Below are 567747 nucleotides of genomic sequence, written 5' to 3'. Positions count from 1 at the left end.
CCTTAAATTCTATTCATACGTGAAATCCAAAATCCCCTTGTCTAAATATTTCAAATTTCAAAAATTTCTTCCAAATCAATCGACTGAGATATCAAAAGAAAGGTCTCTTTAAACTCTATTCACATATGAAATCCAAGAATTTCTTTGAAGTCTGGTTGCCGAGATATTTACAATCGAAATATATTTTTTTTTACATTCGAAAGCATATATTTTCGGATCAAAGTCTCGAAATAAGTTTTCGTTTAGAGATATGAGTTCACAGGGAGCAGGTTTATCCGTTTAGGTACAAAAAATACAAATTTATTTTTTTCAGATTTTCGAAAAAAATCCATGGTTAACCCCTTGCCTAAAAATTTCAAATTTCAAATTTCAAAAATTTCTTCCAAATCAATCGACTGAGATATCAAAAGAAAGGTGTCTTTAAACTCTATTCACATATGAAATCCAAGAATTTCTTTGAAGTCTGGTTGCCGAGATATTTACAATCGAAATATATTTTTTTTTTACATTCGAAAGCATATATTTTCGGATCAACGTCTCGAAATAAGTTTTCGTTTAGAGATATGAGTTCACAGGGAGCAGGTTTATCCGTTGAGGTACAAAAAATACAAATTTATTTTTTTCAGATTTTCGAAAAAAATCCATGGTTAACCCCTTGCCTAAAAATTTCAAATTTCAAATTTCAAAAATTTCTTCCAAATCAATCGACTGAGATATCAAAAGAAAGGTGTCTTTAAACTCTATTCACATATGAAATCCAAGAATTTCTTTGAAGTCTGGTTGCCGAGATATTTACAATCGAAATATATTTTTTTTACATTCGAAAGCATATATTTTCGGATCAAAGTCTCGAAATAAGTTTTCGTTTAGAGATATGAGTTCACAGGGAGCAGGTTTATCCGTTTAGGTACAAAAAATACAAATTTATTTTTTTCAGATTTTCGAAAAAAATCCATGGTTAACCCCTTGCCTAAAAATTTCAAATTTCAAATTTCAAAAATTTCTTCCAAATCAATCGACTGAGATATCAAAAGAAAGGTGTCTTTAAACTCTATTCACATATGAAATCCAAGAATTTCTTTGAAGTCTGGTTGCCGAGATATTTACAATCGAAATATATTTTTTTTTTACATTCGAAAGCATATATTTTCGGATCAAAGTCTCGAAATAAGTTTTCGTTTAAAGATATGAGTTCACAGGGAGCAGGTTTATCCGTTTAGGTACAAAAAATACAAATTTATTTTTTTCAGATTTTCGAAAAAAATCCATGGTTAACCCCTTGCCTAAAAATTTCAAATTTCAAAAATTTCTTCCAAATCAATCGACTGAGATATCAAAAGAAAGGTCTCTTTAAATTCTATTCATACGTGAAATCCAAAAATTTCTTTGAAGTCTGGTTGCCGAGATATCTACAATCGAAATATATTTTTTCTCACATTCGGAAGCATATATTTTCGGATCAACGAACGTCTCGAAATAAGTTTTCGTTCAGAGATATGAGTTCACAGGGAACAGGTTTATCCGTTTAGGTACAAAAAATACAAATTTATTTTTTTCAGATTTTCGAAAAAAATCCAAGGTTAACCCCTTGCCTAAAAATTTCAAATTTCAAAAATTTCTTCCAAATCAATCGACTGAGATATCAAAAGAAGGGTCTCTTTAAATTCTATTCATACGTGAAATCCAAAAATTTCTTTGAAGTCTGGTTGCCGAGATATCTACATTCTACAATCGAAATATATTTTTTCTCACATTCGGAAGCATATATTTTCGGATCAACGTCTCGAAATAAGTTTTCGTTCATAGATATGAGTTCACAGGGAACAGGTTTATCCGTTTAGGTACAAAAATACAAATTTATTTTTTTCAGATTTTCGAAAAAAATCCATGGTTAACCCCTTGCCTAAAAATTTCAAATTTCAAAAATTTCTTCCAAATCAATCGACTGAGATATCAAAAGAAAGGTCTCTTTAAATTCTATTCATACGTGAAATCCAAAAATTCCTTTGAAGTCTGGTTGCCGAGATATTTACAATCGAAATATATTTTTTCTCACATTCGGAAGCATATATTTTCGGATCAACGTCTCGAAATAAGTTTTCGTTCAGAGATATGAGTTCACAGGGAGCAGGTTTATCCGTTTAGGTACAAAAAATAGAAATTTATTTTTTTCAGATTTTCGAAAAAAATCCAAGGTTAACCCCTTGACTAAAAATTTCAAATTTCAAAAATTTCTTCCAAATCAATCGACTGAGATATCAAAAGAAAGGTCTCTTTAATTTCTATTCATTTCTATTCTTTGAAGTCTGGTTGCCGAGATATTTACAATCGAAATATATTTTTTCTCACATTCGGAAGCATATATTTTCGGATCAACGCACAGTGTGGCCAATCACGAATCTAGCTGGACAAAATTAATAACTCGCGTTAAATCGACTTTTTTTCTAAACAGTTTTAAACAAATGAATGTGAATAGATAAAATTCTATAAAAAAGAAAGATTTTTTAAAAAGAAATCTTTAATTTCTGCAAAAAGTGGGTTAAAATAGTGATGAAGAAAATGCATTTTTGAATTTATGATTCCGTAAACATATTCTTATGGATATACTTAATTATTTTAAAAAACGCTTGAAAAATCTCAATAAATAAAAACTCTATTTCTATTCACGAAAAAAGAGAGGCAGAATAATTAGGTTTTATTAAGAAATAGAACTTTTACACACGTTTTTGCCAGGTGACATACATGATTTATTTTCACAATATCATGCTTTAAATTAAAATTTTAGCAATGATTTTAATTAAATATGCTTCACAATCATAAAAAATGGCATCACCTTTAAAAATATCTGCAGATAATTTAAAAAAGTAACTCCTTTTTGTGCGATGCAAACTTGAAACATAAGGTCCTATTAAAAACAGCTGTGTTTATATTACCTTCGATGTTTTTCAAGCTAATAATTCTCTAAATTTCTTCGTGACCCTATTTCTGGCCTTTTACACTTGCTTGCTTTTTGCATTGAACTTGTTTAAGATGTTCCGACAGAAAAGCATCATTCATCAATGATAATGCCTCATTAGATTGAAAATTCCAGTGGTCTAGTGGTTCCAGAGGATCAGAACTTAATCTTTTATACATTTTGATCCTTCACTCAAAGAACATTTCGATAAATCCTTTCCGGTATTATTGGAATATGCTTTTTAAATTTTGCGGAGAGCGATTCTACTGATTTTAACTATTTTCTAATGGATAGGTGCACTTAGGAGACTTTTAACCTTCCGTTTGTTATATTTTTCCCGTTTTTTTAGTTTTTAAAAATTCTTTTCTACTTTTGTTTCACTATCTACTGTTTTTGTTTATGTAGTTATCACATAATATTGGTCAAGCAAAATGAAATTCATGTTTAAAGAGTGGTCCAAAGTGTCTTCCACCTTTTTTGTCTTTTTTCGCTTAACTTGAAGCACAAAACTTTTATATATGTTTTTAATTTTTATTTATTGTCAAAAATGTTCCAAAGATGATACCTGCTCATTAAAAGATCAAAAAAACTGTCTTTTCGATCTTATTTGGCAGTTTTGACACATTTTTCGAAAATTTGTTTTTTTGAAAATCTTGACTTCATTTTGAAAAGTGAAAAAAGTTGTATGGCGGTCGAGAAAACGCGAGACATGTAACTAGCTAATCTTAATGACAACACTCCACCAAACACTAATTAATTAATTTCAGACCGGAAAAATGCGGAAAAATTAACTTTACCTCTATTTGAAAAACAAAGATATTTTTTTTTTGCACTTCCTAGCCTTCATACAGAATTTATTTTTTTTTAAATAGTTTCAATGGTAATTAATAAATAAAAATTATAATACCTTACCCCCAAATGTAGATTAACAACTAAAAAAAACAATTACAACAAAAAAACTACCACAGCGTTTTTAGTCGTCAACCAAACTCAAGCGAAAAATAGAATACTTTGTATTATCTCCATCCAACTGTTGACAAGAACCAACTTTCAAGCTTAGCTTACGATAATCCGAGATGAAAACAAAAAAACCAAACATGAATTACAGTTACCCATTGTATTGAGAAGCTCTGCTCATGATTTAAAATCATGTGGCTAAACTTTTTTTTTCTATTTTGTCCAGTCAGATTGGCGAATTACCACACTGTGCAACGTCTCGAAATAAGTTTTCGTTCAGAGATATGAGTTCACAGGGAGAAGGTTTATCCGTTTAGGTACAAAAAATACAAATTTATTTTTTTTCAGATTTTCGAAAAAAATCCAAGGTTAACCCCTTGCCTAAAAATTTCAAATTTCAAAAATTTCTTCCAAATCAATCGACTGAGATATCAAAAGAAAGGTCTCTTTAAACTCTATTCACATATGAAATCCAAGAATTTCTTTGAAGTCTGGTTGCCGAGATATTTACAATCGAAATATATTTTTTCTCACATTCGGAAGCATATATGTATTTTTGGATCAACGTCTCGAAATAAGTTTTTGTTCAGAGATATGAGTTCACAGGGAACAGGTTTATCCGTTTAGGTACAAAAAATACAAATTTATTTTTTTCAGATTTTCGAAAAAAATCCAAGGTTAACCCCTTGCCTAAAAATTTCAAATTTCAAAAATTTCTTCCAAATCAATCGACTGAGATATCAAAAGAAAGGTCTCTTTAAATTCTATTCATACGTGAAATCCAAAAATTTCTTTGAAGTCTGGTTGCCGAGATATTTACAATCGAAATATATTTTTTCTCACATTCGGTATTCGGAAGCATATATTTTCGGATCAACGTCTCGAAATAAGTTTTCGTTCAGAGATATGAGTTCACAGGGAGCAGGTTTATCCGTTTAGGTACAAAAAATACAAATTTATTTTTTTCAGATTTTCGAAAAAAATCCAAGGTTAACCCCTTGCCTAAAAATTTCAAATTTCAAAAATTTCTTCCAAATCAATCGAGTGAGGTATCAAAAGAAAGATCTCTTTAAACTCTATTCACATATGAAATCCAAGAATTTCATTGAAGTCTAGTTGCCGAGATATTTACAATCGAAATATATTTTTTTTTACATTCGGAAGCATATATTTTCGGATCAACGAACGTCTCGAAATAAGTTTTCGTTCAGAGATATGAGTTCACAGGGAACAGGTTTATCCGTTTAGGTACAAAAAATACATATTTATTTTTTTCAGATTTTCGAAAAAAATCCATGGTTAACCCCTTGCCTAAAAAAAATACATTTTCAAAAATTTTCTCCAATTCAATCGAGTTCGATATCAAAAGAAAGGTCTCTTTAAACTCTATTCATACATGAAATCCAAGAATTTCTTTGAAGTCTGGTTGCCGAGATATTTACAATCGAAATATATTTTTTCTTACATTCCAAAGCATATTTTCGGATCAAAGTCTCGAAATGAGTTTTCGTTTAGAGATATGAGTTCACAGGGAACAGGTCTATCCATTTAGGTACAAAAAATACAAATTTATTTTTTTCAGATTTTCGAAAAAAATCCAAGGTTAACCCCTTGCCTACGAAAAATGCATTTTCAAAAATTTCTTCCAAATCAATCGAGTGAGATATCAAAAGAAAGGTCTCTTTAAACTCTATTCAGACATGAAATCCAAGAATTTCTTTGAAGTCTAGTTGCCGAGATATTTATAATCGAAATATATTTTTTCTCACATTCGGAAGCATATATTTTCGGATCAAAGTCTCGAAATATGTCTTTATTAAGAATGATTTAACAGGCAACAGGCCTATCTATTTAGAGACAAAAATCTATTTTTTCGGATTTCTGAAAAAAAAAATCCAAGGTTCACTAACCCCTTGCATAAAAAATACGTTTTTCAAAAATAACCTTCAAATCCAACGAGTGTCTCTTTAAGCGCTATTTAAAATTCAAAACCAAAATTTCCTTTAAGGGCTGGTCAATTCTACTAACTTTGTAGCCCACTCTTCTCGTTTAGTTTCCGTGCTGTAGCAGCCTATACACTTATTGCAATGCAATTTTTTAGTTAAAACAAATAATTTTAATTTATTTTTAAATAATTTATTGTCAGATTAAAAATATATAATATATCTTTTTTTTATTTTATTTTATATTTAAATTTAATAAAAAAGGGGGGGAAATACACAATAATGTTCATAAAATCCCTAAATTCTTTAAAAAGATTTGCTTGCCATTATAATTTATGTAATAATTGGCTTTTGTGATGATAAAATTTGAAAGGAAAAGAAACACAGAATAAGAAGAAAGTACAGTAGAGTAGAGTAAAAAAAAAAAATTACATCGAATGCAAGAAAGGCACTGTAATCGCTGTCATCGAAATAAAATAATGGTTTCACTATTATAAGTATTCAAACCTATCACTGTCTTCGTTCATCCATTGAGTGTTTATTTTAACTTATTAATAATAATATAGTAGTTGGAGAGAAAATGGAAAAACAGGAGTCCAATATCGATCAATATTCTCCTAGGGAATGATTAAAACTCAATAACTCTAGTCAAAGAGCGCTGTGGTGGATTTTTTTCGGATGCTCAGCAATGTAGAACACATAGATGAGTGGAATTGCAAAGCACAGGGCTAAGATCACAATGAATAAACACACCCACGACATGTCACAGTCCGATCCTGACCAATCCCATGGACGAACCGCCGGACCGGGTATTATTCTTGGCTGAGGTATTGAATCGTCCAGATAGCCGCTCATCAGTGGTTCATAGTGATCTGAATGGTTATTCGACATTGAAAAAGTATTATCTGTAACGAAAAGGCAATACAAAATGATTTAAAAATAATAAATTGCAAATTATTTGAATAAGTTATTTTTTAATTTGAATTGGTATAGAAAAATGCTTATGATAGGCAGTCAAATTGCTGATTAAATTTGTTTTGCGGCCTAATTTGTAAAATATAATTTTATGACAAAAAATATGTCTATCAGAAGAAGAATCAGTTTTATAAGGTTATAAAAATAAGAATTGTACTGCGAATGCCGAATAAATTCATCAATTAATTAAATTTTACAAAAATTGAACAAAATATTTTGATTAAATGGTAAAAATTTGGTGGGCTATAGGTTTTTTGACCTAATGTTATTCAGAAATAGAAACAATTAAAACACATTTCTATAAAAGATTGTTTAAAGATGATAATAATTAAATCAATTCATGAATCCAAATATTGATCTTTGAATTCTTTCAAATATGTATGTAAGTAAAAAGACTTGCTCACCAAACCAAAACAGAGAAAATATGTACACGTCTAAACAGTTTTTTTATTTTGAAATAAATGCAAACATTTGCTCAGAAAAATTAAAGAAATAATAAATATGTAATCTTTTTCAAAAGCGCAGCAAAGAATCAAAGTAATTATTCATATCAAGTGCATGCGCTCGTAAAAAAAATCATCAATCGAAATTTATATCAACAAAAATGAAACAGTGAACTTGAGCAGTTATTTATAATCTCTTACTTTCACTTCTTTATACAAAGTCAGTTAATCGAGAAAAAAGGATGATTGAAAAGAAATATGCTTATCTCAAAGAGCTTATCACTAGTGCATTCAATTTACGAGTGCACTAGTAGAGTCAGAAATATTTATGAGGGAACAAGATATTGAAATGTGTTTGATATCAAAAACGCGTACCATGCTACTCAACCGCACACTCAACCGACTAAAAAAACGGCTGGGTAATAAATGCTGTTGTTTGGAAATCGTTTATAAAAGAAAACTTTTATATCCATCGCTACCTTATCGTTGTTCCATACATTTTCATACAAATTAAAAACGTTTAATATCCCCAAGAAATAAAAGCGTTGGTAAAAGAAAAGCAAAACTCCTGTAGTTTTGATATTCACATCTCAATATTGATTCTCCCGTGGGCAAAATTTGTTTGTTTGTTGTGCAAATAAAATAGATTCTTATGTGAGCAAATATTTTTCCGCTTCACCCTGGTTATCAATTCAAAAGGAATACATATCACCAAAATTTTCAATTAAACTTTCAATTACCATAATCTTATTTTGTTACGATGCAATTTTGACTAACCAATAAATTTGAAAACTTCGTCTTTATTTTTCAACAGCTTGTAACTGTACTTTGCATTGGAGTACTACAAAATAAATAAATCAGGAGAATAATACCGGTTCTAATATTTTGTCAGGTGTGGTCATATTAATTTGCCTCTATAGGTACATAAAGTACCCAACAAAAAAAAATGCAAACGAAAGAGATGAAAAGAGTTTTAAACTAGAACTAAGTTATTTTACATCGTAATACTACCAAATTTGGCATGCAATATTGAAACTTTTTCATTTTCATTAAACAGGGTCGATGTGTAGAATATCTTACTCCAAGAAAATTATTTAGTGGCCACTTCGGAACGTCGACATTGTCCATTTCCAAACAGATTTTTACTAACCTTCTGATGTTTTTGGGGTCTTGTTGAAGCTTCATCACATAGAAGGGACGATTTCGAATTATTTCTAAATGTCTTAATCGATCTAGAACTGTTTCGGCGCTTAAAATTTTTTGCAGACACCAAAAACAATGCAAAAATTATATCTAAGTTACTATAGAAAGTCCCTATTTCAATGCTTCTTATTTTAGAATTTCACGTGAATCGAATAGCAGAGTAGGAGTGATAGATACATGAGGTCTAAGAATTCACCTTTTGAACGGAAAGATCGGTTATCGTGTAGATAAAATGCGATGAAGTTTATTTTTTAAATTTGTATGAAGAAACGTTAATGTCGTTTTCCTTCACTCTATTTAGGATTACTCTAAATTTTTTCTCCTTTTTCTTGAGTTATGGAACATGAGAGTAATTCATTTTTGGTTTAATTGTGTGTGTGACGAGGCTCATTTCCTTGAAGAAAATAGTGATAACAGGCGTAAGGAAAAATTTTTATGAACTGAAAAAAAATATTTTTTTTACTTCTAAGGGGGCTATTATTACATGCAAATGCTTCATGTCATATTTTTTATTTCGAATATTAGGGTCCTCCTATACTCTCCCATACAAAACCATCTTAAAAGTTTAGCCGAGCTAAAATATATTTCAGCAAAGTAGTGCGCAGATTCAGTTAGAAAATCACACATTCGTTTTCAAATATACATTTTTTATCTGTAACAATTTAGAGTAGGTACGAAAAATAAGTCAAGAAGAACAGAGAAAAAATGAAGAAAAGAAAGAAATAATTTTTATTTTTTAAAAACTTTTTTAACTTATGTCGTTTTCTTTCACTCTATTAAGGAGTACTCTAAATTTTTACTCCTTTTTCTGGAGTAAAAGAACATAATGAGAGTAATTTTTTTTTGTAATTGTGTGTGTGACAAGGCAAAAATGGATAATTTCCTTGAAAAAAATAGTGATAACAGGTATAGGGAAAAATTTTATGAATTGAAAAAAAAAATTAATATTTATAACATAATGAAGCATAATAAGCGTTCGTTGATAAGTCTGCTTATACACGAAGACGCAAGGCGCAGAAATTATCTTCGAATTTGCTTTTGATTTTCGTTTCGGTGCGTCGCGCACTTCTACACATAGTATTTTTTTTTTTGGGTTTATTCTGTTCTCGATGCACATAAGAACAAGGGAGAGAGAAAGATCGATTTCTCCTTTGCTCTTATGTGCATCTTGTGCGTCTACGTCTTCGTGTAAAAGCAGACTATGTATTTTAGTTCCAAAAAAAAAAAAACCAAAATATACAAAAAAAAAACAACTCCAGTGGGTTCTATGTGCAACGAAAACTTTTGAATAAATTAAAAACGTTACTATACACAACTGACGAAGCAGACTCCGCGACCGATGAAATAAAATAAAGCAGAACAGCAAAAAAAAAGAACAAGATCAAAAAGAAACGTCAAAAAGAGTCACAAAATTTTTTACCGAGACTCACACTCACGGTAGAAAATCTTCCTTCCCTTTTTTTCGAACTTTATTTCTCCCTTGCTCTTATGTGAGTCTCGCGCTTTGCGTCTTCGTGTAGAAGCGGACTTAGTTTTAATTTGGTATATTTTTAATTATACTTCTGATCGGTTTTTTTCAGCCTAATTGACACACACCCTTGTTTGATAATTGTCAAATAAAAATATCCCATCAACGCAGAAAAAAAATGGGATATTTTTGTTATATGGCACAGCATTTTTTTTTTTTATTGATGAAGAACACTGGCTGAAATTTTTTTTTATTCGGTTTTCAATTTCATTTTGGAAAGAGTGAAGAATTAACGAAAAAATGGAAGAAATATATATGGCGGAATATAATAAAATAGAAAATATATTCATAATGGTTGTTTTTGTTAATAACAAAAGAGTTTGAAAGAAAAACTTTTCGCATTTTTCATTTTTCAAACAAAATTTTAAAATGTCAAACTTCAAATTCATAAGTGTGTGTGCAAATCGGTGTAAATCTGACTAAAAATGTGGAGTAAATCCGGAGTACTCCGTAGTACTAAAATTACTCCGGAGTAATTTGTTTTCACACCATTTGTGGCGTGAAGGAACATAAAACCTTCAAAAGTGCAAAAATAAGTACGAAAAGGGTACTTTCATTGGAGTGAAGGAAAACGACGTAAGTAGATTATTCGTGCGAACACGTCAACAATAGTCGTGTATTATTATTTTTTTATTAGGTACTCACGAAAAGGTTAAGTAGATTGTAGTTTATAGCTTGTTTTTACTAGAGCCCAAATAAGATAATTTCGCAAATTATCTAATTTTGTATGACATGTCAAACCTAATTGCGAAATTATCTCATGTGGGCTAAAAAGATCTCAGGAATATCGCAACCAATGCAGCTGAAAAACAATATGTAATAGCAACATTTGAAAAAGGAAAACAAATGATACAAAAAGTATTTGTATCACTTCCAAGAGTAACAAGTTTTTTATATTGCTCCTATTCCAACTCAAATGTTCCTAGTATTCAAAATAACATTTACCTTCAACTGAATCATCTTTGTAAGCATTATTTCGCACTGAAGATTTGAGAATAATATCGTTGATTGTATCTCCCGCTGAGTTCACCGATGCCACCAGCAACTTCTCACTCAAAATGTCATTTTCCAATGAATTTCGTACATTGTTTTTCTCACTTCCTTGTGGATGTTTCGGACTATTATTCCCGCTCTTGTGAACTGTTGGTAATGTCTCCAGCAGCACAGAGTGTACAGTGACAGGAATTTTCACAACCTTTCTCGCATGGATTTCGTTATCTTTATCAATTTTATTTAAACGCTTAATGTCAGCGACCTTGTTGGGGGAAAAACAAAAATACAGACAAACAAAACAAGTTCGTATTAATTTTTACTAATTAATTACAACACTCTTACCGAACAATGGAAACGTAAGGCAAGTGCTTGAAGGGTATCACCATCTTGGACTTGGGCTTCGATTGTGTTTTCAAATTTCGATTGGGTTTGGGGAACCCTTTGCATTGGCAAGAAATCCGTCGCATCATCGAAATGTTGGGTATATTTTCTAAACATAAACATAATTTAAGAAATAAAAGTATTAAAATATTTTTTGTTGTAAAATAATTGACACGACACAAGACAGTACTTACTTTTGTCTTTTCATTGCCATATTTTTTTGTATTAATGTTGGGGAATTCCAAGCTGAAAACGTATCTTCTTTTAGATTTTTTTTGGTTTATTTTAATAATTTTAATTCAGTTCGTTCAATTGATACATTATTTATTAAATTTTATTTTTAATGCAAAAGTTTGTTGGATATTTTTGTTTAAAACAAAAACAAAAAGAAAATTTTATGGAAGATAGAAAAAACAATGAACGAATTACAAAATCTAGCAAAGATGTGCAAAATATACAGATTCGCTGACAGCGAGGGAGATAGATGACAACAAGACAACTCAAAAAATGACAGTTTAGAAGTTGGGGCGCGTTCGGGAAGGAAACTTTTTACAGATGCGATGGAACGCGATGAAAATTTAAGGCAAATATTCACTAGAAAATTTATAAAAGTTGTGTTCCTTTGTCAGATATTACATGAAGCCTCAAGAGGCGCGCCTCTTTTCAAAACTAATGAGTGCAAAAGAGAAAGAAGATAAAACAAAAAATTATCCGACCGGAGAGTCGTGGGCCAAAATTCTGAGACTCTTTTTTGACGTTTCTTTTTCCACTCTTTCTTTTTTCAACATTCCCTTTCATTTTTTTTTGCTTCTTAGTGGAATACAACAACAACAATACTTAAATTAAAAGAGAAATGTCAAATTTGAGTCTTTGACTCAAGAGGCGTCGTGTAATAGTACGCGCCTCACAGAATGATTATCAAAAGAAAATTCGAAAAAAGAGTCAAGCCTCTTGAGGCTTAATGTAATAGTTGACTTTGGCCTAAAGTTTCTACTGCTTAGTACTTCTGGTTGTATTCAACTCCATTTCTTCTATAGAAAAAATGTTTTTGAATGGATTCAGAAGTATTAAAAAGTACTTTGCTGAGCCCAAAAAGGAACACAGACAAAAGTATTTAAACCGTATTCAACAAGTTGTATCTTCTAAAATTGATGGAATAGCTGATATTTAGTTCTGGTTCAATGTTAAAAGCGCTAAATAGATACAATGTTGAACAAAAGCTAGCGTGCCCTGAAATCAGTGAACTAAAATTTAACCAAGGCTGAACCCAAAAGTGTTGAAGCCCTTAGGGCAAGTTGTAAAGACGTGGTTCAGCCTTGTTTCAGGAATTGAACTTGCCGATTAGCTATGGTTCAACTTTTGTTCAGGCATGGTTGGGTATTTGATTTCAGAAGAAAAAAGTTGCTGAACAACAATAGCTGTATCCATGCATCAACGATGTAAACTCTGGGAAAACCTGGTTAAATGATAAACATCCATAAAAAAATTTGACTATACCATCCGGCACTTTGGGGTATTTCGCTTCGCATCAGCTACATCTCCTGCTAAGTAATTCTAATTGCATTCAACTCCTTTTATTCTATAGAAAAAAATTAATGACTTTGAATGCATTCAGAGGTATTAAAAGTAGTTTGCAGTAGATACTGGAGAACAAAAGAACCCAGTTTTATCGTTTGCATCAACTTCCAAAAGAACGAGAATGTAAAGAATTTTGTTTCCTCCTTCAACATTTGATCTGTTGAAGCGACTACTCTCATTTGTAAACCAATAAGCCATCTGTCAAAATATACCAAAATGTCAGTCACGACAATTTTGTTTACAAACAAATAACATTGGAATTTTTGTTTTGATATTTTCAAAGTTATTATTAATTTTTTAAATATAAAATAAAAATTATGTACCAATAAATCGAAAATTTGAAAAAAAAAATGACTTCAAATAATGACTTAAGTCATCACAAGCAACAAGAATATTGCACAACTCGTCCCAGATACAGACAAGGAAAGAAATTAACTGCTGTTAAGGTACCTTGTTTATTTATTTAAATTCCTATTTGTAAATTTGTCAACAATTATTTATTGCACATTCATAAATACACATTTAAAAGGTCTATACAATCGCCAGTGAATCTATTCACTTGCTTGTGTTTGGTGTTCCAAAAGTCAACTTACAAAGCGACGTTAGACGAACTTTTTTAAGACACGGACCAATACAATTTATACGATGTGTTACAAAGGAAATTGGAGAGAAAAGTACTTAGTTAAAATTATAGTATTGATACAAGCTTATAATTTCATTTTTAGTGGAATTGGAAATATTTACGGATGTTTTTCATATAAAATTTGAAAAACTTGAACATGCAAGACGAGCAAAACGTTTCCTAGATGCTCAACAATTCTACGGTGGCATTTTGCATATATCCTATGCCCCAGAGTATGAAAGTGGTGATGAAATTCGTGCCAAATTAGCAAAGCGTAGAATGGAAGTTAATTATCATGTAAGAAAAAACCAAAGGGATTTAGAAGAACATCAGGCGGGGGTTAAAAATCAAAATAGCTAATATTTGTTTTTATTTTGTAGTAAATTTGTTAAAATTTTAACAACTAAATAAATTAAATGTTAAAATGTTTTCTAATTCTATTTATTTTTTTGCTTTGTTGAGCATTAATGATTTGTTTTTCGCCAATCATGGTAAAGACTGAGAAACCTTACTCGCTTTTGCCAAACCTCATGACCAAAGTAAGCCCAGAATCTGAAATAGAAAAAAAAAAATGATTGTAAATAACTACATATTTGTTATTGATTTGATTTAAAGAAAGATTTATTTTAAAATAAGTTGTTATCGATTCTGACTCCTGCCTGAGACACGGCTACGTTTAGTCCTTTAATATCTCAAAATGTAACTTAACTGTTCTACATTTTCGGGACGCAATTCAGGTCACGAAATCACATAATTTTTTTATATTGGAATTGGTTAAGGACAAAAGAATTATAAATCACAAAAAAAAATCTGAGAGATTTTTAAAATGATTCTTGCAATGATTCAATTTTATTTATTATTTTTCTCCTTGTGATTCTTAAAATGGTTGAACTTTTTTTGTATCCTTATTAAAAAGCTATGTTGTTATGGTAGGCATCGAGGTTTACTGCATTAAAAATGTATACAATTTTATACTGCACATCAGTGTTTAGTAAAAATGTCCTACGTCATTCTCTATTTCCTTTTTTAAGATTTGATAGTATAGTGTTGATAGATTTCTTAAGGCGCAGGAGCAACAATTTGATGCTGAGTTTGTGGACAGTTTTGTAGACTTTATTTCACATGCCTTTGCATTTCACTTCAGGAGAATCTTTAAACCAGATCTGATGTTAGTAGGGTGTTCTATTCAGATTCGTCTTCTTATTTTCAATAGACCTTATGTGTTGCTCACTCGTCATTTTTTTTTTTAACTAGGTAACAGCATCAGAGCCTTCTTCCAAGACTTTAACTCACAAAAACTTTGAACGTTTTGAGTCCATACATATCTATACGTATTTGTTTTAATTCCTGGCATGTCTAAGACCGTGATTGATTTTTTATAGAGAGTCCATTAAAAATGGGCAATTTGTAAAATTTGGTGCAAAATGAAATTTTCTATTTTAAATGGTGAATTTGAATTTATTGTTGTGTGCAAACTAGTTCGAGTGGTGAAGGCTGAAGATATTTATGTGGATTAGATCACTTGTATCTTCTAAAAGTATTTTTCAGAGACAACTCATGTTTTAGACGTTTTAGATCCGGGTTAGGCCAAATCAGCTTGGTTGTATTTCATGTTATAAAATAATATTTTTCATCTTGTTTGTTGCCTCTCAGAAATTTTTCGTTGTCCCATGTAAATATACTGGGAAAAGTGACTTTATAGCTGTGCCAAAAAAAAAAACAATTGTGGTTTGGTGCAGTCAGAGTGGTTTTGGATTTATCCAAATAAATGCAGAATTTTTGTGTGACCAATAGATTTGTTGGTCCATTGGAAAATATATCTAGTGCGGTAGGAGGTATCAAACGTAGGACTCCGGTGATACACATACAGGCCGAAAGTTGGACTTTACTTAGCTTGATATGTTACTTTGTCCAAAGCAGTCCAACAAACTGCCACCCCGTATGTAGGAATAGGTCTTATGACCGCTGAGTCCCCAGTCCTCATTAATAACTAATAGCTTTTGTTGCAGGAGAATAGTACCGCTGTGGATATTCTTATTCTTGTATATTGGTTTTCGAATTCCATTTTAGATCCAAATAAGAGACAAATATTTGTCTTTGACGGAAAAAATAAGTGGAGTAACATTAATAGAGTGAGGGTCTAGTTATTTTTATATTTTATATTTTCTTGTAAATAGGACAAGTTCTGTTTTTTGTTTTTTTTTTTTTTTGAGGATTCACATCTAATCCGCAACTTGTTGCTTATTTATGTAGGTTGTTGAGTAAATAGTTTCTATTATAGTTTGGAGATAATTTTTTAATTCGGCTATAGCAACGTCGTCAGTCACTCTGAATCCTACAATTTATAAACTAACTAAAACACCTAAAGCTGAGTTTATAATTCTACTTTTCAGCATGAGGTCTATAAGCTCACTCTGTGGAGCGTGTATTTTAGTTTCTAAAAAATATCTATAACCTCTGACCCACCTATGTTAATTGCAAAATAATTATATACTTACACTCCATAAACAGCTCCTCCCAAATGTGCAGCATGATCAAAGAATTTCCATCCAAGCAAAACACCAGCTAAATCAAGTCCCATTATAACTTTTATCGCCTGAAAAGTAATTTAGTTCAATTAAATATAAATAAACACTCGAAATCAAGTAATTTTTTAAATCATACCGAACCCGCTGAAAAAGTAACCATGGGAAGGAATAGAATGCTTAATTGTGTTTCTGGATATTGTGTACAAACATAAGCTAGAATCGTCATAATTGCACCTGACTTGAAAAAATTTTAATTTTAAAATCAAATTTTTTTTTAAATGTATTTTGTTGATAACATACCGCTCCAATAGACAAACCAGCGGTGGATGTTACTGTTTTAACAATAACACTAGACAAACTAGCAATAACACCAGCACTTAAATAGACTGCCAGGAATTGTTCCCTGCCAAGTGATAAAACAGCTGCATTGGAAAAACTATGTAAGACATACATATTTGCGAATATATGAAACAAAGAATAATGGCTAAATGTGGAGAGGAACATGGGCCAACAGACAACACCTAGAAAATCAGAAAAATCTCATTGTGATGTAAAGAACCGAACTCTACATGAATTCTTACGTGCGGCGGGATTTGAACAGAAATACGTCATCATAACATTTTTCATTTGAGGAACTCTCCAGAGTCCAAACACTAGAAGATTTAAGGCACACAACGGCACGAATACCTTCTCGCCAGCACTTAGTTTATCCCACAGTGCATTGAATTCCCTCTTTAGTTGACTAAACTGGCTCCTGCCATCGTCAGATCTTCGAATCCATGGGAATTTAGCTTTCTTGGCATGTTCTAGCATATGATTGCGGGCTCTTTCGTATTCACAGATTGTGGCACCTAAAAAGCATCCCGCACTGAACTACAGTATAAAGTTTGTTTTGATCAAAACCTACAAAATGACAGTTTAGAGAATACTTACCGCTCCAGTGAATATGAAAGCTTTTACGATGTTTCCGGATGGGACAGGTCCATTATTCACTGGGTAATTATCAAATGGTGTTGTTTGTAAGCGAGCACGAGGCGCATTGTTATTGCGAACACTGCTACGTATAGCTCGAGATGTGAATTGGGGAATCTTTGAATGATGCAACATAGGCAATTGTGCGATGTTGGGAGCATGTCTATGAAATTGTTTATTATTATTTTGAGGTTCTAAGGCTAACTTGAATATATAATTACCTTAATTGAGGGGTAAACCCTCGATAAAGACAATTCATTGCTAACATTTTGGAAATCTATTTTTTATGATTTTTTTAAAGCCCGTTTATCGAAAAAGAAATCGTATTTTATTCGGTTTGGAATTTGGAAGTTCAACTTGGCATGTTTTTGTGTGTTCGGAGAAATGTCAAAGTGACGTTTTGAAATTTAATCCTGAAACACAATTGTGGCTAAAACACAATAGACGCGTCGATTAAGGGCGGTTGTAAAAATAATAAAACCGTGGTTCAGACTAGTTAACAGAAGGTGTGTTTTTTATTACCACTGGTCTTAACTGGACAAAAAAAACGCAGTCGGGTCTAAGCAATTTACATGTTAAATGCAACAACACTTTAGCCCCTTGGGCTTAGTTGTTTAGCCCGGAGAATTCTCTGGGCTTAACTTTTTCAACAGATTTAAATCTGTGCTACCAAACTAACTTGTTCGTAAATGGTTTAGAATTTGTTTAAAAACATCAAAACTGATGTTTGCAATGACAATTATTATTTTAAATATTTATTTAATAGTTAGTTAAACTTTTTTGTTTTCAAAAACACACAAGAAACCCCAAAAGCGAAAAATATGACAACTTTATATTTTTTTGTGTCAGCTGATTTCGGAACATTTAGTATGCAGTGCTGCCAATTTTTCTCCCTAAGCCCCGAGGCGTTTTTTTTAACCAGTTAAGCCCGGTGGTAGTAAAAAACACACCTAGAGAAAAAAATGGCAAGAGTACGATAACTAAGGTGGTGAAAAATAATAACGGAATTTTGTAGAACAGGGAGGGGGGGTCTACCTCCCCCCGTTTAGGCGGGAGGGGCAATTTTCTAAAATACGACGAAAAATAAAAAAAAAATTATTCAAAAACAACGGCAACACTTACAGTTATAAATGATACCTTTTTCAAAAGCCACACTTAATTCTAACTTTTTCAAAGTTAAAATTTATGAAAAAAAAGTTTGAAAAAATACATTGAATACAATTTTGATCATGACTGTGACATTAAGGGCCAGTTGTACAAATTTTAAGTCCGCGGATCAGCAACTTTTATCTTCTGAAATCGGTGGTAAGGTTTCGGTTTAGCACCCGTGCAAGGTACACATAAGTAAATTTAGCCACATCCATGCTTGAACCGAAGTTGACCCGCAGCTAATCCGCCGAAATCGGTGGGTTAGATTCCTGATCCGAGGCTGAACCACGTTTGTACAACTGGCTCTAAATATGAATTTAATAGATGAAATAAGCTGCCTTAATTAATTTCTAATCAAATACTGAAAACCATATGCTTCTATTCCTTCTAGTTTTTGAGAAAATTAAAAATAAGAAAGTTACCTTTTCATCAGATTTTCATTTTCTTGACTATTTTCGCCAATATTAACAGCTTTTTAGCTTTATACTATGTTTCCACCTACGCTAAATCCGAGATTTAGCTAAGTAGATTTAGCTTAAATCTCGAGATTTATTCTAAATCTCGGTTTGAGGGTAGCTGAAAATCTTGGTTTTAGGCTAAGTGAACCTAAATCCACCATTTAGCGAAGTAGATTTAGAATAAATCTCGAGATTTATTCTAAATCTACTTAGCTAAATCTCGGATTTAGCGTAGGTGGAAACGTAGTATTAGGGCCAGTTGTTCAAACGTGGTTAAGCCTCAGGTCAACTTCAGTTCAAGCATGGATTTGGCTATTTTTACATATGTGGACCTTGCACGGATGCTAAACGGGAACCTTCCCAAGTAACAATTTAGCTTTCATAAGGGTCAATGCAAGCTATTTTTTGACTTGTTTAAGAAGAAGGACATGTCTTATGCAAATCATTTTGGCGCACATTATCGAATTTCCCCAAGACCTTCCTCCACAGGCAATCCACAAGCTAATAGCTTGTGACGAACAGCGTAAAACGACCTTATGCAGGCCTTTTTACAAAACAATGAAACATTTTAGGGAAACTATAGCTTCGCTAAGGAAACTATCATTTGCATTGGATGTTATAATAAGGCCTTATGGAGGTTGTTATAAGAAGTTGAATTTATGAATAAAAAAAAAAAAGATTTTATTGATTTTTTTTTTCTTTTAATTTTTTTCTATTTTGTTTTTTCTTCTTTTTTGGCCATGTCAATGCTTTTCCTGTCGTTCTGAAATGGGAAGAATTTTATTTTAATTGAAAAAGAACACATTTTTTTTTTATTTTACAAATGGCCCCGCCAGGAATCGATCCCACGTACCTCTGCATACCAAGCCAGCACCTTACCAGTAGACCATACTCGAATATTAAAGATGAGTGGCAAAAAGGGAGCTAATTGAAACCTCACATAAAAATGCAATGTTTTTTTCTAAAGTGTTACAAACATTGCATATCTGCAGGATAAAAGCTTTGCATACTTATTGGTGAAAAACAGTGCATACTTGAGAGATGAAAACATTGCATACTTACAAGAACCTCTTGGAACAGGTCTTATGAAAGCCTTCTGTCACTTGAAAATAGAAGGCTTCTTTAAAACGGTTCAAACAGGTCTTATGAAGGTCTTCTTTAACTTATATTTACAAGGCTTCTTCTAAACACTTCCAGATGGCCTTAAGGAGACCTCCTTTGTTTCCAAAATGGATGATTTGCGTAAGTAAGCCTTAAACTAAACTTATACAAACTATAGCTTGCCGAATCAAAGAAAATGGACCTTTTGCAAGTAAAATTGTTACTTGGGTTACCACCGATTTCAGAAGATAAAACATTTTTTAAATTTATTTTTCCATATAATATTTATAAAATAGAGCACTTAACTACTAAAATGCAATAAATAAAAAAAAAACATGTTCGTAGTTTATTTTGTTTATGTTATGCAAAAATAAAAAAAAAATAAAGAAAAACAGAGACAGCACTACCTTTGACAGATTTAAGATTTTTGTCCGAAGAAATATTTTGGGCAGAAATTCGCAAGAGGGGAAATTGTTTTCTCTATTTTCCATACAAAATTCCGTTAACGAAATCCTGAACGGAAAATTTCGTTTTGCTTCTCGTTTTTCAAGCCTAGTGCGCTGCTGATGCGAAACAAAATTTTCCATACAAAATTTCGTTAACGAAATCTTGAACGAAAACTTTCGTTTTGCTTTTCGTTTTTCAGTACGCAGCTCTAGCGAAAAATTGGAGAGTTTTCACTCAATTGTCACTTTTTTTTACTGTCCTGTGCATTTGTCTTGACTCCTAGAGCAGTGTTGACGGTTTATTCACTTTTATTTCATTTATTTCTTGCTTTAAAATTATTTTTTGTTGATTTTTCTTGATTTTAAATTAATTTTTAATTTTTTTTATGTTGACTTTGACAGATTACTCGATGATATTTTTTTGTTAGCATTTTCGTTGTCGACTTTGGAGACTTGAACATTTTTCGTTTCGCATCAGCAGCGTACTAGGCTTAAGTACTTAAAACTGCTTTCAACTACTTTTGTTGTATTGAAAAAGTAGTTCATAGCAGCTTTAAGTACTAAGCAGTAGAAAAATATTCCCAAAGGAACGCAGCTTAGATATAAATGCAAGAACAAAAAATTCAATTTTCCTCAAAATTTGTATATAAACTCTCCTAACCTAGAATTTAATATAACTTTCCAGTGTGCCAGAACCTTTATGTATATCTTTTAAAATGTGTGCTTTCCCTTACATGATCTACGTTGCCGACAGTCTACAAAAAAAAGTCTGAACTCTGCCATTAACCTGTCAAAAAAAATTATTCTCAAGTCAGGCGAAATAAAAAATTGTGCAACGAACAAAACAAATTTTTTTCTTTTTCAATTCTATTTAAAATCCTACAAAAACTCTTTTTAAATAAAATTTTAATACTTGTTTAAAACAAACTATTACCTTTATAAAATAACAGTAATGTCAAACATATGCATCAACTAAAAATTCGTAAAATTGTGAAATAACTTTTTTTTTTGTTGAGGGGAAATTCAATCATGTAACTTCATCACAACAACCATCTCTTTCTTTTCCATAGAATTTTAAGTTGTTGCACGAATGGAGAGATTACAGTGGCGTATGTAAAATCTAATCCCGCCAAAAATTAAATTGCATTTACAAAAAAATTTTCTCTACTTTCCTTCTAGGTTGGCGGCATAAACTGAAATCATTTTAAATTTGACTGTCGATCGAATCGTTTGATCGTGTTTTTTTATAACACAAAATTTGAGATAGTATTTTACATATATAATACTTCCATTTAAAAAAAAAAAGACTTCTTGGCAATTATTCAAGTGCATTTTTATTTATAAAGAAAAAAATCTAACAAATTACAAAACCATCTCAAAAAATAATGTCTTTCGTTGCTGGCAAAGAAAATATCTCTGAAAATATGGAACGCTTTTCATTAAAGGTAATTGCGTCACATTTATACATTTCTTTGGAAAATATCCTAATCTTCCTTATTTTCTTTTAATAGAGTCCTAGGAAAATCTTGACAGACAACGTTTCAAACGTTCGCAATGGACAAATTCCTATGTTTAACGCCGACTCTCACATGAAAGTGGTGCAACCGCAACAGCAAGTGCTATCGTCACCAGCTTCATCAGCGGCCACTAGCTTGGTCAACAAAGAAACTACTCCTTTTGATCCTCAATTGGAACCTTTGTTGAAGGAAAACCCTCGTCGTTTTGTCATCTTTCCAATTCAATATCAGGACATTTGGGAAATGTACAAGAAGGTGAGTGTTTTTTTTTTTTTTTCATTGAATAAGTTTTCCCGCCAAATTTTGTGATTCATCATAACCCATTAAAAGAGCGCAATTACCACTGCGCGCCTAAAATACGCGGCTAAAATGATGATGTTGATAAAAAATTATTTGAGGGGGGCTCTTTTATTTGTTTTTACATTTTTTATTTGCTGAATAATTCTTTCCCAACTTTTTTATCACGGGTTTTTTATATCATTTTGTTATGATTCTACAGAATTTGCTTTGTACCTATAACTTGCACGAACTTGTTATAGTTTTTATTTTTCTTGGCGGGATTAGATTACTCGTTGGTTATTCGACCATGGTAGTTTATAAAGAATGAGATCATGCATTTTCCTTGCTTCGTTGGCAAATGGTTTTTATTGATAGAATTTTCTAATCGACAAAGTACCTAGATAAAAAAAGAACAAAACAACCGGTTCTCGTTGCGACAAGTGCATCTTCTGAAGATGTCGGGATTAAAAAAGTAATAAATAAAAAGGGATGAAAGGATTTTTTTTTTCAAAGAGTGGTGAAATTCATAGCTTGGGTCCTTCCGGCTTGGGGACGCTTTCAGATGTTTCTATTATAAAGTAATTTCACAACTGTTGTTTGTTTACAGGAAAACTAGTTTTTTTTTTCAATCTTCCTTTTTATATTTTTTTTTGTTGAGTTCCTAGGCATGAACTATTTTAACGGGACGAAACGGCCATAAAAAAGCTATATTAAATCAATAATTTAACCAATTAAATATATATGTAGTGCTTATTCTTCTACTTTACTGATTTCAGTAGTAAATAGAAATTTGTACATTTTATAAAACCAATCTTCTTCTTCTTTATTCACTAGCCAGGCCACGGGCAAAACTTTTTTCCTTAAACTTAATCTTGCTGGATATAGTTCACATTAGGTTTTTGTTTAAAAATCTATGTAAGTTGAGCATAATAATAATTGCGTATTGACAAGGTGTCTCACGATAAGTTAACTGATGAGTCCAAGTAAGCTCCACCGGGACGAAATGCCAATTTTTTGTTTGGACTAAAGGCCATAAAAAGCTATATTAACTAGTTTTGTTTTTTGAAAACTAAAAAATCATGAGGTCATGGAATCGGCTATTGTGATTTGTCGTGGGTGATAATTTTGCTCTGCGAAATCTGACCACACCTTATTAATTTGTTCTTAAGACTATCACCGATGAAACATCCCACGATTCGCCCCATGAACTCGATAATATAAGCCCTGTTCCATTAGAGGTGGTAGTTTACTCGTGAGTAGAAATCTAGTACAACAACTACACATTCCTATCTCCTCGACTAGAAGATCATGTGTTAATTCTAGTACTAGATCTACTCATGAGTAAACTACCACCTCCAATGGATCGGGGCTATAGTTAATGTACCTATAGTTACAGATTTCGTTGTTTTCCACGTTGACGTGCGTTGTTTGAAATAGATTTTAAGAGATTTATTTTTTAAAGCATTTTTAAGAACCAGAAACATGCAAAACATATGCAGCTGTTTTTGTATGGTCCTTCATTCTTTAGTATCGCAGTGATTTGAAACAAGATGAAACGAAAAAAGCGACAGTAAAAATTAGTTGATTATATCTTTTTAGTTTTTATAGATAGATAAATGAAATTCATACTGTAGATAAGAAATAAACAGGACTACACTTGAACAAAATTTTAATAAATTTCATATTCACAATCCAGAGATAACGGTGAAAACATAATCTTTTTCTAAACACGTTATATCTTTTGGTCTAGAGCACTTAAAAATTTGATTTAACTTTAATACGCATGCTGATAATATTACATTTCATTTGATATATCACAAATAACATAACGGTACAGGCTTTACAAGTTACAAAATCTTAAATGATGACCAGTGTAGGAAGTACCGTAATCTCAGTTTGAAATTTCGACTGGTTGGCTATAAATTATTTTAACTTTTTTTCTAGATGTCCTACAAATATGATTGAAACAGCATACCTATTAAAGCTTAAATATAATAAGTTTTCAGATAAAATAAAATTTATTATAGGTTGTCATATAAAAAAATGAATTTAAAGGTGATGGAAGAAAAAAATGTTAAATTTTTTAGATTTTTTTTTTTCAAGCAAATGATTTTTTAAATTTTTCAATTCAAACTAAATATCTCGAAAACGGCTCTAACAATTAAACTTTGCAGACGTAATATTGCAATAAAACTGCATTGTTATTTTTTGCAAGAAAGTCAAATAAAACATTTTTTTTTTATAAAAAAATTTTTTTATTTAAAAAAATTTTGACCTAGTGTCGGCTCTTCCCCAATATCTTTTTACTTGCGATATAGGTACTATAGGGCAAGTTTAGGATTCGTAAAAAAAATCGAACTCGAGATAACAATTTTACATGACATTACGATGATGGAGAATGCCAAAAAAGTGGGTCCGGCAATTCTGTCTGTCTGTCTGTCTGTCTGTCTGTCTGTCTGTCCGTCTGTCTCTATCTGGAGCTGCAGCCTAAACGAGTGAAGTGATTTTCTTCAAACTTAGTAGTTAGCAGTTTTTGGTGATTCCCTAGAGGGGAAATTGAAATTTTTTTTTTATGACCAAAACTAACGGTACCTGCCATATAACGGAAATAGAAAAGTTAATTTTTTTCAAAAACGGCTCTAACGATTTTGATTAAAATTTTTGTGTGTAATACTACACATAAGGGCCAACTTTTTAAATAAAAAAAATATTTTTTGTACCGTTATTAACGGTACCTGTCATATAACGGTTTTTTTCGTTTCTGAATATCTCGTACAAAATTAACCCTATTTAAATGAAAATTTTTATACAAAAGTGTGTAAGTAAAGATAATATTAAAATTTTAGAAAATTTTCAAAAAACGCATTTTTGGTTTTTTAAAAAATATTTCAAAATTTTTTTTAAAAAAATCAATTTTTTGAAAACGGATCAATGAAAAATTTTGAAATTTAGTTTTTATGTGTAAATTAATTATTTCTTCAAAATGGCATACCAACTTTTTTTTTGAAAAATGTTAAAAAAATTTTATATATAAAAAATTATTTTTTTAAAAAACGGCTCCTACAATTTTCAAAATTTTTTTTCTAAAAATACCTTTTTATACGAGAAATAAAATGGCATATTTGTTTTTTTTTTTAAGATATTTTAAAACGGAGTTTTATTAATTATAAAAACAGATTTAATTTTTTTATACTACTTATGAAATTTCTTCAAAATATCGAATTTTAAATTTCTTGAATAAAAAGCTTTAACATTATAGTTACTTTAAGCATAAGAGCAAGTACGTGCGACCCCAGTCGTGCAATTTATTTTAATTTACATACATAGCTAATTGTTAAAAACAGAAAATCAAAAACTGTGGTTTTTTGGCATCCCTTATGGTAAACACCCACAATTGAACGACTTGGTATCAATTTTGTTCAGTCGTAAGAAATATTGACGCTTAAAACAACACGCCGCAGACTTTTTTTTTTTAAAGTGTATCAAATTTGCTCATAAAGTATAAAAATTCAAAATAATTATAATAATGCAAAGCGGTTTTTAAACTGCAACTTTATTAAGTTTGAAATCTAATCAATGTTAAACAGGATAAACTTCAGTTTTTCAAAGCAACAGCTTAAAAATAATGGAGCAAAATTTTAAAAAATTTAGTGTATTTCTAAAGCCATTTTAGTTGTTTACTAAGCCAACAAGCATATGGATTTTTAACTTAGTAACTTACTAAATGGCCTTAGTAATTTACTAAATCGCTTAAAATTTTGCGCTAGAGTCTATATACAGGGTGTCCCAAAAGTAATGGTTCAAACAAAGTATGATGACTTAAGGACTCTTAGAATTTGGTCTTGTTTATCCCAAACCTTATGGTTTTCGATTTAATGCAGTTCGTGTTAAATTTAAAAAAAAATTTACTTTGCAACAGTATTTTGGTTTCTCCACCAATAATTGATTTTTGTTTTTTACAATTCTTTCACTTAAACATTGCAAAATAATTAGGAATTGATTAATCAAAATATTTTTTCTTTTCATACGCCATTTCGCTGCGAATTAATTAACAGTTCCAAGTTTTATTGAAACTGAATTTTTTACTTTATTGTTTATGTGAACATGTTATGTGAAAATTAAGTCCCCGACTTTTTTTTACTTATTCTTTTATTTTTTTTTTTATATATATTTTTTATTTTTTTTTTTTTTTTTATATATGTAGGTATATATTTTTATATTTTTCTTTGTTTTATATGTTTTACTATTTTTAATATATTTAATTTTTAAAAATATTTGTTTAAATATTTTTAATTTCTTTTACCATTTGTTTTTTTGGAATGATACACTCAATAAAAACCTATCCACGAATCTTTTCCAAAGAACGATAGAATATTTGACCAAAGTGCCCGTACATTGATTTTTAACCGGACTTTTTATGTACTTAAATTTTTACATAGAACTACATCATTTTTTTGTTTTCATTTTAAGGCCGAGGCATCTTTCTGGACTGTTGAAGAGGTAGATCTATCGAAAGACATGTCTGATTGGGAAAATCTGACATCAGGTGAACGTCATTTTATTTCGCACGTGCTTGCCTTCTTTGCTGCATCCGATGGCATTGTGAATGAAAATCTGGTTGAACGTTTCAGTCAGGAAGTTCAAGTTACTGAGGCTAGATGCTTCTATGGTTTCCAAATTGCCATGGAAAATGTGCACTCGGAAATGTACAGTATTTTGATTGACTCATACATTAGAGATCCAAAAGAGCGGTAAGTAAAATTAAATAAATGTTCCAAATCTCAAACAAAAATAACAACAACGATTTGTTTTTTTTTAGGGACTATCTCTTCAATGCCATTGAAACCTTGCCATGTGTTAAGAAGAAGGCCGATTGGGCTATGGCATGGATTTCAAGCAAGTCAGCCAACTTTGGTGAACGTATCATTGCCTTTGCTGCAGTTGAGGGAATCTTCTTCAGTGGTAGTTTTGCATCGATCTTTTGGTTGAAAAAGCGTGGTCTTATGCCAGGTTTGACATTCTCCAATGAATTGATTTCCCGTGACGAAGGTCTTCATTGTGACTTTGCCTGCTTGATGTTCCGGCATTTGTTGCAGAAGCCAAGCAAAGAACGTATAATCGAAATTATCTCCGAAGCTGTTAAGATTGAACAGGAGTTCCTTACTGATGCCCTGCCCTGCAATCTTATCGGCATGAATTGTGATCTTATGTCGCAGTATATTGAATTTGTTGCCGATCGCCTACTTCGTGAATTGGGAGTTGATAACGTAAGCAAAACAAAATTTATCCATAACTTAATTTTAATCAATTAATTTTTTCTTTCAGCTTTATAACACACCAAATCCCTTCAGTTTTATGGAACTAATATCCCTGGAAGGCAAGACAAACTTCTTTGAAAAGAAGGTCGGCGAATACCAAAAGTGGGGAGTGACAGCGAATCCACTGAACAATGTTTTTACATTGGATGCAGATTTTTAAATCAAATTCTTTCTACCTGATTTTAGACATTTAATTTATTTTTAAGTCCTCTTCTCTCACATTGTCATTTTGGGGTTTTGATCGGTATTCAAAGGTTCTTTTCTTCAACAAACACTTTTTTATATTTTAATATTTTCTATTGTTTGTTTGGTTCATAAGAAAAAAATATTCTTGAATTAATGATTTTATTTTTCACTGTAAAATTTTCTTTCATCACAAGTCACCTGACAGCACATCCATCTATTCTAATTTAGTTAATAAAATGTGAACTAACGCTCGTTGTAAATATATTAATAAAATTAAATATACTTTATCTACATATTACTTAAAAACAAATAAGTTTTTTTATTTATTGTTTTGAGACAGTTTTACTTATGAGTATAGGCTATGATTAAAAAGGGTCTAGGAGCTTATTAGTTTTATACTGTTGAAGGTTTCCACGGTAAACAAGGATTCAAGATTAAAGCGTAAATTTTCGACTCTTTAACAACAAACGATTACAAATAATAAATACCAATAAGACAAGGCAAGAGTTTTCACAGTTTCATGGGAAATCTGACTGCACTTAGGAAAGCTTTACAAAGAAAAACTCACTGTTAACATACTTTAAACTGCAAACAAATTAAGATCACCAACACATTTTCTTAGCAATTCAGAAAAAAGTAATAAAAAACAACAAAAATTTATTTGGTTTTGATTTTTTTTTCCCAAAAAAAAAAAACAAAAATCAAGTGCAAGATATTAGCTTAGAAGTAAAATATCCCAAAAAATGCATTTTTTGAATAACTCCGCTAAAAAGAATGATCAGGTGGTGATAAATTGGGTTTAAGCCTTTTAAATATACCCCTATCGGTCCATGAAATAAAAACTGACAGTGCCTTTGTGCGCAAGGTTACGACTTTTTTTCCGACGCTTTGACAGAGTATAGAGAATCTGCTGTTTATTTTTAAAACATGATAAGTCCTGGGCTTTTGTCGTCTTTTGATAAAATCGGATACAGATGGAGTAGATACTCCATATTTTTAAAGCAGGCGTACTTAACCCTAGAGAACAAATTTAAAAAAAATAAACGAATTTTGAAAAAAAGAAGTTATGTTTTGAAAATGAATGATTTTGAAAATAAATGTATAAATTTCATGTGAACAAGATTCCACCGGAAAAATTGAAAATTACTTTTCCCTTATTGTGAGTTCTGGGCGAAAAGTTGTTCACGTCCGGAAAACTCCGCGTATTTAAAACCTTTTCTCAGGTAATATGCGAGGTAATCGAAAACTCTTTTCTCACTTAAGTTTTGGTTAAGAATAAAAACAAATAAAATGCACGACTGAGTCACACGAACCTGCATTTGAGTTCAAGTTGCTAATATTTTTAAGACTTTGTATAGAAATTTGGTAAATGTTCATAAAAAAAACATAAAATTTGTTCTTCAAAGGAATAAAACAACATCTGAAAACGAATTGGAAAAAAGTTTTAAAATAAAATTGGTATGCCATTTTGTAGAAATCACTAATCAACATCTAAAAACAAAATTACAAAAAAAAATTCAATGTCCTGTTTTCCAAAATTTTATTTTTCAAAAAAATCAAAAAATTATTTGTTTTTAATTTTTTTTCTGATGTATATTAAAACTATATTAATGCTTTTTTGTATAAAAAAAATCGCTGAAATGATTCCGTTAAAAATAATTTTCGAAAATTTAATGCAAAAAGATAGGGCCTTGTCTAAAAACTGAAATTTGAATTTTTTTAACAACATCCTTGGAGCCGTTTTTGAGAAAATTATACTTTACCGAGTTTTGTATATGACAGGTATACCGTTATTTGTGGTCCAAAAAATTAGTTCCAAAAACTCCTCTGGAGAGTCATCAATAAATGCTACATACCAAGTTCGATGTGAATCACTCCTTCCTACAGTCAGATAGACAGACGGACTTCCGGGACCAACTTTTTTTGCATTTCTCCATCATAATAATGTTATGTGTGATTGTTATCTCAATTTTGTTTGCATAACTTCTAGATCTTAACATAATCGCAAGTAAACAGTTTAGCGGAAAATGTTAATTTCCTTCATTAACGTTCTGGGCCAACAAAAATATCGCGGGTTCAAAGAATTCCACGTATAGCTAAGTAGTTGTATAAAAAACAATTTTGATAAAAAACGATTTTAATAGAACAAATTCAAGTGTTATTTTTGTTAGATCTATTTTTATGAATTTTGTTTTTGTTTCGAAAATCTTTTTCAACGATACCTCTGCCCTCATAGAGCCGTTTTTTAAGTTTCTGACTTTCTGAAAGCCTATATTTCAGTTTCAAAGAATTTTTTCTAAACCAAAGGTTTTTTTTTTTTTCAAAAAATACATTTATGGTTAAAAAAAATCCAAATGTTTTTAATGATTAAATTGTATTTGACAGTCAAAAACGATTATCGAAAACACTGCAGCCGGCTATCGCCTTAACCCATTCCACCCCTGTATTGTTCGTGCACCTCAATTAAGAATTACTTCATATATAATTTCTAATGGAATCGTGTTGCAACTTTTGGTACTTAGGCCTAAAATAATTCGTGTTTTGCTGAGACTTAAGTTCAAAAATTCTTTGGGATAATTTAAAGTAGTAAAATAAAAAGCTTCCAACTAGATTAGCTTCAAATAGGTTTTATGAAAAGCGTTTGGTTTTTATGCTTTCCATAAAAGTCTCGAAACTGGTCTACAAACATTTTGGTAAAAGCTAAAAAACTTTAAGTTACTATATCTAAGTGCTTTTCTAAAGCTTTAAAGCCTACCACTACTACTTTTATTATACAGCAAACAACACACCTTACGCCCCGGTTTAAAGTTGCAGTACTGAAATACTTGCTATCAAAGTAGGTCTCCCGGTCGGAATAGCTCTCCTACAAATCAATATAAACAAGAACAACCCTTATTGAAAGCCAGAAAAAAAGAATTACTTAATTTAAGTAGAATAAAATAACAGTACCTAGCCACATTATACCCTTATAGTGCCTGTGATTAAAAATTATTAATAATAATTAATTAAGTGAACGTGTGAAAAATAATTTCTTGTTGAATTTAACAAAAATTGATTTTCCATTGCTTGTCGTTGTGATAAACCATTCTCTTCGGTTAACTCCAAAGTAAAATTGAAACACAACTTAACTTAATTAAAGTTAAAGTTAACGGCCTCAAAATATTAACAATTGGGAAAATAGCGAGGTATGTGATTGAATAAGTTTTTGAGCTAATCCATTACTTACCTACTTTTTAAAGGTTAAACAAAAAATTACCATCATGCAATTATATAGTTTTGCTGATTTTACTTTTAGAAGCTAACAGAACATGGTATTGATTTTTTTGCTTTTCTAAAATATCGAAGGCAATTTAAATCAGTAATTTATTAGTGTTTGCTGCAGATAGCAGAATTGTCTAATAGCTTAATAGCTTTCAATTTTTGAAACATACTGCAATGTGCAACCTTAATGTTCGAAATAGCATAATCCACTTCATTAAAAGTGGAATCGAAAAGAGCATACATAAATGAAGTACCGCATTGAGTATCCAATTGTCCTTGGCTTTGAATTTATATAACAATGTGTGGTTTCCTTGACATTGCTTTTGGGAGTTGAAATGTTTGCTCTCAATGATTCTCTATGGTATTGGAAATAATAATTTAATTTTCACAAGAGTGGCTGGTTGCCAAATTTGGATAGTTATGATGAGGATAAAACGTATCCTTGTTCGTGGTAAAAGATAACTATAAGTCCTATCGATTTGTTATGGTAATTGGAATTGGCTTTTTGACTTTTGGAATTCTTAAATAGCTCTTTATACATTTTGGGTTTTTTAGTTGAATTAGTATTAATATTTGAGCCTTATGTATGAACATACATCAAGTAGAAGCATCCACCTGAATTTTTATATTTACACAAAGGTTCAGAGTAATTTTATGAATTAAAAAAAAAAATTCTTTAAAAAAATCAATCTTTCGAAAGCGGACTAATGAATTAATTTAAAATTTTGTTTTTATGTATGCTTTAGTGTTTCCATTTAAATGACAAACTCTGGAAATTTTTACATATAGAAAAATAAAAAATTATTGCATACAGTTCAAATTATTTTATAATATACAGGGTGTCCCAAAAGTTAACGTCGAAACGAAAACGGTAGATAGGGTAGGTGGTGACAGTTATCAGAAAAATAATAAAAAAAAATCGCAGTCATATATTTTGTGAGTTATGGGCATTTGAAAAAAAGTCGAAGAAATGGTCACCCTGTGACGGTTTTTCATGTGCCGTGACTACAAATCTTAATTTTTCTCATTTTGTTGTTTTGTTACCCTGGTATCAAATGCATTAAAAAATTTTAACTCAGCTGCATCAGTTTTAAAGAAAATATTACATGAATCTAATTCAATGAGCCGTAGTGTAAAAAAAAATGCACAACGATGTTTCGGCAAGTTGCCTTTAAAGTTGGTGTATTCAATTCTCTTTTCAAAATGGTATAACATTGTTGGGAATATTTCATAAATAACCGAGATAAAATTTTTTTTCTTAAGAAATCCGACTTTTTTGTAGGTAATTTTTCCATATTATTTAAGTTTCTGTATTCTGAAAGGTTCTGAAAGGCTACAAAACTTAAATAATATGGAAAAATTACCTACAAAACAGTCAGATTTCTTAAGAAAAAAAATTGTATCTCGGTTATTTATGAAATATTCTCAACAATGTTATACTATTTTGAAAAGAGAATTGAACACACCAACTTTTAAGGTAACTTGCCGAAAATCGTAGTGCATTTTTTTTACACTACGGTTCATTGAATAAGAGTCATGTAAAATGTTTTAGTACTTAGTTAAGCAAAAAAGTAATATTTTCTTTAAAACTGATGCAGCTGAGTAAAATTTTTTGAATGCATTTGGTAGCAGGGTTATTCACGGATCCGTAACAAAAGAAAAAAATGAGAAAAATTAAGATTTGTAGTCACGGCACATGAAAAACCGTCACAGGGTGACCATTTTTTCGACTTTTTTTCAAATGCCCATAACTCACAAAATATATGGCTGCGATTTTTTTTATTATTTTTCTGATAACTGTCACCACCTACCCTATCTACCGTTTTCGTTTCGACGTTAACTTTTGGGACACCCTGTATATATATATTATTTTCTCTTGGAAACAAAGCCACACTTTAAAACTGACCTGCTAAAGTTCAACAAGTCCCATATTTCTTTCATAACAACACAAAACCGGCATTTTATTATCCTTACATCCTTGCATTCTTCTTTATAAGGCTTTACTTGTAGAATGCATCTATAGTTGTTTTGTTGGATATTTTCACTTTTGATTGCATTATAATGCCAAGGGTATTCAAGCGGGTCAATTGATTTTTGTATTGAGTTGAGTTTATTTTCTTTTGTTACATTTTTGTATAGAATGGGCTATGGGCATAACAAAGCATACCATGCCAGAGAAATTCTTGAGAAAAATGAATAATGTGTGTCCAACGAACGAAAGTACTTATTGAAAAATCCTTATTGTGAACACGCATTCAGTTTGATTCCTTTCGCCTTACACATGGTGTTTCGGTTCAAAGAACAAATTTAATTCATTAGGTGTAGGTACCTACTTATATTTGTTGGATGAAATGACCTAACAATAACGATAAAATGTAAAAGGTTTTAGTTTTTGAAAGCGTGAGAAAGGTATAGGGTGCTTGTGGTTTCATAATTGCATGGTTGCTTTGTTTACATGCGGTCATTTGCGATCAGACTAATGTCAGAAAAACTATTTGCGCATGTATTTTACTTTGAATTTATGAACACTTTTTCTGATTTGCGCCATTTGTCAAAATTTTTAATTTGCAATTCAGCCTCTTCTCTAAAATTAACAATAAATTATGTTAATTCCATCCTTTAAGAAAAAAAAAACTTTTTTTTAAACATTTCTGTCAATATTTACAAATTAATTATATCCAAGAAATTCGGTGCTATTTTTGTTATTTTGACTTGAATTTTGAATTTCCATTCAAAATTTTGATAGAATTGAGAAATAAAAGAAAGCTGTATCATTTTTTACGTCATGTTCCTTTATCATTTTTTACGTCATGTTCCTTCATTCTTCAAGTTTAAATTCATTGCGCATGGGAATTTTTTCATTTGCACATTTGCGCTGCAAATATTTGCGTTTTACATTTATGAACACCTGACATTTGTCATTTGCATTAATGAAAGCTTTGCATTCGTCAGACTTGCGCAACCATGCATTTATGAAAGCACCCTTATTCAATATTTCACCAGGACATTTACCTACAAAACGAACCCACGTTACGTAGAAATTTGTCGTTTTGTTTTCAGAGGATAAATGATAAATCTAGTGGTTCTGATTTCTGGCAGAATTGGTTTATGATTATGGTTTATGATTATTATACGAATAAAATTTTTCAATATTTTTAAATTTAGCTTTTAAGGCCAGTTGTTGACAAAAATGATGTATCACGGTCTTTAAGCTAGCTAAATTTTCTATAGTTTGCGCCTAAAAATACTGAAATCAAATTCTTAAAACTCTTGATATGCAAATTTAATAAATGTACATATCACTAATTTACTTGAATACTGTCAAAAATCACGAATTTTGAGTTACTAATGCAAAAATTATTGGAAATTTAATCCTGTAAAAAGTCATTTATTAGCTTTAAAAACTGAACGAGCACTAGTTTTGTGTTAGAAACTAGCTTTTTACATAATTTTTAGTTTTCATATCTTTTTTAGTTATGATTATGACAGTGTTAAAGTAAATAAAACTATGTAGGTATGTATATGAAAAAAAAATAATAAACATAAAATTAGTTCTTGAAAGGCAATAACAAGCATCTCAAATGAATGAGCTAAAAAAAAAAAATGATAAAATTTGATTTCTTATTTTTATATGCATAAAAAAAGGTTATAATCATTTGAACATATTTTTTTTTTTTAATCAAAGAATAAATATTTTTTTTTTTAATTTCAAAAACAAATTGGTGTGCCATTTGTTTAGTATATAATCAACACCTCAAACCAAAGTGTATAGTTTGTTAGCCATTTTTGCAAGTTTTAAATGCAAGGAAGTTGAAACTTCCAGTGTTTTTAAGATTTTGATTTTTTGTTTGATCCTCACTTTCTAGTCAAAAATTCATAACAAAAAAAAAAACTATTTTTCTAAAATGCTTTTACTATGGATTTAAATTCTGAAAAGTTAGGAGCTAGGGTCAAACAAATTAATTCATGAATTTTTTTTGTGATTGGCATCGAGGCAATCAATTTCTATATAGGTTCAAAGTTCCCCAAAATCCCTCTATTGATTTTTTTAAAACTACCTTTGTAGGAAAGTAGTATAAGGGAGCAGGTGATGATGAATTTGTCAAGAATATAAAGAATCGAGAAATTTTATTTTCCACCGTGAGAAGGTATTTTTTTTTAAGAAATAAGAGGATTAAGAATCAGTACCTACCGAAACGCCATGTGAGTAAAATTCAATACCTTTGAAATTCGATTAAATTGTTGCAGCTGGTGTGATATCCATCAAACAATCAAACGAGTTTCTTAGAATATCCAAATGCACAACATTACATAATTCGATTATACTCAGAAATAAAATTTAAGTTATAAAATCTAAAATCTTTTGTTTTTTGGTAACCCTACCACTGAACACAATTAAATTTCTGAAAATGAAATTTCAGAAAATATTGTCAAGTTAAATATTCCCAGTTCAGGGATGAAATACATTAACAGGAAATTGGTTAAATGGATTAATAGACGTTGTCCAGAATAGAACTTTTGTCTATTTGTATGTTTGTTTTTCTGACCATCTTTATTTCTTTATATCTCTTGTGAAGTCATTGTATTATTTTAAAAAATATTATTTTTCTCGCTCGCTATTTTGCTCGCAAAAAAAACCAATAAACAAAATACGCCTGTGTATCTACTTGAAAATTTAATATGGCACATTCTGATGCAAAGTTCAATTTTCACACAAACTTAACCGAGTCGAGTACACCAATTTGACAGGTGGTAAGCGTAAGCGCCAGTCAGAAGATAATAAGAGGTCTATACAATGACTCTTTATTTTCCTACAATGTTTGTCTATATCATACCTATTTTAATTCAAAAGCTCCAACAAAAAGATAGCCACAAATGACCTTGCTCATAATTTTAATCAAAAGATACTTTTGTATCTATTCTATCATTACTCTTCCTCATCTCATAGTCGTCGTCATACAATAAATAAACATTATATAATTGGAGGGGACGATACAAATAGAAAGTCCCCCAAAAACAATGAATAACAAAAACAATAAACAATATTATTTTTTTTTTTTTTTATCTCAAAACAGTTTTACTTGAGTGGGTTTTCATTCGAGTAAGAACGTAGGAATTATCACAAAAGTACAGATTATTTGACGTTCTGTTTGTTGTTTTTTTATTTTATTTTGTTAGTATCGTACAAAACTTTGTGAGCACATGGTGTGTGCTTTTTTTTAAATAAATATAAATTTTCATTTTCATTTGAATTAATTTTATCGACAACCGAACCGAAACCGAGTGTAAAATTTTCATCATAGAGAAAAGATTTTGTCAATTCCACTCGATTTTTCAGTTTACGATCAACCGTGAGTGCGAATGTTAGTGTTACCAAAATCTTTCCTAAGAAGACCGGTCTTCTTAGCCAGTTCATTTAATGCTGCTACGACCAAAAGTATCCGCGAAACTACAGAATGGTGCCGCGGTCGCCGCCGCCGACAAACCATGACAGGGCAAAATGTACGTGTTGTACAACCCGAATCACAGATGCGGGGCTTGGGCTTACGTCAGCAAGGTAGCATTTTGGCGCTAGTCTATAACCAGTAGGTCTAAAATGTTTGTTTTTATTTTGATTAAATTATGTATATACATAAATTTGAAAAAAGACAAAAACCCTAAATAAAATCACGTGGTAATGGTCTCTATATTTTAAAAAATGTTCTTTCAACCCACTCGACTTACTCATTATCTATGTTTGAGTATAATAACGCTTTACGCGAAACGCGCCGCTAAACCGCTACGACGGAACGGACGGCTATGATACGACATACGACGATTGTGATTGCGAGAGAGAAGTTTTATTGGACTTTGTCCTTCAAACAAAAAATTGAGTTTATTTTTAAACGAGTTGTATTATTCGAACGAAGAACGCTCTCTGTTGATGTTGTTGTTTGTGTATAAGCAGAAATCATAAATAAAATAATAATTATAGAGTTATGCCAACAAATTTTGGATTTTGTAAATCCCTTGGTAGTTCTAAATCGTCACTGTTACATTAAATATATTTTCATTTTTTATTTGAAATAAAAGCTTAAAGTTGTTAAAAGTTAAAGTACTCGTAATTAACTTTTGCTTATTCGTATTCGGTGATTCGAAACGCTTCTATTGTTGACAGTTGACACCGACCGACCGTCTGTCATCTAATTTCGGTGTAAATAAAAATGCTAATACCTACTGGAATTTTTAATTAGTTACTTTGTTTTAGTTAGATAATTAATTAAATTATTTAATTGAACCATTGCATACACTTATTAAACAAAAAAACCCTTATTTTTTATACATGCAATGAGATCGTGTGCTAATATAAGCTCTTAACATTCTTATCAACTTATCAGCTGGTTGTTTTGTTTCGACTACAATTTAGGTACCTAATAGTCTGCGCTTTTGCAGTTCAACTCAAACTTTCAAAGTGAACTGTTGTGTGAATAATCATAAACTATTTTGATATTAATACAATTCGATTAAAACATAAACAATCAATTTCATTCGTTTACTGGTTTTCATTTAATAAAATAATTTGCGTAAAAGAAGCATTTAACTTCAATCAAAATAAATCTTAATGTGAGTCATTTTGGTCATTTTTTCTGTGAATTAATTTATTCAGTACAGGTTTCTGTGGTCAAACTTAGATATCTTTGCAATCAATGCAATTTGAATAGAATTCTTTTTTTTTCAACTTTGGTGCCAATTATATTGAGAAAACAAAACAAATCACTTGTTTACTTTTTAATGGAAGAAATTTTGTGAAATTTCTAATTTCACAGTTTGTATCCGAAGGATTCACAGGGTATTCAATTTTGTGCAAGAAATAAATGCATTAAAATAGAATACTTGTTTGTCTGGTCATCGAAAACGTGAGAGGAAGCTGAACAAAAATTTGCATCTGGTTATGGTTATCTACTAATACATAATTGAACCCACCTCTTCTGTAAAATACCAAACAGTTTTACTAAGAAAGAATAATTAAAAATCATACATATTTACTTGCTATTAATAAAGTGCTTTTTTAATTAAATAATATTTTTATTTATAAAGAACTCGAATAACTACAAGTATCATTAACTTGTCGATTTTTTCTGATTCATAAAAGTTTTCGCGTAAAAGTTTATTACAAGTGAATATTTAACTATTAAATTGTAGATATAAAATAAAGTTTTTATGCTAAACTGATGACTTGCTCAGTAATATCTTAAGCGGTCTTATTTAACTAAGCTGGTATAAAAAAAAAATACCTCAAGACAATTAAAAAATTCAAAATTTTTCATTTATTCATTGGGAGTTGTTCCGTGTAATACAAATCACAACACAAACATTACTGTTAAAAAAGGAGCCAAGTTCTCCTATGTTGAAATTATGCTGGCACAAAAAGTACTGAGATGTAAAAGTGTACCAAGTTCTAAAGTTTTGGTTCAAATTCGTATCAATAAAATTTTGATTGTTCTCTTGACAATTTTTCTTTTAATTACCGATTTTTAAAGTTATTTCAAAAATTGCCAAGTAAACAATCAAAATTTTATTGATACGAATTTGAACCAAAACTTTAGAACTTGGTACACTTTTACATCTCAGTACTTTTTGTGCCAGCATAATTTCAACATAGGAGAACTTGGCTCCTTTTTTAACAGTAATGTTTTTGTTGTGATTCCACTACTTTTTGCAAGGTATGGCTGTAGAATTGAAAATCTCTATATTTGATGAAAATTCAGTGAAAATGGGCGGTTGCCACGCCCCTTGGCTGAACTTCTCAAACTTTAAATTTTTTCCTTTGTATAAACTACCATCTCTACCATTCTACCAAATTTCAAGATTCTACGATAATCAGAAGTGCTCTATTAGGTATATTTAATGAAAATTCGGCGGAAATGGGCGGTTGCCACGCCCCCTGGCTGAAATTCTCAAATTTTAAATTTTTTTCCTTTGTATAAACTACCATCTCTACCATTCTACCAAATTTCAAGATTCTACGATAATCAGAAGTGATCTATAATATTTGATGATAATTCAGCGGAAATGGGCGGATGCCACGCCCCCTGAATTGAAAATCTCAAAATTTTCGATTTTTCCCTTTGCATACACCACAAGCCCTATCACCGTGTAAAATTTCAAGTTTCTACGTTAACGGGAAGTTCTCCATAATTTTGATGATCTGTCAGTGAGTGGAGTGAGTGAGTCAGTCAGTTACGGTTTTTGCGATTTTTGAAGCCCTATATCTCAGAAACTACTCATCGTAAAACGCTGAAATTTCTAGCATCTTTGGTGTGGAAGTTAGAGGGAGGTCGAAATTGGCCTGAGTTGTTTCCTGTAAATAAGGGTGTAGTGCCAAAGTTGCTAGAGAACTTGGCTGGGCACTACCGTGCCCCTTGATCTATTGAAAGGACAAATGTTAAGGACCTTGAATATAAAATTTTTATTTTTTATCTTCCTTGTGGGTCATGAAGCTCAGAGTAAGGGAAAATAAAAATTTTTCTGACCAAATATAACAAAAAAAAAACTATATTTTCTCTAAAACTGCTTTAAAGATTTGAAACATAATTCTTGTTGATATGTGATCACAGACCGTGGGTCAAATACATATGATTTTTGACATAACTTTGTCAAATATGCAAACAATCTCAAAAAATACTTAAATTTTTTAGTCTGTAATGATTTCTAATAACTAATTTTTGGCAATAATGATGCATTGGCTTATAAAACTTCCAATTATATTGAAGACAAAAATCATTTCTAATGTTTTCTATATTTAGATGCTTGTGGAAAAAATCTTGTTGATAAGTGAACTTAAACTTAATATTAAGTCGAGTAAGTCTTTGCTTTCTTACGATATCTCGGACAATAAAAGAGATATTGCAATAATTAACACAGTTTTTGGATGAAGAAAACAGATCTTGTTGACATTTTTTACAAATTATGTGGAACAAAATTACCACACATTAAAGCATAACTTGAAAAACAGCCAAAATAACGTTTTTTTTTCGAATTTCATTAAATTTTTCATTTTGTGGCATGACCACATGAACATGAACTCTCGTCTAACCAGTAAGTGTAATAGGTTGGCAAGAATTGAGGGATCGGAATCAAAACAATTAAAAAAATTAAAACGATTATATTCATAATGATAATACTCTTCGTCAAATTTTTGCAAAAGGAGGCTGAATTTAGAACCCTAGGCATTGCAGTCCATAGATTTACCTATTATGCCATTTCGGTTCTTTCAACTTTAATACTGTATATGCTTTTTAAGTTAAAGAAATCAAATTCTAATGAAAAAATAGACACAGTGACATAGTCCCTCATACATAATTTAAATACGGTCTTATATCCCACCCTAATGGGACAGGAACTTCACAAACAAGAAAGTGGATATCTGTGTACTACCTGAACCATTTGTATGTTATATACATTATATAAAAAATTTTATAGCCGGCTCCAGTTAACCTGGAGCCTGATATTTTAAGCGGTCACTACTACGTTCTTATTCCTAATTATTTTTTTTATTATTTAAAACTAATTTTGTTTGGAACAAAGAAATTTTTAGAGTTAAAATGTGTTTTGCAATAGTTTTTCATTATGAAGCAAAAAGTTCTCTATCTCACAGAATTTTTATTTTGCCTTGTGTAAATAGAAACGATGTAGTTGTTTGGTTTACAAATTGGAAATCACCTTGCATAAACACAAAAATTTTATTATTTTATTTTTTTTGAAATCTTCTGTTTTATGGTTCTAACTTACTGAGATAAACTTTTGCGGACTTGTTAAAGAATTCAAAGAAAAAATAAGACAGTGTTTAATTTGAGTTCGTATAAGAAACGCAAGTAATATCTACTAGTTTTGAAAAAAGAAACTCGAACCTTTCCCGTTTCTTTTCCTTTATTTTAGTCTATTTTAAAGAGTTATATTGTCTTAATTCATTATTTCTTATCATATATTTTTGTACACCAATTCCCTTTAACTAAACTCAGTTAATTTAAATATAAATGCTAACGGGTCACTATGGCGTATGAGTGTTTTTTTTTCATTTTATAAAAACAAAAAAAAATTGTCAGGCTAAACAAATAATTTGCTTCTTTTATAATAAAATGACATAAAATGAGATAAACTTGATGAAAGTCCTAAGTTAATGGTGTGGGTAAGTATGACACTAACAAAAAGAATCTTTCCGATTTATTCGTTTTCGCTTTTCTTCATTTTAATTTGTACAAATTTTTAAATTCATTCTTAATAATATGCGATTCATTCTCAAAATTCAAAAAAATTTACTGAGCAATGACCAATTTGAAAATTCTATAATTAACTTCCGCATAAAGTGCTTGAGAAAATGCTGCCATAATAGAAAAAAAAAAACAAATCTGAATCAACATCAATGTTCATTCATATCAAAATACTTTGAATTTGAAAAAAAAAATAAAAATATTAAATACTGTCTCGGACTGATAACATTTGATCTCCTTAGATAACCCAATGATAACTTAAAAGAGTGGGAAACAATCGAGCCCTTTTATTTGCAAATCTAAGCAATTTATTGTATAAGGAAAAATAAAGATAATTTTCTCAGCCACAAATACATACGTAGATAGAACAATTTAGATTGGAAAATTTATTTAAATGGTGATGCATGCGGTTATACTTTGTTCTGAATAAGCTTTTTTATGGGAACTAAAAATAATATAGAATTTAAAAAAAAACTGTATCATTGTTGCACAGTTGTAATATCCGACTGCAAACACAAAACTTTGCGTTCATTTGTTCTTAGATAGGAAACTTCTAATTTTAACAAAATTGCACTTGAAATTGATTGCCAGACGAGACAGCGTGTCACGATTAATTTTTTTTTTATTTAGCTTTTTCTTCATGTCATTTGGCACGATAGGATATGTGTATATATGTATAAATACATATATACTCTAAAATAAACAAATTGAATGTAATTATTTTTGCCGCCTTTTCGAGGAGATTATATGTGACGTCTTACTTATGTTTACATGATGTTCTAATGGGTAAAATAAATATTAAAAATACTTTTTTCTTTTTTTTTTCAGGAACTCTGTAATGTTTGACTACCTATATTTTTACCTATCAAATCTTCCGAGATGGCATGTGGTAACATTCGCTGGTTTTGCGTATGTGGTATATTATTTCATTCAGGTTGTAAAGGTGAGTTATTAACATTTAGTTGGAACTTTTGTAGAATGTTGTGTGGGTAGATTAAAATGCATTGCGAACAAAGTTCAATTTTAGAATGAGATCATTTTTCATGATAGCCAACGTAATAGTTTTAAAATACCAGGAAGTTTTTATTTTTAATTTACACAGGAAAACATGCAATTAATTATTCCTTTTAAAGTCTATTTAAGTCACTTTAAAATTAATTTCGCTCACTATTGGCCTTGTCTATAAATTAATATAACTTTTTAATTATAATAAATTATACATTTTAATTTAAGTTTTGCTATAATTATAATACCCTAAAAAATCGTATATTCTACATTGTCATGAAGTTCTTTTAATAGCATAATAACGTTCACTTAAATAATATAACCTTTAGTGACTTATTGTTTTTAGTCAATTAGACAGAGGGCACAACTAATTTGTATATTGGGATAAGAGGTCTTAATCAAAAATAATCCCTATTTATTAAACACAGCTAAATACAAACTTCATTTACATCTATGCGTGTAGGTGACTATGCTGCTGTACGTCAATCTGTACATCGAAATGGGTTCAAAATGGATAGATGGACTTGCTTGAAAATTGGTGAAGATGACTTTTAAGACCCGTGTTTTAACACAGAGAAAAATAGACCACATAAAATAGAACAAAAACAATAAAATTTCTCTATGGTTTTCATCCAAGAAGGAAACCTTATTAAAACAATCGGTTTTTCTCATTGTTTTAAAATCTGCAAAAAAATAAAAAAAACGAAAGAATCGAACTGGAGACTTCAAATCATTAGTCGCCCACCTTACCACCTGAACCAACCTGTCATGAAAATATTGATCGCGATTTTTGTTCTAGTGCTAAGTTGCAAAAAAAATCAACTTTTCAGTCAAATTTTAATAAGATTTTCTCTATAAAAATAATAAGAAATCTCCTTAGAAAAACCTTATTAATCGTTGATTTTAATAAGATTTCCTTATGAAATGTATGGAAGGTAAAACAATATGGCAATCTGTTAGTTTTTAGCGGGTCATATTTTTCTCTGTGAATTTATCTTAAAAGTTTTTTAGATCGTATACAATATTTTCCATATTATTGAAATTTTTTTCAAAAAAATAGCCCTAAAGATTTAATTGAATTAAATCGTAATTCTCCGAAAAATTGAAGAAATTTTTTGCTAAAATTGATACATTGGTTATCATCTGTATATCTCGTAATTGAGTAAACAAATTTTTCTCAATTTTTATATCAAATTTAACGATTTTATGCATTCATTTTTTTCACAAAAAGTTTTGGAAAAATAAAATGAAAAAACAAAATTGTAACCTCTAATTTTTTTGAAGTGAAAACTTCTTTAGTATCGTAGTGATTTGAAAGGCTCCCGGAAATTACTTCATAGGAAATTATGCCAGATTTTTTTTTGGAAAAAAAGCCAAAAAAATTTTCATACAAAATCTGGCTTTTTTACTTGCGATATAGGTACTATAGGGCAAGTTTAGGATTCGTAAAAAAAATCGAACTCGAGATAACAATTTTACATGACATTACGATGATGGAGAATGCCAAAAAAGTGGGTCCGGCAATTCTGTCTGTCTGTCTGTCTGTCTGTCTGTCTGTCTGTCCGTCTGTCTCTATCTGGAGCTGCAGCCTAAACGAGTGAAGTGATTTTCTTCAAACTTAGTAGTTAGCAGTTTTTGGTGATTCCCTAGAGGGGAAATTGAAATTTTTTTTTTATGACCAAAACTAACGGTACCTGCCATATAACGGAAATAGAAAAGTTAATTTTTTTCAAAAACGGCTCTAACGATTTTGATTAAAATTTTTGTGTGTAATACTACACATAAGGGCCAACTTTTTAAATAAAAAAAATATTTTTTGTACCGTTATTAACGGTACCTGTCATATAACGGTTTTTTTCGTTTCTGAATATCTCGTACAAAATTAACCCTATTTAAATGAAAATTTTTATACAAAAGTGTGTAAGTAAAGATAATATTAAAATTTTAGAAAATTTTCAAAAAACGCATTTTTGGTTTTTTAAAAAATATTTCAAAATTTTTTTTAAAAAAATCAATTTTTTGAAAACGGATCAATGAAAAATTTTGAAATTTAGTTTTTATGTGTAAATTAATTATTTCTTCAAAATGGCATACCAACTTTTTTTTTGAAAAATGTTAAAAAAATTTTATATATAAAAAATTATTTTTTTAAAAAACGGCTCCTACAATTTTCAAAATTTTTTTTCTAAAAATACCTTTTTATACGAGAAATAAAATGGCATATTTGTTTTTTTTTTTAAGATATTTTAAAACGGAGTTTTATTAATTATAAAAACAGATTTAATTTTTTTATACTACTTATGAAATTTCTTCAAAATATCGAATTTTAAATTTCTTGAATAAAAAGCTTTAACATTATAGTTACTTTAAGCATAAGAGCAAGTACGTGCGACCCCAGTCGTGCAATTTATTTCCTAGGCAAAAAGTGCAAAACTTTTCTGGGAATATTTCCAGAATTTCTGACATTTTTTCCAAAAAAAATTCTGGTGCTTTTTCCATTTCATAAAATGGAAAAAAAGACAAACAAAATTGGAAAAAAAGCCAGAAACCAACTGGTGTTTTTTTTGTTTTGGAAAAAGAGCCAGAAAAAAATACTAAAATAATTAAATTTAGTTTTCGTAACATCGCTAATTAATTTTCGTATGCTTAATTACACCGGCACACAAAAAAAAAGTGTCATGTACCAGGAACCAGACCTATCTTTCTATATGTTTTTGGACCCGCTGAATTCGAATTTCAAGTCCGTTTTGCCCGGTCACACTCAAGTTTTGAGAAAAATGCAAAAAACCCCAAAAAAAATCATAAAAATTCAAGCAAAATGTACTCACAGCTCAAAATTGGAGGGTGACCGGCCAAAATGAAAAAAGAAAATAAACCAGAATTTATTAATTTTCAGGCTCTTTTTCCAAAACGGATTGTGGAAATTAAGCCAGAATGTATTATTTTCTGGCCTTATTTCCATTTCACTGTTCAGCTCTTTTTCCATAGCTGTCTGGCACAATTTCCAATATTTCTGCCTTATTTTCCAAACTTTTTTCTGGTGTTTTTTTTCCAATTTTGACCAAAAAAAATTTTCTGGCGTTTTTTCCAAAAAAAATTTGGCGTAATTTCCTATAGCGTTATTTCCGGGAGCCATTTGAAACAAGATGAAACGAAAAAGCGACAGGAAAAATCAATTGATTATAACTATTTTGTTTTAATAAATAGATGAATGAAATTTATGCTATAATTGTGCGAAATTTCAATTAATTTCATAGTCAAAATTTTGAGATAATGGTAAAAAGATGTTCTTAAACACGTTATATCTTTTGATCTATAGCACATACAAATTTTGCTGATAGTATAACCTTTCATTTGATATACATATTACACATAACGGTAGGTACTTGCACTACAGGTTACACAATCTGAAATTGAAAAACTTGAAAAATACCTCAAAATACCTGTGGAGATCTGTTGCCACCAGTGTAGGAAGTACCGTAATATCAGTTTGAAATTTCGTTAGAAGAGAAAAAAGATTGATTTTTTTTTTTGCTTTTTTGATGAAAAGTGATTGGGTTCAAAAAATTCTAGCTCTTTTTGTAGATATTGTATAGACATGGTCGATATAAATACTTTGAGCTGATGTAAGATATACTATAGGCTGTCATATAAAAAAATGGATTTAAAGGTGATGGAATAAAAATAAGGTAGATTTATTCGATTTTTTTTAACAAGAAAAATTATTTTTAAAGGTTTCACTTCTACCATGTGTGAATTGCACACATGATTTTTTTTTTCTTATAAACTAACCAAATGCTTGAACTTTTAGAGCATTTTAGAGCAAGTAGGTGTGATCAAATCGTGTATTTTATTTACTAAGGCAGATGCTTCTAAGAAATCTTGGAGGAAAAATAGCCCATAATTTAAAATTACAATAAATTCTTTAACTTTTGAAATTATAAAAAAGACTTGGTTGAACGCCACCTATTGTTAAACCATTTCACTTATTCAAGAAACTCCTGGGGCACCAACCAATTTTATCTAAATGTATCAAATGAAGAATTTTTCCTATTTCCATAGGGTTCAACAATACGAAAAATAATATCTTATTTATTATCTTAAAATATGTTTTTCTCTGCAATGTGTATTTTAAGTGTTCTTGGATAATATTTTGCCATAAAGATAACCCTTATTAACGCAGGTTCATAATATCTTCAATAATGTATACAGAGATAATTTTAGACTTTCTTAAGAATATATGAATGTCTGGCGGCCTTCAGATAATAAAATTTAAATTATTGCTTTTTAAAGCTTATCACGGGGTCTAGTCATTAAAATATTTCATCAAAAATTATTGATGGAAGTGTATGAAAATTGTAATTACTCATTAGAACGAGCACACTTGTTAAGGTAGGAATATGTACCTACATTATTTTGCAGTTCTCACAAAAAAAAGTTAAAAATCGTATCCCCTGAGTCGAAACGGTTACTTATTTAAACATTTAAATATTTATACCAAATACATAGTTAATTTTTAAGAACTTTTGCTTATAAAAATATATTTGATAAAATTTTACTTTATTAAACATCCTTCATCATGTTTTTTTTCAGAGGCCAATTTTAGCAGTATCAAATGGACCCTTTAAAGATTTTCTTCTTAAAAACGTTCCCACATTGGAAATGAAATTTTGGCCGACGTTTTGGTGTGTAGAAAGTCGGGCCCAAACAGTCTTCGCCAGTATAATACGTGCTACAAATTTAGCAAATATCGAATATAGAAGGTAAGTTCAAGAGAAAACTATACAAGCAACTTTTTTAATATTAAAATCTTTTCAGAGAGATATTAGGCTTAAAAGATGGAGGTGAAGTAGCTTTAGACTGGTTAGAAAAAGGTTGTGATGAAAATTCTCCTGTGATAATTATTTTGCCTGGTTTAACAGGTAAATACTTGGAAGCTCATCTTTTCAGTTTATTAGAAAATTTAAGACTCATAAATTTTTTTTGTTTACTCTTTTAGGTGAATCTCAAGCTGATTATATTAAATGCCTTGTGACAGCTGCTAATAATGAAGGCATCAGAGTTGTGGTTTTTAATAATCGAGGCTTGGGTGGTGTTGAGTTGAAAACACCACGTTTGTATTGTGCAGCAAATTGTGAAGATTTGTCTGAAGTTGTTGACCATGTCAAAAAATCACATCCCGATGTTAAATTGGGAGCCACTGGAATTTCAATGGGTGGATTGATATTGGGTAATTTTGTACAATTTCTCATGATTTCAATACCTATGATTTAATTAAATGTTATCAATAGGAAACTACTTAGCTAAACATAGTGAACAATCAAATAAAATACTGACGGCAGCAAAGATTATTTCAGTCCCTTGGGATGTAGTAAAAGGTGAGTTTAAATATGCAATTGCTTCATTTTTAAGTTCATTCATAGAATCCCCTTTATAAAATTAGGTTGTGCAAGTATTGAAAAGCCAATACTAAATAGCCTTTTAGGGCGGCATCTTGCATCAAGTCTTTGTAAGACTTTAAGTAATTGTCAAATTTTCCGTGATACTGATGTTGATATTGATAAGATTATGTCGGTAAGTCACGAATTTTATAATCAATTTATTGTCAGATTAATTAATTTTGTTTAAATATTCTTTTCAAGGCCCGTACAATTAAAGAGTTTGATAGTATGTTTACTTCAAAACAATTTGGATACGCTCATGTTGATGACTATTATAGTGATGCAACTTTGCACAATAAACTACATAAGATTTCTGTGCCTTTGCTTTGTTTGAGTGCGGCGGATGATCCATTCCAACCATTAGATGGTAAGATTTTGATTTAAAAATGTACCCGAATAGATACTTTAGTTCAAAAAGTGTAACGATAAAAATTGTAAGATGTAGTAAAAAATTTAGAATACTTGGATCACCTTTGTCATTTCTACTATGTTCAATGTTCATGTTAAAAGCTATACATTTATTTTTTTTGCTTTCAATGGAAAAAAGTGGGTCCCTCAGTGTTTTGGTTGAAATTAAAAGTGTTGTCTTATTCTAATACATATAACAAAATATTTCTTTTGTGGCCAAAATTAAGTTGCCATGGGCAAACCATTTTTTTAACTCTCTAACGATTTTAAAACAATTGGTAGTATTTTGCAAGCATAGCAATTTAATGAAAACTGGTCAGTGATATTTTTATAATTTTGTTTCTATCCGTGGATTAGAATTTTCTTCACAATGAACAAAAATGATTAAAATTTTATCACAAAATATTTTTTTTTTTGTTACGTCTTTATTTCTAAAAAATGATTTGTTATTACAATAAATTGAATTTTCAAAAAAAAAAAAAAAAAAAAAAAAATGGCTGTACCCTAAAATTAATGGGAAAATACATACATAAATTATTGTTATTCTCTCTTTTTTATGATGTATAAATTGTTTTTCCAATGCAAACATAAAAAGAAAACGTACTTTTTTCAGTGGTTTCAGGTAGAAATTTTACTTGAAAATAATATGACATTTACCAAATTTGTAAATTTGCATTTTATTTGACATAAATCGACTCTAAATTGAAGTCTTCGATTTCAATTGAATGAAATCCTTTCGTCTTAAGAAATTTGCTTAGGTGTCAAATCGAACGACTGTAAAAAATATGAATACAATGGCTCATATTTAAAGTCTATAAATTTTTAAAACCATCTATATCTTTTAATGTAAACTTGGGCCACTGTGGTGTATGTGTAACTTTTTTTATATAGATAAACATAAACAATTCATTTTTTAACCTAATTCATAATTTTTTGACCTTTACGTTCCAATAATGAGGATTTTGTAAAAAAAGTTGTTTGCATTACACATTACTTAACATTTTTAAAGATCCGGTTTTGGGACAGAAAAAAAGTTTTTCGAAAAATAACCAATAGCTATTTTACAAAAAAAAAAAAAGTAATTAACTTTTTTTTATTTGCCTTTCCAGCTATTCCAATTAAAGCAGCTGAACAGTCAACCCATGTTGCTATAGTTGTAACTGCTCGTGGTGGTCATATTGGATTTTTGGAAGGTTGGTGGCCATCAACAAAGGATCAATATATGGGCCGATTATTTAGTGAGTTCTTTTCCAAAGCATTATTTGATGTGGACGGTGAATTCAATCGAATTTCACAAAATCTTATTCAAAATTATAACACACGACAAATGCTGCCGGAAGCAACTGCATCTAAATATAAGCTAATTGAACCTGAAATCAAGTCCTTAGAAAAGTAAAAAGAAAAAGAAAAGAAAAAAAACCACAAAAGAATAATAATTGCCTCCTTAAGTTAACAACGATGTTTAAATAAGCAATAATAGTTTTCTAGAGAAATATTTATATTTCTTTTTTTCTCAAGTTTTTGAAAATACGCCTAGATTAGTATAGTATCCAATTATAATGCTAATTTAAGAAGAAAAAAAAAAATATTTCAAGAAGACGTGCTCGAAAACCGTGTTTTTTTTGCATAGAAAAAAAATACGGGGAACGTAAAGTGGACTTATTGAATAAAAATAAATTCAAACTTAAGAAGCCATAATAAATTAATTAAAGTAATGTTTTGAAAAAGAAAAACATTGGTTTTCAAAAACAAAATTAACTTATATCAAAGTTTTTAGAGATACCAAATTAATAATACAAACATTTGCCTAAGAATATTTTTGACAAAAAAATATATCTACTTTGTACCTTACGAAACGAAACATTTTTCTAAAAATAAATAAAGTTTGTGCTATAGCATTATTATTTAACTAAAAATTATTATGTGCATGTAATATTTTTTCAAATATCGTTCTTGAAGACTTGGCTATGACTTAAAATATAAGTAACTAAAAAAAAACATGAAAAGTGTTTTGAGCTTGTCTTTCTTTGTGACTCGTTAAATATCTTTGACTACACAAAAGAGTGTTAGTTAAATTAAATTTAAATAAAACATAAACTTATGAAATCAATGCAAAATGGGTCCAAAGACTGAAAGGTTTTTTAAAAGTGAAAAATTCAATAAAATGTTATCCCAATTGCATGAAAATAAATCATGAAATATGGGATTTTTTTTTAAATTGTTATTTAAAATAAATTAAATACTAATGTTAAAGTTAGAGTCATTTTATTTGTTCATTTTTAAATTATTCAAATTTCAACCATTTTAAAGAATTTTAAATATTATAAACTATCTGCTAAATTATAGTTATATCTAATCATAATGTACAATAAGAGAAATGGCAAAATAAATTAAGTCCTAATGTGGCATCTTTGTGCAAAAGAAAAGTTTTTTTAAAGATAATTGTATCTTTGTAATGTGCTGTTTACATTTTGATTCCAATTGTAGTTTTGTTTTATTATAATTTAAGTTGACAAACAATTAAATTTTCTTGTTCATAAAAATAATCAATTTTGTACATCCAATTTGTTGGATAATATCAATAAATAATAGTAAGCGTCTTCCGTTTCAATTAAAATATTTTTTTGTTAATGCAAATTAATTATTTAACTACTCTCTATTGAATTTAAAGAACTTAAAAAAATATAAGAGATGTATCAATCTCTCAATGATTGGAACTTGATCATTATGATAAATACCTAAAAAAATAAAAGGCTATAGAAGAGAAATTGTTTTGAGACTCAATTAAATCATATTTTTAAACATCAATAAACAAAAAAAACTTTTCTTTGTTGGATAAAGTAACCTAATAAAAAGAAAACCATGATAGTGCTGATCTTACAAAAAAATCAAATCGTCCTAAAACATATCATTGCATAAACATTTTACAAGAGTATAAAAGTGATATGATGATGTATGTACATTATATGAACTAAGCAATTGATTAAGAAAGAAAACATTTGTGTGTTGCATATTTAATAAAGACGTCATAATTAAGCAAAATTATATTTAAATAATAAAAAAATACAATTTCAAAAACAATAAATTTGGTTCATTTTTATTATTGAAAAACTAAAATATACAGCTGGGTTGCATTTTGTAAACTTACTTAGTTAAATTATTAATTTTATTATTCATTTTATTATTCTTGGAAGTCTGAGGTAGGTATAAAAATATAGATTTATTCCCTCTCCCCACGCTTCTCTCCCATTTCTCTCCTTAATTTATCAAATCGATATACTTCCATTCCTTTGATGATATAGGGGAAAGTCAAGTGTGAGACCAAAAGATTTTCAAACAAAAATTCATGTCAAAGGTAGCACGCTCTGCGACATAGTTTCCACGATGCGTTTTTTCGTAGACTATCAAAGTTTTATGCTATCGTCAAAAAACCGTTTTTCAATGTTTTCAGATTTCAACGATTTTTTACTCAGCCATTTTTCGGTCAATTTCAGTTTTTACAGTTCTAAACAGAGAAATACTTGTTCTTTTTGAAAATATTTTTTTATTATGCTCAAGCACCTAATTGGGTGTAGAGATTTTATGGGCTGAATCTAAAAGTACAACATTTTTTAACATTTTTTTAGAGTTCGGAGACCGTTTTAAGCTACATTTTGTGTTTTGGAAATTATTTTTTATAAATAGTTTTATTGTTCTATTTATGTTACAATGAAATCCATTCATGCGTTCTATTTAAAAATTAGTTCATGCTTTTTAGTTTATTAAAACATTTTTTTCCAAGCCTAATTTTTCATACAAAAATAGCACAACGAAATCTTGAACGAAACTTAATTTTTTTTTCTTTTAAAACTTATTTTCTAATGTTTTTACTTGCGATATAGGTTATATAGGGCAAGTTTAAGATTAAAAAAAAAAAAAAAATCGAACTCGAGATAACAATCACACATCGTCGGCTTAGAGTGTAAACCTGCTAACTCCACTTTTAAACTCGTGACAAATTTGTTAAAAAATAAAATATTTCTAAATGTTTGAATAAATTCAAGACAGCATAAAGTTATTCCTTAGATTTCATACTATTAAATGCAAAAGATTTGAAAGCTTTTTGTATTTTTAATCAATTTTTGAAATCATTTTTATGTGGAGTTAGCAGGTTGGAGTTAGCAGGTTTACACTCTAAGCCGACGACATGACATTACGATGATGGAGAATCCTGTTAAGCGATTTTCTTCAAACTTGGTAGTTACCTGTTTTGGATGATTCCCTAGAGGGGAAATTGATTTTTTTAGTACCAAAACTAACGGTACCTGCCATATAACGGAAATAGAAAAGTAATTTTTTTTTCAAAAACGGCTCTAACGATTTTGATTGAAATTTTTGTGTGTAGTCTTACAAATAAGACGCAACATTTGAATTAATTATACCCCCCATAGCTTCTGCGACCTGTCATCGCCTACAGCTTTCCGGTATGGTATACCATCTCCAAGACAGCCATGAAGGAACTACAAATGTTCGAGAGAAAAATACTGAGGATGTGCACCGGACTTTACTTCGATCGACAGCGACAAAAATACTACAGCAACAAGCGACTCTACGAGGAAGCAAAAATCATACCACTGGACAAGTATCTACTGCGATCGGCGAAGATACTTGTAGGAAATATCGCCAACCACCCCAATCAGCTGATGAGAAGAATGATAGCCCAACAACGACATCCGGAACCTAGGTACCTTTGCGCTTTGGATATACTGGATGAGCACATAATTTCAATGGACAACGAAGAAGCAGTTAACTTTTACGCCGACACCCAGTCGGCATACTATCGTGGCTAAACGCCAATCAAACCAACCCAACTCAACCAACCCCACAACTGGACATCCGGGTCTGAACACCCCGAGGACAACCTAGTCAGCAGACTTTTTAAATTAAGTTTAACCATGTATAATATTTATTTATATTTTATAACTTAGTCATTGTATAAGGTTAGGCCCCTTCTGTGCCAACAAAATTTTATATCAACCAATGTATCTTAGAAATAAGTTAATTTTAAGTCAATTGTAAATAACAAGTTTAATAAACTAAATTGAATTGAAATTGAAAGACTCAATTCTTTTTGGAAGAATAAACATTATACCCCCCATAGAACCCTACAAACTTTTTTTTAAAGCCTAGTACGCTGCTGCTACGAAACGAATTTTGAAGTCTCCAAAGTCAACAGCGGACATGTTAATCATCAGGTATTATAGAAAAGTAAAAATAATAAAAGTACAAATAAAAAATTTCAAGAAAAACATCAAAAAATAAGTTTAAAGGCAAAAACAAAACAAATTAAATTTCGTTCAAGATTTCTTTAACGAAATTTTGTATGGAAAATTTCTTTTCGCATCAGCAGCGTACTAGGGTTAAATGTTAGAAAATTTTTATATACATATAAAAAATTATGTTTTTAAAAAACGACTCTAACGACAAGAAATTAGATGGCATACTACGTTTTATGATCAAAATCAACGGTGTTTCATTAATTATAAAAATACATAGATTTTATATATTTTTTACATTATCATGCTTTAATATGGAACAGGGCTAATAAGAGCAAGTACGTGCGACCCCATTCGTGCATTTTCTTTGATTTGAATTTTTATTATTTTCACTTTGACATAATTGTCTATGGTAAAGGTATAACTACAACGGCCACTTTTTGCAAAAAGTCAAAAAGTGAAAACTTTCAAACTCATTTTGTGACACTTTTTCTGACCACAAAATTTAAAATAATGATGCAGAAAGCTTATTTTTTGGTTAAATACTTATTTTTTTTCCAAAAACAAATAGCGCTAGAAGGAAATAAAAAAAAATTACTTTTGTAAATTTCCCACTTTTTCACTTTTTAGGTCATTGTAGTTTGCGTTAAAATCTTCGCTATTGGCGATTGGAGCACATACTACTAGCGCCGTAGTTTTAACTTTTGAACTAATTTAAACAGGACGGATGTTTACATTTGGTATTTCTAAAAATGGCGTCCATGTCAAAAGTCCTAACAAAAAAAAGTAAAATGTCGGATGCTAGCTCCTTCCGTCCTGTTAATTTTATGTCGTTTTCTTTCACTCCAATGAGAGTACCCTTTTAGTACTTATTTTTGCACTTTTGAAGGTTTTGTGTTCTTTGACGCCACGAAAGTGTAAAAAAAAATCACTCCGGAGTAATTTTAGTACTACGGAGTACCCCGGATTTACTCCACATTTTTAGTCAGATTTACACCGATTTGCACACACACTTATGAATTTGAAGTTTGACATTTTAAAATTTTGTTTGAAAAATGAAAAATGCGAAAAGTTTTTCTTTCAAACTCTTTTGTTATTAACAAAAACCACAGTACACATAAAAAGGTAATATATTCCGATTTCCGAACTGACATTGGTCGCCAGATTGTCAAAACATGACACTTTGGCGACCAATGTCAGCTACCGAATTCTTAATTGTTTAAAATACCGACGAAAAACGCACAAAAACCGATAAACCACGCACACCACTAACTTTTAAACAATTATTTACCATTTTCCGCGATGAAACACGAAGAAAATTTGTTATTTTTCAATTTATAATATTTTTAAATGACATTTTATAAATTAAAACAAAAACAAATTTCCTGTTTACTGCGATTGAAATATAAAAATTAAAAGCCGACCTGACAGATTGGTGCCCATTTTTGACAAACAAATTTTGACAACGTTCGGAATATATTACCTTATTATGTGTACTGTGAACAAAAACAACCATTATGAATATATTTTCTATTTTATTATATTCCGCCATATATATTTCTTCCATTTTTTCGTTAATTCTTCACTTTTTTCAAAATGAAATTGAAAACCGAATAAAAAAAAAATTTCAGCCAGTGTTCTTCATCAATAAAAAAAAAATTCCTGTGCCATATAACAAAAAAATCCCATTTTTTTCTGTGTTGATGGGATATTTTTATTTTACAATTATAAAATCAAACCAAAGGTGTGTGTAAATTAGGCTGAAAAAACCGATCAGAAGCATAATGAAAAATATACCAAAAGTAAAACTAAGTTCGCTTCTACACGAAGACGCAAAGCGCAAGACGCATATAAGAGCAAGGGAAAAAGAAAATTCCAAAAATGGGAAGAAAGAATTTCTATAGTGAGTCCCCGGTAAAAAATTTTGTGACTCTTTTTGACATTTCTCTTTGAACTTTTTTAATTTATTCAAATGTTTTCGTTGCGCATAGACCCCACACTGGAGTTGTTTCTTTGTATATTTTGGTGCTTTTTTTTTTTTTTTAAAGACATACGAAAACAAGAACAAAATAAAACTAAAGAAAATAGCTGTCAAATTGGCGTCTTCTAAAAAATACTTTACTTTTCAGATAGTTTTGTATGGGCGAGTATGGGAGGAGTTTCATGAAAAACCCTAATATTCGAAATCAAAATATACCATGAAGCATTTGCATTAAGTAATAGCCTTCTTGGAAGTAGAGAAAATATAAACTACTGCGAATTTGTTTATAGTTCTTACAAATTTTTCCCTAGGCTGGTTATCACTATTTTTTTCAAGGAAATTATCCATTTTTGCCTTGTCACACACACAATTACAAAAAAAAAATACTCTCATTTATGTTCTATCACTGCAGAAAAATGAGTACAAATTTAGAGTACTCCTTAATAGAGTGAAAGAAAACGACATTAGTTTTTGTTTTGACCACCGGTAGCGCATTTCAACTTTACCAATCGCCAATTATTGACTTTGGAGACTTAAAAATTTTTCGTTTCGTTTCAGCTGCTTTACAAATTTTTTGGCTTTACAAAACCCAAAATAGTCATCATCTCCACAGAAATGCTAGTGTTACTTCAGCTTAACATCGCACCAAATTACTTACCCCATTCTCCCCTATCCCAATCATATGATTTTGACATTTCGTTTGTCAACTTTGTTTTTCATGTAATCAGGAGAAAAAAAAAATAGACCAAAAGAACACAAAGAGAGGTGGTGATAAAAATATATTAAAATTTGTCTTTTCCTGCAACTCTACTTTTTTTTATTTGTTTAACTTAATTTTCATAATTCTTCTTCTTCTGTAAATAATTCAATTTTATTTTAAACAAAAATTAATTCACCTATATTAGCAACTACTTCTATTCTATATGCTCAAGTGAAGTCATCGTTTTTTTACCCCCAAATCACCTTTGTTACGCAGTGCACTATTATTTTTTTTTCTTCTTTGATTTCGTACTCAAAAGAAAATCCTATATTATATTGCCAAAAAAATTAATAACATTAAAAAAAAAAACAATATGGGAAATGCAGGCAGTGCTAATATTGCCAGAGAACGTCATAAGTCTGGCGATAACACTATGCCAAGTTCGCCGTTTCGCGACAACTCCGGCGGTGTCCTTGGGGGTGGCGCTGTCGGTGGTGTTGCTACTAACAACGCAGTAGCAGGCGGCGGTGTGGGCGGGCAGGCATTTGTTTTTGACAAGAAACCAGACACGCGCCTAGTTCTCCATGGAACGTCACAGGACGACGAAGAACAACCATATTATACAAAACCAGTATCGTCGTCGATTCACGACGATTCTGAATTTGCAACGCCAGCACCGAGACAACGTTCGAGCACTGTATCGGAGGGAACAACTCCAACGACGTCGAATATGGCTGCTGCTGGTGGTGGTGGTCGTAGTTTAGCTGAAGCTGAGGATGACATTAATAAGCCAGCACTTCCGACTGTTTTGCGTTGGGATGGCGGCGGTAAGCAGGTTCTTATTAGTGGCACTTTCACAAATTGGAAAACATTGCCAATGGTTAGGAGCCATGGAAATTTTGTAACTATTATTGATCTACCCGAGGGTGATCATCAATACAAGTTTTGTGTGGATGGCGAATGGAAGCATGATCCTAAATTGGTGAGTTTGTGTTTCTGTTCTGTATAAATCAGCAGGAAAAATAATAGGGAAATGAGTCATTTTGTCGCATTATTTTTGATGGGAGGGAAAAATCAATACTTAAAATAAGGAGATGTTGGTAGAGTTTTATTCCTTCGAATTGCTTCATGGTGCTGTCTTTTAGCTTCAAAAAAACTAAATTAGAAAGAAATTAAAGATAATTAGAAACAATTTTGAAGTTATAGGTACACGTTTTGCATTGAACAAACTTCTTTATTCTTTTCGACTTTGGAATACGAACTCCGATAGACTGGTTAGTTTCTATAGAATGGAACCCTTTATTTACTTCTTACGGCATTTTACCTATATACTTAATCTAATATTCAGTGAAGAAATAGAAAATAAATTCTTTTAATGACATGCCGAGTTTAAAAAGATCTGATAATCTTTTCATGGTATTCCCTTGCTTTTTAGTTTCATTCGCATCTGTTGTGTTTTTACAATCAAATAAATGACTTCTGGGTAGGTACCTTAAAAGTGTATAGAATAAGAATCTACATATAACGATAGGTGCGAAGCAGATCAACAACCACTTTACATTTTTATCTGCAGTCAAAGTCTAGTTTAGATTAATGCCTTTTAAGGAAACGTATGAATTTGATTTTAATTAATGTAACAAAAATACTTTCAACTATTTCAAGTATCCATTTAAGGTAAAGTCTTTTTTTGCTTACTCCTAGGCTTTGTATACTTAAAAGTGTGGTTCATAAATCATAATATTCGATCAAAGCTCCGACTTCATTGGGCACGTTCAAATAGTTAACTTAAAGCTATCGGATAGCTTTTTGTTGTTGTAAACAATGTTAAAAATTAGCATGGAAATTTCCGTTAACGAACCATTTTCTGTCAAAAAATAATCTGAAGGTATCCGAGAATGTCTGGTATACCTCAGGTATCCGAGTGATCAGTTGATAAACATTTAGCTTTTTTTATTTTGATTACTTTTCGGGCGATTATTCAGCTTAAAAATAAATACAAATTTGCAAGAAATAAAGTCAAAGCGATTGTGCAAGTACTATTCAACAATAAAAAAAAATGTAATTTGTTCAAAACAAACAGTTTCCTCTTCTCAATATTTACATATTTTTTTAAGTAGCTGCTTGGGCAATCTATGTGGATAGCTCTTCGTTCAAAAAGATATTCCAGATACGGGTATCCCAGATAGCCTATCCGATAGGTGTTTGAACGTGCCCATTTGCTTAATAACCGACGCGACTTCAAACAACTTAACTTTAATTTTCACATTCTTTTTTAATCTTTTGAGAAATCAAGAGCAAATGACTTACCCAAAAATACTGCCTTCTTAAAAATATTGGTCATCAATTTTGGTATTGATTAATATGCTAAATATAATTGTTGAGTTCTAAAAATTTAATTTGGATACCAGAATTAAAAGCAAAGCTAATCGAGGCATTCGAACTACTTAATTTTCTAAACCAGCAATCTGCGTGAATTGATCTTTTAGCCCAAGTTAAACGTTCAAAAATAACATACATACATGCGTTCAAAAGATAATAGGTATACACTATTAGAAGATTTAGACGGTCAAACGAAAAACTCCAAATTTTTAGTGGGGTTTGAATAATAAAATGCTAGTACGAGAGAATGGGAGCAGGTAGCAAATTTCTCGCTCGCTAGAAGTATTTCAAGGAGTACAGTAGTGTCCATACAAGTTCTCTAGCAACTTCAGTACTACACACTTCTTTACAAGAACCAACTCAATGCGTCTTAAGATATTAAAAATAGAGTGTTTAGGCTTCAAATAGCTTTAAAGCTTCCATTCCAATGCCGCCAGTTTGAACGCCATTTGCAATATCACTTTACATATTTTTGTTTAATCTTCCGAGGTGCAAAACATTTTAAGCCTTTTAAGAAACCTTTTTTAATGTAATTTTTCCCCTAGACTACGTAAGTGCTCATTATCTAACATTCTCTAGCAAGAAGAGGATATTTTGTTAATAGGCTGACATAAACCTAAACCATTATATTTTTGTATATTTTGTATTGTTTTTATTTTGGTGGTAGCCCCTTCTCCTTAAATAAATACTAGTATCGCCAAGCGGTCGAAATTTGACCTTTGAACCACAAATAGCATTTGCCTAAAAGGCAATATATAATTATGAAAATTTAATTGTAGCAGGAAGATTCCATGTACCTTTCAAATAAAACAAACATTTTTGAGTTTTAGGGTTTAATACCAACTGTTTTCAAAAAGCAACCTTTATTTCAATTGCGTTTTTTTGTAAGGAGAGATGTGTTGTATGGCCTTTATTTTTTGTTAGTTGTCAAAATCCTTGCCTACAAATTGTGGTTGTAACCTTATTCAGTCTAACGGTTGTTTTCCTATAAAGGTGCGACTTTGTTCGTTGGTCCAATTTGTTTTTTATTGTAATTAACAGACAAATACCGATTACCAACGCTTCTTGTTGTTCCAAATTGTTTGAATTACTGCAAAATACTTGACATATTATTATTTTATAAGTTATAACATTCCGTGTGTATAGAATTTGGAGACTGGCTATGGCTGCCGTTATATTTATAAATTATGTTGATATTAGAGTTCCAATGGAACTGATTTCGAAATATTGCTACAGAGAAATTTGTTCTTCTTTTTCTTCTCCATTATCGACGATAGTCATAATCTCGGATGAGAAATTTGTTATAAGTCTTAATTGAACCAAACTAATGAAAAACTCTTGATATAATAAATTAATTGAATTTCATGCCAAATTTACCCGTAAAAGTGCTTTTTACAATTAAAAAGCCAAGACGTAAAAAGAATATCCCTAGTGCGTACTGCGTACCCGCTCATAATTTGCAATGTTCTTTTATGAGCAGAATCATGCAAAAAATAAATACGAAATACTAAGTTGAAATGGTTGCTTATGTTTTGCACAATACTGTAAGTAATTCAGACAGAATCAATACATATTAGGTATGTATGTTAAATAATTTGCTCTCTTCTAGTTAATTATCTTTACCACACCAAAACTGATGTTTATAACCTTTGATATTTTAAGATGACGCTACGCAAAAACTGTTTTTTTTTTCATATGCAATTATTATTATAAAAGTTCACTGTAATCATGTTGGGGGAAGCAAAGTTTATTAAATAAATATGGAAACAGGCAAGAACTGTTAACTTTCCTTTTTTTTTTAACTCGTCTTTGTGTTGGCTAGGGTTCTATAACTTCTGTGTGAATAATTCAAAAATATTAATTTGCAGATATTGTCTCCTCAATTATTATTTAGAAATTAAAAATCACCTTCGTTAAGTTTTTATTCAAAATCTTTTAGTTATGCATGTCGTACTGGAACCTTGCATGTATCTTATTTTAATTCTTATGTCTTTCCATAATGTTTTTGATCTATTAAGTGTTTGTTTATTTTTCAAACATGAAGTTCTTATATTTTTTACAAAACACATAGAAAAGCATTGATGATCCTAGCGGAGTTAAAAACAATCTAGTCTCTGTTCGCCAATCAGATTTTGAAGTTTTCCAAGCCCTCGCCAAGGACAGTGAGAATGTTATCAACTATGCCGAAAGAGAATATTCTCAAGAGGTTCCACAAGCGAAACCATGGGAAAAAGTATCAGGGCCGCCAGTATTGCCACCACATTTACTCCAAGTTATCCTCAACAAAGATACTCCAGTATCTGTAAGTTATAAATTTCAATAAAATCTGGTGTACAAATTTTAATTTATTTATTTTTTTTTATAGTGTGAACCAACTTTGCTTCCTGAACCAAATCATGTGATGTTGAATCACTTGTATGCTCTCTCAATAAAAGACGGTGTAATGGTACTTAGTGCTACACATCGCTATCGGAAGAAATACGTAACGACTCTTCTCTACAAACCAATCTAAAAAGAGAAGTTCTTATTTGTTTTTTTCTTCATACAACTTCAATGAGGTTTGCAAAATGAATTTTTTGTTTGCAATTTACATCAGGGAAGTATCGTGCTAGCTTAAAAAAAAATTACTAATCATAGATAAAGACGAGTATTTTCTGATAAAAAAATGCTTTTGCCAGCAACAAAAAAATAAAACTTAGAATGCTTGAAATGTACCATAGATTAAATAGAAATTATAATGCGCTCCGATAAAATGGTTTTGAAATTTCTTGTGTGTCGACGTTGATAATTTCAAATATACGAGTACATTTTGTATAAAAAACCATTGGAAGTGTAACAAAGGTTTTGAAATTTATTATTTTTAATTTTTTTTTTTGTTTAATATTATTTTATTATGCCCTCTCCAATAAAAATAAATAAATAAATAATGTATTTTAAAATAAATAATTTTGTTTATTATTCTACCCCAAGAACATAAATGAGCAACAGTTGTATTTAAAAAAAAAAAAATACTTTTTCACCTCGAAACCATAAAAACTTGCCATTGAACGAACTGTAGCTTTTAGAACCGAGCAACCTGCTAGCTGGAAAGGATCATAAAGTTAAAAATGGAAGAGAGAAGGAAAGAGGCAGGATAATTGCTTAATATTCACTTTAAAAGAAATTTAACAAGCTCACCAAATTTAATATATTTTCATGTCATTAAGGATATTATCTTCTATGCCCTTTCCTCCTCGAATTCTCCTTTAAGTTTGAAATATTGTAAATCTATTTTAGATTGAAAGATATTAAATTGAACCTTAACACCTAAAAAGTAATCAATCAAAATCCGTTTAATAATGTTCGACGAATTTCAACATTTGAAACATTTATTTTGTGTTAACATTGCTAGTCTTCAGTTAACGATGTCAGCAGCTGCTCTACCAAAATCATTTCAATTTAAATTGCTTTCATTTGGTCTATCGGTTGTGCCAATTGAAGTATCAAAAAGCAAGCTTATTTTAATTACTTTCTTTAATTTAATATTTCCTCTAACAGAAATTATTATGGTATTAATTCTACACAAAGAAATATTTGCTTTTTCTGGGCAACCTGCTTTAATGGCTTTGGATTGTGTTGCAATAGTTGGTCCAATTTTGGTTCATATTTTAATGATTTCAGAATCATTTATAAAATGGAAATCCGATGTGAAAATTTGGAATCAAATTAATGAGATCGATAAAAAGTTTGTTTCAAATTCAGATTCTCTGCAAACGATATTCAAGAAGGATTTTCTCTTAATGACATTTATTCCGCCGATTGTTTATATTGCAGTGGTTCTAGCTACTTATCGAACTCAAAAAAATTGGGCTTTGGGTATTATCTGTGTTCAGTTTTCAAGAGTTTTCTATCACTTGGGAATCCTCATGTTTATATACTATACACGTTACATTGGTGATAGACTTTCTCAAATGGCTCAAGAAATAGAACATCTCAATGATTTGATATTAACTTATAAATTTTCATGCAAAGTAGCAGTTGAAAGAATTTATGAAATGAAGAAAATGTTCAATAAGTTGTGGCTATTTCATGGTTACGTTAATAAGCGTTATGAGTTCTTTTTAGTATCTTATGTTTTTCTTAGTTTATGTGGACTTACGACTTCGATGTACTTTCTGGGTGTTCGGCTTATTACAAGGAAATTTCCTTATGCATTTGGTAAGAATTTTTAAAAGAGCTTGCAAAACTAATGACTTTGAATTTAAACGATTTTTTCGTTAAGAATCAACCCTTTGTTTGGTTCCATATTTTTATATAAATGCCCATATAAGCACAGTTGCATCGGGTTTTATTAGCAAGGTGATTATTTTTGATATTTTAAGATATTCAACTAATTTTTTTTTTTTTTAAGGTTGAAAGACTGTTTAATGCATTGCAACTTCTTTTTGAACAGAATTGGACCTTTCCGGAAATGGTGTCCGCAGTTAAATCATTTAAATATCAACTTATCTCAGCAAATTTGTCAACTGATGTTGGGGGTCATTTGAAGGTTGAATATTCAAATATTATATTGGGTGTGCTTTTAATAGCTACAACTAATTTATTTATATTTTTGTTTTTAAATTAAACTAACAAAACTTATGTGTAAATAACGGCAGAAATATAATCATTACCTACTTAATGAATAAAATGTTAAATAGTTTTAATATTGATCGTTTGTATTAATGGAATGTACAATTGCGGGTAATATAAACTTGCTCCTATAGTTAAAATTGCTTCGCTTTTGGTTTAAAAAAAAATTCAATGTAGGGAAGACGGGACACAGAGGACTTTTATTTTAAATCAATAAATGTGTAACTTAAAAAAAAAGTTTAATGCAGTGATGTTCATTTGTAGCATAATGCGTCAAACTTAATTATTTTAAAATTATATGTAATTAAGTACTTATTTAGTTTTCAACACTGAATGCTTCGGTTGGATGCGAGAAAAAAAAGAAAAAAAAACTTTTTTTTCGAATAAACCCCTTAATTTTTTTTATTTTTCGTGGCTGGAGCTGGAGTTGTTGTAAATTGTAAAAGAAACATTAAACTTTCTTTTATGTATTACTTTTTAAACATTATTAAGAGGTGTATGAGAATACACTAAAGTGAAACAGTATGTGATAAAAGCCTTAACTACATTGGCTCAAAAAGTGAAAAAGTACAAAAGTGAACATTTTCAAACAATTGCGCTAGCAAGAAAAAAAATATTTTGACTTTTGTAATTTTTCAAAAAGTGGTGTAGTATGCAGTTAAGCCTTAACCCTGAATTAAAACTATTTTTCATTAATTAAGCCTATGGAAAATTTCGTTTCGCATCAGCTGCGTACTAGACTTAACGCTTGAAAACTGGGATCGAATCACGACACAATGGGGTGCCCGCAACCGATTGATTCTGGCTGATAGGGCTTTCCAGGCAATATAATCGTAATTTAATTATCAACAATCATACCCTTTAGTTTATACTTCATTTCCTCTAGTTCATTATATATAAAAATTTTCTCACTTCGAATTAGAAATTTTATGTTCAGTGGGCCATATATTCATTAGGGTGGTCCTTATTTTTAAAAAAAATTGTATGCTCCCAAGGGCTTATATAGTTGGAAATAAATAAAAAAAAAAATATTCCCCAAGTTTCAAGTCTCTAACTTAATTTTAAACCGTGCCGACAAGCGGCTGAAGTTTCTTATGGAAATAACATATGGGGTTTCGGACCTTTTCCAATCAATTTTAAATTCCAGCCAAACTATTTGTTTCAAAATTTTGAAACTTTGCAGACTTAAACCTTATGGTTGTTAGCTATCATTTAGATTTTTAACAGTTATAATTTCGGAGATTCAGCTTGGGAAAGAAAACCATTTTTTTCGTACTATTTCAAAAAGTCGTTTTTTACACTCTTAGGGCCAGTTATACAAATATTTAATCCGTGGATCAGCGACTTTTGATCAGCACACGTTGAAGGTTCATATATGTTTAAATAGCCACATCCATACTTGAACCAAAGTTGACCCGCAGCTAATCCGCCGAAATCGGCGAGTTAAATTCCTGAACCACGGCTGATCCACGTTTTTACAACTGGCACTTAGGGCCAGTTGTACAAACGTGTTTCAGCCTCGGATCAGGAATTTAACTCGCCGATTTCGGTGGATTAGCAGTGGATCAACTTTGGTTCAAGGATGGATTTAGCTATTTCAACCTATATGGACCTAGAACCAGTGCTAAAAATCAATTTTACCACTGAATTCAGAAGATAAAGTTGCTGAACCATGGATTAAATATTTGTACAACTCTCCCTTAGGGCCAGTTGTACAAATTGAGGGTTAACCCACGGATCAGCTGAACTCGAGTTAACTCTTGAACCAGGTTCAACTTTGAGTGGGTTGTACAGTTCTGGATCAAGTGAGAGTAAGCTGAACCGCAGATCAGGCTTATATACAAGCAAATTTTAGTATATATATACCTAATGTCACTGTCAGTTGTCCTTATTTTATAAAGCACAAGTTCGAGAAAATGTATCGTATTGTGATTTGGAATAAAATACACAAATGTATAGTAATATTTTAGTGAAACTAGTTTTTGGCCACTTCTAATGGCGGCCACTATTCATTTAATGGGCTGATGAGGAAGAGGAGCATTCTTGGAAGGTTGTTTTATTTATTTTTTGTTGTTTTTTTTTTGTGAAGAATATTGTATCCATTTATAAAATAAATAAATAAATAAAGAAGTATTAAAAATCAATAAAAGTGGCTGTGTTATTATTAGCTGCGTTCCTTTGGAAATATTTATCTACTGCTTAGTACTTAAAACTACTTTGATCTACTTTTGCTATACTGAAAAAGTAGTTCAAAGCAGCTTTAAGTACTAAGCAGTAGATAAATATTTCCAAAGGAACGCAGCTATTATTTTATTTATTACCCTTCAAGCAAGAAAACGGAGTCCAGAAAAGACAGTCCGACCTCCGACCGAGAAAAGCGGGGTTGCACTCACACACTTGCAACTTTTTGTGTATGAACACAAAGTCGAACGAGAATCGTGGTGGAAAGTGAGAAATGGAAAAAAAAGTGAAACAGACATAGCCAACAAGAGCAAAAGCGTCATTTTGTTATGTTTCGTTGAAGTGTATAGTCGCGTCGCGTCGTGTCTCGTTGTTATTATAATATTAGTATAATTATAAACAATATCAAATTATAAACAATATGGAAACAAAAAAAGGTATGTTGTATATATCGCTCAAAGTGTTTGGGTTAAAATGTTGTTTCTTCTTGTTATGTAGATGTAATCTCTAATGATGAAGAAAAAGGCAGAAGGTGAAACATGCGATTGGGCATCTAAAAAAACACCAACAACAGCAGCAACAACAAATAAAATAAAATGAAAAAAATGTATTGTATTTTATATTGTGAAAATTTCGTTTGCCAAAATTAAATAAAAAATAAAACAGTTTCAGTGAAAAAAAAAATAAATCTTGTTCTTTTTTTTGGTCGCGAATGCGATACTTCATCCCTTTTTTATTCCTCTTTCTGGTAGGTTTTCGCTGCTCCGACTCAGGTCCGCCTTCGGCTCCATTTTCTCGGAATGGAGATATTCACCACATCAATACATATGCAATCGACTTCGCGGTGATTATAATTTCCATACTAATTTGAGCCGCCTTCGGACCAGTTTCTGATCCGAAGTCGGACTCAGCTCCGCCTCAGGCGGAGCGGATTCGGACCGAGGTCGGACCTGTTTGCTTGAAGGGTATTTAGATCAAAAACACATCCAAAACAAATAAAAAAAAGCACCCCAATCATTTGGGAAAACCACATAATTTCCACGAGCTTTTACCTGAACTGTCAAAGAATTCAGATTAAAGTGAGAAAGCAACATTTTTTCCACTTTAAATCACCTGATCCATAAACAAAAAATACCAAGACTGGAAAATTTCGTACGTCTTTCCCCCCAAAACCCTTTTGTGTACAGTGCTGTCTGTGAATATATGTGAAAGCCACCACGTTGGTAAATGACGTTAACTGACGTTAACACGCACACATTTATAGATTCACGACATTCACCACACATCCAACACGAACACAACGATAGGTTCACGACATTCACCACACCTCGCAGCTTGCAGGCAAACGTCAGTTGACCGCCGAGTTTCCAGTCTTGGTATTTTTTGTTTATGACCTGATCCATGGCTGAACCACTGCTAACCCACCAATATAGGTGGGTAACTTCTGATCGTGGTTCAGCTGTGGGTTAAGACCTGAACCTCGATTGTACAACACTGCAAATGAGTTGAACCGAGTTCAAACGTTAATCCGAGGATGAACCACGTTTGTACAACTGGCCCTTAATGTCAACAAATTTAAAATAAACATTTTTATTCACGCTATTATAAAAAAGCTTGGGAGTACTGTTTTCGCATTTCTTGGCGAAATCGCCACTTTTTAATCGCCTATCCATTCAGGTTGTAGGCAAGAAGGGTGAGGATTCTCCTCTTTTTGACGTTAGTTCCTAGAAAATGTAAATTGGAACGTTATTTGGGCACAATACTGTGTAGCCACCGCCTTAAAAACCCACAGCCATAAAATTATTTCTATTGCTGAATGCTACCCAATTTTATTTTGTACCAATTTGGCTGAATACAGCCATTCTCTTGTCATTCGTCATATAAACAAATTTCACAACAGCAAAAAAATATCGCATGTGGTTAATATTTTTATAAACAATTTAATACAAATTATCCACAATGCCTATTAGTTGTAAATCGAATTGTGGAAAAAATGCATCTCTAAAGGTAAATACACGAAATAGAAATTAAATCAAATTGCAATTCAATCAAAATTATCTTAGCGTCCAAAAACTGGAGATGCTCTTTGCAAAGAGTGTTTCTTTGCTGCATTTGAAGCTGAAATCCACAATACAATCCAAGACAGTGCACTCTTTAGAAAGGGGGAGAAAGTAGCTGTCGCTGCCAGTGGTGGCAAAGATTCCACCGTTCTCGCTCATGTCCTGAAACTTCTTAACGACAGACACAACTATGGTCTCGATTTAGTACTTCTCTCAATTGACGAAGGTATAACTGGCTATCGAGATGATAGTTTAGAAACGGTCAAACAAAATCGAGATGATTACAAAATGCCTTTGAAAATTCTATCCTATGAAGAACTATACGGTTGGACAATGGATCGAATTGTTGGACAAATCGGTCGATCAAATAATTGTACCTTCTGTGGTGTATTTCGTCGACAAGCTTTAGACAGAGGAGCCAAACTACTTGAAGTTGATTGCATTGCAACTGGACACAATGCAGATGATATAGCCGAAACTGTTTTGATGAATATCTTACGTGGGGATACAGCCAGACTACGACGTTGTACTGACATCAAAACTGGCGGCAGCGAAGATTCTATTCCTCGAGTTAAACCATTGAAATATGCTTATGAGAAAGAAATCGTAATGTATGCTCATTATAAAAAGCTTGTTTACTTTTCCACAGAATGTGTTTTTGCTCCGAATGCTTATCGAGGACATGCAAGGGCATTCCTTAAGGATTTGGAGAAAATTCGACCATCTGTGATTATGGATATTATTTATTCTGGAGAACAATTGGAATTTAAGGATACTATAAAGAAACCCGTTCGGGGGATATGTGAACGGTGTGGCTTTGTATCATCTCAACAACCCTGCAAAGCTTGTGTTTTGTTAGAAGGACTCAATCGAGGACTTCCGAAATTGGGAATTGGAAAGAAGTCAAAGGGAGATCGGATGATTGCGAATCAGGAAAGAGAAATTGCATTGCGAGAGAAGGCGAATTTGGTAAAAAATGATTTTTAAAAGTGCAATAAATTTTTTTGTTATAAAAATGGACAACTTTTTAGAGATTTTTTTTAAATTTTAACGAACATAAGAAAACTATGGAGTATGAAAGTCTTGTGGTTTTTATCTTTCAATAAATCGAATGGATATAGAGCTATCGATGGGGGGAATAATCCCTAAATATTCACCAATAACCATTCAATTTCTCATACATAGTACTTGTCTGCATTTGCCAGGTGGCACCCGACATTTTTTAGATAGAAGAGTCTTAGCTAAACATGATGTGTTTTATAGCCTTTAACTCTATCAAATATTATACACATTGGCTTAAAAACAAGTGATTTTAGTGTTTTTTTAGCATTTTAGTAGGGTTGCCGAGTACTTGTCTGCATTTGCGAAGTGCCACCTGACATTTTTTTAGATAGAAGAGATTCTTAGCTAGACATGATGTATTTTATAGCCTTTAACTATGTCAAATATTATACACATTGGCTTAAAAACAAGTGATTTAAGTGTTTTTTTAGCATTTGAGTAGGGTTGCCGAGTACTTGTCTGCATTTGCGAAGTGGCACCCGGCATTTTTCAGATAGAAGAGAGTATTATCTAAAATATAGTGTATAGTTCAGCTTTCTAGTGCATAAAAAGTTATATTGTTTTGTTCAAAGAAAAATTTTGTCAGTGTTGTTTTCATTTGAATGGGGTTACCACATTTGTAAGGTTACTTTCTTTACATTAAGGGTATTCACGTAACGAGATAATTTTCTACTTTGCAGAAAAATAGAAAATTCCGCAAAAGGTTTAAATGAACACCCCAGCAGAAAATAATTGCGTAAACAAGGGAAACAAACAGCTGTTTGTTAAACGTCAAATTGAACTTATAAAATTTGTTCAATTAAAAAAATAAAGTCAAGCTAATTTTGCAAATACTATGCAACAATAGAAAAAAAATGTAATTTGCTCAGATAAAATAATATTCTTTTTTTCAGTATTAACATATTTTATTTGTGGTTATCTGAATAATAAGACATAAATCGCGTTCAAAAAGATTATTCCAGATACGGGTAACACAGATAGCCTATCCGATAGGTGATTGAACACACCCAAAGTTTATCAGATTTTTTTCTACGGTTTCTGCTTCAAATTTGTGAGATAAAATTCTATGGTTTGCAGAATATTTTCCCCATACAAATTTTGACAGCTCATTTCTACCGATAGAAAATTCTACGGTTTCTACAGTTTCTATGGGTTTTCCGCGTTTACGTGAATACCCCTATTATTTTTTTTTTTACTATTTTGACTTTCGTTTGGCATTTCAAAAATTTGTTTATCTGACCAAACAACAAAGATATGAATGTATTAGTTATGTGACAATTTTTCCTTTAAAATAGGGTTGCCACATGGAAGTTCCTATTTTAGAAGTGGCAACCCTATTTTTCTATTTTCAGTATTAACTTATCTTTCATTTGACACCAATTTTAACCTCTAACCTTATGAGCTAAGTAACTCGACGGTCGCCGCTTGGACTATAAGTTAAAGCTTTCTTACTCAAGAAAACTGAAACCCACATTCCGGTTTTTGTCTTTTCACGGGTAATTGTACAGAAGGAATATTTATCTTTGACGACAGGAAACAGCTTTGGGTTTTAGATTCATTGAATTCCACACGATTTTTCATACCCCATGTAAAAATGCTATTTCTCGCAATTTAGTGAGTTTATCATAATCAGTATTTCAAAGACATTAGAAACAATGGATTGGTCGGTAATTAGATGATCGTTTTTGAAAAAAAAGTAGCTTTAGGTTTAACTCTAAGGAATGGTATCGAAGGAGATATTTAACAGCTAGCCAATGGCGCAGCAAATAGCGACAACAGGAAGTCAACAGCTCAAGAAGGAGCAATCATGGTATTCCAAAATATGTACATCAAATGGTTGGACTCCCACACTACAAAGCCGAGTTAATTTAAAAGGCAAAGGAAAAGCGGTTTACTGGAAAATGTTAAAATTCATTTCGAAGATATAAAGATAGGTTGAAGATCACTTTTGATTAAATAGCTCTTTGTAGAGCTTATTCTTAGAAGGGCTCAATTGAAAAAAAAATTGTTGTCCTTTGATTTTTTTTTACGGAAATCGAATACATTTTAAGGTAAATAGCGCTTGAGACTTCTATTTAAAACCAATAATCAGCCCTTATGGACTTCGTCTGTACTAAAACAACAGGAAAACAACTAGCCTTAGAAGCCACTGGCGATTGTTTTATCGAATTCGTAGCAAATCTCCGATACGAAGGGAATTACCACTAATACGAATTCCATTCGTATCGGAAACTGTCTACGATTCCCGAAAAAAATCACAAAATCCGATTGTAGTGACGATTTGTGTGAAATTTTTCATTACGAACGGATTCCGTGATTGTTTTTTAGGGAATCGTAACAAATTTCCGATACGAATGGAATTCGTGATAAGGCCGACTGTTCCTAGAGCGAGTCATTTTCTTTAAACAAAGTTATATTGGCGACTATTTGACACAAATATAAAAAAACTTAACTGTCGCAACTTCAAAAAATAGATATAAAAAAATAAATATAATTTAGTTCAGTATAATTTTTTTTATTTAAACAAAATATTCAAGCAAATCAGCTAAAGCATCAACTTCTTCAATGATTGGCTTTCCAATAAAGGCGTCTTACCTAAAAAGAAAGTAAAAAATTCTGTGTTAAAAAAGATACCAAATGTTTGAACTCAAATCAAATTAATATAATTTTATTTGAAAGACTCTTCAGATTTAATATTAACAGTGGAATCACATTGATTCATATGAGGTGTCAGAAAATATATGTTTCATCATTGAAGTCTTTAATATTTAAATTATTTTAAATTGGGAAAATTATTACCATTTATCGCACTTGACGTTTTAACTCCCGCTAGAATAGCGTATTATTCATCCAAGCCAGATGCTCCTCAAACTGAAAAAGAAGACACAATAAATTAGTCTTTGGGATAATTCAAAAAGAAATTGTATTTATTTTGAGGATGAAGATGTAATTTCCGCTAAAAAAATATGCACCGCAAAACATGTGGAGATGAATTTTGGGTTATGCTTGGGCGAAAATCTTTAATCTTCGAGCAGGTAAAAGCACTGGGAAAAGTGGTTAAATATAATCTTTTAACCAGCGACTCATGCTCGAACATCATTACAAATGAAATTAATGAAAGAAAGTATATTTTTTAATTGAAAACTTACCTTTTTAAAAGGACATAAAAAACGACGATCATTTTGAGTCTTGAGATTCTGTCGAGACTTTAGTTCATCATCTGGAATTGAAAAAGAAGAAATTATAGATTAAAATAAGTTTGATGATTTGAAATGTAGCTAAATTCTATACTACTTTTATGATTCAAAGAATGAATGCACAAAGTAGTGATAGTTCATGCGGATTTTATTGCAGAACGTTTGTTCTACGGCTAACAAATATGGTTAAATCCGTAGTTATATATCTCTGCGTAGAAAATACATTTTAGTTCAGTATTTTGTGTCATATTTTAAACAATTGCAAACCAATTTTATCAGAAAAATGATTGTGCAAAGGAAAATTGACGAAAGTTCGGAACACGTGAAGAAAATAACCACAAAAACTAGTATCAAGTTGAATTAAATTTACTTTGTTGATAATTTACTTACATTTTAATTCATTTTTATGGATTTTGTAGACAATTTCAGCCACATTTTAATTTGTATGTTTTAATTAATTTAAGAGACATTTTAGTTTGTCTAATCTTACAAATTTCGTATACAACTTTACACGACGAATAGCTGACAGCAAATGGAAAGAAAAAGAAAATCGGAGTCTTGTAGCGGAAGGAAAAGATTTTTTTTTTGGTGTTCAGAATAAAAAAATGGCTGCTGAAATTCTAAACATTTATAGTTCATCTAGTTGTTCACAGGTGGCAGGGTAGTTTTTTTTTAAAGCAGAGATTACACTGAAACACAAATTGAATTTTGTTTCACCTTTTTTTAATGAGTAGAAACTAAGGTGATGCATGAAGCCTTAAGGCTTAACTACATACACGACTTTTTGAAAAAGTACAAAAGTGAAAAGATTTTTTTAAAGAGCATGCAAATTATTTTTTAGACCAAAAAATAAGCTTTGTGCATAATTTGTTTTAATTGTTCATCCCAAAAAACTATACAAAAATGCGTTTGAAAATTTTCACTTTTGTACTTTTTCACTTTTTGAGCCAATGTAGTTAAGCCTTTAGGGCCAGTTGTGCAAACGTGGTTCAGCCTCGGATCAGGAATTTAACCCACCGATTTCGGCGGATTAGCTGCGGGTCAACTTCGGTTCAAGCATGGATGTGGCTATTTTTACATATTTGGACCTTGCACCAGTGCTAAACCGGAACCTTACCACCGATTTCAGAAGATAAAAGTTGCTGAACCACGGATTAAATATTTGTACAACTGGCCCTTAACTACATACACCACTTTTTGAAAAAGTACAAAAGTGAAAATATTTTTTTTCTGGCTAGCGCAATTGTTTTGTGAAAGAGAGTATACAAATTGTTTATTAGACCAAAAAATAAGCTTTCTGCATTATTTGTTTTAATTTTTCAGGCCGAAAAACTATACAAAAATGCGTTTGAAAATTTTCACTTTTGTACTTTTTCACTTTTTGAGCCAATGTAGTTAAGCCTTTAGGGCCAGTTGTGCAAACGTGGTTCAGCCTCGGATCAGGAATTTAACCCACCGATTTCGGCGGATTAGCTGCGGGTCAACTTCGGTTCAAGCATGGATGTGGCTATTTTTACATATTTGGACCTTGCACCAGTGCTAAACCGGAACCTTACCACCGATTTCAGAAGATAAAAGTTGCTGAACCACGGATTAAATATTTGTACAACTGGCCCTTAACTACATACACCACTTTTTGAAAAAGTACAAAAGTGAAAATATTTTTTTTCTGGCTAGCGCAATTGTTTTGTGAAAGAGAGTATACAAATTGTTTATTAGACCAAAAAATAAGCTTTCTGCATTATTTGTTTTAATTTTTCAGGCCGAAAAACTATACAAAAATGCGTTTGAAAATTTTCACTTTTGTACTTTTTCACTTTTTGAGCCAATGTAGTTAAGCCTTAAAGGCTTGGGAAGACGCCGTCTAGGCCTGGAGATTTATAAGGAGAGAAGGAGTTGATGGATCTGGGCCATCAACTCCTTCTCTCCTTATAAATCTCCAGGCCTAGACGGCGTCTTCCCTTTGATGCTGCAAAAAAGTAGTGAATTCATTATTCCTTACCTGATCACAATATTCCAAAATAGCCTACAATTGGGGTATGTCCCTAAAATATGGCGTGAAGTCAAAGTTGTCTTTATACCAAAAGCTGGTAAATCCAGTTACACAGAACCCAAAGATTTCAGACCTATCAGTCTAACTTCTTTTACACTCAAAACACTTGAAAGGTTAATCGATATACATATCCGCAGTTATTTAATACCGGAGACTATATCACCCTTTCAGCATGCATACACAAAAGGTAGAAGTGTAGAGACAGCTTTACACTGTGCAGTCAGAACAATAGAAAAGTCGCTTGCGGTTAAAGAATACACCCTCGCTTCATTTCTAGATATCGAAGGAGCATTCAATAATGTCCATAATAGTGCCATTGAAAAAGCACTCACTGACCTTAAAATAGAAGACACGATCATAAAATGGATCGTATGCATGTTGAAAAACAGGCTAATCAATAGTGAATTAGGTGGGTCACATATAAAAATGTACGCATCTAGAGGAACCCCACAAGGTGGTATTCTATCACCTCTTCTTTGGATTTTGGTGATGAATGAGATTCTCATCAAACTAAATTATAGCGGTGTTAAGGTTATAGCCTACGCAGACGATCTAGCTCTTCTAGCGACAGGTAAATACCTAACCACTGTAAGCGAACAATTAGAAAACGCATTATCCAAGGTCAGTAACTGGACCAGGAGATGCGGTCTTAAAGTAAACCCCCTAAAAACAGAACTGGTACTTTTCACAAACAGAAGGAAAATTCCTCCTTTTGCAGTGCCAAAAATTGATGGCACCCCACTTAAGATTTCGGATAAAGCGAAATATCTTGGAGTGATCTTGGATAAGAAACTTAACTGGGGTCCAAACATTCAAGAAAGATACAAGAAAGCCACGTTTGCACTTTACTCATGTAATAGAATTCTTGGCAGAAACTGGGGACCAAATCCCAAAATAATCATGTGGATGTATACCGCCATTGTCAGACCCATTCTGACCTATGGCAGCTTAGTCTGGTGGCAAGCTCTGGAGAAATCCACGAACTTGAAGACCCTAACCAAAGTACAAAGAACAGCATGCATTAGTACTACGGGGGTGATGAGGTCCACTCCAACCGCAGGCTTGGAAGCAATCCTTAATCTCACTCCCTTAGATCTATTTGTAAAAGAATTAGCGGCAAACAGCGCCCTACGACTCAGTCAAACCAACATTTGGAATACTAGTCAAAATGGCCATACTACGATCCTTTCGAACTACGTTGGCAACAACGTAAGTACAGATTACATGACCCCTTACTTAGACTTCAACAAGTCTTTTAATGTCAGTTTCCCTAACAGACAAGATTGGGAAAACAGTATACCTTTCTCAAATGAGTCGACTATCGCCATCTTTACTGATGGTTCGAAAATGAACACTGGGGTTGGTGCAGGTTTTTACTCAGAAAACCTCAACCTTGCCAGTTCTTTCAGGCTCCCCGATCACAGCAGTGTCTTCCAAGCCGAGATATTGGCAGTGAAAAATGCTGCTAAACAAATATCCATGATGGCGATATCACCTGCTGACATCACCTTTTTCATTGATAGCCAAGCGGCAATAAAAGCAATTTCTGCCACCTTAATCAAGTCAAAGCTTGTTTCTTGCTGTCGCGAAGAGCTTAGGGTTCTTGGTACGCAGCATAATGTAAGACTCTGCTGGGTTCCCGGCCACAGTGATGTGTTCGGCAACGAAAAAGCGGATGAGCTTGCAAGGGAGGGCTCAGTTCTTGATCCCTCTCTCATAGACCATAGCATCAGAATCCCACAATGTGAAATAAAGCGAAATATCGTCAACAATATTTCACAAAAAACTAATGAAAGATGGAACCTCCTAGAAACCTGCGGTCACACCAGGAAACTATGGCCGAACTTCGACGAGAAAAAATCAAATAAGATCTTACTACTTAGTAAACCTTCCTTAAGATCCCTAATAGGCGTCTTAACGGGACATAATCTACTAGGATACCACAAAAAGAAAATGGGGCTTAGTACGGATGATCTATGCAGAGGCTGCGGTAATGAGGACGAACAGGAAAACACTGTTCACTTCCTCTGTCACTGCCCAGCACTCTGTCGCACTAGGAAAAAATTCTTAGGAAACTACTTCTTCAATGAATTAGAAGAACTATCGGAACTCTCAGGCAATAGCCTACTGAACTTTGTCAAGTCCTCCAAATGGCTTGAACAACCATAGCATTCATAGGTTAACACTTTTTCATGAAGTTACAATACTTCAGGGTATCACAAGGGATCTACATTGATCTAAGTGTGACGGTAACAAAATCAACTGTCAGCCCATATTACCTAACCTAACCTAAAGGCTTGGCCACACCGGAGGGTATGCGGTAGAGGTACGGGTAGCGGTAACGATATTTGTATGAAAAAAATTCCATATCTGAACGTTGATATGTCAGTTTGGAATTTTTTTCATACAAGTACCGTTACCTCTACCCGTACCGCTACAGCATACCCTCCGGTGTGGCCAAGCCTTAAATAGGTGTGTTTTACCACCGGTCTTAACTGGACAAAAAAAACGCAGTCGGGGCTAAGCAATTTACATGTTAAATGCAACAACACTTTAGCCCCTTGGGCTTAGTTATTTAGCCCCTAGAATTCTCTGGGCTTAACTTTTTCAACAGATTTAAATCTGTGCTACCAAATAAACTTCAATTAACATCAAAACTGATGTTTGGAATGACAATTATTATTTTAAATATTTATTTAATAGTTAGTTAACTTTTTTTTTTTCAAGAACACAGAAAACCCAAAAGCGAAAAATATAACAACTTTATATTTTTTTTTTGGTGTCAGCTAATTTCGGAACATTTAATATGCAGTGCTGCCAATTTTTCTCGCTAAGCCCAGAGGCGTTCTTTTTTTGTCCAGTTAAGGCTTGGCCACACCGGAGGGTATGCGGTATAGCGGTAACGATATTTGTACTAAAAAAATTCCACACCTGAACGTTGATGTGTTAGTTTGGAATTTTTTTCATACAAGTACCCTCACCGCTACCCGTACCGCTACCGCATACCCTCCAATGTGGCCAAGCCTTTAAGCAAGATGGTAATGAAAAACACACCTAATATTCTAAAAAAGATATATTTTTGATGACGTGAGAGCCAACCCATTTTGAATCCTATAATCCTAACCTTACCTTTTAGGGCCAGTTGTACAAATATTTAATCCGTGGTTCAGCAACTTTTATCTTCTAAAATCGGTGTTGAAGGTGCAGTTTAGTACTGCCCTACTAACAATTTTGCTTCTATAATGCTTTACAGAAGCAACAATTGCATCTGTAAAGCTTTATAGAACCAAAATTGTTTGTCAGACTGGTTCATCAAGGTTTATTTATGTTAAAATAGCTAAAGTCGTACTTGAACCAAACTTGATCCACAACTAATCCACCGAAATCGGTATATTAAATTCCTGAACCGAGGCTGAACCACGTTTATTCAACGTGCCCTCACTCCCGTCGCAGTGCATCTTTGCGTTGATCGATTTCGTTGACGGTGTAATCCAAGCCTTACATTTTATATGTGTACTGTTCGCACGGTTCGCTGAACAACTTCATTTATTTTTTCAATTTGGCTTCACTTTCGGCAATCAAACACTCTTGTCAAATTTGACATTTCTCCAAAAAGTTGAAATTTCATTTGCCAACCCCACGTGTGTTGCTGCTGTTGAAGTTTTCGTTTTTTAATTCAAAAAGTGTGGCACGTTTTTGAATAAAATTTATTAATTTTTGAAATAAAACATCTTTAATTAACATAACACATAATGGGACGCAAAGCCCAATATTCTGAAAAACCCAAAAAAGGGCCAGGTCGCAAAGCTAGAAAACAAAAACCGCCAACATTCACCAAAGCTAGTTTCGGTAATTATTTTGTGTTGTTTTCTTTTTAAAAGTTCGATTTTTCACAAATATTAAATCTTTCTCCAACAGCTCCAATGGATGACCCTGATAAAAAATTATCTCACCATCAGAAACAACGATTGGCTAAGCGTGTCGCCAAAAAAGATGAGTTGAAAAAGAAACAACAGCAAAAGAAGCTACAACCCAAGAAACAGCAACATTATGAAAGCGAAAGTGAAGAGGAAGTTAACTCTGATGCCGAGGAGCAGGAGGAATCCATGGAAGAGAGTTCAGGTGAGGAAGATGCAGCTCCAGTTAAAGGTTTTACAGATGAGAACAAATCCTGGTTGACTCCAAAGCAAAAGTCACAGAAAAAACCAGTTGCTCCTCAAGGAAGTGATGGAGAGAGTGACGAAGATGAAGAAGACGATGACGATGAGGAAGACGATGAGGATGACGAGGATTTAGCTGAATGTGATGATGGGGAATCTTTTGACGAGGAAATGGAAGACGATGAAGAGGGTGACGAAGAAGAGGAGGAAGAATCTGAAGATGAGTCGATGGATAAACTTAAAGTTGGCAAACTAGCAGATTTGTCTGACGATGAAAAGAATTCCGACGATGATTTTGATCTCTCAGAACAAGAAGAAAATGATGACGATGAAGATGAAGAAGATGATGATGACAGTGACGATGATGATGACAAACTTCCTATAGAAAAAGCCAATAAGAAGTTGAAAAAGAAGAAGGAAAAAGAAGCCAAAGAGTCGCAAGCTGAAATGCAAATGTCTGTTGATAATCAAGAAATCTTTCGATTCCCCGAAGAAGATGAAGAAGAAAAAGAAATCACTTTGCAAGATGTCCAACAGAGAATTAAAGATATTACTTTGGTTCTATCTGACTTTAAGAAATATCGTCAAGAAGGTCGAAGTCGTCCGGAATATATAGAAATTTTGAAGAAAGATTTGTGCTTGTACTACAGTTATAATGAATTCTTAATGACCAAATTGATGGATATGTTTCCACTCAATGAACTTATGGAATATTTGGAAACATCTGAGGTAAGTTTTGCAAATATAGTTTTCCCATTTATAAAATATTCAATGAAAAACTGTGTTCACTGACATTTTCCTTTACAAACAAATTTTTTTTTAGATAGATTGTTTGTTTTAATATTCATTTTTGTTCATCTAGTCTAGTCAGCAAGTTCGTTGTGTTGTTAAGCATCATTTTTTAAACACAATAACTCAAAATTTTAAACGATTCAATAAAATGTTAAAGGCATTTAAGTAAGTTACAAAGTTAAAAAACAGACTGTTTTTTAACTAAGTATGTATGTAAACTTCTATTACTTTAAGATTTTACTAAATCTATCGGTGGCAGTCAACGTGTTAAAGTAAGCACTACTTAACTGTAAAAAAGCAGTACGGCAACAAAATTTTCAAATATTAAAAAAAAGGTTGTCGAATTAGGTATAATTACACTGGTCAACAAAATTTAACTTTTTTTTGCCACAAGAACCAAAATATACTTTTCTAGTAGTTTTTTTGATTGGCCTCCGTTTTTGAAATATTACCGTTATAAAATGCTAAAAAACGTCATTTTGGCTGTTTTCAAGGTTCTGTTTTTATGTGGGGCAATTCATTACAAACAAATTTGTAACGGTTATTATAAGAACATATATTCTTCTTTCAAAAACTGTTCAAATTTTCCCGATATCTCTTTTATTGCTCGAGATATTTTAAGTTTCATTTAATAAGCCAAAGAGAAACTAAACTTAATCTAAAGTTCAAGTCACTGGTCACAGAATTTTTGCCACAAGAACCAAAATATACTTTTCTGGAGGTTTTTGAGTTGCTGAACTCAACTCTGCAATCGAAAAAATTTTATTAGCCTCCGTTCTTGAAATATAACCGTTATAAAAAAACCCTTTTTTTGCATTTTATAACGGTTATATTTCAAGAACGAAGGCTAATAGAATTTTTCTGATTGTGGATTCGAGTTCAGCATCCCAAAAACCTTCAGAAAAGTATATTTTGATTCTTGTGGCAAAAAAAGTTTAATTTGGTTGGTTGGTGTTGTATCTGATTCAAAGACCACTACTTAAATTTTAAATATCTCGGACAATAAAAGAGATATCGGAAAGATTTAAACATTTTTTGAAAGAATAAAACTTGCTCTTAAAGGCACCGTTACAAATTTATTTATAATGAATTACTCCACATAAAAACATAACCTCGAAAACAGCCAAAATTACGTTTTTGACATTTTCTAACGGTAATATTTCAAAAACGAAGGCCAATCAAATTTTTTTGACTTCAGATTCGGATTCAGCACCCCAAAAAATACTAGAAAAGTATATTTTGGTTCTTGTGGCAAAAACCTTGTTGACCAGTGTTATTGCTTGTATTTCAGAGTAACAATTAATTTGAGCTTTTACGAAGGAGGTTCACCCAACTAACATTTCACTTTAAGGGCCAGTTGTACAAATATTTAATCCGTGGATCAGCAACTGTAATCTTCTGAAATCGGTAGCAAGGCTGAAGTTTAGCACTGGTTCAAGGTTCATATATCTCGAAATAGCCACATTCATGCTTGAACCGAAGTTGACCCGCAGCTAATCCGCCGATATCGGTGGGTTAAATTCCTGAACCAAGGCTGACCCACGTTTGTACAACTGGCCCTAAGGAAACCTCACAATAATTCATGAAAATTAAACTTTAGCCAGGTGTCGAATCACAGCCCACGATTACAATCATATGTACGTTAACGTTTTAACTATTAGTAGAACAAAATAGGGACACATGGCAACGTTAACGAACGTTTGCCGTAATTCGACCCCTGATTTAAAATGTTTGAATGGAGTACTAGCGGATTAGGGACTTATGTTAGACATTTTATTATTATATTGTTTTTAATTTAACGACCTATAAAAACTTGTTTTTTTTTTTACTTTCTGGTCGACTAAACTATCGAATTCCATTTGTTTCTCTGCTGGTTTTGGTTCTACAGTTCCTGACTACACAAATTAAAATGAAGTATTTTTTCTTCGCGCCCAACATTTAAGTAACCTATGAATGTAAAATTTCAGAAACAGAAAAATCCAACATAATGATTTATACGAAAAAATTGTTTAATTTTGTATTATTAATTTGAAAAAGACAAATTGATTTAATAATGTTTTTGAAAATTAGCTTTTTTCATCAATAATCCGGAAATTTTAGGATCATTTTCAGTTTTTCACCCTTTATCAACTCAGTTTTCAAGTTTTTTTTTGTTTTGAAAAGCAGTGCAGAAAGAAAACATAAAAAAAACTCTGCACTGACAATTTTTTTTTTCTAAATTAATTGGAGTTAAAAGTCGGATTCAAAAAAGTTATATAGTTCTATTACTGTTATAAAAAGATTTGAAGATTTTACATCTTCGGTTATGTAAATCACACAGCAAGAACAACAAAAAACAAACATTTTTTCTAGCTTCTCATGGTATATTGATATTGGTGTTCTTTTCGAAAAATATTGTCAGTGATTGCACATTAAAAATGAATAAAGGCTTAACTACATACACCAGTTTTTGAAAAAGTACAAAAGTAAAAATATTTTTTTTGTGGCTGGCGCAACTGTTTTGTTAAAAAGAGTACACAAATTGTTTTTTACACTAAAAAATAAGCTTTCTGCATCATTTGTTTTAATTTTACAGTCTGAAAAACTATCCAAAAAAGCGTTTGAAAATTTTCACTTTTGTACTTTTTAACTTTTTGAGCCAATGTAGTTAAGGCTTAACAATGGAATCAAATTAAATTTAAACAAGGTAAAAAAGAAAGTATACTTCAAACATATGTATCTACTTTCCACTAAAATTTGTTTGATAGTTTTTTTTTTCGAAAAGTTACGCAGCTCGTTCCTGGATGATATTAGGATCAAATTTGGTCTAAGATGAATTTATAAAAATATTTACCATTGCAGCTTAATCTAGGTAAAATTTTAAAATTCTACATCGTGAGCACTTTTTTTTGTAATCTGTAGCAAAATTGAATGAAAAATATCAAAATTAGAAAAAATAATGGCTAACGAGCAAGAGAATAAGGACAATTTTTCATATGCCAAGGGATAAGAGTTTCAAACTAATGCAAAATTTTTAATCGTTTCATTTATTTGTTTCGGTGCTCAAAAATATTGCCCTTTTACACCTTTGCAACGACACTAAGTCAGTGACATCTGATCGTCTTAAAGGATTATTCTGGTACCAGTCGCAATTACTGCGAATTAATATTGAATATTGATATTATTGAATATTGATATATTGAAAAATTAGTCGTCATAGTTTCAAAAATTCCAAATACTTATAAACTTGCGTTCTCACGTTTTTACTATAGCAAAAATAGATTTCGGCTCTTCAACTATGTGTCTATTTGTTCTAATACTCGTATGTATTTATATATTCTAATATGTAATCATGTTTTCCTTTCAGGTTGCTCGTCCACTAACCATCAGAACGAACAGTCTTAAAACTAGACGTCGTGATCTGGCTGCCGCTCTTATCAATCGTGGTGTCAATTTAGATCCCCTTGGCAAATGGACCAAAGTTGGTTTGGTTGTCTACAGCTCTCAAGTGCCACTTGGAGCTACACCAGAATACTTAGCTGGTCATTATATGATTCAAGGTGCTTCTAGTATGCTTCCAGTTATGGCTCTAGCTCCGCAAGAAAATGAACGTATTTTGGACATGTGTTCGGCTCCAGGAGGCAAGGGATCCCATATTGCTGCTATAATGAAGAATACTGGTGTACTCTTTGCAAACGATGCCAATCGTGACCGTATTAAAGCTGTTGTTGCAAATTTCCATCGATTGGGAGTAATAAATGCCGTTGTCAGTTGTGAAGATGGTTGCAAGTTCCCTAAAATTATGACTGGATTCGATAGAATTCTATTGGATGCACCTTGTACTGGAACAGGAGTTGTCTCCAAGGATCCTAGTGTGAAGACATCAAAGTCAGAAATTGATGTGCAGAGGTGTTATAATTTGCAGAGGAAACTTCTCTTGACTGCAATTGATTGTGTTGATGCCAAGTCCACAACTGGAGGATACATTGTCTATTCAACATGTTCGATTCTTCCCGAAGAAAATGAATGGGTCATTGATTACGCTCTGAAAAAACGTAATGTTAAACTGGTCCCAACTGGATTAGACTTCGGAACCGAAGGCTTTGTCAATTACAGACAATTTAGATTCCATCCGAGCATGAACCTAACCAGGCGTTATTACCCTCACACCCATAACATGGATGGATTTTATGTCGCTAAATTGAAGAAATTCTCAAACCAAATTCCTATTAGTAAGGAAGAGCAAGAGGAGGATGAGAAGGAGTTGTCGAAGGAAATTGTTGAAGAAAAGTCCGAAGAAAATGGTGAAGACGACGAACCAAAACCATTGAAGAAACTTGGTAAACGTGCTGGTCACCCCTATTTGAGTGAAGTCGAATTGGAGCAGAAGAAGAAAAAGTTGAAGGAAAGCGCTAAGAAGTATGTTGCAAACGTTTTCGAAAAACCAGTCAAGGTGGAAAAGGTGAAGAAACCTGACGAAGAAAAGCCCAATGAAGGTGAAAATAAAAATGAAGCCAAAAACTGGGAAAAGAAACAAAACAAACCAACAGATGGAGTGTCTAATGGAGTATCCAAACAGGGAAACAAGGAGAGTAACAAAAAGAAATTTGAAGGTGGTGGCAAACCGAATAAGGGAGCATTTCCACAAGGACATCAACAAAATGTGAATTCGAATGCCCCTGGCCAAGGAAAGAAAAATAAGAACCAGCACCAGAAACAGAATCAACATCAACAACAGTCCAACCAAGGACAACAAAACCAGAAACAATTTTCACAAAACGGTAGCCCGGCTCAAAAGAATAACAAAAATCAACAAAAACAGAAAAAGTTTGACAAAAATGACGCTAAATCAAAACAACCACAAAGCCAACAACAAACTGAACCTAAACAGCACGGTAAACCCTCTCCCAAACCAAGTGGCCAAGCGCAATCCCATCCTCAGAATTCCCAGGGGCCAAAACACAACAAGGGTAAGAAAGGAAAGCAAAATGAAGCTGTACAAGCGCAATCCCAATCCCAACCCCAGAATGGCCAGGCTTCTAAGCCCAACCAAGGGAAAAAAGGCAACAAAAATGAAGCAGGACAAGCGCAAAACCTTCCCCAGAATGGCCAAGCGTCAAAGCCCAATAAGGGCAAAAAAGATCACAAAAATCAACCTGGAAAGCCTGTAAATGCATCCCCTGCAAAACAACAAAATAATCAAAAGCTTAAGGAAGTTGTGCAACAAAAGAAAAAGATTGATATAGATGATGTACCCGTATTGGAGGGTAAACCTATCAAACAAAATAAGAACAAGAAATTTGAATCGAAATCGAAAGAAATGGGACAATTGAAAAAGAATAAAAAAGATTTTAATAAGAATAAGTCATTCAAAGGAAAACCCGGAAAACATAGCCAGAAACAGAAATAGATTAGCATAATAGATTTCTTGATTTAACTTTTAACTGTATAAATAATATAAATAACAATTTTTTTGTTTCCTTAATTCTTTTAAGAGTCTATTTTATTGTATTTTTTTTATTACATTAGATTTCATCGAAATAAATGAAAATTAAAATACAACATTATACAAAAATGTTAATGATAAAATTGTTTGTTTTTGTTTTATTATAATTAAAATGGATTTCCGAGGAAACAATCGGAATCGGAACTTCTTGATTCAGATCGATGTTTAATGAGTTTAACCTTTCAAAAGTGGCTAGTACCTAATACTTTTGCGAGATTTCACACAAAGGATGGAAATTTTAAGGCCAAAGTATCGCAAATACTATTAATGGCAAGTTTTTGAAAAACTACTGTTAAAAAGAGGCTAAGAAAAAGGAGAAGGTTCACGGGTCGTTTGAACGCGACACTACTCGAAGTGTTTTGCACTCCAGATTTTTTGATGCAGAAACGTTCCTTGGGTCTAAATAGTAAGAAAAAAGCTTTTTCAAAATCTTCTATCTAGCTTTTCGCTTTTGCGGGCTTAATTATGTAGTTATGAAAAAAGCGTACTTTTACGTACTTTCACTCATGTTTTGGTTAATAACTCTTAATAATAACGGTAAAATTTAAAATTATGGCTCTATTTTTAGAAGAAATATAGCTCTTTTTAACTGCGTTTCAATTAAATTGATATCATTTTTAAATCTTCAGATGTTCAAATCTTAGTCCGTTCATATTTTCTGCCCTATTCGATTTCACTAATAAAAAAGTTTTTTTTTTAGACCTACTATTTTAGACCCCAAGGAACATTTCTGCATCAAAAAATCTGGAGTGCAAGAAACTTCTAGTAGTGTCGCATTCAAACGACCCGTGGGTTATCAATTCGTTTGTTTTTTTTTTTTATGTTTGTTACCTCATAACTTTGCACTGGCTGAACGAATTTTAATAATTCTTTTTGTATTCGAAAGCTGGTGCCTGCAGTGTGGTGCTATCTTGATAAATTTCGTTCATTTTGGACAACAAAATCCGTGAGAAAGCCATAAATCCCAGTTTCCGTCAATAGAAGGTGGTTTTGTTTTTTTTTTTTTTGATAAAAAGGATTATTTATTTTTCAGTTTATTACAATTAAAAATCTTGAAATATGAAGGAGAAATATTCAGCCTTATCCCCTATCCTGAGTTTCACGTGGAATTTTTTCCTCTAGAAATATTTTTGTTCGCCCGGAATTTGAAAAGCTATCGTGAGTTTCATCCGAAGGGAATTTACATTTTCTCTAAACTAGTTTCTCCACATACGGGTAATTTTCCGAACGTGAACAACTTTTCGCACGGGACTCACAATAGGGGAAAAACGAAATTCAATTTTTTCGGGTGGAATTTTGTTCACGTGAAGCTCTCGATAGGGCTGATTATGTATTTATTTTGTTTAAACAAAATATACAGCGTATCCCACAGTCACTGCAAATAAACGATGGGCTCCTGACTAAATTCTAAGTCCAAAAACTTATAAGGTTTCGTTTTCGCTTCGTTCTCGAGTTAATTTTATTACTGCTTAACTTAACCGTTTAAAAAATAACACTGTGAACACGATGGCGTCCTTAGTTTTTCAAAGTTGGCTCTGTTAAGAAAGATTTTGGCCTTTGAAATTTTCTGCCCAAAATCATCGAAAATCCGCATATATATTTGGTATTTATTGGTTTTTTATCTACGTTTATAGACCAAATGTATGGATATATTTAGATATTTAATCAGTAAAATGACTATTTTGAAGCTTAAACATACATATTTGACAAAAAAACTATTTTCACTTTCTAAAAAAACTTCATATTTTACTATCAGTTTTTCTTCAAGTGCTAAAAAAAGGCTTTCATTTTTTTGTTATTGAACGAAAATCTTAAAAAGACAATTTTCAGCGGAACTTTTATTTTGTGCTAAAATTGTATTTTTTTTTTCTTGATGCAATTCATTTTTCGTGCCAGCTAATTGACATTTCAAACAAAGTTAAACAAATCGTTCTCAGAAGAGTTTCATTTTTTTTTATTCCTGTTTTCCTGCAAACGAAAAACAGTTTTGTCTGTATTTCAATCAGGGGTAGGTAGATGTTGTATTCTGCCAACTGGCATAGTTTTTTTTGATACTGTATCATATGTTTCTTTTTTCCTGATTGCGTTAAATAAACATTTATAAGAGCTAAATTTTCAAAATTTTCATTTAGGTATAGCTTATACTGTAAAAACTTCTTGTTTTTAAAATTCAGTGCTTAGAAATTCTGTGAACGGAAAAGAAAACAAATTTTCCGTCTCAATTACAGAATTTTAAAAAACATAATTTGAATTTACAGAATTTTAAAAGAATTATTGAACAGTATTTTGGAAATGTGAACTGAACTGAAAACTGATTCAATTCTAGTTTTTTAATTTGGTCAATAGCTGCGTTCCTTTGGAAATATTTATCTACTTTTTAGTACTTAAAGCTGCTTTGAACTACTTTTTCAGTATAGCAAAGTAGATCAAAGTAGTTTTAAGTACTAAAAAGTAGATAAATATTTCCAAAGGAACGCAGCTAATGATGGATATTTTGTACAAAACTACAAAATGTTACTCATACACCACAGTGACCGTATTTATGTTTACATTAATCATTATGTTGAAAATTTCAATAATATATCACTATAAACTAATTGAAGGCTTATGCTTTAGCGGTTTTAATTTTAGAGTAGGTTTGAAAAAAAATTGAACAGTTAGTTTCTTACAAAAAAAAGTTTTAAATTTACTTCTTGACTTAGCGATGGTTAATCAAAATTTATTTAAAATACGGAACTACAATGTAATCGCCAATTGGTTTGAACAATAAAATACATAAATACAACCAACTGCTATGAATTCAAATAAAATCATCAATTCACCACACCAAAACTGATTCTCACCAAAAAAACTCCTATGCGCATTAACCAAATCATTCAAATATTATGAGTAAATTCTCTCTTATCACCAAATGGAAATACAAATTTGTCCATTCCGATGCCTTTCCATTTCCAATCAAACAACAAAATAGCCCCACTCTAATTTAACAATATCCGCTTGCTTATGCGATGTAAACAACTTTCCATTGCTGATAAAGTGAACTCCCGGCGCGACGTTCGTTGGCTCTCATGAATACAGGTGAATCTCTAACCCTCGTCATATCTCTAAAATTCCACCACAACCACAGCAATATATTCAAATTCTCTGAGTGAGAGAAATACATTTCTGAGAATATGCTCTCAACAAACAGAAATAAAACCGCTTTATTTGTGGAGCACAAACTCCGGAAATGCTAAATAGAAGAGATGCCGATGACTTTGACACGATGGACGCTGCAGCGCATAGCCAAATCAAAGCACACATCTTTCTGTACATCATCACTATCTCTAGCTACTATCAGCCGCCATATCCACAAGCCCCCAAAACAATTGTGTGTATCTTTCGTAGAATGCCGATGCCGCCCGTATTCGACTCGACACTGAGCACAGATTCGAGAATCTATTCCAGTTCCAGTTGTAAATGTTACCTCGAAGTGGTCGTTTGTGCTAACGGTAGTTGTGTTTCAATATTTCGCCCCGGATATCCTTTTTCAGTATTTGAAAAAAAAGAAAGAAAATCTAAAGTTATATTACCCTCATACAGGATATCGTATTTGGCTTGGGATTATTAGCAATTCGACATATAAAGTGGTCTACTATTTCATTCAGAAAACACCTCTTTGCATCTTAATTGAGTTCAGTGGTCAGTGGTGCTGTGCTGCTGCTTTGTTGGCAAGGCAAGGATTCTCTGCCCAGTATATAAAAAAGGATAAAGCATAGGATTTAAACTCTCGGGTTCGTGTTGTATTATAGAGCGTTTTATGCTTTCGACATCTCTCTGTGTTTGTATGTGTTGGTGTAAGTGGTGTATAATATTGTAAAAGCTACCGCCCTAATTTTAAAGGATTTCTTTTTCTTATTGTGGTCATAGGGAATTAAAACCATCAACCATCATTACCACCCTTCTCGTTGTCGTTTTTTCGTCCTCGTTTTGTGTGCGTCTTGTCTATATTTCTATCAAAAGTATAAGGTTTTTGAGTGAAGTGTGTTATCTTGGTGCTCGTTTATCAAATAACGGTTTTATATTCTGTTGACTTGTGGGTGGAATAATTAAAAAAAAAAAAGAAGACACTTTTAAGCGCGGAAAAGCAAATCTAATTGGACTAACAGGTTTTTATTCAAAAAGTAAGTATCCACTTTGGGTGTTCCTTTTTTTTTACTTAAGAAAAACAAAAATCCTTAAAGTTTAAATACCTTACAAAGCGTGTGTATAAGGGGTGTTCAAGTAGTAAATGGTTGTAACACTTTCTTGCATTTTTCATGACATTTTTTTTTTCTTAACTCTCTTTTTATATTACACAAAAAAAAACATAATGTAAAATGCACGCAGAGGTCGTACGCATTAGCTCTGAAATTAAAAAAAAAAAAATATAAAAGTGAACATGATGTTTATCGAGATTTTTTATTGAAATAACGACGTAAACACGAAAAGTGCTGATCTTAAAGTTTTGTCTTTCAATAGCGTAAACAATTTCGATTCTTGAAACTTTATATTTGAGTAACGTCATTCTGTTAGACATTAATAAACATTTTTTTTTTAGTAAGAAAAAAATTAATGGGTTCTACGACTTCAATTAATAAAAAATAAGTAAACAAAAAAAAAAGATTTTGTATTTGTTTGTCATAATTTCTAGAAGAATTGCTTCTTTCTATTGTAATGGGTCTTAAATTTTGAAACCGATCAACAACATTGAAGACGTATGAAAGATTTGTTGTGTGTGGGACAGTAAATTAAATTAACTTTGATAATACATGGATAGTGTTGTCATGGAGATAACATAGAAAATTATATGAAATAGTTCTTGATCAAGTTTAGTTGGGTAAAAAACTAAATAAAAAACTCCTTGTTTAGTACAGGAAAGTTAGTAAAAAAACAGGCATTTTGTAGAACGAAATACAGGACGGCTGAATTTTTCAAATCTGAAAGAGGGGTATTAGAAAAGCTTAAGTCCTGATTTTCGGGACGCCAACCACCTGGCGAAATCCGCCATTTTGAAAAATGCGAATTGGCGTATATCTACTAAACTATTGTCTTGACCGAATCGGTAACTGAACCAAAGTTGTAGGTAATATAAATATCTTTTCTTGTGCATTCACTGTTTTTCAGCGCGGACAACACTTTTGAGGTTGTTGTTTTATTTTTTTGGTTTTTTAATTTTTCTCAGTCTCTACGATAGAAAAATAATTTTTTAGCATCATAAAAGTTGGATGTTTAACTTAAAACAAAATATTTGTACCTCAATATTGTAAGTTTAACCATTAGGTATATACCTTAATAACTCCCTCTCATATCATATTTTTCTTGTTTTTATATTACGTACACGATTAAGCCTTTTTTTCATACCTTATGCAAAAACATATTTTCATATTTTTTTGGAAATATAGAGAGGGATTGCTCTTAAAGTTCCGTATCTTTGGTTTGAAAAGTCATATACATATGTAACTCATACATCGCATGACTTTAAAAAATATACCAAATTATTGGAAATTTGATGGTCCATAACTTTTAATTTTTAAAAAACTATGTAACTAACACGGGGAATGATATAATCTTAAAAAAACCGAAAAAAAAAAATAAATTAAAACAACATAACCTCAAAACTATTGCCCGCTGAGAAAAATAATGTATTACAAAGAAAAAGATAATTAAATTTTCAAGAACTTTGGTCTGACAACCATTTCTATAGGACCCATAGTTTAGGAGATATAGAGCGATTCGCGTTTTTCAAAATGGCGGATTTCGCCAGGGGGGTAGCGTCCCGAAAACCAGAACTTAAGCTTTTCTAATATCCCTTTTTCAGATTTGAAAAATTCAGCCGTCCTGTATTTCGTTTCACGAAAAAGTCTATCTTTCCTGTACTAGTTTTCGAATACCAAATACAATAAAAGATACAAAAAAGGTTTTCAAAGTACAAATTTTATTTTTTTGAGGTATTTTTTTAACGTTTTATTAAATTTAATCAAAATCAATATTATTTGACCATCATGTAAAAAGTTACTGTCGTTTTAATGAACAAGAATTCTTCAGATTACCTACTTTTTGAAAATAAGTGGTAAGAAGATGAAATTTGGCATGAACATTTCATACTACATATACCATTCAAACTATGAATAAAATGAGTGCTTCAAAATGGCTTAAGGACGTTTTGAATCTTTATGTTTAAAATTTGTAAAATCGTTGTTACTATTTACTTAACAGAAATACTATTCAATTATATTATTTTATAAAAATATTCAATTTCTCTAATAATTTTAAGCTCCAAACACACTATTCCATTGAATTTATTCTAAAAATGTTTGTAGAAATATAAATTATTTTATTATTTTTAAACATAAATGTAAAGTGTATACTATATGTATAATACATAGGATAGGGTGTCCCATATTTTGAAAATTCCTGATTTTTAATACGCGGCTAGGAAAAGTTTTGAAAGCAAATAGACAAAAATATTCTCTAAGTTTGAAGTCCCTATCTTTGTGCTAACCCGACGCGAATTAATTTTTAATGTTTCCTCACAAAATATAGATAACTTTGGTTTTGAAGTTATTTACTTAAATATTCGGTAAAACTTTAAAAGTTGATGATAGCAATAAAAGGAGCGTACGAAAAATTTTCTTCAAAATGTTTACCCAGTTAAAAATAACCGTCAACGTCACTGTTTTCATGATATGGATTTTTATTTTTTTTTTTAGGTTGCCCAAAATGGTCCCCCTAAGGAAAATGTCCGTATTTCGAAAAAAGTAACATTAAATGCTTTATGCTTTTCAAAGTTTAATCAATTACTCTCACATTTTTTTGCTATGTGAGTTAAGAAAATTCCAAAAAGTATTTAAAATTTTTAATTTTCAAAACCAGTTCAAATTTCACTGATAAAGTTTATCCGGGTAAAATGGCACACTCTCCAAGCATACGTGATTTTAAAAGCAAAATATAGTCAAATGGCTCCTTTTCCCATTTCTTGGAGAATGGGTGCTAAATCTCTCTAGATCTTTCTTTGAGTCATTCAAAGCCCTGTTCATGTTGTTTGCTCGCTCTTTGGCGTAGGTTTTGGAACTTCGAATGTTTTGGATGCTTTTTTTTTCAAATTTTTGACGGAATCAGGCCAGAACTGCCTCTCTGTAGATCGTTTATATTTAGCAACCATTTTCATTATTAGAGAATTAGAATTAGAGAAATTAGAGAAAATGAAAATGTAAAAGTAAGTATAAAATGGCATGTAAGTAGTATGCCAATATACCCGAGTGCTAACAAGGCTATTTTTCCCGTTTTGTGTTTTTTTTAATTTAAGTTTTATACCGAAAATTCTAAAATCCTTCTTAGTGAAATTATTTCAGTAAATTGATAAGAAATACTTCATTCATACATACAATGTTTTTATACAGTTTTTTTTTTCAAAACAAATGTTCACAAAATTTTAACGGGTGTACTTTTTAAGGTAGATAGAGACAGTTTGACCTGTCAAATTTAAAATAATGGCTTGAAGTTGCTTAAGTGTCGTGTATGTTGGTTTTGCCAGATAAACTAAAGAATCGCATTCATAAAACCTTCTAATTCTGTTCGATTCTACGATTTGTAACAAGGGCGACATTTTACCTTGGGTGCCATTTTAGGCCACTTTCCCCTAATATTTTCAGGTTTTAAAAATTATGTGTGCGCGACAAAAAAAAAATAAATAAACAGCACTGATAAAAATGAAACCTATACCTACGGCTTGAAAAACAAATATGGAATATTTTTTCAACAAAAACATTCCCGGAACTTACTCCGACGATTCTTAATTTCAAACTATAATGTGTTTTTCAATCAAAAGTTTTTTTTTCTGGGAAATCATATTATATTGGTTTAAGTTCAATGAAATTCAGCAACTAAAATAAGCTAAGATTTTTTAAATGACGCTGCTAGCTTGTTTTTCGTCAAAATGATCGACTTGCTGGAACTAGGTGATAACATAAAATGATTGGTATTCACATAAAATATTTTTAAAGACTGCTTAGATTCTTGGTGGCTGTGGTAAATAAAAATTTTTGTACCAATTTTGCCATAGTTTTTGTTTGTACTAATTCTGAGTTTCCTTGAAAAAAAAAAAACAGTATTTCATTAATGATAATTTTGTAAAGTAATCAAATTCTTAATTCTCATAACAAAGCTTTTCCACCGAGTTAAAAAAATAAACAAAATGAACATAATGTCAGCTGTTATGAAACTTTTTTCACTCGCATGCATTTTTTTGCGACTCCTTAACATGCCCTATTCCTATAAATCCCTTATTGCTAGTAAAAACTGTTATCTTGAGTTCTTATACACACATTTTCAAATTTGTTTTCCAAAGTATAAAGAAGGATGAAGAAAAATCTTATCCTTTGGTGATGCTCTTTTGCTATTTTACATCTTTTAATGGAGCGGAAGTGGCATCTTTAAATTGACTTTTGGGTTACTTTCCAAAGTCATGCTTGTGGTTTGAGGGAGGTTGTCGTCGTGTTATCTTTTATGTGTACCATTGTATGTAGCTATGTATGTATGTAAGTTAGCCGGTAGGTAGAATATGAAAGGGTAATTTTGTGTTTGCATTTTTGGTTTCTATTTTCAGATTGATACTACTTGGTCTTTAGTTTAGAAAAGTCACTAAGCCGCAAATATTAATTGAAAATTGGAGTTTCATAGTTTTTAATCAAAGTTCGCAACATTTTTAAAAAATTTGAACATTAGAAAATTACACATAGCTGTCAATGAATATTGGAAACACTTTCAACCACATTTTGATGAGTAATATTTTTTATTTCTTTTCTGTTTTTGTTGTTTTTTCGTCTATTTTACATAATTCTACTATTGACATTTAGAAGAAGATATTTCAATCAAAGTCAGTGTGAATAATTTTATTCAAATGAAGTTCATTTTTATGATCTAATTTTGTTTCTTTTTTTTAATAGCCGCTATCTAACGAACAAGAAGCATATTTAATTTTAAAAGTGCTAATTTAATTAACTACTATTAATTATTGAATTTGTGTTCATAAATTTATATAAAATGCAAGGTTAAACTTCATTTGTGAGGCAGTGATATATTTTATTAGCCATGCAAAATATCATTAGCAGTTTTTTTTATCAAGGTTAAATTATTTTAAGAGATTAATAGACCTAAAGCTGATTGCGCGTTTTTGGTTTGGAGGTGTAAACATGAGAACGCATGTTTATATGCAGATACCTAGTAATATTGAAATAAAATATTGGTAGCTTTTCTTTGTAAAGAAGCACTGGGCCATTGAAAACGCTTTAGACTTCGAGAAATAATAAAATGCAAGAAATCTCATAAATTACACTATCTTTCTGTGTTAGAAAGGAGATTCTAGACAACTCGGGTATGATGAACTCTGTGATAAAAGGTTATACGGTGGAACTTCTATAAGTCGAGCTCTCAAAATTAAAGAAGAAAAATTCGAGTTCGAAAGTTCGACTTAAAGAAATGAAAACAAAATTTTGAAATCTACTATTTTATACGCAAAGTTCTCAAAAGCTGCGTTCCTTTGGAAATATTTATCTACTTTTTAGTACTTAAAGCTGCTTTGAACTACTTTTTCAGTATAGCAAAGTAGATCAAAGTAGTTTTAAGTACTAAAAAGTAGATAAATATTTCCAAAGGAACGCAGCTAAACAAAAATTTCGACTTGTCGAGTACGAAACGAAATTTTCCATACAACGAAATCTTGAACTAAGTCAAACTTGTTTTGTTTTTGCTTTAAAACTTATTTTCTGATGGTTTTTCTTGAATGTTTTGGTTTGTTTATTATTTTGATTTTGACATAATACCCGATGGTATTACTGTTGACTTCAGTTCGCTTCAGCTGCGATCAAAATTGGATATCTCAAAAAATTTGCACGTTAGAACCAATAGAATGGCTAGATTAAAATTAAGGAGGTCAAAGGCCATTAAAAAAGTATAGTTTGCTTTTTATAGAAAAATATTTCTCGCCAATACTACTGTCATTTACGGAAAAATCGATCTTTAAAAATCGTTTTTTGCTTTTTTCAATTTTTTTTCAATATTTTCTAAAACAAAAGTATAGTTTTTCTACATAATCTAAAATAAAATGTTTTAATCTAAATAACTACATTGCAAACTTTTCAAAAATCAAAAATTTTGTTGGTAACTTTTTTGATTGAAAAATAGGCTATTTTTTGTAATTAATTTTTGTAATTATGATAAAAATAAAAAACAAAAAAATCGTATTTTTGCATTTTTCTCAATATTTTTGAGGTTATGTACAAAATGGTTTGAGTAAAAGTTATAGACATTTTTACAATCTACAACTTTATTTAACTTTTTTCGATAGAAGACCTAAGCCGTGCGACAAATCGTGCGGCTAAAATCGACTCGTGAAAAGTCGGCATTACGGGTTCAAAATTTAAATATAAAAGTCGGAATGATATTTGGTTAACTTTTCTAAAATAAATACTACTTTACCCAGCAATAACTTCACTGTGTTAATTAAATTTCTCTTATTTTTGTTGACTAAATGGTACGGTTACAAAAATGTGAAACTTAGTACTCAGTGGAAGCGATGAGGAAAAGGAAAATTTTTCAAAACGTTTTTTTTTTTTTTTTTTTTTATTACATTTTCATTCGATTTCCAACATATCGGTTCTAAGTGATTAATATGAAATAACTCAACGTATTTTTGTATTAAAACAAATTCATAAATTAACAATAATTTTTTTTAACTATGCATTTTTTTTTCAAATGCAAATTTATTTTTCGTTGACAATTCAAAGAAAATGGAACAAATAGTTGTACTGATTTGAGTTCCAATTTGTACTGTTCTACTGGATAGGTATCGAAAGCATGTGTAAACAAAATGTACACTGTACATTAACAGTAGCTGTAGCTACTGTTAAAAAAAATTCTGCCGGGGTCAAAATTCTTTTGTCAAAATTGTGCTTTTCAAAATTCTGTTTTTCAAAATTCTGCTTTTCATAATTCTGTTTTTCAAAATTCTGCAACAAATTAAAAAAGGGTTTGGAAAATGTTAAAAAGTGCGGGCTTTTTAACATTTTTCAAATCATCTTTTTGAAATATTATCTACTTATTTGATTACTTACCTACATAATTTGTCATTCTTTGAATGCATATTAATTTTTGTTTTATAAATGAATAAATTTGAAAATATTAAGAAAAGGTTTTTAATACTAAACATTTCCGAAAATAATTAAAAATTTTTAATTTATCAAATAAAGATGAATATTCGAAAATTTGAATAAGAAAAGAAATATTTTGTATCAAACAACATCGGTTCCAATAAGTTACAGATTTTATTTGAAAGAAAGTCAATCTATGCATTTTAAAAAATATTTGCGACACTTAAACAAAAAAATTTAGGAAAGTACCAATGCTGAATTACACTAATGAGGTATATTTTTCTTTAGTCAGCGCATATGCTAAAAAAAAAAAACAGAATTGGTAGAATTTTGAAGTTCAAGTATAATGCTAGCAGAATTTTGAAAAGCAGAATTTTTAAAAGCTGGGGTCGAATTACGGCACACGATTACGATCATACGTTAACGTTTTGACTATTTCTGTCTCTATTTAATTATTAGAAAACGAAAGGGGCACATAGCAACCATTCGTTAACGAACGTATGCCGTAATTCGACCCCTAAACTTTGAAAAGCAGAATAGAAAAAAAGTAAAATTTTGAAAAACAGAATTTTCGTTAAAAAAGCAGAATTTTGAAAAGCAGAATTTTGAAGCCAGAATTTCGACCCGATCCCGTTATTATTAAACCAAAACCTTAACCTTGATTATAAGTAAAATGGCCAAAAGTCTTTGCAAACGACTCCCTTAGAGATCAAATTATTTATTTATTTTTCGTTCATTAATTGCAAGAACCTCTTCCTCAAAATCCCTAATTAGAAAGAAAAAAAAAAAATAATAAACCCATAAACAATCAAAAATCTTGCAGACAAATCTAAAAATCAAATAATAAAAATTCTGTAATGCTAAACCTTCAAAAGGTCGCCCATACCTACCTATAATATTTTTATATTTGACTCTCATTTGTGTTTAACCTTAAACTTTGTTTATAAATTCAATCCTAAGTGGGCTTTAGGTCTGGTTTATAATTTTTTCTATCTTGTCTCCGACGTTTCGACCGTGTTTACAGTCTTCTTCAGGGCTAATATAAAAAAATATAAAAAAATTATAATAAATGCTAAAAATCTATTATCAATACTTACAGATTCTATCTTCTAATTTTAAGAATTTAATCTTAAAAATGTTAAGGTTTTGTTTGTTTTTGTTGGTTTTTATTTTTAAATATTTTAAAACTTCAAAAAATTCGAAGTCTTGAAAAAGACGTTTCAAATCATCGAAATTTCAAAATATAAAAAAAAATTTTAATTATTTGATAAGAAATTCAAACTTTCTTATCAAATCTAGCCTACAGAATCAAGTTGAACATAAATTCAACCTAAAATATTTCTTTGAACAAACTGACTATAAATGTTGCTGAGCCCTTCACAATCTGTTCTTCTATTAACCCTTTCGGACCCAGCGTTACTCTCATGTAACATATTTTTAAAAATTCGTAAAAAATATTCCATTAAGTATTTTTTTAGGTTTGGATGGCTCAATTGAAAGATATTGATGCCTAGTTACTGGATTATTACAAAAATTTAGTCAAATATCATACCTTTAATTATTTTTTATCGAAAAAGAAACTGAATTTCACATTTTTTCTTTTTTTTGCAAAAAAAATTTTTTTTTATATATTGTCATAATTTTGAAAAAAAGATATAAAAGAAGATAATCCAGAAAGTGTTTTGCTTTTTGGCTTAGAAGAAGTAGCATATATTATTGTTCCATAAAAAATTATTTTCTCAGTTGTCCGACTTTTTTTGGTGGTCATAGGCAGTGCATGTTACTTACATGCAACATGAGAGTAACACATTAGTTTTGCTATTTATTATTTTGGAAAATAACTTTTTGCTATTCATATTTCTTAGTTGTGACGTTTTTGATACGATAATACTGAAAAAACATTTTTTAATATTGATTTTCATAGCTTGGGTTCGAAAGGGTTAACAGTATTGTCTGTATCTAATATATGCAACATTTCTATTAACATTCTTTTACTGTAATGTTTTTCTATCTGTAAAATATCTACGTCAGTAAAATCTGGTCTATGCCCCTCATCAATACAGTGCAAAGCTAAAGCTGTTTTTTGTGAATGTCCGCTATTTATATCGGACCTATGACCAGCTATACGATTTTTTAGTTTTTGCATCGAAGTTCCTACGTAAACTGAAGGACAATGGTTTGTCCCATCTCCTAAACATTTTATTTTATAGACTATGTTTGATTTCTCAATTTTAGAAAGTTTACCCTTCAAATTCGAAAACAATGAAGTTCTTAATATATTTGCCGACTGAAAAGCAATACGAATATTTTCTTTATTCCTAATAGGAGCATTTAAAATTCTATTTGAAAGATGGGGAATAGGTATATATAATGCTTCTATAAGAAACTTGTGTAACATTTGCTACTAAATTTGTCTGAATCAATGGGTTGAAATATTGATTCAATAATGTTATTATTATATTTAAAGGAAAGGAATTTGAAAGTAACGTATCCGTAATAATTTTAATGTTTTTTTGACGAAAGACAATGTCACTGATATCCAATACTCTATTAATAAAATTTTTTGCTGTATTAGTTATAACATGTTTAGGCTGTTTGGAATTGTAATTAATGAGACGACCAGAAGATGTAGGTTTTTTATACCAATCAAAAATTAATCGATTATTTTTTCTTATTACCAGCACATCTAAGTATGGAAGTTGACCATTATTTTCAAACTCTACTGTAAATTGAATTTTCGGATGAAAAGAATTTAAAGCATTTAGAGTTGAATCAACATGACTGGATTTGAGAATCATAAAAATATCATCAACATACTTTGTAATTATTTTTGGTTTATTTGGACTTTTATCGAAAACATTATCTAATAAAGCTTCCATTACAATGTCTGCTAATAATGGAGAAGCAGGGCTTCCCATAGGAACTCCTTGTTTTTGTTGATAAAATATATTATTATATTCCAAATAATTATTATCTATTACACAAAAACGTAATATTTCTAGGAATTTCAACTTAGGAATTCTTGTATGATTTTGAATGATATTCCAACTTTTTTCTACCAATTGTAATACTAATGGAATAGGAATATTTGTAAATAAAGATACAACGTCAAACGAAACAAGAATACTATCTTGTTCTAACATAACTGGTGAAACAGTTGAAATAAACGATGAAGCGTTTTTTACGTTGTATTTTGAGTCAACAGTTATATTATTTAAAATTTTAACCATGTATTTTGATAATTGATAACATGGCACATTCATTGATGAACAAATTGGTCTCAGTGGAATATTTGGTTTATGTATTTTGGGTAGTCCATAAATTTTTGGACTATTAGCAGTATAAGTTGTCATGCATTTCTTTTCAGATTCATTAATTAAATTGTTACTGAACAAGTATTTAACAAGATTGTTATTTTTAATTTGTACTTTATTTGTCGGGTCACTTCTCAAAATGGTATACGTATTCCTATCAGCCATCATAACTTCCATTTTTTCAATATAATTTGTTTTTTCTATTGCTACTGTAACATTGCCTTTATCAAAAATAAGGTCACGAAAATAGGAATTATTCTTAAACTTTGTTAACAAAAAATAAATAAAACCGTCATTGTAGCACTTTGCATATTAAACCAATTCCCTCGTAACCTAACCCATCAGTCAATACAAAAAAAAAAAAAATAAAATCTGTCTAAGTAAACAGTTTACGATACTTACCAACACACAATTGAAGCCTTTCAAATACGAGTATGAAAACGAATTCCAAATATTTAGAGAATTTTTAAGTAAATTGCTCTGTAGCTTCCAGGTATCTTTTGCTTGTTCCTTTTTCATTGTTTGCAGAATCAAAGAGAACAAGAAAAAAAATCCATATTTTTCCTTTTGTATCCTTATCATCCCACACACACAATATTTTTTTTTTCTATCTGAATGTGTTACAAGGATCCACTCTTTATTTATGTGGATTCTTTACCTGTGGGAATTTCTTCCATCACCTGATGGGCAACAAACCCCACCAGAGAGAATGCCTCACATATCCCGAGGATTCATCCCGTAGCACACCCTCATTTGTGCGCCAGCCGTATGTGAATCACAGCATTTCCTTATCGTTCTCTCTATGATCCACCACAACAGCGCTCCATCCAGTTTTCAGTCCTTCGGGGGTCTCTGTTGTGTGCTTAAGGACTCGCCCTCTCGACTCATCATTATGTACATGTTTGTAGAGGTATCCTATTGTTTTATTCTTATTCCAGATGGTGTTGTGTGTGCTATATGCAAAAAATTATTTGTTCATCTCCTCTCTTGGTGGATTATAATGGAATCCCTATAGTCTGAGCGCTGGACATAAATATTTAATAAATTCACATCTTTTCAAAGTTTGTTGTTTCCTTTTTTGTCGCTGTAGGCCTGTCTATATAGGACTATGCTTTTGGCAGCATTACAGGCTTGTTACAGAATTCCAGTAAAATGAAAAAAATCAAAATGATTATGTATTCTGGGATACTGGGTCGAAGCGTCAATGTCCTTTGGAGTGCGTCGTGTGTTCTCTTGTCGTTATTACACATTGCGGAACTGGGTCAGTTTAAGTTTGTTAGGGTAAATTTGAGAGAAAAAATAAAATGGACGGCAAAAGTACCAAATTGTGTGTGTGTTCTAGTTAAAAATAAATAGTAAAATGGGCAAATTATATATGCATGAGTAATAGTGAGTAGTTAAAGCTATTTGAGGCTGCTGAATTTAGGATAAAAAATAGTTTTTTTTTTTCAGCTGGAGTAAGAGGCTTTTGAAACTACTTGTTTTTTTGAGGAAGCAGAGTCACTGCCTCCATCAAGGAAATCGAATTTATTGGTTAAATATATAATATGTTGGGTAGGAATTTGTAAAACAAGGATTTGAAAAAATAAAAACGTGTTTGAATAATAAATGAAATTTTGAATTTAATTAAGCTAGAAATTTAAAAGTTTTGTTTCAATATATTTGTTTCGTATTTCGTATGAAGGCCAAAATACCATTTAGTGCCTAAAAAAAATGTCCCCTTTTTTTAATTTCATTTTTCTTGAAGAAAAAGTACAAATTAGTAGAAAAACTATATTAAGTTATAAAATTAACATTAGGTATTTAACTTTTACAAGTTTGAAACCCAAATTGGGATCAAATTGTTTACAAATCACGGTAATATTGTGGTTTAACTTTGTAACGCAGTGGTATTTAAAGTTTTAAAGGTGATTTTTGGTAATAAACTATTAAGAATATTTTATTGCAATTAATTTTTCTGTGATTTAACTTCATAAGAGACTTACGTTGTTCCTATTGTTTCAAATTGGAATATCAGAGAGCTTAATTATATGATTTTACAAATAAAACTGAAAATTGCAGTAAAGTAACACAGTTGTTTGGTTTTGATCACTTTAGGTTTAAACTGTCATAAATATAGAAATATCATTCAAAACATCGCACAGTGGTGCCATTCTTCGTTTTTGGCGACAAAATTCATTTGCACGGCCATTTCTGGACGAAAAGTCATGAAATTTGGTACACTGCATGATTAGTATGGATAGTATGGAGAATACGAAAAGGCTGCCAACTTTTTTTTTATTCAAAATGGTGGCTCCAAAATGGCGGAAAGAATGAGCGTTAAAATAGAATTTTCATTTTCAAAACAGTATATAAGCTAGAAATTGGGCTAAATTCATGTCAAAAAGGTATTAGATTTAAGATTTAGGACTCATGGATTAATATTCATTACAAAAAAATCAAAAAATTTGAAAACAAAGTCCAAAAAATGCCAATTTAGTAAAACACACTTTAACACCTCTAATTACGCTATTTCATGCATTTTTTTTAAATTTATTACGATTTTGAGATCTCTTCTATTTATGTTTCATAAGAAAATTGAAAATATTGAGGTTATATGGCTGCCAACTATGTTTTTAAGTAAATATAAGAAAACATGATATAATGAAAACATGATATAAAAAAACGCTATTTCATGCATTTTTTTTAAATTTATTACGATTTTGTGATCTCTTCTATTTATGTTTCATAAGAAAATTGAAAATATTGAGGTTATATGGTTGCCAACTATGTTTTTAAGTAAATATAAGAAAACATGATATAATGAAAAGTTTCAATGTTCAATAAAACTAAGAATTTATTTTTTCCGTAAACCAAAATATACTTTTCTAATAGATTTTAGCGTTTTAAATTCAAATCCAGAGTCAAAAAAAATCTATGACGTCACGTTTCAAAGATATAAATTGATTTTGATCTGCCTATATCTCAAAAACGTGAAGTCATAGATTTTTTTTGACTCTGGATTTGAATTTAAAACGCTAAAATCTATTAGAAAAGTATATTTTGGTTTACGGAAAAAATAAATTCTTAGTTTTATTGAACATTGAAACTTTTCATTATATCATGTTTTCTTATATTTACTTAAAAACATAGTTGGCAACCATATAACCTCAATATTTTCAATTTTCTTATGAAACATAAATAGAAGAGATCTCAAAATCGTAATAAATTTTAAAAAAATGCATGAAATAGCGTTTTTTTATATCATGTTTTCATTATATCATGTTTTCTTATATTTACTTAAAAACATAGTTGGCAGCCATATAACCTCAATATTTTCAATTTTCTTATGAAACATAAATAGAAGAGATCTCAAAATCGTAATAAATTTAAAAAAAATGCATGAAATAGCGTAATTAGAGGTGTTAAAGTGTGTTTTACTAAATTGGCATTTTTTGGACTTTGTTTTCAAATTTTTTGATTTTTTTGTAATGAATATTAATCCATGAGTCCTAAATCTTAAATCTAACACCTTTTTGACATGAATTTAGCCCAATTTCTAGCTTATATACTGTTTTGAAAATGAAAATTCTATTTTAACGCTCATTCTTTCCGCCATTTTGGAGCCACCATTTTGAATAAAAAAAAGTTGGCAGCCTTTTCGTATTCTCCATACTATAATCATTCAGTGTACCAAATTTCATGACTTTTCGTCCAGAAATGGCCGTGCAAATGAATTTTGTCGGCAAAAACGAAGAATGGCACCACTGTGCATCGGTGCAAATGTTATTTTACAATAGATTAAATTATAACCATTCTATGTCAACTAAAATATGTGAAAATATTTTGTTAAAAATTTCCATATTTTTCAAAATGTCCAAAGGGACAACTTTTTAGGCACTAAGTAGTATTTTGGCCCATGAGCAAACAGGTCCTACATGATGCTCACGTTGCATTTTCAGCTTTGCTGATATTCATTTATTTTCAAATAAAAAATATACTCAAACTCAAAAAATAAATATAAAATAAAAAACAAGGTACATAATTAACGCTATTTTACATTACAGAACCGTTTTTCTTTTTTTTTGATTTGAACTTTTTCATAATTAAATAGAACAAATTTTAAAGAAATTTATAACAACATTTATGTTGTCAAGAAATTATTTAAAAAAAAACTGTGTTTACTTTGGGTTAACTTCACTTTTTATGAGGAAAATGTACAAAGTAGTGGAAAAGCTGTTTTGAGTTGTATTACCTACGTATACAAAAATATAGGAAATAACCCTAATTTTGTTTGAATTTTAAGGTCTGTAACGTAGTTATTTTTCATACAAAATATTGGTGTCTCATTATATTTGTAAACAGGAATTTCTAATGCTATCTCATAATTGTTGCCAAAGTAATAAGTTTTTTAATTTTATTTCAATCCCAGTAAAAACTTGTTTCACATAATGGAAAATATTTTAACATTGTGTCTCGCCAACAAGGAATTAAATCTAAGCTACATTGCGTTACCATGTACAAGCTTAAAGTAACTGTAGTTTAATTTAATGTATCCCATTCGACTTGTTGTAACTTATGATAGCCATTGGGCAAAAAGCTATATAAATTAAGAATTTCTAAGTCAATGAAAGAGGTGGGAATTTTTATTGCGTGACCACTGGAGTTACTGCTTTTTTTAGAAAATTTTCAATATTATTATTCTTATGCATAGTTTTTAATCTAACAAGTTTGACAGTGATAACAGTCAAAAAAGTTAGAGTTTGTGTTTCAATAAAGTTCATATTTGTGATATATGTAATTAGATATTTACAACTGCGTTACTGCTCCAGATTTTTCAAAATTTCAATTTTGGGGCATTCCATGAAAAATGGTAAAAAGTGTAATAGATGGGATTTATTGCAATGAAAAACTTCTTTAGAGGCAGAAAACTCTTCATCAAGAGTTAACAAGTGTTTGCGAACTTAAGTCCTAAATCGATATTCACCTAGCCAAACTTTTCATCAAGTTTTAAGTAAAAATAAACGCTTAAACGTGCTGGACTTAATGTAGCATACGTTACGCAACATACATATGTATCTAATTTATGGTAACTATATTTGTTAAATTGCGACTTGTGGACGCTTCATTACATAGAAGGGATAATATAAAATTATTTCTAAGTGTTCAAATCGATCTAAAAACTGTTGCAGCACTTAAAATCTATTTCAAACACCAAAAAACATGCAAAAATTTCATATATGTACGTTACAATGGAAAGCTAATTTTTTGTTTGAAAAATCAATTTATCGAAAATAAGCTAGAAATGTGAAATATGTTTTTTTTTTTTTTAATTTGTTTCAAAAAATTTTTTTCGAAAACTTGAAAACTTGTCAGCTATTTAAAACTTATTTACATATATACGATTTTTTTTGGAATTGAATTTTGAGGTTATTTTATTAACCTTTCTAACAACATGTACTCTAACTCAATAGAATTAGCCAAAGAAAAATAACTTTCCATTTTAAGGAAGAGATTTGTACTATTACTTCAACAGGTAAAACAGAACCGAAACAAAAAGATGAAGCTAATAGCCCAGTCATTTTAGTCATTTTTAAGCCCAATCTGCGGAAAAATTCCTACTGGGCTGAATTTTGGTATACAGCTTAATGACGGCTTTGTTATAAAGATGTGAAAAATCGACATGGATATCGTGTCCGCGTTAAGAGTTATAGGGGCCAAAAGGTCACGAAAAGTTTTTCGCAAATATCTCGCGACCTATTGATCGGAGGTCATCAGAGGTTATATACAAATTGATGGTCGTGAAATTATATGTATTTTTTCGTATTTGAGTGCAATTTAGTCACCTTCTCTGCGCTTTACTCGCGAAACGGTTCATTTCACAGAAAAATGTGTTGGGCATATGTTGTAGATAAGAGTTATAGGGGCCAAAAGGTCACGAAAAGTTTTTCGCAAATATCTCGCGACCTATTGATCGGAGGTCATCAGAGGTTATATACAAATTGATGGTCGTGAAATTATATGTATTTTTTCGTATGTGAGTGCAATCTAGTCACCTTCTCTGCGCTTTACTCGCGACACGGTTCATTTCACAGAAAAATGTGTTGGGCATATGTTGTAGATAATTTCACGACCATCAATTTTTATATAACCTCTGATGACCTCCCATCAATAGGTTGCGAGATATTTGCGAAAAACTTTTCGTGACCTTTTGACCCCTATAACTCTTAACGCGGACACGATATCAATGTCGATTTTTCACATCTTCATAACAAAGCCGTCATTAAGCTGTATACCAAAATTCAGCCCAGTAGGAATTTTTCCGCAGATAAAACCTAAAATTACTAGACTATAATAATAATATTCGATATGAGGTATTCATTTGAATCAGGGAAAAATAATCCAAAGGGTGTTTTTTTATTTTAAGGGTTCATTTGCTTGTGTGAAAAGCTATCAAAGTACAAAAAATTTAACTTTTATTTTGTTCGTATATTGTTTTATGAGCTTTTTGATTCTTCATTCACTAAAACATTTTTCACAAGTTTGTTTATTTTTAAATTTTAAATTTATATTGAATTTTTATCTGAAAAAGAATATTACCATTTTCTTTTTCAAGGTTTTAATTTATGAAGCGTATATTCATATTTATTATTCGATCTTAACCAAACTTGTCAAAGTATTATGTCCATAAAACAAACAACATAATAGATCCATTGAGAATATTGAAATTAATGTCAATAAAATTCATTTATTAAAAGAATAATAGATGTCAAGTACAGATGTTTTACTTCTCAGACTGAAATTCCGATCACATGTCTATACAAACCCTATAAGCTGTCCAATCCGCAGATTATTTCATCTTCTCCATACAATATGTCCGTCGTCATGAAATTTAATCCATCATTGGTTCCCTTTTGAATTTCTCAGTTTTCATTCATGCAATCGTACAATTTACGCCAGAAGCATTTTTCCTACCTCATCAAACACTGTCCTCGTTTTACTTCCATCCGACCTACCGACCGCTCGCCCAACCACGCCACCCATTCACCATCCTTCGAAAAATGCATCTGTTTGAAATACTGATAAGAATTACTTACTGTCGAATTCGATTTACTATGCCATCGGGATGTCTCTGTCGTTGAAGCTACTCTATGTGTCGTCTGTCTCTGTGTTTGAATAGTTCCCAGAGTGAGCAACCAAGTTATACTTTCGCAATTCAATTCAATAAAGAAGAAATATTCTTTGGCTGTGAAATTTCACATCAGCTTTCTGCCATTACGTTTGATTGATTTCTGATCACCCAAAGTGGAGACATGCAGTCGGGCGTAACCGATTCAAAGTAAACTCGGCTAGAGACCGAGAGAGAGAGACATGTATGTCATGTTGTTTACATTGCAAATGATCCACCCTCTGAGACCCTTTTTCAGATGGTGCATTTAGGGTACTCTGCGGTTCACTTGGTTAGATGCACTTATCTTTGTGTGATTGCTGATTTTTTCTTTGGTTTTAACAGAGTTTTGTAAAGTACTTTGTGAGTTTTTAATTTGGTCTTGTATTTATTTGGTTTCACAGACAAATTTTGGAGAAAATTTATTGTGTTAGTGCCTTGCGATACAGGTTTAAGCAACCTAGACCTAAAATACCTAATTTTGAAAGTTAATGAATGCTCAACAAAGCTTTATTATAGATTTGATTATAAAATCAGCCATTTTTTTTTGCTTTAGTATTTTAAGCGGTTTAACTTTGAAGGGTCTTTATGGTGTATGCGTAACTTTTGTTCTAAACAAATCTCAACGTTTGATGCAAATTGTTATATTCTTCAGCAATTAATCAGATAAGTAAATTTATTTATTTAGTGTTTTACATACATGATATGACTCACTTAAACCACTTTGGAGTCATTTAACAGGTTATTATAAAAAAATCAACTTTGTTTATCTATTACACTGGTTAACAAGGTTTTTGTTACAGACACCAAGATATACTTTTCTATAGGTTTTTTGGGTGCTGAGCTCGAATCCAAAGTCAGAACAATTCTATCACATCACGTTTTTGAGATAATCCAGTTAGAAAGTCGAAAATGCCGCTTTTTACCAGTTTTCGAGATTATTATTTATTAGCTTTTGCTTATTTGTTTTAAATGAATTTGTAACGGTTTCTAAAAGAACAAAATCTTATCTTTCTAAATCCGTTCAAATCTCTTAAATATCTCTTTTCTTCTTCGAGAAATCTTAAGTTGAAATCAACGTGATTGGTATATCTCATGTTTATTTGCTTTTAATTGCAAATCTCGAAAAGTTCTTTGCCAATCGCTTTCAAATTTTGACACAATGTTCCATTTAGAATCTCGCAAGTTTTTTATATTTGCGAAGGTGGTGAATCGCGGTGAGATACATCAAAGCGTGACCGTGTCAGATAGTTATACTTAATAATTACTAGTGAGAAAAATATAACTTTTTTCTTGTTTAAAACAACATAAGAACTTACAGGAATGTAAATGAAACGTTGTGTCAAAATTTGAAAACGATTGGCAAAGAACTGTTCGAGATTTCCTATTAAAAGGAAATAAACATGAGATATACCATACACGTTGATTTCAACTTAAGATTTCTCAAAGAAGAAAAGAGATATTTAAGATATTTAAACGGATTTAGAAAGACAAGATTTTGTTTTTTTTTTAGAAACCGTTACAAATTTATTTATAGCAAATAACCAAAAGCTAAGAAATAACCTCGAAAACTGGTAAAAAGCGGTATTTTCGATTTTCTAACGGGATTATCTCAAAAACGTGATGTGATAGAATTTTTTTGACTTTGGATTCGAGCTCAGCACACCAAAATCCTATAGAAAAGTATACCTTGGTTTCTGTAACAAAAAAAATGTTTAATTTTGTTGACCAGTGTTATTTATCGGTTTATAAACGCGCGAGCACACAAAACGTTTTGCATGATCAAAAATTAAGGTTATAAATATTAAAAAATCCCACAAGTAAATAAAATACAGACTGGGTCGAACGACTTTAATCTTTGAGCTGAAATTGCTTACAATTTTAAAGCTTTTCATATAAAAATTTGGTTAATGATAAAAGAAAACAAAATTCGTTTTTCAAAGAAAAAAAAATTATGAAAATCGATTTTTAAAATAAAGACAAAAATTAAAAATCGTTAGAATCGTTGTTTAAAAAATAATTTTTAATTTATAAATAATTTAAGAAATGTTAAAATAATTGTAATCATTTAAAATAAAATTTCTAACAACAATGAATGTGTTCTTCAAAAAATAAAAAAATTATTTCTAATTCTTTTTCAAAATCTAAAAAAGTTAGTTTTTCAAAATTTGATTTTTGATTTATATTGAAATATATGAGTAAATGCTTTTGCATTGGTTTTTTTTTTTTTTTTGAAAGCAAAACTTTTTTTTATCAAAAGATAGATCTTGTTGTGAATCTTATACGGGGTGGCCTAAAAATAACACTAACATACATTCATACGAGTCGACTTTCGCCTAAAAGCTTCGCCGCACGGAAAAAATCGACTCGTAAAAAGTCGGCGTTACATTTATATGAGAGCATTACCCCAAACAAAATTTTATTGCAGTTTTAAAAAAAGTTTAAAAGTTGAAGCTAGAGCGAAAGATATTAAAATTTGAATTAATCAAAACAAGGTTTTTCAGAACAAAAAAAAAAAAAACAAACAAAAATAAACAATTTTTCTCAAACTGTTGTTTGTTTAAAAATGTATCCTATTTCCGTAACTTTTTCTTTAATCACAATTATGATCCTAAGTGGGCTGTAGGTCTGTCTTGTAATTTAATATTTTGTCGACGTTTCGGGCGTGGTTACACCCTTCTTCAGGTCTAATATTTAAAAATAATAAATTTCAAGATGTTTCTTAAAATTTTGTGGTGAATTCTGTGGTATCTCTTTTTTATTTTGCAAATATTTCAAAATTATTTGAAATCTTTTTGTTCAAAATTTAGCTTTTTTTTTTGAAAAACTTTAATTTTTCCTTGGTTTATCTAAAATTTAAACAATATTTATTAATAAAATATTCAAATAAACTGATTTTTCTACTGTTCTTAGGCTGTTGTCTAATTATTCTAAAAAGTAATTTACAGCTGGAAAAATGTGGTGTTTTACTTCATCTCAAAAGTTCAATCCCTCAGAACAGAAAAACTGTTCGATATTTTAAGCTTCTATAATTATTAAGCTTTATTTTAATCTTATCGTCTATTGTTAATAGAAAACGGTAAATTTTCTAGAGAAAAACTGTAAAAAGGTCTATTTTGATAGCTTTTCTAAATTGATTTCAAATGTAAGAAAACATTTTTTTTATACAAAGTAAGCTTGATTTCTTTGTAGAAAACTAAATGAAGTTTTTAAATATATCCTTGAATTTTCTGTAAAGTGATCCGTTTTTGAGGTATTGATAGTCAAAGTCAAGAATATGGTTTTTGGTTTTATAACTGATGATTGCAGATTAAAAAAATCTTAGAAGTTTGAAACAGAAAGAAACTTGAAGCACTTGAAGTTTAATAAATAGTATTTCTAAAAATAGTAATCATTTTAAAATTTTTAGATAGTTTCAATGATTTTGCTATAACATCATTTCAAATAAAATATTTAATACTTAAATCTTAAAACTATAGAATGTAGCTTTTACATGCTTTGTGTTTTGTCATGATACGATCCTATGAAAAATCACTAAAAAAATCACGAATTTTTTTGTTCCTTCATTTTTTGGGCTAGTGTACATATGTATGTATGTATATCAGATGGAGAAATATCTTGAAGAACGAAAGCTTCTCAATGGCCGGTTTCGCAGCAAAAGGACAACCCTGGTGATCCGATGGTATAACTCAACAAACTGTGAAACAAATCTCCCGACAAACAATTTCGGTTCTATAAAGCTTTACAGATGCAATTGTTGCTTCTGTTAAGCATTATAGAAGCAAAATTGTTAGTAGGGCTACATCGCGTGTGAAAAAATATTATTGCTCTAGATATTTCAAAAGTCTTTGATAGATGCAATGAATGCATTCGATATCGATGATTCTCTTCATTGTTGGATAAGATAACCTTAACCGTCAAATACGACTCATATTTGATGAGTTCAAGCCCCTCACACAAAATAAATGCTAGTGTACCGCAGGGTTCCATTCTGTCTCCGACTCTCTTCCTTATTATTATCAGTTTATCTGCTTATCGAAATTTTAATCTTCTAAATTGTTTCACTGATGATAGTACCTGCAGCTTTTCATATTCTTTTGCGAATTCACATCCAAATACTTCGGATTTGGACCTAGTCCAAAGAAGTCCAATGCGAAATATGAGTCCGAGCTAAATTTAATTCTTCAAAAACTCATTCCTTCAGAACCTAGCCCTTTTATCAATGTAATCTTGTGCTCTCTTGTTTTTGCCAGTTCTTAAAAAGAAAAACTTAAATATTTGATTATAAAAATAAGATTTTGTGATTTTATTTTAAATGTTGAAAGCAGAGTATACATAGTTAAATAAACAAATTGATATTAATGATTTCTTGTGTAAGGAGGTCTAACCAAGTAAAATGTACTGTATATACATCAATTGATGCTGATTTCCCAATGAATATGTTGCAACTCTAACAAGTTATTGACCCGCAGCATCGCAAGCAGTTATATTTGTCATGCAGTGCATGATGTAGAGCAAATAAAAAAAAAAAAGACTCTTCAATATCAACAACTCTTCGCTCTTCGAAAATCCCTAGAGTGAAAGAAGCTCACCGCTACCAACCAACATAGTCATATAAATACCAAAATGGTACTTTCAATGAGAATAAATTCCTATAGTTGACAAATAGGCACACGGTTGGGCATACATATATACAAAAAAAGGAGCAAAATGATGATGGCTGAAAAAAACATGAGATCTGAAGTTTAATTTGCCAACTCTACGCTTGCGGCTGCTACTTGGCAAGGATTCAATTTCAATTTCTAGTTTTTTATTTTTCCTTCGTTTCTATGTGTATACAAACATACCTACACACATTCCTATAACACATTTATGTATATTTTTTTGTTCTTTTAATAATTATTTTCCGTTTTGCTTTGGATTTGCGGCTGGCTGTGCATTATGAATATATATGCATTTACAGTCGCGCCAAATTAATTAAGAGAAATTGCACTCAGATGTCATGGATGTTGGAGTGAAATGCTGTAAGCGTTTTATAAGTGTATGACACACAGACTTTTCTATTACGCAGTTTTTTATAAAAGAATAAATGTCAACATGCCTTTATAGATTTTTGTACTGGTACTGTTGGTTAAGGAAGTAGTTTTCTGATTGTTTTAGGAGTTCTGTTTGATTTGGTGCTTTGTTTAAACATTCAAAAGTTCTGTTCAAATATTTACCACACACAGAGTGAACTTGGGACCTTCAGGTTTTGAATTAAATCGCATTTGATGAAGTCACTACAATGTTAAGTTTTAAAAATATTATGTGTTTTTTTTTTTTTTTTTGTAAAAACTACTAAAGAACGAAATGGAGGAAATTATATTTCTGTTCTTAGCACATTGCATTTATGCCGTATAAAACATTTTGATATATCGTCGGAGTAAAGCAAAATTGTTCTAAGTCCTTAAGAAATCCTTACGCCGACGATATGTAATTTCTTTACCTATTCCGAATTAGCCAGCTATCTTCTAACTAGGATTGCTGAAATGGATGAAATTTTGATATTTGTCTTCTATTTTTTGTTTCACAAGTTTTAAATATAAAAATTTTGAAGATATATTTTGAAAAATATCAAGCAATATTATGTTATATTTTTTCCGCAATTTTAAATTCAAGGTTTTGGCCCAAATCCCATAATTATTCAACTTTTGCAGTGGTTTATTTTAAGAAGTTTTGGACCTACAGAGCTGTGGTTACGCTCAAATTGTATTTTCCATAATATGCACTATTTACATTTTGAAAGCTGAAAACTGAAAAAAGTTCGATAACACCGCGGTTTTTCGCGCACCGAGGAATCAGCACCGGCCCTTCAAAGCTGCAAACTTGGTTTTAAACTACTGTTGTCTATCCTTCTAACATATCCAAAAATCAGTACAGTGCAATTAATTTTATTACTCACACTTTGCCACACAGTTTTGTTGAAAACTCATTTTTGTTTTTCTCGTTTTTCAAAAGAAACTTTTCGTTGGTCGTTGATTTGACTAGAACTGTTATTTTAAGCCATTGGAAATAGTTAATAAATTTGTATTAAATGTTTTTCTTTGCAATAGAACAAGTCTAATGGCTGTCGGTCCACCCAATCGATCCGTATTTATAAAAATGCACATACACAAAATTGCACATAAGGCCATAATGATGCAAATACAAATTTTTGTTTGTCATACTTAGTTTATATATAATAAATCCCTCGAGGTCTGTTTAGTTTTAAAGTCTAAAACGAATTATCGAATTTTAAAAACATGCTTTCAACTAAAAAAGTCAAAAATATTGAAAAAATGCTAATTTTTGAAATGGTACATTTCAGTCGTTTCTTCACAAAAAAAAAAATTTCATATTATCAACGGATTTTACCTCTACTTTATTTTATTAGTACAAAGTTTGGGAGTATCGGCTTCAACCACGAAATGACCCTTGATTTAGTAAAAAAAATAAAATCATCAATTTTTTAACTTTTTTTTCATTGTTTTTAGGTTATAATTTTAAAGTTTTTAACCATCTTTACTTGATAGAAAATTTAATTTGCTATGAAAAGTGTCTTTGAACCATCTCAAAGTTAGGCTTGGTTTTCGATTTACCTAAATCAAAAAAACTGATAATCGACCAGTGTTGCCGTTTTCTCAGAAATGCACCAATGGATTTAGTAGCACTTTTGGCTGGAGTATTCTTTTATGCCAAGGAATCATAGTCAGCAATAAAAACTCCTGAATGAATTTGTTCTATTTTTGCTCTGGAGATCCGATCTATTAAATAGTCTATAAGTTGTGTAAAAAAAAACATTTGTAAAGCCACTTTTTTTTTTTTTGTACTTACTGAGTTTGAATATATCTATTGGTTGTTCACTGCTCTCATTTTATACCTCAGTCTTCATTTCGTACCTCACACTTCAAGAAGGAGGATTTGTCACTGTGGTGTATGGTATGAGGAACATTTTTGTCTATAGACAAAGTTAGGTGCCATTCATATGGAAATGCTACGTCTGCGAAGTTATGAATTTGACATTTCATTCATATGAGTGGTTGCAGAGATCTGCGAAGTGTCATAAAAAAACCAGACTAACAGAAATGAAATTTTATTTTTGAAAACCAGAAGAACAGAATTGGAATGAATTTATTGTTTGCGTCAGATTTGCAGATTTTTTTTTGACGCTAGATGGCGCCGTACGATTCTTAATTTTTTTTTCATTTGAAATACATCTTTTTTATTTTTTAATTCATTATTTTACTCAGTAGCATCGAAACTATTTGAAAATGGTAGTAAGTGATTATCAACTAGGGTCTTTTTTCAAGAAGAGAAAAACAGATTTTTTTTTGTACGGATTTGTACATGTTTTCATCATTATTTGTGATGTAAAAAAAAATTAATTTAAGAAAGAAAATCATTACATTCCAGTTTTTCGTATTCCGCGACCTTCCGATATTTCGCTGATCTGTCGACAAAAACGAGGTGATTTAAAAATGGAGCTTTCTTTATTTTTATTAGAAGAAGAGTGTACAATTTTTTGCGTATTTTAATATGATTTTTCGCTGGCACATATTAATTTTATTGTTTGCATTAAAACAAACAAAATAAATTACGTATACACCATGTAGTCCCAAATAAAACAATTTTTTTTAATATTTGTATTTTTTAGTTCGAAGATAAAAAAATAATTAGAAAAATTAGGTAGTACCTAGATACTATTAATGCTAAAGAGTCAATGTATCTCAATTCCACACAGCATCAGCTTGTATTAAATAAGAGAAAGAATCAACGATTGGGTCTCTTTCCTTGAACTTTTATTAATTGTTTTGAAAACATTTCTATTAACTAATAAAATTCAGAATAATTTAAAAAAAACTTGTTTTCAGATTTTCGCATTATTCTGTAAATTGGAAATATTTATAACTGAATTTTGAAGATTTAAATTAAAAACAAATATAAGAAAAACAAAACAATATTTCGACTGAAAAAAAAAGTAAAAACAATAATAAATTCAGAAGTTGTGCGGTGTTGGTCCAATTAACATGATCCATATTATGATATCGTGTGGGCTTTAGTTTTCCCTCAAAATAAGCATAGCGTGATCGATCAAAGAGCTTCTTATTTAGCAATTCCTTTGCATGTTTATAAGGCACTTTCGATGAAAACATATGTATGCATGCTTCTATTACAATATTTAATGTACATATTACACTTCAGTAGATGATGACTGCTTCATCACGCTCGAATATTTTTTATAAACAAACTAAATGCATTTGATTTCATTATGATCATGGGGTAAATCTAACGTAGATATATGCATAATACATTTATGTTTGTATAAAAATATTTATTCTGAGAAAAAAATAATTTCCGAGTTTTTTATTTGGTTTTAGGTTTTGAAAATTTTTGTGTTTATTGTAAAATATTATAACAATCCACAAAGTACATACTTAAATGAAAAATTGGCCTTTTGTTGATGTTATGCATCCATGATTTTTCAAACAAAAATCAAAAATTGAAATTAATAAGAAAAAAGAAATGAGCAACAATTTAATTATCTCAGTTAAAATTTCTATTCGACTTAACCTTGCAAAAATTATGTGGGTACTAATGGAAAGGTGGTACGGAATTAAACTAGAAATAAACGAATTTTTTGGCAGTATAAATTTTGTGTGGAGGTGTTGTTGTTGATGTTTAATATCAACGAAACTTAGAAAAAATAAAAAAAAAAAAATATTTTTGGACTTTTTTTGAAAAAAAAAATACAATTTTTTGGACATGGACGAATCTAATTTTTTGGAACTTTTTTTTATGTTTTAATTAATATTTTTTTTTTAACTTTTATAAAAAAATTAAATAAAAACTTTAAAAAAAAGTAAAATAATATAAAAATAAAAAATGATACATTCAATTTTTTACTAGCTCTATAGGTACGGTGACAATCCGTCCCGGTTTACCCGGGATAGTCCCGTACTCCTATAGCTTGTCCCAGGTTTTATTTAAGACTTCCGGGACGTAAAAGTGTCCCATATTTTGTTATTTGTCTTGTAATACCAGCTAGTGTTTATCAGGTTGATACCTAAGTCATACGAGTTAAGAATGCAGCATGATTTCAAAACTTTTAAGAACATGTTAAAAGTTACAAAATTTGCTATGTTGTCCAAAACAAAATGAAAAATACAAAATTCATTGGATCGTTTTGAAAACATTGATTTTTGAGAATGAGACATCAAAAGAAAGGACCCTTTAGACTCTATTCATAACTCAAAACCAAAAGTTTGTAGGAGTTCGGGTTGTTGAATTATTTGCAATCGAAATATTTTTATTTTTTTCATTCGGAAGCAGATATTTTCGGATCAAAGTCTCGATAGCAGATATGAGACCACAGTGAACAGGCCCATGCATTCAGCTTAAAAAAATTACGAATTTTTTTTTCTAAGATTTTCGAAAATTATCCAAGGAAATTATCCCTTGTCTAAAAATTCGGAATTTTCAAAAATTTTCTCCAAATCCATCGAATGAGACATCAAAAGAAAGGACTCTTTAGACTCTATTCATAACTCAAAACCAAAAGTTTGTAGGAGTTCGGATTGTTGAATTATTTGCAATCAAAATATTTTTATTTTTTTTTCATTCGGAAGCAGATATTTTCGGTTCAAAGTCTCGAAACAAGTTTTGGTTAACAGATATGAGACCACAGTGAACAGGCCTATGCATTCAGCTTAAAAAATTACAAATTTTTTTTTCTGAGATTTTCGAAAATTATCCAAGGGGTACCCCTTGTCTAAAAATTCGGAATTTTCAAAAATTTTCTCCAAATCCATCGAATGAGACATCATAAGAAAGGACTCTTTAGACTCTATTCATAACTCAAAACCAAAAGTTTGTAGGAGTTCGGGTTGTTGAATTATTTGCAATCAAAATATTTTTATTTTTTTTCATTCGGAAGATCTTCGAAAATTTTCGAAAATTATCCAAGGGGTACCCCTTGTCTAAAAATTCGGAATTTTCAAAAATTTCAAAGTCTCGAAACAAGTTTTGGTTAGAAGATATGAGACCACAGTGAACAGGCCCATGCATTCAGCTTAAAAAAATTACGAATTTTTTTTTCTAAGATTTTCGAAAATTATCCAAGGAAATTATCCCTTGTCTAAAAATTCGGAATTTTCAAAAATTTTCTCCAAATCCATCGAATGAGACATCAAAAGAAAGGACTCTTTAGACTCTATTCATAACTCAAAACCAAAAGTTTGTAGGAGTTCGGATTGTTGAATTATTTGCAATCAAAATATTTTTATTTTTTTTTCATTCGGAAGCAGATATTTTCGGTTCAAAGTCTCGAAACAAGTTTTGGTTAACAGATATGAGACCACAGTGAACAGGCCTATGCATTCAGCTTAAAAAATTACAAATTTTTTTTTCTGAGATTTTCGAAAATTATCCAAGGGGTACCCCTTGTCTAAAAATTCGGAATTTTCAAAAATTTTCTCCAAATCCATCGAATGAGACATCATAAGAAAGGACTCTTTAGACTCTATTCATAACTCAAAACCAAAAGTTTGTAGGAGTTCGGGTTGTTGAATTATTTGCAATCAAAATATTTTTATTTTTTTTCATTCGGAAGATCTTCGAAAATTTTCGAAAATTATCCAAGGGGTACCCCTTGTCTAAAAATTCGGAATTTTCAAAAATTTCAAAGTCTCGAAACAAGTTTTGGTTAGAAGATATGAGACCACAGTGAACAGGCCTATGCATTCATCTTAAAAAATTACAAATTTTTTTTTTCTGAGATTTTCGAAAATTATCCAAGGGTTAACAGATATGAAATCACAGTGAACAGGTCTATGCATTCAGCTAAAAAAATTACAAAATTTTTTTTCTAAGATTTTCGAAAATGAATGATTTGCAATCAAAATATTTTTATATTTTTCATTCGGAAGCAGATATTTTCGGATCAAAGTCTCGAAACAAGTTTTGGTTAACAGATATGAAATCACAGTGAACAGGCCTATGCATTCAGCTTAAAAAATTACAAAATTATTTTCTGAGATTTTCGAAAATTATCCAAGAGGTACCCCTTGTCTAAAAATTCGGAATTTTCAAAAATTTTCTCCAAATCCATCGAATGAGACATCAAAAGAAAGGACTCTTTAGGCTCTATTCATAACTCAAAACCAAAAGTTTGTAGGAGTTCGGGTTGTTGAATTATTTGCAATCGAAATATTTTTATTTTTTTGTCTAAAAATTCGGAATTTTCAAAAATTTTCTCCAAATCCATCGAATGAGACATCGAAAGAAAGGACTCTTTAGACTCTATTCATAACTCAAAACCAAAAGTTTGTAGGAGTTCGGGTTGTTGAATTATTTGCAATCAAAATATTTTTGTTTTTTTTCATTCTGAAGCAGATATTTTCGGATCAAATCCCGAAACTTTGTTTAAAAATTTCTTGAAATAAAAAAACTTTTCCCATAAAAAAAGACTCCAACGACTTTAATTTGAATTTGTTTTGTGAGAAGTAATTAAATGGTGAAAAAACAAAATATGTTTTTGTCCCGGGTTTCGCTCCCAGAAATATGGTCATTGTATCTAGGGCAAGTATTGGTTTCGTGTTAAAAATCAATTTCGAAGTTTTAATCAAAACTAACTACGATTATGGTGAAGTCCAAAAAAGTGGGTTTGTTTTGTTTATATTGTTTATGCGTATACAAGAAATTTAATGGCATACTTCCTTTGAAAGTTAAAATCAATTAAAATGATGATTTTTTTGTATTATTATTAATTTCATTTAATTTCTTGTAATATTAAATAAAAATTGCTTTATTATGAATTTTACATAAGGATCGTCAATATTCTAAACAATATTTGTTATAATAGCAATTTTTACGAGTATTTAACTAAACGTTATTACGAGTTAAAAAAAAGGTTACGTATACACCATACACTTATCAAGAAAATGTGTTTTGTCTTATTTTAACGAGTGACAGTAATATTGTTACACTAACTTTCTTGTTATCAAAAAGATGATGTATCGTTTGACTTAAAATTGACAAGAAAATTGAATTAGAAAAATAAAACATTCCAGTACTTAATAAAGTTAAATTTTAAATACTGTTCTTACACTGTATTACCTATAAATGTACTTGTTCTGTACCTACTTATGATATCTCAATTTCACACTAGATTCTAAATCAATTAATGTAATTTAATCCATGAACCTTGTGAAGACAAGACTAATATAATAATCCAGGTAAAATTTATCTCCTACACAAGGTCACATTTAAATCGTTTATGCTTAAGCTCTTTATTACCTATTACAGACGCAAAAGACACTATGTCGCTATTAATTTTCCTAATGCTTCAAATTAAATCCCAAGCACATTATACCTATAAACTAAAAATCATCCATGGGAATGCATACATCACCTCCACTGAGTCCCAAAATGTGTGTCATAAAACACACGTCGTCATCTTTCATCGTCGTCGTCACATTTCCATTAAAACTCAAAATTCACCACAGCTCTTGTCGTCGAACCACCCGCACCTAAGCAAAGTCTGTTTTATTGCATACAAGTAAACCGGCATTAAAGGTTTTTTACAATGAAATTTAATTGCCCATTGAGGAGGGTTTGGCTGGGCTCTCTCAAGTTGCCGAGTTGTATAGGTATTCTGCGTTTTATTTGAACTTAACCGTTGTGACACTTTTGGGGATTATTTTATGAAAATATGGGGTAGTCTTTTGTTCCTGCTGTCAAAAAGGTGTTCACTCTCCCATCATCATCATCATCAACACTCACATTTCACTTCTTCTCTTTATATGTTGTTGTTGTTGGTATGCTCTATTAATTCATTGCCACCCTTCTTCAAAATAGCTATTTCCGCTTTCAAACATACATGTGCTCATAATTTTACTTGGAGCTTGAAGGGTTCTCCTTGGTGGACATGGTTATAGGTACTTTTTTTAATTTTTTTTTCGAAATAATGGAAATAAAGAAGGAACAAAAAAACATAATTATATAAAAACTGTTGTGGGATTCGATTAAAAATTGAGAGGTGTTTGAATGTGGTGTTTTCTGACGGGCCGGCACTATATCACACTTCTTAGTTCGTTCCCCATATCGGCCCCTTCGACAAGGCATTCCCATTTTATTATGAGTTGGCAATATTCCCTTTAAGCAAGTGTGGCATGCTTTGAAGTACATTGGCCCCGCTCTGGAGTCTTTCATTAATGAAAAAAAATCTCTCTCGCTCCCTGATAGAAACGTTCGCCGGGGTCGGAAGGGGTCTGAGGTTGTCAAATGTACTTTTTCCGATCCGAGTTTTATTATTTGTTTTTTTCTTGTGTTTGCATCGCGTGAACATGAGCAACGACTACGACGATGACATATAGACGATGTTAGCTTCAGCGGGCACACAGCTAGTTATATATTTTTTTTATAGCGAATTGGTAATTTGAAGTCTGGGGTAATACTACCCGTATTCATGGTATAAAATTGTGCGCGGAGTCGGATTTGCTGAGTCGGATTCGGGGTAAGATTCTGAAGTGTGACTTTCAAATAATACTGCAGCGATAGCGGCGGGGGTTGGGATTTGGGGTTCAAGATTGAATAATACCGGCAACAACACAAACGACGACGGATGAGATACAAGTTCTGAACTAATTTATATGTATATATTTTTTTTTAGATGGACTGTGAGAAGTGTTTTTGGGATTATGAAATTTGTTTTTTTTTTGATTAATCTTTTGTGGGAAGATGTTAGATTTCGAGATCGAAAAGTCTACATAAGTTGCATGATATGCATGAGACGAAATATACAATGCATGACTGGTCCATAATTTCTTTAATATATTCAAATTGTGTGCAGAGACTGAGTGTAGTAGTCTATTTGTTTGGTTCAATTAAATGAAATCAAAATTTCATCGTCAATAATTGGGTTTGTTTGTGGAACGAACAAAAAAATATCTTCACTCAAAAGAGTATAAATCACTCTCATTCATTAAAAATTACAAAAGAATTTTTGAAGAAATGTTAATTTTGTGTGTGGTAAAATTATTTCTAGTCTGTAACAGTTTCTGGTTTATTATGTTTCGACTAGTTTAAGATTTTAGAATCATAACACTGGTCTGCAAGGAAATCCTCCTTTTAATAAAACTATACTACTTTTCTAAAGGATTTTTGTATGCAGATTCCGAAACCGATGTCAGAATTGGCTTAGCTCGTCACATTGTCTAGATATTCCCTTTGCTGTTTTCCAAGCAATATTTTTCCCAACGGATTTTAGTGTGCAGATTTTGAATCCGAATTAAAAAACTTTCGGTCAGCTCTCGTTTTTGAGATATAGGTAGTAGTTTTTTGGAATTAAAAAAAAAAAAGCTTGATTTTGTGATTCCTTAATGCGTATATCTCAAAATTAGAATGCGTGTAAACTTTTCTTAATAAATACAAGTTTGGTGTCATATGGTCATATGACAGATCACATTATGAGAAATAAGTCCTTCAAAATTGAAACCAGATTCAAATTCAGAAAGTCAAATCTTTCATAATTTCAAAAAAATTATGTGAATCAGAGAATGAAGAAATATATTATTTGAACTTAAAAAAATTATTAAAGTTGAGTGTTTTTTCATCAAAAAAATATAATTCAATTTTTTTGTTTCGCTAAACTAACTTGCGATATTTTTTGTACATTTAGGTATTTGAAGCCTATTTACAAAAAAAAAAAAACAAAATTGTTTCAAAACTAAAAATTTAAATGCAAATGGATCATTTTAAAACTGCCCATAATTTTATCAGTTCTTACTATATTTCAACTTTACGCAAAAATCTCCAGGCCATCAAATTAAAAAAAAAAACCGGTTTAATTTTTTGATTCTACCTATAATTTACTGTTAGAAACACGTGAAACCTACAAAAATTCCTAATTCAGAAATATGGTGTTTTTCCGCTTTTTCTCTACTTTGCGTCGTAAGTACGCTGCCAGATCAAGGAAACTCCGGAGTTGATGCTTATTCATAGGTATCCTAAGCCTACCTGCAACATTAAGCTGATAATCTAAGTTCTAAGATCCCACCGCTCGATTCTGCAGGTATCTGTTTTTTTTTTTTTTTCTTTGATGAAATGTACGTCGTTTTAAAGAAAATGATGCAAAGATTACAAAAAAAAACAGAGTTGCCAGTTCTCAGTCTGCCGCAATCCTAGGGTTGACACGTACATTTTTGGTGAAAATTGCAGTAATTTTTTAAAATTTTATTTCTAATACTAAATTAAAGTTTTATTATTCCTTTTTAAAATAAACCAAATGAATAAAAAAAAATTATTTAAAAACAACGGCAACACTTACAGTTTTGACTTATATCTTTTTTGAAGCCAGAACTTTACCCTTAAGCTAAGTATACAGTTCTTTTAGCAAAAAAAAACCCATGCATTTCTTATGGGAGAGATTTTTTTATATTTTTTTTGCGAAAAAAAAATATTTTTTAACTCACCACAGCTGTAAACCAAAATCGAAAAAAATTATACTCACCACGAAGTTTTTTCTCGGAAAACAATGTGGATCCCATTGTTTTTGAGAAAAAAACTTACAATTGTCATCTGTTCACCACAGATATTTTTTTCAAGAAATTTTTTTTTTCAAAACTTATTTTTTTTATGTATACTAGGCTTTGATTATAAAATTTAAATAAAGTTATTTAAAAAAAAAAAACGAATTAAAAGCTATATTTTTGAACTTTACTAATGCAAATAACTGTTCCTATTAACTTATTATGAAATGCTGAAAACCGTATGATTCTATGTCTTCTAGTTTTTGAGAAAATTGAAAATTAGAAATTTTGTACCTTTATTAACGGTACCTGTCATAGAACGGTTTTTTTCGTTTCTGAATATCTCGTACAACATTAACCCGATTTTAATAAAAATTTGTATACAAAAGTGTTTAAGTAAAGGTAATATTAAAATTTTAAAAAATTTTCAAAAAACGCATTTTTGTATTTTTAAAAAAATATTTCAAAATTTTTTTTTGAAAATCAATTTTTTGAAAACAGATTAATGAAAAATTTTGAAATTTAGTTTTTATGTGTAAATTAATTATTTCTTCAAAATGGCAACTATTTGTTGAAAAATGTTAGAAATTTTTTATATATAAAAAATTATTTTTAAAAAAAACGGCTCCTACGATTTTCGAAATTTTTTTTCTAAAAATACCTTATTATACAAGTAATAAAATGGCATACTTGTTTTTTTTTTTAAACATCATTTAAAACGGTGTTTAATTAATTATAAAAACAGATTTTATTTTTTTACACTACCTATGAAATTTCTTGAAAGTATCAAATTTTTCCTAATTTTCTTGAATAAAAAGCTTTAACATTACAGTTACTTTAAGCATAAGAGCAAGTACGTGCGACCCCAGTCGTGCATTTTATTTTTTTTTATTTTATAATTTTCCCTTAAACTGTTAAATAAAAATTGTTTGTTTCATAAAATACCTTCAAGCTAAAATATCGCTCTTTTTCAAATATAAACACAATTGAGACAATTTGTATTCTTTTGAAGATAAAACAAAATCCCTTAAGCATCAATTTCTTGAAAGGTAGTAAATAATATTTTCTTTAAAGAAATTATCTTGAAAAAAATAAACTTATTTTTATTTCCCATTAATATTAATGAAAGGAATAACAAATTCATGTGGAAATAATCGAAGTAAATAAATGTTTATGCAAATTATCAAACCTATCAAAAACCATCCTCGCAGAGTTTTCCTAATTTCCTTTTTTGTTAAATCAGATAAAATATCCTTGAAAAAAAAAAAAATCAACAAGCCATTAAAAATCTAAAAAAAAAGTAGGTACCAATTAAATGTCAAGGACTAACGATTTGTAATTTCATATCGTCTTGGAATATTGACATTTATTTCAAGATGTAACTTTTTTTTTGTATTTTTTTTTTTAATATCAACGAAAACAAGAATTTTTAAAGTGACAAGACTTCAAAATAAAGCTATGGGATATCAAGTTAATAGTAGATAGCATCTATACATTTTTCTTCTTGCGTCTTAGGATTTTTTTTTTTTGACAAACACAAAAACATACATAAATCTGGGCAAAAGTTATCGTGAAATAAGAAAACAAGTACAGTGGATCAAGTTTCGTGGGGAAATGGGAACAAAATTAAAAAAAAAAATATTAAGAAAATATTTATAAGATACTACAATAGAAGGGATAATACGGAAATTATAATGTAGAAGTTTTTAAAAATGTCCTTAACTTTGGTTTGGAAAGCATTATTGAATTTTGTATGCTATTTTTTCTAATTTTTAATTAAATCTACTCCACTGTATGGCACAAGAAAAGTTTTCTGCAGAAAATGAAAACTTTTTCTTTGCAGGAAATAAGGAATGGATAAGATTTTGATTCTGAACAAGCACAGGAACAGAAATATTCCAAGGATAAAAACTTCCATGGGGACAAAGATAGCTGTTTTTTTTTGTCAGCTAAGAAAAATTCTGCTTCGTTTATCATTTGGCTTTTTATGTCTACCTACAATACACACATCTATAAATATTTTTTTTCGTAGTATTTTCTTAATCCTTTGGACTTTGTTGGTTGTCGTTTAGGTTCAGTTTTTTCTTGTGTATATTGATGGCAGGATGATGGAACGGAGTTATCCTGATTTGCAAGAAGAAATTTCGAATAGCATAGTTTTGAAAGATTTTTTGGATTTTTTTGTTTTCTTGTTGTTTTGAACTTGTGTAGAACTTCAAGATGCACATTGTACTGCACTAGTACTGTTATAGAAAACTTAGATCCTTTAGAAAAGACCCAGGTCAACGACATTTTTGCGTTTTGTATGGCATTTTTGTTCTGTAAGTGATGCATTTTGTGAGGTTTTCTTTATAGAAAAGTATATGATTTGCTCTTGAATTCACTTTGATGGGCAGATAATTGCGGAAGTTGTTGAAACTTATAGTTTTTTTTTTGTTTTTTGAAGATTTGTTCTCTTTGTTGTCCATATAATGTTTTGAAGAGTACTTAAGTTTAGGAGTTAATTCTAAGGCATGTGATATTTCATATGAAGAATTTTACAATAAAATTTGGTTCTTGGGGAATAGTTTGTTCTTTTGAACACAAATAGAGACTGAAATAAATTTGGTGAGCTAAGACAAATTTGACATTTGATTTTTTGTTTGAAATAGAGAAATCATTGGTCATTCCCAGCAGTGGTTATTTTTGAAGTTTAATAAAAGATAAAGAATTTATCGACTTGTTTGAATCAAGAGAAAGATCTATATTTTAGTTTTGGAAGCAGTAAAGTATTGGCAGATTTGGGGTTTCTTTGGAAGAATAAGTTTAAATTCATTTGACAACCAAAACATATAACCAAATTACAATTCGGATAGATTGTTCAGTGGCTGAGGAAACGATTTCATAGTTTTCCTCCAAAAAAAGACGTTGCAAAATTTTAAAAACTGAACCATTTTATTTCAATTGATGTACATAATGTAAGTTAACGTTAAAATTCTGTGATATCAGGCAAAATAATGTTTAAAATCCAAAAATTGGTCAAGTAAACTTTAATTAAAATCTGGGACGGGAGGACGATATTTGTTCGAATTCATTTTGGAAAGGAAATAAGCTTTGGCTTAGGTGTTCAGTAACTATCTTATAAGTTGTGGCAGGGAAATTAAATAAAGTGCACGGCTAGGGTCGCACGTACTTGCTCTTATGGTAAAAGTTACTCTAATATTAAAGCTTTTTACTGAATAAAATAAGGGAAAATTAAAAATTTTGATATTTTTAAGGAATTTCATAAATAGTGTAAAAAAATTATGTTTAGGGGAGAGTGGGGCAGTTTTGAACACTTTTTGCTTTCGCAACTGCTAGAAAGATATTTATTCGATTTATTGATCTGTTAAGTTTACTTATATGAAGCAGTGATATTGAACTTCGATTTTAAATTATATCTGGTTATTTTAGCATATTATTTATATTTAATTTTAATTTTTAACCAATATTAGATCTTATGTTCAAAACTGCCCCATGTATGGGGCAGTTTTGAACATGAAAGGGGCAGTTTTGAACATCAGTATTAATTTCGTTGTAATGAATAAATATTACTTAACTTTTTAATAGTTTTTTAATAAGAACATACAAAACCTCCAAATTGATTATTATATCATATTCAATTAACCAACAAATAATAAAAACTCAGAAAAAATAACATTAAAATTTAAACTATAGTTATCAGTTTATCACATTTATAAGTTCAAAAGAAAAACAAAAACCAAGAAAAATTCATTTAAAATAGGTATACGTATCTTGGAAAAATGGTATTCATACTATTTATGCTTCTCAGAGTAAAATAGATTTATTTTCAATGTATATAGATATATTTCTAGACATTAAATCCAAATGTTAACAAAGCGGATGTTCTTCATGTACCAGGAGCATTAATTGGTGTAGGTAGCTTGACTTTAATTTCTATAACGCTTAAGCGGTATATTATCGAGATCTCATTGAGAACAGTCTAGCAGAACTTGAAGAATTCAGGCATTTTTTTAAATCTTCAATTATGTTGTATCCCATTTTTTCTTTAATTTTGCCCACAAATGCAAGTTTCATTATTTTTTTTATAAGAACATTACGATTTATTAAATAAAACACATTCAAGTGTCCTTAAAATGTCTGATACAAACAGCTCGGGGCGGTTTTGAACATGTTCAAAAGTGCCCCACCATACTTGTTCAAAACTGCCCCCACTGTGTCAACGACATAAAATGATGAATAAATATTTAACATTAATATATTCATTCAAAAATTCAACGTTAATTAGTTTAAAATTCATTAACCATTAACAAAAACTGTATTGCGTTTTGAAATCACGTACCAATTTTTTTTTTAACTCTTACAACTAAAAAACTGAAATAATGCAAAACCACTATAAGAATCACCTTCCACCTATAAATCTGAAAGTCAGCCGAGATAACGATGGAAAGTCGTTGACATTTATGGATATCGTGTTGACGGGTTCAAATATCGAAATACTTCTAAAAAAGATTGATATACTAAAATTTTATATGCAGTGTTCAAATGTGCCCCGTGTTCAAAACCGCCCCACTCTCCCCTATAATTAATTAAACGCCTTTTTAAATGATCTTTTACACAAAACCAAGTATGACATTTGATTTCTTGTGCAAAAAAGAGTTTTTAGAAAAAAAAAAATGGAAAATCGCAAGAGAAATATTTTTTTATACAAAGTGTCCCACAGTCACCGCCCCAAACGAAAACCATGGATTCCTGAGGTCATTAAGTTAATTTTACATTAAAAAAATATTTTTTTTTAAATTCACTCAGTTTGTTTATTTTTTTAATTACTTTCAGTAGTCTTTTTTATGAAAACAAAAGTTGTTTTTTTTTAAGGAAATAAACTGGGCTTTAATAATAAGTGAACAAAATTAATACTCATTTACGTGTTTTTTTAATAAAATGATATGAAAGTGAAAAAACAACTTAAAAAAGGAAGAAAATTGGATTTGTTGCAAAAAAGTTTTGATACAAACTTATACTGTAACAAATTCTTGATTGGTTGTAAAAAAAATCTTTCAAAACAGACGTATTTTGGCAAAGATAAAGCCATTTAAGGGAATGGAAAGCAAAAATCATAAAAACCGTCATAACTCGAAAACGGGACGAAAACGAGAAAATTACCTCTTAAGTTTTTCGACTTAAAATGACCTCAGGAATCCATGGTTTTCGTTTGGGGCGGTGATTGTGGGACACCCTGTATATACAAATTTTCTAACAGTTTTCAAAAAAAAAATTGTTGTTATGCCATTTTTAAATAAATATTATTCAACAAATAAAAAATCGAAATTTTGATCAAATTCATCAACTCGTTTTCAAAAACTTGATTTTTCAAAAAAGAAGTTGAAATATTTTTTAATAATCTATAAATGCGTTTTTTGAAAATTTCTTAAAATTTGTATGTAAGGTTCTTTTTTAAGGTTTCTGCAAAAAATTTTGGTTGAAATCATCTATGTCGTTTACAAGAAATTCAAAAAAAAAAAACCATTCTAATGGTACAAAAAATCGTTAGAGTCGTTTTTTAAAAAAATTATTTTTTATATGTGTATAAAAATTTTCTAACATTTTCAAAAAAAGTTGGTATGCTATTTTTAAGAAAATATTATTCAACACATAACATCGAAATTTTGATCAAATTCATGAACTTGTTTTCAAAAAAAATAGATTTTTCAAAAAAAAAAAACTTGAAATATTTTTTAAAAATCCAAAAAAGTATTTTTTGAAAATTTCTTAAAATTTTTATATACAAAAATTTTGGTTGAAATCCACTATTTCGTTTACACGAATTTAAAATTCTATGGCAGGTAGGTACCGTTAATAACGGTACAAAAAATATTTTTTGATTTCAAAAGGCTCTTATGTGTATCTCATATTGGCGTTAGGAGATGATGCTATCTGAAGTAATCTAAACCTTTAACTCCTAAAAAATTAACACCCTACCATTATTCCCCAAAATCCCTTTTACGAACAGAAATTTCTCAAATTATAAATATTATTTTATTATTCTTTATTATTTATTCTTCAAAGAAAAAAATCGATAATCTCGCTCAAGGATATCGTCATATTGTTTATCGTTATCAAAAATTTTTTATTCAATTTTCCTTTGGGCAATATTGATTTTCTTGTAGATATTCATTTCAAAGATTATTTAACAACGAGTAGCTATATCTTAAAGAAAAATCAACAAAATAACAAAAAAAAAAGTATAAAACTCTATAAAACTGTTTGATTTTCCTGCTTTAACCAATATCAATTTCTGGATTTACAAACAAAAACATGAAGAACAATAGTTAATTTGACAACATTAAACTAAACAACCCTTGAACCCAGGATCAGGAAGGACATTCTGTCACAAAGAGAGAGTATAAAAGAAAATCTATTAAGATGTTATCCTCTAACAGAAGCCATTCCAATGAGCACTTCTTGATTGTCCAGGCATGATATGAATTTGTTTTTGACAAAATTTGGTATAGTTTTTTAGAAAAAAAAAAAAAAAAACAACAACAACAACAACAACAAACTATAAAAACAAACAAACAAAAATTCAGATAATAAAAGTTAAATATAGTCCTAAGGGATAACTTACAATAAGATGGAATAGATTGGATATATCCTCACATGCTTTTTACGAGTATATGAGTAAATAAAAGCTTAAAGGTCATTATCGTCCCTTTTTTGACAATAAACAAACTTAATGTTTATCAACTTCAAGAAACCCAAAAAGCAAAAGTTTTATATTTATTTTTTTTACTTGGGTTAGAATTGTTTTGTTGAATTCAAGTGACAAGTAAACTTTTTTTAGAAAAATATATATTTCATGGAAAAAGTATAAGTGGTATAAATTGATTCTAAGAAATTTAGTTAGCACTTAAGAAACTCAATATTATAGAGTTGTTTGGATTTTCTGACATTTTTTTTTCAGAGTAGGTGTGCAAAAGAAAAGTTTGAAATTAAAATTAATAAAAAAAACTTTTTTTTTAAAACATTCTAACCTCGAATTATTTAAAAATCATTAAGAATTTGTATTCAACAGAAGCTACTGAGCATGAGCATCAGCATGATGATGTGGGGCACTTTCGGGACACGTTCGGGACACTTTCAATTGTTAAATAAAATTGTTAAATATGATGGTACTATAACACGGGAGTGTTTTTTTGTTCAATTAAATTCAAAGCCAATATTCAATTATGGAACAAATCAAGTTTTGCAGACTTTTCTTGTCAGTTTCATCCAGATGTAAAAATATTAACATAACACATTTTCTGTTTTCTCAACGAATTTTCAATAACTCCTCTTCATTTCATATACAGGATATAGATGACATGCCTTTTTGAATATTTAATATGTTAGAAGTTTCTCTGGATATTGTATGGGTTCTAACAAAATATAGTCATCCGAGGGTTAGTGTTGCATTGTGTTCTCTTTAATCTTCCTTATGCAATGAAAAACCTTTTAAAAATGAACTTATTGAATGAAACCTTGAAAAACTCCCGAATGATACGTAGTTCAGAGAATAGGCATAGTGTGGATTTAACTAATTTTCATCTGGTTATTCTAAATATTATCTTGTATTCGGTAATCCTTATTTTTACTTGCGATATAGGTTAGGGTGCTTCTTATATGGTCGAAAAAATCTTTTTTTCGATTTTTTAATGGGACACACCTGCATTATGTTCTACCATATAAGCATAGTGTATGGTATTTTTTTCCGATTTTAATATTAAAATTTAGGGGTCGCTACCATTCACTAAAGATTTAAGTAAAAAAAAAAGATCAATTTCAACAAAAATTTTTTTGTTACAATACAAAGTACGTTTAAGACCCGATTTTTCAATCTTCTAATAAACAGTCAGTTAACTGTCTGTCGAATAAAGATATTAGGCTCATAAACAATCAGATAAAATCATTGAATTTTTCAACTAAGCTATTCTACAGAATAACACAAAAAAATGTCAAATTCAAAAATATTCAAAATTAAACTTCATTTTTATTCCGCTGTATTTTTATCAAAACTTCTTTCAAAACAGTTAAAGATTTAATATAAAGTACTAAATTCTGATTACAAATTTTTAAATTTTCTGAGAAAAAAAAAAAAAACAAAATTTGGTGTATTTTTCAAAACTTTGAGTTGTGGTAGCGACCCCTAGAACGTGTTTAAACTGGACCAAATTTTACCCAATTTATATTTAAGGCAGGAAGAACAAAATGAAAGGGTGTCCCATTAAAATTTCGAAAATTGATTTTTAAGAAGCACCCTAATATAGGTACTATATATACGGTGACCATCCGTCCCGGTTTACCCGGGACTGTCCCGTATTTCTACAGCTTGTCCCGCGTTTTTATTTAAGAAACCCGGGACGTATAAGTGTCCCGTATTTTGTAATTTGTCCCGTGATTGTCCCGTATTTGCACGTTCTCTGATTTTTGTATTCAACATTTTAAATAATTTGTACGGAAAACAAGAAAACATTGGTTGGAAATTAGAATTTTTCTAATTTTTCGGATAAAGCATTAAGCCTAGTACGCTGCTGAAGCAAAACGAAAATTTTTCTAAGTGTCCAAAGTCAAAAAACTTTTGCTGCAATAAAAATTGCCTGGACAAATAAATAGAGGTGACAAACGATTGAAAACTCTCCATATATTCTAGAACAGATAACAATTTCGTTACCTAAGTTGCGTAAAAAGCAGCTCAACCGATTTTGATTAAAAAAATATTTTTTTGGTGGTTATTAACAGACCCATTTTCTTGATTTCTGATTTCGTAAACGACTTAAATGATTTCAACTAAAACTCCCAAAAAATCGTTCTTGATATCAAAATAAGTACAAATTATGAAAATTCTTTAAAAAAAATTGAAATTCTTTGAAAAATCAATATTTTCAAAACGATCCAATGAATTTGTTTCTGTCCCGGGTTTGGCTTCCAGAAATATGGTCACCGTAACTATATATCAAGTTATGCATTCGTAAAAAAAAAAAAAGTTGAGATAACATTTTTCCATGATATGACGATGGTAGAGAATGCCAAAAAAGTGGGTCCCGGAAGTCCGTCTGTCTGTATAAGGAGCTACAGCCTAAACGGATGGACCGATTGACTTTAAACTTGGTATATGTAGAATTTTTGGAGACTCTTCAGAGGGATTTTTGGAATTAATTTTTTTGGACCAAAAATAACGGTACTTGTCATATACCGATTTAAGTAAAGTTGAAATTGCTCAAAAACGGCTCTAACGATTTTGTTGAAAAAAAATCAAATGTTAGTTTTAAGGCAAGGTCTATCTTCTAATTTTTTTAAATCATTATTAACGGTACCTGCCATATAACCGTTATTTTCAAATCCGATTATCTCCAAAACCGATTATTCGATTTCAAGGAAACATTTATATAATTTAAATATTAAATATAAACCAAAAATAAAATTTTCAAAAAAATAATTTCTGGATTTTTTTTTTTCAAAAATCAAATTTTCGAAAACGGGACATTGAATTTTTTTTTAAATTTTGGTTTTAGATGTCGATTAGTGATTTCTACAAAATGGCATTCCAATTTTATTTTTTAACTTTTTTTCCAAAAAATTATTTATAAAAAATTAGTTTTTTAAAAAACGATTTTAAAATTTTTTTTTCTTAAAATGCATCTTAATATATCAATCAAAACTGCATACTTGTTTTTTATTGCAATTTGATTTCAGATTTTATTTTATTTTTTTTTTTAAAACGAATTTTTTTTATTATTTTTTTACCTATGTATATAGTAGGTACCTACCTACATTTTCCAAATTGCTATATAAAAAGTGTTAAAAATTTAAGCAACTTTAACTCTAAGAGCAAGTTCGTGCTACCCAGTCGTGCATTTTATTTCATTAGTCACGGTAATGACACTAAAATTTGACATTTAGTCAATTCCGTAATAGTGCATTTTTGATTTTTTTTCCAACGATACCTCTTTGACTATGTGTACGGTATGTTATCATTATGCTAAGAGGCCACACACACACAAACTCTCACAGCCTTCACAATGAGTGTTAGATTAAAAATTCAATTTTACGTCAGTACTCAGTACCATCACCTCCGTCGCTCCAGGATGATGTCTTGAAAAGGATTTTAACTTATCGTTCTTCTTTGTAGCCTTTTGACACTTTATGACAAGATCGTGCTAATAAATTCCCCAAAGCCATCATGACATAGCGCTGTCTTCAGCTGCAATGACGGGAATGGGTATAGAATTAAATTGATAAGAAATGCCTTATAGTGGAACGTGTTCTCATCAAATATCCCATTAGATCCATTTTTCTTCCTCTCGTCTTCGTCCTTTTTCTTTTTAGAGAAAAGTTGATTTTAATTGAATAAGAAATTAATGAGATTATAATTTTTGTTTTTTTTTTTTGTCTTTTTCTTTTTAGAAACCTAAACCGACAAAAGCAAAGCCAAGAAGCAGCTTTAGTGATTTTTTTCTATCTTACCCGTTTATAAAAAATCCATCAAAATTTTCACACTAAGAATGGACACGAACTCAGTGAGTCCACTGCCACCGCCCGAAGCGCCATTAGCTATGATGGAGAATGAAAAAACACCACCTGGGAGTCCTTCGGCCAACGATATGCCACCACCTCCTGATGAAAAGTAAGTACAGATCCTTGTCTCTTGTATGTATATATGATTGAGTGAACTTCGAATTCATAGAGAACATTTTTATAATAATATAGTTGAAGCTTGTATAATGTGTGGAATCTCGGATGTGTTATGATATAGCGTGCGCTTTGCCTGATGTGTATAATGTAGTCATGTGAAGAAACTTCCTGACTTGGTTTATTTAAAGTTTCCCTTTAGGGTTGGTAGGGATAGGAAAGAGGATATAAATCTACATTTAAATGAATTACAAATCAACTAGAACATGTATCACAGATGTTGTTCTATTGTTTCCAGTTGAAGTGATGGAATGGCATAGCATGACGTGAATTGGAAGGAAACATGATGCATTGAGAAGGAAGTAAATCGGAGACAGAACACTCATCCTGTCGATCACGTTTTGGTGCTGTCTTATGTCTAGTCTATGCTATCGTATAGGTTCATGTAGAATGAGTCTTCATCTGTTGTATTTTTTTTTATTTCAATGTTTCGTATATGTTTGGTTTAAATAGACTCAACGTGTATAGGGATACTGCAGAATTTTACACAGGATAAAGTTTTAGAGTGAAATGCAAGCATAGATTCTTCATTTATTTGTTTAAGCTTTTGTAATTGATGTGCTATGGTAGGCGTTTTTGAAATTGCAAAGTAAAGTCTACATGAGTTGGATGTGTTTTTTTAAAAACTCCAAATCAACTTTGCCATTGGGGGATTGGATTACTATTTTGTTTAAATTCAAAATTAAATTTAACTTTTAGTTTTAGTTTCATATTTTTGTTTAGCATTTGTTTTAATTTTTTATTTATAATTTTATTTAGCACATTTATGAATTGGCTTTGTTATTCTTTTTTATTTTTAGCTTGGATGATACGATTTCAACAAAAAGGATTGTTAAGAGAAAAGGGTACGTAAATTATTTGTAATGAATATTTAAATGCGAGTGAATATTTTTATACGAAATACATATAGGTAATTTTAAACAGGGCTACAAGACTATTAGTTCATGAGTTATTCAGTTATTATACAATTTAGTTATGATTTTAAAATTATTATCAACAACGACCCAAAAACATTAATATTTTAAAGTGAATGTTATAAATATTGGGCCACTTAATATTTCACCTATGAGGATGTTTATAAAGATTCACAGAAAGCAATTTAAATGAAACTTTGTGAAATTTGTGATTATTAGATGGCTTATGTACATCCTCATTGGTAAAATATTAAATGGTCAAATATCTTATAATGAGGGTTACATATTGTACTAACAATCCTACTTATTTGATCCTTTTATCACAAACTGCACAATTATTTTTCATACTTTTATAATAAAAAATAAAAGCAAACAATTTAAGTTTTTCATGAAAATTCAATATTCCATGGTAAATATAATTCATTTTTTGATAATTTTTGATTCTCATAAAAATTTTGCATGTGGTGCGATGTTACCATTTCAAAAGTGTTCTTTCTCGCTAAAAAAAAACACCCTTTGACCTGAAATTTTTTGATGGACATATTTTATTATTTTTGTATATGGTATAGTAAACGTGCATACAAAATTTCATCAGCCTACCACTTATTTTCAAGGAGTATTTGGTAATATTTTGGCTCTTGTTCTTAAAGTAAATGACTATTTATAAAGAGTGCAATGACTTTTTACATGACAGTCCAGGCATATTGGTATTGGTTTTATTCGATCGGGCGTTAAAAATTACCTCGAAATCATGTATTATATTAATAAAAAGGTTTTATTAGCTATACTATGATATGCAACTATGAGGGTGCAGCACAGAAAAGCTCTTGTATCTTCCCTCCTGTATGGAATACAAGGTGGCCCAATATCTTAAAATAACTCTAATATTGAGTATTGCCAATGATATAAATTTCATGCTTTTATCACAAAGTGCACGATTTTGTTGCTAAGCCGCCTCACTATAATCACATTTTTGTGATGGAATTTTTTTTTTTATTAAAAAATACAAAAGGTTCTTTTGATCTCTTGTGTCCAATAGTGGGTTGGAGACTTGTTTCTCACTAAAGTGAGATAACACATAAGTTAATATTTTTGTTGAAGGATATAAATCCACAGTTCTATCTCCATTGTAAGATAAAATATGAAATATAAAAAAAAAACTGAAAATATAATTTTTATTGTTTCTAAAATTGAAAAAAACATCTTTTCAAATGTTTGGATTGGAGTTCAAAACCAATTTATGCATGTAATTTAATTTTATATGTTTTTTTTTGAAAATGTTTCTTAATTTTAACATTTAGTCTAAAATAAATATAGTCAGAAATAAAAAAAAAAAAACGGTTCTATTGTAAGAACTGTTAATAAAAGAGCTCAAACATATTTTTTTAATTTAAAAGTAGCCGTTTTCGAGATAAACATTTTTTTAACTTATGCTATTTTGGTTTTATGGCAAATACGGAAACTATAAGGTCCTAATATTTTTCATATCTGACTTTTTCGTAAAATATTTTAACGAACATTTATGTACGAAAACATTTTTTAGATTTAAAAAAAAAAATAATTTTTTTGTTTGAAAAATTAATATTTTCAATTTACCTACCCTCTTTGGAATCGTTCAAACTCCAAAACCTTCAAGTACCAAGTTTGAAAAAATCTCTCAGTGGCTTGGACTGTTGCTTGAATTATAGACAGACAGAAAGACAGAATTGTGGGGCCACTTGTTTCACATTCTCCATCATCAATGTCATTTGTTATTGTGTTATCTCGATTTAGATTATTTACGAATCCTATGGTACCTTACCTACACGCAGGTAAAAATTTCAATTGAGACATAACTCCACCCATAACCTCCACCGCGTGGGACAAAAGTCCATTGTAGACCTAAGATAGAAGGGTGCTTTGATTACCTATACATAATTTGAAATTAACTTTTTAGTAAGGCCATTTTTTTATGCTTTTAAAAGGCAAGTGGAGCTCATCTGAAGATGGAGATATAAAAGGGCATTATTTCACTAACCCGTTTTGTACCAATTTTCAGCTTAATGTGAATAATTTTTGGGTTTGCACTTTTTTGTGTAAAATTTATCTTGACTATCTGTAAATAGTTTTTGTGTTGTACCCCCGAATTTTTATTTGATTTGACTGACAATTATCAATCTGGCCTTCTGAAACCTCTTATCTTTTTAACTTATGATAATACCTAATATCAGTTTTCATATCAGCCATTTTCCGTAAAGTGGGTTTTAACGGCAACAAAATAAGTTCTGATCTCAATATACGGGGGATGGAATGTTTTCAAAATTATAGAAAACAAACAAAATAAAAATCTATTTCACAAAAATGTTTTGAAGAGGGGTGCTGTGCTGAGTCTGGCCCGTAGCAGTTTACCAATAATTTATTTTTTTGTTTTTACTAGTTTTTTAGTTTATTGACGAAAATAAACCTTTTCGAATAAGTCATAATTTTAATAAGTACAATTTTCTTAGATTCGACAATTTTGTTTGTAATCGGGTTATAAATTTGCTAATTTTTGTCCAACCAATATTATATTTAACCATTTTTTGGCATTTTATTTCACTAAGTGCTGAGCTGAATATTGTCAAAAGATTTAAGTGAAAAAAAAAAATTATTATTAGTTTATTGCTCCTACTCCCTTGCATAAGAGCATTTTTTTCCCAATTCCTTTCATCTCTCATATATTTATCGTCAACATCCTTGCATCAAAAGTCCTTTAAGAAACTTTCAGAATATATTAAACGACTTGTCACCCCACGAACTTCCATAACTAAATCATCGCCCTGTAACTTTTTTCTTTTTGCACAATATTCTCTTTCTCTCCTTATAAAACTACATATCTTCTTTTTTTTGTACAAAAAGGAAAACTTACTTATAAAGGAAAAACTCGATTAAAAATAGTTTGCCTCCATAACACGTAACGTAGTGCAACAGAACTGCTCTCTTCTATACCAAAAGTTTCAAGTACATAGATACCTTAACTTTTTCCTTCGTTCAACATTATTTGATAATATTTATGCACATGTTTTGTATTTAAAGGTAACTTGCACAAGGACTCTAGACTCATTTTCTTTTCATAACACACTTTGACTATGATGTCCTTAAACTTTCTTCAATTTATTCTCTTAGCTACAGTACAAAAAAAAAAAAAAAAAAAATGTGGAGTAGGTACCAAAATTGGCAACCAAAACTTTTTCGTTTCATTCACTCGACAACTTTACGATTACGATTGACGATTTAACCTTTTTTTTTCTAATGTGACACCATTACACTACACACATACACACACATAAGGCTTTCCTAAGCCGGTCGTTAAAAGTGGCACGTATAATGTCATCGTCCTTTGTAGCCTCTATTCAAAAAGTGATATCATAGAGTACCTATATTCTATATGTATGAATGTAGTGAATGAGAGTTAGTTGAGTGTTTTTTTTTTTTTTGGGGGGGGGGGGGGGGGGGGTTTTAAGGTTTGTTAAGGATTTATACAGCAATTTTAGGTTACGAGGCCAAATAATGGATAAAAAGGCTAAATTATCCCCTCGAGATTTAAAATCAGGCAATATTCAATGAATTTTAATGTTTACAATATTGAAGCTAGGTCAGTTATAAAGAAGAGTCGAATTTTGCAGACATTCTATTTCCGGAAATACAATAATTTCATAATAAACTGAATTTACTGGATTTTCAGATACAGTGGATCCAATTGGGAAATAAATTCAATAATGTTATTTTTTATTTATTTTCAAACAAATTCTGTTATTCATTTATGTATGTGCATGTAGTTGCATTACATTATATTATTCAACAACGAGTTCATTTCATTTAATTGAAATACTAAATTATTAATATCCTTTTTGCAATTTAATCATACAAAATGTTTGTGCCACGAAACAGTCACCGACAGAGTCGGTACGTAGTTTAATAAATGCAAAATGCATTTATTTTGCGTGACCAAAGTAACCGCCGAATTAAGCGAGAGAGTTTTCATAGTGAATACACGCACCCTTGATGTATTCGAGCAAGATGGATCTACGTACAGTGCTGTGCGAATTTTTTTGGGCATGGTAATTTTTTTATGTAGAATGTAACTTTTTAAATGCTTGATAGTGAAAGATAAAATTATTAAATGGAAATAAACAAATAAATTTGTATGTCATGTGAATATAAAAATTTCTACATCCAGACATTATGAAAAGTGTGCTAAGATGCACTTTCGTTGGTACCTCTATGAAAAAAACATTAAACTAATCCAAAAAATTAAAGAAAAAAAAACAAAAATCGTAATTTTTTTTAGTGATTTCTGACACGCTGTACCTCAGTGAAAAATGATTGTATGTACAAAATTAAATTTTTCTTTTGATTTACTTTGCTCATGCAATATTGAGTATAAAAGAACGTCATTTACTGTTGTAAAGAAGTGTTTTTTTTTTTTCAATTTAGTTTCTCAACACAGAAAAATAATTTGAAAAATAAATCTATAATCCAGTCTATCGAAAATGACTAAAAAAATCACGAGTGTTTTTGTTCCGTTAATATTTTGTATGTATTAGCCCTAGTTCACATAACACATTAGTATTTAAATTGTAGGTACATTAGTTTCATTCATTAAAAACAAACCTTAAAAAAAGCACGTATACACCACAGTGTACCCCCTTAAATTTATTTAGTTAACAGATTATTTTTTTAAGATGAAGATAGACTAGGTAATGTTGATGCATATTAAAATAGTTAAAGATAATTATTGGGGCTTGCACACTAACAAGGATAACATTGAACGTGTATACGTATTTTTGATAAACTTTTAGGGCTATTGAAAATCTTCAAAATAAAACCGCAAATGAAAACATTTATTTCAAAACTTCGAAGTAAGTGGGTTGGCCAATAAGCGCTATATAACACATTTTAACAAAACACTACTTAAAATCTTGAAAAAAGTAGGTACTTAACAAATCCGATGTAACAAATCCGATATCGTTCAGATATTTTTATTTGCAAAATTTATTTTTACTTTGGGCAAATGAACATACTTAATTTTTGTCTATGAGTGCCGAACTCAAAATTGTCAAAAAGTATCGGACCTGTTTAGTTTTTGGTAATAATTTTAACTTCTAAAGACTACTTCTAAATTATGTATCATCGAAAGTAAGTACTAAAATTAGCCTGATAGCGTCTCTGTGGAAATCGAATGATTTTTTCTATATTATTTTCATTACAAGTCAGTCAGTATTGATTTATACACTCACTTCAAAAGCGAGTTAATTCCATTTATTGTTACAAGTTTTTTTGAATATTGGCTCTCAAAGATACATTTAAGTGCAAAAGTTTAAAAAAATCTCCAACTATCTTACAATTTAGTAGCATTTAATCAGTGATACCTACATAGTTGTTGGCAAAAACTAGTTTTAGAGGAAATTCGCTGATTTATGAAAAAAGAGGCAAAAGGAGTAAAAAGCAGCCCTATAGTTAGAAGGGGATTCTATTTTTGACTTGACAAAACACCCAAATGATAAATCATTAAGCGCAGATCAAAACCTCGGATGAAAACCTAAATTTTAAGTTAAATAAAATTTAGTTTCTTAGAACTTCGCACATAGAGGTATTTCCATGATCTACGCGGCCAAAAATTAAATTATCAAAGTTACCACAAATCCATTATTATAATTGCAGTTCACAAGTAGGGGACACTCCAACAAACAACAGGCTGAAACCCCACTCTTCTCGAATTGCGAGAAACCAAAAAAAAAAAAATTAGTCGCAACTTAATCATTGAAAATTTTTGAGACAGTACTAATTTGCGCGGTCTTGGGACAATGTAAGCTATTTATTAAAATTCCAGTGTGAAAATAGCAATGGATATGAAAACTACAGGTATTAGACATTTCAAATACAATTAATTTTATGAAATATTAAAGTAAAAATATTATTTTAGTGATGGGCAAAAAGGGGCCAAAATAATTATAATTTTTTTAAGAATTTTATATATGAAAAGAAATTTCTTTGTGTATCCTGCTAGATCGCGTAATTATTGTTATTTATATGAAAACTTGAACGCCTTACCTAACAAGTTCTTAACAGTTCAGCAGCAGAATACCACAGTTGTGCGAATTTTCAGCACATAGAAAATTTTAATATATTTGCATAATATTAATATTAAAAAAATTATACTCCGAATTTTTTCTCTCGTAATCAAATAGTTTTGTATATTGGGCATTTAAAAATATTTTTTTTATTTAAAAAAAAAAAAAAAAAATCACGAAAAAAAATTTTTTTTCAAATTTTTTTTTTTTTTTTTTTAACAAAAACAACTGATTTTAGTAATTTGCGTGTTGTAAAATAAAAAAATAATTTTGGCCGCTTAGATTGTTGAAATACCTCTAGGTGCTTCGTTTATAAGCAAAGCGGCTTATAAATGTTAAAAACTGAATATGTGTGTCTCTCTCTTTTTGCAACTAGGGATTAGGTCTTATTATTGAGATCTTATTTTTAAGATCCTCACTATCACTAGACATCTCTCAGTAAGTGTGCCTGCAAGTTTTAAAACTGTTGATTTTTTTTTTCAAGTGAAAACTATTTTTTTATTTGTTAACTTTATAAAAAAAAAGTTCAAAGAACTTTTTTGTATGCAATCTGCATAGCACTGTACATCTCTAATAAATTCCGCGCCGGACTATTCTATCAGCGGGATGCAAAACACAAACAAAAAATATCTGCATCCCGTTTATGTAAATACATTTTTTTTTGCAAATGACGACGACGACGATGAGTGTCTCGCTGGGAAAGCAAATGAATAAATCAGCTTGACAAAATCTCATATTTTCCAAGGGGTTGCCAGATAGCACAGATAAAAATATTTTGTGGTCCTATCTGGGTGGGTGAGGAAGAACTTTATGAATTTCATAGACCATCAAATTTACTTAATGGATCTTTGTGTTGCGGTAGAACAAAATTTATTTTTTTGTATCTTTAAAATGCATGATGTAGTAAATATTAGATGAACACTCTGACTCTGACTTTTCGAAAAAAAAAAAAAAATAAATTGATTTGTGGACTATAAGTCCAAAGCTTTATACTATTCTATCCTCGGTAGCTATTTGTATTTACTCATCGAGCACGCAATCTTCTCTCAAGAAACAAGAAAGACAAACGAGATGAGCTCTTTGAGGGTGTGTGTGTAATAGAATGGTTTTGGGGGTAATCTTTGTTGATTGAATGATAAAGTACCCTAAGCTTCTCTATACCATAACACAACCACCTCGCACCGCTATGGCCACTATACACCGGGGCTTCACTTTGAAGAAGATGTTTTTTTTTTTCTTTGGCTCAGAGTGGCTTAAGGGGAATTTATGAAATTGAAAAACATAAGCATTTGTTTTGTAGCTAAAGATATAGACAATATGGCTCGTCATTTATGTTCTACACCGTTTAGAGGCAGTATAGAAAGGTAGGTATGTTTGTAGAACCAGGTCAAGGAATTATGTGTTCTGGAGTAAGTGTAATATTATATGGAGCGTTAGTTGAATGAGTGAATAAGTGAGGCTATTAGTTTTTTTTTTTTTTTCTTTGCCTTTGAGAGAAATACCTTTGAGTAAAAACAACTTGGGAACAAAATTGTTCTTTCTTTTTTATAAGCTGCACAATAAAAATTAAGGCATAATTTATCATCATTAGCGTCACCATTTTGAAAGTAATGGCATGGAAAATAAAGATCTAAGTTGCAAATTCTTTTCAATTTTGTTTCCCCTGGAGAATGCGACAGTTAATTGATTTCTTTGTGGTTAGAACATGAAAAAGAAATTAAGAAAAAAAAAACCTTCGAAATGCGGAAGTATTCTTGATTTTTGAATCTTATGCCCCTATGTATTGTACAGTTTGTTTTTTTAATGTTTAACAATTTGCGTTTATTTTATTCTTTGAATTCTTTTCATTTACTGTACTTAATTGAAGAAAAATGGAACTAAGTAACCACAATTACCTATGTGGCCGTATACCAGCGAAAATCTTAGGATTTTTTTTTTACAGAAAAACATAAGAAAAGAAAAGAAAACTGAACATCAAAAAGTGAAATAACAAATTGCCTAACCAGAACCAATACACATTAATAAATAAATTAAAGATATTCGTGGCTTTACCATAACACTATAGAGCTATAAGGAAATTCGAATTAGGAGAACATATAAGTAACTAGTTTTCCAATCCAGTTTCAAAAGAAGAGAACATACAAGAAACATATATTTATTATAAAAAAGAACCCAGAGGTTTTGGAACAAAAACCCACAAGAAAATTTGATTTTACTCAACAATTCAATTTTGGATAGCAACACAAGTGCGATTTTTTCAAAAAGATCATACATTCAGATTCAAACAGATGTAAATTATAAAGAATTAAAGAAAAAAATTTAAATTTAAAATTAAATTAAAATTTATTGTTGTAATAATTCGGAAAATTTAATAATAAAGTTTAATTTTAAATTTAAAATTTTTACAACACATTACAACATGGAGACAAAAACAATAACATATTATACAAACAGATGAGTAAAAAATATTTTTATTTATTGCATTTGCTTTCCATTACAAATAAAAAAAATATTAATTGCAACTGAGAAATACTTATTTGCATTTAGAACATTTTTTATTGCAAATAAAAAATGTAATGCATTGAAAATAAAATACACGATTGGGTTGCACGAACTTGCTCTTAGGGTTGAAGTTGCTAAATTTTTTAAAGTATTTATTTATATACAAATTTATTTGAAAAAAAAATCAAAATTCGTTTTTTCAAATTAAAAAAACAACATCTTAAATTAAGTTGCTCTATGTTTTGGTATGCAATTTCATTTCTTTTATTAAGAAGCTTTTAAAAAAATCAAAATCGTTAGAGCCCTTTTTTAAAAAAAACTAATTTTTTATAGGTAAATCATTTTTTGAAAAAAAAAAAATTTGAAATAAAACTTGGATGCCATTTTGAAGGAATTACCAATTCACATCTAAAACCAAAATTACAAAAATTTGATTTTTCAAAAAAAAATTTTTAATTTTTTTTTTTAATCCAAAAACTAATTTTTTCAAAATTTTATTTTTGGTTTATATTAAAATTATATAAATGCTTTTTCAAACAAATTTCGTTAAAATCGAATTAGTAGTTTCGGAGAAAATCGGATTTAAAAAAAAAAAAACGGTTCTATGACAAATAGGTACCAGAGATCCAAATGAGTATGTTCGAACCTGTAAACAAAAATACTCACAAACAAAACCATACAAATTGTTTGAACTCATGAGTATACTCGATCCTCAATACCCACGGTCAAAATTACTCGTAAACAGATCTACTGTTTATAAACACTAGGCCTTATTCGAAATGATCGAAAGTGATAGAAGTGATGGAACCTGATCGAAAAATCATGAACAGTTTGAACAATGAAAACAACCACTTCCAATTTCTACATGTTGCATATATTTTTTTTTTTATTTAGGTTTTGATGGTTCGTTGTTTGCGATACATACAAATGCAATTAAAGCAGGTTATTTTAATTTTACAATTGTGGTTTCAGAAAGGGTTTATCATTGACTGAGTAAATAAAAAAGTAAAAAGTCGTTAGGTAACAATACAAATGTGGTAGTGGGGAATGCCCACTAAATTTGTGCAGGTAGGTGAGTAATAGAATCATATCCTTAAAAAATATGCAATAATGCGATTAATGATTGTTTTTAAAGCAAATTACTATTTTTTCGGGTAGGTATATTGGGAAAATTACAAATCTGCATGAAAGGGTTACTGTAGAAGGCTCTGGAATGCAGGCATTTGTTAAAGAGTGTATAAAAATTGGTGGTTAATACGGAGAACATGTTAACGCGAAAGACATGCTTCCCACTGGAACAACCATAAGCAACAATATAAAAAATATTAAAGACTAATTAGTGGAAATAGTTAAATCAGAATGATATGAATGAAAAGTGTCGTAATTTTCAACTTAATTTAATTTATTCAATTTTTTGTATCTAACATTAAGTTTTATTAAATTTTTTCTTTTTTTTCTGTATTTTATTTATTATTATTCTAATATTTTTTCTTCATTTCATTATCTTTTCAAATTAATTAATTTTAATAAAACAAATGTGACTTGCTTTTGTGTACCAAACTGATTCTCTTTTTAATTATGCTACAAGAAAAACCACCCTCGAACACTATGAACATTTCCTTTCCAGTTCGACTAAATTCGATCACATTGATCATTTTGTTCACGATCATTTTACTCGATTTTACTCGAACAGAAAAATGATCGTTTGAACTCGTTTGAAATGTAGGGTTACTTACGAGTCATCATACTCGTAAAAAGGAAAGCTTGAACATATTTGATTCTGTTTGTTCGAGATCGTTTTTTTTTCGAGTAAGTACTCGATGTTCGTAAACAATACTCGTCTCGTTTGGTTCTCTGGTAGGTACCGAATATGATTTGAATTTTTTTAAACAAAATTTCAAAATTTCAAATTTACTTAAATCGGTACAATTATGACAAGTACCGTTATTTTTGCTCCAAAAAAATGAATTCCAAAAACCCCTTTAGAGGTGTATACATTAATTGTTTGACATTAATCGGTCCATCCGTTTAGGCTGTAGCTTCGTATACAGACAGACAGACTGACGGACAAAGTGTCCAAGTTGTTGCTGATTTAAAAAAAAATCCAATAATAGCTAATTGGATTTTTTTTTCAAATCAGCAACAACTTTGACAACTTTTCATAAAAAAAACTACTATACCTATTGCCGTTATATTGTAAGTAATTACATATTTTTTCTTTGAACCAGAATTACTTTTCGAATATATTTTGATGTTCGGAATTAGAAATTCGAAGTAAAAAAACCTATGTCTTCACGTTTCGAAAATGATAACGAATTTTGAGTTTGAACAACTTTAAAATTCTCTTGTTTTTACAAAAAAAGAAAACGAATATAAAAAGTATCTATGAAAAAAACATACCTACAGAAAATTTCCAAAGTAGTTGACCTTAACTTAAATATTTTCTATTTTCGATCCCACAGACAACCTTGTCCCTTTTGAATAACTAACTAATAAAACTTAATGAAGTCTGTAGTGTAATTCTTGTGATAGGGCCAGTGTTATGGCTATGGTTTTATATGTTTTTTTTTTGTTAAACTATAGGTATGATGTCCTAGGGCCTAGGCACAGTCGAGTTTTTGATGAGCAATTAACGGAAGCACTTCGACACGCTATCAACTGTTGAATTGACTTTCTATCAGGTGGTCCCTTGAATTCCCTGGGCCTTCTTCTCATTGTAATATCAATTTCTTTTCCAAAAATAAAAGAGAAAAAACTAATAAGGACACCATTAAGTTGAAAACAATGAATAAGGAAAAAAAGTTTCAAAAAGGACAAACAGGTGAGCTATAGTGCTGTTGACGGTAACTTTCCACCAAGCAAGGATTTTATTTAGAGGAGTTTTTACTGCTCATAGTTTTGTTTGTTTTGCCAACAAAACCCATTCCTGTCAGAGAGGGAAGTGAATTTTGAATTTCTGTTTGATTAATTTGATAGAAAGGTTGGTTGGTTGGTAAGTGCGGCACCTTTTTTTTTTTGTTTGTTGGTTTTGGCACCACGATTGTGGTATCCTTTTTAAGCAAGATATTCCCCAGAACACGCAAATGAAAGTTGAAGTTTAATGGTTCAAGGTTTTAATGTTGCACCTTGCCTACCATCCACGCACGCCACAAACTCACCAACAGCCTGTTGTGGGTGGGTTTTATTGCTGAGTCGAGAAGTATATTGAAATTAGGATATTGTGTTTCTGGAACACATAAACGCACAAAGTCAACAAGTATAGAGCAGCTTATAAGAGGGGAAAGAAAAGATTTCAAAAGGAAATTAAGGTTTTTGTTTTCTTGTATATTAGAGCTAGCAGCGAATTACGTGTATTTATAATTTATAAGGTGCAGAAGGAAGAAAGTAATGAAAAACTGTATAGCTAGCTACCCTTGTTTAACTGGTTTCGGAAGGCTTCAAATGACATTGTTTATTGATCAAATCATGTAGTTACATGTCATTCAGGAAGTAAATGTTTATAAAGAGAAACTTGCGTGTACAATGTAATTAGAGCATAAAGTGTGAAAGAGTTTTTTGATTTTTTTTTGTTGTTTTGTTCAGGTTTTTAAAAGGGGTGATTAACAGAGCCTTTTGATTTACTTAGTTTAAAGTAATTTGAGTGATTGGATAAAAAAGGACGTTTTCAGTTTATCGGTTTTAACACGGTCGTATAAAAGAATAGAATAAAAATGAAAAACGGGTAATTTTGTACTCTTAAAGTTTGTATTAAGAAATATTTCTGTTTAAAATTCAGACACTTTGACAGTTAACCAGCCTTTAATTCATTAAAATATATCCTTAATTGCTAGCAATTACTTAAACATGACATATTTATGATGAATTTAGCACTTTAAATGCGTCATCCATAAACAACGATGACAGCAACCAACTAACGTTCGTGTTTTGAAATTAAAGCTGAATTAGTTTGTATCTAGACTCATTTTCATTTGTATTTTGTTAATTAAATTTTTGTTTGTTTACAATTTTTAGTTGCCGCTCCTATATGACATTTTAGGTGTTTTTCAAGATGATAAAAAAAAATAAAAATTGTATTAAAACTCGGAATAGTGTCATTATGGTAATAAGTGCTCGTATTTGAAGTAGAAAATAAGGTTAGATATCTTAAAAGTATGCCTCAACAGAAAAACAAAAAAATTTAAAAGCAAATGCCTTTCAGATCAGACCTTTTTCAAATAAGTGGCATCAAAAATAGTCTAGACTGTCAGCTCGACATCGTTTTCTTTTCTGATGTTTTAGACCTTATAAGACCTCTTCTCGATCGTAGTGCACGGCGGTAAAACCTTTATTTTATGGTTGTGCAATATAGAACATGGCAGCTCCGTGAAGCCAGAACTGCGACCTCAAAATTTTTGAACCAAACTTGTCTAATTTGTTTGTACACCGTTTGTCCATGTTTGTCCACCCAAAATTTTCGTTTATCCACCCTTCAAAAAAGCACTGCTACGTAGTGCTAGGACATACTATTAGTGTATGGATACTGGATATCTTGTGCCGACGGCCATTTTACCACTAACAGGTGCTAAAGGTACGAAAAATACGTAGTTACTTTTCTTATTTTCTCAAGGCTGATTTTTATATATGATACTCAGGGAACTAATACATTAATTTTTGTAAGCTGTCAGACCCGTCGGATGGGCCTAACACCTTGCCAGACACGCATTTTAGTATACGGGAAAGTTAGATTTTGTTATATGGAGGTCTGGGAAAAAATTTATAACACATTTTGACTTCAGGACTCGAAAGAGTATCAAGACACGAGACGAAAACCACATTTTGAACAATCGCATCTAGAGTCATTTGGCCGCCATTTTGTTTTTTTAATAAAAATTTCAATTTTTCACATAACTCATGTATTTTTGAATCTACAGAAAAACAATGTATTGCAAACTTGAAGGTAATTTAATTTACTACAATATATGTTAAATTACTTTTTTCGATTATACCTTCGGTTTAAGAGTTAGGGTGGTTTTTTTTTGAAACCATATTTTCGTCATATCTCTTTTATTTGAGCTTTTTTGAAAATTAACTTGAAGTAAAAGTTGTAGATATATGATACTCGTTTTATATACTGTATTTTATATATGATACTCAGGGAACTAATTCAATAAATATTTGTAAGCTGCCAGACCCGTCGGATGGGCCTGACACCTTGCCAGACACGCTTTGTTATAAAACTCCTTTACAAACATGCTCACGCTGCGCTGGCGCTGATACACATAGCTAGCATTTGTGCGTGTCTGGCAAGGTGTCAGGCCCATCCGACGGGTCTGGCAGCTTACAAATATTTATTGAATTAGTTCCCTGAGTATCATATATAAAAATGAAGCTTGAGAAAATAAGTAAAGTTTAAATTATTTTTTTCAAAGCTTTAAGGTGTCTGGCAAAAAAAATGGCTGTCGGAATGGGTCTGGCAGTGTTAGTTATACGATTTTGTTCTTGTCTGAGTGCAACCTACACTCCTAGGTTGTTGTTACATCTAATGCAAATTACCCTGTACTAGAATATTTTTCCTATATTAAAAAATTGCAACCTTTTTGAAGTTTTTTTTTATACAGATCAAAAACGGACTGTCAAATCGAAAAACCGTTAATGTAATAATTGAAGGTAACAAAAAGATCTACAACTTTTACCTCAAGTTAATTTTCAAAAAAGCTCAAATAAAAGAGATATGACGAAAATATGGTTTCAAAAAAAAACCACCCTAACTCTTAAACCGAAGGTATAATCGAAAAAAGTAATTTAACATATACTGTAGTAAATTAAATTATCTTCAAGTTTGCAATACATTTTTTTTCTGTAGATTCAAAAATACATGAGTTATGTGAAAAATTGAAATTTTTATTAAAAAAACAAAATGGCGGCCAAATGACTCTAGATGCGATTGTTCAAAATGTGGTTTTCGACTCGTGTCTTGATACTCTTTCGAGTCCTGAAGTCAAAATGTGTTATAAATTTTTTCCCAGACCTCCATATAACAAAATCTAACTTTCCCGTATACTAAAATGCGTGTCTATCAAGGTGTTAGGCCCATCGGACGGGTCTGGCAGCTTACAAAAATTAATGTATTAGTTCCCTGAGTATCATATATAAAAATCAGCCTTGAGAAAATAAGAAAAGTAACTACGTATTTTTCGTACCTTTAGCACTTGTTAGTGGTAAAATGGCCGTCGGCACAAGATAGCCAGTATCCATACACTAATAGTATGTCCTAGCACTACGTAATTCCATACATTTTTTTCTTGAGAAAATAAGTAATGTCTGGCGGCCCTGGGATCTTGGACTATTAGTTAAACTTTTTAAAAAGCAAGAGTGTTTTTTCACTCGTACAAATTGACAGCTATGTGAAAGTGGGAGAAAAGGTATTTTTTTTATACAAACCATCTACATATTAATACCTTTCAAACAAACAAAAAATTACCAAAATCGGACCAGCCAAACGCGAGTTTATCGGCCACACACACTTAACGAACTCATTTTTATATATAAGAAGATTAAAAAAACTAATTTTGTACTGAAAAATTCAAAGTCCCCAAATTTACTTTTAGCCAAAAATTCAAATTTCTGTCGTTTGTCCTCCTCGAGTTTTATTCGTATATCACAAATTTTACCATTTAATCTTATTAAAAAAACTTAGCACTCTCATAACTAGATTAACTTAAACTATTTGTATGAACTAAATACAGCAGCCCAAAAATTATAGGAACAAACAAAATTCGTGACTTTTTTTAGTGATTTTTGAAAAACGATCATATTTATTAAAACGATTGCAGTTGGTTTTATACATCTATCTCAAAATTTGAGCGTTTTAGGCAAAAAAAAAAGAATGTGCTCTACAATAATTTTTTTGAAGGGTGGACTAATGAATTTGGTTCAAAAATTTTGAGGTCGCAGTTCTGGCTTCACGGAGCTGAACATATGGCGTCGGAATCTAAGCAGTTATGGTTTCTTTAATGAATGAGGAATGATTTAAGCATTAAGACTTGTTAGTGAAGATGAGTGGTCTAAGGTACCTAAACAATAGGTACATAAAAAATTTGGTGAACTAAATGCCTTATAGTTAGTAAATTTAGACCACTGACTGGTATCCAAAGAAATGTATACCTAACCAATAATTTTTAACACAAACAAAAAAAATTTTAACACAAACAAAAGGAGAATGGACATTTTGGATATTCGGCGGCCATTAATGAATTTATAATCAAATAAGAGAACTTTTTCTAAAAATGATTTTAACTATTAACGTTCCTTTATAATGCATTACAAAAAATTAACAATGCATTCAATAAAATCTTGTTCATCAATAAGTCGCTAGAAATAATCAAGCGATAAATAACATTTTGTCACTCCCGTAGCGAAAATTACACTACACAAGATGGCAAAATCGCTAAAACGACATCCCTGACAAGAGTGAAAAAAAAAAAATGTTTATAAATAAGTGTACTTCACTTGTATTAAATAAAATAATAAGATAATTTGTTGTAAATTAGAAACCCAATAGTTTTTCGCTTAAAATGGCTGTTTCCTCCCGCATCTAAAAAATTAGTCTCAGTTTATGCATTTAACAGAGTGTGTAATAAACGAAAAACTTAAAGTGCGAGCAGATACATCACCCACTAATTGGTAGAATAAAATATACAATGTTACATAATTATTAAAATTTCAAAGAACACTTCTCTTTATGAAAATATGGATGTTTAATATTTCTAAATAACTTTTATTTTTGCGTTAAATAATTGTATCATCAGCTTTCCAAGCAACAACTTCCATAATACTTCCATTGTTTATTTGAATTTTAAGACCGTTGACAAACTTCAATATATTCCAGTCTTTAGGACTGGAATAGCAACGCCATCAACCACAACCACAATATGAATTTAAAATCAGTTACGTTCATTCGAAATTACGTTCTTCCCGTATATCGTAAATAACAACAAATTACACTCTCAAGTCTCAAATTTGATCATCGATCTACAAAACACAAAAAAAACTATCGAACTCATTCATGTTTGATACGAACAACTTGAAAAATTGTTTGTGCATTTGTGTGATTTGTTTTATCCAGAAGCCAGAACTTCTAAAACCTAGCAACCGCAAAGGCGCCGCAAACCACACAACCACCACAAACTGTAAAAACAATCCATGAGGTTGTTTTATCAATTGTTTGAACACTTGTTGTCAGTACACCAGTGGACTCGTGATCGTAAACATTTATTTGAAATTTCATGGTGCTTGTTCGAATGCATTTCTCAGATACACGACAGTTGTAGGTAGTTGCGTGTTACCAATAGTTTTGTATCTGATAACACAAAAAAAAAAAAATTACAATAAATTCTTTTCCCTTTTAAAATTATGAATAAAACATTTTAAATAAAAGTGCACCCGTATCTTTTTTTTTCATCTCTCTGAAATATCTTGAAAAAAAAAAAACAGATAGTTTCAATTTGAAAATAATAAATTAAATTAATTTCAATATTCCCGGATATTTTATCATTCTGATGTGAATTCTCTTATGTGATTGCTAATTGGATTATTTCGTTTGATCGAATTGAATACTGTTGTCACAGATACCAAAATCCAATCACATCACGGTCCGGTCCATCTTATCGATCTAATTTTGGGATTTATAACAAAACAACGACGAAACAAATAGAGAATAGTGCACGAGAGTGGATACCTAATCTATACACATTCGATAAAGAACAAAATTTATCTTATTTGATGCGAGAACGTAGAAACAGAATGCCGCGTGGTGGAACAACAACTGCGTAAGTACATTACTAGTTATTCTATTCCCAAAAACAACAACAACAAAAATAAGATACAAATTGTATTTGTATCTATACATTTTTTTTCGAGTTTTATATCTATGGAAATGGACACTACTAAAAGGTGATTTGTTTAGGGTCAGATACAATAAAATTCACACACATAGGGGTTGGTTTGAATAAACTACAAAAAAAAAAACAAAAAACTCAATTAGAAAAACATTAGAGAAACACTCCTTGTGATTATAAATGAGAAGAAAATTGCTCGAAAATAGTCAATTGTTTATTGCAAATTATTCTATGTAAATTTTGTAGATACAAATACAGTGGTATGGGTGTATCGAACACACACAGACACCCAAGTTATTTGGGAATAATTGAGCCGACAGACAAAAACAAAACACAATGAGGGTCTCCCGGTTCCTTTATTTTCTTCCCTGCCTCGTTTACTTCTTTCTTACTTGTTTTTTTTAAATTTTTTTTATTGCACTTAGTTATTATTAAATGGAAGCCAAGCCAAGGCAAATAAAATGCCTTTGACAGCATCAAGCAATATTATTATAGTCTGGGAGCATGGGTTGCATTTTGATTTATGACTTTTTTTTATGTTTATACCTTTGAAAAAGTTATAAAAAATCCATTCGAATAATTTTATTTTTCTATTTATTCAACATTTAGAAGAATAAAAAAAGTATATTATCTAGAAAACTGTATTTTCAATCTTAAGTAAATTAATAATTAAGGATCTCAATCTAGCTATATTATATAGCTATAATCCAGCAAATTTTGGGAGTCACAACTCTGCAGAGAACTTGTCGCAAGGCTTCTTTCATGGTGTCAAATTCATTCCTCTTCCTCGTATATGTATACTTTTACTGAAGAATGATTTATGATCTTACAAACATTTTCTAAGATGGCGTTTATGTCGTTGGATTTGTTTTCATTGCGATGGAGAGTGTAAGTTGAATCTTAGGTTCTTAGGCCGTGTGCGAATTGCGTTAAAATGTTGGTTAAAATTTCTACCACGATTAAAATTTGACGTTTGGTTAAAAAAGGGATCAAATTTATTTTTTTGCTGTGCGAATTGGGTTAAAATGTATTAAATGGGACTTTTTTCTTGTTACTACTTTGAATAAAATTCCCTCAAGATAAAACAAAATTACCCTCAAAAATGGTTTTTCTTATATTCAATTAACTATTTTTTTTAACAAAACCCAGTTGAAAATATATCAAGTTAAATATTCTAGCATGAAAATGTAAGAAATTCTCAATTTCACATACTTTTTTTTATTTTATCGATAAATTCCCATTTGATTATGATCAAAAAGAAATGTATTAATTCAGTCTTCTAACACTAATTCGTAGTTCACCAGCTGCCAACAAAATAAAATATAAAAAATAAAAAACAAACAAACAATTAGTAGATTTTCAATTTTTTAAGATGAATATTAATTTGAGGAAGTACTTTGTATTAATACTTTTAACATTTCTTAAAATATCAACGCATTATAACAAAAATAATTTCAAATCTATCTTGATCTTTCTATCTTGAGAAACGTCAAATTTTAACCACTAGTGTCAAATTTTACCCTGCTCCGCAGCTGGGTAAATTTTAACCCATTTTATTCACCATGCTAGTGTCAAATTTTAACCAAACGTCATATTTTAACCAACATTTTAACGCAATTCGCACAGCAAAAAAATAAATTTGATCCCTTTTTTAACCAAACGTCAAATTTTAATCTTGTTAAAGTTGATTTCCAGATACAGTTCCACCTGGGAGCTGGGAGTGTAAATGTGTACTTCGATAGTTCTTCTAATGCACAATTTTAATGAGTTGATTCTAATACACCATTTGTTATACAGTTTTATGACGTGATCTTCGACTTTTTTGGCTTCTTGAGCTTTCGAATTATCAGTTCTTACTTCGGTTGTTAAGTAGAAAGGTTAATCTTTAGTAAAAGATCATAATGACTATTTAAAATAGTTATCCCGGTTTTAACTATTAAAATAGTAATTTTCTGTGTAGGTGTTGAGGATGGCTTGGTTGAAATATCATTTTACTGTCTTTCTGCAACCCTCTTAAGAATAAAGTTAGAAGCTTCGTCAGATCTCAGATCCAAAGGATTTCTTCGACTTGGACTTTTTTTATTTTCTGAAATCTCTTCTAGATTCATCACTGATCAGAAAATAGTGTGAAATTAATATTGTATGAGCTAAAAAAAAAACGAAACAATTTTAAAAAAAGTTAGAAGCTGAATGGAAATATAGCCTTAGGATTTTTTCAATCCAACAGTTATTTTAACGTTAATGTTTAGCTTTTGAAAGTTTGTTCGCATCATGCAAAGAAAATATATATTAAATTCATATCTTTTAAAAATGTACTTATTTTCAATAAATGACACCCTTTCCAGTTTCCACAAAGAATTAATATTTTCTATCAAAACTCAGCTCTTTGATGTTTGAACATAAATACATTTTTCACTGAACCTTATTTGGAAAGAAACACATCGGCAATTAAATTTTTGTGGTTAATAAATTTATCGATTTCAGAAGTCAAGGAGAAGTGGAGGAAAGATGTTTAGTTCATGAGTAAACTTTATTTGCCAAAATATATTTACAAATTTTTTCCTAGAAAATCATTCAAGCTAATTCTATAACTTTTTTTTGCCTATGACCCAAAACGGTATGAGAAGTGGTCTCTTGAATTTAGCGAATAGATAGAAATCGCATGAGCATGAGCTAAGTCAAGTAGGTAAATAAAGTAGTTTCGGAACGATATATGTATGACAACAGGCGAGTTTTTTTTCCCAAATATCAACACTGAAAAAAATGGATATGCTATGCAGGCACCAAGCGAAAAGAAAACTTAAACTAATACACTTGGCTAAAATTGTATCAGCAGCTTGGTTTAGCTTTTCTATTCTTATCGGCAGCAGCGTGTTGTTTTTGTAATGCATGTGAACGCCAACTGCGGATACCGATAGCAATGCCAATAAAACACAGCTATTGAAGTTGTTTCCCGAAAAAATGTGCATTTTTGGAATCAAATGAAATTTCACTTTTTGCAGACATAAATTTAATTTGATATTCAAGATCAGTAAAGTCTTTGTCAATATAGATTTTCCAACAGAAATTTTTTAATTTTTTTTTATGTTGCTTCTTTGTATTTTCTTTTCTTTCCGGGTACACTATCACTAACCAATAATATATTTAGTTACTCTGTATAACTTGCTTTAATCCATCCCCTTTTGTTCCTCGTTAAAAAAAAAAAATAATAAAATTGTATCAAAACGAAAAATAATGAACTTCCCTTTCATTTGGGCAAAGTGGTGTCAAACATTTTCTTCAGATGAAACAAAATTTTAAAGGTCCATAAGAAACCAGTTAAGTGGAAATGTAAATTTCATTTGGGTGTGACGAGCCACCACCTGCTTAAATCCAGGGCAAAATATAATATTCTACTCAACAAGACGTATTCTTGTTTCATTACAAATCTTTCTGATTTTGCACTTTTCTATATGATATAAAAAAAGTCTTATCCTAATGCACTTGTCTTCCTGATTTTTAAATATCAATGATAGTAGAGCTGGGCAAATCGTTCATTTCAAAAGATCGAATCGTTCAAAGATTGATTTCATCAAAGATTCGGTCTTTTCTATCAATCGTTCTTTCGTTCATTTAATCGAAACCATTTCTTTTTCACTCATTTCGTTCTGACAAATGAGAGAAGAAACAAGAAATCGCGTCGTATAACCTGAAATAATAACATTTCAATGCAACCATATAAAACAATTTTTCGTTTATATTTTCTATGAGAGTTTTTTAAAAATCTAATTATCTCCGCTTTTTTTTTAGAAAATATATTTTTGGAAAATTTTAAAGGTAAATTTGATTATTATCCGTCAAGTTCAAAACGTGGAAATAGATACATCAAAAATAAAAAGAAGTCAAGGTCAGATATTCGATAGAAATTCCCAATCGAATCCGATTCAATTCAAACTCTGAACCTGCTTATATAAACTTGTATCAGTTGTATGCATGGAATCGAAATGATGATTGAGAATGAATGGAATGAACGAAATCCGAGTTCTGAGAGATTTTTTAGATGATTTTTGATTGTGAACGTTTTGGATGAACAAAACGTTCTTTTCCACTTCGTGGTTTTTGATTGTAAACGATTTGGATGAACAAAACGTTCTTTTCCACTTCGTGGTTTTTGATTGTGAACGATTTGGATGAACGAAACGTTCTTTTCCAATTCGTCGTTTTTGATTGTGAACGATTTGGATGAACGAAACGTTCTTTTCCACTTCGTGGTTTCTGATTGTAAACGATTTGGATGAACGAAACGTTCTTTTCTACTTCGTACTTTCTTATTTTATGAACGAGATTGATATAAGGATTGATTGATTTGGTTTATAGTTTTTTGCAATCACTCAGAATTTTCGGTGAACGGGTCAAAAAGACCGAATCAATCACGATTGACACAGCTCTAAATGATAGGCGTTTTATTCGCAGCCAAACACTCGACACACGAGCTCAAATTTGCTTATTTTAAGACTTGGGCTCAAAATAAATCGGATGTTTACACTCTCGTCTCCCTTTTTTTTAAGAATTCTTTTGGCAGACGTTAAACAAGTGTCCAAACACCCGACAAGACTAATTTTATTGACTTCTATATACATTTTTTTTTTCGATAAATTGAGAAGGTCTACTAACTTAATTTTTGATTCAAATAGATATTGTATTCACCAACTTTACCTCCCAGACTATTATAATCAACACATTGAACAAAAAACAAATTTCGAACAATAAAATCAAGGCGCAACCCCATGCTGGCTCTTCGTGCCGCATTTGTACTACAATCTTCATCACACAACTATAAACACACAATCTATGAATTTAAAATCTAGAATCAAAAGATATATGCATCAATAAAAATGAAAAAAAAAAAATAATGACCGCACTGAGAAAATGGTTGGGTCAACGAGATGCTCGATGCTGTTGTTCTTTAAATTTGTCGTTTCTCCAAGTGAGTGTGTGTCCATGCAGCACTTCAAGCTAATTGAATTTTTCCTCCAATTTGTGTTTCATCATGAATGTGTACATGTCCCAATCCCAATTCCAAGTTCCAACCCAACCCAATCCAAAACTGTTGGACGTAGGACGTAAAAAAAATAAAATAAAATTCAGTTTTGATTGAAATTATGAGATGCAGCACACAGCATCTCCACACATCATAAAGAAAATGACTTCTCCTCTATCATCGTTGTTGTTTATTATGTATAACTAAATGTAAAAGTGTATGTGTGTAGGTAGAAAAATGAAGGAAATGTCTAATTTAATCAAAATCTACTCTGTTGTTCCTTAACAAGATTCTATTTTTTTTTCTTTTTCTTCTCGAGACAAAGAGTTCTTCATGGATTTACTACACTATACTCCAATGGCAAGATGATTAGAGGGTCTAAATACATACATTTATTGGGTTTATTTAAGTTCATTTGGAAATAGAATAATTATATTTAATTATATTCACTTTTTCTGTTACTCGGTTTTCTTTTTTTTGCAAACACACATTCATCGTCATAATTCAAATACAAAAGATGACATAACGTGTGCGCCTGATGTTGCTTTAAATGAAAATTGAAGTCAATTTAAATGAATTTACAAAATGTTTACGTTTTTTTTTTTGTATTTTTGAGTCTTCTGTTGACAAGAGAGATTGACAAGGCATTCAAATATAAAAATTTTGTTTTGTAAGAGAAATTTGTTTATTTGGGTTAGGATACGATTTATGACCTGAAGATTCGTTGTGTTGATTTGATTTGATTAGATATTTTTTTTAATTTAAATGGAAGTTATGATTTAAGACTTTTTTTTAGGTGCTGAAAAGTAATATTTTGAATTATTTCATCAAATTGTAAGGAAAAAAATATGTTTCGTTGCAAATAACTCAGCAACCAGACCTTAAAGAAATTTTTGATTTTCACTTATTAGTCAAGCTTAAAGAGACCTTTTAATTGGGATATTTAAATGGTTGGATTTGTAGGAAATTTTTTAAAATGCATTTTTTTGTTTTTTTTTTTTTTTTTGGATTTCAAAACTGAAAAATTTAGATATTATGTAATTTTTGTACCTAAATGGATAGGCCAATTCATTATAAACTCTTACATATTATTTGAAACAAAACTTGTTACGATACTTTTGGCCTAAAATATCTGCTTCCAAAGTCCAAATATAGGACAAAATAAGCTTTGATTGCAAATTAATCAGCACCCAGACCTCAAAGTAACTTTTGGTTTTAATGTATTTATCGAGATAATTGAGACCTTTCATTTGATGTCTCACTCGATTGATTTTGAGGAAATTTCTTAAAATGCTTTTTTTTTAGAAATATCTGAAAATTATAGATTTTTAATTTTTGTACCTAAATGGATAGGCCAACTCACTGTGAACTCATATCTTTAAACCGAAACTTGTTTCGAGACTTTGGTCCGAAGATATTTGCTTCCAAGGTCCAAATGTAAGAAAAAAAACTTTAAGTGCAAATAACTCAGCAACCAGATCTCAAAGAAATTTTTGGTTTTCATTTATTAGTCAAGCTTAAAGACGCCTTTCATTTGATGTCTCACTTGATGGATTTGGAGGAAATTTTTTAAAATACAATTTTTTCGGCAAGGGGTTAACCTTGAATTTTTTTCGAAAAACTGAAAAATTTAGATTTGTAATTTTTGTACCTAAATGTATGGGGCAGCGCACTTTGAACTAATATCTCTTAACAAAAACTTGTTTCGAAACTTTGGTCAGAAGATATGTATCTGTGTCCAAAGTCCAAATGTAGAAAAATACAAACTTTGATTGCAAAAAACTCAGCAACCAGGCCTCAAAGGAACTTTTGGTTTTCATGTATTAATCGAGTTTAAAGAAACCTTTTATTTGATATCTCACTCGATGGATTTGGCCTTTAATTTTTTGAAGCACATTTTGTCGGCAAGGGGTTAACCTTGAAAAATAAAATAAAAAAAAAAAAAAAATAAATAAAAATAAATTTGTAAATTTTGTACTTAAAAACATTCTCCAGCTTACTATCAACTATATCTTTGAACCAAAACTTGATACGATATTTTGGTCCAAAAATATCTGCTTCCAAAGTCCAAATGTAAGAAAAAAACAAACTTTTATTGCAAATTACTCAGCATTACAAATTACTTTTGATGTCTAACTCGATTGATTTGGGGAACATTTTTTTTAAAATGCATTTTTTCTTGATTTTTTTTTTTCGAAAATCAGAAAAATATAGATTTGTAATTTTTGTACCTAAATGTATAGGCTAGTTGGACTTTGAACTCATATCTTTTAACAAAAATTTGCTTCGAGACTTGGGTCCGAAGATATCTGCTTCCAAAGTCCAAATGTATTAAAAAAAACCAAACTTTTATTGCAAATAACTCAGCAATCAGACCTCGAAGGAACTTTTGGTTTTCATACATGAATTGAGCTTAAAAAAAACTTTTCTTTTCTCAGTCGAACGATTTGAAGAAAATTGATTAAAATGCATTTTTTTTTCGGCAAGGAAAATTATTAAAATTACAGATTTGTAATTTTTGAAAATAACTTCTTGCAAGGTTCATTATTATAACTTCTCAGTTTAAAGAAACTTATCAGTTAGTTGAAGTTTTTGTTGTTTTGATTTAATTTTATAAGGTGTTGACCTTTCAAATGTTCATTAGTGATTTACATGTTAATGTAATTCATTTGTAGTGAGTTATTTATGACAGAATATCTGTCTATGCTGTTTTGAATCCCATAAATGATATAAAGTTAATCTATGTGCATCGGATGTAGGTATTTCATGTTTGAATTTATTCCAATAAATTAGTGCTTTCAAGATAATTTCTAATGTCAGCTTGATATTGAAAAATGTATTGTTGTTAGTTGTTGTGTTGTATCAACAAGTGTTTGCTGGGAATTCACTCCGAAATCGAAATTTCTTAAAGTTATACTTTTCACTTTAAAGTCTTTTAATCCAGTATAGTCGTGTTATAAGGTCAAAGGTTAAAAATTGGTGTCAAGCTGAAAATATGTAAATATTGTATTGAAACTGAAAAGATAAGATTGCTAGTTGAAGAATGTTAGTTCTTTCAGAACAGTCATATGAAAAAAATTATTTCTTGTCAATTAAATCATTATTTTGTTATATTCATCTTAAAAAAAAAATAATAATTACATCCACAATAATTATAAATAATTTCTTCTTTTATAATTTTACTAATAAACAAAAAAAATAAGAGTCATAGAAAATTTCCCTTTTTTTATTCATTAACAACACCATGGGTTTCCGTCAAAAGAAAACTAATCACACACTTTTCTTTTTTTTTTTTTGCATCACTTCCACATGGCATCTCAGATGCACGCTCTGTGGGGCATGTTAAATGCATTTACAACAACTGCAGAAAGATGCATTTAACATCTTATGGAAAGAAGGAGAAAATTACTGAATTTGTCTTTTCCTACACAAAATTACAAAAACGAAAATAATACCAAAACAATAGTTCCATCTTGAGGTGGCAAACCAGCAGCAGCAGCATCAGAGTAGCAGCTAGCGGTTGATTAAGCATTTGAAACTAGGAGCTAACTTTATCATACTCAGTACTAACACACCTGGATTGTATATAAAGATTCAAATTGGATGCTAATGCGATGTTGTGGTGAGAGGATTCACTGGGTGGTTTTAAAGAGTATAAGAGTTTATACCCCATGAGTGCAGGTGCAAACAACACAACTTTTCCCACACTTTATGCTTGTTGGAAAATGCAATGTATCTTCTTTTTTTGTTCAGTATAATTAATTTGGTTTGTGCATTGTAGAAAGTTTTGAGACTTTTAACTTTCGTTTGCAAGAAGATTTATGAGATAAGATTAAGACATGTCAGGTGGTGTACAAATTGAAACTCTATTGATATAATTTGTTTAAGGGTCTTTGGGGCGTATGGGTAACTTTTTTTTTTAATTTGAAATATGTTTTGTTTTATAACTCCCATTTATTTTTCTTAACGTTCCATTGATAAAATAATGATGTTCACCTTTTACTGCATGAACTCCTTTGTCGGCACACGGGAGCAAATTTGATAGGACAAACATTTTAGAATTAACGATTTTTCAAAAAAAGTGTTCGCAAAACAGTCTCTTTATAATTAGTGGAGTAACTAAAGCAAATTATTAGGGAACCCGGCCGAACAGCTCTGATTTTGACGAACACAAAAAAAAAATATTTTGAAAACAACGGCAACACCTACAATATTTTAAAATACATTTTTAAAAAGCCAGAAGCTCATTCTTATCTCTAAAATTTAAATCCACTAAATTTAATTAAGAGTTTTTGAAAAAATACTCCTCAAACTCAGAATTAAAAAAAAAAATGTTATTAAAAAAATTAAAAATGACTTTTTCCCAAACTTTTTCTTATAAAATATGAATTTATTTAAAAAAATTTTTTGGCCATGAATATTATCAGTTGAATTCCGAAGCAGAAAAGGTAATATATATCACACTTTTGCAAAAAAAATAAAAATTACTTCAATTTCAATGGTTTTGTTTTTGATAAAAACTGAATTTTTGCATTGAAATAATTAATTAAAGACTTTGGTTTTTGCTATTTAACTTTCAACAGTAAGGGTTATTAAATGAATGAAAAATAATTTTATTTTTAAATGTTGAACCTTAAAAAAAAAGAAAGTAAATTTTTTTTCAAAACTTAAAAAAAAGTTCTTCGATAATGAAATACTTTTTAATTTTTTTCATAAACCGTAATACATATTGACATTTCCTTTTATAATTTCAAATCATAATAAATGCGGCGAAAAATATTTGAAAATAAATGCATTTTATATTTTTTTTTTTATTTTTTTTTTCAAAATCTGAGTTCAGTTACCATTCTTTCAAAAGCCCTTAATTCAATTAACTTAATTTTAATTTTAAAAATATGACTAGGTTTCTACCTTTTTAAAAATGTATATTTAAATATTGTAGGTGTTGCCGTTGTGTTCAAATATTTTTTTTGTTTTGTTTGATGTCAATTAATAAGAAAATTGCATCTATCGCTTGAAAGATGGAAGATTGTCCCTCACTCCTATATACATTTTTTTTCCTTGTATTTCCTAGACAATCTTTTGGCATCAATTAATTTATGAAATTTCAGAAAAATTTTTGAAAACAATTTATTTATTTTTTTGTTCACAAAAATCTTTAATTAACTTTAAAAAATCAAAACGGCAACACTGGCAATTTTTAATCTATAGACTTTAAAGCATTTTTAATTACCGACGTTTAAAAATATAGATCATCAAGATCTAAGCTGTTCGGCCGGGTTCCCTTTATTGCCAATTTTTGAGCTTTAGTTACTCTACTAAATGGTGAAAATATATATTCGAGTTCTTCGGAAAACTCTGCGTTAATTTCACATACATATTTCCCGTAAAATATTAAGATCGAAAAAAGTTATAACGACATGAAAAAGTAAAAACCAAATTCGCACCCGTGATGTGCCTTTTACGTCACAAAAAAGGGCTTTGCCTGCAGAGGGCTAATGGAAGAGTCACATTTCGGCGTGACTAAAAGTTTCCCTGCTGGCCTAAACCAAGTTTTAGTCCTAACGAAAGGAAATGGAACGTTCTCCTATTTAATTTGTTTCCTTGTGTCAACCCTACCTACGTGCTTTAGCTTTTTGGTCGTATGTTATGCATCATTTAAAATTCTGCAAAAATAACCTTTATGCTGAAAATACAGAAAAGTTTGAAATTGCCGATGTCAGACTTTTTCTTTCATTAAGATTCCAATGTTTTTTGGATGTTTGTGGAAGGGTCCGCAAAATTAGGCCCCAGAAAATAAGACCCCAGTAAAAAAATGAAATAAGGCCCCAAAAAAATACACACAAAACAACAACAACAACAACGAAATTTCTCTAATTTTAGGGTGTTGTTTCATTTTTTGGGGCCTTGTTTCATTTTGTTTTCTGTTCATAATTATATTATGAAATAAGGCCCCTATGAAATAAGACCCCAACATTAATTTTGGGGCTGACTTAAATTTTATTTTAAAAACAATTTGGGGCCTTATTTCATTTTTCATAATTAACATGAAAATGAAAAACTAAATTGTCTTTCAAAAAAGCTTTTGTGAATTGTCTTTCAAAAAGAGCTTTTGTGAAAATCTGCTTATCAAGGACCCAGAATTCGGAAAGTACCGCATATTGTGGACTCCCTGTTGGTTTGCAGCAATATCTTTACATTGAAAAATATTAGTAAGTAACAGAATAGGTGGAACAAATCCCAACAACTGTTTGAAACATTCTTGATGAACAATTTAAAAAGTTCCGTCCATAAAGATGGTTCTGTTGTAAATAAATTAATTATGAAAAAGAGAAAAATTGGGGTCTTATTTCATTTTTCTAAAAACGTTCAAAACAAGTTGGGGCTTTATTTCATTTATTTTTTTCATTTCGATGAGGTCTTGTTTCATTGGGGCATAGTTTCATTATGAAAAAATACCCCAATTTGGGGCGTTATTTCATTTTTTCTTTTGAGGCCTAATTTCGCGGAGCCGCCAAGATAATCTAAACTAAAGCAAAAATTAGTTTATTCAAATGTTTTCTTATACATACCATACAAAATATAAATAAAATTAATGTCTTTACGCTCATAACTCAAAAAACAACATAAATCGAATGAAAAAAAAAAGAACAATCCCCAAAAATGTTTTCTTAGGTATTACCAACAAATAAAAATAATCAAATACTTCCATAAAAACAAACAAGAAAAAAGCATATGATACCAATAAACACTTCCAGGCTGTTCACACTTCATCCCTAACGCATTGAAAAAAATAAAACAACAAAACAAAAAATCATAAACAAACTGCTTAAGTGGCAAAATTTCAAAGAAATCCCCAAAGAAGGCAAACATCACCACATTCAACCAAAATAAAAAAGCTTCCCACAGAAAAATTCAAATTGATATTAAATGGTCCACGCCGCCACTCAATAAGACCCGACCCAAACTCATAGAACAACATTCCTCCAATCTCTGACCCAAATCCCAGCAGCTGCATTTCCAAAAAACAGAAAAAAATATAAATTAAACGTTGCAGTCTACTTGATTTCGACACTAAATTCCCAGTGTGCTGCCTCATCAACTTTAGCCCTTTGGGTTATTCTTATTGAATCTTCCATATTGTCGGCCTCTTATCGATAAATATGATGGGACTGACCCACTAAAAAGTCACACCCGGAATGAAATTTCTTGCCCAAAAATGGATTCCCGTCTGCATTCAATCAGAAACGATGCACATGTTCGTTTGCCGCCTTTTGAAAGCCTGTTGAAAGTTAAAAAACCTTGTATACTTGTATCTCATAATAACCAATACGACTCCTATCATCAAAATCATCATCATTTTCGCCGCGCCGTTCGATAAATACTTGACTTGTGTCATTTCTGATGCATTCGCCATGTTAAAAGAGATACCCGATTTGAGTATAAGCTGCACATGCCCCAGCAATACTGTACCAGCAATAGCAACTTTTGTTCGAAGAAACCAAAAGAAAAGTGAAAGATACAGAAATACCCATAGATCTCATCAGCTCTATAGCATCATAATGGTACAGCAGCAGCTAACAGCACAGGCCAAGCCCGCTCCGACTCCCGAACGGGCTATAAATACGGTGAGAGATTTATCGGATTTGTGCTTGCCGCCACCGTCGACATACCGCTACAACTACCAGCCGCGCGGCCACTACACCACCGGATACATTATGACCATATGTGCGCAAGCTGACGACGACGGGGTCGATGACTTTGTAGACCATTAGGTCGCCGGATTTATTGTTGCAAACTATTATAGCTGGCGATTAATTCCTCAAAGTAAATTACACGCGGGAGACCGAACCGAAGTCTGATGCATGCAGGAAACTGGTAGTACTAGTCGATGGTTTAGTCGAAAGTTCATTTGGCACGGTGCGATGTGACGCGACGATGCAGTTGCAATGTGGTGCTAAAGTGTGAAGAAGAGATGGCGGCGCGATGCAGTGATCAATGAAACAACTTTTTGATGCTGAGGTTGTAAATTATGTGGCTGATACCTCTCGGTCAGCTATAGTTGTTAGATTAGTGCGGTAAAAATTTAAATTTATGTTTGTTTTTGCAAAATTATTTTGTTTCATTTTGTTGTGATGCAGTTCGTACATTTTTTATATTATGTTTAGCAGAGAAGAAAGTTTTGTTGGCATTGAAGATGAATTTCGAGTTATATTGATTGGTGGAAAAAAAAAAATAAAAACACGTTGATGAATCAATAACTAGGGGAGAGTGGGGCACTTTTGAACACGGGGCACATTTGAACACTGCATATAAAATTTTAGTTTATCAATTTTTTTTAGAAGTAATTCGATATTTGAACCCGTCAACAACATATCCATAAACGTCAATGGACGTTGTGCGCAGAAAGTTTTCTAAGTGCGTTTTTATTAAATTCATGCCAAATTAATTAAATTGAATTTGGTTGAATTCCAAGCGTAAATGTTAAATACCTATACCATTTTTCTGAGCCCCCTAATTCGAAAATACGTATCCAATTTTACATTATATTTAATAAACCATGTTTTACAAACTTTCTCTGCAGTGACAAATAATTTTTTTTGTAATTAATAAAAAAAAAATTTTTGAACCACCCTACCTAATGGAATTTTTTTTTTCTTCGATAATTTGGTCAAAACAGTATCCACGTTGATTTTTTTGGAATTCTTCAAGCAACTGTAGAAGATAACATTTTTTAGAGCCACCCTAATACGAAAAAAATTAATATAAACTCACTATCTCAAAAAACACGATTTCGAAATTTTCTGTGTCATTAAAATTTAAATTTTTCGAAAATTGAAAAAAGAAACATTTTTTGCACCACCCTAATCAATATGTTTGCTTTTCATTTTTTTTTAACAATATTTACATTTATTAACAAAAAAAAATCGAATCAAGAGTCAAATAAATTTCTTCTTGAGTTCTGCAGCAATAAAATTTTGGCTGCGCAATCTGCCCGATGTTGACGACATACTGACGTTTATGAACAGCAGAACTGCAGTTGGACTAAGTTAGTCCGATCGCAGATCTGACTTTATGAACACGACTAACGCAGGCCTAAGTTAGGCAGACGTTTATGAAAACACCCTAAATTTTAAACTAAATCACGGTAAATTTTTTAATGAATATATTATTAATGTTAAATATTTATTCAACATTTTATGTCGTTGACACAGTTGTGGTAGTTTTGAACAAGTGCGTTAGGGCACTTTTGAACATGTTCAAAACACCCCTAAACAGTTTTTATTAGACACTTTAAGGAAACTTTCATTAAATAAATCGTAATGTTCTCATAAAAAGAATAAGGGCTTGTGTAGCAAAACAAACTATTTTTTCGATAGAAAGTTTGTAGCGTGCGGAGGCTCTTAAGGTTATTTTGTCTGAGTTTTATTATTTTTTGGTTCCTTGAATATGATAAAATAATCAATTTCGAGTTTGTGTATGTTCTTATTAAAAAACTACTAAAATGTAAACTGTTATTTATTCATTACAACTAAATTAATACCGCTGTTCAAAAGTGCCCCTTCTATGTTCAAAGCTGCCCGGTACATGGAACACTTTTGAACATAAGAGCCTATATTGGTTAAGCGTCAAAATATAATATAAATATTTCATCTAACTAACCAAATATTATTTGAAATTCGAAGTTAAATGTTACTGTTCAATGTAAGTAAACTTTAAAAATCAAGAAAGTACATTTCGTTCTAGCAGTTGCGAAAGCAAAAAGTGTTCAAATGTACCCCACTCTCCCCTAAGTTATTGTATGCAGCCAGTAGACGAAGTAGGTATATAATTATTATTTTTAATGACTAAATTAAAAGCCATGTTACTAATATGGTGTTGAAAATCAATTATTAATTTAACGTGTTATTAGCTGTTCAAGTTGTTATTTGAGATTTGGAGATGATAAAATGCATAATTTTTGGAGAGAAATTCCAATTTTCAAAAAAGGAGCAATTAAAAAGTACCTTTATTTATAAGAAATTCTCAAGGAAATTTAGTGGATCAACTAAAAGCCAAATGACGTGAGCGAGATATACATAGGTCAAAATATAGGAAAATGGATTTCAGAAAGCTGAGGCATCAAATATTGAAAAAGGATATTCACAAAAGTAGAAACATTAGACCTCTTTCACTTCTTCATTCTGACACATTCTGTATAAAATTGTATTAAAATTGGAACGACAAGTGTTTAAGGTCCGGACAAAATTGTGACAGAAAAACCATGGAATCGTAATGAAAGAAAAAGGCTTACATCAGTGATTTTAAACTTTTCTGTTTTTTCTGCATAAAGGTTTTTTTTGCAGAATTTTATATGATGCATAAGATGCGTCAATTAGTGATGTGCAATATGCATTTAATTATTATAATTATTAAAACAGAAATCGCTATCAACAAAAGAGAAGAAAGTCTATTTAGTCGGCTAGGTGACACCTCCAAAAATTCACAGTGAAGAGATGTGATTATGGTACCGGAAGACTTGAATATGCTAAGGTTGACATGAAAACGAAGGGCTTACTTACATATGTATGTCATGTTAGATCAGTCTTCTGAATATTCGAAACAGATACGTGCCAACATTGGGCCAGTGTGCCAATGACATCGATTGCCACTGACATCGAGCAAATTACTGAAATCGTTCATAGAGACACCCAGGATAACGAATACTTCTCTGAAAAGTGGAAAAGTGCTTTTCTTCTAATAGCAGCAAATTTTTGTTCTTGAACGAATAAAAGCACACATGAAACCCACACTTGAACTGAACAAGCAAGGTTCTAGAGTAGTCTCTTAAAAAATTGATAAGAGTTTCTCGTCCATTTCTTAAAACTCTTTGTTGAACAATAATATCGTGGGCACAAGCCAAAACCACGAATCTACAAAATTGTAGTTTTGAGAAAAACGGCTTCAGAGTTTAGTAAACTCATGCAATCTTATGGAAATTCATGCAACGAAAATTGATATTTTATGATCATAGGCAACAGATGGAGGATTGATATCAAGGCAGTCAATAGAGGGACCGATAACAAGTAAAATGACGCATTAAAATGAAAATGTCCAAAAATGCAGATTCGTGGTTTTGGCGTTGGTTGTGCCGACAATATAATATCTACAATAAACAATAATAATACCTACGTTGATAATTAAAAAAAAAAACAACATTTATTTGATATTTTTTGAAGTGAAAACTTCTTTAGTATCGTACTGATTTGAAACAAGATGAAACGAAAAAGTGACACGAAAAATCAATTGATCATAACTTTGTTGTTTTAATAGATAGATGAATGAAATTTATATTTATACAGTAGATAGGTAATTAAATAATAATTATAATTGTGCGAAATTTCAATTAATTTCATATTCAAAATTCTGAGATAACGGTGAAAAGATGTTCTTTTTCTAAACACGTTATATCTTTTGATCTAGAGCACATAACAAATTTATTTAAATTTAATACGCATGCTGATAATATTACCTTTCATTTAATATATCACACATAACGGTAGATACGTGCTCTACAAGTTATATAATCTTTAATTGAAAAACTTGAAAAATACCTCAAAACACCTGTGAAGATTTGTTGCCAATGACCAGCCAGCAGTAGAGGAAGTACCGTAATCTCAGTTTGAAATTTCGACATGGTTGGCTTTAAAAAATTCTTACTTTTTTTGTAGGCATGGTAGAAATATGATTGATATAAAAGGTGAAAAAATAATGATATAAAATTTATTATAGGTTTTCTTTTAAAAAATGGATTTAATGGCGTAAGTAGAGAAAAGAGATTGATTGTTTTGCTTTTTTTATGAAAACTAATTGGGTTAAAAAAATTCTAGCTCTTTTTGTAGATGTTGTATAGACATGGTCGATATAAATATTTTGAGCTGAAATAATAAGCTTTCAGATGGTATAAAATTTATTGTAGGTTGTTATATAAAAAAAGTGATGGAATAAAAAAAAGTTATATTTTTTCGATTTTTTTAAAATGATTTTTAATGTTTCACTTCAACCACATGTGAATTGCACACATGATTTTTTTTTTTGATAAACACGGTAAATTCTTGGGTGTTCTACAGTAACTCTCTATCTGCCATTTTTATACCACTTAGCGATGATTTAAGACAACGCTAACTTTGGTATACTTTTACTCACGTTAATAATAATAATATCATCGTTTTTTTTAGGAAAAATGCTATTCTTCGTATAATTGCGTTTAAAAACTGTTAATATCTTTTTTTGGTTCTCAGATATTAATTTTTTAAGGGTGCTCCATTTTTCTTGCCCATGATAATTCTTGACTTTGAGGCCAATTTTCTTAGAGAAATGTATTATTTATTTTTATGAAAAAAATTTATTTTTATAAAGAAAATTAAATAAAATCGCAAACAAAGGAACAAAAATAATTAATTATTCGGCCAAATCAATGTTCGCGGCATCTCTAATTTTAAGTTTTTAATTAAAATCGCAAACATTCTGTAAAAACATTTCCTACCCTAAATCCATCATTTCCTTTTTTTCGTCCCATCATTGACGGAAGAAAAGCCTTATCTATTTACAAAAAACAAACATAATTTGCCATCTGTGGTATTTATTATAATAGTGTCCACCCGAGGCAATGGAATGCTTTATTTTCTATTTAATAGCATACCATTTTTTTTAGAGTTAAAGAACATTATTTAACAGATTTTAAGGATTTGGATCTTATATGTACTATGAAATTCGGTTGTAGTATTGCATTCATTCAAATATCGCAAACGATATATCAAGGGAATAATAAATTCCTTAGTCTTAGTTTTTGAGCTTATCTTTTATTAATATTTATTAACAAACAACTTAATTGATAGAAAACTTAGGATTATGATACCAACCTAACGCTCTAAAAATATATGACTTAAATTCCATAGCTCTCAGTGTATAATAAAATATTTGACTTGCATTCCAAAATTCCAAACACAAAAAGGAAAATTGAAAATTTTAGAATTCTCTTCTATAGTAATTCAATATTCATCTCTGAAATAAATTCCAAATGCAATACCCCATGTGATTCTGATTCCCTTATCGGAACTTTGATTATATTCATAGAATGATTGCATCAACCACACACCACCTGGCGAGTCTCTAGGTAGTATGGCTTCACCTTATAGTCTGTAGATTTATTCTTAAAATCTATATTCAAAATGTTGATCGTAATTTTTATTTATTTTTTTTTCTTTTTATGTAAATTTTGTTTTAATATTCAAAACGTATCCCATGAGTTGTAGGAAATAAATTAAGGTAACACTTTTAAAGATAGTTTACCAAAAGGGATATACCAAAAGAGAAGAAGTTAAAATATCGACTGAAAAAGTTAACTTAATTTATAACCTTTCTAAATCGAACTTTTGAAATAGAGATTCGGAATGCAAGTAGAAAATTTAGGGTATTTTAAATTGAATTTTTATTTTTTGAACAATCAAAAATTGGGGAAATCAATTACTTAATAGTCATTAGCATTTGAATATTAGAATCGTAACCTAAAAGCCTTTTACATTGTACTTGTACTTGGTGAATATTGTTTTCGAGTGGTTAAAGTCTTTCACTTTGTTCATATAAAGATTGATTTAATCGAACAATCATTTCAATTAGCTAATGTTTCGTAGGTTTTTACTGCCTCAAAGGTGGTTAACACTCTTTTTTTTTCTATACAATTTGTTATTCATATTCATATTGAATTGAATTTACGTGATGAAAATACTTGAACCCGAATGCACTCTTGACTATTTTACACGTCCATTTCTCTTTGATATCAAACAGAAAAAAAAGTGAACATAACACATTTCTGCATGTATGTGATGACCACTATGAAGCCCAGGCCAGACACTATTTACACACCCTGTTTATAGTGTTCCACAGCACATTCAGAATACAAAAGAAGGAAACATGCATGGATGTATAAATAGGGTGCTTCAATCGAATACCCTGGATGTGGATATTGACCATTTGAAAAGACCATTCAGACAACACCAGAATTTATATAGATATTCTGGGTGTTTTAAGTAATATATAAGTGGCCTATTGAAATTATCACTTTGTGCATGATTTTCAAGCAATTAGGTGATGAATATAATCAAAAGCATCGATGCAATTAAAACGTGGATGCTATAATATTGAACATTCTATCATCAGACAAAATGTACTTGAAATTCTCTGTGTGGCAGTGTAGAGTAGATAAAGGGTTGTCATAATATACATACTTATAAAATGATGATGTTAACTAATGGCATATAATGATAATGGGAATTTTTGGTGCATTGTTTTGTGTATTTCGAAAATAAACGATAGGGGAAGGTGGCGGACAGTGAGACACCTTTTTTTCAAATTTGTATATCTTAGAATGTTTTCAAGATAGCTTAACAAAACTTTGAAGACAGTTTAAGACACATTTTATCTTAATGTTGCAAAAAATCTTGTAGTTAAAGAATGAATGAGAGCATCACATTGGACTAAAATGTAGAAAAAGTCAAAACGTCTCACTGTTTGCAAGGGTTGCGATCAGTGAGACATTCTTAGATGAAAAATAAATTTACGAAAATGTCAAATAATTAGGTAATTGACAAGTACATAATTAATTAATTTATGTTACTTTAACCCATTTTTTCAAATAAAAATAACAAAAAGCCCAAAAATAATGAAAGAAAAAACACTTCGAAATTATATTGAAGTCATGCTAAAATAATAAATTTTTTTTTAAATTTATATGTCTCACTGTTTGCTTTTTAAAAAATCTATGTCTCACTGTTTGCTTTTACAAAATGTCTCACTGTTTACTTTTTGTCATTTTTCGGAAAAATATAAAATTAGAAAAAACGAGAAGGAATTCTAATTACATGATATTTTTTTATGAAAGAACATATAAATATAATACATATGTAAAAAAAGTTCTGTCCACTAACCAGATTTTTTTGTGTTATACACTCCTTTTATAACACTCCAAAAACTACTTTCACCTGATTTTGGTTGATATTTTACGGTGTAGGAAAATGGACAGCTTTAATTTAGTCGGGACGAAATTAAAAGACGCAGACGGGGAAATAAACGTTTTGACCCAAACTAGCGTTACTGTGCTTATTTTCAGAAAAGAGAAAAATGGATTGTCTCACTGTTTGCACTGTCTCACTGTTCGCACCTTTCCCCTATATGTTTTTGATGTTTGTTTTAGACAAACACAGAATTGTAAGTACATAGTAGGTAATTTGAAGTAAAAGTTATGCAATTAATTAACTGCAGTACATTTTTGTTTGAAATTCTGTAATTAGGTTTAATGTTGAAAAATAAAAATTAAAAATCGACTGGAACTACGAAATTTTGTATTGATTTTTTGAACATGTAATACTTTTTTGTGAAAACAATATAATTAGGTAAACATAATATAGCGAGTTGAGAACAGAATACACATCGAATCAATATTAGAAAAACATTGAAACATATCTCATATTTACTTGCAAATATCATAGTTTAGGTGATTCCCTAGGCCTGGATGGAAAGGGAATTTAAACTTTTTGGGAGCAAAACTGAAAACCAGGGGTCGAACTACGGCATACGTTCGTTAACGTTTTGACTATTGCTCTCTCTATTTAATCAGAAGAAAATGATAGAGACATAAAGCGTCAATGCGTTAACGTACGTATGCCGTATTTCGACCCCTGTTATTATTTTTTTTTGTCAAAAACGGCCTTATAACGATTTTGATTAAAATTTTTGTGTGCAACATCGTCCTTTTGAAATAAGAAAAAATTATTTTTTTAAACAGTTATTGATAGCTTACATACCTGCCATTGAACCGTATATTTTTAATTTCAAACTTTCTCGGTAGCCACTTAGCCGAGTTTAACGAAAATATTGAAATTGTAGAAGAAAAAAAAAGTTTTATTTTTTGAAGAAATTTGTAGCGTTTTTTGGAGACTCTTGAGAGATGTTTTTGGAATACATATTTAAAGCCTAATAAGTTGCTGCGAAACGAAATTTTTCATCGGTCTCCACGAGGCAAATGAAATGCTTACAAAATCTAAACGAAAAATCACCCACAAATTTATAAAACAAAAATAACTTTTTTCAATATTCTTTTTTTTTCAAAAATTCATTATTAACAAAAAAAAAATTTTTTAATTTTTTTTTTATAATATTTTCATAGTAATTTTTTTTTCTGAAACATTTTGAAACTTTTTTGCATAGGTATTATTTTTTATTTTTGAACGTTTTTTTTTTAAGCAAAATCAGTTTTTTTAAATGCTTCGATGATTTTTTTTTTAAGGTACCTAGTTCATTTTAAGTGTTGATGAATATTCTAACTGTTAAATTAATACCTGGTTTTTGTTAAATAATTGAAAATTCTAATAAAACAAATTATTGAAGTGAAATGAAAACTTCTGTAGTATCGTAGTGATTTGAAACAAGATGAAACGAAAAAGCGACAGGAAAAATCAATTGATTATAACTTTTTTTTTAATAGATAGACAAATGAAATTTATACTGTAGATAGGTAATAAAATAAACTATAACTATAAATTTTAATTAATTTCTTTTTAAAAATCTGGAGATAACAGTTAAAAGATGTTCTTTTTCTAAACACGTTATATCTTTTGATCTAGAAGACATAACGTTAACGATTTAACACGTTAACGCATGCTGATAATATAACCTTTCATTTGATATATCACACATTACGGTACGTGCTCTACAAGTTACACAATCTTAAATTGAAAAACAACTGTGGAGATCTATTGCCGATGTCGAGTCTTTAGTGTCGGAAATACCGTAATCTCAGTTTGAAATTTCTACATTATTGGCTTTAAAAAATTCTTACTTTTTTTTGTAGGCATCGTAGAAATAATATGATTGAAAAGTCATATAAAAGGTAAAATAATAGGCTTTTAGATGATATACAATTATTACAAGTTGCACGACTGGGTCGCACGTACTTGCTCTTGTAGTTCAAAGTATCTTTATCTTAAATATCTATTGGAAATTAAAGATTTTGTTTAGTGTCGAGGAACAAAATTAAAAAAAAAATCGAAAGTTAAAAAAAAATCCAAAATTAAAAAAAAAAATTTTCAAAAACTTTTTTTTAAAATTTTTTTTACATTTTACACTTCAAATGATGTCTTAAAATTTTGAATAAAATTAACTTATGCTTTGATCAAATATATGAACTTAAAAAATGTCAATTTTTGAATTTAAAAAAAAACTAAAAACGCAGTTTTGTTAGAATCAATAAGAGTATAACGTACACCAGATGTCCAGATTTAATCAAAATCGTTAGAGCCGTTTTTGAGAAAATTTCAATACCTCGAAAACGATATATGGGAGGTATGCGTTAAAAAAGAGATATTGAAAAACTAAAAAAAAAAATGGACCTAGGGTATTACGCAAAAAATCATCTATACCAAGTTTCAAGTAAATCCATCCATCCGTTTAGACCCTAGCTCGATGTACAGATGGACGCACAGACCGACGGACGGCGCATGACGAAAACCACTTTTTTTATCTTCTCCATCATCGTAATGTTGGTTTTGATTAAAACCTCGATTTTTTTTTCTACACTAAACCAATACTTGCCCTATAGAGCAAGTAAAAATTAATGGATGATGTAAGAACAAAAAGATAGATTTTTTCGATTTTTTTTCAAGAAAAATGAGTTTTAAAGGTTTCACTACCACGTGTGAATTGCACACATGACTTTTTTTTTAAACAGATGTAACGATTTTCAAATGTTTATTTTTTTATTTTTTTTAAAATTGAATATAAAAACCAATTATTGGTTTATAGCATTCACATTTTTAAAGATTTTTAAGTTCAAAATAAATGATTTCACTTATAAACAATATTTTTTTTATTTTATTTTTTAGAAAATCGTTCAAAAAAAAAAAACAATTTTTTACTTACCTACATACTTATGTATTAATATTTTGCTAAATATTTTAAGCACAATTTATCATGGCATTTTTAAAAACTATGAACTTGAAAATTGATTTTTCAAAAAAAAATTTTTTTAATTCAAAAATTATTTTTTTGTTCAAAGTTTTATCTTGTAATTTTTTTTTGCACATGATATAAAAAGAACTTTTACTATCTTACTTACTGAAACTTAAATTCCTAGAATTGTTCAGTTCCTGTATGCATACGTTCCCTTGTCTTAATTCTTAAAGCATACATTTTTGTTTTAGTTTGAGTCCAAAATTGTGGTTAAGTCAAATTTAACAACCAAAAAACCTTTTAAACGTCCTATTTTAGTTTTGTTCATTTTTTGTTGAGTTCGTATTCCAACTAAAAAGCTTTCTCAGTGACAAGTCTAATGAAGGGTTGAAATTCAAAATAGTCCATGCACTGAAAGCATCATTGCAGCATCTATCTGGACTGGTTGAGAGAGATTTTTATAACGAATATTTAAAACCCCTTTGCTATGTGTCACTAGTGTCTGTATCGTCTCCTGCAATGGATATCGGCCGGCGTGCAATTAAATTGCAAGTAACACATATCATCATGCGGTTGATTGCACTTTAAACCAATTCAAGGCAGGCAGGCGTATCGTATGACGGTGTTCACTGTGTTCAGTATATAAATTGCAATTTCAATTCATTGCATTTATTTGCAGAACGACAGATATAAATCCTTTTATTCTACTTCAACCCCTTTCCATGAAATTATTATTATTATTAAAACAGTTTCACGCGACAATTATATCTTGCATTTTGTGTTGTGTGTGCGAAGCGCGGCATAAAGAAGATAGATGTTCGCATCTGTGTGATAAATTGAAACAAATTAAAAGAGAACACATTTTTGTTTTAATTTTTTTTTTTTCATAAAATAAGCACCAAAAACATGTGTGGTGGCAGTTGCCGAAACTGAAGTTTATGAAAACTTTAAATAACAAATGACACTGTTTTTTTTTTTGTGATCAAATTTCATTGGTGACCTATTAAAGCTAAAACTTGGGATAATTCTTCATATTCATGTTTATAAAATAAACCAAAATAAGTCGTTAGTCATTTCTAATTCTGATGAAATTTATGAGAAATCTGGTGATTATCTCAACGTATTTCCATCACTTTTATTTATATAATAATATCGATAGAGGGCATCAGCATGAACCCAATACTTAACTCAACTCATTGCTCAGGAGACAAAATGTTAATTCCTTGAAAAATAAATGTTTAAGTGGATACATAGGTATGTAAATCATATAATTTTTTACACCATTTTTTTTTTTCGTTAAAGTTACCAATTCAAAAATATTGACTGAAACCAACATCACAGCTAGATTTTTCACATATCAAAAAACACTTCCATAATGCATTGATCTTAACATCTATACTCAAAGAGAATAAAATGTATAAGCGGGGTAAGGGAATTGTAAAATCAAATTAACTCGAAAAATATGGGTCAAAGTGAAAATTTATTAAAAAGTAAAAGATCTAAAGAGTAAAATTTTCTACAAGTTTCATTTTTGACAAAAAAAAATGGCAGTTATTTATTTAAACTTGTTTTGTTTTGTAAAGATGGCAGCTCCGTGGAGCCAAAACTGCGACCCCAAAATTTTGAAATTTTTGAAACAAACGAAAAAAAAAATTACGATGATGGAGAATTCCGAAAATGTGGGTCTCGCAATTCCGTCCGTGCGTCTGTGTGTCCATCTGTAGACATTTCCACACGTGTACGGATTTTCTTCAAATTTGTTACAGATGATTTTTATAGAATTCTGAAAGTTGATTTTTTTTTTGTTTTTTTTTATATCTCACTTAGAAAGTGTACCTCCCAAAACAAACAAATTTTTCAAGTTTTTCTAAGTATCTCAAAAACGGCTCTAACGATTTTGATCAAACTTTCAAAGCAATTGCAATAAAACTGCATTTTTAGTTTTTCTCAAAAAAAGTCAAATAACAAAAAAAAATTTATTTAACAAAATTTTGCCCTAAATGTCAGCTCTTCTCCAACACCAACAAAATTTCTGATAAACTTTTATAGATGCAACTCTTAAAATCAACAAGTAAACTAACATAAAAGGATTTTGAACTGCAAGAGCAAGTAGAGTAGAAGGGGGTGCATTCGCCAATGGGGTACCTTTGCCAGTCCAGGTTTTTTTCCAAACCAACAGAATATAAAATACCAAAAATTCATTTTCTGTTGCACATTCCTGATTGAAAACTTTCCACAAAGTTTGACAGCTTTTGGCTGGACTTGAAATAAATTAGACGCTTGTGTTAGTTTTTAATGTTGAGGAACAAAAATATAAAGGTTTATAACTGTTGTAAATTTTTGGTATTTGTCTTATTAAATTACTTTTTCATACAAATATCTTTTGAAAATTATGTTTACTATGCTGTGTAGAAGTGATTTTTTTACTGTTTTGCTTATAAAAAAGTTACAAGTTAATTTTCGAAAAATCAGCTTGTGGGATACATTTGCCATTTATTTTTGGGGAGGTTTTGCTCTGGTAAATGCACCCCACCTAGAGAGGCTTTGCCACATCACTTTTCGTTTTTTTTTTGAATAAATTATAAAAAAAAAAACAACTAATATATCAAGATGAAAAAATATTTAAGTGAAGTCAATAATAATATCAGATATTAAAAAAATTAAAAAAACAAACGTAAAAACCTTGCGTTAAGTCAATTTTCCTAAATCCAGGCAAATCCTCCCCCTTCTACTCTAATAAGTCTGAAAAATAAAAAAAAAAAGTATTTAATTCTCAAAATTCGAGATAGACGTTATAAAACCAATTGCAACTCTCATACAAAATGTACAATCGTTTACCCACCTTGAAAATCGATACAAATCAAAAATCAAAGTTTGTCCACTCTACGTTGGGGAGATATAATCAAAAAATCAAATTTTGTACTGACAAATTAAAGTCCCCTAAAATCCCCAAAAAATGTTATTTTTTAAAAAATTTTAATTGTAATATCGTTTGTTCATACCGTAGGTTCTTAATACATGCATTATCAAAAGCATCGCTGAACAAAATTTAGTAGAAGTTAATTTCCATTTTTTTTTAATTTTTAATCTTACATTTTGTAATCCTTAAAACTTGTGGCCCAAAAAATCTCGAAAGTGGTTTTTGCTTGCGAAATTAGAAAAATTTGAGTTGTTCCACGCCAACTAAATTAAATCTAACATTTTTCAGTAAAATTATGGAAACAAAGAAAATTGACTTTCTTCGGCATTATTGGAATACCTAACAAAAAAAAAAAAAATCAAAAACAATTTCTCTAAAGTTCGTTTCACTTGACGTCATAACTTCATCATCTTAAATTGGTAACAATTTATTTAGATACACTCTGTAGCTAATATTATCTATTGCAAATCATGAAGTTAATCTATTAAAGTTAATGCAAAGGTATTAGGCCACTTAAACTTGAATGCATGGTTGATTTTTGTTTAAATCTATTTGCTTTCACTTGTAACACCCCGTTTAGATAGTTTCTTTAGAAAAGGGAGAACATTTCATTAAATATCAAAGTGGTTTACCTTGATCACTTTTCTGCTCATATGCAAATTAATATTTTATTTAAATGAAGCCAGTTTTTCTAGTTCTATTGCAAGAAGTAAGAATATAATATTATTTAGTTCTGCCTTTCCCTTTGACTTGGTGATTTTGGAAAATGTCTGCACATTGACTTAATATCTCAGCAAGTTCTTATTTAAAATAGACAAAGGAGTCTTCACTGCATGATTAACTAATTCATTATTATTATTGGATTCAATTAACACGTTGAGATATTGCATTTTGAATAATATCAAATATTTAAGTAAAATTCCAATTCAAATCCAAATGAAAATGTCCAGCACACTCATCTTCAATATACAAAATTCATCTAAATATAAACAAATTGAATTCAGTATAACCCCTTGACATCCATACACACAACCATACATTTATAAATAAGACTACAGGCATAATATGCAGTGCAAATTTATTGGAGTAATTTATCGTTTATCTTCACTTCACAAATAAAATAGTCAAATCATTGTGGCAATTAAAACATGACAAATGATTTCTCCCCCAACCAATATCTTAAAGAATATAAAAATGTAGATGTAGTTTTTGTATCTTTCATCTTTAAGATCTTTTGTCTTTTAGTTGAATTAAAAATGAATAAAGGATAAACGATTCTTAATGCAAATAAACTTAAATTTTATTTTGCATCATACAGTGCAGTTTAAATGATTTAGAACGGTATAATTTAATTTCATTTTTCATAGAGAAAAATAAATGTTTTTCACTTTGGATTTTGAGATCATTAATAAAATAAAATTAAGTTATGAGTAAATTTTAAAATTAAAGTTTTTGTTATTAGTACAGGTAAAATAGGCATTTAGAAGAAAAAAAAAAAATTGTTACACTCATGAAACTTGGCAAAAAGTTTGCTTTTTGGGATAAGAACCAAGTACAAAAAAAGTCTATAAAAAAAAGTTGAGTGGAAGGGTGTTTTTTCGCGGACAAGAGGTAGGAGGTGAAGGTCAAAAATATACTGAACAAATTTGTTTGTCGAATATCATCATATGACACATGTTTTCAAGGTATTTTTTGATGCTGAATCTACATGACATAAAATTAAAGTCAATACGATTGCTCTAAGAAAAGTTATTGCCGATTAAAAACAAGGGTGCTTGTTTTTTGACTTCAACAAGTAAAATATAACCGAAACCCATGTGAAAAACATGCTACACTGATAAAATTCGGGATGAAGGTTTTAGATACAGCAGGGACAAAGGATTCATAAAGTTCTTAAAATTATTTTTAGTGAAAGGGTGTTTTTGTTGATGGGTTAAGTTGTGTGTGAGGAAGGTATCATAACAGCTGACTTAAATTTTATTAATTTTTAAAACTTGGTATAAATGGTTTGGTTGGTATAAGAATTAAGAATCATTAAAGTGTACAAAATTATCTTGAGTGAAAGGGTGTTTTTTTTTTTAAGAAATGATGAAATTCGGAATTAGTACCACAAAAACTAGGAAAAAATCGTTACACCAATGAAATTTGGTAAAAATGTTTCATTTATAACAGAAACCAAGAACCCGAACAGTCTATACAAATATTTTAGGTTAAAGGGTATATTTTTTTTTTTGGAAATATGAAAAAATCCGCGATAAGTCCGATAAAATCAATGGTATAAATGGTACCCTTACGAAATTCATTAAATATGTTCTCTTTCCAATGGAAATTACGAATAATGTAAGTCTATAAATTTTTTTTATGTGAAAGGGTGTTTTTTTTTAGAAGTAAAGAAAATATGGGTTTATTTAAAAAAGTGTGTAATACTAGAGTAAAATTAGTGGTACCCTATTGAAATTTAGCAATTATGTTACTTTTAAGATAAGAAACAAGAATCTAAAGTGTCTATAAAAATAACATGCTTAAAAGGGTGTTTTTTTTTTGAGTGAAAACAAAAATGATGGGTCACCCTAATGAAATTTGGTAAAAGCATTGATTTTGGAATAGAAAGCAAGAATAAAGAGTTTTTATAAAAAAAAATTTGGTGAAAGGGTGTTTTTTTTCGAAGAGACAGTAAAATCTGCATTTGGTCCCAAAAAGCCAATGATTCATTTTATTTATGGTTTTGATGACAAATTAAACATTTATAGATAAGTTCTTACACGTTTTACGCGAATCATGTCACCTTGTCGCCTTGTTGCCATGTTGCCATGTCGCCGTGTCGCCTTGTCGCCATGTGGCCTTGTCGCCATGTGGCCTTGTCGCCATGTGGCCTTGTCGCTGTGTCGCCATTTCACCTCTTCGCTTTTAGTCAAAAAGGTTTACAGCAATATTTTCTCTTTTTCACAAGGCTGGCAACCCTTAACACTAAATAGCAATGAAAAAAATGTAACAAATTTGGCGCCAATTTTATGCAGACTCAATTGGTTGATAAATTGCTTATTGATATGCAAAATAGTAATCTACCTTGTCTTTATTTTGAGTAAATTTTTTTTATCAGAATACGCTTAAAAACTTGTTGTAAACGTTTATATACCAAAAGTAAACATCGAGATCACTGTGTGTGATTTTTTACCTCCTGCAGATTATGAAAACAAATTTTGTCTTTATGTTGAGTTTTGCACTGGTTTTTGTATATCTACAAGTCAAATTGTTTTTTTCATGAATATTTTTTTTTCATCTTAAATTTGTTAATTTTACACAACTCCACCCACAAGGATTCACTTTTTATTTTTAATGCAGTTGTGAATGCAAACAAAAAGCTGAATTAAGTAAAAAAATCCTTTTATTAACATTTGGCTACTGCATTAAATTATAAAAAAAAAAGCCAGAATCTACATAATAGAGGGTGAGCATCAGAATAATGGTCATTGACTGCATGGAATTATGAAGATTTATATATTTTTTTTTTTTTCTTAAGATAAACTACAACTTTGTTTTTGTATATATTTTTAGAGTGTAAGAAGGTTCTTTCATTCATACAGCTGCAAGCTATTTCACAGCGGTCAATGCTTTTGTTTTCAGTGTTTTTTTTTTTTTTTTAAAGAAGAATTTTTCCCTGAAGATTAAAAGTGTTTTCTTTGAAATATAATGACCATGCTAGGGAAGCAATTAAGTTTATCTGCCACACTGTGATTCTGTTCTTTTTCTTGGGAGGATTCTTTGTTTCAAAAATAATAATAATTGGTGAAAGGCTTTAAGGAAAGTCTTAAGAATAGGGATTTTCAGAAAATAGAAATTTTGACTGAAAAAAATGATCGAGAAGAAATAGATGATAGGTGCATAAATTTAAAGGCGGTAAGGTTCAAAAATGGTCCGTTTTCAAAATTGCGTTCAAAATCATAACACCTCCATTTTCAAAGTGCTTTTTTACACTAAAAAAAAACACCCTTTTAAGCAAAATATTTTCATGTATATTAAACGTTCACTTATTTTTAAAAAATTATTTTATTTTTGTTCATAAATAATCAGTTATTTATTAAATGATTTTCAAGTGGTCCATGGTTTTGATTTTATTAGATTGGTCATTAAAAATTACCCTAAAAACATGTGTCAACTGAGTTAGTTCACATGCAACAAAATGTGTGAAAATTCAAATAATTCAAAAATATCAATTTACAAAATATTTTCTTCTCAAAAATTCACAAACTTTCCTTAAAGCAACTGCAAATTGAACTTCTCAACATAAATTTACAACTTAATTTATTAACAATATTCGTGTGATAATAAAACTTATACAGATAAACTTTAATTTCCAATTAATCGAAACATTCAAGTGTTTAATTGAAAATAATGATGAATTTGAAGAAAAAACTTTATCCAAACATACTCTATACTCACACACACAAATAAATTTGAAACTATAATTCCATGTCTCTCTGAAAATAAGCAATAAATTTTCCAATTTTCCTCAAAGTTTTCTCTGTTATGCTTGTGTATCATTGATTGCTTTATAAGTTTTTTGTTCGGTTCTTTAAGAACCATGATGCTATGGTACACTAATAATACTCGTATAACAAGTTGTATTTAAGTTTTCATTTTGTCACTCATACCCCAGCAAATCACTGGTGGCAATAGTAAATTCATAATCTTCTCAACGATGGATGGTAGAGTTGAGAACTAATAGTCTGCAAATTCATTTTAAGTAGAATTCAACAGGGGTGGATTTAACGTTGTAGAAAATCTAAGACAAGATCCATGAAGGGTGCCTGTTTGAGCCCCGGCCGCCACCCATTTTTCAATTTCACTGACAAAATTTAATCAAACTAAACAATTGACGTGGGGTCAAATTAACTCGGAAAACATGAAACATAGAAAAAAATATTGTTTTAAATAAAAATTGTCAAAATGTGTACAAAAAAGTAAAATATAAAATATGCAACTAAACAAATTCTATAAAAAATAGTTACGTATACGCCACAGTGTCTCACTTGTAATACCAAATTTGTGTACACTGCTGTGTATTAATTTATTTTATTTGATTCATATCATCACACACTCTTATGTGTGATATTTTAAGAACCAATTCTAAAAATTTTCAATTATAACTTATAAGGCAAGATATATGTATGTAAGTATTGTGAGATAATGTGCAATGTGTATTTAAACGTTTTAAATATTTCGTTCTTAGAACACCAGCATATTTACTTACTTATTTCACCAAAACCAAATTAAAAGGTTTTGGTGATTCCATTACAGCAAAAAAGGAAAATATAAAATATGCAAATAACCAAATTAGGAAAATACACATTTCTTAAAAACAGTTCGCAAATAAGGCCACACTTTTGAATTAAACAAAACAAAATAATTTTCCTATCCGTAATCGACTTAACCGATTTTAACGATTTTTGTCTGCATAGGAGCATTTGAGTGCTAAAACTCGGAAAAAAAAAACAAATCAAAACAAATTTTTTGGATTTTGTAAAAAATTTCGATTGATTTTTTCTTCAAATTTACTTTTTAAGCCATGATAAAAAAAAATTTTTGTTTTTGAAAAATGTTGATTTTGCAGTGTTATAAAAAACTATATTAATTTTAACAGCTTTAATGACTTTTAAATTTTTATTTCCTCAATTTTTTTTTTCCATACATAAATTAAATTGCAAATTTACAAAGCACAAAACCACTGAAAGAGATGCAGTCCAGTAAAATTGACAAAGTATATCGAAAAAATAGCGAAGTAGAATTTTATTGTTTTATTTTGAAGAGTTTCTCTTGAGGATTCTAAAACCACAAAGTTCAAACAAAATAACCCTTTGCGTCGTCCGCCATTTTTAAAACAGCATTTACTTGATTTTCTCGGTCTTTTTTGGTCGTAGAGTAATTATTGTTTTTTAATAATTTTTTTTTTAGTTTAAGTCAATTTTCTGAAAATCGCCCCTCCCGCCTGATCGGGAGGAGATAGACTACCCCTCCTATAATAAAGAAAAACTCTATAAAATGTGATTTTCTGTAAAAGTTAACAAAAATAAATACTCTACGAAAATGCTGTTTTCAAAATGGCGGACCACGCAGAGTGTTATTTTGTTCGAACTTTGTGGTTTTAGAATCCTCAAGAGGTACTCTTTAAAATAAAACAATAAAATTCTCCTAAGCTATTTTTGTAGATATTTTCGATTTTCATGTCTAATTTTACTGCACTAATTGTTTTTTAATTTTTACAAGTTTGAATTTTGTTTTCATTTTAAAATTAAATTTCTATTATTCTTTAATTTATAACATAAAAAGCTTTACAATACATATAAAAACAGATCAAAATCCTTAGAGTCGTTTTTTGAGAAAAATAAGCTAATCCATATTTTTGTTGTATGATGTTCTGTCCTATTTTAAAAATTTTAATTTCCCTTCAGTGACGTCAAAAAAAACCTTAATTTCTATGTTTGAAATATTTGTCAAAAAAAAACCTTAATTTTTATGTTTGAAATATTTGTCCACTGATTTGGGCTGTAGCTCAAGACAAAGACAAAAATATATCCAAAGGCAGAATTATTGTGAAACCCACTTTTGTTTACATTTTCTATGTAATAGTTGCAACTGATCCTAAAATAACACATCAGTAAAATTTGAAGTCATGAAGTTTTGACAGACATAGCGCAATCCTAACCTCTTGGCTTTTATAGATTTCAATTTCAGTTATCGTGTTTTAAATTTTAAAACGTTAAGGACGACGAAAACATAGAATAAACAGAAACGTGTCTGAAAAATATGTGTTTCCAAAAGATTAACAATCTTTGTGTTCTTAAAAAAACACATTAAATAATTGATAACAAAAAGTACGTATACGCCACAGTCGCTCGTGTGTAATAGATATTTTTAAAAGAGTTCATATATACGAGAATTTGTATTCAAAATAATTGTTGGCGAAATGTTGATTTTGGTCAAATGTATTTAAAGGTGAACTAGAATAAATTTCTACAAAATGTCTCATAGAAAAATTACTTACAGTTTTGAGCACTTTAATAGTTTTGAGCCCATTTTCATTACGAAGTATACCTAATAAATACTCCAGCACTGAGTTGATGCTCGAAAAGTTTTGAGCTTTGCTATTATGGTGTTGTTTGGCGTCTCATTGAACTTTGCTTGTTGCAAAACTAAAATGAAAGAAAATAAATAAAAGCAAACAAAAGTTTTGTGTTCGTTTCATCTGAAACATAACTTAATTCGTAACTTTTCCAATGGAAGACAAAACTATGTTTTTGCTTTTTGCCTTTTTTTTTTTGTTACATGAGAAGATAAAAATATGTTCGGGAAATTACAATTTGTTAGGAGTGCTCACAATGAAATCAATAGTTGGCTGTGGTGGATAGTTTGTAAAACTATAGAGTTCCTCAAAGTACTCATTTTCTCTATGATTTTATATGTAGTAAAGAAGACCAATAGAGTAATTAACGTTCCCTAAATTAATACCTTTACATCTTACATTCTCTATTAATTATGAAACCACACAGAGTATAACGAGGAATCCTTTTTGTACAACATAATAAAAAAAATTAGGAAAATGTAACAAAATCTTAACAACAATTAAAGAGGGAAAATAAAAAAAAAGAAAGTACCTATCCCAACATTGAAGGATCTCCTTTAGAAAACTAATTGCATTTCATTTACTTACTTGGAATATAAACATTTGATGCTATATCCTATAGAGTGGATCCTTTATGTAGTGTGTTTCTCTAACTTGCGCGTTCGGTTTCTGTGTGATGTGGTTGTTTTGATATTCCTGCAGAATGTTCCTGCTATTAAAATGAATCAAATGCTTAATTATTGCTGAGATTTCTTTGCTTGGCTGATTGAAAATTAAAGTGTGGACTGTTGATTTTCGTGAAGTGCAGTTTAAAGCAAAACCTTTTTTACTTTTGAATATTTATTTTTTGACTTGCATGGCTTTAATTAACTTTTGCAGAATCAACTTTGTTCTTTTTTGTGTTCTAATGAAAAATAATAATTAAGAATATGAACTCTTGTACCTCAATGAATTATATAAGATTATTTACATTTTTGAAAAGAAAATGAAAAATAAAAACTGGTTTACAAATTTTTACTTTTGATAAAGGCCAAGTTCAGGATTTGTAAAAAAAATTAAGGTTGATAGAAAATTCCAACAAAGAGACAACTAAAAAGTACTAGCGATTTCGTTAAAACTTAATTAAGTTTTTAATTTTTTGTATTTATAATTTTTTTAAGCAAACCCAAAGTTACCTACCATATACGAATATGCTCGTAAATAAGGTCCTACTTTTAAAATACTTCAGTCTTTGTTGCTTTTCTGACTTTTATTGCTTTTTTGACTTTCTTTTCAATAACATAGGTACTAAAGAGATTTCAACGAAACATTTTATACAGAAGATTTTGAGTATTCGTAAAAAATATATGTAATATACTCAAAAAAAAAAAAAACATTTCATGCAAAAAAAAAAGGGAAATATTTTTTTTTTGAAAAATTAGTTTTAGAAAACGATTGGATAAATCTTTTTGCAATTTTGTGTCAGACTTACTGTTTTCAAATATCGGTAATTAAAAATACTTTAACTTCTATAGGTTAATAATTGCCACTGTTGCCGTATTGGTTTTTTTTTTTAATTTAATTGTACAACAAAATTTTGTTTTCGAAAATGTTGCTTTTATTTTATAAATTAAATAATATTTAAAGTTAGACTAGGCAATTTAAGGAAAAAAATATACAGGAGTGAGAGACAATCTTCCATCGTTTAAGCGATAGATGCAATTTTCTCACAAATTGACTTCAAACACAAAAGAAAATATTTGAACACAGTGGCAACACATACAATATAATACATTTAAATATACATTCTTTATTACAAATGAAGTTTTTGAAAAACATTTGAAAAACTGGTCTTCAAACTCAGAGTTTTCAAAAAAAATAAAATTATTGAAAAAAATTTTAACAGAGAATGTTTGAATGTCTTGTTTGTCAAAATGTTAGACAAAATGAATTTTTTTAATACAAAAAGTCTGTTTTTATAAACAAAATCCTATGAAATTTAATAGTACAGGAAAGATAGACTTTTTCGTGGAACGATATATAGGACGGCTGAATCTTTCAAATCTGAAAGAGGGGTATTAGAAAAGCTTAAGTCCTGGTTTTCGGGACACCACCCCCCTGGCGAAATCCGCCATTTTGAAAAACGCGAATCGCTCTATACCTCCAAAATTATGTGTCCTAGAGAAATAGTTATCAGGACAAAGTTCTTGGAAATTTAATTATCCTTTTCTTTGTAGTACATTATTTTTCAGATCGGGCAATAGTTTTTAGGTTATGTTGTTTTAAATTTTATTTTTTCGTTTTTTTTTTAAGTTTTTTATCATTAACGATTTTTTAACGATTTAACGATATTTTTATTGAACAGTTATTATATATACAATTTGCTTAAAGCTAGTAATCTAAAAATGTACATTGATTATATTAGTAATATGTTGGCACAAAAGGGGCCTAACGTTTTTACATTGTTTTTTTTTTAAGCTAAATTTACAGTTAATTGTCATTGTGTTTGTTTTAGATATTAATTCTGTTGGCAGCTTCTTAACTCGGGTTGTTCAGGTCCGGTTGTCATTGTAAAGGTTGGATTAGGGAGAGGTGAGGCTTTCAGCCACGATAGTGAGCTGATCCAGGATCAGCGTAGAAGGGTATGTTCTCTTCGTCGTTGGTTGATATAAGATCTTCATCCAAAAGTTCCTTAGCTTCTAGGTACCGCTGGTTAGGATGTCTTGGCTGGTTTATTACTCTTCCTATTATTGGGTTTGGATGATTGCTCAGGTTCTGTAGGCATCTTCTGCTTGATTGGATAAGATATTTGTCGAGTTTTATAATTTTGGCTTCTTCATACAGTCTCTTGTTTATCTTGTTTATCATTAACGGTTATAGTAACATAGTTTTTTAAACAGTAAAAGTTATAGACCATCAAATTTCCAATAGTTTGGTATATTTTTGAAAGTCATGCGATGTATGAGTCGAAAGTTATTGATCTGAAAACTATAGTCTAAGTAGATACAGGAAAGTTAGTAAAAAAAACAGGCATTTTGTGGAACGAAATATAGGGAGGCTGATTTTTTCAAATCTGAAAGAAGGGTATTAGAAAAGCTTAAGTCCTGGTTCTTGGGAAGCCAACCCCATGGCGAAATCCACCATTTTAAAAAACGCGAATTGGTCTATATCTACCCACTTAACTATTGGCTTGACAGAATAAGTTACTTAACCAAAGTAATATAAATATCTTTTCTTTTGCATTCACTTTTGTTCTGCGTGGACAACACTTTTGAGGTTATGTTGTTTTATTTTTTAGTTTTTTTTTTTTAATTTTTCTCAGTCTCTATGATAAAACGTAATTTTTAGCATCATTTAAGTTGTAGAACATCAAATTTCCATTAATTTGGTATCCTTTTGAAGATTATATGACTTTTCAAACCAAAGATACGGAATAATATTTCAATATTTTCAAAAAATATATAATATAAGATGAAACTTAATATTAGCTGCGTTCCTTTGGAAATATTTATCTACTTTTTAGTACTTAAAGCTGCTTTGAACTACTTTTTCAATATAGCAAAAGTAGTTCAAAGTAGTTTTATGATACTAAAAAATTTTGTTTCTATCATAGAGACTGAGAAAAATAAAAAAAAACAAAAGAATTTAAAATAAAACAACATAACCTCAAAAGTGTTGTCCTCGCTGAAAAACAGTGAATGCACAAGAAAAGATATTTATATTACCTACAACTTTAATTGGGTAGCTTATTCGGGCAAGTCAATAGTGTAGCAGATATAGACCAATTCACGTTTTTCAAAATGGCGGATTTATTAATGCGGTTGGCATCCCGAGAACCAGGACTTAAGCTTTTCTAATACCCTTCTTTCAGATTTGAAAAAATCAGCTTCCCTATATTTCGTTCCACAAAATGCCTTTTTTTTTTACTAACTTTCCTGTACTTAGACTATAGTTTTCAGATCAATAACTTTCGACTCATACATCGCATGACTTGCAAAAATATACCAAACTATTGGAAATTTGATGGTCTATAACTTTTACTGTTTAAAAAATTATATTACTATTACCGGGAATGATAAAAAATTAAAAAAACCGAAAAAATAAAATTTAAAACAACATAACCTAAAAACTATTGCCCGATCAGAAAAATAATGTACTACAAAGAAAAGGATAATTAAATTTCCAAGAACTTTGGCCTGATAACCATTATTCTAGGACACACGGTTTTAGAGATATAGAGCGATTCGCGTTTTTCAAAATGGCGGATTTCGCCAGGGGGGTGGCGTCCCGAAAACCAGGACTTAAGCTTTTCTAATACCCTTCTTTCAGATTTGAAAATTCAGCCGTCCTTTATTTCGTTTCCTGTACTATAAATATAATTTTTAATTTTTTTTAAAGCTGTAATATATGCATGTGCATATATTATCTTTTCCTCATCTGAATTCAACTAACAATATTTATGACTCAACAATTTTTAAAGATCAATTCAAAAAAGTCGAAATTCTGAGTTTTCTACGTATTGTCGTTGTGTTCAAAATATTTTTTTTGTGTTTGAAGATTTTTTTTTTGATAAATTACCTGGACAGTCTTATGATATCATTTAATTTCTATAATTTAACAAAAAAAAAATTGTTTTTGTTCACAAAAAACTTAATTTTAATTTAAAAATACAATACGGCAACACCAGCAATTTTTAATCTTTAGAGGTTACCTCTTTAAAAAAAAATCATCAAAATCGAAGATGTTCGGCCGGTTCCCTAATAAATTACTATCGTTACTACAATTTTTTGTTAAAGCTTTTAATTAAGAAGGAAGTTCGAAGATTTCTTTGCCAAGTACAATCAGAAGCTACCTACTTAAAACGAAATAGCCGTAACGAATTAATAATTTTAAAACTGTTTTGTCTTCACGTGACGGCTATGTCTGTGCGTTACTGTGGTATGCACTCTACAAAACTCCGGTTTAAATATTGATCTAGAACATTAACTTCTTTATAAAATCTTAAAAAATCCAACAAAATTAAAATTGTCTTTATTTTTTATTATTCTTTTAGGCGCTATGAAGACGATGCTGAAAACGCATGGAATTGTGGATCATGGTTCGAATATCTAATGATAGTTATCCTGTCGACAATTTTACTTGTCGGAGTTTTAGTTCTAACATTATTCTGGATTATGTTCTATCGAGGAGGATTTGCATGGTCAGATAATCCACAATTGCAGTTCAATTTGCATCCAGTTCTTATGATTGCAGGATTTGTCACATTCTCAGGATTCTGTAAGACCAATAAATTAAATTGAACAAAAAAACTTCTCTAACTAGCCACTTATTTCAATTAAAAAATTTCAGCAATACTCCTCTACAGACTGTGCAGATGTCTAAAACATATTTATGTTAAACTCGCCCACATGTTTTTCCATGCTTGTGCCATTCCATGTGTAGCTTTAGGGTTTTTGTCCGTTTTCGATTCACACAATCTATCCGAACCACCAAGGGAGAACTTTTATTCCTTACATTCTTGGTTGGGATTTGTGACAATGGGACTGTTTGTCATGCAATTTGTTGTTGGATTTTTCAGGTAAGTTTTTTTTTTCTTTTTAAGATGTAAAAACAATATGAATTTATTGTTTTTCTTCTTTTTAGCTTTTTGGTGCTATTATGCTGTGAAAATGCAACTTATGGATGCAGAGCGACTATGGTGCCAATACATGCAAGTTTTGGTTTGGTTAACTTTATGCTAGCCATTGCGACTTGTGTGACAGGTTTGGTGGAGAAAGAACGTGAACTGACCGAAGAAAAGAATTTGAGGTAAAGTATTTTTGGGTAATCGATTTGTTCAGGGTAATGTCCTTTTGGGCTGTCTTTCCAATCGTTGAAAAAATATATAGAGTCAAATTTTCTCAAGTGGGCCACCTAAAACCGACTTCTCGAATTTGATACTTTTTTTTTTATATATTGGAAGATTTTTATGTTAAAAATAATATTCACAAGTATTTTTGAAAAATTTCAATTTTGTTAAAAGTTATAAACAAATGAAATTTTGCAGGTCTTTTTGTTAAAATGGCTATATCTCAGTAATGAAATGATAAAAATAAATAAAACTTGGTACACATATTATCAATTGTACACACAACAATTTACTTAAAAAAAATTTTTCAAAAAAAAAAATTATTAATAAATAATTGATTTTGTTATAAACCATTGCATTTTTTACTAACTTCTGGAGTATGTAGGAAAACCATTTTTCTTATATTCGATTTGAAATTTTATAAGCTTTCATTATATAAAGAAAATTTTAGTGCAATTCATAAGAAAAAAAGTTATGCATGTTTAAACTTTGCCGAATATTTATTTTTAATAGCACTTTTCAACAAAATTGAACTTTTTTTTTTTGCCACAAGAACCAAAATATACTTTTCTAGAGGTTTTTGGGGTGCTGAACTCGAATCCGAAGTCAGAAAAATTTGATTGGCCTCCGTTTTTGAAATATTACCATTATAAAAAGCAAAAAAGCTTAATTTTGGCTGTTTTTGAGGTTATGTTTTAATGTGAGATAATTCATTATAAACAAATTTGTAACGGTGTCTATGAGAACATATTTTATTCTTTCAAAAGCTGTTTAAATCTTTTCGATATCTCTTTTATTGGCCAAGATATCTTAAGTTTCAGTCAATAAGCCAAAGACACACTTAAAGTATCAAATTCGAGAAGTCGGTTGTAGGTGGCCCACTTGAGAAAATTTGACTCATATACATATAGCTTTTTCTTCGCTTTTAAATAAAAGAATTAAAAGTGTTTGCTTTAATTTAAGATAGATTTTTAATTTGAGATATATTTGCTATTTCAACTAGAGGACTGAAAACCCTTCCCTGTGGTACGTCTTCAGTGACTCCAGGGCCCTATTTGGTAAACATTGACAGGTGACAATTCTACAAATTTTCTGACAAATACCCTTTTCATAAAATATTGACAGGTGACATAACTGCCATTTTATTACAATGACAATATTGTCACTGTCAAATTATGAGAAATTTGTCGTTGGTTACAATTTTGTCATTATCATTATTTTCACAATTTTTTTTTTGTAGCGCCTTCGTGTGAAGGGCAAGTCGACTGATTTAAATCATAATATTTAATTTACATTCCATTGTATTCTGTCAAACACGAAATTTGTCATTAAAACTTTTTTTTTTTCTAAAACTCAGTAGTAACTCATTTTTCATTTCAGATTCTTCCTCACTCTCACTTGAAAATAAATTATTTGACATTTTTAATCGAACTTGTCACTTCTTGACCGAAACTCATTTGTCGCAATTGTCAACTATACTCTGACAAAATTGTTATTTTTGTATTTTTCTCCGTTCCAATTAAAAAAAATTGTCACTACAAATTTGTCAGGTAATTTGTGACAATTTTGAAAAAATCCCTGACAATTCATTGTCATGACAATTTTTATATGATCCCAAATTTTGACAACTGTCGCAAGTTTCCCGACACATCTTTTATTTTGTATGGAACAGAATTTAGACAATTGTCAAGTTGTTATTTACAAAATTGTCACGTGTCGCATTGTCAATTTTTATGAAATAGGCCTCAGTTGGCTACCTTAAATTACTCTACGATGACAAAAATAAAATAATAAGTTTTTTCTTATTTAAATAATTTTATAGTTTATACTTATATTTTTAAATATTGTATTTATGTATATTTTTTTTTTATATTTCAGCGCCAGTAATTCAAAAATCGAACACTACATCATGAATTCATTGGGTATCGTCTTAGTTGCAATTGGAATTATTGTATCATTTGCTGTACGAAGATCCAATGCTCCAGCTACTGCCAAAGTATATGTTACTGAACGTATATAAATTAAATAATAAAAAAAAAAATAATAAAAATATAAAAATTAAATTTAAAAAAAAATCAAAGTCTCGAAAGCAATTTGTGTAATAAGAAAATTTAAAAAAACAAAATCGAAACAAAAAAAAAAGTCGTAAATTTTGTTTATTATAAAAAAAAATAAATATATAAATAAAATATAATTGTATGTATGCATTAATTAGTTTATATTTCAATTAAAAATTAAAAATGATGAGCCAAAAAGAAAAGAAACCCTAAAATATTACACAAAAATTATTATTATTTAGGACTTTTCTACGTCTTATGCACAAACAAAAAAATAACAATCTCAAAATTTCCAACATGTTGTTTTATTTTTCTAAAACACATTAACTAAATTTATATAAGAAAATTTTATATAAATTAATTTTAATGGTTAAATTAAACCAAATTATAAAAATTTGTTTAAAAAAAAAAACAATGTAAAGTAATATTCTATTATATGTATTTGTTTGTTTTCACTTGTACAACACGTGTACCTATTGTTAAGAACATATACATAAAAAAACAAATTCATTTTGAATTGTCAAATTTTTATGAAGAAATAAATCTTTGTTTTTTATTTTATATTATTTTTGTTTTTTTTTTCTATTTTAATTTAGCTAACACTTTTTTCACATAAAAGCAAGACCAAAAATTGAGTTTCAAAAATTTTAATAGATTAAATATACCTACTAAATATAAAAAATATTTATACTGTTATTAAACCCCAATTATATGAAATAACCTTCAAAATAAATTACACAATGACGAACCACCGAATTTTTCCAATTTATGACATACCTACATCAAAATAACCGAACAAATATTTAAAACTTAAAAATACCAGATTCGTAGATAAAAAATCTAATAATACAAAATTTATACGTGCTAAATCCATTGCCAAATTATAATCAAAACATAATATAAAACAAAATGTATAAGTAAAAAAAAAAAAATAAAACAAAATAGTTAAGAAATACATTCAATTACCTACAAACAAATTTAGGGTTTTAATTTAGATTCCAAAACTTTATTCATAAAATTAAAAATTAATTACCTGCTATTTTTACATATTTCAATATGATTTTTGTAAAATTATGTGTCATAAGCATAACTCATAATGTTGCACTAGAAACAATCTTGAGTCATTGTCAATCTGAGATGCTTCTCAAAACATTTTCGGTGAAATTAAATTTCACTTTTCTCTTTTTATAAATTCCGTGCGAAAAACTTTTCAAACTTAGGTATGTTGAGCACTACCTTAGGGTTCGATTAGAGTCCATTTCGCCTATTCCTAGGCAGCTACTGCCACCTATCATGCCTACTCCGCCACAAAATTTTCCAGATCAGAGCATTTCGTTCATGCGCTCCAACTTTTAAATGATTTATCTATCGTTTAAGGCCGAAGTAAAACAGTCCGCTTATAATAGCGGATTGCTCAGTTTCGTTCAGTTTTGTTTTCTTTCGTAAATTGCACCCTTTATCGAACTAAACGAAAAAATATATGACAGTTTCACTCACTTCATCCAATTCACAGAAGAAAAAAGAAAAGCTTCGTTCATTTTTGATGTTAGCACCCTTTTGTTACGCTCTGGTTCTATTATAATTGTAGCTTTAAGGCCCTCATATAATAGACTTATATGAGATTGAGATGTCAAACGAAATGTTGCCAGAAGTTATCGATAAAACAAAAAGTAACCATAATGAATAATTATAACTTTAACAAAAATGTTAATCGCAAATTTTATTTTAAGGATGTTCCAGTTAATGACTATTAACAACAAGAAACACCGCTGACAGAGACGCTCCTGTGTGGAATATTTTTCATACAGACGTTTTTTGTTGTGATCGTTGATTTGAGAGAACCTTTATTTCTAATTTTGTTGTAATTACTAAGGTCACGAGCAAAATTGACAACGAATAGAAGTTATTAATAAGAGACAACAACATGTTGAGTTGAATTACGTTTCCAATTTGACTATTTCGAAAGTTCGAGCCGTTTCTAAGATTCTTCGTTAATTTCCTATAAATTAACGAAACTGAATAAAACGTCTATTATGGTTAGTGACATAAAAGATTGTGTGTTGGCTCGTTCGCTTAAGCTAGCTTAAGCATGGTTAAGTCTATTATACTTGGGCCTTTAACTTGTTTCGCCAGGTTAGGTAAGTGTTCTTGTACAACACGCAAAGTTCATTGTCCAATTCTAACGGGACCAAAATTAAATAAGAAATATAAGAAAAGTTTTATTCTTAAAGAATTTTCATCCATCTTCGTCAAAGTACATGCTTCCAAAAACCAGGAACAGGACTTCTATGATAATTTTTTTTTTGTATAGGGGGACTTAAGAGGTGGCAGATGAACCTATCAGATGTTGTTTTTCTTAAAGCAGTGGTTTTCGATATGTCCAACACAATTCTCAATTACGGTCTTCATGGTATTGATGTGATCAAAACAGGGTCCTCCAGCATGGAATCCTTCATGTTCAGCATAATGTGTGACTTCCAGTGTTGTTCTTTACTGCGTTGCAGAAATATTTTGGCAACTGCAGTCAAAACCTTCTCCCTTCTGAATGCTTTTGGGGAAAACGTTCTATGACTCGTGCTATTAGTTGTTCGTATTAGGGATGTTGCGGATATTCGCACCCGCAAATGTGGAAAATCCGCATGAATTGGGACATCCACATCTGCCTCCGCATTCGCAATAATTTCATGCGGATGCGGATGCAATGAAGTTGCGACAAGAAGAAAGTTGAGCCAACCGGCGATTGGCGCATACCCAATAGGGAGTCGCACCGAGTAATGGTCTGTGACTGATTTTTTCAGGCAAAACACAGAAAAAATGCAAAAGTCTTAATTTTATAGCCCGTTTTCACTAGAGCCCAAACTAGAAAATTTCCCAAATTATCTAATTTCGAATCTCAAATTCAAATTGTATAGGAAATTTTTAGAATTTGGAACTTTGGTATCTTTCTTTCTTTGCCAGCGAAGTCTTAAACGATAATTTTTACCCACTCCGCAGTTTTTCTAGGGAACAGTAACTATTTAGTAGCGCGGGCTTAATTAACCAACCTCTGTGTAACTGACTTGATGCAGAGAAGGTGGCGGTATTACTTTTTATTAAGTCTAATGCACCTCTTTTTAATTTCTCTTACTAAGCACAAATAATAAAAATGTTGTTTATAACTGTATCATTATTTTAATTCATACGCATCCGCATCTGCAGATGTTAAGTTTCAAAAATCCGCATCCGCATCTGCATCCGCGGATGTGTAAAAATCCACAACCGCAACAACCCTAATTTGTATTTATCATTGACGCTGCTTGTAACAGCTTTGCATTCAAGTTCCACCGCCTTGTTGGTCTTCAGTGCTTATAACGTGTTACAGATCTAATCTCTACTTGGGAGTTGCGTTATGCGATCGGGAATTTGTAGCTTATTGCTTTCAGCAGGTATAGATTGACCATTTTCGGTACGTAGATATCAGCTCAAAAATACGTTAACATTTAGAAACTGTCGCTTATTTCGGTAAGCCACTATTTCGGTTAGCAAAAACAATTAAAATATGTTAAAAGATTCAAAGATATTAAGTTACCGGGTATAGATTCATTTAATTAAATAAATAAAAATAAACAAAAATCTCAGCAAAGCTTTGAAACACTTGATCAAAACTATTTGCCAAATCACTGCCAAAATTATGAATATTTTTTAGTTGAACATGAATTTTAAAATACATTTTACCACTTTTTTTTCATTTCATTTGTTTTAACTATTCAATAAATAAATATCTATTTTCTAATAGAATTACATTTTCACTGCCAAAAAGTTTTTAATACTGTTTATAAATATACATATAGTTAAAAATAGCATAGCAATAATTTTCTATAAATTCATAAATATAATGTAGTTGTGAATACAATCACATACTATTTTTTACCTATTTTGAACATTTTTTTAAAGATTCATATAATAAATAATTGGTCGTTATTTTTCTTCGTTAAATTTTTATAAATACAATATTAATAGAAAAATTTTTTATTTAATGCTAATTAAAATAAACTTATCAAAAAAAAAAAACAATTATTTAGGATAAAATTAAATGTTAGGAATGTATGTTGTAGAGAATAAAATAATTTAATAAATATAAGATACAAAATTTACAAATAAAAAGATGTGTTTTTTGTTAAGCTACCTAAGTTCGTAATGGATGAGATACTTGAAATTTTGCATTAAATATATCAAAGTTAACAAAGTGAAATTGCAATCTGTTTCACGCTGCCAACGGCTCAGGTGTAACGTCAGCATTAGTCAGACTTTATCGTAAGTGGTGCCGGGGCTCATCGATTCTTAAGAAGTTATCAAGTAAAATTTATTTGGATTGCGAAAAACTCAGCAACAAGACAACTAAGGAACTTTTAGTTTTTTGAAGTGAAAACTTCTTAAGTATCGTAGTGATTTGAAACAAGATGAAACGAAAACGCGACACGACTTCAACTTGTTATAACTTTTTTTTTTTAATAGATAGATGAATGAAATTTGTACTGTAGATAGGTAATTAAATAAACTATAATTGTACAAAATTTCAATTAATTTCATATTTAAAATTCGGAGATAACGGTAAAAAGATGTTCTTTTCCAACACACGTTATATCTTTTGATTTAGTGCACATACAAATTTGATTTAACTTTAATACGCATGCTGATAACATAACCTTTTATTTGATATATCACACATAACGTTACGTTACGAACACCTGTGGTGATCTGTTGGCGATGACCAGCTACCAGTGTAGCTAGTACCGTAATCTCAGTCTGGAAATTCGACGTGGTTGACTTTAAAAAATTCTAACTTCTCTTATAGACATTTTTGAAATAAGATTTATACATCATTATACAAGGTGAAACAATAAGCTTTCAAATGGTATACAATTTTGTATAGGCTGTCAAACAAAAAAATTGATTTAATAGCATGAGAACATAAAAATAAATGTTTTTTTTTTGCTTTTTGGATGAAATTTCATCGAGTTTAAAAAATTCTAGCTCTTTTTGTAGATGTCTCATAGACTTGATCGATATATATATTTTGAGCTAAGACAATAAGCTTTCAGATGATGTAAAATTTATATAGATTGTCATATAAAAAACATAGATTTGAAGGTGATAGAATAAAAATAGGTAGATTTTTTCTATTTTATTTTTTTTTTGCAAGAAAAATTATTTTTAAGGTTTCACTTCTACCACGTGTTAATTGCACACATGATTTTTTTTTATCGATTCTTCTTCCTTTTATTCTACGCTGTTGTAATCTCGATATCGAGGGGATATAATGGGGGTCCTGTATCCAATATTATTTTGAGCCCCCATTTTTTGTTTAGACTGAGTGAGCCTTCTAATCTTTTTTAAAACGTTAAAACACTTGTGTCAAAAATTATTATAACAATTTTATTAGAAAGTATACCTAACCAATCCGTGAGCATTTCGCAGACAGAATAAATTGTTTGTTTGAGTTTCCAAAAGAGAAAATTAAAAAAAAGATAATAGACAAAATTGAAGCGTCCAGTTATTGTTCTTGTCTCTTTAAAATTTTAAAATTACCAAGTCCATATGTGACACCTTCATTTTGAAAAGACCAAAAAAACAAAAATAAATTTGGTCCAACTTGCAAATGATAGTAAGGTAGCATGATGGCTAAAACACACGGTTGTTATGCCATTGGTACTTATATGGATATGGAACTAGACACAATTACGATTTTAATTTGATTTAGTGTTTTTTTTTTCTTTTTCATTTTATAGGGTTTTTGGCCCATTCGAGACACAATGCGACACAACGCGACACAATGCGACACAACGCGACACAACGCGACACAACGCGACACAACGCGACACAACGCGACACAACGCGACATAATGCGACACAACGCAACACAATGCGACACAACGCGACACAACGCGACACAATGCGACACAATGCGACACAACGCGACACAACGCGACACAACGCGACATAACGCGACACAATGCGACACAATGCGACACAACGCGACACAACGCGACACAACGCGACACAATGCGACACAACGCGACACAATGCGACACAACGCGACACAACGCGACACAACGCGACACAATGCGACACAACGCTACACAATGCGACACAATGCGACACAACGCGACACAACGCGACACAACGCCACACAACGCCACACAATGCGACACAACGCGACACAATGCGACACAACGCGACACAATGCGACACAATGCGACACAACGCGACACAATGCGACACAACGCGACACAACGCGACACAATGCGACACAATGCGACACAACGCGACACAACGCGACACAACGCGACACAACGCGACACAACTCGACACAAGCGACACAACGCGACACAACGCGACACAATGCGACACAATGCGACACAATGCGACACAACGCGACACAATGCGACACAATGCGATACAACGCGACACAACGCGACACAACGCGACACAACGCGACACAACGCTACACAATGCGACACAATGCGACACAACGCGACACAACGCGACACAACGCGACACAACGCCACACAATGCGACACACCGCGACACAATGCGACACAACGCGACACAATGCGACACAATGCGACACAACGCGACACAACGCGACACAACGCGACACAACGCGACACAATGCGACACAACGCGACACAACGCGGCACAACGCGGCACAACGCGACACAATGCGACACAATACGACACAACGCGACACAACGCGACACAACGCGACACAACGCGACACAACGCGACACAACGCGACACAACGCGACACAACGCGACACAACGCGACACAACGCGACACAACGCGACACAACGCGACACAACGCGACACAACGCGACACAACGCGACACAACGCGACACAATGCGACACAACGCGACACAACGCGACACAACGCGACACAACGCGACACAACGCGACACAATGCGACACAACGCGACACAATGCGACACAACGCGACACAATGCGACACAACGCGACACAACGCGACACAATGCGACACAACACGACACAACGCGACACAACGCAACACAACGCAACACAACGCGACACAACGCGACACAACGCGACACAACGCGACACAATGCGACACAACGCGACACAATGCGACACAACGCGACACAACGCGACACAATGCGACACAACACGACACAACGCGACACAACGCAACACAACGCGACACAACGCGACACAACGCGACACAACGCGACACAATGCGACACAATGCGACACAACGCGACACAACGCGACACAACGCGACACAACGCGACACAACGCGACACAACGCGACACAACGCGACACAACGCGACACAACGCGACACAATGCGACACAACGCGACACAATGCGACACAACGCGACACAATGCGACACAATGCGACACAACGCGACACAACGCGACACAACGCGACACAACGCGACACAACGCGACACAACGCAACACAACGCGACACAACGTGACACAACGCGACACAACGCGACACAACGCGACACAACGCGACACAACGCAACACAACGCGACACAACGCGACACAATGCGACACAATGCGACACAACGCAACACAACGCGACACAACGCGACACAACGCGACACAATGCGACACAACGCGACACAACGCGACACAATGCGACACAATGCGACACAACGCGACACAACGCGACACAACGCGACACAACGCGACACAACGCGACACAATGCGACACAATGCGACACAACGCGACACAACGCGACACAACGCGACACAACGCGACACAACGCGACACAATGCGACACAACGCGACACAACGCGACACAACGCGACACAACGCGACACAACGCGACACAACGCGACACAACGCGACACAACGCGACACAACGCGACACAACGCGACACAACGCGACACAACGCGACACAACGCGACACAATGCGACACAACGCGACACAATGCGACACAATGCAAACTTTCTCTATAACAATTCAATTTTCTAAACCATTTATATTAGGCCATTATAAACGTGCGTTCCACTTCTGATAAATTGAAGGTGGCAACCATTTTTAATTCCATTGAACAAAGCTACAAAAAGCTTTTAGATAAAAAAAAGCTACATCCAATGAAACAGTAGGTAATAATTATACAAAAGATAAGAAATCCATTAAGCTATACTGCCATCATAATCGGCGGCGCACGGTTGTCCAAAATGACTTATCTCGTTGCAAAAATCATAACTTTTGAACGGATTGAGTTAGCGGTACAATTTTTTTTTTTATTTGAAGGACATTTCTAGGGCTGTTATATGAATGAATTTCAATAAAATTATTTCACAGGGTGTTTCGGAATCATCGGCCAAAAACAGATTTTCTTTAAAAAAAAAGTTTAAATTAAAATTGGTATGCCATTTTGTAGAAATCACTAATCCACATTTAAAAACAAAATTTCAAAAAAATACAATGTCCCGTTTTCGAAAATTTTATTTTTCAAAAAAAAATTTCAAAATTTTTTTAAAAATCCAAAAATTATTTTTTTTGAAATTTTATTTTTGGCTTATATTTGAGTTATATAAGTGCTTCTTCACAAAAAGTTTCGTTGAAATCGAATAAGCCGTTTTGGAGAATATCGGATTTGAAAAAAAACTGTTTTATGGCAGGTACCGTAAAAAATCCATTCGGTTCCATGCATTAAGCCGAATAGGGTATGTGTACCAATCAATTGTTGATTCAAAATAAAAATATTTAGCTGCGCATGCTTGCGCACTGCCGAGATTTTGTACTTTGAAAAAAAATGAAGGCAGAAGGAACAGATTTTCTTTAAAAAAAATGTTTAAATTAAAATTGGTATGCCATTTTGTAGAAATCACTAATCCACATCTAAAAACAAAATTTCAAAAAAATACAATGTCCCGTTTTCGAAAATTTTATTTTTCAAAAAAAAATTTCAAAATTTTTTTAAAAATCCAAAAATTATTTTTTTTGAAATTTTATTTTTGGCTTATATTTGAGTTATATAAGTGCTTCTTCAAAAAAAGTTTCGTTGAAATCGAATAAGCCGTTTCGGAGAATTTAAAAAAAACCGTTCTATGGCAGGTACCGTTAATAATGATTTTCCAAAAAAATTTTTTTCATTAGAAGATAGACCTTGTTTTCAAACTTATATTTGAATTTTTTAAACAAAATCGTTGGAGCCGTTTTTGAGCAATTACAGCTTTACTGAAATTGGTGTATGACAAGTACCGTTATTTTTGGCCCAAAAAAATTAATTCCAAAAACACCTCTGGAGGGTCTCCAAAAAATGCTACATACCAAATTTGAAGTCAATCGGTCCATCCGTTTAGGATGTAGATCCTTATACAGACAGACAGACAGACGGACTTCCGGGACCAACTTTTTTGGCATTCTCTATAATCGTAATATCATGGAAAAGTGTAATCTGAACTTTTTTTAGATGTGAATTAGTGATTTCTACAAAATGGCATACCAATTTTAATTTAAATATTTTTTTTTTTAAGAAAATCGGTTTTCGGCCGATGATTCCTAAACACCCTGTAAAACAATTTTCTTGAAATTCATTGGTGTAACAGCCCTGGAAATTTCCTTCAAATTAAAAAAAAACTGTACCGCTACCTCAATCCGTTCAAAAGTTATGATTTTTGCAACGAGATAAGTCATTTTGGACAACAGTGCGGCGGTCCATAGGCTATACAGCCCATAAGAAGAAAAATACACCAACCATTTTACTATCACTCTTCGTCTTCTATCTATATGCAACGCAATCAACAACAAAAATGTCTCTTAAATTGCCACTCTCTACTCTACCACATTAAATTCACATCCATACAATAACAGAAGTTTAGTTTACTTCAAGTCGTCGCAGCGTTAAGTCTGTATCTATGAACCTCTAGCTAACGGTCTTAACAAAACGAAAGAGTATTTCATAGATGATAGATAACAAACTGATAAATCTTCAACTTCAGCCAACTTTTAATAACTCACTTGAACTTTAAAGTTTGGCCTCGATTCAGGTTCATTGTAAAAACGGTTTTGTGTGTTATTTTAAAAAAAGAGACAACCACTTAAGCCTCTTTCAATAAAAATAACCATTTTGAAAGTATTTTGACCCCTAGGGTCTTCCTGAATTCATCATCATCATTGTTACGGTTTCGGTTTAGTTCCTAACTTGCTTCCACTTCCCGAAGTGCATATTTTCTTTACCACTTCCATTTTCTATACCGCCACGACCGACCGACGTGCATTGTTTAATCAATTTATTCATTCAAGTACAAGTTGGTGAACGAGGGGCAGTTTTAGTTTATATATTTTTTTTTTTAAGTGGCGGCAATCTGCGAGCAAGTATCTGTCAGGCGTGTAATTTGCACGGAACGAAGTTACTAGAGTCCGTCATCTTCGGTCAGTCGAGTCAGCTAGTAAGCCAGCCTCTGTGTTAATAGACGTTATATAACGAGTGTTTTTAAGCAAAAATTGCAAGTCAAGTTGCCGTTCGTGCGTCGTCGAGTATTTTGTATATGTTTGTGTTGCAACAAACAGTGGTTATTCCCCATTATTTTTGTTTTCTTGTTGCAACAATTGCAACTCGATCGATATTATTTACGTATTGAAACTTGATACCTACTATTTTATAATAAATTGTCTTAAAGACGCTGATGGAATTATAATTTTAAAGAGCCATCGACACCTCTAATTTTTGTTGTGCATTGTGTTTACGGATTAAAAGTAGTTAAAAAATAACATCCATCATTGTCTACAACGGTACCTTATTTATGAAGTTTGACAGAACTCGCACCATTAAAGTGTAACTTGGGCTTTATTTATTTTGAAAGTTTTTTTCTTTTTAAATCATTTGGCACACACGTCCATTTTGATTGTGAAACAACAAAATAAAATTGAATTTGAAAAAAAAGAAAGAAATAAAATGAAAAAGTCAATTGTTGTTTTGTTGACATTTTGGATTGCCTCTGTTGCTGGTTATGGATTCGGAAGGTGTCCCAAATACCCTTCGATGCCTAAATTCAATATGACACGGGTGAGTTCGAGTTTGTTGTAATGAAATTTTTGTTTGAAAACAAACAAAGCTGAAAAGTGAAGTTTGATTACCGTTAGTTGTATATGTAAAACGTCAACTACCATGTTAGTTGATGTCTGGTTGATATTTACTCAAAGTTTATTTATGTTTATTTTGAGTGAAAATAAAAAAAAACACTCTTACTTTCCCCTATATAAGACTGTTAAGTATTTTTTCTTTCTTATCAACAAATAAAATGTTACATTAGGTTTAATATTTTTGAGCTATACCTACCATATTAAGCGGGTGACGCATTATTTAGTTTTGTTGAATTTAATGGCCAATTTCACTTAATTCAATCAAGCATTTTTGTATGAGGTATTTTGTGTCTTCCTGTTGTGTGTGAGTTACTAAAATAAATTAACTGAATTGAATACCGAGAAATTGTCACGATGGCAATGATTTTTGTTTTTTTATTGTCAAGTATTTTGTATTACATACTAAGGAAATTGTAATGATACATTACTTACACACATTACCCACCTATCCCCGTTCAATACACATATAAACTGCGTTCCTTTGGGAATATTAACTACAGCTTTAAGTACTAAGCAGTAGATAAATATTCTCAAAGGAACGCAGCTATAATTTCAGTTAGCCTGTCTATGAACACTGTTTTAATTGCCATCTACCGGCAACAATTTCCATAAAAATAAATAAACCAAATGTGTATTTAATTCTTCTATGAAAATATATGTAATTCACATTTCGTTATTTAAAAAATATGTGTTAATATACATACACCGAAAAAAAATTAACATTTTTGAGTGACAAAATTCTTCCAACAATTAAAATATCAATTTTGACATGATTATCATATTATCATTATGACATTTTTCAATTCTAGGTTTAACATGAAAATTTCACTTTGACATTTGTCAAGTTAAATATCAATATTGACAAAATTTTACTTTTCAGTTTGTTATAATGAAGTTTATTTCATTTTCTTTTTTATTAATTTAAATATTTTCTTTTTTTTTTTTCTTTAAAAAGAAATAAAAAAGCATTACTGAAAGAGAATATTCTTTAATAGAGATATTATTTTCTCTATTATACGTGATATAAAAGCTGAAACACAATCACGCTTCAGGGCGTCGCTTCGTTGCGTTACGTTGAGAAATCCTCAAAGCGCGCTTCTGTCACTTTGACTTTGAACAGCTGATTGCAACATAAAATCTGCTGTCAAATAAAAAAAACACACTCACTCACAAAATTATTGGGCCAAGTCTTTATCTTGATTTAATTGTGGAAAAATGAAAAAGGATATTAATGTGTTTAAAAAATGCATAGAAATTTGTTTATTCTTTAATCCTATATTTATAAAAACAAAACCAATCAAAATATATTGTTTTTAACAATAAAACTCAGTCTAAAACATCATTAAATTTTTTTTGTTTTTAATACGTAAATTGTTTTGATTTAAAATATCTCGATGTCGTTTTTTTGTGCAAAATCTATATAGAGAAATTAAAAAACACACATAGTTTTGCAATAATTTTTTTTTTTATTCACATTTCTCGCAATAATAATGTGGGTGACTGTAACTATGTCTGTTAAATGTCAGAAAGCGAGCAAAAGTTCAGTCTGGTTGAACTTTTGCTCGCTTTCTTACGTTTCCTTACGTTTGTCAAAAAAAGCGTACGTAAGAAAAGCGTAATTGTGTGAGGATACACAGATTTCCTATAGTTGAACTTTTCGCAGTTGTCAAAATCGACGGCAAAGCGTGATTGTGTTTCAGCTTTAATTGTTTTACTATTCCTCTCCAAACTATGTGAGGTAAAATTTTGTTGCTGATCAAATTTTCTCAGTAATTCATACATTTTAATCGAAAAAAATACAAAGCGCTTTTTAAAATTAGTACAAATTAAGAGTTTTTTATTTAGGAATATTTTTTAATTATTTGGAATGAGAAACGGATGAAAAATTGATATGATAAATTTTTATTATAATGTAAAAAAAAAAATTCAAAAATTGGATTATATAAAAATATTGTTTTGATATTTTAATTATCATTAAACATAATTTTCCATCATTTTTTGCTTAATTGATAAGATATTTAATTTAATAATTAAAAAATGTTAAAATGATATTCTTTTTCAGTGTAGGAAATATCGAGTTGTACTTGTACCATTTCATATCTTAAAAGGCTAAAGTGACGTCTCCTATCTGAGACTTTCGTCAATATAAATGCCTGCTATTTTTATTGAATCAACTTATTGTATTATAAATTTGACAGAATATGTTTAAAACTAGGTTTTTTTTCTTAAAAACTTAAGAATAAAACTTTGACTTTTTGTTTACCCTTTTTAAGTGTACCTATACATTTTAAAGGGAACATAATTGTTGATCACATTCTAGTCTGAAACCATATCCCAAGATTCAAGCTTAAAAATCTACCAACTTTAAGGGCTTGAAATGTTTTGCAATATAGAAACCTTGTTCAAAATCATGCCTTATGATTGATATTGCACATACATAAGCCTAGGCCGCCATCTTTAAAAAAAAAAAACTTGGCTTGTGGCTCAAGTATCCTGCTTTCTCTTAACCTTTATTTTTTTCTTTAATAAAATCTAAGCTTTATGCAATTTAACTATAAGTTTTTCTGTAACCAACTTCCAAAATCAGGTAAAAAATTTAACTTTTTTAAGGGGGGAAATCCCTCTGGACGACACCTTTTTCAATATTTTTTTATGAAAAACTGAAAGCACTTATTGAAATTTGGAAAAAGACAAGATATTATTGACATTATTAAGTATTGAAAAAATTTTTTTTGAAATGAAAAAATAACAAAATGGCGGCTCTGGAGCCTTTCAAAGTTGACGCCTCTAGTTTACGCCGCGAAAGCACAGGTCCAGGAAATCATCTTAAATCAAAAAGGAAATTTTTTTCCGTTAGATGATATTAATACGCATTGCATGAACCTAAATTTATTTTTTTTAAATGAAAAATAAAAATTAGAAATCAAAAAAACGAAAAAAACCATGTTTTTTTTACAAAGAAGTAGTTAAAAAAAATATTTACTGTACAAATTTTATTCAACTTTTAGGTTCATGTTGTGGCCAATAAGTTAAGGAGTAATTTGCTTCAATTTCAAGTCGATAGCTTCATTAGTTTTTGAGTTACATTGCACGGCGCGGAAAAAAACTAGTTTCGAAAAAAATGCGTTTAAAGTTTTCGTTTTCGTACTATGGTAGGTTCGGAGCGCATTGGTTTCGGGACTATCTGGGCACTTTTGAGGCTTCATTTAAGGCTAAGACCACTGAAAATAGTTTCTTCGGTTGATAAATAAATTTATTACGCAAAAAAAAAATAATGCAAAAATAAAAAATTCCAGAGGGATTTCCCCCCTTAAAAATTCCGTGTTGGCATGGCAAGTCACGATGATTAATTAAATTATTTTGTCAAAAATGCTAGTTTACCTATATTTTTTTAACAACTCACTAGACTTCAATTTACTTTAAAAGTCCAATACTTACCAGTTACCTATTACTTATTTATCACATTTTAAAATGTTGTCTTCAACCTATTAGTCAAAAAGTTTTTTAGGGAACATATCGTTCAATTTTTAACAAAAAAAGTAATAAAATTTAATAATTTTTGGATGTAAAAAATAAATAAGATTTTTTCATTAAATTTTAAAAAACAGATCAATGAATTTTTTTTTAACTTTTGTTTTACTTATCGATTTCTTTTTTATTGGCAAAACAATTTTTTTTAAATCAAAACAACTTTTTTTATAAAAGGGCTCAAAACTAAATTTCTAAAAAATCCTTCCTGTACAAGAAAATCTAAGTGGAAAAAAGCGCACTAGCCTAGCCGGTATAGGATGATAAATTGGGTCAGTTGAAAACATTGCGAAATGCTGTTTACAATGCGCCTTAAAAAAATATCTCTATGCGTCTTTTAAAAAAAATTATTATCCAACTTTATTTTCGGACCTCGTTCATAAATCATCACTCTTATATCAAAAGTAGGAGCATATTGTCCGTTTTTTTGTGAGAAAGACAACCTTTCCCATGTTAGTCATATGGCAAGTACCGTTAACATTAATCCTAAGAAAAAAATGTCCTCTACACAGAGAAAAAAAATGCCCGCTAAAAACTAACAGATTGCCATATTGTTCTACCGTCCATACATTTCATAAGGAAATCTTATTAAAATCAACGATTAATAAGGTTTTTTTAATGAGATTTCTTATTATTTTTATAGAGAAAATCTTATTAAAATTTGACTGAAAAGTTGATTTTTTTTGCAACTTAGCACTAGAACAAAAATCACGATCAATAATTTCATGGCAGGTTGGTTCAGGTGGTAAGGTGGGCGACTAATGATTTGAAGTCTCCAGTTCGATTCCCAGCCTGGTCATCGTTTTTTTTATTTTTTTTGCAGATTTTAAAACTATAAGGTTTCCTTCTTGGATGAAAACCATAGAGAAATCTTATTGTTTTTGTTCTATTTTATGTGGTCTATTTTTCTCTGTGTAGGTTCTAGAAAATTACCAAAAACTCTTGACTTGACAAAGTTTGAACTAAATCGTTTTAGTGGTTAAGACTGCAGCTCGAGATAGAGACATGCAGGTGCAGACACCTAGACATTCAGACCAGGTTGACAAAATTGGGAGATCCACTTTTTTAACATTCTCTTTTATACTACTTATTGTCATGTTTGATTTGATTGTTTTATCGAGGACGATTTTTGCTAACGAATCCTTAACACACCCCATATTTCCTTTGTTGCAGGCATTTTTACGGTTTTTTTTTTACGGCAAAGATTTTTCATTTTTTTTTCTTCTAAAAATTCACTTTAAAAAGAGAAAAAAAGTTACATACTTCCATACTTTTTTTGGAGTTCAAACTTATTTAAGTACAAAGTTGTTTTTACTTTTAAGATAAAAGATTGTGTTTTATTAATTTAATTTTAATAAACATTTACCAAATTTTTATAAAGACAGTTTTAAGCAACTTGAGCTCTAAGAGCAATCACGTGCATAATTTTTTTTTCTTCAAAATGGTCAGCTTCACTTAAGTCACAGCACTAATTTAAAAACGAGATCAACATAGTTGACTTTAATTGAATAAAATCTGAGTTCTTGAATAATTGACCTATTGCAGTTACTACGTCTTAAATTCAAGAGAATTTAAAATGTACTTCAATCTAGTCTAAGTAGAGATAACATCATTAACAAAAGAAAATGAAATTGTTTGCTAAAGTAGGTAGCAATAGCCTTTAATAATCTTTTGAGTAAATATAAGCTGCATTGACTTAAAGATTTCTCTGAGAGATATTTTATCTGTGTTGTTGATGGGTCTTGAATGCAAATAAAGATTTGTTTTTTTTTTTCTGTCAATATGGTCGAGATACAAAATTAAAAAAAAAATAAAAGCAATTAATATTATTTACTAAGAAGAAAACATCACATGCATGTTCATGTGCATTTTTTCTATGAAAAATTATAAGTTCGGTTTGGTCGTACACAATTGCTTATAATTTTTCTCAAGAAGATTCTTAATAAATTCTAGTCACATAAAAAGGCTTGAGAAAAGCTTCATTATTATGCCACAAGTTAAGAGAATATCGATTTATTTATATATTTATTAGTTTTAAAAAAAATGTCTCGAACCAAATGTTGAATTTATATAAAAGAACCGGTACTTGACCTCTAGAATAACACAATTATACATACCTTTATGAGAAATGTCAATAAAATTGAGGACAAACGGTTTAGCCATGGACCACAAATGTCCGAGATGCAAGTAAAGATGTTTATTTTTGCATCACAAGGTTAATGCAGATTGTACAAAATTGCATATACGATTTATTTTATACACATTTAACCACATTTATGTCTGATATGTGCTTTTGCACTTAACGTTGCATGAGTATAAGTACTTGATTTTAGCAAGTGAATGTGCATTTTCATGGTTCAATTCAGATACATTCATCTGAAGTGATGGTTGACCATTATTATGTTCCAACTGTTAGTTGCATGAAAACATAGTTATCATGAAACCTAGTTATTGTATCACACAATATAGACGTTAAAACAAAGGTGTCTATAAAGGCTGTTGGAGCGAAATTAATATTTTAATTTAAGGACCAAAATTAACGGTACTTGCCATATGGCCAATATGGAAAAAGGTTGTTTTTCTCAAAAAACGGGTCAGACGATTTTGATTTAAAAAAAAATATGGCATATAAGGTCCTACTTTTGAAAAAATATTTTTTGGACCCGCCATAGATTTCTGATTTTTGACTTTTTCGTAAACCACTTAACTGATTTCAAAGAAATTTTTTGTACAAACACATTTAAGAAAAAATTTATAGAAGTCAATTTAGGATTTTTAAAAAATATTTCATATTTTTTTTTGTTTTTTTTTTCAAAACGGATTAATTAATTTACTTGATTTTTGTTTTTTTTTTTTTAATATGTGCGAAAATATTAAAAAACCCTTTGTTATACACAGAGTGTCCGGTAAAGAATCGATAAGCCTGAATTGACTGATACCTCCACTTATGACTGTTTTAAAACCAAAAAGAATAAATGTTTATCGCAACCCAGTTTAGAAAATATAAGCTTTTTTCGTTCAGTGTATTTTAAATTTCATCATCTTACGTTTTCGTTCACCACAACCACGAATGGATGAATTTTATAAATTTGTTTTAAATAATTTTCTACAGTATTGACTGACTAAATAAAAGGTTAAAAGTCTTCATATCTGTTGCAACTTTTCTTTAAAATAAAAAAAAAAAATTAAATTTGTTTTTCGATGCAAAATGTAAAAATAAAAAAATATTTTATGAAAAATTTTAAACACCTATGGTAAAAAAAATGTATACGACCTTTTTTTTTAAATATAATCGTCTAAAGGGAATTTCAGAATAGCTAATAGTTTGTATCGTGTCTAGAATTAATAGAAAGTCTTATACATAACCATTAAAAAAATGTTTTAACAGTTTAACAGTGGTTATAAAAAAATAATTTTACTTTTTTTTAAATGCAAAGTAGAAAAAAATATTGGTTATGATACATTGATACCTAACAAATTACTATCTCTATAATAGCTCAGCCATACATGATACGAAAAATTTAATTTATGAAGCCTAGCGCGCAGATCGGGAAAAATTTTATTTCTCATTCAAATTTTTTCTCGGGACAAATTTTGTCTTGAATATTTTTCCAAGCAGTACGCAGTTCACGCGCAAAATTTAAATATTTGGAGCCGCTCTAAATAAAAAGTCTCCACTTAATTTTGCGCGGACAAATAATGTTCGAAGCATTATTCTGCTGGCAAAAATTGCGACATCTAAATAAAATAAAGCATAATTGAAAAAAATTCAAACAAAATTAAGGTGAACTCTTTAATAAAATACTTGGAAAGTGAAGACGAAGCAAATACAACTCAGAATCAAAAAAAAAACTAATTTAATTTGAAAGAAGAAAAAAACTATTGATAGAAATTACTTAGGGTAAACCGCCCTATTGTTGCCACTCCCTATGTGATTGGCACCTTGAGTTTAAAAACCTTTTATAGTCCAGTGCATTTATAATTTGACCCAGCAGTTTGTACCACCCCCAAATTTTTTTTGCTCATTCGATAGAGCATTGGCGGAATATCATTACCCTGATTTTTCGCACTCGTGAAATTCACCTTTCGGCCGCCATCTTGGATTTTAGTTTTTGTTGAATATCTCGATTTCTTTTTATCTCACATAAAAGTTTTGTATACAAGAAACGTAGGCAATTGAATTTCGCGTCTTTTATGTTAAGAACAGTTTTTCGATATTCTGAATATTAAAAAAGTTACAATCCAAAAAAGTAAAAAAAAACCGAAAAAAATGACAATTTTAAAGTTTTGAGGACTTTTTATCAAAATTATGAAAAAACATTCCGAGAAAAGATTATTCACCTTAAAATTCTCTACAATTCAGCAATACAACTTTTTTTTCTATCTCTTAAAATACAAAATTTATTAATACTTTTTTGTTAAAAAATACCCCTTTTTTACGAAATTATGAGACTTAAACATAAAAAAATTGCAGGTCCTGAATTTTCTCTTCTAACATAAAGCTATAAAATACTCACTAATCATTTAAAATTCAAGATTTGGTAAAAAAAAATTAAGAAAAAAGTAAAGATAAAAAACACAAATAAAAAAGAGCATTTTTAACAAAAAAAAGTATTAATAACTTTTGTATTTGTAGTTTGTAGTTGTATAGCAGAATTGTAGAAAATTTTAAGGTAAATAATCTTTTCTCGGAATGTTTTTTCATAATTTTGATAAAAAGTCCTCAAAACTTTAAAACTGTAATTTTTTTCGGTTTTTTTTACTTTTTTGGCTTGTAACTTTTTTAATATTCAGAATATCGAAAAACTGTTCTTAACATAAAAGACGCGAAATTTAATTGCCTACGTTTCTTGTATACAAAACTTTTATGTGAGATAAAAAGAAATCGAGATATTCAACAAAAACTAAAATCCAAGATGGCGGCCGAAAGGTGAATTTCACGAGTGCGAAAAATCAGGGTAATGATATTCCGCCAATGCTCTATCGAATGAGCAAAAAAAATTTGGGGGTGGTACAAACTGCTGGGTCGTCCATATATGAACATCATAAATGCACTGGACTATTACAGCTTCTCTTTTTATTTTTTGTTTAAAAATTCACTCTTCCTGCCTTTTTTGGCATATTCTTAGCAAACGAGATATTGATAATTCCAAAAAAAGTATTAATAATAGTTGTATGCTATACGGAAAAAACTGCGAACTAAAGTTGGTGCGACATTCGCTTAAAGCCAATGATTGGGCAGTTTACCCTAGGTAATTTCTCCAACTTCAAAATTTTGCGCAGGATTAAAAAATGTTTTGTAGAGATTAAAATTGTAGAGATAAAATTTTTCTTTTCCCTATCTGCGTACCTACTAGGCTTGAAAGTTCAAACGATTCCATCTGGCCACCATATGCATTTAAATTCTCGTGAACTTTCAAATTTCAATTTCATTTTTTTGCACAAAATATTCACTCCATCCAAGTTTTTTGATGGTTTCAGAGAATGATAAACTGTTGAATGCCATATTCATTAAAAAAAAAACTGCAGTGCTACTGCACTTATTCTCAGTTTGTTATCGCTATAAATGAACCTCCTTGCTATAAGTCGTTTACATCTCGCGCAAGAAATCTGCTGTCGGCTCTTAGACTATTTCAAGTTTGCTTCAAGTTTAACCTTTCATTTAAACAGAACATTAATTTAAACATACATTTTATTTAATAAGGTTATTTTTAGCATTTAGCTAGCAGTTTTCTTAGTTTGAAGCACATTTATATTAAAGCAGCTCATAAAACAAAACATTTAGTTAAAACAAAACAAATTACATCTAATTGTTTTGAACCAGTTTACTAGCAGGTAAACAAAAACAAAAGTAAACCAATTAATCTCAAGCTTAATTAAATTTATTTTCACCTTCGAACCAAACTTGAAAAAAAAACAAAGAAACTGTTAAAAAATATAACCAATTTGTTACAAATAACAATTCCATAAAAAAAAAAAAACTAAAATATTGCAAAAGTGTCGATTTCCATGAATAATTCAACATTTTTTTTTTTTATTCATTTTCAAACGGGGGCTACTTTTTTCGCGCACTAGGTTAACCATAAAATATCAATTCGTAGCTGCCTTTTATTGATTAAAGTTATAAAGTTGGCTTCGAATACAAAAATACATTAAGATTAAAAATATTCATGGATTTCTTTAAAAAAAAGGCTATTTTTTTATATAACTTGTATTCTTTGTTTTAAGGTGAAATATGGCAAAATTAAAATCAATATTCGAAAACTTTTATAAATAGATATCGTCATTAAAAATGATTCATCATTTTTTGTAACATTAATATGTAAGAAATAAAGTTCAAACTGGCTGTCTTGATTGTTACAAGGTGTTAGTTTCTATTGTTCGAGTGTATATTAATGAATTTGAAATTCGTTGACCCATTGACTGTATAAAGACGTTTCATTGTTTTCTTATTATTCATTCATGCCTTTTTGTGTGGTAAGTTCACTATCAGACGTCATTCCAGTAAGAAAATGAAAGCTATAATTTCTTTGCTGCTATATATTATTGACCTTGATTTTATTTATTATTATTTCTGGTTTTGTTTTTTTTTTTTTGTCGTCTGCCTATTATAAAAATGTAGATTAAGGTTAATGGTGTTGAATTATAGGAACCGGCAAATTTTATTAGAGATGGGCTTAACCCAGGGAATTCAAAAAATTGAAATTAATATTTCAAAGTCACTAGGAAGAAAAAACATAATTTTTGACCTTTAAAATTTTAATACATTGGATAAAATCAATCAATATACCTACTGCTTAACTATAACTATATAAATTATGTACGAAGTGATGCTTTCGATAAAATTTCCAATGGTTCGATTCATTTGAAACCTGGTAAGCTGGGTCTTCGTCTTACTAAAGATAGTCCAGTCTAGTTATACTTTTGCTGAGAAATAATTCGCAACTGCAATTTAAATACTCAAAATATGAAAGTACACTAGCTCAGAAGCTAGATCCCCCATTTTTCACAAAAAGTATCGGGACGACTTTGGCTGCCATTTTGTTTTGAACAGTTTTACAACTATCGCTTGAAGTTCGGCTAGTTTTGGTCTTAGAGAAAAATTTTATAAAATAAAATTGTAGTAAATTTTATTTCCCACAAAATATATTAAGTAACTTTTTACTCTAAAACCTACCATTTAGGAATTATAATGAATTTCGTAAAATACTATGCTCACTTTTTTTTATATTCACCATAACTTTTTTTAAAAAAACTTTTATCAAAAACTTGTTGTAATAAAATTTGAAGAACTCTTAATTATCTAGGTTTGTCTCATATAGATACGTTTTTTTTTGTCCGAGTTACCATTCCCTCACTAAACCGAAAAATCAATAAAAAAAATTAGCAATAACAGGGTAATGGGAGAGTACGATAACTGAGGCGCCGAGATTCAATAACGTGTTGTGAAGAGGGGTTCAATGCAAATATTTTCTACTATAGGAGGAGGGGTTTATCTCTCCCCGTTTAGGCGGGAGGGGCAATTTTCTAAAAACCAACCTAAAATAAAACAAAAATATTAAAAAACAACTGCAACACTTAAAGTTATGAATGATACCTTTTTAAAAAGTTGGTGACGGCTATCTATCGGCAAACAGGCTCTTTAAACTTTTCATTCGTTCCCTAAAATTTTGATTTATAGATTTATCGGAATTTGGTTCTTTTAATTTTGAACTTGGCGATATAAGGCTCCTTTAAAATCAAAGCAAAACAAAACAAAATGTGAATAGAGGCAACCAAGATCCTTTAATAACTTCGAGAACGGGAAGCCGGTCAAGCTGCTCCTTATTGGTCTTAGCTCTGAAGTTTGAATATGTCAAAGTAGCCCATAAAAAGTGTCTTTTAAGTAGCTCATACTAACTGGACTTATAGACGCCACAATTGATTTTATCTAGGAAATTTTTCAACGCACCCCCTGGATCCAAGGAAAAATGCATTAGTTTAATCCCTTTTCCCCATTCTCTGGCTTGCAGCCGAAAGCAACTTCCCATTGGGGTTTTAACCAATGTTAGGTTGGGCACTAGACATCCGATGTTCACCACAGGTAGGTGAGGAAGAAATTGTTTTTTAATTAATAAAAACAAAATTTTGGCGCTTTTATCCATTTATATGCACAATATCTACCATTTAAATAAGCATAAGCTATTGAAGAAGTCTCTTTCAAGCACAGAAGTTATAAAATTTGTGAGATTTCCTAGATTATCCTCTAAGAGTGTACGAAATAACGTCTTGCATTTAAAATAAGAAAATTATTTTTTGAACCTTTATTAAATGTACCTGTCAATTTTATTTTTTATATCTACCATTCTCGTAAGTAACCAAATCGATTTTTAGTAGAGTAACTAAAGCAAATTATTAGGGAGCCCGGCCGAACAGCTCTGATTTTGACGATTTTTTTTTTTCAAACGAATGTAATTTAAAATACTTTAAAGTCTATAGATTAAAAAATGCCGATGTTGCCGTATTGTTTTTTTAAATTAAAATTAAATTTTTTTTGTTTAAATTTCATAAAACAAATGATAGCAAAAGATTCTCTTGGTAATTTAAGGAAAAAAAAAAATATAAGGCAGCAAGGGACAATCTTCCATCAGTCGATAAATGCAATTTTCTCACAAACTGACTTTAAACACAAACAAAATATTTTGAACACAACGGCAACACCTACAATAGTTACAGACACGTTTTTAAAAAGCTATAATCTCATTTCTATCTGTAAAATTTAAATCCACTAAATTTAATCAAGAAGGAAATAGTCCTCAACTCAAAATTTTGGAAAAAAAAAAACGTTATTAAAAAATTATAAATGGCCTTTTTTTAACTTTTTCGTAGTAAAATATGAATTGATTTAAAAAAATTGTTTGGCCGTAAATATTATCAGTTGAATTCCGAAGAGGAAAATTTCATCGGATTTTCTTGATAAAAATTGAATTTTTGTATTGAAATAATTGAATTTCTCAAAGACTTTGGAAGAACTTTAAACTTTTGCTATTAACTTTCAACAATAAGGGATAAGGGTATTGAATGAATAAAAAATAACTTTATATTTAAATGTTGAACTTCAAAAAAAAAAAATAAGTTAAATTTTTTTCAAAACTTCTATTAAAAAAAATTTCTTCGAAAATGAAATACTTTTTAATTTTTTTCATAAACCGTAATACATTTCGACATTTCCTTTTATAATTTCAAATCATAATAAATGTGGCCAAAAAAATTTGAAAGCAAATGTATTTTATAATACGAAAAAAGTTTTAAAAACGACATGTTAAAATTTTGTCAATACAATTCTTTCAAAAGCCCTTCATTCAATTAACTTAATTTTAATTTTACAAATATGACTAAGCTTCTAGCTTTTTAAAAATAAATATTTAAATATTGTAAGTGTTGCCGTTGTGTTCAAATATTTTTTTTTTGTGTTTAAAGTCAATTAATAAGAAAATTGCATCTATCGCTTGAACGATGGAAGATTGGCCTTCACTCCCATACATTTTTTTTTCCTTGAATTTCCCAGACATTCTTTTGTCATCAATTAATTTATGAAATTTAAGCAAAATTTTTGAAAATAATTTTTTTTGTTCACAAAAATCTTCAATAAAATTTAAAAAATCAAAACGGCAACACCGACAATTTTTAATCTATAAACTTTAAAGTATTTAGCTTAGCTTAGATTAAAGCTGTTCGGCCGGGTTCCCTAATATAGCCATTTTTTAAGCTTTAGTTACTCCACTATTTAAAAAGAAGTTTTAAAAAAAAAATAATTTCTTGTGAAAAATTTGTAAGTGTATTAGAATTTTTTTAACGGCTTTAGCAATTGTTTTTTTCTAAAATTTTTTTCTTGTAGAACTGTTCAAAATTATAAAAAAATGATGTTTTAGAAATTTTTAAAATAAATTCAATATTTTTTACACATCTTATATCCTTTCAAAACGAAAAATTTTTTTTATCATTTTTTCACATAATTTTTTTTTTTTACATTTTGAGTAACTTCATGAAAATAATACGTGTTTGAAATTCATCAATGAACTTAATTCATTACGACCATTAATATAAATATAAATTAATAGAAAGTAATAGAATAGAAAACACCATCACTTACTATTCATAGTATGTCTCATCTCCTTAATTCTTTTCCTATCTTAATTAAGCGGTTTATATTTTTACCACCTAAGATACAACTACGAGAAGGTACATACATTATTGAGTAATAATTTCTGTTAACCAACGACATTAATAAATTTTTATAAATGGCACAGACAAGTAATTAAGTTTTGAGAGCTGCCAGACATAAAGACTTTACTAACTTCTTTGAATACAATAAGTTAATACTTTCAAATGAAGTCGTTGTTTAGCGAAGCTAAAAATAATAATTAAGGAAGTAAATGTACCTGCCACACAATTCCAAGCCAACAAAATAAAAAAATTTGCATGCAAATTGTATACATAACTTAAACTCAATACCTGGTTAAGCAATTTATAGTACTGATTTGAGATATTTTTAGCACTATAGGCCTGACGCCTGAGCCATCATTAATAAATGTACAAAACAAAAACAAAAAACAAAAAAACTACGGATGTTTGACACAGTGCCCCTGGGAGACATAAATAAAAAAAAAATTAAATATGCCTTTGTGAATGATTAAACTCGAATATTATTTTTTTTTATTAAAGGTTTTGGATAAATTTACGGAAATAATAAATTAATAAGGAAATAATATAAATGGATATACATAAGGTTAATACTAAAGCTTCAAATAGGAATACAATTCTGTTGGAGGGTTTATTATGCAAATTTTATTTAAACTATAGAAAATCAATTCAAGTAGCATTAATTGAACTTGTTTAAGAATTGATTTTTGATTTGTGCATAAGTTGTCTTGCATAAAAAAAATCAAAAAATGCAAAATTAAATTTAAAGAAAAAAACATTAAAAAGTACGTACATATACACCACAGTGTTCCTCTTCATGTTTATGGATTTTTCTACTGAGAAAACTCATGTCTATTTTTTATTTATACTTGTGTGTTCTGGGTTTCGCCCTAATTATTTGTTAGGCCCATTTTAGCCGCTTGCACTTCGATGCTCACAAAAGCGCTACTGTCCTCGCACTTTGAATTCTGAATATAACAGTTATTTTAATATTTTTAGCATATTTATTTATTTAACTATCAGGTACCGATTTTTTTCGATATACGTAGGTACTATACAAAACTGACTTACTCCTAAATGACTTTTAATCGATTTAGACGACAATTTTTATAAAAAAGCTTCTCAGCAGTGGCGTATTGAGGGGGGGCTCAGGGGGCCCCCCTCAATATGGATTTTAGTCCAATTCGGAATTCTTCAGATCATTATTTTTAATGTTTGATGTAAAATTTCTTATGAAATCTCAAAATGCCGTATTTTATCGTCTTATGCATATTTACTTTTTTTCCAAAAATGATATTGGAAATAGAAAATTTTTGATATCTCAAAATGATGATATGATATCTACATTACTAATAGTTTCTTTAAGCACATTCCAGTTTGTGCTACTGATTTGGATTAAAAAAGCAATATTTTACGAAAACATATTGTATAGGTAGGTACATATTTCGGATTAAACATCAAGAAGAATTTCATTGAAAATTAGTTTTTGAGACTGCACACGTTCTGCATTTCACTTTTTGCCCATTCACTTGCCTAATGTGAAATTAGGTGTTCTGTCTGCATTTTTTCACTCATTTAGATTTTCTGATCGAATTCAATTCATTTTTTTTTCTGTTCGTGAATTTGGTGCCTTTTTCATTGATTCCGAACTTTTTGAACAAAATACTATCAAAACTCATATTTTTACTATTTTGTAATGTTTATTTGTTTGTTAATTTAATACAAAATACACAAAACACACGAGGCATGAAATATTATAATTCATCACTGCCTGCGTTTAAAGTGTACTATTCTATAGGAGAGAATTGCACCCTGTGTTTGCAACCTCATTCGCTTTATACATTACCTTATTCATTTTTCTTTTAAAATTTGCAATAATATCGCCCATATTCTGCATTTCAGTTACATATTTGTTATTTGATTTGTCCCGAAAAATGTGTCTTCTTATTTTTTTTCTTTTAAACTCTGCTTTTTTCATTAAGATTGCCAATGAAAAGCAGCAATAATTTCACTTTAGAAACAAAATATAAATGGATGATCCTCCAGTTAGGAGCAATTTCAAAGTATTCGAAATCGATCGAAATGAAGAATATGATATTTTTTCACTTCACTGACTTCACGTGAATTTAGAAAGTGATTTCAATTCACTTTCGGTGGAATAGCGGAACATCGGCATTTACCGAAAATAGTGCTGAGTATAATTTCAAAAACTAGACGTGATAGGAATAAATCTGTAAACTGTTTTGAATTTAGCACGAAATAAAGTATTTTTTTTTTTTTTAAGAAGTATGAATCAACTGCTTGCTGCTTGTGTAAAATGTTTGGGATACAAGAACTTTGATGAAACACGACTTTGGATGTGAAAGGAGGAGACAGTAAGTATTACGAAGCTGTCGAGAGCAGTAAAATGCTACTATACCACTTTCAGTACCGCAGCACTTCACTCTGCATCAAAGATGAATACAAAAGAGAGAAATTTTTTTCGTACATTTACCCTCAAAAAAATGTATGAACAATTTTCCAGCCCCCTCCAAATTTTTTTCTGGATACGCCACCGCATCTCAGTAGCCGTATCATGTATAAAAAAAATTCAAAACTCTAAGTTTCAATAAATTATATCAGATTAAAATTTATTTAAAGTTATGACATTTGTTTTGAATTTAAAAAAATTAATGTTATCATATTAATTTTTTTTTTTTCAATTTTTGAAAAATTTTATTTAGGATAATACAGTTTTCAACAATAAAAAATTATTTGTTATTTAGTGAAGTAACTAAAGCTCAAAAATTGGCAATATAAGGGAACCCGGCCGAACAGCTTAGATTTTGATGATCTTTTTTTTCAAACGTCGGTAATTCAAAATACTTTAAAGTCTATAGATTAAAAATTGCCGGTGTTGCCGTTCTGATTTTTTAAATTTAATTGAAGATTTTTGTGAACAAAAAAAAATTTTTTTCAAAAATTTTTCTGAAATTTCATAAATTAATTAATGCCAAAAGATTGTCTAGGAAATTAATTGAATTAAGGGCTTTTGAAGGAATGGTAACTGAACTCAGATTTTTGAAAAAAAAAAAAAAAAAATATTGAAAAAATTTAAACATTTCGTTTTTTAAACTTTTTCGTAATATGAAATGCATTTATTTTCAAATTTTTTTGGCCACATTTATTATGATTTGAAATTATAAAAGAAAATGTCAACATGTATTATGGTTTATGAAAAAAAATAAAAAGTATTTCATTTTCGAAGAACTTTTTTTAAGAAAAGTTTTGAAAAAAAATTTAACTTATTTTTTTTTTAAAGTTCAACATCTAAACATGAAATTATTTTTTATTCATTTAATAACCCTTACTGTTGAAAGTTAAATAGCAAAAATTTAAAGTTCTTATTTACCAAAGAAAATTAATTATTTCACTGCAAAAATTCAGTTTTTATAAAAAAAACCCATTGAAATTGAAGTAATTTTTAATTTTTTTTTTAAGTGTGATATATTCTACCTTTTCTGCTTTTTTTTAATAACATATTTTTTTTAAATTCTGAGTTTGAGGACCATTTTTTCAAAAACTCTGAATTAAATTTAGTGGATTTAAATTTAAGAGATAAGAATGAGCTTCTGGCTTTTTAAAAATGTATTTTAAAATATTGTAGGTGTTTCCGTTGTTTTCAAAATATTTGTTTTTGTGTTTGAGGTCAGAATGTTAGAAAATTGCATTTATCGCTTAAACGATGAAAGATTGTCCCTTACTCCTTTATATTTTTTTCCTTAAATTACCTAGAGAATCTTTTGCTATCATTTGTTTTATGAAATTTAAGCAAAAAAGATGGTTTTGTTAAAAAAAAATTAATTTTAATTTTAAAAAACAATACGGCAACATCGGCAATTTTTAATCTATAGACTTTAAAGTATTTTTAATTACTTACGTTTGAAAATAAAAATCGTCAAAATCAGAGCTGTTCGGCTGGGTTCCCTAATAATTTGCGTTAGTTACTCTACTAATTGTTTGAATATGAGATAATTTAAAATATCGACGGTTAAACTGCAAAACCTCGTAAGTCGTTTTTGCAAGTTTTTCAGAAATCAAAAAACAAAATGTTGTGTTTCTTGTTTTTGTATGGGATCTATCAATACTAGTGTTTGAATTTTGTCATTCCTGAAAAATGTTCAGAACAACATTGTTAAGCTGAATATACCAAAAGATAGCTCTGAATTTTCTGAATTGTTTGCATTAATAATATTTTTTCGAATTTTTAGACTTACGAGGTTTTGCAGTTTAACCGTCGATATGCTTTCTTCATTTTAAAAATAATTTTTAATCCTTTTTTTTTATTTTTTATAAAATGATAAAATTTTTGGTTTAACAAATGATATAAATACTTAAAACATTCTGAGCTACTTTTACCATAAAAGCAAGTATGATTGAGCAAATCGTGCATTGTTTTTTTTTTATTTAATCATCAAAAATATTTTTGTTGTTAATTAAACATTTTTTATATCAATCTGTGATAATAATAAAATACAATACATAAGAAAAAAAAAACTAAAAATAACATGTTTGTGGTTAGTATTCTCATTATTCATTACTAAGTCGAATATATGAAAAAAAAATCAGACAAATTGTGGAAAAAAATTAATATTACTTGTTTAAAACTTGAAATTGTATTTATTTTATACACAATTCGATATTAAATCATATTTTTGGTTTGATGTTTTGTTTTTTAAATACACACAAAGAAAACAAGTTTTAAGAATATTTAAAAAAATTATTTAAGATTAACATTTAGGAAAATTTATGACATTTTTTTTTAAATTTCAACTTAATTCTTCATTGATTCTTCTATAGATATCTCACTCAATAGGTTTGGAGTTAATTTTTTAAAATGCATTTTTTTTCGGCAAGTGGTAATCCGAGGACTTTTTTTTTAAATCTAAAAATTATAGATTTGTAATTTTTGTACTAATTGGATAGGCTAATTAACTATTAACTCATACTTTCCACCAAAACTTGCTTCGAAACTTTGGTCCGAATATATCTGCTTTCAAAATCCATATGTATGTAAGAAAAAAAAAACTATTTTTGATTACAAATATGTAACTCAGCAACCAGACCTCACAAAATCTTTTGGTTTTCAATTATGAATAGAACTTTAAGAGACCTTTCTTTTGATGTATCACTTGATGAATTTTTTTTAAATGTATTGTTTTTTTGACAAGGGGTTAGCAACTAGCTAACTTCGAAAATCTGAAAAACATACATTCGTAATTTTTGTGTTTAAATGCATAGGCTGGTCTCATATCCTTAAACCTAAACAAAACAAAAAAAATGTCCATGGAAGTGATTTGTGACATCGAATTTCATTAAATGCACCAGTTAGTTGATTTCTTAAATTTTCTTTGCTAAACAAAAATACACCACAAATTAACATCGTTATAATAATTGCTTTTTTTCTATTTTACAGGCCCTAGGACAATGGTTCGAAGTAGAAAGGTCATTCTATTTGCCAGAAATTGCATCAGGATGTACAACTCTAACATTTCAACCAGCAATTTCCAATCGAGAAGATGATCCAAGCCTCAACAGTGTCTATAAATTAGAAGTTGCCATCAAAACTGTCAATAGATTGTAAATTTAGATTCGAATTTCTCCTGCTCCAGCAGACATTTTGATTTTAATAAAAAATGTTCTTTATTATTTCAGAACTGGAAATCCTTCTGTAAATTTGGGTTATGCTACTCCAGAATCTCGCAAATCATCTATAATGGATTTTAAGGTTAGAAAAAATGAACAAGAAAATCATAGAAAAGTTTTTTTTGAAAAATTTCCTTTTCTTCTTTAGTTCAATACTCGCTTCCCAGATGTCATAGCAAGACTTTTACCTGGATCAGGAAAATATCAAGTTCTTTACACAGATTATGAAAACTTTGCAATTCTATGGTCCTGTTCGAGTTTAGGCTCGATTGGCTATTCAGATCAAATTTGGATTTTCGGAAGGGAACGTGATTTTCCAGCTGAAATTCGAGTCAAGATATATGATGCATTGAAAAAATTAAGCTTAGAACCTGATAGATTAGTTTTAAGTAAAAATAAAAATTGTCCTGCTACACTTTGAAAAATTATTTATAGAATAGATATGTATGAATAATCCCCAGGTACTGCTTTTAGATATAAAAAAAAAAATGTATCAATCTCAGTTTTAATTATAATAATTATATTTCCAGAATCTATATTATTTAAGATTTTATAAGGACCTGTGATAGTCAATTGTTATTAGATTAAAATATAATTGCATATGTATTTTTTTTTTTTTTTTTTTTGTGAATATTTAAGAATAAATGTAAAAAATAATAACATCAGATATGAACTTTAATTTTGTCTAGAAGTGCACTTTGTGTTGACGGACGGGGCCCCCCCGGGGCAAGACTAGATTTTGGGGACTCCTTTGATATTTGGTATGTAGAAAATGAGAACAAATAAAAGAGTACGTATACGCCCATTTTTTTTTTTGTAAGTATCATTTTTTGGTCGCTAGGATAATTCATTTTTGGGGCCCTAAGATAATATATAATTTTTATTAAAAAAAAAAAAAACATTTAATTTTTTTGGGGGCCCCTGAGGAAAAATTTATTTTTTAAATGAAATATTGTGTCCAGTAATGTACTTTTGCAAAAAAAAACTTTTTGATGTTATGTCTTAATTTTACGAAATTTATTTAAATACAAATTATAACGGCTTATATAAGAACTATTTTCCTTCTTTCAACACCTGCTTAAATCTTTGTAATATCTTTTTTTTATTGCCCGAGATATCTTAAAATGAAGTAAGTGTGTTTGGCTTAATTTATTAAAAAGTTTGATACATTACCATAAGCCAATAAACTGACGATATCTCGAAAAGATTTAAAAAGATCTTGAAAGAAGGAAAATAGTTCTTAAAGAAAATGTTATAATTTTTATTTAAAAATATATATATTTCATATAACCTCAAAAGTAGTTTTTTTGCATCTTCTAACGGTAATATTTCAAAAAACCAGAGCTGATAGGATATTTCTGACATCAAATTTGAGTTCAGCACATCTAAAAGCTATAGAAAAGTATATCTTAGTCTCGGCACCAAAAACTTTGTAGACTTGTTAGCATAGTAATTTTAGGAATTTTTTACCCCAATCTGCTGAAAAATTCCTACAGGTCTCGATTTTGGTATAGACCTTCGTTACGGCGTTGTTATGGAGATGTGAAAAATCGACATTGATATCGCGTCCGCGTTAGAAGTTATACATAGAGGTCAAAAGGTCACGAAAATCAGTTTTTCGCATATATCTCGTGACCTGTGCTCGGAGGTCAATAGGGGTCTATGAAAAAGTGTTCGTCATAAAATTATCTACAAATATTGCCTTATGCATTTTTCTGTTAATACCAAAATCGAGCCCAGTAGGAATTTTTCCGCAGATAAAACCTAAAATGAATATGTGACAGCAAAGTATGAGTGCGGTTTTTCACAAGGTGTTTGTTATTTGTATTCTTATATTATCGTATTAAAAAACGCTGCTTAGAATTATAACCAGACACTTCTTGTGAAATCTTATTTGTCAAATTTTTTAAAGTAATTGCATTAAAATTTTCTGCTACAGATTAAATTTAGACGTTTGGTTGAAATGGGTTAAATTTTTGATTTTTGGTGTCCGAACTACATTAAAATAGAATGTGTTGAATATGATTCAAGTTGAATTCCGGCAAGATTGAGGAAATTTCCCCAACCACTGTATTTTATTATTCAAGAAAAAAAATATAAGAACTGTGTTCTTTTCTTCTCCGATTTTATGAATTGTGAACTTTCATTGTTTATTTGTAAAGAAATTGCAATAAAAGTAACATTTAATGATATATCTAATAATATATATCAATTACATAAATATCTAAATTCTGTTGTATAGTTCAATTTTACAATGCCAAGGTCATACCTACAAATGATAGTCTGTTATTAAAATTTGTTTTTAACTGAAGAGCAAGTATACCTACATGAAATCTTTTCGCGCATTTTATTTTAATAAACAAAAGAACGACGATAATAGTTAACAATTTTTTGCATCAGAACTTTATTAGTGCACATTCAGCGATAAAATATTAAACACACCTTGAAATTTGAAGTGAGCAATCCGTTTTTTTTTTTTTATTTTTTTAGGAACTTTGTTATTTATTAGAATGAATTCTTTAGTATTTGACTTAAAACTACCAGGTCATTAATTAATGATTAAAAAGGTCCATGATATTGCAAAATTTTATACAGAATGACTTAATTAACAAAAAAAAAATTTTTCTAAACTTCATCTTTAAAACTTAATTTCTAAAAAACTCATGAAACAACTTGAGTCAAAAAACAAAACAAAGTACAAACAACGAGCTTTCGGAAAAGTTATAGCACAGGTCACAGGACTGTATGTGCATTTTTTGATTTTTAATAATTTTTGTTCACGGCTAATCGGGAGGTAAGCACTTAAGTGGGTTTTACTATACCAAGAAAATGAAAAATGTTCTTTCTAAATAACTTTTTAGTCATTTGGTACCTATTTGATGTGAAAAATGTGCCCAAATATTTTTGGCCAGGTTTTAGACCACTGGTACTATCACTCACCATGATAGTACCATAGATTAGTAGCATATTATTAGTAGTTAAGTAATTCATTGTTACAACATAAAACTTTAAAAAAGTCAAAAATAAAATATTTAATTAAAAATTCTTTAATTTTTTACAACTTTTCTTAGATGATGAGTTTCGGTTTGGCAAACAAATGCTCCCCAATGGACATCCACCATTATTTATTTGGCATGGATTAAATCCTTGAAGACAATTGTAATCGACATCTTTAATAAAAAAAACTGAGCTTTCCATATGTTCTATAAAAGGTGTAGCTGGATGACGGGTGCCATGAAAATCGAGACGTTCAAGCGTCATCCTAAAAAAAAAATTAGGTTACAAAATTAGAACAAACATTTTAATATAAAACAATATAACATTATATCAACATACGAATAGTGATCAGTCCAATAGAAACTTTCATCTGTGGCAGTTAGTGCATCTATGTTTGACAAATTCATCGCAACAGTTCGTATCTCCTTCGAATTCGTTTTTATGCATTGTATTTGTGAACCATCATAATAATCATGAGTGACAAAGCACAGCTCTTCACTGTTTGGAAGTAAGACCAACGAACTGGTTATAGATTTCTTTGGAAAATCGAAAAGAATCTCACGATCGGTGCCGTCCAATTCAGACATTTCTATTCTTGATTGTTCTAATTTAAAACTGAGTAATTGTTGGCTACCAGTTATCCAATAAAGTTTTCTAAAAACAAAAATTGAAAGACAATTGAATCCCGGACTTATTATCTTGAAAATAAACAGCAACTTTTTTATGAGTAATTGACTTTGCATAAAGAAGCTGACTACTGGCTGAAAATCTTAAGTTTAAAGCGTCTTTCAAGTGAAATAAGTTCTCTAAACATTATATTCTAATCTCAAATACAATTATTATTTGATAGACAGATGATTTAAATAAAAATATTATATAAAATATTATTTCACAAAGAATTTTTTTCACTATATTTTATAGTTTCACCCCCTCCCTCTTGTCCGCGAAAAAACACCTTTCCACCCGATTTTTTTCATAGACTTTTGTATCCTTGGTTCTTATGCCAACTTTTTGCCAAGTTTCATGAGTGTAACAATTTTTTATTTTTTAAATGTCAATTTTACCTGTACTAAATAAAATTTTTTTTATAGTGGAGTAACTAAATCCAATTATTAGGGAACAGCTCCGATTTTGATGATCTTTTTTTTCATACGTCGGTAATTAAAAATACTTTGGCCTCTTTAGGCTAACAATTACCGTTGTTGCCGTATGCCAGCTTTAGTTACTCCACTATATTAGCTTCAATCAAAAGACCTAAATATGTGAGTTGAAGAATTAAAAAATGTGCACTTACCCTCTAATTGGATCGACGGCAATGTATGTAGGTGGATTAAAATTTGTATTTACATGTAGCAATACAGTTCTCATCTTCGGATTGTCCAAGCTAGCTACCTCTATTGTCTTTCTATAATCGTCACTCCAATATATACGTCTAGATACAGAATCAATTGCAATTCCGAATGGCGAACGGATTTCTTCATAAAAAAAAAAATATTGATATAATTTTGTATTCAAAATTATTTTTAAATCGACCTTAATTCCATTCGTGTCGAAAGTTTGCTACGAATCCCGAAAAAAAAAAATGAAAAATTTCATACATTCATTAATACGAATGGATTTCGTGCGATTGCTTCGATACAATTGAAATTCGTGATAAAGCCAAGTACGATTCTGATGCGAAATATCAGAGGATAAATATTCATGTAGTTAAACAAGTTGCAAAACATCTCAGAAAGACCAAACCAAAATTAAAAATTAAAAAAAAAAAAAAAATTAAATGTAGTTTTTCTGGCCATTATTTTTTGCGAAAATGAATTGGAGACTTCTCCAAAAAAAAATTAGAATAATTTTCAATTTTCTCTGGACCCAATAGCGTACCTATGTACCTACTTCAGAAAAAAAAGCACGACATTTTTCGTTTGCAAACTCTCAGTTTAAGTTTTGTATGGAATTCGTCGTTTCGTATCAGCAGCGTAACAGACTAAATGTCAAATCGAATATTATTTCTATATTAACGTTTCTTTGGAGTAATATGCTCATAAGTAGATGACTAGTAAGTTTGCTACAATTAAAACATGATCTTCTGCTCGAGGAGATTAGGATTAGGAAGTGTAGTTGGCAGTACTAGATTTCAATACTGTATTATCATAAGTAATGACTAATGAGTAGCCAACAACCTCCAAAGAAACGCAGAAAAAACTTACCCTTAGTTATAAAATCACGAATATCTGTGCCGTCAAAATTTGTGCTCTTGATTTTGCGCTCTACTGAGTAGTAGACGCGTCTTTCAACGCAATCTATGTCAAATCCAAATTTATTGGCATATTCATATTCACCAACCGTAGAAATAACTTGTTCATCCAAATTTACGCGTACGATTTTGAAGCCATCACGCCGAATGCAAGCTAAAAACTCAGTAGCCCCATAGTCTCGGCGCAATCGGCATAAAGTTCCATTTCCACGATATTCTGATGATGAAAAGCAGAGTTAATTATATTCAATCTATATTTGTATGAGACAGTAGATGTAATTTCAAAATGGTTTGTAACTGCATTCTGCATACAAGTGTAAAGTGTGAGATATGGGAAGGCGAAATCGAATTCTGAAAATGATTGTACCTACTCATCGAAAATTTAAAAACATTTTTTATGTAAAAGTAAGCAATATTGTTTGAATCAAAATTCGGACCATTCGAATTTCAGAATTTAGTACATTACAAACTACTCTAATAAATCCAGATGATTTTCTTCACCTATGGTTATGTAGTTTTTTTTTAAGCTTAGATTTTAACACAACAATTCGTAGACTTAAGTAAGGATTGATTACACGTATACACGTTACCAAAAACTTTATCTTCACTCTGCCAAAACGCTCTCAATATCAAAACCCAAAACTGTGTGTTAGCGCGAGTATCATTGTACAGATCAAGTCAACACTTTGACATCAATTTTTTTGTGAACCATCACACTTTATGACACTTTTGGAAAAAAAATCTTACATCATTTTTCCTTCATAGTCAATGCACTGACACAATTTCGTTGACCGTGTAATCCTAGCTCCACAAACAATTAACAAGCCCCTCCAGTTGCATATTCTTGTCACTGCGTTGATAGTTTCGATGACAATAGCGCTGACATACAGTTTTGGGCAGCTATTTGACAGAGAGAAAAGATAATGTTTTTATGACACCGTGTATCCTATATAGTAGGGTCCATAAAATGTTCGTTCATGGAAAATACATATGTATTTCTATAATTAGGTCCTGCATTTTGCCTATAGAATAGCTGTCAGAAGAAGCTCAAGAAGCAAGGAATAATGACACTAGAAGAGAGATCTTCACAAAGAAAACATAGAGTCAAATAAAGATCTTTTCAATTGACTCTAATCTCAATTTCTAAAAATTCTTATATTGCACAGTTTACGTCACACTCCTCTACGGATACGAGGAATGGGTCGATCGGTAATCTAAATGAATAATGGATATGTACTCGTATGAAAGCGATTAACATAAATCATTTGTCCCAGTATGTCAAGATCTTTCAAATCTCTTGCCACTGTAGAAGTGTGGAAGAATGTTCGTCTCATTGAACATAATAATAAGTATTTGCTTACCAGGATTACAAACACAGGTAAAACTACCATTAAACGGCCGACAATTAGCATTTGTATCACACATAGATGGTTTTATTTGACAATGCTCCTTTTTACAAAGCTTTCCATCGCCATAGAAACCAGAATTGCATAAGCATTCAAATAAACCTGGATCACTTAAATAAAAAGAAAAAAAAAATATGGTCTAGAAATGATATGATATATGGAAGCTTATAAACTCACCTTCTAGATCGTATGCAAGAAGCATGATCGCCACATAATTTTGGATTCTGTAATCAATATTTATAGTGATAGTTTCAAATATTGTTAATTTCTTGATGAAATTATGAATAGATAATATATTTTTTAATTTTGCTATTGTTTAAAAGTACACTTACATAATAACAATCTTCCTCCCATATTTTGCCTGTAGAAGTTCGAACTGCGCATTCACATTCATTCCCATCTTTTCTACATTCATCGTATTCATAAGTATTTTCTTTTGTAGAAGATTTTATATCGTCCTCATAAATTTCATAAATATTGTCTCCGTAGCAGCCAGCTCCGTAATTTTCGTAACCTTCGTTGCATAAACATGTATAGCCACCGCGAATATTTTCACAATAACTATGTTTATCATGAGCACACGCATTTGGGTAGGTTTTACACTCGTCAATATCAACGCACTCTCCACCCTCTTTGGTCATATTCACCATCCATCCAATATAACAAACGCATTCATATGATTCCTCATTTGGGACACATTTACTAAGCTCCCAGCACTTTGCTAAACCACTGGTACAAGGATTGAGAGAAGCATCATCACCAATTTTGGTAACAAGGGAATGTTTATGCGTTCCACTTTCCAAGCCATAGGAGATATTAGAAACTTTTAAGAAAGAAATTTTTTCGGTTAGATCAGTGGAGTTGTTGTTGCATGAGTGCAATGACTCATCATATACTATATTTTGGTTTAACTGAAATTTGATAGTTTTGTTCTTTGATGGAATCTCAATGTGATGGTCTTTAGTTGAAGAAATTGAATAAGGGGATGTGAATTTCAGTTCTTCGATGAAACCAGGAATTTTAATATGCTCGTCAAACTTAACCTGGGGTACGTGTCCGTTTATTTCAATTTTAATTGTCTGCTGATGATTTCTGAATTCATAGTTTTGATTGATATACAGTATTTCATCAGACTCGAAAATCAATTCAGAGCTAATGTCGAGATTACCACCGGTCAATTGATAGCCATTCATAATTTTGGGGGATAATAGTTTTGCAAACAGCCAGCCAATAGAACTAAAAACTGGCAGAGCCAACTTTAACTGGGATCCCAATTCGTCACTGATCGAATTGATAGAAGTTGTACTAAGACCATTTTTCAAATCTATGATAGATTCAATGTTCGCAGATTTTTCAATAGGCCGATTATTAATTTCGCCACTTAGTAATCCAGAAACACGAAAAGGAACTGAAGTTTTGATGCAAGAAAGCCCGTTTCCGTAGTACCACCTAAAACATTTGCAACAAAATCCATCTGATATGTCGTCGCAAGCAGCCCTAGAATGACATTTTTCACTACCACCTTCCGCACAAGACATTGGGGGAGCAATATCATTGATAGTTTTTTTAATATCTTCATCCGAAATATTTGAATCATAACTAAGCAGACCAACACGATATAAGAAAACACCATCGATTCCAATATTAGACATCTCACTGAAATGCAAAACCTTTTTAGAAGAAAAGAAATTTACTTCAGGTCAACAATGACAAATTGAAATATCTAACATTTTCAGTTCCGGATCCATTGATCATGAAGTATTTTCCATCATCCGAGACAAAACCCGCTTGAGCTGGAAGATCAAGTAGCCCAAATCCCGAAGAATCAACTTGCATCCAATTGATGCCTCCTTTCGGGTAAATAAACTGAACATATGTTTCATACGAGTTGCAAATTATTACAGCCTAGATTGAAAACAATTTCAAAGTTTATTAATATCTCATCAATTATAAAGTTGGTTTACCTGGAAAGTATTCAACTTATCTGTTTGATTATCATAATATCCAACATTCTCCCAAGTAGCCACATATAATGTTGTGGCTTCAAATGCATTATCGGAAACTATTATGCGAACAAGTTCATTTGCCTTTTGTAATTTCTCACGATGATGTGATTCGAAGAGACTGATGATGGTTGAGTCATTTTGAGCTGATGTATCTACGTTTGCAAAAAATGGTGCAATGGATGGAATATTCGCTGGAAATTCTTGATTGAGATATTCGGGAAATTCTTTGGTAAATGTTAAAATTCCATTTGTATTTATCTGAAAATAATTAAGAATTAAGCTTTCAGAATTTATAAATTAATAATCTGTTGAAATTTCTTCAGTTTGAATTAAGCGGAACAATTTGATGAGGTGACTTAGGCAAGAAGTGAGAAGATAAGCTGATATAATTAATCTTTCTAAAATCTTCGAAGAATTGGCAAAAAGTTTTAACTCAGCAGTTTCTAACCTCTAACGTGAGTTGAGTCCATTTCGTCAACGATTTAGTTTATTCAGCGCCTTTCACATGTGACTTGGTGCAGGATCTAGCTTCTACGTGTTCCATAAATAACACGATGTTACAAAAATGAGGTTTCAAAGTATACGCGGGCGGAGACCTATCATGTTTTATAGAGCTAGTCGCACTGATTACGAAACGGTATTTAAAAAGTCCCTAACACCCCCAAAATCTGGAGTTATGGGCAAAAAACGGTTTTTTTTTTACCTTCACACATTGAAAAAAATCTAGCTTCGTCAAATTTGTACCCATTATATTAAAAGGTGTGATGTTGTCGAAATCTTGACTGGTAGTTAGATACTCCAAAAAGCTTTTTAATTGTTTATGGACAATTTGCCAAAATTTAGCTTTCTTTAATGCTTTCTTAAAATTATAATAACTAGGCTCGTGTGGGTCGTAGAGACCTAATTTTTTTTAAATTGTAGATAATTTAAAGGACTACAATATTATTTTATTTTGTTAGCCAATACTTGCACCGATTTGTTTGATAAACAAAAAAACGACTTAATTTCGACTTAATATTATTTACTTTTTATTTGTTTAAACAAAAAGAATGTGCACCAAATCGATAGAAAATGTTGTAACTAACAATTAATTGCTTTATTTTTTGCCGTAGGACATTCTGAAGTCGAGTTATTCCCAAAAAACGATATTTTTGGGTGGTTTTGCACCGGTTTTTCATGCGTTCATTTATCAATTGTTCGGCCATCTTTAGTGATAAAGAGTTGATTTTTTCTTTAAAATGCAGGAAATTAAATAAATAAATGTTATAAAATGTTAACCATAATATAAGCTTTTTTCGAACCAAAAATGAAAATGACTTTAAAAAAAATGAATTTGACTTTAACTGGCTGCCATTTTGTAGTAACTCACTTTAATACAATGAAATTACATACAACGATAGGAAATATTATAAGGAAGAGAATGTATGTTTATTTTTTGGTCTACGACAAACTGGAGCAAAGATATAAGCTTAGAAGTAAAATATCCCAAAAAAAATGCATTTTTGTGAATAACTCTGCTAAAAAGAATGATCAGGTGGTGAGAAATTGGGTTTAAGCCTTTTAAATATACCCCTATCGATCCATAAATTAAAACTGACAGTGCCTCTGTACGCAAGGTTAGGCCCTTTTTTTCCGACGCTTTGACTGGAGTACAACCTTAACACCTGAACCAACCTGCTATGAAAATATTGATCGCGATTTTTGTTCCAATGCCAATGCCAAGTTGCAAAAAAAATGAACTTTTCACTCAAATTTTAATAAGATTTTCTCTATAAAAATAATAAGAAATCCTTATAAAAAACCTTATTAATCGTTGCTTTTAATAAGATTTCCTTATAAAACATATGGGCAGTAAAACAATATGGCAATCCGTTAGTTTTTAGGTGGTCATATTTTTCTCTGTGTATAATGGAACTTTTTGTATAATTATTTAATGATAATGGTAGTCTTAAGTCAAATACTAAAGAATTCATTCTAATAAATAACAAAGTTCCTAAAAAAATTAAAAAAAAGAAAATGAAACATACTTTTTTCCTGGGAAACTCGGGCAAACTCTTGAAATGCAATATTGTTCTACATATGTAGCAGATTAATAATATATAGGTAAGGCCATGTTGCGGCGGGTTGTGATATTTTAAAAACAATAATGTTTATAAAAAAAAACACAATGAAAAAGGTGCAAATTTCTTAAGTGTGTACTTCAACCCCTTCGTATGAAAAAATAGAGTTGCATATACAATTATATTTTTTTTTATAATACAATAAATACCTTGATTGTTAATATCCACATCAAAATATTTCACTAAAATCAATTTTAAACAAAACACTTCTTTTAATAAAAATTGCAGAAAAAATAGTGTTTACCCAAAGAGTACAAGTTGCAGCTGATGGTGTCGCGAACTGGGTTGACCAATTTATAGATAGATTTTATTTTAAAGTAGCCTGGTTATCTACCTGTTATATGGGACATAAGCTTAATCCTGGGGGGCAAAATTGAGAAATTTGATTTATGACAACGTGTTAGGTCAAAATACCGCACTGTGCCGTGGTTTGTTTGCCCAAGATTAGCCCAAGATAGCTCAACTTTTCTTTTTGCTATCTTACGCTAAGTTCAAAAATTATAGAAGTATTATTTTTTATTTACCTCCCAAAAACAAAATAGTAAGTACTCATACACCACAGTGACGTTTTTAAAATTTATAATTTAACTTTTTAAAATTTTCAAGAAACATTTAGGTATATCTAATTTTATGGATTTGGGTCCAGTGAGCTCAAAAATCATATTGGTTTTTTTCTATCAGCTCTAGTTTTTGAAATATTTATTTTTTCATATTTGGGTAATATTCGTACTAATTTTTCAGATTTCCTTATTTTGAGCGTTTTTTAGAATTTTCCAGAAAAATTTATATTAAACTTAATGTATTTAGGGTCAGTTAACCTAAAAATCACATTCCTATATTTCTAGGAGCTCTATTTTTTTGAAATATTTAAGTTTTCCACATTTTGGGGGTAATTTCGTACTAATTTTAAAGTTGTGCTTATTTTAACTGTTTGTTAACATTTTCCAGAAAATTTGTTGTCGAACATAATGCATTTGCATTATGTTGCTTTCTAGGAGCTCTAGTTTTTTAGATATTTTCATTTTTCATATTGTGGGGGGGATTTCATACTATTTTTTTTTTTTTAGATTTTATTATTACAAGCGTTTTTAAAGTTCAATTGGGAAAATTTGTTTCGAATGTAATGTATTTCGCTTCAGTAAGTAAAATAAAAATACAAAAAAAAATTGTATGAATTTCTATGATTTTTTATGTATGAATAATTTAAAAACTAGAGCTGCTAGTTTTGGAATCAGCACCCTAAATTTAGTAAGAAATGATAATCACCGGTCTGGAAAATTTTTGTGTGTTGGGCAGTGAAATAGGTTGTTTAAAAAAAATATTTTTTTTCATTAAAATTGTGAAAGCTAGTTTTGAAATATAGCTGGGATCTCTCCTCTTTCATATGTTGTTTAATATTAAAAAAAAAACTTTCTGGTTTAGCTTTTCAATCTGACAAATACAAGCTGGAACGAATCAATTTTTTTAAACTATTCGAAAAATTAAAAACAAAATTAATTTTCCAACCAATGTTTTTTTGTTTTCCATACAGAGTATTTGAAATTTTGAATACCTACAAAAATCAGAGAATGTGGAAAGACGGGACAATCACGGGACAAATTACAAAATACGGGCCACTTATACGTCCCGGGTTTCTTAAATAAAAAACCGGGCAATACAAACACGGGACAGTCCCGGGTAAACTGGGACGGATGGTCACCGTATCCATATAACATTTCTGTTAAGAAGCTTCAGTTGATTTTTTCATTTCACCATAAAAACCACTAAGTACCTACAAATATTTTTTCAAGCGTAAAAATCATTGATTTTTTTTTTTGGTTTGCCATACGAGCATCTAGAAAAGCTACATGCTTAGTTAAATCTATCCAAAAAAATTTCAAAAGTTGACAGAAAAACTTTTTTTCAAATACCAACCTCTTAAAAATCAAAATTTGTTTTTTTTTTTCAGTGTAAAAATTGTTTTTTTTTTACACTTTTTCTCAATTACTAACCATGGCTATTCCATCAAATTCCATCCCTTTTTTGGTGTGGTTTGTTTTCTTCGTTCAAAAAATATATCGCAAAAACAAATTTTGATTTTGATAATTTTACTTCAATTGAGGTTGATTTTAGTCGAAATATTTTTTTGTTTGATAAACTTTTAACTTTATTTTTACTTGCGATATAGGTACTTTATATCAAGTTATGCATTCTGAGATAACATTTTTCCATGACATTACGATGGTAGACAATGCCAAAAAAGTGGGTCCCGGGAGTCGGTCTGTCTGTCAGTCTGTCTGTATAAGGAGCTACAGCCTAAACGGATGGACCGATTAATGCCAAACTTGGTATGTAGCGTTATTTGGCGATCCTCCAGAGGGGTTTTTGGAACTAATTTTTTTTTGACCAAAAATAACGGTACTCGTCATATACCGATTTTAGTAAAATTGAAATATCTCAAAAACGGCTCCAACTTCTTTATCTTTTAATGAAAAAAATTTTGTTTGAAAATCATTATTAACGGTACCTGCCATAAAACCGTTTTTTTCAAATCCGATTATCTCCGAAACCGCTTATTCGATTTCAAGGAAAATTTTTGTGAAGAAGCACTTATACAGTAGTCCCTCGATAATGTGAACTAATTAAAACAAGGCGTTTTCGGATTTTAGAGGGATTCACATTACTGGAACTTTTTCCAACTGAGATTTAACTGATTAAAACATTTTTTATAACCAATAAATATCACAGAAAATATTTATTTTAAGCTCAGTTTAAGCATTTATTGAATTCATAAAAAAATCAATAAAATACAAGTAATAAGGAGTACATTCCATTTCAAAAACTGAAAAAAAAAATCATAAGAATCTTTAAAATCAATTATTCATAAGAAAATGTAAAAAAAAGTTCATAAAAAGATGTAAAATGCTAGCACAAAAATCTCCAGCCTGCAGCTGCATTCAATATATCTTAAGATATGTCTAGACAAATAACAGTTATGCATTTTTCAGACCTATACAAAAATTGCGTGCACGAACGAGAAAAACATGCAAGCTTTTGCAAAGGAAATTCACATTATAGAGTCTAAAAATTTTCGAAATTCACATTATAGAGATGACAATGAAAATTTTTGGCGATTCACATTTTAGAGAAATTCGCATTATCGGTAATTCACATTATCGAGGGACTACTGTATAATCTTAATATAAATAAAATAATAAAATATCCAAAAAAATAATTTTTGGATTAAAAAAAAAAATTGAAAAATCAAATTTTCGAAAACGTTACATTGAACTTTTTTGAAATTTTGTTTTTAGATGTTGCTTAGTGATTTCTACAAAATGGCATACCAATTTTATTTTAAAACTTTTTTTCCAAAAAATTATTTATAAAAAATTAGCTCTAACGATTTTGAAATTTTTTTTTCTAAAAATACATCTTAATATATCAATCAAAATTGCATATTTTTTTGGAAGGCAATTGGATTTCAGATTTTATTTTATTTTTTAAAAAAACGAATTTAATTTTTTTTTTTTTCAAATTTCTATAAAAAGTCTTAAAAATTTAAGCAACTTTAACTCGTTCGTGCGACCCAGTCGTGCATTTTATTTTTATTTATTTCACACAATGCAAATCGTACCACTATCACTGGAAGCAAAAATAAACTAAAAAAATCAAAACCGAAAGAAATGAGATTAACTGAACAAGAAATATAGAAAATTTACTAACCACCTGGTATCAATTTTGATTTATCGATCTAAAAATGCTTCACGAATAAACACTAAAATGGTTTTTTTTTTTTTTAATTAAACTGATGCACTGAACCAAATTTGTTAGCAAGTAATTTTGAAGAACACCTTCTTCTCGTTGTTCATTAGGGGAATATATTGTTTTGTTCAAGAAGTTTCATCGTTTTGAAGAAATTATCAAATTAAATTAATTCGAATATATGAAAAATATTGCAGCTTCCAGAAACTTACATAAAGTCGACTGTATGTTTTACTATAAAACCTGATAGGAGTATCCATTTCTAAATCCATAAAACTGTATTCACTATCTCCATGCTCAAGGATCTGTATAGGTTCATCTGTATGCTTATAAAGCTGATTTAAAATCGAATTTGAATATTGAGCATGGACATTGGTCGAAATTTCTAGCACAATCACCATGCATAATAACTTTATAAATTTACTATTCATTTTGTTATCTTATCTGTCAAATGAATCTTATTTCCACTCAAACTTTATAGATTTTAAAATGTAAAATCAGAATATAATTTGTTCATGTTACTTTTTTCCGTTTGGTATTGAGATAAGACACTAAAGAAACAAGAGAACCAAATGATTAATATTTGTATTTCACTGCTGTAATCAAAAGGCCCGAAAAGACATACTATGCGAACGCTAATGCGACTTCTCGTCAACTGATTTGATTAAAATAAAATGCATTACTTCTTATTCTAAATGATTACAGCAATAGAAGAAGTAGCATCAGATTTGAGCAAGAAAATTTTCTGATTGTAAGATCTTCAATTTGAGTAGAAGGTTATCGAAGATTTTAGTTCTTGAAATTTTTGAATTACAATAATTTTAATTCAAGGGAATTTTCCATAAAGTAATATATCAGTAGAATCCACAATCAGTAGGGTTTATGAAGGGGCGTCAAACCCACCCTTACAGTTAATTATTTGATTTGATTCACGGGTCACGGCAGAATAATATGCTGTCTTGTCCACAATGAAAGGCAAGGTTATCGATAAAAAGAAGGATCGGGTCATCTTTAGAACAACGAGCGTGTTTCTGTACCTATACACGCAGAAAAATAATGGACCTACCGAGTAGTGGGTTAAATGAAATGTGTTAAAAATAACGTAGTCTTGGCTAAAAACTACGTAGTTCTCGTTGCTAAAATCAACGTAGTCGCCTCGGTTAAGTTAAATTGTTTAAAATTACCATTTTAGAAGGTTATTTTAACCGATTAACTTGTTTATATTGATCAAGAATCTCGGTTAAAATTTGAGATTAAATTAAAATTTAACCGAGAAAGTGGGTAAAATTAAACAATTTTTAATAACCGAGTCGACTCGTGTAATTTTAACCGGGGTTAGTTTGCAGGTGCTATATTAACAATCTTCTCTGTTAATTTTACACGAGTTTTACGTTGTTTTTAACCGATCATTTTTCTCCGTGTATGTCAAAAAAAGAATTCTGTTACATTTTTAGCTCGGAGATCTCTGAGCCAGCGTTACCGCTAAGCGACTTTAGTCGCTATTAGCGACCTTTTTAAAGCCTTAGCGACCAAGCGACGACTTTTTATTCAAAGCGACCTTTTCACCAATTTCATGATAGCGACTTTTTTTTTCTTAAGATTTTATTTCTTTTTTGCAAGTGAAATTTAAAAAAAAAAAAATTTTTAAATTTCATTACAAATGAAATTGAAAAAAAAATTTCAACAAATTAAATAATGATGCAAGACGGCAAGAGTGCAGTAGTCCGTCTAGTTTTTTATTTTAAATTAAGTTTTAAATTTTGTTTCTTGCTTTTGTAACAGAAAATTACAAGTAAATAGACAAATTATTCTGAGCGCTCAGAACAAGCTTTCTTAAGATCAGAGGCTATTCAAAGCGTGCTCGAAATGGTCTGGCTCTGTTCAGAGCTTTTTTCTGAGTTAAAAAAACGCCTATCCATTAACTCATCCATTTCCATACCCACAACTTCAATTCAAACTCAAAGTCCATTACATTGCATGGGTGTAGGTAGCCCGACAAACAATTTTGTGGTTATAAAGCTTTACAGATGCAATTGTTGCTTCTGTAAAGCATTATAGAAGCAAAATTGTTAGTAGGGAGGTGTGTTTTTTTGCACTGTTTCCAATGTAGGTACGAAAAAAGTACAACCCTTTATTCAGAACTTCTTTGCATTGTTTTGTTTTAGTGTCTGACCAATTAGTCGAAGACTTCTTGACTCCTCCATTGTCGGCGTTGGGTCCAGCCGTCTTCTTCAGTTATTCCATGAGTTGCGCTTTATGCTCACAATATTTAAAAGCAAGGAGCATAATAAAATTATATTTCCATTTAAAAATAAATTATTTGTTGAGTTTAAAAAACCTTCTGTTTGTTTTAATTTTTTTTATAAATTGGTGTCAAATGTCTTACAAATCTAAACTCATTTCTGAATTGACACTTGGCAGTCGAAATGAGATATTTCATAGTGAAAACACTTTTTTGGTAATTTGCGAAATTATCTCAGGCTGTAGTGAAAACTACGGTATAAAATGAAGACTGTTTTTTTTTTAGTTTCTAATTTTGTTATTTTGTTGTTGTTAATAAAAACTTTGTTTCAAGGCAACTTGTATCTATTTTTCTATATAAAAACATATGAAAACGGTTTAGCGGCTTTTTCGACAAAAAAGCGACTTTTTTTCAATTTTTGAGATTAGCGACCTTTTTTTTCTGAAAGCGACTTTTTTAGCGACCTTTCAAAAATTTTCAACGGTAACGCTGCTCTGAGCACCAAAATTTCATTTCTTTTTAGCTCTGAGCTCGATCAGGACTCACTCGATGAGCTCGTTAAAAATTAACTGAGCGTGGCTATAACTTCAGTAATTTTGTGTAGAATGAGAAAATAATGGCGATGTCGGGTGAAAATCGGGGTGGAATCGGCTAGAGTGATTGTCGATAGTAGTTAATAGTCAAAAAACGACAATTTTGCTCCATAAATCGTCGATTTTGATAATCAATTATCGACTATTGCGTTAGTCGATTCCAACCCAGATTCACCCGCCATCGCCTTCGCCATACTTCCATTACGATATTTTGGATTTGCGTTCCAACCTTTATTAAAAGTATAGGTAGTGCTTTCAGATATTTATCTTCACAGTAGTGTAGTTCAGTAATTCATCGTTATCGTTACAATATAAAACTTCTCAAATGTTCGATATATATGTAAAATTTAATTAAAAATTCTGTATTTGTTTACAACTTTTCTTAGATGATGAGCTTCGGTTTGGCAAACAAATACTCCCCAATAGAACTCCACCGTTATTTATTTGGCATGGATTAAATCCTTGAGGGCAATTGTAATCGATATCTTTAAAAAAAGAAACTGGGCTTTCAATATGTTGTAAAAAAGGTGTACCTGGATGACGGGTACCATCAAGATCGAGACGTTAAGTGTATTCCTATTAAGAAATTAATAAACAATATTATAATTATAATTTGAATGAAACATAATATTAACATACGAATCCCCATCAGTCCAATAAAAACTAAGGGAATAAGACTTATATCAATTAAATCATCTTTCGTGTCATGGCTGTGTAGAATCGATTTACGTTTATTTATTATTATAAATTTTAAGTTACAATTATTGTGAGTGGTGGTTTTATTTGTTGTAACAACTTGTCAATAGCGGGGTTCACATTGACTAACTTGCCGGACAGACCAGGGCCCAATTCCGCAAGAGTGAATTCCTCTGTGTACACGAAAAAACGTGTAAATTGCCTTAAGAACAAGGCAGACAAAACCTCACATAAAAAAAACTCACTCTTGCGGAATTGGGCCCAGCTGCCATTGGGTCTGATCTGATGCTGTTTTGATAATGTGAACACCCATCCGACGCACAATGGGCCAAAAGGACCATTTGCGTCTCAAAAATGGTTTTTATGAAATTTTAATTTTTGGTAATTTCTTTACGGAAATGAATCAAGGGAAAGTCAATCTATATGTTTTAATTAAAAATTGATTTTTGAAATGAGTTCCTCTATTACAAAATTGTATCTGAAGTCTCCACTTGAAAATACTTTGTTTGAGTAACAAAATAAACCAAATCTTCAAAACTATATTTGAATAAATTATATAAGTGTAGTATGTCGTTTGAAAGCTTATTTTAACTGCTATTTATATTGCTGAAAATAAAAATTTTTAAAAATATACTCTTAGTTAATATTATTTTTTTCACACAATAAGCTTTTATTTGCAGTTTTTTAATTTCGAATTGAGTTTTAAATGTTTCAGCTGTCTTTCGCTGTCTTCGGCTGTCTACTTTTTTTCACAAATTTGTTCTTTGGTTTATGTACTAAAAGATACAAAAAGAATTGGCTGCTTTTATCTGCTTTTCTTTGATAGAGAACGATATATCTGTCGAATGACAAAGTACAAAAAAACGTATTTTGGTGCATCCTGACCTGTTTCAATACATATCTTGAGTTCTATTGATCGCACTGTCAAGATTGATGTCTTCAGGCCCTGGGGATGACAGAGCATCAGTCCTTATATTCAGAATGTGATTTTTTGTTATTTTAGCCTACTCACATTAATTGGAAAACTCACGATAATTAACCTCTCGGAAACCATATAAAGCCGCGATTTAAAGCTGCCAGACTTTTGAATTCGTTATTAGAACGCATAAGGCTATAAAACTGCATTCTCACATCTTGGTTATACGCTATACCTCAACTCCCAAAATTTGCTGTGGGCTCTAAGACTTAGTATATGCACCCGAAATTGAAGATATTTGTATTTTGAACAATTCAGTCATTGTACTATTAGAAAAAGTCTAAGGTAACAGAAAAATGTTAGAATTTAATATTGTAATTGTTGAAAAAATTTCATCTATGGAAAAAGTTAGATATAGATTTTATTTACTGATTTTGATTTTACTCGAAGATTTTCAAAAGAGCCGTTTAAAGTATTTAATTAAGAAGGATTTTCTTGAAAATTGACAACCATTTTTTTTTGTGATTTCTTTTTTTTGCTCTTTTCTCAAAAGCGTAGTTTTTCTACTATTTCACTTTGCCTCACAAACGACTTTATTTAAAATGATTATAATCAATATTTTTCTTATAATTTTTTAATAAAATAGCTTTAATTTCAAATAACGTGACACAAACAAATTTGAAATGTATTTTTTCTTTATTTTATACTCATAAAAATAATTAAGTAATTTTAAGATACGAAGGGAAGGCCTTTATAAAATTAAGAAACCAGTTTTATCTTATTTTTCAAAATTTGAGAAAATAATCTTTTAAGATACAAAAGTTACAGATTTTTGAGACGTTCTAGCCTAGTCAAAATCGTAGTTTTTTAGCTTTGAATAAACGTTTAATACTTAAATAAAAATATTAGCTAAAAAACAGTGTGTCAAATAATTTATTAAACATTTCAGGTAATATATTCCTAATTTGAGTTAATTATTTTCAGACGCTCAAAAATAATTTGCATTAAAAAAAAACTACGCTCAATGATTTCTGAGATTTCTGATACATTAAAGATTATATGTTCCAAATTTGGTTTAATTATTTCAGGAGACAAAAAAGTTACAGATATTTTTAAATACCCAAATCAAGTGAAAATCATACTTTTTGAACTTTGACTAATTTTTAAAAGCTTAAAAATAATTTTAATTTCAAAAAAAAGTAAGTTGAATGATTCGTTATATATCAAAGGCATTATGTTCCAAATTTGAAGCAATCATCACAAAAGACAACAAAGTTACAGATTTTTGAGACGCCTAAGGCCATATGGGCCCACTGTGCGACGCACGTCTGTCTGGTTTGCTGGATGGTTTTCAAAAAAAAATTTAATTTTTTGGTGGTCGGACGGACTTCGTCGCCCTAGTATTGGAGTGCCGTATATGCTAAATCGCAGTCTTATGTTTTCGAGGTTGCTCTTTTTAAATCTGTTATCCGTTTTGTTTTGATCTTTTTTTGTTGCTGAGATATTCACGTATGTAAACACCAAATTTTAGCATTTACGTCAAATTTTTCATGCAATTTACGAAAATTTTGAAAATTGTTGTGACGTATACATACGTCTTAATGCTGTTATGTTTTTTTTTTTTTTGACGTACGTGTATGAATAAAAGAAACTTCAGATTTTATGGTGTACACGGCAAACTCATTTTGAACAAAAATTTAAATATTTTGAAAACTAAACGAATTTTAGATGTCCAATAACATGTACGAGTATATAAAAGATAAATTTCAACTATATATCAAACTAAAATATGTATTAAAAAATGCCAGCGGTTAGTTCTTTCGCAATAATCTTCCGAACATTTGAATGCGATTTCACAAAAATGTAAAAATACTAGGGCTACGGCATGTTTATCAATTGAACGGCATGTCTGTCTGGCGGACAGTAATAATCCATTCTCTTTAATTTGAGAGCAGAATAGACAAAAATACATTAAAAATAAGCTGAAAAATGGGTTTTTATGAAAATTGTCTGATGAGTGCGAACGAAAAATATAATTCAGCCATCAGGCCAAATGACAATCGGTATGTCCGGTAAGTTAGTCAAAAAGCCAATGTGAACCTCAATCAGGTATAGTAAGATACGGATCGGCGAGTTTTAACCATACTTTGATTAAAATTCCCTCAAGATATAACAAAATTACCCTCAAAAATGATTTTTCTTATAATCAATTAACTATTATATTTTTAACAAAACCCAGATGAAAATATATAAAGTTAAATATTCTAGTATGAAAATGTAAGAAAGTTTCAATTTCACATATTTTTTTTTTATTTTTATCGATAAATTCCCATACTTAATTACGGTAAAAAAGAAATTTTTAATTCGGTCTTCGAACACTAATTCATAGTTCACCAGCTGCAAACAAAATAGAAATACATATAAAAAACAAAACAAACAAACAATTCGTACATTTTCAATTTTTCAAGATGAATAATATGAGGGAGTAGGTACTTTGTATTAATACTTTTACATTTCTTAAAATATCAACGCATTATCTCTATTGTAATAAGTTAAAAGAGCTTATGTTGACATAAGTGAAAATCGATTTTATTTGCTTAACATCACCTTTTGTTCAGCTTTGTTTTAGTCTGGGTCTCATTTCTCTACGCAAAAAATAAACCGTTAAATTAAAAAAAAAAATCATAGTACCTTAAGTCTTTTTGGACAAAAACTGCATTTGCATAATAGCTTATGTATTTGTTAAAATAAAATCGTCCAAATCTTAAAAAGAATACATTTTTTTAAATCAGCTTAAGTCATGACATAAGCTATTATATTTTTTTTTATAATGGACGCGCACTCAAGGGGTTTTAGCTACCCTCATAATGTTATAACATAGTGCGAGCGAGCAGGAGGACAATTTGAATTCAAAAATATTCATCGCTTAGGTCAACATAAGCTATTTTAAACTTGTTGCCGAGTGAACCATTTGTGTTCTTATGTCGACTTAAGTCGTTTTAAAAAATTGCATTTTGAACCAAACCCAATTTTGCAAAACAGATTAAGTAACATAAGCTGTTTTGTTCCTTGAAATATCTGCCAAATTGTATACTTAAGTCAAAGTAAAATATTTTTTCAAATGTAACGGTCGTCACGAACGTTTTCAAGAAAAAATATACATATTATGCAAATCAAGGGTATAAAAAGCCTGTATGTATCCCTAAAAAAAATTGTTAGTGTAGCGGCAACAGTTTAAAAGTAATCACAAAAAAGTACAAAAAAATCTAGTCCACAAATTTCATTTGCTTATGCTGAAAAATGATAAAAATTGACTTAACCCTAGTTTACAACCCCAACGCATGTTTAAATGGTTATAACATTTTTCTAAATCGTTTTTTCGACTTGGGATGAAAACTCAGTGAACGAAATTCATTTTTGTTTACGTTTTTTGTCTTTTTTCCATAAAAGCGGTTTTATATTATTTTTTGGAATTTTTTTCTGAAAAAAAGTCACAAACCAAACTTGGGGTTCGTGCGAACCCCAACGCATGCTTAACTTTTTTCTAAATCATTTTTTCGACCTGGGATGAAAACTCAGTGAACGAAATTCATTTTTGTTTACGTTTTTTGTCTTTTTTCCATAAAAGCGGTTTTATATAATTTTCTGGAATTTTTTTCTGAAAAAAAGTCACAAACCAAACTTGGGGTTCATGCGAACCCCAAGACTTTAAATGGACTATTTTCAACAATTTTTATTAGGTATATTTTGGCAAAAATATACCTGTTATATATACGTGTTATCATAAAAAGACACCGCAACTGTCACCTTAATCAATAACAGAAAGAGACAATGCATCAAATTGTTGATAATGAACAATTAGAGGTGCATAAAAGCATTGGGGTTCGCGCGAACCCCCAAGTTTGGTTATTGCATTATTTTGCGTGCGGTAAACTAGGGTTAAGCTCTTTTAACTTATTGACACAGATCTATAACAAAAATAATTTCAAATCTATCTTGATCTTTCTATCTTGAGAAACGTCAAATTTTAACCACAAGTGTCAAGATTTACCCTGCTCCGCAGCTGGGTAAATGTTAACCCATTTTATTCACCACTCTAGTGTCAAAATTTACCCAAATATCAAAATTTAACAAACTTTTATAACGCAATTCGCATACGGCCCTAATTTTTTGTAATTCGGCATTGGTCAAACTGATTTTAGGTTAGATGTGCAATGAAGCGGACAGGTACCGTCGTGGCTGTTAGATTCAATAAACCTGCAGACCAGTAGCTTTCTTAGATTGTTGAAGTTATACTTCTTTTGCGGCGGTGAGCCATGAAAATTTACTTTTTGACAAGAATGTAAAAGCGATTATGACGCGGTGCCATCTCTGAGACTGACAACTGGGCAGCAGGGCTGTCGTTTTACCTTAAGAGTTGGCAGTACTTTAATCAATTATGGGGAGAGGAAGCAAAATACTGATGTAAAGTAGGGAAATTTCACAAGAACTGCATATTTAATCGAAAACCGTAAGGATTTGGGCTGATCCATAAGTTTCTAGACACCCTGTATATGCAACAAAATAATACAAATACTAAGCAAACAAATTAATTTAATGTTTTAATAAATAAAGAATTTCAATATTAACTAGTATGGCTACAGTTTGGATACAGTTGTTTTTGTAGATTAAAAATACCATCAGAGTGAATTACTTTTACCATAAATATTGAAAATAGAAGGTATCAAATAATGCCTCAAGCTCCCATTTGACACAAATTCGAACAAAACGAAAATTTCGATTTAATTTTTCTTTTGTCTTCTTAATTTTCTTTTTTTTTATTTTTCTGAATATGAATATGAAAACATTATTAAAATGAAGAAAACAAAACAAAAATCAGCCAAATCGGTTAAGACGTTCTCGAGTTTTTGCCAAAATTACATCCGACAATTTTTCTTGAATACTGGAAATTGCTATGCTGACTTCAAAAGCAAATTAAATAAAAAAAGAAAATTGTTTTCCAGATGAGTATCAATAGGTATAGCTAACATAATTTCATTGTCACAACCCAAGCACAAATTTCGTGTTGACCTGTGTTATTAAACCTTAGACCCTAATTAAACTTTTGACCTTATTACATTCCAAAATTAGAGTACTTTTTTTCGGCCATACAAAAGTGACACACCCTAATGTACATACATATATGTAAAAAGTTTCATTTCGATACGATAATTGGAAGTAGGCTAAAATTGAGTTGGGGTGCTTAGACCCCCCAATGCCCCTCCCCAGGGTCCGGACCACCAAAATATTGTGTTGTCATCCGAACTACATATATGTACAAAGTTTCAGTTCGATACGATAAGTGGAAGTGGGTCAACATTTAGTTCAAAGATTTTATTACATTGTTAATTAGTTACAAGCGAAGCTAATAAAAGCGTATTAAAAATAACTACACTCAGTCACAAAAGTAAGTATACACCCCTAACTTTGTTTAACCAAGACCTCAAAAAAAAAAGAATCTAACACATTTTCGAAAAAAATTTAAATGTGGTTTTATTTCATTAATCATTGCCTACATATTTACAAAAAAAAATTTGTCAAATAACACTGGTTAACAAGGGTTCTGTTGCCGGAACAAAAATATACTTTTCTGAAGGTTTTTAGTGTGCTGAACTCGAATCCGAAGTCAACAAAATTCTAGCAGCTCCCGTTTTTGAGATATTACCGTTAGAAAATGCAAAAAACGTTTTTTTTGAGTTTTTCGGACCTTATTCTATTGTATAAGGAAAATTGTTTGAGCATATTTAGTAACGGTTTCTATAAGAACTATTTCCCATCTTTCGATACCTGTTTAAATCTTTTCAATATCTTATGTATTGCCCGAGATATCTTAAACTGAAGTCAGTGGGTTTGGCTTCATATATCATAAAGAAGATAATGACATTATAAAATTTTTAAAAATATCAAACAACTGAGGATATCTCGGGAAGTAAAAAAGATATCGGAGAGATTTAAACAGATTTAAAAAGGTGGTAAATAGTTCTTATAAAAACCGTTACTAAATATGCTCAAACAATTTTCCTTATATAAAAGAATAAGGTCCGAAGTGCTGCACTTTCTAACGGTAATATCTCAAAAACGGGAGCTGCTAGAATTTTTTTGACTTCGGATTCAAGTTCAGCACACCGAAAAACTTCAGAAAAGTATATTTTTGTTCCGGCAACAAAAAAAAAGTTTAATTTTGTAAACCAGTGTAATCAATACTAAATGAAAAAGTGACAAAAAATTAAACACAGTACAAAATTTCGCATTACAAAAGTAAGTATACAGAGAAGAAAAAACTATGAAAATCGATGTTAAAAGTATAAATATCTTAATTTTTTTGGGAAATAATATATTTTGGGCTACCCCCTAGACTTGACGAGGTCAAACTCACTTGAAGGCATTGATTTTACTAGATTTTTTGCAACTTTTGGGCCGAATCTTTTCCACTCTTCCTAAAAGACTCGTTTCAGCTAATCCTTTGAATGCTTCCTTACTTTTCTCACCAAATGGTCCAACAGATGCTAAATAGTATCCAAATCGAGTGACTGGGGGACGTTTGGATCTGGTTTTGAAAGTTTTTGATCAAAAATTCACTCAAAAATACCGAGTTTTGCTTAGGGCCGTTACCTTTATTGAAGATAATCAATCCATCTTAGCCTAATTATTCGACACTCTGGTGCAGGTTTGTCTATAAAATATCTAAAAAACAATACCCATCCCTTGTTTCCTCAAAGAGACCAAATAACCCACACCAAAAGCTATAAGCAAAAACCCCCATACCATAAACGAATCACTGCCGTTTTTACCAGTTGTATGTAGTTTAGCAATTCATCGTTACAACATAAAACTTTAAAAAAAGTCCAAAATAAAATATTTAATTAAAAATTCTTTAATTCTTTACAACTTTTCTTAGATGATGAGTTTCGGTTTGGCAAACAAATACTCCCCAATGGACATCCACCATTATTTATTTGGCATGGATTAAATCCTTGAAGACAATTGTAATCGACATCTTTAATAAAAAGAACTGAGCTTTTCATATGTTCTATAAAAGGTGTACCTGGATGACGGGTGCCATGAAAATCGAGACGTTCAAGCGTCATCCTAATAAAAAAAATTAAGTTACAAAATTAGAACAAACATTTTAATATAAAACAATAAAACATTATATCAACATACGAATACTGATCAGTCCAATAGAAACTTTCATCTGTGGCAGTTAGTGCATCTATGTTTGACAAATTCATCGCAACAGTTCGTATCTCCTTCGAATTCGTTTTTATGCATTGTATTTGTGAACCATCATAATCATCATAATTGAGAAAGCATAGCTCTCCACTTTTTGGAAGTAAGACCAACGAACTGGTTGAAGATTCCTCAGGAAAATCGAAAAGAATCTCACGATCGGTGCCGTCCAAATCAGACATTTCTATTCTTGATGGTTCTACTTTAAAACTGAGTAACTGTTGGCGACCAGTTATCCAATAAAGTTTTCTAAAAACAAAAATTGAAAGACAATTGAATCCCGGACTTATCATGTTTTGAAAATAAATGATTCAATTATGTAGATAAAACAAAAATCATAGTCGGTGACATGGCAGTTTGAAATCTATTCAAGTTTATTTATAATATAGTACAGGTAAAATAGTACATAAAATCAATAAATAAAAGAAAAAATTGTCACACTAATGAAACTTGGCAAAAAGTTTCCTTTTAGAACCAAGGATAAAAAAGTCGGTGTGATTGGTGTAAAACATCTAAGAACTTGAGTAGTATGAACATTAAATTTGTCTTCAAAATCAAAAAATAAAATGAATCATTGGCTTTTTGGGACCAATTACAGATTTTATTGTCTCTTCGAAAAAAAAAACACCCTTTCCCCAATTTTTTTTTATGAAAACTCTTTATTCTTGCTTTTTATCCCAAATTTAATGTTTTACCAAATTTCATAAGGGTGACCCATCATTTTTGTTTTCACTAAAAAAAACACCCTTTTAACCATTACATTTTTATAGACACTTTAGATTCTTGTTTTTTATCTTAAAAGAAACATAATACATAATTGCTGAATTTCAATAGGGTACCACTAATATTACTCTAATATTACACACTTTTTCAAATATAGGTACCCATAATTTCTCTACATCTAAAAAAAATACCCTTTCACATGAAAAAAATTATAGATTTACTTTATTCGTAATTCCCATGACAAAGAAAACATATATAATGAATTTCGTAAGGGTAACTTTCATACTATTGATTTTATCGGACTTATCGGGGATTTCCAAAAAAAAAAAAACACCCTTTCACCTAAAATATTTGTATAGACTTTTTGGGTTCTTAGCTTCTGTTATAAATGAAACATTTTTACCAATTTTCATTGGTGTAACAATTTTTTCCCAGTTTTTGTTGTACTAATTCCGAATTTCATCACTTCTTAAAAAAAAAAACAACCTTTCACTCAAGTTAATTTTGTACACTTTATAGATTCTTAAAACTTTTAGCAACCAAAACTTTTTCACCAAGTTTTAAAAATTAATAAAATTTAAGTCAGCTGTTATGATACCTTTCTCACACATTACTCAACCCATCAAAAAAAAAAACAAACTTTCACCAAAAATGAAAAACAATTTTTATCACTATATTTTTTATCTTCACCCCCTCCCTCTTGTCCGTGAAAAAACACCCTTCCACCCGACTTTTTTTTGTAGACTTTTTTATACTTGGTTCTTTGCCAAAAGCAAACTTTTTGCCAAGTTTCATGAGTGTAACAATTTTTTATTTTTTAAATGCCTATTTTACCTGTACTGAATAAAAAAATTTCTTTATACATAGTAGATTAACTAAATCAAATTATTATGGAACACGGCCGAACAGCTTCGATTTTGATGATTTTTTTTTTCATACGTCGCACGGTTGTCCAAAATGACTTATCTCGTTGCAAAAATCATAACTTTTGAACGGATTGAGTTAGCGGTACAATTTTTTTTTTTATTTGAAGGACATTTCTAGGGCTGTTATACCAATGAATTTCAATAAAATTATTTCACAGGGTGTTTCGGAATCATCGGCCAAAAACAGATTTTCTTTAAAAAAAAAGTTTAAATTAAAATTGGTATGCCATTTTGTAGAAATCACTAATCCACATTTAAAAACAAAATTTCAAAAAAATACAATGTCCCGTTTTCGAAAATTTAATTTTTCAAAAAAAAATTTCAAAATTTTTTTAAAAATCCAAAAATTATTTTTTTTGAAATTTTATTTTTGGCTTATATTTGAGTTATATAAGTGCTTCTTCACAAAAAGTTTCGTTGAAATCGAATAAGCCGTTTTGGAGAATATCGGATTTGAAAAAAAACGGTTTTATGGCAGGTACCGTAAAAAATCCATTCGGTTCCATTCATTAAGCCGAATAGGGTATGTGTACCAATCAATTGTTGATTCAAAATAAAAATATTTAGCTGCGCATGCTTGCGCACTGCCGAGATTTTGTACTTTGAAAAAAAATGAAGGCAGAAGGAACAGATTTTCTTTAAAAAAAATGTTTAAATTAAAATTGGTATGCCATTTTGTAGAAATCACTAATCCACATCTAAAAACAAAATTTCAAAAAAATACAATGTCCCGTTTTCGAAAATTTTATTTTTCAAAAAAAAATTTCAAAATTTTTTTAAAAATCCAAAAATTATTTTTTTTGAAATTTTATTTTTGGCTTATATTTGAGTTATATAAGTGCTTCTTCAAAAAAAGTTTCGTTGAAATCGAATAAGCCGTTTCGGAGAATATCGGATTTAAAAAAAACCGTTCTATGGCAGGTACCGTTAATAATGATTTTCCAAAAAAATTTTTTTCATTAGAAGATAGACCTTGTTTTCAAACTTACATTTGAATTTTTTAAACAAAATCGTTGGAGCCGTTTTTGAGCAATTACAGCTTTACTGAAATTGGTGTATGACAAGTACCGTTATTTTTGGCCCAAAAAAATTAATTCCAAAAACACCTCTGGAGGGTCTCCAAAAAATGCTACATACCAAATTTGAAGTCAATCGGTCCATCCGTTTAGGATGTAGATCCTTATACAGACAGACAGACAGACGGACTTCCGGGACCAACTTTTTTGGCATTCTCTATAATCGTAATATCATGGAAAAGTGTAATCTGAACTTTTTTTAGATGTGAATTAGTGATTTCTACAAAATGGCATACCAATTTTAATTTAAATATTTTTTTTTTTAAGAAAATCGGTTTTCGGCCGATGATTCCTAAACACCCTGTAAAACAATTTTCTTGAAATTCATTGGTGTAACAGCCCTGGAAATTTCCTTCAAATTAAAAAAAAAACTGTACCGCTACCTCAATCCGTTCAAAAGTTATGATTTTTGCAACGAGATAAGTCATTTTGGACAACAGTGCGTCGGTAATTAAAAATACTTTAGCCTCTATAGGTTAAAAATTAACGTTGTTGCCGTATTGTTTTTTTTTTTTTTTCAATTAAAATTAAATTTAAATTTGAGTTGAAGAATTAAAAAATGTGCACTTACCCTCTAATTGGGTCGACGGCAATATATGTAGGTGGAATATCCACATTTAGCAATACAGTTCTCATCTCCGGATTGTCTAAGCTAGCGACCTCTATTCTCTTTTTATAATCGTCACTCCAATATATACGTCTAGATACAGAATCAATTGCAATTTCGAATGGCGTATGGATTTCTTTGAATTTCGAAAAAAAAAAAATATTGATATAATTTTTTATTCAAAATCATTTTTAAATCGACCTTAATTCCATTCGTGACGAAAATTTGCTACGAATCCCGAAAAAAAAAAACATGAAAAATTTCATACGAATGGATTTCGTGCGATTGTTTCGATACAATTAGTAGGTACGCTTCTGATGCGAAACGAAATTTTTCGTCGGCCTCCACGAGGACAACAAAATGTTTGCGAAATCTCAGCGGAAAAATATTCATGAAATGTAAACAAGTTGCAAAATAAAACACAAATCGCAGAAAGACATGCAAAAACCAAAATTAAAAAAAAAAACAAAAAAAAATCAAATGTAGTTTTTTTGGCCATTATTTTTTGCGAAAAAGAATTGGAGACTTCTCCAAATAAATTAGTATAATTTTCAATTTGGCTGGGCCAAATAGCGTACCTACCTACTTCAGAAAAAAAAGCACGACATTTTTCGTTTGCAAACTCTCAGTTTAATTTTTGTATGGAATTCGTCGTTTCGCATCAGCAGCGTAACAGACTTTAGGTCGGATAATATTTCTATATTAACGTTTCTTTGGAGTAGTCTACTCATAAGTAGATGACTAGTAGATTTAGTATACTACAATTAAAACATGATCTTCTGCTCGAGAAGATAGGATTATGATTTGTAGTTGGCAGTACTAGATTTCTATACTGCATTGTCATAAGTAATGACTATAATGAGTAGCCAACAACCTCCAGTGAAACGCAGGAAAAACTTACCCTCAGTTATAAAATCACGACTATCTGTGCCGTCAAAATTTGTGCTCTTGATTTTGCGATGTACTGAGTAGTAGACGCGTCTTTCAACGCAATCTATGCCAAATCCAAATTCAGTGGCATATTTAGCAACCGTAGAAATAACTTGTTTTCCATCCAAATTTACGCGTACGATTTTGAAGCCATCACGCCGAATGCAAGCTAAAAACTCAGTAGCCCCATAGTCTCGGCGCAATCGGCATAAAGTTCCATTTCCACGATATTCTGATGATGAAAAGCAGAGTTAATTATATTCAATCTATCTTTGTATGAGACAGTAGATGTAATTTCAAAATGGTTTGTAACTGCATTCTGCATACAAGTGTAAAGTGTGAGATATGGGAAGGCGAAATCGAATTCTGAAAATGATTGTACCTACTCATCGAAAATTTAAAAACATTTTTTATGTAAAAGTAAGCAATATTGTTTGAATCAAAATTCGGACCATTCGAATTTCACAATTTAGTACATTACAAACTACTCTAATAAATGCAGATGATTGTCTTCACCCATAGCTATGTAGTTTTTTTTAGCTTAGATTTTAACACAACAATTCGTAGACTTAAGTAAGGATTGATTACACGTTACCAAAAACTTTATCTTCACTCTGCCACCACGCTCTCAATATCAAAACCCAAAACTGTGTGTTAGCGCGAGTATCATTGTACCCATCAAGTCAACACTTTGACATCAATTTTTTGTGAACCATCACACTTTATGACACTTTTGGAACATCATTTTTCCGTCATAGTCAATGCACTGACCAATTTCGTTGACCGTGTAATCCTAGCTCCACAAACAATTAACAAGCCCCTCCAATTATGATTTTAATATTAGAATCTTTCATATTTTTCCCATTACGGAAAATTCGTTGCATATTCTTGTCACTGCGTTGACAGTTTCGATGACAATAGCGCTGACATACAGTTTTGGGTTTTGACACTGACAGCTATTTGACAGAGAGAAAAGATAATGTTTTTACTAAACCGTGTATCCTATATAGTAGGGTCCATAAAATGTTCGTTCATGGAAAATACATATGTATTTCTATAATTAGGTCCTGCATTTTGCCTATAGAATAGCTGTCAGAAGAAGCTCAAGAAGCAAGGAATAATGACACTAGAAGAGTGATCTTTACAAAGAAAACATAGAGTCAAATAAAGATCTTTTCAATTGACTCTAATCTAAATTTCTAAAAATTCTTATATTGCACAGTTTACGTCACACTCCTCTACGGATACGAGGAATGGGTCGATCGGTAATCTAAATGAATATTGGATATGTACTCGTATGAAAGCGATTAACATAAATCATTTGTCCCAGTATGTCAAGATCTTTCAAATCTCTTGCCACTGTAGAAGTGTGGAAGAATTTTTGTCTCATTGAACATAATAATAAGTATTTGCTTACCAGGATTACAAACACAGGTAAAACTACCATTAAACGGCCGACAATTAGCATTTGTATCACACATAGATGGTTTTATTTGACAATGCTCCTTTTTACAAAGCTTTCCATCGCCATAGAAACCAGAATTGCATAAGCATTCAAATAAACCTGGATCACTTAAAAAGAAAAAAAAAATATGGTCTAGAAATGATATGATATATGGAAGCTTATAAACTCACCTTCTAGATCGTATGCAAGAAGCATGATCGCCACATAATTTTGGATTCTGTAATCAATATTTATAGTGATAGTTTCAAATATTGTTAATTTCTTGATGAAATTATGAATCACAACAAAAACATTACTGTTAAAAAAGGTGCCAAGTTCTCCTATGTTGAAATTATGCTGGCACAAAAAGTTCTGAGATGTAAAAGTGTACCAAGTTCTAAAGTTTGAGTTCAAATTCGTATCAATAAAATTTTGATTGTTCTCTTGACAATTTTTCTTTTAATTACCGATTCTTAAAGTTATTTCAAAAATTGCCAAGTAAACAATCAAAATTTTATTGATACGAATTTGAACTCAAACTTTAGAACTTGGTACACTTTTACATCTCAGTACTTTTTGTGCCAGCATAATTTCAACATAGGAGAACTTGGCTCCTTTTTTAACAGTAATGTTTTTGTTGTGATTTCACTACTTTTTGCAAGGTATGGCTGTAGAATTGAAAATCTCTATATTTGATGAAATATCAGTGAAAATGGGCGGTTGCCACGCCCCCTGGCTGAACTTCTCAAACTTAAAATTTTTTCCTTTGTATAAACTACCATCTCTACCATTCTACCAAATTTCAAGATTCTACGATAATCAGAAGTGCTCTATAATATTTGATGAAAATTCAGCGGAAATGGGCGGATGCCGCGCCCCCTGAATTGAAAATCTCAAATTTTCGATTTTTCCCTTTGTATACACCACAAGCCCTATCACCGTGTCAAATTTCAAGTTTCTACGTTAACGGGAAGTTCTCCATAATTTTGATGATCTGTCAGTGAGTGAGTGAGTGAGTCAGTCAGTCAGTTACGGTTTTTGCGATTTTTGAAGCCCTATATCTCAGAAACTACTCATCGTAAAAGGCTGAAATTTTGTGAGGAGTTTGGTTTTGACCAGCTCAACAAATGTAGCGAGTTTGAAATTTCTAGCTTCTTTGGTGAGGAAGTTAGAGGGGGGTCGAAAATGGCCTGAGTTGTTTCCTGTAAATAAGGGTGTAGTGCCAAAGTTGCTAGAGAACTTGGCTGGGCACTACCGTGCAACAATGCAATGTGATAATACTATTGGTCATATGGTTACTTAAAATGATACTAAAAATGTTTACTTAACATACTCCCCCCCTTTGAGGGATCTAATCCCTCAAAAAAATTTAAAATTGTGTGTCTATTTCAAAACGAGGAGCGCTTCTTCTAGGAAGTGGTTTGGGTTTTCTTTTTTTAATAAAATAAAAAAATAATGAAGCCAATCATTGTAAGGAATAATATGAAGCTCATGCTATAATGATGGTAATCGTGCGTATTTATAGAATTTACCCAGGTATCATTATCTAGGTCTTTATCAACTTCACTAATTTTGCCTTTTAAATCTTCTATCTCTTTAAAATTAGTCTCATTGCTCGGGGATGTTATGATGTTCATATTTTTCATCGGAATTTTACCTTTAATTGACTCAGAAATTTTAATAGAGGGAACAAATGAGTTTTTTAAGGTGGTATTGCTAAAGACTCGACCATTTATCACTATGTGTGGAAGTTTTAAAATACATGGTATCAAAAATTCTATAAAACCACTGTCACTTAGGGTAAGACTTTTTGTTATTCCTTCACACACCAATAAACCAGTTACAGCCTCCTTAAGAGCAAATATCCAAGTATTGGAACTTCTTAGGCTTACCCATCGATCTTGAGAGATGGATCTCGTTAAACAACAGTGACTTAAAGCACTACTCAAATGATTCAGAAGCGAGACTTCACAACTTATACCGCTGTCTCGATGAATCATTGTTGGTAGTTGTTGGTTACAGACAAAATTTTTCGTTGAGAGGAAGTGGCATGATGATAGCTGATTTTCTGTTAATTCAAAATACCTATCTCTTGTTGCAGTGACTGCTAAATAAGGGGATGATAATTCTATTATAAAACTTGAATCATTTTGAAATAGAGGAAACTGAACTAAATTAAAAAGCTGAAATTCTTGGTTATCAACCAAAGGGATCATCATTTCAAATACTATTGAGTCATTAAGACTTCGTCCTTTAATAGATGACAGCTTAAAAATATCTAATACAGATGCTGTCGGAATGTTAAGATGGGATGGAATGTTGTTCCGAATAATTTGGAGCTGTTTAGTAAATTGTGACGGCGAAATAAAATGAGGATTCATTTTGACATTATTAAGACTAAGAAGAACGTCAAGTAATGTGTCTTGCACTCTTTCGAGGTTTGAAATTGACAAAATCAAATATGAAGTTAATGCAGAAAAGCGCTGACTGACATCGATTATTTCTTGATGCTTTTCAATGCTGTTTAAGGATTTTTCGAACATGGTTTTAAAACCTTGATATTGCTGACTGAGTTGCAGATTATTTCGTTTAAGCAGATTTACGGTTGAATCTGCGATTGAGCTCTGCTTTTTAAAGAGATGCACGAGATGCTGTTCATCTTGGTTGACCAAAGAGATTTGGTGCTGTATGTCCTTAGCATCATCTTGATCCAATACCCCAAATAAGCTATGTGCCACGTTTCCTATAAAATCGAAAGGAGATCTAGCAATTCTTATCCTTTTATTGTAAGAAGTATGATAATTATGAATGAGGTCATTGTTTGATTCGATTGCTATAACTCTTTGTTTGAGAGCTGTTACTGTAGGCAAACAGTACGGATTAATTTTCAATTCATCTAAACAAATATTATCCATTCTCTGTAAATAAGTTTTCACTTCTCCTAGCTCTAGCCAATATGATGATAAATTATAAAATATATAAATGTTCCAAAAACTATTAACGGTGCTCGCATTACCTATATCTTCAAAATAAATCCCTGTGGGATGGTCAAATTGGGTTATTCTTATTGGTTCGGTATCTGAAGAGGCAGCTAATGGAAACAATAGCAACATGAAGCATAATAATGATGTTAAAGAGTTAAGGAGGTATCTCCCACTTCTTAATCTCATCAGGGGTTGTTTTTTTATTGGGATTTGTGCAGCATCCTTTTGCTGCTCTTTATGGTCAATCGGTAGGGGACAAAGATTTTGAACAGCTCGTTGATATGTGCCGGTTTCAGTCTTAACATATGCCACTCGTACTAATCCGTCTGTTCCCTTGACAACTTCGATTACACGTCCGAGCTTCCATTTCATTGGAGGCTGGTGTGCATCTTTTAAAACAACCATTGTTCCAGGTTCTAGATTTTTGGATTCCACCTTCCACTTTAATTTCTGTTGAAGAAGATGGAGGTATTCATTTGACCATCTTTGCCAAAAATGCTGTTGAATATGCTGAATCTGACGAAATTTGTCTAATCTTGAGATGTTATGATCAGTTATGTCAGGTTCTGGAAGCGATGTCAACGGAGCACCAATTAAAAAATGACCGGGAGTCAATGCCTGCATGTCATTAGGATCTGAGGAGTTAGGTGTAAGTGGGCGTGAATTCAAGATAGATTCAATTTGAATCACAACTGTGGAAAGCTCTTCATAAGTTAAAGACGCTTCTCCTAAATATTTTAACAACAATGTTTTTGCGGATTTAACAGCGGCCTCCCAAAGGCCTCCGAAATGGGGAGAACGTGGTGGAATGTGTTTCCAGTTAATTCCCATTTTTAAACAATTTGAATTAATCGATGATTGAGTTTCAGACGAATCAAGAAAATCTTGAAAATCTTTTAATTGGTTTCTTGCCCCTACAAAGTTTGTGGCATTGTCACAGAATATAGTATGGCATACACCTCGTCTTCCTATAAATCGTTTCAAGCAGTTAATAAATGATTCAGTAGTAAGGTTGCATACAACTTCAATATGAATAGCTTTTGTTGAAAAGCATACAAATACTGCAAGATACGATTTTGTTGGAGTTTTCCCTCGAATATTATAATGTGTTCGTATTGGCCCACAAAAGTCCACCCCTGAATAATAGAATGGGCGAGAAGGTACGATTCTTTCCTTAGGTAGATTACCCATTAATTGATCTATGGATTTGGGTTTCGCACGGAAACATTGGATGCATTTAGAAAGTACCTTTTGTGTTTCTCTTCCTACACTCAAAATCCAAAATTGTTGCCGAGAGATAGATACAAGTGTTCTATGGGAAACGTGTAGATGTTTTTTATGTAAGTGATCTAAGAGTAATGTGGTAACTATATTATTTTTTGGGAGTAATATTTGATTTTTTGCTTGGGAAGGAATTTCAGCATTTTTAAGTCTTCCACCCACATGTATTAACATTGTTGTTTTATCAAAATATGGGCTTAACGAAATTATGCTAGAGGTATTGCGGAGAGGTTTCCCTGCCTGAAGTGCCTTATACTCTTCGGGAAAAACACTTAATTGAACAATCCTCCATAACAAATGCGTTCCTTTCTGGATTTCTTCCGCGGTTAAAGAACCAGTTCTTCTGTTTCCTTTGCAGCGAATATTAAAATTCATCATGAATCTATAGCAATGTGCAAAAATTTTCTGCAGTGTAAAAAACGAGTTTTTATGGTTGATTGAATTTATTATATCATTTTGGATTGACATATTTAGCACTGTCTTTGGCCTTCGATGCCCAGAGATTTCTTCTGGAATCGAATACTCCATTTGTATACTTGAAGTTTGTCTTAAAAACTCAGGGCCATTGAACCAAATGGTTGATCTTACAAGATTGGGCATTCCTAACCCACGCGATATAAGATCTGCTGGATTTAATACTCCCTTTACATAATTCCAATGATTCAAATCTGATTTAGATTGGATTTTTGCTACACGATTTGCTATATATGTCTCCCAAGTATAGGAAGGTGCCTTTACCCATGTTAAAACCGTTGTAGAGTCGGTGTAATAACTGACTGATGTGATCGTCCTACTGATTATTGGAAGGATTTTTTGCACTAATTCCACCATTAGGACAGCCGCCTGAAGCTCTAACCGAGCTATAGTTGTCGCCTTTAAGGGAACGACACGAGATTTTGAACATAACAATTGAACAAAAACTTTCCCTTCATTATCAATAGATTTTAAGTAAATGCATGCGCCATATGCGCTTTCACTACTATCGGAAAATGCATGCACTTCTAATTTCGTAGCTGAGTCTATTAAGATAAGGCGTGGGATATTAATTTCACACAAAGAAGAAAATTCTGATAAATAGTTTACCCACTTATAAGCCTGTTCTTGAGGCAGATTCTCATCCCACAATATCTTGGATTTCCAAAGTTCTTGTAAAAATATTTTTCCTAGTAATATGGCTGGGCCTATCAATCCCAAGGGATCGAAGAATTTTCCCAAGTCGGCAAGAACGCGGCGTTTGGTAATCTTTAAATCATTGGGTGCATTGTACTTGTAGCAAAATTTGAATGTGTCTTCAATTGGGTCCCAAACCAAACCAAGGGTTTTAATGACCTCCGACTGATAGATTGTTAACATTCTTTCTCGATCTTGCATTGGAATATTTTCTAGAATGCGTGGATCATTTGAACAAAATTTGGTTAAATTAAAATTTCCTTGACTTAATAATTTTATTGTTTCATTGAGAAGCAACTTGGCTTCCTCAAGAGAATCTGCTCCTGTTAGGCAGTCATCCACATAGATATTTTTTGTAATAATTTTTGATGCATTAGGATATATATGTTGAAAATCATCTGCTAATTTGACCAAACATCTTGTAGATAAATAAGAGGCAGACGCCATTCCATACGTAACTGTGTTGAGCTGGTATGTTCTTAATGTGCTCTTAGGATCTGGCCTCCATAAAATGTGCTGATATGCTCTATCCTTTGGATGAATGAGTATTTGACGATACATTTTGCTAATATCGCCAGTGAATACATATTTATGTAATCTGAAATTGGCTATAACTGAAAATAAATCTGATTGGACTGTTGGACCAACCATGAGGGTGTCATTAAGTGAATACCCAGATGTCGTCTTTGCAGAAGCATCGAAAACCACCCTGAGCTTTGTTGATGAGCTCTCGGGTTTAATTACACAATGGTGTGGAAGAAAATAATTTGACTTTGGTATGTCAAGCTCTTGAATTGCAGTCATATGACCTAGACGCTCATATTCCTCCATGAAGTTTGTGTAACTTTCTTTGAGGTCTGCATTTTTTTCTAGTTTTCTTTCTAATGAATAAAAACGCTTCTTTGCAATTTCTTTTGAACCTCCTAATGTTTGGTTTGGGTCTTTCTTAAAAGGAAGTCGTACTATGTACTGACCCTGGCGTGTTGTTTCCACGTTATCATTAAAATGTTTTTCACATTTAAATTCTTCTTCGCTGTAGACCTTCGATTCAACTTCAAAATTTTCACTTTCCCACAGTGATCGGACCATTTTATCTAGTGTTCTCAGACTAGGTTTTGACACTGAATGACAATGAGAATTTTGGGAAGAATCTACAGCGCTTCCTGCTAAAACCCATCCTAATCTAGTATTCCGCAATAGAGGAAGATTGTTTGAGATTTTAAATTCTCCCGGCAAAAGAAGCTCAAAGAATAACTCTGCTCCAATTAACAAGTCTATGCGGTTGGAACTAATTGTGTTAGGGTCAGCAAGAAGAATATTGGAGGGCAATTGCAAAGTTTGCCTATCCAGAGATGCAGTTGCCATATAATCACTTATTTTTGGCATTATACTGGTCTCAATAGTTCTTTTATATGATGAAGTTCTGGATTCTAAATGAACATTTATTACGAAATTGGCCTGACTTTCCCTGCCTCCAATTCCGCTAATCGGAATGTCCTTTCTTCGCTTTATGCTCCCTAACTGCTGGGCTAGGGATGTTGTAATAAAATGTAATTGAGATCCCGAGTCTAACATAGCACGACAAGGAATACGCGTTCCTTTTGAACTCACGACGTTCACAATCGCCGTGGCGAGATATACCTCGCGACCCTTTAATACGACCCCTAGAGAATTGTTATTATGGGACCCTGAAGGAAACTCACCCACCCGACCAATAATATTATCACACTTACCGGATGCTGGGTTTTTTACGTTGACATCTTTTTTATTTGGATAGTGTAGTAGAGTGTTGTGTTTCCCGTTGCAAACCTTGCATCTACGTTGCTGTTGACACGATGGGAAACGATGTCCTTGCAAACAGTTGGTGCAAAGTTGAAGCTTCCGCACCTGCTGATTGCGATCCTCAACTGAAAGATTAATAAATTTTTTACAATTAAAGATCTTATGATTATTAGTTTTACAATATGGACAATTTGAAACTTCCCTATTTTCAGATGCGGTGGTTACCGCTTTCTTCCTTTCATCTGATTTCACCGTCTCCAGGGCTTGGAACCTGCATTCGACAAATTCCAGTAATTGGGTTAGAGTTGGTGTTATTCTTGGTGCTTGTAGGGATTCCTCGAAAAGCATTCGGGTGTCTTTGTCCATTTTTTCCAGCAATAGATGTACAACTAATGGGTCCCATCCACTGGTGTCATAGCCGAGATTGTTGATGGCTTGAATGACTTCCTTTGTTGTATCATGCAGCCTCTTGAGACTTCTGACAGTGTCTACGATGGTATTTGATTGGAACAATCGGCTTAACTGAGCGGATAACAGCAACCGCTTGTTGTTGAACCTGTCAACTAGAGTGTTCCAAGCCAATTCATAATTGTCATCAGTGGCATGGAAATGTTGAATGAGGTTTTGGGCATCTCCGGTAAGATTTGTCTTTAAAAAGTATAATTTTTGAGCCGGTGCAATTGGTTGGTTGTGCACCATTTGTTTGTATAGATCGAAGAACTGCGGCCAATTAAGATAGCTTCCATCGAATTTGGGTATCTCAATTTTTGGAAGCTTGATTGTTGTTGCTCGTCCTTGATTCATTTGAACTGTTTCAGCTGGCAATGTATTAGTTGGTAGCCAGGTGATCCTCAAATCTAATTCATCCTGGAGCTCAAAGTAAAGCTGTATATCTTCTACAGCTGCATCGCCTCCAAGTCGTCTATATGTTGTTGTTATTTCATCCCAATTGGTCATTAGGGTTTTTGTTTTTTGGTTAAATTCTTGCGGTAAAGTTTCCCGCAATTTCAATGGGCACTTATTAAGACCTCCTTGAAATATTTTGCAGAGTAATCGGAATTTGCTATCCGTAGTCATCCTGTTGACCTTTACACTGGTGTCATCTATTAAAGTGGGCTTTATTGTCAGCCCTGGTGGTATGTTAAATTTGGAAATTGCTGCGGTAACTCCCTCTGAATGCCCTGCTGGGGGCTTAACGGCTGCTGGTCCTAAGAGGGCTTCTTTTAGCTGCTCCGGCTGAGGATGGACTGCTGCGGTCTCCTCTATAGCCCCATCAGATTTTTCTTCTTCCGCTACTGCAAACCGCTTGATGATGTCATCTTTCATTTGATCATGAATTTTTTTTACCCCATCGTAAAAACCTTTAGTGAAGTATTCGTGTTCAGTTACCTGCGGATAATTGTCTCTTATCTCGCTATCAACATTGTCGAATACTTCCCATAATTCATTTAATCTTGTCCACCGCGCATTTAAATAATCCAGGGTTTTCCTTCCTGGACCATCCTTTCCGTAATTGCGAGCAAGTGTACAGATTTCTTTTCCTACAGCTTCTTGCTGATTGGTAAGTTCTTCAATTGTAGCCACCATTTTAATTATTTTTTATATTGAATTGTTAGTAATTGAAAGGAACTTCTTTTCTTTTTTTTTTTCTTTTTTAGTCTTCTTAATAACGACTCACTTCACAACACTGTTTTCTTTTATTTTGTTTTGTTTTATTAATTTACAGGCCACTAAACTCTTTTAGTAGGTCCTGTCACGGTCGCCAAATGTTCTTTAAACTTTAGAACCTTGAAAATACAAACACCTTTTTTTATTATTATTGATTACAATTTTTATTTGATGTTCACTTGAAAGTGGTTGGACAGCGAGTGCCCATTATGCCGATCATTTAAAGGTACTTTGCCAAAAATGACAAGTCAGCATAATGAACACTCAGCGCGTGAGACTAAACATTGAACTTTTATTAAATGATCTTATTTCGTCTGGTCTCACGCAGAAGTAGGAGTTGGGTGGAAATATGATATGGTAGGAAAGGTAAAAATGGGTGATAGAATACAAAAAAATACATAATTATACTTAAAAAGAACACTCAGTGGGAACTGGTAAGAAATCATTTCCCATCGTGTCAGCAACAATGCAATGTGATAATACTATTGGTCATATGGTTACTTAAAATGATACTAAAAATGTTTACTTAACAAATATATTTTTTAATTTTGCTATTGTTTAAAAGTACACTTACATAATAACAATCTTCCTCCCATATTTTGCCTGTAGAAGTTCGAACTGCGCATTCACATTCATTGCCATCTTTTCTACATTCATCGTATTCATAAGTATTTTCTTTTGTAGAAGATTTTATATCGTCCTCATAAATTTCATAAATATTGTCTCCGTAGCAGCCAGCTCCGTAATTTTCGTAGCCTTCGTTGCATAAACATGTATAGCCACCACGAATATTTTCACAATAACTATGTTTATCATGAGCACACGCATTTGGGTAGGTTTTACACTCGTCAATATCAACGCACTCTCCACCATCTTTGGTCATATTCACCATCCATCCAATATAACAAGTGCATTCATATGATTCCTCATTTGGGACACATTTACTAAGCTCCCAGCACTTTGCTAAACCACTGGTACAAGGATTGAGAGAAGCATCATCACCAATTTTGGTATTAAGGGAATGTTTATGCTTTCCACTTTCCAAGCCATAGGAGATATTAGAAACTTTTAAGAAAGAAATTTTTTCGGTTAGATCAGTGGAGTTGTTGTTGCATGAGTGCAATGACTCATCATATACTATATTTTGGTTTAACTGAAATTTGATAGTTTTGTTCTTTGATGGAATCTCAATGTGATGGTCTTTAGTTGAATAAATTGAATAAGGGGATGTGAATTTCAGTTCTTCGATGAAACCAGGAATTTTAATATGCTCGTCAAACTTAACCTGGGGTACGTGTCCGTTTATTTCAATTTTAATTGTCTGCTGATGATTTCTGAATTCATAGTTTTGATTGATATACAGTATTTCACCAGACTCGAAAATCAATTCAGAGCTAATGTCGAGATTACCACCGGTCAATTGATAGCCATTCATAATTTTGGGGGATAATGGTTTTGCAAACAGCCAGCCAATAGAACTAAAAACTGGCAGAGCCAACTTTAACTGGGATCCCAATTCGTCACTGATCGAATTGATAGAAGTTGTACTAAGACCATTTTTCAAATCTATGATAGATTTAATGTTCGTTGGTTTGTCAATAGGCTGATTGTTAATTTCGCCACTTAGCAATCCAGAAACACGAATAGGAAGTGATGTTTTGATGCATGAAAGCCCGTTTCCGTAGTATCCTTTGTAACATTTGCAACAAAAATCATTTGATATGTCATCGCAAGCAGCCCTAGAATGACATTTTTCACTACCACCTTCGGCACAAGACATTTGGGGAGCAATATCATTGATAGTTTTTTGAATATCTTCATCGGAAATATTTGAATCATTATCAAGCAGACCAACACGGTATAAAAAAACACCATCGATTCCAATATTAGACATATAACTGATATGCAAAACCTTTTTAGAAGAAACGAAATTTACTTCAGGTCAACAATGACAAATTCAAATATCTAACATTTTTTTTTCCAGATCCATCGATCATGAAGTGTGTTCCATCATCCGAGACAAAACCCACTTGTGCTGGAAAATCAAGTTCGCCAAATCCCAGAGAATCAGCTTGCATCCAATTGATGCCTCCTTTCGGGTAAATAAACTGAACATATGTTTCATTCGAGTTGCAAATTATTACAGCCTAGATTGAAAAAGGATTTCAAAGTTTATTAATACATTCTCATTAATAATTATAAAATTGGTTTACCTGGAAAGTATTCAACTTATCTGTTTGATTAGCATAATATCCAACATTCTCCCAAGTGGCCACATATAAGGTTGTGGCTTCAAACGCATTATCGGCAACTATTATGCTAACAAGTTCATTTGCCGTTTGTAATTTCTTACGATTATCTGATTTGAAGAGACTGATGATGGTTGAGCCATTTTGAGCTGATGTATCGACGTTTGCAAAAAATGGTGCAACGGATGGAATTTTCCCTGGAAATTTTTGATTGAGATATTCGGGGAATTCTTTGGTAAATGTTAAAATTCCATTTGTATTTATCTGAAAATAATTAAGAATTAAGTTAAGCATTGATTGTATTGGCGTTAACTTATTTCACATTAAAATACACATTAGAAACCGAAAAATATATTGATTTTTTTTCCTGTGAAAAAACCGTTAGTTTAAACCGTGGTTTGTTTGCCCAAGGTTAACCGAAGATAACCCAACTTTTCTTTTGGCTATCCTACGCTAAGTTCAAAAATTATAGATACATTATTTTTTATTCACCTCAAAAAAAAAAAAATAATAGTACTCATACACCACAGTGACCTTTTTAATTTATAATTTAGAAAAAGTGAATCTAATGGTTTGGGCACTGCGCCTCGAATGTTGTTTATTTGATTTAGAATTCTTACTTGATTGAATAGAGTCCATATAACATTTCTGTTAAGAAGCTTAAGTTGATTTTTTCATTTCACCTTAAAAACTACAAAATACAAATATTTTTTTCAAGCGTAAAAATCTTTGATTTTGTTGGTTTGCCAAATGAGCACCTAGAAAAGATACATGCTTAGTAAAATCTATCCAAAAATTTTTCAAAAGTAACCACAAATATAAAATGGTGTGTGAGGTGATTTCTATTTCAGTACACGAAGAATATTTTATAGACCTTTCTCAACTAACCTTGGTAATTCCAACAAATAACATCACTTTTTTCCGTTGACAAAAAAACTTTTTTCGAATTACCAACCTCTTAAAAATTAAAATTTTTTTTTTAGTGTAAAAATTGTTTTTTTTTACACTTTTTCTTAGATATCCATGGTTATTCCATCAAATTCCATCACTGTTTTGGTGTGTGGTTTGTTTTCTTCGTTCAAAAAATATATCGCAAAAACTTATTTTTTACAATGAACAACTTCAATTGAGGTTGATTATAGGCGAAATATTTTTAAGTTGGATAAACTTTTTATTTTATTTTTTATTTGTTTCATGCAATGCGAACCGTACAACTATCACTGGAAGCAAAAATAAACAAAATAAAGGTCAAATCCGAAAGAAATGAGATTAACTAAACAAGAAATATAGAAAATTTACTAACCACTTGGTATCAATTCTGATTTATCGATTTAAATATGCTTTACGAATAATCACTAAAACCTATTATGGTTATTTTAAATTCAACTGATACACTGAACCAAATTTGTTAGCAAGTAATTTTGAAGAACACCTTCTTTTCGTTGTTCAGGGGAATATATTGTTTCGTTCAAAAAGTTTCATAGTTTTGAAAAAATTATCAAATTAAATTAAATCGAATATATAAAAAAAATGTTGCAGCTTCCAGAAACTTACATAAAGTCGACTGTATGTTTTACTATAAAACCTGATAGGAGTATCCATTTCTAAATCCATAAAACTGTATTCACTATCTCCATGCTCAAGGATCTGTATAGGTTCATCTGTATGCTTATAAAGCTGATTTAAAATCGAATTTGAATATTGAGCATGGACATTGGTCGAAATTTCTAGCACAATCACCATGCATAATAACTTTATAAATTTGCTATTCATTTTGTTATCTTATCTGTCAATGGCCATTCAAATGAGTCTTATTTCCACTCAAACTTAATGGATTTTAAAATGTAAAATCAGAATATAATTTGTTCATGCTACTTTTTTCCGTTTGGTATTGAGATAAGACACTAAAGAAAAAAGAGAACCAAATGATTAATATATGTATTGTATTGTATAAGAGGCCCGAAAAGACATACTATATGCGAACGCTAATGCGACTTCTCGTCAACTGATTTTATTAAAATCAAATGTATTACTTCTTATTCTTAATGATCACTGCTATAGAAGAAGCAGCATCAGATTTCAGCAAACAAAAAATTTTTGATTGTAAGATCTTCAATTTGAGTAGAAGGTTATCGAAGATTTTAGTTTTTGAAATTTTTTATTTACATTAATTTTAATCCAAGGCAAGGTTATCGATAAAAAGAAGGATCAGGTCATCTTTAGAACAACTCTGTACCTATATATCGCTGGTTGAGAATTATAAGGTTGTATTTCATGCAAAATACCAAAAATGAGTTTTATACACGAAAATTTTTTTTAATTTCAACGGCTTTCAGGATAAATAAAATAAAAATATTTTTTAAAAATTAATGGCGAAGATACAACTCATACAAATTTAATGGTTATACACAAATTTATTAATATAGTAAGGTTCCATGCTATTCAAATTTGTTTTTTGATGTTTGATGTTTTGATGTTTTTACTGGTATTTGATTGATTTACTGGTATTGATTGTCGATAGTTGTTAGTCAAAAAACGACGATTTTGCTCCATAATTTGTCGTTTTTTACTATTAACTATCGACTATCGAGTTAGCCGATTTTACCCCAGGATTTTTGCTTAACAGGAAGGAACTTTTTTTTATCTCGTTCTGTACTCTTTAAATCAAAATATGTACTATCCGTATCCAACCTAAATTTTTGCAATAATTCATTCGGGTTACCTAACCTATACATATATTCTTACATCTTAAATTAGGAATTTGGAAGTGATTTTTTAAACTTTATTTTCATAATCGAGGTTGGGAATTTCCTAAAGTTCGTATTAATAAACCAAAATTTAAATAACTTAAAATAAAAAATTCAAAACTCAAAAGCACCTTCGGACAAACCAAAATTTGTTGGTAAGATATACTTTATTAAAGCAATTGCAAACGAGATTCAGCTTTCAACTTAGTACCCAAAAACCAAAAATTTTTTTTAAAAAATTAACTAATTTTTAGTGGTACCTATTTAGTTGGCCAATTTAGTATGTTTTTTTTTTTCAAAGGTCAAGATTTTACTCTACTAACCGAAGTGAACTCTTCGTTATTCATATTTACAATTTACTGTGCAAGTCAAAATCTTTGACGTGTGCGCTGTTGACTGTTTCCCCCTATTTCAGACCTTAGAAAACGATTGGCATCATTAGTTTTTCGATTTGTCGGTACGACTTCGAAATAGGGGGGAACGGTCAACACTTGCGCACTTGTCTGAAATTTTTTTTTGAAAAAACTTGCACAGTGTTATATTTGTTTATATCTTTTTATAGTTTCATCCTATAAAACTTTTTTTTTTAACTTGAATAAAATTTAATTACGTCATACATGGAGGCAAATTTTCTTTACAATATTGTAATTTTCAATTAATACCGAAAACCAAGATTTCGAAAAAAGCAAATACATTAATAGTATAAATTTCAAATTACCAAAATTATATGTATTTCCAATCCAAAAATTTGAAATCTTCTTAGAAAGCTCACCTCAACGTACATAAAGAATAAAACCTAGTATGAGAGCTTTTTCTGAAAGTATTAGCAATTCAAAAAACTATCTTTATATCAGAAATTCCCGTTTTTAACTGGAAGCCTCCAAACTTTGCCAGAAAGTTATTCGAAATATGTAAGATATGCAGTCAAAATTTTGTAATTATTCTCTCCTAAGAATAGAGTAAAGCATATAATATCCAAAGTTTTCACGTGCATAAATTTAATTTTAAGTTTCTTACTGAGTCGATACAATTTTAATTTGAAGAGTTAAATATTACGAAATACCTTGTCTCCTTCAATATTAAATGGATATAAATGATTGAGGCTCTCTCTAAATTAGCAATTGAATTTGCCCAAAGTACCTAAACCCATGAATTTGCGGCTTTCTAAAAATAAGCTCATAAAAAGTAAAGGAAAAATATTTTTTTAAACATTTTTTAATTTCGGCATTTTATATTAATTCTGTTCGCAAAGAAATGATTGCAAATGCATCCCAGCACAATTCCACATTTAAAGAAATTCCATGTTTAAGTAAAACTATTGGTAAAATGGAATTGAAGGTAAAAAATACAGGGCTGGTACAAAACCACCTTTGAATCAGAAAATCATACCGTTTTATGGTATTTATCTTCTATTCCCTATAAATTTAAAACTATCAAAAAAAAATCTTAATTTTATTATGGAAATAAGTTAGCTGAGAGGGGTGCCCCCATTTTTTGCAGCCCCGGGACTCACACAGCTTTAAAACCGGCCCTGAACGCGATAGTCGATAGTTGATAGTCGCAAAAAGGACAATTTTGCTACATTAATCGTGGATTTTGATAATCAATTTATCGACTATTGCGTTAGCCGATTCCACCCCAGATTCACCCGCCATAGCCTTCGCCATACTTTCATTGTAATATTTTGAATTTGCCCAAAATCAAGGGATGTTATGTGAAGTGCGTTCTTCAAACATTTATTTAAGGTAGGTAGTGCTTTCAGGTATTTATCTTTACCGTAGTTTAGTTCACAAAAAAAAAAAACCAAAATAAAATATTTAATTAAAAATTCTTTAATTTTTTACAACTTTTCTTAGATGATGAGTTTCGGTTTGGCAAACAAATACTTCCCAATGGACATCCACCGTTATTTATTTGGCATGGATTAAACCCTTGAGGACAATTGTAATCGACATCTTTAATAACAGAAACTTGTTGTAAAAAAGGTGTACCTGGATGAAGGGTACCATCAAGATCGAGACGTTTAAGTGTCTGCCTATTAAGAAATTAATAAACAAATTTATAATGAAAATTTTAATGAAACATAATATAAACATACGAATACTGATCAGTCCAATAAAAACTTTCATTCGTGGCAGTTAGTGCATCTATATATATCAAATTCTTCGTAACATTTCTTATCTCCTTCGAATACGTTTTTATGCATTTTATTTGTGAGCCACAATCAAAATCATAATCGACAAAGCATAGCTCTCCACTGTTTGGAAGCACTACCAATGACTTGATTATAGTATCCTCTGGAAAGTTGATAAGATTCTCACGACCGGTACCATCTAGTTCAGACATTTCTAAATTTGATGATTTAAATTCTCCAAAAAATACGCACATTCCAAACATCCAATAAAGTTTTCTAAAAACAAGGCAATAAAATTAAGATAAATCAAATCATCTTTCGTGTCATGGCTGCATTGACATACTCGGCATGGACTGCTGGTCCATCTAGGTATAGCGAATTTGATGGTTTGACGATTCGCACTGCGATATCAGCGCAGAAGTGGAAAAAGCGGGCAGTAGAAAATGTTTTGCATTGAAAACAAAAACAATAAATGTTTGCTAAGCTTTTCTCCACGCCAGAACTTACATACATAAGCGCAAGTTATACCGACACAGAGAAAAAAAGGGGCACCTTAAAATTCCTTACCTTAAACCAAAACGATTCTCGATTCAAATAACTGGACTTCATTTAAATTAAAGGTGAACTTCATTTCATTTTAATGTTAATGTTCATCTTAAAAAACCGACAAAAAATAAAGATTTTAAAATTATTGTCTCATTTTAGCTTAAGTTGCAGTTTATTTTATTTATTTCCAAGGCCAGATAGCACGATGTGACCCAAGTGGCCTATACGTTGTACATTCGATCCTCTGTGGTGCCAGTTCTTTTTTTTTTATTAAAATGTTTACACATAAAAATAAGATGATCTCAGGCTTAAATTAAGGTGGATTTCTTTTAAATTTTCGCATTCAAGAAACTAAGATTATTTGTCACCTTCACATACAAATTTAAGACGGAAGTCATCTAAGCAAAAAAAACCATTCAGATATCTTCTGAATTTAAGGTGGTATTAGCTTATTTTTAGGTGGTCTTTCTTCTCCGTGTACAGGCAATAGGTACTTACACTTTTGGCCACTTTTTCCACTTTGGCGCTTGTGTCTCAATTTTGTTTTTTTTTTTTCAAATTTTGTATGAAATATTCACACGACTAGCAGTTCATGTATAGTGTGTCAATGCATGGCTGTATAGAATCGATTTAGGTTTGTTTTTATTGCATTAAAGCCTAATATGCTGCTTAGAGTGACCGCAACTCCCATAGAAAAAATTTTTTGTCGAATTTTTTTCGGGGGAACCCCATAAAATGTTCCGCCTTTGCAGATTTTTAGATAGCCAAAATTTCAGCTCGATTGGATAAGTCTAAATGGTGCCGACACTCGCTCAAAGTATCAAAAATCTCTGTTTTTTCACTGTTTTTCGCAGAAAATTAGCTCTAGCTTCCAAACAGAGGGGGTTATTTTCACTTTTTATATATTTAATTAAAGATAGTGTTGTTACACATTACTCAGATGCTAAACTTGTTTAGTTTTACTAATAAAAAAAAATATTGTTATCAATTTAAATTTTCAGTACTTACCTCAAAAAGAGCTGAAGTGCAAACTTATCCAATCGAGCTGAAATTTTGGCTATCTAAAAATCTGCAAATGCGGAACATTTTATGGGGTTCCCCCGACCAAATTTCGAAAATCGATTTCTTGCTGCTGCAGCATGCTGATACGGAACAAAATTTTAAGTTAAAATTATTGTGTCTGAGTGATGGTTTTATTTGTTGTAACAATTTGTCAAAAAGATACGGATGGGCGAGTATTAGTGATATCAATACTATGTATATTTTTTGTAATTTGGTCAAACTGTTTTTAGGTTGGAGGTTCAATGAATTGGACAGGTACCCGTCGCGATGAAACGAACGCACGATTCAATGCGCCAGTTCGATTCATTACACCTGCAGTCCTGTAGTTTTCTAAGATTGTTTTTATTTATTCCTAACCATCAAATGCCGCCAAAAAAGAAGATTCGTCCAGAAATAGCTGCATTAGGCCAATAGAATCTGCTGTGGAAGAAGTACTAAAAACGAGTTCCTAAGTATTGAACTTAAATATGTTATAAATTGAATGTCCGTTTAATAACGTATCTCCGATACTAGGAGGATTTTTCGTTTCGCATCGGCTGCATACTAGACTTAGGGCCAGTTTGTTCACAGTGGGTTAAATCTTCAATTTGATTATCACGGATTCCCCTTAATTCATAATTAAGTATTCGTGATAATCAAAGAACGTTTGTTCATTTTTTTTTCACCTTGATTAACAAATCATGGGTTTTCAACAAATCGTTCCATTTAAACCACTGTTTACATTTAACCCGAATTTGTAAAACAAAAAAAACACAAACATGGTGGGGTATTTGTAAATATGCCATATTTGACAGCAATTTAAACAATTTGGTAAATATTTGTTTATATTTATAAAAAAGAATTGCCATCATTTCATATTTGCATTTGAAGATACCTGTCAAGTTGTTCCATAAAAACATATTAAAATCGAAAGTCAAAAGAAAAAAAAAGACATGAAATTGTTTACATTTACCCACATTGACCCTAATCCATGATTAAATAGTGCTAATCGAGCAAAATTGGCTGATTAACGAAATGTCAAATTAACTGCTCAAATCGTGGATTATAATTTTAGTGAACAAACGGAATCTACGATTATCGACTGGAATTATCCCTGATTAAAGATAATCAAGTGTCCCCTAGAGTTATTTGTTGTGATATAATCGAAGATTTTGTATGTATTGGATTTATGAATCAAGAAATGTGCACTTACCCTCTGATTGGGTCGATGGTAATGCTAATAGATTCAGAAAAAACATTATCCACCAATATAGCTCTCATCTTCGGATTGTCTAAGCTAGCGACTTCTATTCTTCCGCTTTTATTGTCATTCCAATAAATACGTCTAGATACAGAATCAATTGCAATTGCGAATACGCTACAGATACCTTTCAAAAAAAAGAAATATCGACATAATCCAGTCAAATAAGGGTTTCACCTCGGAATGAATGCTAATAGAAAGAAATTTTTTTTGCTCAATACCTTCGTTTTGGCATTCTAAAACATACTTCAAAAGTCTAGAAAAAAAACTCATGTCCGCAAGTCGCGATTTTCAAGGTCAAAGCGCGAAATGGAGATTTTCAAAATTAGCAATAATAGACAATGGTATTATAAATTAAAAATTAAATTAGTCACCTTAATTTGATTTTACAAAAATTATTAACGAAAATAAAATAACTAAATTAAATTAAACGTTAACAAACCTCGAATGCATTTCGAAACCCTTTTGTTTCATCATCAGCATTGCACTACTGAAGCTGTGGCTGCGGCTGTTGATTGAAGCGCGAGATAAGCATCGATGGGTAAAAATCAAACACAAAACAAATGGCAAGGGTTAAATACAACAAACATGAAATTAAAACGAGTGTGTTGTTAAATCTTCGCAAATAGACAAGACTCGATATTGCCGTTGTCTTGATTTAGAAGGTTATTGCCCTTTTGGATGTAAAAACTTTCGTATGCATCCAATTGCATCTCGTTACGCACTTGTTTAAGAACACGCACATTGTCTACACTAACATTATGGGTTTCTTTTATGACGTGTGCTGCGACAGCCGATCGCGAGGGTTGGTTTAAACGAATACAGGCTAAATGGTCATTGAATCTCTTTTTAATGCTTCTTTTCGTTTGTCCAAAGTATTCTTTACCACAATCATTGCATTTTACAGCATAAATACCTGATTTATCTAAATCGTTGGTTTTGTCTTTTGTCGAACCAAGGTAGTTACATAGTTTGTTGTTGTTTTTATAAACAATGTCAAACTTTGGACAAACGAAAAGAAGCATTAAAAAGAGATTCAATGACCATTTAGCCTGTATTCGTTTAAACCAACCCTCGCGATCGGCTGTCGCAGCACACGTCATAAAAGAAACCCATAATGTTAGTGTAGACAATGTGCGTGTTCTTAAACAAGTGCGTAACGAGATGCAATTGGATGCATACGAAAGTTTTTACATCCAAAAGGGCAATAACCTTCTAAATCAAGACAACGGCAATATCGAGTCTTGTCTATTTGCGAAGATTTAACAACACACTCGTTTTAATTTCATGTTTGTTGTATTTAACCGTTGCCATTTGTTTTGTGTTTGATTTTTACCCATCGATGCTTATCTCGCGCTTCAATCAACAGCCGCAGCCACAGCTTCAGTAGTGCAATGCTGATGATGAAACAAAAGGGTTTCGAAATGCATTCGAGGTTTGTTAACGTTTAATTTAATTTAGTTATTTTATTTTCGTTAATAATTTTTGTAAAATCAAATTAAGGTGACTAATTTAATTTTTAATTGTTATCGGATTTTACGCGGTTCAACAACAAATTTTGATGTAAAATGGTATTATATACACATATGATACACGACTTCGAGGTATTTTTTAATGCTGATGCCAAATCTAAAATCAAGACAATCTGACGTCTCTGAAAAAAGTTATACCTGTTTTTCATCTGTCAACCCATATTACATTATTATAACAGTTGCAAACTTACAAAAACCCTTAAAAGTTATGGTAGAGGGACCAAATTTTGCATGAAGTTTTTCATATCCATTATCATTAAGAATCAAAGCAATGCAATGAAAAAAACATTCATATCTATAAAAAATGGGTATTTTTTGAGAAAAGGGGCAATTTTGGGATATGCACTAAAAAACATCCTGGTACAATCTTGGATATCTTTGTTTCGATATTCTATAACTTATGTCAAAAATCTAAAAAAAATCTCATGTTTCCAAATCCTAATTTTCCTGGTTTAATGCCAAGATTGTACCAGGATGTTTTTAAGTGCATATCCCAAAATTTCCCCTTTTTTCAAAAAATACCAATTTTTTGTTCCTCTATCATGACTTTTAAGGGTTTTTCGGTACATAGTAAGTTTGCAACCAGTGGCGTATCCAGAAAAAAATTTGGAGGGGGCTAGAAAATTTTTCAAACATTTTTTAGAGGGGTACGAAAAATTTTTCTCTCTATTTTATTCACCTTTGATCGAGAGTGAAGCGCTGTGCTGCGATACTGAAAGTGGTATAGTAGCATTTAACTGCTCTCGACGTCGACAGCTTCGTACTGCTGTCTCCTGTTTTTAAAGTTCTTGTTCCGCAATTCGACCGAAAGTGAATTGAAATCACTTTTAGATTTCACGTGAAATAAAATATCATATTCTTCATTTGGATCAATTTCAAAAACTTCGAAATTGCTTCGAACTGTCATAGCTGAAGGATCATCCTTTTTAATTTTGTTTCTGAAGTTAAATTATTACTGCTGGATGCAATTTTATCGGCAATTTTAATGAAAAAAAAAGAAGAATTCAAGAGAAAAAATAAGGAGACACAAATAAGTTATGATAATATTTTGTCTAAAAATTATAGATTCATTAAAAAAGGCACCAAATTTACAAACAGAAATAATGTGAATTGAATTCGATCAGAAAATCTAAATGAGTGAAAAATGCAGAAAGTGAAAGCCTAGAAACTAATTTTCCATTAAATTATTTTAGATGTTTAATTCGAAATATATATTTTTTCGTAATATGTTGCTTTTATAATCCGAATTCGAAGTCCAAACTGGCATTTGCTGAAAGAAACCATTAGTTACATATGTTGACCACTAAGATTTTGAGATATCAAATATTTCTATTTCCAATAGCTTTGAGAAGTATATAATTTTTGAAAAAAGTGTTTATCGAGATTGCATAAGAACTTTTGCAAAATTACACGGTGATGATATTCGACGTACGTATTATATTAAAAAGTGATCTGAAGAATTTCGAATTGGACTTAAATCCGAAAAAAACCACCCAACCCCCAGCTACAGCTAAGGCTCTTACTCAAACAAACACAAATAGCCGTTTCAGAACTTGGAGGGGGCTCGAGCATGTGAGCTGCCTCTAAATCTATAAGATTTACGAACAAGTTTCAGTGAAGCATATACATTACAATGAAATTATGTAAAAAATAACATGATCTGGAAGGCTTGGGGGGGGCTTGAGCCCCCTGAGCCCCCCCCTCAATACGCCACTGTTTGCAACTATTATAATAATATGGGTTGTTAGATGAAAAACAGGTATAACATTTTTCAGAGACGTCAGATTGCCTTGTTTTTAGAAAAAACCTTGAAATCATGGATTATATGTGTATATAACACCATTGTCTATTATAGCTAATTTTGAAAATCTCCATTTCGCGCTTTGACCTTGAAAATCGCGAAATTGTGGACAGGAGATTTTTCTAGACTTTTGAGGTATATTGAGCAAAAAAAAGGTTTACCCCTTTTTTCACCTTATTTGACTGTAGGCGTGTTTTTTCTACAACTCAGTAACTACTCATTTTTTTATTTTATTCGAAAAACAATAAAAACAAATACTTACTTGTGTAATTTTTATTATTGTTTTGCGACTTAAATGAAAAGTGAGTAGCTACTGAGTAATAGAAAAAACACGCCTTGTATTAACACAATTTTTCATTCAAACTGATTTTAGTATTATTTCCATGTAAAAAAAAAAAAAAAACATACCTTCAGTTATAAAAGGACGTATATCTGTGCCATCATAGTTTGAGCTCGCGATTACTTGATAGAATGAGAAGTAGATACGTCTTTCAACGCAATCTATGTCAAATCCAAAGTCAGAACGAGTATTATTAACAACCGTAGAAATAACTTTTGAATCCAGATCTACGCGTACTATTTTTCGTTCATAAAGAATGTGAGCTAAAAATTCAGTAGCCCCATATTCTCGGCTTCGGCATAAACTCCCATTTCCGCGATATGCTGGATGAATAAAAAAGACGAAAGTTAAGGTTTCAAAATGGTACAGTTCTACAAGTGAAAAATTTGAAATTTGGGAACGTAAAAATGAATTCGGAAAATTAATGGTACTTTAAAAGAATGGTACAAAATAAAAATCATGTTAATTACTTTGGAAGTGACCTAGCAGAGGTTGTAGGTATTACTGAGTACATCATATTTCGGCACTTGAAATTTTTCATAGACCGTCAAAATTTCAAGTTATCGTCAAAAAACCGTTTTTCAATGTTTTCACATTTCAAAGGTTTTTTACTCAGTCATTTTTCGGTCAATTTCAGATTTTCTTACATTTCTAAACGGAGAACTACTTGTTCTTTTTGAAAATATTTTTTATTTTGCTCAAGCACCAAATTGGTTGTTATAGACTGAATCTCAAAGTACAACATTTTTTCCCAGCTTTTTTTAGATTTAGGAGACCGTTTTAAGCTACATATATAATATCTTAGTCTCGGAACCAAAAACCTTGTAGACCTGTGTTATCACTATAGCAAGAAAAAATTAACAGTACCTATTTAAAATTTATATCTGAACAACCAAACACGATATTAAAATTTTTCAAACTTAAGACCATAACAAAGTTTCTACCATTAGTATGAACAAAGAAATTAGTTTTTCCATTCTTCGATTGTCCAAATAAATTGAAATTTCTTTTTCGAGTAAAAAAAATCATAACTTCCACAATATCTTACTGATTTTGACGAATAAAAGCTTATTTGATTCAAAATAAATAGAATTTCTCAAACACACAAAATGTAGCTTAAAACGGGGAAAAAATGTTGTACTTTGAAATTTAGTCCATAAAATCTACACCCAATTTGGTGTTTGAGCAAAATAACAAAATAATTTCAACAAGTACTCCTCTGTTTGGAAAGGTAAAAAAATCTGAAATTAACCGGAAAATGACTGAGTAAAAAACCTTTGAACTGTACTTTATGAGGTAAGAAATAAAGATTGGTGACAAAACCTTTGGTACTGCATATGGAGAAGTTGTCGACCCAAACCTCCCACAAATTTTGAAGGATCATTTTCATAAAATTATACAATTGCAAGAAGACTCTACTCGAAATCTCATGGTTGAAGAGGCCTGTCAGTCGTTAATCAAAATACTTTACGCCCAATTAGAGCACAATCTCTGTGATACAAATTATTTTACAGATACATTCAGCTGTAAGGAAATCTTCTTGATATTCAAAGCAAGATGTGAGCTTTTAAGTCTCAACTCAACGGAAGCCCCTATAACGGGAATTTTAATCAGTTCTGCATTATACACCCACCAAAATAATTATAAAGGCAGTCGATTTTATTCGTTTTTAAACCATATAAAGGATATTTAATTTTTACTCCTTGCACGAATAAGATGACAAGTAGGTATATACTGGATTGTTTGCCACCCTTTATTTTTATTTAATTCGTTAAACTTAATTTTAAAAATTATTTTTTGAATTTCTGGTGCGAAATAATTATAGAGGCACAGCTGATTTTCACATTAAAAGTTTGGTTTAGCGTGATCAAATGTAACCAAAAGTAAGCAAAACAGTTGCAAAATGAATTAAACCCATTATGAACATTTTATAAGTAAAATTTTTCGGTTATTTTAAAATAAGGCTGGAAAAACCCTTGACACAGGCAGAAATGGGCAAAATCAAGGCTTACCATGAAAATTGATTGTGCAACCGCGAAAAATCTGGAGGAGAAGAAATGTCCGATTGTGTAATTGATAACACGGTGTAACACTCAAAATATACGCGGGCGGAGACCTATCACGTTTTGTAGAGCTAGTCGCACTGATTACGAAACGGTATTTAAAAAGTCCCTAACAGTTAGGGGCAAAAAACGTTTTTTTTGACCTTCACCCATTGAAAAAAATCTAGCTTCGTCAAATTTTTACCCATTTTCGATTTTTTTACAGTTTCTGATAAGAGTTAAATATACCTTTTTAACAATGTATAAAACATGTAACTCGGTTAAACCACCTAGAATTTATAAGCTGTCAAAGTTCAAAAATTACATTTTTTTCGTCATTTACCCAACTTCGACATCAAATTAAAGTATATATTTTCACAACAACATGCTGTTTTAAAAATATATTCTAAAATAATATTTATTTCCAAATCAAACGAGGTATTTTGTATGAAAATCAGTTTAAAATTGGCTTAGAAAAAGAAATTTTACGATTTAAACCCAGATACAGAATTTCGAACTTTTAGGTGTAGAACAAAAATGTTGTTTTGGCACGTAGTGGGATAACTTGGGCGCCAGGATTTGATAACGGGTTTTTGTAGAGGAGTTCAATACAAACATTTTTTTTCCTTGGGAGGGGGGTCTATCTCACCCCGTTTAGGTGGGAGGGGCAGTTTTCTAAAAAAAAAATATCAAAATAAAAAAAAAAATATTAAAAAACAACGGCAACACTTACAGTAATAAATGATACCATTTCCGAAAGGCAAAATTATACATTTAATTCTAATTTGTAATTCAATATATTATAACCAAAAGTTTTTGAAATAATCGATTTTAAAGTTAAAAATAGGCGAAAAAAAAATTTTAAAATTCTGCAATTCGATTCACGTGAATCGAAAGATTTCCTTTCTTTACATCAAATCACATCAAATTGGCTTTGAAAAACCCTTAACTTTCTTAGGCAAGACGTTGTTTCCGTCTATTTTAGCAATTCTAAGGAAGAAAAAATTGCTTAAATGTTATTTCAACCCCCATTTAAACGCTTCTTATTTAAGAGTTTCACATGAATCGAATGTGCGACTAGCTCTACAAAACGTGATAGCTCTCCGCCCGCGTATATTTTGAGTGTTACACCGTGTTATCAATTACACAATCGGACATTTCTTCTCCTCCAGATTTTTCGCGGTTGCACAATCAATTTTCATGGTAAGCCTTGATTTTGCCCATTTCTGCCTGTGTCAAGGGTTTTTCACGCCTTATTTAAAAATAACCGAAAAATTTTACTTATAAAATGTTCATAATGGGTTTAATTCATTTTGCAACTGTTTTGCTTACTTTTGGTTACATTTGATCACGCTAAACCAAACTTTTAATGTGAAAATCAGCTGTGCCTTTATAATTATTTCGCACCAGAAATTCAAAAAATAATTTTTAAAATTAAGTTTAACGAATTAAATAAAAATAAAGGGTGGCAAACAATCCAGTATATACTTGTCATCTTATTTGTGCAAGGAGTAAAAATTAAATATCCTTTATATGGTTTAAAAACGAATAAAATCGACTGCCTTTATAATTATTTCGGTGGGTGTATGTAAGTAACATGAAAGCCAAAGAAGACCGAGCCATCCACTAAGCATTTGTCCAACTTACGAACCATAGGGTAGAGTTGCCTATTTGCGGCCGTCTCTAGTTACCAGCCACCTTTCGGAAAATCGTTATAACTAGTGATTTCAAAGGGGTTTATTCCAAAATTTCACTCGTATGCTGTTCTAACATATAAGAGAACAGCATGAGAGCAAAATTTTGGAATAAACCCTACGAAATCCCTAGTTATAACGATTGTCCGAAAGGTGCCCGGAAACTGGATACGGCCGAAAATAGGCAACTCTACCCTATAGACTGTGTTACTTTGTAAAAGCTGACAAAAATTATCTTAAATGGAGCTTATTTGAAAGAGCTTGCCTTGTTTTTGAAGGAAACCTATAAATTTAGAATGCTGCTTATAACAGAATATGCGTGATAATTGATAATGATACAAAAATAAAATAAATGTATGTGTTTGCTTACTAGGATTACAAACACAGGTAAATCTACCATTGAACGGCCGACAATTAGCATTTGTATCACACATAGATGGAGTTATTTTACAATTATTCTCCTTTTGACAAAGTTTTCCATCGCCATAGAAACCAGAATTGCATAAGCATTCAAATAAAGCTGGATCACTTGAATAAAAAAAAGAAAACAAATTATAGTCTAGAAATGATTATGATATGGAAGCTTATAAACTCACATTTTAGATCGTATACAAGAAGCATGATCGCCACATAATTTTGGATTCTGTAATCAATATTTATAGTGATAGTTTCAAATATTGTTAATTTCTTGATGAAATTATGAATAGATAATCAGCCCTATCGGCAATCTCACGTGAGAAATTTCCCCGGGAGTAGGTTTTCTCTCCCGGGAATTTTTCTCCTTATCGGCAATCTCCATCGGAATTTCGTTTTCGGGAAACAAATGCAACCAACTTAATAAAAAAAAAAAACTTCGAATATATTTCTTCGAAAATTTTGACAGCTCTAATTTGATTGTATTTGGTACAAAAAGTAAAAAGTAAAACAAATAAAATGTTTAGTAGTCAATATAATAATTAATTTCGTTGGTGTTGATTCATTAAATAAGTTTTTTTATTACTTTCCCAACCTTATCTTAAAGTTCCCAATGGAGTTGAAGTTCTCTTTCCAAAAATTGATCAGTGCTTTTTGTTTCTGTTTCTTCAGATGGACATGGAATAATATATATTTTAATGAAAGAATCACTTAGAGTTCCATTATTTGCCTGGAGTCGTCACCCACAGATATTAAAAATTCCAACTCTTCGTCTGTGGTTTCCTAAGTTTTTTGTTTTTAGGATAATAAATAAAATAAATTGACCCATTCTACATAATTTGATCTTTTCTTCGTTCAGTTCCATGCTTTATTTTAGGAGTTTCATATGTTTTATTGTTTTTATATAGGTATAGGTATGTAGGTATGTACAATGTACATACTTTCTCCTTGCTCTTTTTTCGATATCCAGTGGCAATACCCGCATTTTTTTACATCAAATCAAGCAAAGTTTACATTTGCTTTTTGTAATAAATAATTTAATATTTTTTACAGACTATTTTGAAAGAAAAACATTTAAATTTTTGCTTCAAAAAATCTGTTCCCTATAAAAACAAAGACGGAAATACTTCGGGGGAGAAACTTCATTGCCGATAGGTATTTTTTTAGGGGAAATTTTTCCTAGGAAGTTTTTCTATTAAAAAATTATTGCCGATACCGGTTTTTCGAACAAGAGAAATTTTTACAGGGAAACTTTATTGCCGATAGGGCTGAATATATTTTTTAATTTTGCTATTGTTTAAAAGTACACTTACATAATAACAATCTTCCTCCCATATTTTGTCCTTAGAAGTTCGAACTGCGCATTCACATTCATTCCCATCTTTTCTACATTCATCGTATTCATAAGTATTTTCTTTTGTAGAAGATTTTATATCGTCCTCATAAATTTCATAAATATTGTCTCCGTAGCAGCCAGCTCCGTAATTTTCGTAACCTTCGTTGCATAAACATGTATAGCCACCACGAATATTTTCACAATAACTATGTTTATCATGAGCACACGCATTTGGGTAGGTTTTACACTCGTCAATATCAACGCACTCTCCACCCTCTTTGGTCATATTCACCATCCATCCAATATAACAAACGCATTCATATGATTCCTCATTTGGGACACATTTACTAAGCTCCCAGCACTTTGCTAAACCACTGGTACAAGGATTGAGAGAAGCATCATCACCAATTTTGGTAACAAGGGAATGTTTATGCGTTCCACTTTCCAAGCCATAGGAGATATTAGAAACTTTTAAGAAAGAAATTTTTTCGGTTAGATCAGTGGAGTTGTTGTTGCATGAGTGCAATGACTCATCATATACTATATTTTGGTTTAACTGAAATTTGATAGTTTTGTTCTTTGATGGAATCTCAATGTGATGGTCTTTAGTTGAATAAATTGAATAAGGGGATGTGAATTTCAGTTCTTCGATGAAACCAGGAATTTTAATATGCTCGTCAAACTTAACCTGGGGTACGTGTCCGTTTATTTCAATTTTAATTGTCTGCTGATGATTTCTGAATTCATAGTTTTGATTGATATACAGTATTTCACCAGACTCGAAAATCAATTCAGAGCTAATGTCGAGATTACCACCGGTCAATTGATAGCCATTCATAAATTTGGGGGATAATGGTTTTGCAAACAGCCAGCCAATAGAACTAAAAACTGGCAGAGCCAACTTTAACTGGGATCCCAATTCGTCACTGATCGAATTGATAGAAGTTGTACTAAGACCATTTTTCAAATCTATGATAGATTCAATGTTCGTTGGTTTGTCAATAGGCTGGTTGTTAATTTCGCCACTTAGCAATCCAGAAACACGAATAGGAACTGAAGTTTTGATGCATGAAAGCCCGTTTCCGTAGTATCCTTTGTAACATTTGCAACAAAAATCATCTGATATGTCGTAGCAAGCAGCCCAAGAATCACATTTTTTAATACCACCTTCGGCACAAGACATTTGGGGAGCAATATCATTGATAGTTTTTTGAATATCTTCATCGGAAATATTTGAATCATTATCAAGCAGACCAACACGGTATAAAAAAACACCATCGATTCCAATATTAGACATATCACTGATATGCAAAACCTTTTTAGAAGAAACGAAATTTACTTCAGGTCAACAATGAGAAATTCAAATATCTAACATTTTTTTTTCCAGATCCATCGATCATGAAGTGTGTTCCATCATCCGAGACAAAACCCACTTGAGCTGGAAAATCAAATATGCCAAATTTCCCATATCCCAAAGAATCAGCTTGCATCCAATTGATGCCTCCTTTCGGGTAAATAAACTGAACATATGTTTCATTCGAGTTGCAAATTATTACAGCCTAGATTGAAAACAATTTCAATGTTTATTAGTATCTCTTAAATTATAAAGTTGGTTTACCTGGAAAGTATTCAACTTATCTGTTTGATTAGCATAATATCCAACATTCTCCCAAGTAGCCACATATAATGTTGTGGCTTCAAACGCATTATCGGCAACTATTATGCTAACAAGTTCATTTGCCTTTTGTAATTTCTCACGATGATGTGATTTGAAGAGACTGATGATGGTTGAGTCATTTTGAGCTGATGTATCTACGTTTGCAAAAAATGGTGCAATGGATGGAATTTTCCCTGGAATTTCTTCATTGAGATATTCGGGAAATTCTTTGGTAAATGTTAAAATTCCATTTGTATTTATCTGAAAATAAATTAAATGAAAAAAATGTTGATTTTTCTTCAGTTTCAACTAAGCGAAATAATTTCATGAACATCATTTAAGAATGATGCTCGCACGCTTTCACCCTAACTTTGGCTCCTGATGGTTAAACATATCCTAGTCAAACTAAGTCAAAGTTATGTAGTAAAAGTCTTTGCATATGTGATAATGGCCATAGGAAAAATGTTTCCCACCCTGCTGCAATCAAACCCATTTCTTCCATTTTCACGAAGTCTTAACTAGTTCATCGGTATCAAATTTGGTTCACTCAACCCAAAGTTATGAGGTAACAAACATTAAAAAAAAAAAAAAAAATACAGCCGAATTGAATACCTCCTCTTTTTCGGAAGTCCGTAAAAAATAAACTGAAAAGGTCAAGTCAGAAGCAATTCAGATTAACTAAACAAGAAATACTAGGAAATGATTTCCACTTTTTTTATAAATTCTAATTCGTCTATCTAACAACCAGTGGTTAAAAACTAAACCCAAAGTAATTTATGTTTGAATTAAATTATAGTTTTTGGTAGAGTTGCCATACGTCCGGGTTTTCTCGGACATTAAGGTACTCTTTTTTGCCTGTGTGAGCGACCGACGACGCGTCGCGACGTCGCGACGTCCCGACGCACACTGGTCGATTCAGTACATCGTAGCTGGCATAAACAAAAAATACCAAGACTGGAAAATTTCGTACGTCTTTCCCCCCAAAACCCTTTTGTGTACAGTGCTGTCTGTGAATATATGTGAAAGCCACCATGTTGGTAAATGACGTTAACACGCACACATTTATAGATTCACGACATTCACCACACATTTGACACGAACACAACGATAGGTTCACGACATTCACCACACCGCGCAGCTTGTAGGCAAACGTCAGTTGACCGCCGAGTTTCCAGTCTTGGTATTTTTTGTTTATGGTAGCTGGTCAAAAGTCGAAAAAAAAAGTTGTTCTCAACATAAAAAACACCGTTAGGCCGAAATTAAATATTCTTAAACAACAAAAAACAACAAAAATAATTTTTTGATGCCGTTATTTTATTCATGGGAAGCATCTCAATGTAATCATTCATGATTTGCTCACTCTCTATTTTAACGTCCACGAGTTAACAAGTGTTTACAAAGTGATAGTTTATGATAAAAGTGAGTAATTGAGTTGAACAAAAAAATGTCAGAAAATGCTAGTGGTATGCATTTTTAAATTCAATTTGTTTTTTGTAAAAAAAACGTCGAATTCTATTTCTATTAACTGAATGTTGTAAGTCATTTTTTTGATAGTTTTCAGATGTTTGTTTTTTACTTCTTGGACGATTAAAAAAAAGTGCCGAAGAGTGCCATCGTGAATTTTTTATATTTTGTAGTTTGAATCATTACCTTTAATTTGATGCTAAAATTAAGTGCCGAAAACCGCCGCAAACAATTTTTTCGTCTTTTTCAAGTACCAATTCGCTCTTTTTAAGGTGACCATTTTTATTACGGAAGGACATTGTTCAAGATTGTCTAGCTTGTAGAGCATGAACTGTTATGTGTGATATATGAAATGAAAGGTTATATTATCTCTTTTCAAAATTAAAATAAATCAAATTTACAAATGCTCTATGTAAAAAGATATTACGTGTCAAAAAAAAGACCATCTTTTTACCGTTATCTCAAAAATGTGACTATGAAAAAGACTGAAATTTTGCACAGATATAGTCCTGGCTTTTATTTATATTCCCTTTTAATTTGATTAATATATCTATCAAAACGAAAAAGATATAAATAAAAAACGGTTAAAAGGGCTCGAAAACGGTCAAAAATTTGGGAAAAAGAAATATTTTTTCCCATTAAAGATATCTCGGGCAGTAAAAAAGACATCAGAAAGATTTAAACAGGCATTGAAAGATGGAAAACAGTTCTTATAGAAACTGTTACTAAATATGTTCAAACAATTTTCCTTATATAAAAGAATAAGGTCCGAAGTACCCAAAAAAACGTTTTTTTGCATCTTCTAACGGTAATATTTCAAAAACGGGAGCTGATTAATTTTTTTTAACTTCGGATTCGAGTTCAGGACACCGAAAACCTTCAGTAAAGTGTATTTTTGTTTTGGCAACAAAACCCTTGTAAACCAGTGTAATAGTTTAAGCTGTACAGTGTACATTGATAATGAATATAGCAGCTAAGGTGAAAAAACTGCTAACAGGCACGGGAAGAACGGGAGATTAGGGTTCATCGATTTGTAAGACGTTATCACTTTAAAAATAATATTCCAAGCCATTAAGACATATAAAAGAATTAAGTCCACCTAGTGACTCAGAATCGACCACTGTGCGACGCATGTCCCAGGATAGTTTCTATTAATTGTCCCGCATTGTAGGTACTCTTATCAAACCTTTTTGTATTTCACTATTTGTATGCTACTCTTAATTCATTGCTTATTCTAAAAACTAATCGAGTTCATTTAAAGCGAGGGGTATTTTTTTTTTTATTTAATGTTCCAATAATCAAAACTCAAACATTTGCGTATATCGTCGGCTTAGAGTGTAAACCTGCTAACTCCCACCTGCTAACTCCACATAAAAATGATTTCAAAAATTGATTAAAAATACAAAAAGCTTTCAAATCTTATCAATTCTTTTACATTTAATTGTATGAAATCTAAGGAATAACTTTATGCTCGCTTGAATTAATTCAAACATTTAGAAATATTTTATTTTTTAACAATTTTGTCACGAGTGTAAAAGTGAAGTTAGCAGGTTTACACTCTAAGCCGATGATATGAGCTTTTTGTCAGTGAATTCTCTGATTACCAAATAATTTTAAATCTTTATAAAAGTTAATATTTAGTTTGAAATAACAGTATTTCTGAGGCTCTTCCGAATTTTTTATGTAACTTTAAGTTAAGAGCTACAAAATTAACACTTAAAGAAAACGATTGTAATGATTTATGCAATTTATTGAATAAGCAAACAATTTTTTATTGAAAAGATTTTCTTTTTGAATTTTATTAATTATTTCGTAAACCGTAAGTCCGGGATTTTTGCATCTCGATTACTAGTTTCATCAAAATATATCTGGCAACCCTAGTTATTGGTTAAAATATTGGCTTGTTTTAATATAAAAATATTTATTTAAAACTTACATAAAGTCGATTGTATGTATTACTATAAAAACTGATAGGGGTATCCATTTCTAAATCCATTAAACCGTATTTACTATCTCCATGTTCAAGAATCTTTATGATAGGTTCATCGGTATGCTTATAAAGCTGATTAAAGATCGAACTATTTAGTGAGTTTGAATGTGCGGCATGAACAGTGGCCAAATATTCTTGCATAATTATTAACATGCAGCACAAAAACTTTGCAAATTTACAAAAACTATTCATTTTGTTATTTTAACTATCATAAAGATTACGAAGCATAATAACAAAATAAATAAAATAATAATAAAGACACTGTAGAAGCAAGCGAATTAAAATATTTTTTATTAATATTTTTACTTCACTGCCAAAAAAAAAAATCCGGAAAGAAATATAAGCAAACGTTAATTCGATATCTCGTCAACTGATTTTAATAAAATCAAAAGTATAGGTATGTCTCATTTTAAATGATCTTCAGATTTCTTTTATTTGAATATGACGTCATAAAAATTCTATGTGGCGTATTTTAAAATTTTAGGCCCTGGGCCAATAGATAATAATGAACTAGACATTTTTTTACTTGCGATTTAGGTAATAAAGCATACATATAGGGCAAGTTTGGGTTCGAAAAACAATCGAACTGGACTTCGATCCGAAAACATCTGCTTCAGAATGAAGGAGAAAATAACATATTTCGATTGAAAATAATTCAGCAACCCGAACTCCTACAAACTTTTGGTTTTCAGTTATGAATAGAGTCTAAAAAGTCCTTTCTTTTGATGTCTCATTCGATGGATTTGGAGAATTTTTGAAAATTCCTCTTTTTTAGACAAGGAATTTTTTTAGCATAGGCTTGTTCACTGTGATCTCATATCTGTAAACCAAAACTTGTTTCGGGACCTTATCAATTTTTTAAGCCCTTTTATCAAATTTCTTCAAATTATTGTAAGGAATACAAAAAATTTATTTCAAAAAACCGTGCCTGATTTTCGTGGTAAATTTATTCAAGATTTCAAAACCCTCTTTAATTTTCTAATACAATCAGCGCAGCGGTTGCTGAGATATTGATGGTTAGAGACAAAAATATCCTCTTCCATTAAAAGTTCGATTTCATTAATTTTGTGATTACTTAATTTTTACCACTAGTGGGTATTTATTTTCGATAAAAGGTATAGGTATTTACTTTTATCAGAAATCGTTAAAAACCCCTATTTTTTTCTCCCCCACTTCCAGACATCTTTTGCGATCCAATCCAAAAGATTTTTCTCCTTGTGAAAAAATTAACTTTGGGAATTTGAAAAATTAATCAACAAGCAAAAAAAAATAAATCAACAAAGAAAAATAATGCTAGAAAAACGTAGGTAGACTATTATAGTGTACCTACCTACATCTTGAATAACAATATTTTATTTAAAATTCCTTCAATGCTAATTGTTTAAATAATTTTAGCACACATTCTAATTAATATACTCACTCAACTTGGTTGAAAAATTCTATCAAAGTGATTTCAGTTCTATTTGAGACTCTTAATTATAAACATTAAATTTAAAAGTGTTTTAAATTTTTAATCACAGTATGAAAATAGTAAGTTTTTTTTCTGCATTAGCTAATACTTACAGTATTTTTAGAATAAAAACTACTTTCCAGTTCCTTTTAATCTTCCTACTTATCATTACCATGTCGACCTATGTAAATGCAAGAGGAGGAGGAGGTGGCGGTGGTGGTGGTGGTCATGGCGGAGGAGGTGGAGGCCATGGTGGTGGATTTGGAGGTGGTGGAAGAGGCGGTTTCGGTGGAGGCGGCAGAGGATTCAGTGGTGGAGGAGGTGGATTTGGTGGTGGTAGAGGTGGATTTGGTGGTGGCAGAGGAGGATTTGGTGGACGCGGAATATATGGTGGTGGTGGAGCATTCTTTGGCGGTGGAGGTGGCTTTGTACCTCCATTTCGAAGACCTTACGGTGGATTTTATTGAACTAAGTAAACTTTTTTAAGTCTCTGATGTTATTTTGGTACTTTTTTAACTAAAGAAAAATCATATTTAATAAATATTCGCATATTTTGAGCATTTGCGTTGAATTTAAAATTCTAAGAAAGAAGTCCTATAACTTGTATTCAAATAAGCATTGAATAAGCATTTCCTTAAAGCAATATCGTCTGCGGAAAGCAACATTGTTCTAACTTTGTAGCATTTCTTAAGGACAATTCGGCTTTCCGCCGACGATTATGTGCACTTCAAAACAAAATTCAAAACAGATAAAAACCAAATTCAAGAGAATTGGGCAAGATTCTAACATTAGCTTAAATGTCTTTCTTCGAGTATTAATGCTAAAAAATTAGCTCATTGTCTTGTGACAAGAATTTAAGATTATGTTCGAAGACAAAAAAAAATGAAATACAAGATAATTACTAATTAAATAATTAAATAAAATTATAAATTAAATAATACCGGGGATTTCCCAAAAACAAAGTCGTCATTTCAATGATCGACAAAAGAAGACCTTTACTCACTTTTGAGTCAACAAATAATATTCCATCTTAAACTCATTCAATGCTAATTGTTTAAATAATTTTAACACTTATTCTAAATTAGATAACGTGCAATATGGATGCTATCAAGTCAAGACATTATCGAAGTGACTTCAGTTCATTCTGAGACTTTCAGTTAAAAACAATTTGATTAAAAATATATATATTTTTTTAATTTGCATTTATCATGAACAAAGTGAGTTGTTTAAAAAAAATATTGAACTTCAAAAATATTTACATATTTGAAACCCTTCTAGATCATTTTTATTTGTTTACTTTTATTTCTGCTGGTGAGCTATGTAAGTACAAGAAGAGGATTTGGAGGCGGTGGTGGTGGAAGAGGGGGTTTTGGTGGTGGTAGAGGGTTCGGAGGTCGAGGATTTGGTGGTCGAGGATTTGGCGGTCGAGGATTTGGCGGTCGGGGATTCGGTAGGGGTGGCCCTTTCTTTGGCGGCGGCGGTGGATTTGGATATCCATATCGACGTCCTTATTACAGAGGCTATGGATATGGAGGATATGTTCCAATTCCAGTGCCATTACCAGTTCCTGTTTTACTATAGAAAACAACAAAAATTTGTATTATTTATTGAATAAATGTTGTTTTATTGTTCATTTTTGGTGGATTAAAATTTGTACATTAAAGTACTTTTTTTTTCTTTTTGATATTACATTGTATAATTACAAAAAAATAAATTAAAAAAATTAGTAGAATCAAAATCAATTCAAAAATTTTACAAATACATATGTTTGTATGACTTACAATTATTAAAATCCACTGGAATAACAACTTGTGGAAAGTTTTAATTTACAAAAAATGCTTATATAAATATTAAAGTTTGGAAGCTTTTGTACCAAACGACTAGACAATAATAATTATAATGAGAATTTTTCGATGAGATCGATGTTTGCTTTGGTTTTTATATTTTATGTTTTGTGACTAGTTTCGAAGAACTTTTATGTTTTTTTTTTCTTAAAAATAACAATAAGGAAACAGATTTTGGAGTTAATTAAAAAATATGTATGTTAGTATTTCAATGAAAATTTAATACAAAATTTAAAAAAATGTAAAGTTAAAGAAACTAAAACTACGCATTCTCTTCTTTTTATATAACCTTAATGAGATTTAAGTACTAACGAAGTATCCCGTTTGATTTCTTGTATAATAAAGAATTTTTGAATCTTTTTTTTAATTAATGGGAAGTTTAAAAATTTTTTTTTGAAAATATTGATTTTTCAAAAACATTATTGTAAAAGAATGTTACATTTGTACTATGTATGTATATTAGATACAGACAATACTGAAAAGATCAGATAGTGAAGGGCTTTTATATTTTGAAATTTCAGAATCTCGGGGCCGGAAGTCGGTAATACTACCAAAGTTGATGAAACTAGTTGTCAGGCATACCAAAAACAATCCTTTTATGCCAGCGTTTGAAATTAAAGGGTTGAAAGACGTTCACGAGAACTAAATCAAGTAGCCCACAGGCGACGAAAAATACCATTACTGACAAAAAGAACATGTACGAAAAAGATTAAAATACGCAAGTGGAAGAAGACCTCCAAACACCCAATATATTGTACGTTCCACAGCAAAAAAGAATTAAACACGGAGGATCCAGAATAAGGGTTGGGGCACAGTGTTGGCCCCATACACCGAATTGAGGTCATAATGTATCAGCATCTCCATATTTGGATAATACAGGAACTAATGCTCCACTATCGCTGAAGAAATAGGTCTAAATAGCAGCAATAGGATTAAATAGCAGCAATGGTTCAAGGCAAGTAGAGTTGATGTGATGGAGTGGCCCGCACCTGTGTTGCGATGGCAGGAAATATGTTTTTTAGTTGCAAACCAACCAACAACAGAGCCGTTTGGGGAATCTAAATAGCATTTATGAAGTTCCATAAGCTTAGAAAGGTGTTAAAGATTCTAACTGTCAACTTCATATTATTATAAGAATTTTTTCTCCCTTAAATTCGATATTCGATTTATTTAAATTTCAATCAGATTTTTACTCGATTTTGTAATTTATAATTAATTTGTTTTTTTTTTTGTTTTATATTTATATTATTTGTATATTCTTGTAAGGAAGCTAGCATTAAGCTGTACCAAATAAATAAATTAAATAAAACCTCACCAACTTGTTATGTGCAACTGGAAATCTGGACAAAAAGGCTTGTTGGTTAAGACTGTGTCATCGCGAGTGCAAGAAAGTATTATAGACTTGCTCAGAACGTGACGGAAAACTTTAAGGCATTACAAAAATATAAAATTTAAGTTTAAATACCGAAGCATGGACTCTGTTTTGTGCGAAAGGTTACAAAATGAGGGTTGAGAGTGATCTGTAATGGCATGAGCAGGCAATTTTAGATGAATCCTGATCCTGACAGATATTCTTTTGGGTTAAAAAGTTTATAAATTTCGAGTTTGGATTTCTCTTTTAAAGTTCGAGGGTAAAATGAGACATGTCGTTTCGTCTAGAATGATGATTATTGAATTATGTATCTAAATTACATACAAACTATAAACCTAATAAAAACATACAATATTGAATAAATAATGAATACTTAAGATAAATCTGTTTCCTTCAACTTAGACTATATTCTCAAAAAGAGTATCGTTATACTGACATAAAAAAAAAAAAAAAATGAAAAAAAGGAACGAGAAAAAGAAATCTTTTGGTATTTCCATATTTACAGCATAGACTTGCATTCAAATTCTACAATACTATGCTGAATGCAGTGAGTAATTTCAGCAAAGCTTGGTCTCTCACATGGCTTGCGATTCCAACAACGACGCATTAGAGCATACACTGACAGCGGTGTATTATCCGGACAACTGAGTACATTTCCTTCTTGAACATACTTAATTACTTCCTCATGGGTTAAGCCATAATATGGTTGCAGGGCGTACGAGAATATCTCCCAGAGACAAACTCCAAAAGCCCATACATCTGATTCGATGGTGTATTTGTTATATAAAATACTTTCTAATGGCATCCAACGTATGGGAATGACATCATTCTCGTCGCCTTTATAATAATCCTGTAGATAGATTTTGTGTGATAAACCAAAGTCTGCAATTTTTACAACCATTTGTTCGTTGATTAAACAATTGCGGGTGGCCAAATCTCTATGAACGAATTTTCTTTCAGATAAATAAACCATTCCGGCCGCAATTTGTTCGGCGATTCTTAAGAGATCGGCATCGTTGAGATCCGTTCGTGTACGATTAGCTTGATGGGTAGCAAATGGGGAACATGCTCGTAAAAACTCACTCAAATCCCCTGGTGACATGAATTCGAAGAGAAGACACATTGGACGACCCAATGCACATACTCCAAGTAATTTCACTATATTCGGATGATCGAATTCGGCCAGAAGACAGGCTTCCCTCTCAAAATCAGATTGCATAGCTTCACTGGCATCGTCTTTAAGCATTTTTACTGCAACCAACATTTCATCGTCACCAGGTATTAAACCGGGAGCTTTGGCTTGAAAAACCCGACCGAATGCTCCCTGACCTAAGCTACGAACATAAATAATATCACCGCGAGGATATTCTAGTTTCTCTAGCTTGGTGTTTAATTTAGGTTTTGGTTCGTGTATTGTTGCAGTGCTGCGTATGGTTCCTGTATGCATACTCCGCAATGTGCCGCATTTATGAGTGCTAGTTGTGTCCAAGGTGTGGTGACTGGAAGAAAGATTACAATCGCGACTCACAGACATATTGCATTCAGATGGTGGCTGCTGTTGAAGTTGTTGATGGACATCTTTGTGTTTGGCTACTTTATGAATGAGTAGAATTATTAAATGAAAGGCTACAATTCCTACGAAACCTATGCCAGCTAGAAGGAAGATCATTGATGGTGTAAAGAATGTTTCCATTTTGATGGGAGTTGTAGTGTCTTTGCTAGTCATGTCGATCGAATCAGCTGTGAAAGAATAAATTATTTTGGATTTTTTTTTTTAATTTTTGTAGAGAAAAAGGTATTTTGCAATATGTATACAGAAACTGGGCAAATTAACTTAATCTACCTATAAATGGAACCCTATATCAGGGGCAAATTATGTCTACCCTTCAGAAGGGGATCGTATCACCTTTTCTATGGAATATGCTAGTGAATAAACTATTGCTAGACATTGAAGGTCTAATTTTGGAGGATGACGTCGCAATTGCCATTCCTTACCAGCGATGAATGTTAACAAAAATTAATCTTATAAAAGTGCTTTACAAAATTCACCACCCAAAAAAACACCCTAAAAAAAATCTCATACATGTGCAGAGTTATATAACGAAAATTGGGCAGGTTCAGAAACGTTAGGGACTAAATATTTAGGTAATGGGCAGGTTCAGAAACGTTAGGGACTAAACATTTAGGTAATTTCTCGGTCTCTGATTAATCAACTGTCAAAAAAAATTCTTCCAATTTAGGTAATTTTATTGGAAAGCTAACTGGAAAATTAAGGAAAGTTTTTTTTGTCAACATGACAGCTGATTGCTTTTAATTACACAATTACTTTAGCAGAATTAAATCAATTTGTGTAAAAAACGAGTAAAAAGTGCATCGGTTATAATTAATATTATTTATTCATTAAAGTTAAGTAAAATTTGGGTAAGACCCTCAAGCGATCGGTAAAATTATTAAGTAAATTTCTAAATTTGACAATACCAACACATCCAAACTAATTTAGTCAATTTACTCAAATTTTCGTTCAGAAAATGACGTTGTCTAAATATCTAGTCCCTAATATTTCCTGAACGTGCCCATTGTGACTTTTTAACACCTACAGGTACAGTGACTATATTTCTGAAAGCGAAACCGCGTACAGATAAAAAATTCGTTGGATCGTTTTGAAAATATTGATTTTCAAAAAAAAAGTAGATTTTTTTTTAAATGAGGTTCATAATTCTTCTTTATTTTGATATCAAGAATTTTTAAACGATTTTGTTGAAATCGTTTAAGGGCTGGTTTGTTCACACTAGATTATCTTTTAATCAAAGATTTTTCTATGGATTAATCCTTGATTAAAAGATAATCGACTGTGAACACACTGGCCCTAAGTTGTTTACGAAATCAAGAAAGCGGTTTTATAATAGTTACTGTTAATAAATTCTAAAAAAATATATTCTGATTCCATATTTATTGTATGTTTTTAATTTTGCCTTTTTTATCCGTTACTGTCTTTTTTGTCTATTTTTAACAATTTTATTTGTTTTTTACGCCTTTTTTTAAGTATATTGCTTTTTCTAATCGAAAAAAATCTTGAATCTAAATTTCTATAAACCATAAAACTTCGTTCACTTCATTTGAGATTATTTCGCTTAAAAATTATGGTCGTAACATAATATTAAGAAAACAAATTTGCTTGAACTGAACACATAAGAAAAAGAAATTAGGAAGATTGAGTAGGCACATTTCTTTTCTAAATTAAATTTCTTATTTTTTTCACGCATTATAATACATTTTTGTATCTTGTTCGGCCTTAAAACCCAAATTTAAGAAATCTTGCGAAAATCAGGTACATAGTTCTAATACACTGTAGATGTTCATTTATTTTGAAATTTTTTTTTCGAAGGACACCGATTGGGCAAGTGTTTCCCTTTTTAAAGAATATCAACGAAAATGAATTATTGAAAATTCACTTCTGTTTTGTAACTTCTATCAGGCACTAAAAATAGTTGAACAAATAAGTTCTGTAATTAATGGCGACTTTCCGAAAACATTTAAGTGTATAGCTTCGACAGTTTTAAATCGGGTCTAATAGTTTATGTTCAAGTAGAGGTCCTTCGGCGGTAGAGGACGCTTCTTAGAGACAATCGCAAGAGGCTGTTTTTTTTAAAAAAAAGCTTTTGGTAGTTCAATGCTTTCATAACACAGATCGACAAAAATAAAAATATTTTTTGTGCTTGGGTTTAATTTGCACTTTTTAGGTTCATAGTAAACCAAAACAATAGATCATCACCCTTTCCCCTCCTAAGATTTGCTTTTGTAGTGTTGGAAGCAAAAATACAATTTTCATACCCTGTGAGCCTAACTCCAGTTTTATGAGCTATAGTGCAAGAACCGTGCATTGTACAAAAAAACTGTTAAGGTATAAAATGTAGATAATTTAAAGCTCTACATTTTTGCCAAAGCACTTTATTCGACTTAAATTATAAGAAAAAAGTTATGATGAATACAAGGGTGTTTTGCTCCGAAAAACCCTGTTTTGTTGAGTTCAAACTGTAATATTTTTTTTATCTAACATCAACTTTTAAGACTTTTATACTTTTTTGAAAACTGCAATACTGGGACAAGTTTTAAAAATAATAAACCAGAGTCACACAATACAAATTTCTGTCGTCTTGTTGCTCTGAAATAAAAATAAGAAATTGAGTTTTTATGAAACTTGGAACTGTTCATTCATTTGCAGAAAAATGGCGTATGATTGTTCTTATTGTTAGGCAATGTTTTAGTGAAAGAATCGTAAAAAACAAAAATCAATAATGGGCACAGGAAGCAAAATACAGTTGCAAAGTAGGGATTTTTCGAAATTTCACAAGAACTGCATATGTAATCGAAAACCTCAAGGATTTGGTATGAACAAGTTACCAATTCCTGAAAGATCTAAAGTTGGCCTATCAGCACATTTCGTTTGATCCATTACTTTTTAGACACCTTGCATATGCAACAAAAGAATAAAAAATACTATGCAAACAAATTAATTCAATTTTTCAATAAATAAACAATTTCAATATAAACTAGTCTAGCTACTGTTTGGATACATATATTAAAATACCATCGGAGTAAATTACTTTTACCATAAATATTGAAAATAGAAGGTATCATATAATGGCTCAAGCTACCATCTAACAAAAATTCGAATAAAACGAAAATTTCGATTTAATTTTTCTTTTTTCTTCTTAAATTTCCTGATTTTTTTTTTATTTTTTCTGAATATGAATATAAAAACAGCATTAAAATGAAGAAAACAAAACAAAAATCAGCCAAATCGGTTAAGACGTTCTCGAGTCTTTGCCAAAATTACGCACGACAAGTTTTGTAAAAGACAGATTTACTTGATTACTGGAAATTGCTCTGCTGACTTCAGAAGCAAATTAAAAAAAAAAATAAAAAATGTTTTCCAGATGAGAATCAATATATCTATCATAATTTGCAACCCAAGCACAAATTTCGTGTTGAACTGTGTAATTAAATACCAAGGTCTTTCACCTTTTTATTTAATAAATGCCTTTTTTGCCTTTTATTTGATTTATATTTGCCTTTTTTGAATTTTTTAGGTCAAAAAAATCTTTTCCCTACATAATAGAGTTGGGCATGGGCACTTTAGTTCATTTGAGTGATCGATCAATTTAGTTCAAATCTAGTTCTGACCTAGTTAATTTTAATTCAATTAAGCTTAATATATGTAATATATAAAAGAGGCACTTCAGCTATAACTAAGTGGATATTATAATCATCGCACTTTTTTAATATGGAAGTGAGAGTGAGATGTTACTTCTATTTTTTGTTTAAATCAAGCTTTCACTAAATTCGGGTCTTTTACTAAGGGCCATTGTATATTGTATTTAATCTAATTTACTTTTTTGGAGTTCACAGTTCATTTAGTAATGTTGCTATACATTATTTTAGGAAAAGACAGATTAACAGGAACTTGTTTGTCAGAGTCTTGAAATCAGAGTAGTGGTACTTGAAAAAGAAACGCTAGTAGGTACTGAACCAAGTTACATTGACACTTCTAAATCTAAATCTTGAAGTGGAGCAGAAAAAGTGTTTTTACTCCGAAAAGACTTGGATGAAATTTCATTATGCATTTTGGTTTCTGAAGCCTTTATTCTTAAAACTCGGCGTATAAGAAATTCTTCTTCTAATCCCGATGTGCGGGAAAATCGAACTTTATGAGATGTTATGTGGAAGGAATTGAAAGCTTTTGCAATGTTTCGTTGTTTAGTGTACCTCAGTAAAATATACGCTTTAGCAGAATGGGTTAATGGCCTCTTTCTAATAATGTTATTTGCACAGTCTACTTGTTTTAAAAACTTTTTCATGCATTGGATGTTTTATACTTGTTTTTATAGAAAACTTACGACAAAGGGGCACATCACAGTGCTGCCATCGCACAGACTCATCTGTCGTATAACACCATGGATATGGTTCCTCTCCGCCAGCATTTCGACAATAGTTCTCCCCCTCGGCAATTTGTGGAAACACAAGCGGTGGTTGGATATGTTTATGTGGATGTTGTGAATCCCAACGTTGACATGGGATTCCAGTCTTTGATATGTTTACATGGCCAAGATAATATCTTCCATTGCCATTACGGCAGTCATCTTTTTTTTTTTAAAATAAATATAAACAAAACAAATATTGGCAAAGTTTTTAAAACTATTTAAGTATTTTACATACAAGAAACTTGTAATTCATCAATTTTCGTCAATCCAATATAAGAGCAATTTGGTTTTTTGGCAGTTTGATTGTATTTGGGCAGGACAGAGCAATTAGGCAAGCGGAAGTGTCCTCTGGACTTGAAAAAGATTCCACGTTCTTTTTTCTCCTCAATAAGTACCCAATCGTTGTAGCAATATTGCAAATGTGTTGCCACACAATCCTCATAACACAGAGGAACCTTAACAGGTTGGCCATTCTCTGTTTGGCATTGTGGGAATGCATAGGAGCATAACATTTTCTAGAAAATCGTTTTATATCAGACCTAAACATCTAAAAACTATCTTTCGACTTACTTCAGCTGCTACACGGCATTGTCCAGTTAAATCGGAAATCAACTCTTCAAACAATGCAGTGGTAATCTGTTCGTTCTTCCAACCACCATTTGGATCTTCTCGACTATACCACACTTGTCCACGAATAAATGATTTGCAAATTTTGCCATTGTACGGAGCACAATAGCCTTTTTCTTTGTGATTTGGTGCTCCGTCAAATTGATGGTCGATATTTTTCATGGAGCTGCCATCGATTCCGGTTGTTGTAAACAGAAGAACATTGAACATAAGAAATTTTTGTAGCATACTTTGTTTTTTTCTTTTGGCAAATTTGCAATTGAAATTGAATGATTTTATAGCATATTTTGTATTAAAGCGAATGTGGATTGATTAAAAAATCATTTATTAATGTTTAAATAAATTGGAATGAATGATTGCAATGGAAAAAATGCGTTTTTATTGTTGTGGAAAAAGTTTTTCGCTTGTGTATTTTGATTTATGAGATGACAATTTGCGGAGACGACGCCTTTCATTTCTTTGACACAACACAGGGATGGCAAATGTATACATTTTGGACATGTTCAATGAGCATTGTAAAAAAAATCAGTTTTAAGGGCTTAACTACATTGGTCACTTTTTTGGAAATGTACAAAACGTCGCCTCAATAAAATAATGTATGTTACATTCGGCTACTTTTGGGAAAACGCAATCAAAGTTCAGAATTTTTTTTCTCGAAAACTGTACGGTGAATTTTTTTAAAATATCATGGTATATACAGACAACATTTGCCTATTGAATTGCTTTAGAATTATTTCAATATTCCAATCCAGAAACAAATAATAGTCAATTTTGTCCAATATGCCGTTGTCGTATGTAACGTTTTCACAGAAAAAATTTGTTAGTCAAACACATACGACAAATTGATGACACATACGACAAAAAATAAACAAAGTTTAATCCTACACTTGTTTACGACATACGACATACGACATAAAATAGAAATCAAGTTCGATGCGAAAAAAAAACACATAGAACAAGGTTTTTTCTTTTTAAACGGTTTACGTTAATTTATTATTTTAAAGTAGAACAACTTAACCCTTAATTCTTAAAATATATATTTTTTTGTTTAAACAAAAGAAAAAAACTTAAAATAAAATTTAATTCACAGAAAAAATAATATTTTTATGTTATTTTTCAAAAAATTTTAGAACTCATGAGATGAACTTTTAATTCTCGGCCATTCCATTCGCATTTTTAGGACATTTTCACGCTTATTATCCAGTCTATCTCGTTGAAGAAGCAATCTTTTTTCTTGAAACTTGGTAGGTCTTAAGGGCACATTATAAAGTTGAAGTTCTAGAAGTTTCAAGAAAAACGAATTCAAAATAGCTAAATTATTAATAGACAAAGACGGTAGATTTGTACGCGTCTTCTCCGTTACCGCTTTATCTGTGAATAATTTGAGTACATTAAATTAGTTTTTCGGGAAACTTCTAGAACATCAACTTTATCATGAGCCCTTAACACCTACCAAGTTTCAAGAAAAATGGTTGCTTCTTCAACGAGATAGACTTAAAACAAAGTCAATGTTTGTGTCTGCTCCGTGTGGAATGGCCGTTCTTAAAATACCTATACTTTTTTTTGTATAAACAGAAAAAAACTTAAAATCACATTTAAAGGCTTAACTACATACACCACTTTTTGAAAAAGTACAAAAGTGAAAAGATTTTTTTTCTGGCTATCGCAATTGTTTTGTGAAAAAGAGTATAGAAATTATATTTTAGACCAAAAAATAAGCTTTCTGCATCATTTGTTTTAATTTTTCAGGCCGAAAAACTATACAAAAATGCGTTTGAAAATTTTCACTTTTGTACTTTTTCACTTTTTGAGCCAATGTAGTTAAGGCTTAACAATATCCCAAGTAACAATTTAGCTTTCATAAGGGTCAATGCAAGCTATTTTTTGACTTGTTTAAGAAGAAGGACAAGTCTTATGCAAATCATTTTGGCGCACATTACCGAATTTCCCCAAGACCTTCCTCCACAGGCAATCCACAAGCTAATAGCTTGTGACGAACAGCGTCAAACGACCTTATGCAGGCCTTTTTACAAAACAATGAAACATCTTAGGGAAGCTATAGCTTCGCTAAGGAAACTATCATTTGCATTGGATGTTATAGTAAGGCCTTATGGAGGTTGTTATAAGATGTTGAATTTATGAATAAAAAAAAAAGATTTTATTGAATTTTTTTTTTCTTTTAATTTTTTTTCTATTTTGTTTTTTCTTCTTTTTTGGCCATGTTAATGCTTTTCCTGTCGTTCTGAAATGGGAAGAATTTTATTTTAATTGAAAAAGAACACATTTTTTTTTTTATTTCACAAATGGCCCCGCCAGGAATCGATCCCACGTACCTCTGCATACCAAGCCAGCACCTTACCAGTAGACCATACTCGAATATTAAAGATGAGTGGCAAAAAGGGAGCTAATTGAAACCTCACATAAAAATGCGATGTTTTTTTCTAAAGTGTTACAAACATTGCATATCTGCAGGATAAAAACTTTGCATACTTATTGGTGAAAAACATTGCATACTTGAAAGATGAAAACATTGCATACTTACAAGAACCTCTTGGAACAGGTCTTATGAAAGCCTTCTGTCACTTGTAAATAGAAGGCTTCTTTAGAACGGTTCAAACAGGTCTTATAAAGGTCTTCTTTAACTTCTATTTACAAGGCTTCTTCTAAACACATCTAGATAACCTTAAGAAGACCTCCTTTTTTTCCAAAATGGATGATTTGCGTAAGTAAGCCTTAAACTAAACTTATACAAACTTTAGCTTGCCGAATCGAAGAAAATGGACCTTATGCAAGTAAAATTGTTACTTGGGATCATGTGCAGCTTCATAAAAATTTCGGAGGGCCGAGTTTTCCTTTTGATTTTCTAACTGGTACGTGGGATCGTTATCTTCATCGTCTGCTGAAAAGTCCTTGTCACTGGATTCAGAACACTCATTGGGCGAACCTAATGGATCGACATCGAGGAATTCATCATCCAATATTTCGTTGCTCATGCTAAATAAAATAAAATCATTAAACCACTTTCTAAGCATTTAGTATGCATTATCATATTACGCATAAAGCTCCTCCCATAAACTTGGCGCAGGTGACTCGTCCGCCCTGCTCGACATCTTAATTGCGACTGAAATTACCCTCGTCTGTGTATTTCCTTATGAGACATACGACAAACGTTTACCGAAATTCCAGTAAAATATTGTCGTATGTGTAGCGAAAATAGCACATACTACAATTATTTACCGAACGAAGAAAAACACAGATTTTGTATGAAAAAATTGTAGTATGTGATAATGTGATAATAGATACTGAAAATGTTTGTAAACCTACACATACGACAAAATGCATACTGATTATCTCGGAAACGAAGACAGATATCGAAAAACGGATTTCACAGAAAGAAAGAGAAAAAATCAATTAGCAAAACTGCATTCAAATCTCAAAACCTCAATTTTGCACATACGACAATATTTTATTGAGGCGACGAAAAGTAAAAGCTGGGCCACACCGAAAGTTTATGCAAGGAAAATTAGTAAAATAATACAATTTTTTTCAGGGTGTTGCTCCCAATAAAAGTAAGAAATTAAATAATTAAATAATTTTATTAATTGTTCAAATTTATTTTATTTCGTTCGAGCCATTACTTTTGGGACATTGTATGAAAAATGATTAAATAAAAAATAACTAGGTATTTAAGCCCCAAGTAACAATTTTACTTGCATAAGGTCCATTTTAATCGATTCGACAAGCTATAGTTTGTATACGTTTAGTTTAAGGCTTACTTACGCAAGTCATCCATTTTGGAAAGAAAGGAGGTCTCCTCCCAACAAACAATTTTGCTTCTATAAAGCTTTATAGAAAACAAAAGAAGCATGTATAAAGCTTTACAGAAGCAAAATTGTGAGTCGGGCTTAAGGCTATCTAGAAGTGTTAAGAAGAAGCCTTGTAAATATCAGTTAAAGAAGACCTTTATAAGAACTGTTTGAACCGTTCTAAAGAAGCCTTGTATTTTCAAGTGACAGAAGGCCTCTATAAGACCTGTTCCAAGTGGTTCTTGTAATTATGCAAAGTTTTTATCCTGCAGATATGCAATATGTTTGTAACACATTAGAAAAAAACATTGCATTTCAATGTGAGGTTTCAATTAGCTCCCAATTTTCCACTCATCTTTAATATTCGAGCATGGTCTACTGGTAAGGTGCTGGCTTGGTAGGCAGAGGTACGTGGGATCGATTCCTGGCCGGGCCATGTGATGAACATAAAAAAATGTGTTCTTTTTCAATTCAAATAATAATGGTATTCACGATCCGATGCAACTGGTCTAGTATCATTGCAAAAGTGCAAAAGTGTAAAATCTTACAACACTACAACAACAAAATATATGGATTGAAATTTTACAATGGTCTTGCACTTTTGCTATACCCTTACCCTATTGCAAAATAAAAATACAATGGAGTAAAATTATTTTTGACAGATGGCAGCTCACCGTCGCAACGCCCATGATAAACAGTTTGTTTTTTTTATTCTGTTTATAATGGTTGTCGCTACTCATGTCCCGTAATTTAGTTTCTTTTGATGTAAAATAATTAGTGAAAATTAATTAACCCGAACAAAACAAAGAATTAAATTATAAAAAATGGAAAAAAGAAGAAGCAACGGTGGAGGAAAAAAAACATCATTCATGCTTCAATATTTACTATAGATAAGAAGAGAGGCGTTCACGATCTATTGTAAAAAAATAAAATTTTACATTTTTACTAGGCCTGTTGCACCAGATCGTGAATACCCCTAATATTCTCATCATTTCAGAACAACAGAATAAGCAGTGGAATTTTCAAAAAGGAAAAGAAACAAAATAGGAAAAAATTAAAATAAATAAAATTATATGTAGAAAATGGAAAACAGAAAAAATCAAAAGAAAATAAAAAAAAATGAAATAAAATTCAATAAATTCTTTTTTTTTGTATGCATAAATTCAACATTTTCTACAACACCTTCAACAACTTCTATAAGGCCTTATTATAACATCCTACGCAAGTAATCCCTCTGCAGAAAGACCTCCGTAAGGCCATTTTAAGCTGTTTGTCACAAGCTATTAGCTTGTGGATTACCTGTGAAGGAAAGTCCTATGCAATTTCGGTAAAATGCGCCAAAATGATTTGCATAAGACCTGTCCTTCTTGTTATGAAAGCCAAAAAATAGCTTGCATTGACCCTTATGAAAGCTAAATTGTTACTTGGGCCTAGTACGCAGATCGCGCTAAAATTTATCTTTCATACAAATTTCCTCCAAAGATAAATTTTAGCGAGGATTTTTAGCCAAGTAGTACGCAGTTCACGCGCTAAAGCCTAGTACGCAGATCGCGCTAAAATTTATATTTCATACAAATTTCCTCCAAAGATAAATTTTAGCGAGGATTTTTAGCCAGGTAGTACGCAGTTCACGTGCTAAATTCGAATTCTCATCTACTACTTTTGCAAAAAGTTTCCACTCAATTTAGCTCGCGAAATAATACTCAGCGCATTTTTTCACAGATAAATTTAGACATTTTTGTGGTTGTTGTTGTTGCTGCAAGGAATAAGAGGCAAAAAAAACCTTGAAATATATAAAAGAAGAGGAATACAACAAAATGAGAGCGTAAAAAAGGTATTCTGCAGGTAAAAAAAATATGTAATGTTATACCTATTGAATGTAAGCTGGTATATAAGTAAATGAAACTGTGATTCAGCCGTTATTTTTAAATTTAAATTTATCTTGGCTTTAAGCGAACGCATTAGAGATAAAAATTGTCGAGATAAAATTTAGTTTGGCGCGATCTGCGTACTGGGCTTAATACGCTACTGAAGCGAAACGAAATTTTCCATACAAAATTTCCTTAACGAAATCTTGAAAGAAAAATTTCGTTTTTCAGTACGCGGCCCTAGCGAAAAATTAGAGAGTTTCCACTCATTTGTCACTTAAGCCTAGTACGCTGCTGAAGTGAAACATAAAATTTTGAAGTATCCAAAGTCAACAGCGAACATGTTAACAAAAAATAATACCATCGGGTATTATGGCAAGGGAAAATAATAAAAGTACAAATAAAAAAATTCAAGAAAAAACATCAGAAAATAAGTTTTAAAGCAAAAACAAAACAAATTTAATTTTGTTCAAGATTTGGTTAACGTAATTTTGTCACTTATTTAATTCATTTATTTCTTGTTTTAAAAATTATTTTCTGTTCTTTTTATTGATTTTAAATTAATTTGGAATTTTTTTATATTCACTTTGACAGAATACTTGATAATAGCCCTGTTCCATTGGAGGTGGTAGTTTACTCGTGAGTAGAAATCTAGTACAACAACTACACATTCCTATCTAGTCGAGTAGAAGATCATGTGTTAATTCTAGTACTAGATCTACTCATGAGTAAACTACCACCCCCAATGGAACGGGGCTAATATTGTTTGTTAGCATTTTCGTTGTCGACTTCGGAGACTTGACTGTTTTTCCATACAAAAATATATGTACATTATTCAAAAATAGCGTAACAAAATCTTGAACGAAAAATTTCGTTTAGCTTTTCCTTTTTCAGCTCTAGGGAAAAATTGGAGAGTTTTCACTCATATGTTACTTACTTTTTATTGTCCTGTGCATTAATCTTGATTCCGAGAGCAGTGTTGACGGTTTTTTAACTTTTAATTCATTTATTTCTTGGGTTAAAAATTATTTTCTGTTGTTTTTTCTTGATTTTGAATTAATTTGTCGTTGTCGATTTTGGAGACTTGAAAATTTTTCTTTTCGTTTCAGCGAAAATTCCCTTTGAAAATAGCATTTCCTTTGATTTTTACTTGCGATCCTATATCGATATTCTATAAGGAAATATTTTGAAGTCTCCAAAGTCAACAGCGAACATGTTAACGAACAAATACCAATATTATGACAAAGTCGAAATAATAAATAAAGTTACAAAAATTCAAAAAAAAAATATTACAAAATATGCAAAAACAAAAAAAATAAAAAAAAATTGTATGGAAAATTTCATTTCGCTTCAGATGCGTACTAGGCTTAGACTAGTATACAAATATTAGAATTCTCATTTTGGAAATGTTATCATGTTTTTTATACCAAACACCACAGATTTCTTTTGTGGAATTTTGATAGATTATGAATATTAACTTATCAAAATTATTCCTTTACGAAGTTGTTAACCAATAGCGTTTCAGCATTTTAAGTCCTGCCTTTTCGATACATTGATCTATATAACTCGAGGCAACGGTTTTCGCATTTAATTCTATACATTTTATCACCATAGAGAAGGTATACTATAGTTCCAAAATTACAAGATAATCTTAGATAATCTGATGAAAAAAATCCCTAAAGCAGTATAATTGTCTAGGTAAATTCAGCAACAGTTAAGTAAATATTGAAAACATCTTTTTTTTGTAATTGAAAATCAACCAACTATATTATATATATTTTTTTTCGATATCGGTTACAACTATTAATTTTCATCTCGCTTATTTGTCTGGAATAGACTCCAATCCCTGAAAATAATAAAAACAAAATTATTGGTTAGGAATCATTAATATTACGAGTATTTTCAATAACAAAAGTATGAACTTTAACTTGCGTACTTTTAAATAATTTTTGAAACATACAAATTTATGAAAAAATTTATTAAAAACAAGTCTAATACAGTGACTCACTTAATTGATCATATGATAAAAATTCAAAAACCCTAGCAGCTCACTCGGTGATTCACTAATGTATGTATTTTTTTTTTTTTTTTTATTAAAATAACGGAAAGCTTTGGCTATTTTCTCCGACCACTATTCCGTTATTCTGACCATGAGCGAAAGTCTTGTTAAAACTGAAAACCACTTAGGTTAACAAATAGTAAAAGCTTAAAGACAATATAAGTGTTAAATTAAATGTAACATCTATAAAACCACTAGTATGTGAGTGTGAGTTCTATGCGCACAAAATAGAACTTCAAATTCTCAACAATAACTCATCAAGTCAAGACTATTACAAACTAAGGTGCCCCTATACAAGAGTCTTATGTCGTTTTCGATTGACCGTCTAGAAGCTTCCGGAAGCATTCAGAAGCCTTCTGAAAGTGTTTTATTCTCACGAACATGTCAGATAGAACGCTACTCAGTTGAGAAATTCTTTTCTTGATTTCAAATTAGAATTCACTCCTACTTACTAATGTCTAGTATAGATACTACGCTTAAAACTCAGTATCAATACCATGGTGTTCGCCTGCTACTAGCATGGTATTCTCACACACACATGTGGTATAGATTTATACCATGGTATCTATACTAGCATTGTGTCACTGGTATTACTCAACTAGATTTCATCTTCTATTTGCACTAAAAAATTTGAGATTTTTACCCAAGTATCTCAAAATCAAATAGAAAACGGCATAATAGGTGTGTTTTTTTGTTATCTATATAGATTTTGTGCAAAAAAAACGACATCGGGATTTTTGAAATCCGTGTTTGGAACCACTGTACATTAGACTGATTCAAAAAAAAAAAATTTGTTTTTTGTTCAAAGTAATACCGAAAATATTGTTGGAAATGACGAAAGAAAAAATACTGTAAAAGTTTCAGCCCTTAATATTAACATTAAGTACCGCCGCATCGCAAATTTCTATTTCCCATATGATTTACATGGGAAATATTGTGTTTTTGAGTTTGGAATTTTATAACTTTTTAATGGCTTATCAAAAAGGCTAGAATAAATCATTTTCTTGTATAAAATTGAAGGCTCTACAAAATTGCATTTATAAAATTTTAAGTAGGTATTACTTTGAACAAAAAAAAAATTTTTTTTTTGAATCAGTCTACTGTACATACACTTTGGCAGCTGTCTCATGTTTTTTTTAACTCCATTGTGGTATGGCCACTTTGAATCCATGATGGATTCAAACAAAAATTTTCACAAAAAATCAAAACCATTCGTATGGCCATTGTATCCATGTTGGATTCAAAAAAAATTGTATATTCTTAACTACATTTTAAGACCATGACCATTAACATTAGTTGCGTTGTTCTTTTGTTATAAGCGTTTGAAGGTAGCCATATTGATTTTTTTTAATTAAACGTGGAAACTTTTTTATTTTGTTCAACAATCTTATCAGAATCCATTTAAGACATTTCGTCGCCCTAGTATTGAAGTGCCGTATACGCCAAATTGTGCACTTTTTGAGCTAGGTATGCAGTGTTATGTTTTCGAGGTTGCTCTTTTCAAATCTGTTATACGTTTTTTTTCTTTCTTTTTTCGTTGCAGAGATATTCACTATTTTTTTTAACAAAATCAACAAATTTTTGTATTTACCAAATCTGAATCTGAACATTTTGAGAATTGTTTTGAGGTACGTCTTACATCGCTTGTTTGTTTGTTTTTTTTTTTTTTTTGACGTACGTGTATGAATAAAAGAAACTTCTGATTTTTATGGCGTATACGGCAAACTCATTTTGGACAAAAATTTAAATATTTTGAAAACTAAACGAATTTCAGATGCCCAATAACATGTATATAAAAGATACATATCAACTACATATATGTATGTATATCATACTTAAAAATCAAAAAATTTCAGCGGTTAGTTCTTTCGCAATAATCTTCCGAACATTTAAATGCGATTTCCCAAAAATTTAAAAATGGCGTATACGGCACTTCAATACTAGGGCGACGATTTATCTGAAAAGTGCATTGCGTACCTATATCTCGAAATATTACCATTTCAATGGAACCATGTCAAACAAATTTTTGATTATTTTTTTCTATGAGAGCTTTTTTCAAGCCCCTTTTTCTCCGCTGTTTTTTTTTTTTTTTCTTAATATTTTTAGATATTTCTGTTTAAAATACTTGAATCGTTTATTTCAGAAACGACATAAGTCCACGAGCATAAACTTTTCAGGAGCAACAAAAAACTGTTTTTTGCTTAAAATTCCACAACACTTCAAATTTAGAGTATGCCGAGTTATAATCTAGCCTAAGATGCATTTAGAAACCTTTAATATATAAACTTTTTATTAGGTCTTTGCGGGTTTTTAAGCCTTTAAAGTCGGTGGACTTATGTCGTTTCTGAAATAAAAGAAATTTTTGTGGTAAAACTTTTGTTTTTATCTAGCTATAGTTTTTGAACCCTACTTTCGATTTTAATAAATTAAATAGCAGTAGATAGAGTAAATCTTTACCTTTTTATACATGTATAACTTAAAGGCTTGCGTGTCATGATGTTTGCCAAAAAAATTTAAAACTGGTAAAATTTCATATTATTCAAGAGTTAAAAATGCTGCCACCACCAGAAATCTGGCTATAACTTTTGAATCCTGAGTACAATTTTAATGAATTTAATAGATATAGATAGAGTAATTCTTTACCTTTTTATAGTTACAGTGACGAGCAAAAGTGGTCAAATGTTTTGCCTTTTTTGAAAAAGTTGTTTAAAACTTTGTGCTCTTTACATAAATTAAATCGTTTTTATTTTATTATTTTTCTATATTATTCCACCATTAATTTTCCTGATTAAAATTTTAAAAAATGCTTCATTGTCCAAAAATGGAGAGTATCATATTGGTATTTGGACTTGACCAATTCAGCTCGTTTTGGAAAAAGGCTTTTGTTTCAATATAGAGTCATTCCATATGAAATCAACAAATTGGAGCCAAAATGTGTGCGGCATGATTTTTAATTTTAATAAAAAAAATTGAGGACAATCTTTGAGGTACAAGAAACAATAAACCACCACTATTTATTTGTTTGACTGTTTAGTTTCTGACCAATACCCATCCGAAGTCGAAAATTCGATCAATTTCACACTGGTGCATAACGGTTGTAGCTTTTTACTTATAATAGGCATTGAAATGGTTGATACTTTTTTTGATAGGGTAGTGTATGTGTATTTCATGTAAAAATATAAAACTAATCCAGAGCAATTTGAAACAAAATGGTTGCCATCTGAAATATTCAAAATTTGTCTTCAATTTTACGATTTTCACCTGCGCCCTGCGTTAATACGGTTACAAATTCAGGATTAATTTTTTTTTTTGAATTTAAGTATGAACCCTTGCAATACCACGAAATAATTATCAATGCCCTAGAATAATGTCTTCTAAGAAAAAACAAAATTTGAAAATGCATGTTTTTGAAAAATGCTCAACTTTGGCCTCAAAAAAACCGATGTGGTTCCAAAAATTAAAATTTGATATTTTCAGTAAATATAGTATAAATCTTTGTGAATCGTGGTGACTAAGTGTCATTTTGTTATTTTCAGTTTTTTAGGTAATATGATTTTTTTAAAGTAGTACTTTACAAAATAAAATAAAATAGTTAATAGTCCAGTCAAAAAAGGGTTTAACCTTGAAATGAAATTTTGTTTACTCAATATCTTCGTTTTGCCATTCTATAACTTACCTCAAAAGTCTAGAAAAATCTCATGTCCCAAGCAGCGATTTTCAAGGGCAAATCGTGAAATGGAGATTTTCAAAACTAGCGATAATAGACAATGGTTTTATATACACATATGATACATGACTCCGAGGTATTTTTTAATGGTGATTCCAAAAAATCTAAAATCAAAGCAATCTGACGTCTTTCAAAAAAGTTATACTTCTTTTTCATCAGTCAACCCATATTATTTTTTTTAATCTGCACCTATTTTAGTTTAATCTGGAAAAGTAGGACTTGCGGACATGAGATTTTTGACATAAGTTATAGAATATCCAAACAAAGATAGAAACCAAAAAAATACCCTATTAGCACTTTTTCAAAGATAGTACAGGATGTTTTTTAGTGCATGTCCTAAAATGTTCGACTTTCTAAAAAAATAGAATTTTTTCATAGATGTATATGTTTTTTCATTGTATTGTTTTGATTCTTAATGATAATGGATATGTAAACCTTCATTCAAAATTTGGTTACCCTGCCATAGCTTTTAAAGGTTTTTAGGTAGTAAGTTTGCACCTGTTATAATAATATGTGTTGACAGATGAAAAAGAGGTATAACTTTTTTGAAAGACGTCAGATTGCTTTGATTTTAGATTTTTTGGAATCACCATTAAAAAATACCTCGGAGTCATGTATCATATGTGTATATAAAACCATTGTCTATTATCGCTAGTTTTGAAAATCTCCATTTCACGATTTGCCCTTGAAAATCGCTGCTTGGGACATGAGATTTTTCTAGACTTTTGAGGTAAGTTATAGAATGGCAAAACGAAGATATTGAGTAAACAAAATTTCATTTCAAGGTTAAACCCTTTTTTGACTGGACTATTAACTATTTTATTTTATTTTGTAAAGTACTACTTTAAAAAAATCATATTACCTAAAAAACTGAAAATAACAAAATGACAAAATGACACTTAGTCACCACGATTCACAAAGATTTATACTATATTTACTGAAAATATCAAATTTTAATTTTTGGAACCACATCGGTTTTTTTGAGGCCAAAGTTGAGCATTTTTCAAAAACATGCATTTTCAAATTTTGTTTTTTCTTAGAAGACATTATTCTAGGGCATTGATAATTATTTCGTGGTATTGCAAGGGTTCATACTTAAATTCAAAAAAAAAATTAATCCTGAATTTGTAACCGTATTAACGCAGGGCGCAGGTGAAAATCGTAAAATTGAAGACAAATTTTGAATATTTCAGATGGCAACCATTTTGTTTCAAATTGCTCTGGATTAGTTTTATATTTTTACATGAAATACACATACACTACCCTATCAAAAAAAGTATCAACCATTTCAATGCCTATTATAAGTAAAAAGCTACAACCGTTATGCACCAGTGTGAAATTGATCGAATTTTCGACTTCGGATGGGTATTGGTCAGAAACTAAACAGTCAAAAAAATAAATAGTGGTGGTTTATTGTTTCTAGTACCTCAAAGATTGTCCTCAATTTTTTTTATTAAAATTAAAAATCATGCCGCACACCATATTTGTTGATTTCATATGGAATGACTCTATATTGAGTGTACTAGAATTAATTTTTACCACTTTTAACCACTTTTAACAATGCCTCGAGATAGGATCTATCAATCTGTGAAGAAATAATTTTAAAATTCGGTCGTATTTCAGCTTAATGGAAAGCTCAAAGCTCATCGCTTTTAGACTTGTGTTTTTTTACTGCGCTTACAATTTCTTCAAAAATTTCAACAGATTTTCAGCCAAAATGGGTCAGGGCCTTATGCTGACTACGCAACTGTCTGAAATTTCTGATTTCCGAAGCAATATTTGACAATTTTAAAGGTTTTGGTGGGGTCTTCATCTAGTTGAAAAATGATATCACACGACACGGAGTCTTCTTTTGCCAAAAAAAACTTGTTAAATTGTACCGTTTTATATCAAGATAGATTTTCCTCTTCATCATATTTTCAAATTTTATCAAAGGTCGGGAACTCCCCCCAAAAACTCAAACAGAACATCACCAAACCTTTTTTCAAGTCAAAAATCGTTAGGTTAGATGAATTTTTACTAAAACTTTTACTAAAACTTTAACTATAACCAACAAAAAGGAATCAATAACCAATGGGAAAAGTAGATTGGATTGACGAGAACGCAGAAGAAATAGAATGCAAATCTAGTTACTATCCAAAACTGGAAAAAACATTTCAGCACTATCAAGTTTATAGAACGGACATAAATTATTATGGACTCAAGAATATTTTCCGGTGTTATCTTGTGGACTGCTAGCTAATTTTGAAAAAATAATGAACAAGCGAACCTATCCTGATATAAAACGAAACAATTTACCAAGTTTTTTTGGCAAAAGAAGACTCCGTGTTGTCTGATATAATTTTTCAACTAGATGAAGACCCCACCAAAACCTTTAAAATTGTCAAATATTGCTTCGGAAATCAGAAATTTCAGACAGTTGCGTAGTCAGCATAAGGCCCTGACCCATTTTGGCTAAAAATCTGTTGAAATTTGTGAAGAAATTGTAAGCGCAGTAAAAAAACACAAGTCTAAAAGCGATGAGCTTTGAGCTTTCCATTAAGCTGAAATACGACCGAATTTTAAAATTATTTCTTCACAGATTGATAGATTCTATCTCGAGGCATTGTTAAAAGTGGTTAAAAGTGGTAAAAATTAATTCTAGTACACTCAATATATTGAAACAAAAGCCTTTTTCCAAAACGAGCTGAATTGGTCAAGTCCAAATACCAATATGATACTCTCCATTTTTGGACAATGAAGCACTTTTTAAAATTTCAATCAGGAAAACAAATGCTGGCATAATATAGAAAAATAATAAAATAAAAACGATTTAATTCATGTAAAGAACACTAAGTTTAAACAACTTTCTCAAAAAAGGCAAAACATTTGACCACTTTTGCTCGTCACTGTATATAACAAAAGGGGGTGCGTGTCAAGATTGCTGCCAAAATAATTTAAAACTGGTAAAAAGTCATGTATTTAACAGTCAAAAATCTTGTCACCGGGTGAAAATTTTCCATATATTTTGAACCCTTTTCTTTCTAATCCAGTCAAATAAGGGTTTAACCTCGGAATGAATGTTAGTAGAAATTTTTTTTGCTCAATATCTTCCTTTTGCCATTCTATAACATATCTCAAAAGTCTAGAAAAATCTCATGTCCGCTTGTCGCGATTTCAAGGTCAAATCGCGAAATGGAGATTTTCAAAATTAGCAAAAATAGGCTATGGTATTATATACACATATGATACATGATTTCAAGGTATTTTTTAATGCTGATTCCAAAAAATCTAAAATCAAGACAATCTGAAGTCTCTGGAAAAAGTTATACCTGTTTTTCATCTGTCAACTCATATTATTATAACAGTTGCAAACTTACTGTCGAAAAACCCTTAAAAGTTATGGTAGATGAACCAAATTTTGCATGAAGATTTTAGAATCCATCATTATTAAAAATCAAAACAATCCATTACAAAAAATATATATACCTACGAAATAATGGTATTTTTTGATGGAGGGGCAAATTTTAGGATATGCACTAAAGAAGATTCTTGTTCATCTTAGGAATAAGTGGTAATAGGCAAATTTTTTCATTTTAACCTTTGTTTAGATATTCTTTAACTACCCTCAAAAATCTAAAAAAATCTCATGTCCGCAAGTCCTAATTTTGGAGGTTAAACTAAGTTAGGTGCAGACTTAAAAAAATTAGCAAGAAAAGTTTAAATTTGTATATGTATACCAACATAAGCGACATGATTTAAAGGTATTTTTTAACACTTATCCCAAAAAAACTCACAATAAGTCAACCTGATCATCCCTGAAAAGTAATGCACCTTATTCATGTTGATCTGACACAAATATCTGAAGTGTAGTTTTTCAATTTTTTAAAATTTGCTTCTTATCTTCAAGCCAGGAAAATTAGGACTTGAGATTTTTTTAGATTTTTGACATAAATTATAGAATATCCAAACAAACATAGAAACAAAAAATTAGCCTATTAGCACTTATTCCTAAGATGAACAAGAATCTTCTTTAGTGCATATCCTAAAATTTGCCCATCCATCAAAAATTACCATTATTTCGTAGATGTATATATTTTTGGTAATGGATTGTTTTGATTTTTAATAATGGTGGATTCTAAAATCTTCATGCAAAATTTGGTTCATCTACCATAACTTTTAAGGGTTTTTCGGCAGTAAGTTTGCAACTGTTATGATAATATGAGTTGACAGATGAAAAACAGGTATAACTTTTTCCAGAGACGTCAGATTGTCTTGATTTTAGATTTTTTGGAATCAGCATTAAAAAATACCTTGAAATCATGTATCATATGTGTATATAATACCATAGCCTATTTTTGCTAATTTTGAAAATCTCCATTTCGCGATTTGACCTTGAAATCGCGACAAGCGGACATGAGATTTTTCTAGACTTTTGAGATATGTTATAGAATGGCAAAAGGAAGATATTGAGCAAAAAAAATTTCTACTAACATTCATTCCGAGATTTACCCCTTTTTTCTCCTTATTTGACTGTATTATTCAGTTTTCGTATTTTGGGTGGTCTGACATACCTAATTTTTTTTTCAGAAGATGAATAACTACACATAAATGAGAAATTTCCAAAAAAAATTTTTTGGAAAAAGTGGACTTATGCTCTTTCTGAAATAAACGATTCACTTATAAGACAAAAAATAAAGTACCTTGGCACTAATGTTTTTACCGAGAGAAAGTAAAATCTGGATAATTATCTGGATTTTTCAAAAATCTATACAGATAAGTTTTTGTTGTTTTTAACCCTCTACTGCATACGAAGCCAAATATGGTTTTGTTTGTTTGTATGCACTTTTCTCTTCTCTGTCACAAAAAAATGGTAAAGATTCAATACAATCCTCTTCTTTGTGTTTCTGAGAAACCATAGAGATAGTTTTTTTTGTGTGTCCGACACAAAATAAAGGTGTATTTTATGATCACAGGTGAGTCGATCAGTCGTGTGCATTTAAATCGAAAGTGTAGAATATATTCATACTTTAAGTGTTAATTCCTGCGCTTGTTTGGAAAGTAAAGTGAAATTAAAAATTTATTTTTGATCGATTGTCTAATTGTGTATGCTACTAACCAATTTTTATTGAAAAAAAAAAATGATTGGCCTGGTCTTAAGAGGGAAAAAAGTATGGAAGCCATATTTGGCTTCGTATGCATTAATCTACACAATTTGTTAAATTTTTTTGTTGGAAAATTTTGTTTCTTTTCATTGTTATTTTGCTTGGAAGCTATGTTTTACATCAGAAATGGAGCCCCTTCACTTTTAGAGACATTTTTCTCATGTAAAAAATTTTTCTCACAAAAATTTAAGGGGGAGGCGGGCTCACCTATAATTCTTTTCAATCATTTTATTACTTTTAAGTTTTTGTAAGATCTGGGAGTGGGTGAAAATATTGGAGCAAGACTCACTTCGACAGTGGAAAGAATATGAACCAGAAAAAATATATATAACGGACAAAAACAAATTGCTTTTCTCGGTTCCATGTTTTAAAATGCGCCAAATTTGAATTAATTCTTAACCTTTTGTAATGCAATGTATTTATTTTACTTTATTTTGTTTTTAAATGATGAATATTTATATTTTGATATTTTTAATTGTATTTTTTACATAATCTGAATAAATAAAATTAGTAAAATTTCTTACCCCTTAATGCATACGAAGCCAAAGTTGGCTTATAAACAAATTTTAAAAACAAATTAATTTAAACAAATTTTTTTTAATGAAAATCGTTTTGAAACAACCCAAAGAACCCATGTAAAGCATTTTTTAATTTTTTCGTCCGCTAATATTAATTCATGCAGTAGAGGGTTAACACGTAAGTTGTTTTGATTTCAAATATCTCGATGTCGTTTTTTTGCACAAGATCTTAATAGATAAACAAAAAAACACACCTATTATGGATAGTTTTAACCCTATTTAGAATTAAGTGTCTCATTCCTGATGGAATTATGTCACGGTCAACATTTTTGTCTGTATTAGACACCCATCGTTATCTTCCCAGAAGGGGAAGCATTTAATTTGGGCGCAGATGGTTCGCAGACTGAAGAGGAAAACACAATGGACATATATTGGTTTCTCAGACGCTTTACGAGAAATTGATTTTTAACCTAAACCAATTAATCATTGAAATTAAAAAAAATATGATTCAAATCTGAATTTAAATCGCTCGAAATTATTTGCAAATTGGTATCTATTCGATAAAATTTTGTTTGAGATTTTTTTTCAAACAAATCAACAAATTTTTGCTATCAACATTGACCCTGGATGGAAATCAAATTATTTAAAGATACGCACTACGCACAGCTGTGTAATAGATAGAACTGTCAACTTACGCTCATGATGTACGGGTTGTCCATTATTCTGCGATCACGTTGATACATAACACGGTCGAAACGTTCATCCATGTTCCTTCGGTATGCCTGAAAGTTTAATTAATAATTCAATTAAATTATCGCGGTAGCATAATTAAAACAGAAAGTGTGTTTAAATTCAAAAAATAACTAATAAATATCAAAGTGAAATGTTTTCGATTGGAAAATCTTTTCGATTATGTAAGCTGATTCGCAACAATGGATTAACCAGCAAACATTCAAGCCATATACTCACATTTCCAAGGGTCAACTTGTGGATTCCATACATTGCGTATCCGGGAATGGATAAAGCAATTGTAATAATTGCAGCTGATGGTATGATTTCGAACCACATTTTATTATTTTATTTGAAAATTTTTCAACTATTTCCAAATGGAGTTTTTTTGTTTTGTCTCCTTTGCGGTTCGGTTGTGAAAAAATTTTGATGACAGAATTTAGTGGATGACAGAAATGACAGCTGACATCTCGGAAGGTGTCAAAATTTTTAGTACTTATGTGTTGGGTTTACATTTTGTAGTACTATTTAGGTCTGTGTTACACTAATTTGTTTCTCTATTTTATGACTTGACCACATCGAAGGGTATATATGCGGTAGCGGTGCGGGTAATTGTAAAGGCGTGGTCACACCGGAAGGTATGCAGTAGCGGTCCGGGTAGCGGTACGGGCACGTGTATGAAACAAATTGCACACCTGAATATTGATATTCCAGTTTAGAATTTTTTTTTCATACAATTACCCGTACCGCTACCGCATACCCTTTGGTGTGGCCAAGCCTTTACTTTTTTTTTTACAAATTTTTCCATAAAAAATTGCGCAACGAAATTTAATTTTTTTTTTGTTTTAAAGTGACCTAAAAAGTGAAAAAGTGAAAATTTTCAAACTCATTTTGTGACAGTTTTTTCCTCAACAAAATCAAAAGTAATGATGTTAAAAAATAAAACAATTTTTGTGGTTTTTTCCAAAAACAAATAGCGCTACAAATAAAAAAAAATTTTTACTTTTGTAAATTTCCCACTTTTTCACTTTTTAGGTCATTGTAGTTATGGCCTTAAAAAATACATATTTTTTGATTTTTTTTCTCGAATTGTTTGATTTGTATTTTTTTTATTCTGACTTTTACAAATCGATAGTATTTTTTTATTAACATGTTCGCTGCTGACTTTCGAGATGAGATGGGGACTTTTCCCAAGTCGATTTTAGCCGCACGATATGTCGGTCGACTAGGATTTTTCTATGGGGATTGTCACTTTAGTAGCCTTCGACTTACGTTCAAACGAGTCGAAAAGCTTCGCCGCACGGCAAAAATCGACTCGTGAAAAGTCCCCATAAGAAAATTTGTCGTTTCGCCCTACTAACAGGTTTGCTTCTATAATGCTTTACAGAAGCAACAATTGCATCTGTAAAGCTTTATAGAACCAAAACTGTTTGTCGGGCGCTTCATGTGCGTACTTGAGCAAAAATTAAAATTGCGTCACAAGAGTACTCGTGGCTCGGCAACTAAAATGACAGCTGCTGTCAAAAATGAGAAATTTGTGTGGAAGTCACCCATCGGGAACAGAATGCAGTCACTCGGTGATTTGCTCAAAAGTGGAACTTTAATTATCTCATTAATAATCTCATGAATACTCATCACACAATGAACAAAATACTCACATTCTGTTTTTCCTTCAATTTTCAAATTTATTTGTTCAAAAAAATATATAGGAGACATATAGATAGAAATTTTAATAGTTCACCTCGTGTGAAAGAGATTTTGCACGTGAACTTCTTCACTGGTCGTGGAGCAAAAATCGACTTGTTTTACAAGAGTATGTACTAAGCTTAGGGCCATAGTTGTATACAAATATTTAATCCGTGGTTCAACAACTTTTATCTTCTGAATTCGGTGGTAAAATAGATTTTTGAGCACTGGTTCTAGGTCCATATCGGTTGAAATAGCTAAATCCATCCTTGAACGAAGGTTAATCCACTGCTAATCCACAGAAATCGGCGAGTTAAATTCCTGATCCGAAGCTGAACCACGTTTGTACAACTGGGCCTTAAAGAAGTAAAAAAAAAAGAAAATAAATTGGTTTTAATTCTTTCGACTCTACTGTTGTACTAAAAAAACACTAGCGACCTCTACCAGTGAACATACAAAAACCATTGACATTTTCAATTTCTTTTCCCAGCAAAAAAGTACCTGACTTTGTCGTCGCCGCTGTCAGTTCAAGAAGAACATTCAAAGAAAATGGCAAGTAGTGGTGCTATAGTTGATACGGCTTTTCCAGCTATTTCCCTGGTCCCAAAAACCGAAACTGGAGTTTTGAATTTCCTCCAAAAATATCCAGAATTTGATGGACGTGATACTATAATTGCAGTATTTGATTCTGGTGTTGATCCCAAAGCAGCAGGTCTTGAGGTAAGTGTGTAGTAATGTTTTCATGATGATGATGATGATAAGGCTCTTCTGAATTTATAATAATTTATGTCCATCAGCAATATCATCGTCGTCATCCGGTTTTCTATTGTATGTGCATTTGTGTCTGCTGCCTGCAGGAATATAAAAAATTCTTTTGTTTGTTAAGAATATTTCCGAAAAAAATAGAACAATAGAATTCAGATGCGCATGGAATTTTTTTTGTGTTTCTTATTTTTTTTTTTAAGAAAAAGAAAAACATTCCTCTTCTCTCTTCTCCTCCAATCTATAAATCTATATGTAAATATTTTTTATTTGTTTGTTTGCTAGACCATATGTGATGGCTCGGTTAAGGTCATTGAACGTTTCGATTGTTCAGGCTGTGGCGACACTGACGTCTCGAAAAAGGTCACCGCCGATACAAAAGGATGCATCACCGGAATATCTGGGCGATCATTGAAGGTAACTTAACTTAATTGACCTAATTTTGTTTTTTTTTGTTTTGTTTAGATTCATTTTACTCTCACTTGGCTAAATGCTTAAATGAAATGGAACTAATTTGCGTCATGATGGAATTTATTGAGTTTCCAAAAACAACGAACTTTTACTTGTTTTTTCTGCTTTTAAACATGCATTCTTTGTCGTTTGTTTATATCGAACTCTTAACTAATGCTTTGAATACTTGCATGTCTAATCACTCTTCAATTCTTAAAATTAAAAACTCTTACAAAAACATTAGTGATAACACAATAAACCTCATGAAAAACAGGAAAATTTGAAAACGTCAACTTAAACGCATTTTCCATAGTAATGGAAATCGAAGAAATCAAATATATCAAGAACTTTCTGCTCTGATTTCCTGTCTTAGCAAAATTATAAAAGATAAAATAAGAATCGACTTAGGGCCAATTTATTGAGCATCCATTAAATTTTTAAATTTGTCGTTTTAGGGCCAATTTATTGAGCCTCCATTAAATATTAGATTTTGTCGTTTTAGTTAAAAGCGTTATTAAACTATTTACGCCATTAAAGAGACTCCATTAAATATTCATTTTATTTACTCTTCTTTAGTTAAATTCTTTGTTGTCAATGAAAACTTTAAATTTAAAACTCTTTTAAAAAAATCCCAAGGATTTTTTATTTATTTTGAAAATAGATCTGTCAGAATCTAATAATTTTTTAAATAAAAGAGACTTGATTTTTGTTTTCTTGTTTAAAATGATGAAGAAGCGCGTATAATAGAATATATGTAGATACTTTTAAGAGTGATATATATGTGCATCAGTTCTCTAAAATTAAATATGCGTTACATGCTATCGGAAAGTAAAACAACGAGTTAAGGAATGTTTTAAATAATAGCCGGAAAAGCCAGGCGAAAAGTAATTGCAGTCGATCACAGTCGATTACATCACGAATGCAATTTATGATAAAGGCCGACCATAAGATGAAAATATTATGCAGCACAGCAACGGCAACCGTATTTTTTTTTAAATTTGAGTAGTTGTTCTAATAGATGTGACAATTGACAATGGCCCACCTAACGTTAGCTGTAGCATACAAAAGGGATACACCCACAAAATCGGCAATAGAAATTCGCATTGATACAAATGCATAAAAGCCTTATTTAATGAGCTGTTGACCATTTCACATCATAAATTTTAAACACATGTTAGGCTTATAAAATTAAATTAGTCTTGAGCTTTATCTACTCCACACCCGTTCAAATAATTTCAAACCAACGATGGTTTGGTTTAACAAAATTAAGCCATCGTTTGGGTTCAAGCGAATTTTCTTCATCCTCATCACATAAATCCAATTAATATCCAAGAAAATTATCCATATTTCATGCTTTTTGAAATGATTGATATCTTAATTGACGCACAAATTTTCAAATAAATAATGAAACAATAATTAAAATGACAGTTAAAGCTAATGGAGAGTGAATCAATAGAAATCCTGTTTAAAACCTCAATTTGCTCTAAAAATCCCTCTTAAAAGGTCGAATTTGGCGTTTTAACTAAAAGGGCTTTAAAATTTAATGCTCAATTAATTAATAATGTGAAACTTCAAAAAATCCTTAAAAGAGACTGAAATAAACGAATTTTGTTTTTAAATTTAAAATTCCCATTTTTAATGGAGATTTAAGTTTAATGGAGAGTCAATAAATTGGGCCTTAGTTAAAAGCTTTGTTAATCTATTGACGTCTTTAAGTTTCCATAATTAAAAATTCATTTAATTAACTCTGCTTTAGTTAAAGTCTTTACTTTTAATGGAAACTTTAAATTTAAAACTCCATTAAAAATATCCCAGGGATTTTTTTATTTTTTGAAAAATTAAACTGTCAAAAGCTACATTTTTGTCAAATAAAATATGTTTAAATTTGATGGATAAACAATATAAAAACTCAAAAATGATGGCCCTTAAGTATTTTGCAGCTAAAACGCCAGGCAAAAACCCACAGACTGTGTTACGATATACAATATCACGAATAGAACTTATGATAAAAGGCTGAGCATAAACTGAAAATATGTATTTTGCAGCACGACAACCGTGTTTTTTGGAGGTGAAGCAGTTGATATAGTATACATATGTGACAATTGCCCACGTACATGACTATTGACTAATTATAATAAGTGAATTTTCGTTTTTTTAACCCGCATACCTTCCCTTAATAGAGCCTCGACTCGCAGTTATTTAAAATAATATTACCTTTATGGCATTATTTTGAATATAAACCAATTCTTAGTTAGCAACGGCTCGCATGATAATACCAATATAATCGGCAATAGATTCGCATATTTGCAAGTGCATAGAAGCATAAATTAATGAAGATTTACCCTATTGAACAGCTTTAGCACCATTAAAATCACATCACAAAATTAAAAATAAAGTTTTATAGAATAATTTGGGGTAGGTACTTTTACCAATTACAATTACCAAACGTTGGTGTTATGATATTGATTGAACACTTTTTCACCATCTCAATATTTCCATATTTATGCATATTTTATTTATTTTTAATTGTCAATTGACACTGAACTTTTTTTTAATAAAATAATAAATGAAATGACATTTGACGCTAATGGAGAGTGAATAAATAGAAACCCTGTCTAAAACCTCCATTTGCTCTAAAAATACCTCTTAAAAGATCGAAAAAAAACGACTTTTAAATTTAATGATCAATTAGTTAATGATGCCAAACTTCAAAAAAGTCCTTAAAAGAGACTGAATTAAACGAATTTGGTTTTTAATTTTAAAATTCCCTTTTTTAATGGCGATTTAAGTTTAATATAGAGTCAATAAATTGGGCCCTAAACGAAAAACTTAAATCAAGACCTCAAAACTTTAAATTTTCATCCCAAGTTTTTAAAAGAGTTTAACCAGGGGGGTCATTCCGTAATTTTGAAAATGATAATCGAATTGACGATAATCGTTTCACAGCTTTACAATCTTTAAAGCTATTTTAAATCATGCCTGATTCAATATTTCCAAAACAGTTTATATAAATAAAAGTTTTCATATCCTTAAAAGTCGTATTAGTCTAGGTGGGTGCAGGGTCGAAAGTCCACAGGCCAAAAGTCCATAATGGACTGTTGGCTCACTAGTGTGGTTCATAGCTCCATAAATCAATTATGGACTTACAACCCACCCAAGTGGGCAAAAAGTTCACACAAAATTCCTGTGGACTTTTGGCCCATCGATTAAAAATTTATAACCAATTAGGAAGGCAAAAATTCATAATGCGGCTAAGTTCTCATATTCAAATTTTCTTCGCAATATCTCTCCAAAACATTTATAAAAAAAAAAAGACTTTTAAATTCGAGTGAATTTTAGAAAATTACTTTAATAAGTATTCAAAACTGGAACAATCGTCAATTTTCGAAAGTTTCTTCATTAAATGTTCAATTGGTGTCATGAAATTAGTCCAAAGAAATAAGACCAACTTTCAAAAATTGGTTTTACTTCAATTTTCAACATTTATAAATATACATACAATTATTCAAAAGCTTTTTAAAACATTTGAATAAACAGGTGCAGGGAACTAAAGGACTTTGCACATGAGAGCGACCAACGAATGAACGAATGGACGAACAAACGAGATTTAACACATTTCTACGACTCAATTTCAAACAAAAAATGATTCAAATTATAAGAAACCAATTGATACTAATGTTAGAATACTAAAATTTGCATTTTGTTTGCTAAAATAAGAAAAATTTGTAAAAACAATTTGGTAGTTACGAATTGCAGTTTGGTTGCTACGAATTGTCAAACTCTATTCGCGTTCCACCTACCATCCACACTACAACGAATAAATTGTTCGCGCGCGACTTAACCTCAAAATTACTCTTGTTTTTGTTTTCTATTCTGAACCCAATTGACAATTCGTCGCTGTCTGCGAATTGTCATGTGAAAGATATGTCAAAATATGCGACCATCCACAGTTCGCAGTTCGTAGTTCGTAGCTCATGTGCAAAGTCCTTAAGTCCACGGGAACTAAGTCCACTGAGGGACTTCGTTCTCATCGAGTGGGAACGAAATCCACTTTAGTGAAGTGGTTTTCTTTCCCATTCAAGGTGAGATTGAATTCCACTCTCTAATGGGAACCTAGTACACACTCAAAAAAATTAAAAGAGAAATTATTTTCAACAACGATTTAATAACGAAAAACGAAAGTAATCAAATAAGCGTGATTTTTCGTAAAAGTACATTTAAGTAAAAAAAATCGCACAGGGGCATAAGTCCCGATTTTATTTTCGGAATTTATGTCCCACTTTACTAGAATCCAATTCGTGACTTAGGTATGTCCCTCACTACTGAGACTTAAGTCCCAAAAAAACAATTTCGGCACTCATTTCCCACATGAATTTTTTTTTTATTTTTGCGTATAAGTACCTTCAGAGACAAGTTAATATGCACACTGCTGATGAACCGAAATAGTAGAACCGGTCTTGATTTATTTTTGTCGGTAGTACGTAGTCCAATGCAAAGCACAATTACAAGATGTTGAAAAACAAAAAAGAAGTTGGCAAACTTAATGGTTAGTCGAAATAGCATGGTGACAAAATAAGATCATGGAAAGAGAAAGTCTTTTCGAAAATATTTTTGATATGTATTCTTTTTGAGTTGATAACAGGGTGAAGTGGAAAAACTTTTGCTAACATAAGATTCTATTTAATTTGTAAAATTCGCGCGAATTTTTATTTTCACACCTCAAAATTGACTCTCCCGTGGGCAAAATTTTTTTCCGCTTCGCGTTTGGCTTGTGCAATTTAAATAGATTCTCATGTGAGCAAATTTTTTTCCACTTTTTTTCGCTTTCCGCCAATTAATTGGGATTTATTTGTTTTTAATCTCCTTGTGATAATTAATTAGCCCGCTTTGTTTGCGAGATAGTTTCCCAAATAAGTGATGATTATCACTATGAGACTCCAAACTAATCGTCTTTTGAACAAAATTGTGTTCTTCTTGGCTTTGTGCGAGTTATCCAAAATTACTTCAATAAGCTTTACAAACAAAACTCGAGTCAGTTAAGAAAAAAACATAAAATAAAAAAAAAAATAAAAATTATAATAAAAAAACTAAGAAATCAATTTACAAATATTGTTGAAAAAAATTAACGTTTCATTTCATTATGGAGTTCTGGCTCACTTTTTTGTGGGTTTCTGACACTCTTGGGTGGGTTGTAAGTCCATAATTGATTTGTGGACTTATAACCCACCCAAGTGAGTCAGTAGTCCATTATGGACTTTTGGCCCGTGAACTTATGACCCTGCACCGTCTAGGTGAGCTCATAGTTGCCTCTTAATCGGTTGGCCGAGGTTCGCCTCCCGAAAATGAAATTGTTTTTTTTTTGAAGTGAAAACTTCTTTAGTATCGTAGTAATTTGAAACAAGATGAAACGAAAAAGCGACAGGAAAAATCAATTGATCATAACTTTTTTTGTTTAAATAGATAGATAAATGAAATTTACACTGTATTTAGGTAATCAAATAAACTATAATTGTGCAAAATTTCAATTAATTTCATATCCAAAATCCTGAGATAACGGTGAAAAGATGTCTTTTGATCTAGAGCACATACAAATATTATTTAACTTTAATTTGCATGCTGACAATAGCTGTGTTTTATTTTTCTCGTGATCCGGATCAGATCATTTATTTATTTGCGAAACAATAACAAAACAAAATCCTGCTTTTGTTGTAAAGCTAATAAAAACAATTATCTGATCCGGATCACGAGGAAAATAAAACATAGCTAATATTACCTTTCATTTGATCACACATAATGTACGTGCTTTCAATCTTAAATTGAAAAAATTGAAAAATACCTGAAAACAACTGTGGAGGTCTATTGCCGAGGACTAGCCACCAGTGTAGGAAGTACCAATCTCAGTTTGTAATTTCGACATGGTTGGCTTTAAAAATTTCTTATTTTTTCGTAGGCATGGTAGAAATATGATTAAAGCGTAATATAAAAGGTGAAAGAATAAGCTTCCAGATGATATAAAATTTATTGTAGGTTGTGATATAAAAAAATGGATATGTAGGTGATTGAATAAAAAAATTGTCCATTTTTTTTGCAAGAAAAATGATTTTTAAGGTTTCACTTCTACCACGTGTGAATTGCACACATATTTTTTAAGTCAATAATCGTCAATAAATAAACGATAGCTAAATAGATCTTGTTTTAGGGAAAATTTATTCGTTTTGGAATGGAAAGGCGAACATTTTGAACAAATCTGTGAGAATTATAATATAATTTACCTACCTGTAATAATATTCATAAACGTTAATGTATGAAGGATCCAGGGGAAAAACGGCACATGTCCACTTTTTGTCAAAAATAAACTAATGATGAGGTCTTGTAGTATTTACTGAGCACTATCTAATGGGATCCTTACTTTTATAAAACAAATTTAATCCATGCTGAAAAAATAAATAAAATTTGTGCTTTTAGAACTAAGTGTTAGGAGAACAAAATTTAAAAAATGCGTTTTTCTCGAAATGAGTTGGAATGGACTTATGCTGTTTTTCCCCTGGACATTTCATATGAGATCAAAATGGTCATGTGCACTTACATATGCGTTGGATGAGAAAAAGAATATGATTTGTCTCTAAGTTGCCTTCTTATGCGTATCTTAAGTAATTTTTGAAAATTTTCATTTTCCAAAATAAGTGCGTCGAAACATTTTGCTAAAGCTGATATGAAACGCATATGAATTTTTTTAATGACCAAAAGTCAAAACTTACTTGCATTGAATACAGTTTTGGAAAAAGCGTATAGTGGTAGATGGTCGTATAGTTAATTTTTTTTAAATAATTTAAAATGGTTATTTGAAGAAATTAGTCATTATTTTTTTTTGTGGAGCTTGCAATTTGATAGGTGATTGGAATAAATTCCTAACACTTTTATAAATTATATTGCACCAAAAACGAATAAATTCTCCGAAAACGAGACCTATTTTGCTATCGTTTATTTATTGACGATTATTGACTTACAGAAAAAAAAAACAATTTCATTTTCGGGAGGCGAACCTCGGCCAACCGATTAAGAGGCAACTATGAGCTCACCTAGACTAATACGACTTTTAAGGATATGAAATCTTTTATTTATATAAACTGTTTTGGAAATATTGAATCAAGTATGATTTAAAATAGCTTTAAAGATTCTCAAACTGTAAAACGATTATCGTCAATTCGATTATCATTTTTAAAATTACGGAATGACCCCCCAGCTTACTGGTCGTAAAAAATCCAGTCCCTCTCAACTCCCACTATCATACAGAAATACAATTCTTTTAACAGACTTCGACAAGATAAATGCATTTCAAAATTTCTTTTCTGAATTATATGCAGATCATAGTTTTTCGTTCAATCCAGTAACTGCACTTGAAGTTTCAACTTCCAAAAGTGCCTTCCTCACTTATAATAACAACCCTACCATTTCTTCTTTTTCTCGATTAAACAAATCAGACTTTCCCTCCGAAAATAATTTTATTTCGACTTCCTTTATTGAAAACACAATTCTTAACTTAAATAATAAAAAATCTTCGGGCCCTGACAAAATTTCAAATTTTTTTTTTATCAAGAAATGCAATAAACCGATTTTAATCCCGCCAACTAAAATAATTAACAACTGCTTAAATAATTCATACTTTCCTTCCTAAGGCTTGGAAGGAAGCCATTTTAATTCCAATAAAAAAAATTGCAACAATATTGATAATTTTAGATCGATCTCTAGGTAAAATTTTAGAACGCGCTATTTACAAACAAATTGAACCTTTCTGTGATGACAACAATATTATCCCAAATATGTACTCAATTTGGTTTTAAAAAAGGTCACTCTACAGATCATGCAACAATGCTCTTACAAAACCACATTTTAGAAAATTTGATAAAGCGAGAATGTACTGTCACATGCGCGTTAGATCCTAAAAAAGCATTTGTTTCTATGTGGCATTACGGTCTCATCTTTAAAATGATCTCATAAAATTTCCCAGTCAATGTTATTAAAATTTTAATCAGCTTTTTATCAAACCGTTATCTTGGAATCAAAATTGTTTCTAATTTTTCAAATCTAGTTCAAGTCCATTCTGGTGTCCCACAGGGTTCCTTTCTGGGCCCTTTTCTTTACATTTTCATTCACGACTTTCCATCTTCGCTAGGTGCTTCACGTAGCATTCAATACGCCGACAACACAATAATATTTACCTCTCATGAAAGACGCCTTGAATTAATAAAATCTCACCTTAATCAAGCAATTACTTATTTTGATAAATGAGGAATTTCACTTAACTTCCAAAAGTGCGAATTAATATGTTTCAGTTAGAGAGAGTAAGCAACTTAAACTCTCAATACAAGGCAATACAATTCCATTAAAAAATCAAATTAAATACTTAGGCATAAACCTTCACTATAGATTAAAAATAAACATTCACGCCCGGCTTTCACTTAACAAGTGTAAGGCTTAAATTTCTATTCCGATCTAGATTTGTCAATAAAAACACAAAGCTTCTTTTGTATAATATTCAGCCTATACTTGCTTATATCTTTACTTCTTGGTTCAAAATCTCCCCTACAGTAGCTAAGGAATTTCAAATTTTCGAAAGATACATAATATTAAGAAATTGTGGCCATAAATACAGTAGACCTGGAGGAAAATGGTATAGAAACTCAATTATATGCATATGACGAATCTGAAATCAAACCGCTTCTATCTTATCTTTCCGATTTAGCAATCAAAAGAATAAATTCATTTCGTTACAACGAAAACCCACTTATAAAAAATTTGTATTCCGAAAATATTAACTTCAATTTAGAAGAGAGATACTACGCTTCTCAAATTAGTTTAGCCAATCCCAACACTTTACAACTTCTTCAAGTCAAAAATAACGAATTCCTCTATGGCTTCTTCAGGAGAAGCAGCCATGTCATAGATAGAGGATAACAATTCATAAAATTTTCTAAATAGTTTTTTTATCTTCAACCTTATTTTTAAATCAACTAATAATTTGTTCTTAAAATTGTTTTTGTTTATAGATAAGCTTGCATTTAATCCTAACTATTTAATTTTTTTTCAATCAATTTTAAATTATAACTGATATTAAAACAATTCTTGATAAATTACCATACGTTCCTTTTGTCAAACTTAAGTCATTTCACTTAATGAATTGACAAAAACACAAGCACTTTTTTTTATTTTTTTTACTTTTTTATTTTTTTTTTATAAATCTGTTTATTAGTTTTAAGTTGTTAACAGGGTGTCCCAAAAGTATACGTTTGTCTTTATATCTAGTTTTATGAAAACCTACACATTTTGTAAATTATGTAAGTGCCTTTGAGCAGCACTAAAATTGTTCCTTTTACTTTATAAGTTTCTTACCATAACATATTATAGAATTAACAAGTCTATTAATTAAAATATTCAAATGTTAAAACTAGACCAATTCTAAGTCAGTTAAGAAAAATACTATGTATTTTAAACATAAGTACTTTATTGTAATCAAAAATAAGTTTCAATAAATCTAAATTTGAATTTGTTTTTGTTTACAGTTGACACCACAAATGGTGGCAACTAACACCGCCAATGGGGAATACCGTGTTGGTTTGAAGAGCATCGGAGACTTGTATCCATCCAAAGTCCGAGATGCAGTTGTGAGTAATAAGAAATTAAAAACCTGGGACAAGCCTCACAAAACTGCCATTGCTGATGTGCTTCGTAAATTGAGTGAATTCGAGGCACAAAACAGTGGTAAATCCAAAATTGCATTTAAACTCTATTCGTGCCAACTAAATAAACTTTTTTTTAGATACAACTAAATTGTCTTGGGACAAAAAATTGGAGAAAGAGAATCTTGATTTTGAATTGGAGTTTCTTAATAATTATGAGAAAATGTATTCGGATATCAAGACTTCGTATGATGTTGTTTTATATCCAACTGAGAATGGATGGCAAGCTGTTATTGATACTTCTTTAAAGGTTTTTAATCTTGTTGTTAAATTTAATTAAGTTTTTTGGAATCATTTTGTTTGTTTTTTTTTTTTAACTAATAAAATAGGGAGATCTGGAAAATGCTGTGCATATAGGAGAATATAGCAAAACTCATGAAATCAAAAATCTTGATAGTTATCTTTCTGTATCGATCAATATTCATGATGATGGTAATCTGTTGGAACTTGTTGGAATGTGCTGTAAGTAAAATTTATCTTTTAAAATTAATTTTTTTAAAAACCTTTGTAAGGGCCTCAATTTTATTTGGACGTTCGGTGGCCATTAATGAAATTTATATCAAATCAAAGAACTATTACTTATGAATTACTTTTACTATGGACATTTTGTAATGTCGGATTGCCAACAACCAAAAATTTGATCTGCAGTCGACTTGCTGTCGCTACTTTTTCCTTAACCCCTTGTAACTCAAGATCGTAAATTTTAAAAGTAAAAATGCCAATCGACTTGCCTTTAACTATAATAAAACACGTATTTTTTGAAAATTCAATATCTTCATTATTTACTTAGTTATTTCGGAATTTACGGAGTAAAAAAATAAGTTTAAATAATTTATTTTTGCATATAAATGCAAAAACTCAAACTAAAAAACTATCTAATATTTATTTTTAAGCACTTTCCCAAAATCCAAAAATAAAACCCAGTTAGTTTATGCAGGAACTATATTTTTTCTGAATTTCGTTATTTTAACACAAATTTGCTTATTTTCAAAAAAAAGGCCGAACTTTCAACATTAACTGCCAATTAAAAACTATTGGTGCCATTTATTAGAAATATGGTGTTCTATTTCGATAAAGCAATATTTAAAAATTATGTATTAAGCTTCAAAAGAAGAAAAATATAGTTTGTACAGTTTTTGTGCGATCTTTGTTGGTTTGTAACAGATATGTCACATGGGGCTACAAGGGGGAAATAAATTCCAATGACAAAAATTCGATACTTTTTCTCACAAAAAAAATAAATTTTTTTTTTTAGGAAATGAGGAACCAGCACCAATTTTTGTTTATTTGTGAAATATAAACCATTTTTTAAGAACAAAATAAACAAATTTTACGTTGTTTTGTTTTTGCTATGAAGTTGTGTACATATATTCTTTTGTTTTTCATCTGTTACTTGGGCACAAATACATTCACAAAAGAGATCGCTACCTAAACAGTTAAAGAGTATCGACTTTAGTAGCGATTTTAGTAGCGACTGCAAGTGGTTGAAAGGAATTCGACATAAGGTATTGTAATATTCTTAGTGTTAATGCATTGTGCAATGTGACAAGGACAAATTGAATTTTGTATATTTTCATTTTGAAAAAAAAAAAAAAAAAAGTGATACTCTTTCATTTTCCCTGAGCGTGAAGACAATCTTGAATATATGTACGGCCATATTATTCACTCTGGATTTAGTTTGGATTAAAGTTAATTTTAAATCCAATCACTTAAATCTGAATTTAATAAATCCAAAGATTTGATTTTTTGTTCATATTATTCACTCAAACAAAATTATGTGATTATTCAATAAATTTAGTATAATTTGCATTTATCTTTATTTTTCCTTTTAAAAATACTTGACAAAACAACTTAACACTGCGAAAATGAATTTTACATCTTCTGGATTTAAAAAGTTAAACAAACCTCAGAGAGCAGTTTAAATTTATTTGGATTTAACGAGATTGTATTTAAAAAAATTTGATTTAAGAAGGGATTTAAGTAGTGAATATTATGGATTTGAATTTATTTTTGACATTTTACATTTCTTTACATCCAGTTGTATTTTTAAACTAGTGAATAATAAAGCCGTTAGTAAAAAATTTTTAAACCAACAGTATATACTATTTTTTGAGATTTTTCAAATTTATTCAAACTAAAAAAAGATTGCACAATAAACTCTCAAAAAAAAAACTCGATATTGTTTAAAAATATTTGCGCAAAATTTTAAACGATTTAGTAAAATGCTAAATCCATTTTAGTAATTTACTTAGGTAAAATTCAGTCTTCTTTTTGGCTTAGTAACTTACTAAAATGGCTTTAGCATTTTACTAAATCGTTTAAAATTTTGCGCCATTATAGTTTGGTTTCTATTGGTCGGATATTCAATATTAGGGTGTTCAGGCTCAGTGAAAATGACAAAGCATCAGGATTTTGTTTTTAAAATGTATTTTTTTAAGTTAAAATATTGAGAACATCTTTAAAAAGTATTAAATGCAAAAATGCATATTATACATTTGTTAGGTACGTCATAGGGAAAAAACTTCTGCTTAATACATTAATTACTTAACTACAACTACCAGAAGGAATGTTAATTATTTAATTTATTTTACTGTTTTGATTTATAATTTAATAGTTATGATGAAAGTTTTAACATAATCTATAACACATATATGTACATAAACAGCTGTGAACATTTAAACAGCTGCTGCTTTGGGCAAATTTTAAAATTATATTTTGCATTGGGCGGTACTTCAGTCTTCATATCCAAGGTTTTGAACTTTATAAACTTAAACTTAAGCTTACTATTCTCTTGAATAAGGCATTAACTGAAACACTAGTTTCAGCCCTTACATTGAAATAGCAGTGTCTTTGTTTTTTTTTTCTGTTTCAAGCTTCCAAAAATATATTTTAAATTTTTTTAGGAAAACATTTTTTTTAATTGAGATTTCTTATATTCGATAAGATCGAAATGTCAAATTTTTTTTAAAATGGAAAAAAAAAGATTTTAGAGAAAAAAACTTACCAGTTCATCCGAGATATTCAGCCCTATCGGCAATACAATTTCCCTGGAAAAATTTATCTATTCCAAAAAATCGGTATCGGCAATACTTTTTGAATGGAACAATTTCCTATTAAAAAATTCCCACACAAAAAAATGAAGTTTCTCCCCCGAAGTATTTCTATCATATTTTTTATGGGGAACAGATTTTTTGAAGCCAAAATGTACGTGTTTTTCTTTCAAAATAGGTATTCTGTTAAAAATTTTAAATTATTTACTTCCTTAAGGCAACAAAAAGCAAATGATATTGCAACTGGATAACGCAAAAAGAGTACAAAAAATAAAATATAAGAAAACCTTAAGAAAATCATGAAACTAGAGGAGACCATTCCGGGACTATTAGTTTGCTGTTTTGGACGAAGAAATGATCAAATTATGAGGAATGCCTCAATTTGTTTCAGTTATTTGTTTATCATGTCAAAAAAAAAAACAAAGCTTAAGAAATCACAAATGAAGAGTTGTGATTCTTTAATTATAGGTCGTTTCAAATCAAAAGTCCTGACTCAGAGTTTATTTTCTCCCTTCCAATAAAATTCAGAACAAATAAACAAAAAACTCAATTTTATTTGCTCATTGCGACAAATCAACTCAAAAATAACAACAAATCATGCTTGTTTGAATGAAAGAAATGCTAGAGAAAAAAATAAGCAAATGAAAAATCTGAATTTGTTTATTTATGATTTCTATGGTGACGACTCCAAAATAATTGAAAAATAAAAATAAGATATTTACTGCCCAATTATACAAATTAAAAGTTGTGAATAGATTTTTAAGTTATGAATTGCTATCATATAAACTGGACATTTCTGGTCCATATTCACCTAGTCCTATAATAATATCTTCGGCAAAGTTATCCCAACTGCCTTCAAATGATAAATATTTAAATAATTGTATGTTTTTTTGTATTGGAGTGATGCAAGCCCGGGAGACTTGCCTCTGCTTTCTTAGGCTAACCCAGTGAACCTCACAGACGGATAAATTAATTAAAATAGGGATATCAAGAACTGTTCTTCATTATTTTATCGTAATTTTAGAAAAAGTTCAGCTGCCTCATAAATGCTTCCTTCCAGTAAGGGAATGAGTTTTTTTTATTTTTGCTCAATTTTCAATGGGACTTTTGATTTGAAACGACCTATAAAATAACAAACACAAAACTAATTAGGTACATGTTCATCTGAATAAACAAACAAAGTACCTAATAAGTTGGGCAAAAAATAAAAAAAATTATTGAATAAAAAGCAAAAAATCAACACCAAAGAAAAAAATTATATTACTTTTTGTACTAAATACAATCAAATAAGAATTGTCAAAACTTTCGAAGAAATGTGTTCGAAAGTTTTTTTTTTTGTTAAGTTGGTTTTATTTCTTTCCCGAAAACGAAATTCCGTTGGAGATTTCCGATAAGGAGAAAAATTCCCGGGAGAGAGAACTTACTCCCAGGGTAATTTCTCACGTGAGATTGCCGATAAGGCTGATTATGATATGGTGAGCAATACAGCAAAATATTAAAATAAGCTCAAAACACGTAATTCAAAAACAATCATGAATTAGCGACCTGATGATAAATAATCTAGTTGGCAAAGTATAATCCTTCCATAGACTCTAGTAAACAAAAAAAAAGTATGACCGTCATGATGGTAGCAAGACATGTGTTGCTTCCAACACATGTCTTTTCAGATTCTTAAGAGTAAATAATAGTCTAAAAAACTCGAATTCTTCTGGAACTGATAACATCACTAGGGTCTTTGATATGGTAAACCATAATAATTTATTGAGAAAATTGCATGAATCTGGTTTCCGCGGTTTTATGATCAACTGGTTTAGGTTTTATCTTGAGGATAGGAGTTAACGTTAAAATGTGTGGAAGTAGGAGTAAAGTAGAATATCTAAACCTGGGTGTTCCGCAGGAATCTGCGTTAGGGCCTGTTTTGTTTCTTATGAATTACAATGAATTTTGCTATCTAAATTATATGAAAATTAAAAATTGTTTCTAATCTAAAATATAATCTATAAATCGTTTTAATGAATGATGAAAGATAAAAATATTATCAGTTCTTATTATAATTTGCACACAAAGTGATAGTTTTAGAATGATGTGCCCCTTTTTTTGTAACTTTTATCACCGAAGATAAGATTTTTGTGTGACTATAATATCCATTTTATTAAATCAAAATAAAAAAATTTCTATCCAGTCTTCTTATCATACTTCATTTTTTTCACTTAATTTTAAAGATAAGCCTTCTGCATTTGTTGATGATATTGTTTTATACTATGGTTCTAATATTCGTTTTGGCATCAATTGGGATTTCGATCCGTTCAGGTCAGTCTATCTTCATCTAATTAATACTGCTGAACATCTGCAGGGTATTGAGTCGAATAGCTTTCGAAAGGGCCGGGGTGGAATCCGTTCCACGCCTCTTGAACTGTCTCCCACAACTACCGAGTACTTGAGGGTTTTTTTTTAAGCTATTACTCGACTCCTTTGGCCCGAAACCCTTACTTAGCAGACTTGCTAGCTGAAATTCAAATTTCAAGGGAACATTCCATTCTGAGTATGGTTGCATCACATCAGAAAATGCTTGGCAGCACATAAAATTTTATTTTTAAATTTGGAAATTATGTACAAATTATGGGTCGTTCCATCTTACTTTTATAAACTCTATTTAGTTTTATTTGATTTAGAAGTTGCATTCGACACTATCTTTTTTAAATAGTAATTTATAATATAGAATGTCTCACTGATTTTTCTTATGTACTTTAATTTTATTAATGATATTGTAAATGAATTACAATGAATTTTGCTATCTAAATTATATGAAAAATAAAAATTGTTTTTAATCTGATCTAAAATATTTATAGATTATATCGTTTTAATAAATGATGAAAGATAAAAATATTATCAGTTCTTATTACAATTTGCACACACAGTGATAGTTATAGAATTATGTGCCCCTGTTCTGTAACTTTTATCACTGAAGATAAGATTTTTGTATGACTATAAAATCCATTTTATGAAATCAAAATAAAAACAAAACTCTATCTAGTCTTATCATGCGTTGCATCTCTTCTTCATTTTTCGCCAATACCATCACATCATCCGCATATGCCAGTGAGCAAATTCTTCTTTCAACCCTTCCCATCTCCCCTTTCCAAAGTTCTTCTTCTATAGCCGCCTTTAACTTTTAATTTCTATCAAAACCATATTTTCTTAATTGATAAATTCTAAATTTGAAAGAAATTTTGCTTTATTTAATGAAAAAAAAAAAAAAAAAATTGATTGAATTTGTTTATCGCCAGCGATAAAATTACAAAACAGGGGTACTGTTTGCATATAAAATTGCAAATGTCGCATACTAAATCTGTTTTATTTCACACTAGCCCAAAAAATTAAGAGAACAAAAAAAAAATCTTATCACCCATATTTATGAAATAGCGGCACATTTTCTAAAAAATCGTAAAAAGTCCTATTTTAATAGCTTTCACAATTGATCTCAAATGTACGAAAACATTTTTTTTAACAAATTAAACTTAATTTCTTTGTAGAGAATTAAATGAATTTTTCAAATGTATCTTTGAATTTTTTGTAAAGTGATCCGTTGTCGAGATATTGATAGTCAAAGTCAAAAGTATGGTTTTTGGTTTGAGGACTGTTTTTGCAGGTAAAAAAATCGTAGGAGTTTGAAACAAAAAGAATCTTAAAGCCAAATAAATAGCTTTTCTAAAAATAATAATCATTTTATCACAAAAAATTTTCCCACCTTCTTATGAGTAAAGTAAAAACAAAAAAAAATTTGAAAATGTTGGTTGTTGAACAGTTCGAAAGATTAAGCTATTTTACCGTTAGAAATAAAATATTTAATCATAAAATCTTTAAATTAGAAGAATGTAGCTTTCACATGCTTTTTGTTTTGTCATGATGCGATCATTTTTTACTGAGATACAGCCTGTCGAAAATCACTAAAAAAATCACATTTTTTTTGTTCCCTTAATTTTTTGGGCTAGTGTATATTTTTTGACATAAATGACATCAGCCTCTCTTGGTTGTTCTCTTTCCTGTATTGTTTTCCGACTGAGTTGGTGAAACATATTGTGAATTGTTTGGAAATGCGCATCGTATTTTGTTGATTATTTCAAGTAAAAAGTGTCGGGAAGGACATTTTCCTCTGAATGCTAACAGCTGTCCATTTAGTGTAACATTTTCGGATAGGTTGTAAGGCTTCGGTACAAATTCAACCAATCGGTTCCAAATTTTTGTCTGACAATTGCCGTTCACTTCGAGGTTCTCTGTTATCGAACCTGAGTTTTTTTTTTTGAAAAAGTTATAAAGCAAGTTTTTTAACATCATTGTTTCCACTGGAACAGATGCATTCCAAACCACATTGAGGTCAATGGTTAAAGAAAAGTCATGAAACATTAAATCCCTAAAGAATGTAGTTTTCTAGAAAATCTGATTTTTTTTTTAAATGACCAGAGGAGCATATACATATATGGAATGAAATTATAAAAAAAATTTAGCCACCCATAGCCCGTTCATTAATATTAGATGTTTTATTCAGAAATCATAAACAAAACAAACGTTTTATGTTTTGTAGTAATTAATTGCACATTATGTTATCCAATGATAAAATTTAATTATCAAGGGTTAATGATCTTTAAGAAAAAATTCAATTAATCGAAATAAAAATACATTATTTTCCCAACTCTTCTACGTTTTATTTCCGGCTTCATCAGTAATAGATAGAGAAAGAGAAGGAGATGGTTTTCATAAAAACCTATAAACGCAGGTGTTGATGTTGGCTTGAATACACAAACATATCTATGATATTGAAATCAAACTATCGAGTAATTTAATTTCAAAAGAAGAATGCACCAATGCAGAAAATAGTATAAAGAAACTAACTTATATCCTACAATTATTAAGGAAATATATTTCAAAATAAAGGAAGTCCTCATAACAATTTCGACAAAATTTTACAAAACTTCAAAAAAATTACTTCCCATACTTTCATACTGGAACTCAAACCATTCTGCATCTATAAAAACCTGTTCACTAGAAAATTTATTCGAATAAATGTCCCATGTGCTTGGAGAGGGCATCGGGCAGGTACGAGTACTCATTGAAAACAAATTTTATTCATATACAAATTTCACAGATGAGTGACTTTTTGATTTGATTTGCATTCAAATCTATATCAATCATACTCCCAATTTACATACTAACCCTGTATTGTGACATTTGGACAATATCATAGAAATCATCAATCCTACTATGCCATAGCATACTACCCACACAGTACACAGGTATGCTATCTCTGTGTGTCAATCAATCGGCAGGACATCTAATGTTGACTAAAAAAATTAATAAATCAAAGTCTGCTCCATGAGAGTGTTATGGTTTGGTTACCTTTTTCTGAGTTCGATTGAAAATCATATTTAAATTTTCTTGGTCCAAACTAAAAACAACATATATATTTATGCATGATTTTGTTGGTATATTTGCAGCTCCCCATGGTACACATGTCGCCTCAATTGCTAGCGGTAATCATGATTCAAAGGATGTGAATGGTGTTGCTCCAAATGCAAAAATCGTATCGTTGACGTTGGGTGATGGACGTTTAGGCTCAATGGAAACTGGCACCGCATTGGTGCGTGCCATGATGAAAGTCATGGAATTATGTGAAACGGGAAGGAAGGTGGATGTCATCAATATGAGTTATGGTGAACACGCTGCTTGGTCAAGTTGTGGGTAAGTGCTGTGTTCAGGATCCAATAGTTTTGGGAATTTGCTTGCGTGCTTGTGTAATGGAGTAGAAATGTGGTTTTTAGTTTTGTGCTTCGTTATGATTCTTAACTTTTATTTTTTGTTTGTTTTTGGTTATGTTTTGTTTCATCATTTACATCTTATTTGTATTTTATTATTATTTTAAGAGTTTTACAAGATTTGGTGGATAAAAAGAAAAGAAGAAAGAGACACGTGCAAATGAGGTAATCAATCGTATATATATAAAAACTGTTACGTGTTAAGAGCATGAAGAAATGAAGTGTTTCTTGTTGTTACTTTCATTAAAATAAAACAAATAATGATGTGAATTTAAAGAAGAGACTTCGTAGAATGTTCTCATCAAAATTTAATAAGAGAATAAGCTCATTACTCTTCTTTTCTTTATAAAAAAAAAAACTGTATTAATACGTAAGCCTGTCATTTTGACTAACTTATCGGTAACAGATTTTAATGATCCTTGTTTTATGTGAAAGATACAGGCAGCTTCCCTATGAATATTTTTATTTTTTTTTTAAATAGAAATGTATCCATTGAAATGAATAAATAATTCTTTGATTCATTCTTTCGGTCCTTTAAGTTTTTTCTTAATTTAAATTATAGTTTTTGTGTTTTATTTTCCCCGGATCAAGATCAGATCATCTATTTGTTTGTGTTACAACAACAAAGCGAAATACAGCTTTTGATGTAACCCAAATAACTACAATGATCTAATCTTGATCACGTGAAATGTAAAACACGTCTATTATAAACTGTTTTTGTAAGAAGAAAACAGATTTTTCCGGTAATTTATCATGTTTAAGATTCAACAAACAAAAAGTTATCCCCCTAAAACAATTTAATTTGACTGGTCTTAATATGTATGCATGTAATTTTTTTTAATTCACGTTTTTATGTAAAAACTATTTTCTGAAATGCTAGGAAAACAAACAAAATTTCTTAAAAAAATTAGAATATTTTAAGAAACGACTTACAGCATTGCATCATTAAATTCACCAAAAGCCTACATCTTACCAATTAGATTCCCTGCGATGTAATCCTTACAATAACTCAAATATGTTTTAAGTTTCTGGGTTTCGAAGTTTCAACCACTTTTTTTTTTTTTGAAATTGTATGCTTATTCTTCTACTTGGCTGATTTAGTCAGTAGTATATAGAATTTGTATAATTTTTTTTACTTCATATTTTTTGATGTAGTAAGCTTAAAAAAAGCTATTATCTACGATCAGAGGCTCATTATAAGTGCATGTTAGTAGTTAGTATACAAAAAACACAACCTCCCACATGCACAATATAAAACAAAAAATATAATTTATTTAAAACATTGATTAACAATCACGATTGTGGAGCACTGGTTCGAAACAATGTTTTTAAACCCATTTTCGTCAAATTAAAGTCTAAGGATGAATGGTTTAAGTTAAAACGTTTGCTCATACTACTAGGGGTTCATTAATACCATAGTTTGTTCTATGAAAGTCGATATGTAAAGGTTCAAATCTTCATAGGAGATGAGATCCACCCGGATAATTTATATCAATACAAGCTAGTAGATGAGGAGCGTCAATTTGGAAATTAATATGCTGATGAAGAAAAATTAAATCAATATTAACACGTCTCTGTGCTAAAGTTAGCATCTGCAGAAGTTGGATGCGTTGTTCATATGGTGGCAAGGTGAAATAATCGGTCCAAGGAAGATCTTTTAGACCGAAGCATACTAAATTGTGCTGAATTGATTCGATTATCTTTATTTATTTTACTCTTTTCAAAGGCATACCCATTTGGTTTTGTTGAAATTTTTTGAAAATTTGAGTCTATAAAACACTATTTTTTAAAAAGACTGTTTCAACAATTTTCAAAAACAAAATAAACAATATAAAAATTCTTTAATAGACAAGGAATTGAATGGCAGAACGAACAACTTAACAAATATTTTTAATTTTGTATACATTTTAAATTCTAAGGAACTTTTTATTTAAGAGCAAATACATGCAACCCAGTCGTGCTTTTTATTTTTTTTTAATATCTGTTCAAAGTTCATCATCCCTATTCCCTAAAAAGGTTTCAAAGGAGTTATTGCTATTATAGTGTATTCCCAAACTTTTTTAAACTATTAGGTATCTTCGACACTGTATATTATCATTGTATATCAGTGTTTTCAGACAGACAATACGGTTTTCTGATAGGCAAATTTACGACCACGAATTTAATTGAATTTATAAAATTAAAACGAAGTAGATTTTATTACTACGGACTTAAGCAAAGCGGTTGATAAAATCTCATACAAAGTTACATATATCGTTTAATTTAAAACTTTTGGATTTCCTCCTCATTTTATAAAATCGAATATAAATATAAAGTCTTATTTAGATGTACAATTTCAGACCCATTAATTGTAAAGTCTTCTCTCAAGGTAGTCATTCAGGCCCCAATATTTTTATTCTGACAATCAGTGACATAGATTCAGTGATTCAGCACTCGTAAGTTTCTACTTACGTGGATTATATCAAAATCTTCAGTTAAATCTGCTTTAGGTTTCGTCAAGTGTTGGTCTAAAGAGTTTTCTGATCCTTACGTTACAAAATCACTTTATATGGTTTATGAGGTCCTTACTTGAATATGCTAGCCAAGTCTGGTTGATCAAAAATTAAAAAAAAAAAAACTAAGTTTTCAACTAATTCCAAAAGTTGACTTTTTTCCTGACTTTGCTTTAATTTACTCAATGTGCGTTGGATGTGTCTGTTTTTTTTTTTTTGTAAAATTAATTTTATAATTAAATCACTGAGACAACTATTATAAATGAAAATATTTAACTTGGTGGTAACACACACAAGTTGTTGTTGTTCATTCAAATTCCTCAATATAAATTGATTACACAAGCAGCTGCCTGCAAGTATGAAAATACACAAACCTCTTCTAATAATGAAAATATTTAATATCAATCTGCAAACATACATTTAACTTTTCTAATTAAATTTTAAGTTTTATCTCTATGTTTCAATATTTGTATTTAAATTTAAAATATATTTAATTTTAATAAGATACTTCAATATTAACAAACACACACGCACACAATAAATATAAGTAAATAATAAATAAAATAAACCACAATGTAATTCAACAAATAAATCAAACATAATTATGAATAGGCAATTAATAGTTATTCATATTATGAAGTTTCCACAAAATTAACTATTGTCATTAAAAATTAACCATCACAATAAGTTTTAAACTTTGTTTCCAATTTCCAATAAATCACGTTATGTTTACAAAAAAAAAACTTGAATTAAATATAATAATAAAAAAAAAAAAAAACAATTGAAATTAATCAACACTAATGAATTTTATTGTCAGATTGATTTCATATCTACTGCCTATCGCTAAATATTAATATTATTTATATTTATTACTTTTTAAATAACACTTTATTGCCTACTTGCAGTTTTTTTTTTTAATCAATTTAATTATACAAAAACTAAAAAAAAATAGGCAGTATCCTAAATATCCTTGTTTATATGTATATTTTACCATAATTTGTTTTTGTATTTCTTCCTCTTTTTTGTTTTTGATTGAATCTGTTTGCGTGATATCAGTATCCTACCATATTGTGTGATGGCAATAACTCCCCAAACATTGTATGATAAAAAAAAATAAGCAAAAAAACAAAAAAAAAAAATAAAAAAATATGCTAACATCAAACACAAAATTTATACACACCGTTCCAACTAACCACAACATCATTTTTAATTGCAGTCGCATTGGCGAACTAATGAGCGAAGTGGTCAACAAATATGGCGTAGTCTGGGTTGCATCGGCCGGCAACCATGGTCCAGCACTATCCACAATTGGCACCCCGCCAGATATTAGTCAGCCAAGTTGTATAGGTGAGTTGTGTTGTATATTCAAAAAAAAAAAAAAAAAACATGAATGTAATTTTATTTTTGTTTCTCTGCAGATTTTGTTTATCGCCAAACGTGGCGGTTACTGACCTCCCTTTTCGCGTTTTCAATAAATTAAATATAAAAAAAATATATATACAAAATATGTGAGAGTTTTGTATGAAAAGCTACTGCACTCTTTGTTCAATATCGAAAGAACGTAAATTTGCCCAACAAAAAAACATAAAAAAAATATCATTGTTGTAGCGAGGAGCATATAAAAAGCCATATTGGAAATATAAATATCCTTTATTAGTTTCTGACTTTTAACATAGCTCGTATATTACATTAGCGTGGGTTTGAGTTTGAAGAGTATTGAAAGCGATGCTGGCCCCATGGTCCCATGAGCCATGATCCCTCTCTGTCAGTAGATATACATATTTTTTAAATGAAATTTGAAATTTATGTTATTTTATCCCAAAAAAGGGACAAACCCTTGCAAAGAAATAATTACTTGCAATTGCAATTCGATGCAAATCACAAAAACTCACTCAAAAGCTTGTCACAGACAGTTATTATTATTTTACTGAGGAGAAGTATCTATGTTTTCAGAGGGTTATTTAGTTATTCATAAAACATAGTCTCTCTATCTCATCAGAGATTGTGCTACAAAGTGTTTTTTGGCAATGACAGTAGTAATCCCATAGAGATTATAAAATGTATTTACGTATTTCTCGTTGGAGATTAGTGTATGTGTTTTTTTTGTTGTATGAAGCACATTTCCTTAGCATCCAGTAGATAGAATTTTGTTGCAATTGGTAACTAACTGTGTGGATCTATCTTTGCTTTGCTTATTCCTTTGAATCAAAAACACGATATCAAAAGCAGCTTACCTTCCTTTAATTCATAGTGAAATTGATTTTAGTATTGCATTTGATGAAGCAAGTTCTCTAGACAAATTGCTTGTAACTCTTTATCGTTGTTTTAGGAAATCTCTTTCTTCTCGTCTCCTTGGGGGGATAAGATACTTTTCTGTTGACATCATCTCCTGAAAGAACAAAATCTGGTGATGAATTGTTTTGTGTATTTAGTAGCAAACCAACATATAAATATCAAACAAGGAGTTGTCTTTTTTTTTTCTAGTTGTAATTTGCTTTTCATAATTTTGTTATACTTGCTTTTAGGTTTTTTGGTCTGAAGGCGTTCTTGGTGTTATTTTCTCAAGTGTATTTGTATTGATTTATAATATCTAATGTTAAAAAAATAGTTTTATGCGATTGTTGTCCCTAACTATCTTTCAGATGAGATATTTAAAAAGTCTAGTTTTTTGTTCCATCAATCCTGAAGGCTAATGTGGGTTTCTTTAGGCTGCACAATTAGGGTTCTCCAGGCTTACCTCTCGGTTTTGAATTGCTGGTGCTGTTGCATTTGTTTTTTTCTTTTTTTTTCAGAAGGTTTCGTCGGGAATGTAATGGAACTTCGTGTTTTATTGCTGTTTGCACTTGGTTCTCAGGGCTTCTTTTTTGAACATTACAGTACTAGCTTAAAGATGACTTTTTTCGGATTTTCTCCAGCGTCCAATGCTATTGAAATAAGAATATGCTATAGTTCAAGAAGTTTTACTGGAAGCTATAAATCTAGAACAGAATCCTGCAAAGACGTACAAAGAAAATAATATCATAGTAGATTAGCACGATGCCCAGAATATAGAGAAGGAGAGGACAAACAATTTCCAAGGCTATACTTTCCAATATCTTCACCTAACTCAAGCGAATTGCCCGACGTTACAGTCGAAAACCTATTTGTAAAAAAAAATTGTACCACACGAATTATTTACAGAGTTAGGAAAAAGATGGGAGACATCGGGCTTAGATGGACCATGACTCTTGTCTCCAAGCTTATGCGAGGTGATCGCATTGTGATGACGATTTCAATCATCGCGTAGGCATAGCTGCGATGAAGATGCTTCGTATGACAGAAGGAGTTACAAAGCTTGATCGAATTCGAAGTACGAAAATCTGAGGAAGTCTATATATTAAAAATACCATCTCTCAAAAAATAGAACACGACCAACTCGGTTGGTATTACTATGTTTAAATGAGAGATCTTGCAATATCATATAACTCCGTGAGAGAGTTATTGTCCCCTCGACACCGAGATTATCGTAGCGCCGAATACAAAAGAAGAAGAAGGTTTTGGCTGTTATAAAGTATAACCTAGGAAAATGCTAATTTAAAAATCCCTTACCACATTCGATGAATTTCTTTGTCATCTACCTTGTTCGCCTTGAGCTTTTTTTTTTAGAGAATTTCCTGAGCATTCTTCTTTCTTTAAATTATAATTTTTAAGATAGAAGCACCCTTTTTCATGTTGGAAATTCGCAGATCTTGAAAAGTTTGGCAACAATGTCAATGGATTCAAAAAGATTTGATAACCCTAAAATGGAAATTTTAATTCGTTTATGAAACTCTTTTTAATGGGCTCTGAGGACGGTTTTTCCTTTAAAAAGGGTTCTGAATTTGAATCGAAACCAAGAAATCTTACTAACACCAAGTAAAAAGGTTGAGCTTTTATAATTTTCTTTCAGCTGAGTAAAATAGTTGAGTTCGAATTCAGTTTTTTTTTAATGTCCCACGCAAGAAGCTCAAAGATTTGAGTAACAGAACAAACACTCTTAATAATATAATTCATCCATAAATGAGTTCTTGCTTTTTAATTTTGTTTTTTTATGTATTTATAGGAGTTGGAGCTTATGTTTCGCCTCAAATGATGGAAGTGGAGTATGCCTTGCGAGAGAAATTACCAGGAAATGTTTACACCTGGACATCACGTGATCCGTGCATTGATGGTGGCCAAGGAGTAACAGTGTGCGCTCCGGGAGCAGCCATTACCTCAGTGCCGCAATTTACAATGTGCAAATCTCAACTTATGAACGGAACAAGTATGGCAGCTCCCCATGTTGCCGGAGCAGTAGGTGCGTATAGTTATCATCTACAACACGGTTAGCTCATGTGTATCCTTTTGCACAGTAATTCCAAGAATTTCCTATTTTTCTCTTCACATACTCGTACTCCAGTACACTATTATATATAAAGTACTTTATTTTTTTTAATTTGGAATTCTCCAAAAAAAAAAGTTAATTAAAAATTGGGATTGGTGTTTGGCATTCCAACTAACCACACACAAACACACACACATATACGATCACACGGGCGATTTTTGAAAGCAATTTTCTTATATTTTTTTGTTTCTTTTTTTTTTGTTGTATTGTTCTCTTGCAGCTCTCCTGGTATCGGGTTTGAAGCAAAAGGGTGTATCATATTCGCCGTTTAGTATAAAGCGTGCCATATGTGCTACAGCAACCAAATTAAATTATGTCGACCCATTTGCTCAGGGCAGTGGACTTTTGAATGTGGAGAAAGCATTCGAGTATTTGATGCAGCACAAGGATGCAGCAGAAAACACGTTAAGGTGAGTGCGATATGTGAAGTAAGAGTTTATAGTGGGTTTTGTTGTTACACAGAAATTTATTAGCAGACAAAAAGGAGGTACCTTTTGTATAAATTTTATTTTATTAACGCGAGGCGAGATGTAGGTAATAACAATTATTATTACTCCTCGGTACACTTTCATAAGTGTTTTACGGATTTCAGTTTCATTGAATGCAACTAGATTATAATGGGTTAAGAGGATGATGTAAAAATAATGTGTTGATTATTATTTCATAAAGAGAGAGAGAGTCGATTGGATTAAAAAAAGAATAATAAAAGAATAGTAGAATTAAAATAGTGAAAGGGATACAAATGAGGAAAGGAAATGAGGATTTGTACAAATTTTAGTAGCTTTAAAGAGGATGCTTTGTGGTTGAATTATTTTACTATTCATCACTTAGCATGATGATAAGGGTATCTAAATATGTAACTTACATTATATGCCAGCAGCAAGGACATATGGTCATGTGTTAAAATGAAGAGGGTTGTTTCTTGTTTGAAGAAAATAAATAAAATCTAAAGATTGAAAAAATCGATGCAGAGTTTTCTATTAAAATCCACCATCTAGATTTTTTCTCAGGGGAACTGTCAAAAATGATTTAATTATTATTACCTATTATTATTATTAAAAAAAAAAAACAATACAAGTTTAAAAAAAAAGTATTTTCTGTATATCCTTATATTGTAGGTGTTGCCGTTCTGTAAAATTTTTTTTTACGTTTGGAGTAAATTTGTGAAATAATTCCTTCTACTGCTTAATTCCTTTATAACCTAAGGAATCTTTTGAAATTATTTAATTTACGAAATTAAAATAAAATTAAAAAAAAATGTATTTATTCACAAAACAAAATAATACGGTAACAGCGTCAACTTTTAACTTATAAAAAAAAATTGTTTGTAGAATATAATGATATGAGTATGACACATGTTTTTAAAGTATTTTTTTTAGACTGAATGTGATGACATAATAAAGTCAGTACGATTGCTCTAAGATAAGTTAATGCCGATTAAAAACAAGGGTGCTTGTTTTTTGACTTCAACAGGGTAAATATAACTTAAACTCATGTGAAAAATATAATACACTGATGAAATTCAGGATGAAGGTTTTAGATAAAGTAGGTTAGATAAAGTATGTAAGTAAGGATTCATAAAGTTCTTAAAAATATTTTTGGTAAAAGGGTGTTTTTTTTTGTATGGGTTGAGTTATGCATAAGAAAGTTATCATAACAGCTGACATAAATTTTGTTAATTTTTTAAACTTTGTTAATAACTATGAATCTGAGAGTGTTAAAAATTAGTGAAAGGTTGTTTTTGTTTTTAAGAAATGATGAAATTCAGAATTAGTACCTACCACAAAAACTTAAACCAAGCTTTTAAGCAGTCTATAAAAATATTTTTGGTGAAAGGGTGTTTTTTTTTTGTTTTAAGAAGGAAAATCCGCGATAAGTCTAATAAAATCAATAGTATAAAAGGTACACTTAGGTTATTTATTAAAAATGTTGTCTTTCTTTACCATGAGAATTACGAATAAAATAAGTCTTTAAATTTATAAAAAATTTTTATGTGAAAAGGTGTTTTTTTTTAGGTGAAAAAAATGTGGGTTAAATGGAAAAACTAAATAATAGTAGTGGTACCCTATTTGAGATTCAGCAACTATGTTATTTATGAGTTATGAGATTGGAGTCTCTAAGAATGTCCTTGTTAAAAGGGTGTTTTTTTTAGTGAAAACAAAATTGATGGGCTACCCTAATGAAATTTATTAAAAACGTTGCATTTAGGATGGAAAGCAAGAATGGAGGGTTTTTAGAAAAAAAATTGGATACAAGGGTTTTCTTTTTTGAAGAGACAGTAAAATCTGTAATTGATCCCAAAAAGCCAATGATTCGCGTAAAACGCTTAAGAACTTAAGTATAACGTTCAATTTGTCATCAAGACCAAATACAAAAATGAATCATTGGCTTTTTGTGAACAATTACACCCAAGAGCGAACTTTTTGCCAAGTTTCGAGTGAGTGTAACAATTTTTTTTTATCTGTACTCGTACATATTAGGTGCGGGGAACTAAGTCCACGGGAACTAAGTCCCACAAAGTGGGAACGAAACCCACTTTAGTAAAGTGGAGTAAGTTCCCATGCTAGGTGGGAATCTAATTCCGGAAAAAAAAACGTGTGGTTTTCGTTCCCTCTGAATGTTAACTTAATTCCCATTTCACCAAGAAGAAGTTAAATAAGAAGAAAAAGAGTCTCGAGTTTTTAATTTGACTTTTTACAGAATCTTGAAAATCAGCAGTTCATTTCGAAATTCTGAAAAGAGTGTAACACCCACAGAACTAACCCCGGTGGATGTAAGTTCCATTTATCCATGATCTTATTTTGTCACGATGCAATTTCGAATAACCATTAAGTTTGCAAACTTCTTTTTTGTTTTTGAACATCTTGTAATTGTACTTTGCATTGGACTAGGTACCTACCTACTACCGAAAAAAACAAATCAAGACCGGTTCTACTATTTCATCAGCAGTGGTCATATTACTTGTCTCTTTAGGTACTTATAAGCAAAAATTAAAAAAAAAAAAATACATGTGGGAAATGAGTCCCGAATTTGTTTTTTTGGGACTTATGTCTCAGTAGTGAGGGACATACCTAAGTCCCGAATTGAATTCTAGTAAAGTGGGACATAAATTCAAAAAAAAAAAAAAAAAAAAAAAATCGGGACTTATGCCCCTGCGCGTTTTTTTTTTTTTGTACTGAAAAGTACTTTTACGAAAAATCACGGTTATTTGATTACTTTCGTTATTTATTCGTTGTTGAAAATAAATTTTTTTAAAATTTTTTTGAGTGTGTACTAGGTTCCCATTAGAGAGTGGAATTCAATCCCACCTTGAATGGGAAAGAAAATTACTTTACTAAAGTGGATTTCGTTCCCAACGAATGAGAACGAAGTCCCTCAGTGAACTTAGTTCCCGTGGACTTAGTTCCCTGCACCTACATATTATTAGCTACTACAATTTTCATTTCTAACAAATTTTTAATAAGTGAATCATTTTTTCTTTTTCTTCTAGATTCTCAATTCGCGTTGGAACCCAAAATGCAAAAGGTATCTACATTCGAGATGGTTTTCTCAAGAAACCATACGAATTTAATGTCAACGTGGAACCAATTTACATGAATGACAAGGAGGCTGGTATGTTTAAATTAATTTTTATTTTTAAAATTCAAATACGTAGATTAGGGTAAGTTAAAATGAAATTCGTAATTGTTGGTTTTTTGACCTCATCATATTTTTTTTTTTTTTGTAAAATCAGCAATTGTTCTTGAAATTAAATTTTTAAATGATTTTTTTTTATTGAACGTGATATCTGATACATTTTAATTGTATGTATTTTGTTTAATATTTGAAAGAGGTTTATCTGCTTCTGTTTAGATCCCCCATCATAAAATACAAGAGAGTAGAGTTATCGTCAAATTATGAGCTTTTGTATACTTCCTGGAAATAAGTTGCTCGATTATTTTTGAATTCAGCAGAAAATTAGATTATCTAAATTTTTTTTCCTTATTTCAATTCCCGATACCCAATTTACAATGTAATATGTATACCTATTACTCTGTGTTATGGTAAATTCTAAAAAAACAAGATTTTGATAAAAGCGCCGCCCGGGTATAATGTTTCATTATGTCTGCATGAATATGTTGTATAGTCTCGTCGCATCTATATAAACATCACACATGCAAAACCTCAACATCAGAACACATAACCTAAAAGCCGACAGAAGACCTCTCCTCCGTCCCCCCTCCACATACTCGTATGTACAATTGCCTAATCCCTTTTTCCAAAAAAACATCCAAACTCATTCAAAACCCACTTTGAACAAATTTCATTTTAATTGGTCTGGCTGGGGTTGTTCAACAAAAACGAACAAACATGATACATACCATCAATGACACAACACTGTGGCACTGTGGGTAGTGTGCTGATGCTGACACAAAAACAAATTTTTCAAAAAAAAAAAAAAAAAAATAAACTTCAAAACATGAGAAGAGTGCAACATTTAGAAAACATGTTGAACGACATAAATATATGCATCAGCAGTGTAGTTACGTACGTAGTTTTCTTTTTAATTTGTTTAATTTTTGTTTTTTTATATAAATTTTTTTTTTAAATTTGTTATTTTGTTTATTTTTACAGATCCTGAGAACAAAATAAACTTTAATGTTCGACTGAATTTAGTTTCATCACATCCGTTTGTGCAATGTGGAAATTATTTGGATCTGTGCTATGGGACACGTCCCATCAGTGTTAAGGTGGATCCAACTGGGCTTCCAGCAGGTGTTCATTCGGCTGTGTAAGTAAAAATTTTCAACTTATTTTAATGAAATTTTTTTTAACAAAAAACAAAAAGGGTACTACAAAAAAATTCGAGAGCCTTAAATTTTTTTTTTTGAACATGATATGGATGAGTACTTCAAATAACTATGAGAATGAGTATCTATAAAAAAAAATCAATTTGAATCATGCCTTTGGGTAGGTATAGTCAGTAGACCCATTTAAAGGTATTAATTGAATTAGCTTTACAAATTGAAGTACCATACCTTACAGAGTGGGTCAGAATGTTTGGATATAAAAAAAAAAATGTACGAACCAACATAACTGATACATTGGTATTCAGCATCACCTGCAACAACTATAGCTCATTCGAAAGAGTAATTCAATTAATAGAAAGTATTTATCAGTGAATTGGTTTTTCATTTATATACTTGATTACATTCATTCAAAAAAAGATTTTTTTTTTATTTTAAAATCAAACTCATTGACACTTATGGTTTATGGATTTATTCATTTGGAAAAAATAAAATAAAATACTGTTTTTTTTTTGCAAGTTGTTTGAATTTTGAATTGTAGGAATTGTTTTTTTCTAGTGTTGGCTATTCAGAATAAGTTAGTAAGTTTTGAAGGTTATTTGAGTGCAAACATTGAGCTATTGACCCAATAGTTCAAAATGATCATAGAGGTTGGAAATTTCAAGGTTCGAATTATAACAAATAATACAACTTTGTTTAATAACACTGGTCTGCAAGGAAATCCTCCTTCAAATAAAACTATACTTTTCTAAAGGATTTTTGTATGCTGATTCCGAATCTGAAGTCAGAATTGACCTAGCACGTCACGTTTTTAGATATTCCCTTTAGAAAATCTCAAAAATCCATTTTGTTGCTGTTTTCGAAGAAATATTTTGGCACAATGTAATCTTTTTCAATTAAAATTGATACGGTTTATGAAAGAACTTATTTTTTTCTTTCAAATTTCAATCTTCTCAATATCTCTTTTCTTCTCCAAGATATCTTAATTTAAATAAGTTTTGTAGGTTTGGCATATCTTACCATAAAGAAACTGATTTCTAAAAATTAATATATGTATCTTTCTCCCTAGAACAAAAGTATACTTTTCTAATAGATTTTAGTGTGATGATTTTGAATCTGAACTCAAAAAATTTCGGTCAGCTCTGGTTTTTCAGATATATAGTAGTTTTTTTTTTAGATTTACTAAAAAAAACTTGATTTTGTGATACTTTAATGCGAATATCTTAAAGTCCTGACGTGATAGAATTTTTTTGACTTCGGATTTTAACTCAGCACATCAAAAACTATAAGAAAAGTATAGTATTCTAGGAGAAACAAATCTGAAGCTTTACAAGGTAGTTTATCGAATGGTTTATTATAAATAAGATATTTCTAAATAGAAAAATAGTATATAAAATTACAAACCACGTAAAAATTTTGTTTAATGTATTTTATTTTGGTTTTCTTAACATATTTGACTTTTTAAATACATATAATGGGCATTGATATTTTACATTTTCCTTAATTAAGGTGCTTTTGTTCATGTAGGATTTACTAAAAAGTGAAGGATTTCGAAATGTCTGCTTTTTTTGTCAATTAGTATTTTCAAAAATGAGTAAACATGAATGTAAAAGAACATATTTGCTGTCAATCGATAGGTCATATTATAAAGAATAAGTCCTCCAAATTTGAGCTCAATTCGACAAATAGACAAGTTCAAATAAATCTAAAAGGGTGATTTTTTAGAAACTACTCACATTTTTCAAAAATCATTTTTACAAAAATGGTACCTGATAGAATTTTTCTGAAACCAGATTTAGATTCAGGAAAGTCTAATCTTTTATAATATCAAAAAATTATTTGAAGGAGAAAAAAAAAGTTAAATTTTGCAGACCAGTGTAATAAGGATTTTTTCCTCCAATGTTGGGTTTAGTGTTTTTAATGGACAAAATTAAACGTAGTGAATCCAGTCATTTTATCAAAAACTTTTGATACTTAGAAAAAAAAAATGAAATTAAAAACTGTGCTCAAAATCAATTGACGTTAAAAGTACAAAATTGACGTTTTTTTTAAGCAAACAATTTATTTTTTTTGTCAAAATTTTGAATTTGAATATAAACTATAGTAATTAGGTACATGAAAAATAGTAAAAAAAATCTATATCATAAAAAATTGTTACCCTCAAAAAGTTTCCTTTTGGATAAAAATGAAGTATCAAATGAGTCTATAAAACTAATTTGAATGGAAGGGTATTATTTTATTTATTTTTACTTGCTCTATAGGTATTGGTTTCGTGTCGAAAAAAAAAATCAAAAACAACATTACGATGATGGAGAAATCCAAAAATGTGGGTCTCGCATTTCCGTCCGTCCGTCTGTGCGGTTGTGCGTCCATCTGTACACATTTCCACAGCCTAAACGGGTGGACGGATTTTCTTCAAATTTGGTACAGATGATTTTTATGGAATTCTAAAAGTTGGTTTTTTTTTTGTTTTTTTTTTTTTAAATCTCGCTTAGAAAGTGTACCTCCCATACAAATTTTTCAATTCAAACCAAATAACTCGAAAACGGCTCTAACGATTTTGATTAAACTTTGCAGACCGAATATTTGAAGCAATTGCAATAAAACTGCATTTTTATTTTTACTCAAAAAAGTCAAAAAAAAGTGTACCTCCCATACAAATTTTTCAAATTATACCAAATAATTCGAAAACTGATTAAACTTTGCAGACGTAATATTAAAAACAATTGCAATAAAACTGCAGTTTTAGTTTATCTAAAAAAGTCAAAAAAATGTACCTCCCATAAAATTTTTCAATTTGTACCAAATAACTGGAGAACGGCTCTAACGATTTTGATTAAACTTTGCAAACGTAATATTCAAAGTAATTGCAATAAAACTGCATTTTCATTTTTTTGCAAAAAAGTCAAATAAAAAAAATATTTTTTTTCATTTATTAAAATTTTGCCCTAAAAGTCGGCTCTTCCCCAACATCAACAAAATTTCTTTAGATTTATATAGAGGCGGCACTTAAAATCTACAAGTAAACAAGCATAAAAGTGTTTTAAACTGCAAGAGCAAGTACGTGCGACCCCAGTCGTGCATTTTATTTTTAAAGGGTTGAGTATGTGTTTATTGTTTAAATTTGGTGAAAATGTTTGGTTTCTTATAAGAAGAAGAACCAAGGATCTTAAGGGCCTATGTTAATTGAAAAAAAAAAGATGAAATTCAGAACCTGTCCCAATAATCTGAAAACAAAAATCAAGTGTCACTTAAATATTCTACTTCTCAAAATATTGTCTGCTTATTTCAATGTTAATGGCTGCCCAAGTATTTGTTTTTTTTTTTTTTTTTTACTTTGGAAATAAAATAAAAAACTTAGTTAGCTTATTACAAGCTAAACTTAAAATTAAAACGTTGATTAAAAACAAAATATTGAATTGAAATAGTACTTTAAATTGAACTAAATAAGAAAAAAAAAAATGGAATAAAAATTAAAAAAAAGAAAGAAAAATAAAAATTCTGGCACAAGTAAGACTTACTTATTTACTTATTTATTTTGGACAGTTAACAAGATTGCGACTGAAAAAAAAAAAAATGATTTTGAAAATTACAATTTTGTTACAATATACTAGGGTGTCCATTTGGGACCTTAATAAAAAGAGAACATTTTACTCTAGAACCTTTAAAAAAAAGAGGACTTAAAAGAAAAAAAAAAAAACAAAGAACAAAAAAGAGAGTAATTGATAAGAAAAAGCAAAAGCTAACGTCACATAAGCAGAGAAAATTTATTTTTCCTAAAGAGTTACTTAAAAGAAGTGGATCTGGGACACAGGAATTACGTTAAAAATGATCAAATCTTTGCAAAGAAGAACGTGTCCATATTCCATATATTGTAAATCTTTTGAATGGAAGTTTAACTTCTCTAGAGAAGTAAACTTTGGAATAACTGCACAAGTCAGCTTTTTAACGAGCCACAATTCATTTAAATTGTTAAAAAGTACTTAGATAAAAAGATCGAGCTGAAAGGCAATTAAACTGAGATCCGTGTAGAAAAAGAAATTATAAAATATGTATGTAGATCGAAAACGAAAAACAGAACATCTCTTTTGAATTTAAATGCGATGAACACTTTACCTTAACTGTGAGTGGGCAGAGTTTGAGAGTTGAAACAACGAGACAGATAATCGTAACAATCTTGAAAAACTATGGACGAAAATAAAAAAAGATACTAAAAAGAGGACATTTGAAAAAAAGAGAACAAAAAAAGAATACTATGAAAAAAGAGAGTGTAAAAAAGATCAGAGTTGAAAAAGAGAACATGTTCTCTTTAAAAGAGATGTTCTGGAAACCCTACAATATACATAAGTCATTTTATGTCGAAATTGAAATTTTCACAAAATCTGATGCACAATAAGCGATTCTATCTACCATATTTTTTTCGTATTTTTATCTTAAGCGGTTTATGAATTACAGTACCTTGCCATATTACACTGGTCAACAAGGTTTTTGTTACAGACGCCAAGATATACTTTTCTATAGGTTTTTTGGGTGCTGAGCTCGAATCCGAAGTCAGAACAATTCTATCACATCAGGTTTTTGAGATAATCCCGTTAGAAAATCGAAAATACCGCTTTTTACCAGTTTTCGAGATTATTTCATAGCTTTTGGTTATTTGTTTTAAATAAATTTGTAACGGTTTCTAATAGAACTAAATCTTGTCTTTCTAAATCCGTTTAAATCTTTAAAATATCTCTTTTCTTCTTTGAGAAATCTGAAATTGAAATCAACGTGTTTGGTATATCTCATGTTTATTTGCTTTTAATAGCAAATCTCGAAATGTTCTTTGCCAATCGCTTTCAAATTATGACACAACGTTGAATTTACATTCCAGTAAGTTCTTATTTTGTTTTTAACAAGAAAAACATTATATTTTTCTCACTAGTAATTATTTAGTATAACTATCTGACACGGTCACGCTTTGATGTATCTCACCGCGATTCACCACCTTCGCAAATATAAAAACTTGCGAGATTCTAAATGGAACGTTGTGTCAAAATTTGAAAGCGATTGGCAAAGAACATTTTGAGATTTGCTATTAAAAGCAAATAAACATTAGATATACCAAACACGTTGATTTCAATTTCAGATTTCTCAAAGAAGAAAAGAGATATTTTAAAGATTTAAACGGATTTAGAAAGACAAGATTTAGTTCTATTAGAAACCGTTACAAATTTATTTAAAACAAATAACCAAAAGCTATGAAATAATCTCGAAAACTGGTAAAAAGCGGTATTTTCGATTTTCTAACGGGATTATCTCAAAAACCTGATGTGATAGAATTTTTTTGACTTCGGATTCGAGATCAGCACACCAAAATCCTATAGAAAAGTATACCTTTGTTTCTGTAACAAAAAAAAAGTTTAATTTTGTTGACCAGTGTTATTAGGCCCAAGTGAAAAAAATACAATTTTTTGGTTCAGTTTTTGTTCAGTTTTTAAAGTTTTTGTTGAAATATCTTTATTTTTTTTCCCATTTACTTGCACTTATCATGTAGATACGGATTGACTTGAAAAAAGTTAAAGAATTCATATATTTTGATAAAAAATAACGTACAAAAGGGAATAAGCTCCAAAAACCGTTCCCTATGGAATTCACGCCCGGATAATTACCAGACCGGTCCAATACTTAGTTTCTTGTACCAAGGAATAACGTGACATTCTTAACTTTATGTAAATGGGACAAAAAAAAATCAAGATATTTCGACAAAAACTTTAAAAACTGAACCAAAAAATTGTATTTTTTTTGCTTGGGCCTAATAATATGGCAAGATACTGTACAAGTAAAAGCCAAACTTTCAAAACGCTCTCCTGAAAAGTTTTAAAAACTGACTTATGTTGTTTTTCCTTGTTGCCACAGAATTATTACATAAAACATTAAAAACTTTTAAGCTAGATATTATAATAGGTTCACCTGGGTGTATACTTACTTTTTTTTTTTTAATTTTTGATGGAACTATTTGAGCTCAAGACCAATATACAATATATACTTCTATGAAAATGAAGGCAATTTAGCTTGTTTTTTTATTGTAACAATGATGAATTTAGAAATGAGGCGCTTTTCTGACAGCTTAACTAACATACCCTAAGAGGAACATACGTGCATTAGAGAGGACTCAAAAAGGGAGTTAAAATCTTGAGAACCCAGGGTTTCCTGGATTTCCGTCGCAACCAAGTTAAAACCTTATAAAAGAAACAAATCTAGTATTTTATTTGAGTCCATATTAAATAAATAACAAAATAAAATATTTAACGATCTTCAAGGAAGAATTTCTTATTCCCTAGGTTGGGTTCCCTAAACACTCAGGAAACAATTTCATACATGAAGTGTTTTCTACAAGTTATGCGTGATTTTTCTTAGAAAAATCATTGCTATCAAATTATTCCACGATATGTCATTTTAATTTAAATCACCATGGAACTTTCTCTGCACTAGATACAGATTTGCATAGTAGGGGAAAGTGGCCTAAAATGGCACCCCAAGGTAAAATGGCCTCTTGCTAGAAATCGTAGAATCGAAAATAATTAGAAAGTTTAATGAACGCGATTCTTTAGTTTATCTGGCAAAACCAACATATGTATACGAAATTTCAGGAACTTCAAGCCATTTTTTGAAATTTGACAGGTCAAACTGTCTCTATCCACATCAAAAAGTACACTCGTTAAAATTTTGTGAAATTTTTTTTGCAAAAAAAAGTATAAAAACATTGTATTTTGGAAAAAGAAGTTAATGTGTGTACGCATGAAGTATTTCTTATTAATTTACTGAAATAAGTTGGTTTAAAACGATTTTAAATTTTTTGGTGTAAAAATTAAATTGAAAAAACTCAAAATGGGCAAAATGGCCTACTTAGTTCTCGGGTAAAATGGCATACCTATTTCACATGTCATTTTAAATTTTTTTTTCATATTTTCATTTTTTTAAAGTAAAAATAGTTGCTATTTATGAACGATGTAGGTACAGAGAGGAAGTCCTGGACTGAGGAAAGCCCTTGATTCCGTCAAAAACCTGGAAAAAAGCATCCAAAACACTAAAAGTTGCAAAAACTACAAAAACGAGACGAGCAACCAACATGAACTGGGTTTTGAATGACTCGATGAAAGATCTGGGGGGATTAAGCACCACTTGTTCCAAGAAAATGGAAAAGAAGCCCTTTGACTCAATTTTGCATTTAAAATCACGTATGTTTGGACAGTGTGCCATTTTACCCGGGTAAATTTGATCAGTGAAATTTGTAGACGTCTTGAAAATTAAAAAAATTAAATACTTTTTGGAACTTTTTCAACTCGCAAATGAAAAAAATGTGAGAGTAATATATTAAACTTTGAAAAGTATATAGCATTTAAGTTTGAATGCTACTGTTTTTCGAGATATAGGACATTTTCCTTAGGAGGGCCATTTTAGGCCACCTTCCCCTACGAGTATTAGGGTGGGTCAAAAAAATCGAAATTCGTTTCTTCGATTTTGTACTAGAATATACACACCAAATATGAGCTCTCTATATTAATGGGAAGGTCCTCCGCTTCGCAATTTTCCATTTTTACATCAAGCTTCTACGAAAAAAAAATCATTTTTTTATTAATTGACTTTTTAGCAAATTTTTTTTACATATTCTTGTAGAAAATTGAACGCTCTCTAAAAAAGGCCTTATACACTTTTTTCAATTATCTAACCGTTTAGTAGATATTTGAGGTCCAAAAATCGAGAAAATCTTTAAAAGTTCGTTTTTTGTTCTTAATTTTGTAACAAATTGAAAAATTATAATAATCAAACGCGCATGACATATTCTTGTTGGAAACCGATTGCTCCACAAAAAAGGTCTTAATAACTTTTTTCATTTCATTTTAATCTAACCATTCTAAAGATATTCGAGGTCAAAGTTAAAAAAAAAATTATAAAAACAATTTTTACTTTTAAAGATTTTCCAATTCACTGAAACTTCATTATTTTCAAATTAACAAGATGTATTCTTGTAAAGGCTTAAACGTTCTACAAAAAATTCCTTTGCATCAAATTGATTGCTTTAACCGTTTAAAAACGAACTAGCCGACCCCGCACTCAAAATTCGAGTGCCAATTGTAACTTTTATTTATGCTCAAATAAGCACACTATATAAATCACTTTATTTACTACTAAGAATATGCAACACTTAATTTTATTCGAAATTCGAGAATGTCTTCGAAGGTTCTCGTCTTTGCTTTTAGAAGTTTCCACTTACAGAAGGGAGAGGGCGTGGTTCAGCACATTTGTTTTTGTTTTTTTTTTCTCAATTTTAATTTATTATTTTTATCTATTTCGGTAAAAAAAAAAATAAAAAAAGTATACATTCTGCACATCTAGATAAAATTTCCTATCGTTCGGTATATAATTTATGCCCCTTCGGTTTTTGTGGGCCGCGTATTTTGTACCACAAAATAAGTGTTTGCCGTTTTATTATATGATTTCGATTTTTTTTGACCCACCCTAACGAGTATATTTATAAAAAAAATTACGACACTTTCACGATGTGTTACACGATATGGGACGCAACCCATTTCAAAACTTTCATAACAATTTGTTATATTTTTACTCAAACTCAATTATATTCCTCCTCTCGATAAAATAAATAAATATAAATATGTATGTTTTTTTTAAAACTTTGTTTAAATATTTCAGCATCAAGGCATATGACAGTAATGACGTAGAAAAAGGAGCATTATTCGAAATCCCAGTTACAGTTGTTCAGCCTCATGTCATTAATACTGAACAATCGCGTGTATTCAATCCTCCAGCTGCCATAGAATTCCAACCCAACACCATTCAACGTGATTTCATCTTAGTTCCTAACAATGCCACCTGGGCTGGTAAGTTTCTCTTGCCGTTTCTCTTCGCATTCAGTTAATCCAACCATAACCGCATTTTACTCGAAAACCAAAACTACATTGCAAAACGTTTTAATTGCAGTTTTAAAAATGCGCTCGACCGATACAAATCGTGACAAAGAAGTTGGAAAATTCTTTGTCCATACTATGCAGTTGCTACCAGTATCCTCATGCCGAAAGCTAGAAACTATGAAAATCCTCAACGTCACCACCGAGAACGAGACAAGTTGGCCATTTAAAGTTCAGGTAAGAACTCTTAATATATACTATACGTATTTTTATGTGTATGTGTTGTGAATGTTGGTAAGCTTTGGGTTGATATGGGTTGCATTTCGCCCTAATTGCTGGAAAATTTATAGAATTGGCAAAGTCCATTCCCGCATTCATAACTATGAACATCCTTTTACGTAAAGATTTTCTCACCAGAAAAACCCATTCTAAATCCTGCTTGTTTTGTGTCTCTTTCTCTCTCTCTCTCTTTTACTCTCTTTTTAACTATAGGCGAACAATATACTAGAGCTCTGCATTGCCAAATACTGGTCAAACTTTGGAAATACACACGTAAAATATAGTTTGGAGTTCCATGGAATCTCGACCAGTCCAAAAGCAAGTAAGTATACCACCGATTTGATGAGTTTCTATTATTTCCTAAGGACTTACATTACACATACATACATATAGCAAAGGAAGAGAAAGTGTAGAACACACAAACCTACTATACTACATTGTGAAAGAAGAACTCTTGCACAAACTGGAAAACTTTTTCTTTTACGCCAATAATTTTTTCTTTCACTTTTAGACAGGGAAGAGGGGAAGGTGTGCTGTTCGGGTTTTAGAAGTTTGGACAAAAAACTATTATTTTTTGGCAGGAAAATCTTGACGGCGTGTCGGACTAGGGTGCCCCTGCCCACGCTGTTAACAAGTTTTGAAATTTTTTTTTTCATCCCTCCCTCTACTGTAAGAGAAAAGAAATCGAAAACAAAACCTTACCGAAGTGAACCAAACGAAACCGACTACCTACAAAAAAAAAAAAAAACTGGAAAATTTAGAGTAAAAGTTCTTCTTATATTTTTACAAGTTAATGAAAAGGTTGGTGGTTGGGGTTGGTACTTAATATGCCACAACAATTCCGGTACTATCCAATTTTCATTTTCTGAGGCTTTTGAGGGTAAAATATTGGCTTTGCTAAAATATTTCAAACGAAATTTATGCAAAGTTTTTTTTTAAAATTGCAGATAAAAATAAAAAAAGTCGTAAATTTTGAGTTTAAATATTTTTTTGAGTTTAGGATGACCATAATATTGTGGAATTTAATTTTTTTTTTTCGTCAAAAATGATATTATAATGTCTTATTTTTCAAAGGAATTGAAGAATTGCGGAACTATTTTTTGTTGTTTTCCCGAAATGAAAGCAATACAATTAAATGAAAAAAAACTTCTCAAAAGTGGATAGTAACAATATTTCATCTAACAACAACTCAAAAATGCATTCAAAGCGTGTGCGTTGGAAAAAAGTTTTGAGAAGATATTTTAAGAAAAAGCTTAATTTATATTGATCTGCAACGAACCTAACCATAATTTTCTAAAGAATTTTCGTGTGCTGGTACGTCTCATTTTTTAAACATTTGAATATTAACAGGTCAAAAACGCGGTTTTTAGATAATTTTTACATTGAAATATATCACCGATATTTTTTTTTTTTTCAAAAATATTTACTCTCAAAAAAGCCACGTTTTATTGTCTTATTTCTTTTCAAAAATTAATTTTTCTCTCAATTATCTTGGACATAAAAATTTATGATGTTCCAAAATTTACGTGATTTACGTAACTAATGGTTTTTTGAATCAAATTTCATCAGACATCTAATTAAGATAAAAAAAAAACAATATATTACGGAAAAATATATACTTTGGATTAAACGTTTAACGTTTTGTATAGCTAGTCGCACTGATTACGAAACGGTATTTAAAAAGTCCCTAACACCCCAAAAATCTGGAGTTAGGGGCAAAAAACTTTTTTTTGACCTTCACCCATTGAAAAAAATCTAGCTTCGTCAAATTTTTACCCATTTCCGATTCTTCTAGTTTTTGAGAAAATTGAAAAATTATTTTATCAGATTTTTCTTTTTTCAAAATATTTTTGGTTTTTATTTGTTTTTATTTTTTAATTTTCTCAAAAACTAGAAGACATAGAATCATATAACTTTCACTGTTCGATAAGGAATCAATTGAGGCAGTTTTCTGTGTGAGTAATTTTTTTTTATTATTAAATTCACAGTCTGGACAAAAGTATAAAATGAGTTTAAAAAAAATTTTTTTTCGCCTATTTTTAACTTTGAAATTGATTATTTTAAAAACTATTAGTTATAATATATTTATTTAAAAATTAGAATTAAATGTACAATTTTGCCTTTCGGAAATGGTATCATTTATTACTGTAAGTGTTGCCGTTGTTTTTATTTCGATAATTTTTTTTTTAGAAAACTGCCCCTCCCACCTAAACGGGGGGAGATAGACCCCCCTCTCAAAGAAAAAAATGTTTGTATTAAACTCCTCTACAAAAACCCGTTATCAAATCCTGGCGCCCAAGATATCCTACTACGTGCCAAAACAAAATTTTTGTTCTATACCTAAAAGTTCGAATTTTTGTATCTGGGTTAAAATCGTAAAATTTTTTTTCTAAGCCAATTTTAAACTGATTTTCATAAAAAATACCTCGTTTAATTTGGAAATTAATATTATTTTACAATATATTTTTAAAACAGCATATTGTTGTGAAAATATTATACTTTAATTTGATGTCGAAGTTGATTAAATGACGAAAAAAATGGAATTTTTGAACTTTGACAGCTTATAAATTCTAGGTGGTTCAACCGAGTTACATGTTTTATACATTGTTGAAAAGGTATATATATTTCCTATCAGAAACTGTAAAAATATCGAAAATGGGTAAAAATGTGACGAAGCTAGAATTTTTTCAATGGGTGAAGGTACTTACTGAACCGAAACTATCCACAAAATGTGAAAAATGAAAACATCTTAAAAAATTTGAGCTCCTATAAAGGAACCAGTGTGATTTTTAGGCTTAGTGAACCCAAATGCACTATGTTCGTTAAAAAAATTTCCGGAAAACGTTAACAAACAGTTAAAATAAGCATATTTCTAAAAATAGTATGAAATCACCCCCAAAATGTGGAAAACTAGAAAAATGTGGCTCCTAGAATTAATGAATGTTATTTATAGGATACTGACCCCATATACACATTATGTTTAATACAAATTTTTTGGAAAGTTTTAATAAAGGCTCAAAATGAGGAAAACTAAAAAATTGATATGAACACTCCCCCAAATATGAAAAATTAAATATTTTAAAAACTAGAGCTGCGAAAAAGAAACCAATATGATTTTTGAGCTTAATGAACCCAAATCAATAAGATTCGATGTAAATCTTTCTGGAAAATTTTATTCAAAAGAGCATACAAGTGCCACTATGCCCCAAAATTTTAAGTTAAAATGTCCTTAACCAATTCCAAAATTTTTACTTCATCATTGCGTCCCAAAACGGTTAAATTTTTGAACACTTACAATTGAAGATTTTACTTTTGTATTAACGTTACAAAAGTAATTTTTTACAATATATTGTTCCTTGGAATAAAAGATATAAATTAATGAAATCCATTAAAACAATGTTCAGTGAAATTTTTTAGATTGTGTGATTTTCTACAAAATTATTATTACAATACGAGTATTTTGCCTAGGAGATTTTTTTTTAGAAAACAAAAATAACAGATTTTCGACTTTTGTGTAAAGTTCTTAGCAAAATGGTTAATAGCGAATTTAAAATTCTAATATTGAAAAATCGAACTTCTATGTGAATAAATATTCATAAAATTGACTGTTAGCTCAGGGAAATTAGTCAAAATATGAGCATGATTGAGGTGTCCAAATTTAGGAAAAATGACAGAGCAAATTTAGCTCATTCACATTAACTGAAAAACTTACGTTATTTAACCCCCGAAAACCGTATAAAGCACATAATTAGAGTTGTCAGACTTTTGATTTAGTTTACTAATTTCCCTGGGCTATGTATGAATTGTTCAATTGAGTCAGATTTCTTAAAAATATTGAGCACCATTCCGCGACTTTGGGTGTCACTTTTAACTATGTACTCTATAAAATTGGGGTGGGTGGATTCTTCTGTTTGTTTCCTTAGTGGTTTCCGATGCATTAAACTACAATAAATGTTGTGTGTTGTTGGGGGTAAAAAATAAAGTTATAGCGCCAGAGTCCTTTCAATTTTGTACTTTTAACGCTCGCTCGATCTCCTTTCTAAGGGTTGTTCTTGGAATGTCGTTTTTGTTGTTGAAGTTGCTGCCGTGCGCTTCACTACAACTATACTTCTCATTGAATGCGTGGCGTGTTAGCCTTCACCAAAATGAACTTTTAGTGTTATTAATTTGGGTTAAGTATTTAGGGTTTTTTTTGTTGTTTGTTTCTTTAGTTATTTTAAGGTTTTCTATCTTTAGACCAACACTGAAGACGTCCGTCCTCCTTCTGATGATTGCTTAAGAATAATTTCTGGAAGAGAACAAACAAAAAACAAAGAAAAAAAAAGGAAAAGATTTTTTTTTTTTAATGTAGAAAGTTGTATTATTTTTTTTTTTGTTGGGCTTTTAGAGTCCTGGGTGGAAACATAAACCAGATGCGGGGAAAATTGTTTGAAATAACTTTCGAAATTATCTGCCTGAGGATGACACACCAAAGTCTTATATAGTTTGTTAAGTGGCATAATGCTGAATTGAGTTGGTTATGCTTTTAAAGTCACGTTATAATATTGTATAATGGACTGTGTGTGTGTGTATTGTGTATTTGTGTTTGTTTAGTTATTTTAAATACCTATTTTTTTCGTTTTTTTTTTTTTGCAGAAGGATATTTTCTCTATTATTTGCAAATCCCTTAATTTGTTGAAAGTTTGTTTTGAGTGAGTTTAATGTGAATGAAACCATCAAGGAAGAAAGTTTTGTCTGGTATTTAAGATGTTTTTTTTTAAAAGATAAATGATGTCAAAGAAAAGTTTTATTTGAAGCGCTAGAAGTATTTTGTTGAGGATGAAAGGTGAGACTTTATACCAAAAGGAATTAATGTTTTTTTTTTTTTTTTCTAAAAATCAAACAAGCCTTTGGAAATTTATTAATTTCGTAATTATGATGTGTGTATGAGAATAAAAATATCTACATTTTATTTTATTTTTTTAAATTCCCATTTTGTTCAATAATTATATCCATAAAGAAAACTGGAAATTAAATTGAAAATATTTAAAATTGCGGTATCTACTGGTCCGGCGTTTAATTTTAAATTTTATATTATTGTATTATACATACGGTGACCATATTTCTAGAAGCGAAACCCGGGACTAATAAAAAATTTGCTGTTTTTTTTCAAAAAAAAGTGATAATGAAATGAGTTTTCATGAGTCAGAAATCAATAAAACTGTTTTATAATAGCTACTGCTAAAAAAAATCTTAAAAAATATTTTTTTAATCAAAATTGTGAGAACTGTTTTTTTTTTTAGCATTTTAATTTTATTTTAAATGATTTTGAAATTTTGTAATATTTAATTCAATTTTTAATATGTCCTTAAAAGTTTTGAAATTTAGCTGGATTCTTGGGGAGTGTATGATAACTTAGGCGACAAGAATTGATAACAGTATTTTGTTGAGGAGTTCAATACAATCATTTTTTACTATCCTCTCTCAGATTTATCTCCCCCCGTTTAGGCGGGAGGAGCAATTTTCTAAAATATGACGAAAAATAAAATTAATTTTCTTATTTTCTCGGAAACTAGAAGCCATAGAAGCATATGGTTTTCAGTATTTAATAAGAAATAAATTGAGGCAATTTATTTCATCGATTAGTTTCATATTTAAATTCCACAATCTTGCTAAAAATAGTATTTAATGTGTTTTTTTTTTTTTTTACATTTTTTCCCAAATTTTGAAGTTGATTATTTCGAGAAAAATTAATTGAAATAATTTGATTTAAAAAATAGAAATAAGTGTACAATTCCGGCTTTTGAAAAAGGTATCATTCATAACTGTATGTGTTGCCGTTGTTGTTTTAATAATTTTTTTTTTATTTTTCGCTATATTTTAGAAAATTGCCTAAGTTAAAATTAACCTAAGTTACGAAAAACTAGAGTTACGAATTCTAAAGTTATGTTAAGCTATGACATGTGATTTTTGGGTTGGCAACAATATGAACGCTAATTTTTTTAATTCAGAGTTGTCTTCTTGGGTTAGTTCACTACGCTACTACGGTATGCTATGTATGTTGCCTTTCAACTACTTATCAGCATTTGATAAATTAGATATCGTTGAAAGTGTCTCCCTCTTCTACAGGTTAAGAACTATGTTTCTCTATTGGCAAAGGCCTTGAAAGTCTTAAAGAAATTATAAGCCCAATATAAGTTAAGTTATTAAACTAAGTTCAAAAACTAAAACCCCGTTAGTTCATGACTTTTTTTTGTAAGAGGGTTCCATATAATACAACGGTAAATTATTAAAAATAAAAATGTGTTCTACCTTTTTTTTCAATGCAGAAAATTTTTCATTTGCAATAAATTTTTTTTTCAATGCAAAATATTTTTATTTGCTATAAAAATTTTATTTTCAATGCAAATATTTTCCAGTTTCAATAAAATTTTTTTGTTATGTAATTTTTTTTTTTTTCATTTGCAATAAATATTTTTTTTTTAATTTGCAATGGAAAACAAATGCATTAAAAAAAAAATGATTTTTTACAACCCTGGGCTCAAATATCTCGGAAACTCTTCTCTTAAGGGAGTTGAAATTATAGAATTTTGTTAGGTTTAGTTTTTAATGTTATTGAATGCTAAAAAACATTAACTAATTAAAAAAAAAATCAATTAAATATTAATGTTAGGAGTTGAAATCCAATTGGTCACTGTGGTGTATGTGTAACTTTTTTTTATTATTAAAAATTTTTAATAACTTTATTTTTTTGTCTCTCACCAACTAATGAAACGAACTGATCAACTTATTTAAAGGATTCATCTTGTTATATTAGAAAAGTAGTCCAACAACCCTATGTTGATAAAGTAGAGTTGTGATTTAAATTTAAGCACTGAAAACATTTCGAAAATTCAAATATGCAATTTTGTATCCTATACAATATTTTTTTTACAAACGTTAACATTAAGGACATTATTTCTTTAATTATAAAAATTTTTCAAATATCATTTAGCTTTATACCCACAAAAAAGGTGTCTTTAATTTCTTAACCAGATCACGTTATCCATGTTAACATGTAGTTCAAATCTTTTTCTCTTATACTTCACAAATTGTGTTTGACCTTTAGGTATAACTTTTTACCTGTTCAATTTTAACTTTGTTACCCACTTAATAAAATAATTTGAAAAAAATTTCTATAACGAGAAAAAAAAAAACTAAAAAAAATAGTAAACTACTCTGTCTGCACCTCGTTTAGTTTAATCGAAATACCACATCCACATCTGCTAACTCACAACCTTTAACTTGAAACTCAATTGGCATTCATACTACTCTATTCATCTCTCGTCTTCAATCCATTTGCGGGTACCTTTTTCCTTTTTTTTTTTTTGCACAAAAGTCAAGTAAATGTAGTACAGTCCCTACATTTTCTGCATGTTGTACGAGCTATACCTCTAACTATTTCGTTTCGTTTTTGTATTGATCGGAATCACTTAACTCGTAATCGATTCATTTTATACTTCTGCAGTGTATCAATGCACCAATGAATGCAACGTGTTCACCTCCTCAAACTCTCTTACAAATGCTAGAAAAAAAAAACACACACACACAGAAAACAAGGATACATTCCATAGAAAAAACTGAACCACCTCATTTACATTTGAAATGCTCAACTCTTTTAAGCTTATGCAACTCCAAGTTTTTTAGTTTTTTTTTTTTTTTTTGTATAGAATGCCATGACATCTATAATGGCATCGAAAATCAAAAGACGCACATTTATTGGGTCACGAAGACGTTTGTACGGGAAGTTATGCACTGGTGCTGTACTTTGTCACCCCATAAGTTTTTTGGAATTGTGAAAATCTAGCTTCTAACCCCACCTCACAATTTCGATTCGATTTTTAAAAAGAAATTAAAGTCAACTCGTGTGTCGCAAGTTATTGCTATTCAGATAGAAAAATTAAGGAAGATATCAGAACTTTGAGGGATTTTGAATATAGTTTTTAGGGTGAATTTATGTGTTCTTTAAATATAAGGGCCTAATATTTTTCATCAGATGCACTTTTTCATGAAACTGGACTTTGTCAGCTTTTTGGAAGAGTAATTATTGCGACTTAAGAATCGACATATTTCGAAGGTACGGTTTTTCGTGACCGCTCGTATCGAAAAAGCTGCCCCGGTTTTTTATTTGTAGGGAATAGTTAGTGGTTTGAATCCGAAGATCAAGGATGAGCCTTTGTAAGTTTCGTGCCGGGGAAATCTAGTACTGCTAAGGACCATTTTCTTTCCGGAAGTGAAATTATTGTACATGCTCAGTTTACCGACTGTCATACGGATTGTTGTTTCCAATTGGAATAATCCAAGATAAACTTTATGTCGTCATTGGGGCATTGCTTTTTTTACTTACGATATAGGTACAATATACATATTAAGTTATGCATTCGTACAAAAAAAAAGTTGAGATAACATTTTTCCATGATATTACGATGGTAGAGAACGCCAAAAAAGTGGGTCCCGGAAGTCCGTCTGTCTGTCTGTATAAGGAGCTACAGCCTAAACGGATGAATCGATTGACTTCAAACTTGGTACGTAGCGTATTTTGGCGACTTTCCAGAGGGGTTTTTGGAATTATTATATTTTGGACGGTAGAACCGTTTTTTTTTTTTTTTTAAATCCGATATTCTCCGAAACGAATTCGATTTCAACGAAACTTTTTGTGAAAAAGCACTTATACAACTCAAATTATATAACTCAAATCTAAGCCAAAAATAAAATTTTCAAAAACGGGACATTGTATTTTTTTTGAAATTTTGTTTTTAGATGTTGATTAAGTGATTTCTACAAAACGGCATAAAAAATTAGTTTTTTAAAAAACGGCTCTAACGATTTTGAAATTTTTTTTTTTTTAAATGCATCTTATTATAGGGTTGGGTACGATTGACCGCATTTTAAAATCTCGTTTTTAAAATCTCACATCTTAAAATCTCGCATTATGAAATCTCTTATATCGAAATCTCGCAATTACAAAATCTCGCAAACTAAAATCTCGCAATTTAAAATTTCGCATTGAAATAAAATATTTATTAATTCGCGCGCGCGAATTAAGTCAGTAAGTTGGCATCACTCTCTCTACAGCTGTAATGAAAATTTAAGCTGCAGCAATCGAGATCCAATAGAAATGCTAAATGCAAGAATAAAACCGTTATTCGCAATACATCTTTACAAAATACATATAAAAAACGACTTCAACTGTCAAAAATTGATTACTTGCGAAGCATAGCTCAAAACCTCTCGCTATCTTAAAATTATTGTTTTTGTATGGAATTATGTATATTATCTTTACTTTTTGTTTGTAACTATTGAAGTAATTTATTTTTCAATTAAATGACTTTCCTGGGAATTTATTGTGTTTTGTTTTTGTTATTTTTTGTTGTTTATTTATGAGAAAAAGATAGAAAAGGTAAAAGTTGGTTATATGCATATTAGACTTCTATTTCATAGTGTTCAAGATCAACAGGATTAAGGATTAAAATGACTTAATTCAATCGATTTTGTCGAGTTTTATAATGCGAGATTTTTGTGGTGCGAAATTTTGTTATAGCGAGAATTTTATGCAGAAGCGAGATTTTTTCTAAAAATGCGAAATTTTGGTTTGCGAGATTTTCTTATTCAAGATTTTAAAAATGCGAAATTTTGTTTTGCGTGAAATTTTAAAAAATTCGAGATTTCGTTATAAGAGATTTTAGTTTGCGATCATAAAAACTGCATACTTGTTTTGGAGGGAAATTTGATTTTAGATTTTGTTTTATTTTTTTTTTACGAATTTTGTTCTTTTTTTTTTTTGCACCTACATACATATATACAATATACATAGTACCTACATTTCCTAAATTTCTATATAAAAAGTCTTAAAAATTTAGGCAACTTGAACTCTAAGAGCAAGTTCGTGCGACCCAGTAGTGCATTATTTAGGTTCTGACGAGGAGCTTTTAGAAGTTTTAAAATAATTAAACGTAATAGACCAGCTTTTATCTTCCAGATGTTTCAACATTTCACGTAATAGTAATTAGGACTTTTCACGTGAGATGAACTAACATTATATCTTTGAAACAATCAAATTTTTCACACTGCCTGGCCATTGGCAGCACTTGAAATTTGTACCTACTTATATACAACACCATCACAATTTATCAGGGAGAACGTCATTTTGTCTGATTTAACTGGGAAAAACTGTTTACTAACGAAATTACAAACTTTACCGAGAAAAACCTTAAATTAATAAAGGTCAACCGCGATTTTACGGCAAAGATCAGGGCTTAAGCGACATGAATCTTCAAAACCCTTGATTTTACTAGGTGAACAGTGACTTTTTTGGAGCAGTATTTAACGGAGATTTAACGAAAAAAAAAAAACATAATTTGATTCATGATTAAAATGTAGAGATATGTGATTAAAGCGAACTGGTAATTTTGCCAGATCGGGAAACCGTGATTTTAAAAAAGTAATTTTTTATATGTTTGATTTTAGTTATTTTAACGACGTATCTGGTAATTGTATGCAAGTTTTTTTTTCGTGAATTTAGGACAAAACACCGTGGTTTAACCGAGGTGCCTTCTGATTTTACCACACAAAGTGGGAAACTTTTGATTGTACCTAAGAGACTTTTGATTTAACAAGGGAAACCGTCAACAGATAATTATACTGGAAAAGCCGTCCAGCCACTAGGGTTGAACACACTGGTCGGAAACGAAAATAGAGATTGAACCAAATCATACTTTTCTAAAGGATTTTTGTGTGTTGATTCTGAATCCGAAGTCAAAATTTAACTTGCACGTCACGTTTTCGAAACATTTGAATACTAACAGGTCAAAAACGCGCTACTTTTGGCGTCGAATTATATCACCGTTAAATTTTTTTTTTGCAAAACTAGGTACTTATGTAATATCAAAAAGCCATATTTTATCATCTTTAAGCCTAGTATACAGCTGTGTTCAAAATAATAGTAGTGCCTGCAACAAAATAACATTTGTTATATTTACGGTGCTTCTATGGTTAAAAATTTAATTTCTTTGATGTCAAAGTTTGTAACGGTCAATTACTAATAAATGTATCGTAATTTTAAAGTGGAAAAGAAGGTGCCAAATAATTTTTCAATGATTTTTGGTTGTTCTTTCGAATTTGACCTGTTCAAAATAATAGTAGTTAAAGTTATTTTTTAAGAATTTAAAAGCGCTTTATAACTTAGAATATTTATTTTTGGTTTAAAAGTAAGTACTCATATAATTTGAATAATTTTTCAACAAAAAACGATTTGTTTCGGTTTTAATCTATTTAAAGTTCGAAGAGCAAAACACTGCAGTTCGGATAACGGAAACTTATACGAAAGCTGCTTGAAGAAGGGAAAACCTACTTGGAAATTCAAGTTTATATTAGGATGCTCCCCTACAATGGTAGCCAATGCAATAAAGTCAACGAAAAACCCGAAACGCGCGGTAGAAGAAGAAAAAAGACCGCCGTAGATGACAGGAGTAATGTCCAGACGAGCAAAGTTGAGCTTTCTGCATCGTTGTTTCACATCCAGAAGGCTTTAAGCCTGGATTACAGTGCAGTGAAAATTCGGAGGCGAATGTTAGACACTAATTTGTACGCTTGAAGTCCACGAAAAGTTCCGCTGTTAACAAAGAAATATGTTTAAATTCTTAAATTTTCGACCCTCCATGTTTAACTGTTTCCGTCGTATACTTTGGAACATATTCCGTATTGGGTGGACGTCGGACTTATTCTGGAGATCCAGTACCACCAAAGGGGACAAATATGCTCTCATCAATAAACAATATGTTACGCCATTACTTTGCTGGCCAGTTTATGTGGTCTTTTACAAACTGGATACGCTTTTTAACATGTTTCGCTGAACTTTTCGTGGACTTCAAGCGTACAAATTAGTGTTTAACATTCGCCTCCGAATTTTCACTGCACTGTAATCCAGGCTTAAAGCCTTCTGGATGTGAAACAACGATGCAGAAGGCTCAACTTTGCTCGTCTGGACATTACTCCTGTCATCTACGGCGGTCTTTTTTCTTCTTCTACCGCGCGTTTCGGGTTTTTCGTTGACTTTATTGCATTGGCTACCATTGTAGGGGAGCATCCTAATATAAACTTGAATTTCCAAGTAGGTTTTCCCTTCTTCAAGCAGCTTTCGTATAAGTTTCCGTTATCCGAACTGCAGTGTTTTGCTCTTCGAACTTTAAATAGATTAAAACCGAAACAAATCGTTTTTTGTTGAAAAATTATTCAAATTATATGAGTACTTACTTTTAAACCAAAAATAAATATTCTAAGTTATAAAGCGCTTTTAAATTCTTAAAAAATAACTTTAACTACTATTATTTTGAACAGGTCAAATTCGAAAGAACAACCAAAAATCATTGAAAAATTATTTGGCACCTTCTTTTCCACTTTAAAATTACGATACATTTATTAGTAATTGACCGTTACAAACTTTGACATCAAAGAAATTAAATTTTTAACCATAGAAGCACCGTAAATATAACAAGTGTTATTTTGTTGCAGGCACTACTATTATTTTGAACACAACTGTATATGTACTTGTGAAGCAAATCGTGAAGTGAAATCATACGTACAATTTTTGTTTGTTTTCACTTTTTAAATTAATTTTTGTCGAAAAATATATAGGGAGAGTACATTCACGAGTGAAAGAGTTTCCCGTACATTTGGCACGTGAACACGTCGTCGTGAAGCAAAACTCTCCAATTATTTTTTCACCACGAAAGTTCACAGGAACGTTCACGGGTGACCAAAAAAATGTATGGATTCACTTCACGACTTGCTTCACCAAATATGTACTAGGCTTTAATATGATATTTCAAATTATTTTTTTCCTTGCTGGTTAACGTAAGTTATGGTTTTTTGAAACAGATTTAGGGTAAATTCCAGTTTTCGCATAAAAAAGCAAAATATTACGGAAAAATATTATATGGAAATGGTTTTTGATGCTTGAGAGAAAAAGCATCAAAAACCATTTCATTCAAAATTAGTTTTTGAGACTTTTTAGCGATAATAGTGATGAGTAGAGCTCAAAAACTAGACGTGATGGAATATTTCTGTAAACAGTTTTGAATTCAACACACTCAAAGTTAATAAAAATCGCCTTACAGAATTCTTGCTCCCGACTTTTTTTGTTTTTTGTCGACCAGTGTTACCTAGGCGGTTAAAGATCGATTTTTACTGTGGATCCTCAGCAAACAATTACCTGTTTTTAGTTTACGTAGGTAGGTCTGGTCCAAAGTACATGCAACTTTGAATCACTTTTTGATCCATTACGAAACCTTTAAGCAGAAAGTCAAGAACTGTAATACAAAATAAAAATCAAAGGACTCAACACGCTTCCTTGGGGTACATCAACTTTGAGTTTCGATAACTTTTCGGTGACTCCTGCTGGGCATCTTAGCATTGTTTTTACTTCCAAAAACAATTCTCGAACTCCTCGTGGTTTTAGGAAAACCTTTATATTATAAAAAGGATGTTTCAAAAAATTGTTTCCTTGACTTCTAAATTACTTAAGTAATTTTTATTTTTAAAATAAACCTCAAATAAACCATAATTGACCATATTCACTCAAAATTACAAAATTTAATTGCGTATAACTTTGTGGTTTAAGCATCCTTAAGCTTCAAACAAGCATATATTAAATAATGTAATAGAAACTTTTGGAACGCAATTGTTTCTTCCTTTTCCTCATATAGTCTATGATGGTAAATTCAATTGTGACAGTCTTCTCATTAGGTTTCCTGCATAATTCCTCAACTCTCAAACTATTTCTTTTTTTTTTTTTTGTCGAACCATATTACATATACACTCGTATAAATAAATATATAGTAACCACATTGTGAGTAAATTTAAATAATTAAATATTATCCTAATTTGAGACAAATTGTAATGCCATATGTGTGGTGATGAGCTTTTCCACAATTTGTTCATCCTCGTCCTGGTCCTGGTCCAGTTGTCTAACTTTTATTTATTTACCAACAAACTCTCTCGTAACTCTACAAAAGCTGTTGATTTTTATTTGTGAATTCTTGAACAGATCAGCTGGGCATACTAAGTAACAAAAAAAAAAAAACATAGAAAAAAAGGAAATATGCCAAAAGGACACACACATATCCTTTTGGAATTTCAAAATTGCCACAAAATCAAATGTAACTCGATGTGGAAGCATCTCTAGTATTAGAGGCATGGTATGATGCATCATAGTACAGTATACATTCCGGATTCTGTAATCTGTCAAAAGTTAAAGGACACGAAGTTATAATATTGAACTTTACTCTTGCTCTCTCTCTCTCTCTCTTTTAGTCCTTTTCTATTTTTTTTTTTTTGGTTGGTTCGTTCCGGTTGTGGAATCTGGTAGTCATCATTGTCGTATAAGCTTTCTGTTGGGAAAAACCCTATAATACTGTTGGTTGAGTAGCCGTCCGCCGTTGTCGTTGTCATTGTCGTCGCCGCCATCTCTCTAGATCTAAAAGTATAGTTGAGTTCGGTTGTCGTTATCGTTGTCGTCAGAAGAGAAGAGTCTTCTTCCTTTTTGCAAATTAAATGATGGATGGATATTAAGGCAAACACAAACTGTGAGAAAACTTATGCAAATGTCCTTTCTTCTAGTGATGGTACCGCACATATGTGCCGGGACATGCAGCAGCAGCCTTAAAATCATGTAACCGCACACAGCATATGCACACACAAATATTGCTTAGTAATGCAAAGAGTGATTCTTTGGGGGGGGGGGGGCCAGAGCCAGCCATTTCAGGAACAGGAGATGTGTAATACGCAAAGGGAAGGGGGAATGCGGGAATAAGGTTGCTTGGTTTTAAAAGGAAATAAGTACAGCATCAGAAGGATGCGAACGACTATAGTACATATATCTACCTACCACCAATGCACTAACTGAAGGATATGGGAATAAACTCAAGGACGAAAAGAAAATCTGTTGCCAATGTACGAATTTTCCAGAGCAGAAGGCATCACAAGGCGGAAAGTGGAAGGCGGAAGGCGAATCCTTGCAGTTTATCGGAAACGAATGCACATGCACATATTCTCATATGCACACATGCACACATACACAAATTCACATATGGCTGTCGGTTCTGCCTGTCTCATATATGTATGTTGATTTCTCATCGTCGTCGGTCGGTCGGTCGTCCTTTTTTTGCAAAAACAGAACTTATGGTATAATATGAATGTTGTTGGGGTCCTTCTTTCACTTCTTTTGTTTTCGCTTCCATTTTTCGATAAAATTCCGAACCGAACATTTTGTTAATACGTGGACACACAACTCATGCATATGATATTCCATTTCAACACACACACAGACACCAACCAGAAAGCGGTGCAGTGCGGTGCGACAAGTCGTGATGATGATGGGTTCAAGTCGAGTAGATGGGTATGAGTTAACCGAGAAATTGTTTGGGGGGGAAACAACCCCCAATGGAATTTTTGTTGAAACACTATAGGGACTATTGGTTATGCACACATGTACACATTTGTGTGCATACATACATATATGCGTATATGTCTTATCCCCGCTATAAAATTGGAATTAAATTTAAAATTCATAGAAACTATCAGGAAGCATATCAGAGAGGCACCTCCATGCCACCACAATACCATATCGTACTATATACGAAGACACCATCACCAACGACAACCGAACCGACATAACACTTTTCACAGGATGTTAAGCGTTCAATATTTAAATTGCTCATACCCATGGATGAAGGTCTCTTTATGCCTCAGATTTCTTTGAACATACAAATCTTTTCTGATTGTATAAAGGGCATGTATATTGGTTATAAAAATAGATTAAAAAAAAAGGTTTTCAGAAGATTAAATTGGATTAAGAGAGGTTTTGAAAAGTTTTCATTCTAATGGGTGAAAAAATGATTGGTCCTTTGTCGTATTTGCGGTAGTTTTTCTTTTTTAGATTTTAGTATTAATATAGAAATAAATCCCATCATAATTATTTTGCTGATATCGCACAAACTACAGAATTTATTTCAAAATTTTCCTCTTACCGCAAATCCCACATCCAGACAGCCAGAATAAATTTCGCAATGTTTTAACTAGGACTGAACTTGAAAAACCTTTTTTTTTAGGTATTGCTAGGTAATATCCCAACATAAGTAATTTTTGCAGATCGATACTGAGTGACCCTATAGCAATTTGTGAGTTTAGCGTAGCGATGCGGAATTTTTCCTTAGTCAGTTTTGAAATTACTGATAAGAAGCGTGATTTTACCGGACGCAGGACTAAGTCACTTTTTGCATTGTTTAAAGAAAAACTTACATAATAATTTTCTTATAACGATTTAATTATATTTCTTTTATGAAATCAATAGAGAATTTTATTTACTGCAATTTCGCTTTCAAATAAATTTTACACCTGAAATAATAATTATTTTAAGGCAAGATTTGAGGCCATTTTTAGGAGTGACTTAGTCCACTTTCATAATTAAGGGCACATATGTGTCCCAATTTTTTGTTTTATTTTTGGAAAATAGAACATAATGTAGATTACAAATTTGTTGAAATGCAGCATTGAAGTAAAAATTGTGTTTTCATGATGTGGAACCTATAACTTAAGAATGAGAAGGCTCTGGTTCTAAATCAATATTAAATACAAAATGTGGGACATAAGTCCCAAACAAAAAAAAAATTGGTTGTGTCCCTGATCCCAAAAATCCATAAGCGATGATTTGTCATCTGTGATTTAACGAAGTGAATTCAAAAAACTTTAAGAAGAAAGAAAATTTAATTTAGACTGCGTTTCATATACTGGTTTCAGACAAAAATCTGTAACTTCAAGAAACTAAATGTAAATTATCAAAAGTTAGTCGGAATGAAATCAAAATTAAAAATAAAAGAAGCTTGGAATATTAAAGGTTTTTGAAAAATTCATAAACGATAAAAAATATAAAAAATAAAATTAAATTCGGTTTAAGGTTAGAAAAACATTCCCTTAAAAGGTTTTGACCTTCAATCGAAGTATGCCATTTCATAGATAACAAAGAATTTTTGGACAAAAAAAAATTTAAAATCGATAAAGCGGTCTATTTTATAGTTTCTTTTTTTTTATAAAAAAATTTAAAAAAAAATCTTATGCCATTAAAAAAATAATATTAATTGACACAAAAAGTTTCACCGTTTTCAAAAAATTGATTTTTCAAAAAAAAAACCTTTTGAACTTTAAAAAAAAATATATTTCTCTTGATTTTTCTGAGAAAATCCCTGATCAAAGCTAGGAACCCACGATAAACCATACTTTAACCAAGGCTTCTTGTGTCTTTAACATCAAAATAAGTGCAATACGACAAAAACAAAATAGTTTTGCAACACTTCTAATTTAAGAAGAAACAAAAATGAGTTGAAAATAATTTTTTGTGTAATTTTGTCGAGTAATGTGTCTGGGAACATTTTTGCAATTTTAGTTTCCAAAAATATTTTTTAGTATAAGATCATTGGTTTAGCTCTAAAAAAATTACTCGCCTAAATGTTGTTCCTAAAAACCGCCAGCATAAACATTGACATGTGACAATGTTACAATTTTTCAGAATTATCTAACATATACCCTTATCATAAAATATTGACAGGTGACAAGTGACATGATTGTCATTTAAATACAACCACAAATTTGTCACCTTCACATAATGATATATCGTGACTGTGACTGTCATTTCGATTTCCTGACAATTCTACAAAATTGGCAACATTTTTGTGGGACAGGATTTTGGACAGTTGTCAAGTCGTCATTTCCAAAACTGTCATCTGTCACACTTGTAAATGTTTATTAGAAAACGAAATTTATTCAAAACTCCACACTTGGTAAACGAATTGCTTACTTTTATTTTTTTATTATTTACAACACTTCAAGTCCTTGTGTGGAAAAACTTCTGAGCTATTTGATAGTTTCAATACTTCCAAATTATTTTACCACAAGATTACCGATATTATCGAAAGTTTTTTCTCAAAACTATCGACACAATCGATAATGGAAACTATCGATATCTACCAAACACTATGTTAATTCGTTGTTTATATCCAATGTCAAACGAAAACTTAACTTGTAGTTCAAATTGTGTTTAATTAATTTCAAAGCTATCGATAATATCGGTAGCCTTGTGGTAAAATAATTTTTAAGTATTGAAACTATCGATAGTTTTGTGAAGTATCGATATACTCGATATTTTTTGTTATCGATGCTATCGATAGACTGTCGAAGTTTAACCAACACTAAATTAACAGTTAAATTAATTTTTAATGGAAAACATGCAATGTATTTGTGCAAAAGAGAACAAAAATAGCGAAAAAACGATTAACAATGTAAAAAATTTCGATTTTTTTAATTTTTTTAAAAAAAAATCACTAAATTTTCAAATAAATTGTTCAAAATTGTTTATAATGTCTTTCTACTGGTAGCAAATAACGTTTGAGCAGAATTATTAACAATATAAATATTGTTTTTGGATGAAAAATGACTAAAAAAAGTGGAAAATTCTCAAAATAATTGAAAATCTTTCAAAAAAAATTTTGTTTGAAGTCGTACCGATAAATCGAAAAACTAATGATGCCAATGGATTTCTCGGGTCCGAAATAGGGCGAAACAGTTATTCGCGCGCCTGTCAAGAATTTCGACTTGCACAGTGTAATTTTTAAATATTTAGGTACTATTTAATAGATAGGTGTAATCATTCTGCAAAGGATTTTGTCCAAAAACACACACACAAGAATAAACTGCCAATGGCACACACAAAGAAAATACAAACACAACTTTGCATTGTTTTCAAAGAGAAATTAACATCAAAGTATATCCTCTTTGCATCAATGAATCCTTAAGCTCTCATACAATACCAAGATAAGATTGTTCATTATTAATTTCGTGAGAAATTTCTAATGTTCCTTTGGGTATCAATTTCTAATGCCTTTGGTTTTCTGTCGAAATAATTTTTTCCTAGAATTGAAATGACTATAATAGCGTAGTTGTAGTATATAGGTAACTATTTTCACAAGTAGGTTTTCCATTTCATCTCGGACAGGATTTGTTGCAATGGCTTGCAGCATAATTAAGTTTGTAGTCATTCTTTGAATGCGTCCGTCGTTGATAGCTGGGTGGTAAGTTCTGATTTTTGAAAATCACTCTTTAGATTTGCCTTTATTCTTTGATTCTGTTAAAATCTTATCGTATGTGTGATAATGTTGCTAGAATGTAGGTACATATGTAGACTATCCAGATTGTAAATGGATTTTGAAAGAATAATTAAAACTGACTTTTTATGGCATTCCTGGAGGAAAAAAATTGTATAACATTGATAATGCCAATTTTTTCTCTGGTTGTTTCAAAAATGTTCTCTGAAAAAGTTTTCATTTTCAATTAAGTTTGAGGTAGTACCTCGTGGTTTGATGGTAAATGTAAATGCCTTATTGGCTTCAAATCCAGTTTTTACCAGCTTAATTTTTTTTTAAGGCTACTACTCCTTCGACAATGTCATCCAAGAATGTTACCGAAGAAGTATGTCTGGATGATTGGAACCTCGATACTATCTGCCTTGTTCATTAAAAAGTGACCTATCAAGTCTTTGTGTTAACGTATCTAGTCGTTTATTGATGATCTAGTTGGAACTAGCCAGTTTAGTTTCACGCCAGTAAAGTTCCACCATTGAGCAGATATTCACAACAATTAATACTTCTTCTCGAAGCACTTTTTATAACATTTGCACTATTTAGACCATAAAAATTGTTTGCCGAGGTTCAATCGGACTCAAATTCTAATTTCTGAGGTCACTGTTGTACTTGACGTAGTAAGCTGTCAAACAGCTTGAAGACTTAAAATGATCTCCAACGACTTGGGTTCGAAAATTAAAACAACTAGCTTGAAATTGAATTGACTGAAAGTGATTACACCGGCACACAAAAAAATCGGATTCGGATTCGGTGCATTTAAGTACATAACCTTAAAGGGAGACGGGAGACAATCCCGAAAATCGAAAAACCCGAAAACCCAGAATCCCGAAAACCCAAAATCCCGAAAACCCAAAATCCCGAAAACCCCAAAATCCAGAAAGGCCTAAATACCGAAAATAAAACAGAAAAATAAAAAATAGTAAATTAATTACCTAAATAACAATTTAAACATACAATTATTATAACCTTAATATTAAAACTCTTATTTGTATTGGTCCTTAGTAATTGACTTGAATTCAGCGAAAGCTCGATTTAAACAAAAAATAAAACATAAAGGACAATGGTAATTTTGGCCCTGAGACCAATAACGATGAAACATATATCATTGAAAAGGTATTTTTGCGTACATCAAGTAGGGTTGTCAAGTACATGCCCGTATTTTTGATGTGGCAACCGACAATTTTAAAAAAGAAGGGAATGTCAACAAAAGTTTGTATAGGTAATTACCTATTCTTTTGGTCAAAAAAGACTTTTTGATGTGTTTTTTTTTGTTTTTAATTTAAATAGGGTTGCCAATTTGTAGGCCTACATTACGAATATTATTTTATTAATTTTTCACTATTTAGGCTTTTGTGTGACATTTCAAAAATTTTCTCATTTGATCATACTACAAAGATATGTTATAATGTCATCTTTTCTTTTAAAATAGGGTTGCCACCTAGAAGTTCCAATTTTAAAAGCGGTAACCCTACTTTTTCATTTTCTCTATCAACTTATCTTTCTTTTGACACCAATTTGAACCTCTAACCTAGTGAGCTTAGTAAGTCTACGGCCGTTTCTGCGAATATTGCCTATTCTTACCCTACTCTACATTTATGTGTATAACTTTTTTCACACAGCGCATTGAAGTTTGTCGCCATACAAACAATTGATGTACACCAAAAAACCTTTTCAATGACATATGACTCATCATTATTGGTCTCAGGGCCAGCATACATAAATTACCATTGTCATAGGTAAACTGCCTCCAGGTCAATTTTAAGTTTAGAAGTAAGACGTATGTTTTGTTACCATTAATTTTTTTGTTTGTTAAATTCGAGTTTTGCTAAATTCGGGTCTATTATCAAGGACCATTCATTTGAGTTCAACGAATTTTTTCCACTTAACTAATCACTACACAAAACTACTTAAAAGCACAATACAAATTTTAAATCATGTTTATTTTTTATTTTGTTTTGTGTATTTTATTAGTTTAAAAAACTCTTAACATCAGTTAATACTTAAAACTATAAGTGATTTTAGACTAAATTATTTTTTAATAAAGGTTTCAAATAAATATATTTAGGTTTCTTTCAGTCTTGAGGTTTGTAGGCAGATTATTAAATAATTGCATTCCTTTGTAAAGCAGGTTGTTTTGCGTACCAGTTCTTCTGTACAGTGGCAATCTAAAGTCTCCGATATTCCTTAAATTCCTTGTTATAAAACTAACATTTCGTTGCAAATAAATAGGATACAGATTATTTTTTATTTTGAAAATCATCAATAAAGCATTAAATTTTAAACGTTGCTCAACATTTAGCCATCCGAGATTTGATAGCATTTCTTGTATTGGCGTTCTAAATTCACACTGAAGCACTGTTCTTATCGCTCTATTTTGCAATATTTGAAGTTTTCTAATGTTTTCTATGTTTGACATATATTATCGATGAGCAATAATCAAAATGTGGAAGAATCAACGTGTTATAAACAGTCAGTGCACAATTTCGAGTTATATTTTTACGAATTCTTTTGAAAAACCCTATCTTTTTTGATATCTTAGCACACAGATAATTAACATGTTCATTGAATTTAAGCTTGTTGTCAATATATACTCCCAAATACTTGATTTCACGGACACATTCGACTCTTTCATCATTTATTTTTACGTTGACATTAGGTTCACTACTATTTATACACATGATTTTAGTCTTACTAACGTTAAGTTTCAGCTTATTTTTACAAAGCCATGTGTAAATTTTTTCCAGTTCTCTTTGAATTAAATATTCACATTCATTTATGTTATCACCAACACTGTAGATCAATGTATCGTCGGCAAATATTGATATCTGAACTTCTGATACCACTTTAACAATATCATTAATGTATAAAAGAAAAAGGATCACTCCCAATTTCGACCCTTGAGGCACACCAAGATCCACTTTTATAGCCTCAGAAAAGGTTTCATTCACTTTGACTCTTTGCGATCTTTCAAACAAATAACTATCAAACCATTTAAGCTCAACTTGACGAATACCATATTTTTCAAGCTTTTTAAGCAATATTTTTCTATCTATTGTTTCAAATGCTCGTTTTAGGTCAAGAAAAACAGCAAGTATAGATTTTCCGTTATCGATTTCCTTTTTCCACTCATTTGTTAGCCAAGATATAGAAGTTTCACAGGAGTGTCCCTTCCGAAAACCTGATTGTTGAACACACAAAATATTTTCATTTTCTATATATGTACTTGGTAAGTTGGTTGCACACTATTTCCTCTAAGATTTTCTCATATGTTGGGAGCATGTTGATGGGTCTCCAATCTTCAGGGTTTTTTGGATTTTGAATTTTTTCAATAGGAACCACTACCGATTCTTTCCAGCTTTGGGGGAAGTCTCCATTTTGTAAAGATAAGTTAACTATTTTTAATAAGTACGGATACATTTCAAACTTGCAATCAAGAATTTTACTGCCATTTAACCCAAAACAGTCGTTTTTGTTGTTCATTCCTTTGATTGTTTCTTCAAGTTCCAACAGACTCACTTGTTTAAATTTAAATACACTATTTTGGGTACCGATACTATCTGAATAATCAATTTGGTTGATGCTCCCATGCATTTCTTGAACACTTTTCACAAAAAATAAGTTCAATGCGTTAGCAATTTCTTTTTCCGTTTTAAGACACGTATTTTGGATTTTTAGCTCTATGATTTCATTTTTTTCCGTTTTAAGTATTTGTCTTTTCAATGTTTTCCATAAACCTTTCTGGTCGCCAGCATTAGCAATTATTTTCGATTCAATGAATATACTTTTTGCCCTCATACACTCAGTCTTATACATATTTCTCGTCATCTTATACTCTCCCCAAGCTTCAAAAGAATTTTCGAACCTAGCCCGTTCATATAAGTTTATCTTACTTCTTTTTAAATTGTATAAATCGTTGTTATACCATTCAGCATGATTTTCGTTTATTCTAACCGACTTTGTGACAGATAGCAATGCTACTTCAATTCCTTCTTTAAACTTTTTCGCACAGCTATTTAACTCGTTTGTTTCTGTTATACTATTAAAATGCTCACAGTTTAAAGCACGCACGAAGGGATCATATCTGTACTTAATATACTTTATCTGCTTAAGATTGTCTTTTTTATTGGATTTCGTATATAGTTTAATATTCAACGACTCATGATCCGAAGTTTTCCACTCGTTGCGAACCGCGACATTAACTTTCAATGTGTGTTCAGCTAATACATAGTCTATTAATGTTCTTGATGTTTTTGTTATTCTAGTTGGTTGTGTGACTAATTGCATAAGTCCGATGTTATTTAAAAAATCATTTACCAAGTTCAATTCATGATTTCTTTCAGCCAGAAAGTCAACATTAAAGTCACCCAGGATTACCGTGTATTCACTTTCGCTTATATTATTTAAAGTCCACTCGTTTAAAACATCAAAAAACTCTCGAATTCTCATTTTTTCAGATCTATAAAGTAGAATAATATTCCAAGACTCGTTTTTAACACTAATTTTAATTGACAAAATCCATATTTTTTTATCGATTGATAATTGTTTCTTTTCCACTGATTTTATACCATTTTTAACATAAATTGTTACCCCACCCGTGTGTCGTGAGTTACTAAAACAATTATAGATCTTATAACCGTTTAAAGATACTTCACATTTTTCTATTTCAGGCGTTAGATGTGTTTCCGTGAGTAATAAAAAATCAAACTTATTTTCATCTACTAATTCTTCAATTAGCTCAAAATTACCAGTGATCCCTTGTACATTCAAGAGCACACCGTTTAAATAAGCTAAAGGTTTTTTGTTAAATATATTATCATTTAATTGCTAATACATCACCCGGCTTCGTTCCCCATCCAGTTTCTTCAAATAAACTGGACACATATAATCCATCGTCTTGTGATTAATATCTAGATTCAAACCAAGTCTATCGTTCATTTTTACACAGTTTATACATTTATTTGTTTCCGCACTATCACAACCTTTGATGTCATGCTCACCACAGCATCTACGACAGCAGCTTTTATTTTTACACTCAGCTGATATGTGGTTAAAACCTAAACATTTATAGCACCTTTTCACTACTATTGATTCAAATACTTTGCACCGATCCCATCCAACATTTACTCTTCCTACGTCCATGACTTTAGCAAAGCTTTCTTTATCTAATTCCACCACAGCGTTATAGTACACAAAATTCTTTCTCCCTTTCTCTCCGTTTTTTTTAATTATTTTAATGCATTTGATTTCACTCGCGGCAAGCATACCGTTTTGCGCTCTTAAGCTTTTTTCGATTTCTGCCTCTTCAATCTCCTCACTTACACCCGATATGATCACTTTTGGCTTTCTCAGCACCGGTATTTTTATTTCATATTCTGTACCAAGCTTTTCTTCAACTGCATTAACCACGTTACTTCTGTCCATTTCACTAGCACAAGATATTTGTACAATGCCATTATGTCTTGTGGCCACTTCACTAATTTTTAGATTTGATGGGTCAACATTCTTTTTTAGATATTCTTTTGTTTTTTCGCCCGTTTGTTTCGCTTTCGGTTTAATTATTATTGAAGGCTCTTTTTGTAACTGACTCGCATTATGTTTCCTTCATTCTAGTGTTTGAACTTGCACTTTTAGGTTCACTGAGACTGAATGAGTTACACTTTTCAAGAATTTCACGCACAATTTGTTCTTGTTTCATAACGTATTCTTTATTTTCATTAATCGACTTAAGCATATCATTCAGTGTTGTGAAAATTGAAAAAGGCGAGGTTTTTCTTTTCGTGAACCGAACGCACATCATAGTCGGCTAGACCACTGCATTTTTCATGAAATACTTTGCTGCAAAGTCCACTACACATTATATTTCTTTCACCTTTGAATCGTTTTCTACATTTCTTACACTCCGTTTCCATATTTTTAGTTGAATTATTTAATTTCACCTTTATTAAAATATAATCGCAGACCAAATAAAACACGTCTTTACTGCTCGAAAGCTCGCTCACCATTCATTTAAAGAGATATTAACGGAATTATACCTACGGTTATATTGTTTTTTACGTGTTCTTATTAACTACACACTTAGGATTATTTTTCGAAATCGAAATTCCGAAAAATTATATAAAATGCAAAATTTGAGCAAATTTTTCATTTTGCCTAGATAATTTTTCGGAATTTCGTGATTCCATTCGGGATTCCGGGTTTTCGGGATTTTGGACCTTCGGGATTTTGGGTTTTCGGGATTCTATGTTTTCGGGATTCTTGGTTTTCGGGATTTTGACCGCAACCCCACCTAAGTGGACCTTTTTTTTGTGCACGCCACTTTTTGTGTGCCGGTTTTTTTAAATGCAGTCACTGAGTGAAAAAACGCAACGTAAAATTTAATACGTTCATCGTTGATTTAATGCTGAAAAAACTAACTGAAATATCTTTGAAATAAAATTGAAACAACGTAAGAATATTTCTTACGGACTTCAGCTTTTGTAGCATTTTATCACTCTTATTTCCAACAGTGATATAGCACGTGTGTAAAGCATCCGCCTAGTGACCCAAGAGTTGTAGGTTCGATTCCCAGCGGCTGCCAATTTTTCTTCTTTTTTTTTATAAATTGATACTATTTTTCAAAGTTGAAACAACTTTGATTTAAAAATGTTTTATAACGGCAAACGACTTTAAATTAATGATTTTCTACTTTGATTTTATAATTTTCGTCTTCAACGCAAAATCATTCCGAAAAATAGTTGAATCAACGTGGTTTTCGTTGATTTTAAGTTGTTTTTTTTCTCAGTGGTGTTGGCGCAAACTGAAAAAATCCTACTTAGCTTCTACGAATAGCTTAGTGAAAAAAGAAATTGTACCAAAATGTTCGATTCCAGTTTATTGATATGAATTCCAATTTTCGAATACGGGATAAATGTTCACATTGTTGTTACCTCACACAGTAACTTTTTCTATCTCTTTCTCTCTAACTATTTTTTGGTATATTTAGATAAAGAATAAGAAATCTAAAACAAAAGTTTTCCTGTAACATGTTCCGCAATACAAGAAGATCAGAGTCACTACACTACACAATGAAGGCAACACCACACCACACCCAACCCAACCCAAACAGTCGCCCCCTTAAATTTAGCAAAACTTTCCAAGACATGGTTGTTGTGTTTCTCGAAGAGAATGTATTATAAGTCGCATATAGTGGATGAGATGGTCCTGTAAAAGAACAAGCTACAATATACCTTTACCAACCTTACCTATATTGTTACTTTGGTGTATTGGTTTGGTGATGTGTGTTTTTGTTAGGTCCTTCTTTCGACAAAGGACCAAGTTAAGTTGGGTAATAAAATGCGACAAACCACCTGGATATAAATTACCATACACATTAGCAAGTGCTTCAACAGTTTTAGTTGTCTCTCTTTTATATATAAGATATATATGTTGATGGTGATATTGTTTTTGTTGTTATAGTTGTTGTTATTTTTGTTACATAAAACCAAAAAAAGGAAAAAGGATATGATGTTGCGTTTTCTTTGTATGTTAAATCTCTCCTTTACCTCCCTTTTCCACACATCCTTATACAAAGTTTTTCACGACAAAATTGAGATGCACAACAAGCATAGCATACACGACAACAAAACTATATAGAAAGTGGCTTTGCTTCGACTCTAACTCTAGACTAGGACAAGGATTTGAAGGATGTGCGATGTTACGCTTTGTTTGTGCAAATTCGTTCACATGTAATACTATTTTCGAATAAAATTATGCACAACTTCTTCTCAATTGCAAATGAGTTACTATATAACTGTCGAAATGTGAGATTCTTTGTTTAAACAAATATGTACTAGAATTTTTGGTTTTGTATAATGTTTATGCAATGTTGAACAAAAGTGTACATTCTACATGCCAAATATAATATAATATGTTAAAGGTATGTTAACTAGGAGTCTTTTCCTTCTCTGGAACTCAAAACCCTACATTTCTAATAAAAGGACATACAAAATGAACAGAAGGAAGAGAGAAAGAGAGAGAAGAGATGAATTATGGTGGGGAAAGTCATTCATATAATACCTACACGTTCGTTTAGTGCATTTTGATTAAGCCAATTTAGAAATCCTTTGGTCAATCGGAAGTTATACTCATACGTGTGTTGCACTTGTATGGTGTACACTCACTTTAGTGAAGTTTCCAACATCATATAGTTTGGAAACATACAAGCAATATGTTCATATTATATAGTTTGGGATAGCAATCTGTTGGCACAGGGATAAATTTGGTTTGTAAATTAATTAGGAAAAGTCGAAACAGGCTAGGCTTTTGGTTAACGGTATATAAAATATATACATCAATGATGACAGAGAAGGTCATTTTGTTGTTTTGTTTTTTGGTTAGATAAATGATGCTTTAAACTCATGCACAGACTTATGTTATACTTTTTTGAAGGGTATACCTTATAATGACAAGCCATTAACAATTGTGTTATTATTTGTCAACTAATAAAGTTGTAAAATGTCAAGATATTTCGATTTGAGTTATTAGACAGGTGGTTTGTAAATTTACCTAGTATGTGGTAGATGGACTAACAAAAAAGGACACCAAAAAAGCCCGATTCAACATAAACATTAAATGTTTTTGATTTATGACATTTTGGTTTCATTCTATTGATTTAACACATCTACCAACATCATTTCAAAGGTCTTGTTGAATATAATTTTATTGTATACTGTATATTAAACGTGTAAAAAACTGTATTTTTTGTAACAACTTCTACAGGGTGTCCCAAAAGTCAAAAGTCAGAAAAATAATTTTTAAAAATCGCAGCCAAAAACATATGTATTTTGGGAGTTATGGGCAATCGAAAAAAAAAAAATCGAAAAAATGGTCATCCTGTGACGGTCTTTCATGTGCCGTGACTGCAAATCTTAAGTTTTATCAATTTTTTTCTTTTGATACGTAACCTTGAATAACCCTGCTAACAAGTGCATTCAAAAATTTTAACTCAGCTGCATCAGTTTTAAAGAAAATTTCACTTTTTTGCCCAACTAATTAAACACAAATTTTACATGACCCTAATTCAATGAACTGCAGTGTACAAAAATACACTACGAAATTTCATAAATAACGGAAATAAAAATATTTTTCTTAAGAAATCCGATAAAAAAAGTCGGATTTCTTAAGAAAAATATTTTTATTTCCGTTATTTATGGAATAATCTCAACAATGTTATACCATTTTGAAAAGAAAATTGAACACACCAACTTTTGAGGTAACTTGCCGAAATATCGTAGTGCATTTTTTTTTAAACTAAAATCTCAAGCTCCAATAAGAAGATTTTCAAAAGCTGGATGTTAAAATAAAAATGCAAAATATATACAGGCATATTTATTAGATTTTTGCTTACTTAAACACTGCTTAACTTTTTTCAAACTGTGGGAAATATGCTTCATTTAATAAAAATAAATATCACACTATTTGAAGTTAAAACAAATTTCCAAATTTAAGCAATTGTTTAAAGTTAAACAAAGATTATAAATAATAGCCATAGCATTTATGCTATATAACTGCTTTTGAAGCAGTTACCTTATTTTCATTGACATTGTTAGCACTTATTTCATTTCTGTAGTTAACCCAATACCAAAATTGTAGAATACGACTAACTTTTTCCACTAATCATATGTATCAAATAAAGCTCTTGGTCAATTTGATTCCTAAAATATATTTACGAAAATCAATTGCTTCATAAACTTTGTTAAAGGATATTTGCTTTCTAAAAAGGTGGAAAATAGGTATTTACGATTGAAATAATTTCTCTGATTGACTCCTTATAAGATAAATAAAATTATTTCAGATTTTCTTAAATTGTTTACCTGTTTAAGTTTGTACACTTTGAGGTGAACTTCTTGTAAAATTAGAATGTCTTTGAGCTCATCCCAAATGAAACACTCAAATTTTGTGAGAGAAATTTAATAATTCGAATATTTGAGATTTTAATTTATCAAAGAAAGAAAAATTTAGTAAACAAATTTTTTTATTTCTATGAAATTCAAAATACTTTTTGTATTAAGGGGTTATCAAATTTAATTCGCAATCAAGTATGTTTTACAGTTTGGGAATTATCTTTTATATAGATTAAAGTTTCAAAATTGCCCAATCGAATGTTTAAGTTTTTCCGTTCACGTTGCCACTTAGGAATATATTTCATTATTCGTTATGAATAGTTAGTCTTTATTTGAATAAATTTTTTGTTCGGCAAATCAACGCTTTATTTCTCAATATTATTAGAGCTCGAAAATTTTTTCCACCTTACTATGTACATTTTTTTTTTCAAGGCTTATAAGATTGAATTTGGTTTCAGTAATGATCTCTTTATTCGATCCAATTTTTTTTACCGCTTAGCCATTTTCTTAGTTTTAGAAACAGGAAATAGTCGCGAGAGCCTTAATGCGCTTATTCCTTCTTCAGATCATCATCCAATCTATCCAAAAACTTTGAATACCTAATATTCGCCAGTAATCGTGTTACCTTTTTCAAGGCACGTACCCGACAGACATATTTCCCTTCTTTAGTGCACGTGCATCCCAAGCCCACTCTTTTTTATTTATTTCTTATTCTACATATGGTGTGGTATAATGGATCGGCGGCGTATCGTCAACGACACAACAAATCACTTAGACTCTTGCTGAACATCGGAATTCAAAAAACTACTTCCTTTGTTTCAAATTCACCGTGGCTGCCAAACACAAATTAATGGCACACCTTGCTCAAAATATTACATTTTTTTATCAAACGGTCCTCATATTTTTGTTTTAATAAACTAGCAAAGTGATGCAGCAATTGATTCTATAAATAAAGTTTCCAAGTGCAATCGCCCATTATTTTACCTTATGTTTTCGTTTTCAGCAAAGAATTATTTTTCATTAATTCAACTGCTGTCGGACCTGAATCAATGAATTGAGATTGTTCAATGGTCTGAGATCTCAGAAACATTAACTGACTCTATGAATCGGAGATATTTATCAGAAGGCGTTTATGTAAATCAAATGATTTATTTTTTTTTCTTCCCCGAACAAGAAATCATACATTTTCCAGTTTGTGCATTTAAAAGTCTTAATTAAATTGAAAAACATCTCACTCCTCTCCGAACAATCCTGTTTTACAATTTCTTTTCCATAAAATCAAAAATGAAATAAAAAAAAACGACAAAAAAGAAAGAAAGAAGCATAAACAATTAATTTTTCATTTTTTTTTTTTGAAAAACTTGCAGCTGTCATGCACTCGGCCAAGGGCATCCATCGTTTCCAAGTGACTGCACTTTCCGCAGAAGACTTCCAACCAGCCATTCAATTAAAAACCGCTGCTGTCGTCCTCAAGCCAACCGAAACGAAAATCACCCCACTCAGCCCAACACGCGATGTCATCCCGGCGGGCAGGCAAATCTATCAAAACGTCCTCACGTATAACTTAAATGTCGCCAAGGCACAGGAAGTCTCCCTATACGCGCCGCTCTTCAACTCATTGCTCTACGAATCTGAATTCGAATCACAATTGTGGATGCTCTTCGATGTAAATAAAATGATGATTGCTTGCGGCGATGCACATTCGCACACATTTTGTACAAAATTGGAAAAAGGCGAATACACTGTCCGACTTCAGATACGCCATGAAAAGAAGGATGCTTTGGAGAAAATCTCCGAGGCGACAATGGTGGCACTATTCAAATTGTCAAGTCCAATAGCCCTTGAAATCTACGACCACTACAATCAGTGTATTGTTGCTGGCCGGAAGTTCACCAGCTGTTCGTTGCAACATACGCCCAAAGTTGTCTATGTGGCTCCATTGAATAGTGAGAAAATATCAAAGGCATCCTTGCCCAATGGCACGACCTGGCTAAATGGTAATATGTCGTTGGCCAAGGATGAGGTCGGCCGGCGAGTTCATGTTTTGAAATTCCAGTATTTGTTAAGTGATGCATCGTCATCATCGTCATCCTCATCGTCGTCGTCGTCGGGGGGATCTGCGTCGGGAAAGAAAACAAATGGAGCTGGATCTCCTGCTGCGTCTGCAGCATCTGGTGCATCTGGTGCTAATGGAAATGGTGGTGGCAATGGCAAGACCAGTAACAATGGCTCCGCTAGTCCAAAAAAATCATCTAAAAATGGAAAAGATGACTACGCAGAGGCTTTGCGTGACTTCCAGACCTCACTGATTGCTAAAATTGGTAAGTTATTTGAATTTGTTTTGCAAAAAAATTACATTTTGATAACATTTCCTTTTGTAGATTTGGAAAAAGCAGAAGAGATTTACAACACCGTTATTGCCGCCCATCCAAAACATCTGACGGCTCATTTAATGTACATCCAAAACATTGAGAGCAACCAGCTGAAACCCCAATTTCCGTTTACATTCGCCAAGCATATCGCAGCAAAGGACACTGCCGAGACAAAACCAGACGTAGCCAGTATTACAACAACCTTGGAGTCAATCGCAGAGAAGGCGGGAATCGTTATCAAAGAGACTGACAAGGATGCACTGTTAGCCTATTATGGTCTGAAGAATGATACACGTTCTGATGCTTCGAAAATTAAAACGTGAGTCTCATCATATTTCATATGAACCAAGAGACTGAGGGATGAGGTTTTGATAATAGAAACTTTTCACATTAAAAGTCTAAGGTTCTGGCCTCTGATGTGAGTTCGAGAGTGCAAAAACCTTATATATTGCTTTGTGTGTTTGGTAGTTCAAGGAATTCTCTCGATTTTTATAGACCATTTGTATCTTCTCCCCCGATCATGTGTCGGCATGTCATTGGAATTGTGAATCTCAATAGAGATACCGAACACCTCCTCGCAGCACAACACCGCCACCGCGCCTTATCGACATGGAGTAAAATAGGATTTGAAATCCCTCGCTTTTGTTTGTGCGCAATTTATTGTGCAGGGCTTTTGTGTGAAAGTTTTTTTTGAATGCGAAGAGCTGGGTACCACCCGACCATTCGCTTGACACAGTGTATGATGGGGCCACAGCCCAAACATCATTGAATGGGTGAATGGGAGAAATGTAAAAAAAGTTTCACTTTGTGCTGTGCGCGTCATCCCCAGTCAAAATATGCGATCCGAAAGAGATTTGAAACATTTTTTTTTGTGCCTCCCAATGACGTTCCATTCCATACCCAACACATAAACAGCGCCAGCAGAAGAGCGAAAAGCAACCTGAATGGAAAATAGCGCACACACAAAAGTACTTAATGCGGATTAGTCCTTTGTGAGCTGTAATTTTCCCCACACTTAACTTTTGCCAACGCTGGCTGCCGCCGCCGCTGGGTTCTTTGCTGTTTTAGTTTAAACTTAGGTTGTTTTTTTTTTTTTGTATTTTGCGTTTGTTTGTTTGTTGATGAAGTTGTTTTTTTTTGTTTCTTTTTCTTTATTTCTCTTTTCTATGCACTGTGTGTATACTGTTATAATGTATGTTTGTTTAAATATGTATTAAAATTGACAATGAAAAGGAGAGATAATGAATCCAATTGTCTTCCTTTTTGTCTATGGATATGGGACAAGAGAGGATTATGCGGTTTTTTTGTCTTTCTTTTTTTTTATTTTTTTGTAAATTATATCAAACGCTTAGTTAGAAGGAGGTCTTCAGGCACTTTGAAAGGTATGGTAATCAGATTGCAAGAAGGATTTGTGTAGAAGAAGAGTTAAAATTGGTTAAAATGGAATGTACAAATAAATTTATACGTAGGTACTTTAAGGTAGGTGCGGGCAAAAAGGCTTATCGGCTAATAAGGTATAAGTTAAAGAGTTCCATTATAAAATGTTCGGAGTAGCTCATGATTGAGGATTCAAATTGATTGCTAGGTTATTTAGACCAGTGCCAATCCGGTTTTCAGAGGGCAAAAGTTGAACAAATTATTAGCAGCATATGGGTGGTGGGAAAATTTAGGATAAATGGTATATGAAAGGGGAAAAATAAATTGCCCACAAAAAAATTGGGGGAAAGGGGGTGGGTGGGCGAAAAAGTGGGGTGGGTGTCAAAAATCATGGTTTTTTACGATTTCTGTCAAAACTAGACGTCCTATCGAAAAAAGTCAAATGCAAAAGTTGTAGGTAGTATAAATGTCTACAACTTTTACTCAAACAATTTTTTTCTATAACCTCAAAAATATTGGAAAAAATGCAAAAATACGATTTTTTGATTTTTTATTTTTATCTTTTACAAAAATGGTTGGATTTTAACAAAACTTGGTTAAAAACTACTTTGTTGTGTTTTCTATCTATCAAAAATGTTTTTGAGCAAAAAATGAATTTTTGGATTTTTGACGAATTTAATTTGAAAAAATAGCCTATTTTTCAATCAAAAAAGTTACCGAAAAAATTTTTGATTTTTGAAAAGTTTGGAATGAAATTATTTAAATTAAAACTATTATTTAAGATTGTGTGGAGAAACTGTACTTTTGTTTTAGAAAATATCGAGAAAAATTGAAAAAAACAAAAAAACGATTTTTAAGATCGATTTTTCCGTAAATGACAGTAATATTGGCGAGAAATAATTTTCCATAGAAACTAAATTATACTTTTCTAATGGCCTTTGACTTTCTTAATTTGAATCTAGCATTAGAATAGCTCTAATGTGAAAAGTTTTTGAGATATTGAATTTTGAATGTCCAAAACACTATTTTTGTGATGTTTTGCATGGTAATATCTCAAAAACGTGATGTGATAGAATTTTTCTGACTTCGGATTCGAGCTCAGTGCACAAAAAACCATTAGATAAATATACTTTGATTTCTATAAAAAAAAAACTTTTTGACTAGTGAATTCGAACAAGGCATTCGATTTTTTCTGCCCTGCTCGAATTCACTAGTCAAAAAGTTTTTTTTATAGAAATCAAAGTATATTTATCTAATGGTTTTTTGTGCACTGAGCTCGAATCCGAAGTCAGAAAAATTCTATCACATCACGTTTTTGAGATATTACCATGCAAAACATCACAAAAATAGTGTTTTGGACATTCAAAATTCAATATCTCAAAAACTTTTCACATTAGAGCTATTCTAATGCTAGATTCAAATTAAGAAAGTCAAAGGCCATTAGAAAAGTATAATTTAGTTTCTATGGAAAATTATTTCTCGCCAATATTACTGTCATTTACGGAAAAATCGATCTTAAAAATCGTTTTTTTGTTTTTTTTCAATTTTTCTCGATATTTTCTAAAACAAAAGTACAGTTTCTCCACACAATCTTAAATAATAGTTTTAATTTAAATAATTTCATTCCAAACTTTTCAAAAATCAAAAATTTTTTCGGTAACTTTTTTGATTGAAAAATAGGCTATTTTTTCAAATTAAATTCGTCAAAAATCCAAAAATTCATTTTTTGCTAAAAAAACATTTTTGATAGATAGAAAACACAACAAAGTAGTTTTTAACCAAGTTTTGTTAAAATCCAACCATTTTTGTAAAAGATAAAAATAAAAAATCAAAAAATCGTATTTTTGCATTTTTTCCAATATTTTTGAGGTTATAGAAAAAAATTGTTTGAGTAAAAGTTGTAGACATTTATACTACCTACAACTTTTGCATTTGACTTTTTTCGATAGGACGTCTAGTTTTGACAGAAATCGTAAAAAACCATGATTTTTGACACCCACCCCACTTTTTCGCCCACCCACCCCCTTTCCCCCAATTTTTTTGTGGGCAATTTATTTTTCCCCTTTCATATACCATTTATCCTAAATTTTCCCACCACCCATATGCTGCTAATAATTTTTTTATTTTCAAAAATTATTGGCACTGGTCTAATTGCTTTCATCAGTGTTACGTAATACATTCTGAAAGGTAGCTCAAACGTTAGGACTAACACCATGTCACTAGGCCTTATTATCCGATCATGCCTTATTTATGAATAAATCTTTTATTCTAAGAAAAATATTAAGCTGTCTGATGTATTGTTTTAAATAGTTGATAATATATTTTAAAGGTTTTCTTGTAAAATGTATTTCCAAAGTTTAGCTATAAAGCTTACTTTTAGACCAGGGTCGATAATTTTTGAAACCAAAAAAATTCATAGTAGGATGAAACCCATTGGAAAAAGAGGTGAATATGATAAAAATTAAAGGAAAAATAAATTACGGGCCAGCCGAGTTCGGGAAGTGGGTGGGTTGAGTTTTTAATGTGAAAAAATGGTATATCTCGATTTCCGGCAAAACTACAAGTTCTATGGAAAAGAGTTGTATGGCAAAGTTGTAAGTAATAAGAAGATCTACAACTTATGCATTTAAAATTTTTCACATAACCTCAAAATTTATATGAAAAATTCAAAAAACCGATTTTTTGGTTTTTTATTTTTTTTCAAAAAGATGTTTTTTTTTACGAAATTTGGTGAAAACCTACCTTATTATGTCTCAAATACACAGTAATTTATTTGATTTAAAATATTAATTTTTTAACCTTATTTTGACTTAATATCAAAAAAACACCCTAATTTTCAATCAAAAATTCACGTGTCAAAATATCAGCTTTTTTCAAAAAATCGGTGGGTAATTTGTTCGTTAAAATCTCTACTTTCTGATGGCGTAAACATAAATTAACATTAGTATGCCATAGTACATATTCTCGGAAAATGCAAAAAATTAAAAAAGCTTAAATTCAAACATTTTTTTATCATTATTTACAATTTTGGCCTATTTATTAAAATTTACACTTTTTTTTTTTTGATATTAAGTCAAAATAAGGTTAAAAAATTAATATTTTAAATCAAATAAATTACTGTGTATTTGAGACATAATAAGGTAGGTTTTTACCAAATTTCGTATAAAAATCATCTTTTTGAAAAAGATAAAAATAAAAAACCAAAAAATCGGGTTTTTAAATTTTTCATATAAATTTTGAGGTTATGTGAAAAATTTTAAATGCATAAGTTGTAGAAATTCTTATTACCTACAACTTTGCCATACAACTTTTTTCCATAGAACTTGTAGTTTTGCCGGAAATCGAGATATACCATTTTTTACCATTAAAAACTCAACCCTACCACTTCCCGAACTCGGCTCGCCCGTAATTTATTTTTCCTTTAATTTTTATCATATTCACCTCCTTTTCCAATGGGTTTCATCCTACTATGATTTTTTCTTACTTTTTAATGTTTTTGAAGGCTTCGGCACTGGTCTATTTAATGAAGTTTCAATTGAAAGAGTGAATGTACATTAAATTCGTATTCATCGTTACGTGAAAAAGACTATCCTGAAATCGTGTTTTTGGTACTTCTACTTCCATTAAAGCAGTTGAGGATTTTTAAGTACATAGTTGTTTATATACCTACGTGAAGTTAATTTTTTTGAAATTTCGGTTTTAATAATCGGTCAAACAATTTAATACATAAAATATTTCTTTCTTATAAAAAAAAATCAAGTAAAACTATTAAAATTAGGATTCAAGTTCAAGTTGTTTTGTCATTTAGTTGGTATTGTGGGTGGATGCTCTGCCCTTTTCTAAGAACATCCAAAATTAACGTTAACTGTCATATACCAAAATAAAAAAGATTGTTTTTCTCGAAAACGGATCTAACGATTTTGATTAAAAACATCTGTGGACTTCGGCTAATAAACTCCAACTCTTAAAACTAAAAAACAAAATTTAGAAACATAATAAACGGTACCTATACCTGTCATAGAAATGTTTTCTTGATATCTGACTTTCTCCTAAATGACTAAATGATTTTATACAGAAGCGTTTGAAGAGCTGTTGTATTAAAAATAATAAAAAAAAATATTTTTCGTTTTAAAAAAAAATATTTTTCGTTTTTTAAAAAATATTTTCATTTTTTTTTTTTTTTTTTTGAAAATTTTTTTTTTAAACGGCTGTATGATTTTTTTTTAAATTTTGTTTTAATGCATCAAATAATAATTTCTGAAGAATGCCATACCAATTTTGAAAATTTTTTGAAAATTTTATTTACAAAATAAAATACTTAATAACGCTGTGGTACAAAAAAAAAAAAAAAATTAATACACCCGACAAATTACATAGTGTAGGCTATTCGAATGGTCGAATATTGTATAAAAATAATTTTGTTAAATTTTTGGAACCCCCCATTTTTTTTATTTACAAAAAAAACATTTTTACAGACTTTACGATGTAATCTATCAATATCTCAGTCATTTTTTTTTTAACATTTTTCAAATTTTTTTCTCAATATATTATATGTTTTTGGAAAGAGGGTTCTCAGACCTTTTAAATGATGTATAAAAGTCTATTGTTTAAATAAATTAAGTGGAGGTTTTTATCCCATAAATCTTGAAAAAGTGATTTTTTCCTCAATTTTTTCAACTTAACCCATTTTTTATTGCACAATTAAACAAACAAAAAAAAAAATAAGGTTAGGTTATATTCTGAAAGAATATTTGTTTAGACACAAATTGGTGTATTATTTTATTGAATTTGACCAAAACTGCGGAATCTATGCAACTTTTTCGTAACTAGAAAATATGGCAAATCATGATGTGAATTGCAAGGTGCTCAATAGGGTGTTCGTTATTTGAAAATAATTAGAATTTGTATGCTCCTAAGATCTTATATGGTTGGAAATAAACAAAAAAAAATATTCCCCAAGTTTCTAACTTAATTCTAACCTGAGCCTCCAAGCGGTTGAAGTTTCTTATGGGAATAACATGGGGTTTCTTGGACCTTGTTTGATCAATTTTAAATTCCAGCCAAACCATTTGTTCAACAAATTTAAAACTTTACAGACTCAAACTTTATAAGTGTAGCTATCATGTGAACATTTTTCAGATTTTCAATTGTTATAATTTTAGAGATTTAGCTTGTTTAAGAAAATTATTTTTTTCAGACTTTTTCAAAAAATCGCTTTAAACACGATTAATGCCAAAAAATTAAAAAACATACATTTTATTCACAAATAAGCATAGTAGTGTAGGTTTTTATCGCATACAAATATTTAGACAGTTATCATACATTCAAACGATAAACCGATATTTTCGGCATTTAAACTTGAACAATTTTTTTTCGTCTGTAATTTTGACTAGGCTTAAACCTTTGTCATCACCTTACTTATACCTACGTTAAATGTTTAAATTCTGATTAAATCTATTTTTTTTTTATATTTAAGGGGGTTATATCTAGTTGTAAGTGCAAAAAAAAACCTTCTTTTTTGTGGATTTTTTGTGAAGAGGCATTTAATTATATAAATATAAAGAATACATATCCATATAGCAAATTAAATGTATTAAAAGAATTCGCTGTGTATTTACAAAAATATTGGGTTCCGTTATTTTTGTAGTAGATCTATTAGACGACCTCCAAAAAAAAAATGTCTAGCGGTGAGCAAGATATCTCTGATCCAAGTCACTTAAAATTAAAAAAACTAAAAGATTCATTTAAAAGATAGACGAATGCGTGTAATGAACGAAGGAATAGTCAAAATTTTGATTTTTGACAAAATGGCGGCTTCCCAAAGAAAAAAATCGTTGTTTTTCACGAAAATTTACACTTTAAAGTGGCTTAAAAAATCGAATTATTGTCAAAAACCTTTTTCCTTCGTTCATTACCTGACAAGAGTATCTGTCAGGTAACTCCAGCTCACCGCCAAGCACCTTTTTTTTTTTTTAGGTCGGGTAGGAAATCTACTACAAAAATAACGGAACCCAATATTTTTTTAAATACACAGCGAATTCTTTTAATACATTAAATTTGCTATATGGATATGTATTCTTTATGTTTATATAATTAAATGCCTCTTCACAAAAAATCCACCAAAAAGAAGGTTTTTTTGCACTTACAACTAGATATAACCCCTTAAAACAATAAAGTTTTTATTTAAAATCTAAAACTTTAATCGTTTATGTCAGTTAATTGTTCTTTTCATAAATTTCTTAAATCCTGACATAAAGTGGGTACTTAAGATTTCCGCTTTTCTATAGAATCAATAATTTTGAACACAAAAAAACTTTCTCCTCTCATCAAAATGAACCTATTCTCTTTAAGATGAAAACCACACAGTGTGTGTCAAATCCAGTTGAATTAAATCCTTCAATAATAAATCTTATCTAATAAAACAAAGTTTCTGATAGGAAACTTAAGTTTCTCTTTCATCAACATTTTACTTTTCAAATCACTTTATGTGTGTGTTCCAAACGTTCTTCTTCTTCTTCCAATGTGCTAAAACTTCTGAATTGCTTGTAGATTACCAAATATAACGATAACGATTGACCACCCAGTCCTTGTCATTCTCGATTTGTTCTTAATCTTTTTCGTTTTGCTTCATTTGTTTGTGCTCCAACAAACTAACTCTCTCTCTCTCTGTCTCGCTCTTTTATTAATGATTTCAATAAGTTTCAGCCCCCAAAAATGTCGATAATCCTAGCACACAATTATCACAAACTTTTTTCTTTCAACTTTTTTTTTTTTTGTTTGGATTTGGTTTTCTCTTACATTGAAACTTCTTGTGTTCTCTCTCAAGTAAATGTCATTAAGAGGGTAGATTTGATGTTGCTGCTAAATACGAAGTAGTGAAGGATGTGAATATTAACGAATCTTGTTCTTCATGGTTGAAATGCTAATAGAATAGTTTCAAGTCTTCCAAACTAGTATGTTTGTTGGGATTAAATTTATTTCTAATATTCAATACCTTAATACTTGAGATTGTTATTTTTATCTTTATCGACAAAAAACTGAAGTTACTAAAGTGTAACCCTTAAGACTTCTAAACCAAAACGATAATTATTATTATTTCTGATAGCACATCTCGCCTCGTTGTGTGTTTGAAAGAAGAAAAGTTTTCTAAAAGTCGTTTACGCTATATTTTTTTTTTTTTTGCTTACAGCGACATGGAGAAACAAAAGAACAATTTACTTGAAGCACTCACCAAGAAGGGCATTGCGGTCGCCAAATTGAATGTTATCGAGAATGGGTCCCAGAAAAGCGCTCGTTTAGAGGATATTGACGCAATATTTACTGAGATTGGAAAGTTTGCAGATGCCACAGACAGCAAGGTAAGAAGAGAACTTTTTTTTTGTTTGATAGTTTTATTAGCCATTAGACATTTACAAACAACTTTTTCTTTTCAGGTTGTTAGTTTTACTCTATGGCATGCATATGTACACTCCCATCATGGGCGTATGGTGAAAATATTGCAAAAACTCTACGATGACAAACGGTCTAGAGATGTTTACGAAGAATTAGCCATGGTTACAGCTGCTGCTAAATGGAATCACGTCGAGGAGGCCATTGAACGTTTAACAGTTACCGCCAATCCAATGAGTTATCGTTTGTTTTAAAGAACTGTTGCTGCTGCTACCCCACCAGAAGAAACCAATCCTCTCTGTATATCAATATTTGCTAAATCCATTTAATTTGTTTGTTTTAATTTTTTTATTTTGTTTCAATAGAAGTAGAATTCCAACAATTATTGTTATATTAACGAATTTTGCTATTATGAAACCCTTTTACATTTTCAAGATAAATAATAATAATTTTTTTGGTGATAGTTTTTATGTAGTTTAACAAAAAAAAAAAAAAAATAAAATTATATCATAAATTTAAAGTTTCTGGAAGGGTTTTTTTTTAATAATTTTTAATTTTGTTTGTTCTGCCTTTAGATAAGGTGGATGATATCTCTTTTTTTTGTTTAAATAATAAGTAATTGTGTAGTAAATGTAATAAAAATGGATTTTAAGTAATCTCAAAGAAAAATAAAATAAAATGCATGACTTATGTAAAATCTAAAATGGTATGGCTTTTATTCTCATTTCGAAGTCTTGTTTGATCAAAAAGTATTGCATAAACAGCAATGCACAGTGAGTATATTGTCCTTCGTTGAGTAGGTTGACTGTCCCGTCTCTGAAATTTTAACATGAAAATAAAATTGCGTTAAATTGTGGTATAGTTTTCTTTTGAAAGAAAAAAAAAAAAAAAATACATCCTTCTCGATTAAAAAAACGGCTAAAATAATGCTAAAATAATTATTTTTTGTGAAAATTGATAGGAAAATTATCAAAATTGTTATACTAGTCCAGAACATTTTTCGAAAATCTGAAAAATATAGATTTATAATTTGAACTCATAATCTTTAAACCAAAGCTTGTTTTGAGACTTTGTCCGTAGATATCTACTTCCAAAATCTAAATGTAAGAAAAAATATATTTTTGATTGCAATTTGCAAATAACTCAACCAGACACCAAAGGTTTTCTGTTATAATGTTTTGTATTTGGTGGAAATTTTTTCAAAAGCGTTATTTTTTCATCAGGGGTTTTGAAAATCTGAAAAAATTCAGATTTGTAATTTTTGTACATATATGTAAATGCATAGGCATTTAGGTATGAACTCATATCTTCAAAACAAAACTTGTTTCGAGACTTTGATACTAAGATATCTGCTTTCCACTGTAAAAACAATATTTCAGTTGAAAAAAACTCAGCAACCAGACGTCAAAGGAACTGTTGACGTTTCATTTCATTTTTGTATGTCATTTTCATTAGTCATGAATTTGTTATAAATCATTTCACAGGTTCGTTGATCAAAAAATCCTTTCATTGACACTGGAAGAATATGCAAGATTACCGTAAAAGTTCACTACTGAAAAAAAATTAGGATTTGTAGAACATCTACATATAAAGAAAACTCCGGTTTAACTTCGAATGTATGTATGTACCCTCTCATAGAAAACCATAGTGTCTTTATTACAAATACAGGATTATGGGTGCTTTCATAATTGCATTGTTGCTTTGTTTACATGCGGTCATTTGCGATCAGACTAATGTCAGAAAAACTATTTGCGCATGTATTTTACTTTGAATTTATGAACACTTTTTCTGATTTGCGTCATTTTGACAAAACTTTTAAGTTGCAATTCAGCCTCTTCTCCAAGATTAGCAATATATTATCTTAATTCCATCCTTTAAGAAAAAAAACTTTTTTTAAACATTTCCGTCAATATTTACAAATTTATTATATCCGAGAAATTCGCGGCTATTTTTGTTATTTTGACTTTTACTTTCAATTTCCAATTAATATTTTGACAGAATTGAGAAATAAAGATAAGCTGTATCATCTTTTACGTCATGTTCCTTCTTTCTTTAAGTTTAAATTCATTGCGCACGGTGGGCAGGAAGCATCGATAGGTTGCACAAAAATGTCGACAAAAACTGCAAGTTGGGTTGTATTTGTTGATGATTATACGTGCAAAATCCGTTGGAATTGAAATCCTAGCTGCTCCTTTTCAAAAGTTATTCATATTTTTGTATTTATAATCCGAACAATTTGGAATAAAAATCAAAAGTTCTTAGACGACAAGAATTGATAACAGTATTTTGTAGAGGAGTTTAATACAATAATTTTTTACTATGGGAGGGGGGGGTCCATCTCCCCCCGTTTAGTCGGGAGGGGCAATTTTCTAAAATATCACGTTAAATACAAAAATAAAATATTAAAAAAACAACGGCAACACTTACAGTTATGAATGATACTTTTTTCAAAAGCTAGAATTGTACACTTGATTCTAATTTTTAAATCAAATTAATGCAATTAATTGTTTTCGAAATAATCAACTTCAAAGTCAAAATTTGGGAAAAAAAAGTAAAAAAAAAACACATTAAATACTATTTTAACCAAGACTGTAAATTTAAATATGAAATAAATCAATGAAATAAACTGCCTCAATTATTTTATAATTTTTTCATTTGCACATTTGCGCTGCAAATATTTGCGTTTTACATTTATGAACACCTGACATTTGTCATTTGCATTAATGAACGCTTTGCATTCGTCAGACTTGCGCAACCATGCATTTATGAAAGCACCCTATTTTTTTTGAATTTTACCAGGATACATATATTTTTTTTATGCAACACTTTTACTTCATAGAAAATATAAGGTTTTTATGCTACAAAATAATAATTTTTATGTTCACTGTGGCGTATACGCTCTATTATTTTTTTAAATTGTAATACGGTAGTGATACGGTATCACTGTTTTTTTGGCAATGCTGATCGTTGCTCAGCTGATTACGATGCGATGCTGATTGACAAAAAGTTTCACGTTTAAAAACAAGTTTTTCTTAATGATGGACGTGATACTAATAAAAACTCTTTGATGTTATTAAAATCTGTAGCCAAACATTTTATCTCCTCGAGAATGTCCTCCACAACACTGACATTGATTTTCTGTGTGCAATAAATATTGAATTATTCACCTAAATATTTAAATCTGGTTTCTATTAGTAGTTTAATTTGTGAGCTGGTAAAACATTCCATGACATACATCAAATTTATTAATTTATAAAATTTTCATTGTCCTTTTCCGCCATTTTTACTCCAAATCGTGTCAAAATCAGCAACTTATCAAGAAAATTCTTGATGCTATTTTTTTTTTTTGATATTTGCGCATCAGTTTACCCAACTTTGCAGTAATGAACATTTGACATTTTAAGTGATCCCAATTATTATTTGCGTTTATGAACGTTCTACAGGAATGATCGCATTTGTGAATTTACACGTTTTGTTACTTTTATAGAAATGAAAGAATATCAGTTTTTTTTTTATTATTTTTAATGTGAAGAAGGTAGTTTCAACCCAATCCATCAACATCCATCTTAGTAATTATCTGCTCCCAAACGCCACTGTCAATTTTGTAAGTGAAAGGTAACCACTCAAACCACTTTTCCTGTTGCCCTTGATTCTCTAATTCAAAAAAATACTCATGACAAACGTGTTACCTGCACCCAAATACCCGAACCCAAAACCAGCTTTAATTTTTGCAATCAGAAGCCAAGGGAAACAGGACGAGACTTATTTCAAGTACTTACCCATAGCCCTTGCTTTCGTTCTTCGTTTGGGTGCTTGGACGCTGATAAAACATCTGTCATGTGTGTTTTGTAATGAGGGAGGGAAGGGTGTCAAAAGTCAACAAAATTTAATTTTCCTAAAAATTGTACTTTTGATGCACTCTAATCTTGCAAAGGCGTCGTGTCAATACATGCTAATAATCGTGTTCATCATCACCATGATTAGGACTCATTGTAACATTAATATGAATATGTTACCACGGAAAAACTTGCTGCCCCTGCCAGCTTTTAGAATATATTTTAATCTATAAGAAGAAAAAAAAAACAAATAGAACAAGAGTATCGCTCATTTTGCTGATCACAAATCAAAAAAATACGTATACACCACAGTGAACACAAAGAATTCTTTTTTTTTTGCCACATATCATTTTTTGCATTTATTTGCTTAATAATAACGCCTTTTTAAATCATTTCTTCTTCTCATATGGAATTCAAAAAGGATTATTTACTTCCTGACCTAAAGGATAGAATGCAAGTTTTCGATTCATGTCACCATTTTTGATGGAAAAAACCAAACAAGTGGTTTTCGTTATTCCGTCCGACATTTTGTTAATGTAAATTGTTCTAAATGTATGTAAGTACATAGCTTTAAGAACTAAAGTAATTTGAACCCTTTGAGAAACTTCGTGTTACCCTATTCCTATGAGATTACTGTATACATTATTTTTTTTTCGAAATCTTTGGTGGTTAGTTAGAATTTCATTTTTGTATTCATTAGTATTTATTTTTGTTTGTATTTATGTGACTAAATTTCTCAAAAGGTCCATTTTCCCTTAAAATCTTTTTTTTTTTTATTTAAATAATTTATTCAATTATTTATTTTCTACTAACTACCCAAATTATAATGTTTTCAATTTTACTTAAAGTCAATACCTGTCTACTTACATTAAAATCTTTTCAAAAATCCAACTACCTACTTAGTTTTCAGAAAAAAAATAAAATAAAAGTAACATCAACAAGCGCGACGACAAGTAGAGTAATAAATTTATGCCATCATCTCTTACCTTAACCCATTTTTGAATCCACTTTAAGTCCATGTCTTTTGGATTCTTCAATGTATTTTCTTTCTTTTTTTCTTTATTTTTGTGTTCAACTTGTTTTATATCCGTCTATTCTATTTTTACTTACAACTTTCAGAGCCATCCAGCAATCTCCTTTCACAACAGTAAAGTGGCCAACAAATCAACTTTTAATTGGTTGCTTTAATTGAGTAGAAAATTAAAAGGACGAACAGCATACAGAATGACGGAAAAGGACATTTCGAAATGTTTTTCTACTTTTTTTTTGCTTTATTTTTGTTTTTTATGTTTTTGTAATTTTGTCTTGCTTTTGATTGGAATAAAAATTAGCCACTTTGGTTATCTCAGAGTGTTATTTGACTCTGGGGTAACCTCAATAAAATTTGAAATATTATTTTATTTAATTGCCAGCTTGTGAATGGGTTTGAAATTGAGATGAATTGACTTCTTTCAAGAACACAGCAAAATAAAATAAAGGAAAAGATTATATGTACATGAAAATATCAAACATAAACAGTTTTTTTTTAAGAAACGGAATGAAGTTGGGACTAAACTTCAAAAGGAGTCTTGCTAACACGAAAATAAAAAAAAAATACTCCGAATTTTTGGATGAAATAACGTAAACTTCCCGGAAGTATGTTATAATGTAAGAATCTACATAAAAGAAGCTTAAGCTAGACTACCAAATAAGTACATAGTACCTACACTGAGAGAAAAGTTTATCAATATATTTTTATGAGGACTGAAAGAAAAATTAAATTAGGTACTTTACTTAGCTAATATATGTATATTAAGTTATGAATTCGTAAAAAAAAAACAAACATGACATTACGATAATAGAGAATGCGAAAAAGTGGAAAGGTCCGTCTTTCTGTCAGTATGTCATTCTGTCAGCTACAATGGGCTATGGATACGGATGGGCCGATCTACTTCAAACTGATATATAGTAGTTTTTGGGTATTTATAGGTACACAGGGTTTTTTGAAATTAATTTTTTGTACAAAAAAAAACGGTACCTGTCATTTCTGCTAATCTCCCAAATAACTTGTTCAATTTTAAAGTTTTTTTTTATATAAAAGCGTTTATATTGCTATAATATAAATCAAAAACAAAATTAAAAAATAAATAATTTTTGGATTAAAAAAAAAGATCTTTATTTTTGAAAAATCAAATTTTGGAAAATATGAAATTGATTTTTTTTTGAAATTTTTGTTTAAGTCGTTCATTATTAATTGATACAAAATGGCATAGGTACTAACTTTATTCTTTAACTTTCTTTTTTTTTTAATTATGTAATTTAAAAAAAAGCGGCTTTAACAATTTTGAATTTGAAGGTATATGTACCTATACCCGAACAGTAAACGGAAATTCAAAAGTAAAAAAGCTGTAAAAAGTTATTAATTGGAGAAAAAAAATTAAAATATTTTTTTTTCGAAAGGTGTAAGAATACTTTATTATAAAAAAATAAAATTTTGTCAATGAGTACAAAAGTTTTCTTATAACAAAATAAAAACCGAATGCATGGTCGCAGAAGGCACAACGGTCCGCAGAAGTTTGCTTTTGTCACCTAGGAATTTTCCAACGTTCGTTGCCTTTTAAACTGATCCATTCCCACATTGAAGCTCTTGAGCTCTTTAAAAGCTCCAACATCTGCCCGCTGCATGTGTTGCAGGATGTGGGTTGTATTCGGGGAGAAATTAAGTGCATTTTTTTTATGAAATATGAATAATTATTTATTTCGTTTAAATATTAAAAAAAAATATTATATAAAGAAAATTTATAGCAGTTACCTACTTCCAAACAGTAGTGTTTGGAGAAAGGAAACTCATAAGAATTGACTTCCTATTACTGAACAGTTTAAAATAGGAATAAGTTTATACAATTTAAAAAAAATTAATAAAAATTCATTACTTACTGTCTAAACTAATACATAAAATTAAAAAATTTTTTTCATTCAAATAAACACTAATTTCAGATGACCGACCACTCTCACTATTTTATTTTCAAAAAAAATACGATAATTTTAAGCATCTGATCCTTCCGACAAACTGAAAGCTATTTGAACAAGAAAATATAGATTTCTGAGCGAGATATCGCAAGGAGTGATCGAATATAATAGTATATAGATTCTAGTTTGACCATTTTTTTACTTCTTACGGGACAAAGCAGTTTGGTTTTATATATTTAAGTGAAAATTGTTCGGCTACTGGAGCTGTTCGGAAATAGGTACATCTATTATACTCTACTTTTTTCGGAGCTCAGTTAAAATGTCGTTGTTTTTTATTTGACGAACGCATTTTATGTTTTTTAAATTTTTTTCCATACACACTTACCAAAGCAAGTTCGTACGATCCAGTCGTGCTTTTAAATTTTTAAATTTCGATTTAAAGGGAAAATAGGGTCACAACTTACAACATACAAATAACACTAATTGGTAAGATTTCTTAACGCTACGCTCTTTGAAGTTCTTGATTGGATATTTCTGTGAGCGACTGGCCACCACGGTAATATGTCATATCCAATTGAGGAGCGTTTTTTTCAAAACTCAACAAGTGCATTTTTCAAATTTTTTAGGAGAAGGTTTTTTCTTTCCCATTTGAATACAAAGTCGAATTTTCAAAAAGTAGAAATGAGGAGTTGTTCTTTCTTGAACAGCTAATCGACAGGCTTAATTGCTATTTCAATATTTGGGAAGATTCGTCCGTATTTTGAACACGAAAACACCGCGTTTTTTCAAAACGCAACAAATACAGGTTTTTGTTGAGTTTTGCAAAAACGTTTATTTTTCTTTTAAATAAATAGATAGATAAATTAGTATTAAAAATCTTATTTATTAAAGAAATAAATACATTGCAATGAACTTATATTAATATTAACTAAAATAAATATTGAATAAAAAAAAACATTATTTTTAAACGCCATAGCGTCTTTCCATATCCTCTGTGGACTCCTTAGCGTTTGCGGAGAGAACAGTTTCATAGAAGTCCTTGGCATCATCCTGAATAATAAAAAATTTCATTAGCTTCTGTACGTCAGTCATCTTTTTTTCCGAAACTTTGTTTTCTGGGGCAACTTTTTTAAATTGGCAGTTTTTGGACACGCTGAAAAAACACGCTTTTCAGAGGTGCATCCGTTACAGGAGATCCGCTGAAGGTGTCACTGACAGATAATGCTACTTTATTTCCCGTCTTTTCGTAGTATATCACTCTAGCTTATTTTAAAAGGCAACTTTGACCTTATAAGTTTTTTTTTTGAATCCAGCTTGTAATCGCACACGGGATTTTTCTTACGGTTCCAATATTTTGAAGAACGTTGTAATATTCTTCAGGAGAAATGATGACTTCTTTCTTCCTATATTCCTTTTCCACTCGTCCAAACACACGATCTGGTGGCATGTAGCTGTGACCTGTTATTGGAAAATAATGGTTTATATTTTTGAACATTTTGCTTTTTTCCAGAAAAGAGCATAGTGCAATCATCAAAATCGTGTTTTTATTTTGAGAAGCACAAGAGTCAGAAAAAAGACGTAGTTTTTTTGGCTTTGGCCCAGATTGAGTCTTCAGGCTTCCTTCAAGCTTTTTTAAGTGTAGTCCACAACTATGGATGCTACTTCGTTTGCTCCTCTTGGGCCATCCGTCTCCAGCCAAGTATAAAACGTTACGTTTTCTTTATCTTGGCTTTCCATGTGGTTGACGATTCCCATGTTGTAAAGCCACACTTGTCTTGTCTTTGCACGTTGATATCTTGACATCATACTCTCATAAATTCCGAGTAAAAAATCTTTTTATATTTGGATAGACTGCACTTTTGTTTTCCAGTTTTCTCTTGTTCCGATACAAAAATATTGAACATTTTTTTGAGAGTCAGCTCTGGTGGAAGATAGCTTCTTTTGGATTTTTTTCTGGAATAATGACTTTCGCGGCAGTAGAAAGATGAAATGTGAGTTCTAACAGCAGTTGCTATTTCAGAATCAACGGGTTTAGCCCTGTTTTCTCCTCGTCGCTCTCTTGGGATGCCCATTTCATGCCCATATAATAATAATTGCTTTCCAACCACAGGCAAACTTTGTGGAGTTTTGCAAAAACGAGCCATTTTGTTGAGTTTTGGAAAAACCTCCAATAATTTTGTTGAGTTTTGCAAAAACCTCCAGTAATTTTGTTGAGTTTTGAAAAAACGCTCGATTTTAAATATTTTTTTAAATTAAAACTGTTCACTTTTTTAACATTTTTATTTTGTCATCCTGTGCGCCTGGTCGTGCCAAAAATTTCGATACCAATAACTCATTTTCGAAAAAAATGCGTTTGTTGAGTTTTGAAAAAAAAGCTCCTCAATTAGTTTAGTTCTATTTTAAATGAAATCCTGAGCAGCTAAATGCATTACGTATTTAATCATCAAAGTTTAGTATTAAATTCAAAATATACCAGTATTTGTATGATAGCTTTATCTACTTTTAATGTCAAAATCTTTTATAAAGCTTTCATTTCCCTTTAAAACCAAACATACAAACTCGTACCTCCTATATATGAAATGATGGTACACGCCTAACTTAACTTAATATTTATGACTTCAATTCCATTATTATTCACTGTCATGATATAACCTAAGCGCGTAATCATAGACCAAACATTAGCAAAAGTCATTATTATGGTTGACCCAGTATTTGCCAATGCAATTAATTCTTCCCAAAAGCTAAAAAACATTTCATCGGCAAAATTTATCCGGCCAATTTGATTTGACCACAATGTGAGAGTTTCCACTGCACCTTCCCCTTTTTGCATTTTCAAAAACTAAATACTCCTACAATTAAAGATTTATAAAATCAAATACTTGCGCTAAAACAAAAAACCCCGCCGCCGAACCCCACCAGAAAGTGCTCCCCTATCATTATTTGCATTATCAACAACAACAACGTTGCCAGCGCTAATAAGGCTACGCACAAATTAGTTTCAAATTGTTTTGTCACACACATTTGAATTTTGAATGCATAGCGAATTAAAGTGGCGATGCGATAGATTTAATTATTGTTCTAGTTTTTTTTTTGAAGTTTTGAATTAATTGGAGGTGATTGTGAAAAAAAAAAAAAAATTAAAACAGACAAAACCTCGATGAGTATTATAAATAATTAGTATTTTTAGCAAATAATTAGAGTAATTGTGCAATCAAATCAAAAATATCACTTTTGTATTAATTGCATTCAATTTATTGAAAAACTTAAAAATCAAATCATTTTAATTTGCATTTGACAAGCATTTTTATCAGCGTCACAGTATGCATTCATGGGTCGACAAGGTTTTTGCCAAAGGAACCAAAAAAATATACTTTTGATGTGATGCAAATGCATGCAAATGCAAATGCAATGCAAATGCAAATGCAAATGCAATGCAAATGAAAATTCAAAATGCAAATGTAAATGCAAATGCAAATGAAAATGCAAATGCAAATGCAAATGAAAATGCAAATGCAAATGCAAATGCAAATGCAAATGCAAATGCAAATGCAAATGCAAATGCAAATGCAAATGCAAATGCAAATGCAAATGCAAATGCAAATGCAAATGCAAATGCAAATGCAAATGCAAATGCAAATGCAAATGCATGCAAATGCAAATGCATGCAAATGCATGCAAATGCAAATGCTTGCAAATGCAAATGCTTGCAAATGCAAATGCAAATGCAAATGCAAATGCAAATGCATGCAAATGCAAATGCAAATGCGAATGCAAATGCAAATGCAAATGCAAATGCAAGTACAAATGCAAATGCAAATGCAAATGCAAATGCAAATGCAAACGCAAATGCAAATGCAAATGCAAATGCAAACGCAAATGCAAATGCAAATGCAAATGCAAATGCAAATGCAAATGCAAATGCAAATGCAAATGCAAATGCAAATGCAAATGCAAATACAAATGCAAATGCAAATACAAATGAAAATGCGAATGCAAATGCAATTGCAAATGCAAATGCAAATGCAAATGCAAATGCAAATGCAAATGCAAATGCAAATGCAAAGCAAATGCGAATGCTAAATGTCCAATGCAAATATTAAATTTCAAATGCGAGGTGAAAGAAAATGTTAAATGTCAAATAAGTGCAACAACACCTCCATTATATTGGTCTCAAAAATTGAACAAAATCGAGAAGTCTGCCAATGTTTTCTGTTCAACCCCGTTAACCATACAATTGGAGCCTGAAAATTTGAATCAGTAAAATAGCAGATTTATGGTCCCATTCGAGATCATGACAGCCATCGATGACGGTTATGAAAATGAAAGTAACCATTTTCACCAAAATGTATGATAAATAAATTATTTCGGTTTTTGAAAATATACAAAAATCCGTTCATGCAACATTTTTCAAGCGAACCCGCATAAACCTTCATAAGAAAAAAAAAAAAAAAACTATAAAACAAGTCTTAATCAGTGCCAACATCAACAACGACATCCAGCATTCGGGTGATTGGGTGCGACAGTCATTACATTACTCATCCCCCATTGACTGTTTGAAATGTTCATCGAATTTTCCGTTTTTGCAGCGTAAAAACGGATTTTTCACACCCCTTACATATTTTACATCACTAATTTAGAATTCATGAACCACTCTCTGTGAACTGTATGTTGTGTCTGCATGCATGTTTCAATTCTGGTTTCGTCGTGTCTCAGATGCAACGTGCATCCTCAATCAATACCTATATTTTGCGCAACTTCATCACATCATGTCGTCCCGGTGCTGATGCCGTACCGTATAACCGTTCGTTGCCACTAGCATAGCCATCACCATCATTTTGTTATCCTTTCTAATTTGTGATTTACATTATCATTCGCCACACATGCGGAGATAGTTAAAGTTAGGTGCAGAAGCAAAAGCAGAAGCCCAAGTCGAAACCGAAGCATCAAAAGCAGAAGCTAAAACTCTGGAACTGGGAGGTTGGGAAACTGGAAAGCTGGGAGATATCTTCTTAGCCCAGCCAACGCGCACATTGATTTGTGTACGTGCTGTTATCATCCGTCCAACTTGCAACATAATTTTTCATTTTATGAATATGTAATGCTCTTGCAAAGGGGTTCCCCATCCCCATCGCCATCATAGCCATCACAATCAGTTCCTATCTGCTTCCTGGGTTCTATACTATATGGTTACCCCATGTCATTGCCAGACCAGGAGTCACTGTGTATAATATTGAACCGTTTGCCTGCTCGCCCAATTGATCCCAGTTCAACTTTCACACGTACGCATATAAATCGTGTGCCTTTGCCTTCGAAAGCTTTTGTTTATGTCCCTGACTTGCAGCAGCACCAGAAGCAGCAGCAACAGCAGCAAGAGCATCAGTACCAGTAGCAGTAGCATTTTGATGTCTGCCTCCACTGGCATAACTCGGTTATGGTATTGTGGTGGGGTCGTCTTTTAGTTATGGTGCATTGGCATTGGCATGGCAGGAGAGAAGTATTGCGAAACTCAAACTATTTTTGTGTGCAAAACATGTGGCTGTTGCTCAATATGCTGCGAAAATGCGCTGCTCTGTTTCTTCTCTCCATATACAGCTTTGCTGTCTGCTGTGGTAAGAGTTGGATGATGATGGTGGTGTCTTTCATGGCACTCCTGGACCAGCATCGGAATTTATTCTGGAGTTTGACTCTGAATTTGAAATTACGTAATTATATTAGAATCATGCACTTGTTGCCCTTAAGGACACCAAAGGATCCACAACCAATATACACCGGCGCAGCGACGACGGGCGATACATGAGGGTGCTTTCGTTAAGATTTTCTATGCTCCCAGCTTCAGCTTCCAGACCCATGGAGTAGATATATAGAGAGGTAAAGGATGTTATATTCGAAGTAGATAATGGTTGGCAAAAGGATTGAATCTTTTGGTTTGACGAGTAGAATGGTATAGAACGTATGTAGAATGTTTCGACAGCAAGGACATGAATAATTTAGTAGACGAGTTGTTGTTGTTGGCTACTGATGCTGGTGCAAGAGTGCTGATGTTATGTTGTTTGGGAAACTTTCAAAGTTACTGATCAATTTTGCGAACACTTGCGAAAATAAAGTTTATCATCGTAAGAGATTAATAGATTTCGCCATGTGAGTGATGGCAGTTTGGAAAATCACTTTGACCTTGAAATGAGAGAAATTTTATGGGTGAATTTAGATTTACGTTAGAATCGGGACGGGAATATAAGAAAGTCACATTATGTTGATTATATTGAGACTTATTCATGTTTTATTAGAACATTTTGTGAGTTTTATGGAGTTGCATTGAAAATTTGAAAAACAAAAAATGCACGACTGTGTTGGAAAAAGTTGCATAAGTTTTTTTAGATTCAAAATTGTTAAATAATGAAGATTTGAAAATGTAGGAACCATTTGATGTCGGTGTATTTGGTGATTAAGGAAAATTTTTTTTTTCTGGGCTAACCCTTTGCCGAAAAAATGCCTTCCAAACCCATTGAGTGACACATAAAAAGAAAGGTCTCTTTAAGCTCTATTGATGACTAAAAACAAAAAGTTTTTTCGAAAAATTTTAATCCTAAATTTTACGATTATCCAAAAAAATCCCTTGTCACAAAAAAATAAATTAAAAAAATTTCCTCCAAATCGATGGATTCTATGAGCTCTTTTCATAACTAAACTATCCAAAAAATTCTTTCAAAAATTAAAAAAATCTATATTTTCAGATATAAGAACAAAACCCCTTGCCGAAAAAAATTCATTTTAAAAAATTTCCTGCAAATCCATCGAATGGGGCATCAAATGAAAGGACTTTTTTAGGTATTTTCAAAACTGAAACCGAAATTTTCTTTTAAAAATTACAAATCTACACATATTTTCAGATTTTCGAAAAAAATCATGGGCTAACCCCTTGCCGAAAAAAGTTAATTTTAAAAAATTTCCTCCAAATTGATCGAGTGATACATCAAATGAAAGAACTCTTTAAGCTCTTTTCATAGCCGTATTTAGGGGGGGGGGGGTTTGGGTGTTTAACCCCCCCCGAAATTTTTTTTTCAGAAAATCAAAAGATACCTATATATTATAAACATAGTCTAATATGTGCAGCACTTAATGATTTGTTTTTGTATTTTAGTGATTTGATTACCTATATGAAAATCTCCCTTAAAATCACTACCAATTTTGCATCGTTGCAGAAGCTGTCGATGAAGTTTGTATAAAGGAAAACAAAAAATGTTTGGTCCATTACAAAGAGTTTTTATCTCTTTGACCATTTCCTTAAGCACTATGTTAACACCTAAAAATGCTCTTTTATAAACTCTTTAAATACCACAAGTACTTATGCAGGGTTTTTGGTGCCGAGACTAAACTATGCTTTTTCAAAGAGTTTCGGTGGCCGAACTCTAATCCAAAGACGGACTTATTCGATCACATCTCGTTTTTGAAATATTACCCTTAAATCTATTTAAATCTTTCAGACATCTTTTTTACTGTCCGAGATATCTTCAGTTGCTTATTACCCACTTTTGTTCTATGTTAACCTTAAATCCAGTATGTAAGCGAAAATATGTGTATCGATTTATTCAGAGACTCTAGTGCCTACCAACGCTAGGAAATAACCTCGAAAACTGGTAAAAAGCGGGATTTTCGATTTTCTAACGGGAATATCTAAAAAAACGCGATGTGATAGAATTTTTCTGAGTTCGGATTTGAGCTCAGCACATAAAAAACCTTTAGAAAAGTATATCCAATCGAAAAGTTCTGTACCAATCGCTTTCAAATTTTGACACAATTCTTTTAGAAACTGTTACAAATTTAATTTAAAAAAAAATAAGTAAACGCTAAAAAATTACTTTGAAAACTGGTAAAAATCGGCATTTTCGATTTTCTAACGGGAATATCTCCAAAACGTGATGTGATAGAATTTTTCTGACTTCGGATTTGAGCTCAGCCTATAGAAAAGTATAACCTGGTTTCTGTAACAAAAACCTTGTTGACCAGTGTAATTAGCTCATGTCAAACAACTTGGATTATTTAAAATTTTGGTTTTTAAGTATTGCTAATTTCATTTAGAACTCAATAGATAGAATGTACCTGTCAATTTTCTGCTACAAAATTTCAGTGCAAGAAAAAGTCCATTTTTCAATGTTTTATATATTAAATTGTACGAAATAATTTTTTTTATAAAGCCTTAGAATGGTTAAAATTTGTTTCTTAAAAAAAATTTTCTTGCTCGCTAACGCTCGCAATTTATATCAACCAACTTATTCGGCCATTTTTAAATTCGTTTACCTTAAGCAGGGCTTTTTTAAACTTTTAACTACGAATTCCTCTCCTAAAAAATACTTAAAAAGGATATTGGAAAATTTTTGCTTCTACACAGTTCAAATGACTATTTGATTTAGCGGGATTTAGAATCGACTGCAGTTACATATAGTTGATACAAAGTATTGTGATTTCTAAAAAAAAATTTGTTTGGTCTGAGCTAACCCCCCCCGAAATGAAATCCTAGCTACGGCTATGGCTCTTTTCATAACTGAAACCCAAAACTTTTTTTCAAAAATTACAAATCTATATTTTTAGATTTTCGAAAAAAAATCCTGGGCTAACCCCTTGCCGAAAAAAATTATTTTAAATTTTTTTTTCCAAATCCATCGAGTGAGGCATCAAAAGAAAGGACTCTTTAAGCTCTTTTCATAGGTGAAACCCAAATTTTCGTTTAAAAATTACAAATCTATATTTTCAGATTTTCGAAAAAAATCCTATGGTAAATCCTTGCTGGAAAAAATTCTTTTTAAAAAATTGCGTCCAAAACCATCGAGTGAGGCATCAAATGAAAGGAATCTTTAAGCCCTTTTCATAACTGAAACCCAAAAATTTCTTTTAAAAATTACAAATTTATATTTTTCAAATTTTTGGAAAAAAACCCTATATTTTCAGATTTTCGAAAAATTTACTGGGCTAACCCCTTGCCGAAAAAAAAATACATTTTAAAAAATTTCCTCCAAAGCGATCGAGTGAGATATCAAATGAAAGGACTCTTTAAGCTCTTTTCATAACTCAAATCGAAAAGTTTCCTTTAAAATTCACAAATCTATATTTTCAGATTTTCGAATAAAATCTGGGTTTCTGAGTTTCCTTCCAAATTCAATATTTATGTAAAACATTGTACACAGAGCATAATTTTCAAACAGCAACAGCCTACCATTTCAAATTTACTATACGAACTTTTATTTTTGTAAACAAATCTGAATGAAAACTTCAATCAACATAAAAGTTTGTTTCCCTCTATTTATCATTAAAATGATTCCTTGTTTGATAAAAATTTAAATAAAACAAATTAAACAAATAAAAATACAAAATTCACTCTCTTCAAATTAACCCAATGAATCTTTTTATTTTCAAAATTATCATTTCCAACTGTCAGTCCAAAACAATGAAAATAAAACTCTTATAGCCAGTAAATTAAGTGGTCAGTGAAAAGCCAGATGAATAATTGAGCAACTTTCCACCTGTTGTTGTATGTATAAGGGGGTAAACTGTTTCATCGCAGCTATTATACCCTTGTAAGTTTTATTATGCACCCTATAATTTCAACAGAATGAATATAAAGCAATACAAGCATTTTTATATAACAATACCTGCTATACACACTCTTACCTTATCACTCAATTAACACCTGTTTATATGCCCTAGATACTTGCCCATTTGTCATTTTGCCTACAGTCTGTGAGCAGTTAAGCCGATGGGAATAACTGCTGGTGCGCTCGTGTCGTCCATGGTCTCATTTTCTCCCAAAATAAGATCTCATTAAACTGGGAAATGAGGCCAAATAAGCAGCAAGGTGCCTTCTATGCCATTAACCGTCACTATAAAACGTTAAACCTTTACGATTCCCTGTCAAGATTCTACTTTATCTCTCTCTCTTTCTCTGTATCCACACTCTTTGGCCTCTTTCTACTTAGACTGTCTAATGCTGATTAATATCCGTCAATTTAAATTAACAACCAAATTGTTCCAGTTTACCATATCGCTAAGGTTAGATACGAGCTCTAAAAAAAATAAATGTCTAACCAGTATCTATACCGGAAATCAGGACATTAAAATATGATCAAAGAGCTTATCGCTCTAAAAGGTGGACGGTTTTGAGTGCTGGATGACCAAAATGGACCATCCTGAATACGGCTGCATCAGTTGACCCAAAAAAAAACTGCACTGATTCGCATCTGAAGTCACGTCTTGATCGTAAAATCACTTCCTGGCAAAGTTTTGCCTCTAATTTCTTCCTTCAGTTTACTGCAACATAAAAGCTTCCCCAAAAGACCAGAACAAGGAGTCATTGCATCATTATAAACCACCAACTTTAGCCCCCAAACCCAATGTGGATGTGGTGTGGATGGTGTTGGTTTCGGTGTGTTGCAAAGTGGTATGGTGATTTATTTTTACAATCTCCACCGATAAATGCCTTTCAAGCCTCTTCCTCTCCCCTGCCGCACTTCTCTGGATCTGGATAGATAGCTCCTTATGCTGGTGGAACGTCATAAAACCAATAATAAATTCATATTATCTGCTCATTAAGTGGGATTGTTCGATGGTGGTTTCTTTTTCATGCTCTTGTTACCGTTTGCTTCTGCTGCTGCTGCTGCTCTCGGCTGCCGTTGTTATTTTGCCTCTCATAAATAATAAAAACGAATTCCTGAATCCTGAACATCTTTGCATGGAGAGAGAGAGAGCCTATTCATCTCTAGTGTCATGTCCTTGGTTGTGAAAGTTTCGCTTTGGTTTTAATATAATTTCCTCCTCCTGCAATCCCCTTTTTTTAAGTTTTTTTTTTTTATTTGTCGCTAGTTTTTAGCGATACGCGCTTATTCTTTCATGACAAGCTCTAAGGTCTGGCCTGAATTGGGTTGATGATGATGTGGTATAGCCTTGTATAGGCTACAACAGGCCTTAAGTTCTCTTTCACTGAATCTGGTTAAAACGTGCCAACACATTTCTGTTCTGCGGTTGAATATTTCTTGAGAAATGAAAAAAAAAAAAAAACCCACACAAAACTATATAACATTCACCCCATTCATATTCCATGAAAATGCTAGATAAGACGCGCGCAAAACTTCTCGAGTATGGAACTTGAAAAACTTTTTTCTTAAAGAAGTTCCACTCGATGGAACGCGAATAAATTATTTACGCGAACGCGACGACTTTACCAAAGGGGGTTGTGGTATAGTGGAGGCATAAGTTGGTTTATATACCCAATGAAAAGGACATTCTGCTATCCTCAGAGATACAATCACGTTTAGCTTGTAAATGAAAAGCGTGAAAAATGTGCATCGCAGTATTAAGAGATGCAAGCTGCATAGGCGACGGCAGTAAGTGTTTTCGTATTCACACGACAAAATACATTTTTACTGACCAACTTAAAGCTTGACAAAATACAAAAGATAGAAATAGTTTTGTTGGCCGGCACGTTGGCGGCGGGTGGCAGCCGGTGGAATGTTGTTCCAGTTTCCTTGGCCCTTTTTCAGTTTTATCTGACTTATTACAGTCACTTGATGTATTTAATATTCATTGGATATTCTTCGAGTTGTTTGGTATGCAAGTTTAAGAATTAGCACTTCGCGGTAGATGCAAATTATTGGTGTTGTGTGCAATATTTATTAAAATGAGTTGGTAACCTTGAAGTTTGAACAACTTACACTCTTGGACAAAATTAAAGGGTCAGCAAAAAATTTCCAAATTTATAAGAATTTTTCAAATGACCGTATTTTTTGTTACAAATGGTCGTATCGGAGTGTTTATAAAAGTTTTTGATGCTCAATTTTCTTAATTTCACTGTGCAAGTCGAAATTCTTGACAGGCGCGCGAATAAATGTTTCGCCATATTTCGGACCCGAGAAATCCATTGGCATCATTAGTTTTTCGATTTATCGGTACGATTTCGAACAAAATTTTTTTTGAAAGTTTTTTCGATTATTTTGAGAATTTTCCACTGTTTTTAGTCATTTGTCAATCAAAAACATTGTTTATATTGCTAATAATTCTGCTTAAACGTTATTTGCTACCAGTAGAAAGACATTGTAAACAATTTTGAACAATTTATTTGAAAGTTTAGTGATTTTTTTTTAAAAAAATTTAAAAAAAAATCGAAATTGTTTACATTGTTATCGTTTTTTCGCTGTTTTTGTTCTCTTTTGCACAAATACATAGCATGTTTTCCATTAAAAATTAATTTAACTGTTAATTTAGTGTTGGTTAAACTTTGACATACTATCGATAGCATCGATAACAAAAAAATATCGAGTATATCGATACTTCACAAAACTATCGATAGTTTCAATACTTCCTGTTTCTGTTCGTTGTTTACATCCAATGTCAAACGAAAACTTAACTTGTAGTTCAAATTGTGTTTAATTAATTTCAAAGCTATCGATAATATCGGTAGCCTTGTGGAAAAATAATTTGGAAGTATTGAAACTATCGATAGTTTTGTGAAGTATCGATATACTCGATATTTTTTTGTTATCGATGCTATCGATAGTATGTCAAAGTTTAATTAACACTAAATTAACAGTTAAATTAATTTTTAATGGAAAACATGCTATGTATTTGTGCAAAAGAGAACAAAAACAGCGAAAAAACGATAACAATGTAAAAAATTCCGATTTTTTTTTTTTTTTAATTTCAAAAAAAATCACTAAACTTTCAAATAAATTGTTCAAAATTGTTAACAATGTAGCAAATAACGTTTGAGCAGAATTATTAGCAATATAAACATTGTTTTTGATTGAAAAATGACTAAAAACAGTGGAAAAATCTCAAAATAATTGAAAAAACTTTCAAAAAAAATTTTGTTCGAAGTCGTACCGATAAATCGAAAAACTAATGATGCCAATGGATTTCTCGGGTCCGAAATAGGGCGAAATAGTTAATCGCGCGCCTGTCTCAAAATTTTTTTTCAAAAAACTTGCACAGTGAGATGATATATTTTTTCAGAGGTACAAGAGTAGGAAAATACTGATAAATATCGTTACAAACGAATTTAATATTTTTTAGTTTTGGTTAACTAAATTCCGAACGAAAGATGACCTCTTTTTCAGTCATATCTATCAAGTCGCCAAGAACAATTTTAACGTCATTATTCCGGTACTTATAATTTCAAGTCTTATCAGTTTTTTGAAATTTGGCCCTTATATGGATTTTGACAAGTTCGTCACGATAGTTATGAGTTTTCTTTGATTTATTGTGAATTTTCGTGATTTTTGAAACATTGTTGTTTTTAAAAACTTATTTTTAAGTTTTTATTTATTTGAATCTTTTCAAAGACGAAAAGACGAAATATGCTTCAATTAAATTATTTTATAGTTTTTAGTGCGCGATAAAAGCGCTAAAATTGATTTGGGGTGTTTCGACCCCCTGGGGAAGGGCATTGGGGGGTCGTCATCCGAACTACATACATATATGTACAAAGTTTCAGTTCGATACGATAAGTGGAAGTTGGTCAAATTTTGTTAGTTAGTTAGTTAGTTAGTTAGTTAGTTAGTTAGTTAGTTAGTTAGTTAGTTAGTTAGTGAATAATATTTCGACTCTATTCTTAAGACTGAAAACCAAAAGTTTGTAGGAGTTCGGGCTGTTGAATTATTTGCAATCGAAATATTTTTTTTTTCATTCGGAAGCAGATATTTTCGGATCAAAGACCCGAAACAAGTTTTGGTTAACAGATATGAGATTACAGTGAACACGGTTATGCATTCAGTTAAAAAAATTAAAAAAAATTTTTTTTTAAAGATTTTCGAAAATTATCCCTTGTCTAAAAGTTTGGAATTTTCAAAAATTTTCTCCAAATCCATCGAATGAGACATCAAAAGAAAGGACTCTTTAGACTCTATTCATAACTGAAAACCAAAAGTTTGTAGGAGTTCGAGTTGTTGAATTACCTATGTAGGTATATTTGCAATCCAAATATTTTTTTTTTCATTCGGAAACAGATATTTTCGGATTCAACTCCCGAAAAAAGTTTTGGTTAACAGATATGAGATCACAGTGAACAGGCCTATGCATTCAGCTAAAAAAATTACACATTTTTTTTTTCAAGATTTTCGAAAATTATCCAATGGGTAACCCCTTGTCTAAAAATTCCGAATTTTAAAAAATTTTCTCCAAATCCATCGAATGAGACATCAAAAGAAAGGACTATTTAGACTTTATTTGCGGGTTTTGGTTATTCATTTTTTTTTGTTCACTGTGGCGTATGAGTACTTTTTTTCTGATCATATTGTTTTCTTATGCAAATTTTGAGTTAAAGTTAAATTATTTAGTGTAATTTTTCTAACGGCTTTTATTTATGAAAAAAAAAAAAATTATTCTTAATCATTGGTCAGACGTCAAAAAACGGTTTTTTTACCGACTGACACAAAGGAGGGGGTATTAAATCGCCTGTATTTTTTTTTTTTACCTCATAACTTTGGACAGAGTGAACCAATTTTGATAATTCTTTTTGTATTGGAAAACTGGTGCCTGCAGTGTGGTCCTATTTTAATTACGTTCAGTTCTGGTGATAGAAACTACGAGAAAAACCAAGGAAGTCGGTTTTGTTTTTTGATAAAAATGATTATTTGAGTATTTTTTTGGGAAAGTTTTCGAAACAAAAACCTTCAATCATTCCCTATAAGTTTCAAGAAGTTTCATGACTACTTACTTCAAAGTTTTTTTTTTTTTAATTGAGAGTTGTCAAGTAGGTACCTACAGAAAAAAATTTAAAATTTAAGCAACTCAAACTGTAAGAGTTAACTCTAAAGAATCAGTCATGCATTTTATTTAATCTTCATTTCTTTTGTGGTCAAAAAAAAAAACCTTAAATAACTTTTAGGTCAACGTTCACAAACAATTTTATTAGTTCCTGAATGCAAACTCTATCATATTTCAGTGCTTAATTAAACAAATAAAGATTAGACAAAAAACCAACTACTAAAAAAACACATTCTAAGCCATTTAAAAAGGCTCTGGTGATCTTATCACCGACATTGATAGAGTACCTAACAAAAAATCTGTTTTGTCTTCCTGGCCATCAGCAAAACTTAAAAGTTCATAAACTACCCCTCATCAGCATCCTCTTAAAACTTCACATGTATAAAGGATTCGGAACTGCATAAAAGGGACATACCTAGTGATTTTACTCTTTTTATTTAACATGATGGCATTTTAGAAAGTTATTTAATTTGGGCGATTGATTAAAGGGGCGATAATTTCGTCTTAGAAGAGATTCAAATAAATAAAAGCTTAAAAATAAGTTTTTAAAAACAACAATGTTTCAAAAATCACGAAAATTCACAATAAATCAAAGAAGACTCATAACTATCGTGACGAACTTGTCAAAATCCATATAACGGCCAAATTTCAAAAAACTGATAAGACTTGAAATTATAAGTACCGGAATAATGACGTTAAAATTGTTCTTGGCGACTTGATAGATATGACTGAAAAAGAGGCCATCTTTCGTTCGGAATTTAGTTAATCCGCACCTGTATTTACCTCACAAAATCTATGCACTCATTCTCATCTCCTAGCAAAAGCACCAGTTATACCTTATGACTTAATCCCTGCAAACTTTTGCTCACTGCGTTTCCTATATAATAGTCGAATGAAGTCGCCTCGAAAAGGATTAGAGCCTCATTCATCTTTTTACACGAGGCAGCAAGCATAGGATAAACTACATATCTCTACCATAGGTACTCTCATATATAACTTTATTTTTTTGAGATTTCATTTTTGAAATTTAAATTTTCTATTCATTCCTTTGTCTTATGTAAAATATTCAAAGTTTCAAAGCAAAACAAAGAAGAAAAAAAAAATATATGAAATAATATTCATTTTCACATGGGCGCCATATAGTTTCACATAGGTCCACCCAGGATAATATACAAAATTGTATGGGTGGTAAAGGAAATTTACTAACGAGATGCACAATGAAGAAGAAAATATGCAAAACTATACCTAAACTTTTCTGAATATATACGGATTTAAAATTTAATCCGATAGAACCAGATGAAAAAGAATACTTTTTTTTTTTTCTATGAAAAAAACAAGTAAAAAGTTTTTCAATTGCTTTGGTGTTCTTTGCTTTTCAGGAAATTCACGCGCATTATGTCTTGTATAAAGTAGGAAAGAGTAGTAAAGTCAACAAAAATTTAACCACAACCCAAAAACTACTTTTGGGTTGAAGATGAAAAACACTGAGCCAAAGGAGATTTTATGTGATAACACTGGTCAACAAGGTTTTTGCGACGAAAACAAAAATATACTTTTCTATAGGTAAGGTTTTTAATGTGCTGAACTCGAACCTGAAGTCAGAAATTTTTTATTGGCCTCCGTTTTTGAAATATTAACGTTAGAAAATACCAAAAAACGTCATTTTGGCTGTTTTCGAGGTTATGTTTTTATGTGGGGTAGTTCATTATGAAAAAAATTATACTAGTATCTATAAGAACAGGTTTTAAACCTCCAAAAATTGTTTAAATCTTTTGGATAACTCTTTTACTGCCTGAGATATTTAAAATTTAAGTAGCGGTCTTTGACTCAGAAACAGCACTGGCCAACCAAATTAAACTTTTTTTGCCACAAGAACCAAAATATACTTTTCTAGAGGTTTTTGGGTTGCTGAACTCGAATCCGCAATCATAAAAATTGTATCAGCCTTCGTTCTTGAAATATTACCGTTATAAAATGCAATAAGCAAAGTTTTTTTATAACGGTTATATTTCAAGAACGGACGCTAATAGAATTTTTTTGATTCGAGTTCAGCAGCCCAAAAACCTTTAGAAAAGTATATTTTGGTTCTTGTGGCAAATATTCTGTGACCAGTGACTTAAACTTTATATTAAGTTTAGTTTCTCTTTGGCTTATTAACTGAAACTTAAGATATCTCAAGCTATAAAAGAGATATCGGGAAAATTTAAACAGTTTTTGAAAGAAGAATATCTGTTCTGTTATAATCACCATTACGAATTTGTATATAATGAATTACCCCACATAAAACCAGAACCATGAAAACAGCCAAAATGACGTTTTTTAGCATTTTATAACGGTAATATTTCAAAAACGGGGGCCAATCAAATTTTTCAGACTTCAGATTTGAGTTCAGCACATCAAAAACCTATAGAAAAGTATATTTTGGTTCTTGTGGCAAAAAAAAGTTCAATTTTGTTGACAAGTGTAATCAGAATAAACAGTTCTTCAATATTACGTCCAAATTTAGCTGACGGTACAATTTTTTCAGATCTTCTACGATAAACTCCTCATGTACTGAACTATGTACAATACATATATGTAAAAAAGATCAATCTCTTTATCTTGTTTAAAAACACGTTCTTGAGATCAGCGCAACATTCCCAAATATGTATTAAAATTGCGTTGAAAAGTTACTAATTACACTGGTTTAAAGCCAAAATGGAAACTTAATCCCACTATTTTTTTCTTACGTACTTTGACTGCACGAACTCGGAAATTACTTTAAAAAAATTACAGTGGATACGATTTTGATAAATTGCCCACAAAAATATTGGGGGGAAGGAGGTGGGTGGGCGAAAAAGTGGGGTGGGTGTCAAAAATCATGGTTTCTTACGATTTCTGACAAAATTAGACGTCCTATCGAAAAAAGCCAAATTCAAAAGTTGTAGGTAATATAAATGTCTACAACTTTTACTCAAACAATTTTTTTCTATAACCTCAAAAATATTGAAAAAAATTCAAAAATACGATTTTTTTATTTTTTATTTTTATCTTTTACAAAATTAGTTGGATTTTGACAAAACTTTGTTAAAAATTACTTTCTTATGTTTTCTATCTACTAGAAATGTTTTTTGAGCAAAAAGTTAGTATTTCGATTTTTGACGAATTTAATTTGAAAAAATAGCCTATTTTTCAATCAAAAAAGTTACCGAAAAATTTTTTTGATTTTTGAAAAGTGTGGAATGCAATTATTTAGCTTAAAACCGTTTTTTAAAGATTGTGTGTAAAAACTATACTTTTGTTTTAGAAAATATTGAGAACAATTGAAAAAAACAAAAAAATGATTTTTAAGATTGATTTTTCCGTAAATGACAGTAATATTGGAAATAACTTTCCATAGAAACCAAATTATACTTTTCTAATGGTCATTGACCTTTTTAATTTGAATCAAGCACTAGAATAGCTCTAACGTGCAAAGTTTTTGAGATATTGAATTTTGAACGTCGCAAATACTATTTTTCTGATCTTTGGCATGGTAATATGTCAAAAACGTGATGTGATAGAATTTTTCTGACTTCAGATTCGAGCTCAGCTCACAAAAAACCATTAGAAAATATACTTTGATTTCTATAAAAAAAAAACTTTTTGACTAGTGAAATCGAACAAGGCATTCGATTTTTTCTTCCCTCTTCGATTTCACTAGCCAAAAAGTTTTTTTTTTTATAGAACTGTCATTTACGGAAAAATCAATCTTAAAAATCGTTTTTTTGTTTTTTTCAATTGTTCTCAATATTTTCTAAAACAAAAGTATAGTTTTTCCACACAATCTTTAAAAAACGGTTTTAAGCTAAGTAATTGCATTCCAAACTTTTCAAAAATCAAAAATTTTTTCGGTAACTTTTTTGATTGAAAAATAGACTATTTTTTCAAATTAAATTCGTCAAAAATCGAAATACTAACTTTTTGCTCAAAAAACATTTTTAATAGATAAAAAACATAACAAAGTAATTTGTAACCAAGTTTTTTTAAAATCCAACTATTTTTGTAATAGATAAAAATAAAAAACCAAAAAATCGTATTTTTGCATTTTTTTCAATATTTTTGAGGGTTAAGAAAAAAATTATTTGAGTAAAAGTTGTAGACATTTATACTACCTAAAACTTTTGCATACTTTTTTCGATAGGGCGTCTAATTTTGACAGAAATCGTAAAAAACCATGATTTTTGACACCGACCCCACTTTTTCGCCCACCCAACCCCTTTCCCCCAATTTTTTTGTGGGCAATTTATTTTTTCCCTTTCATATACCATTTATCCTAAATTTTCCCACCGCCCTTATGCTGCTAATAATTTGTTCAACTTTTGCCTTCTGAAAACCGGATTGGCACTGGTCTATAAGTAATTTTATTCATCTCCATTTTTTAAAACTTGAGTTAATTTTATTCATCACCATTTTTTAAAACTTGTGTTAAATAAAAATTGCTCAAAAATACCAAAAACAGTAGATTTTGAAACTCCATATTTTGTCCAATTTTAGCCGTATTCAATTTGTGTGACCATTATGTGAAAAGATAAAGTGTTTTCTTTTCAATATCTAGTAATGGTCAAAGGATAAAAATAGACTATTTAGTAAAAACATCAAAAATGTCATTTTTTTTTCTCTTTTTTGAATAGTTTTTCTTGAGTTTTTTACAATATTTCAATTGCAAAATTTTTTAAGAGCATATAATTATATCGATAGGAAATTTAATTATCAATAAAAAATTTCTTAAGTTATCTATAGACAAGAACACAAAAAGTAACAAAAAGAGTTGAAAATATTGATCGTTATAAAAATTATCATATCTTTACAACTTATCCATAGATTTTGAAGAAAATTATCTTAAAAAATATAAAACTATAAGGATTGGAAAGATTTAGATTTTTAATTTGAGTAAAAAAAAATTTTTTGTAAAAAATTTCCTTTAAAAATCGATGAATCGATTGATCGTTTATTACTCAAGATGATAAGGGCGGAATTCATTAAGTCGTCACTCAAGTTGAAAAATATCTTAAGCATCCTTATTCATAGTCATCAGTGGAGTCGAAATTTTACTCAAGTGAACGTCTGAGGAGGCTTTTTTACTTCATGAAATGCTTAAGTTTTTTTTTCAGTCAGTTGACATTAAAATGCAAGTGTTGTACGAGTGGGACAACGAATTCGACGAGTATGTTGGACAAATAGGTACGATATGAAATGTTTTTTTTGATGACAGTTAATTCAAATCAGTCAAATTTTCGAGTTTGAGAAAAAAAATTTCCTCAAGATAAGATTTTTCTTTGCTCAGCCCTATTTTCAATTCCCTTGAGCGATTGCTTGAAATATTTCTCAACTTACTATAGTTAAGATAAATCTTAATTCTAGTAAGGACTTTGAATTCCGCTAAGTATGCTGAAAAAAAAAACGACAGAAAACTTTCAAAAATCATATCTCGAAAACCTATCCATGAACATTTGTTTAGATAAGATTTTCGAGTTTCCTGGGCTCGAATCTGTATGAAAAGTATAACGGCACTTGGTGTCCAAAATTGTTTTTATTTTTTTGTAAACTAATGTTATTGTTATCGAGATACCTGGGTGTGGTCCATCTCGGCAAAGTCAATTACCGAGACAAAGCAACTCTACAACGAACCCTGCCAAAATAATCGCCTCCAGCCATTTATCATTATGTAATCGCTTACCTCAATACTGAAAATCTAATACAAAAACAAATTACAAATTCCCTTTTAACAAACTCTATTTATCGCACCATCCAAATTAATTTACTCTAAGTTCCAAACCTTTATTACTGAAATTCTGAAATGTTGTTGTTGTTGTTTTTTTTTTGTTACTTCAAACTTTATCAACATTCTTGTGGTGAAAATAAAATCCATTGAGATATCTTGTTATCGATTTCTAACACACAAAAACAGGCAAAGATAGAACTAGTATTCTATTTCCTGTATCGATGGCAATGCCCTGGCACTAATCAAAGTTTTGTGGACTTCCGCAAAAGAGTATCAGAAATACCTCAAATCTAACAATTCTTCTTCATACCAGGATATGAAGGAATTTCTATGACACTTTCATCTTCGATCAACAAAAAAAAACACACACACAAAAAAAAAACATTCGTTTATTCTTTCCTCAATATATTCTGGAACAAAAAAGGGTATATCAGACCATACATATACACAAAAAGACATTCGTGCGTGTTTTTTGCTTCAATTTTTAGGACAGGCTATAAGTTAAATATATTTTTGTGTGTTAGAGTCTGTATGTATGTTTGAAATGTGTTCAGTGACCTCTTCTCCTACACACACTCGACCTCAACCTCAGTAAAATGAAAGCAAATATACGTTCAAGACTGTGGTTTTATTTCATACTTCTGATGCATACCTAACTAAAGTTTCTTGACAAAAGGATGTTGAAGTGACTTCATTAATGTTGAAAAGTGTGTAGATATATTGTGCTTGTGTGTGTTACGAGATATAAAGTAGAATATATATTCACTTTATTATTCGACTTACAAAAATGCCATACCCCCTAAATCTGTCGTCGCTTTAGGGTTCAAATGTGACCACATTTCAATCAACCATAGCAATAAGGGATTCCACAAATACTTTATCCTTTTTAATAGTTATGTCTGGTTATGTCTTTAAAAAAATAAATACATATATATAAAAAGATATTCAATGTAGGGCAAATTTTTGCTTTCTAACTAAATCTTCAGTTGTTGTTTCTTATATACAAAAAAAAATTGAATATATCACCTTTCGTCTTAACACTTTTTTATGGATACCCTTCCACGGATAAATTTTGTTCAACTCGTTATTAGAATTTTTTTTTTTACATATTTTGTAAACTTAGTGTTTTTAGAAATAAAACCAAAAAGCACATAAAAATACCTATTAGGTGTACCTACCTATTGTTTTTTTGGTAGCGGATGGATGTGAACAATCTTTCACAACATTTTAATTGATTTTTGTGGTTTATTATGGATACAATAAAAACAAATTAAATAGATTGAAACATAAAATTATTAATAACCCTAATTAACTTTTTTTTTTTTTCAAAGTGGATTTTTGATTTTCAAGGATAAAATATGGTTAATGACAACGAAAGGTGTTCCATGAAAAAAAAATCATTATTTTTAATTCTCAAATATTATGTTTTTACATCTTAAGGCTTAAAAAGGTGGTAGAAGGGTTAATTTAAGCTGTTGGTTTACTGACCTTTTTTTAGTTTTTTTAGTGGGTAGGTGTTGAAATCTTCAAAAGATTCTACGAGGACCGGAAAACGCGTGCTCATAGATATGTGGGACTCTTATCGCACTAAAACCTCCTCCTCCCAATTGTAACTAGCAATTTTTCTTTCTCAAAGTTAAGTTACGTGTTGAAGGTAACTTTCCGGTGAAAGTTCCTACTGATGATATTTAAAAATAGCTAAATAACATTTTTCAATTAAATCATTTAAGTAATGGTTCAAATTTTGTTTAGTGAGAAACCTTTTTTTTTAAGGAAAAAAGATATTCGACTGAGTTATTTTAAATCAAAAAACTTGAAATCTATTTTTTTGGAAAAAGAGGTTGTCTATAAAGCTGGTTTACGGACGATTATTTTACGTGATAACGTCGTCAGAAAACAGGTTGTGTGTTTTTGTTTAAAATGAGTCAATTAAAGCGTTTACTTATTTCAAACAATCATAATTTACAAGAAAAAGCTAAAAAAAAAATTGCTTTTTTATTTTCTCATTATACATATTAATTTTTTTTTTATTTTAAAAGCTTACAAAAAAATTATGCAATTTCAAAGTATTTCTGTATTTCTTCTTAAGAATAAAACCATTTTTAATTTTTACAATGAGCAAAAAGTTTGAAAATAATTTATGGAAAACAAAGATTTTCATCAAAAAAAGCAAAAAAAAACGTCATTAATTCCATTTTTTTTCCCTAACAACCTATACAAAATTTTATACCATCTGAAATCTTATTGTCTTAGCTCAATATATATATATCGATTAGGTCTATGAGACACCTACAAAAAGAGCTAGAATTTTTTGAACTCGATCAACTTTCATTAAAAAAAGCAAAAAAAAACATTTATTTTTATGTTCTCACGCTATGGAATCAATTTTTTTGTTTGACAATCTATAAACAAATTTACCATGTGAAAGCTTATTATTTCTCCTTTCAAATCACGTATTAATCTCATTTCAAAGATGCCTACAAGAGAAGTTAGAATTTTTTAAAGTCAACCATGTCGAATTTCCAGGCTAAGATTACGGTACTTCCCACACTGGTGGCTGCTCACATATAGTTGTAGTCATGGTCTATCATTACTCCATGTACTTTATTCCTGTATCTATTAAGGAAAAAAAGATAAAAATAAAAAACGATAAAAATCGGTTAAAAACGGTCAAAAAACATGTTTTTTAAAAACTTGTTTCTTCCGTTATTCAGTCAAAACTCACTTAACGATTCCAAGTTTTTGCACATGTATGCCTACCTACATGTCCTATAAGTTTGAGATTTTTTGAACGCTCTAAAAAAAAGCTTAAAATCAAAAATTACCCAAAAATACCCCTAAAAAACAAGGTATTTTTCAAAAATTCATATTTGGAAGCGCAGAGTGTTGGAAAAAAATCCGTATCAAACGCCTAATTTTTTTCCCCTCATCTTTCACCTGGCATCTTTAGAATTGTCAAAAAAATTTTCTTTACCAAAAATCATCATTTTGTCATAGCCCCAACACGTGTACAACGTTCAAACAAAACGTTATATCTTAGTTTCAAAAATTTTTAGAATTTTTTCTTAAATGCAGTTATTTTTAAATTAATCTTATCTATCTATAGCAAAAAAATCAATTCTCTACGACTTGGCGTTTAGATTTTAGCCCAAATTTCATCTTTCCGTTTTACCCTGTTTACCCTATTAAATGACGAATTTTTTAAAAATCGTTCATTTAGATCAAGCTTTAAGTTATTATCTTTCAAATAAGCCATAGAAGATTTTTGTATCTCGAATAGTTTATTTTTAATTTTGAATTGAAATGTTTTGCCGCACTGCGAAAATGCGAGAGTGTAACGTTAGAAAATGGCGTCACTTTTTTGTGGTGGCTGCCATGGTTCATCGATTTATAAGACGTTATCACGTCAAAAATCCTTGTTGGAAAAAATGCAAAAATTTCCTCCAGATCGATCGAGTGAGACATCAAAAGGTGTCTTTGAGCTCTATACTCATAACTGAAACCCAAAAGTTTCTACCTAAAATAAATCTTTATTTTCAGATTTTATAAAAATTCCTTGTTTTACCTCTTGCCGACCAAAATGCATTTAAAATAATTTCCTCCAAATTTTTCTAGTAAAAAAATTTAATTTCAAATTCATCGAATGAGACATCAAAAGGAAAGAATGGTCTTTTTAAGATCTATTTTTAACTGAGAACCAAATGTTTCTTTGAAAATTAACAAATTTATGTTTCTGCAGATTTTTAAAAAAATCCTGGGCTAACCCCGCCTTGCTTTGACGTAAAAAAAAGGTCTCTTTATTTCTTTTCATCCAAAAGTTTGTTTGAAAAATTAAAAATCTATATATTTCAGATTTTCGCAACAAAAATCCTGGGCTAATCCCTTGCAAAAAAATGCATTTCCAAAATGCATATCAAAAGAAAGGTTTCTTCAATTTTTTCATAGCTGAAAACCAAAATGTTTCTTTCAAAAATCACAAATACATATCTATTTTTCAGATTTTCGAACTGGGCCAAAAAACGCATTCATCGAGTAAGCCGTCAAAAATAGGTTTCCTTAATTCTTTTCTGAAATTCAAAAGTTTCCTTGAAAATCACAAATCTCTATTTTTCAGAATTTCGAAAAAAGTCCTCGGCTAATCCCTACCCAAAAAAATGTTTTTTTTTTTTTAATATTTGCTCCAAATCTATCGAGTAGGTCGTCAAATAAAAGGTTTCTTTAATTCTTTTCATAGTTTAAATCAAAAAGTTTGGGAAAAAATTTCCTTCGAATCCATCAAGTGAGACAGCAAAAGAAGATCTCTTTAAGCTTTATTCATAACTGAAACCCAAAAGTTTTTTTGAAAAATTACAAATCTATGATTTTCAGATTAAAAAAAAGGTCCTGGGTTACCCCTTGCCGAATAAAATATATTTCCACCAAATCCATCGAGTAAGACATCAAATGAATAGCCTCTTTAAGCTCCATTTATATATCGTCGGCACAACGCACTATGGGACCAAACGATGTAAATCATCTCAAAATTCCATAACTTTTTTGTTTCTCAATATTTTTTTTTGAAATTTGGCACGAATATACTACAATGTATATGCTATCAACATGTAATAAAAATCAGAGCTAAAAAAATTAGGTATGTATTTATTATAAAACAGAAATTATGAAAAAGTCCTCAAATTCATCAATTAATGGCTAAATTCATATACAAAATTATATTTAAGTCTTTGTATTTTGTTTTTAAATATAATAATCCAGTCAAATAAGGGTTTAACCTCGGAATGAATGTTAGTTGAAATTTTTTTTGCTCAATATCTTCCTTTTGCCATTCTATAACATATCTCAAAAGTCTAGAAAAATCTCATGTCCGCTTGTCGCGATTTCAAGGTCAAATCGCGAAATGGAGATTTTCAAAATTAGCAAAAATAGGCTATGGTATTATATACACATATGATACATGATTTCAAGGTATTTTTTAATGCTGATTCCAAAAAATCTAAAATCAAGACAATCTGACGTCTCTGGAAAAAGTTATACCTGTTTTTCATCTGTCAACTCACATTATTATAACAGTTGCAAACTTACTGCCGAAAAACCCTTAAAAGTTATGGTAGATGAACCAAATTTTGCATGAAGATTTTAGAATCCATCATTATTAAAAATCAAAACAATCCATTACAAAAAATATATATACCTACGAAATAATGGTATTTTTTGATGGAGGGGCAAATTTTAGGATATGCACTAAAGAAGATTCTTGTTCATCTTAGAAATAAGTGCAAATAGGCTAATTTTTTCATTTTAATCTTTGTTTGGATATTCTTTAACTACCCTCAAAAATCTAAAAAAATCTCATGTCCGCAAGTCCTAATTTTCTTGGTTTGAAAATAAGGTGCAGATTTTAAAAGATTGAAAAACTTCACTTCAGATATTTGTGTCAGATCAACATGAATAAGGTGCATTACTTTTCAGGGATGGTCAGGTTGACTTGTTTGTGAGTTTTGTTGGAATAAGTGTTAAAAAATACCTTTAAATCATGTCGCTTATGTTGGTATACATATACAAATTTAAACTTTTCTTATTAATTTTTTAAAATATGCACCTTATTTTCAAACCAAGAAAATTAGGACTTGCGGACATGAGATTTTTTTAGATTTTTGAGGGTAGTTAAAGAATATCCAAACAAAGATTAAAATGAAAAAATTAGCCTATTCGCACTTATTTCTAAGATGAACAAGAATCTTCTTTAGTGCATATCCTAAAATTTGCCCCTCCATCAAAAAATACCATTATTTCGTAGGTATATATATTTTTTGTAATGGATTGTTTTGATTTTTAATAATGATGGATTCTAAAATTTTCATGCAAAATTTGGTTCATCTACCATAACTTTTAAGGGTTTTTCGGCAGTAAGCTTGCAACTGTTATAATAATGTGAGTTGACAGATGAAAAACAGGTATAACTTTTTCCAGAGACGTCAGATTGTCTTGATTTTAGATTTTTTGGAATCAGCATTAAAAAATATCTTGAAATCATGTATCATATGTGTATATAATACCATAGCCTATTTTTGCTAATTTTGAAAATCTCCATTTCGCGATTTGACCTTGAAATCGCAACAAGCGGACATGAGATTTTTCTAGACTTTTGAGATATGTTATAGAATGGCAAAAGGAAGATATTGAGCAAAAAAAATTTCTACTAACATTCATTCCGAGATTTACCCCTTTTTTCTCCTTATTTTACTGTATTATAAGTGAAGTTATCCTGGATATAATATCTTGATAAGACAGCAAAAATTGAAAGATTATAAGTTAAAAAAAAGCATACGAACGAAAGAGAATATAAAACTCATTGTATATAGGTAGAATTTATTTTATAAGTAAGGAAAGAAAGAAAAATGTTAAAGAGATAAGTATTCACAAACGTAGAAACTAAATTAACCACTTTCTTAATTAAATCAAAATTAGTGTGTATTTAAAAAAAAATCAAACAACAAAATGGGTTTAAAGAGGAAAAAAGTATCAAAACGAAATAGAATATGAAAATAATTTATGTTTTATAGAGAAGACTTTTTCAAAATAAAACAAATGCTTGAGATAAGAATTAAGATAGCGTAAAAATATACAAGTTTGAAAAAATGGGTTGAAATTAAATTAAATCAAATCTGCAGATTTTGATTTTCGGCACTTGATGGGATGGATTTTGATGGGACTTGAAATCCGTTCCGAATGTCAAGCTTGTTGGAAATTCTCTATATACATACATAAGGTGTCCCAAAAGTAATAATTTAAACAACATATCCCAAGTTCTTACCATTTTCGATTAAATGCACATCTTGTGAAATTTCGAAAAATTCCTTCTTTGAATCAGTATTTTGCTTCCCCTGTTCATAATTGATTTTTGTTTTTACAAATCGTTCACTAAAACATTATTAAATAAGAAACAATAAATTATTTAATCCAAACACTTTTTATTTCGTTCGCCATATCGCTACTAATTAGTTAGCAGTTTTGAGTCTTAATGAAACTCAATTTCTTACTTTTATTGAAAATATAAATTGTAAATTTTGAAACTGGTTTATAGTTTTTAAAACCTACCTAGTTATCACGGTTTAAAAAAAAGTATTAAAGTTTCGGAAATTGAAGTTATAACGAAAGATACTATAATTTGAATTCAACGAAACAAGGTTTTTCAGAGTAAGAAAAAACAATAAAAAAACATATGTTTTTGTTTAAACTAATTTGTGGCGAAATGGCAAGCGAAATATTTTTTTTTTGTTTGTTAATTGTTCTTTATTATCAATTATTGTTTTAGGGACACATTTGCAAAAAAACAAAAATAAATTATGAACAGGGGAAGCAAAATACTGTTTTAAAGTAGGAATTTTTCGAAATTTCACAAGAAGTGCATTTAATCGAAAACCGTAAATATTTGGGATAAAAAAGTTACCAAATTTTAAGAGCCCTTTAAAAAGCCTATGAGAATATTTTATTCGAATCATTAATTTTGAGACACCCTGTAGATGACAGTAAAAAAAAGATTTGCAAACATTTTTTGAAAATTTTTATTTTATACATTTTTGATCGTAAATCAAAATGGCGCAAATATGCGCAAAATTTTATTTTTATTCCTTAATTTTGAGTAATATGAGATTCTAAATTCATTCATAACTCGACATCGGCAGTCGTCGGCAAAGGAGAAATCTACAATTGAAAATTAAAGTTGGCCAAATTACTTCCCATTAATTGTAATTTTTTACAAGCAATCAATTTAAAGTACATTCAAAAACAAATGACGGATTTATAAAGTAGAGATTCTAACCTTTTTATTGATATACAACACTTATAAGGTTTCTTCACAAACTTCTGAGAAAACTAAGTTTAAACTATTATATAAAATATAACGAAAAACAATAAAAAATAAAATGTAAGGTTCGAGACTCATTTTAAGTACTTTTATCCAAAATATATTAAAAACAATGTATGCTATCATAATTGCACACATTTCTATTATGTTAAACAATCATTACTTTTTTGAAATGATCACATTTGTTAAAACCAATTTTGAGATGGTTTTGGTCGTTTGGTCCCATTGTGCAACGCCAAAACCGCGAATCTGCATTTTTGGACATTTTCACTTTAATGTGTCATTTTACTTGTTATCGGTCCCTCAATTCACTGTGTCGATCCCAATCCTCCATCTTTTGCCTAGAAGCCTAAAATATCAATTTTTGTTGCACGAGTTTCCATAACATTGCATGTGTTTTAAAAACTTTGAAGCCGTTTTTCTCAAAACTAAAATTTTGCAGATTCGTGGTTTTGGCTTTGTGCCCACGATATGCAGCCCATGAGTTCTGGTTGCTTAGTTACATATTTGCAACCAAAAACTCTTAAGTTTGGATTTTGTAATCAGAACGACAGAACCCTTCGGACTAAAGTCTCGAAACAATGAGTTTAAACTTTAAACTGAACAGGTCTATGCATTTAAAATTAAAATGACACTGTTTAAGAAATAACGCACTTCCTTTTGAATTATCTTTGAAATCTATTAAAATCAAATGTTTAAAAACACAAACACATTCGAGTTAAAAAACAATTGGAAAAATAAACTAGCCCGAAGCTTTAAAACACCTAAATCACTATTCCGCGTCAACTACCAATTAGTGTTTGTGTAGTGATGCATTATATTAAATATTTACAAAAAAAAAAAAAAATTAAACAAATTCAAATCGAAATTTAGTTAGAATTAGAACTTGCATAATAAAATATACCTATACCTACCTAATTTTATTTTCTATATTGGCAATTTTGCATGTACAATTCTATGAATAATTAATAATACGCAAAATATTAACAACCAAAAACGTTTAAATAAATAAATAAGTTAGTCTATACTATACGTAACGTACCATTCGACTCCTTTATAATATTTGCTATGTAGTTCAGTTTATGAACACTATATCTACTCTATTGGTCGCCATGTTAAAAATGATTTTAATGAAATTAAAATTTTCGCTCAAAATAAATGCCCCGACCGGAAGCTTTTACAATCCTCATAACACGAAAAATTAACTAGCTACTGATTAAAATTAAAATTGGCACGTTCACCTACTAAGTACCTACATGATATAAATAAGGTTTATTGTAAAAAAAAAATAAATAAAATAAAATGCATTTCATGCACAGAATTCCAATGTAATCAAAATAATATTTAGTTTTTATATTTTTGTAATTTTAAAAATAATTTCAACAATTTATTTAGGAATTTCTATTTGTGTCATCAATTTAAAATGCAAACGTTGACACTTGTCCCTGATGGAATAGCACAGGGAAAAATGAATTAATATTGTATATTCATGTTTATAAATTGGAACACACAGATCCACTGTGTCAATAAATATTAAATCTAAAAATTCAAAACTCATTTTTAGATTGAATTAAAAATAAAACACAACAAAAATGATAAAAGTAATCATTTAGCAGCATAATAATGGACTATAAAAATAATTAAAATTGTATGTAGTTTTTTTTTTACATTTAAAAATAATTATTTTAAAAGTAAAAAACAAAGCTAAAAAAAAACTAATCTATAATAATGTTTTAGCTTATAGCATTTAAAAGATTAAATAAAAAATAGGTTACGTGACCGAAAATCACACAAATCCAAAACAAATTTACAACAAAACAAGAAAAAGTATTAAACAAAAAGTTATTCCATTTTAATAAAATATGCTTTTTGGACTTTTGATATCTGGCGACCAGAATGAAGCGGAAACGGAAACAATCGGGGGAAAAATCATTTTAACTTAACACAAGGAAAGAAAGGAATTAATTATTTCTATTGTAATGGAAATATCATAAATTCTATTCTATTCAAAGCCAAAACGATGCGATATGGCGTAAATCGTTTTTCTTTTTTTTTTCAATGAATGACTTTTAATATTTTTTAATATTTAATGGAAATCTTTAATTTATAAAATTGAAAGCGACTTTTAAACAATACAACGGGTGCTTTTGTAGAAGATGATTCTTAGAATAATTATTTAGTCCTGACTGTGTGGTGTTCGCATTAAATATGATGTTGTGCAAACCAAAACCACATAAGTAAAATTTTATTTGGAATTTTATTTTGGAAAACCTTAAAAAACGATCTATAAGGATATTTAAGTTCTAAAACGTATGTTGATAAAGAAGTATGCGATTCTTCCCACATTAAAAGCCATATCTTCTTTTCTGTTACCACTTAATTCTATGGAATTTAGGGAACAACCGTTTTGTTGATTAACCAAATAGAAATGACTTGTTTATTGCTTTTTTACGCTGTTGAAACGTTTTTTTTTTTAAGATTATGCAATCAGTTAGGCAAAAAAAAATATTTGGTAACCTTATTACGTTGGATTGTGGCAGCTAGATTTTTAAGTGGACAAACTGAGCCAAACAAAGTTATGTTATATCAGTATTTCGACTGAAAAAATATGTGTACTGTGGTTTATAATTTAATACTTTCTGGAAAAAAAAAAATATTTTTCGAAGTGTTAAGAAAATGGGATTATTTTATTTGTGATTTTTTCGTAAAAGACTGATTTCAGCGAAATTTTTTGTAACAAACAAAACAACAAAATTGTTGGAGCCGTTTAAAAAAAGGTTTTTTTAATACAAACATTTTCATTTTAATAAAGCTTTTTTTTTTTTTTAATTTTCGAGAATTTGTATATTAAAAAAACTTTTTTTTTTAAAACGGTTCCAACAATTTTGAAGTTTTGTTTTATAATTCTTTGTAATTTGAAAAATTTAATTGCATATTTTTGGTTTGAAGGTTAAAACCATTTAAAAAGATGTCCTTGTACATTTAATAACAAATTCTATGTATTTTTTTAAATTTCTTAATTTTCTTCTAAAGTTATAGGTACTTTTAATAAATATGATTTAAAATCATGAAAATATATAACCAGCATAAAAGTGTTCATATATGCGTTTCGCCCCGATGTAATGGTTGGGCTCATCAGAAGATGATTATTAAATCGAGATTCCATATAATCCGAGCTGCATAGAGCAACTGCGAATTATATAGTTGCTACAAGTCTTCAAAGAAGATAAATTGTAGCTATTTTTATTGCCTTGCTATGGCATTGAAGAAATATTTGACTGTTAACAGTCGAATTGTTTTTTCCCTGAACACCGTTTATTTTTAATAAATATGATTTAAAATCATGAAAATATATAACCAGAAAATATATAACTTTAAAAATATTATAGGTACGTTACATTACACATTGCATTTTAATCTACTTCGAAGATAAATCTACATACGGACTAGAAACACTGCAGCTTGGGGAACTTAGTCCATCGGCAACACAAGACATTAATACAACACAGAAAGACAAAGAAAGAAAGAACTAGAGAAGAACATATAACACTGAACTGAACTACTTGGCACAGAGGGGCTTTGAACTTATTCCGCACCAAGGAAAATGTATGTGCTGTACTGGAAGAAATTATCAAGGGATTCAAAAATTCCAAATTTAACAGTTTAATTTTTAAGTTTTGTAAGTAATCTTGATTTATTTTTTTTTGAAAAAAAAAATAATTTATTTAAGTTTTAGTTGTCTTTATAAAACATATAAAATATTTTTTTTTTTTTTTGAAAATAATTTAAAATAATAATAATAAATAATAAGCAAAATGTGCAAAAAAAAGTCTGTGTACTACCTGTTGACGAAATTTACTTGGAAATGCCCCCAAATTTAATTTTTTCCAACAAAATTAAATTTTTCAATATCGATCAGCACCCCCTTCTATACAGTGACGGACAAAACAATAAGACCACCTTAAACCACTCTTAAAATATTCTCTCTATCTCTTTTTAAAATGAAATAAAACGGCTCTTTTTACTATATTCTGCTTAAAATAACCGAACTATTATGAAATAAAAGAAAAAGAACATGCACAGATAATTTGATGCAAAAAATAAATGTATAAACTAAAAAAAAACTCTCAAATCGTGTGGACAAAACAATAGGACCAAGTGAAGTCATTTATTTTTGTATTACCTAGGATTAAACAATATTTTAAACAAAATATTTAATATTTAATATTAGTGGAGCAAAAAAAAAATTGGGAAAACATTAAAATGGGTCGTGGAGTCCATTGTTCTTCAGCCGTGAGAGAATTGATGCATTAACTGACAAGAGAAGGCAAATCAGAACGGGAAATTGCCGAAACTATTGGTTAATTAAAAAAAGCTTGTATTAAACGCACTAGAGCCCCCAACAGAAAATTTTAAAATAGGAACAAAGCGAAAAACTTCACAAAAACACGTCTTAGAAAAAATGCGATTTTCATAAAAAGACACTTTCAAATCATCTTCGGACATTAAATTAGAGCTAAAATTGCTAATGAGTGAGAAAACGCTCAGCAGAATACCATAAGAAAAGTACCTCTTCAAAAGAATCCCCAGGGAAGTTTCACTCCTCAGCAAGAGACATCGCAAAAACCGAATCAATTTTGCAAAAAACCATTTTAATTGGATTGGTCCAGATAATGAAGAAAAATGGCGTAATGTTCTGTAGCCGGACGAAAGTAAAGTCAAATTAGTGGGATCACATGGCAAAAGATGGGTAAGGCGCCCAGAGAACGCAGAATTCAAACCGCAATACACAAGACAAACGCTTAAACACGGTGGTAAAAACATCATGGTGTGGAGGTATTTTTCTTGGCACGTAGTAGGTATAATTTTTTGGATTAAAGAAAACATGGACCAGCATTTGTATCCCAATTTCTTAGAAGAAGTTTTTTCTTCCCTATACGGAATGGAAAATGTCCCTAAAATGGCAGTTTATGCATTATAATGACCGTAAATATACATTGGGTCCAGTTCAAATATGGCTTTAGGAGCATAGAATTAATGTTATGTCTTGGTTTGTCCGATCGTCGGACCCAAGTCCAATTGAAAATTTGTGGGCTATCGTTGAGAAGTCATTGGGTGCAAAAAAGTCGAGAAATAAGGATGAGTTGCGGCAAAAACTTCAAGAGGCTTGGTATGCAATACCGAGACACACTTCTCGAAAATTAGTCGAATTAATGTCTCCAAAAGTATGTGCGGTGATGGTAAATAAGGGCTTTTCGACAATATATTGGTTTTGACCACAAAAAGAATTGAAATATGAAATAATTTCCATTTTTTGAGTAGTGGTCCTATTGTTTTGACCGCTTTAAAAATCAATTTATTTTCGTATTTATTTATTTTTTTTATTTAAACAAAAAATCTTGTTAGATAATGAATTGATTAAAGCTCCTGATACTGTAAATTTTATATTAATAATTTTTTTTCTTTTAAAAACAAATAAAAATATGTGTTTTATGATTTGTTTTTAAAGTAAGACGAAGTGGTCTTATTGTTTTGTCCATCACTGTATAAGATAGGAGGCTGAAAATTCAACAGTATGATAGCAATAGTATGTGGAACCAAACTATTATTTTTCCCATGGACCACTCTAACGCACGTGTTAGTAAATTCAAAGTGAATGTCCATTTTACTATGATGGAGTCATGTCCTTGAGTTTTAAGTTTCTGATCTCAAAATGAAGATTTTAACTGTTTTTTTTTTTTTTTTTAACAATACTTGTTTTAAGAAACTAATAGAGCAATTTTCTTCAAAATTTGTAGTACCTAAGCAGTTTTGGGTGATTCATTAGAGAACAAACTAAATTTTTATTTATGGACCAAAACTAACGGTACGTGTCATATAGTTTTTTTCTAGCTGCTCTGGTTTTTAAATTATTCGCACATGAAAAGGCATAGAAATTCATTCAATTTTTTTTTGTTATGTTTTTTTTTATTTAATTTTTTTTTGTATTTATATTTTACTGAAGCAACCGAAATACAATAAATATGAAATAAATTTTTCCACCAAAACTTTAAAAACGCTTGTAATAATAAAATCTAAAAAAAAAAATAGTATGAAATTACCCCCAAAAATGTGAAAGATGAAAATATCTAAAAAAAAATAGAGCTCCTGGAAAGCAACCAGTGTGATTTTCAGGCTAAGTGAACCAAAACGCATTAGGTTCGGTTAAAAATTTTCTGGAAAATGTTAACAAACAGTCAAAATAAGCATAATTTTAAAATCAGTACGAAATTACCCCCAAAATTTGGAAAACTAAAATATTTAAAAAAATAGAGCTCCTAGAAATAAATGAATGTGATTTTTAGGTCTACTGACACTAAGTTAAATATAATTTTTTATGGAAAATTTTAATGAACTCCCAAAAAGAGGAAAACTTAAAAATTAGTATGAATATCCCCCCAAATATGAAAAATTTAATATTTCAAAAACTAGAGCTGCTAGAAAGAAAGCAATATGATTTTTGAGCTAACTAAATCTATAAAATTTGATGTAAATCTTTCTGGAAAATTTTAAAAAGTTGAAAACTGTTGGCCAGTGTTTTTTTTTTGTGTCTAGTATTACACATACCTACATAAGAGCCAACTTTTTTTGTGCCTACCATTATAAACGATCCGTTTTTTGTTTCTGAATTTCTCGTTAATATCACAGCCGATTTCATAATATAAAATTTTTACAAAATTACATTGTTTTTGACCACTCTAACGATTTTTAATCGATCACCTTTCTTTTAACTTCAAACTGTTAGTATTAAATATTGCTAAGTTAGTCAAATATAATTTCTGATATAAAAAATTTCCGACAATTAATTCCAAAGATATATAAAAACTACTTGGCAAATTGTTTTAAAAAACCAATGTCAAACAGAAAGTTTTGAGGTTTTCTCCATCTAACCACAATGAAAAAAGTTCCACCTTCATTTGACCACTTCATTTAATACCAACGCCCATGCCAATATGAAAATAAAACAAATATCAAATACAAGCAGCATCAAGCACAAAGAACTTTCTTCAACAAGTGTCTGTTAAAGTCAGCTCATGAGTACCTCCAGCTATACACACATTAACAAGTTTAAGTGACTTCATTTCAGGTATTCACACGAGTCTGTTTTGTTTGGAATCTTTGTTATTTATATTTTTTGTCTTCTTTTTTTTTAAGCAAATCTAAAGAGGTCATTAAAGTCATCATATTCAATGCAAGCGCAAGCATTTTTAAATTAAACCCTTACGTGAATATAGTAACACACCAAAACGAGTTCACCTAATGACCCATATCTGTCAATAGGACAAACACTCTTTACACTCAGTACGGTGCGGTACAGAAATTGAGAGTTTAAGCTCCAGTTTTTCCACTGGAAGAACGTAAGAATCCCATAAAATTTGTTCATTTATTAACCCCTAATTGAGAATGAACTGAGAATTAACAAAAAGTCTACCCCGTTTGAACTTGAAAGTTGAAAAAAAAACTTGAATGAAAGTTTATTTTATTGTTGAACTTTTAAGTTGAAACTTATTCAGCACATTGATTTCCCACAAATAGGAAAACTACCCTTGTTTCTCCTCGCAGAAGGTAAATCTAGAACACTTTATAGCAGCTATATAATTAAGGGTGGATTGTATTATTTTATTGAGTTCCAAAATCGAATTTCCTCTGCCTCTGTGGATTTCTATTTCATGCACAAATATTGCTTTTCCATGTTTTCCAATAGATGGCATCAGTGTTGTTTGAAAGATGGTTTTGAATTGTACCTAGGTAAATATGAATTTTTTTTTCAAAATATTTTATTCGAAAATTTTACTATAAAATCCCATTTAAAAGTATTATGTTGAACTTTTTGTGGGCTGTAAGTCTCTTTTTACTTTGTTGATTCCATTAAGCTTTTTGTACTAATATAATGTTTTATAAACTTTCAGATCACAAAGTCCATTTTTTTTTTGAAAAAGTTCAAGAAAATAGAAATAATTATTTTTATTTATTTGTGAATTGTCTAAAAAAATAAATAAAAAAACCTACTTAGACCAGGGTCGATAATTTTTTAAACCAAAAAAAATCATAGTAGAATGAAACCCATTGGAAAAGGAGGTGAATATGATGAAAATTAAAATAAAAATAAATTACGGGCGAGCCGAGTTCGGGAAGTGCGTGGGTTGAGTTTTTAATGGTAAAAAATGGTATATCTCGATTTCCGGAAAAACTACAAGTTCTATGGAAAAAAGTTGTATGGCAAAGTTGTAGGTAATAAAAAGAACTACAACTTTTGCATCAACAATTTTTTCACATAACCTCAAAATTTATGTGAAAAATTAAAAAAACCGAGTTTTTGGTTTTTTATTTTTATCTTTTTCAAAAACAAACATTTTTCTACGAAATTTGGTGAAAACTTGCCTTAACATGTCCCAAATACACTGTAATTTATTTGATTGAAAATATTAATTTGTTTACCTTATTTTGACTTAATACCAAAAAAACACCCTAATTTTCAATCAAAAATTCACGTGTCAAAATATCAGCTTTTTTCAAAAAGTTGGTGGGCATTTCGTTCATTAAAATGTCTATTTTCTGATGGTAAAAAAAAAATTTGCATTACTATACTATAGAACATGTTCTCGTAAAATGCAAAAAATGAAAAAAAGCTTGAATTCGAAAAATTTTTTTTATCATTGTTTACAATTTCGGCCTATTTATTCAAATTTACACTTTAATTACTCAAACAACGTAAGATTTATCAATGTTACATGAAATCTTACGTTTTTTGAGTAATTAAAGTGTAAATTTGAATAAATAGGCCAAAATTGTAAACAATGATAAAAAAATTTTTTCGAATTCAAGCTTTTTTCATTTTTTGCATTTTACGACAACATGTTCTATAGTACACTAATGCAAATTTTTTTTACACCATCAGAAAATAGACATTTTAATGAACGAAATGCCCACCAACTTTTTGAAAAAAGCTGATATTTTGACACGTGAATTTTCGATTGAAAATTAGGGTGTTTTTTTGGTATTAAGTCAAAATAAGGTAAACAAATTAATATTTTCAATCAAATAAATTACAGTGTATTTGGGACATGTTAAGGCTAGTTTTCACCAAATTTCGTAGAAAAATGTTTGTTTTTGAAAAAGATAAAAATAAAAAACCAAAAACTCGGTTTTTTTAATTTTTCACATACATTTTGAGGTTATGTGAAAGAATTGTTGATGCAAAAGTTGTAGATCTTTTTATAACCTACAACTTTGTAATACAACTTTTTTCTATAGGACTTGTAGTTTTTCCGGAAATCGAGATATACCATTTTTTACCATTAAAAACTCAACCCACCCACTTCCCGAACTTGGTTCGCCCGTAATTTATTTTTCCTTTTATTTTTATCATATTCACCTCTTTTTCCAATGGGTTTCATCCTACTATGATTTTGTTGTACTTTTTAATGTTTTTTAAGGCATCGGCACTGGTCTAACTCTAAAAAACTAAAGTCGGAACTTGTGTTGCGAACTCTTCTACTTTATGTAAAAAAAAAACCTTATCAAGAATTATAATAGTAAGCATTTCTTGATTTTTATGCAGCAAACGTTTCAGAGTGTTTTTTTTTCGCTGTTTTCTAAAAAAGACGAAATTTTGTTGGTTTTTCTTTTTAAATTCTTGTAGTAAAAATCTTACTGACCAGTGTTATTGAAGTTTTTTATGAAATTGATTTCAAATTGAAAAAAAAACATCATTTTAATAGGTTTTGCTACATACGGTATTAATTTATCGTATACAAAATTTAGAACCGTTTAAAAAAAAATATTTTTTTTTAAGTAAAAACCATTTTTTGTGACCTTTGACCCCAATTAAAATTTTTTCCAGGTCTCGGATCGATGAGGACTTTTTAGATTTAACTTATTATGGTGTTTCTAATAATCCTACCGATTTTCAGCTTGCTGGGAATTAATGTAACCTCGGATGTCTAAATTGACCGGACTACTAGTAAATATGTAAATTCAAAAAATAAATTTTTGAATTAAAATTATATTTGTTTTTTTTTTTTTGGGAAAATCAATTTTTTGAAAATCGTTTATATTTTCTTTTAAAGGATCTATATTTTCTCTTTAATGCCATACCATGTTATTTTTGAATTTTTAATATTTTTAACTTTTATTTAAAAAAAAAATATTTTTTTTTAACAGTTCTAAATTTTCAATTTTTTTTTCAATTTTGTATACGATAAATTTATACCGTATGTAGCAAAACCCATTAAAATGATGTTTTTTGCAATTTGAAATCAATTTCATAAAAAGCTTCAATAACACTGGTCAGTAAGATTTTTACTACAAGAATTTAAAAAGTGTAAGTCACTACAAGAATATATCTTGCTAATTTGAAAATAATAAATTTTCAGTGAATTTGAAAATTTTTAAAAGTAAAAAATGTTTTTATAATTTTTTTTAACTTTGACCTCGAATATCTTTAGAATGGTTAGGTTAATGAAAAAAATTAATAAGACTTTTTTTGTGGAACGATCTATTTCCTACAAGAATATGTCCTGCGCGTTTGATTATTATAATATCTCAAATATCTATTAAACGGTTACATAAACGAAAAAAAGTGTACAAGGCCTTTTTTGTAGAGCGTTCAATTTCCTACAAGAATATGTAAAGAAATTTGCTAAACAGTCGATTTCTAAAAAAAATATTTTTTTTTAGTAGAAGCTTGATGTAAAAATGGAAAATTGCAAAGCGGAGGACTTTCCTATTAATATTAAGAGCTCATATTTGGTGTGTATATTCTAGAGGTGTCTAGCAATCGATTTTTTGGAGTACCAAATCAGAAAAAGAATTTCTATTTTTTTTGACCCACCCTAATCCACCGAAAAAAAATTTGATAATAACAGCTATCAAATTAACATTTTTCAGTGACAAAAGTCGTCCAACAATTAAAATATCAATTTTGATATTTTATCATATCATTTTGACATTTTTTAATTTAAGGTGGGATAGTGAAAATTTCACTTTGACAATTAAAATATCAATGTTGACTAGATTTTACGTTTAAGTTATTATAATGAAACCTTTTTCTTTCCTTTTCATTTTTATTATTTTTACTATTTTAAGAATTTTCTTTCTTTTTTCAAAACATTACTGAAAGGGAATATTCTTTACAAAATAATGGTGATATTATTTTTTCTATTATAGATAGGTGATATAATTGTTTTGTTATTTTCTCCCAAACAATGTGAAGTAAAATCTTAGTGCCGACCAAATTTTCTCAGTAAATCATACATTTTACTTCTAAAAAACACAAAGCGCCTTTAAATTAGTACACATTAAGAATTTTTTATTTAATATTTTTGAATAATTTGGAATGAGAAATTGATATGAAAAAATGATAATAAAATTTAAAAAAAAATTTCCAAAATGTGACATTTAAATATCATCCTGATAGTAAAAATGTTGTTTTAACATTTTAAATATCATAAAACACATTTTATAGAGCATTTTTGGCTGATATTTAAAAAATGTTAAATTGATATTGGTTTTTTTTTTCTATGATATGTACATGTATATGATGTGCACCGCTGATGCCTGCCAGACCAAGATTTTTGTACTTATCATGCTAAAAACTACCACTGTAAGAAATTTTAGCCTTACAAGAGCTACCTTAGTCAAATGTGCCACTAGCTCTTGGACTATAATATTTCAAAGCCCTCTTCCTTTTACTTTTGAGAGCTAAAACTTTCAGCATATGTTGGTATAGATGTCTGTAGCAAAATAATGGGTGGGGAAGTAATAAATTATATGGTTTATTTTTTTGCCTTATAACGTGGACCACATCACTTTTATACATAGATGATATCTATCTTTCAATATACTTTTTTCGAAGAAACCCAACCTTAGAGAATTTAGATGGTGACTTTAACAAGGAAAAGTCGTGAATGAGAAAACTTATAGTTTACCATAGAAAACCATAACAATATTGAAGCCAACCAACTTATTTTACTTATATTAATTTGGAAATCTGAGGTCTTGAGATTGATAGGAGAAGTTACATAAATTTTTATTTTAAGAAGTCTTTGAATTTTGCAACTTTCGGGGTAAAAGGACGGTTGGCCCAAAAAATCGATTTAAATATTTCAAATGGTGATTTTTTTTAAAACGTAATTTTTTTTTAAATATAGGTATTAATTGTATCCTATTCAAAGGATATCGACTCAAAGAGTACAAATATGTTCTTTATTTTTTTTGTTATTATTTAACTTTGAGTGTAAAATAACTTTCCGTTGGGCCAGAAAATCGATTTAAGCATTTCAAATGGTGATTTTTTTAAACGTGAATTTTTTACCTAGATTTGGATATCGATTTAGAGATCACAAATATGCACTTTTTATAAGTTTTGAACAAGTAGTTTGTGGGGCTAAAAAGATAAAAAGACGCTCCTCATATTTAACTAAAAATATTCGAAACACTACCTTGAAATAATCTTAATTAAAAATTATAAAATACAAACAATCTCATATTTTTGGATTTTACATCAAGCTCAAGAGAAAATTGTAAAAATTGGTTGCAAACGAATGGCATACCTACAAAATTTTTTACAAACAAAAAAAAAATGAATGACAAACTGATGATTTACTTAAATATCAATAAATCTTTTCGATTATACTATTAACCAGAGTGTTAATGATATTCAAAGCCTTATCGTACTCACTGCTCCTGGATTCCTTTCAAGTGGAAATGAATGGAATAACACTTCTAACACAATATCTATAAGTGCACACATGTTGCATTGTAAATGACATCTGAATAGCTCCTGTGTGAAAACTACTTCTCTTGCATTAGGTATTGTTTATTTTCAATATTTGATTTCTATTTTTGGAGAAAAAAAACAACAACAAACTCGAGGAATTTTTCGTTGGCAGAACAGGAAAAGTGTAAAAATATAATTACCAGACAGAAGGAAAGAAATACATCACATTTACGAAATCAGCAACAAAAGTGCAGAAGCAGTATTGAGAAAGGAACATCCCTAACTTCTACCTTACCTATTCTTGTTTTTGTTTTTCAAAAAAAAGAAGAAAACCCACAAGCTGTTATTTTGAATACTCGCGTATGTTTTAGAAATTTATGATGTTATGATGAATTTGTGTGAGGAAGTTTGAATACTTGAAATAAATGTGCGTTTAGTGCATTTTTCAAAAACGACAACATAATAAAAATACAACACAATGTTGTTTATTTAAACGTGACGAACTGAAGATGCAACTAAAATACATTTTTTTTTGAAAATGTGTTTGCTCTTTGTCGGAATGATTAAGAATCTAATGGGGCGAAGAGAAAAATGTTGTGTTTATAGAGTTTTTGGACGAGAAAAAAAATACATATTTTAGGCACTGATTCGTTCTCATTCGCATGTTATGTAGATCAATCCAACACGTGCTACACTTAAACTGATTGACAGATATGTATTTGTTTTTCTGTTATAAATAGGCATTTTAAAATAGTTTTTATGTTATTTTTTTTTTGATTTTGTTCAAATTGGAGTGACTACCGTCGCCGTCAATGGCGGCGGGCCTCTCAATTGTGATTTTGTGTTTTTAAGTGAGATCTCTATTAATTCCAAATGACTAATGTTGAGTGATTATAAGAAGGAAGTCCGATCTCCGATTGATGGCATATGTATATTTTGGAACAGATAAAAATAATTAAAAATAAAGCGTAAAATGTTTAAACATTTTTCTTGTTAATGAAGTTTTAAATGAAGTCATCGCATTTCCTTTGATGATGGTAAGTGAATTTAGAGAAACATAAAAAAAAGAGATTTTTAGTATTTCGATGTTCTGATCAATTTTAATTACCAATAAAGTAATTAATGTAATGGTGTTTCAAAGTAACATAAAATGAAAGAATAATTTTAACAAACCTCGAGCTAAAGCCTAAACTACTGGAGCGATTTTCTTCAAAGTTCCTATAAAACAGTTTTGGGTAATTCCCTAAGGGAGAAATTGAATTTTTTTTTATGACCAAAGCTAACGGTACCTGCAGTGGCGTACGTTGAGTCGCCGTGGCCCCGGGGCAATACTACATTTTGGGGCCCCTTTGATATTTGGGTGCCCCTTAGATACAAAAAAAGTACGTATTCACCATAAATTTTTTTTGTATGGATTATTTATTTTTAGGTTTATTTTAATGTTTTAATATGCACTTTGCTATACTTACTTAAAATTAATTGTGGGGCCCCCAAAAATTAAATATTTAGAGGTCCCTAAAATAAATTTTTTTTAGCTTAAAATTGATAGTTCTTGGGGCCTCTGTTCTGAAATGTACTCCTTTGATTTTCCATCATCGAACATAGTTTATTTCTTTTGGGGACCCTGAAAAATTATTTTTTGGGCCTCAAAATTAAGTAATATAATTTTTTTGGAGCCAAGAATTAATAGGTGTTGGGGCCTCTGTTCTGAAGTAATATTCGGAATGCCACCAATAACGTAATGTTTTGTTTTGGGCCCTGATGTATTTATGTTGAATTGATATTTAATTTTCCATTTGATTGTTTTGGACCACTGAAGTAATAGTTTTTGAGGATCCTCAAATAATATTTGTCATGCCATCAGAAAATTTGATGAATATTTTTGGGCTCCTTAAAAAATATATTTTGGGGCCCCAAAATTAATATTTGATTGCCGCTCAACTAACGGGGTTCCTGAAAAATTTTTTTTTTGGGACCCTTCAAATAATATTTTTAGAGCCCCGAAGTCATTTTTTTTGGGGCTCTTAAGTAATATTTAGTAATCCATCAACAAATATAATTTAATTCAAAAAACATTTTTTTTTAATTTAATTTTTTTTGACGCCCTGAAGTAAACGCTTTTGGGGGCCCTGGACTGAAGTTGTTTGCTTTTTTGGGCCCCATACTGTACCTATTGACTTGAAGTAATATTTGGTATGAGATAAACAAAACTTTTTTTGCTTTTTTTGTATTATTTGTGGTTGCAAGGATTTTTCAAGAAATATTTTTGGGGGCCTTAAGATAAAATTATAATTTTTCTTTTAAAAAAGCAGTTTATTTTTTTGGGGCCCCTGGGGTAACTTTTTTTTTAAATCAATATATATTGATTTAAAAACAATGACATAATCAATGACATAATGTGTCTCCCTTGTATCCGAAATGATTAAAATACATTTTAATTTACTTCGTATCTCAATTTATGCTAAAAGTTTCCTTCTCTGCATTGTCTCCAGTGGGGGCCCTGGGGTCGGTCGGGGGCCCCGGGGCGCCGCCCCGCTTGCCCCAAGGGAGTGTACGCCCCTGGGTACCTGTCTTTAAACGGTAATGGAAGAGTTACTTTTTTACGGTTGATTAAAATTTGTGTGTGTGTTATTACACATGTGAGCTATACTTTTTAAATAAAAAAAACAATTTTTTGTACGGATATTAATCGTACTTGCCATAGAACTGCTTTTTGATTTTTGAATTTTTCGTAAACGACATAGCCGATTTCAACAAAAAAAAAATTATACAGAAACGTCATACATTTTTTTTTGGCTTTTACAAAGACGGTTTCAACGATTTTCAATTTTTTTTTCTAAAAATTCCTTTTTATACAACGTGGCATACTTGGTTTTATTAGAGTTGCCAGATATATTTTGATGAAACTAGTAATCGGGATGCAAAATCCCGGACTTTCCTGGACAAATAAGGAATTCAAAAAAAGTACAAAACTAGGACAAATCGAATGCACGATTAAAAAAAAAAAAATCTTTTTAAGATTTAAGTAAAAATCACATTTTTAACCCTTTGTTATAAAGATTATTTTTTTTTTGATCAGAAAATTTTATTGGAAAATAAAATAAAAAAAATTTAGTTAATAAATAAAGCAAATTACAATTGGAACAGAAAATGCAAAAATTGAGCAGATATAAACAAAAATAAATACGCCTCGCTTTAAATGAACTCTGAAGAGTAGCATGCAAGTATTGAGATACTTGAAGGGTTGAAAAGAGTACAACCCCGGACAATTAATAGAAACTATCCCGGACGTCCCCCACACAGTCAAAAAAGAGTACATGTCCGGTAAAACCCGGACGTATGGCAACCCTAGGTTTTATGTAAAAGATCATTTAAAAAGCTATTTAATTATGTAATTATAAAAAGAGATTTTACTGTTTTTGTGTGAACTTAGCGAAGCACTTTTCGCAAATCGAATTGGCACTTGGGAGTAGTGTATTATTTTGTTGCAAGTTTGTTGCTGGATAGTAACGTGAATTTAGATTTTGTTGCTTGTTGATTTTGTTTTTTTTTTGTTTTTTGAGTGTTTCGCGAAGTTTATATCAACTTAGCGAATTCAACCTGCTCTATTATTTTTGCAATTTGATTTGTTTCACTAAGCTTATATGAACTTAGCGAAGCTTCCTATAAAACAAAAACTATCGGATGAACAAAGTAAAAATTGCCGTAACAACAAAATATAAACCTAGTTTGAATTCGGAGAAACAAAATCTAAATTGACGTTACTATCCAGCAACAAAATATAAACTTATGTATTTTGAATTCGCTGAGTTCATGTAAACTGAGCGAAATAACCAAAACACAAAAATTGCTGGAGCAAAAAAATCAAAATCACTGTAGCTAAATTAGCAACAGTGATTGCGAATGCTTTTCATTTCACCCCTATCTTTTTCTCAATATTTTTAGTCCAATGACAATGAATTTTTACTTGCTGTATATCAAGTTATGCATTCGTACAAAAACAAAAGTTGAGATAGCAAAACGATGATAGAGAATGCCAAAAAAAGTGGATCCCGGCTCCCGGAAGTATGTCTGTCTGTCTATCTGTCTGTATGTCTGTCTGTAAAGCGTTATTTGGCGACTCTCCAGAGGGGGTTTTGGAATAAATTTTTTTGGACGAAAAATATCGGTACTTGTCATACCTATACCGATTTTAGTAAAATTTAAATTGCTTAAAAACATCTGCAACGATTTTGTTTAAAAAATTCAAATGTAAGTTTTAAGAAAAGGGGTATCTTCTAATGAAACAATTTTTTTTTTTTTGAAAATCATTATTAAGGGTTTTTTTTTTAGTCTGATTCTCTCCGAAACTGCTTATTCGATTTCAACGAAACTTTTTGTAAAGAAGAATTTATATAATTTTAATATAAATCAAAAATAAAATTTCGAACAAAATTATTTTTGAAAAATCAAATTTTCGAAAACGGGACATTGAATTATTTTGAAAACTTGTTTTTATATGTTGATTAGTGATTTCTACAAAATGGCATACCAATTCTATTTTAAAACTTTTTTTTCAAAAAATTATTTTTTTAAAGAACGGCTCTAACGATTTTGAAATTATTTTTCTAAAAATACATCTTAATAGGTATATCAATCAAAACTGCATACTTTTTTTGGAGGGCAATTTGATTTCAGATTTGGATTTATTTAAAAAAAAAAACGAATTTTATTTTTTTTTGTACCTACGTATATAGTAGGTACCTACATTTCCCAAATTTCTATATAAAAGAGCAAGCTCGTGCAATCCAGTCGTTCATTTTATTTTGTTCGCATACAAAATCAAATTGTTCTTATGCATGAATCTCTATAAAAAATATTTCAAATCCTATGGATTATTATTGGCAACTAAAATATTAGGATGTACCCATTTCTTTTCATCCCTACTGTGTTCTCAGCTACAATAAAGATCTCAAAAACTCAATAATGAAGTTGATGCTTGCGCTGCTGAGCGTAGCGATCAACATCAGATTCTTTGCTCAAGTTGAGATGCTTCTTCCAGCGCAGCGCCCATATTCCTATACTTAGAATAAGAAGATCCACTTTGATTTTATTTAAATCAGTTGACGAAGTGTAGGGATAGCGTTCGCACATCTCTTTTCATTGATCCTCTTGTAAGTGAAAACAAATAAGAATTTTTGTTGGTGCGTTTCTTTTTCAGTGTGTCTTATCTAAAAAAAAAAGAAAGAAACAAAAAAAAAATTCTAAGGAAACGCGGTCTCTTCGGGGTTATTTTAAGATTAAACTTTTTGAATTTAATTATTAAAATCTTTCTTTTATTTTGTTTTTTTTTTTTTTTTTATTATTATCTTTATCTCTGGTGTAACCTCAAGACCAAATTTATATTTTTTTTTCGTTGAATTAAAAAAAAAAAAATATGAATTTATAGAAAGAACGTGTGTGTCCCTTAAAAATATTTATGTCTTATTAAAATTTTGTGATTTTTTTTTCTTTAATTTTAAATTAAAAAAAAAAAAAACTAATTTAAAAATAAATTTTAGTGCCTATTTCGCCATTGCCATTGATTAACACGACCAAAACACGACGATCGACGCACAGGTTACAAAAATGAAAGTGAACAAAATGACTAGTTTTTGTAAATTTGTACACTTTGTGTGCATGGTGATTGTGCTAGGATTTTTGGATACGGCCAATACACAGTATCAACATTATTTGGATAGTTCGAACTTCAATGAGCTTTACAGGCATACCGATGAGCCTATCATAGAGGTGTTAAAGCTGGGTGATAGCGAGTACAGCTTTATGCAATTGGAGACTCCAATTCATTTTTATAGTGAAACATACGATCATATTTATGTAAGTTTTGAAAAGTTGCAGTTATAATATTTTTTTTTTAATTCCAAAATAACCGAAAACGATTTTACCTTTGAAATTTAATTTTGATTTTGAAGGATGATAGTTCAATTTTGACCATTTTATAGTAGATAAGATAGCATAAAAGCCTTTTGAAATTTCAATACCATTTACAAAAACAACAAAAATCTAAAGTTCAAAATCAGGGTTCATTATACTGTTTATACAACAAAGGGACTGGGAAGAGATTTATCTATTGGGAGCACGTTGTTTATTTGTGTCACTTTGGAATATTATGCACGACTGCGAGAATGACTAATAAAGCGGGAATTGATATTTGCATCATAATCTATGTTTTTACTATCGGAATGCAAATATTTTTGAAACAAACTCTGGTGAATATTTTGTAAATAAATATTAGTTTTCTATTTGAATTTACATTTTTAATTTGACAGAATTTGAGGTTTTATAATTTTAAGAAATACATAAATTCTTTATTAATACAGTAAAATAAGGAGAAAAAAGGGGTAAATCTCGGAATGAATGTTAGTAGAAATTTTTTTTGCTCAATATCTTCCTTTTACCATTCTATAACATATCTCAAAAGTCTAGAAAAATCTCATGTCCGCTTGTCGCGATTTCAAGGTCAAATCGCTAAATGGAGATTTTCAAAATTAGCAAAAATAGGCTATGGTATTATATACACATATGATACATGATTTCAAGGTATTTTTTAATGCTGATTCCAAAAAATCTAAAATCAAGACAATCTGACGTCTCTGGAAAAAGTTATACCTGTTTTTCATCTGTCAACTCATATTATTATAACAGTTGCAAACTTACTCCCGAAAAACCCTTAAAAGTTATGGTAGATGAACCAAATTTTGCATGAAGATTTAAGAATCCATCATTATTAAAAATCAAAACAATCCACTACAAAAAATATATATACCTACGAAATAATGGTATTTTTTGATGGAGGGGCAAATTTTAGGATATGCACTAAAGAAGATTCTTGTTCATCTTAGGAATAAGTGCTAATAGGCTAATTTTTTCATTTTAATCTTTGTTTGGATATTCTTTAACTACCCTCAAAAATCTAAAAAAATCCCATGTCCGCAAGTCCTAATTTTCTTGGTTTGAAGATAAGGTGCAGATTTGAAAAAATTGAAAAACTACTCTTCAGATATTTGTGTCAGATCAACATGAATAAGGTACATTACTTTTCAGGGATGGTCATATTGATTTGTTTGTGGGTTTTGTTGGAATCAGCGTTAAAAAATACCTTGAAATGATATGGGTTATGTTGGTATACATATAAGAATCTAAAATTTTCTTATTATTTTTTTTAAATCTGCACCTAACTTAGTTTAACCTGGAAAATAAGAACTTGCGGTCATGAGATTTTTTTAGATTTTTGACATAAGTTATAGAATATCCAAACAAAGATAGAAACAAAAAAATTAGCCTATTAGCACTAATTCCAAGATTGTACCAGGATGTTTTTTAGTGCACATCCCAAAATTTCCCCTTTTCTCAAAAAATACCATTTTGTCATAGATATAAATGTTTTTTTGCATTGCATTGTTTTGATTCTTAATGATAATGAATATGAAAACCCTCATGCAAAATATGATTCCGCTACCATTACTTTTAAGGGTTTTTCGGTAGTAAGTTAGCAACTGTTATAATAATATGGGTTGAAAGATGAAAAACAGGTATAACTTTTTTCAGAGACGTCAGATTGCCTTGATTTTAGATTTTTTGGAATCAGCATTAAAAAATACCTTGAAATCATGTATCATATGTGTTTATAATACCATAGCCTATTTTTGCTAATTTTGAAAATCTCCATTTCGCGATTTGACCTTGAAATCGCGACAAGCGGACATGAGATTTTTCTAGACTTTTGAGATATGTTATAGAATGGCAAAAGGAAGATATTGAGCAAAAAAAATGTCTACTAACATTCATTCCGAGGTTAAATCCTTATTTGACTGGATTATATATAGAATTTGTTTTTAGTAGATTTTGTATTTTGTTATATTACGATGTTTTTTTTTTTTAAATAATGCTTTTCAACGGTCTTTTCTTAAATTTTCATTTACTAAATGTGGTTTTTGTAGCATTATTTATTGAGATTTTTAACATTTTTATAGGCATTTTATTTCACAAATACGCATTACAATGTGGTTCGTTTGGGAGAAATTCAGTTTAAAAAATAACATATTTTTTTTAATATATAATCATTTCTATCAAAAAACAAAACCGACTTCCATGGATCAAAAACATTTTCTGAGCTATTGTGGTTAGGAAGAGAACAAATTAGACCGAGAGCTGGGAGCATATTTTTTGCGTGAGAGGTAACCGATTCATATTAATATTAGAATAAGTCCCAGTCATGGTGATGACGAAAACGAACGTCTGCCAGCATGTGTCTGCTCCTTTGCTGAGAAAAAGTGCATCAAAAGTACATTTTTTCTGAAAATTGATTTAGTCAGGGTAACCACCTGGAAACAATTGGAACCTGACGCCCTCGTCGCCCTGATTACAAAAACACCCATGACAGACGTTTTAACCGCGCCCAAATACCCGACAGACGAGTCCGAAAACGCGTTTTTTTACACGTTTTTAGGGATTGGGGTAACCACCTAAAAACAATTGGATCCTGTAGCCCTTAACTCCCTGAATGCAAAAATACCCACGACAGACATTTTATCCGCGCCCAAACACCCGACAGACGAACTTGAAAACGCGATCTTTTACGCGAACGCAAGGGCTTGGGGCAACCATTTGAAATTAGTCTCATTCTGTTGGTCTTGACTCTCTGGCTTCAAAAATACCCATGACAGACGTTTTAGCTGTGCCCTTATTTCACGATCTTTTCGCGAAATAAGAAACCAAGGACTTGAGGTCACCACTTGAAATTAGTCTCATCCTGTAGCCCTTGACTCCCTGATTGCAAAAATACCCATGACAGACGTTTTATCCGCGCCCAAAAACCCGACAGGCGAACCCAAAAACGCGATTAAACTTAATTGAAGATTTTTGTGAACAAAAAATTTTTTTTCAAAAATTTTGCTTAAGTTTCATACATTTACTAATGCCAAAAGATTGGCTAGGCAATTAAAGGAAAACAACTATTTGAGAGTCATGGACAATCTTCCAATTTTTAATCTATAGACTTTAAAGTATTTTTGATTACCGACGTTTGAAAAAAAAGATCATCAAAATCTAAGCTGTTCGGCCGGGTTCCCTAATATTGCCAATTTTTGAGCTTTAGTTACTCCACTACTAATTTTGATGAAATTCTCTCAAGTAGTTTAGGCTGTAAATGGAATAAAAAATAATGGCAAACCCATTTTATTATTTTCAATATCAACTTATCTTTCATTTGATACCAATTTTAACCTCTAACCTACATATTAATACTATCATTTTATCATTCAATGAACTCTATCATCCAGACTAAAGGGCGGTTTAATGTCTCTCTCAATTTATTTTACAAGTAGCTATCGTATTTGTTTTTATTATTTTTTTGTGCAACAACACCAACACATACATAATTAAAATTGTTTCTTTGTAATTAAAATTGTAGCATTCAAGTTTCAAGTTGAGATAAGAATCAGAATAGAGTGAATGCTTTGATGCAGTATTTGCGATTAATATACTGTGTTTATAATGTCACATACATCAGCCAGCGCAGCGTGTGAAACAGTCCAGCTGGTTGAGATTAGCTGTGTATTGCGAGCATAATCAGGAAACCATGTCGTTCATCTCATGACAATTGTTGTATCTGTATTTTATTTATTATTGACAATTTGGTTATCACAATAATTAATCTTTTTCATGTTGATGCTTCTTGTGACTTATCGAAATTAATTTATCGGAAAACATCAAAGATGGGAAAATATGTGTCAAATATGGGAGAAGTAGTTTGTAGATAATGTATAGGTTTTTATATACACTCTCGTAGTTTGTAAAACTTAATGAATTAAGAAGTGATAAAATTTTTTTTTTTTTTCAAAAGAGAAAAAAGCTTAACATTTAGAGAAAGACGACTTTTAATTTGATTGGTGTTCGATTCTTGCTTGTTAGCATATTTTATTAAATCTTAACATAAATATTAGTACCAAATTTAAGGGATTTTGGTATTTTTCATGTGTTGAATGCTTTTGACTGCAGTGATTTTTCATTGGATAAAACCTTTCAAAGAAAACAGTTGCAATATTTAAACAAACTATTTAAAATACTTTTTAGTGCAGTAAAAAAATCTTTTGAGAAATCAAAAAATATTTGCATAACGTAGGTACAATTAATTTGGTACTCTTAACTCTAAGTGATTGATATTATGTGTACAGTTCCAGTTTTGATTTTTTTTTTTCAAAAGAGCGGATGTACGAGTTGTATAGTAAATGATCTTTGACATTGAAATTCTAATCAGTTAACACCATTTGCGTGAAATTTTGAAATTATTTTTGACATAATTTAATCACCAACTGCCTCCTTATGAGACAATCATCGCTTATAGTTTGTCTTTTTTCTTAAAATACTTATAGCAGATCATGCAATATCAAAACGATAACATAAATTAGTTAGTTATGTTTTTTGGGCTATGTGAAGTTGGCACCTTGAAGTGCTAATTTTTTTTTCAAACCTGCCTGGTTCGATTGCCCAAGGTTAGCCCAGGATAGCACAAGAGTTTTTTTTCGTTAGCCCACTCTTAGTTCAAATTTCTGACAAAAAACTTTTTTTCAAATTAAAAACCTCTTAAAAATCAAAATTTTTTGTTTTTACTAGTGTAAAAATTGTCCTTTATTCACTCTTTCTCAAGTTACCATTAACTCAGGGTGGGCTTAGGAAAAAAAAAGTGATGGTTGAGAAAGGTTTAAAAGAACTATTCGTGTACCTACTGAAAAAGAAATCATACATCTTTTTATATTTGTTGTTACTTTTCAAAAAAGTTTGGATAGATTAAACTAATCATGTGGCTTCTCTAGGTGCTCTTATGGCAAAAAAAAAAAAAGATTTTTACACTTGAAAAAATATTATATATTTTGTGGTTTTTAAGGTGAAATAAAATAAATCAACTTAAGCTTCTTAACATGAATGTTATATGGACTACATTCAATCAAGTAAGAATTTTAAGTCAAATATGTAACATTTAAGGTGCAGTGCCCTCACCCGTGGATTTACTTTTTCAAATTATAAATTTCAAAAAAGGTTACTGTGGTGTATGTGTACTATTTTTTTTGTTTTTTTTTCTAAAAAAAAAAAATGAGGAAAAAAATATTCCCTTATAGTTTTAGAACTGGGCTAACTTGGGAAATCAAACCAGGCAGTTTAAGAGAAAATTATCATTTTTAGGTGCCAACTTCACATAGCCTGTTTGTTGGAATAAGTAGGTAGGTACCTACACTATGTTTTTTGTTTTAAAGAGAAATAAAATAAAATGTACTACGTCTTGTAGTTCAAAGTACGTTTGCATTTCCATAATATTAGAAATCTGTTTAAATTATATCCGAAGAAATAAAAAACGATAGTTAAAAAAAATTATTTATTTCCGATTTGTTTCCAATTGTTTTAACAAGGTCCTACTTTTGAAATAAAACAAAGTATTTTTTAGCAAAGGACCGTTTTCTTGAGTGGTTAAAAAAAAGCATTTTTTTTAACGGATGAATGTATATCATTGAAACTTTGTTTCAAGAAAATAAATGGCATATTTCATTTGATGGTCAAAACCGATTAAAAAGATATTTTCATAACTTTAAACCTTATATCAGTGCCAATCTTGTTTTCAGAGGGCAAAAGTTGAAAAATTTACTAGCAGCCTAAGAGTGGTGGGAAAATTTAGGATAGATAATATAGAAGGGAGAAAAATACATTGCCCACAAACAAATTGGGGGGTGGGTTGACGAAAAAGTTAGGTCTACAACTTTTACAAACATTTTTTTTATGTAACCTCAAAAAAATTGAAAAAAATGCAAAAATATAATTTTTTGGTTTCTTTTACAAAAATGGTTCGATTTTTATAAAATCTGGTTAAAATATACTTTGTTATGTTTTTTAACCTATTTTAAATGTTTTTTAAAGGATTTTTGACAAGTTTAATTTGAAAAAAAAAAATAGCCTATTTTTCAATTAAAAAAGTTACCGAATAAAAGTTTTGAATATTGAAATGTTTGGAATGCCGTTATTTACTATGTGGAAAAACTAAACTTTTATATCAGAAAATATTTTAGAAAACTTGAGAAAAAAAACGATTTTTCAGATCTATTTTTCTGTAAATGACAGTAGGTAATATTGGCGAGAAATATTTTCCCATAGAAACCAAATTATACTTTTCTAATGGCCTTTCACCTCCATAATTTGAATCGTGCATTAGCTCTAACGTGCAAAGTTTTTCAGATATCGATTTTTGAAACACTTGGAAAAACAATATTTTTGTGATGTTTTATCATGGTAATATCTCAAAATGTGATGTGGTCTTCAAAACGAGATAAGAAGATTTGTTTCATTGCTCGCTGGTTGTTGAGACTGTACTAAACCAATTACACTGGTCAACAAAATTTAACTTTTTTTTTGCCACAAGAACCAAAATATACTTTTCTAGTAGTTTTTGGGGTGCTGAATCCGAATCTGAAGTCAGAAAAATTTGATTGGCCTTCGTTTTTGAAATATTACCGTTGGAAAATGTAAAAAAACGTTATTTTGTCTGTTTTCGAGGTTCTGTTTTTATGTGGGGTAATTAATTGTAAACAAATTTGTAACAACTATTATAAGAACAGATATTGTTCTTTCAAAAACTGTTTAAATTTTCCCGATATCTCTTTTATTGCTCGAGATATCTTAAGTTTCATTTAATAAGTCAAAGAGAAACTAAACTTAATCTAAAGTTTAAGTCACTGGTCACAGAATTTTTGCCACAAGAACCAAAATATACTTTTCTGAAGGTTTTCGAGTTGCTGAGCTCAAATCCGCAATCGGAAAAATTCTATTAGCCTCCGTTCTTGAAATATAACCGTTATAAAAAAACCCTTTTTTGCATTTTATAACAATAATATTTTAAGAACGAAGGCTAATAGAATTTTTCTGATTGTGGATTCGAGTTCAGCAACCCAAAAACCTTCAGAAAAGTATATTTTGATTCTTGTGGCAAAAAAAGTGTAATTTGGTTGGCCAGTCTTGTTTCTGATTCAAAGACCGCTACTTAATTTTTAAATATCTCGGGAAATAAAAGAGACATCGGAAAGATTCAAACATTTTTTGAAAGAATAAAACTAGCTCTTATAGGCACCGTTACAAATTTATTCACAATTAATTACTCCACATAAAAACATAACCTCGAAAACAGCCAAAATTACGTTTTTTGACATTTTCTAACGGTAATATTTCAAGATCGAAGGCCAATCAAATTTTTCTGACTTCAGATTCGGATTCAGCACCCTAAAAACTACTAGAAAAGTATATTTTGGTTCTTGTGGCAAAAACCTTGTTGACCAGTGTTATTATTGCCAATGAACCAATAAAAATATGTTGATCTTTGAGATAGTTCTTGAGCTGGTAGTTGCTGATCCAAATATTTACTTTGAATTGAGTCGAACATAGCATCAAGTTCGTCAGAAATTGAATTACTGCCAATTTTTCGTTTATACGTTTTCGTTTTATTTTTTATTTGTGGGGGAGTTTAAACTAATTTACACAAAAACATTATAAAAGTAGAAATTAAATTTTTTGCAAGAAATTTCAAAAAATCATTGATAACAGGCTATTTGACCTTTCAAACTTGTTATCTTTAATAAGAAAAAAATTAAAATGCTTTCGTTTTCTATTTTGATTTTTCTTTCATTTCATTTCAACTCATTCTTCGTTATATACTCACATGTACTTGTACAGTATATACATAATGATTGATTATAGTATCTTATCTATTATTAAATCAAAGTGAATCCCCACATTTGTGGTGAAATTCATTCAACTTTTTATTTCTAAATGATTTTTTACTAAAGCATTGCTTTTGTGTGCTAGATCAAAAATAAATTTAGGTACTATTATGAGAAGTACGAGGAAATTATTTTCCCTAACTCAGGAGGGGTGTTTGAACATTGTATGATTTTTGAAGAGACTCTAAGGATCCTTAAATTGATATTTTTTTTAAATGATATTTTTAACATGTAGGTAAGCTTCCTTGGATCATTACTCGATTGACTCTATTCAAATACATTTTAGGAATAGAAAAAATTAATTTCTCCAGTGTATCAGCCATTGCATTTCCATTTATCTTCTTGCATTCATCTATTTTCAAAAAACCAAACACAAATTAGAATATTTTTTGTTTACTTGTTATTTTTGACTTTTTTTTTCCAAAAATAAATACCTACTTTTCTTATTTTGACAGTTCTGGCATGAAGCCAATTTAATGATTCAAAAGTTAGAGAAAATGTCTACTTTAATATTTTTGCACTTAACCACATCGCGCGTGATGAAATCAAAATATTACATTTTCCACTTTGTTGTCTCTAATTTAATCCAATTTGTCTAGATTATTTTGGCATCTTTCGCAAGAAAATTTCGAAATTTATATGAATAATTTTTTCACATCAATCATCAAGTTATTAAAATTCACACTAAATGTGTAAACAAATAATTTTTTGTTTGTTGGTTTGTTTATTTTTGAAAATCTTAGAAAAACTTATTTTAGTTTTTATTTCTTTTTTTTTTGTTTGTTTTTCCATTGAGAAATGAAACGAACGAACATTGTTAGCACGCTTCGATTAGATATACATACATATGTACATAAATGACGAATTTGTGTTTATAAATTTTAATTTTTGTTAAAATTTTATTGTGTGGGTGAACCATACTACTTTTTTGATGTTTTTATTTTTTTATTGTTTGGCCAGCTATTGAGGTAGGTTTTAGTGTATGAAAAAAGTGATGTATTCTAGTTTCTAGGTGACTAAAGATAAAAATTTCACGTCCTAGCGGGAAGAGTGATTTTTTAAACCGTTTCTTAAAAATTTGTCATTTGTTAAAAAAAATGTCAAAAATGTACCTAGTATGTGAAAAGTTTCTGACATGTTTCGTTGGCCTGGATACGGGTTTGGAGACGAAAATTCAAAAACGACAATCCGAAAAACTCAAAATCAAAAATTTCGAAAAACCAAAATTCCGAACATCCAAAATCCCGATGTTTCAAAATAATAATAAAGAATGATAATTTAAAAATTGTTTTTTTTTTTTCAATTTTCGACTGCTTTATCATGAAAAAAAAAAAAATAGTTTAATTTTTAGGATTTTGGCCTTCCAGGATTTTGAATTTTTGGAATTTTGGGTTTTTGGGATTTCTGCATAAATAAGAGAATAAAAATCCTCTTAATTTCTTGAACTTAAACAAATCATCTACGGTGCAAAATGTATGCCAAAAGAAAATAATCTTTTTAAATAACAGTGAACAGTGTTTAACTTTTTAATTTTAATAAGAATGCACATAAATTTAGTGAAAAATCACTTCATTCATATTATCTCGAGAAATATCAATCATAAAGATTCAATCCTGAGAATTTTTTTGTAGGAAATTGAATGCTCTTTAACTTTGTTATATAAAATTTTATTGTAGAATTACCCATTTCTAAAATAACACCGAAATAAGACAAAAATTAAACAAAACAGTCCACAGTGAGCCTGAACAAGTTTAAGGTTGACCTAAAATGACGACAAAAACTAAAGATGAGGCTTTGTTCCTGAAGGCCTCAGCAATAATAATCCGTTTTTACCAAAATCCGATTAGCTTCCTTTTTCGAGTTACCCCCCGTAAACGTGTTTTTTTCGAGAAAAATTCATATCAACGCAAGGCTCGAGTACGATAACTTAGGCGCCGAGAATTTAAAACGGTTTTTAGTAGAGGTATTCAATACAATCATTTTTTGTTTTGGGAGGGAGGGTCTAAGTCCCCCCTTTAGGCGGGAGGGGCAATTTTCTAAAAAATCAAACAAAAAATTATTTAAGAACAATGGCAACACTTACAGTTATGAATGATACCTTTTTCAAAATCTAGAATTGTACACTTAATTATATTTTCTAAACCAAGTTATTTTAAACAGTTATTTTCGAAATAATCGATTCCAAAGTCAACAATTGTGAAAAAGAAGTTTAAAAAAATACATTGAATACGATTTTTGTCAAGACTTTGGGTTTCATTACGGGATAAATAGATAAAGTAAACTACCTCAATAAATTCCTTATCAAATACTGAAAACCATATGTTTCTATGAATTTTAGTTTTTGAGAAAATTGAAAAATAGGAAAACTACTTTCTTTATCAGGCTCACTAAAAACCGTTTTAAATTCTCGGCGCCTAAGTTATCGTACTCGAGCCTTGCGTTGATATGAATTTTTCTCAAAAAAAAAACACGTTTACGGGGGGTATCTCGAAAAAGGAAGCTAATCGGATTTTGGTAAAAACGGATTATTATTGCTGAGGCCTTCAGGAACAAAGCCTCATCTTTAGTTTTTGTCGTCATTTTAGGTCAACCTTAAACTTGTTCAGGCTCACTGTGAGTCGTGAAAAAATGGCTTTCATGATCTGCCCTGTCTCACTGGTGGAAGTTAAACTGAAGTCACATATTACACTTTTAGTCAGTTTTGAATAATATGCTTTTTGATTTATTGAGATAGCATAAAATTCCGATGAGCTGTATAATTTTTTAAAAAATCTATAAAACGTACGTGTATTTTGGGGCTCAAATTTTTAGGGAGTTTTTTGTTGGCTATTTCCAACCGAATTTTGAAATGGGAGCGACGAAAATCGATGGTCGCCTTAAAAAAAAGCACCCTAATGTTCACATTCCAGGTGGATTTTGTTGTAAAATTTAATGAGCCAAGTTTCGATAAATCGTAAATCAAAATTTTACTATTTTTTTTTGTGTTATTAATCAGCCCTTTTTACAATTTTTCGAACAAACCAAGCTCTGTCAATTTTTTAACTGTATAAATGGCTTGGCTCCTTCACCAGGCAATCGACAAATTTCTTAGACGGTTTCTTTCTGCTCACTTTCATAAAATCGATTTTGCTAACTTCGGTGTCTTAATTTTCCAATTTTTCGCCTGTAAAACAGGTCAAAAACCCTTATTGAATTTCTAAGGTGTATGAAACATTCGTATTTAAAATTATTTTATATTCTCAGAGAGTAATTGACAATTTTTTAACTGTAGTTTTCCAGTAAAATCATGTTTCATGAGATGAAGAATATTAAATTACCTGTACCTATACTTTAAAATGCAACAAAATTTATCCAATACCTACAAAAAAAAATCCTTTAAGATTTTCCAAAAAAAAAAACCTATTTAACTTTTATAATTTATTTCCAGATCAATACAAATGGCATCTTAACATTTATCACTCAATTTCCTGAATACCTAAATCAACCATTCCCATTGGAATACCCATCAATTGCACCATTTTTCTCCAACGTCGATACAACCGGTGCAAATGACTCAACCATTATCAGTCTTTTCAAGTCACAAAATCCTGAGAAACTCCAAAAAGCAAATGGTCTTATTCGCAGTATATTTCCCGATGAATATGATTTTGAAGCAACAACATTGTATGTGGCTACATGGGAGAATGTTGGTTATTATGATGGTAAAACTGATAAGTTAAATACTTTTCAGGTAAGTTTAAGACTTTTGACGTAGACCAAAATTTACAATTAACCTTAAAATGTTTGTCCAATCTCTTTCAAGGCTGTTATAATTTGCAACTTGGACGAAACCTATGTGCAATTTATCTACCCTAAGGGCGGCATCAATTGGTTGCAAGCCGATACTGGAGAACTTGGTCTACCTGATGTTCGAGCTCAAGCTGGTTTTATTTCGGAAGATGGAAGATTCTTCAACATTGATGGATCTGCAACTGATAATGTTAGAATTTTATCTTCAATCAATGTTATGTAATAATGATTGGTAATTTGTTTATTTTTGTCTCTTCAAAGGCTAGGTACTTCAGTGAGATGTCAAACATTGGTATCGATGGAGTCTTCCTCTACCACGTAGGTCTCCTAGACTTCGAGTCAAACATTTCCGACGCAGTTAGTCAGGAGACTATTACAGAGCATGCAGCTCCAAGATCCTGTGCCGAAGGTCATTTGGGAACTTGTCATTCGTCAGCTTCATGCATCGACAAATCAGATGGATTTTGTTGCAAGTGTCTCAAAGGTTACTACGGAAACGGTCAGTCATGTATCAAAAACACAGTCCCTATTCGAGTGTCTGGATCGCTAAGCGGAAATATTAACAATCAACCTGTTGACACATCTGCTAAGCTGCAATCATACATTGTTATGCAAGATGGCCGCAGTTATACCGCCATTAATCCCCTCAGTCACGATTTGGGCGCCCAACTTAAGTTGGCTCTGCCAGTTGTAAGTTCGATTGGATGGCTCTTCGCAAAACCACTTTCCGCCGAAGGTTTGAATGGCTACCAGTTGACCGGTGGCAGACTTGTTCATAACTCTGAGCTGATATTCAAATCTGGTGAAGTTCTGCATGTAAATCAAACATTCGAAGGTTTGAACCATTGGGATCAACAAACAGTTAAGATCGATATCAATGGACATGTTCCACAAATTAGGTATGATGAGAAAATTCAAATTTCTGATTATATCGACGAGCTAACCTTCACATCGCGGAATACAATTTCGTCAACTGGAGAGCATTATATTGAAATTCCATCACAGAACAAAGTGATTGCTTTTGAGCTGAATCAAAAGATTTCATTCGAATCATGCCATTTGGATCATGAAACTGATCCAACTGGAACAACAATTCTTGAGAAAATTTCCAAAATCACCTTGGATTACTTCCCACAAGATCAGGCTCTTCGAACTGGATTATTGGCGAAGATCGGTGTTGATGTTGCTATGAATGCTTGTTCGGATGGTTCAGCAAATTGCGGGCAAAATACTGTTTGTGTGCCGGAAGAGGACTCATACAGCTGTGTTTGTATGAATGGCTTTGCTCCAGATGTGATCGATGGAGATCGAGAAATTTGCGTTGATATTGATGAATGTCAGACAGGATCGCATATTTGTGATGACAATGCTAGATGTGATAACACTCTTGGTGGTTATAACTGCCTTTGTTATGAAGGTTATTATGGAAACGGACATGAATGTAGTCCAATTGGTGGAAATTATATTGTTGAATCAACAACAGGAAGTAGTGAAGAGGATGCCAATATTATCGATCAAGAGAGAAGAGAAGAAACATTGAGGATACAAGAAGAGCAAAGGAGAGAAGAAGAAGCTAGACAAGCTGCTAGGGACGAACAATGGAAAGAGAGTCAATTGAAAAAAGAACAAGAGAGAATTGATGAGTATAATAGGCGAGAGGAAGAAGAAAGAAGAATGGAAGAATCATGGCGTCAAGAGGAGATTCGAAGAGAAGGTGAGAGGAAACAACAAGAAGCTGAGAGAAATAATGAGCGAAGAGAATTTGAAGCTAGACAAGAAGAGGAGAGAAGAGCAGCTGAGAGAATGGAAAATGAGCGCAGGGAGGAAGAAGAGAAGATGGAATCGGAGAGAAGACAAAATGAAGAAAGAGAACAAGATAGGGCAGATGAAGAGAAATGGGGATATGGAAGGAGGGAAGAAGACAAGGAAGAAAATGGAACAGAGCAGCCAGAACAAAGTTCAGATTGTTATGTGAGTAAACTATTAAGTATTTGATCGAAGGATAGGGAGATGCTATAAAGAAAAGGTTGCCTAAATTAAAATATAAAACGCAATAATAAATAGCGCATTTGAGATTCAAAAGTCATGAACTATAATTTTTTGTTTTTAATTAACACCAACTTTGCAAATTCTTTATCAAATTTTAACTTTAATAAAAAAAAATGCTTAAAAATTGGAACCCGGTTAGTTCATGACTTTTGCTTCTAGAAGAACGAAACATAGCCTATAACTAGTGGACAAGCAAGACGCTTTTAACGATACCTCATTTGCCAAATAGTGATGAGTGGTTTAGAAGTTATGAAGGAACATACGTATCCACATAATACCAGAACTATTTTCTAAAAGTAGATGCGTTCCTTTGGGCTGCTTTATGTACTTAAAGTATTTTAGAGTTAAAGTTTTTCAAAGCAGCTCTTAGCACTTAGAATAACATAGAACAGCCTAGGAAAAAATAGTATTGGGGTATGTACGTTCCTTCATAACTTCTAAGCCTCTAATCACTATTTGGCAAATGAGGTATCATTAAAAGCGTCTTACTTGTCCACCAGTTATAGGCTATGTCATGGGAACTCATAAGGCGCCCTCTACAGGTAAAAGTTATAAACTAATCGAGTTTTAGTTTTTGAGTACTTTTATTACTTAAACTATTTATTTATTTTATTTAGTTTATGACTTTAGAATTTAGAATGCGCTATTTAAAAAAAAAAACTATTTTAAGTCTAAAACCTGCGGATGACCTATTCGATTCTAACAATACTTCTTTTTTGAAATTATGCCAAGTAATTTAAAAGTTATGGGGGAACTTACATACTTACCTACACACAAACTAGTTAAAAAATTAGCCCTCCTTTTTTTTATGATTCCGTAGTAAATTGATCTGGTTAAAACCACTTTTTCTTTTGTATAAATTCGGGGTAACTTCTTTTAGTGGTTTAAAGAGTTAAGATTCAATCACGAGCTAGCAAAATGGCTCTTGTTTAAAAATAAGGGCTTTATTTTATCTTACACCAAAACAATTTCTATGAACAACCCTCGATATAATTTTTTTTTTTTTTTTAATTTTCTCTCCCAGCGTTGTTCAAAGGATGCCAATTGTGTAGAGGGCCATTGCCAATGCCGCGAAGGACACGAAGGAAATGGTTTCACTTGCGAATACATTTGCAATCCCGACGAAAGCTGGGAGGATGGCAAATGTGTTCCCTCCACAGTTGAACCAAATTGCGGATTTTTCGGTGATTGTTCCTGTCCCGAAGGATATGAACTGGCTTCAGATGAAAACATTTGTCGGTCTATTGGCTCTAATGACCTCGGTAATGATATAGGTATGGATAGAATCCTTTTGAATTCGCCCAAAAAAATAAAAACACTCATCAATCTTTCATTTACTCGATATGATCCTAAATGAAGTTACCTGTGATGTTGATGATACATGCCATCAGAATGCAACTTGCGAATGGTCCGAACAAGAAATGCGTCACATTTGCATTTGCATTCATGGTTTTGCCGGTGATGGCTTCAAATGCAGCCGAATTGATGAGTCATGTACAACGGTAGGCTTTTTCCTTTTGCATGTTAAAGGTATCATTGAGATTTTTAATTCTTACATAAATATTGCAGAATCCAAGTTTGTGTGGAAATCATGCTACCTGCGAATATAACGAATCAATTGGCAAATCCGAATGCAAGTGCGAACCACGATACGAAGGTGATGGAATCCTATGCAAACTCGCTCCCGAATGTCGTTCCGATGTGGAATGCGGTCAGTCAGCGTATTGTGATAAGGGCGTCTGCCAATGCATCGAAGGATACGAACGTGACTTGTCAGACTTTTGTGTACCGGCTGGCATGTGCGGTGGAACTTATTGCGCTGACAATGCTATGTGCAAATGGGATAACAAACAACATGTTCAGTATTGCGAGTGTATGGAAGGATATATGGGTGATGGAGTTAGCAGTTGCAAGAGTATACCAACATCGTGTCGCGTAAGGAATACATGTGGGGTGCATGCTACTTGCGAACCATCTAGAACGTGAGTTTAATTTGGCATTGGATATAATTTTTGTATAGGACGGATAATAATGAAGCTTTTCTATTGTGTTTTATTTAAGTGATGCAAATATGTTTGAATGTATATGCAATCCTGGATTCTATGGCGATGGATATCTTTGTATTGAGGAGCAGAATTGTCAGAATACACCATCAATGTGCGATCCAAATGCTAGTTGTCAGTCGATAAATAGTGGTATTGCTTGTGTTTGCAATCCTGGTAAGCAAATAATAATAAAATTCGTAATTATGTTCTTTTTGTGTGCAATTTCTTTTGTGGGAGAGATACCTTTCGATGTGATTTTCTCTCTTGAAAGCTGGAAAATTTTCCCTCCCAGAATGTCTCCCTCATTTTCTCCCTCGTTTATTTGAATTGGTTTATTTCAATTCCTCTTGATGATAGACACAAAATATTTATTCTAAAATAAGTCATAAATAAGTTGTCATTCCTAATTCCTGATCGAAAACAACTAAACGAAATCGAATTTGAGAATTGTAAAACAAAAATTTCGAATTCCATTCGCATGTTATGCGGTGCCTCATAGTTTTTACGGTTTTTATTTTGTCTTTGCTGTTAATTGCCTTTTTAAGGATTTTTAAAGTAATATTAAAGAAAAAAAACTACCAAATTGGTCACCGTGGCGTATACGCACTTTTTTGTTATAATTTTTTTTAGTCGTAACATTAAAGCGGTTATATTTTCTACAAAAAATGGAAACAAGATTTTTTAACCCCACTCCAGTCATAACTAGAATGTCATGAAATTAACCTGTCAGAAATTTAAAGTCTGAAACAAAAATAGCTTCTTATGGATTTCAGCTCTATAAAAATTATGCAATTTGATTTATATTATTAAAGCCATGTGTGAATAGCATAGCCGTAGCTAGGATTTCATTTCGGGAGGGGTTAGCTCAGACCGAGCCAAATTTTTTTTTATATATTTTTACATGCGAGCGTAAGCGAGCAAAAAATGTTTGTAGAAGCCTTCCTACCCCTTATACAAAAAACTTATATTATCAATGGTTTTAACAGCCAGCAGATAAATCATAAATATCTATACTTTTCTCTCTCTGATGAGATTTATGTATTATTTTTTTTTTCAAATTTCTTTGTTTATTAAAAGTTTTGAACATTAAAGCCTAGTACGCAGCTGAAGCGAAACGAAATTTTCCATACAAAAATAGCATAACGAAATCTTGAACGAAAAATTTCGTTTTACTTTTCGTTTTTTAGTAGGTACCTACGCAATTCTAGGGAAAAATTGGAAAGTGTTCACTCATTTGTCACTTGCTTTTCATTGTCCTGTGCATTTTTCCTGATTCCAAGAGCAGTGTTTTTTCACTTTTAATTTATTTATTTCTTGTGGTAAAAATTATTTTCTGTTGTTTTTTCTTGATTTTTAATTAATTTGGATTTGGATTTGACTTTGACAGAATACTCGATGATATTTTTTCATTAGCATTTTCGTTGTCGACTTTGGAGACTTGAACATTTTTCGTTTCTCTTCACCTGCGTTCTAGGCTTTATGAAAAATGTATAATGTATTATGAAAAATGTATTCTCTAAAGATACAAATTTAACCTGCACCCAGAACAGGATAAATCTTTAGCAGCTGAAATTTTGTCTTTTCACCCCTCACGGTGATCTTGAAGACGCGGAAGGTTTTACAAAAATGGACCCCAAAAGTAATGATGCAGGATTATTCAGACTGATTTCAGGATTCTAAATATGTAAACTTCAAAATCGTACCTGAAGTTTCCAATATTTAGGCTGAAGGAACAATTTTTATGTATTCTCGTTTCTTGTTCATATTCAGCCTAATTTGCTGTGTTACCACAAGCTTTAACAAGTCAGTAATCTGAATTTGACCAAACAAATTATTTAGCATACAACTATAAGAATGGCATTCCCAAGAAAAAAAAACAAAAAATGCATAGTTTATGTGCTTAAGTCGTATTATTTCAAAAGCGAGCTCTTTTAGCAAAAACAAATTGTATACTTTCTAAGAAAGAAGAGACAATCAATTTATAATTACCCATTTTTGTGTACGACTTATGGTTCCCACTTATAAGAGGGTTGAAAATTTCATAGAAATCAGTAGGTACTTCTTCTTAAAAATAAAAACCAAATACTTTGTTCATATATTTTATTTTGTTCAAAGCTTTTTGAAACTTAACCGCCACAAAATTGGAGATTTTCGATTTATCACTAAAATATAAAAGCAATCCATCAAGTTCGGCATATATATGCACAAGTATGTATTAGGGTTGTATTTGTAATTCTCATCATATGATTTTCTAAAAAAAATTTCGGGGAGGGCTACGGCTATGGTGAATAGGGTTGAATATTTATTCGAGGTTAAGATTTTGACTACATTGAGGTGAAAATATAAATTTTTAGTTGTGAAAAATTTAACATGTTTTCAAGTTGTATGAAGTTGGATAAATTTCAAAAACGTCAGAGCCGTTTGTTAAAAATTTTTTTTTTTGATAAGCATTTTAAATGAAATTTGTATGAATTTTTGCAGTTATTATTAATCAACATCTTAAAAAAAAATTTCAAAAAAAAAACAATGCTCTGTTTTCTAAAACTTGATCTTCCAAAAAAAATATTTTTTTGTAATCCAAGGACTTATTAATTTTTGATTCATAATGAATATTGAAAATGTTTTTTTTTTTTTTATAAATTTTTTTTTAATTGAATTATTCTTTTGAAATCATTCGAAAAGTAATAACCGTTTCTATTGCAGGTTTTCGAAAAAAAAAAAAAAATGTTTTGTCTTACAACGTTTTTGTCGTTTGTTTTTCAACTAAGCTGATATTTTCAATAAACTCGTAGTTAGATATTTACAACTGCGTTACTGCTCTAATGCGTTACCATAAATAAAAAATTCTTTTAAGAACTGTAAAAAAAAATCTGAAATTGACCAAAAATGACTGAGTAAAAAACCGTTGAAATGTGAAAACTTTGAAAAAATGGTTTTTTAACGATAACTTGAAATTTTGAGGGTCAGTAATACCTTCAACTTCTGCTAGGTCACTTCGAAAGGAATTAACATGATTTTTATTTTGTAACACATTGACGATTTTTGGAGTAAAATTATCTTTTTTTGACTCTATTCACTATCGACTATCACGTAAGTCGATTCCACCCCTGGTTTTTATATCATTTCTGAATATAGTTTGGCTACTGATAACTTAGAAATGTCTTAGTTTCATGAGTTCCGATTAATTTGTGTATTCATACTTGCAGTGGACGAGTTTATTAAATGATAAAATTAAACGTACCTACACTGAAGGAAAAGTACCAAACATTTTATGAACTAGTTTGCATAGATTTCTATAAAAATGTTGTAGATCTTCAACTTTTATTCGGATCATATTCTTAAATAACCTCAAAAATATTAGAAAAAAATGTCAAAAACTAATTTTTTTTAATTTTATTTTTATCTGAAACAAAAGTAGATAAATTTTTTTTAAGATTTTCTGAAAATGTTCTAATTTATTTTTGAAGCAATCTTCAGTTTTGTTTTGTTTCAAAGAAAAAATTTGTCCTCTACAAGAAGCTGACCACGAGGATCATTATTTAGCTTTGGCAAACGACTCTTCTGATATTTTCTCATCTTATTCAGTTGTAGTTTTTGGATAGCACCCGCAGTCGGGAAAGGAATTTCTTTCAGTTCCTGGTACAGACTTTTTGTATTCTTGAAGTTGGGTGAACATCTTTACTTGTTTCCTGCATAGTTTCTGTATTCTACTTTTCATTATTATTTTAAAGTCATTTATGACTGCGTTATTATTTCACGACAAGATATTGATATCGAACTCGATTTTAATTAAAGTGATTGTAGAAATTTCATAGTGACTCTGTCGCTTTGCTTCAAGTTGTTTTCATGAGCTGTCTATCTCATATATCTTTCACAATAAACAATACCCATTCCTAATACCAACACCAAAACTAAACATAAATTTCATCTTGTGTCCATTAGGATATCTCGGCAATGGAACAATATGCCGAGAAAGGCCAACATACGATTCTGGATTTTTATTAATAAGTCAAGGAGTTGTCATCGTGCGTGTGCCATTCAATGGCAAACAAAGTCGACCCATTTCAGTTGCTTCTATGGCAATTGGACTCGATAAAGATTGCATCGAAGGACGTGTCTATTGGGGTGATATATCAGCGAAGAAAATCATCAGTGCTAAATATGATGGCACAGATACTCGTCCGTTTATCACAGAAGGTATGTTTTTATGTTATACACATTGAAATATTATAGAGAAAGTTTCATTTTGTTCTTTATGGAAAAACAACGATTTTATATTTATTTGATTTTTAATCAAAAATCATTTTTAAAATATTTCTCTAATGTTCTTCGTTCGTTTGTTTATTTTGGCACTGTTTCAACTTTGAAGATATCGAATCACCAGAGGGCATTGCAATTGATTCAGTATCTCGACGTATCTATTGGGCCGACTCGGTTAAGGACACAATTGAAGTGGCCAGCTTGGACGATCCCAAGATGAGAGCTGTATTGGTGAATAAAAATTTGGTCAATCCTCGAGGCATTGCTGTTGATCCATATAGAGAGTAAGTATACATTCCTATTTATTAATTTTCCATTTATTGATTCGTGCAATAAGACAAAACCAACTTGAACCAAACCGACACGACAATGACTATATTTGGTTTTGGTCATACGAATTCATGAGAATCAACAAGAACGAACAAATATTCAAACTATAACTTTTATCATTTTTTTTTTTATAGGAAACTTTATTGGTCGGATTGGAATCGTGAATCACCAAAAATAGAAATGTCTGATTTGGATGGAACTGGTCGTCAAATTCTCGTCGATATGTCAAGGGTTGTCCTTCCAAATTCATTGGTAGTTCTTAAAAATAGTGGAGAATTGTGCTTTGCTGATGCTGGTAGTCACAAAATTGAGTGCATTGACTCATATTCGAAGGAGATTAGGACTGTTGTGTCGGATTTGTCATATCCATTTGGATTATCTGCCACCGATAATAGTTTCTATTGGACTGATTGGACAACGTATGTTGGAAGATAAATTCGTTGAAATGTGTGTGTTTTTCAAAAATAGTTTTGTTAATTTTTTTGCAGAAAAAAACTTGAACGTGTCGACTTTGACGGTACCCGTCATCAAGGTATGCGCACTAGAGTCTTTGGAAGTCACAAAATGTACGGCATGACAGCTGTTGAAGACTATTGCCCTCAAGGCTCAAGTCCATGTCAAATAAATAATGGTGGATGTCCGTTGGAAAGGATTTGTCTGGCAAATCGAAACTCACCATCTGGTAAAAGTTGTAAATGCACAAAGATGTCAAAGACCTGCGATGTGCAATTTTATGATGAAAACTTTCAGCAATTTGTTTGAGGAGAATAAAATAGAAGATTTTATTTTTTATTTAAATAAAAAAGATAATTAAAATTAATGCTTTAATATTAAAACAAAAGATATTTTTAAATATTTAATTGAATAATATTTTATTGCGTATATGACAAAAATGAAATTTTTAATAAAATATGTTTTTTTTTTGTATAATTTAAAATAAAATAACCGCCAGCAGACTTAGTAAATACTCATTTAAAAAAAGATAAACATAGATTCAATATTATTATTGCGTGCTTTAAATACTTACATACTGTTTTTTTTTTTTTTTTTATTTTTTACACCAAGAAGTATAATAAAATATTTAAATTTTTAAGACGGATGGTTCTTTTATTTGATATTGATTTAATTTGAAAAAAAAATCTTAGTAAAATTGGGAAGTAGGTTGAAATTCAGTTTTCTGTCATATCGCCGTAAAACAGAATCGATTTTCCAAAAATTACAACGATTGCTTACTGATTTTTTTTTTCTTTACCATTATAACGAAGCTTTAGCCAAAACAGTCAAAAATGCGCTTAAAAAGTGTAGTGCGAAATTAGGAAGAGAGAAGAGATTTTTAAAAATAGTGCTGCGATATTTTGGTCCTTACAAAGTCTTGAAACGTTGTTGTTTTTTTCGATTAGTCCAAAATAGTTAAAAATTCCCTTGAAAAAACTGTAGTCAGAAATTTGGACTTCTGCCACTGCCGCAAAACTGAACCGATTTTCAAAAAAGAATTCGACGATCGGACAAAATGAAGATAATAGATTTTTTTTTCAAAAAAGTATTTGAATTCTTGAAATTATATTTTTTAAAATTTTGATAGGTGGGCATACAATTAAGAGTGGATCAACTTATCACATCACAACACAGATCACCATAGGCCAACTTAACTTGGACAATTCATCATAAGGAAATGACAGTTTGACTGGTTTTGACCTTTGTTTTCAAAATTGAATTGTCATTGCAGGTGGCCATGGCACAGAGGAATAGATGAATGACTTCAGAGCCAGACATCGTGGGTTCAAACCCAGCGGTCGGCTCAGAAGTTTTTTCTAAATCGCCAGCTTAACTGAAGCCACCTGTGCGATAACATGAGACAATTTTCAACTATGTCTCCTCCTCTGTGCCACGTAGTTCAGTGTTGTATGTTCTTCTCTCGTTCTTTCTCTCTTTGTCTTTCTGTGTTGTATTAATGTCTTGTGTTGTATCAGCAAAATGGACCTAGATTCCGAAGCTGCAGTGTTTCTAGTCCGGAGATTTATCTTCAGACTAGTTTAATATGTAATGTAATGTAATGAATTGTCATTAGATGCATTATTTACCAAAAAGCCAAAAATATTGAACTTACGAATACTCCAAAATTCAAAATTCTTCACATTTCTTAGAAAATTCACTGCTTCATATTATCAATTTTGTCATCACCTGCATTAAAGAATAAACAGCTTTCATTGAAATAAAAAGCATAGCTTTTGAAAGTAGCTGCACCTTTGTATAGTTTCGCTGCCAAAAACATTTATCATGAAATTATTACCTTTCGCTCTTAAAATTGCTATATTTTAAAGAAACAACTCTGTTAGCTTTGCTCAAACCGAATTATGGGAGTTTTTCTCTAGCAAGAATTTTTATAAATCATTTTTTCTAAGAGAATTAGAAACAATGGGTTCTACACTACTAATAACTTTTTGGGAGGTTGCTATTTCGTTTGTATAATAAAAATTTAAATTTTTAGACATAAAGTTTTTTTTCATTTACAATATTTTATTTTTTCCATTATTCAATATCAAATGTTTCTTTTTGAATTTTTTTCTTTATAATCTACTCACCTTTACACAGTACAAGCTTCAATACATAGGTATTTAAAGTTTCGTTTTTATCGATATTTAAATACACAAAAATTTAATAAAAATCTTCAATTTCGGATTCATTGACTTAAATAAACAATTTTCAAAAAAAAAAAAAATAAAAAGTCCAATTTTTCAAATGAACAACCAAACATTTGTATTGATACCCTATTATGCTATTGAATAGGTTCGTGTATTTGAAAAAAAAGTGTCATAATATTCTTGTAGTGGTTTCAACATAAACTACTAGAATTAGAATGAGGTGTTATTCATACTCAAACCATAACCGAATGTGTAAGCCCAGAATGAACCGTTTCAATTTAAATATAATTGAAAATTCAAACAAAAATTTAAAACAATTTGTTTTTTTTTTCATTTTATTGAAAAAATTGATTGGATACATTTTAAAATTTTGTGTATCATATCAGTAAAGTAACGAAGATTTCCAGAAACTTAATTGCGGATAATTATTGTGGAAATGTGTGGTGGTGGGGTGACTAGATTAAAATGTCCAATTGAAGACTTGTGACCTTTGTTAAAATTTGGCCTCATTTCTCTTCCCAAAAGTGAAAGTTTGCTCTAAATCACGTGGCCGTATCTCAAGTCAGTTCGAAACCCAAAATTTTTGGTAGGATGTTCCGTTCATTAATTTTTTGAAAAATAAAAAAAAAAGAAATTATTTGAAAAAAGAAAAATCTGATAAAATTTGTTTTTCAATTTTCTCAAAACCTAGAAGGCATAGATACATTTATAGAGCAAGATCCCAGGGCCGCCAGACATTACTTATTTTCTCAAGAAAAAAATGTATGGAATTACGTAGTGCTATTATACATACTATTAGTGTATGGATACTGGCTATCTTGTGCCGACGGTCATTTTACCAATAACAGGTGCTAAAGGTACGAAAAATACGTAGTTACTTTTCTTATTTTCTCAAGGCTGATTTTTATATATGATACTCAGGGAACTAATACATTAATTTTTGTAAGCTGCCAGACCCGTCCGATGGGCCTAACACCTTGCCAGACACGCATTTTAGTATACGGGAAAGTTAGATTTTGTTATATGGAGGTCTGGGAAAAAATTTATAACACATTTTGACTTCAGGACTCGAAAGAGTATCAAGACACGCGTCGAATACCACATTTTGCACAATCGCATCTAGAGTCATTTGGCCGCCATTTTGTTTTTTAAATAAAAATTTCAATTTTTCACATAACTTACGTATTTTTGAATCTACAGAAAAAAAATGTATTGCAAACTTGAAGATAATTTAATTTACTACAATATATGTTAAATTACTTTTTTCGATTATACCTTCGGTTTAAGAGTTAGGGTGGTTTTTTTTTTGAAACCATATTTTCGTCATATCTCATTTATTTGAGCTCTTTTGAAAATTAACTTGAAGTAAAAGTTGTAGATCTTTTTATTACCTTCAATTATTACATTAACGGTTTTTCGATTTGACAGTCCGTTTTTGATCTGTAGGAAAAAAACTTCAAAAAGGTTGCAATTTTTTAATATAGGAAAAATGTTCTAGTACAGGGTAATTTGCATAGATGTAACAACAACCTAGGCGTGTAGGTTGCACTCAGACAAGAACAAAATCGTATAACTAACACTGCCAGACCCATTCCGACAGCCTTTTTTTTTGCCAGACACCTTAAAGCTTTGAAAAAAATAGTTTAGCATTTGTGCGTGTCTGGCAAGGTGTCAGGCCCATCCGATGGTCTGGCAGCTTACAAAAATTAATGTATTAGTTCCCTGAGTATCATATATAAAAATCAGCCTTGAGAAAATAAGAAAAGTAACTACGTATTTTTCGTACCTTTAGCACCTGTTATTGGTAAAATGGCCGTCGGCACAAGATAGCCAGTATCCATACACTAATAGTATGTAATAGCACTACGTAATTCCATACATTTTTTTCTTGAGAAAATAAGTAATGTCTGGCGGCCCTGGGATCTTGGACTATTAGTTTTCATTGTTCGATTAGGAATTATTAAAATTCACAGACTGGACAAAAATAGTAATCAATGAATTTAAAAAAAAAATTTGTTCGCCTATTTTTAACTTTGAAATCGATTATTTAAAAAAAATATTACTTGAAATATTAATTTAAAAATTTGAATTAATAGGCTATTGATTATGTCGAAAAAAACAGGGTAATAAGGAACTAAGACGTTCACGGGTTTTTATTGCAGGAATCGTTCAATGGGTTATAAAAGAAGATAAAACCGCGGAGTGCTATTAAATGAGAGGGTGGAAACTGAAGATAGGGGTGCAAAAGCCCCCTTTTTGGTTTTTTCAATATACCTCGTAAACCAAGCAAAATTTTGATATATTTTATATAAAACTTTTTGTAGAGAATTAAATTTCCAATTGGAATAATGTTTTTTAAAAATTGAAAAAAAAAATTTCCATACCAAAATAGTCGAAACAATCATAAAAAAAATATCAAAAAAATCGATTTTTTGAGTTTTTTTGCTTTTTTAGTTGTACATTTTTTTTGGGTGGAGATAGACATAAACATTGCTCCAAAGAAAAAAAGAAGATTAAATTTCCTTCAAAATGCTGTGCTCACTAAATTTTTTCATTGAAAATTGACCGAAGTATGGCCATTTTAATCTATCTTTTTTTTCGCATTTTTAGTTTTACTCAGTAAAACAGAAATATTTGAGGGGAAAGTATGATTACTTAAGCACCAAGAACTGATAATGAGATTTTGTAGAGGGGTTAAATACAATCATTGTTTACTATGGGAGGGAGGGTCAATAACCCCCCGTTTTGGAGGGAGGGACAATTTTCTAAAAAAAAATACTTAAAATTAAAAAAATTTATTAAAAAACAACGGCAACACTTACAGTTTTGATTGATACTTTTTTCAAAAGCTAGAATTATAAACTTAATATTAATTTTAAAATGAAGTTATTTTAATCAATTCTTTTTGAAATAATCAAGTGATTCCGATAAAGAAAGTATTTTGTCTATTTTTCAATTTTCTCAAAAAGTAGAAGGCATAAGAACATTATGATTTTCATAATTTGATAAGAAATCAATTAAGACAGTTTACTTTGTCGATCAATTTCGTATTGAGGTCCACAGTCTTTGTGAAAATTGTACTCAATGTATTTTTAAACTTTTTTTTCACAAGTTTTGACTTTGAAATCGGGTATTTCAAAAACAATTGATTAAAATAACTTCATTTTAAAATGAATATTAAGTTTATAATTCTAGCTTTTAAAAAAAGTATCAATCAAAACTGTAAGTGTTGCCGTTGTTTTTTAATAATTTTTTTTTATTTTAAGTATTTTTTTTAGAAAATTGCCCCTCCCGCCAAAACGGGGGGACATTGACCCCCCTCTCATAGTAAACAATAATTGTATTAAACCCCTCTACAAAATCTCATTATCAGTTCTTGGTGCTTAAGTAATCATACTTTCCCCTCAAATGTTTCTGTTTTACTGAGTAAAACTAAAAATGCGAAAAAAAAGATAGATTAAAATGGCCATACTTCGGTCAATTTTCAATGAAAAAATTTAGTGAGTACAGCATTTTGACGGAAATTTAATCTTCTTTTTTTCTTTGGAGCAATATTTATGTCTATCTCAACCCAAAAAAAATGTACAACTAAAAAAGCAAAAAAACTCAAAAAATCGATTTTTTTGATATTTTTTTTATGATTGTTTCGACTATTTTGGTGTGGAAATTTTTTTTTTCAATTTTTAAAAAACATTATTCCAATTGGAAATTTAATTCTCTACAAAAAGTTTTATGTGCAATATATAAAAATTTTGCTTGGTTTACGAGGTATATTGAAAAAACCAAAAAGGGGGCTTTTGCACCCCTATCTTCAGTTTCCACCCTCTCATTTAATAGCACTCCGCGGTTTTATCTTCTTTTATAACCCATTGAACGATTCCTGTAATAAAAACCCGTGAACGTCTTAGTTCCTTTCTAAACTACATAATCAATAGCCTATAAATGTAGAACTCTGCCTTTCGGAATTGGTATCATTTTTATAAGTGTAAGTGTTGCCGTTGTTTTCAATATTTATTTTTTTAATTTTAAATAATATTTCAGAAAATTGCCCCTCCCGCCTGCATAGTAAAAAATTATTGTATTGAACTCATCTATAAAAAACCGTTATCAAATGTTGGCGCCCAAGTTATTACAATACATTTTTGTTCTGTGCCTAAACGTTCGAATTTCGGTATCTGGGTTCGTAAATTTTTTTTTCTTACCCAATTTTATACTGATTTTCATAACAAATACCTTGTTTGATTTGGAAATAAATATGATCTTAGAATATATTTTTAATAATAGCATGTTGTTTTGAAAACATTTACATAGTTTAGGTATGTACTTTAAATTGATGTCGAAGTTGGCATTTAGAACTTTGTCAGCTTATAAATTCTAGGTGGTTAAATCAAACCACATGTTTTATACATCGTTGAAAAGGTCAAATTGTCTTCTATAAAAAACTGTAAAGAAATCTAAAATTTGACGAAGCTAGATTTTTTTAATAAGGTTAAGGTTTTTTTTCCCTAACTCCAGATTTTGGGGGTGTTATAGAGTTTTTAAAAATAACGTTTCGTAATCAGTGCAACTAGCTCTACAAAACGTTTTATTGTTATAAAGATTGAATTCTTCTAAGAAATATACAGTAACATTGTTAAAGAAATAGAAGAAACAAAAAATTGAGTAGTACCTACATCAAAATGTAAAAACAAAATAATAATTCAGATAAAAAAAAGGAATATTTTGAGTACCTACCTCACAATTCTGATTGGCTTTGGCACTTATTTGTCACTATATTTGATTTGATGAGATAAACACCAGAAAGATTTTCGTTACAAAATATTTAAATCAATAAAATCAATAATAGAATGCAAACAAAACGTACAACGAAATTCAAAAATAAAATCTAGAAGTTCATGATATTTTTTAAGGACATTTTACTACAATTGGTCACGAAATTCAATTAGTCTACTCGATTCGATGACATTTTATTTTTAATTTTTTTTTATCCTCTAGCAATAAACAAATCAAATTTAAGTACTCGTAAGTACTTGATTTTTAATTGAAATGCTTTCACACAATAGAAAAGGTGTGATGATGCGTGTATTTTAAATTAAACACAAACATACATTTTTTTGTATAAAATAAATCCCTAAAACAGAAAAAAAAATATATAAATAATAAAATGTTAATGTATGCGTTTAATTTTGTTCAGGTCAATTGTCAATATATATACTCTCTCATGTTGTGATGTCTCATGTGGCCTGGGCATATTAACTTTAAATTGAGATCAGAATTTTGATTGAGTGCATAAAGCTGTTAACGAAGGACATGATGATATTGAATTAAATGTAATTGAATTTTAAAAATTAATTTATTTTAATGGTTTTTTTTGTTAAAAAATGCATCCGGTTTGATATAGATTTTAATTCAAATCGCATATCAAAGAGGAATTTATGATTTTTTTCTTTATTGAAGAAGAATTTTATTCAAACTGAATTCAGAAATGGTTTCATGTTAGTTCCGTTCTGTTTAATTTATCTGTCACGAATTGAATGAATTTATATCAGACAGGTCTAAAATGTCTAAGAACCGATGGTAAATCATTGCCTAAAAATAAAGTCCAAAATGTCTTAAAAATGTCTTCACGTGTATAAACGGTTTTTTAAAACACGTCCCAAAAATCGTATGTAAATGAATATTAACTCCTAGAACCCAAGAGACAATTGATTAGTGCTTGACATTTAAACAAAAATTAAATTCAAAAACAAAAACTGACAACAAAAATTACATTCTCACCAAGTTTTTTATATAATCTACTAAAATCTTAAGTGCAAAAATAAAGTTGCAACCAACAAACGATCAGAAAAAAACAAAATATTATATGTATGATATTTGTTTGCGAAATTAACTGCTCATGCATTATGATGCTCAATGTTAAGATATCAACACACTTTAAAGTCATGACAAATGTTTGCTTGTGAGAAGCTGCCGATGACATCTTCTAATGTGAGTAAAGGTTAAAAACGTAATTAGCAAATGCTTTTTTGCACTAAGTTTGCCAATTAATAGACAAATATGAAGCTTCTGGTAAGAAAATAACAAATATTATTTGTCAATAACTTTAATGGAAATGCATTTTTTATAAAATTTTAAAATGAAAGATTCATCATGATAAGATATAAGTATACCTGTGACTGTTTATCTTTGATCCGAAAGTATCTGCTTCCGAATAAAAAAAAAAAAAATATTGCGATTGCAAATAGGTATTTCAACAACCCGAACTCCTACAAACTCTTGGTTTTCAGTTATGAATAGAGTCTAAGGAGTCCTTTCTTTTGATGTCTCATTCGATGGATTTGGAGAAAATTTTTGAAAATTCCGAATTTTTAGACAAGGGGTACCCCTTGGATAATTTTCGAAAATCTTAAAAAAATAAATATGTAATTTTTTTTAGCTGAATGCATGAGCCTGTTCACTGTGATCTCATATCTGTTAACCATAACTTGGTTCGGGACTTTGATCCGAAAATATCTGCTTCCGAATAAAAAAAAAAAAATATTTCGATTGCAAATATTTCAATAACCCGAACTCCTACAAACTCTTGGTTTTCAGTTATGAATAGAGTCTAACGAGTCCTTTCTTTTGATGTAATTTTTTTAGCTGAATGCATAGGCCTGTTCAATGTGATCTCATATCTTTTAACAAAAACTTGTTTCGGAACTTTGATCCGAAAATATCTGCTTCCGAATAAAAAAAAAATTTTCGATTGCAAATATTTCAACAACCCGAACTCCTACAAACTCTTGGTTTTCAGTTATGAATAGAGTCTAAGGAGTCCTTTCTTTTGATGTCTCATTCGATGGATTTGGAGAAAATTTTTGAAAATTCCGAATTTTTAGACAAGGGGTACCCCTTGGATAATTTTCGAAAATCTTAAAAAAATAAATATGTAATTTTTTTAGCTGAACGCATCGGCCTGTTCAATGTGATCTCATGTCTGTTAACCAAAACTTGGTTCGGGACTTTGATCCGAAAATATCCGCTTCCGAATAAAAAAAAAAATATTTCAGCAACCCGAACTCCTACAAACTTTTGTTTTTCAGTTATGAATAGAGTCTAAATAGTCCTTTCTTTTGATGTCCCATTTGGTGGATTCGGAGAAAATTTATGAAAATTCCGTTTTTTTAGATAAGGGGTACCCCTTGGTTCATATGTTTCATCATAAATTCTAAATTATTTATCATATAAGAGAAAAATGAGGTATTGTAAGAATGGTTTTGCTTGTCCGATAGACATGTGTTATTTATGTGATACGGCATTCAATTGAATATGGTGCCCTCTAAAAATAAAAGTCTGTAACTAATATTTTTGTTTTTGCGGATTTGCAAATTCTTTATCAAACTATAACCGACACTTTGCCTCTAAAAGGTACCGATTCCGAGAACCTTATACCAAGAGTTTGCGATAAAGTTGTATATTTTTTTTTAGGTTTTTAAACAACCATTAACGCGGCCTTACATTTTCATTACAACAAAACATTGTCATTATTGAAGCATAACCAAATTACTAAACAATTGCAATCACTGCAAGTGACTTATTAAAATGTGTTCTTCATCAGTGAACTTCATATTGCAAAAACTACACCTTAACACAAGTTGCAATTTTAAAAGATTATTAAATTGCTTTGACAAGTTATAATATTTTGAAACTTGTTTTTTATTTTCACGATTGGCGTTTGTTTATCCGTTTTGATATGGTAGATTATATTATAGTAGTCTTATAGCTTGAAAGCTTTGTACATTTTGCAAGTTGCAACAGCACAGCAACACACTTAAAGTTGGCGCTTAAACATGTTGGGTCAGCAGCAGATGTGGTTTATGTGGGGCAGCAGCAGCCACAGCATTTCAATTGGCACATTTACCTACCAGTTTGGTTATGCTTAGTTGCAATCAGTAAAAAAAAGACTTATGCACAAGTACTTGCAGCTTCCTTCGGATATGAAGTAAAATGTGTTTTTTTTTTTTAATTTCGAAATTTGTGTTATTTCTTGTGCCTTACCACTAATACGAGACTGGTTTCATTTTTCTATGATGATGATGATAGATAACGAGATAGCAGTCGAAAGACAAGTTACGTTAGTAATTATTGCATTTAAATTTTTGTTGTTGTTGTACAAGTGCGGTCTATTGCACCCAGATTTTATTTCTTAAACTAAAAAAAGAATTTCAGTTATCTGTATATCAATTTTAATACTTGATTATTGTTTTTGAATTTCTTTTATTGCATTTGAGCACTAAAATTTAATTTCTTGATTAAAAATAACCTAAAAAAAAATAATATACACTAAGGCTGCTTTTTTTAGGTGACCATAGATTTTTGACACTCCCATTTCAAAATTTTGTTGGAAATACCCAACAAAAAATTTCCTACAAATTTGAACCTAGTTTTTTGACTATTATTTGTGCAAAATTTCAATTAATTTCTAATAAAACAAAGTTCTATTTTTCAACACGTTCTTTCAGATAAAAATAACATAAAGGTACATTTACTACAATCTACACAATGTTAATTTAAAAAACTTCAGAAATACCTCAAAACACCTGTGGAGATCTGTTGCCCATGATCAGCCAACAGTGTGGGAAGAACCGTTTAAAAAATGTTTACTTCTTTTGTAGGCATCGTAGAAATATGATTGAAGCGTCATATAAAAGGTGAAATAATAAGCTTTCAGATAATATAAAAAAAAATTGATTTTCTTGCTTTTTTTGATGAAAATTGATTGGGTTCAAAATATTCTAGCTCTTTTTGTAGATGCCGTGCAGACATGGTTGATATGAAACAATACCTAGGCTTTCAGATAGTATAAAAATATATTATAAAAATGGTTTTTGAAGAAAAAAATATATAATTTTTTTCACCTTTTTCGTGAAAAATGATTGTTTCCAATAAATTATTTGTATGCATTGTAAAAATTTAAGTATGGCTTTATTCTTTAGAAAAATTATAACACTTTTAGGTATAATTTTCTCGAAGCTTTTCATAAAAAAAAAATTGATACATGTAATGAGAAAAGAAAAAAAAATATAATTTTTTTACTTTTTCTTGTAAATTACGATAGGATTCAAAAAGTTATTTTGTACAAAATAAAATACAGATATAAATATGTAAGGTCTTAATCTTTAGCTTAAGTACTTTACTATAAGATTATAAATTTTTCTACAAGAAAGTTGACAGATAAATAATTTTTAGATCAATTTTTTCTTATGAATGACGTCTAATCATCGATTGTCCGTAAAGCGGCTTTACCAGACAACCACTTTTTTGATGTGATAACGTCTTATAAATCGATGAACCAGGGTAGCATTAACGAAAAAGTGACGCCATTTTCTTCCGTTCCACTTGAAATTTTTAGCAGAGCGGCAAAAATTTCAATTAAAAATTAAAAATAAACTATTAGAGATACAAAAATCTTCTATAGCTAATTTGAAAGATTATAACCTTAAATTGAATACAATTGAAGGATTTTTAAAAATTTCCTCACTTAATGGGGTAAATAGGGGTAAAACTAAATTGCAAAAAAGTGGCACACATGACGGTACATTTACTACAAGCTACACAATGTTAAATTAAAAAACTTCAGAAATACCTCAAAGCACCTGTGGAGATCTGTTGCCCATGCTCAGCCACCAGTACCGTATTTGCTTTTTTTTTGATGAAAACTGATTGGGTTCAAAAAATTCTAGCTCTTTTTGTAGACGTCGCACAGTCATAGGCGATATAAATATTTTGAGCTGAAATAAAATGCTTTCAGATGGTATAAAATTTATTATAGGTTGGTTTATAAGAAAAATGGATTTTTGGGTGATGGAAGTGATTTTTTCACTTTTTTCATAAGAAATGATTGTTTTTAATTAATTATTTTAATACTTTTTGCGCATTGTAAACATTTAAAAATGGTTTTATTCTTTAGAAGAAATATTTGGCTTTTTAATGGTATACATTTTTTTAATAAGCTTTTCAAATAAAAAAGAAAAAAAGGTAATTTTTTTTTATAGCTTTTTCTTGTCAATTATGATTGTTTTGAATAGCTGCGTTCCTTTGGAAATATTTATCTACTTTTTAGTACTTAAAACTACTTTGATCTACTTTGCTATACTGAAAAAGTAGTTCAAAGCAGCTTTAAGTACTAAAAAGTAGATAAATATTTCCAAAGGAACGCAGCTAATAAATAAACGCTTCAATTGACTCATTTTAAACAAAAGTACACAACCTGTTTTCTTACGAGGTTATCACGTAAAATCATCGTCCGTAGACCGGCTTAACAGACAACCACTTTTTTTTTTTACTGTTTTTCACTCCTTCATCGTTGGTGCCATCAAATAAGGCCAAGTGAAATAAGACCAATATTTAAAAATTTACCTTATTTTATATTATTAAAGAAAAATAAATCCAATTGTCAACAGTTCGCTTTATCTCACTTTCATGAAACGAAAAAGAGCCAATTTATCTTGAAAAATAATGGTCAATTCGGCAACCCGAAGCGAACAAAATTTACACACCGGAGAATCAATAATAATTCGCTTCAACCAACAAGCTTCTCCAGCCAGCTCTAATCTTAACCAGCTGGTACTGTTTCCAGTTTTTTATACCAAGTTGATTTAGGCCACCTTCTACTTGCTTGCGCCACCTTACTTTTGAATAATGGTGCCTTTGGTGTTGACCTAAGAGCTAAGAGTTCTCTATTATTCTTTCAAGGATGATGACAAAGGCCTTGAAATCGATGAGTAGGCTTCTCTGGTCTAAGGTCACACTGACAAGGACATATTAAACTGTTGACGAAAGTTAACGGACATTTCTCTGGTAGTTGGCACAGTTCAGAGGTTCTCCATTCTTCCGACCATATTCGGCAGATGATTTGGTGCATACTCCCAATAAGATCCATCATCAGTGGATACTTCGTCCTGGTCGGGCGGGGGGCGAAAATGTTACCCTTTATCGTCAACATTGAATGGTGCTATCTGATTTTGGTTGGAATATAGTTTCATCTTGGCCATTATAGAGATCTTTAAATTCTCAGCTTCGTCGATTTGCGACTCTAAATTGATTTTTCTTTGTTCATTGGCTTCTTGCCAATGTTTCCAATGACTCTTCGACTTTTACACTCAGAAACAAAATGACAATCATAAAAGTTAATCTAAAATTAATTTTATAATATCCTGAAACTTCAACCAAAAATTACTAAATCGAAAGATTTGTTGTTGTTTTACTACAAAGTATTTATAATACGCATTGCTATCAAAATCAAAACTAGGTTCTCAGCTGTAGGTAAAAAAAAAACAACAATCGTAGAACCAGTTCCATAGTAGAATGCAAAATTTTAGCTAACTTGAATTTAGTGACCTTCGAAAGAATTCGTACCTATTGGAATATTCCTAGCTGTCAAGCAGTCTACTATTTAGAGAGTTCAAGTCACTTGTTATAGGGAATCAATCTAACAGCCTTTTGTATTCCACCACTAACTTGTTGTTGTTGAACTTTGTGTTGTCTAAAAACAACAAAACAATTAAGAACTTGTCTCACAAGTTAGTTTAGTCTTCTTTTAACAAACAATCTTAGTTAAAGTTGTTTTTGGTATCTTCAATATCTTTTGTGTTAGATAAAGTAGCAATTTTGAAGTTTTAAGTAGAAAATAGCAAACAAGTAGTGGAAAAGAAACGTTTGCCAATTTATTAACACGTATTAATACTACAATTATAACATTGACATTGAAGTTTTATTAACCAAAAAAAAAAAAAATATATTTTCCGGGTATAGATCAAGCAAGTGGTTTTATGAATCTATTGATCAATCTGACACGCGAATTCATTATTCTTCTTAGCGAGTAGTGAGCAATAATGTTGAAGGACTTTTAATATTTTAATAATTTATAGAAACGGCACGAGTTTTGCAAGTAAATTAAAGCTTAAACAAATTAACAAAACAAAATTGATGTCTGGAATTGAAGATTATTTTTGTGCATTAATATAGTTGAAGAAAATAAGAATCGATGATTGACTGATTGGAGCAGCTTGTTTTATCCACAACTTCTTCTCGTAGATGTAAGTTTCGGATAGCTACTGTTTTCGTTCAAACTAGTTACTATATTCTCAAAAATATAACTTCGTGTTTTAAAAGAAAAGTGAAAAGAAACAGTGCTTTAAAGTGTTACTGAAGCTTGTTTATACATAGCTTACGTAGGTCCGCTTTTTACTAACAACGGTTTTCGGAAAAGCTAAATCTCATGGAAGTCTCTAGAAGTAATACGGTCCTGTTTAAGTAGGTATACCTTCTTAATGTTCAGCATATTTTTATATCGACCATGTCTATATAACATCTACCAAAAGAGTTTTTGAACCAATCACTTTTCAAGAAAAAATCAATAAAATCAATCTTTTTTCTCTTCTAACACAATTAAATATATTTTTTTAAAAGACAACCTATAAATTTTATATCAAATTTTATATCATCTGAAAGCTTTTAATTTCACCTTTTATATGATGTTTCAATCATATTTCTACCATGCCTACAAAAAAAGTAAGACATTTTAAAGCCAAACCATGTCGAAATTTCAAACTGAGATTACGGTACTTCCGTTCCTACACTGGTGGCTGGTCAGGTCATGTGCAACAGATCTCCACAGGTGTTTTGAGGTAATTTTCAAGTTTTTCAATTTAGGATTGTGTAACTTGTATAGAACGTACCGTTATGTGTGATACATTAAATGAAAAGTAATATTATCAGAACACGTATTAAATTTAAATCAAATTTGTATGTGCTCTAGATCAAAATATATAACGTGTTTAGAAAAAGAACATCTTTTCAACATAGTTTTCATCCATCTATCTATTAAAACAAAAAAGTTATAATGAATTGAATTTTCGTGTCGCTTTTTCGTTTCATCTTGTTTCAAATCACTACGATACTAAAGAAGTTTTCACTTAAAAAAAAAAAAATAATTATAGGTAATAATTATAGGAAATAAATCTCAACCTTTTGAAAGGTTCCTTAATAACTCTTATTTGTCGCCATTTCCAATAAAGGTCATAAAATAACCTTTATTTAAAAAAAATGAAAAATTTCAGTCAAGGTCTGAGAGAAACCTTTATTTTGTATTTTTTTATGTTTCGGTCAACGAGTGAGATTTATTTTATTTTATTTATTTAGAGGCATGGGAGTGGTGACATATGAAAGCTTATATTCTCAGCTACCCGATAGTGGTATAATCGGGTTTTTGGATTTTTTTTTTCAAAATCCCGAGAAAATCGAGTTTGAAAGTTGGGGTAAATTTTTTTTTCGAAAAATCCCCCAATCTTTGAACGTTTCTGGAAGCTAAACCGCTTGAGAGCAATTTTTGGTAGTGATGCCAAATGATAGCTTGTGTCATGGGCCTACGCTTTGCACATTGTCAGATTTTTTAAAAATCATCTTCCATGTTAAACCACATCATGCCTATTTTTTTCAGAATCGGGCTTAACTTATTTTTGACCTTTAAGTTCTCCCGGTTTGAGAACGCGTGCACCTACAAGGATGGGAGTTGTACCCAAATGTAGGTTAGAGTCCCCGCTACCATCAACAAAATTTTTTTCATTGTTTTTTTTTTCAAATTCCGAGATAAGTTGGGCGGGCGAAAACGCTTTCTAGAAGCTGAACGCTTTGACCTAGATATTAGAACATCGGTCTCCTGAAACATTTGAAATTGCATTGGTTTTGCTTGTCGTCCCAGCGACTCAAATCACAGTAGAAAACACATTTTCGTCTTTAGATTTTACTTTAAACGAAAAGAGATATAATCTTGGGTCTAAAGAACTTTGAGAGTCTTATTCATACATTATTTAATACATAAACTTAGAAAAAACATCATTTTCATATTTATTTTTGCAATATGTCTATATATTGACATATTCGACATTTTCCTTTGAATTGACCATTTTTGATTTATTTTCAGCGAAAACGATTAAAGGTTAACCTTTTCCATTTATTTTTTTGTAAAAAATCTCAACCATTAAGAGATATTTAAGAAAATAAAAGTAATGTGGTAACTCTCAGAGAGAAACCGATTGAAAATAAAGGTTGACTGTTATTTCTGGTCTCTGATTACAATACAATGCTTATTAATGAAACAATAATATCACATATTTTGTAGCAATTTACTTTGAAATAATATCTTTTCTATTTTGATCGTACGGCAAGTATTCCGTTCATTTTGGTCTTAAAAATAATTTCAATATTTGTATAATGGAATCTCGACTTCAATTTTTTTTTACGAATCCTTAACTGTAAAAATCTTTATAGCAAGTATAAATCATAAGAGAGGAAGTTTTAATTCCTCGATACGTAGGAAGACCGAGAATTATTTGGATATGTATGTCTTTTTCAAAAAAAGAAAAACATAAAACATATAGCTCAGGGAAATTAGTCAAAATATGGGTATGAAATCGCATTTTTTGCGGGACAAAATTTTTTTCATGAAATGTGTTCGGTTGGTTGTCCTTATCATAAAAGTCAATTTGTTGGGATAATTGGAGGTTGGGAACAGCCGCCATCTTGGAAAAGAGATTGGTATCGTTTTTATTGAATAGCTCCATTGTTATTCATTTTAACAAAAACTGACAAAGGTAAGACTTATTAACAATAAAATTATCTAAGAAATGATATACAAAACAATTCCGTGAGTTGATTAAATAAAATTTTATAGTTGGTCAAAGTGCGGGTTTGTATCGCAAGGTTGGGACAAAATGACATTTTTTCATATATCTGACGAACTTTTGATTTGTTTGGATAATTCTTCAAGAATGAATTGTAGTACTTATAATTACCTATAAAATGAGCCCACAATCGTTATTGTCACCATCGTATTGTAGAAGTAATCTAACTCCGAAACTCTCCATGTACTAGTCAAAAGTAAGAAAAAAGCTGTTTTTTTGCTAGTAGGCCGAGAAAATTTTGGGAGTAGAGGTATAACCAAAATATAAGTACGCAGTTTTGCAGCCATACGCGTGTTAATGTCGATTTCAATGGTCTGACAACTCTAATTTTGTGCTTTATACGGTTTTTGGGGGGTTAAATAACGTAAGTTTTCCAGTTAATGTGAATGGGCTAAATTTATACTCTTTGAAATTATAAATATACAAGCTGATGCTCTATTATTTTTCCTAAATCTGAACACCCCAATCTTGAGGATGTGACCAATAGAACTATATATAAGCCGTTTATACGATTATGTTTTAGAAGCTTTTTTTGTTTAGATTTTTGTTTGTTTATTTGAATTGAAAAGCCTGATATGGTTTGTTAAAAAAGCCTATATCTTGAGTTCTATTAACCCCATAGCCGAGTTTGAGGTGTCCAGATTTAGGAAAAATAATAGAGCATCAGCTTGTATATTTATAATTTCAAAAAGTATAAATTTAGCCCATTCACATTAACTGGAAAACTTACGTTATTTAACCCCCCAAAAACCGTATAAAGCACAAAATTAGAGTTGTCAGACCTTTGAAATCGACATTAACACGCGTATGGCTGCAAAACTGCGTACTTATATTTTGGTTATACCTCTACTCCCAAAATTTTCTCGGCCTACTAGCAAAAAACTAGCTTTTTTCTCACTTTTGACTAGTACATGGAGAGTTTCGGAGTTAGATTACTTCTACAATACGATGGTGACAATAACGATTGTGGGCTCATTTTATAGGTAATTATAAGTACTACAATTCATTCATGAAGAATTATCCAAACAAATCAAAAGTTCGTCAGATATATGAAAAAATGTCATTTTGTCCCAACCTTGCGATACAAACCCGCACTTTGACCAACTATAAAATTTTATTTAATCAACTCACGGAATTGTTTTGTATATCATTTCTTAGATAATTTTATTGTTAATAAGTCTTACCTTTGTCATTTTTTGTTAAAATGAATAACAATGGAGCTATTCAATAAAAACGATACCAATCTCTTTTCCAAGATGGCGGCTGTTCCCAACCTCCAATTATCCCAACAAATTGACTTTTATGATAAGGACAACCACCCGAACACATTCCATGAAAAAAATTTTGTCCCGCGAAAAATGCGATTTAAATTACTAATTTCCCTGGGCTAATAAGAAAATACAAAATAAAAGTTTCCAGTAGCTTATACTTAGGCCATAGAACCGTTTGTTTTTTAATCAGATTTTCTCCGAAACTACTACTAATTCGATATCAACGAAATTTTTTATTCAAAAGCATTTATAATTATAGCATTTATAATTATAGTACATTTTTAAAAAGCTAGAAGCTTAGTCATATTTATAAAATTAAGTTAATTGAATTAAGGGCTTTTGAAAGAATGGTAATTGAACTCAGATTTTTGGGAAAAAAAAATTATTGAAAAAATTTTAACATGTCGTTTTCAAAACTTTTTCGTAATATAAAATGCATTTTTTTTTTCAAATTTTTTTGGCCACTTTTATTATAATTTGAAATTATAAAACGAAATTTTAATATGTATCACGGTTTATTAAAAAAATTAAAAAGTATTTCATTTTCGAACAACTTTTTTTAATAGAAGTTTTGAAAAAAAAAATGTAACTTATTTTTTTAAGTTCAACATCTAAATATTAAATTACTTTTTATTCATTTAATAACCTTAACCGTTGAAAGTTTAATATCAAAAATTTAAACTTTGAGAAAATCAATTATTTCAATGCAAAAATTCAGTTTTTATCAAAAAAAAAAAAAAACCCTTGAAACTGAAGTAATTTTTAATTTTTTTTTTTTCAAAACTGTAACATATATTACCTTTACCTCTTCGGAATTTTACTGATAATATTTATGGCCAAAAATTTTTTAAAATAAATTCATATTTTATTAGAAAGAGTTTGGAAAAAAGTCATTAAAAATTTTATTATTAACATTTTTTTTTAAATTCTGAATTTGAGGACCATTTTTTTGAAAACTATTAATTAAATTTAGTGGATTTAAATTTAAGAGATAAGAATGAGCTTCTGGCTTTTTAAAAATGTATTTTAAAATATTGTAGGTGTTGCCGTTGTTTTCAAAATATTTTTTTTGTGTTTGAAGTCAGATTGCATAGAGGAAGGAATACCTAGAGAGCCGACTCGTACCCCCCTTACCTAAAACACCCGCAAATTTAATTTCAGATAATCTCTCTTATTTTTCTCTTGTTTTCCTATCTGTGAATACGTGTGAAAAGTACAACATTGTATATATATTCTTATAGTACTCTCATGAAGTAGAATTTTCTGTTTTGCGTCGCCACCGCTGGGATCGCTAGTTTATTTTATGTTTGAACCTTATGCAGAAAATTTAAGTGCAGATCTACCAAAAGATGTCGCTAAAGTAGTGATAGTACTATAGAAATATATATACAATGAGTACAATTCGTTTAATACCTTCCTTTCACCAGTAGATGTCCTCACAAATTTTGAATTTAAACATGATTTTGGTTTGTACATGAACTTGAATAGCTCAAATAGCTCACTCCAGACACCCACCTTTCAATAAATATGTACAGAAATAAAAAAAAAAGGTTCGTGTTTTGAATTTATTATATTATTTTTTTATGAATTTATTTCCTACTGAGCACTTAAATTGTTCTTAATTGTTTTGAGCTCAACTCCACAGTTGAATGTGTTGGTGCCATTTAAAATGCACGGGAAAACTACCACATATAAGCACTGTGGAGTTTTTCCTCTCATTGCAGCTTGTAGGGTGGAAGAGAAAAACCAACCGAAGTCGCGTCTCTAGGTATTCCTTCCTCTATGTCAGATTGTGAGAAGATTGTCCCTTACTCCCTTATATTTTTTTTTTCCTTAAATTACCAAGAGAATCTTTTGCTATCATTTGTTTTATGAAATTTAAGCAAAAAAAAAAAAAAATGGGTACGGCAACATCGGCAATTTTTAATCTATAGACTTTAAAGTATTTTTAATTACCTACGTTTGAAAAAAAAAATCGTCAAAATCAGAGCTGTTCGGCCGGGTTCCGTAATAATTTGCTTTAGTTACTCTACTAAAAAATAAAATTAAAAATAAATTGAAAATTTTTGTTTTGAAAAATCAAATTTCCAAAAATTGATATTGAATTTTTTTGAAATTTTGGTTTAGGGTATTGATTAATTAATTCCTTGAAATTTCTTACAGAATTGTTACTTTATTTCCAATTTTAGGATTCGAGCTTGAGATCAAAAATAAAAAAAAAAATAATAACGTTTTGCCTTAGAAAATGTAGATTTTATCGAGAATATAAATAAAATTTGATTATTTTTCGAAAAATCGTTTGTTGAGTTCAAACAAGTCAAGCTTGGAGCTTTAAGTAAGAAAATTAACATCGCTTTGTTCTGTGTATTTGTAAATATGTAAATATTAAAAAACTGTGTTATTTTTTTTAAGAACTTATTTGTTTGTTTCAAATTATATAGAAGCCAGATTACTTCACTTTCATAATCATTTAAATTAGCAAGCAAGTGCTATAGAAATAAAATGTGTGCACTTTGTCCATTAGAATACCTTATTTATGAGTTAAAATAATAAGACTCTTGTTAACACACAAGGTTTTAAGAATCGTTTTTTTTATTGTCTTGAGTAATTTACTTAATAAAAATATTATGTCTTTGAAGCTGCGAAGCATTCAAATGATCAAGGGTAGAGAAGAAGTTCGAGTTATGACAGGTTATCAAGCTAAATGGAAGTTTTAATATTCGCCTTGAAATCTAGAACTGCTAATTTTTAGATTTAATATTTTTTACTCTTAAAAAATTAATTTTTTTTCTTGTCCTAATGATGTTTTTGGTTTTTTGTTTTTTGTTTTTATGATTGAATGTCGGTAGACTTTATTATGATTCATTTAAGTGTAAAAAAAAATATTTTTGTTTAATAATAATCACCATATTGTGAATATTTGTAAAATTTAGTTTGTTAGTTGAAAAAAAAGTAAGAAAAAAAAATTCAACTCAAGGCTTTGCGAAATTAAAAACAAGAAATATTTAAACCTGTTGAAAATACTATTCTTATAGGCTCAGTTAGAGTTAATTTGTACAAGGTCTAACTTTTTTGTAGTTGTTGGTGATGATAAAAAAAAAATATGCTTTAAAATATTCTCAGATACAAGTTTTAGAAAATTTATACAAAATGTATGTATCAATTTGATTTAACTCTGTTATGTAAGATTCTTGACGTTGCAGTCTATATTAAAACTGATTGATTTTTATCAATTTTATTTATTTGGAAACGTAACTTCATGGGGTTACTGAACTTTAAATAATGAATTCAAAAATACTGTTAATTAACATGCATTTTATGCTAAAATGTCAGGAAACATATTATAGTTGTTAGTTTTGCATAAATTATATTAACTTACGACGGGTCTTAAGATTATTATTAATTTATTCATATGCTCGTAAACAGAATAATTCGATTATATTAAATATTTTAATAATCTTACGAGACTTTCAAAACGTGCGTCGTCATCAATCCATTGATAGATGTTTGGCGTATAGTTAACTAAATAAAGGTTTTATAATTCAGTAAATAAGTGTTGTGAACCACAACATTTTTTTGTTAATTTTATGTAGGTACGCTTTTTTTGTAAAGTCATGCTCATAAATTCAGATCGTGATCGTGTGCGTCATTAGTTTTTAACTTGAAAACCCCGCAAAATTTGTTTTTCTTTTTTAAAATTGTATTTATGTTAATCTAACGGTTTCTTTGGTCTATGAATTGAATTTGTTTTTGTCTGGTAGTGCGATGGACTGTCTGAAATCAAATCTAGCCTACATCACCTACCTACTTATTTTTAAGTGATATTGGGTGATATGCATAAAAAATAGTAAATGCTTTTACTAGAGAATTTTCAAGTATATACTATTTTTCATATGCATAAAAATCAAGTAAATGCTGAAAATTAAGTATTTACTATCATTCATAGTAACTACTTTTTTGGATGAACTTTTTCAGTAAATACTTTATTCCATATGCATAAAAACTAGTAAGTACTTTTTACTTGCTCAATAGGGCAAGTATTGGTTTCGTGTAAAAAAAAAATTCGAGGTTTTAATCAAAACTAACATTACGATGATGGAGAAGTCCGAAAAAGTGGTTTTCGTCATGACGTCCGTCGGTCTGTGCGTCGATGCGTCGTCACAAAAAGCTGTACATGAAGCTGCAGCCTAAACGGGTTGAGGGATTTTCTTGAAATTTGGTACAGATGATTTTTTTGTAATTTCCAAGGTTGGTTTTTTTTTGTTTTTTAATATCTCGCTTTAAACGTATACCTCCCATACAAAGTTTTGGAGTTATTGCAACTTTCTCGAAAACGGCTCTAACGATTTTGATTAAATTTAACATACGTAATGCTGTTTGCAGTTCTAACATAACTGCGTTTTTAGTTTTTCTCAAAAAATGCAGATAGTGAAAATATGACTCTTTTTTAAATCGCGGATGTCGGCTCTTCCCGTACATCTTAATGGAGTTATTGCAATTTTCTCGTAAATGACTCTAACAATTTCGATTAAATTTTACAAAAGTAATGTTATACGTAAATCTAACGTAACTGCATTTTTAGTTTTTTCAAAAAATACGGATAATGGAAATATGACTACATTTTTTTTAATCTTTGATGTCGGCTCTTCCCGTACACCGTTAATGAGTTATTACAATTTTCTAGACTAAATTTGACATACATAATGCTTTAAGTGATTTTAATATATGTAGCTAATTGCGAAAAATTAAGAATTAATTAAGAAAAACTAAAAAAAAATAATTTCGTATTTTTGCATTTCTTATGAAATTCCTTAAAAAAATCAAATTTTAACTAATTCAAAATATTTTTTTTTTAAATCTTTGACATAAAAGCTACTTTTATCATAAGAGCAAGTACGTGCGGCCCCAGTCGTGCATTTTATTTTCTTTAGGAATTACTAGGTTTTTTCAAGGTTACAAAATACCAACTTGTAAAATTGATAGTATATACTTTTTTGTTTTAAAACCGCAATTATGAAGCCATGAAACTTATGAATAGCAGTCTTGAGTCATATTTTGACGCAATCTTTTCATGGTATTTCTTAAAAATGGATGGTTGTTAATATTTGTCGAAATGGCAGAATTTTTATGTATCAATTAGCAAAAAGTTTAGAATGATCGACTATCGGGCTCAGAGTTAAATTTAAAAAAACTTTATCAATAAGTCATTATTGTAAATGAATAGTAATTTTTTTTCAATAAGTTTTTATTTTAAGTAATGCCAAGTTTCAAAAATGTTGAGATAATTTCAACTCTGAATCATATTCGAATTGCCAACAGTATATTAACTTTACTAGCCATGAATAATATATTTTAAGGAATTCGCAATGAAAAAAAAAAAATGAAAAACTGTGTCGCACGTACTTGCTCTTATGTCAAAAGTTGCTTGAAATATTAGGTGTGTTTTTTTGTTTATCTATATAGATTTTGTGCAAAAAAACGACATCGAGATTTTTGAAATCAAAACAATTTGCGTGATTTTTGAAAAATCCAGATAATTATCCAGATTTTATTTTCTCTCGATAAAAACAGTAGTGCCAAGGTACTTTATTTGTTGTGTTCATACGAAAATATCTGAAAATATTAACAAAAAAAAAAAGCGGAGAAAACGAGGTTTGAAAAAAACTCTCATAGAAAAAAATAATCAAAAATTTGTTTGACATGGTTGCATTGAAATGTTAATATCTCGAGATATACGCAATGCACTTTTCAGATAAAAGTCTTAAATGGATCCTGATAAGATTGTTGAACAGATATGTATATAAAATTAACAAAGTTTTTTCGAAAAATTAGAAATAAAAATAAAAAAGTTTTCACATTTGATTTTTAAAAATTCGAAAAAAAATTCAATATGGCTACCTTCAAACGCTTATAACACAAGAACGACGCAACTAATGTTAATGGTCATGGTCTTAAAATGTAGCTAAGAATATACAGATCATTTTTGGTTTTTTGTGAAAAAACAATTTTTTTGAATCCAACATGGATGCCATGGCCATATGAAAATTTTTGTTTGCATCCAACATGGATGTAATGGCCTTCCCACTTCGGAGTTAAAATAAAAAAAAAACAAAAGCAACATTTTTGACAGACAGCTGCCAAAGTATATGTACAGTGGTGCCAAATGTTTGCATGGATTTCAAAAATCCCGATGTCGTTTTTTTGCACAAAATCTATATAGATAAACAAAAAAACACATTTATTAAAGCTTTTACAAATTCATAAAAGATTATTTTTAAAAAATATAAAAAAAAACTTTAAAATAATATAAAATTTGGTTTAAAGTTAAATAACTTTTTTTTTTTAATGCATCACAAAGAATTGGAAATCTAGAGCCGCTTTTTTAAAAAGAAGTTTTTTTTTTCAAATAAAAATGTTCACAAAATTTTTTAAAAATAAAAATGGTATTCCATTAAAAAGAAGAAATATTAATTGATAAATGAAAATAAAGTTTCAATAAAATCATTGAGTCGTTTTCAAAATAGATTTTTCATACAAAATTTCGATCTTTTTTTAATCCAAAAATGATTTTATTGAAAATTTTGTTTTATTTTAATATTAAGGCCACTAAAAAGTTTTTGTTCATATTTTTTTATTAAAATTGGTGGTGTCGTTTACTAGAAAACAGTTCTATGGGAAATACCGTTAATTACGGTCCATATTTTCAATATTAAATTTTTTAAAGAAAATCGTTAGAGCCATCATGTAATATCTGATTGTTATCTCAAGTTCAATTTTTTTATGCTGCTGTTAAGTTCACTTTTGACTCACAAAAAAAGCACGAACAGATGTTCACATCACAAACTCAAATTTAAGAAACAGTAAAATTTTGTATTGGATTACACGGTAAAACTTTCAGAACAATTTATTTGTAAGCCCTAGTACGCTGCTAAAGCTAAACGAAAATTTGTCTAGGTCTCCAAAGTCAAATGATTTTAATTTTTCCAAATGTGCGGGCAAAGCTAGGAATTTCGTTGGCTAAGCTGAAAATAATTTTTCGTTCAATTTAGTAGCTTTTTTTTGTAAGAAAATTTTCGTATCGCTTCAGCAGCATACGTACCAGGCTTAAATTCGAAACTATTTACTATCATTTTTGGGTGAATTCTAGTATTTACTTGGATGAATTTAGTATCTACTTAAAGTATTTGCCTGCTAGCAGGTACTTTTTTTTATGCATACGAAATTAAGTAAATACTATGAATTTTACCTTTTACTAGAATTTATAGTATTTACTTTCACCTTTTACTTTAAGTAGGTACTACTTTTTTATGCATATCACCCATTGTCTAATCCAACGCTGAAAAACTGTTGACCGAAAATATCACAAGAATCAACAGCGGTGATGGGGGGGAATCCTATTAAAGCAACCATAATCAGCAAAATTAAACTTTTTTTGAGCATTTTATTATTAAATACCGTTTAATAGGTATAAACCAATGAAGTCTAATAAAAAAATTAAAATGGTTGAAATGTTTTTTATTTTTTTTTTTTGCAAAATTAAACGATATATCATTTATTAGTAAAATTCTTAGATTGTATTTAATTTAAAAAATCGTCGTGCTTTTTTTAAATATTCTTTTTTATATCAAAATTTTAAAAACATTTTTTTCAAAAAAAAAAACAAAAGTTTACCTATGAAATTCTAAATTAAAAATGAATACACATTAAAAATAAAGTCTAATTTTAACAATATTGATTTTCCAAAAAAAAAAATTGATTTTTTTCTTAAAAATTCTAAAATGATTTTTTAGAAATTTTCCTTAATTTGAATCTTTCTGCAAAAAATTTTATTGTGGCCTTATTTGCCATAATACATTAATACATACAAATCATTAGAGCCGTGTGCAATAATGTGCACAGGGGGTTCAAAACTGAACAAAGCTGGCATTTAATCAAATCATGAAGTTGAGTTTTGTTTTCAATAAACCAACTTTTTCTCTTTGAAATATAATAGATAATTAAAAATGAGAGAGAGAAAATTAATTTAAACCACTTAATATTCAAGAGATTAAATCAAATTTTATGTTGTTTCAAAAAATTATGTACTATTATGTATTTATTACTTGTACTAAGTTGAACCTTTTTGAAATGGAATCAGTGAGCTAAGGTGCGTTCTTATAATTATTTCTTTTTATGAAAAATATGCATATGCATTCAAGTTATTTTAATTCGTGGTCAAAAATGAAACATGAAAATAATGTGTTTTCTGCACTCTTCTGAAAGCCTTAGCCATTTAGTTGTGTTCGCCATAAAACACCAATAAGTGATATATGTCATTTTGTTCTGTGTTTTGTCTAGTTTTAGAATATGAACAGTTTTCTTGCTACAACCCTGTGTGAATTGTTCATTTTTAGTTGGTGAAATCATTTTCTATAAATGCATGTTTTTTTTAGTAAAAATTGAGAGTGATAAAGACATATAAATTATTTAATTCGTTCATTTCTTAAATATTTTTTTATAAATAATAAAATATTAAAAAAAAAAATAATTGAATGAATTTATTTAAAAAAAAAAAAAAACAATAATAAAATAATAAAAGAAAAATATACAAAATTTCAAAAGTGGCAACCCTAATATAATTTTTTTTATAATTGCAATTTTATTACTATTTTATAAAAGGCATTCAAAGTTTATTTAAAGCTGATTGAGGATTATCCCTAAAAATAAAAGTTAGCCTAAAAATGGGCGTGGCCATTCGAAATGTTGGCTATGAACTAACATTTGTATCAGTAGATTTTGTTCCAAATTTCAAGTGTCTAGCTCTTTTGGTTGATTTAACACTTGCCTTCATTAAATAACAATTTTAAAAAGGTAAAAACCATTAGGTATTCTAGGACCAGAGTTTCAGTCAGGATCAGGACATTCATGTTTCTTTTGGGTTTTATTAAAACAAACTAGAAAGACCATGCAAAATAAAATATAACCCAATCTTATTTTCTGAAAAAAAACTACAATTTATGATTTAATTTGGTTTGTACTTTTTTAAGTCGCTAAAAATTTTTTCATTATCAATATTTTATAGGGAATTCGAAGAATTCGAATATTGTATTTACAATTGTTAAAAATATATTTTCACCATTATAATGATAATGTTTTGCGAGCACTTTTTTTGATTTTAAAATTTTGTCCAGCCAAGTTCGCACCTGTGTGCCGACAAAGGGTTAAGATGTTCTTTTTTGAGGCAAAGAAATCTTCGAATTACAATTCTTTCTGAAGATCTCATTTTTTTTCAAAGAATGAATCTTTGAAGAAAGTCGTTATTAACTATCTCAAGACATGAAAATTGCTTAATTTGGCTACCTATCTGAAGAGTACGTATATCTCAGTAATCTTTCAGTAATCAAGATCACCTCTATCGAACTTTAGCCTAAACAAAATTAAGCTATAAACATAATTTTTAATTAGGTACCTTAATAACTCATTTACTGTTATCTCAGAAAATTTCATAAAATTTATATGCAATTAACATTAATATCATCATTAACCCTTTTAACTTTAATTCTTAAAAAAAAACTTTAATACAAAATAAAACTTTAAAAAAAACTCAAAAAAAGGTTGCGAACCTCTGATTCGAAATTAAAAATTTAAATTAATTGCGACAGGTTGAAATGCGATCACCCCAAAAAACAAAAAAAAACCAAAACTCATTTTAAGTTGCTTGACCCCAACTCAACATCCAGCATCCCAGCATCGTCATCATTCGAGATAACTTTAATTAAAACTAAAATATGTATAAATAAAAAAAAAAAAAAATCTGCATATAAACATCATTTGCATCAACACCGACTATATCGTACGCATATTTCTGTTTAATGTCAATTTTTTTGTTTTTTTTTTTTTTTTTTTTTGTTCCAAAAATAGCGCTTCTCTCTGGTTTATTAAAAAGAATTATGTAGGTCCAATTCAATATTAGCGGGGGCTCAAATGAAACACTCTAAATCATTGCCTCATTGATCGTTTGAAGTAAAAAATAAAAAAATTGAAAAAAACTACAACAACAAAACAAGTAATAGGTATAAAGAATTAAAACAAGTTACCGCATTTACCAACCATCAACCAACTAACACGACCAAATTTTTTTTTTTTACAATTTCATTACTAACTCACTAAAGTAAAGCAACAACGTCGGCGGCGAAATGTTGTTGGCGGCGACGATCGATGGTGGAAGTGGCGTCCGTCGTCGTCTTCGACTCGGACGTGCAATTCCCCCAAGCCCCAAGACTCAGACAGAGTCTGACAGCAGAATAATACAACTTTGGTATTCAATTCATCTCCCCAAAGCCGCCAGCAGTAGTAGTAGACAGCTTTGGTCTTTGGAGCAAAGCTGCTGCTGCTGTTTTGTTTGTGTTATACCTTACCTATACCTTTCCGTCTTTCAGAGCTGCCTGATCATCGTCAACAGTTATATTCGTCGTTGTTCGGTGCGCGGTCTTAGCTCTCAACTTTTATCAACCAAAATCAAAACCTTTAGCTATAAACACATTCGTACCACTCTGTCGAGCAGTCGCATTTTAGTCTTTGATTGAGTTTTGTTTTTGTTGGTTCGTCGAGTTCGTCTTTGCATATATATATTTTTTTTTTTTTGATATTTATTTTGTGTTAGTTCGTATTTCACACGTCTTTAAGCTACGAAAGTAAAAGTTGTTCTCATAAAAAAACCAAAAAAAAAAAATTTGGCCTAAAAAACTGTTATAAATGGTGTAATTAGTGGCTTTTAAGAACTAAGCGGTTATTATTTTGTATTTTCACTTTTTTTTTTCTCTCGCCCGATACAAATATGTCACATTCACAATCCAACGGGAATATATCGCCCCCAATTGAAAAAATCCCAGTTCCCGCTATAGTCACAACCTGGGACGCCATTGTCGATTTTCTAACCTTCATTGTCACTTCTATCGGATTCATTCTAAAGGACATCTACTATCTTACCTTTGGTTACCCTGAAAAGGACCTAAATGGTGACATAGCTTTAATCACCGGTGGAGGAAGTGGCTTGGGCCGACTTTTGGCACAACTTCTATGCAAAATGGGTACCAAAATCGTCATCTGGGATATCAATGAAGAAGGTATCAATGAAACTGTTAGCATTGTCAAAGCCCTCGGCGGCTACTGCAAAGGCTACGTTGTAGACATCTCCAAACGAGAACAGGTGTACAAAGCCGCCGATGTTGTACGTCACGAAGTCGGTGATGTAACATTGTTGATCAACAATGCTGGTGTTGTATCCGGCACTCTCCTGCTAGACACACCCGACCACTTAATCGAACGTTCATTCAACGTCAATACGCTGGCACACTTTTGGACGACCAAAGCATTCCTGCCAAAAATGATTGAGAAAGATCATGGCCATATTGTGTCGATTGCCTCATTGGCCGGTCATGTGGGCATAACAAAACTTGTCGATTATTGTGCGAGTAAATTTGCTGTGGTCGGATTCGATGAGGCTTTGCGTCTTGAATTGGATGTCCTTGGGCATAAAAACATCGAAACTACATGCATTTGTCCGTTTTTCATACAAGCAACAGGAATGTTCGATGATGTCAACGCCCGATGGGTGCCAACTCTGAATCCAAATGATGTTGCTGATCGTGTGATCAAGGCAATCAAAACCAAGCAAAAGATTGCCATTATTCCAGGTTATATCAAGATATTGTTGTCATTGAAATGGACTTTTCCGTGGGGATGTAATGCTGGTTTGTTGCGTCGTCTTGTACCGGATGCTTCTCCACATGGACCACCACAAGCTGTTGCTACTGCTGCTGTTGCACAATCTGTTGTTGTTGGAAAAAATGACATGAAGACGAATAATAATGTTTTTACGGATTTGGGTGAAACTTTGCCAAAAACAGCTTCGATATTAATTCAAAGAACTTCGTCGTTAGGTGAACGAGTTCTATAAAAACAAAAAAATCTAAATTTGTTTAGCATACAAGTTATTTTTTTTTTTCTAATTAGAAAGGTGTATATTGGTGATTTTTTTTTTATTATTTTTAGTGTGAATACACATAAAATCCTCGAAAACTGATTAAAGAGGAATAAAAAAAAAAATTGCATTAGAGTCTAAAATTCTAGTTTAGAGAAGTTTTTTTTTTTTATCCGGGGCTCAAATTAACTTGGAATATTTATTTAAAACCACAAAAAACTTATCTCATATTTTTTTGTGTGACATAACTTTAAGTTAAAAATTAAAAAAAAAACCCAAAAATTAAAGATAATTTGTAAAATTTTGTCAGAAAATTATACAAAATTTGAAGCGGAAAACATTAGTGAACAAAAAATTAAAAAAAAAAAAAAAACATGAGAAACCTAAAAAAAGGCATCAGTAGAATAACCAATTTTATTTTGATGTGATTGTCAAGCGTTAAATCGTCGTTATACCGGTGGTGTCAGTCTGGCGTAACAAGTTTAAGAAAATTTGGTAGCCATTAAAAATGTAATCACGTGCTAGGTCGTGTTTGAAATGTAATTTTATTTTCCCAGTACTTAACTGGTATAATGTAATGGTTGTGTGTTTCGGTCGCCCGTAATATCATCGTCATCAGCATCGCATCATTAAAATGTGACAGCGCGTAATTTTGCATATATATATATATATTTTTTTTTATTATTATTATGTTCCAATTGGCGTGTCACATAACAAAGAAGAGCCAAAAAAAAAAAAAAACTTTTTGCGTAATTCATAATCTACCTACTATTATCTTCAACTATAATACTACCTACCTATTTTTACTTGTTAACCATCACAGGCGGAAAACAATAAAAAAAAAATCAAGTTAAACTTATACCAAACCAATTACCATAATAAGTTATGACCCGCAAAACTGTATAGTGTGCGACACCTTGTGAGAAATAAAAATAATAATAATAAAAAAATTGTATGTTGTTAATGAAAACGTTAAAAACACCAGTAGCTGCAACATTGTTAGTCATCATCGTAGTAATTATTATCATCATCAGACATCGTTAACACGAAATTTTGCAATTTGTTTAAATACAAAAAAATTTAACATAGAGCACAAATGAAAGTTAGAGATGTGAATTAACTTTCAGCAGATTGAAACCAATGAAGTGTAACAACAGTTTGCATTGAGACCGGAAAACGAGATCAACACATTCAATTTAGGTGAGTTATAGTTTTTCAGCTATTACATGAATTTCATATAAAATTTAACGATAAATAAGATTTTAATTTTTTATCCAAACTGAATGCATTTTTTGTAAATTTCTTTTTTTGTACACCTTCATGATTTTTATAAAAGTTAAAAAGTTTAAAATAGTCAAGGATTCTTCCTCGGAATGATAATAGGCTCATTAAAATCTTGTGATCACTTAAGTCGAGATTTTTAAGTTCCAATCGGGAGGTATATAGTAGTGATGGGAACTATAGAATAAAAACTATCAAACTATCGATAGTTGTAAAATAATCATTCATTCGATAGTTTTAAATCATTCATTCATTCATTTAGTTACTATTTTCATTCGAATAGTTTTTTTTATACGATAGTTTTGTCATTAAAATAGTTTTTTTTATTTGATAGTATTTTTTTTGAACATTATTCTTATTCGATAGTTTTCTCATTTGAATAGATTTTTTTTGTACGATAGTTTTTTCATTCAAATAGTTTTAGTTACTAAATTTTCATTCGAATAGTTTTTCATTTGACAGTTTTTTCATTTGAATAGTTTTTTAATACGATAGTTTTTATTCGATAGTTTATTCTATAGTTTATTCGATAGTTTGTTCGATAGTTTTTATTCGATAGTTTTATTCGATAGTTTTCGTTCGAATGAATAAATGAATGAATGAACTATTTGATAGTTGAAATCATTCGATAGTTCCCATCACTAGTATATAGTAAGGTGTGTCACTTTTGTATGGCCGAAAAAAAGTACTCTAATTTTGCAGTGTAATAGTGGTCAAAAGTTGTATTAGGGTCTGAGGTTTAATAATATGTAAAAATAAATTATAATATCGTTCGTCTTTGGCTTTATTAAGAAAAAACACGATTTTATATTAAAAAATTAATTTTTAAAAATATATTTAATATATATAGGTATAAGTTTTTTCTAGGAATTATCTTTCATGAGAAAGCCTTAAAATGTTTAGTCTATTTTTTTTGTATCCAAACGGCGCAATTAGTAAAAAACATATAATACAGTCAAATAAGGTGAAAAAAGGGGTAAACCTCGGAATGAATGCTAATAGAAATTTTTTTTAACGCTGATTCCAACAAAAATCAAAAACAAATCAATCTGACCACTCCTGAAAAGTTAAGTACCTTATTTATGTTGATCTGACACAAATATCTGAAGTGTAGTTTTTCAATTTTTCAAAATCTTCACCTTATCTTCAAACCAGGAAAATTAGAACTTGCGGAGATTTTTTTTAGATTTTTGACATAAGTAATAGAATATCCAAATAAAGATAGAAACAAAAAAATTAGCCTATTAGCACTAATTCCAAGATTGTACCAGGATGTTTTTTAGTGCATATCCCAAAATTTCCCATTTTTGCAAAAATTACCATTTTGTCATAGATAGGAATGTTTTTTGCATTGCATTGTTTTGATTCTTAATGATAATGGATATTATGCAAAATTTGGTTACTCTACCACAACTTTTAAGGGTTTTTTAATAGTAAGTTAGCAACTGTTATAATAATATGGATTGACAGATGAAAAAACAGGTATAACTTTTTTCAGAGACTTCAGATTGCCTTGATTTTAGATTTTTTGGAATCCGCATTAAAAAATACTTCAAAATCATGTATCATATGTGTATATAATACCATCGTCGATTTTTGCTAATTTTGAAAATCTCCATTTCGCATTTGACCTTCAAAATCGCAACTTGCGGCATGATATTTTTCTAGACTTTTGAGATATATTATGGAATACTAAAACGAAGGTATTGAACAAAAAAAATTTCTATTAGCATTCATTCCCAGGTTAAACCCTTATTTGACTGGATTAATACATATTTCAATAATCTCTAAAAATCCAAATTTCTTCGATTTCTCCTTATATTTTGAGCGAGCCAAAGATATTAATTAAAATGAAAATTTTAAACGCAGGATTTAATTTTAATAAGCAATGCAACTTTTAAAATTCCATAAGTGAGCACTTTGACGCACCCTAGTATTTATTTTCATAAAATTGAAGATATGCTTTACGTATACAGGATTTGGCCAAAATTAAAGCTTTCCGACACCCACAACGAAAGTTATGGCCTTTTTTACTCGCGATATGGGTACTATAAGGTTTTTAACGGAAAATCAATTTAAAAAAAATCGAGATAACAATGTTTGTTTCTATCTGTCATTCTACCTGTCTATCTATCTTTCTAAAGCGATTTTCTTCCAACTCCGTATTTAAAAATTACATTTTTTTAACACAAATTAACGGCACTTGTCTTATTATAACAGATATGGAAAAAAATATGTTTTTTTTCAAACCGGCTCCAAAGATTTTGATTTAAAAAAAATATGTTTAGGTACGTTTTGTGGCACATGATAAGATAGGTACTACTTTTGCAATAAAATAAAATTTTAGCAGCCTTAATTTAAAAATTGAGAAACAAATTCAAAAATATCATTTTGGTATTTTTGAAATAAGTTTCAATAGGTATTATGAATTTTTTTCCAAAATGGATAGGTACAATTTTTTGTCGTTTTTTCACATTTTTGGACTTAAAATGTCTTTAGAACCAATCTTTTTTTACTTATAAACAAAAAAACTTAAAAAAAAAAGAAACTGAAAATTCTTCGATGTACAAAAAATTAATTCATTGGATATTAAAATCATTTAAAAATGTGTTTTCTAAATTTTTAAAGCAGCTGTTAGTGTTTTTTTTTATTTTAATTGATAAAATAATCAATAAAAAGCATTAAATTCTTAGCAACTTTTACGCTAAGAAAAATTACGTGCGTCCTAATCGTGCATTTTTTATTGAGTTGTCTGTCATACATATGTCTCAAAAACTAATTTTTTTCAGCTTTTATTTTTATTTTTTATAAAAATAGTTGTATTTCCAATAAAAGTTTCAAGTATGTTTTAATGTTGTTTAAAAAAAAATTAATTTTTATGTCGTCAACATCGGGCAGATTGCGCAGCCAAAATTTTATTGCTGCAGAACTCAAGAAGAAATTTATTTGACTCTTGATTCGATTTTTTTTTTGTTAATAAAAAAAATGAAAAGCAAACATATTAATTAGGGTGGTGCAAAAAATGTTTCTTTTTGCATGTTTCGAAAAATTTAAATTTTAATGACACAGAAAATTTCTAAATCGTGTTTTTTGAGATAATAAGTTTATATTAATTTTTTTCGTATTAGGGTGGCTCTAAAAAATGTTATCTTCCACAGTTGCTTGAAGAATTCCAAAAAAATCAACGCGGATATTGTTTTGACCAAATTATCGAAGAAAAAAAAATTTGTAAAACATGGTTTATGAAATATAATGTAAAATTGGGGTAGCTCAGAAAATAAGGGGGCTCAGAAAAATGGTATATTTAACATTTACGCTTGGAATTCAACCAAATTCAATTTAATTAATTCGGCATGAATTTAATATTTCTATAGCAAAAACGCACTTAACAAACTTTCTGTGCACTAAAAATCATTTTTTTTTTTCAAACGCATAAAAAAACTTTCTTGAACACCCTAATTAAAAATATTTTTTCCATGGATAATTTGTTTTAAATGTGAACTACTCGGTGTTTTTATTATTTTTTTTTAGCCACCCTAATGTAACACGGTTTACAAATTTTTCGTGTTATTAAAAACAATATTTTCGGGGACTGAAAAAGAAATATTTTTTTGCTTAAACAAAACTCATTCTGTGGTAATTTAAAAAAAAAATTTTTTCTGACGTTTATGAACACTCAGTGACTGCTGAAAATTGTACCAACGCAGGCCTGCAAACATTCTGCAGAATTGGTGTGTTCATTAATGCAGCAAAGCAAAAAGACGATTGGACAGACGCAGATTTCCGACGTTTATGAAAACACCCAAACTTTTTTTTAATTTCGTAAATCTCAATACAGATTTTTTTTTGCTAAAACTTTTACTTTAAAATTTTGGCGTTAAATATTCTATTAACGAAAAAAAATATTGCTTAAAAAGTATTGTTTAACAAAAATAGCTGTTTTTTAAATAATTTTTTTACTGAAAATGTACGGTTTAATTTTTAAAGTAAATGTTAATTATTGTTTAAAGAAAAATATATAATTTATTAATTTTACTAAATAAAATGCTTTTTATATTTTTTGTATTTTTTTGTATATTTTTGTTTGGTTAATATTTTAAATATTTTATTTTACGAGGCTGAAAAACTATTTTAAAATTTGTTATTTGAAAGGATTTGTTTTTCTGTCTTTTTATTTATTAACATTGACGACAAAGAAGACAATGATATTGTTCACTTATGGAGAACAAGTATTGTATAATTTTGATTTGGGTGTTGAGAATTAAGTCAAAGTTGTAATTCACAATATTTGCACGTTGTTCACGTGCACTGTGGTGTATACGTGCTATATTTTGAATTTTTTTTGTTTTATTTTTTAAAAAAGTATCTTGGCTTGTTATAGAATTCTAAAAGTAAAATTACTTGTGGCCGATATTACACAACACAAAAAATAATGACTATTTTTGTTATTCCATTCGACATTGTATATTAATGATATCATAATACGAAAAATTAATAAAAATAAAAAAAAAAAATGTTTCACAATCAGCCTGAAGAATATTATTTATCATTTATAATTCAATGACCTTCCATACAAAATGAATAATAAATCAATTGCACGTTTTTAATTCTTCAGTTGAAACGATACTATACCTACCTACGTGACAATCAATATAGCATTGAAACTTCTTATGTTATTTTATCGTTTAACGATATAGAATTTACTTACCAAAAATGGCAAATATGAGCGTGAAAATAATTAACAAATAAACTTCAAAGTTGGGTTGAAGTAATATTATTTCTTGTTAAATATTTTAACAAAGATTTTGCATTGACTTGTTTAGATTTCTATTTTTTTTTTCATAGAAAAGTAAACACAAATACAAAAAGGTTAAGCTACCAAAGATGGCTTTTGCTATTTAAATGTCATATAAACTCCTCAGTTGAGTCTACCGCACTCGCAAATGCAAATGGCTTAAAGGTGTGATCAATAAATTTTTAGTATTTGTATAGTACAATCTAAGTCTTAATTGTTTAAATTATTTTGAAAACTTGATTTATTACACTGGTTTACAAAGGTTTTGTTGCCGAAACAAAAATATACTTTTCTGAAGGTTTTTGGTATGCTAAACTCGAATCCGAAGTCAGAAACAACTAATCAGCTCCCGTTTTTGAGATATTACCGTTAGAAAATGCAAAAATACGTTTTTTTAAATTCTTCGGACCTTCTTCTTTTGTATAAAGAAAATTGTTTTAGCGGTTTCTATAAGAACTGTTTTCCATCTTTCGACACCTGTTTAAATCTTTTCAATATCTTTTATATTGCCCGAGATATCTCAAACTGAAGTAAGTGGGTTTGGCTTCATATATCATATAAAAGATAATGACGTTATAAAATACCAAACAACTTAGGATATCTCGGGCAGTAAAAAAGATATCGGAAAGATTTAAACAGATTTAAAAAGGTGGTAAATAGTACTTATGAAAACCGTTACTAAATACGCTCAAAAAAATTTCCTTATATAAAAGAATAAGGTCCGAAGTACTGCATTTTCTAACGGTAATATTTCAAAAACGGGAGCTGATTAATTTTTTTTGACTTCAGATTCGAGTTCAGCACACCGAAAACCTTCAGAAAAGTATATTTTTGTTTCGGCAACAAAAAAAAAGTTTAATTTTGTTAACCAGTGTTATCGAAACCTTAAACTTTTATGAAATAGTTTACCTTATATTTGAGATTTTTGATATTGTGCTAAAATTAATTTTTCAGATCTAAAAAACTACCTCGTTAGAAAGAGAAGTGCCTTCTAGAAAAAAAAGACAGTCAAACTACATTATTTAAAATGTATGTTTTTTAATTCTTTGGCATTAAACGTGTTAAAAGCGATTTTTGGAAAAGTCTGAAACAAATGATTTTCTTTACCAAGCTAAAATTCTAAAAATATAACAATTAAAAATCTGAAAAATGTTCACATGATAGCTACACTTATAAGGTTTGAGTCTTTAAAGTTTTAAATTTTTTGAACAAATGGTTTGGCTGGAATATAAAATTGATCGAACTAGGGGCAAGTAACCCCATGTTATTCCCGGTTAGAATGAAGTTAGAGACTTGAAACTTAGGGAATATTATTTTTAGTTTATTTCCAACCATATAAGATCCTAGGAGCATAAAAATTCCATTTATTTTAAAATATCGAGCACCCTATTGTGTACCTTGCAATTCACATCATGATATGCCATATTTTCTAGTTACGGAAAAGTAGCATTCCGCAGTTTTGGTCAAATTCAACAAAACAGTACACCTTTTGTGCCTAAATAAATATGATTTCAGAATATAACCTAACTTTATTTTTTTGTTTGTTTTATTGTACAAAAAAAAAAATTGGGTAAAGTTGAAAAAATTGAGAAAAAAATCACTTTTTCAAGATTTATGGTATAAAAACCTGCACTTAGTTTATTTTAACAATAGACTTCTATACATCATTCAAAAGGTCTATAAATCTTCTTTCCAAAAACATATAAAATATTGAGAATTGTTACAAAAATGACTGAGATATTGATAGATTACATCGTAAAGTCTGTAAAAATGGTTTTTTGTATATGTATAAAAAAAATGGAGGGTACCAAAATTTTAACAAAAATATTTTTATGCATTATTCGACCATACGAACAGCCTACACTACGTAATTTGTCGGGTGTATTTTCAGTGTAGCACTGTGATATTTTTAAGTAATTAACTTGAAAATCAAAAGTTATTAATTAAAAGTACCTTTACTCATACAAATTATTATCTACTTCATCTTATGTGAATTAAAAAAAATATCAACGTATTTTATTATTTTTGCTCTTATTATCTTGAACCTTTTAACCCCCTGTTTATTCTTAATTTCCTTTACGTATTTTATTTTAAATATGATCATTTGTTTGTTATGCATATAATAATTTTCGTTTGTTATTAAAAATTACTTAAACACAAGTGTTTTGTGTTCATTTGAACTTTCAATGCCACTTGGCTTCAATTTGAAGTGTTTTTAAACTTCTCAATCACTAATTATAGTTCTACGTTTGAAAATGAAAAACTTACAAGAAACTATTATTTAATATTTAATTAGGATAAACATCGTAAAACAAAAACAACACTTTCATCCTAAAAGCGTAATTCTTACTAGTTTTGTGTTTACATTTAATAATTTTGTACACATAAAAGCTGATCTTTGCAAATAGATAGTTCGTTATTAGATAAATGATTTTTAATATTATCATTTTGAATATTTTGATCTTTTCGTTTCATCTTAATGACGTGATTGTGTGTCACTAAAGAATTTCTTAGAACAATTTGTTCTGAAAACATTAATTAAAGTTTGCCCTTTTTTCTCATTCTGTTAGTTTTACTGTATTTGTATATCGTATACACAAGTGTTTATATTATTACTTAAATGAAAAAAATCTTAAAGTTGTTTAAATTTGCGTTAGTTATTGAAAAAAAAGAAAAGCTCCTTATCAGGTTCGTGCGTCAAATCTTTTGTTTACCACTTAAATTACTTCTTATTGCTTTTAACTCAAACATGGTATGACATCCGGAAGATCAAACATTCAGTAATCTGCTTATCGTAATGTAATATCAATACAAAACATGTATATCTACAATCTACATAGTTGTTAAGTTAACTGACTGATGCCACACAGCAAGCACGCGACGAGAGATTCAATAATTCAAATTTAAAAAAGTTACAAAATGTATGTGTTTAAATGTTTATTTGTTACATTTTGGATATTTTCAGTAAACAGAAAAATAATACATATTTACATACATCAAAATGAAATAATTTTAATATATAAATAAATTAATTTATGCTTTACTTTTCTGAGCACATTACAGAACAGTGTACAAAGAAGGTAAAGCGAATGGTCGATTTTTTTATTTTTCAGAATTATTCTATTTTTAGTTTATTTTTATGAGAATTTTTCTTAGGTTGGGGTGCACAAATGATTTTTCTGTTTTTTTTTTTTTTTTTTTTTTTGAAGTGAAAACTTCTTTAGTATCGTAGTGATTTGAAACAAGATGAAACGAAAACGCGACACTAACATTCAACTTGTTATAACTTTTTTTGTTTTAATAGATAGATGAATGAATTTTGTACTGTAGATAGGTAATTAAATAAACTATAAATGTACAAAATTTCAATTAATTTCATGTTAAAAATTCTGAGATAACGGTAAAAATATTTTCTTTTTCAACACACGTTATATCTTTTGATCTAGTGCACATACAAATTTGATTTAACTTTAATACGCATGCTGATAACATAACCTTTCATTTGATATATCACAATTAACTGTAAAAGCTCTACAAGTTACACAATCTTAAATTGAAAAACTTGAAAAATACCTCAAAACACCTGTGGAGATTTGTATTTCACGATGACCAGTGTAGGAAGTACCGTAATCTCAGCTTGAAATTTAAAAAAATTCTTACTTTTTTTCTAGGCATGGTAGAAATATGATTCATACGTCATATAAAAGGTGAAATAACCTTTCAGATGATATAAAATTTACTAGGGTAAAACTACAATACGCCCCACTTTTTTTGAATCTTCAATAAAACCAAAAAAATAAAGGAAAATAATAGTTTTTGTGTTAAATATAGAAAGTTTGGTCTTTTTTCTTAGTTTTGGCATATTCATATGTACTAAAATATGTTAGCATATATTATATATAAATCGTTTAAAAAAAGTTCAAGTGGGGCTTTTTGTAACTCATTTGCTGGGTAAAACGCCCCACACCAGTGACAAAACGCCCCTAATAAAAAAGTAGGTACAAATGCATTAAATTAGAAAAATTAAATTATTTGATTTTGGAGTATAGAATTTTGAAATGCCTTGCGGCCGCAAATGTTGCAATCTTGTATGTATACATGGTAAAAAAAGCTCGTGCAACGCCATATGGCAAGATATGCGCTGAATTCAAAACTTCTTTAAAAGCTGTCCTGTAATAATTTTCGTTTTTGACCATAATGGCCGCAGTGTCGTCCTTTTGTAATTTAATGCAATTCTTAAGCATATAGCAATTAAATAAAAAGTTGATGAGTATTTTACTTCATAATTTACTGGGGCGTATTACACTCACTGTACTGGGGCGTTTTGTAAATTTCGAAGTGCAATACGCGCATGCAAAAATATAGCAACCCAAACTGATTTCAAGGAATTACCAAAAATGAACTAAGAAGCCCATTTTTTTAACTTTCTAAATATATATATCAATTTGATATGGTCTTTATACTTTCTGAAAAAATGAAATTTTGTCTGCGCTCTCCGCAATATGTTTTGGTGCCAAATTTTGGTTTTGCAGTTTATTTCCTTTCAGGGCACACAGAATACTACAGCTCAATAACACAATTGACGAGCAACTTAAATTAGTTTGAACAGTTTTCGTTTTGTTTGCCTAACAACACCTGTGTGCGTACGAGACTGGTGGGGCGTTTTGTAAACTGGGGCGTATTGTATAGTTTTACCCTATAGGTTGTCATTCAAAAAAAAAAATATATTTAATGGTGTTAAAAGAGAATAAAGATTGATTTTTTTGATGAAAAGTGGTTTGGTTTGAAAAAATAAGCTCTTTTTGTAGATGTTGTATAGATATGGACGATATAAATATTTTGAGCGGAAACAATAAGCTTTCAGATGATATAGGTTGTCATATAAAAAACCATGTATTTAAAGGAGATAGAATAAAAAATAGTTAGATTTTTTCTTTTTTTTTTTGCAAGAAAATTTTTGTTTAAGGTCTCACTTCTACCACGTGTGAATTGCACACATGACTTTTTTTTTTTTTTTAATTACTCATTCTTTACATAACCTGTACAAAATTGAGAAAAATTCCAAAATGGAAAGTAGTTCGATTTCGATGAAATTTGCTGAGAATCTTTGTTTTTATGATTCAACTAAGCTTAAATGTTTTTTAAAAAACAAAAATTAATATTTCGAGTTTTACGATTTTTTTTTTAACTGTCTTATTTTCAACCCAAACAGTTTGTAAACAAAATTTTTAAGTTTCGAAAATCTCAATATAAATGTTTTTTTATGGAACTGTTATTTTAAAATTTAGGGGACAAAATATTGTATTACTTTAAAAAAAATGTTAAAAATGAAAAAAAAAAAACGTTTTTTCTGGATCGATTTTTCAGTTAATCCCTGTAATAATGTAGTTTTTTTTAAATTTTTAATATCTTTTTTTACACCAAATAAAGTCTTTAAAATAACAAAACTGATGGTGAATACATTTTGGAAATATCTTTACTAATGACGGAAAAAATCAGAATTTTTAAAACACACTGAACTTTTAATGTGGTTTAAGACTTTGTAGGGATTTCCTTGAGAGAAAATTGAATTTTTTTTAAGTATGTGCAGTTAAAAAAAAAAAACAAAAATTTTTGGATTTGTAAAAAAAATTCATTAATGTTTGAAAAATTATTTTTTTTAAAACGGATCGATGAGAAATAGACCAGTGCCGAAGCCTTCAAAAACATTAAAAAGTAAGAAAAAATTATAGTAGGATGAAACCCATTGGAAAAGAAGGTGAATATGATAAAAATTAAAGGAAAAATAAATTACGGGCGAGCCGAGTTCGGGAAGGGGGTGGGTTGAGTTTTTAATGGTAAAAAATGGTATATCTCGATTTCCGGCAAAACTTCAAGTTCTATGGAAAAAAGTTGTATATATAGGTAATAAAAAGATCTACAACTTATGCATTAACAATTTTTTCACATAACCTCAAATTTATATGAAAAATTCAAAAAAACCGAGTTTTTGGTTTTTATTTTTAATCTTTTTCAAAAAGATGTTTTTTTCTACAAAATTTGGTGAAAACCTACCTTATTATGTCTCAAATACACAGTAATTTATTTGATTTAAAATATTAATTTTGATTTAATATAGAAAAAAAAAAACACCCTACTTTTCAATCGAAAATTCACGTGTCAAAATATCAGTTTTTTTCAAAAAATCGGTGGGTAATTTGTTCGTTAAAATCTCTTCTTTCTGATGGTAATAAATAAATTTACATTAGTATACCGTAGTACATATTCTCGGAAAATGCAAAAAATGAAAAAAGCTTAAATTCGAAAAATTTTTTTTTATCATTATTAACAATTTTGGCCTATTTATTAAAATTAACACTTTAATTACTCAAAAACCATTAGATTTAATGTTACATTGATAAATCTATTTTAGGTCTTTTTATTACCTACAACTTTGCCATACAACTTTTTTCCATAGAACTTGTAGTTTTGCCGGAAATCGAGATATACCATTTTTTACCATTAAAAACTCAACCCACCCACTTCCCGAACTCGGCTCGCCCCTAATTTATTTTTCCTTTAATTTTTATCATATTCACCTCCTTTTCCAATGGGTTTCATCCTACTATGATTTTTTTTGGTTTGGTTTCTGTTTTTATGTCGATTGATAATTCATTTTTATTGGCATCCCATTTTTTTTTTATTTTTGAAATAGAAAAAAGGACTGTAACGATTTTCGAATAAAAAATAGATTTGATAAAAATAAGTTTTATAGTATTTATATTTTAAATGATAAAATGACAACGTTATTATTTTTTAAACATTTTAAAATTTTTGTATTGATTTAATCAAAGTCTAGACATTTGCAAAAAGCTATTTTATTAAAAAGAATTGAAAGTTTTTGTAAGGCTACTTTCAACAATTTCTATATCTTTTACAATTTATGAAAGAACATGTCAATCTAGACAAATTCAATAAAATACATAAATCTTCTTTCAATTCAAAGCCATTTTTTCTTTGCTTTGTGGCATGTATTTTGTTTTATTCACTTCTTTTATTTAGCTATAGAGTACAAGTTTGGTATAAAGCAAGTTGAATTCGAAAGCGGAAGAACCTTCAAATATATTTTACCAAATCGTTTTAAATTACCCAAACTAATTGTTTGATTAAATTTTGAAAGCCATCTAATAGCACGTACATCTTTGAAGGTCACTAATCAAGCGTAAAAAAATATGAAAATATCAAAAAAAAAAATAAACAACAATATGCAGTAGCACAACCACAATAACGTTTCCTTATAATCCATCGAGAGTGCACACATTAAAGTTAGTAAAATGGTTTGTGCCACACAGGTGTGTGGTGATGGTGGAGCTTGGGAAAATAACTATCATAGAGCAATTATTGCCCTACTTTCAAACGACCGACGAAGCAAGTATTTCTGCTACTCAAAGTCATAGAGCTGCTACTGGCTTCAACCTAACATGTGGTGTGTTTGTAACTATAACCAAACGAAACAGGTATCTCTAGTAGTTTTAAAGTATCTATAAAGCCCGGCTAGTATAGATAACCATAAAGATACATTGGTCGAAGTAATCTCATATCTACTATATACGAATATGCGGTGTACCTAGCAATTTCATGCGGTAATATTAATAGTAAAAGTGAATGAGATTGTAAATGTTACAAGGTCGTTCGTTGTGTATTTTTTTTTTTTCAGTCTTCATTTTTAATATCATGCCTTGGCTATAAGGAACTGGTTAGACTGCGCGAGCACTCCAGCAGGGGAGTGCAAAAATATTTTGTACGGAAGACGGCAAAAGTTAACCGATGATGATGGCTGAGCGGAGCACCTCATCAGGAACAAAATAAATTATTATGTATATCTCGGGTTGAAATGTGATACCAAAAAAGATAAATACACAAAAGATATTTTGGCTTTTTTTTTTTGGTAGTTTCCTAATAATGGAAGCAATTAGTCTTTTTAATGATGGCAATTTGAGTTGAAGAAGTATGGCTTACTTAATAATTGAGATCACTGAGTGAATTTATCTTGTTTGCACACATTAAAAATGTGGGTTGAAGTTGCGGTTGTACATTTCTTTTGTTTGGGTAATATTTTATTATTTTAATAAGGAATAATGGTTTTCTCAAGAAAATATGGTATCATGTCCAGTTGTTTACAAAAGATTGTATTGTATATGGTGAATTAAAGAATTAATTTTTTAATGTCGAATTGAGTTTTAAGCATTGTAGAAAAAGTTTTGGATAAATAAATCGTTAAGTTTTCAAGCGACATTGGTTCTTTCAATGATCCTATCTTTTTTCATGATTTTTATGTTATCTAATAAAAGTTAGACCAGCAAGAATTAATAGGATTAGAATAAACTTTCCATGTGTCTGATTTGAACTTAAGAAAAAAAAAAAAAAAATAAATAAATAACAGCTTTTAAGAATTAGTACAATATTATTCACCTCGCTCATACAAAAGAGCTGAGCAACAAACTTTATTTTGTTTTTTTTTTGTGTAACAAGAAATTTTAATCATTTTTTAAATAATAAAATAAAAGTTTCAAATATAAAAAAAAATGTGTTCTCAGGTTCAGCCGCTAGATGTTGTGTATATGTACCTATTTCTTTTTAATTGACTTTGACTTGTGAAAACAGTGTGATAAATTAGATAGTTCTGATGTTTGGTATAGATAGAAATAATAGTTTTCGTGGTTATTGCATAGTTTTGTATAGTTTGTCTAAAAAAAATAAGATTTAGGACAAAATTGTTTAACGCATCACTGTCCAAAATACATAGGAGTATTGTATAAAACTAAAAAGCTCGAGGTTTTAAGTCTTCGATGACTTAAGCTCAAAGACTGTTTAAAAAATAGGTTTTTCTGTTAATTTTTAGCTTTGAATAGAGTATGTTGACATTTGACAAATTTGATTTTAAAAAAAATTTTGAAGTGAAAACTTCTTTAGTATCGTAGTGATTTGAAACAAGATGAAACGAAAAAGCGACATGAAAAATCAATTGATCTTAACTTTTTTGTTTTAATAGATAGATGAATGAAATTTATACAGTAGATAGGTAATTAAATAAATTATGATTGTGCAAAATGTAAATTAATTTCATATTCAAAATTCTGAGATAACGGTGAAAAGATGTTCTTTTTCTTAAAACTTTATGTAAAATTTTATAAATAATTTAGCCCATTACTCTAAATATGGCATTATTTTGTGTGAAAAATCAGTATTTTTGAGTGTTTAAAAGATTTAAATAGAGTTGCTGAATATTTATTCATATTGAAGCCGACTTTTTCTAAATAGAAAAGAATGTGATTTAAAATTAAAAGGAAAATTTAGCGTTAATCTTTTTTCATTTTGTTAAGAATAATTAGAAAAAAATTAGTAATACTTTAACATGATGGTAATTTTTCTGAAGATGACAACTTGAATTTTCATTAATTTTGATGTTGAGATAGCGTTTTTTTTTTTTCAGAAGTGGTTATGTCAGCGAATTTAAATTTATTGTGTAGTTATCAAATTTATCTGTAATTTCAGTTTTGTGATTTTTTTTATTTTACTTCTCCTGAAAAATCGTGTTATTATGTACCTACAGTGGGTTGCCAAATTAATAGGGAGAAGCGAGATTTTGTTTTTTGGTTTACTTCGCTCAATTTTTTTCGTTTTTGCCAAAGTACCTGAATTTTTTTTGTCTTATTTGGTTATACTAATCAAGTAGATATTCATATCTACTAACATACTAACATACAAAAAGTAAATAAATCATAATTTTGGTAAAAAAAATAGGGGAAATAGGGCAAAAGCATTATTATTCCTCTATAATAGGGCAGAAGTATTATTCCTCTATAAAAAAAATTAAGTATTGAACCGGTCTGGCAATTTTCCGGGCATGAATTCCATGGGAAACGTCTTTTTGTGCTTCTGCCCTAATTCCCCTATTTTTTTTTACCAAAATTATGATTTATTTACTTTTTTTATGTTAATTCATGTCTACTTGATTAGTATAGCCAAAGAAGACAAAAAAATGTCAGGTACTTTGGCAAAAACGAAAAAAATTAAGCAAAGTAAACATAAAAAAAAAATTTTAATAATTTGGCAATCCACTGTATTTCAGTTGTGAAAATTTGATTGAATTAGATTGACGGCTTCAGATTTTATTGGTCTAAAACCGACTGTTCTGTTCATACAGCTTAAAATAATGTGTACTGCACAGCTTTGATCAACGCACGGTACCTTGGTCTTACGGCAGGATATAAACGAGCACCATAGACTTTTAGGAACTTAATTTCATGAAAAAACGTTCAAAAAGCATTAGAACCATTCGTTCGTTCATGACATAAAAATTGACCGCGCTCTCCGACTACATACATACATACTAGGGTGCTTCTTAAAAATCAATTTTCGAAATTTTAATGGGACACCCTCTCATTTTGTTCTTCCTGCCTTAAATATAAATTGGGTAAAATTTGGCCCAGTTTAAACACGTTCTAGGGGTCGCTACCACAATTCAAAGTTTTGAAAAATACACGAAATTTTTTTTTTTTCTCAAAAAATTTTAAAATTTTTAATCAGAATTAAGTACTTTATATTAAATCTTTAACTGTTTTGAAAGAAATTTTGATAAAAATACAGGGGAAGTTTAATTTTGAATATTTTTGAATTTGACATTTTTTTTGTGTTATTCTGTAGAATAGCTATTTGAGTGATTTTTCTTAATTGAAAAATCCAATGATTTTATCTGATTATTTTTGAGCCTAATATCTTTATTTGACAGACAGTTAGCTGACTGTTTATTAGAAGATTGAAAAATCGGGTCTTAAGCGTACGTTAAAATTTTTTGTTGCAATCGATATTTTTGTTTTACTTAAATCTTTATTGAATGATAGCGACCCCTAAATTTTAATATTAAAATCGGAAAAAAATACCATATACTATGCTTATATGGTAGAACATAATACAGGGGTGTCCCATTAAAAAATCGAAAAAAAAATTTTTCGACCATATAAGAAGCACCCTAATACATACATATGTATAAAATCTTCAATCCTGAAAAGGTGTGTGGCCAGTGGCCACCTAAAATCAAGGGATAACTTTATCATTCTTCCAAACAATGTACATATGTTATGCATATAACTAAAAATCATGCCTTTAAGTTACATGTAGGTATAAAGTTTTATTTAAATCGCACAAGTTTATATAAGCGTTTAAAGAGGAAACAAAAATCCTCACTGCAGGGGTTCATTGCACGTCAAACAAATTAATATTTGGTTATTTATGTGCTCACGCAATGTCATAATGGGCTTAGGGTTTTTCAAAATGATGAGGGTCAGACATTCAAGGATGTTTACTTAAAGCGCATTCGAAATAAGTTAGTTCGATCAAAAGTGTTAATCTGGAATTAATGTTGATTTAATAAGACCATAGGCGCCAAACTGACGTTATGATAAATTCCCTTTTATTAAAATTTGCAATGGTGTTATGAGAGCATTATTACCTAAATATACCGGTTTCCTTTAGACTTAACTATTGTTGTACGCATTCGCCGGTTTTTTTTTTTAAGCACATCGTTAATGATTTTAATTTATATGTAGGTTAACTGAACTTTAAACGATATAAAAGAGCAAACATTGGTACACATACAAAAATCTTTGCTGAGCTATAAGGAAAATGATGCATTATCTAGATTTAGAATAACTTTGAAACGCAAAATTTATAGTAACTTAGTTAGGACACATAAATATTTTGATTATTACGCATTATTTTGGGTACACAATTGTTTGAACAAGTTTGTTATGATGTCAGAATTTTTTTTATAAGAAACTAAAACCTATTTAAATGACTTTTGTAAATAAAGTTACAAATCATATTCATGGGCTATAAAATGTGAAACACTGAGTGAAGGTTTAAAAATATCAACTGAAGAAAAAAAAAATATATCAAAATAAAAAATTTAAGTTTAATATCATTATATTATTCAAGTACGATGTTAACACTACATTTTATGAATTATGTAACGAGTTGTAAGCTATAATAGAGTACCTACCTATACATACATTTTGGAAGTTAAAAAAAAATTGCCAGAATAAAAACAAGTCGAACCATTATTTTGTCAAGGTCGATATAATGAATAGTATACCTACCTATAATAAAAAAATTAGGTTGTAAAATTTTTATGATTTCTTTTATTAAAGTTAATAATTTTACTGTCTTTTTGAAAATTATATAAACAAACAAAGTAATTGAAGGAGTGGCTTTGAAGATAATATTTTTTAATTGCTCAGTTCTAGATAGGTACTTGGAGCAAAAGAAAAACTATAACAGAACACTAATGACAAACTAGGATTTTGAAAGAGCTATTATTTTGCGGTAATATTCGAAAGTATGTATACATATTATATTTTTTATTTTTCTTAAATCTGAAGACCTCAATCTTCGCGATAAACTAGATAGAACGCAAGATAATCCTAATTGACACGAAATTCGAAGCAAAAAAAAAAACATTTTACTAAAGTTATTCCTCAAGAACCGTGTTTCTGCACAGTACCTATAGCTATGTCATTTCTTATTCAGAGAAATTTGGAAGTTGTATGCTCCCGGAAGTTCAGAAGGTCAGAAAGATCAAATTTCGGCAGTTTTATTCGTATCTCCAAGCGATTATAGTTTGTTACTGTTTGAGCTTGCTACTTTAGCCTGCTATTTGAGTACTCCAGAGAGCGACAGCAACTGATTTATTTTTAGTTATTTCATTTTTGAAGTTATACTTCTTATGGGAGGGTGGGTATGAAAATTTACTTTTTGACAAGAATGTCAAAGGGATTATGACGCGATCACCCTGGGTAGCAGGGCTGTCGTTTCACCTTTAGAGTAGGCAGTACTTTAGTATTTAAAAATGCAGTACGCCGCAGTACGGCAAACATAAATGTTACATGTTTCATGTGGCAAGTTGCATGTGGCAAGTCATATGTGGCAAGTTGCGTGTGGCAAGTTGCATGTGGCAAGTTGCGTGTGGCAAGTTGCATGTGGCAAGTTACATGTGGCAAGTTGCATGTGGCAAGTTGCATGTGGTAATTTCCATGTGGAAAGTTGCCAGGGTTGCTAAAAGCTCACATTTCAGCTCAGCTCAAATTTGAGCTAGGTACCATAGCTTAGCTCATTTGAGCTGAGTTGAAAGTGAGCTGAGCTGAAAGTGAGCGCCCCAACTTCCAACGCCTATATCTCGGAATTTTGAAAAAAATGAAAAAAATTTTTTTGATGCCAAAAGGTAGCGGGGACTCTAACCTACATTTGGGTACAACTCTCATCCCTGTAGGTCCACGCGTTCTCAAACCGGGAGAACTTAAAAGTAAAAAAAAAATAGGCACGATTCTGAAAAAATAGGCATGATGTGGCGGTTTAACATGGAAGGCAATTTTTTTTAAATCTGACAATAAGCAAAGCGTAAGCCCATAACACAAGCTATCATTTGGCATCACTCCCAAAAATTGCTCTCAAGCGGTTTAGCTTCCAGTAGCGTTCAAAGATTCAGGGATTTTTCGAAAAAAAATTTTACCCCAACTTTCAAACGCGATTTTCTCGGAATTTTGAAAAAAATCGAAAACCGGATTATACCACTATCGGGTAGCTGAGAATATAAGCTTTCATATGGCACCACTCCCCTGTCTCTAGATCAAAGCGTTCCAACGCCTATATCTCGGAATTTTGAAAAAAATGAAAAAAATTTGTTTGATGCCAAAAGGTAGCGGGGACTCTAACCTACATTTGGGTACAACTCTCATCCCTGTAGGTCCACGCGTTCTCAAACCGGGAGAGCTTAAAAGTAAAAAAAAAAATAGGCACGATTCTGAAAAAATAGGCATGATGTGGCGGTTTAACATGGAAGGCGATTTTTTAAAAATCTGACAATGTGCAAAGCGTAGGCCCATGACACAAGCTATCATTTGGCATCACTCCCAAAAATTACTCTCAAGCGGTTTAGCTTCCAGGAGCGTTTAAAGATTCGGGGATTTTTCGAAAAAAAAATTTACCCCAACTTCAAAACTGATTTTCTCGGAATTTTAAAAAAAGTCGAAAAACCGGATTATACCACTATCGGGTAGCTGAGAATATAAGCTTTCATATGGCACCACTCCCCTGTCTCTAGATCAAAGCGTTCCAAGGCCTATATCTCGGAATTTTGAAAAAATGAAAAAAATTTGTTTGATTCCAAAAGGTAGCGGGGACTCTAACCTACATTTGGGTACAACTCTCATCCCTGTAGGTCCACGCGTTCTCAAACCGGGAGAGCTTAAAAGTAAAAAAAAAAAATAGGTACGATTCTGAAAAAATAGGCATGATGTGGCGGTTTAACATGGAAGGCGATTTTTTAAAAATCTGACAATGTGCAAAGCGTAGGCCCATGACACAAGCTATCATTTGGCAAAAAATTACTCTCAAGCGGTTTAGCTTCCAGGAGCGTTTAAAGATTCGGGGATTTTTCGAAAAAAAATTTACCCCAACTTTCAAAACCGATTTTCTCGGAATTTTAAAAAAAGTCGAAAAACCGGATTGTACCGGAATTTTTTTTTTATGATAAAAAAAGAAATATTTTACTAAAAAAATAGAAATATATTTACTATCAAAAACACCAAGAGAAAAGATCACGAAAAATTATCTGTCTTATTTATAAAAATATCTATGTGTTAAAATAATTCCATTAATAACTAGAAACAAACAACTTAAGCTATGGTATTTTATAAAAGTTTAAAATATCTTCATATTTCATTATACTTTCCAAATAAAAATCAATGTATTTTCTCACCCATCACAGCTCAGCTCAGCTCACTTTACCTTAGCTCACCCAACAGCTCAGCTCAGCTCACCGACAGCTCAGCTCACCCAACAGCTCAGCTCAACCATCAGCTCAGCTCACTTTCAGCTTAGCTCAAATGAGCTGAGCTATGGTACATAGCTCAAAAGTGAGCTAGCTCAAAATTTGAGCTGAGCTGCGAGCTGAGCTCAGCTCACTTTTGAGCTTTGTAGCAACCCTGCAAGTTGCATATTGCTACTACTAGTGCTGAAGCACACACAATCCTCATAAAATTACCATATAGCATATTTTATGCGCAATTTGTTTACTTTCGTTAAGCATATACCGTACGTTCTGAACCGCACAACATGAGTAAATTTCACAGATTAAATTGAAAACTACATGGACGCAAGGAGGATGAAAGAATTAATTTATTGTTCACTTGATAAAAATGTAAAAAAAAGAAGTGTGGATTAATTAATTTAATAATAGAAATTAAAAATATTAAATAAAATTCATTTATATATACTGAATGAGAAGTATAACTTCAGTCGCGTGTACATGTGTACACACACTCTTTTTTTTTTTTATAAATGAAATATTAAAGAATAGAGTTCGCTGATCAACTCTTTTGTTTGAACGAGAACAATAATTGTGTGGATCAGAATCAAAACCCATTATATCCACTTTTCAAAAAAAAAAAAAATGACTTAGGTATGAGGTTTTGTTTCTATTATTCAAATACATACGTTGCCCCCAAGTTTGAGTCTCTAATTACATTTTTTGGCATAGAAATCAGACCCCAAAGTTAGAGGTTAATTTCAAAACCCATTTTATCCACTTGAGTTTTTCTTTTAAAACCCATTATATCCAAACAATTTTATTCGCATAAAAATCCATTATATCCATTCAAAATATTATTTCGAAAATAAATTTGAAATTCAAAAACCATTTTATCCATGGGATGAGATTAGATGGGAATATCCGAAAATCCGGATTTTTGAAAAAAAAAAATTTCGGGATTTGGGACTGAATTTATTTGTTCAAGAAAGCAGGCGTAGTTAAAAAAGGAAATAAAGTCTTCCGTTTAATTGAGTTTTTTTTCATGACATATTTTCTTATTTTGGTCTGAAATTCAGAGGTGATTTTCAAAATCCATTCTATCCATATTTGTTTTGGGTATAACTCTAAAACTAAAACCCTCAGATCACGATTTCTGGACTGTAGGGAATCCTAATTGAATCCATCCTGCATTTAAAAAAGTACTAAAAAATGTTTCGTTTACGAGATACAAGTTTTTCTCGATTTACTCGAAATCAAAAAAAGTGGATAAAATGGGTTTTGATTCTAATCCACACAATTATGATTGCTTAAAATCTCTAATTAATTTTTTTTTGAAAATCAAATAAGACCCCAGATTATCAAATTTAACTTCTTTATCATCTTTTAAATTCATTACCTTTTTTAATAATAAATATAGCTTTTATTTGTAGACCTTAGGTAAGTCAATTAATTTCCTTTCGGTGCAACGTTTCTAGGATTATTATCCCCTTCATGGGATTTTAATGTAAAAATATAAAACACTTTATTAATAACCTTAAAAACAGACATGTACTTTTAATACCTACAAAAACATTGGCTTACAAAAATTGTTGATAATGACAGGGCATTCAATCTTGCACCTAATACTCGTTTTGGTGGGAGTGACCATTTCTTCGCCAATTTGTCATTCATTTAATACTTTCTACTAGCTTGTTTCATAAGCAAAAGCCTACAAAAGTTGTCTGTTTAATCTAATATTTCCCTCTAGGTATTGAAGATTAAAACAAAACTTGAGAAACAAAAAAAAAAATATATAAAAACCCAGGAACTGTTTTCTTAAAAAAAAAAAAAAATCACATACAAATGGTCAATCTCAAGATGGCTAACTGAGATGAAATGCATAAAAAGTCCATCAATGGTTGCGTTTACATAACACATTAATACTCATCATCTGATACCATGTAGATGATAATTGCTCTTTGAGTTGTTTTCATTAATGACATCACGCATCTTCTTTAATTACAATTTTAGTAGGAAGTTTGCGAAGGCAAGCAAATCAAAATTTGATGCTAAAAAATAATTAAGAATTGTTTAAAATTATACATAGTGTTAAAAAACAATCTTGTTAGGCATATTTCTTTTTAACATGTTAAAAAACTAAGCCTTTTGTAATTAAATTTTAAATATTTACAAAACAAGATTACCTATAATTTACTATATCACTGTTTTATATTATGCAACTAAACTTATTTTTATTTTTTTTATTTTCAGATAAATTTTCAACACACCTTGAAGTGCAACTGATTCACGAATTTAATGATCCGATTGCAAGACCCGTGCCACCGCTTAAACTGTTTATTTCTTTTTTCTGTTTCTTCAAGTAGAAGAAAACCGCAAAAAAATCTACTTCAAAGAATTTGTTTAAATTTGCATACAATTCTTAAACAACAAATAACAAGAAATCAACACGCAACATCGCCGTAAATATACTCCACAGATGATTTGGCATTTTGTATCTTTTATTTATGAATTACAAAAAAAAAAAACCTAAACCTAAGATTCGGTATAATGAAATTCTTTTTAAACACTTAATTTAGATTTAAAAACAAAAATATTTTAATCAATTTGAAAATAGAACAAAATTTTTGTTGAAAATTTTCGTTCTATTTTTTTTTTTTTATAAAAGAGTTGTGATTTTAAAGTGTTATTTTATGTAAATACAAAGACAATATTAGGAATATAATAAAAAAAAGCTTTTGCTTTTTGGTTAATAATATTTTTTTGTTGTTAAGAGAATTTTTTTTTAAGTTGATGGCTTCCCTATATTAGAAACAAAAAAATTGTTATTAAATTGGTATTAATTAGATTGTAGTTATTTTATTGTATTATATAATAATGTAAATAAAGAAAGGATATTGTTAAAAGAGGACAAAAAATATATAAAATGCCTTGTATTTGTTTTTATTTTTGGTGTTAAACTTTAAATGTATGTAAGTATTAATATTGGAACGGATTAAAGGAACTTTATTACACAAAAATTGATGTAAAAAACATCAATATATTGAACAAAATTACAAGTTCTAAAAAAACAAATTTTCAATTGATTTTCACAAAAAAATTTTTTTGTTTAGTTTTAATATTGTGCTTGCTTTAAAATCTCTCTCTTATTAGTTTACAAAAAAAAATTAAAATTTTAGGACACCAAGTGCTGTTATATTTAATATATAGATTTGAGTACAGAAAACTCGAAAAATCCAAAAAAAATGTTAATGAATAAGTTTTCGAGATATGATTTTTTAAAGTTTTTTGGTCGTTATTTTTTTCAGCATACATAGTATTCCGGCTATATCTTGAATAATAAACGGTCTGAATCTGAAAACAAAAACCGGCACCTGAAAGCTGAGTAAGCAACAAGCACTACAAAAATTATGATAATCCAACGTGCATGACATATTCTTGTAGAAAACAGATTGTTCCACAAAAAAGGTCTTATTAATTTTTTTCATTAATCTAACCATTCTAAAGATATTCGAGGTCAAAGTTAAAAAAAATTATAAAAACAATTTTTAATTTTAAAAATTTTCCAATTCTTTGAAACTTCATTATTTTCAAGTTAACAAGATGTATTCTTGTAGGGGCTTAAACGTTCTACAAAAAATTCGTTAGCATCAAAATGATTGCTTTAACCGTTTAGAAGATATTCGTATCCAAATCGCAATGCATATGGGTCATAAGAAAACTATTGAAATCAGTGGGCATTGGTGTGGATTAGACTGGGCCAAAAAAATAAAATATTTTTTTTTTTGAAAGTTACTTCGAAAATCTTGTTAGGATGATGAAAAAAAAATTTGGTGAAAATTTGAGCCGTTAAAAAAAATTTTAAGAGGTCTATCATCGGTGTTTTTTATTTTTATACATGATATGATGTTTTACAACAGAACTGCTAGACGATCAAAGTAAAAAAAATTTCTGTTCATTTTTTCTTATATAAAATTAAATTTCCTACAAAAAAGATCTAATTGAAAATTTTCGTCAGACGAGCCGTATTCGAGTAATTAAGCTTTTTAAATCGAAGTGTTTTTTCAATTTGACTGTTTCACTTTGGAATTTTGTGATGAGCAAATAAGTGAATAGAAAAATAAAACCACGACAGATTCTTATAGGAAATTTAATTCTCTACAAAAAAGGTCTCGTAGTAATTTTCCCTAAATTGAGTTCTGAAGAAGTTATTCACGATTTAAATCGAGAAAAAATTAAAAAATCAATTTTCAATTTCAAAATTTTCTAATTCACTGAAAACTCAATATTTTCAAATTTGCAAGATGTTTTCTTGTAGGGACTTAAACGTTCTATAAAAAGTTCTTTGGCAGCAAATTAATTGCTTTAACCGTTTAAAAGATAATCGTATTCAAATCGCAATGCATACTTGTCATAAGAAAACTATTGAAATCAGTGGGCATTGGTTTTGATACGAATATCTTCTTAACGGTTAAAGCAATTAATTTGCTACCAAAGAACTTTTTATAGAACGTTTAAGTCCCTACAAGAAAACATCTTGCAAATTTGAAAATATTGAATTTTCAGTGAATTAGAAAATTTTGAAATTGAAAATTGATTTTTTAATTTTTTCTCGATTTAAATCGTGAATAACTTCTTCAGAACTCAATTTAGGGAAAATTACTACGAGACCTTTTTTGTAGAGAATTAAATTTCCTATAAGAATCTGTCGTGGTTTTATTTTTCTATTCACTTATTTGCTCAACACAAAATTCCAAAGTGAAACAGTCAAATTGAAAAAACACTTCGATTTAAAAAGCTTAATTACTCGAATACGGCTCGTCTGACGAAAATTTTCAATTAGATCTTTTTTGTAGGAAATTTAATTTTATATAAGAAAAAATGAACAGAAATTTTTTTTACTTTGATCGTCTAGCAGTTCTGTTGTAAAACATCATATCATGTATAAAAATAAAAAACACCGATGATAGACCTCTTAAAATTTTTTTTAACGGCTCAAATTTTCACCAAATTTTTTTTTTCATCATCCTGAACAAGATTTTCGAAGTAACTTTCAAAAAAAAAATATTTTATTTTTTTGGCCCAGTCTAGTGTGGATACGAATATCTTCTAAACGGTAAAAGCAATCAATTTGATGCCCAAAATTTTTTTGTAGAACGTTTAAGCCCCTACAAGAATACATCTTGTTAATTTGAAAATAATGAAGTTTCAGTGAATTGGAAAATTTTTAAAAGTAAAAAGTGTTTTTATAATTTTTTTTAACTTTGACCTCGAATATCTTTAGAATGGTTAGATTAATGAAAAAAATTAATAAGACCTTTTTTGTGGAACAATCTGTTTCCTACAAGAATATGTCATGCGAGTTTGATTATTATAATTTTTCAATTTGTTACAAAATTAAGAACAAAAAACGAATTTTTGAAGATTTTCTTTTTTTGGACCTCAAATATCTACTAAACGGTTAGATAATTGAAAAAAGTGTATAGGGAATTTTTTGAAGAGCGTTCAATTTTCTACAAGAATATCTAAAAAAAATTAGCTAAAAAGTCAATTGATAAGAAACTAATTTTTTTTAGTAGAAGCTTGATGTAAAAATGGAAAATTGCGAAGCGGAGGACCTTCCCATTAACATAAAGAGCTCATATTTGGTGTGTATATTCTAGAGGTGTCTAGCAATCGATTTTTCGGAGTACAAAATCGAAAAAACGAATTTCGATTTTTTTTGACCCACCCTACTCTATTCACACAGAGAATATGTTGCCAATAATGTTCCTTATAGAAAATCTATTTAACTTCTGTACTGTATTAATATAAATAATTTTATTTTAGTTTTACACTCTTCCTATTATACCCCCGGGTAAATTTTCCTTTTGAAATTTAAGTAGACTAATTTCATAAGTTGCCGAAAAAAGGGTTTAAATGCATTTTGAATGACAAATCTGATAAGGGTATTATAGGTACCTAGTAGTTGAAGTTTGTAAAACAAGAAACAGGAGTGAACATTAATCTACGTAATCCCAAATTGTTTACGACAGCAAAACAGAAAAAAAAAACAATACCAAAACAAGGTGTTAAAAATATACACAAGCAATAAACAAGTTTGGAAGCAATCATCATTTATTTAATTATCATGAAACAAGTATCATCAGATATTTGTCTGATAAGTTTAGGTACATGCAAGGATTTTTATTAAGAAAAGAGTATTACTTCATTTTATGGAGTAGATTATGATATAATTAGCTAATAACTGGTATTAAATTGCACAAAAAGTTAAATAAAAAATAACAAAAAAATATTCGTTAGTATTTTGAAAAATGCAGGTGGTTTTAATACAAGAATTTCTTTGTTGAATAAAATAACAGATTTTTCGTTTATATCTTCCGACGAAGTAACCAAATCTTGAAAAAAAATGCTTATTCACCCAGTTATCTAAATTTGGAAATATACTTGTTCAAAACAAATTGAAAGAACCGTTTTAAAATTTCTTAACCCAAAACCATAATAAACCGGGAGACAAGTGATTAAAAAAGATTATTATCAAACATCAAGCAATTTAATTGCCAATAAACAAAAGACAACAAAAAAAAAAAAAAAAAACACGACGCAAAAAACAAAATCTAACTAAAAGGTGATCGAACCGATAGATCTCAAGGCAATTCAAAAGACAAAACAACAAGTTTTGCAAGAATTAGCAGTAAAATTGAAGAAAAAAAAACAAGAACTTTAAAGTTCTTTTTACCTACTTGATTTGTGATAACAAAGGAAAAGAGACTGTAAATTGACTGGTTATAGAATAAAAATAACAAACAACAACAACAAGATTTTGGGAATTGTTTTTAAAAAAAAAAGAGGTTTGAGGTTTTGATTTTTTTTTTTTATACAAATAAAAGTGACATCATTGAAAAATCTATAAATTGATAAATTATATTTATTCTAATTGAATTCTTTTGCCATGCTTATTGCATTTAAAAATATAATCTAAACATAGAATTGAATACAAATCATGAATTTTGATCGGATTCCCATTGGAATTTTATTGTGAAATAAATTATTCTAGAAAATAAATCTAGTGTCTATGATAAGTCCAAGTGGATTTCACCAAGTGATGAAACATGCGTAGCAACGTGAGAATGGTTCTGGTAGTTGGCAACAGTATAAAGAAAGTGTAGTTGAATTTTTTTTTCAAAAAGTTCTGCATTCTGAAAATAAAACAAAAAAATTCGATTCGATAACTCAAAAAACAGGCCTCATAGTCCAGTAATTTTAGGTTTTATCTGCGGAAAAATTCCTACTGGGCTGAATTTTGGTATACAGCTTAATGACGGCTTTGTTATGAAGATGTGAAAAATCGACATTGATATCGTGTCCGCGTTAAGAGTTATAGGGGTCAAAAGGTCACAAAAACTGGTTTTTCACGATTTTCAGCAAAACGGTAAGTCTTATCAAAAAATTTTCAATGGAAGAATTGTAGACCAGATTATTATATATAAAAAGTGTCATGACACTTTTTTTCCTAAGACCCACCGTTTCTTAGGTATAACGATTCAAAAAGTTGAAGTTTAGTTGTAATCGTCATAATCCTATTCCTGAAAAAAAAACTCCTAACTGAAAAGTTCCTGAAATTTCATTATTTTTTTAGCTTGAATTTCGTTCCTCAACTGTTAAGAATATGGGGAAACCAAAAAAAAAATGGAAATTTCCGCCATTTTTCCGATTGGGGCCCTTCTCCCGAAACCATTTCCCTGGGAATTTTTGTTTAGAATATGTCTGAAAATATACAGGGTGTGCAATAGAGAATGGACAACCCTAAAACGGCTTATAGCTACACTTATGATTGTTCTAAAAACAGATAGAAAAAAGTTCTATCGCAACCAGTTCATAAAATATGGACTTTTTTTCGTTCAGTGTATTTTAAATTTTATCATCTTATGTTTTCGTTCACTACAACCACGAATGAATGAATTTTATTTCTTTCTTTTTTTTATAATTTTCTACAATAATTGGATGAGTACATAAACACTTTAAAAATTTCATAGCTTTTGCACATTTTCGTAAAAAAAATTTTGAAATCTGTTTTTTGATGCAAAATGTAAAAAAAAGTATTTTATGAAAAATTTTAAACACCTGTGGTATAAAATAAATCTATAGAAACCTAGGTGGCCAACTTTCTTAAAAATATTCTGGTATAAGGAGAATATTTTTAAGAAAGATGGCCACCTAGGTTTCTATAGATTTATTTTATACCACAGGTGTTTAAAATTTTTCATAAAATACTTTTTTTTACATTTTGCATCAAAAAACAGATTTCAAAATTTTTTTTACGAAAATGTGCAAAAGCTATGAAATTTTTAAAGTGTTTATGTACTCATCCAATTATTGTAGAAAATTATAAAAAAAAGAAAGAAATAAAATTCATTCATTCGTGGTTGTAGTGAACGAAAACATAAGATGATAAAATTTAAAATACACTGAACGAAAAAAAGTCCATATTTTATGAACTGGTTGCGATAGAACTTTTTTCTATCTGTTTTTAGAACAATCATAAGTGTAGCTATAAGCCGTTTTAGGGTTGTCCATTCTCTATTGCACACCCTGTATATTTTCAGACATATTCTAAACAAAAATTCCCAGGGAAATGGTTTCGGGAGAAGGGCCCCAATCGGAAAAATGGCGGAAATTTCCATTTTTTTTTTGGTTTCCCCATATTCTTAACAGTTGAGGAACGAAATTCAAGCTAAAAAAATAATGAAATTTCAGGAACTTTTCAGTTAGGAGTTTTTTTTTCAGGAATAGGATTATGACGATTACAACTAAACTTCAACTTTTTGAATCGTTATACCTAAGAAACGGTGGGTCTTAGGAAAAAAAGTGTCATGACACTTTTTATATATAATAATCTGGTCTACAATTCTTCCATTGAAAATTTTTTGATAAGACTTACCGTTTTGCTGAAAATCGTGAAAAACCAGTTTTTGTGACCTTTTGACCCCTATAACTCTTAACGCGGACACGATATCAATGTCGATTTTTCACATCTTCATAACAAAGCCGTCATTAAGCTGTATACCAAAATTCAGCCCAGTAGGAATTATTCCGCAGATTGGGCTTAAAAATGGACTAAAATTACTGGGCTATCAAGAAACGTTTGAGTTTTCCTTATTCAGCAGCCCAACGAAAATTCGGTGCACCACCGCAGCACCACGACTGCACCACGTCCATACGTCAATTTGTATGGAAAATTCACTGCACCATGATACATAATTTTGGAATTTTTCATACAAAATGAAATGAGGTGGACGTGGTGCAGCGGTAGTGTGGCGATTTAGAAATTTTTAAAATGGTGCGGACGGACGTGGTGCAGTGTCGGTCGGTGCGGCGGTTTAGAAATTTTTGATCATAGTGCAGCGTTGATGCGGTGCAATAGAAACTTATGATAGTGGTGTGGACGTGGTTTAAAAAAAGAAGAAAAAGAGAAGAAGAATTGAAAAAAGAGTTATCTTTTGATTGATTCCTCGATGGATTAGGGTGGATTTTTTCGAAAATCCAAAAATATATTTTTTTTTAATTTTTGTACTTAAATACCTTTTGACTAGGAATTCATATCTTTATAAATCAAAAACATTTTCTCTTTTCCGGAAGCTGCAGGACATTTATCCATGAAATAAATATTTCAAAGAATAAATTTTTCCTCACGTTTCTCAGTTGTTAATTTTCTTTTTTGTAACTACAAACCCTTTTAGGCTTGGTTCTTTTACCCATCCATTGGTCAACCGATTTTTCGTCTTTTTATTTGAAATTTGTTTTCTTTTCTTAATCATCACCTTCTTTAAACCAACAACTGGCAAATAATAATAGCTATTACCAAATTGTTTATCTCACGCAAACACTGCACTTGCTCAAAACTAGACCTTAAATAATAGAAAACAAAGAGAAGCAACTACCAACCAACTACCACGCAATGTCATTATTACTAAATATTTGTTCATGCACCAGTGCAGAAGCTTTAAATAAATTTGTTTAAATGGCCTGAACCACAAGTCTCTCTTGTAACTCAAATTGCAAACACAATCGTCTCTGTTGACGTTGAGTTCAAAATGCATTGAAATTGCTATAATATAATGACATGGCCTACATAGTTCCAGCTGACCCAACATGTTACAATCGAACGCTCTGATGATGTTGCAATTGTACAAAATAAAAAGCTCTTTTTTTCTCTCTCTCAAGTCTCAACTTAATCTTTGACTTACATTTGTATTAAGACTGTTTGGCTTGAAATTTTGTTTAAACCTGTTACTTTATTATTTTTGAGGCAACACCGTTAAACAGAATAACAATAATAATTATTATGATATGTGTAATTGATAAAAGTTGAAGCTTAAGCATGATTAAAGATTGACTCTGGAGGCCCAAGGAAGGCCTACTTTTGGCTTAGTAGGTGGAAGATACATAAAACTAAAGGTCTTCTTAAGCTCTATTCACAGTTCCAATTCAAAAGTTTCTGTGAGGTCTGGGTGCTGAGTTATTTGCAGTCAAAAAATTATTTTTTCGTACTTTCGGAGCAGATATCTTGGGATCAAAGCTTCGAAGCAAGTTTTGATTTAAAGATATGAGTTCATAGTGAGAAGGCCTATGCATTTAGGACCAAAAACTAACAGTTTATTTTTTTCTGATTTTTGGAAAAAATCCAAGGTTAACCCCTTGCCGAAAAAAAATTCGATTTTAAATTTTCTTTCCAAATCCATCGAGTGATACATCAAATTAAAGGTCTTTTTAAGCTCTATTCACAGTTCAAATTCTAAAGTTTCTGTGAGGTCTGGGTGCTGAGTTATTTGCAGTCAAAAAATTATTTTTTCGTACTTTCGGAGCAGATATCTTGGGAACAAAGCTTCGCAAAAAGTTTTGATTTAAAGATATGAGTTCATAGTGAGAAGGCCTATGCATTTAGGTCCAAAAACTAATAGTTTATTTTTTTCTGATTTTTGGAAAAAATCCAAGGTTAACCCCTTGCCGAAAAAAAATTCGATTTTAAATTTTCTTTCCAAATCCATCGAGTGATACATCAAATTAAAGGTCTTTTTAAGCTCTATTCACAGTTCAAATTCTAAAGTTTCTGTGAGGTCTGGGTGCTGAGTTATTTGCAGTCTAAAAATTATTTTTTCGTACTTTCGGAGCAGATATCTTGGGATCAAAGCTTCGAAGCAAGTTTTGATTTAGAGATATGTGTTCATAGTGATAATGCCTATGCATTTAGGTCCAAAAACTAATAATTTATTTTTTTCTGATTTTTGGAAAAAATCCAAGGTTAACCCCAGTTCAAATTCAAAAGTTTCTGTGAGGTCTGGGTGCTGAGTTATTTGCAGTCAAAAATTATTTTTTCGTACTTTCGGAGCAGATATCTGGGATCAAAGCTTCGCAAAAAGTTTTGATTTAAAGATATGAGTTCATAGTGAGAAGGTCTATGTATTTAGGTCCAAAAACTAATAATTTATTTTTTTCTGATTTTTGAAAAAAATCCAAGGTTAACCCTTTGCCGAAAAACAATTCGATTTTAAATTTTCTTTCCAAATCCATCGAGTGATACATCAAATTAAAGGACTTTTTAAGCTCTATTCACAGTTCAAATTCTAAAGTTTCAGTGAGGTCTGGGTGCTGAGTTAATTGCAGTCAAAAAATTATTTTTTCGTACTTTCGGAGCAGATATCTTGGAATCAAAGCTTCGAAGCAAGCTTTTATTTAAAGATATGAGTTCATAGTGAGAAGGCCTTTGTATTTAGGTCCAAAAACTAACAATTTATTTTTTTCAGATTTTTGGAAAAAATCCAAGGTTAACCCCTTGCCGAAAAACAATTCGATTTTAAATTTTCTTTCCAAATCCATCGAGTGATACATCAAATTAAAGGTCTTTTTAAGCTCTATTCACAGTTCAAATTCTAAAGTTTCTGTGAGGTCTGGGTGCTGAGTTATTTGCAGTCAAAAAATTATTTTTGTGTATTTCGGAGCGGATATCTTGGGATCAAAGCTTCGAAGCAAGTTTTGATTTAAAGATATGAGTTCATAGTGAGAAGGCCTATGCATTTAGGTCCAAACACTAATAGTTTATTTTTTTCTGATTTTCGAAAAAAATCCAAGGTTAACCCCTTGCCGAAAAAAAATTCGATTTTAAATTTTCTTTCCAAATCCATCGAGTGATACATCAAATTAAAGGTCTTTTTTAGCCCTATTCACAGTTCAAATTCTAAAGTTTCTGTGAGGTCTGGGTGCTGAGTTATTTGCAGTCAAAAAATAATTTTTGTGTATTTCGGAGCGGATATCTTGGGATCAAAGCTTCGAAGCAAGTTTTGATTTAAAGATATGAGTTCATAGTGAGAAGGCCTATGCATTTAGGTCCAAAAACTAATAGTTTATTTTTTTCTGATTTTTGGAAAAAATCCAAGGTTAACCCCTTGCCGAAAAAATATTCGACTTTAAATTTTCTTTCCAAATCCTTCGAGTGATACATCAAATTAAAGGTCTTTTTAAGCTCTATTCACAGTTCAAATTCTAAAGTTTCTGTGAGGTCTGGGTGCTGAGTTATTTGCAGTCAAAAAATTATTTTTTCGTACTTTCGGAGCAGAAATCTTGGGATATGAGTTCATAGTGAGAAGGCCTATGCATTTAGGTCCAAACACTAATAGTTTATTTTTTTCTGATTTTCGAAAAAAATCCAAGGTTAACCCCTTGCCGAAAAAAAATTCGATTTTAAATTTTCTTTCCAAATCCATCGAGTGATACATCAAATTAAAGGTCTTTTTTAGCCCTATTCACAGTTCAAATTCTAAAGTTTCTGTGAGGTCTGGGTGCTGAGTTATTTGCTGTCAAAAAATTATTTTTTCGTACTTTCGGAGCAGATATCTTGGGATCAAAGCTTCGCAAAAAATTTTGATTTAAAGATATGTGTTCATAGTGAGAAGGCCTATGCATTTAGGTCCAAAAACTAATAATTTATTTTTTTCTGATTTTTGGAAAAAATCCAAGGTTAACCCCTTGCCGAAAAAAATTCGATTTTAAATTTTCTTTCCAAATCCATCGAGTGATACATCAAATTAAAGGTCTTTTTAAGCTCTATTCACAGTTCAAATTCTAAAGTTTCTGTGAGGTCTGGGTGCTGAGTTATTTGCAGTCAAAAAATTATTTTTTCGTACTTTCGGAGCAGATATCTTGGGATCAAAGCTTCGAAGCAAGTTTTGATTTATAGATATGTGTTCATAGTGAGAAGGCCTATGCATTTAGGTCCAAAAACTAATAGTTTATTTTTTTCTGATTTTTGGAAAAAATCCAAGGTTAACCCCTTGCCGAAAAAATATTCGATTTTAAATTTTCTTTCCAAATCCATCGAGTGATACATCAAATTAAAGGTCGTTTTTAGCCCTATTCACAGTTCAAATTCAAAAGTTTCTGTGAGGTCTGGGTGCTGAGTTATTTGCAGTCAAAAAATTATTTTTTCGTACTTTCGGAGCAGATATCTTGGGATCAAAGCTTCGAAGCAAGTTTTGATTTAAAGATATGAGTTCATAGTGAGAAGGCCTATGTATTTAGGTCCAAAAACTAACAATTTATTTTTTTCTGATTCTCGAAAAAAATCCAAGGTCAAAAAATTATTTTTTCGTACTTTCGGAGCAGATATCTTGGGATCAAAGCTTCGCAAAAAGTTTTGATTTAAAGATATGAGTTCATATTGAGAAGGCCTATGTATTTAGGTCCAAAAACTAACAATTTATTTTTGCTGATTTTTGGAAAAAATCCAAGGTTAACCCCTTGCCGAAAAAAAATTCGATTTTAAATTTTCTTTCCAAATCCATCGAGTGATACATCAAATTAAAGGTCTTTTTTAGCTCTATTCACAGTTCAAATTCAAAAGTTTCTGTGAGGTCTGGGTGCTGAGTTATTTGCAGTCAAAAAATTATTTTTTCGTACTTTCGGAGCCGATATCTTGGGATCAAAGCTTCGCAAAAAGTTTTGATTTAAAGATATGAGTTCATAGTGAGAAGGCCTATCTATTTAGGTCCAAAAACTAACAATTTATTTTTTTCTGATTCTCGAAAAAAATCCAAGGTTAACCCCTTGCCGAAAAAAAATTCGATTTTAAATTTTCTTTCCAAATCCTTCGAGTGATACATCAAATTAAGGGATTTTTTTAGCTCTATTCACTGAGTTATTTTTTAATCGAATTTTCGAAATACTTCAATTTCATGATTATTGTAATGGAGGTATTATACGAATGGTTTTAATAATTTAAATATACTTTGTACGGACTAGAATAAATAAAACTGCACTTTTTTTTAAGAAAATGTTTATATTTTTCATTTATTCTGTTCTATTATACTCATATTTTTTGGTTTAGATACATTTAATTTTAACCTAATTTAGGATGAGTTTTGCTGTTTTTTATAATTATAAATTAAAAAATAAAATAAAGATTATACCACAAAGTATCTTTTTCATCCAAGATTTTCATTTCGGATCGTTACAGATTGATTATGGTATGTTTTTTATGTATCTATTTTTTTTTATATCTATTCGTTATAGTGATGCTCTTAAAATTTAATTTAATATGATTTGCGTTATAATTTAAGTATATTCAACTAATTTATTTTTTTTTTTTTTAAATATAAGTTTATCTATTTAAACAATTAATTCATTTTTTTTCGTCTAAGGCCTTTAAAGTCAGATCAGATACAGTAAAGTTAGCATAATATCTTTTCTAATGTGATAAAAATTTTTCTTGTGAAAATAAAAAAAAAAAAAAATGTTTTGTTACTTAAACAGTTTTAACATAATTTTTTTATTTTTAACAAAATATTTTAAAATTTTGACGTTTATACAACATGTTAACATTCTACTGGGCTACAATATTTTTTTATTTACAAATTAGTGGTTCTGATTTTAATTTACATTTTTTTTATTGATTTTTTAAGATGTATTTCAAATGTTTTTATATTTAATATTTACATTTATTACAAAATTTATTTGATAGCAAGACAAGATTTTGTTAAGACTAAAAAAAGTGTAAATATTTTTAAAAGTTTATTTAGTTAATTTTAGAAAATAATTCGAGGCCTGGAAAGACTTAAGGAAAACTAAACAAATAAATTTAAAAAACCAATCAAAAATAGAATTTAACAAAAATAAAGTTACAAAAATTAAAATTAATAAAATAATTCCAATCTCGTTAATTTTAACACAAAGGTAAAGCATCTCGAGTAATATAAAAAAAATTATATAAAAACTTGTCTATAACCATCAATTTTAATTTTCTTAATCATGATACATTTTTTTTTTACATAATTATCTAATATATTTTATTATACAGATTTTTTTAACTTTTGACAAAAAAAAAATTCAATTTCTTAGCCTAGGATTCAAGTAATTTTTTGTTTTTGTTTGTAAAGCGTTCATAGTATACCAAAGCGTTTGTTTCTTCTTTCATATTATTTTTTTCTTTTAAACATTTTAAATAAAATTTATATAAATTATTTTTGATTTAAAGAAAATACATACATTATGTCAAAAGCAACATTTTTTAAAAAATAGTATTTATAGTTATACATTTTATTAATAAAAAAAGAAAACATCATCAGGAAAGATATGGTTCAAGCAAAACATAGTTCTGATATCACAGTATAATTAAATGTCTGTGTGGTATTACAGTTTTGAAATTTTATAAAAAAATATTTAACTACAATAAATTGATGTTTAAATGTGATAAAGTGCACAATTATTTATAAATAACAATTTTATTTAAATATTAACATTTTGTTGATTTTTTTTTTTTAATTTTTTTCGTTTTATAAAGTTAAACTTAGTACATTGCACAAAATATTTTTTAATATTTACAAAATTAAATAATTAAATTGTGCGACAAAGGAAAAAATGGTTAAAGCAAAAGATATTTATATATTATTTTTATCATTATAGTCTTAAATATATTTACATATTTAATTTCTATTTATAAATCTTATTTAGAATTAACATTTTTATTTCTAAGTTTTTTTTTTTATTGTTTGTGTATATTTAATTATTTTATTTTATTTTATTTTGGATTTAATGAAATAGAAAACTACTGATTTGTTCCCAAAAACACTTTGTTTAATTTAATTTTCTAATATCTTCTGTACATTGGTTTGAAGAACATTAGAAAGTTTATTTTATATTTAAAATCAATTTTTTTTTTTGCAAAATAATAAGGATTAACGCTTTTTAAATGAATTTGAAATTTAATTGAAGGAAGGAGGTTTTTGTTTTTACAATTGAATGTAAATGCTTAAGTTCCCTATGCGTCTCGAATTCGACTGCTTATTCTATTCAGAAAATGTTGAAATGTTGTAAATAAACAAAAAAATAAGCTATATAACAAATCGCACAGTACGATAAATAATGTTAAAGTTAGCACTAGTAAACAAATTTTGATCAAAGTTAGAAGCCTGGTAAACATTTTTACACAAACATTACTAAGAAATATAAAATTACATCAAAACAGAGACACAATTATTGTACATTTGAGGACTACACGGAGAAAAAAGTCCACCTAAAAACAAGTGGATTTCACATGGATTTCTGCATGTTTTTTTTGATGACAAATCATCTTAATTTCTTGAATGCGTAAATTTAACAGAAATCCACTTAATTTAGACGGGAAATCATCATTTGAATAATAAATAAAAAAAACTGTAAGCTACTCGGGATAGAACCTACAACCTTTGGGCCGCTAGAATTTAAGCGGATTCTACTTATTTTAAGCGGACGTCACGTCGTATTGTTTTAAGGTGGTGGGATTTAAAATGGGCATCATCTTATTTTAAGGTGCAACACCACTTTGGGAAAATAGAATAGCTAGAAATTTTCAATAAATCAAAAAATCACCTAGTACAGCAGAAGCGAAACGAAACATTTTCTAAGTCTCCAAATTCATCAGCGAGAAGCTAACGAAAAAATATTATCAAACTTTTTTTTAAATACAAAAAAATCAAAAAAGAAATAATTGAATTAAAAATGAACAAAACTGTCAACTTACAAAAATGTTAAGGACAATAAAAAGTAATAGACAAAAATGAGTGAAAACTCTCCATATAATTTAATGCTTATTGAAATTGCATTAAAATCAAATTAAAAAAAAAAAAAAAAAATAGAAATCAATCGCAGAATAATACGAGTTAAAGACGGTTCGGTTTTTGAAAAATAATACAATCTTTACTGAATGAAAATACTTGCCAAATGAGCATTTCAGATTATTTTTTGCACGCATTTGAAATGAAAAAAAAAATATTTATTGCAACTGAATAAAATTTGCATAAAAACAATTTATTGTAAATGTAAAACATTTGCATTAAGAAATAAAATGCACGACTGGGTCGCACGTACTTGCTCTTGTAGTTCACAGTATCTTTATCTTAAATATCTATTGGAAATTTAAGATTTTGTAGAAAAAAAAAATCAAAAAAAAAAAAAAAAAATCAAAAGTTTAAAAATTAAATTAAAAATTTTTTTTTTTCAAAAATGTTTTTAAAAATATTTTTTTTTAACATTTTATACCTAATGATCTCTGTAAATTTTAAATAAAATAACTAATGCTTTGATAAAATATATGAACTTAAAAAATATGTCAATTTTCGAAAAACGGCAACGCCATATTTCCATTCTCCGCATTTTTTGAGAAAAACTAAAAACGCAGTTTTGTTGGAATCAATAAGAGTATTCCGCAAACCAAATTTGATCAAAATCGTTAGAGCCGTTTTCGAGAAATTTGCAATACCTCGAAAACGTTATATGGGAGGTATGCGTTAAAATGGAGATATTAAAAAAATAAAAAAAAAACGGGTCTAGGGAATTACGTAAAAATCATGTGTACCAAGTTTCAAGCAAATCCATCCATCCGTTTAGGCCCTAGCTCGATGTACAGATGGACGCACAGACGCACAGACGCACAGACCGACGGACGGCATGACGAAAACCACTTTTTTGATCTTCTCCATCATCGTAATGTTGGTTTTGATTAAAACCTCGATTTTTTTTTTCTACACGAAACCAATACTTGCCCTATAGAGCAAGTAAAAATATTTATTGCAAATAAAAAATTTTGCATATAAAAAAAAAATGTTATTACAATTGAAAAATATTTGCATTGAACATAAAATTTTTAGGTATTGCAAATACAAATATTTTGCATTAAAAAAAATTTGAAATTGAATTTTTTTTTTTTAGTGCAGACATTTTTTGATTGCAGTAAAATTATTTTTTACTTGCGATATAGGTACTATATATCAAGTTATGCATTCGTACAAAAAAAAAAAATTGAGATAACATTTTTCCATGACATTACAATGGTAGACAATGCCAAAAAAGTGGGTCCCGGAAGTCCGTCTGTCTGTCTGTATAAAGAGCTACAGCCTAAACGGATAGACCGATTAATGTCAAACTTGGTATGTAGCGTTATTTGGCGACTCTCCAGATGGGTTTTTGGAATTAATTTTTTTGGACCAAAAATAACGGTACTTGTCATATACCGATTTTAGTAAAATTGAAATATCTCGAAAACGGCTCAAACGATTTTGTTTAAAAAATTCAAATGTTAGTTTTAAGCTAAGGTCTATCTTTCAATGAATTTTTTTTTTTTTAAATCATTTTTAACCGTACCTGCCATAGAACCGTTTTTTTTTTAAATACGATTATCTCCGAAACGGCTTATTCGATTTCAACGAAACTTTTTGTGAAGAAGCACTTATATATTTAAATATAAGCCAAAAATAAAATTTCCAAAAAAATAATTTTTGGATTTTTAAAAAAAATTTGACAATTTTTTTTTAAATCAAATTTCCGAAAACGGGATATTGAATTTTTTTGAAATTTTGTTTTTAGATGTTGATTAGTGATTTCTACAAAATGGCATAGCAATTTTATTTTAAAACTTTTTTTCCAAAAAATTATTTATAAAAAATTAGTTTTTTTAAAAAAACGGCTCTAACGATTTTGAAATTTTTTTTCTAAAAATGCATGTTAATATGTATATCAATCAAAACTGCATACTTGTTTTGGAGGGCAGTTTAATTTCAGATTTTATTTTATTTTTTTTTTTTTAACGAATTTTTTTTTTTAATTTTTATATAAAAAGTCTAAAAATTTAAGGGGGGAAATCCCTCTGGGCAACGGGTTTTTCAAGAATTTTTTTTGGAAAACTGAAAGCATTAATTAAAGTTTGGAAATATTGCGTTTAAAGTTGATGCCTCGCGTTTGCGCCGTGCAATGCCCAGGTCCAGTTAATTAATTATAATCAAAAGAGAATTTTTTTTCTATTAAAATATATTTATACGCATTGCATGAACCTAAATTTAGCAAAAAAAAGTGTTAAATAAAAATTAGAGACCAAAAAAAACGAAAAAACACAATGTTTTTTTATAAACAAATTGTTAAAAAAAAATATTTATTGTGAAAATTATATTAAAATTTTAGGTTCATGCAATTAATTTGCACTTTATTACGTTGCACGGCGCGGAAAAAAACTTGTTTCGAGAAAAATTCGTTTAAAGTTTTCATTTTTGTACTATGGTAGGCTCGGAACCCATGGGTTTCAGGACTATCTGGGGACTTTTGAGGCTTCATTTAAGGCTAAGACCACTAAAATAGTTTCTTCGGTTGATAAATGATTTTTTTAGGCAAAAAATTAATAATGCAAAAATAAAAAAATTCCAGAGGGGGGAAAACCCCTTAAGCAACTTTAACTCTAAGAGCAAGTTCGTGCGATATTTTTATTTGTATAATAAAAAAAATTATTTCAATGTAAACATAATTTAGTTGCAATAGTATTTTTTTATACAATTTTTTTTTAAGTTGCTGCAAATATTTTTTGGAATGGAAACATTTTTTATTTGCAAAAAATATTTTTTTTTAAATCTGATGGAGAAGAAATGCATCTAAAAAAAATGTTTTTTACAACCTTGCTTCACATCTATGATGTGTTCAAGGGTAAAATTGTAATAAACTTTATATTTCGATTTCAGTGATTGAAAGGTTAAGTTTTTTTTTTAATTTTGAAAAAAAAAAGCCAAAAAATAAAATCCAAGTCGGTGGCCAAAAAATTAAGTTCACAAGTAGGTACAAACTTTTAACTAGGTCATGGTTATGCAATAAACATTTTTGTCAGAGGTTAGAAGATATATTAGTAAACCAATACAAGTTTAATTCTAAGAAATCGATTACACAAAAAAAAAAAAAACACTTCTTAAAAGGGATTGCAGTTTTATATGCATTTGCATATGCTTCATACATTTAGAAAACTGGGTTCATAAATTGAATTGTTTGTTTAAATCTGTTGATGGCTCATTTCGGAGGCAACATAATATTGCGAAGTGCGATAAATGTTGACAGTGGATCCTTATACCAGATTAAGAACTTTGAATCAAATTTTTATGTTTTTTGTATGTAATAAAAAATATGAAAATCTTAAAAAAAAAAATATGCTATCTACCTCATTTTTATACTCCAATTGTAATATAGAGTGAATGTCATTGCGTTTTTAAATATTTATTGTAAATCGTTGTTTCTTTTAATTAAATTATACAATTTTGTTCTTCCTTAAAATTAACTTAAATATTTTATATATAATACGCATAATAATTTACATTAAATCCATTTGTTCTTTTTCGATATTGACGAGCGGAGCCGACGGCCCCACATTAGGTTGTATCATACAATGGTGCCCTGCAGATGTTGTGGCGATGGTGCCGTTGATTGTGATTGCTCCTGTTGATATTGTAAGGAAGAACTATTACCCAAATCTGCTGTATTCATGCACAATGATGATCCGCCAAATGATGAACCACCCAATGTTGATGGATTAATGCCACCAATGCATGGTACACCCAACACAGGGGTTGGCTCCTCTGGGGGTGTTACCTGCAATGATATTTGATTCTTTTCGATATCAGATGAATATTATGAAATTTCGATTGGTGGCAAATGAAATAATGACTGAATGACATTGTGATAGGGATGGAATTTAAAGCTTACCTCTAGTCCAATGCTGCCATTTAGAGCAATTTTGATTGGATTCGAGTGATTCGTTGCTTGCATCAGTGTGGTAAAGTGACTGATACCGATTTCTTCCAACGATGATTTCCTACGACCACTTACTCCAACGTTTGGCAGTCCTTGACGCAGTGAACTCGATCGACGCAGTAGAATATCATTTTCAATCTGAAACATGGAATGGATTTGGATTTTAGTAAAAACCGATTTTTTCTTACCAACACACAAACGAAAACAAAACATCCAAACATTTTTTATGTATGTGAGTGCATGGTGATCAAAAGGAATACTTTTCCAGTTAAGCAATAATTTTTCTTTTGGATATTATTCAAATTGATTAGTGATATTGAATTAAAAAAAAAAAAAAAAACAGTGAGACGACATTGAAAAAAAATATAAGAAGAAAAAAAAAAAAAAAAGAAGAAAGAAAATTATTGCCAACCCGTAAGGAATTGCTGCGTCCACGGGCTGAACCCACCACTGTCGGACTGTCGGGTAGAGAAAGAGAATTGGATTTAATTGCGTGAATTGGTGGTGTGCAGCGTGCTGATGCATACCCAGCCAGAGTCTGGACACTTTGCATTTGCATGGGATTCATGCTCATGCCGGAGCCGCGTCTTGATCCAGTACCACCGACACCGGGTCCACAGGCCGCACCGATATTAATATTCGAACAGAACGATATGTTTGACTTGCGGCGTGAATTGTGACGTTCGAAGGTTTTCTGCGCCGAAAATGGTGATGGTCGAACTAAATAGCTGAAATTATATTAAAAATAAATTCATTTTTAGATATAAAAGATAATTTTTCTATATACCACTTTATTGAGCTAAGTTATTTTTTTTAGCTGAAAGTTTAATAAAAAAAAGAAAGAAAAGGGAAAAGGAGTAAAACTGTTGAGCAGGTTTTATATAAGAAGTAGGTAAATTAATTCATTTTTTTTTTTTAATAAGAATACAATTTTGTATAAAAGCTGCATAACATTTTTTAGTTTTTAAAATTAAAATTATTCGTAAAATTTTCATTACAATGTGTTATTATTGCATAAACAAAAGAGCTGAGGAGCAAACAGAGTGAGAGATGGGTTTCGTATCGCGGTGTGTGTAAGCAAATTTGAATTGAAAGCTTCGAATAGATTTACTTGGGGTATTGGTTGTTTTTTTTTTTTTATCTATGACAATCTTAGATTTGCTTAAATTGGTTCTCAAAGGTTGTTTAGTTAAGCTTGATTAAATATTTAATTCGCCTTTAAGCAACGTTGCTTAAATTTGTATTTATAATCGAATTCCCACAGATGATTAACTAAACGATAGTAGTGTAAAAAAATGAGAGGAAATTAACTAATCTAGTACAAAATACTACTACATTTTTGACATTTTGTAATTTTGTATTTATAAACAAATATAAATTTATGAAACTGCAAATTAAAACACTGATTAGGTCGTTGACGATGATTTTGCTTACGTCGTCGGGTTCCTCAATAAAATGCGCAGATCAAAGCCAAAAGAGGGAGTTGATTTTTACTAACCATTTTAATTCTTTTTTATAAATATTCTTCAATTCTTTAGTTTCAATTTAAAATTTAAGCTCCTTTTAGGGAATAATTTAATTTCAAAACAAAATGTAGTCTTCACATCAAAACCCTAGATAAATTGTGCTCTTAATTATGAAAGTGGACTATGTCACTCCTAAAAATGGCCTAAAATCTAGCCTTAAAATAATTATTATTTAAAGGGTAAAGTTTATTTGAAAGCGAAATTGCAGAAAATAAACTTCTTTATTGCTCCTCTAGTGATTTCATAAAAGAAACATAATTAAATCGTTATAAGAAAATTATTATGAAAGTTTTTCTTTAAACAATGCAAAAAGTGACTTAGTCCACTTTCATAATCATGAGCACAATTAATAAGATGATACTGAGCTAACGATTTTAGTAATTCATATGTGGTCAAATCATTCTCAAAATGGCTTCAATCAAGCTCTAAACGTGGTGAATGGCGTTTAAGTTAAGCAATCGTTAAGCAACGTTGCTTAAATGTGTAAATTCTTTATAAATACAAATTTTGTACTAAAGAGCTATTTAGGGGTGGTTTAAAGTTAAACAACCTTTAAGATTCTTTTATAAATATGGCTGTATGTGTATGATCTAACGTCATAATTGAAAAATGTTGGGAAAATATGCATTTCTCGGCGTAATAACATTTTTACTTTTTACTTGACTTTGACTTTACTTAAATTACATATAAATCCTATAAGGTACTATACTATAAATGTTTTTTTATTCTAATTTGGTTTTTAATTCTATGAATATAATGTTCATAAGCTTATAAAAATTAAATACAAAACTTCTTTAGCTAAGATCATTTTGATTTAAAAAAAATAATTTCCAGTTAGAGTTCACTATTGGATACAATTGAAGTAGAATCACATAGCTTTGTTCTTTCTGCAAGAAATATCAAGTTAGTGGTTAGCTGACTACAAAAATCAGGGTTTTCTGGAGTATTAGGCCCATTTCACACATAGCTGGCGACCGTCTAACTGGCCCGGGTAGCCAGTTTTTCTTCATACGTTTTCAATTTATTCGTGTGAATGCGGTCATAAGAACGTGTACCTATAGCAACTGGCTAGGCTATCCGGGCCGTTTAACCGGTCGCCGGCTATGTGTGAAATGGGCCTTAGACTCCACACAATTTGAGCTGTCGAGAAGGATATTGAAGATGTAAACGAGGATTGGGTATCATTTTTGATTTGTAAATTTGAAGGTAATTAAATTTGAAATGATACGTAATGTAAATATATGTGAGTGACTAAGCTTTGGGTTGTAGTCTTTGTAGTCAAAGGATAGCTTTCTGAATTTCATACAGGGTGTCCCAAAAGTTAACGTCGAAACGAAAACGGTAGATAGAGTAGGTGGTGACAGTTATCAGAAAAATAATAAAAAAAATCGCAGCCATATATTTTGGGAGTTATGGGGCATTTGAAAAAAAGTCGAAAAAATGGTCACCCTGTGACGGTTTTTCATGTGCCGTGACTACAAATCTTAATTTTTCTCATTTTTTTCTTTTGTTACGGAACCTTGAATAACCCTGCTATCAAATGCATTCAAAAATTTTAACTCAGCTGCATCAGTTTTAAAGAAAATATTACTTTTTTACCCAACTTAGTACTTAAAAATTTTACATGACTCTTATTCAATGAGCCGTAGTGTAAAAAAAATGCACTACGATGTTTCGGCAAGTTGCCTTAAAAGTTGGTGTGTTCAATTCTCTTTTCAAAATGGTATAACATTGTTGGGAATATTTCATAATGACCGAAATAAAATTTATTTTCTTAAGAAATCCGACTTTTTTTTAGGTAATTTTTCCATATTATTTAAGTTTTTGTATTCTGAAAGGTTCTGAAAGGGTACAAAACTTGAATAATATGGAAAATTTACCTAATAAAAAAGTCGGATTTCTTAAGAAAAAAAAAAATTATCTCGGTTATTTATGAAATATTCCAAACAATGTTATACCATTTTGAAAAGAGAATTGAACACACCAACTTTTAAGGCAACTTGCCGAAACATCGTAGTGCATTTTTTTTACACTACGGCTCATTGAATTAGAGTCATGTAAAATTTTTAAGTACTAAGTTGGGTAAAAAAGTAATATTTTCTTTATCGTTTTAAACGATTTTGGATTTTTTTTTTAAATGCAAACACTTTTAGGGCTCAGATAAATTTGGGATATTGTTTTTTATTTTTTCCTTTGAAGAAAGAATCTTATGTTTTTCTATACAAAAAAAATTTAAACAAAGTTAGTATGTAATTTTGTAGCAATAGCAAAATTGATTTTTGAAAAAAATATTTCAATTTTTTTTATGCTTGAATACATTTTTTTTTTTTAAATCCCGTTGAAATTGGGAGAAAATCAGATTAAAAAATCAGTTGTACCGTTAATACCTACTAAATTATCTTTTGACCGATATGCTTTAGAACAACAATTTTTTTTTTATTTTATTTATGGAATATTATTAAAAATGATTTACCATTTTGAAATGAGAATTTTAAGGTAATTTGACAATTTTTTTTTTTTTACTCTGCAGTCCATTGAATTAGGGTCATGTCAAAATTTGAGTACTTTGTCCAATAAAAAAGAGATTTTTTTTCATAATTGATGCGATTGTCAGCAGAGTTATTCGAGGTTCTATAACAAATAAAAATTGAGAAAAATAAGATTCATAATAACGGCACTTTTCTTATATATAACTGTCACCATCTACACCAACACCTGTTATCGTTTCGATTTTGACCTTTGAGACTCGTTGTATAGCATCATATGAAGGTGAAATTAAAAATAATAAATAAAAAAGTCATTTGGTCTAAAAAAAAGTTTTCAATAAGAAAATAACCAACAGAATAGTGATTTTTTTCAATATATTCAATATAATTGCATCATATACATTTCTGTGTATAGTATTAAAATCTTAAATACAGATTTTAATTCATAAATTGAACTGAAAATTTTTTAAGTCTCCACTAATCCATGAAATAAGTTGGGAGCTTATTTTAACTTATTTTTTTTTTCAAAAAGAAATTTTTAGAATCTTAAAGTATTCAAAATAGCAAAACAGAATTTTTACTGATGGGTTTTACTGTAATTGAGCCCTAAAGGCTGTTCCAGGAAACAAAAATTTTTGTATGGAAATCGAATTTGTTTTTTATTATAGTTTCAGACAATCCTGGGGATAATGTAACTCAAATTAATTTGAAACCTCCTTTTATAAGCCCTGCAGAATTCATATAAAACCGGAAATTAAAATTGCAAGACTTTTAAATTTGATATCAGGACGCATATAACCTTATAAATGCATATTGATTTTTTCAGTATATCTCCATTCGCAAAACTTACTGTATGGGCTCTCGATCAAAGAACATTGCCAACAAATGTGTTTATCTAAGGAAAACTGGTAGGTATATTTATAAGTTTTAAATACAAAATTAATTCAAATTTGTTGGTTTTAACGTCTCGTAGCATCGATCGTTGGTCAAACTTTCAATCACTCGCAGTATCTAATAACTTTCCAATTTGATGAAAATAAGAAAAAAAAAAAATATTTCAAAAAGTGCTAAAATCTAGTTTTCTTTTTTAAAATTGTGCGTTAAAATTGTTTGATAAATGCGTTTTACGACATTTTCTGTTAAAATTATTTAAATGCAGTAAAAATAAATGTTAAAAAAAAAACTCGACAATCTAGTTAAAATTACTTTATGATAAGGTTGTAATTTGTGCTGTTTTTTTTTTTTTTTTTTAATCTAAAATTCTAAATTACTCCAGACTAAGAAAATTGAAAAAAAAAAATTCATCATTTGCTTTAAATTTGTACTGTATAATATACAAATGAGCAGAAGATGAGAGTATTATTGCTCAAGCAAGGAAGTATATGAAATAAGGTAAAAAAATGGCAATCGTTTGTTAAAAGTGATACGGTGTGTGACTAGAAGCTTCACAATTTCCGTGTAAGTTAGATGAAAGTTTATCTAAAAAGTACCTACCTACTATTTTTGTTCAGGACCAACTTTTATTGATTTATTATTTATTATTTTTATTTTGGTATAAAACAGCTCTTGAGGTTTTTGAGTGTTGTAGGAAAATGTATTTGTAAGAAGTAAGAACGTCGTAGAAAAACATTCTTATGTATTCTTGTTGAAAGGGGTATAGTTGATAGTAAGCCTAGCACATTATTTTAATTGATTTAATAATTTGCAAAGAAAATTTAGAATTTTTTTTTTTTTTTTTATTTTTTAAAACTTACATGATGTCTCCTTCTTCTAATTTAAGATCACAGCTTGGGTTAATAATCACATACGATAGATGATTTCGCTTCTCACTAACATCATCATAGTCGATGGTCGGCAGATTTAATGATTCCATTCGACTTCGAACCAAATTCGCTATTTCGGCTCGTTCGATTTGTTGAGCATGATTGTCCCGGGCCTCATCGGCTAGATTAATTGAGTACTGGAAAAACATGGAAGACTGGTTTACGATTAGATTGTTTAGAATGATTGCTACAGTGGTGTAGGGTGAATATTTATTTGGTTGAAGGTTGAACGAGGGGGGGATGGTTTTTAGTGGGACAGAAAACAAACACAAACAAATAAAAAGAAACAAACGACGACATCTATATGTGTGGGGAAAGAGCGCAGGGTAGAAGCTTTAATAATATAAAGGAAGACAGGAGGGATAGGTGGACATAAAATATACTCAAGGAAAAAGGAAAGCCAGGCAACAAAAGAAAGCAAGGATTTAGTAATTTAGTTTTTTTCAAGCAATAATTGTTCCTTCTAAGGAAATTCGTTTTATTTTCGAGCAATTTTTCAAAATTTGTTTTCAATTTACTTTAAACCTGTGCGATATCAGGCATAAACTATCTTTGTGGTTTTACATTTTCAAAAAAAAACACGCATTCTTTTGCTATTTTGGTGCCAAAAGTGTATTATTTTTCATATATTTCAACTACAAATTCTATGTATTCATTCAAAAATGCAGATATATTACCTGATTTACCTTGGAACTTTTGGCAGCATTCGCTTTACCTACCTTTGAGTAAGCAATCTGGAGGTCACTACTGTATTTGACATATGACTGAGTTGGGGGAGATTGTAGAAGTTTAAAAAGAAAAAAAAAAAATTGCAATAGAAGAAAGGGAATTATTTTTATTCTTTTTTTTTTTTTAAAGATTCGAAGAATTCAATTTTGTGTGCATTTATTTTTTTTTTTTTTAGTGAAAGATTTGCCAATTTTTTTTTGTAGTTGTGTATAAGACATTTTCATTTTTGCAAGAAGATTTGAGTGAACATTTTTTTACGACTACGTTGTGTGTGTTGATATGATTTATTAGAGTATTTTAATATCTTTTAAAGACCTATTACTAAGAATTTGATATTAGTGCAACATTGAAATTACTAAAGCTGTTTTTTTTTTTTTTCTTTTATATTAATATACATATAAATCTATATAGTTGTTGGCAAACAACAAAAGTCTACGTAAAATTGTCACTTCGAGAGGAAATCTGCGAAATATTGTAGTTTCGAAAGTTTAATCTATTAAAAGATAATGCTCGCACGACATTTTAATCTTAAATATTCATACACAAATTATCACATTAGTTTGTAAAGAATATCGAAAAGCCTGGATGTAGTTAAATGTACATTGACAACCAAAAATAGAAATTTTTTCTTCAAAGTGATGGTATTTATTTTCTCATAGATTAGAAAGTCTTGTTCGACCATTTTTTTTATGTATTTTTTGTTCGATATTTTTTTTATGTATTTTTTTTATGTATGAGTTATGTATTTGATAGTCTATTGAATAGACCCTTTTGAATGGAACAAATTCGTTCAAGAGTTTTTATAGATAATTAAAAGTGCTATAATTTATTCTTGAAGAAAATTCCAAACAAATCAAAAGTTCTTCAGATATTTGAAAAATGTCATATTGTCCTAACCTTGCGAGAAGAACCCGGACTTTGAACGACTATAAAATTGATAGATAATTTCATTGTGAATAAGTTTGTCCTTGGACATTTTTGGTTTAAATGAGTAAAAATGGAGCTATGAAATAAAAACGGCAACGACCTTTTTTCCAAGATGGCGGCTGTTCCCGATGTCCTATCATCCCAAAAAATTCTTTTTTACTATAAGGACATACACCCAAACACGTTCCATGAAAAAAATTTGTCCCGCGGAAAATGCAATTTGATTTACTAATTTGCCTAGGCTATTTTGTTTAAAACTCATTTGAGTATATTTTTCGTTTTTCAAGAGAAACTTTTCTTTGATCGTTGATTGTACAAGAATTGTTTTTTCAGGCCATTGAAAACAGTATAAGAATTGTTATGAAATGTTCTTCTATGCAATAGACCAAAGCTAATAACTCTCCGTCTTTTCATTCGATCCGTATTTTATAAAAATGCACATTCACAAAATTGCACACAAGGACATAAGGATGCAAATAAATTTTTTTGTTTGTCATAATTAGTTTATATTAAATCATTTCCTCGAAGACTGTTCGCTTTAAAAGTCTAAAAGTTACCAATTAATACGATTTTATCGAGTTTTAAAAACTTGCTTTTAACTAAAAAAGTCAAAAATATAGAAAAAGTGCTAATTTTTGAAAAGGTACATTTAAGTCGTTTCTGGACAAAAAAATTGCATGATATCAAAGGATTTTACCTCTACTTTATTTTATTAGTACAAAATTTGGACGTACCGGCTAAATACACAAAATGCCCCTTGATTTAGTAAAAAAAAAAAAAATCGTCAATTTTTTAACTTTTTTTTCTTTGATTTTTGGTGAGAATTTTAGTCAAAAATAGTTTTTAAAATTTTTTAACCATCTTAACTTGACAGAAAATTTAATTTTATATGAAAAGTGGCTTTAAACCATTTCAAAGTTAGGCTTGGTTTTCGATTTAAATAAAAAAACTGAAAACCGACCAGTGTTGCCGTTTTCTCAGAAATGCACCAATGGATTTAGTAGCACTTTTGGCTGGAGTATTCTTTTATGCCAAGGAATCATAATCAGCAATAAAAACTCTTGAACGAATTTGTTCTATTTTTGCTCTGGAGCTCCGGTCTATTAAATAGACTTCAATTTCACTAAGGTCTGCAGGAATTCATACTACTATCACATTTACAAAAGTAGCAATCACCTTATGGAATGCAACATTTTGGTCTATCATAGACACAATAAAATAGCCCTACCTTCGTTTATAAATATGATTTGTCCACAATAAAACCTTAAGATAAAAAAATAATGTACACTTAATTGTAGAGAGAAATCTTATTTAATTTTGTCACTGTGGCGTATGCGCACTATTTGTATTCATTTAATAACTTAAAACTAAAGAATTATTTATTTTACATTAATCAATTTTGTTTCTTTATACCTACTTCAGATGTAGGTGCAATGTACAATGTATAAAAATAATCATACTATGTCAAGTTATTCAGTCATAACACATTGCATTAGGAGATAATCTGAAAAAGGAGCAACGAATGCATCAGTTCACTTTCGACTTTTTCTCTAGTGTTTTTTACGGATTAAAAAACAGTCGAACTTGAGATTAAAATCAGACATGACATTACGATGATGGAGAATGCCAAAAAAGTGGGTCCCGCAATCCTGTCTGTCTGTTTGTACATATATGCTTTAAGCTACAACTTAAACTACACCGAAAAAAAAATTTGATAATAAAAGCTATCAAATTAACATTTTTCAGTGACAAAAGTCGTCCAACAATTAAAATATCAATTTTGATATTTTATCATATCATTTCGACATTTTTTAATTTCAGGTGGGACAGTGAAAATTTCACTTTGACAATTAAAATATCAATGTTGACTAGATTTTACGTTTTAGTTTATTATAATGAAACCTATTTCTTTACTTTTCATTTTTATTATTTTTATTATTTTGAGAATTTTCTTTCTTTTTTCAAAACATTACTGAAAGGGAATATTCTTTACAAAATAATGGTGATATTATTTTTTCTATTATTGGTGATATAATTGTTTTGTTATTTTCTCCCAAACTATGTGAAGTAAAATCTTAGTGCCGATCAAATTTTCTCAGTAAATCATACATTTTACTTCGAAAAAACACAGAGCGCCTTTAAATTAGTGCACATTAAGAATTTTGTATTTAATATTTTTCAATAATTTGGAATGAGAAATTGATATGAAAAAATGATAATAAAATATCAAAAAATATTTCCAAAATGTGACATTTAAATATCATCCTGATAATAAAAATGTTGTTTTAACATTTTAAATTAAAACACATTTTATAGAGCATTTTTGGCTGATATTTAAAAAATGTTAAATTGATATTGGTTTTTTTTTTCGGTGTAGTAAAGCGATTTTCTTCAAACTTGTTAGTTAACAGTTTTGGATGATTCCTTAGAGGAAAAAATTGTAAATTTTTTAGGTACCTTCCATATACTTAACTGAAATAGAAAAGTAATTTTTTTTTTTCAAAAAAGGCTCTAACGATTTTGAATTCAATTCTTTGTCTTATATATCAAAAAACCCCAAACTTTTGAAATAAAAAAAAAAAAAAAATATTTTTTGTTAAGCCTTTGGCTGCCATGGCTCTAATTTTTGGGTGACACCTTATGTGAAATATTAGAGTACTTAAAAGCTGGCAGTCAAAGGGTAACGGTACCTACCATCGAATCGAATGTTTTTTTTTTTTTGTTTCTGAATATCTCGTACACGACTCACCCGATTTCAACGAACATTTTTATACAAAAGCGTTTAAGTAACCGTTGTATTTAAATTTCCGAAAATTTAAAAAAACACATTTTTGGATATAAAACAAATTTTCAATTTTTTTTTTTTTTTTTTGAAAAAACAATTTTTGGAAAAGGGATTGGTGAAATGTTTCAAAATTTCTTTTTAGTTGTGTTTTAATTTATTATTTCTAGGTACTACATTTTTGTTTTAATTTTAGAAAATTTTTATATATAAAAAAACGGCTCTAAGAATTTGCAATTATTAAAACCCTGCAAATTTAGTAAACAAGTGTTGGTGACAGGAGCGTATGCATAACAATTTTTAAACTCTTTAGTTTCTTAAAAAATTCGGTATCCTTCCATTTTGTTTCGACCCTAAAAGAATAATTCCAAGAAACCTTCAGGGGAGATATTTGATAAAATTGATTAATGTGTTCATGCTCTGTGAGTGCTGACGTCGCATTCATTGTCATATGTGATTGTTATAAAAACTTCCGAGTTTCCTTACAAATTCGTAACATGACATCAATAACATTTTCTATCGTATAATAAAAATACTTATCTACAACGTAATTAATTAATTTACTAAATGCTTACAATAACGGCTTATCTTTAATTAAAAGTTTGAATTTCAATGATGTGTGGGAAAAACCTTAATGTAAATACATTAGGTTACTCTATTTGGTTTAGTAGAGCAATTTTATAAATTCAAGGTATTTTCATTTGCCTTAGTTACATACTAGACCATTTTTGTTGCCCTAATAACTGCCTAACACAGTATAATAGTTTTTTTTTTTTTTAATAGATCAACTTATTTTGACAGATAGAACTTCTTTTTAAATATTTTTATTTTTCTAATAATTTACCTTAAATGGTGACGTGCGTCGTCATAATTATAAAACCTTTTAAAAACATCAAAACCAGTCAATCGTGTGAAAATGTAAATGTTTGTTTTTATTTCTTTTCAACACAAAATCAAGATATTATGAAGCTCCATTCCAATTTCAAGTTTTGTTTATTTTTTTTTTTTAATAAAATATTCATTCGGGAATTACCCTTTCAGTCTAGACTTGTTTGCAATAAAACATAGGTAAAATTTGTTTGGATTTTTGATGACTAATTGTCTTATGTTTTTTGTTAGGATAAATATCTATACTTTATTTGACCGATTGGATTGTAGAACCTGGACATTTGAATAAAAAATAAGTTTAGTTTGGTGTAGGAAATTTACTTTTTTAATTAGTATTATTTTCTTTAGTTTAAAATGGATTCTTATAACCAAGATAATTATTCTTTAAACATTTAAATAACTTTCAGGAAATACGTAATAATAAGACATTTTTCTTGCAAATTTATTTTTATTGAAATATAATTTTAAAGAAAACTAACGCCTAATGTAAAGAATGCTTTTATTTACCTAAAATGTGCAAAGGTAAATTAAATATTTGCTTTCTTAGTCTCCTTCTCTTCTAAGACAAGAAAAAAACAAATCAAAATGTTTTTTTTTTCTAATTAAAAATAAATATTGACTATAAATATTAGCATTTTAACGGCAAAGAGAGTGAATAATATTGATTCTACTCGTGAATTTATGGCGCATTAGTTTAAGTATGTTTTTGTTGACGTAGTTAAAATTTTGTATTTTTAGCCCCAAGCATTGAATGATTAAAGTTGTTTTGACGTCAGTTTAAAATATTTCATAGTCAAAACAAATGCATATAAAAATAGAATTTAATATTTTATTCCAGCTTATTAAAATTTTTTAACCCAATATACCAGAATTTTGTTTTTTTTTGTTTTTGATTTTTTCAAGTTGTATACGTTTTGGGAAACAAAATCAAGTTTATTATTTTAAGACATAATATTACTAACCTGATTATTTCTATAATTAAAAAAAATTGAAAACAACAAATAAGTACGTACAGGAATGCTAGTTAGCTAATAAAAGCAGCCAATTTGTGGAACGAAGTTTAAATAACAAAAAGTACCTCCATTTTTTTTTTTTTTTTTTTGAAAAATCGAAATTTTCCATTTTGTGATAAAATGATCCTGACAAAATTTTTACTGGGATATATTCAGAAAAACAATTGAGACAAAATCATTCCCAAAATTTTGGGGAGACGAACAGAATCCCGAAATCCAGAAAACACAACAACCCGAAAACCCTAAATCCCGAAAACCCAGAATCCCGAAAAACCAAAATAACGAAAACCCAAAATCCAGAAAGGGCCAAAATCCCGAAAATAAAACAAAAAAACTAAACAACTCTTCAAAATTGTGTTTCACTGAAATTTTAACTGAAACATAAAATAAAAACCAATTAAATAACAATTTAAACATACAATTGGGTACCTATTATAAGTTAAATATTAAGGGCCATTTGCTGAATCGAAACTTAAATAATTTATGTTGAACATAAACTCTTATTCTCTACTTTTTCCTCTGCGTAAACTGTCAAATCAGAATTTATGTAGAACTTAAATGCTTAAGTTTCGATTCAGCAAACGGGTCTAAAACACATAATTCTATTGATTTTAATTCAACGATTTTTCTAACTTAACTCAATCAAAGCAAAAAAAAAATGCCGAAAGCACAGTAAGAACTTGAAATCATGTAAAAAAGAGATATTAACGGAATCATACACTAATAAATTGTTTTTTACGTGTTAACACCTTCATTTCACACTTAGGATTGTTTTCGAAATCGAAACCTTGAAAAATTTAATAAAATGAAAAATTTGCGAATTTGGGGTATTCTGGGTTTTCGAGATTTTGCGTTTTTGGGATTTTCCATTTAACACCAAATAAGAATCTGAAAAAAATATCCTAATATACAGGGTGTCCCTAAAGTAATGGGTCAAACGAAATATACTGATAGGCCAACTTAAGGGCTCTCAGAATTTGTAACTTGTTTATCCTCAATTCTTACGATTTTCGATTAAATGCATTTCTTGTGAAATTTCGAACACCCTAGTTAGGTACTGTTATACGGACAAATTTTTTTTTTTTTTTTTTAATTCATAAGTTTTTGAAAATGTCGATTTCGTTTTAATTTAAGACTGTTTAATTTTGTAAAAGTTTCGTTATAATTGGATTAAAAAGTCAGATTTAAAAAAAAGTTTCAAGAAAGATTTTGGAAAAATAAGTTCCATAAAAAAAAAAAAAAAAAATGATCATTTTTCCGATTTTCGGGTTGAAGTGATAACCACTTAAATTTGTATATAAACAATAGAAATGGTCCATTAATGTCAGAGAAGTGTGTCGAAGGAAGACGTTTTACTTTGAGACTTCCACTTGCCAGACGCATTTAAACACTTTTTTAATTCGTTTTTCAAATTAATCCTTAATAACTTTTTCCCTAAGGCTGAAACAAAAACGTCTTATACTTACATTCCTTCAATCAGGAGAATTGTTCTGATATTTATGTATACCATTTTGTTGGTTATAGATTCAGTTTGGTTTACTTCAGTTGCAGAAAATTTTATTGCAATTGTGTACATACCTAACCAACTTAAAGTTTGTGAAACGAACTCTTAAATTTTAAACGAAAAAATATGTCCTCAGTCAACAAATTTTCAATGCAAGTTCAAAGACTATTCCACAAAACATCGGTTACAGAGCTATATCAGCTATATCATAAGTGCAATCGATGGACGTTCTGAATTTTAAAACATTTCTATATAAGAGAGTGCATCTTGTGTTTATGTGAAAATTTGTATTTTGTTTGCTAGAGACACTCTTTTTAAAACCAACCACCAAATTTCTTTTACGAGAATAAACATCACGTCATTCGTTTTAATTTACAAGCTTGTAACCAAAATTTCATGGTTTCCAAACCTTGGGTTGGTTTTTTGAAAGAACATAAAATATATATATTTCCTTTTTAAAAATTTAACCACGGATCCTTGTGGAATGCAACACAACCCATATAGTCAACAACTCACAGTGACACAGTGTTGTTAGAAAATTGGTGAGTTTTTTTTCAATCTCGGTTCTGATTTTGCGAGATTGTTAGCAAAAAGCAAACCACTGCTTTCTAAATATTTTCTGCTTCACGAATACTAAATAAGGAGCTTAATGAGCAGTACGATGCTTTGGTGTCTGTGTCTTATTTTGAAATGAAATGGAGGGTTCATTTTACTTCTCGATTTCTCTCAGGGGTGTTTGGGGTGAAATGGTGATGGTGACTGGTTGCTTCCCGCTGTAATTAACTTGTCACTCTTGGATTTACTTTACGGAATTTCATGAATTTAAGTGTTACTTTGCTATAACGAGGCTGTTATGTGTATTCTCTCCTATAAATACGTCGTCTACGAAGCATGTCCTTTAGACAAAACAAATAAACACGATGTCTGTCTGTTTCTCTGTGTATATCTACGCGCACCAAGCTAATGAAGTTTGAGAAGATTTTGTTACACAGTACGAGGGTGATGCTTAACAAGTTAAATTAATGAGCAGAATATCAAGAGAGAAATTGCAGGTAAATTGAGTCATTTAATTTTGTAAAGGATTTTTTGTGTGAAAACATAATGAACATGGTAGGTAGTAGGTATTTCCTTAAACTGCATAGTCGTGTCTATAAAAAAAAAAAAACAATAAATTATGAAAGTCTGCTTTTGATAATTGACTCAAAAATTTATCACAGAAAATGCAAAAGCATTTATAGTAAAACAACAATCGTTTTACTAAATATGTACCTCTGCATTTTCTGTGACAAGTTTACATAATAATAATAAGTAATGAATATTGTATCAAAATCATTATGATAAATAAAATAAAAGACCATGAATTCGGTGTTCTTGAGAACATTAAAAAGGAAAAAAAAAAATTAAAAACAAGTTTTAAAAATGAATAAAAGTCCCAAGATATTCTATAAGGATGGATTTTATAAACAACATTAAAAATCTTTAAGGCAGTTTAACTGCTCTTTTATACAAAAAAAAAAATGAGAAAAATGAAAACAAAAATTAAAATTCGCTTTTAAAATACCGTAATCACTTCACATTGTTAAGATCTCTTTTTTGATCTCTTCTATAAAAATTAATTTTTAGAAAAAAAGATTTTGAAAATTTTTAGAGTCACTTTTTTAGTTATAAAATTGTATTAATAATCCAGTCAAATGAGGGTTTCACCTCGGAATGAATGCCAATAAAAATTTTTTTTGCTCAAAGCGCGAAAGGTGATTTTCAAAATTAGCAATAACAGACAATGGTATTATATACACATATGATACATGTCTTTGAGGTATTTGTTAATGCTGATGCCAAAAAATCTAAAATCCAGACAATCTCTGACGTCTCTGAAAAAAGTTATACCAGTTTTTCATCTGTCAACCCATATTATTATAAAAGTTGCAAACTTACTACAGAAAAACCCTTAAAAGTTATGGTAGAGGGACCAAAATTGGTATGAAGATTTTCATATCCATTATCATTAAGAATAAAAACAATGCAATGAAAAAAACATTCATAACTATGAAAAATTGGTATTTTTTGAGAAAAGGGGAAATTTTGGGATATGCACTAAAAAACATTCTGGTACAATCTTGGAATTAGTGCTAATAGGCTAATTTTTTTGTTTTTATCTTTGTTTGGATATTCTATAACTTATGTCAAAAATCTAAAAAAAAATCTCATGTCCGCAAGTAATAATTTTCCTGGTTTGAATATAAGGTGCAGATTTTAAAAAATTGAAAAACAACACTTCAAATATTTGTGTCAGATCAACTTGAATAAGATGCAATACTTTTCAGGGATGGTCAGGTTGACTTATTGTGAGTTTTGTTGGAATAAGTGTTAAAAAATACCTTTAAATCATATCGCTTATGTTGGTGTACATATAAAAATTTAAAATTTTCTTATTAATTTTTTTAAGTCTGCACCTAACTAAGTTTAACCTCCAAAATTAGGACTTGCGGACATTAGATTTTTCTAGACTTTTGAGGTATGTTATAGAATGCCAAAACGAAGATATTGAGCAAAAAAAATTTCTATTATCATTCATTCCGAGATTTACCCCTTTTCTCACATTATTTTACTGTATTATTATACAATTTTAACATTTTTACAAAAAAAAAAAAAAAAAAAAAAACAAAACAAAATACACTAGTCCAAAAATTTAAGGCAAAAAAAATTTCCAATTGTGATTTTTTCATATCATTGAAAAACGATCGTTTAATGATAAAAGCATGTAAAAGGTACATTTTTTTAGATTAACGATTTTATTACGATTTTTTTTATCAAATGGCGTAATCGCATAATCGTTAAAAATATCACTTTTGGTATCTATGGAAAAATATTTCTCGTCAATATTACTGTCATTTACGGAAAAATCGATCTTAAAAATCGTTTTTTTTTTATTTTTGAGGTATCTAATATAAAAAAATGATTTGAGTAAAAGTTGTACACATTTTTACTATCTACAACTTTTGTACATAACTTTTTTCGATAGGATGTCTACTTTTGGTAGAAATCGTAAACAAAACACGATTTTTGACACCCACCCCACTTTTTGGCCCACAGACCTCCTTTCCCCGAAATGGTAACGGAGTTACGAATAACAGAGTTACGCGCGACAGAGTAACGGCCGTCAAAGTTACGCGAAACCGAAGTTACGAAAAACTAGAGTTACGAATTCTAAAGTTATGTTAAGCTATGACATGTGATTTTTGGGTTGGCAACAATTGCAACAACAGTTTACCACATCAAAATAACGTCTGTAAAAAAAAGGGTGGTTTGGTTATTATTTTAATATAAATAATAACAAAGTGGGTATTACAAAATACGCTATGATTAAGTATATTAATTAATAGCAAAAAAAAAATACGTATTTGTAATATTAGTTGGACAAATAAGAAGTTAAATTCAATTATGTCCCCCAAACTTACATTTGTATCCTCATGTTTTTTTTTCTATTTCAACGTTTTTGCGATCTTCTCACAAAAACAAAACCATATATGTATATCTATACCTATCCAATCAAAATTTTACAAGATTAAATAACACCCATTTTCGCTTTACTCATTTAGTTCTGACCAATGAGAAAAATGTTAATCTCTTGTTTGTATTTCCATAATTCCATGTCGTTCCTCGCAATTGTTGCCAACCCAAAAATCACATGTCATAGCTTAACATAACTTTAGAATTCGTAACTCTAGTTTTTCGTAACTTCGGTTTCGCGTAACTTTGACGCTCGTAACTCTGTCGCCCGTAACTCCGGTATTCGTTGCTTCGTCGGTTTCCCCCTTTCCCCATATTTGTTTGTTGGTAATTTATTTTTCCCCTTTCATATACATACCATTTATTATAAATTTTCCCACCCCCCTTATGCTGCTAATATTTTTTTTTTTTTTTTTCAAAAATTATTGGCGCTGGTCTTTGGTGTAGAGAATAGTTTAAAAAGGTATTTTTTTTTATAAAAAAAAAGTTTTTAGCTAAAGTTTGAATAACTTTAAATGTATAAATTTAATGCTATAAATAGAAAAATATTTTTAGAATATTCTAATTGAAGATATTTGAGATCGTGTTTCTTAAAATCTATATTAAGGCTCTATATTAAAATTCTTAATACTCGCAATTATTAATACTTAAATTTTAGAACCGTAATAGGTATTAGGTTGTCTACAGTAAAAATTAATTGGGACTATAGCATTTTATGAACTCAAAGTACAGTCATTTTAACTGAAATTTTAAATCTATTTTTTTTTTTTTAATTTAAATTTGACTTTACATGAATAATCAACAAATAAAAAATTACTAAATAAATTACCAGTACTTTCAACACTACAGAATGTAGGATTTAAATATTTTGATGAAAATACCTAAAAATTCGGGGTTTAATACACGACATACCAATTTCGAATTTATGGTTTAAAAAAAATCAACAACATCAACAGTACAACACCAATATAAGTATATAGAAGAAAACATTGAGAGAGTTAAGAAAAATAAATTAAATGGATTTAACAAATCTGGCCCATATTCCCATTGTCGTCTCATATCCAACCATCATAACTTTATTTGCCTCAGTGAAGTCGATTTTTGTCAACGACAACAGAAATAAGAGCTTATTATGATAAGTAACCATAGAGACTTTTTTTTCGTCCAACGATATTTCACATTAAAAAAAAATATATTTATATTTTTATGCTATTTACATGGGAATATACAATTTGCTATAACGACAGCTCACACAAAGTGTTTGGTGCTGAAAAGTTGATTTAAAAAAAAAAAAAGAAAACGAAAAAGAAAAACGTTTCCCTAGGTGTTTTTTTTTTCTTACGAAAAAAAAGGAAAAAATCAAAATTTAAGATTACGCAATAAAGAAAAGTAAAAAAAAGAATAACAAAAAAAAAAGTATTGGTGGTGGTACACAATTTAGATTCTAAAAAAATATCAAAATATTTTTGCTTTATTTTTTTTTTGCTTTTTTTTTCAAAAATATTATTATCTTTGATGGTGTATTGGTGGTGAAATAGGGACTATTTGGTGTGTACTTACAGATGATCCCTTACGGTCAGAACAACCACCCATGCAAGTGGTTGGCTTATTATGATGAGCCGGAGGACGATATGTCACGCCTCTTAGGGCTTCACTGCTGTCCTTTGTTGACTCCGGCGTTCGAGATCCCTCATCGTACTGTGCATATATTTTTGTTTTTTTATTTAATTTTATTTTTATACAAAATAATAATAATAATATTTTATTATTTAAAAAAAAAATATTTAGCAAGTTCAAATTTTGTATCCAGACAACGACTAGGGGAATAATAATAAGTTCAAATTGTCCTGACACAAAAAAAAAAAAAAAATGTTTTCTTACATGCAAATTTAACATTATAATCATCTCATTATTGTTGTTTACGAATCTATAGATGTATTTTTTTTATTTATGTAATATTTGTGTGACACAATCCATCTCAGACACAAAAAAAAAAGTCATTCTCAAGACAGTCGTACGAGTAAGAAAAAAAAAAAAATAAATAATAAAAATCAAGGATATCATGTATCAGAGGCAAATTTCGTATGCAAGACATGTGTGGGTATTTATATCTTTTAAATATACAGAAGAAGAAAAGGAACATAATAAAAGATAAAATGGTGTGAATAAAGATGTAAGACAAATTATATTAGTCTAAGAGCCGGCAGCATATTTTGGCAGTTTTGATATAACCGAAATTCGAGTGTGCACATATCTAGATATGCACCACAGTATATCAACGGAACAAGTCTGGCAGTGATCTTTTTCAGCTTTCCCTTGCCAGACGCATCCAAAGTGCAGCAAAAAATCAATTTTTGGCGTTTTGGTATAACCGAATAAATGATACACCAAAAAATCATAAAAAATCCCCTGATTTCGAATCTGTGGGTACCGCAAGTTTCTTTTTCAGCTTTCCCCCCGCCAGACCGCTTTAAAGCATTTTTAAGTGCATTTTTCTAATAAAAAACCTAATTACTTATTTTCTGTTAGGTATAACCGTATGATGGTAACAAATTAATATTCTATGTCTATTCCAGGTCAAGAAAATATAATTTTTAGCCAGCTATTTTTCAGCCTTCCCTCTGCCAGACGCATCCAAAGTGCAGTAAAAAATTAACTTTTGGCGTTTTGCTAGGTATTACCCCAATAAATGATACACCAAAAAATCATAAAAAATCCCCTGATTTCAAAAATGTGGGTACCGCAAGTTTCTTTTTCAGCTTTCCCCCCCGCCAGACCGCTTTAAAGCATTTTTAAGTGCATTTTTCTAATAAAAACCCTGATTACTTATTTTCTGTTAGGTATAACCGTATGATGGTAACAAATTAATATTAGATGTTTATTCCAGGTCTAGAAAATATAATTTTAAGCCAGCTATTTTTCAGCCTTCCCTCTGCCAGACGCATCCAAAGTGCAGTCAAAAATCAACTTTTGGCATTTTACTAGGTATTACCCCAATTAATGATGCACCAAAAAATAATAAAAAATCCCCTGATTTCAAAAATGTGGGTACCAGAAGTTTTTTTTTAGCTTTCGCCCCGCCAGACCGCTTTGAAGCATTTTGAAATGCATTTTTCTAATAAAAAACCTAATAGCTTATTTTCTGTTGGGTATAACCGTATGATGGTAACAAATTAAAATTCTATGTCTATTCCTGGTTTAGAAAATATAAGTTTAAGCCAGATATTTTTCAGCCTTCCCTCTGCCAGACGCCCTTAAAAGTTTCCCAAACAGGTTTTTCCATAGAAAAAACACCTAGTTTCTGTTTTTACTTGCTCTATAGGGCAAGTATTGGTTTCGTGTCGAAAAAAAAATTTGAGGTTTTAATCAAAACCAACATTACGATAATGGAGAATTCCTAAAAAGTGGGTCTCGCAATTCCGTCCGTGCGTCTGTGCGTCTGTACGTCCATCTGTACACATTTCCACAGCCTAAACGGGTGGACGGATTTTCTTCAAATTTGGTACAGATGATTTTTATGGAATTCTGAAAGTTGGTTTTTTTTTGTTTTTTTATATTTCGCTTAAAAAGTGTACCTCCCATACAAATTTTTCAATTCAAACCAAATAACTCAAAAACGGCTCTAACGATTTTGATTAAACTTTGCAGACGTAATATTTGAAGCAATTGCAATAAAACTGCATCGTTAGTTTTTCTCAAAAAAGTCAAAAAAGTATACCTCCCATACAAATTTTTCAAAATGTTGCCCTAAATGTCGGCTCTTCCCCAACATCAACAAAATTTCTTTAAATTTATATAGAGGCAGATCTTAAAATATACAAGTTAACTAACATAAAAGTGTTTTAAACTGCAACAGCAAGTACGTGCGACCCCAGTCGTGCATTTTATTTTAGAGTAACCATATGATGGCCAAATATTAACTTTCTCTGCCTTTTCCTGTTTTAGAAAATGTAAGTTTAAGCCATTGTTGTTTTAGCCTACCCTCTGCAAGACGCCCTAAAAGGTATCTCAATAGTACGGAAAAGTTAGATTTTGCTATATGGGGCATGGGGGTCTGGGAAAAAATCCGAAATGCATTTTGTCTTCAGGGATTAAAAGAGCATAAACCCAGGGATCGAAAGAGTCTAAAACCACATTTTGTACAACCGCACCAAGAATCATTTTGTTTGTCCCTATACAAAAAATTGCAATTTTTTGAAGTTTTTTGCCTACAGATCGAAAACAATCTGTCAAATCGAAAAACCAATATTGTAACAAATGAAGGTAATTAAAAGATTTACAACGAACAAATTTTTTAAAAAACGCTCAAGTAAAAGAGATATGACAAAAATAAGAAAATCACTTTTTGACGTGTTTAAAAAAAAAAAAACACAAAGGGATAATCGAAAAATGTTATTTAACATATATTGTAGAAAATTAAATTATTTCAAGTTTGTCATACATTGTTTTTTTTTTGTAGGTTCAAAAATACGCGAGTTAACTAAAATTTGTATTAAAAAAAAATGGCGGCCAAATGACTCTGAGTGCGATTGAACAAAATTTGGTTTACGACTCGTGTCTTTATGCCTTTCGAGCCCTGAAGTCAAAATGCATTTCGGATTTTTTCCCAGACCCCCATGCCCCATATAGCAAAATCTAACTTTCCCGTACTATTGAGATACCTTTTAGGGCGTCTGGCAGAGGGTAGGCTGAAACAAAACTGGCTTAAACTTACATTTTCTAAAATAGGAAAAGGCAGAGAAAGTTAATATTTGGCCATCATATGGTTACTCTAAACAAAAAAATATTATTTCAATTTTATAAGAAAAAAACAGAAACTAGGTGTTTTTTCTATGGAAAAACCTGTTTGGGAAACTTTTAAGGGCGTCTGGCAGAGGGAAGGCTGAAAAATATCTGGCTTAAACTTATATTTTCTAAACCAGGAATAGACATAGAATTTTAATTTGTTACCATCATACGGTTATACCCAACAGAAAATAAGCTATTAGGTTTTTTATTAGAAAAATGCATTTCAAAATGCTTCAAAGCGGTCTGGCGGGGCGAAAGCTAAAAAAAAACTTCTGGTACCCACATTTTTGAAATCAGGGGATTTTTTATTATTTTTTGGTGCATCATTAATTGGGGTAATACCTAGTAAAATGCCAAAAGTTGATTTTTGACTGCACTTTGGATGCGTCTGGCAGAGGGAAGGCTGAAAAATAGCTGGCTTAAAATTATATTTTCTAGACCTGGAATAAACATCTAATATTAATTTGTTACCATCATACGGTTATACCTAACAGAAAATAAGTAATCAGGGTTTTTATTAGAAAAATGCACTTAAAAATGCTTTAAAGCGGTCTGGCGGGGGGGAAAGCTGAAAAAGAAACTTGCGGTACCCACAGATTCGAAATCAGGGGATTTTTTATGATTTTTTGGTGTATCATTTATTCGGTTATACCAAAACGCCAAAAATTGATTTT

The 567747-nt window shown here is 30.4% G+C and overlaps 20 protein-coding genes and 2 long non-coding RNA genes across 56 annotated transcripts in view; 13 read left to right on the top strand and 9 right to left on the bottom strand.

Annotated features, from left to right (window-relative positions):
- Positions 1-6053: 6053 nt before the first annotated feature.
- LOC129905289 (lysM and putative peptidoglycan-binding domain-containing protein 4) lies at positions 6054-11801 on the bottom strand. Its single transcript, XM_055980732.1, has 4 exons — positions 11574-11801; positions 11341-11488; positions 10951-11260; positions 6054-6761 (listed from the first exon to the last, which is right to left on the bottom strand). Exons 1-4 carry the CDS (start codon positions 11591-11593, stop codon positions 6505-6507), a joined length of 735 nt encoding a protein of 244 aa, XP_055836707.1. The 5' UTR covers positions 11594-11801; the 3' UTR covers positions 6054-6504.
- A 1373-nt stretch (positions 11802-13174) lies between these two features.
- On the top strand, positions 13175-14019 carry LOC129905291 (RNA-binding protein 48). The gene is made up of 3 exons (XM_055980734.1): positions 13175-13403; positions 13487-13631; positions 13683-14019. Exons 1-3 carry the CDS (start codon positions 13308-13310, stop codon positions 13937-13939), a joined length of 498 nt encoding a protein of 165 aa, XP_055836709.1. The 5' UTR covers positions 13175-13307; the 3' UTR covers positions 13940-14019.
- Positions 13920-17473, bottom strand: LOC129905284 (presenilins-associated rhomboid-like protein, mitochondrial). The gene is made up of 7 exons (XM_055980727.1): positions 17301-17473; positions 17041-17242; positions 16689-16980; positions 16408-16628; positions 16244-16345; positions 16078-16175; positions 13920-14131 (listed from the first exon to the last, which is right to left on the bottom strand). Exons 1-7 carry the CDS (start codon positions 17345-17347, stop codon positions 14044-14046), a joined length of 1050 nt encoding a protein of 349 aa, XP_055836702.1. The 5' UTR covers positions 17348-17473; the 3' UTR covers positions 13920-14043.
- Positions 17474-21103: 3630 nt separating this feature from the next.
- On the top strand, positions 21104-27830 carry LOC129905283 (ribonucleoside-diphosphate reductase subunit M2). Its single transcript, XM_055980726.1, has 6 exons — positions 21104-21342; positions 21413-21678; positions 21745-22005; positions 26500-26780; positions 26849-27296; positions 27355-27830. Exons 2-6 carry the CDS (start codon positions 21619-21621, stop codon positions 27505-27507), a joined length of 1203 nt encoding a protein of 400 aa, XP_055836701.1. The 5' UTR covers positions 21104-21342; positions 21413-21618; the 3' UTR covers positions 27508-27830.
- A 2519-nt stretch (positions 27831-30349) lies between these two features.
- On the top strand, positions 30350-49317 carry LOC129905282 (protein ABHD1). 4 transcript variants are annotated; one of them, XM_055980725.1, is made up of 9 exons: positions 30350-30718; positions 41873-41987; positions 46643-46812; positions 46868-46971; positions 47049-47279; positions 47341-47427; positions 47493-47623; positions 47692-47857; positions 49008-49317. In XM_055980725.1, the coding sequence occupies exons 2-9, from the start codon at positions 41883-41885 to the stop codon at positions 49292-49294; spliced, it is 1281 nt and encodes a 426-aa protein (XP_055836700.1). In that variant the 5' UTR covers positions 30350-30718; positions 41873-41882; the 3' UTR covers positions 49295-49317. The 4 variants fall into 4 exon arrangements, with proteins under 4 accessions (XP_055836700.1, XP_055836697.1, XP_055836698.1 ...); XM_055980722.1 differs by lacking the exon at positions 30350-30718 and adding an exon at positions 35889-36379; XM_055980723.1 differs by lacking the exon at positions 30350-30718 and adding an exon at positions 35920-36351.
- A 6553-nt stretch (positions 49318-55870) lies between these two features.
- LOC129905287 (5'-AMP-activated protein kinase subunit beta-1) lies at positions 55871-60923 on the top strand. Its single transcript, XM_055980729.1, has 3 exons — positions 55871-56816; positions 60285-60515; positions 60579-60923. Exons 1-3 carry the CDS (start codon positions 56208-56210, stop codon positions 60723-60725), a joined length of 987 nt encoding a protein of 328 aa, XP_055836704.1. The 5' UTR covers positions 55871-56207; the 3' UTR covers positions 60726-60923.
- Positions 60924-66884: 5961 nt separating this feature from the next.
- Positions 66885-68080, top strand: LOC129905286 (cytoplasmic tRNA 2-thiolation protein 1). The gene is made up of 2 exons (XM_055980728.1): positions 66885-67012; positions 67069-68080. The coding sequence occupies exons 1-2, from the start codon at positions 66965-66967 to the stop codon at positions 68050-68052; spliced, it is 1032 nt and encodes a 343-aa protein (XP_055836703.1). The 5' UTR covers positions 66885-66964; the 3' UTR covers positions 68053-68080.
- Positions 68081-70942: 2862 nt separating this feature from the next.
- Positions 70943-71862, bottom strand: LOC129905292 (uncharacterized). Its single transcript, XR_008770599.1, has 3 exons — positions 71715-71862; positions 71277-71347; positions 70943-70998 (listed from the first exon to the last, which is right to left on the bottom strand). It is a non-coding gene; the product is annotated as an uncharacterized LOC129905292 (long non-coding RNA).
- A 5121-nt stretch (positions 71863-76983) lies between these two features.
- Positions 76984-83889, top strand: LOC129905281 (uncharacterized). Its single transcript, XM_055980721.1, has 3 exons — positions 76984-77226; positions 77296-78266; positions 81676-83889. Exons 1-3 carry the CDS (start codon positions 77130-77132, stop codon positions 83716-83718), a joined length of 3111 nt encoding a protein of 1036 aa, XP_055836696.1. The 5' UTR covers positions 76984-77129; the 3' UTR covers positions 83719-83889.
- Positions 83890-87264: 3375 nt separating this feature from the next.
- On the top strand, positions 87265-191312 carry LOC129905288 (uncharacterized). Of its 2 annotated transcripts, XM_055980730.1 has the most exons (7): positions 87265-87977; positions 131429-131648; positions 132514-132558; positions 188175-188398; positions 188471-188699; positions 188765-188929; positions 190848-191312. In XM_055980730.1, the coding sequence occupies exons 2-7, from the start codon at positions 131527-131529 to the stop codon at positions 190987-190989; spliced, it is 927 nt and encodes a 308-aa protein (XP_055836705.1). In that variant the 5' UTR covers positions 87265-87977; positions 131429-131526; the 3' UTR covers positions 190990-191312. The 2 variants fall into 2 exon arrangements, with proteins under 2 accessions (XP_055836705.1, XP_055836706.1); XM_055980731.1 differs by lacking the exons at positions 87265-87977; positions 131429-131648; positions 132514-132558 and adding an exon at positions 149428-150028 and having other exon boundaries at positions 190848-191307.
- Positions 191313-201374: 10062 nt separating this feature from the next.
- On the top strand, positions 201375-222115 carry LOC129905290 (apolipoprotein D). The gene is made up of 4 exons (XM_055980733.1): positions 201375-202058; positions 221301-221464; positions 221540-221612; positions 221679-222115. The coding sequence occupies exons 1-4, from the start codon at positions 201948-201950 to the stop codon at positions 221949-221951; spliced, it is 621 nt and encodes a 206-aa protein (XP_055836708.1). The 5' UTR covers positions 201375-201947; the 3' UTR covers positions 221952-222115.
- A 1743-nt stretch (positions 222116-223858) lies between these two features.
- Positions 223859-237612, bottom strand: LOC129906167 (nidogen-like). Of its 2 annotated transcripts, XM_055981830.1 has the most exons (10): positions 236267-237612; positions 230149-230448; positions 229913-230089; positions 228517-229854; positions 228362-228408; positions 228140-228294; positions 226732-226995; positions 225822-226002; positions 224867-225181; positions 223859-224792 (listed from the first exon to the last, which is right to left on the bottom strand). In XM_055981830.1, the coding sequence occupies exons 1-10, from the start codon at positions 236483-236485 to the stop codon at positions 224567-224569; spliced, it is 3222 nt and encodes a 1073-aa protein (XP_055837805.1). In that variant the 5' UTR covers positions 236486-237612; the 3' UTR covers positions 223859-224566. The 2 variants fall into 2 exon arrangements, with proteins under 2 accessions (XP_055837805.1, XP_055837806.1); XM_055981831.1 differs by lacking the exon at positions 223859-224792 and having other exon boundaries at positions 225064-225757.
- Positions 237613-247398: 9786 nt separating this feature from the next.
- On the bottom strand, positions 247399-266628 carry LOC129912326 (nidogen-like). Of its 3 annotated transcripts, XM_055990549.1 has the most exons (11): positions 266584-266611; positions 266165-266514; positions 264575-264874; positions 264332-264508; positions 262936-264273; positions 253668-253714; positions 253450-253604; positions 252004-252264; positions 251067-251238; positions 247705-248019; positions 247399-247629 (listed from the first exon to the last, which is right to left on the bottom strand). In XM_055990549.1, exons 2-11 carry the CDS (start codon positions 266381-266383, stop codon positions 247404-247406), a joined length of 3210 nt encoding a protein of 1069 aa, XP_055846524.1. In that variant the 5' UTR covers positions 266384-266514; positions 266584-266611; the 3' UTR covers positions 247399-247403. The 3 variants fall into 3 exon arrangements, with proteins under 3 accessions (XP_055846524.1, XP_055846517.1, XP_055846532.1); XM_055990542.1 differs by having other exon boundaries at positions 266165-266628; XM_055990557.1 differs by lacking the exon at positions 264575-264874 and having other exon boundaries at positions 266165-266628.
- Positions 266477-282861, bottom strand: LOC129910845 (nidogen-like). Its single transcript, XM_055988436.1, has 8 exons — positions 281476-282861; positions 280345-280391; positions 280119-280276; positions 276081-276335; positions 272292-272466; positions 269456-269767; positions 269244-269392; positions 266477-266514 (listed from the first exon to the last, which is right to left on the bottom strand). Exons 1-8 carry the CDS (start codon positions 282793-282795, stop codon positions 266477-266479), a joined length of 2454 nt encoding a protein of 817 aa, XP_055844411.1. The 5' UTR covers positions 282796-282861.
- A 6155-nt stretch (positions 282862-289016) lies between these two features.
- LOC129912358 (keratin, type II cytoskeletal 1-like) lies at positions 289017-289783 on the top strand. Its single transcript, XM_055990578.1, has 2 exons — positions 289017-289276; positions 289338-289783. Exons 1-2 carry the CDS (start codon positions 289268-289270, stop codon positions 289638-289640), a joined length of 312 nt encoding a protein of 103 aa, XP_055846553.1. The 5' UTR covers positions 289017-289267; the 3' UTR covers positions 289641-289783.
- A 1882-nt stretch (positions 289784-291665) lies between these two features.
- LOC129912347 (tyrosine-protein kinase transmembrane receptor Ror2) lies at positions 291666-298335 on the bottom strand. Its single transcript, XM_055990570.1, has 4 exons — positions 297827-298335; positions 297492-297771; positions 297173-297415; positions 291666-293015 (listed from the first exon to the last, which is right to left on the bottom strand). Exons 1-4 carry the CDS (start codon positions 298109-298111, stop codon positions 291775-291777), a joined length of 2049 nt encoding a protein of 682 aa, XP_055846545.1. The 5' UTR covers positions 298112-298335; the 3' UTR covers positions 291666-291774.
- Positions 298336-305274: 6939 nt separating this feature from the next.
- LOC129907759 (uncharacterized) lies at positions 305275-316176 on the bottom strand. Its single transcript, XM_055984111.1, has 3 exons — positions 315975-316176; positions 315701-315787; positions 305275-305403 (listed from the first exon to the last, which is right to left on the bottom strand). The coding sequence occupies exons 1-3, from the start codon at positions 316071-316073 to the stop codon at positions 305377-305379; spliced, it is 213 nt and encodes a 70-aa protein (XP_055840086.1). The 5' UTR covers positions 316074-316176; the 3' UTR covers positions 305275-305376.
- A 1745-nt stretch (positions 316177-317921) lies between these two features.
- On the top strand, positions 317922-398832 carry LOC129907760 (tripeptidyl-peptidase 2). The gene is made up of 18 exons (XM_055984112.1): positions 317922-318140; positions 318468-318599; positions 328193-328391; positions 328450-328619; positions 328699-328831; positions 336912-337155; positions 340938-341068; positions 343803-344036; positions 344344-344533; positions 347614-347735; positions 348738-348894; positions 357605-357792; positions 357893-358056; positions 358312-358420; positions 388552-389505; positions 389566-389875; positions 398123-398291; positions 398367-398832. The coding sequence occupies exons 1-18, from the start codon at positions 317970-317972 to the stop codon at positions 398574-398576; spliced, it is 3987 nt and encodes a 1328-aa protein (XP_055840087.1). The 5' UTR covers positions 317922-317969; the 3' UTR covers positions 398577-398832.
- On the top strand, positions 330615-331884 carry LOC129907761 (uncharacterized). Its single transcript, XR_008771147.1, has 2 exons — positions 330615-331573; positions 331637-331884. It is a non-coding gene; the product is annotated as an uncharacterized LOC129907761 (long non-coding RNA).
- Positions 398833-451738: 52906 nt separating the features above from the next.
- Positions 451739-473384, top strand: LOC129921270 (nidogen). The gene is made up of 12 exons (XM_056003013.1): positions 451739-452078; positions 463446-463748; positions 463821-463997; positions 464069-465778; positions 466881-467130; positions 467216-467358; positions 467426-467838; positions 467918-468075; positions 471844-472098; positions 472271-472445; positions 472626-472910; positions 472980-473384. Exons 1-12 carry the CDS (start codon positions 451830-451832, stop codon positions 473251-473253), a joined length of 4392 nt encoding a protein of 1463 aa, XP_055858988.1. The 5' UTR covers positions 451739-451829; the 3' UTR covers positions 473254-473384.
- A 27981-nt stretch (positions 473385-501365) lies between these two features.
- Positions 501366-503517, top strand: LOC129905184 (estradiol 17-beta-dehydrogenase 11). Its single transcript, XM_055980596.1, has one exon. It carries the CDS (start codon positions 501947-501949, stop codon positions 503066-503068), a length of 1122 nt encoding a protein of 373 aa, XP_055836571.1. The 5' UTR covers positions 501366-501946; the 3' UTR covers positions 503069-503517.
- A 41030-nt stretch (positions 503518-544547) lies between these two features.
- LOC129919640 (potassium channel subfamily T member 2) overlaps positions 544548-567747 on the bottom strand; it is a 485782-nt gene continuing 462582 nt past the window's right edge. For 9 of the 28 annotated variants that reach the window (XM_056000636.1, XM_056000729.1, XM_056000597.1 and 6 more), the window contains 6 exons: positions 563846-563983; positions 551610-551696; positions 550864-551069; positions 545510-545825; positions 545050-545235; positions 544548-544953 (listed from right to left, as the gene is read on the bottom strand). In XM_056000636.1, the coding sequence (XP_055856611.1) occupies positions 544726-544953; positions 545050-545235; positions 545510-545825; positions 550864-551069; positions 551610-551696; positions 563846-563983 (1161 nt within the window). In that variant the 3' untranslated portion in view covers positions 544548-544725. Of the gene's footprint in view, positions 544954-545049; positions 545236-545509; positions 545826-550603; positions 550782-550863; positions 551088-551609; positions 551697-563845; positions 563984-567747 lie in introns of those variants that run through there. The other 19 variants (XM_056000712.1, XM_056000740.1, XM_056000804.1 and 16 more) reach the window with 12 other exon arrangements.

This window comes from Episyrphus balteatus, chromosome 1 (genome assembly GCF_945859705.1).
Source record: "Episyrphus balteatus chromosome 1, idEpiBalt1.1, whole genome shotgun sequence".
NCBI classification, from domain to species: domain Eukaryota; kingdom Metazoa; phylum Arthropoda; class Insecta; order Diptera; family Syrphidae; genus Episyrphus; species Episyrphus balteatus.
The sequence above is the reverse complement of the archived record's forward strand: the minus strand, read 5'-3'. Positions and strand labels throughout refer to the sequence as shown.

Bases quoted from the DNA above. Each gene is read 5' to 3' on its own strand.
- LOC129905284 (XM_055980727.1), bottom strand. From the start codon at position 17,347: ATGTTAGCAATGAATTGTCTTTATCGAGGGTTTACCCCTCAATTAAG. The intron at 16,981-17,040 runs GTAAGTATTCTC...TTTATACTGTAG, and splicing joins CTTTCATATTCACTGGAGCG to TTCAGTGCGGGATGCTTTTT. The intron at 16,346-16,407 runs GTATGTTATCAA...AATTTTTTCAAG, and splicing joins CTGGTTTGTCTATTGGAGCG to TCAGGTGCAATTATGACGAT.
- LOC129907759 (XM_055984111.1), bottom strand. From the start codon at position 316,073: ATGTGGTTCGAAATCATACCATCAGCTGCAATTATTACAATTGCTTTA. The intron at 315,788-315,974 runs GTGAGTATATGG...TTAAACTTTCAG, and splicing joins ACAAGTTGACCCTTGGAAAT to GCATACCGAAGGAACATGGA. The intron at 305,404-315,700 runs GTAAGTTGACAG...TATTATTTTCAG, and splicing joins ACAACCCGTACATCATGAGC to GGATTGGAGTCTATTCCAGA.
- LOC129910845 (XM_055988436.1), bottom strand. From the start codon at position 282,795: ATGTCTAATATTGGAATCGATGGTGTTTTTTTATACCGTGTTGGTCTG. The intron at 280,277-280,344 runs GTGAGTTTATAA...TTTTTATTCAAG, and splicing joins TCTTGTATACGATCTAAAAT to TGATCCAGCTTTATTTGAAT. The intron at 276,336-280,118 runs GTAAGCAAACAC...TTATTCATCCAG, and splicing joins TACCTGTGTTTGTAATCCTA to CATATCGCGGAAATGGGAGT.
- LOC129907760 (XM_055984112.1), top strand. From the start codon at position 317,970: ATGGCAAGTAGTGGTGCTATAGTTGATACGGCTTTTCCAGCTATTTCC. The intron at 328,620-328,698 runs GTTTTTAATCTT...CTAATAAAATAG, and splicing joins TTATTGATACTTCTTTAAAG to GGAGATCTGGAAAATGCTGT. The intron at 348,895-357,604 runs GTAAGTAAAAAT...TAAATATTTCAG, and splicing joins GCAGGTGTTCATTCGGCTGT to CATCAAGGCATATGACAGTA.
- LOC129905290 (XM_055980733.1), top strand. From the start codon at position 201,948: ATGAAAAAGTCAATTGTTGTTTTGTTGACATTTTGGATTGCCTCTGTT. The intron at 221,465-221,539 runs GTAAATTTAGAT...TTATTATTTCAG, and splicing joins ATCAAAACTGTCAATAGATT to AACTGGAAATCCTTCTGTAA. The intron at 221,613-221,678 runs GTTAGAAAAAAT...TTTCTTCTTTAG, and splicing joins CATCTATAATGGATTTTAAG to TTCAATACTCGCTTCCCAGA.
- LOC129905286 (XM_055980728.1), top strand. From the start codon at position 66,965: ATGCCTATTAGTTGTAAATCGAATTGTGGAAAAAATGCATCTCTAAAG. The intron at 67,013-67,068 runs GTAAATACACGA...AAATTATCTTAG, and splicing joins GAAAAAATGCATCTCTAAAG to CGTCCAAAAACTGGAGATGC.
- LOC129921270 (XM_056003013.1), top strand. From the start codon at position 451,830: ATGAAAGTGAACAAAATGACTAGTTTTTGTAAATTTGTACACTTTGTG. The intron at 467,359-467,425 runs GTAGGCTTTTTC...TAAATATTGCAG, and splicing joins TTGATGAGTCATGTACAACG to AATCCAAGTTTGTGTGGAAA. The intron at 472,446-472,625 runs GTAAGTATACAT...TTTTTTTTATAG, and splicing joins GCTGTTGATCCATATAGAGA to GAAACTTTATTGGTCGGATT.
- LOC129905287 (XM_055980729.1), top strand. From the start codon at position 56,208: ATGGGAAATGCAGGCAGTGCTAATATTGCCAGAGAACGTCATAAGTCT. The intron at 56,817-60,284 runs GTGAGTTTGTGT...CAAAACACATAG, and splicing joins GGAAGCATGATCCTAAATTG to AAAAGCATTGATGATCCTAG. The intron at 60,516-60,578 runs GTAAGTTATAAA...TTTTTTTTATAG, and splicing joins ACAAAGATACTCCAGTATCT to TGTGAACCAACTTTGCTTCC.
- LOC129905288 (XM_055980730.1), top strand. From the start codon at position 131,527: ATGGACACGAACTCAGTGAGTCCACTGCCACCGCCCGAAGCGCCATTA. The intron at 131,649-132,513 runs GTAAGTACAGAT...TTTTATTTTTAG, and splicing joins CCACCACCTCCTGATGAAAA to CTTGGATGATACGATTTCAA. The intron at 188,399-188,470 runs GTAAGACCAATA...AAAAAATTTCAG, and splicing joins TGTCACATTCTCAGGATTCT to CAATACTCCTCTACAGACTG.
- LOC129905291 (XM_055980734.1), top strand. From the start codon at position 13,308: ATGACTTCAAATAATGACTTAAGTCATCACAAGCAACAAGAATATTGC. The intron at 13,404-13,486 runs GTACCTTGTTTA...CACATTTAAAAG, and splicing joins AGAAATTAACTGCTGTTAAG to GTCTATACAATCGCCAGTGA. The intron at 13,632-13,682 runs GTACTTAGTTAA...TTTCATTTTTAG, and splicing joins AAAGGAAATTGGAGAGAAAA to TGGAATTGGAAATATTTACG.
- LOC129905289 (XM_055980732.1), bottom strand. From the start codon at position 11,593: ATGGCAATGAAAAGACAAAA. The intron at 11,261-11,340 runs GTAAGAGTGTTG...TCCCCCAACAAG, and splicing joins CCTTACGTTTCCATTGTTCG to GTCGCTGACATTAAGCGTTT. The intron at 6,762-10,950 runs GTAAATGTTATT...TTTTCGTTACAG, and splicing joins CAAAGATGATTCAGTTGAAG to ATAATACTTTTTCAATGTCG.
- LOC129905281 (XM_055980721.1), top strand. From the start codon at position 77,130: ATGGGACGCAAAGCCCAATATTCTGAAAAACCCAAAAAAGGGCCAGGT. The intron at 77,227-77,295 runs GTAATTATTTTG...TTTCTCCAACAG, and splicing joins ATTCACCAAAGCTAGTTTCG to CTCCAATGGATGACCCTGAT. The intron at 78,267-81,675 runs GTAAGTTTTGCA...TTTTCCTTTCAG, and splicing joins AATATTTGGAAACATCTGAG to GTTGCTCGTCCACTAACCAT.
- LOC129912347 (XM_055990570.1), bottom strand. From the start codon at position 298,111: ATGCTACAAAAATTTCTTATGTTCAATGTTCTTCTGTTTACAACAACC. The intron at 297,772-297,826 runs GTAAGTCGAAAG...ACGATTTTCTAG, and splicing joins AATGCCGTGTAGCAGCTGAA to AAAATGTTATGCTCCTATGC. The intron at 293,016-297,172 runs GTAAGTTTTCTA...ATTCTTTCACAG, and splicing joins CTGTGATGTGCCCCTTTGTC to CTGATTCGATCGACATGACT.
- LOC129906167 (XM_055981830.1), bottom strand. From the start codon at position 236,485: ATGAATAGTAAATTTATAAAGTTATTATGCATGGTGATTGTGCTAGAA. The intron at 228,409-228,516 runs GTAAGTGTACTT...TATTGATTACAG, and splicing joins GGGAGGAAGATTGTTATTAT to AATCCAAAATTATGTGGCGA. The intron at 228,295-228,361 runs GTGAGTTTATAA...TTTTTATTTAAG, and splicing joins TCTTGCATACGATCTAGAAG to TGATCCAGGTTTATTTGAAT.
- LOC129905283 (XM_055980726.1), top strand. From the start codon at position 21,619: ATGTCTTTCGTTGCTGGCAAAGAAAATATCTCTGAAAATATGGAACGC. The intron at 21,679-21,744 runs GTAATTGCGTCA...TTCTTTTAATAG, and splicing joins TGGAACGCTTTTCATTAAAG to AGTCCTAGGAAAATCTTGAC. The intron at 27,297-27,354 runs GTAAGCAAAACA...TTTTTCTTTCAG, and splicing joins GTGAATTGGGAGTTGATAAC to CTTTATAACACACCAAATCC.
- LOC129912326 (XM_055990542.1), bottom strand. From the start codon at position 266,383: ATGAATAGCAAATTTATAAAGTTATTATGCATGGTGATTGTGCTAGAA. The intron at 264,875-266,164 runs GTAAGTTTCTGG...AATTATTTTCAG, and splicing joins AAACATACAGTCGACTTTAT to ATAAATACAAATGGAATTTT. The intron at 248,020-251,066 runs GTAAGTGCACAT...TTTTGTTTTTAG, and splicing joins GCCGTCGACCCAATTAGAGG to AAAACTTTATTGGATAACTG.
- LOC129905282 (XM_055980722.1), top strand. From the start codon at position 36,156: ATGTTAGTGTTACCAAAATCTTTCCTAAGAAGACCGGTCTTCTTAGCC. The intron at 47,624-47,691 runs GTAAGTCACGAA...ATTCTTTTCAAG, and splicing joins ATATTGATAAGATTATGTCG to GCCCGTACAATTAAAGAGTT. The intron at 47,858-49,007 runs GTAAGATTTTGA...TTGCCTTTCCAG, and splicing joins TCCATTCCAACCATTAGATG to CTATTCCAATTAAAGCAGCT.
- LOC129905184 (XM_055980596.1), top strand. From the start codon at position 501,947: ATGTCACATTCACAATCCAACGGGAATATATCGCCCCCAATTGAAAAA.